This window comes from Pangasianodon hypophthalmus, chromosome 9, assembly GCF_027358585.1.
Source record: "Pangasianodon hypophthalmus isolate fPanHyp1 chromosome 9, fPanHyp1.pri, whole genome shotgun sequence".
NCBI classification, from domain to species: Eukaryota; Metazoa; Chordata; class Actinopteri; order Siluriformes; family Pangasiidae; genus Pangasianodon; species Pangasianodon hypophthalmus.
The window spans coordinates 18946640-19436381 of record NC_069718.1 but is presented as its reverse complement, the minus strand read 5'-3'; the positions used below and the strand labels follow the sequence as shown (position 1 = coordinate 19436381).

General features: G+C 38.7%; 27 protein-coding genes and 1 non-coding gene across 61 annotated transcripts; 17 read left to right on the top strand and 11 right to left on the bottom strand.

The window, feature by feature from the left end:
• Positions 1-13200: 13200 nt before the first annotated feature.
• On the bottom strand, positions 13201-21902 carry api5 (apoptosis inhibitor 5). The gene is made up of 14 exons (XM_026919459.3): positions 21605-21902; positions 20423-20584; positions 20226-20319; positions 19258-19323; positions 18905-19056; positions 17628-17834; positions 17360-17464; positions 17067-17156; positions 16522-16700; positions 16336-16429; positions 16139-16195; positions 15932-16020; positions 15704-15843; positions 13201-14603 (listed from the first exon to the last, which is right to left on the bottom strand). Exons 1-14 carry the CDS (start codon positions 21674-21676, stop codon positions 14527-14529), a joined length of 1584 nt encoding a protein of 527 aa, XP_026775260.1. The 5' UTR covers positions 21677-21902; the 3' UTR covers positions 13201-14526.
• A 1732-nt stretch (positions 21903-23634) lies between these two features.
• prr5l (proline rich 5 like) lies at positions 23635-32435 on the bottom strand. 3 transcript variants are annotated; one of them, XM_034307441.2, is made up of 9 exons: positions 32193-32435; positions 29844-29962; positions 27836-27916; positions 27564-27612; positions 26405-26462; positions 26109-26197; positions 25855-25989; positions 25427-25547; positions 23635-24693 (listed from the first exon to the last, which is right to left on the bottom strand). In XM_034307441.2, the coding sequence occupies exons 2-9, from the start codon at positions 29954-29956 to the stop codon at positions 24374-24376; spliced, it is 966 nt and encodes a 321-aa protein (XP_034163332.1). In that variant the 5' UTR covers positions 29957-29962; positions 32193-32435; the 3' UTR covers positions 23635-24373. The 3 variants fall into 3 exon arrangements, with proteins under 3 accessions (XP_034163332.1, XP_034163331.1, XP_026775261.1); XM_034307440.2 differs by lacking the exon at positions 32193-32435 and adding an exon at positions 31720-32100 and having other exon boundaries at positions 26109-26200; XM_026919460.3 differs by having other exon boundaries at positions 23636-24693; positions 26109-26200; positions 32193-32433.
• A 15428-nt stretch (positions 32436-47863) lies between these two features.
• Positions 47864-66072, top strand: tafa5b (TAFA chemokine like family member 5b). The gene is made up of 4 exons (XM_026918875.3): positions 47864-48601; positions 54845-54994; positions 62881-63008; positions 63097-66072. Exons 1-4 carry the CDS (start codon positions 48511-48513, stop codon positions 63103-63105), a joined length of 378 nt encoding a protein of 125 aa, XP_026774676.1. The 5' UTR covers positions 47864-48510; the 3' UTR covers positions 63106-66072.
• Positions 66073-93810: 27738 nt separating this feature from the next.
• On the bottom strand, positions 93811-109478 carry brd1b (bromodomain containing 1b). 3 transcript variants are annotated; one of them, XM_026919196.3, is made up of 13 exons: positions 109015-109478; positions 106788-108151; positions 106406-106562; positions 106031-106162; positions 105747-105875; positions 105259-105571; positions 104754-105005; positions 104165-104641; positions 103148-103280; positions 102808-102938; positions 101355-101464; positions 100932-101086; positions 93811-100054 (listed from the first exon to the last, which is right to left on the bottom strand). In XM_026919196.3, the coding sequence occupies exons 2-13, from the start codon at positions 108140-108142 to the stop codon at positions 99886-99888; spliced, it is 3513 nt and encodes a 1170-aa protein (XP_026774997.2). In that variant the 5' UTR covers positions 108143-108151; positions 109015-109478; the 3' UTR covers positions 93811-99885. The 3 variants fall into 3 exon arrangements, with proteins under 3 accessions (XP_026774997.2, XP_053092895.1, XP_026774996.2); XM_026919195.3 differs by lacking the exon at positions 101355-101464 and having other exon boundaries at positions 93819-100054; positions 109015-109460; XM_053236920.1 differs by lacking the exon at positions 101355-101464 and having other exon boundaries at positions 93816-100054; positions 106406-108151; positions 109015-109470.
• A 616-nt stretch (positions 109479-110094) lies between these two features.
• On the bottom strand, positions 110095-113731 carry pim3 (Pim-3 proto-oncogene, serine/threonine kinase). Its single transcript, XM_026919197.3, has 6 exons — positions 113325-113731; positions 113000-113109; positions 112814-112864; positions 112346-112709; positions 111235-111411; positions 110095-111130 (listed from the first exon to the last, which is right to left on the bottom strand). The coding sequence occupies exons 1-6, from the start codon at positions 113410-113412 to the stop codon at positions 110943-110945; spliced, it is 978 nt and encodes a 325-aa protein (XP_026774998.1). The 5' UTR covers positions 113413-113731; the 3' UTR covers positions 110095-110942.
• Positions 113732-143201: 29470 nt separating this feature from the next.
• On the top strand, positions 143202-153040 carry ube2q2 (ubiquitin-conjugating enzyme E2Q family member 2). 2 transcript variants are annotated; one of them, XM_026919483.3, is made up of 13 exons: positions 143202-143656; positions 146744-146848; positions 147005-147127; positions 147218-147274; positions 147383-147526; positions 148005-148089; positions 148326-148386; positions 148531-148621; positions 148715-148773; positions 149562-149610; positions 149711-149806; positions 149914-149980; positions 150711-153040. In XM_026919483.3, exons 1-13 carry the CDS (start codon positions 143498-143500, stop codon positions 150740-150742), a joined length of 1128 nt encoding a protein of 375 aa, XP_026775284.1. In that variant the 5' UTR covers positions 143202-143497; the 3' UTR covers positions 150743-153040. The 2 variants fall into 2 exon arrangements, with proteins under 2 accessions (XP_026775284.1, XP_026775285.1); XM_026919484.3 differs by having other exon boundaries at positions 143210-143656; positions 147386-147526.
• A 1351-nt stretch (positions 153041-154391) lies between these two features.
• On the top strand, positions 154392-160521 carry LOC113529897 (UDP-glucuronosyltransferase 2A2-like). 4 transcript variants are annotated; one of them, XM_053236810.1, is made up of 4 exons: positions 154392-154536; positions 154805-154962; positions 156308-156404; positions 157038-160521. In XM_053236810.1, the coding sequence occupies exon 4, from the start codon at positions 157051-157053 to the stop codon at positions 158626-158628; it is 1578 nt and encodes a 525-aa protein (XP_053092785.1). In that variant the 5' UTR covers positions 154392-154536; positions 154805-154962; positions 156308-156404; positions 157038-157050; the 3' UTR covers positions 158629-160521. The 4 variants fall into 4 exon arrangements, with proteins under 4 accessions (XP_053092785.1, XP_053092784.1, XP_053092782.1 ...); XM_053236809.1 differs by having other exon boundaries at positions 156308-160521; XM_053236807.1 differs by lacking the exon at positions 156308-156404 and having other exon boundaries at positions 154393-154536.
• Positions 160522-172175: 11654 nt separating this feature from the next.
• On the top strand, positions 172176-179783 carry LOC113529898 (UDP-glucuronosyltransferase 2A2-like). 2 transcript variants are annotated; one of them, XM_053237203.1, is made up of 3 exons: positions 172176-172417; positions 173618-173713; positions 174309-179783. In XM_053237203.1, the coding sequence occupies exon 3, from the start codon at positions 174322-174324 to the stop codon at positions 175897-175899; it is 1578 nt and encodes a 525-aa protein (XP_053093178.1). In that variant the 5' UTR covers positions 172176-172417; positions 173618-173713; positions 174309-174321; the 3' UTR covers positions 175900-179783. The 2 variants fall into 2 exon arrangements, with proteins under 2 accessions (XP_053093178.1, XP_053093177.1); XM_053237202.1 differs by lacking the exon at positions 173618-173713 and having other exon boundaries at positions 172177-172417.
• Positions 179784-180830: 1047 nt separating this feature from the next.
• nptna (neuroplastin a) lies at positions 180831-197126 on the top strand. 2 transcript variants are annotated; one of them, XM_026918683.3, is made up of 8 exons: positions 180831-181143; positions 189414-189588; positions 191153-191247; positions 192663-192793; positions 193697-193970; positions 195358-195367; positions 195831-195907; positions 196075-197126. In XM_026918683.3, exons 1-7 carry the CDS (start codon positions 181071-181073, stop codon positions 195889-195891), a joined length of 819 nt encoding a protein of 272 aa, XP_026774484.1. In that variant the 5' UTR covers positions 180831-181070; the 3' UTR covers positions 195892-195907; positions 196075-197126. The 2 variants fall into 2 exon arrangements, with proteins under 2 accessions (XP_026774484.1, XP_026774483.1); XM_026918682.3 differs by having other exon boundaries at positions 195346-195367.
• Positions 197127-203347: 6221 nt separating this feature from the next.
• On the top strand, positions 203348-225095 carry hcn4l (hyperpolarization activated cyclic nucleotide-gated potassium channel 4l). Its single transcript, XM_026919542.3, has 8 exons — positions 203348-204460; positions 210517-210940; positions 212027-212188; positions 213060-213278; positions 215020-215166; positions 215310-215550; positions 220555-220719; positions 221017-225095. The coding sequence occupies exons 1-8, from the start codon at positions 203826-203828 to the stop codon at positions 222543-222545; spliced, it is 3522 nt and encodes a 1173-aa protein (XP_026775343.1). The 5' UTR covers positions 203348-203825; the 3' UTR covers positions 222546-225095.
• A 1163-nt stretch (positions 225096-226258) lies between these two features.
• On the bottom strand, positions 226259-233576 carry pkmb (pyruvate kinase M1/2b). Its single transcript, XM_026920066.3, has 11 exons — positions 233452-233576; positions 232129-232306; positions 231806-231897; positions 230206-230337; positions 229819-230005; positions 229403-229673; positions 228932-229082; positions 228654-228806; positions 227763-227929; positions 227048-227229; positions 226259-226812 (listed from the first exon to the last, which is right to left on the bottom strand). The coding sequence occupies exons 2-11, from the start codon at positions 232277-232279 to the stop codon at positions 226706-226708; spliced, it is 1593 nt and encodes a 530-aa protein (XP_026775867.1). The 5' UTR covers positions 232280-232306; positions 233452-233576; the 3' UTR covers positions 226259-226705.
• Positions 233577-237478: 3902 nt separating this feature from the next.
• parp6b (poly (ADP-ribose) polymerase family, member 6b) lies at positions 237479-247645 on the top strand. Of its 5 annotated transcripts, none has more exons than XM_026920069.3 (23): positions 237479-237791; positions 238280-238473; positions 238795-238872; positions 239315-239409; positions 239500-239560; positions 239960-240050; positions 240158-240224; positions 240366-240515; positions 240789-240939; positions 241470-241601; positions 241681-241776; positions 241925-242017; positions 242137-242262; positions 242401-242466; positions 242609-242676; positions 243092-243140; positions 243260-243369; positions 244973-245045; positions 245183-245252; positions 245356-245435; positions 246204-246267; positions 246358-246442; positions 246543-247645. In XM_026920069.3, the coding sequence occupies exons 2-23, from the start codon at positions 238462-238464 to the stop codon at positions 246637-246639; spliced, it is 1914 nt and encodes a 637-aa protein (XP_026775870.1). In that variant the 5' UTR covers positions 237479-237791; positions 238280-238461; the 3' UTR covers positions 246640-247645. The 5 variants fall into 5 exon arrangements, with proteins under 5 accessions (XP_026775870.1, XP_026775869.1, XP_053093220.1 ...); XM_026920068.3 differs by having other exon boundaries at positions 237483-237765; positions 243257-243369; XM_053237245.1 differs by having other exon boundaries at positions 237483-237765; positions 238220-238473; positions 243257-243369.
• A 2523-nt stretch (positions 247646-250168) lies between these two features.
• On the top strand, positions 250169-251008 carry rpp25a (ribonuclease P and MRP subunit p25, a). Its single transcript, XM_053237201.1, has one exon. The coding sequence runs from the start codon at positions 250196-250198 to the stop codon at positions 250889-250891; it is 696 nt and encodes a 231-aa protein (XP_053093176.1). The 5' UTR covers positions 250169-250195; the 3' UTR covers positions 250892-251008.
• A 2940-nt stretch (positions 251009-253948) lies between these two features.
• Positions 253949-261192, top strand: LOC113530128 (cytochrome c oxidase subunit 5A, mitochondrial). Its single transcript, XM_026919897.3, has 5 exons — positions 253949-254118; positions 257758-257874; positions 258401-258522; positions 258672-258800; positions 261025-261192. Exons 1-4 carry the CDS (start codon positions 254046-254048, stop codon positions 258783-258785), a joined length of 426 nt encoding a protein of 141 aa, XP_026775698.1. The 5' UTR covers positions 253949-254045; the 3' UTR covers positions 258786-258800; positions 261025-261192.
• Positions 261193-263220: 2028 nt separating this feature from the next.
• arid3b (AT rich interactive domain 3B (BRIGHT-like)) lies at positions 263221-283031 on the top strand. 2 transcript variants are annotated; one of them, XM_026919598.3, is made up of 9 exons: positions 263221-263541; positions 264769-265449; positions 271915-271989; positions 272342-272414; positions 278931-279114; positions 279253-279503; positions 280625-280930; positions 281040-281129; positions 281223-283031. In XM_026919598.3, the coding sequence occupies exons 1-9, from the start codon at positions 263506-263508 to the stop codon at positions 281354-281356; spliced, it is 1830 nt and encodes a 609-aa protein (XP_026775399.2). In that variant the 5' UTR covers positions 263221-263505; the 3' UTR covers positions 281357-283031. The 2 variants fall into 2 exon arrangements, with proteins under 2 accessions (XP_026775399.2, XP_026775400.2); XM_026919599.3 differs by lacking the exon at positions 263221-263541 and adding an exon at positions 263687-264278.
• A 368-nt stretch (positions 283032-283399) lies between these two features.
• On the bottom strand, positions 283400-296142 carry LOC113529962 (trichohyalin). 5 transcript variants are annotated; one of them, XM_026919594.3, is made up of 24 exons: positions 294693-296142; positions 294154-294502; positions 293622-293683; positions 293187-293466; positions 292549-292646; positions 292301-292439; positions 291976-292101; positions 291763-291888; positions 291559-291663; positions 291217-291405; positions 290057-290286; positions 289704-289971; positions 289442-289518; positions 288443-288506; positions 288202-288309; positions 287968-288099; positions 287558-287631; positions 286888-286972; positions 286694-286775; positions 286517-286599; positions 286299-286400; positions 285961-286074; positions 285647-285756; positions 283400-284868 (listed from the first exon to the last, which is right to left on the bottom strand). In XM_026919594.3, the coding sequence occupies exons 2-24, from the start codon at positions 294313-294315 to the stop codon at positions 284814-284816; spliced, it is 2871 nt and encodes a 956-aa protein (XP_026775395.3). In that variant the 5' UTR covers positions 294316-294502; positions 294693-296142; the 3' UTR covers positions 283400-284813. The 5 variants fall into 5 exon arrangements, with proteins under 5 accessions (XP_026775395.3, XP_026775397.3, XP_026775396.3 ...); XM_026919596.3 differs by having other exon boundaries at positions 292549-292643; XM_026919595.3 differs by having other exon boundaries at positions 294154-294328.
• A 99-nt stretch (positions 296143-296241) lies between these two features.
• Positions 296242-300480, top strand: etfbkmt (electron transfer flavoprotein subunit beta lysine methyltransferase). The gene is made up of 3 exons (XM_026920049.3): positions 296242-296696; positions 297468-297598; positions 297715-300480. The coding sequence occupies exons 1-3, from the start codon at positions 296407-296409 to the stop codon at positions 298062-298064; spliced, it is 771 nt and encodes a 256-aa protein (XP_026775850.2). The 5' UTR covers positions 296242-296406; the 3' UTR covers positions 298065-300480.
• LOC113530223 (U1 spliceosomal RNA) lies at positions 296815-296978 on the top strand. The gene has a single exon (XR_003403119.2). It is a non-coding gene; the product is annotated as a U1 spliceosomal RNA (small nuclear RNA).
• Positions 298699-324808, bottom strand: LOC113530209 (antagonist of mitotic exit network 1 homolog (S. cerevisiae)). 3 transcript variants are annotated; one of them, XM_026920051.3, is made up of 11 exons: positions 324603-324787; positions 324296-324497; positions 305721-309236; positions 305526-305576; positions 303671-305443; positions 302867-302999; positions 301307-301436; positions 300984-301201; positions 300029-300085; positions 299287-299398; positions 298699-299141 (listed from the first exon to the last, which is right to left on the bottom strand). In XM_026920051.3, exons 5-11 carry the CDS (start codon positions 303691-303693, stop codon positions 299068-299070), a joined length of 747 nt encoding a protein of 248 aa, XP_026775852.1. In that variant the 5' UTR covers positions 303694-305443; positions 305526-305576; positions 305721-309236; positions 324296-324497; positions 324603-324787; the 3' UTR covers positions 298699-299067. The 3 variants fall into 3 exon arrangements, with proteins under 3 accessions (XP_026775852.1, XP_053093244.1, XP_053093246.1); XM_053237269.1 differs by lacking the exons at positions 298699-299141; positions 299287-299398; positions 300029-300085; ... (1 more) ...; positions 301307-301436; positions 302867-302999 and having other exon boundaries at positions 303987-305443; positions 324603-324806; XM_053237271.1 differs by lacking the exons at positions 298699-299141; positions 299287-299398; positions 300029-300085; ... (2 more) ...; positions 302867-302999; positions 305526-305576 and having other exon boundaries at positions 303987-305443; positions 324603-324808.
• A 20112-nt stretch (positions 324809-344920) lies between these two features.
• Positions 344921-355776, bottom strand: slc41a2a (solute carrier family 41 member 2a). Its single transcript, XM_026919582.3, has 11 exons — positions 355036-355776; positions 353937-354500; positions 353739-353846; positions 353211-353282; positions 352936-353080; positions 351048-351194; positions 350734-350881; positions 350361-350440; positions 348694-348825; positions 347975-348123; positions 344921-347689 (listed from the first exon to the last, which is right to left on the bottom strand). Exons 2-11 carry the CDS (start codon positions 354297-354299, stop codon positions 347534-347536), a joined length of 1500 nt encoding a protein of 499 aa, XP_026775383.2. The 5' UTR covers positions 354300-354500; positions 355036-355776; the 3' UTR covers positions 344921-347533.
• A 164-nt stretch (positions 355777-355940) lies between these two features.
• washc4 (WASH complex subunit 4) lies at positions 355941-373772 on the top strand. The gene is made up of 33 exons (XM_026919382.3): positions 355941-356438; positions 357519-357658; positions 357766-357819; positions 358812-358877; positions 359058-359103; positions 359302-359369; positions 359493-359575; positions 359671-359713; positions 359805-359908; positions 360057-360177; positions 362579-362702; positions 362853-362980; positions 363251-363411; positions 363697-363823; positions 364245-364370; positions 364579-364686; positions 364859-365005; positions 365225-365304; positions 365460-365565; positions 365756-365872; positions 366673-366841; positions 367014-367168; positions 367288-367362; positions 367464-367568; positions 367690-367824; positions 367932-368040; positions 368533-368599; positions 368726-368812; positions 368991-369138; positions 369747-369843; positions 369948-370144; positions 370820-370916; positions 372278-373772. Exons 1-33 carry the CDS (start codon positions 356378-356380, stop codon positions 372328-372330), a joined length of 3504 nt encoding a protein of 1167 aa, XP_026775183.2. The 5' UTR covers positions 355941-356377; the 3' UTR covers positions 372331-373772.
• A 315-nt stretch (positions 373773-374087) lies between these two features.
• Positions 374088-381926, bottom strand: cnot2 (CCR4-NOT transcription complex, subunit 2). Of its 3 annotated transcripts, none has more exons than XM_026918634.3 (15): positions 381773-381926; positions 380322-380444; positions 380044-380116; positions 379770-379917; positions 379488-379670; positions 379205-379281; positions 378925-379050; positions 378659-378783; positions 378440-378560; positions 377116-377272; positions 376861-376922; positions 376499-376548; positions 376179-376279; positions 375904-376048; positions 374088-375517 (listed from the first exon to the last, which is right to left on the bottom strand). In XM_026918634.3, exons 2-15 carry the CDS (start codon positions 380430-380432, stop codon positions 375431-375433), a joined length of 1566 nt encoding a protein of 521 aa, XP_026774435.1. In that variant the 5' UTR covers positions 380433-380444; positions 381773-381926; the 3' UTR covers positions 374088-375430. The 3 variants fall into 3 exon arrangements, with proteins under 3 accessions (XP_026774435.1, XP_053092792.1, XP_053092793.1); XM_053236817.1 differs by having other exon boundaries at positions 378440-378557; XM_053236818.1 differs by lacking the exon at positions 374088-375517 and having other exon boundaries at positions 375909-376048; positions 376134-376279.
• A 1560-nt stretch (positions 381927-383486) lies between these two features.
• Positions 383487-385509, top strand: lrrc10 (leucine rich repeat containing 10). Of its 2 annotated transcripts, none has more exons than XM_026918636.3 (2): positions 383487-383678; positions 383902-385509. In XM_026918636.3, exon 2 carries the CDS (start codon positions 383926-383928, stop codon positions 384790-384792), a length of 867 nt encoding a protein of 288 aa, XP_026774437.1. In that variant the 5' UTR covers positions 383487-383678; positions 383902-383925; the 3' UTR covers positions 384793-385509. The 2 variants fall into 2 exon arrangements, with proteins under 2 accessions (XP_026774437.1, XP_026774436.1); XM_026918635.3 differs by having other exon boundaries at positions 383489-383678; positions 383884-385509.
• A 1760-nt stretch (positions 385510-387269) lies between these two features.
• Positions 387270-397056, top strand: fnbp4 (formin binding protein 4). 3 transcript variants are annotated; one of them, XM_026918630.3, is made up of 17 exons: positions 387270-387473; positions 388796-388885; positions 389411-389541; positions 389715-389889; positions 390341-390488; positions 390705-390807; positions 390916-391242; positions 392466-392664; positions 393039-393130; positions 393246-393344; positions 393576-393709; positions 394511-394674; positions 394868-395076; positions 395196-395331; positions 395453-395643; positions 395785-395942; positions 396105-397056. In XM_026918630.3, exons 1-17 carry the CDS (start codon positions 387356-387358, stop codon positions 396196-396198), a joined length of 2568 nt encoding a protein of 855 aa, XP_026774431.2. In that variant the 5' UTR covers positions 387270-387355; the 3' UTR covers positions 396199-397056. The 3 variants fall into 3 exon arrangements, with proteins under 3 accessions (XP_026774431.2, XP_053092842.1, XP_026774430.2); XM_053236867.1 differs by having other exon boundaries at positions 390705-390811; positions 390920-391242; positions 393240-393344; XM_026918629.3 differs by having other exon boundaries at positions 387271-387473; positions 393240-393344.
• A 126-nt stretch (positions 397057-397182) lies between these two features.
• Positions 397183-417654, top strand: agbl2 (AGBL carboxypeptidase 2). 4 transcript variants are annotated; one of them, XM_026920018.3, is made up of 23 exons: positions 397183-399425; positions 401503-401566; positions 401863-402009; positions 402893-403078; positions 403186-403293; positions 403462-403612; positions 405899-406132; positions 406230-406635; positions 408389-408531; positions 410127-410286; positions 410384-410510; positions 410730-410830; positions 410946-411058; positions 411604-411670; positions 411798-411911; positions 411990-412082; positions 412180-412287; positions 412988-413171; positions 413248-413281; positions 413457-413656; positions 414348-414453; positions 414546-414652; positions 417163-417654. In XM_026920018.3, the coding sequence occupies exons 1-23, from the start codon at positions 399420-399422 to the stop codon at positions 417201-417203; spliced, it is 3000 nt and encodes a 999-aa protein (XP_026775819.3). In that variant the 5' UTR covers positions 397183-399419; the 3' UTR covers positions 417204-417654. The 4 variants fall into 4 exon arrangements, with proteins under 4 accessions (XP_026775819.3, XP_026775817.3, XP_053092840.1 ...); XM_026920016.3 differs by having other exon boundaries at positions 414345-414453; XM_053236865.1 differs by having other exon boundaries at positions 414321-414453.
• A 122-nt stretch (positions 417655-417776) lies between these two features.
• Positions 417777-419252, bottom strand: tmem17 (transmembrane protein 17). 2 transcript variants are annotated; one of them, XM_026920019.3, is made up of 5 exons: positions 419092-419252; positions 418700-418803; positions 418476-418589; positions 418233-418376; positions 417777-418142 (listed from the first exon to the last, which is right to left on the bottom strand). In XM_026920019.3, the coding sequence occupies exons 1-5, from the start codon at positions 419204-419206 to the stop codon at positions 418044-418046; spliced, it is 576 nt and encodes a 191-aa protein (XP_026775820.1). In that variant the 5' UTR covers positions 419207-419252; the 3' UTR covers positions 417777-418043. The 2 variants fall into 2 exon arrangements, with proteins under 2 accessions (XP_026775820.1, XP_034163540.1); XM_034307649.2 differs by having other exon boundaries at positions 418233-418310.
• Positions 419253-421071: 1819 nt separating this feature from the next.
• Positions 421072-424992, bottom strand: slc15a5 (solute carrier family 15 member 5). The gene is made up of 9 exons (XM_026919805.3): positions 424578-424992; positions 423617-423839; positions 423302-423471; positions 422888-423108; positions 422460-422646; positions 422185-422373; positions 421960-422091; positions 421720-421828; positions 421072-421492 (listed from the first exon to the last, which is right to left on the bottom strand). Exons 1-9 carry the CDS (start codon positions 424936-424938, stop codon positions 421375-421377), a joined length of 1710 nt encoding a protein of 569 aa, XP_026775606.3. The 5' UTR covers positions 424939-424992; the 3' UTR covers positions 421072-421374.
• An 11782-nt stretch (positions 424993-436774) lies between these two features.
• ptprz1a (protein tyrosine phosphatase receptor type Z1a) lies at positions 436775-488548 on the top strand. 4 transcript variants are annotated; one of them, XM_026919206.3, is made up of 31 exons: positions 436776-437037; positions 453689-453760; positions 458023-458202; positions 458440-458591; positions 459055-459150; positions 462633-462699; positions 462826-462983; positions 464355-464505; positions 466399-466583; positions 467443-467569; positions 469963-470003; positions 470114-470930; positions 471645-472124; positions 473514-473658; positions 475360-475448; positions 475576-475661; positions 477521-477541; positions 477751-477847; positions 478025-478104; positions 478423-478557; positions 478772-478906; positions 479055-479218; positions 480656-480791; positions 481636-481782; positions 482353-482446; positions 483908-483981; positions 484276-484404; positions 485346-485498; positions 486342-486484; positions 487461-487596; positions 487718-488548. In XM_026919206.3, the coding sequence occupies exons 1-31, from the start codon at positions 436977-436979 to the stop codon at positions 487859-487861; spliced, it is 4695 nt and encodes a 1564-aa protein (XP_026775007.3). In that variant the 5' UTR covers positions 436776-436976; the 3' UTR covers positions 487862-488548. The 4 variants fall into 4 exon arrangements, with proteins under 4 accessions (XP_026775005.3, XP_026775006.3, XP_026775007.3 ...); XM_026919204.3 differs by having other exon boundaries at positions 436775-437037; positions 470114-472124; XM_026919207.3 differs by lacking the exon at positions 471645-472124 and having other exon boundaries at positions 436777-437037.
• Positions 488549-489742: the final 1194 nt, after the last annotated feature.

The window sequence follows — 489742 nt, the reverse complement described above, 5'->3', positions numbered from 1 at the left end:
TATTGGCTAATAAAAACATTTCTGGTTTTCTTTTGTTCTTACAAATTCAAATATTTAATTCAACTTTATTCAAACAAACATGAGATAGTACACGTTCCTTTGGATTTTCTCTTTAATAGGTTAACGTGGTGTTTTCTAAATTTTATTAGGATTATTGGCTAATAATTTAGTTAAGATGCATAAAGGCCAGTGTCTTAGTTAGAGGTTATATTAGCCCACTATGCATGCATTAGACCATAAGACAGCATGCTTCAAGTTAATAAGGACAGTTGCCATTTTTTATTTTTTACCAACCAACCTCATGGCATAGGCACTTCCCTACTGCAACAAGGCAATTTTGTCTGCTTGATTGCTTAACTTAACACCGCTAAAGGAAACCTGAAGGAGAACCAACTGTGAGATGTTCATGACATTAGTGGAAGGAGTTTTTGTTTGTTGTAATTCTGTTACAACCCAGTCTATGGTTAGGTCGCACAGTGTAAGTAGGCAAGGGGTAATGTATAAGATGGAGTGAAGTAAGTATATGGTGCCCTAGAGTAGGCATGAGACACATCAGGAGTAAACTCAAAAATGTGATATATTGTGATATAATACAGAATGTACACAATTGCTGTACACTACAAATAAACCGGAACAACTTCAGGGTGGACCAAGGCTAAAATAATAAACAAAAACCATTGTTAAGGGAACTAACTTACCTAAAAAGAAAAACACAAAACAAAAGACAATTCTCTTCCCTAAGACTCCCTTACTCCCCTACAAATCTTGGCAGCGGACAAAACTCAAAGAACAGATCAAGCTCATAGCCAGGATAGCACAGTTCAAAACCAGAAGTATCACAACAAAGGCATGGAATGGATTAACAATCACAACCATAAACGCAATTGAGTGAGCGTCGACAATTTGAAGCTGTCTTCAAATAATAATATTACCATGTGTGACCTTAGCAGATGTTGGCTAGCAGTGATATGAAAAAAAAGCAGCTTAAGCGAAACACTCTAACACTAATTACTAATTAATTGTATCTGTGGTCCACTGTCACCATTGTAGTATTTGCTATAAATACCTTCACCCCATGTCACTTCTTTTCCTAGAAACTACTCACTGAATACCTACTGGGTTGGCTGCGATTCCAAATGACAGGGAACCCTGTGGATTATCCGGTGTTCATCTGATACATCTGTAACAAGCATTTTATTTCACCCTTTCTAACTGCCAGGGCTAATGTCTAACACCTGGCTACCCCTGCCACAAGCCCACAAGGAACCAACTCATCTATGGCTCACTGGAAAGGTGTTTGGAGACGATGACTGTGCTCATACCACTAGGAAGGGTAATGTTGAACTTATAGGACCTTCCGATGGGGAAGTGCCCTTTTTTTTGAGAAAGGATTTGATAAAGCCTCGAGTTTGGCTACAGGCTGAGTTCCAACAGGCCCAGGGAACCACTGCTGCAGCTGCAGTCAACAATCCTAGCATCCTCAATAGGAGCCAGTATCAGATGTAGCATCCTGCTCACATCTTGTTGGTGAGTGTTCAGATGTCTGCCACATGCCATGGTGTGGTAATAAAAGTATGCATTGCACAGATCCACTCATATGAACCAGTCTAGCAGCTGCATGGCATGAGCAATAACTGATGACAAAGGGGAGGTCTTTATGGAACCAATTCAGTCCCCTCAGATCTACAATAGGATGGAAGTCTCTATAGTTTTTCTGAACAAGAAATTAAGATTTGTAGAACCCATTTTTCTGAATGGCAGGGTCTACTGTTTCAATCACGCCTCTGTCCAAGAGGGAACAAACTTTTCTGGGGTCTGAAATTGGTGAGACATGGAACCCTGAGTAGGTTAGGTGTCAAAGGCAGAACTGAATGTGTCCCCCTGCGACATCAGGATCCACTGACCTGATGTAGTTGCTGCCCACTCTAAAAACTTAAATCAAGTAGGGAGACCTTCACCCCTGGCAACTTGAGATGGCTGCCACAGACAGGACTTCCAGGCATACCATGACCAGACAAGCAGCTGCCAAGTTTGACGAGGATTGCAGGCAATACTTCACAAATGCACATGACCAGTGACACAGAGCTGCATCCACCCGTGCCTTGACGTCTGGCATCCCATGCACCATCTGCAACTGCATGGGTGCTTTGTCCTTCGGTCTCCACAGCCACATGCATGTCCACACATGCGTGGGCACAGTGTTCACTAATCCTGAACTAACGGGAGTCCAGGTAGCCACAGGCCCAAGACAAGGATGGCAAGCCAGCGATTTCTGAGTTAGTATGGCCAGATTTTGGCAGGGCTAAATACTCTGGCTCTGGGACTACCAACAACAGTGGATAATTACAGGCTTAGTAGCCAGTGGGAGTCTGTGAAAAACTGTTGGTGCCATGCAAGCGACTTGGTTGGGTGGCACAAGAGTATTGGCAAGACACACATGCTTTAGCCCTGTTTGCGCTGATAGCTCCTGTGTATGTGAGGGAAACAGAGGGGCATGCATGCTCCTATCCATGAAGCAGAGCAAAACTGTTGTGCCGAGTGAGTGACTTGGCTGAGATGCTGACGGCAGCACAATGGTAACAGAGGGGGACACACACTCCAGCCCTGTTAGTGCCAATAGCTCCAGTGGATGGGAGAGAAACAGAAGGACATGCTCACTCTAATTCCATGATCTAGAGCGAAGCGCTATTGCTGAGAATTCAGGCAGAATTCACTTGGTGGCATAAGGGCGATGAAGGGACACACATACTCCAACCCTGTTAGCACCCATAGCTCCAGTGGTCGTGAGGTAGACACACTCCTATCCCGAAATCCAGATCAAAAGAGTGAGCAGCTCAACTGGTATGTGGTCAGCACAAAAATCATGGAGGGACCTGTATGTTCTGGCCCCGTTATTGCCAATAACTTGGGAGGATAAGAGGGAAATGGAGGGACATAAATGCTCCTAACCGGTGAACTGAAGCAACATTGTACCTATCATGGACACAGCAGAGTGTAAGCTAATATACTAAGCTAGCAACTAGAGAACACTCTAAGCTAGCAAGTCACAGGCTCAAAGAGCTCAAACAGAGAATGAAATGTATATACTCACCTTGGTTGAGCGAAGGAACAGGAGATAAAAAAAAGTCTGTCACAGCATTGAAGGACATCAGACTTCATCTGCACTTTCTAACAATAGAGACTTGATTTAATTGATGAAGACCACATTTCTGATACAGTATTTAGTAAAAAATAAATGACCTCAATAATTAATTATGTAGCTTATGTTAATTTAGTTCTAAGCTGAAGGACACTAACTTAAGTGTCCTTCTATTAAAGCCTGTCAAATCAGGGGCCATCTTGCTGCTTGTGGCTAATCTTAACTTAGTTGCAAATGTCCTTCTAGTAAAGTATATTCACCTGGAAGGCATTTTACCTCCTGGGCAGTTATTTTCAGTTATACAAGACCAGGCTACTATCTACTTGAAAGGGGACAGACCCCATGCCACATCTTGTCAGATATGAAATGGCTGTTAAAGATGTCATCAATACTGTGTAGTTATTCGGCTCAAGCAACACAAAATAAGGTTGCTCCAGCTACCGTGCATGCAAGTTTCTCAATAACAGGGCAAAGTGCAATCATTGTGATTGATTGTTTTAATGTGTTAATAATTGTAGCATAACTTAAATAACCTAGGTTTGGAATTGTCTCCCCTTTCCCTTTTTTTATATGTATTGCTGCTTCAGAGTTGCTAGTTTGCTCAAGTTGCATTGCAATACACTGTGCTTTGAACAGCAAGTCTGTTATTGTTCATATGATTATCTGATATTTCATACTTTCTGATATTCTTAATTAGGCCTGATTGCTTCTTTTCAGGGTGGTGACTGTGGGTCATCATGGAAACTATTGTCATACAGTATATCACATAGTATCTGGTCCTGCACTGATTGCACCTCTGTGCAAAACAGCCACCCTTCTTCTGAACAAGGAAGTAAATTGAGAAGAACTTTGTCTGAACGTTCGTCTATGAGAAAATTAACTTTTGGATTAGAGCAATAACTTTGTTGGGGTGTGATATTGATGTGGCCCTGAGCCCCAAGGACAAGGCCAAGGGCAGAACTGAAGTTTGAACCCCTGTGACATTGTCAAAACACATCAATCAGCTCAAATTGATGGCAGCCCATCTGGCCCTCAAGTTCTTCCTAGCATTCTGAGAAATATATTTCACTCAGACAAAGCTATGATTGTCTGCTACATCAGCCATCAGAACAGCATAAAATCAAGTGGTTCTCTCCACCTTGCATGGAACCTGATTGAAGGTATCTCTGGCAGAGACAGACAGCCTTCTGAGACAGGATGCACTGGCACACAAATGGCTTCACCTTCTTCTATATGCTTTTCCTCCTGTGCCACTGATTCTTCTCACATTGGACAGAATTATTCAACCACTAGGCCACAGAGTCCTACTTGTTGCAATGAGATAGCCGTCAAGATCTTGGTTTTCACTACTTATTTAACTGGTGGCTTCCTCCCCATCCAAAATGGACAGCGAGATATGGGACTCTCAGCCAGGTCACCAGTGCCTGCTGGGTTGGCCATCCAGAATTAACCCACCAGTCCAAGGTTTACAAGGTTAGTGTGGAGAGTGTGGTGGTTATCTCTAAACTGTTTAGCCCTAAAGTGAGGTCCAGTCTTCATGACATTGTTGATCTACATTGTTGGTCTACATTATCTAGGTGATTCTCACTGAAGGTTATGAGGGGTGAAATAGAAAGATAATATAACTGGTTCTGTGAAACTTGGATAACTGCTGTTTATCATTTCCTGGGCAAGAATGTACTATTTTTGCAAATCCTCTGTCATATGTAACTATATGACTTTGTTGCAAGTAATTAAAATGTATGCATACACGCAGGAAGATATCCACATGATTAACAGTTGCATTTCTCTGGCCACATGAAACTGAGACTCACCTAAATGTTCACAAAAATGTGTCTACCAATGGTATATATTATAGTAAGTGAATGCTTATTGTACACAGATCTGCAGGTGGGAAGCATTGCACAATGGCCAGTCCTGTGACTGAAAATGACTGCAGAAAGCTAAACATCTTTGGAATTTTAGAATATTTAGCATGTAGGCTGAATGTAGTCTATGTATCTCTAAAATATGCCCAGTTCTGAGAAACCATTATTCTGTAGCAATTAGACCAATTTTGAAATGATGTGATAACACATGAGGTGGTAGTCTCATTTAAAAATCTCACTTACCTCTGGCAGCATGATACTTTCATCCTATCTTCCAAAGGATCATTGAGCAGCATAGTCTTGGATGGACTGAAGCAGATAAACAGTGATATTAGTCAAAACAACGGTTTCTTCCAGTGTTGCTGTTACCTTATAGGGTTTTTATTAAATAACTTTTAAATTAATTCTTAAATATTTATTTATTTTTTAATCAACAACTTGATAATGTTGTAATCCAAGAAGTTATATACTAAAGGACTCTGACTTATCACTTAATTTTATAGTCATGAAGACATTTTGTTATAGGCTAATGGTTGAAATTTGTTTCTAAGACAACTGTAAATAGTGATGTTACTTAAATCAATTAGTTTCTACTTCAAATAACAGCTTATCTAAAGAAGTAGTTTTCATTTAGAAGAAGCATCAAAGTGCTCAGCCTGGGAAACTCAGGCTCCCTCAGGAAGCTGGTTGTAAAGCTTTTCTTTTTTTTTTAAAGAATGAAAAATTTCATGGTGTTATTTTATAGTGTTAATGTATTCATTATTATTCAAAAATAGTGATAGTAGTATTGAAATTGTAGTTGTAATAGTTTCAATCTAATATTAGCAATAAACAAAATATTGTTCTAAGCATTTCTTTCAATTGAAAATGCTTGACCAAAATTGTCCCATGTTGTAACATTTTGGCCACAAACTTTCAACATGTTCTGCAATATTTGCAGAAAAGGGGAGTGTTGGTCTTGATCTATAGCAACAAAGGTAGACTTCCCCCACTCACCACTTAAGCTAAAAATATCGTGAATTCGGCTGACTGTGGTTGGCACTCACTCAAAGCCTCTCCTCATTTAACCTATGCAAACTAGATCTCTGGTTCTTGAAATACAGCAAACAGTAAAAGGACATTAAAAAAATCACAGCCATGTCCTTAACAATATACAGTATATATATATATATATATATATATATATATATGTACTGGTGATTTCTGATCTCCTGGGATTTTCACTCAAAACAGTCTCTAGAGTTTACTCAGAATGGTGCTATAAAAACATCCAGTAAGCAGCAGTTCAACATGAAACGCCTTGTTGATGAGAGAGGTCAACAGAGAATGGTTTGAGCTGAGAGAAAGACTACAATAACTCAGATAACCACTTTGTACAATTGTGGCAAGCAGAAAAGCATCTCAGAATGCTCAACATGTCAAACCTTGAGGCAGATGGGCTACAACAGCAGCAGACCATGTCGGATTCAACTTCTGTCAGCCAAGAACATAAAGCTGAGGCTGCTGTGGGCACAGGCTCACCAAAACTGGACAGTTGAAGACTGGAAAAACATAGCCTGGTCTGATGAATCTCAATTTCTGCTGCAGCACGCAGATGGTAGGGCCAGAATTTGGTGCCAACAGCATGAATCCATGGATCTAACCTGCCTTGTGTCCAGGCTGGTGGAGGTGGTGTAATGGTGTGGGGAATGTTTTCTTGGCACAGTTTGGGCCTATTAATACCAGCATGATAATGCACCATGTCACAAAGCAAAAGTCGTCTCAAACTGGGTTCATGAACATGACAATGAGTTCAGTGTTCTTCAGTGGCACCAGATCTGAATCCAATAGAACACCTTTGGGATGTGGTAGAAGGTAAAGAATTGAGGCCATTTTGAAAGGGAGACCCTACCCAGTATTAGCATAGTGTTCCTAATAAAGTGCTCTGGGAGTATGTATGTATGTGTTTATATATGTATGTATGCATGTATCTATCTATCTATCTATCTATCTATCTATCTATATATATATATATATATATATATATATATATATATATATATATGTGTGTGTGTGTGTGTGTGTGTGTGTGTGTAATATAATATACATAATATATAACAATTTTCATTACAAATTATATTATTAACAACAATGTAGAGTGAAATGTAGAATCTTTGAAATATTTACAAAAAATTTCAGAGTTTCTTAGTATTTGGTATTTCCCCTTTCTGCTTTAACAACAGTGTGCACTCGAGCTGGCACAGACTCCACAAGTTTGTGCAAGACCTTATGATCCATTTTAGATCAAATACATCAGAGTGTCATCTGACCACATGCTTCAATAGAACAGATTAGGCATGAGGAAAATCTGACCTTTTGTAGAAAGCAGTTAACATGGTCAATATCACAAATCTGCTTACATTCAAATATATTAAATATTCAAGATATTTAACATATACTTACTTGGTTTTAAATATTTCAAAATTCTAAAACCTTCTATTTAAATGAAAAAACTCTCAAACTTTTGGACCCCGTTGTAGTTATATATTTTTTTATTTTGTGCAATAGGTCGTAGGAAAGGGCAAAAGACTGTCGTGGCGCTTCACCTGCCCTTCTGAAAACTCGGGATTAACCTTTTCTCACTGTTTTATTTTTGCATAAAGCCTCAGAGGTATTAATAACATCTTCTATGGTTCATTGTGTAGCCACATGATGACCACTCAAACAGTGACTGGACCTAGATTAATAACAACATGAAATCTGTTGCGTTTCAGAATTTCCACATGGACACACACCACCACACCCTGCCGGAGAGCGGCCGCGCCAGTGCTCCTTCAGCACCATGGAGAGTGCCATCTGAAAAGAAATAGTCAACAACAAGCAAAATTCTTACAGGATCAAAAATTCAGGTTTCTCTAAATTCTAGTTCACGTATGTTGAAAAAAAATGAGGGAAAATTACTTTCTCCTTTAACATTATTTGATTTACTTGGATGTAGGCTATGTGCTATAGTGGCGTCTACTTACTGGTCTGTAAAGGGCCTTTAGTCTCACCTAACAGCTGACCAACAAACATAATCAGTTCCTAATTTCTTTCTGTTTTCCTTATAAGCGACATGGCAAGGAAGTTTGTTTATTTCATGTAATCGGCCTGTCTTGTCTTGTCTCTTTGGAAGGGAACATCGAGGCTTGTTATCAACACAGAATGGACACCACCTACTGTTTTGCTCGCTTAAGTAGACTGGGCTTCGTGGGTTTTTTACAGGTCCCATTAAAAACATCATCCAAAATATTTGCACTGGGTTCCTCACACATGTTCCATTTTCCTTTGTTTGATGTCCCCCTCCCTGCCCCAACCCTCCACCCCCATCTGCTCACTTGTTTCAGTTCCTCTGACATGGCCATGGACGTTCTAGGAAACGGACACACTGCTCTGGTGGTTTCAATTGGACAGGACAGAGAAAAAAAAAATCAAAATTGATGAGGGGGTTGTTTGAATTTCAAGCTTAGATTAAGAATCTCCGCCCTTATAGCCTTCTCTCTCTGTTTATTTTTCCGTCTCTCCTGCCTACATGATGTCAATGGAAGCCGAGCTATAGAGCTATTTATAGAATCTCCCCCTCCCATCAGAATCACATGATTCAGAGCCCAAGCACAATAAACTACCTCAAGAGGAGAGTGTGCATGAATAGAGACGGTGAATATTTATGAACGGGCAGACGGGTGTCACATGATGTTCCTTGTCCATAACATGTTAAATTTGGTGCTGGAAACTGATAACAGCCACTGAAATGCCTGGTGTTCCCACAAGCACTTTCCTCATCCCTCTCTGGAGCGTATGTCCAATTCATTCATTCATTCATTCATTCATTCATTCTAGGGTAAAAGCGATGTGTTAATTCACAAGCAGTTCAGCAAAACACAGGATCTTCTTAGGGGTGACAGAGAGCAAGAATTAAAAAAGAAATCCCAGGAACTCGCTTCCTTTACTGATCCTTCAGTGTTCCAAGTGTTGCGAGATCCTTCCCAGTTAATCCAACCTGCTCTCTCCATTCACATGCAGGCCTATTACGTAACAGGCCTAAGTCTACCATTCCTGTAAAAGACACACACACACACACACACACACACACAGGCTTTCAGTGAACGCCAATCATTCAAAACTCAAACAACCTTCAGACAAGATTTACCACTGAACATAGGCCACCTTTCTTTATTCCACCTGCACACACTCCACATCAGAGCATGGAGGTAGGTTATGTCCAGGTGAGCTTGGGTCTGATTTAAGACACAAACGTGCCTCTTGAATGCACTGCACGCATGTTTCATATAATTACAGCACTAGTCTTCGTAGCTTGAAAGACCTCATGTGTGTAGACCACCTCTTTTTCTGGTCTCTGGTTGACATGTTAACACTCACTGGTTTCTATATTTAGTAAGCCTGCCAGTGCTGTTACTATTCCAAGCACTGGAGCTACATGAGGGGGCGGATGCTATCCGTTCACGAAGAAGAGCATAACACACTCTTCCTCTCGGCTCGTAAGCCATACTCGTACGTGTCGTGCTTTTTGCAGGTTGCAGCAGTAATGAACTGCTGTGTTTCATAACGATGCACACAAGCAGTGCTGCATTTCCATCTTCTCCAGCTGCCACTGTAACATACTACAGCTCGGTGTGGGGATGTAGTCTGTGTTTTGACAGCAAACCGCAGTGTCTAGTAAATACTCTGACGTGTGACGTGACGAAAAAGCAACTGGACCATCAGGAGTGTGAAATCAAAATAAAAAAATACACATGGGAGTATAAGCATCATCATGTTTTATAACCTCTATCTGTGCCAGTGCCATGAACACAGTGTTTCACATAATGTAATGTAGCTACTCTCGCCCAGAACATACAGGCCTACATAAGATGATGTTTTGTTTGCATTGGTTTTATTCTGGTTTGTTTTAGAGCGCAGTTGCTGTTAAAGCTCGAGGGTGGACTCCATGTTTGCCTGCATCTGAGTCTGTCCCTACCTTCACTGTCTGTAACCTGGAATAAGCAAATCGAGTTCAACAGGGTTAATAAACTGTGTATGTTTCAAGAAGGATAATCTCAAAAATCATTTTCATCAAACAGTACTCCAAACAAGGCTCTAGTCTCCATCACAACACAATGTTATAGGATTTTTGTTTTGTTTTGTTTTGTTTTGTTTAATTCACCAGTTTGAATGTGAAAAAGCATGCTTTCCTTTTACCAGTTCCAGACTGGGTGGCAATGGCATTTATGAAGTGCTTCGGGAAATACCTTGTGCACTTTAATAAGCGCATACTACCGTGCTAAATAGTGTGTTAGTATGACACACTAGCCCATGCTCTTTAGTATGGTAGTATGCGCTTTCAGATGTAACTATGGTCACGAGTCTCTGTGGTAATGTTTCAGTTGTCACACAGCGCCCCCTAGCGACAGCACACCTCATCTGCTACAGGGAAGCACTCGAACCTGCAGTGTGGAGAAAACCGAATTTTTACTCAACAGATCAGGAAAAAACCCAAGACAAGAGCAGTGTACTGGAAGAAAAAGCGAATGGATGAATTATTACACGGTTCCTGAGAAAAGAAACGTTTGTTTACCATGCATACAATTCCCGTGTTTATCTAACGCATGTAAGTGAGGACAGTTAACTAACGATTTTAAAATCAGCCTTTGCACATTAAAATAATAGCTACAAACCATGATATTGGGTCTAAAAATAAACACCCAAGTCTTTTCTTAGCAACAAAGGAGACATCGTGCACGAGCCGTGGTCTTGGTGGCCATCTAGTGGTGTGAGCTGTTTTGGTTAAATAATGTTGGGGGTCATTGCAGGGCCACAGTTATCCAAGGTAATGTTTGTGTGTGTGTGTGTGTGTGTGTGCATTGTAACAAATACTTTGCTATTTTTTAAATAAAAAAATGCATACATCTCCTTAGAAGATAACTTATATACAGGTGCTGGTCATATAATTAGAATATCTTCAAAAAGTTGATTTATTTCACTAATTCCATTCAGAAAGTGAAACTTGTATAATGTATACATTCATTCCACACAGACTGATATATTTCAAGTGTTTATTTCTTTTAATTTTGATGATTATAACTGACAACTAATGAAAACCCCAAATTCAGTATCTCAGAAAATTAGAATATTGTGAAAAGGTTCAATATTGAAGACACCCGGTGCCACACTCTAATCAGCTAATTAACTCAAATCACCTGCAAAGGCCTTTAAATGGTCTCTCAGTCTAGTTCTGTAGGCTACACAATCATGGGAAAGACTGCTGACTTGACAGTTGTCCAAAAGACGACCATTGACACCTTGCACAAGGAGGGCAAGACAAAAGCTCATTGCAAAAGAGGCTGGCTGTTCACAGAGCTCTGTGTCCAAGCACATTAATAGAGAGGCGAAGGGATGGAAAAGATGTGGTAGAAAAAAGTGTACAAGCAATAGGGATAACCGCACCCTGGAGAGGATTGTGAAACAAAACCCATTCAAAAATGTGGGGGAGATTCACAAAGAGTGGACTGCAGCTGGAGTCAGTGCTTCAAGAACCACTACGCACAGACGTATGCAAGACATGGGCTTCAGCTGTCGCATTCCTTGTGTCAAGCCACTCTTGAACAACAGACAGCGTCAGAAGCGTCTCGCCTGGGCTAAAGACAAAAACGACTGGACTGCTGCTGAGTGGTCCAAAGTTATGTTCTCTGATGAAAGTAAATTTTGCATTTCCTTTGAAAATCAGGGTCCCAGAGTCTGGAGGAAGAGAGGAGAGGCACAGAATCCATGTTGCTTGAGGTCCAGTGTAAAGTTTCCACAGTCAGTGATGGTTTGGGGTGCCATGTCATCTGCTGGTGTTGCTCCACTGTGTTTTCTGAGGTCCAAGGTCAACGCAGCCGTATACCAGGAAGTTTTAGAGCACTTCATGCTTCCTGCTGCTGACCAACTTTATGGAGATGCAGATTTCATTTTCCAACAGGACTTGGCACCTGCACACAGTGCCAAAGCTACCAGTACCTGGTTTAAGGACCATGGTATCCCTGTTCTTAATTGGCCAGCAAACTTGCCTGACCTTAACCCCATAGAAAATGTATGGGGTATTGTGAAGAGGAAGATGCGATATGCCAGACCCACAATGCAGAAGAGCTGAAGGCCACTATCAGAGCAACCTGGGCTCTCATAACACCTGAGCAGTGCCACAGACTGATCGACTCCATGCCACGCCGCATTGCTGCAGTAATTCAGGCAAAAGGAGCCCCAACTAAGTATTGAGTGCTGTACATGCTCATATTTTTCATGTTCATACTTTTCAGTTGGCCAAGATTTCTAAAAATCCTTTCTTTGTATTGGTCATAAGTAATATTCTAATTTTCTGAGATACTGAATTTGGGGTTTTCATTAGTTGTCAGTTATAATCATCAAAATTAAAAGAAATAAACACTTGAAATATATCAGTCTGTGTGGAATGAATGTATACATTATACAAGTTTCACTTTTTGAATGGAATTAGTGAAATAAATCAACTTTTTGATGATATTCTAATTATATGACCAGCACCTGTATGCTATACCAATACTCCCCATGCTCAACTTAATTTACTGAATAATAGAATACCAATCAAATACTTGGTTAGAATCCTGATTTTTAGGTGTGTAGGTCCAATGTGGACAATCAGTAATGAAAAATAAAAATCAAACAGAGCATTTAACAGTTAGAATGGCCGTAAGGGTGAACAGCTAACTTTGCCTATGGTGAAAAAGACCTCCCATAGGCTTCCACACAGCATAAAACACTGCACAGCAAGTCAGAAATGATCATGCCATAATTCAGTGATGCATTATCAGCCAACCGTTGTCCTATTATTTGCAATACTGATTAACAGCATGGTCATGATTTTATAACATGCCAGGGAACGCTTTACTGCTCCATTCAGGACAGATCTGCTTAATTTTCAAACCATTATTTACCAGCTCTACATACATTTAGTGCCCAAAACATGTAGAGTTATGGACATTTACATTTTATCTTCAGGTCTACTCCTCATGAACAACAAACAGCACTTTCGTTTAGGGCCTAAAATAACTGGTAATGTATTGCTGTAAATAGATAATCCCAGCTAGCAAGCTAACAGGCAAACACAACTTTTAGAAAATATGTTAAAACTCTCATACTTCACAAAATATCCCAAGAACGTGATGTGATTGAAATGTGTTTATTCTTGTGGCTGTAAACAATTTTGAAACTGAAAATGAGTGCAATTCTATTCACCACGGAAGCCTATGTGAGGTCAGTTTTGCAACATATTTTACTTTATATGCACAATGTTTTTAAAAATAAATATGTAAAAAATATTCCTTTAGAAAGTCTTATAATTTTTCTTAAAATGATCATCTTATTCAATCAAAGAGCAAAAATAGACAATAATGCAGCAACATTTAATCTTGTATACTTGAAGTTCATTGCTTATCTTTTGGATAGAAAAAAACCAAAGCAATGGACTTTTGGTGTCTGCAAAATTAAGTACACAGTTAAGCAGTGCTCATTAATGAGCAACACAGAATGTAAAGAGTAATTTATTTTTTTGTTTATGGTGGTCAAATTTTGCACCCTTATTACCAAGCAGAACTAGCCACTGTCAATAACAAGCAGAACAATTCAGCTGAAGGAAGCTTGTTATCAGTTATAAAAACTAGAAGTAACAATTGTTTTTTGTTTTTATTCAAAATACTTAAATACCTATTCCAACTGCTGTAAAATATGCATGCAAAAAAATTTGTGAAATTCAAAATAGATCTTCAAATTTGAAAAAGTTACCTGAAAAATTTCAGTCAGTCAATATTTGAAGCTAAATTATAGCAACTATCATCTATTGACACAAATATTATCAAGGATTACATCACTAAAAATACTACACTCCCCTTCCTTATTCATCAAAAATTGCAAAGCACAAAGTGAAGGCATAGGAGGAGATCGGATATAAACTTAAATACCCATTTCCAAAAATTACCAATGACAGGACTTTTTTTTTTTTGACTGGACTGGTTTATAATAAAATGCAGATCAAAACAAATGTATTTTACAAAGTCATGTGAAGACAATATCCAACAAAAACACTGAAAAACTAAGATTAAAAAAATACAAAAAGATCTGCCACCATACAAATACAATCAAAAAGTACATATTACACAATTGCCTTGTTTTTATCCTAAAAATAAAAATACAACGCCAAAAAAACAAACAAAAAAAAACAACCCAAAAACAAACCAACCAAAAAAACAAAAAAAAACAAACAAAAAAAACAAAAAAACAAAAAAAAACAACAAAAAAAAACACACACACAAACCAAGTATTATTTCAGCACTACATTAAGTAAACAAAGGAACAAACTTGGGGAGGGATAAAGTACAGTAAGTGGTAAATGGGGAGACTAACAGGACTGATGTTGTCAGAACAGTAGAGATGCTGGCATGTGGCAGACCTGCAGCTGTATAGATGGATGTCTAAAAATTTTATAGTCCTCCTTCAGTAGATCCGTCCTCGACTTCTGTTTCCCCGTCCAAAACCTCTGCCCCGGCCGCCTCTGAACCCACCTCTTTGCTCTGAGAAGACAAGAATTGTCTTGAATTGTACAGTTGTCAGTGAACACACCTTCAACTATGACCTGCTGTCCTCCAACTCTCCTCCAATTCAGTGCATACAGCCCTGCATGTATTAGCTTGGGTATGAGGCATTTGTTGTTTGGTACACTCTCTGTTTACCTCAGACTTATTGAAGATGCCCATGAGGCCCAAGACCCAGTTTTTGGAGAAAAGTGACATTTTTGACCATTTGTCAGATGCTAATCAACTCATACTAACTACACACACACACACACACACACACACACACACACACACACACACACACACACACCCTAATGTTAGATCAGATAGATTTCATTTCACATTAACTCGAAACATTCTCCATTTACAATGACAGTTTTTTTTTTTTAATTATGGTTTGTTTAGATTCATTCTAGCTTTTTAATACTTATTTTAATGCTTATTTATTAGTGTACAAATGAGTGTTGTTTTGTCACTGATCTATTTAGAAGTTTGGAAGTTTTTCTTGTGTAATTTTGCACTAGTTTTCACCCTTTACTTCTTATATTGTGCTGATAAACTTCCTGACTTTCTGATATTCACAGAGTGAACAGCTGTCTTTTGAGTCTAGTTTTTTCTAGTCCTAGATCTTAGTCATAACTATCATACTTTATATAAACATGAGTATATAAATATGTATGACAAGTCCTACGCTGTGCAATCACTGCAAAAACACTGAATACTATGGCTCCAGGTTGTTTTACATCTAGGTGAAGGTAACATTTGCTTAAACACTTAAGTAGTGCCATCTCTTTACCTTCACCCACTCTAGGTTGTTACATACTGGATGGCTCAACCAAAAAACACTAAGAAGTGCAGTAGCATATTCAGGTCACAGTTCGCATGTCATTTTTGGGCACATCTAAAAGCAACACTTGACTTAAAGACATGTATCAGCAGTAGTAGAAGCACACACAAGAGATCGTATTCACATTTGACAGCTCTGTAATTTTTTCCAAATTATATAAGATGAACCAAGGCAGGAGGTACTCCCTTTTTTCTTTATGTGGCTACAGTTACCACAACACTGAAACTAATGCCCAGTTCACCAAACTCACCATAAGAAAAGTTTCCAATACTAGCACTGTATTTTCCACTCGGGGGGTTATAGATTTGCCGTGCATCCCTCCTGGGCAACGGGGAAACTTTCTTTCCAATGGTTCCTGTAGGCACATCCTCTCCAGAAGAGCGCTTTTGTCTACACGATACATAAATGAGGTGTCAGACCATGAGCCCTGAGGTTTAGCATTGCAAAGAAGACTTGCTAGGAGGGATAAGAAGCTTACCCCACAACAGCTGCTGCCTCGGTCTTTTGCACTGGTTTCCAGGACAAAGTGACAGTGCTCTTGTAGGATGGAGGGTTGTGGAAGAGATCCTGAAACAGCCAGCAAGATTATCATTTAAAAATGAAACAGTGTAGAAACCAACAAGGAACAATGGTAGCTTTATTATTCTCTGTTCACTTATGAGATTTCATGCAATTAAAGCATTACCTTGATTAGGACGTTGATGTTGTTGGTAATTTTCAAAGCCACCACTTTGATTTTATTCTAAGGGAACACACATCACAAGTTTGTGAATACAGGCAACCATGTTTAAAAAAAAAAACAACAAAAAAAAAAAACAAAAACACACACACACAAAATATACTAATCCCAAGATGGGTTAGAATTTAACCATTTAACAATACCTCTTCTGTCTTTAGAGCATCACCAGTTTTGCCTTGCAAGGCCACTCGGAGCTGGCGAATATACACTTGCAGTCCTCTTGCAAAGTACTGCAGCCTGTAGATGTAATGACATGAGTGAAATCACAACTCTCACGAGATAAATCACACAATTATCAATTTAATTTGGCAGCCAGGACACAAACAGACCTGATCTTGAAGTCTTTTAATTTCTCAGCATTGACCTTGTCAATAAGAAAGTCTGGTAACTTTTTGCCAAGCTGGTGGAAACTGAAGAGCAGGCATTCCACATAGCTGAACTGGAGCTTGGGTTCGTCATTCCCAGCATTTTCCCCGTTCTCTTCTTCAGGAGGCAAGGGCATGAACTCCTAAACATCAAGGAAGAGAAACGATCTATCATCTACATAAAAGGGCTACTGTTAAAAGCCTATAAGGACAAAGTTTAAATTTTACAGATAAATGGTGCCTACAACATTTAAATAATGTAATATTTAAGTAATAATAAGACTTTCAATGCCTCTTCAAAAGCAATTTTAAAATAACTCATGTGTCAGAAAATCTTTGTGTATTCTACAGGTAGAAAAAAAAAAATACAAAAACTACAGTAAACTGTTTTACACATCTTGTTTCATCTGAATAATCTTGTAAAATCCAGTGTGAAACAATCTGATTCTTAAAGTTAAAAAATAATTTGACACAAATGCTGTTCAGTTCACAACTGATTATGGTTTTACCAGAAGTTTCTCAAATAGCATCATGAGATTGGACTCGAGTTTGTCCATGTCACCACAGAACGGACTCATCTCTGCCAGCAGCTTCAGTACCTGGAGAAGAACATTAAGGGATCAACACAAACAAAATGGCTCACTTTGTTTTTAACTATGCATATATTATTTACTACATATTGTAGGAACAAGTATGACAAGACAGATGAGAGGAATTTTAATGACACTGTACTTATCAATTTAAAAATCTGAAATAATTCTTTTAATAATCATATTTTTTGATTTATACATATGATGCTCACTTCAAGCTGGATGTCCAGTTCTGCCACAGGGCTGGTGAGCATGCTGAGGTTAGGCAGAACGTGTTCGCAGAAGTACGTCACAAATCGAGTGGAATGCACATTTTTCTGCGGGAATATATAGAGAAACCAGCGTTTTAAAATAGGTCTAATATAACATTTCTGGTAAATTGATTGCATTTTAACATATATAAAGCAGTGTGAATGCAGTGTAGTATAAAATCTACTAAGATTTTGACTTAGTCAGTGATTGTGCTGTAGTCCAGCTCACCGAGAACAGTGGCAGTGCCTGGCGTGTGCATTGCAGCAGGCGGTCCACACTGTCAGCATCAGCAGGGTTGAGGGCCTGCTCCAGGTAGGCCTGTTCCACCACCAACTCCACCAGCTGCTGCCTCCCACTCACTGTCTGCAAGCTCTTCATTCCGGACAGCACCCGCATCAGAAGCACAAACTCCTCTCCAGTCACATCTTCCAAAACCTGCAACACAACACAGTACATAGCAAGAAATGGCCATCTTACTTGGGACAAAATGCCCTTTAAAAATCCAGATTTTGTGCTCCTCATTCTCATAACTACATTAATTTCCCGTTAGTTTCACTGTAATTACTGAATAACTGAAAGTTGCGGAAAACTACCACCATAGCATGATGCTGCCACTACCATGCTTCACTGTGAAGATGGTATTAAAGAGGTGATGAGCAATACCTGCTTTTCACTAAATGTAGAGTGTGGAGTTCAGCCAAAAAGGATACATGAATCTCAGAAGTGGCTTCCATTTGGCCACTCTACCATAAAAGCCTGACTGAAGGAGTATTTCTGAGCTGATTGTCCTTTTGGCAAGTTTTCCTATATCTGTGTATATCTGTATAACTTTCAGTATTTTATTAATAAATTTCCAATAATTTCTAAAAACATGAAAGTATCATCTCTGTATGACAAACAAGAAGGAAGCTGTTTAAGAAAAACTATTTCAGGCATTTGACCTTGCTGTCACCTTGACCCTGTTTGAATCAATTCAGAAATGTAGTCAGTTCACCTGTTGGTTAATTCCATATTAATCCACCAAACATTCAACCACTCATTCTTGAGATATCACACTAACAAGAATCTTGGGTGCCCAGATGGACAGACAACCCGAAAACTTATTGGTGGAGGCACAAACATTAGAAACCAGAGCTGAGATGAAAGCACTGACCAAAAGATTATTAATGTGAGACAAAAGCCTTAAACTTCAAAGAGCCCAAAACAGCTAAGCAATTGTCACTCATTCAACATTAACATTTCAATTGGCTCATCTGCTGTTTTTATCCACTCTAGCTGCATATTTTTGAGTTATAATTTGTACTAGTGTACCCCAATGCTAAAACATGGAGCTCAATGCAAAATGCATGAAGGTAAGCAAGCCTGCCATAGTTGAGAACTGGGTGATAATTTTTCAGCTTCTATCTGATGCATAAAGGCCCCAAGAGCACAAGCAACCACCTCAACTCAACTCTGGAACTATTATTTGAAGACAAGATATTTAAACTTGAACCAATTTATTCTACCTTTTTTGTCTCTGTGAGGATGTAGTCCTCCACTTCCTTGGTCAGAGTTTCTTCCGGCATTGTCTTCAATTTGGTGGAGAGGAACTTAATTGCTCTTTCTCGTACAACATCCTCTCCCTGTAGAATTTGGCTGAAAAGACCTCCAAGTGTCCCTTAGAAACAATAATTAGGGAAAAGTTGGCACACTGAACTATTTCACAAAATACCAATAGAACAAAACAACAACACACAAAATACATACCAACTAATCACATATTTATGTTTTTATTTATGAATTTAAATTTAACCAAGCTTTCACAACCCGCAAACAGAATTCCATCAACACTGAAAGAAAAAATAGAAAAAGGCAATACCTCTGGCATCGATTTTGAATATGGAAATCAGGGAACTGTTTACTTGGTTGAATTCTGCTGCATCGTCTGGAAGTGAGGAGAAAAAGCTCATAATCAAAATTGCAAAAAAATAGATCACAATACAACATGACCTCTATGTCATATTGTTAAGGTGTCAATCAGATTATAGAATGCAAACAGTCATTCCATGCTTGGTCTAAACCACAGTGGTGTAGCACACCCCCATTTGCATACAACAGAAATCATTCCTAGTCATGATAAAATCAGGGGCTTATCATAAAAGCGTGACATACTCATGCATCTGTCTCAATGACACCCATCAGTTTCTCAAGCAGCACTGATAAAACGGTCATCAACACACTACCAGTCAAATGTGCAAGTACACTTCTTATGTGTTCGCTGTACTGTCCGTAAAACTGCTGCTGCTGCTGGCAGTAATTCTTTTCACATGCACAATGCAGCATTCAGCAGCTACAGGAGAATGAAGCTCCTGGCCCCCTAATGACTGATTATGCCCCTTTAACCATGCAGCCCAGAGACATCATTCAGCCATCGTATGGCAAAACTGAGTAGATGTCTCAATTCCACACAACAAAACTACAAAAAGTGGTCATGAAAAGACACATGCTTGCACATGTGTAATTAGTTTGGAACAATTCATATGACTCACACACAAAGTTATTTTTATATTGCTGACAGACTAGTTTGTAGCACAGAATCTCTTTTATAATTTTATTGTCTGATTTGTTTCTTTTGCAATTTAGATGAATGTTAAAAAAAAATCCAAATTATGTGAAAACTTAAGCCTGTAGAAGTTACATTACTGTTAACGTCTGAAATATTGAAAATATGATTTTAGCTATGTTGCGATCTTGATGGGCACTTTCTATAAATACTTTAAAATGAATTTTTTTTTTTTACTAATATTGTAAATAAATTCCATCATGCTCCTAACTTTTTAGAAATACCTGTCTGCAGTAGTTGTGTGAGGATGTCTGCTACTCTGGGTAAATTCTCTCCAGCTGCAAAGCGTGGAAGCTCTTTGATGGCCTGCCGGCGAATCTGCAAAAGGCAAAATACATCAGCTAAGTATTGATATGTGTTGATGACAACAACTGGAGATTTCTCTCTTTCATGTACTTTTGGCCCAGAGACATGATATTACCGATACATCTTCATCTTCGCACAAATCCAACTGTGCGTTAATTGCTGCATCTGCCAGGTCTGGAAAACTGCTGAAGAACTTTGGAATGAACTGTGCAGCCAGACGCTTCTCCTTTGGGCCTCCTTTCACACCATCCAGAATAACCTGGTAGGCATCTTTATGCTGAAACATAATTAAATACATTTATTTAAGTTACACAACTAACATTTCAGTCGGCACAATAACGCAGAGGGTAGCGTTGCCATCTCACAGCGCCAGGGTTCCTGGCTCATTTCTGAGATTTGGTTACTGTCTTTGTGGAGTTTCTGTGCATGTTCTCCCAGTGGGTTTCATCTAGGTTCTCCGGTTTCCTCCCACTTCCCATAAACATGCTGATAGTCGGATTGGCTACATTAGAATTGCCCTGTGTTTGAATGTGTGTGTGCATGGTGTCCTGTGACGGACTGGTGACCCATCCTGGATTTTTACATGCTTCACACCCAGTGTTCCCAGGATAGCCTCTAGATCCAAAGCCACCGGGACCAGGGTTAAAGGAGTTACCAAAGATGAATAAATGAATGAATTAGGATTGTGACTTGTACATGAAATGTATTACTAAAAGCATGCCACTCATTACTATAATTACTAAACCAAATACAAACATGAAACAACTCGCCTCCTGACAATTTTTAGCTGGGATATTTGTGCGTGTATAAATATCTTGAGCATGTCTTTAATCCCCACACAGAACTGATCACTTTTAATCATGTTATTAAGCTATCATTTGGATAAATGTGACAGTAGCTGATCACCGTTCACCACTGTACTTCACTGTACTCTACAGCTATACAGAGCTAAAACTAGCTCAGATTAGTCACCTGAGCTCAATCCCTAAATGCTACAGGATATTTATTACACTACAGACTGTAGAAGCCATTCACACCCTGTAGTGCACGTTTATTAACAGTATATAGTGCCACTGTACTCTGTTAGCTACATGACTGCTAACCCAGGTTAGGTTAGCGTTAGCTTAGCTAAGTTAGCTTAGCTGACTCTTGTAGGCCGTATACGTCTTTCTGCAGGGTAGGATAGACAGATAGAGTAAATTAATTCATCAGTAAGCTAGTCGAGTGTGTTATACTGCAGTAGAGATGTACTGCTTGTGAAAATGGTGCTTGTTATGACCGCTGGAGGAACACAAACCTGGCTGAGGTCCTCCTTGGCGTCGGCAAGAATGCCGTAGTTACGGTACAGCTCCTCCACTGTGGCCGCCATCTGCCTCAATGAATCCGCGAGGAATAGAAAGTAAACGCCTGCTTTTTCCCCTTAAAACCCCTCCCTATTAGCGCAAGCTGATCTAGGTCGTCTGAAAATATCGCACCATCAGACTTTTTCGGTCGAATACGAAGCTAAACGCTTCCGCTCGCGCGCTAGCTTACAGCTCGTGCGCTAAACCGTCGCTGCTTTTCTGACGCGCGGGGAAGACATCAACTTTCTCTGTGACGTTGGTTTCCCCGAGCGCCTGCTGCTGTTCCACTGCCCCCTTGTGGCACGGAGCGGGATTTACACACAACTACGTGCATGACGCCATCTAGCGTGGGTCCATACACCAGTAATGCCGCCTCACGCGGTTATTATTTTATATAGTGTGTGTGTATATGTGTGTGTGTGTGTGTGTGTGTGTGTGTGTGTGTGTGTGTGCGTGCTCCCCTGTCAGTACTGTTACTATGTTCTTAGATCTGTATTGTTTTGGATTGTATGGTGCTAAGGAGCTTATCCTGACACAAGTTGTATACAGTATGCATCACTGTTCATTAAAAATGAAATCAAATATATTTAGGAATGAAGTCTACTAGTTGAAAGTTTGCTGCTAGAAACTACACATTTACAGCTTTTGGCAGACACCCTTATCCAGAGCAGCATACATTTATCTCAGTTATACAACTGAGGGTTAAGAGCCTTGCTCCAGGGCCCAGCAGTGGCAGCTTGGTGGTACTGGGATTTGAACTCAAAACCTTCTAATCAATAGTCTGCCAGCTTAAGCTATCACACCTTTACTGTGCTGCTAGATTTTGGTTTACAACCTTTAGAATTCTTTCGACCTGACTCAACAAGAACTGCACATTTCCTGACTGAATAATAAGTGTCCTCTCAGAATGTACATGCTTGTTAAGCTTGGGCATTTTGGGGGATTTTAAGTGGAAGTTTGAGAAATATTTACAGTTTGGTGGGTTACAGAATATCAAGAGTTAAGATGTTCCTGGTAAAATCCTGGTTTGAATAGGCTCCCGAACTAAGAATTAAGTTGTTCATATAAACTGCTCCTTTTCAGGTACACAACCTTGCTGACTTTAGTTTTTACTCTGTTTGTGAGATGTGGAAACTGGCGCAATTCTCATTTAATCAGTATCTCTGGTAAAACCCTAAATATTATTCAGTATATTCAGAATTCAGCTGCCAGAGTCCTGACACACACTGAGTGCTATGCACACATACCCCTATACTTTTACACTGGCTTCCTATCTCTTGGTTTGGTAAAGCCAAACTTCTGCTGATTACGTTCAAAGCCCTGCATGATCTCTCACAGAGCTTTTCCATCCTTACACTCCAGCACACACTCAGATCCCTTGGTACAGACCCTGGAACATCTGCTCATCTCAAGACTTCTATTCACAATCATTTTTAACACATTTTGTGCTTTTTGCTTTTTCATTGTATGACTGATCAAAACCCCACTATCTGCTGTCACCCAGAACATACTGGATAGTGGTATTTGTTCCCCCTGATTTTTAATTGAATTATAAAGCTTGTAAAATATAAGTGTATGAATAGCATGAGGATAAATAAAAAGAAAACCTTCCCATAGTTGGTACACAGAACTAAATAAACCACTAGTACTCTTATGTGTGGTCATACGCTTCTTAAGTGTCACCTTCACGCTCCTCAGCAGGGTCACACTCTGCAACACTCCCACACAAAGATTTTCTCTGCAAGGCTCAGCATTCAAATAAGGCCACTAAAGCTCCTTAACTGCTTTTCTATTCTAAGAAGACTACACTGATTAAGGGTTGATTTTAGTCCTAAAGGAAACAACCCTACTTGTGAGTGTCCCATTGGATTGGAACCATAATACACTGCTATGTACAGAAAGTTGATGTGTGTTGAAGGTGCCTTGGACATGCAGTAATGATTGCATCAATAAAAAGTATAGTGACTACCCAACCTAGAATACAGAATTTACACAAAGTAACACTTTATTACTACAAATGTATACAACACTGCACATTGATGCACACAATATTTGTCTTAACATTCAAATTGAAATTATAATTAAGACTCTAAAATATTTCATGAAATAAATTACTCTATAGACCTGTACTCCACTACAAACAAACTATACAGTACTAAAAAGGCTCAAAAGTGTCACACAGTGTAATCAAGTCCATAATCCCAAACAGCTGAAAGCTCAGAAAGATTTTGCCTTATACTGCATCTGTGTAAACAGTGTTAGCTCAGCAGAGGTGAAATTCCACATAGCTTTGCCACTTCTACAGCAGAAAAAGAGCATGCCTCTTAAGAGCACAGAACAGGACACGACTGAGCTAATTATAGTTTTTTTTTAAACTCCTCTTCCTCATGCTTTTAACGTTCAACCAAATAATAATGTAGTTTCTATGTAAGCATCTGCTTACACAGTCAGATTGGCCCATACTGTACTTCAGCTGCTGTGATAATCCATATGATTCCACTAATGTATTTAATGTAAATGCCTGAACTAACAACAGTTGTAGGGTTGGGGTAAATTATGATTCTTACTTGTCCAGACTGCAACATGTTGACTTTTGTCATGCACTGCCTCTTAGTGCTCATACTGTGAGTAATCAGTAGATAGTATCGGCTTTTGCTCAAAAGCATACTCCATAATCCATCAGCAAACAGTTTTCAGTTCATCTCTGCAGTGTTCTGGCATATTTATGATTTTGTTGTAGTTGACTGAGAGTCCAGGATTACCAGTTGACTGGAGAAAGGCCTGGGAGAAGCAGTCCTCTTTGCTTTTGTCACCTGGCCATTATCACCACCATCAGTTCTGTTTGTCATGGAGAGAAGCTGGATGTCTGAATGAACATTGGCGACAGTGTGGCGCCGTATTCCACCAGTCCTCTCCAGATATGCCTCGCCTTCCTGCTCCACAAGAGGCGTCAGCAACGATTCTGCAGCAAAGTGTGTGATTGTGATCTCTGGCTGGCCAAAGTGAGGTGCAGGCTCTAAACGGGAGTTTTCCAAATGACACCCTGGTGTAAGAGTAGAAAGGACTGGTTATATTACATCTTAGTATGAATGTGACAAGTGACAGTGATAGCCTAAAGCAGGGGTGTCAAACATACATACAGTCCACAGGCTAGGACTGGCCTGATAAAGGTTCTGCTCCAGCCCACCAAATGAATTGAGAATCAGTGTTCTAAATTAAAATTGTCTTGTGGACCATAATTGAATTGGAAGATTAAAAAAGATAAAATAGAGCAATAAACTAAGGGCTTTATGCGACTGATAAAATGTGCTAATTATACTATATATAATTCTTCATTAGCAAGCTAACATTTTTACATGAGAACCATGTCTTTTTCCATGCAAACTAATTTAGTGGTTTCACAGCAATGGGAGTGAATACTTATGCAATCACATTTTTTATTTGTAAGTAATTTGCAAACTATATTGATCCCCCCCCCCCCCCCCCACTTCAATACTATGGGCTATTTTGTTTGCATTCATGCAATATAATCTCAGTTGAGTAAAACCATAAGTTTGATTTTTTTTTTTTTTGGTAATGAATTGTAGTCTGTTAATTTGTTTTGCAGGTTATGTATGTATGTGAAATTCATTCAGTTTGTGCATTCAGAATATACTTGAACACTTTTAAGAGAAGTTGTTGATGCATTACTAAACAGATTTTTTTTTTGGTCCTGCCTACTTGATATCGGAGGTGTAAGGTGGCCAGGTGTAATGTGGTCTAAAGTAAGATCTTACCTGAAGTGGAGTCCCTGTGGCTCATGTAGATGTAGTTACTCAGGTAAGGTGAAATCACCATATCCACTAGTCGCTCTAGAAGGTAGTATTCTTTACTAGGCCCACTAGGCTCATGAATGCCCTGTGTTTAAAAAAAAAACCTACAGACATTATATATGCAGCTCTAATGGCTGTGAACTTGTTTAAAAAGGTGATAAATAAAGCAACTGAGTGGTACATTGTGAACTTGTGCAATGTGTGTGCATAAATATGTGCGAAGACATTTAACTTTTAATATCTGGTCAGTGTGTTTGTGGCATTTGTAACGTGATGGTTTATGTAAATAAATGTAAATGAAACACTGGGCTACCTTCATAGAGGTATTCTGCAGAAAAGTGAAACGGTAATGTCTTTAAACAAAGTCAGGAGCAGTATAATAAAATTCCCACCTGCAGTATGAGCAGCATCTGTACTATGGCAGGAGGGTATGAGGCAGTATGCAGCATGTTCTCTAGAGAAAGCTTCAACAAGACCTGGTCCCTAAACCCCAGCAGAGCCATCTGTCTCACAGTCAGCTCCTGACCCTGTGAGCATGCATGCGCACACACGTACACACACGCACACACACACGCACAATCACCACATTGTCTACTGACTAGGGCTGGCTAACCACATTCTATAGTGAACGACAGTACTCGGTTACCTGCACAGGATAGAATATGGCTTGAAGAGTTGGCAGGATCTCTGTGAAAAATGTTACCCACATCTCAGAGAGAGCCTGGAGACAGTTTTCTTCTAGGATGGAAATTACAGAAGAAGAGAATCTCAGATCACATTCCACAATAGCTATACTACTCCACAATAGCCTGTGCAAACTAGAGCATGTATGGGCCAAGAAGATACTCAGCATTTAAGATATACCTAGAACAGTCCTTTGACCAACTATATACAAATGGCTTGATGAGTATGCTAAGCACAGCTGTACAACTACATACTGACCCTCATGAAGCTGAATTTTCTCCAATATATGTGCCAGGCCTTTGTTCAAGAGCTGATCCTACATCAAATTAGAATGAAATAATGTTAAAGCATAGGAAGATTTACTGAAATCAACAAAAATGAAAAGTCCAGAATTATTTGCACCCTTCATATTTTGGGATTAAGCACATGGGGAAGCTGTATAATATACCATTTTGCCAAACAAAAAGCTTTTTAAGTAGTTATTTGTCATTCTGCAGAAACACTAGTTTCAGAATGAAACTATATCTCGAGTAGTCTGACCTGCAGATAATAAGAGCATTGAACAACTTCTAGAAAAGGTTGGATACAATGTTGGACCCCCTCCATGCATATAATTTCAAGATGCTTTATATTTCTTGTTAAGCAGACTTCCATCTTAAATTTAGAAAGCATGGGTTCAAATCTGGAGACTGAGATAGCCATTGCAAAACACTGATACTATGTTTCCAGAACCATTTGTTTAATGATTGGGATGCATGTTTGAGGTCATTTTACAGGCTAATGGTGTGCTTGGCCAAAAAGTAATTTTTTTTCCTCAACTCGCCATTATACATGGTTCCCAATATAGTTCAGCTGATGCCTATTGATGCTATTGGGGCTGTATTTTCGGGTTGTTCTCAAAAAGGGCTTTTTCGTGCTACCTTTCGTTGTTATGCAAGCGCCATCTCATTGTTGATTGTGAAACTTAAAAACGCAATGAATCAACTAAACTGAGCAATTCTGAAACTGTGATCCTTGAGTTGCTCTTAGGCAGAGAAGAAATATGGAGGAAGGCAGTATAGCCCATGTCCCCCTACTGGCAAATTTTCAAAAATTAAATTATTATTATTTTTTTATTATAGACCTGATTTTGCTTAATGGTACTTCCTGGAGACAGAACATTAAAATATTATTTTATATTTGTTTGCATTTATTGTAAATACTCTTTAGGGTATCAATTTTTCTGTGTTATTTTTAAATACTATTATATAAAAAATTTAGATTCTCATGAGAATAATTTTGTTAGAGGAAACAGAAATACTTGTTCCAATATATGTTAGTTTAATATTGTGCGTTATAACTATTTTAGGCAAACATTTCAACTCATTTCTTTTCAACATTTCAGCTCATTATCTGAACAGTTGATCATATGTTACACCTGAAAGTATTCTGTAATGAAGGAGCCCAATTCTGTCCTTTGAAGCCACCTGAGAACACACAGATATAATGGAGCAAAATTGAGATAAAACCACCATGATGTCCTTTCACTATTAAGCTTGCACTATGAAATGACTAGCATGAAGATCTTGACACTTTACCAAATTTTACAAATACATGAATATACAGAATAATTTCAATATCAAAAACTAAACTGAAGTACGTTTTGATCTGTCAGTGCAGAGTTGACATTTATTGTTTATTTTTCCCCACCTGATGCTTTCATTCAGACTGTACAGCTCATTGGTCTGTAGCCCTCCTCCTTGAAATACTTTGATGACAGCAGATTGGACACTGCAAAGCACATCAAGTGAATCAGCTTCTAGAAACCAAATGTGCTCTCAGTACGCCATTTCAATATGGAAATTTCAGCACACAACAAGCAGTCAGAATGGCATAGTCATGCATAGATAATAAGCAGAACTTCCTCAAACAGTGTGCCACATAAGCATTTAAAAATTCCTGCGTAAATCCTTTCTGACTAAATGAGGATGTGTATTTCCCTCTCCAAAATCATACCCTCCCTTTTCGACCCTGAACCCCTTACAACTGAATAACATCCTGCTCACCACTTCCTGAGAGTGGGGCAGCAGCAGCCCTATTTCCAGACTGATAATAAAGAGGGCAAAAAGCGGAATCGTTTTTTTTTTTTTCACATACATGTGCACAGTCAGCACTAGTCTAGTTTATATGGCATAAAATATGTACTGTGTATAAATATGAATGTTATGTAATTATAGCATATATAATCCAGACATATTTTTAGTATGATCATGTTTCCTTAGCAGTGATGTAACATTCTACTAGTTCACAAGCTAGCAGTTTTTTTGGTTGTTTTTATGGGAAATTATACCAACTTTTCAAATATTTATATTTAATTAACTTAGTGAGAAGTACACATATTGAGCAAGAATTCTGTATGGAAATTATTCAATTTTTATTTAATTTCCTTATACCATTTGTGACAGGAACCATCAGTTACAGGATCTACAACACACACATATAGCAGTTTTCCCTTCTGCTGCATGTGTCCTCTGAGGTTTTTAAATGTAATGTTATAAATTGGTTTTCATTAGGTACTGATTTTTCTTAAAAATGTCCTGCATATATTTCCTCTGGCTAAGACAGACACAGTTTTGCTGCCTTATGTCAACAAATAGCAAAATAGCAAAAGTTGTGGCTACTGGTATTCGTCAATGAAGCTGCAGGACTCATACAGTAGGCTATGCTTGACAAATATAGGCTACAGTGGTAAGCTATAGAGAAAAAAAAAATCAATTACAAATCAGATATCTAGCATATTGCATGCTGGAAATCAACAATACCTACTATTGGTCAAGTTCACTTACTTAACTAACATCTGGCCATGAGCTTTCTCTGTTCATCATCTCTTCCAATTCAATTTAAGTAGGCAGATTAAGGTTTCCAAAATTGCTGAGTTCATGTGAGCTAGAAAGTGTTCATCGTTGTTGATGCACAGGGCCGTCATTTTCTCATCTCCAGACACACTGAGTTATTGAATAAGTGGCATTGTGAATTACAAAGTTTGGCAGCACAGACATTCAATTTTGGTTGACATTTGCTGCAGCAACACCCCAGTTTCCATCTGCCTTGCTTCTGGTTCTCTCTTCTGTAGAACCCAGTTCAAATTCTTACAGCTCTGGGACATTTTGGAAACAATAGACCTACTGGGAATCCTAGTACTTTGTGAGTACTCATAGTAAGTAGGCTAAATGTAAATAAACACAAACCATTAATGCAAGAAGGGCTCACAATAGTGGTGTTGACTGATTCTATGTATAGTTTACTGTAACAACACAAAAGCCTGCAATGGTTTGGAGGTTGGACTTGCGCTCAATGTATATGAATCACATTGACAACAAAATGTAAGCTCTTACATGCTTTAAATATTTCGAATCCACAGTTTGCCAGTGCCATTGTAAATTGTCTAGAATGGGGTATTTTTCATCAGAACATTTTGAATCATTTTGTGTTACTTCTCACTCAGTATATTATGCCATAATTTTATAAAATCAGTAGAATTTCCCTTTAAGAGACATTTCAATTGTTTTATGTATTAAGCTTCACAAAATCTAGTCTAAATTGTTATTTTCAAGTGTTTTATCTAAAAGTCAAAAGGCATCATTTTATATTATTTGAGACAAATTCCAAAGTAGGACTTTTCAAATACATCTGTATGCCTGTAGAGGCTTACACCCACCTATTCCAAATACTTGCAGTGGAGAGTTGTAGAGACGGTGAACTGGCGTGAAAGCGGGCCAGGTCTGACAGCACTGGAGAGCTCATAAAGCGGGGGCGCCGAAAAGATCCCATCGCACACTGAAAGTGAAGGCCACCAGGTAACAGATGAATGTTAGTGGGTGCAAATGAGCTCAAGTCAACTTGTACTTCCTCTGTAGAAATGTACTCACGTGAGTACAGAACGGTTAGAAGTGTGTTGTTTACGCTGTATTTATCTGTGGTGACTCACAAAGACAGATATGTATGTCATACTGAAAGCCACATACAGCGCCTATGACAGCCGAGCTCACTTCCTTTAGAATGAACTCTTCCTGCCTAAACCCTGCACCATGGTGTTTCCCGCATGGCTGGTGTCTATATCATGCAGTATAATCTTTTATTTTATTGAGGTAATGGACTTTAATGGTCTGTTAATAGAATTCTGATGCTGATGATGCATGTGAATATGACAGCTGTCTCCCTCATGTCATCTCATCCCTCCCTCATCAACTCATGCATGCATATTTAATGAATGTGTTGTACATTTCTGACTCAGGCCATACTGCTCACACATATCCAGGCAGCTCTCCACCCCAGCATGCTGCAGCTCAGTCCCACACACATCTGATACCAGATTCAGTGGTCTAAAATAAAGGTTGACAGCACTGTGTCAAAATTCTAAATGTAACTGACTTTAAAAAAAAGGCCCATTTCCAGGACGCATGAATCTGGTAGTGAGTGGCTGGCAATGACATGGGACATTGGAACTTTGTTTAAAAACAAAGCTACAGACTAGACTTTCCAAGAAGCCAATTTCCTTTAACTGTGATCAGATTGATGTATTACACAGCTTAAGTAAAGGCATAACAACAAGACTGTAAATGAAAACGACATGCATTCTTGCTTTCCATCTGGTAAACATGGGCATGCAAGCTTGGCAAGATTATGCCCAGTTCTGTTGATTCATGAGCAGCTTTTGGGCTCTTGGAAACACAATAGAATGATAGCTTGTCTATGAAAAGACATGATATTATTCAACATGACATTGTATTACAGATCCCCACTTATTATGCAATGCCTTCAGACCCCAGACATGAGGTAGGATTTGTAGTTTGTTTACATCTGGGCCTTTATAGTGTTGAGGAATTTAGAGAGAGTGTTTTAAACTTCTCCTGCTATCCTGTGATGGTGCTGTCATGAGAAGCCATTCACGAGGGTTAAACTAGTTAATGCAATTAAACACACAGGCCCTATAACTGAGCATGGACTTGATTAGATTATGGTGGCTTAGCTCAAATGAGAACAACAATAATATTTCAGGAAACTGTGAGATTTGAATAGGATTCAGAAAAAAAATCATTCATGCGTTCCTAAAGCTGAACTAATAATGATAAAAATGACAGAAATGTTTTCATTTCCCTGCTGAAAAATCCAGCTTAGTCTGACCAGCTACCAGCTGCCAAAATACAGGAGAGCTGGTAAAACTGGTAGACCATCCTCACCAGCTGCTAAATGCTGGTAGATTGAACCAGTTTCTGAATTATCGCTGCTAATGTAACATTGTAGACAGATTATTTTAAGGGAAACTACACAACAATAAGGCAATTTTTTTTAAAAAAAATTGTTGATCAGTTTAGTCAAGTTATCAGGAAATAATAACTGGGAAATAACTTGGTTTACCTGTTTGACCAGCTCAGGCTGAGTTTTGGAAGCTGGGACCTGGTCAGACTAAGCTGGATTTTACAGTAGTGTAAAGTTACAGTCGCATAGTACCACATAGTACCATAGTATTTACAATTTGATCTTAAATTACATTTCATTTTACATTTCGTTTAACAACATTAATGCTGGCTGACCTTCTCAGGCTGAGAGCATCACAGCACAAAACGACGGGTAAGAGCAGCAGCAGGAGCATCTCATGCAGCTAAAGCACTTTGCTTCAACTTTTAAATGAAGTATTTATTTACAACAGCAAACATGAGTAAGTTTACTAGCAAAAATCAGCTACTGCATCTCGGACAATTGAGCTGCCTGCGCGCGCGCACACTCACTCACACTCACACACACACACACACGCGCACGCACGCACACACTTACAATCACACACACACACACACACACACACATTTACAACAGCAAACATGAGTAGGTTTTCTAGTAAAAATAGGCTACTGCATCTCGGACAATTGAGCTGCCTGCACGCTCGGGCGCACACTCACTCACACTCACTCACACACACACACACACACACACACACACACACACGCTCTCTCTCTCTCTCTCTCTCTCTCTCTCTCTCTCACACACACACGCGCGCACGCACACTCACCGAGTCTTGGTCGCAGTCTGGATAAAGTTGCCTCAGGGCTTCTCACACACTCCTCTCTTACAGCAGGTACAAAAGCGCTAATGTCTGTCGAAGTATTAAAATGACAGACACAGCAATAAGACTGAAAGACTACTGGTTACAAGGCGATGAAGTGAGCTTTGAACTAGCTGTGTGTGTGTGTGTGTGTGTGTGTGAGTGTGTGGGAGGAGTTAGTGTGTCACACACCACTGCTTCGCTTGATCTGCACACAAGTGGCACTTTTCATGACAGAATACGCGTTATGCGTTTTAATTTGAAGTTTAGCTTCTGTGTCCTTTTCATTATAAGCAATCCCATGAAGTATCCCATTCCAGCACACTGTCTCCTCAGACTTTATAGCAGGACGTCTGCATCAGTTAGTTTCGATCAATGTGTTCTCCCTCTCAGTGATTTTATATATATATATATATATATATATATATATATATATATATATATATATATATCACTGAGAGGGAGAACATCTTGATCAAAACTATATATCTAAACTATATATACACACACATACATTTCAGTTAATTTATATACTTCAACTTCAAATTTAATTCAGATCAATCAAACATCAGAATGTGGAAGAATGAATATCTGTTATATATATCTGAACATATATCTGAATATAACATATATCTGAATGTATGTTATCTCGGATGATGGTGACTGTGGCATGGTTGTTGGTGCCAGACGGGATTATCAAGCACAACTCTCCAGAGTTTCCAAAGAGAAAAATCCAAGCAGTTCTGTGGGGGAAATATCTTGTTGATGAGAGAGGTCAGAGGAGCATGGCCAGATTGGTTCTCACCCCACAATCGTTATTGGAGCAGTGACAGTTTACTTATTTCACATTATTAATTATTTGGAGTAGTAATAATAAAAAATACAAATAAAATAAAAATAAAAATTCCTTCTTTTTTTCAGTGGTTCATTGTGGTTTTTTGTTGTTGTTGTTGTTGTTGTTGTTTGCAATGCGGCTTTTTTTCTGCCCACTCATAATACAATAGAGTATTAACAAAAAGGGGCCTAAATTAAGACAGTAGGCTTTAAAAGTCTGCACTGGGTTGTATTTGAACCTTCAGATTAAGACAGTCTACTAAGTATTTTTTTTTTCCTCCACACTTTAACTTTCATCAGTTTCACCTTCCTGTTCTTTGTATATAGACCTAGGTTTAGAAACTGCTGAATCATTACTGAACCTCTGACATCTGGCTCTAGGCTATTTATTCACAACTCTGATGATTTTCTGTTAACTGCGTCACCAGCTGTACTTGTTTTATGCAGATGACTTGGTCTGTGCCAGATAATTTTGACTGATTTTTTTCTTTCTTACCCACCAGCAATGCTGGTTTATGCTGGTTCACACTTCCTGACTCAAGCAGTAGTTTTAGATTTTGTGAGGTTAATGGGTCAGTGTCAATTGAATAACAAATAAGAATATTACTAAAAGGTAACTTTTAGATCACATATAAACAACTAGAGAATTAAAAATACTGTATATGCACTAGGTAGAATAGGAAGCCCAGAAAGTCTATTAGTACCTCCTCCAGGTTCTCTATGCACACTATCGAAATACAATTCCAAAATAATGTTAACAATGCTGTCCATGCACACCATTTAGCACATACAAGTGTTCAAATTATTTGTGAATGCTATTATACACTATCATGGTCCATTAGACAGTGTTGACAGACTTTGGCACAGTTGGCAAACACACCCTGACATTCTCAAGATTCCTTGTATAACACATTTAGTTAGCACACCAAATCTACACAGCAGCTGCACGTGGGTTCCTAAGTGACAGCAGAACTGAGGTTTTCTGAAACTTTAAATTAATTGACCCAATCACTTAAAAAAAAAAAAAAAAAAAAAAGTCACTGTTTTGAAGCACTGCACGCTGGTGACGTCTAGTGGCCAAACCGTGTAAATGCATCTGGAAAGCCACAATACAGACCAACTCAGTACAGTATCAGATTTGGATTACTGTTTATTTGCATATATTTTCATGTACGTGTACTCTGTATATCCTGAAAAAAAGACCCATATTTTATTAAAAATATACTGATCTTAATATATACGTAATTTTTATATGGTTTTATTTTATGGTTATGTTATATTTTTATTTAACATTATCCTGTATTTATCTTAAACATGCCATTTTCAAAGCAACCTACAAGTAATGCAATATATAAACCAATAATCTAGCTGTTTAAACAATCAATTGCATTCCAAGTACTGCAGAATAAAGCAGCAAATATCCACCAACTCACCAGAAGCAAGTGCAATGGGAGCAGCAACTAAACACAGGAGTTAGATTAAGGACTAGTACACAGGAATGCTACAACACTAATAACATGGCAGTCATGCTACCAATAATCATGATGCATAATAACACACCTTAATAATCGTGGCTTGATCTGAGAAGGATGCCATTCCATCAGCATATCAATTACTGTAAAACTACCATGCCACAATCCATCTCGTTTGGATTAATGTTATCAGACAAATTAAGGTGATCATTATCAAGTTTGTAATTCCATCATATTATCAAAGAAGCTATGATCGGGACAAAGCACATTTGCTCCTACTGAGGAAGTGGTCAAGTCTGGCAGCAGAGTTTGGAATATGAATTATATTTTATTATTTTATTAATAATTTTATGATTGGGTCTGCACATTCTTAGCTTGTAAAGAGTTGATATTTATCTGAAGTCCTCTGAGAAAAAAGAACACAATGGGCACAAAAATGAAAGCATACAGAATACATGGTCCATGCTCATATTTAACTACATAATATTGTTAAAATACTGGTTAAAACAGAAATGATATTTTTCTCAAATAAAGCCGTATATATCTCTGTGAAATATTATTCTCTAAATACAGTATATGTTTATATGGTCCTAATAAGGGAACTCAGAACTCAGTGTTTCAGGATCACTTACTCTATAATGCACTGTAGATGGCAATGTAAGACCACTTGAAACTGCTTAAGCTTTTTGAACTGTTTGCTGTTGCTGCATATCATGACAATCAGATAATAGCTTTTAGCTTTATCCACTGAAAGAGATCAGTAGAATATATCAAAGGAACGATTTGCACTTTTTTTTTTTAAAGTACTATCTTTTTTGGCTTCACTGTGATACAAACACAGTTGTAAGTATGTCTTTGTCAGTCACATACTAAACATTATTGTTGGTGTTGTGCAGACGGTATCTGAGGCTGCAGACCATTGAGAGAGCACAACAACAGGAGTGCTGGTATAACACTGATATATAGACAGAGATGGGTGTCAGTGGGCTCTAATTAGAACCATCTATGACTTCTTAAGCTTGTCTTTGAATGCAAAGAGTTACTTGTCAATCTATCATCAAATATTATTGCTGTATGACCCTGCAGAAGCATGCTAAGTCCTTACAGAAAGGTTTTTACCTGTCGTCCCTGGACACACTGCACTGAAGATTTTATTTACATATTGTCCTCACCCTGCCTGATTCTGTTATTTTATAGTTCAACAGGGACTGGGATTGAAAATCCTTGCTCCTCAGCAGGCAAAAGGGGTGCAATCAGAATATCAACCTCATCAGAATTACTTTATTAAACACTGTACTTAGCTTGAACTAATAGGACTATTTATCTTAAAAGATAACAAATGTGCTAATCCATGTAGCCATCTGACAGAATGTGAATCAGCAAATCAGCAAAACAGACAACATTCACTGGATTTAAAAATGATTAATGTCCTACCGAGCAGGTGCAAAAAAAAAAAAAAAAAAATCATTTACACAATAAAATCCACCTCTGGTCCTGGGCCCTGACTACAGGATTTATGCTAGCTCTGCACATGAGGGGCTTGCTCTGGACAGGAACAACATCTTCAGCCTTCAATAATTAATGATGAGAGCAATGAATCTAAGGGACAACATGGCAGAAGCAGCATTTTCCTTTATTTTTCACTTTGTGTCTCTCTAATGCTCTGTATAAATTGCTTTTTATCACAGTTTTTTTTTGTCTACAATCTATACCTTTATTCTTTATTCTTGGACCTGCAACTTGCATTGTATAAACGTTTGGTATTATAAAGGTTTGGTATTATATGTCATACATATAATGCCTACTTTTTACCTTAGGGTGTCAGTAGTCTTTATCCTATATTCATTCATTCATTCATTCATCCATTCATTCATAGGGGTAGTAGGGGTAGATCCGGAGCCTATCGTGGGATCAAAATCCCAAAATCCAAAAACGAGGTTGGAAAACATGCACAGGTCAGGTGATGTACAAATGAGCAAAACTAGGCAAGAGGAAGACTCCACGTACAAACAAAGTTGAGAACCAGAAAACAATGCAGAGATCAGTGGCTTGGAATTGTCACTAGCTGTGTGATAGGAGCTAAACCTCTCAAAGTGTGTTTGAGAATCCAGATTATTTAAAGGGTGCGTGTGCAAGTACAGGTGTATGTATGTGTGCGTGTACTTAAAATTCTGGTGGACTTGAACAAATGATTGGGGTTTGTAGTCCGTGGTACTGCTGAGAAATGGAAAGATTTGACCATGTTGTTCTGCAGCAGTGCATTCTGGGAGTTTGGAGTATGGCTGAAACTGGCAATAACTTGACACAAACAGTACAAATAAATAATTTCCTTGTCTTTTTTCATTGATTGCCTACAGCTACACACACCAAAGAAAAAAATCAAACAATGTTAAGAACTTGGTTTGCGGTAGGGGTGGACATGCAATGAACCTCTGAATTATATATACACTATATGGCCAAAACTATGTGGACACCTGACCATCACACCCATATGTGGTTCTTCCTCAAACTGTTGCCACAATGGTGGAAGCACAGAATTGTCTAGAATGTATTTGTATGCTGTAGAATTATGAACTAAGAGCTAAGGGGCCCAAACGTGTTCCAGCATGACAGTGCCTTTGTGCACAAAGAAAAGTCCATATAGACATGGTTTGCCAAGGCTGGAGTGGAAGAACTCGAGTAGGTGGCACAGAGCCTTGACCTCAACCTCAGTGGATACCTTTGGGATGAACTGGAATGCAGACTGCATGCCAAGCCTTCTCACTCAACATCAGTGCCTGACCTCACTAATGCTCCTTTGGCTGAATGGGCAAATCTCAACAATCATATTACAAAATCTAGTGGAAAGCATTTTCAGACCAGTGGAGGCTGATATAGCAGCAAAACATGCTCTAGCTGCATATTAATACCTATGGTTTTGGAATGGGATGTTCAACAAGCACACAGGGGTGTGATGGTCAGGTGTCCACATACTTATGGCCATATGGTGCAGGACAAGCTTGTTTTTGTAGAATATCTGAATTGTTCCTTGATGCAAAATTAATGGCCTAATCGTGATACTGTATTGGCTTAATTCCTAGACCTTTATTGGTTTTCTAGCTCCTAAAACATTTACATTTATATTTACATCATTTGTCAGGTGCCCTGGTCCATAGAAACATACAGAAGTGCTTCATCGTCCATTGTCACCACTGAAAATAGTACAATCACTCTAGTACAACTATTCCAGAGACAAAGAATGTCATGAAGCTAAAACACTGCTAAAAAGGAGTTAGTTTGGGAGTTTGGTAGTATTTATATTTCATAATTTTACATGAAATTCAGTGCAGATTTAGTGCTCATTTCATTGCTTAAGGAAGAGATGGATCTGTAGTTTTCATGTGAATTCTGCTGGTGACTCAGCTGTATGGACAGCCAGTGGAAGTTCATTCCACCACCTTGGTGCCAGTACAGAAAAAATTTTTGATGCACATCTTGTGTGTTGAGGTATGGCGGCTCAAATCAAGCCATGCTTGAAAGGAATGTGGTACAGGGCACTGCTTTAATCAGTGCCTTTAGGTATGTGGGCTGATAATAGATAAGAGAATTGGTCAAATCCACAAGGGATACATGACGGATTTGGCTAAAATACCTACAAATCCACAAGGGATACAAGAGGGATTTGGCTAAAATACCTACAACATTCCAACAATTATCTGCATGAACTGCAGAAGAATAATAAAGCACTCAGTGATGTGGCGGTCGAATTTGGGTAGCAAAGATAATTTCAAATAAAGAAGTTCTAGTAAAGATCGGTCCTTTCCAACTGATGCTATCTATTGAAGACTGAATTATTGCATATTCTATTAGAAAGTCTAAAATCCATACTAGACCTACTGACTATATTTGCAGGGAATTTTAGCTGAAATATAATGGTGGAAATTTTCTGTTGTATGAACATTTGTTCTGCCCTCCTAGCATTCAGTGATGTTAAACAACTGTAACACAGGGAAAAGGACTGAGATGGAGAAAGCGAGAAACTAATCCAGCCATTACCAAGGCTAAGAATAATCCTGCTCTCCACATAAAGGAGACTCTCTGATCCCCTCCACAGACATTGCTCCCTATCAAAAGGGGTCTTTGCTGAGTTGCCAAGCATAGAGGCTTCTTGTGTAGCACCACTGCATGTGTGATGAGGGGGAAGTCCAAACCAAGCTATATGGTAAATGGTGATTCCATGCAAGTGAAATTATTTTCACAATTAAAAAGTATTTAACACAGGAAAAAAATTATTTAAATCACTCGCTTTGGTCTATATTTATCTGCCCCATCTGAATTTTTATGGAAAAAATGTATCATTAACCATCAGATATAACAATGATGAATGCATGTTCAGCTCCTCCAAGGCTGGAACATTTCCCCACAGAGGGCTGGAGTGGAATTGTCCACACTGCCACATACTCTTCTTTCCTGGCATCTCAAGTTTACTCACCTTTCCCTGGTGCTGAGTATTCAGCTCCTCCAGGGATAGCCTTAATGTACAATTTTTAAAAGTCACAAAAACTTAAAACAGAATTGTTAGACTCTTTCTGCCTTTTGTGCTTCACGTCCAAGCAGAATAAAACAGTGACACTTTTCTGGTGATGACAAGGCAGGGGCATAGGGCCAAATCTGTCTTGTGACTTGTTTGTTGTTTTCTATGCTATTGAGATCCAAGAATTTTGCAGGCTAGTCAGTATGTCCCAGTGTTCCATTATCCTTGTCGAATAAATCACACACAGATTTGGCCCTATCTTAATGTGTACTAATGTGTACCTTCTTCTCTAAATTTGTCTAAATTGTTCCTTAAAGGCTACATTACGAGATATGCATACTATTTCACTGATTTTATGGTTGTGCAGAAAATTAGACACTATGATTTCAACTGTTACTGATCCATAACCCTCAAATAAGCAGTATACAAATTTTTAAATATATGAGAAATTCATCTTGTTCTTTGGTAAAGCATATTAGTATTACTGCTTTTAGAGGTCTACATACTTCACTTCTTCTGTACATTCAAGCTGCTACAAAACAGTAAAAATCAGAATCAGAAAAATCAAAATATACTGTATTATACAGCATACTGTCAGCTTATTTAGCCCTTCTCTCTGAAAGAGGTCGTAGAGGCTGTGATTTATGGAAAACTTTCTTGACTATTTAACATAAAATGAATAATAGTAAAACACAAGATTAAATCTGGCACTATGTTGTTTAAATACCAGTACCGCCAAGCTGCCTCGAGCAAGGTCTTTTACTCTGTCTGCTCCAGGGGGGCCATATAACTCACCCTATATGCTCTGACACCAGCTTTCTAACAAGCTGGTAAGCATACTAAGAAAAGAGAAGAATTTCACTGTAGTGTACATGTGGCAAAGGTTTTCTTTTTTTTTTTTTAAATTTGAAAAAACACTTTAACATGCTTCCATTATCACACTGGAGAACTTGGCTATTTCTTCTGCCTTTCAATCTGAATTTTGCCCCCAATACTCCTCAATGTTACAACCCATGGATGGATAAATGGATAAACAAACAAACAAATACAATAAAAAAAGCAGCAATATGGATCTTGCAAACAATGCATATGTAAAAAAATGAATTACCAAAAAAATCAGCACTGTGATGAGGGTACACTTGGACCATGAGTAGTAAAGGACATTTGGAGGAAGTGGGTGGAAAAAATAGACTTGAGTGGCAGCTCGGGAGCCCTGGAGTCTGAGATCTGTAGTTTGCACACCTGAGATGGGATACTGTGCAGACTGACAGAAGTTGGTGGTCAACCTCGAGGGAGGTTTCAATTCATAGTTCTGTGACTGCAATAGGCTGAAAGGAAGAACTGAAAGTAAAATAACAAGTGAAAATATTTATTTTTATCAGAAAGGTTTTTTCTGTATATTGTAATAATTTATAATCCCACTATTCTGTATCACCCAGAAGAGGATGGGTTCCTTTTTGAGCCTGGTTCCACTCAGGTTTCTTCCTCGTGTCATCTCAGAGTTTTTCCTTTCTGAACGCTGACTTGCTCATGAGGGATCTATATCTACATATGGATTTATTTTTGTGCTCTGTCACAATGCCTATTGTTAAAAGCGCTTAAGAAATCAAATTTAATTTAATTCTTAGATGAAAACATGGCTGGTTTTCATGCAGTGGTGAATCCCTTTGGAACCACTGTGGTGCTGGGGCATAGCTGTGGAGAACAGGAAGGACTCAGGAGAAGGTGAAATATTGAGCTTTTTAATCATCATTCAGCATTTAGCCTCCTCTTCGCAGCTCTCTCTGTGAGCCATTCAGAATAGACTCTTTTTTTCCCAATTGGACCACTATCCACTTAATATACTGTTTATAATTTATCATAAGTTATAATCATAAATGTATTACAATTTATTTATAAATGCTATCATAGGAGGCACTGTGGCTTAGTGGTTAGGACAATTACCTCGCACCTCCAGTGATGGGGATTCGAGTCCCACCTCTGCCCTGTGTGCATGGAGTTTGGATGCTCTCCCTGTGCTTCGGGAGGTTCCCCCGGGTACTCTGGTTTCCTCCCCCAGTCTGAAGACATGCTTGTAGGCTAATCGGCATCTCCAAATTGTTTGTAGTGTGGGAGTTTATGTGTGATTGTGCCCTGTGATGGGTTGGCACCCCTATCCAGGGTGCTCCCCACCTTGTGCTCCGAGTCCCCTGGGATAGGCTCCAGGCTCCCCGCGACCCTGTGTAGGATAAGCGATACAGAAAATAGATGGTTGATATCATACCATAATCATTTTAATTTTATTTGGTCTTTTTTAATCCTGTATGTATCACAATTGCACTGCCATTTCCATGCACCAGCACACAGCTAATGCCACGTATCAAGGAAATTATCAAGGGGGACAGAGAAAGAAAGAAGCAGAGAGAGATGAAGAGTGAGACTGTGATGACATTGCTTTTTGAGGCAATTAGATAAACCCAATTCCTGGAAATAATTTGATTGCCTTGTCAGTTTGCTTTTCCATAGCCAAGAAAAAGAACAGCTTCAAAACCTCAGACCTATATCTCCATTGCTTGTCAAACTCAGTTGATAGTTATTTCAATCTCAGAGTGAGATTTAAAAAATCTGTTTAAACAGTTAAAAAATCAAAGCACTGTAATTTTAAAAAGGGGTGATATAACTATGAAGTAAACCATGAAATCAGGTGTGGATTGCATTTTTAACTCAGACTCATTGTGTATGTAGATGACACATCAGAAACAAGAGTGTCAGTGTTAATTCAAAATTGGTCATTCTGGACTGAAGTCTTATAAATATTAAAATGTTGCATTTAATTCAATACAAAAAAAACATAGCTCTATTTCAGTTATGGGAGAATTCTGTCTGCTTTTATGCAAATTTAATCTGTATCCTTTATATGGAACATGAACCCACTTTTGCAAAATGAGGTGATGGAGAGAAACATAAAGAGATTAACAAATGGGCAAAGGCAAGGACTAATTATGGACTAAGAATGGGGTCAGAGAGAGGTTGCAGCTGATCTGGTTAAACTACGCGTGGGATGAAATAATTGTGTTTGATTAAGGTTTGTGTTTGATTTGAAGATTGATGGCCCATACGTCTGTGGTCTTAATCAGTACTTGTGGCTTCCACTGTCCAAGTCCTTAACAGCAGCCATAAATTTTAGTTTTGCTTTTCTTCTGTAGTGTTTTCTCATATGGCCAAACCTACATAGTCTAGCTTTCTTCATATCTTCATAATAATGTCAGATAAGTGCATGCTTGAAGCATGCATGTTTAGTACAGTGAATCACTAGTTCATCCTTACACTCTTGTCAAGGCCACCAAAGCCGATTGCAGATGTTTGTTTATATTTACAGGACATTAAACCAGCCACGCTGCATGGCTGAACATGTTGCAGAGCAGTATTTTATTAAACTGGTCCACTTAAGCATGCACCTCAGTGGCACAGCACCAGTAACTTTATTATTAGCAATAAATTATTTCTTCTCCCTAGTTTTTTTTTTACACTCTGAAGGTTGGAATTCATCAGGGGAATTTGGGAGGGCATAACTACTGACTAGGTGCTGGATGAGCCATCTGTTCTACAAGAAGCACAACAACAACAAAAACAGCAGGCTTTTTTCAATCACTGACAGTCCTCTTAATTTGAATAATATTGTTAATGATAATAGATATGACACACAAATAAATTCCTATTAGCAGCTCATTTTGCATACCAAGACATTAAAATAATGCTCAAAAAATGTGATTGTGTGTATGCATGGTGCCCTGCAATGGGTTAGTCTTCCATCTAGGGTGTATTCCCACCTAGCCTGATTAGTGAAGTTACTGAAGACGAATGAATAAATTGTCATGACACAATTTAGTGACAGACATGCAAACCTACATTGCAAATAATTCTCTGAGTCGACTTGCTAATGGATTCACCTCCCCAAAGCACAGTTTAACTGTCCTATTGTCTTTTGTTTTGCCATTTTCTCCCTAAAATAACCCAGATCCACCTCTAATCTATATAACATGTATGTGGATTTTGGAAGTATAGTAAAACTTTTTGTTCCCAATCATTTTTAAATGGGAGACTCATTTCTATACCTGTTGAAATAAACTATCACATACAATACACTATGAGTGTACCTTTCTCAACATAAGGTACAAAAGAATACAAATAAAATGGGCACAAATGGAAAAGAAGCTATTTTAGATTTTGATTACTTTCTAAAACATTTAGATTACTTGTTGTTTTACTTTTGTTTGTACTAGATACACAGAACAACCCTCAGGCTCTAACTTCATACACATAGATAACATTCCAATAGAAATAGAATAGAATGTCACTTTATTAAGTGCTAATGAGTAAAACTAGAACTTGTGATCTGGGGTATTGGTTTGTTAAAATTGTAAGTTAATAGAGTAGCTTGTCAAAGACTCTTGAAATAGGAGATTGGGCAAGTACAGGGAACATTTTATGTTTGAGAACACCAAAGGAAAAATACCCCAATTTACGACATCTCCTGGTACAGCATCAGAATCATAATTTATAACCAGAACTCACATTTTAATAACAAAGGATTAAATATTTTTATATGAATAACATGGTCGTGCATCCTAAGTTGGCTTAAAACATTTACCATAAGAGCAAGTCAAATTAAAAGTTATAGAATGTACAAGATATCTGAAAACATAATCAGCATGGCGATAAGAAGACAAGACGAACAAACATTTTTAGGTCTACTCAACTACAGCCACAGGAATAAACTGTTTTAATGCAATTTGCATGATGGTACTCAGATATAGAAGACAGACTAGAAATAATGATGAATTCATCTAGAAAAATTAGAACTGCTTCTGAATAGAAGAAGCAAATTAAAATGTGTGCAGGAATAATAATTGGCTTGTGCATGCCCAGTATTATATAACCAGCAGGATTACAAAAGCTTACAAAAGCTTTTTAACCGACACAGGGGGAAACATTCCCTGAAGATACTTTTTCAGCTGAAGCAGTGAAATTCCATTTTTACTTATACATCTGAAGATTGGCTTTGTTAGAGGTTGTTTCCTGACTAAATCCTGCTTTCTTTGCTATTGATTTATTTTTGTAGACTCAAAAGTAGAACTAAATCTTTTATGATAAGAAGCTTTATAGAAGTTGGGATATGTCATCCTTCTAAGCTGTGTCTGGAAGAAAATAATAGACAAAACTGTCAATAAACACTGACAGTAAATAGTAGATACTGTTTTGAGCTATGTTTCATCATTTTTGCCTTCAGATAAGAACAATTCCTTGTCAACGATATCTTGTAGAATCTTTGTAAGTCCATCTTCATTCTTCACATATACATCATAAGCCCCAACATCACAAACATCTACTTTGCACAACACAAAACAACAGAGCTTCTTTAGTGATTCTCCTTTTTTTTAACATCTTGTCTGGTAAGTCATTTATCCCTCTGCTATATGCCTAACTAATCATGTTTAATGCAAATAGACTAGTGCTTTGGCTTAGAGATTGCTGTTTGATTTTAAAATAATTTAAAGGAAGCTTTCAAATCTGATTATACAACACCAATGAGGATGTGTTTACATGTTTCCCCTGGCCATCACAGCAGATTATCATTTGGGTAGAGCCTAATCTTAATCCGTTTTTTTTATTGCACTTATTTGTGCATTTGCTGCGGTTTATGTGCATATTCCTACCAATCACTCATCCTACAAGTTGTCTGATAATCTATAATAGTAGTTCCTGGAAATGAAAGGAAATGGGATGGCAGAATGATTCTTGCTTTTCTGTGAATTATTACTTGGTGGCTTGATATAAAAATATAGTTATCCCTTTCCTTACACAAATCAATCTGAATTAAATGTGTAAACGATTAATGTACAAATGTCAATACAATAAGGGCAGATGTGTACAGTGTACAGTGTTATTGGGAGTCAGCTCAAATCATCTACAAAGACAATCTGTTATGTTGGGAGATTAGAGTAAGGTGTAACAGTACTAGATTATAATAGATATAAAAGAATAGAATCTCTTTCCAAACATTATGTTCAATTTTTATCTCATGGTATTCAAGTCATATTTGTTGTCTGTGCTATCTAGGAGCACAATATGAAACAGTTTATGTATAGTTATTGGGGTGTAATGATACACTCCATATTGATACATTTGAATACAGCAAAAAAGCACTGCCTGATTATGAGACTTAGGTTTCCATTTTCAAATGATTAAAACATTCAGCTTTATGAAAGTACAATAATGAAATGGGCCAAGAGAGCTAATGCACACTAGTGTGCAGGGTTGCTAGGTCTCAATAAAATGTGTTGGAAGCAAGTTCAGCACGGCACACATACATTTCTGATTTGCTGTTTCAAAACTAGCTGAATAGTCTGAAGCATGGGGTGTTTTATTTTGCACTCAGCTGTTAGTGAGGTGTGCTATGAAAGCCAATTAGCTCTCTGTAGCTCAAATGTGTTTTGGAATCCTGCAATCTCCACTTTCTGAATGTGAACTTCCCAATCGGAGTGGTGATTTTTATTAACCCTTAAAGCTGCAGCAGAAAGAGCGAGAGAGAGAATGCATGTGTGTTATTAGCACTGGCTAGTATGGCTTGTGAAAAACATTGTGCTTAGGAGAGGCACGTTTTTTAAACTTCAGTAGCCTCTCCTGATTCGAGATATAGAGGAAGTTACTTTTACAGAGGCGAAAAGGAGGGCTTGAAGTTTAAATGTTTATTACACCTCACGTACACCTTGCAGTATTTTAAGATGAATAACCTACCTTGTTATGCAATCTGTTGAATGTATTGTTTGATCTTTTTTTTCTGCTAGCAAAGAATTCTACACTGATATTTAGGTAGTTCAGAAGAGCTTTAAGCTAACTGAACATTTATAGGAACACAAACGTAAGTGTGTGAGTATTTGCATGCAGATGAATTTGGACTTTTGGAATTTGAATTTTGTACTGCTATAGTGTTTCCCACGTGCTTTTTGTAAATATCAATTCTACCACTGTAATTCTGTCTCTGTGTGCCATGGGCTTATTATCATGTATTGATGTAGCTAATTATCGTCACGCTGCCTACCAACTAACCTTACTCATAACCTCAGTAACCAAAACTAAATTAACTGGCACTTTTAGCCAAATGTTCCCACAAGAATTTGTGTTGTCATGAATACATACTCTCTGTAAAGAGATAAAAACAAACAAATAAACAACAACAACAACAAAACATGGCCTTCTCCACACACACCCACAAACTCATACAAACAAACTCATACAATCTCCACAGGAAATGGTACTTTATGGTTTGCTTTTGCAAATGACCTACTGTGCTTTGCAAAGTAATGATGGCAAACAGGTATAAATTCATGCTGCATTTAGAATGAAAATAGTCTCAAGTGACCTCTTTGCAATAAAATTTATAAAGTGCCACATTTTTTATTGCTACATTAAGTTTTTTTTTCCTCCTCTCCTTCTAATTTAGTCGTACCACCCATTTGAGTAAATGGAATACTGTCAAGTGATTATATCTCTCACTGAAAAATTATTTAAGCTTAAACAGTAAGTCAATATCATGTGAGCATTCATTCGTGTAGCATTCTACTATACATCATTAATAGACACAATAATTGAAATGCTTATGTAAATTATTTAATAAATAAAACATATTTCTTATCCTTTTTATAGCCTACTTAGCTAGTGCTGCCTGCCCGGATGCTCACCTTCCTTCAACTGTGATTTTTCAACATTATGTTCCTTTTCACTGCCAGCAATTAGCAGTCAGCTATACACAGTCAGAGTTGACAGTTAGCATGTTAATATGTTTTCAATACATCATGAGACATGTGTTGAGTTCCACAAGCTCAGTTGCAAGTGCGTCAATCACAAAACTGCAAAATAATTTAAGGTGAGAAGAGGAACAATCCCAGAAATCATTACATCATGTCAATAGGGCGCATCAGGAAAGTGAAATAATAGTTGCAAATTGACTTTTAAGACTGTGGTTGCTACATTCTTGGATAATTATGGGTCTTAAGTGTATTAACAATCATTGTTCTGAAACAATGATTCACTGACAACCACTCTGTTCTGAAACTGGAGTCACTGAAAGTGGAGATGTTTAATTATATCAGGAATTATCATTGTTTTGATGAAATCTCGCATCTCCATCTAGTAAGGATAATTCTGGATCACTACACTTAGAATCTTCTGCTAAACACTTGATTAAAAAACAGTGTCAATATTATATATGAAATGAATCAAGCAAACAAACATACATACACACATACATACATGCATACATACATACACACACATATACATACATACACATATACACACACACACACACACACACACACACATACATACATACATACATACATACATACATATCAACAAACACTTATATTGCAGAGTTTATTTGACATAGAGCCTATTGGTAAAAGCTTATTTGTCATGTATGACCATCAGTGCCAAATGTTAAATGAATTGGAGATTTGAGAGGTTAAGGCTTGCTGTTTGAGTTTAGGAGATCATATTTAATAATGAAATTGGAATTTGGAAGTGGGAATTGAAATTTAGAAATTCTGTAAGCACTGCATGCAGTGAGGATCAGTAAAAAGTCTTATTAAGAGTCTGAGAGCTCAGGCTAAGAAAAGAGAAATGACGACTGATCGTTAGATCTGAAGTCCACCACTCGCCCGTTCCCGCAGAAGTCGGGATCGCCCTTGCAGTGACGTTTTAAACCTGTAGTGACGTAGCCTAAAGAGTAGTGTATAAGTCCAAACCTGCGGGGTTTTCAAGCAGAGCTGCTCCCAGAACCGCGCGAGCAGCATGACGCACAGAGCGGTGTGAATGTCTCCAGGAATATGCGCATTTCAGGCATGCAGTAATAGCCTAGATATCTCTGTCATCCATTATTGGATATATATGAGGTATGCCCTTGCCTTGAAGAGGATGAGTACGACTTGTTTCTGCACCGAGAGCTCGAGCGGGTGAGGGCGAGCACTGCGCTGGAGAGCAGTTTGCGGAGTTGGGCAACAGATAACACGCACCTAAATGTGCGGGGTTTTCGCTATCATTTGTGGTGCCCGTGTTCTATGTTTTTCTTTTTTTTTCAAACGTGGACCGTAATGAGAGTTGGCAGAGAGACAGATACCAAAATCTAGGCTACTGAAGGCGGTTTTATATATTTTTTAAATTTTTCCCTAACATCGCAGTTTGTCTGATGCAGCACCTGAACTTTTTCCTGTGAGCGGTCGGCTGCATGAAGCTTAGGTCCTCTGCGAGCCCATGTCGCGACGGTGGCAACAAATAGCTTTTTCCTCCCATATGTAAGGGATTTTTTTTTTTTTCAAAAAATTACCTTTCTCCTTTTCCTTCGTGCATTGCGACGATGCCGCACTGAGTCGGTATGGGATTCCGGCTGTAACGCGTTTCCGGTGGGCACACACACAGCACGGACATGCAGCTCGTGCGGGCGGTTTGCGCGCTCGCGGCCGCGGCTTCGGCCCTTCTCCTTATTCTCCTCTTTCAAGCGCGCTCTCTGCGAGAAGGTAAATTACACTGGCACGCGCGAATGATACTACTATATAAACTACATACTGTAGTCTAACTCTACTCTTAGACTACAATATATCCACGTGATCAGTGCTAAATATATGGTTAACCCATCGTCTGTATTAAACTGCGATATTGCATATTTTCTCGTTATTCAATTTACTGAAAATTGAAGGATAGAATGCAAGTAATTTCTGTTAATTTAATATTGCTCATGGGCCACTGAAGAACACTGCACCTGCTGTAACAATCCTGACAGAAACAGGATGGAGATAATGGAGAAACAACAGCGTTGCTGTAGATCTTTCATTAACAGTGTTTAGGTTAGTGAAGATAATTCTAAACAGTTTCATTAAATCTATGTGCATTGCTTGCCTCCTATTTTAAATTGACACCCTGACACCCTCAATAACACAATAACCATAACATCTGCAGTGTGGAAATTACATTCGTACTAAATGGAAGGCCTTAATGAATACATCTGTATGCTGCTGTACAGGTATTGCCCAGTGGAATATACATTTGGAAAGATTATAGACTTAAGATGCTGGAGTACAGATATGAGAAACTGTTGGATCAAAGTAACCAGACACACATGGTCTGCCATGTCCACGGCATGGAATATTGCCTGTTATTATATGCATTAATATTAGATGTCTATCGTAGTCTTCAGGAGGGGCATCAATGCATCATATCTTCTTCAGTCCACCCAGCCTAATGAACACTGCATGGCAGACACAGCTGACTCTGAGTTGCCCCTTTCATTATAATAGATGATGAATTAATCAGAAAGCTGTATTGATGATAATGGTGATCAGACCATAGAATGACCACAACACTGATTTTGTCCACAAGGTATAAGTGAATATACAGGCTTGTGCTGGCTTGCTGCCATGGTAAAAACACAACATGTAGGCTTAGTTACCACAGTAACAGGGCAGTTATTGAATATAATTGAGCAATGCATAGCTTTGATTTACATAAAATCAGAAAACACAAACGGTGAGTTCCAGCATAGTAATATTTGGCATCTGAAAAGGCACTTCTCATTTTGCTCACACTGAGTGATGCTGGGTGGTGGAGCTGGCAAGCTCGCTTGCCAAGCTTGGAGTGTAGCTCACATTGTTCAAAGCCCTTATTTATTTATAAAGTCATGTTGGCTTGTTAAATGTGTTAATTTACCCAATTAATTATTTCGGATAGAAATATTCAGATGCCATTAAATCTGTTAAGTATTTTGGTCCCTTTTACACATAAAATTGCTGTCTGTATACTGGCAATTATCTGTAAACTTGTGAAGTAATAAATATCCCATTAATCATGGGCCACATTAACTACATTGTACACTGTATATTTGTTTGTCTCACTTGTGGATTTGTGTGTATATATTCCAACAGTTGTGTGGTAGGTTCTTAAGTATAAACCATACTACATGTATGGTCAAACCTTGGCTTTTAGTTTTCAAAAACAGCTATTAGTTAAGGAATTTTGAGAATAATAATTAAAACTAAGTAAGGTATTAAATTATCTGTGAGACTTTTGGATGTCTTCTGCCTTTATTTGTGTGGCCCATGTTGGATCACTCCAACTACCACATTTTAATACACCAAATAAATGTCTAAATAATGTACCTTCTTAAACATGTTAAACATATTGCTGAGGCAGTGTTTTACAGGACCATGCTTAAATCCTAGATATGTAGACATTCTGTACCGTAGGAATAGAATAAAAATATTTAATAGCAAGGAAAACCAGTTTCAGGCTGATCTCCAAGTAGTTTACTCAAGAAAAAGGACTGCAGCATTTATTTAATTTCATACAATATAGTCACATGTTCTAATGTGAGCCAGGAAATTTAAACAGTTGGCACTACAAATTTACAAGCATTTCATTTAAAATTCATTTATTCAAAAATTCATTTAAATTCAAATTTATTTGTGGAGCATTTTTAACAATAGACATTGCCACAAAGCGGCTTTATAGAAATCTGGATGTAGCTCTATGTCCCTAGGTGAGCAAGCAAGAGGCAACAGCGGAAAAAGTCCCTGAGGAAGAAGTCTTATGACGAACCCATCCTCTCCTGGGTCATACCAGGATTTCGATAGTGGGATTTCAAACCAGAAAGTGGGATTAAAATAAATAGTCATGTAGTAAAATGCCAAAAAATACAGATTACCTAAAAAAAATGAACAGGATATCAGTGTAAATCAAGAAAAGATGAGATGCAAATGTAACATGAATATTCTGGCATTCAGTAAGCTTTTAAATAAACACAGGATTACATCCACAAATACATTGTCAATAAATACACCACAAGTTTACAGATTTGAAACATGGATGGGACACAACAGCTGTAAGTGAGCATTGCAAATGATTTTTTAAAACCAAACATTTGGTTATATATATATATATATATATATATATATATATATATATATATATATATATATATATATGTGTGTGTGTGTGTGTGTGTGTGTGTGTGTGTGTTATTTAACTGATACACATGTATATATTTCATACACATGATATATTTCATTTGGATCTCCATTGTAAAAACTGGGTCAACTAAAATGTTACACAGTTTATCAAATCTAGTACTTTTAAATTAGTTTAAAAAGACACCTGACATATTATCAGTTTTAAAGATAAGAAATCTTTTAGCATCCAAGTTTTTACCATGCGGTAAGACTGATTGCACAGAGCAGAAGACCTGGCAAAAACATAGAGGCTTGGCCCAAATGGTTTGGCACTGGCTAATGAACGTTGCATGGTCCAGTGAGCAGCTGGCATCTTCATTTCCATCACCAACTAGTCTCACCCATCCCCAGAGAATAGAGAGAAGATGCGGGGAGGATGGGGGATTAAGAGATACTGTTTTGCACTGCTTTCTTGCTCATTTTAAGGCACTGGCAGATGAAATTAGAAAATTTTAGATTGTTATTTCCTTAGTTGACTAAATAGTTAAAGATTTATTATCAACAACAAACATTACTGATTTTTTCCTGATTAAATGGTTGGAGTTTGATTCAACAGGATTATGAATCCTAACAATGGTTCAGTAAATTGTATTATACGTCAAAGAACACAAAAAAAACCCCAGAATAATTTGAAATAACATATTTATACCAAGCTTTAATCCAATGTGTAGTATGACTGCATGATTTATAATTGCATTGGAATGCTGATAACATAGTAGTGCATTCTTCAGTGTCCATTCTTGGTCCCCTGATGGTAGATTCACTTTTCACTCCATCACTTTTCTGACAGAGTGTAAAGGATGGGTTTTGAATTTCAGATCAGGAGAGGCAGCACACTCTCCCGCTCTGAGATGCGTGGTTGGCAGCTCTTTCATCCCTAAAACGCCGGCCTGAGGTATGCATTGAAGTATGCAAAAGATTTAGGAAAAAGAACTCTGTGAGATCTCAGACACAGCACACATTTTACTGTCACAAAGGCCATTCACACAGACAGAGATTACTTATCATCCATCTTGAATTAGGCTACTTAGCATGCCTAAGTGTCATTCTGTGAAAGTTTCTTGCACAAGTGTCAAATCAAAGCTAGTGAATTGACAGAGAAAGAGAAAAGTTTCAAATCATTCCGATGCTTGTTCGTGTAAGTTATCCTACCCTAGTGGGAAGAAGGGTTAGAGTAAACAGAGTAGTGGGCCCCGGAGAAAGAAAGTGAGGGGGCTGTTGTGTTTGTCCTACAACGCAGGCCAGGCTTGAGCCGAATGAATGCACAAGGTATTAAAGGAGGAGTGCTTGAAGTCTGAATTGATTCAACACAGGACCATGCTTCACTGGCAGCATGTTGATGAAGCTCCATGAATGGCTCCGTGGACGCCAGCACCCTCTAGGCCCCTGTCATTAGGGCCTATTTTGGTCTGAGATTACTGAGGGATGCCAGTGATTTTCATTATGACATTTAAATTTTTACCATCTATGATACTATCAGAAATGGAGAGAAAAAAGTTTAGAGTTGTTTTACTAATGTAATGTTTGAACTAGTGGGGGATTTTCACAAAAACCTTGAGACCTTGATGGCAGAGTGACATAGGTCTTGTCTATATCAAACGATATGCTGCACCCCACAGCAACATCAACATTATAGCCTCATCAATCATAAAGCCTCATTCACTTGTGTTAAACAAATAAACCAAATGCAGGGGAAAAAAATGTACAGAAACACAGGCAAATGTTGAAATATAATTCCATCTAATCATAGATATTGCAAATTTGTGACAAATTGTTCTCCTGCTTCTTATGGGAGCGCTAAGAAAGTGTTTAGTTTTTAGCTTTGCCAGTATTGCTGGTTATCACGCAGCACAGTGTTGTTGCCTCCGCTAAAGTAGCACAGTTAGATTGTTTTCTGGTTTCTTCTTCAATTTCAGAATACATGTCTTGGTGCCATAAAAAAGTTTTAAAAGGGCCTTATAGTTTCTCACCCTGTGTCTTAGATTTAGGAAATGGATAAAATGTCACTACTGACTCCAAATCTTTGAGATATTACCATTTACCATTTACCATATTACCATTACCTGTGCATAGTTGCAGTTTCTAAAACACAAGTGGTCAATCGCTTATTGGGGTTTAATGAAGACTTTGAGTGCTGGAAATCTGACTCTAGATCAGCTTTAATGTGCATTACTACTACTACTACTACTACTAATATAATATTACTTATTATACAGTATTAGGCTAATACAGCAGATTGGCAAATGTAACCCAGGACAGCTGGATTTGAGCACTGCTGGAATGCTTAATTATCAGCATCATTAAGGCTTTAGCAGGGACTGTTAAGAAGACACAGTTGTAGATGACAATAAATCAGGCTGAAGCTGCTGCTGGTTTGGGAATTTCTACAGTGAAGACTTCCTGACAGTCTTTATTAGTTGAAATAAACAATTCACAGAAACTGTTCTGCATTTGTTTTTTGTTTTTTTGTTTTGTTTTTTTATTGATATGTGTAATCCAGCAGATACTGGAGCACTGTAGTGTGATGCTAAAATGTCAAGGGCACTCAGTGTTTTTGGGAGAAAAGTACAATAACTTTGAGAACTTTAGGGAGGAAGAGAGGAAAAGTGTGGGTGGTGGGAGGGAAGAGGTGGCGAATGAAAAAGAGAGAATCAAATCACTGTTGAAAATGTTCCAGTAATCACTAAAGCGCTCAAGCAACTCAGCTGGGTGAAATAGATTGGCGTGAAAGTACTTTCAGATTTTATGATGAGCGGCTTGCAAAAGCGTTGTCTTGAGAACCGGTTTCAGTTTTTTATGGCATTTTTGACAAGCCCTGCAATATTTCTTCTGGTACTTCTGCTTTAAATGTAGCTTGAAATACAGGGTGTAATAAGGGAAGCTTTGCATTCTGATGAGTCAGTGAGGCAGAGAAAGAGGGAGGGGAGAAGATGTAGAGAGATATTTGTCTGTGGGGCAGAGGGAGATCTCCAAATGTCTTTAAGGAATTAAGAAGTTTTTAAAAAATGATAACCCACATACTCTTTTACCAATATATTTGTCCACTTGTCAAAAGTCTTATATGTTCAGAGCTGGTGTGAGTGTTTTCTTGAGATTTCGGTAGAACATGATAAGGAAAATTACACTGTGGGCACGAACTTGATCATTGTACAGATGTCAGCAAGCTTACAGCAGAAACCTAAGAATGAACTCACTGTTGAGTCAGAACAATATTAAATGTCTGGACGTAGCATCTGCCAATCTAATGAAACATCTAGTCTGATTTGTTTGGAAGAAGCTGATTCTTTTTTGTGATTTGTTTTTGCTTATTTATCTATCTGGCAAAATGTATTGGATTGGCAAATGTTTCAAGCAGCAACATCTGTTATTGGTTTAGACTCCTTATTCAGTGGTTGCTTTTTTGTTTTATTGGTCTAGTTAAATGGAATATTGTATAAAATGTACTGTATATGTATAAGTATACATTCTGCCATATACTGTATATGTATAAGTATACATTCTGCCATTCTGAAAGAGCTGAAAGGGCTTGGATTTTAAAATGATTGACTGCAAAAATCAAGCAGAACCTTCATAAATCTAGCAAAAAGGATCATTCCTAACCATGTATACCATTCCTAACCTAACCAGCCATTCCCAACAGGGTCATGTATAAACTGTCTAAACACAATGGGACACCACAAGTTTTAACTGAACTTAATTCTGAATGTAATTCTGAAAAAGAATATAATTTTTACCATGCCTTTTGTCTCCTTAATTCAGGTCAGCTGGCGGCAGGCACATGTGAAATAGTCACACTAGACCGAGACAGCAGTCAGCCAAGGAGGACCATCGCACGGCAGACAGCCAGGTGTGCCTGCAGGAAAGGCCAGATTGCCGGCACAACCAGAGCCAGCCCGGCGTGTGTAGACGGTAAGAGCCAGGCGGCATTCATCCAAGCATTGGTGCCACTGTATCCGAGCCCACTGGAGCACACCAGAGTAGCGTCTGATCCTAGAGATTATGCTGTCTGCTCACCAAAAGGCTGTGTGAAGCATTACTCATAGGATTATGACTATTGCTATAAGTTTCATCACTGCACCTTCCTTGAATTGAGGCCACCTTTGCAGGATTTTCAATCAAGGTGCTGGATGCTTGGGAAACCAGGATCTTGTGGGGATGGGATTTAGATTGTGATCTGAAGGGCTTGTACTTGTGGTATGTCTTTTAGACATCAAATTTGGAGGAATTAAATGCAACAGAATTTTCTATGTTGTTAAACTGCTTTTCATCTTTTAAGAGCTGTCTTATTATTCTCACACAGATGATATTAACATCATATCAACCACACATACTTCTTAGGTGCAATTTCATTCATCAGGCTTCTTCTCTGTCTCCCGCATGACAGGATGAAGCTACTGATATCTGTGAAGGGTGAGAGGGGATGAATAGACACTATTGTCAGACAACCACAGTAGCTTGCAGCCTGATTGTTGGCCTTGTGATCTCCACACTGGATTAAATGATAGCTCTTCAGAGTGACTGAACAAAGTATGCTGTTTATCTGGGTGTCCTTTGACTCTTTCCCATCCTTGTGAAAAGTCAGGTAATCAGGAGGACTTTGAAGTCAAAGGAAGAGAAGATACCTCTGTCTGCCATTGTGCCAGGCCTTTCTGACAGGTTCAGTCAAGCGATTGCTGGCAGCATGTAAACATGCCTTGCTGTTGGAAAGTGAGCTATTTTTCAGTCACACATGGACGGAGTATGATAGGAATGCCAAAGGCCCTCAGTATCCACCAGAGCATAGTTAAAAAGATGATGATTAGACTATTGGTCAACAAACACAAATACTGCCAAAGGCCAACTTATATTATCTTTGGTTTAGTAGTATTCTGTGAAATGCATTAACATTAATAATACTCTTCACTTTTAGGCACTTAAGGTACTTTGAAATATAGTGTTGATTTTATTTAGCTCAGGGGCATAGCCAGCATGAAATGAAACTTTTTTCTTTTGCTCTTTTATTGAAGACAACAATAAAATATACAGCCATAGATAAGCTAAAAATAAAGAAGAGATATAAAGGATATTATTAGTCATATACTGTATGTGGTAGTTCTAGCACAATTCATAGGTAGTTAGAAGGTTCTGTTTTTTTTATGTTGCCTGAGGTCATTCGAGAATCAGAAGAAAATGGTTTCTTATTACTAAATTTGCACCTGAATATGACATTTCACTAGTAGAAGCCAAGTTAACTCGTAGAAAATAGTATTTATTTATCTAGTATATTTATATAGGATTTATAGTACATACTGAAATGTTTAAATTCATAATCATGAAATCCAATTAATACATATTTAAAAATGAAAGAATACTCAAGTTTCGATAAAATTAAGAATATCAGAGCAAGATTTCTTTTTGTGGCTCCAGCACTAGAATAAAGCAAAAGCTGTTTTTTAGGGCATCACAAAATGTATATTTACATGTCTTTTGTAAAACTGATTAATTAATTTATATGATACTGCTTACACTTTATTAGGTAAGCTATATTTCAAGAATGAAGTCAATACTTTTTCCAGAGCATATTATCATTAAATCCATTCCTGTATATGGAGTAATGACGATATTTAGAACATTTAATTATGACCACAGAGTATCTTACATTTGAATGAACATTTTGTCTGCTACTCCAAAATTTGCATTGTCACTGTTCTAATAATTTCTCAAATTAGACCTACCAAAATGTGTAGATGGAACTTGTCCTCAAACTCACAAGAGTGTCATGTTTACTCACCAATAACTAAAAAAAAAAAGAATTAATCAGTCAGATGGCAACGTTCAAGATTCTGAAAGCTCTGTCCCTGACCAATGGGGTGTTGGATGTTAAAATAAGAGAGTGACTTAATTTGAATCCTGATTTTTTCCTGAATCTATTTACAAAAACAGTCTTACAGTTCCTTATGATGTCTCAGCTTCAGAGTTGCTTGATGTCTCAGCTTTTACAGCTGTTTCAGCAGAAAGACTACATAGTTGGTCCAAACAAATTGGTTTAATTTACAGTGAGAATGCATGCTGTACAACGAACCCATCTCTGCCATGATAAAGTATTTGCAGGTGTTAAGGCCTGCTGCACATATAGTATTGGATTATTAATATGCCCCACTTCTCTCAGTGTTTACTGAAGGTAATACACTGTGCAAATTATCTAATTAGACTTCAGCGTTGCAAGAAATGTCTTACATTTACAAACTCTTAAAATTACTATATTTTGCCTCAATAACTCCAGCACTGCACTTCCACTAACTGAAAATAAGAGCAGATATAATTGGTGGGTTTGAGAACAGCAGTCTGCTCTATTTAATCAGAGCTGAAATACAGAGAGAAAAAAGTGATACCAAGCTTCACTAAATTCGAAAGGACATTAGTATCTCATACCCACCTCATCAAAACACCAGCAACATATCTCCATATTAAGCACAGAATTTAACAAAGCTGTAGCTCTGATGTTCAGTGTGGTTTGATTGGTACACCTGTGATATTTTCGTTGTTTGAGGCCACAACCTTGCAACAGTGTGGCAGCTTAATTAAAAAGGCAGCAAACTACAGGTTACTCTAATGCTGCTAGACATGTCCAACAGAGTTTTGTATTTTTCATTTTGCTGGAATTCAGCCACAGGTTATATTATTCTGAAGAGAAGGGTTGGGTCACTTTCATTAGTCTGCTGAGATCTGTTAGTAATAAATTACAGTCACAGACATGAGCAAACATCACAATTTTGACAATTTTGCAGTTGTATATTTAACTGGAACAGTGCTTGTAGTCGCAGACCACATGGGCAACTGCTACTAAGTAAAGGGAACATTTCTTATGAAGCATTTCCTGTTGATGAATGGTTCTCTCTTGAAATAATATACAGCATAAATAATGCACTATATGGCACATGTGCACACCCAACCATCACCCGCACATGTTCCTTCTGAACATTCCAAAACCATGGAAATTAATATGGCGTTAGTCCTGCCTTTGCAGCAGTAATAACCTCCACTCTTCTGGGAAGGCTTTCCACTAGATTTTGGAGTGTGGCTATGGGGAATTTGTGCTCATTCAGCCACAAGAGCTTTATTAAGGTCAGGCACTGATATCAGGTGAGAAGGCCTGGCATGTAGTCTGTATTTTCAGTTCATCTGAAAGGTGTTCAGTGGAGTTGAAGTCACTTCAGTTCTTCCACTCCAACCTTGGCAAACCATATCTTAATAGATCTTGCTTTGTGCATAGGGAACAGATTTGGGATCCTTAGTGCCAGTAAATGGAAATCCTATTTTTACAGCATACAAAGACATTCTAGACAATTGTGTGCTTCCAAAATTGTGTGCAGTTTAGGGCACACATATGGGTGTGATGGTCAGGTGTTCACATAGTTTTGGCCATATAGTGTATATAATAGCTAGCTATTGCCACTGATTATTTGTCAAGGCAAAGATTGAATGAAATATTACAGAGGTAGTAACACCACAGTGTTGGGATGGCATAGTAGCAATAACAGTAACTATCACTTGATGGTATAGTGTCTCAGAAACTTTCTTCAAGGTTTACAGTTGTATGCTGTCTCTTTTAGTTTTACATGCTATGCCATGATCTTCCTGGGGAATTCTGCTCAAAGTGGGATTAAAGTTGCATGGCTTCACTGAAAAGAGTGGCTCATTTTCCTTGCCTTCTCCTTCTCTATAGCCGGTAAAATTAATTTAGTAGCAGTCTAAAATCCAAGTACAGCCACTGTAGACCCATATTGATGCATTTTCTGAATAAATGAAAGCATTATGGAACAGTACATATTATGCTGTTTTTTAGAGTAGATATGCTGTGATGTTGGAGAATGGTGTATAAACTCCTTCAGTTAATTAGATACTTGATTAAAACATGTTCGCCCAATGGGGAGTAGCGAAGAAAAACAGACCCCTTTCTGTACCTGTGTGTAGTTTTACTTGAATTGGACTGCTCAGTTACCTATTGCTAAATATGAAAGTCCATATACCTGTCTTTTTCTCAGTGTCCTTTTCTAAGCCTATGTGTTTATCAATGATACCTACAATAATTTAATAAAATGTACAATACTGACATATACACTACTCAAAAATTGAAAAATTTACAATAGTAGACATTGTATCTAAGATATGCGCATTTAGGTAGGTACAGTATCTCCATGCTAGATTACGGACTCGCTCACTGTGTTTTCTTTTCAAGTGTCTCCATATTGTTCTTGGGGCTTCTCTGTCTCATATTTCCATGTTCAAGGAGAGTGTGCTTTTGTGTTTGGATTTAAATGAAAATGAAGTATTGCATCTTGCTATAGTTCGGTTGCCTATAAGAGGAGCGGCAGTTTCCACACAGCCCCTCAGAGAGTCTGCTGATAGCTCATTAGTGCAGCAGTCTGAGAGTAGCACTCAGTCCTTTCCACACTGAGAGGTAATAGGATGCTCTTTGGCACTTGTTTGTTTGTGTTTGTTGATTGTTGTCACACCATTAGACAGTATTGGAGCAGTGTCAGACAGTGTGGTATTTGCATACTTATTGCATACAATCAGGTTCTGAAATTATTGCAGATACAATTATTGACATTATCTGTTGGATTGCACAAAAAGTAATCATTCTTACTTCAGCACCCAACTAATGGACTGTAATAACAGGATACAAGTTCACAGAGCAGAAAAGATCAAAGCTTTCTGTGTTAGATGCTTGATGGATCTTGAAGTTTTCTGGTTTTATAAAAATGACAGGGTTGTGATTGCTGTGATCCTGGGATATGTTTGATTATTTAAAGTTGATTTTACATTTTACATTACATTTACATTGTAGTAATTCCTCTCTAATGTTTTAGCTTGATGGTATTCTTATATCCTGACCTATTTGTACTAGCATTAGAATATGTTTCTGATGGAGACTACAAAGAAAATAGCATAAAGTCAGAGTAAGTCCCTCTGGATAATGATGTCTGCCAAATAATATTAATGTTACATTATCACATGTAAAAGTGAACTATAAAGGCATGCTTTTTATTTTATGCTATTTACTTCACATGCTGAATTAGTCTGTGATTATAGACAAGTATAGGCTACTAGACTAGCCCTCTGATCTGTCTGATCAAACTGAATATTTTATTTCATAAAAAAATTAATCAAATCCTTTTGGGAGTGATCAATTTTCATGGACACATAAATTCCAGTGTTTCCAAATATTGACTATTCCACAGTTCTCTGAAATGAAAACATAAGTGACTTGCATTTAAAAGGCTATTCAACTATATTGTAACTTTAAATACAACTCAAAACTGGTCCTTAGGCCAAGAAACATTTATTACTTTATTATTTATTTTTCCATATTTCTCACACTTAATTGTTTCAAATCTTCAAACTGAAAATTCTTCAAACAACCCAAGTAAACACAAAATACAGTTTTTAAATGATCATTTAATTTATTGAAGGAAAAATGTGACCCAGCACCAGCTGGCCCTGTGTGAAAAAGTAGTTGTCTCTTTAGCTACTCAATCAAACAATTAACAATATTTAATTGATAAGTGGTTTCAATTAGACTGGACACACTCAGGCTTGATTACTGCCCACTCTGTTAAATCTAAACCAGGGGTTTCCAATCTTATCCACAAAGGGCCAGTGTTGGTGCAGGTTTTCATTCCAATCAAGCAGGAGCCACACCTGATTCCACCTGTTTAATCAGCTGATCTTGGCTTTCAGTAGACTCAAGTGTGGCTTCTGCTTGGTTGGAATGAAAACCTGCACCCACACCAGGCCCGGATAAGATTGGACACCCCTGATCTAAACATATAAAACAAAACCTTTCCAGCAATGTGAAATATATCTAAAAGGTTACAACAAGCAGCACACTATGCCACAATCAAAAGAAATTCAGCATGAGATGAGAAAGAAATTTATTGAAATATTTCAGTCCGGAAAAGGTCACAAAGCCATTTCTAAGGCTCTGGGATTTCAGTGAACCACAGCGAGAGCCGTTATCTCCAAGTGAAGAAAACTTGTAACAGTGGTAAAGCTCTCCAGAAGTGGCCTGCCTGCCAACATCTAAGGAGCTGTAGGCTTTGCTCACATCAGATAAGGTCAGCATTCATGATTCCACCATAACGGAATATCATGAAGGAGAATATCTGTCATCACTCTGTGATCTGAAGCTCAAGCGCAAATGGGATATGCAGGAAGACAATGATCCAAAGCACAAGAGAATGTCCACCTCTGAATGGCTCAAACAAAGCAAAATTAAGGTTTTGGAGTGGCCTAGTCAACGTCCTGACTTGAACCCCATTGAGATGCTGTGGCAGGACCTTAAACAGGCAGTTCATGCTTGAAAGCCCTCCAATGTGTCGGAATTAAAGCAATTCTGTAAAGAAGATTGGGCCAATATTCCTCCACAGCAATGTGAAACATCAGAAGCTTTTTCACTACTAAAGGCGGCATAACCAGTTATTAAATTTGGAGGGAGAGCGATTACCTTTTCACATGGTTGATATAGGTGTTGCATAACCTTTTTCTTTCAATAAATGACATGACCATTTAAAACCTGTGTTGGTGTCTCCTCATGTTGTTCTTGTCTTATATTAGATTTTGCATGAGGACCTAAAACCAGCTAGTGTGACAAATATGCAAAAATAAAGGAAATCATGAGGAGGGCAAATGCTTTTTCATGGCACTGTACATTAAGCCTTTGAAACTTACTGAAAACTGTGTGAAGAAGAAGAAGAAGAGATGTATTGTTTAAACATGTACATTTATTACATTTATGGATGAATAATGGTCCAGATGATCAGTGGTTATATTACATCCACTATAAAAATAAACCATTAAAATACTGCACTACTTACATACTTTCTCCCCTTGTAAGTTGCTATGTAGACTATTTATTATTTGAGTCAATTTACTACCTTTGCTGAATTGTTATTTAGTATCAGTTTTAATTATTAACAGATTTATTTAATTCATTTCTCTCTCTCTCTCCCTCTCTCTAACACACACACACACACACACACACCTCATTTTCTTCATCCTTCCCTCTCTAAGGCACAATATGTCATGGTATGCAAATGAACACACATGGGTGCCCCAGATATTATAAATAGACATTTTGGTTGATTACATATAAAAACAATCTTACCTCAGGAAAAATTGCTTCTCTGTTGAACCAAAGTATTCCATATCTTGAGGACTTTTCAGACGAAGTGTGGTCTAATGTTTTTCTTTGATAAGCTTATATCTCTCTTATATGAAATGCTTCACTGTTCTCAGTTTTATCTTCAGGATCAAGGTGGATTTTTATACAGCCTAATAGAAATTATTATTTTTGTATTAAATTAAAAGATAAATCAACATAAAAATTTTTTAGAAAGTTTTTTGGTGATCACAAGCCACCAGAACAGCTTCAATGTGCCATGGCATAGATTGTACATGTCTCTAAAACTGTACTGGATGGATAAACACCATTCCTCCAAAAGCTATTCCCTAGAGCCGTCTAACACATCAGTCCAGAATCCACCATAAATCTGGTAACTGTGAAGACCATAACATATGATTTACATTATTTTCATCATCATACTCATCAACACATTCGTTAAGCCCTCATGGACTGTGGATGGGGATGTTGTCATCCTGAAAGAGACCACTTCTGGTAATCTGTCAGAATAACATTGTACTGACCCTTTCCTCTGAGGGGACAAGTGGGCATAAACCATGCCAGAATAACATAATTTTTCACCTCTCTGAATGAGTAATTCTTGATGATGCATACTGTTTTTCTGTTTCAGCTCATATCGTGAGGAGCAGACAGTGGTGTGAGATGATGCCTTGCTTGGATGATGAAGGCTGTGACTTGTTAGTAAACAGATCAGGTTGGAGATGTGCACAGCCTGGAGGCAAAGTGAAAACTACTACAGTAAGCTACTGGCTTCTTTTTACTGCTGTTTTTCTCTCTTGATAATAAAAAAGATAAATTTGCTAACAAAATTTTGGTCATTTCCTAGGTATCCTGACATCAGCTGTAGTTGAGGCTTCTGAGAGAAGGTGCTGGGTGCAGACACTCCACTCCATCCTCTATGGCTACAACTACCATCAACATTTTCTAGTCTGTTTATCCACCCATCAGTAAGGGGAATGAAGACCTGCTCCTGGTACTTGTGTAGATGATCAGATTGAACCCACAACAGAATGGATAATGGATCATTCTCAGAAATTTATAGATGCATACTGCTGGACTGAACAAGATTGTGGATTTGTTTTGGAGCTGACAGAACATTTTCTCTCCAGTGATGATAAATTTTTTACAGACCAAAGAAAAACTGAATGGACACCAAGCTTCTATTTGGAAGGATTTTGGTGATGTGAGTTACTAGGGACAAATATAAATGCACAATTAGACAAAAAAAAAAAAAAACCTGAATACACATACACCTGGTGGCACAGAGAGAAATAAGGACATTTTAAAAAAGTCTTGAATTCTCAGTGCATCGTTCTTGGATTTATCAGTTGGTCCTTATGCTGCATAATGAACATAAATCAGGTATTTTGGAACGCGCAACAACAATGCTGATGACATGTGAAAAGGAACTTTGGTGGAAGATAATAAATATATTTTCAAAGGCACAGAATGTATTCAATATTTCTTATGTTGTAATTAAATTGCTTATTTAATAATGTGGTCATGTGTGCAACCATAAAAAAATGGATTCATAATCAGCCATGCCCTTACCTTTCTGAAATGATCTCCTCAGAGCTCAACTTCCTCTGAAAGCATATTGAAAACCTATTTTTTCAGCACTGTATAAAGTAAAGATAAATCTCTCATTAGATGCCCTTTGTCATGAAATTGTTTATGTTTCAGCCCAAAGCATATGATAGCTATCATCACACTAAGGTAATTGCTCTAAAAAGCTTCATGTTCGTATATTTGGTATATGGTGTGCCTCTGTGAGTTTTGCGTCAGGTTCTGCTTTTGCCCTTGTCCTTCACTTTCCCCGAGTTCAGAGTCTGTGGAGATATGCTGCTGTCATCCAGGCTTCAAGCTTCATTTAACATCACTAACAGTCTGCATACATTACACAGCTCTTCTTATTACTGACACATTGCTGCTGTGGCCATGTTGAAGTGTTCCCTCACTGAAAGTGATCATATGTCAGTGGTGAGGGGTTGTATGCTTTATAGGGTTCACTGAATAAATTTCCCAGAACACTGGAGTATTGGAGGAGAACTAGCACCTGTTTTTCAATCAAACATCTTAAGTAACCTCTATAAATTACTAATGTATCAGTAGGTATCATCATTATTAGGCTCTTCAAAACCAACTAATATATGTTCACTTATAATATTATCAGTTCAGCTAATATTAATTTTGATGACGTTACGTAATCATTAAGCTATTATTAAACTATGAGTTAAGAGGCCTACAGAGAAGAATGAGCTCTTTCCAAAGACAAAAGATCTCATACATTTATGATCCTAACCTGACATGACATACTGAACCCTCACAAATTTCAATACACATGTCAAAAGCCTTACTCATTCATCCACAAAGTAAATGAAAAAAAAAAAATACAGACTTGGCCAGTTCCTGTTAAAACCTCATTTACATTCTGTCAGCTTCTATTAAGGATGAAGATTGGGACAATGAGTAAGAATATGCATGGAGAAGAACTCCAGCTGAAGTCTGTTATGGTAATCTTGTCACTTCTTACCACTCTGGCAGATGATTTCGCCTCAATTTGAACTTCCTCCTGAGACATAAACCAATAATCATCTAGTCTGAAAACTTGCTTTAACTTTATTATGTGATTACTTGTCACCAGTATCAGGCATGGATTAGTGGCACTTAATGCTGTGCTACAAATAGAAATAGAAATAGAGTTTTGGCATAAATAGAAAATCTTCTGTAAAGCTAAGGGAGAGGCATGTATGTAGCTAATCATACATCTTTTGCTAGCATAGAGTCAGTCATTAGAAATTTTCTCTAATTTTGTATAAGATAGTTCTAGTATATTTGAGGTAATTCAGACCTTTAAAAAAGTTTTTAAAAAAATTGTTTTAATTTTTAAACTATTATTATTTGTATTATGGTACAAGTTAGGTAGAAAACACATTTACTGGTACATGTCCATTATTCTTGTCCTCCTTATACTAAATTCTATTGATAAGGAAATGCCATCTGCAAATCAAATGGAAACAATTAGAACAGGCAGAGATGCACATTGTTAACAGGATCCAATAGCTCTGTTAGTGAACGTCATAACAAATGGCCAGGTCTCAGCTGTGCTTTTGAATAAACTCGATTTTTCAGAATTGAAGGGAGAGATTAAAAGTGATGTATGTATAATTGTGAAAAATCTAAACCTGGATGCTTTTTATAGTGCAAATTTGAGTTTAAGGGGAAACCAGAAGAGAACTCTGCAATTATAGATAATTACGTAGCAATTATAAATTTGCATGATAAAACCACTGCTTACATAATGACCTGACCAACAACTTTGCACCTGGAATCAGCACAAGTAGAGGATGGCAGTCTGCCTCAGAGCAGGCTACATTTTCAAAGATGTACACACACTTTTACCTTATGTGTTGTATTAATTTCCCTCTCAATAGAGCTGCTTCCAAGCACATCTAGAATTGTCCTTCAAGCAGATGTATTATTCAGCAATTAATTATCTGTAGGCAATGCTGTAATTCCCCTGCTAATTTGGACAAACATTCAGACCTGGTCCATTTGAATCACAAACTTGTTGATATCACTGGGCAGTGGTGGCTCAACAGTTAAGGCTCTGGGTTACTGATCAGAAGATCGGGTTCAAGACCCAGCACTGCCAAGCTGCCACTCTTGGGCCCTTCAGCAAGGCCCGTAACTCTCTCTCTCTGCTCCAGGGGTGCTGTATCATGGCTGACCCTGCACTCTGACCCTAACAAGCTGGGATATGCAGAAATTTTTTTTACTGTGCTGTAATGTATATGTGACAAATAAAGGCTGCTGCTTCTTCTTCTTCTTCTTCTTCTTCTATTCACTGGGGACACAAAAGTTCTGAAGAACCAGAACAAACTTCATATTCAGTGTATAATTTATCTCCTTAATATTTATTGTTTATTATTCAGTTATTAATCTTAAAGCATGTTGTTATAAAGACTGGACCTACTGTCAGGTTGTGGGAGTTTAAGGGGTTTAGGAAAGCCTTATTTTTTTTCATTGATGGCAACAATGTGGGAACAGTATCACTGAATGTATGTGTCATTATATCAAAAAAAAAATTATATGAACATGTGAGTAGACAAGTTTTTTCTGCATCTGTTTCTGTGTAAAGAGATTAACTAATTTATGTAGCAAGTTAAAATAAGGACTAAAGTATACTTGCATGATTGTAAAAACTTGCAAGACAAGCGGCATAATAAACATGCAGCACAAGTCCTGAATGATCATGGAATGGTTGGGATCATAGAGGTTGTCCATTTTAACCCCTGGATGTGACTATGAGAACATGCAGCACCAAGATAGCCTATAGCTTTTCACAATTATTCCCTCAAAAAAATTTACAAAGCTTTCCAAAACACAGCTTAGCTCAAAAACCATTAAAACAATAATATGGGCATCACTTTGACCACTTTTTAAATGCTACCACCATAATATGTGGAAATTCAGCTGATCATTTAACCTTATTCATGGCAATACAAGATAGACTAGAAAAGCAAAACATGGTTAGAAAAAGACTTGCATAGAAGACAATGCTCTATTGACTTTGAGTTTTTCCAAGCTCCTGTTAAACTGATTGATTTATATCCATGACTCTCCAGACACATGAATGTCACCTTTCCGCATCAGTGGCTTTCACTACAAAAACAGACAAAGGGGCAGAGGTGAGAAACAGGAAAGTGTGCTATAGGGAGATACCGCAAACAAACAGGGAAGCTCACAAAGGGAGAGGTTTAATGAATGGCCACAGATGGCAAAAGTGATGGCTGAGAAATGTTTTTCTTGGACGTGCAGTTGCTTTCTATTTGGTTTCTTGTATATTAGCAGAGTAGACATGTCTCTAGAAAGGTAGCAGCTTATTTAAGCAATGAGCTTACAGCTTGAATGGGCCACAATTTGTTATAATATTTCCATCTGTATTTACTTCTTTCTTCTATAAATCTGCACTGAGTTTTTCCCCAAATAGATAATTATTCCTGCTGATCATATAATCCTGCTGCAACACATCTTTGTGTGGCTCTGGTCATGTCCAGCCTTCTGAGTCACTCTTCAATGCTTGATAATGCAACGTGGCTGACAGCTGACCGCTGATGCTAACAATAACATGACAGCCCGACACTCAGGACAAAAAGACCATCGAATGATAAATTACCCTCTTCCATCGTCCAACCAATAGCCCTTTAGGTCACACAAGCAGCTTGACGTGACATTTTTCCTGTACTGTACAGGCAAAATGCTGTCAATCAACACCCCCTCTTCTTAGCTGCACGTATGAATTGGACGAATTTAATTGCAGAGTAGAAAATCAACACAACTTTGTCAGGAAAAAGGTTTAAGGGAACAAAATATAAGCAAGTGTTTTTATACATAATTACACTCAAGGCTGATGACCTAGGTAAACCGTACCTCCTTCATTAGCAACTTTTCCTTAACAAACAGATATAAGAGTTTCAGCAAAACAATACTTTTTGAATATAATATCATTTGGTTCTGATTTACATGCTGTTAGAAAAGGGGTATCTTAAACTGTTTCTACAGGGATTAGGCTATTAGGCTAAATGGTTTTCATTAAGACTATTTATCTATTCTGTCTATGGATGATGTGATGGCTTTTGAGCAGATAATTTCTCAAAATTCTAACAGCTTCCATAAAGTGTTTAATGGTGCAGTCATTTGCTTTAAATAGGCTCATATAGCCTGTAACACTTTCTTATAAATAGTTGTATAATCCAGTTTCAGCCATATTATTTATGAGAATAGCATGCACAAACTAAATATGTTGACAAAAGAAGGACTTAAAATTAGAATATATTACAGTCTGAAAAATGTATGTAGACAGTTCAGTCTAGTTTGAGAGGTCACGTACCCTGAATGAATTTGAAAACACTGTAATTCTAGGAAATAATGTAATTCATCAATTAATTAATCAGCTCACTACTGCGGTAAACAGTTCAATTAAATGCCAGGATTCATTTCATTTTAAGTTTGAGTCTAGTAATATAATCTAGACATTGCTAATACTTAATACAATAAAAGTAGGTAGTCATTTTTTTCTATGTTAGCTTGTGATGTCTGTATGTCTCTGCGTGGTGGATGAGTGAGGCTAAGACTGAATGCTATTTAACCCCAGAGAAGACAGAGAGACACCCTGGGGAAAAACCAAGCCCTCACACACCTCATCCATCACACGCTCCCATCACCATTACACAGCACTATCCCTGCAGAACATCAGCCGTCCTTGAGAGGGTTCCTATACCCTACAAAGATGTGCATTGGAAACAAGATGTCTGATTTTTCACTGCTCTAGTAGTGTGATGAATAACAGAGGCAGAGCTGACAAACATTTTTCAATTTTATGGAGGTTAGTGTCTGTTGCCTGTAGAGAAAACCAAGCATGCTCTGGAATACATACAGTCAAGTATGTATTTATGAAGTATGATAAATGTATCCAGACAGATATATGATTTCAAATTAGAACTACAATACTAAATCATACTAAATCTTATGAAAATGTCCTTATACTCCCACGCCTGACCCACTTGAAAATTCCCTCTAGCATGCACCAACCAGTTTTTAAGGAAAGTTATTGCGTATCTCTGCATTTCTCTTCTCAAAATTACATAAACTGTTGAAAATCTGAAAACATTGACCATGTTTAGCTTTCATGAAGCAAACTGGAGGTACACACTGATTAGTTAAAATTAATGTTCCATGAAAAAAGTGTGCAGCAACATATTCTTTCATATACAGTTTATATCTGTTTACATTTAGCTTACTTACTGTGAAAGGGTCAGTATACAAGGATGTCAAGCCAGTAGATTATTTCCAAAATATCTGTATAATTTTGAACTGGACTGAACAAATGAAGAATTGTACTGGATTGATGAGCTACAAAGGAGAGAAAGACTAAACCAGCCAGTGCAGAAGCAGAACTCCCCCAGGCTGGATAGAAATTGGTGGTGTCATTGCAGTAAATGTCCTCCCATGTCAACCAAAATTGAATGTCTGTGTTTCTAAGATTGGCAATTCACAATGCCACTTATTCAATACGTCAGCGTGTCTGGAGATGAAACAGTGACTGTGCTGTGCATCACCAATAATGAACACTTTCAGGCCCACATTAACCCTGCAATTTTGGAAACGTTTTTCCACCTACATAAATTTGGTTGGAAGACATGGAGAAAATCAGTAAACTGGACTAATGGTAGATAATTCCGGTTTCCAGTAAGCAGATTTGCTAGATACCTGATTTGTAACTGCAGCCTATTTTGAACCAGGCACCTAGCATTTTTCTTTGAAGACTGCAAGCCCTGTTAAAATTAGCTAGAGTATACAATTTTGAAAATTTTGACATTTCACTCAGGTCACTATGGTGATATTTTGGAAAAATAGTTGGAATTCCCATAAAAGAATGGAGAAGATGGAGAGATCATGTGCCAAATGCCTTGAAGAAAGCAAGGTTTATTCTGGACACCTCAGATATCAGCAAATATCAACTGGTGTCACTTCTCCATTATATGTTGTATGCACTCAGCTATCTGGATCCCTGGTGGTCTAGCAGCTAAGGATCCTGCACTCTCACTGCAGCAGGCCGGGTTTCATTCCTTGGCAGGGAACCAACCCAGCCACTGGGAGTGTGCTCTCATTGCCGGTCCCAAGCCTGGATAAAATGGGATAGTTGCGTCAGGAAGGACATCCGGCAAAAAACCTGTGATAAATCATTTCAATTCAATTCAATTCATTTTTATTTGTATAGCGCTTTTTACAAAGGTCATTGTCTCAAAGCAGCTTTACACAAACAAAAGTAAAGTGAAGTGTGTGTGCGTGCCGTCTCTGATGAGCAAGCAGGGCGACGGTGGCAAGGAAAAACTCCCTGAGATGGTGATAGGAAGAAACCTTGAGAGGAACCAGGCTCAACAGAGAACCCATCCTCATATGGGTTTACACTGTAGTGTGCGTGTGTGTGAGCACAATGTGTGTTGGTGTAGTCCATGGAAAACAGCTGAAGCGTTTTCGTGGCAGTATGAAGCATTGCCGGTGGACAGGTCCAGAGTGAAGGGGGGGAGGTCTGGATCACCGGCAGCTCAGGAGTGTAGCTCGGCAGAAGGAGAAGGAAAGTGGTTAGGTACACTCACAGTCACCGTGTGGAGATAAAACTCAACATCCACGAGTCCCCCAGATCTACTCCTTTGATAAAAACACTAGTCGCTAAATGCTAGGTTAAATAAATAAGTCTTCAACCTCGACTTAAACACTGAGACCGTGTCTGCTTCACGTACATTAACTGGGAGACTATTCCATAATTTTGGGGCTTGGTAAGAGAAAGCTCTGCCCCCTGCCGTGGTTTTGGCAATGCGTGGTACTGATAGACAGCCTGCATCCTTAGAGCGAAGTAGGCGCAGCGGAACGTAAGGTACTAACATATCGCTTAAATACTGCGGAGCGAGACCGTTTAATGCTTTATAGGTTAGGAGTAATATTATAAAATCGATGCGGAATCTTACTGGGAGCCAGTGTAATGTAGATAAGACTGGCGTGATATGCTCATACTTCCTAGTCCTAGTCAGGACCCTCGCTGCTGCGTTCTGAACTATCTGAAGCTTATTTATGCATCTAGATGAGCATCCAGATAGTAAAGCATTACAGTAATCTAATCTGGACGTGATAAATGCATGGACTAGTTTTTCAGCATCACTTAGCGAAAGTATATTTCTAATCTTAGCAATATTTCTGAGGTGGAAAAATGCTAACCTGCTTACATTATCTACATGCGCCTCAAATGAGAGATTAGAGTCTATAATCACACCGAGATCTTTTACTGTTAGACTACTTGAAACAGAGAGACCATCTAAAGTAACAGTGTGATCTCTAAACTTACTTCTAGCGGCTTGTGGTCCCAGTACCAGAACCTCTGTTTTTTTTTTTTTTTCTTCAAACATGTGAACCAATGATCTGCTGTGGTGAACCCTAATGGGTGCTGAAAGAACAACGACAATATACAATCATCTGTCTCAGCCAGCAGCACACTCCATAGAAACAGCCCTTGTGAAGTTTACTGCTGTTAGATCAGCCAAACTATCTGTTCTGATCCTTCTTGTCCTTTCTGCCCCCTTTGACATGACGTTCCAGCATTGCTTTCTACCTGGAAGGACAGTACTATCAGACATGCAGACTCTCCACTGGTGCCCCACAAGGCTTAGTGCTTGGTCCGCTTCTATTTTCCCTCCATGCTCAATGTGTCAGTGAAGTAACATTCTGTATTTTCATGCCCCTTATATGCTGATGACACTCAATTCATCCCAATGTTTCCTCATGCTCATATTTCAGCATGTCTGGCAGACGTTTTTTCATAGATGATAGCTTATTACCTGAGACTACCTAGCATGATTAAGCTGCTGCAAGATTATGACTGGAAATGCATGGCCACCTCAACATCTTGGAATCTCCCTGGAGAAGTTCTCCCATATCTGTGTTCCAAGTTCTCCCCAAGTTCTGCTGTGTTCCCTCCACTGGCTCCCTTAGCTGCCTGCTTCAGATTTAAAACACTGATGCTCATCACTGAAGCCAAAAAACGGACTGGCCCCTGCTACCTGAAGACTTATTAAACCCTGCTCTGCACAATGTTCCCTTTGAGCCAAAAGCACAGCTCTATTTGACCCATCATCCCTCAAGGTAAAATGAAGACATGCATCAAGACTTTTCTCTGTGGTGTCACCCAGATGGTGGAATGAAGTTCCCCCTGGCTGTCCAAACAGCTGAGTCACTGTCTGTCATCAAATGAAGACTGAAGAACCACCTCTGTCTAAGCACTTAGCACTAAATCTAGGGGGAAAACCCTGTACTTTGTTTTTATTGCTGTTCTAACTTGTTGTTCTACTAACTAACTTCTGTCTAACAGTGTTTTTGCTTAATGGTATTCTTAGACCCTGACCCATATTCCTAGCATGAGGATTTGATGGAGACAAAGCACTTCTCTAAGTCATTCTTGATAATCTAATGAATGTTCTAAATGTAAATGTAAATGAGAAGCAAAAAAAATAAAAAAAATTGACTGGTGGCCCTCATACTGAAAAAAAAAAATCATAGCATTATGCTTTGTGTCAGCCTAATGTTAGCATCCTCAGGGCCAGCCAAGCAGTACTTTTATCCAGCAAGCAAGTATGAAATAAAGAGAAGGCCTTTGACTATAGGAATAAACAATACACTACATAAATGTACAACAAAACGATGAGTCTACAGTCAAGCTGTAAGACCCTTACATAGTCAAATGTGCAGAGAGTCCTCTATTCTGAACAGAAAGGTTGGAACTATAAGTGAAAAACATAGTATCCATCTGCCCACAGAGCAAAGGAACTCTGGAAGGTCAGGGAGTGGTGGTGCCTCAGGAGTTTTCAGACAATAAAGAGAATACTCTAACAGTTTGGGTATAGAGTACTATCAAATATAGCGCTAAGCTAGGCTTGCTCTAGGACTTACTTCTTTAACCCTTCTCTGGGTAAACAGGTTAAAATCATCACAAACTAAAACACTGTTCCATCCACTTCCATAACACAAAAAACCTGAAAAACTGTCTTCATTAAATATTAAATCCTGTATAGTCAGTTCTTCATTTTACTGATCACACCCAAGATGCAACCTAAGAAAATATGTATTTATTATTTGCTTGATAAGTGGCCTCTAACAAACTGGGAAGGTTCAGCTCCATCATCTTGCATTATACAAATGCATGAATTATTCTATTGCAGGGAGGTCCATTTATTATGTGCACATTGCTGCCCAGCAGCTATTTCTAATAGTAGCTTTTCAGGAGTGCTTGGGTTCTGATGAATGTTAGCTAATCCCAGGTGTCAACTGCAGCTTTAGGCACCATTTATCATGTATTTAAAGGGCATGCTCATGAGGATATTACCAAGAGCACTGCTACTGTTTAAAACAGAAGTCTTTAAGTATAATAGAGTGATGCTTTAATTTTGTGTAAAAATAAATAAAGAGGAGATTGGGGGAAGTCCAGATAGTTCAATCAACTTATCAGTGAATGTGTTATCATGTGCTCTCAATATAAAATGATACCTAGAATCTGGCTAAAACCGAAAGAAAATGGTTGAAGGAGAGGAAAAGGGGCATTAGTAAGGCGATTTCTGCCGAAGTATAGGTTTGGCATGTTCAGATTAGCTGTTCTGTAATACTCAGTGGAATCTCCTTCCACAGTTTTATTCATCCGTGGTCTCTGAGCACCCAAAAAGCTTAGAATAGACCAGTAGAGGAGTTCCAGTCCACTCAGTCTCCAATTTAATGCTTTCTTTGGGTTTAATGTAATGGAAAGTATAGATGTAACAGGTCCTGGTCACTTTTATTGGCTCAGTTTCCCTGATTGTAATGTATTTTAGAGAAATGTTTAATGAAGACATTATAAGATTGTAAGACAGATTATAAAAATGTACAACATATGATAAAATATATTATAAACATCTGCATCTCTGCCACAGACTAAGAAGCAGTTTATTATCTTCTTGACTCTTGTGCATCTCTGATATGAATCACTGATATCCAGCTTCCTTCAGGAAAGCATTCCTCAGCCCATAGCACAGAGGGTATTTACCAGCCAGCTGGCTTTAAAAAAAACTAAAACAAAGGGGGACAGGGCTTTGGGCAGCATCTGTCCAGCTGGCAGGGATAAAAGACTTGGGGGTGGAACCACAGCAGGAGTTTAGTAGCAGGTGTGTACTGGATACAAACCAGTGCAAAGCTCAAGGGAGTGGAAGGACAGTGGGTGCTGTGATCCTGTCTGCTAGGCTCCTGTTATTTCTAGTCATTTAACAGTGTAGGTCACCATGACAAAACAAGACCTTTATTTACAGCCCTATATTTAATCTTTATAGAGAGAACTGTACAGAATAATTAGTTCAAATTGTGGGAATATGTTCATGGTGGGACTATTTTATATTTCCTTCATGTATCATTCATGGATTATAGGATTTTCCAAAGTGCAGTTCTCTGATGCAATACTGTTAAAGTATTCTTTAACAGCAGACCTAGTTTAGGCTTTTAAAAAGTGTTGAGGATAAATCGCTCCCTGCACCAAATGTGGCCTTCGCTGTCCTTCATGTTTCACTGTTCAGCACTCAGTAATCAACACACAACCAAGACAGAGTTAATCACCTTTCACTCTATAATTCATGCAGAATATTATGTGTGACGCATGAATATGTAAATTTTGTTTGTTTATAGATGGTATGCAAAAGTTCTGATAAGGAAGGCTTGTGAGTGATATCTCTCATCACAGCAAGAACACCTCCTGAATTTTGTTCACCAGGAAACATGCTGAGAGTTTTCCTCTTCATAGAGACAGCAGGATTTGTGTTCCAGCTTTCTTTCTTTCTTTCTTTCTTTCTTTCTTTCTTTCTTTTTAAATTAATTAATTAATTTCCTTCCTTCCTTTTTTTTTTAGCAACTTTAAAGAGCTGAAAGTTACCAGAAAAGAAAACTGTTGGTGCCATCCATTCATCCATCCCCATCTTAAATACATACTGTATTTGACCCAGATCTCTTGTGGCAGAGACAATCACGTCAGGGCAGTAGGGCTAGAAAACCATGAAAGGCAAGCAGGAAATTACAGGTGTGACATAGAGCCTGTGGAGTGTTGCTGAGCATGAGCAGATGGATCAGACGTGATTACAGCATGGAGATGGAGGAACCATCTGTCTCTCTGACTGCTTATAATGGTGAACTCAGATAGTGAATCATTAACACAACACATGCAGCAGAGATGAAGCCTACTCAGCTTTTCTACCTCAGTGTCTGCAGGAAATATCTATTCAGAACTGCTGCATTTGGACATTTACAGTAAGCTATTTTAAGTGCTCCTGTTACCATGTCAAAAATGCATGTGTGCACATGCTATTTAAGAACGCATTAACCATGTTAAAAGTTAAAACTAACTTTTTTTTTAAACCTTTACATCCCCATTAAATGGGTTGAGAGTCATCAATTGATTCCAAATGTTGACATATTTCCTTTTGAAACCAGACGTCTCAGTGACAGCCTGTTGAAGTGCTTGACTGATTTACACAACAACCAATAGTGATCAAGATACACCCCTCCCACTGAATCTAAACAAACTTGACAGTAGCTTAGCTAAATAGCTATATATAGAACAGTGAAGAGTTTAATGAGAGCCTTTTTTCAACTATGGAGGATTCCTCATCTCCATCTTCACTCCCACCTTCACCTGTCGATATCCTAGATGACAAGATGCCATTTTGGAGTTATGTTGCACGTTTGAGCCGAGGTCATCCATCAGCTGCACAAGGGTCATCACTTGAAGGCATCTGACCCATCTGAGTGATAGGCTTATAGCTGAACAATAATCATTATTTGTATATATTTCTGTCTACACTGTTACACAGCATTAAATTAATCCTTGGGATAGGGTTAGCGCTGTGTTCCAGGTCTTCATATTGGCATCTGACGACTCTTGTTAATGGCTTATGAAATGCAAATAAACAGAATGACTTCATTAAAAGATGTGCTCTTATATTTACTTATGGAAAAGCCCCAAATAGTTCATAAAGATGGAATCACTTTCTCAAGCAGTCGGAGGTAGCAAGACATTCTGACACTGAAAATACACTGATGTTAAGGAGTTGCTACTGGAGAGCAAGACCCACTTACTTACTTTACTTGGCAGAGCACAAGACAAGTACAGTGAGCAAGGAAAAAAACTTTGAACCAAATAATGACATGCTTATTAATCACTTTGCATAAACAGATAAGGTTAAAATACATAAAACACATTGCCTTGCAGAAAAAAAACAACTGCTTTACTTACACTATTTCTAACTTTGCAGTATTGTATTAATTCTTAATTCTTTCTTAATTCATTATAAAATTAAATTATAAAATTGTTTGCTTTTACTTGTTCAACTGAAAACTCAAAAATGTATATACCACATTTGTATTACTGTTTTTTCCACATTGTCAATACCTATTTCTAATTCTAACCTGAACCACAGAAAATATCTGTACGTTGACAAAAGTTGCTTTAAAAAAATTGAGTGAGGTGTCAAATTTTCTCATCTGATTATGTATCTTATCATCATGTATACTTTGGTCCCCATAAAGAAAAAATGTATATCCTTCCACACAGTTTCCAGTGTGCAGAACTATGGTGACCTCTCTAAAAGACTGAGAGCAGGACATCTGCTACAGAGGCCAATTATAAACTTCTCTCTTGAGACTGAAAGCTAGCAAGGGGTGTCAACAGACAGGTGCACTGATTCCCAGCAGCCCCACATGGGAAAAAGTGTCTGTGTGTGTGTGTGTGTGTGAGCAAGAGAGAAAGAGAGAGAGAGAGAGAGAGAGAGAGAGAGAGAGAGATGTTGCAAATCAAATAGTTGTAAGGAATTGAGACGACTCTCCAATCATACACTATATGGCCAAAGGTTTGTGGACACCTGACCATAACACTAGTACTTTTTGAACATTCCTTACCAGATTTAGTCCCCCTTTGCTGTTATTATAAATAACTAGATAACTAAATAGCTTGATTTTGGAACATGGCTTTGGGGATTTGCTCATTCAACCACAAGAGCATTTGTGAGAACAGGCGCTGATGCTGGGCGAGGAACCTGGTGTGTAGTTGGTGTTCTAGCTCCTCCCAAAGGTGTTCTGGTGGGTTGAGGTCAGGGATCTGTGCAGGCCATTTGAGTTGTTCCACTCCAACCTTGACACACCATATCTTCATGGAGCTCGCTTTATGCACAGGGGCATTGTCTTGCTGGAACACGTTTGGGCCTCTTAGTTCCAGTGAAGGGAAATTGCAATACTACAGCATACAAAACATACTGTACAATTATGTACTTCCAACATTGTGGGAACATATGGGTGTGATGGTCAGGTGTCCACATGCTTTTGGCCATGTAGTGTATATCTGCATGTGTCTCTAAACTCTTTGTACCACCATAGGACAATGGTTCTTTGTTCAAGAAGCTCCCAAAAATCTGTCCTAAATGTGACCTGTCATATTTTGCTAAGCCCATCCTAATTAAATGATCCCCCCTCCCTGCCGTCTACAGTCATTAGTAAAGACTGACAATGACACTATAGCTTCACACCAGCTGCACACCTCTGTGCTAATTATATTGAGTAATTCCTCTTTATCAGGTAATGAACTCTCTAAAGCTTTATCATTCTGTTAAACATATCAAAGGTACTGCAACATTTTTTAATATACAGTTTAGATCATCTCTGTTTTGCCCCTGAATGTAGTAGTTATTTAGTTCTAAAGCCATAAAGCACACACACACACACACACACACACACGTACACACCCTTATTAGACAATTTATATGGTCGGACTGTATGAAATAATCAGTCCATGGCACTGTATGTGAAATATGTCAATTCTGAGTATGGAAAAAATCTTACATTTTTAATCATAATTCTCAGATGTTTAAACTGCAATACAGTTCAATGATTGAGGATAATTTGGCCAGTTACTCACAAATTGGGAATTTATCAAATTATATCATGTGGATGGACAAATTAATTACAAACTATAGAGTACATGATGATTGGGGTCATTAATAAACATCTGACTATTCCCTTAAGTCTGTTGGAGTGTGTATTACCCTATGAAAAAGGTAGACTACCAAATCAGTGCAGTGAATCATAAATTATTAATGCTTACTTAATCCAAGGCAGTTATGTTAAATGAAGTGAATCGTGCATATCTTTTCCTCAGAAAGGTGCTGTGAGGTCACAAAGGTTTACCTTTGAAATTCATTAGCAAACTATCCAACCATTACTCATTACTCATAAAGGTTATAAAGGATGCACAGAGGAAGCATCTCTAGGAATCTCAATTAGGTACTTTGAGTGCAAACGTGAAGGGTAAAGTGCAACTTTTAATGTAGACCCAGAAAAAAAAAACCTTAAAAATTCACATTAATTGGATAGTGACATTGGTTGAACAGTTAGGTGTTTTAATGCAGGCTGCCTATGCTGCAAAGAAAGTCAATGCATGTAACACTGTTTATGACCACGGATCATTGCCTCTAAGACCCGATTGCAGTTTCCTCTCTGCTTTTGTATAGAGAGTAAAAGATTTTTGCTACCACAACCATTTGGGAAATGAATTCATTTTGCTGAAGTGTCTTAATAATTACAGTGACATCAAGGTTAATTGCCTAATCTGTATTGCCATAGAGGCATCCTTTTGAAATCCCCACACAATCTGTTTTAAAATGGGGGCCAGAAGACACCCACAACCGTGGGAGGATTTGACCTACATAAAGTCTTCAACAAATACATATACTAATGATACTAAAATATATTGGAAATATTGGAATATAATCTATCAAAAAAAAGTTTGTGTATGCTATGGTCATATTTAGGAAACAGACCAGCAGCAGATTCATTTGAAGTGGGTGAGCTACATTTAGCATCTATCTTCAAAACAATTCAGAAAAGAAAAGAAAATTTACAACACAAGTGCATGCTAGTCAGCATGACAATAATAAGTTGATGTCTTTGCACTTGTACAGTTTTAAAATGTGTGAGCATTACTTGTTTGTAATTTATTAGCCTATTATAACAGAAAGGACTTGTGACCAGCCATCACTTTCACGTATTCATACTGTTTTGACATAGACAAGACAGTTCTGGGCTGAACAGAGCTGATGATGGATTACACTCTCATACCCATACTGCTCATTGGTAGATAAAGCTTCAGTGGACATTAAACCCAGCCACATGACCAGAAATGGCCAAGCCACCTGCTCACAAAGCTTGCAAAATGTCAGAAGTGAGATTTCACTAATCACACACTTACACTGATACACTATATATCCAAAAGTATGTGGACACATGACCATCACAACCACATGCGCTTGCAGAACATCCCATTCCAGAGTTAGTCCCCCCTTAGCTGTTATAAAAGCCTCCATTCTTCTGGGAAGACTTTCCATGTTAGTATGTTAGCTGATGTTCATGACACAAATTATTTTGAGAAATTTTTTTGTCACATGTACAGTATATACAGTAAATTTATACAGTACTTTTTTTATATCACTGCTTTTTTATATCACTGCTACATCACATATGTACCACATACATTTTGTATCACATACATTTTAGATAGAACACTATTAGTTGCATTGTTTGGGTCAGCAGTTTCATGCTCAGAGGAAGGATTGCAAAGCAATAAATGAAATTTCAGAGGAACAGTGATAAAAGAGCCTAGGTATGTGTCAACATAATGCTATTTTTTCAGTTTAAGGTTCAGACATTTCACTATTAAGCTTTATCACACTGGCACTGAACTGTGAGTTATGGAGGCTGCTCATCATCCACATCTTTGCTGATATCTCATTAATTTTACTGAGGCACGTGACAAAGAGGGTGTCAACCCTATCAATGCTGAAATGAGACCTACTGAAGGATAACTCTTCTCCACGATGCGAGGCACAGTGCCACTGATGGGTTTATTCCTCTAATATTGACCTTAATTTTATATTTAATAGTCAGTCATAATGCTATTGGGATGAAAGTGTTTAAAAGTGTGTAACACCCGGATACCTCTTTGTGCATGTGCATACAGAGGCTTGCAGAAGTATTCACCCCCATGAACTTTTCCACATTTTGTAATGTTACAATATGGAACTGAAATGGACTTACTAGTGATTATATGTCATGCACACAAGATATATTTTATTGAAGATAAGATATATATTATTGAAGTGGGAAGAAAATCTGTAATATAAAATAATTTTTTTGCAAATAAACAAATTTGGTATGAAATTTCTAAATCAGTTGCCATCTGAAGTCACATAATTAGTTGAATGGCGTCCACCTGTGTGCAATTAAAGTATCACATGATCTCAATATAAACATACCTGTTCCCGGAAGGCCCCAGAGTTGTATGAGAACATACCTAAACAAACAGCATCATGAAGACAATGGAGCTATTAAAACAAATCCAGGCAAAGTTCTGATAAAGTATCTATCAGGGTTTGGTTTTTAAAAAAAATATTCCAAACTTTGAACAAATAAATCCATTATTAAAATCTGTAAAGAATATGGCACCTCCACAAAAAGTCACTGACCAGATAAAGAGGGCATTAGTCCTAGGAGCAACCAAGAGGCTAAAGGTGACTGTGAAGGAGCTGGAGAGATCCACAGGTCGGATGGGAGAAGCTGTTCAAAGGACAACCATAGCCTTTAAACTCCACAAAGCTGGTATTTCTGGAAGAATGGCAAGAAGAAAGACATTATTGAAAAGAGTCATATCCATAAATCCAAAATTGAACTATTTGGCCTTGTCAAAAAGCACTACTGTTGGCAGAGACCCAACACTTCTCATCACCCAGAGAACACCATCTCCACCGTAAAGCATGGTGGTGGGCGCACCACGTTGTGCTTCTACATAGAGAACACAACATAGTAATAATATATTGGATATGAAAGAAGTATTAAAAAGTCATTTCACTTTACATAGTCCTATTTTTTCACTTTCATTTAAAACTAATGTTCTAAATTCTACTAATTAAAATGCATTTTGCTTGCTCAGTAAATTTTGCATTGCCAAACAATTATTAAAGCCTGTATGAAATCAAGTATTTTCGTATTATCCCCTAAAAGTAGAAAAATACGGAGTGCAAGCAACACCATTCTCTTATGTTACTTGAATTTTTTTTTTGATGCTTCTGTGATATACTAAGAAATGATAAACTTTTATCAGATAAAATTGAAACATTTTGGCATTTGTTTGGTAATAATTCATAAGGAATAAACTTGCATAAATAGTTGGGGTCAGTTGTAACAAAATATTTAGATGATTCTCTAAGTGAAAACAAGGGTTGGAAACCCTGTAGAAAACCAAACACAGTGATTCAAAAGAAATGGCTCAGATGAGGAAGAACTACTGCTGTGTGCACTGTGATTTACTCCAGTTTAGTGGTAAAGGAGTTATGGGTTCAGCGCTGGTACTGCAGATTATCCAGAACATACAGTATGTCTTCACTGTGATTCTAATTGAGAGACAGACCAAACACACAGTCACTATTTAAAAATGTTCAACTGAAAATTATTAGTTTAAATTCTGTCTCAGATTAAGAAGAATACTTTGTGAAATATAGTAAGGCCACTTTTTTAAAGAACAGAACAATAAAAAATGTATTGCAAAGATGAGCACAAGCGTGAATAGCTCTGCTTCATATTCTATTATATTTCAGATCCTCTGATGTGTTTTCCTTTGGAGAAAGGTTTTATTACTTAGAAAATAAGCAAACCAATCTACATGGTTTTCTCATTTAAAGTTTTAAATATTGAGTTATATGCGATGCTGCTTTTTTCCCTTATTGCTTCCTTACTGCTATATTATTCCCCAGCTGTATCATTCCCCAGAGTGAGTTACAGCTGACCCAGGTTCTGTAGCAAATTGGAACAGTTCTCTCCTTTTGTCTGCTGGTTATTTACTTCTAATTGGCTAACTGTAAAATGATCTAAATTGCATGCAGTTTCAGGCAGAAATCTTCGTATAATTTTTAGTTGGTCTAGATTTTGGTGAACAAATAACAAATATTAAAATCAACCCTAACTCTCTCCCACAAATATCCTGTCCTCCAAAGCTGAGGATAGCCTCCTCTCATTCAAAAGTTTGGAAAGTGGACAGAATTGGACAGGGACACAATGCCCTTGTCCATGATTGGCCTCAAGGCTTTTAATACACCTTTCCTCCTCTACCACTGGTTCTTCTCTGCCATGGTCCTGCTTGTGGCCCTGAGATGGCCCACAAGACCTTAGTTCCCACTTCTTTCACTGTTTATGGGATCACCCAGCAGCTTTCTCCCTGAGCAGATCTGCTGTCCCAAATAGACAGCAAGATTTGGCACCCTCAGCCAGGTCATCTGTGTCTGTGAGTCATTTTATAGGTATTAAAAATTGCATCATAGTACATGAAGTTTCCAGAGAAACAAGACATTTCAGCTGGGCAAGCAATGTGTTCTGTAGCTGTAGGAGGTGAAACCAGTTGAAATTAGAAATTTAGGTTGATGATCTAGTTGATGTCAAAACATGACATTCATTCAATGAGGTTCTATAATAGCAAGAGAGTAAATGAGCTCTTTTTCCTTATGTCTCCTCGCTTCATTACTCCTGTAACACTAACTAACAATGCAAAGAGAGATGCCATTAATGTTATGTCTATTGCTGTTGAAATGTCTCACCACTGGAAAGGAGAAATCCTTCATTCTGATGGTACAATAATACTTGATAAAACCATAAGCCATGAGTCTCCTCTTTGTTTTCTCATTGTATAGTTGATTGCATCTCTTCAAAGAGAGACAATAAGCAACTCCTGTGGTGAAACATGAGGAGTGATGGGTAACAAAAAATGGATCCTTTAGTGCCTGTGATTTTAGTGGTTGTGTTAATAAATTTCATGTAAAATATACTGAATGTTAGTATACAGGAGCATTCTAGTTTCTATTAGAAATATGATTTAGCTAATTCTTGACAAAAAAAAGTTTTTCATTTTTTTTATCTGATCTGTATGAGATGAGTGGAAGTTCTTTGAAAAGAGAAGTAGTCTCAGTATTTTAGAATTTTTTAAATGTTTATCATTTGAGCTGCTGTTTTATTAGCAGGATGATAAGTGAACACCAAAGGAATTCTCTTAGTCTTGTTTATAGGTTAGAGCATCTGTTAACTCAACAGTAGTAGCATAGGCCATGGCCATGACTTTCTAAGAAAAAGAAAGAAAATAAATGATAAATAATAAAGAAAATATCATGAAATATCCACAATTATAAAAAATTCATTGTTATAAAAAATAATATAAATACACCATTCTTGAGGAAGTCATCATTCTCACTACAAATGTATTTTATAAATTAAATAAATGTATAAATAAGATCATCAGGAGCAGTTTGTGGCAGTACTACATTTAAGGAATATCACACGAGCAAGAGCGCAGTTAGGTAATCACAGCCATTCAGATATTCAGTATATTGCTTTTATACAACAGTTCTATAAACAAAAATTAATATAGAGTAAGTGACATTTCAGATACCAAATTTCCCCTTGGGAATCAAAAGTACTCTCTACTCTACTCTCTACAATATCCGGAAAAGCCACACTCACTTTATTGCCCGTTGGCTAGCTGGCTAGCTCACAAAGATTCCCATTAAATGTGTTACAGGTAAAATAGGTGTCCCTTCTTCCTTTTCATCTTCATCTGATGAGCTTTCATATTTTAAGTCGAAAGTTCTATTCCTGAACAGTATCCTTTAAAATCCAAGGCAAAGGCTATCTGCACACTGAATGACAAAGGTCTATCAAAATATATATTTATTATTTAGACTTGCATAGTGGAAAAAGCACAAAAATCAGTGAGTTAATACAGGCCAGTGAGCAAATGTTTTAGCCCATAGCTTTCTTCAGTGCTCACCTGACAAACAAGAGTTCATCCCTTTTACAGACACATAACTGAAGATTGAGACCAGCTGAGCTTGAGCAAGAGGAACTCCTAGTTACAGAGCTCACTTCCAGAAAATATAGTATCGAAATACACCTCAAAAAACACAAAAACTACACCACAAGATTACCAAAAAAAAAAATCAAAGAAAACATGAAAAATCCATCTCTTCATTCCAGCCATTAGGGGTTAAAGAGTTTAGAACAAAAATCCAAAAAGCCTCTCTTTGCAATAATTTCTTGTCTCGAGCCGCCCCTCTCCTATGAGGAAGACCCTCTCAATGCCCAGGAACTTGAAATCTAAAAAATTTCAACATTTTGAGTCAGAATGTTTGGCTGATTCAAAATGTCAGAAGACAGAAGATGTATGATCTTGTCTTCTGATAGCACTCACATGTTCAATAATTCTCATACGTAAGGCACGTTTTGTTTTGCCACCAAAGAGCATGGGTACAACAAAGAGCATGGGTACATTTTATAGACATGTAGTTTTACAAGTAATCAGTTGCTTAATGTAAGTTTTGGAAGTATGCGGATGTGTAAAAGATTTACATTTGATGTAATGAGAACAGGAAATTACATGGAAAGTTACCCTGGGCATCGATGAGGGTTGCAGAGGAGATGATGGAGGTATCAGCATGCACCAGTCTATCCCTGAGGTTAGGATTCCTAGAATAAATACACAGAGGGGGATCAGTGAATATATTCATCAGTTTGCTGTCGCTTTGAATAATATGTCAGTGATTATATCTTTTTCATCTCTGAACTCAAAGGACTAAATGTAGATTTGAAAGCACGTGAAAAATTCTTTTTGTTCTTAGGGATCTGATTGGCAAGGATGAAGGGGATCTTAGGCATGGAAGAAGAACAAACTCTATCAAGTGCAGTGTCCAACAAACTGATGGGAGATCCAAGTGACCCAAAATCACTATATAAAATCTGAGCTTTAGCTTCAAAATCATCTATATTGGAACAGATACGATAAAGTCTTATGAACTGACTATACGGTAAAATTTGTTTTTGCTGTTTCCTTTCTGTAGAGGGAGGACACAATTCGGGCATCAATAATTGAGAAAATCAATAACTGGTATCCAAAAAACAGTACAGTATCTTTTGTCATGTCTGCTGATGATGTCACTAACTCTACTGTAGTCACCATTAAGAACGTAGACGAGCGTAGATGAGCGTAGTGATACACACAGTGAAACATCCCAGTGCAGTTATAGAAAATATAAGCGCTCTTGAAACACCACTCAACCAATCAAATTAGTGGACTAGAACTAACTGTTGTATAAAAGCATTTATACTCATACTCTCACTTTATGCTCTCATTTCACACAACTTCAAATGCACACAGAAATGCAAGCGTACCTTACTTGTTTCAACAGCACAATGTATTCTGTGTATAATATTGTAATGACACCTTTCTAATATATTATATATAGTGATTACTAATTTGTCATATACTTTTACATATATTTTACATATATTATAAAACATCTGCATATAATTAATCACATTCCCCTCTAATTACATTATGTTTATTGCTAAAATGAGAAGTTGAAAATATACACTGTTGTAATCTGATTCTGCAGTCATTGGACATTTCTCTGCCATATCAAATATCTTGCCATTGCTTTGTGATTTTTATTTCTGTTATCAGCTATGAGTTATCATTTATTAGAAGTGTTCTAAGTGAAGCTTACAGGCTCAGCTATGTAAAATTTCATCCATATCTGAAAACGTCTGTTGGTATTGAATTGTGAGTGCCGTGATTATACTATCTGTTATTCAGATGGATCAATTTCTGGCAGACATACAAAATGTTTTTGCAGCTATCTGAAAATATGGGTGTGCCACAACACTTGCCTCATCTATTAGAAGTGTAATTGATTACTGTGCCTCAGCTGGGGTGTTTCCCTTAAACTACAGTGAAGAGTTTTCTAAGAGCAATGAAACTATTAGGGCTAAGCAATGAATTATATTAAAAAGTCTCATCGATGACATAAGAATAATGTGGGGCAAACTGTCACACACACACACACACACTTAAAGACAGACAAGCAGCTGCATTTGTGATTTCTAATTTTTTTAAAGTTCGTAATGTCTCCAGGGATCATGCCAGGTTTCCTCTGAATACCAAACATTCTAAACAGAAAAGTTGTAAACTTATGATTATGTCTGTTCTTTTATGTAATTTGTACTTTGATTGGACAATGTGTGCTTAGGCTGTCTAGTTTTAGTTTTATAGAATAAATAATCCACCTCGTCTGCATTCATTACAGCTTCAACTTTATTTCACTGGCATCTATTCAGTCATTGCTGATTGTATATTAAAAATGTGAAAAATATCAGTCAAATGAAGATCAGATCTAAGGGGCATTTCACTTTGACATCACTGCCACTGAATTGCTGCATGAATGTACCCTATTCGCTATAGAGAATCAGCCTGATCATTGCTTTTTCATACCATTCTATGTATTTATTTTACCACCATTGTTGGTGCTGTTGTGCATGGTTGTAAAAAACAATCTGGATTAAAATATTGTTAATAGCAAAAATAGTATGTGGATCACAAAAATGGAACATTATACTGATGGGTTTGTTTTGTTTGTTTTTTTTTTTTTTTTTTTTTTTAATCTTTGAAAGAGAAGGAGGCTTAACCCTGCTAGCCTGTTTATACCAGCCACCCCAGGTTTGTTGGTTTGTCTTATGGAATGCAACATGAGATTGTTAATTTGAACAAACTTCTCCTTCTTGGAATATGGTGGCAGAGAGTAGACAGGTGCTTAATTAATGCTGAAATAGGGAGTGTAATTTATACTTATCTTTGTCTAGTGCTCACTATCCCTAGTAACTATTAGTTTTCACTATTTCACTAATTGTGAAACAAATGAAAAATGGCAAGTTAATGAGATGCTCTGTACTTTTAAATAATTAAATATTAAATAAGCACATATTTTAAAATATACTTAGATTGGTTACAACATACTTAAATATTAGTTAGAAAACAACTAAGCTCCTACAGAATATACTGATATAGGCAGACTGAAGAAATATATAGAGAACATTAAACTCTTTAGTCAACAGCATACATTAATACAACCTAGAACACAACACTGAATTAAATCACAACAGTTGACCTTTAAACGTAGTGAAGGTTTGGGGATTTTTGACCCATGATTAGTCCAGTCTATTTGAGAGAAACCTAAAGACTCATCAGGGACATTGATTACACACAGCTGGCAGCAACACAAGAGTAAGCAAAAAATGCTCATAAATGTGTTTCATTTCATTCAGTTGCTCCTAAATCCTACATACTGTATATCCTTTGTTCAAGGGTAACATCCTTTCTAACATCAAGTTTATTCAATGAGATATGGCCACTTACAGTACAGTATACTGTAATTGATCTTTGAAGTCATACTCTATATTACAGAAAAGCTTCACTGCAGCACATTATATTTGGACAATGACCTTCTGATAAAAGTGTTGTTGATTTCACAATCAAAAACTTCAACATTCTGGAAAGTGTCACACCTGCTGTACAATCAGGCAGTGAGAGACGCTGGGTAAGATCAACTTCCTACTGCCCACAACAGGAGGAGCTCATTATAATGAAGGAACTATTCTTGGGCATGATCACAGCATTTGATTGATCAAAGCAGGCAGCACTGCAGATAGTATGATGCCTGTTGTCATAGAAATAAGCAGCCAAACTGAATTATTATCAAAAGCTATCAGTTCCCTTACTTTGAGTATGTGTAAAAGAACAGCAACAAGCATCCAAGAGAGTGGAAGGTAATTAGCTATCAAGGCTCAGCTTCAGGTATTGTTAGCAGAACTGCATGACTGCTCAGTTATAATTAAATATCATTATTTTAAAACTCTCTGAAGAAACAAAGGCTTAACATGTCAAAAAATAACACTTTGCTGATAAGAGTAAAGTAATGGTAACAAGTGTAATAATTTATTTTCTAACAATCAGAGAAGCAATTTATAGCTTATTTATTACTTGGGATATGCAGTATATACACAGATTTTCCCACTGGATATGCTACATGTTTTGATTTCAAGATACAGGAGTTTGGCTCTGATAGTCATGTATTGAAACAGATGAAGATTAGTCACTAATATGTAATTCATGCTAAATGGCTTTGCAGGATCGGGTGACTATCCAGTTGATTTTAGAATTAGAAAAGTAACAGGCAATTTTATGATTTAATATCTTACTGTCCCATTTGTAATTTAGATTACATTTGCATGCCATTTTACAGTAAATAAGAGGAAATCAAACCACTTTTCAACCCTTGTCCATTAACAAAATATGTGCACTATATGGCCAAATGCTTTTGGACACGTGACCATCACACCCATATGTGGTTCCGCCCCAAACTGTTACCGCAAAGTTGAAAGCACACAATTGTATAGAATGTCTTTGTATGCTGCAGTGTTACAATGGTCCCTCTCTGGAACTAAGAGGCTCAAACCTGGCCAAAAGCATGACAACGCCCCTGTGCACAAAGCGACATCCATGAATACATGATCTGCCAAGGTTGGAGTGGAAGAACTCGAGTGTCCTGCACACTCAACACCTTTGGGATGAACTGGAACACAAGGCCTCCTAACCCAACATCAGTGCCTGACCTCACTAATGCTCCTGTAGCTGAATTGACCAATCCCCATTGCCATGCTCCAAAATCTAGTGGAAAGTCTTTCCAGAAGAGTGGAGGTTATTATAACAGCAAAGGAGGGACTAAATCTGGATGGGCACATTCAAGGTGCATATATGGGTGTGAGGGTCAGCTGTCCACAAACTTTTGGTGATATAGTGTATATTATTTACAATGTGCTGTGAAAATTCAAATAAAGAACATGATCTTTGGTTAGATTGTCCTTACAATGAACACAGTCTTTATTACATGCATAATCTACAATATTTGTTATTAAAATGTATTGACTAGGTTTTATAAATCCTTGGCAAAGAACAAAAGTGACCCTATTATTCACTTGCATGGCTAAATGAACATTGAGTATCTGTCAATCTATCCAGTGTCACATTAGCATATGTGGCACATTTGATTAGCTGTGATGTGATTGCTTACTTAGGTTGCAAAACATAAATCTTGGAACAAGGTTGTTCTACATAGACAAGCAATTTAAAAATGTGTCAAAACAGCAAGCTAGGTCAGCAGCATGCTAAGCAGTATCGGTAACCTTTACATTTTCTTATGTGTGCATAATTGTTATGAGAAGTAATGGTGTGAATTTGTAAATGTAGGTTGTCTTTTTATTTTTAAGAAATATTGCATGTTACAAAGCTTCTAAAAGGCTTTTGATGTTATGCAAACACATGTAATATTGCTGGAAAATCTGATTTTTTAAACAATATTTAAAAAAACATTAGAGTGAAAAGGCACATCTTAACCAAATACAGGGTGTCCCAAAAATCTCCATACTTAGGGGACTAATATAGGGGACGTAGGTTATGCCTTCTTCAGTGGATGTTCATGGACGTCCACTTCTCGGTTGGTCTTGAATTCAGTCTGAATTTGTTAATAAGTTTGGCAACAGTATCATGTGTGATGTGCTTGCCAAGTCCATTGCAACCTTGCGATAGCTTCCTGATCCAGCCATGACAATGATTTCACGTTCTTCTTTTGCCAAAGGCATTCTTAAAGGCTGTCTGAGAAAAAAATATATAATATAAACTAAGTATGAAATATTTTGGAAGGCATTTTGCTAAAAAGTGTTAATTTCCCATATGTATGGGACACCCTGTATATTGATTTGGAGCACAAAGGAACTGGAGTAAACAGTGTTGAGATTCATGAGTGCTTGGTAGCCACCTGGTGGTAAGTTAGTCATCTGGTGACCTCTTAGACTTCAGCACTGAGATTGGTTGAGAATGATCAAAGTTTCCTTGTGCATAAAAGGAGATGGCCATCTGTGCATACACAATACAACCAACAGAGTAGGACACTAATGGTTACTGCTCAATCATGGAAATAATAATATCAGCACTGAGAGAAGAGAATTTTTTAAACCAATTCTGCAGAGCTAGTTTATTGTTCTGGCAGTTTAGTACTGAAAGCAGTGCACTATGGGTGTGAATTTAGCTGCACTACATTTATTTACAAAATGTAAGAAAACTAAAGGTGTTTTTTCTGTTTTCAGAAGAATATGTATGCATTATGCATGTGAATGTCTTTCATATGTCAGTGAACTTCTTATCGACCTATCGATAGACCTATTAGATAATGGCTCATCAAAATATTATTCAGATAATTTCATTGTATACAGAGATATAAAATGACAATAAAGGCTTTCATTCAGGTTTATAGGTACCATGTAGCACAGATGTGCACTGATGGACTCACTTGCAGGCGTCCAAAACTAAACAGGATATCATGCGTATCTGTGGTGTGTCCGGTTGCATACCTGGAAATGTAATGACAAGACATTGTGCCCCTTCTTCCATAGGCCCAACCAGGCCACCCCATACACCAACAACTAATTCTGAAACCACTGACTACCTACTGTAATAATAATAATAATAATAATAATAATAATAATAAATTTTATTTATAATGCGCCTTTCTTACACTCAAGGCGCTACATCAGTATAAAACAACAATAAAAGAAACAACACAACTCCATAATAGCAATCACAATGACAACACAATAACAACAATGACAACAACAACTGTAAGATTATAACTTAAAAGCTTCACTAAAGAGATACAACAATGACAACAACAACTGTAAGATTATAACTTAAAAGCTTCACTAAAGAGATATGTTTTGAGTAACTTCTTAAAACAATCAAAAGACGGAGCATTCCTAATAGGAAAAGGCAGAGAATTCCACAACCTCGGAGCAGTACAAGAGAATTACCCACCCATAGTTTTGAGTTTACAGCGAGGCTGGTACAGAGTAAGAGAACCGGCAGAGCGGAGAGACCGAGATGGTGTGGACACTGAGACCAAATTACAAATATACTCTGGGGCCAGCCCATGTACTGCTTTATAAGTTAAGATAAGAACTTTAAAATCAATACGTGATTGAACTGGAAGCCAGTGTAGTTGAGAAAGCACAGGAGTGATATGACTACGGGATGGTGTGTAAGTTAAAACACGAGCAGCTGAATTTTGCACATATTGCAGCCTCTTAATCAAATTTGCAGGTAACCCTGCTAAAAGTGAATTACAATAATCAAGCCTAGATGTTATAAGGGCATGAATGTACTGTAATGTACACTCACTGACCAGTTTATTAGGAACCCCTCATTCATGCAAATATCTAAACAACCTATCATGAGGCAGAAGTTTATTGCATAATCATGCAGACACAGTTCAAAAACTTCAGTTAATATCCACATCTAACACCATAAAAAAAAATCTGATCTCAGTGACTTTGACCATTGCATGGTTGTTGTTGCCAGATGGGCTGGTCTGAGTATTTCAAAAACTGCTGATCTCCTCGGATTTTCATGCACAACAGTCATTTTACACAAAATGGTGTGAAACAGAGAAAAACACCCAGTAAGCAGCAGTTCTACAGGCAGAAACGCCTTAAAGATAAAGATAGAGGTCAGACGAGAATGGCCAGACTGGTTCAAGCTGGTAACTCAAATAAGCACGCTTTACAACAATGGTGAATAGAAAAGCATCTTTTATTACACAGTTTTAGAATTGGATTCGTAATAATTTGGTTGGTGAGTGTATCTCAATAGCCCAGCATGATTTGCATTACTTTGAACAATAATAAACAAATGTCTTGAAAGTGATACCTTGGTTCTGTTTGTGTGCATTCCAAATAGGAAATATTATTCTATACCTTTAAATTAATCTCAGCTCCCCTCTTCTGTCTAATCTATAACATCGGTACTGCAGTTTTCAGAAGCCACAACACTACCATGCATATAAAGTCCTAAGCTAAAATAGTAAAAAATAAATAAATAAATAATTTATTCCAAGACCACTATTTTGAATATTGAAATATTGAATATATTGAAAACTAATAAACTATTGAAATATTGAGCTTGCCCCACAGGACAAATAACTTGAAACAGATTTTTTTTCTTTCTGTCTGCCCTGTGCCTATAATTTCACTCCCTTCTTTTGGCTGATCGTGAAGTGTAGGCCTAGCTTCTGTCACAGCTAGCTAACTGCTAACTAGTCTAATCAATATTGACTACTACTTTCAGTTTACATTAAGGTATAGCTGCTAGCTAGGTCTTATGCCATATGCGGTCAATGCCAATGACTGTATAAATATCAAAGCAAAGAACTGTCGAAGCTCCCAAGACTGTTAACATGATAAATGAAGTTCACTGGGCTGTAGCCTGAGTAAGAGCTTCAGGTTCATGTTGGAAAGTATGAGACTCATTTCTAGCCCAACCCTAAACTGTCAACACATTTAGCATAAGGAAAAATATTGGGCCATATATCAACACTCACCTTGTAAATAAGACAGAACAGTATTCCTGATAAATAATTTGTGCAGGTGTAACTTAAAATGTAAGTTTGGCTCCTTCCCCATTAACTAACATGGTAAAGGCTGGGGTTAAAAATTGTATTGCAGCCAGTCACTAGAGGCCTCTGAGACATTTTGGCTTCACTACTGAATTCCTGGATATACTGTATGTCCACCAGTATATTTGTTATATATTGTTTATAACAAAAAATATATTCAGCTGTACAGTGTGACAATAATGTCAGTCAAGCAGCTAGTTGTTGTTTTACTTGCTAGATAGTGATATTGCAGTTAATGCAGCCTAATGGGATGCTACGTTTTTGCAGATCAGACTGACCTGCACTTGAAGTTACTTTAATACCTGTTATTTTGCTGCATTTTGTGCACTTTCCCTCTCTGCTCCACCCAGCTGCTTTTTCCCCATTCTTCAGTACATCTTCATTGCTTTCTGTTTCACATTCCTTACAGAAGCCGGACAGAGAAAGGTGAATGATGACCAAAAGTGATGCAAGACAAGTGGGTTCCAATTGCTTTTGACTATATGGACCATGTATGTATTGGAATTGCAGGATTTGCCAGCAACTTGGTGGCAACTTAGGCAGGAAAGACCAAAAAAGTGAGCAGGCTATATCAGTCATAAGATAGGCCAGAGTACCAGGATTTCTCTTTTTTTCCACTCTTTACTCTATGGACATGGATAGAAAGATATCTAATCACAAATATGTACATGCAATAGTCTAATAACATCAGAGGAAAGAAACTACTCTGGCAAGTTGCTTAATGTTTTTCTTTTTCCTGTTTATAGTTTTATGAGCCTTCCATCATCTGTTCATATTGAATGTTAGAATGCAAGTATCCTTTTTGAAATTTTTGAGATGTTAAACTGTTGTGCTTTTATATATGCATTACATATACCACCTTTATGCAAAAAAAAAAAAAGTTCTAAGCAATTAGGAGTCAAACTGTGAGAAGACTGATCCAAGGGCACATTAAATGCTTAAGGCCAGCCAGTCTCAAGTGGCCAGTCCCTTGAAAGACAGACTGTGTCCAAGTCTGAAACTCATCAGTGAATAGAGGAAGAAGATAAAAGCAATGGCAGCAGTTATGTGATAGTCTTCCTTATCTCCACACTGCAAAGTTTTCATCGATCCCCCTCAGCGAGTGATTGTCCGTCAGCACACTCCCACCAAACATTACAATTCCACTCCGCAGCAGGACCATTGATCTGACTGCACGTCCAGGTGCTGGCATCATGGGGTCTTTGTGTCCTTTCATGAATTAAACAAACATAGCAGTGAGAAAAGGAAGGAGCACATGTGGGTGCTTGACCTCTGAGACACCAGTGATAGCATATTTGTATAGACAGCATTCTTTACAGAAGGGACTCCTGAAACTGCAGTGTGAAGAGACATATTAATAGACATAAGATACATATTTTATTATAACTGGATTGGATCCATGAAAAAGATACTCCAGTATGACCCTGTATCATTTTGCTATGAATCCAAATACTGAAAAAAATGTTTTTAAAAAAGAGACAGTCTGCTTTTAAAATGTGCTGATAAAAAATAGATGTGTGATTTTCTGCTGAAGTAAGTAGGAATTTTGCATCCAAGAGAAGCCACTGCATGGTTAATGGTAATAAATTTGTATTTTTAATCCCCACTGTTAAAATGTGATACAGATGGCAGTTAAGCTGTTTGTTTACACTTAGATCAAACTGTGTTGTCTTCCTCTTTTCTCCATCAATTATTGAGATATAATGCTTTGCCAGAGATTATCTCACTGTTCCTTGTTATCATTAATCAGCACACTGACTGAGTGTCCTTTTGTTACGTTTAAATTCAGTGACTTAGATATCAGACCAGATAGCTGTGGTTTGTGAAAGAAATAGAAAATGCATTATACTAATCTATAACCAAGTTCCTTCTTTCCGTGTTTTGTTAGATATTTTATTAACTAACTCAACAGTTATGCTTGGACAGGTAAATTGGTAATAAACACAGTAAAAATAAATAAATAAAAGCAAACATTGAAAGTCGAACCAAAACAACCAATTTGGTGATATTACATATTAACTGCAGAAGACCACACAGCTTTGTTCAAGTCCATATTAAATAGCCACAACTGGAGTCATTTAGAAGATGCCCACCAGGTTGGCAAACCTTCGACTGAGGCCAAGCCCTCTGTTTCTTGTGCGCAGCTTTGAGCTAATGCCAATTAAGTGTGTTTCCATTACAAATCAGTAATTACCCTGTAATTACAACCCTTTGAGGCCTTTCACTGGAAAGACAACAACAGAGTAGCATTAACATAAAACATTAATATTCATTGGGCCCTAGAAACAGAGCAAAGCCATATCAAGATTGGTGATGAACATGATCAGAAACATTCACAGAAAATTTAGATGCATTCACATTAAGACACTTACCTGGTAAACCAAGGAAAGCATTCTGGGTTGCTTAGGAGCATCTAGTAGAACTTATGCCGTGAGACAGTTTTAAGTTCCACCTCCAAAACAACTTCTCCCTTGTACTCAGTGAGGTCCTCACGGGCAAGATGCTGTGGTTGCAAGGCTGTCGTTGACTATTATGGGGGTAATCCTAGGACGTGCTGGTGAAGACAAGGGGTGAAGGAAGATGTCAAGTTGAAGAAGAAGTAAACTGAGAGGTATAGGAGAGACAGAAGTGCTTCACAAAAGCAGTGGAGAAGCGAGACCTCGGACGTGGTAGGAGTTTGGAGAGGGCATGGAAAAAGACATTCTTGTGGCCTCAAAGATGTTCTAGCGAACTGTTCAGTACCTCAGGACGGGGAGATGGAAATATGTACAAGCTCTGCTGAACAAGTGTGGGGGAGTGTTTCCCTCTACTGGGGATATATTTGAAGGATGGAGTTTGCACGTTGAGGAAAGACTTGTGTACGTGCCCTCCCTTCAGGGGAAAGTTCCAGAAATCTCTGTTGTGTTGGAGCCTATCTCCAGCTGAGGTTACTATGGTGTTTAAACACCTTCATACCTGCAAGGCTGTAGGGGTGGATGAAATTCGATCAGAGATGTTGCATTAAGATCTGGGGCAGCACGTTTGGACTGGCAAACTGGGATGATGGTCCCTACTTTTTAAAAAAAGAACCTGAGAATGTACTCCAATAATCAGTGAAAAGTGTATGAAAAGAAGAAACTCCAAGCAAGAGTAGAGAAACTAGAATTTAGGAGGAACAAAGTGGGTTCCACCCAGGCTGTGATGAAAATCAGCACTTCCAAGTATAAGGTCATTGTTCTCTCCTGGAAAACAATTAGATGCTTCCTTCAGGTGAGGGGAGAGAGACCTTGCTTCTGGTGGAGGAGTTTATGCAATATTGGAATTTTGTTCATGAGTGACGAAAAGTAAGAGTGAAATTGAACAGATCAGGTCAACAACAGCAGTGTTACAGTCACTGTACTGGTCTGTGGCGGTGTAGCATGAGTTCAGTTTTTGGACAAAAGAATAAGGTCATGAGTATAAGCAGCAGAAATTAGCTTCCTCTGGAGGGTTGTTGGACTTACTCTCTGTGATACTCTCTATGAGATTCACAGAGTAGACCTACTGCTCCTCCTAGTCGAGTAGAGCCGACTGAGGTGGTTTTGACTTTTTAGATAATGAGTATTGGATTTTTTTTGTAATGATGGCCAAATACATATGCAGATTATCTCGTTACTATAGCATCTGTCAAGGGATAGGATATATTAGGCAGCAAGTAAACAGTCAGTTCTCGGAGTTGATGTGTTGGAAGCAGGAAAAATGGGCAAGTGTAAAGATCTGAGCAACAACTGAGCAACAACTGAGACAAGGGACAAATTGTGATGGCTAGACGCCTGGGTTAGTGCAAAACGGCAGGTCTTGTGGGCGTGCTCCTGGTATGCAGTGGTTTGTACCTACCAAAAGTGGTCCAAGGAAGGACAACCAGTAAACCGGTGACATGGTCTTGGGCGCCCAAGGCTCACTGATTCGCGTGGGGAGCAAAGGCTAGCCCATCTGGTCCGATCCCACAGAAGAGCTTCTGTACCACAAATTGCTGAAAAAGTTAATGCTGGCTATGACAGAAAGGTGTCAAAACGCACAGCGCATCGCAGCTTGCTGCGTATGGGGCTGCGTAGCTGCAGACTGATCAGAGTGCCAATGCTGACCCCTGTTCACCGCCGAAAGCACCTACAATGGGCACATGAGCATCAAAACTGGACCATGGAGCAATGGAAGAAGGTGAACTGTTCTGATGAATCATGTTTTTGTTTACATCATGTGGACAGCCGGGTGCCGGTAGAGGTAGAGGCAGTGTGCTGGTCTTGGCAATCTTCTGCTGGGAAACCTTGGATCCTGGCCTTCATGTGGATGTTACTTTGACACTTACCACCTATCTAAATATTGTTGCAGACCAAGTACATCCCTTCATAGCAACGGTACTCCCTAATGGCAGTGGCCTCTTTCAGCAGGATAATGTGCCCTGCCACACTGCAAAAATTGTTCAGGAAGGGATTGAGGAACATGAGAAACTGTTCAAGGTGTTGATTTGGCCTTCAAATTCCCCAGATCTCAACCCGATCAAGCATCTGTGGGACGTGCTGGACAAACAAGTCCAATCCATGGAGGCCCCACCTTGCAACTTACAGGACTTAGAGGATCTGCTGCTAATGTCTTGGAGCCAGATACGACAGCATACCTTCAGAGGTCCTGTGGAGTCCATGCTTTAACGGGTCAGAGCTGTTTTGGCGGCACAAGGACCTACACAATATTAGGCTGGTGGTTTTTAATGTTATAGCTGAGAAACGTGTATGAAAAGAGGAAACTCCAATGGTGTATTCCAAGTACAGTTAAGTAGCAGTTCAGTACAAATTAGTGAGGTAAAAAGGGTCACATAATTATATAACTATTCAGCAACACCTATAATTTTTTTATAATTAGATAAAAAGCATAATTTATCTGATAGTCTGAGATGGTCATGAATGAACGGTCAGCAGTGTGTAGCCCCACCTGCTGGCAAAAGACAAAAAATACAATACGATAGAATATATACTTTATACAAGCGCCAACACATCCAGTCCTGAATACGATGGTGCTTTATGATGGTGGTAGAAGGAAGACAACAACATCCTGAAAGCTGAAAACAGTTCTCCTGACACCCTTAATCCCACCAAGATAGAAATGTCGCTGTGATTGCAGTTTATCATTTTGTTACATCGTGTTTGTCCCACATGGTTGCCATTGAAAGATATTTGTTGAGCCCTGGATAGAGATTTATATGTGAAATAGTCTTACAGATTAATTTAAGATTCACAGTACAGATAATGCAAATAAATTTCAGTAACAGATATACTTTACGTTTAATGCCCCTATTGTTTGTGTTTAAAAAGTAAGTAATGAAACCTGACAGAGCATGCCATCACATACATACCCACTGGCTACTTTAATAGGAACACCTGTACATGTGCTCATTCACTGGAAAAAGACCATTGTAGCCACAGATTCTTGTTCTTGGCTGACAGGAGGGGACCCTGATGTGAATTTCAGCTGTTGTAGCTCACCGACCTGTAGGTTTCATGTGTTGTGCTTTCTCACCGAGATCCCATTTTCCCCTGTACTGATGTTTGATGTGAACATTACCTGAAGCTCTTCACTTGCATCTGAATTTCATGAATTGTGCTGTCGCACATTTGGCTGATTGCATACCTGCAGGAATAAGCAAGTGTACAGGCATTCCTGTAAAGTGGCCAGTGAGCTATATAAACTCCATAAGCATACATATACTTCTTAGGGATTTTTTTGTGTGTGAGAAAAAAAGACTCATTTAAGAAGTGCAGTGTTTCTCATAGCATGAATGAGGAGGTAGCATAGATAACAAAGTGTAGCATAACAGGTCACTGAAGATAAAAATATTTTTTTCTATAAAACCAACACTTGCACTGCGACATCTAAACAGCTGATCATGCTGACTGATAGTAACTCAGTTTAAGGTTTAGCTATACTGTATATGTAAATGATCACATTAAATTTTTGTACTGGTAAACAAATATTAAAAATATCCTGCTAACATGCACCCCTTGAAAAAAGATTTTGAGCACAAGTCTCCGCTACAGTCACCTGAGTTCGAAGTAAAAGGCGGCACCAATCGTGAATAATGACTTATCATTGTTTGTAAAAGGTATGGCAGTCTGTTATTGATTAGCTATACCTAATTTAGTGGCTGCTGAGTGTTATTGCACGTGGGGATTGTGTGTGTTCCTACATGAACCCTATTCCAGAGTCCATCCATGTATAAAATTATGACAATCTATTTGTCCCCTCCTAATGATTCCTAAGCAGGAAAATCTACAAGGTTGGACTTCTCATACAAAAATGAGGCCTTGCTCCTTCTATTTTTTTTTTTTTTTATTTTCAGTGTATTTAAAATAAAAAATACTGGAGCTTGCCAGCATTCACTACCATTGACTATGATGTGATCCTCCCAGAGAAAAGAATACAGAACACCACTCACAATAAGTATGTGACAGTCATATAAAATAAGAAATCCATAAGAAAATTTCTCTTGCTACCCAAAACCTTTATGAACAAACAAAAAAAAAAGACAAAGTTCAACTGACACAACAGATGGTTATGATAAAAAACAAACAAATAAACAAAAAAACCACACACGCTAAAAAAAAAAAAAAAAAAAAGAGAAACCACAGCTTTCACCAAACTGTCTCAACGCACTCTTGGCTATAAAGTTTTGCATACCTTTTTGTTCTAATACAAGTCATTTGTACAGGCACATTCTCTTAAATCTAGCACAAGTCCCAATACAGTGAAAAAATATGCAAGTTGGAAAATCTCTCAACTATCTTTTATACAGTACACACAGACACACCCTCACATTTTACAGCCACTCATGTAAATTAAAAATAAAAATAAAGAAAACTGGGCAGCATTTTTTTGGTTTTGTATGAGTGATGCACTTCTGGTTTTTCATCGCTACTTTTTTCTTTGTCCAAAAATGACTCTGTGTATTACATATACAGTATAGAATTTCATAGCTTTATATAAATATGTACAAACAGCACGTAGTTGTAAGAATATTTTTTTTCATTCATTATATAAAAAAGTGGATAACATTAATGCCAATAGGAGAAGCTTGCATTGGTAACTTACAATAACTTAACTGCTAAAAAGGAATTTAGTTTGATACAGTAAGTGCAAAAGCCTCATTCATGTCCTTAGACGGGAGGAAAAAACTTGAGGCTTTGCTTATAATGTAGCACCAACAGGGTCTGCACCTCAGTGCTCTGTTCACCTTGGAGTACAAATTTTCCACGAGGTAATGTGCGGTACCAACTGAAGCATAATAAATTAGTGTTGGATAACTTACAGCGATCTTGTATTTACAGGCAAGGTTGGCTACGTGGCTTTTCTGAAGGATGGTGATGGCAGTAAGTATTCACAGCAGTGCTACAGCACATTAGTGAAGATCCTCTCACAGTCATCCTTAAAGAAGCTCATTCTGCTCCTGATGGAAGGCCAGAGAGAAGGAGCCCGTTTAGGCTCCCCGTAAACATGGCCAGCCAAAGATGTAGGTGTGATAGTGGGCAAGTCCGGGGATGACAAACCCTGAAGTGGCCATTCAGTGAAGTTCAGACACCATTGCTGAAATCCTGGACTAAGCTCAAGTGTTTCATGGCACGGGTGAAGGCGCTTTGCACAGCTTTCCGTGTGCTTGAGGTGCGAGCCTCCAACATTTTGATTTTATCTAATGTCTTGTCAACCCCGAATGGTACCATTTTGGTCTTAGGAAGCCATTGCCTACAACAAAAGTTGATCAAATTTAGTATAAAAACCAATAAAATATCATTTTAACATACACACAAAAAATACAGCATTTTTTTTTTTACTTCACCTTTCACAAGACCTGAAAAAACACTAATAATTTATTAATTACAACACTTTAAAAGTTAATAGTTTTGTTTCATATTCATTTTATATTTAATTATGCATTTAATTTTTTTTTAACTTAAAATGTTTTTTAAAAAGTTAAAAATGATTGCTTGAAACACCTGTTTAAAACTAAGCCCACTTTATCTTCCTTGAAGAAGAATTCTGATATTAAATCTATTTAATATTTTAGTTTAATATTTAGTGAAATAAAATAATTTAGTATTTTCTTATTCTGTAGAGCAGTTTTGAATCTCTCAGCCTTAATGCTTTAGTAGACATTCCTGATTTTGTATCCTTGTCACATTTACATCCATCAGTGTTCTGTGACTATAGTACCCAGCATGCATTATGGCAATAGGTGATAATTATTAATAGAATCCGGCAACCAATCATAAGCGATATACTGCTCAACAGAACCCCCCCCTAAGCATTTTGCTCCAGTTTAACCTACAATTTTGAGTTTAACCCCCAAAACCTTTTTTTTTTCCCTAAATCACAGATGTAAAAGCCACCCTTTCAGAGAAAAGACACACTGAAGTAATTTACTTTGACAAATGTAGTTCCTTAAAGTTTTTAACAGATCTTTGCAAAAATGAGCAACAGGTGTATGAGTGATCTGCACACAAATATATATTTACAGTACATCTATGTATATATGCATACAATATGTATGTACATTCACATACACCGCCACCTCCCTCCACAATACTTTTTGTGTGAAGACTTTTTATGTGAAGACTCTTACCAGTTGCGCTTGTTGTCGAAGAAGCGGACGAGGAAGAGTTTCTCCTCTGACCTGTACTGCATCAGCTCGCCGACTCTGAGCACGTCCCGTGGAGGAGTGGGTATGAACATGCCGTTGCGATGGAAGCCCGCTCGGGGCATCTGTGGGTCTATGATCTACACAAACAAGTGAAGAGCAGTTAGTTAAAGTCCATGCTCTGAAACAATGACACCACATGGTGTAGCTTGTGGATGGAAAGGTTCACCACTAAACACAGACACACCTACACACATTCACATTCTTACTTTGTCTCTACACCACTGATTTGTGAAGCAGTGTGATACTTGTGCCATCATTACTACTCCACAGGATGGGCTGAAGGCAGATGCATGGGATGATAGAGAGAAAGAAATCTCTGTCTGGCATGCACACATGCACACTCACCAAGGCAGGGTAGGAGGGATATCCACTAAGTTTTGCCCAGACTAGTTTAAAGGGTTCCAGAGTTAGTGTGGTAGTATTAGGGGGGATCCATATATTGCTGTTGTCAAGCTCTATGGAAGTAGGAATAACGGTAAGTTATGAGGGGTTCACCGAAGACATGAGGCAGAACACCTCAAGAGCAAGTGCCATGGCTGTGTAATTCCAAGCAGCATTACGAAGCAGGGGCCATGAAGCAAAGGCTGCGCAGTATCCTGCTCAAGCTGCTATTTCAACATATGATTTGAGACAATTCCACCCAAAAACAAAAAAAAACAAAAAAAACAAAAAAAAACCAAGCCAGAAAAAACCAATTGCTCTCTGGAAAAAATTCCTAAGACTGTCATTATTAATCAGATCAAAATAAGAATAAAGTGTTACAGTGCCCTCAAGGAATATTGGCACCCTTCATTAAAATAAGATTTAACATTTGCAACAGGAAATTTTGAGCTAAAACATACCAGGACATTGGATAATTTTCTTTACAAAATTTTTGTTTCAAAATTGGGCACCCTTACAATTTTTTTTGTGAACTCTGCCCCGGAGATGATAACAGCACTAGGTTTCTTCCTGTAATGTTCAAAATATTCTTCACTTTGCAACACTTCTTTCTTGTGACATTTTCAACCAGCTAGTTATAAATATAGCACTTATCACTTAATTTTGAAACTTGACGACCACAATAAACAATTAAACTGTGCATTTCTAAAATGTGTCTTTGGGCACTTTTTCCCCTCTTTCACCATTCATCTCACTGTGTGGGGGAACCATGGGCTCATGGGTTCAATTCCTGGCTGTTTCAGACACATTAAGGTTGTGCAGGGGAGCAAGCATCTGACTCTTTCGTGTTGAACATTCTTTCACAATATTCCTTAGGGCTCCAGATATATTTAAGAGAGCAACTGAGAGAAGTCATTTAAAAACTAGTTCTAAAGTAATAAAAATATTTTTGGTCGAATGAAGATAAATTGTTTCTCCTATTGTTTGAGTGTGAGTTTTTAATCATTGTATAGCATAAACATTACACACAATCATTTTGCCAATACTTCTGGAGGGGAGAATAAAATGTGTCATTGAAGTTAATATATTCGGTTCAAAATATTAAGTAAAGTTAAAATATAATTTTTGAGTGGAATTGTACTTTTACTTTGTTAGCAGGCAAACATGAAAACACTCAACTAGCTGTGATGGGTGTAATTATAAGACAGATGTACTTGAAGTTGAGATTATTCATGCAGACAGTGTAGCAGAAGCAAAAATAGTGTATGCTAAAAGACATGTAGCAAAGAAAGATGGGAAAAAAGCTTCTGAAAGTTCACATCAGTACAAGACAATACATGTATTATTTGTTAATACATGGACATATTTCAAGCAGAACCACAATACTGATGACATTTACCAAATACAGGCAACTCACCAGATGCCAGCTTGCTTGCTTTGGAAAGGGTCCCTGTTTCCATGCATGCAATCAGCTCATTTCGGTCATCCGTTGTGTTTCGCCGTGCCATTGCCTGCTTCCCTTTACCGCACTTTGGATGACTGACAGCACTAAGCAAGTCGATGGGAGAGCTATTCTTAGTTAAGGTTCATCGACACAAACCATCAAAAGATAGACAATAGTGACATCATGCCAAGTTTGATATATACAAAAAAGTCTTCAGTGCATTGATTTCATTGCATAATCAGTGTAATCAATAGCTGCGGTGGCAGTGATTTACAGGAGAATGTGTGAGTAGCAATGCTGTTTTTGTTCCTACCTGGTGCTGTCCAGCAGACTAGTGCTGCCACTTGAGGAGATGCTGGACTCGGAGGCACAGCGACGGCGAGGTTCTAGGACTCTGCTGCTCAGCTGTTTTTGCTGCTCCAGTACTATACAGCCATTAGAGAAACCTAAATACACAACACAATCCCTCCAGCCCTTAATGTTCTCTCAGTTAAAAGACACTCTAGAGCAACCACCAAAACCTTTATACAGTTTCCCAGCAATTACACAGAAATGTTTGCGTATACTGCAACATAACAACGAAGGACTTCAATGAGTGTTGCTTCACAATAACCAACGGCTCTGACAGGAGTGCCAACTGCAAAACAAAGCACTGGTTTATATTAATGCGAATTGTTTTAATGTGTTATCATTTTCTAAGTAACAACTCATGCACAAGGACTTGTATAGCAGGCGTCCGACATAACCTAATAACTGCTGTTTGTATGATGAAGCATTCTGTAAGTAGACGTTTATTTTACATTCACTGAAGGAGTCTTGGGTGTTGTTGCTTTGTAACAGATGGAGAGTTTTTTCCATCATGGGAGACTGTGTATTCTGGTTTCTCTGTAACATGACAAGCTATAGATGTGTCCTTTTACTTATAATACGAGAGGGAGAAAAAAGAAAGGCTGCTAAGGGAAGGACTGTTTATAGCTGCTATAAGGTAAGTAATAACAGGAAATAACCTGTCTCACTTACGTTCCACAATGTTAAAGATAAATTTAAAAGGTTAAATAACACAAAATGTCATTTATTAATACGTTTCTGTGGTAGAAGATGAATAAAATATTCCAGGGTTCTAACGCTTTGCATCGGGCCACATCACACAACCCCGTTGTTGATTATTATTTATTATTTGATGAACACACACGCCATCGTGTTTTATTCCTTACATAATGTAATCATGCTTCAGTGCACCTAGAGAAATGTCCTCAGAAGCAATCACTTTTAGAAGCATCTACACCAACTGTTTTTCCAGAGCTAATTATCGTGTGTTCATTTCATTTACCTTTATCGATACGCTTGGCTGGGCGTTCCCCTTCATCTCCGTCCTGGCTGTCCCCACTGTGAGCTCTCTTCCTGTGCTGAAGCAGCGTCTCAAGGCGTGGAATCACAACTGAGAGGAATGTTTTGGTGCCAAGCTGAGGGCAGTCCACTGAAGCTTCTCCCGTCTTTACTGGTTTCTGTGGGCTCATACTCTTAGACTTCCGGAAGAGCACTGAGGTCCTTCTGTTAATTGTGCCTGCTGGTTCTGTGAGAGTGGAAGTAGCTACCATGACGTTGTTTTCAGAGGGCTGCAGATCAGAGGAAAGTCCATTTAACAGTGAGGTAGAGAGCATCTTGCCATCAAGCGTGATCTTTCTCTGGCATTTCTCAGGGCTGAGGTCCATGGGTTTCAGTGCAGGAGGCTCAGAGATATTTTCTGAATTTGTGACAAGTGGAGCAGAAGCTGATGGCTCTAGTTTGGGAGGTAATGTCTTGTCAACTGTAAAATAACAAAAGTCATAAAGATGAATACACTTCAGAATTTTGATGAATACACTTCAGAAAACCTAGGTAATTTAAAGATAATTTAAAGTAATGCAACAAGTGTGCACCTTCTTCCAAACACTCTGGAACAGGGAGCAGTGTGTTCTCATGGGACTGGCTCTGTTCTGAGGGAGGACATGTAGTCTTCTGGCTCATTTCAAGCCGCACATCGCTGATGGTTTTTTTGAGGAGCTTGAGGCGCTTGCTCCGTGATGGGCTAGATTTCATCGCACTCGTTAAATCAAGCATCTCTAGCAGTGCATTGAGCTGCACTTCCAAAGACATGTGCAGTCGATTAGCAGGATTTAACAACCGGTCCACTGTTTAAAAAAAATAAATAAATAAAATTAAAAAAATGCAACAGACCCGTCACTTTTTCTGTTCCCTATTTCAATTCACACTAAAACATCTCCATAGAGCACTGATTAGAAGTGTGCAATAAGCAAACAGCAAATACTGAACAGTTGGCAGGTGTTAACCTCACTGTCAAGAAGCCATTCGTTAATTAAACAGTAATTTAAAACATTGTATTTTTAAAAGGTTCTTTATTTTAAAAATGCATAAGGTTCATACCCTCTTCCCATGTCAGCAATGGATGAGGTTCTATTTTAGGTGGCTCGGGTAGATGCATCCCACTGGCAAAGTCAAACCCTATTCTCTCCGCATCTCGTCGAGTCTTCCTGAGAATAGCTCCTCCATGGTCTCGCAGGCGCACAGCAGCACGGTAGAAAAAGGTCTCCTTGGCATTGTATGTCATGCAGTTATTGATGATGAGGTTGAAGTCATCCTCAAATTCATCCATGCTCTTGTATTCATGCGCATCAATGCGTTTCCTCATGGTAGAGAAGTCCATTGGATGCTTGATGTGATCAAGATAGTCTGGGACCTTATGGACAACAAAGTTACAAAAAAAATTGTAACATAAATGAACAGAGAAAAATTTTAGAGGAACATAGTAAAATAGGAACATAAGTTTTGATCTTTATCATTCACAGGAATAAAATAAATACTTCAAATAAGAATAGATAAAGCAGATGAAGTGAAGGATGAGTAAACGTTACCTCCTTGATGCTGACTGGCTGGGCGAAGACCCTGGACTGGTCTTTCTCCTGCAGCTGGTTCAACACAGCTCGCAGCATGATAGCAAACGGAGTGAGCTGCATCTCCAGCACTGACTGCTGAAGCTTCATCTGAGAATAAATAGAGACAAATAAATAAGCAAAATAAATAAGATCAAAATCATTATTTAGTGCTGTTATATATGTTACAGCATGGGTCCTGGTCAATTATTGAAGATAGATTCCTATCCTAACATATGGTGCTAAGGCTGCAGCTCTGATATGACCTGCTCTCTCTTGAGCTTCTCTCGCTTCCGTACGAGTTCCAGTAGCAAACGTGTCCTCTCCAGGTCATGGCGTAAACGATGCAAATCCTTCAGCTGCTCCTTTAGTGCCTGGCAATCCTCCTCATGTTGCTCCTGTACCCACCAAAATACAGATACAACTTAACTATACAAATCCATCTGGAATTTTTGTGGATGAACATTCCCCATCTTCGACCACCCAAAATAACGGTAATTTACCAAGCAGGTCATATTTTTAAATAATTAGGATGCATGTAACTGGAGGAAAATGTTGGAGGACTTTGTGAAAACACTAACTTCTAAAGTACATATATACAATTCACTGATTAATAACATCCGTTATATTACGGCGCTTACCAATCGTGATAGTTTTTGAGTCTGGATGGTTGTTTGCAGGCGTCGGATCAGGGGCACGCCATTTCTTGACTGCCTCTTCAGCATCCAGTAACTGAGAACACGTTCCACAAACTGTCTTTTCTTCTGAACAGAGACTTGGTTGAGGATAGTGTTGAAGCTGGAAGACAACAGTTTTAAAAACCGTGATATAAAAATCAAGGAGGAAATTCTAGAGAACCATAATGGTAGCCTACCACTGGCAAAAAAAAAAGTGAAATACACCAACCAAATACAGCAAACTGAAATGTTAAACCAACAAAAACCATCTACATCTTTCATACATGTACTTCGCAAAGGAAAGTCTTTGGATGAGTTTTCATTAATAAACCAAAAAGAGAGATACCTTTTAGGTGTTATACTAGGTACTGAAACAGCTGGAACCGCTGGAACTGACTGTGCATCTACTTTCTTATTTTTCTTCTTCTGGCATCCCTTCACTTTTGCCCTCCTACTTTTTTGTTTGTCCTTTTGACAAAGACTGTTTTTGGGTTGAGCTTCATCATAAATGGTAAGAGGCCTCCTGGTGCATCCACTAGGAGTATGAGAACAACAATAGGCTGTCTTCTTCACTGAAAATGTGGTGGATCCTGTATCAGTCACCTCTTTAATTGGCTCCATCTTCATGTACAAGCCCGCTTTCTGAGCACAGCTCACATGAAAGGCGGTGTAACAATTGGCCTTGCTGCACTGAATGCAGGCTCCAACCCCTCTCTCTTTACAGAGGTAGCAGGTCAGTTTCCAACGAGCTGGTGGAATATTAGCTACACCATCAATAGGCTCAATGAAAACGGTGTTAGTAAAACCAACCTCAGGAACCCAGATAGCACAAACTACATGGCCCCATCGATCATCATCTGTCCTCTTAAGTGCTCCACCTTTATTGGGACAAAAAATACACTCTGCTTGTTGGGAGGGAGACTGTGAACAGTGCCGGCACAACCACTGGCCCTCTGGAATGTGTGGCACCCCGTAACACTCCTGATGCACTGCTAGGTTGCACATGTCACAAAACAGAATAGCGTTACTGTTCTGGCACTCTCCATCCATGCAGATGCAGCAGACTGCGTCCTCATCAATGAGAGACTGTGGATCTCCCTGACCCTGGTTCTCAGTAAAGGACTCTTTTTCAAAGCGGTCCATTAGGAACTCAAAAACATTCTGGGAAACCTGACTGAAACCCTCACTCTTCCTCTTCTCGTTGATCAGCTCCAACCATGCATAATCTTCTTCATCCATATCATATTCCACCTCCTCATCCAGCTCATCTAAGGTCTTCTCCACGTGAGAGTAATAAGTAGAGGGTCTTCGCGGCACAGCTGGAAGATTATATTCAATCATTCGAATTTTCGGCTCTGGTAGCCTGCCCTGAGCTGGAGAACCCTGCCCTGTGTTCAGAGCAGCACTCTTCTTCTGCTGATTGTTTTTGAGCCGCACAGAACGCACCAAAACCTGCTGGGGTTCCTCTGTGTTTTCCTTGTTACTGTTGCATTCACTGATCTCCTGAGCTAAAGGATCATCGCTGCTGATTACATCGAGCTTGTCGTAGATGCTGAGTCGGTGAACACGTCCATCAATTTCCAACTCAACCATCCGCTGGGCCTCGGCGTAGGTTAGAGTCTCACGGTTTCTTGAGGGTTTGATGGGCGACGGGGGCCTTTGTGGTGTGGCCACACGATGATGTCTCCCTTTCTTCCTCATTTTCAACACCTAGAGAAATGACATTAATTTAGAGCCAAAGTAGAACACATGAGTAACAGGAATTTAAAACTGTACTGTATATGAACAACTGCTGAAACAATCTATTCCTGTTTTAAGCTTTGACTGTAAAGGAAGTTATAGTCTAGTTTGTCTTCCTCGTTTCTCAAACCATCTCAGATAATCAGACAGGAGTTGTGCCCTCAGCAACTCACGCCTCAAACTGCGATCTGTTAGTCGGAGCTAGGCAACGAACACTCCTGACTGTTAAAACAAAGCTTAAGTGTACTGTGCATCATATAACAATATAACGTATCGCTGTGCTTGCTGTATAGCAACTAGGTTTACTAACCTATAAACCACGTGAACAATTTAGCGCTAAAGTCTGTGCGATAATATCTGAGGTGCTTCCGGGGCAACCAGGTAAAAGGAAAACAAGCGGTAGTTGAGCGCGCTAGCTAGCTGGTTTGTTTGTTAAAGCGCTCTATTACTACCACGGCAACTATCTATTACTGAATTAAACAAAAACAACCAAGTGTAGTCAATGATAGCACTGATAAGCACGATCTGGAAGCAAACCTAGTTATAACACCAACATACACTGATATAAATATAATCTTAGCTAACTAACCTAGCTTGCTAGCCGGCTACACCAAAACACAAACTCACAAAATCAGCGGCTTGGTCGTAGCTAACGTTAGCGAGCTGTTCCGCGCTGGGAGACCTCGAAATTAGGCAAAGATGGCGTCAGACAAAACAAACACAGTCCAACGGGAAACATTAAGAGTACCGCTGTACACTTACATGCCATAAAGTCCGTTTCATAAATACTAACCTACAAGCTCGACAGAAGATACGGACTAAATTGTTCTTACCTTCTGCTTCGAGGAATCCCCAAGTAAGCCTTCAAAGCAACGCGAAGGCAGGCTAGCTTGTAGCTAGCGGTGTGCAGGGCCTGCAGGATAGCAGCGGCTAATTCCACACGCAGTCCACGCTAACTACTTTAGCATCCAACTGGTTCCGCTCGAGCGTTTAATTGTATCTGAATGATACAGTGCAGTGTCCAGGACAACCGTTTCAATTCAGCGACAGGCGCTCTCAGTCGCATTAAACCGCTCTTTAAAATAACCATTCGTCTATTTTAATGCGGTCGGTTTGTTCAATAGTAGGACATACTGTAGATAGGCTAGGATGCAGCTATATGCTAACAGGCTAGCTCGCCTCTCTTGCCCCTAACAATGCGGCGGTGCGAATCCCTGCCCATGTGTGACGTAAGACGTCGCTACGTCCAGCTGTAAAACACGGAAGAGACCGTAACCCCACTGACCCCCTGTACCCGCTCACTGCTGCTCCTCAAGTGCACTACACTAGTAGTCAAGTCATATCTAATAGCTGAGGTTGACCATCTTACACAAGCCGACTTACCTCTGTTGTGAGTGTGTGTGTTTCACTGGACTCTATCTAGTAATGATCCAATTCCCTAACAGTAAGATGACAAACTAGTCTAAGTTCCAAGCATTATATCAAGCTGTTACACTATACAGTGAGCATCACATTCTACCTTTACAGTGCTTCTGAGTAACTATTCCTAACCATGATGTGCTTAAGTTTAGCTTCATTCAGTGCAGAGTAGAGGGTCTCAAGGAGTTGAGAGTACTTGCTTTACAGGGCAGCATCAATGCAGTATGGGATATGACTACACTATTTATTGTTTACGCTACCATTTTCCTAATGCCATACATCAAAGAGGTCATTTTTGTGAGATTATTGAGTTAATTTAGCTTCCTTGATAGGCACAATTCATGTGTACAAACTACAAAAAAACCCCAAAACTAACAAACTTAAAAAAAATAAAAATAAAAGGATATGCAGCTCAAATGGGAATCATTGTTGTGGAACGACATGCATGTTACATGGATGACACCTACATGCTTGACAAAATAATATGAAACAAGTTTCAGATTAAAGAATTTATTGTTATAAAAAAATAAACACTGCATTGTTTCACAATGCAGAAAGGGAGAAATCCACAGTCACAGTGGAAGTATGAACTAGAATGTTACTTTCATCTAGCATGGAAAACATGACAGCTTCTAGAGTCAAGGTACATCAGAATGCAATCACTTAAACACATCCCACTTAAATGTGTATCAGTATAAGACAGGCATAGTTTATTTGCAGGTATTTAGATTCAACTACAGGATAAGGCAAGGGTATCAAATCTAGCATTATTTCCTTTTTGCTGATGGTATAAAATGAATAAATAAATAAATAGCCACAGAATGTGGAATGTTTGCTTTGTATTAATAAATAACACATGGGAGTGAATATAAATAAATACTTGTATTCAAACTTAAAATCTATTAATATTGCATTGATTGTGCAATTCACTAAAGTATCTACCATCCAAAAGCCAATATGTGGCAACAGCTGAGATGGAGTAGTGGAGTAGTAAAAGGGTTTATCTGTATATAATGCATGTGAGAAGGGGGTGGAGAGAGAGAATATAGTCCACCACAAGGGGGCGAGGGAGCAAAAAAAAAAAAAGTTTTTACTGTCCCACCAAGCAGCTTTCTAGGGAAGAAAAAGGCACTAGTAACAGTTAAAACTAAATTTAAAGAATAAGCTCTATAAGAGCAAAGAGTATGGCCATAGGGTTGCTAGCATCACTGCATTTGCACTTCCCATGAGTGTTAAAAAAATATTCATTTGAAACAAAAAAAGACTGAAAAATAATTTAAAGTAATTTAAAGACAAGTCCAAACAATTTTGGGTCATAAATGAGTCAGTATATCCGTTGCTGTCAGAGGCTTTCTTTGCTTGAGCTTGTGCTGGATGAGGAGTCTGTGCAGATTGCATGAAGAGTGATATCCCTGGTCAGAGGTTTTGAGTCTTTCTCTGTATGCATCCACTCATGCTCGAATATTTGTTCCAATGTAGGTCTGTCCGATGGTCTCAAGCAGAGACACCACTTGACGAGTTGTTGACACTCTGTAGAGGACCAAAGAGGAAACAGTAAACTTTACCATATCTTTAAAATAAACCAAAAAATGTGACCTTGCTATAGGTTATGGCAGGCAAAATGATGCGCATACCAGGGGAGATTGTCCTTCTGAAGAAGAGATGACCTTTCAAAATCTCATCATCATGCTCAAATGGGATGTCTCCACAAACCAGATCATACAGCAGCACACCAAGTGACCACACCGTTGCAGAGCGTCCATGGTACCTGTGGTAGCGAATCCATTCTGGTGGGCTGTAGACTCTTGTACCTGAAAATAAAAAAATAATTAAGTACTGTGCCAATTTACAGATTGTCATCAGCAGTTTACTGAGAAGTTTATTGGAAATCTTTTCCTCTAGTGTCATAACCCCAACACTTTGGCACACTACTTGCACGTCTCTCTAAATATTATCTCCTTCTTTATAGTTCAGTCTTAAAGGATTAATTTAACACAATCTTTTTCATTTTGCGTGTGCGAGAATGTTTTACATTTGTGTTGGGGTTCTTATATGTTGTTATCTTTGTGAAGCATCTTTAATAATAATAATAATAATAATAATAATAATAATAATAATAATCATCATCATCATCTCTGCGTTTGGATTACAATGCAATATTGCAAGAAACGCTGAGTCATGTGACAGGAAGGGGGGGGGGGTCACCCTCCACACAACCCCTCCCCCAGAACAGATCCGTCTCCACTAGCAGCAGCAGTGAATAATAATAATAATAATAATAATAATAATAATAATAATACCAAAGGAAATAAATCAGTTTACACCTTCAAACACGCCAAAGTAGGCACGGTGTGGTGTTAAAATACGCTCAGCATGAGTCATTTCCCTTAAGAAAGCCTCTTGTCTGGAGGTGCTGTACCCCGCCGACCAGCACAGACATGGAGACCAAACAAAAACACCAGTCACGTGACGTCTCTACTCCGGTTTCACAACAGTGTCTACGCATACACAGAGTCAAGGGCACTCTTTCAGTACTGCCAGCTCAATCTTCCACTCCCACTGTCAGCATGTGATGCTATTCTAATACATTATAATCAAACAGGTCTGGTTTGGTCAACAAATCTGTCCTGGCTAGAAGAATACCGAATAGAAGAACACTGTACTATCCGATCTGTTACTTTTTAACCCCTTGGTTTAAGCATGCTTAACAAGCCAGTAGCGAGGGGGTCAAAGTCAAGGACTTACCATCGAAGTCAGTGTACACAGTATCCTTGAGAATGGCTCCTGAGCCAAAGTCGATGAGTTTAAGATCTCCTGTGCGTAAATCGACCAGCAGGTTTTCGTCTTTAATGTCCCTGTGGATTACTCCGCAGCTGTAGCAGTGTCGCACAGCCTCCAGGACCTGGCGGAAAAAGCCCCTGGCCGTGTCCTCATCCAGTGCGCCCTTCTCAGTGATGTAGTCAAATAAGTCCTTCACCATCTCCGGCCGCTCCATGATGATCAGAAACCCGTCAGGCCTCTCGTACCAGTCGAGCAGTTTAATCACACCCTGAAATGTATTTCCCACTTTCTTCATCAGGAGAATCTCCAGCGGAACCAGCGAACCGTTCTGGAAAGGAGACGCCAAATTTAAGACATGGCACACACACACACACACACATATATACACATACACGCATAATTCAATCTCCATGTAAATATGTACAGACTTACAATTGTGCCCCATTCAGTAATTCTTTCCCTGGCCACGTGTTTAACAGCGACCTGAATAAGAGAGAGAGAGAGAGAGAGAGAGAGACCCTCAGTTGAAGCCCACATGCACACACTCGCCACGTTGTTTCGGCGCTGTCTGAGGCCATGTGCTGCTGCCAGCAAAACAAAGCAAAGCCGCTCACTCACCGGTAAACCGTCTGAGATGCGGCTCGCGGCGTACACAGTCCCGAACCCGCCGCTTCCCAGCACCGAGCCCACATGGTACACCTTATCAAACGGCTCCTTCTCCACTTTAGCTGTAGTAAATAAACACGACTGATGTGAAATGAAGAAAAGCGCACGTTAGTCACTATGAGCAACAAAATGGCTCCAAATGTGAGGTCACACACCCGTCTGTGCTTACTGAAGGCTAAGGCTACACTAGAGTCAAATCCCACGGGTTTATTTTACTAATGAACGTCTCAGAGTTACACATTACAGGAAAAAATAGGTTAAAAAGCCTAAAAAGTACCTGACTGGAGCTGAATTTTCACTGGCAAGTGCTCAATGTTAGTCGTGGCGCAAATGTGAGAAAAAGATCCAAATTTGGACAGCAGCATCTTTGAAGAGATTTGGAAATCAACAAATCTCCAAAATCCACGAAGATAAATAAAATTCTGTGTAGCCTAAACAAAATCACATGTAGAACGTAAGAATGTAGAATGTAAGCCTAAAAATACCACAAGTATCAGATGCAGCAGGGTGTTTCAACACCTTACTGTCTGAAAGCTCGCCAATTAGCCCTATTCACAATAACGTCCCTCTCCAGCCATACTAACAGCACCGACTAACGCTCGTGTGTCTGAACACTGCACTCCACTCCACTGCAACAGTCGGCACGAGCGTGCGCGTGTGTGTGCGTGCGCGTGTGTGCGTGTGCGCGTGCGCGAGATAGAGCGAGCACCAGCACTCATCATCAGAGCTTCAGAGGCGCAGTGTGCAGATCCCTCCGCCACGCTGATCTCACCCAAATACTGAAGGAACACTCACAAATCCGCTACGGGATAGGAACAAAATAAAACCAACACACTGAAGAAATTCTGATACAGTGAAATTAGATTAAGCTGAAGTCATCCTAATAAAATTCAAATATTCCTATCCGTGGCTGTACAGAGCTATACTGGGGAACTATAGAAAGAAGCGCCCAAGGATACTTTGTCTGAAGGCGTACAGATACAGCCTGTTAATGAAAGGGAAAACCGGTTCAGAGTGTGTGATACGATAAACCTGGAAAAAAATTAATTGGCTTGCAACACGCGGAAAAGAATGCTGATAAGTTAAATGACATCTAACTAATTGTTCTAATAATAATAATAATAATAATAATAGCAACAACAATAAAAATCTATAATAATAAGAAGAAAAAGAAGAAGGAGAAGAATGATGATGATTAATAGTAGTAGTAGTAGTAGCAGTAGTAGCAGTAGCCAGTAGTAATAATACCAGTAGTAGTGGTAGTTACAGTAGCAGTAGTAGTAGTAGTAACAGTAGCAGTAGTAGTAGTAGTGGTGGTAGTAACAGTAGCAGTAGTAGTAGTAGTAGTAGTAATAGTAGTAGTGGTGGTAGTAACAGTAGCAGTAGTAATAGTAGTAGTAGTAGTGGTAATAATAGTAGTAGTAGCAGTAGTAATAGTAGCAATAGTAGTAGCAATAGTAGCAGTAGCAGTAGCAGTAGTAGTAGTAGCAGTAGCAGTAGTAATAGTAGTAGTAGTAGTGGTAATAATAGCAGTAGTAACAGTAGCAGTAGTAATAGTAGCAATAGTAGTAGTAGTAGTAGACCTACACTACACAAAATTTAGACCCCTTAAGCATTCTTCAGTTGTCCCTCTGGAAGCCTTACAACAAAATGTTTTTCCAGTGAACCCCTAAAGAACTGTTTTTAAGAGGGTTCTGCAGGTTCCTCCAGATGCACAACTGAGGAACCCTTAAGGATTCTACATTTTGAAGAATTGAAGAATGTAGTAGAAATAGAATGTTGTAGAATATCAATAATTTGTGGTAATATTGAGATGGGCCTGAAAGCAATTAGAAGTTGAAATTTGCCTAATTAGGCTAGAAATAGCCATGATAGCAACTTGGTTTGTAAAATTCCCAGTTCAGAATAGATTATTTATGTCCTGGGTATGTGGTTGATCTGGTCACAATAGAACATATCAGTGTACATGCTATTAATTTACCAATAGTAAACTAGCAATATCGCAGCTGTTTATGCCTCTTAATTCCTCCAGAGTAACAGTCTTTTTATGAGAAACCTTGGAGCATTCCAGGAGAGCTTTTACAAGGTTTTGTACATTCACCAGCTTGGGGGTTAAAGCATGGATACAGTGCATCAGCGGGTCGGTCTGTATCTGCCGTGTCATGGATGAGTGTGGATGGCATTTTGATGATAGAGTAAATTCCTAGGTGAGTCTATATAATGAACAAACATATAAAACATATATATTTAGCTGAGGGTGTGTATAAATATTCAAGGTTAGACCAGGATAAAGACAATCAAACCAAATATGGGAGGAACAGGTTAGCTGCGTTGGTGCCAAGAAGCCAGCCAGTGTAAAGACCACACACTCGAGTACGAATGACTTAAAAGGCATCTGATATGCTCTAGGTGCCAAGGGGATTTTTATCTGTCTATATACTTTTAAGGAGAGGGTCACTAAATTACACACTGCCAAGAGCAAACAAGCTCATATATGATAAACACTGGCAGCATACGTAGCACTCAAAGTTATATATATTTTTTTACAAATTGTCTTACACTTTGAAGTGTACTGTGGATAAAGATCTAAATATTTTCTAATATTTGTTGAGTTTCAAGCATTAATTGGAATAACTGTATCTTATGCAAAATTAGTAAGCAGCTTTCTGTGAAGGAAATAGTTAATTTGAAGTGTAGACAGAATTACAGAGACTTTTTAATTTCAAAAACATTCAAAACGTAGCCCTCATTTAAATAGGAGTCATTCATTCAAATTCATTTGCAGTAAATGCTGGATCCTATTTACTGATGTTTTTTTCCCTAAATGCAGTTGTAATTTTATTTAATATTGCTGGTGAAACAAGGCCAGTTGTGCAGTCTCTGTAACTGGAGCCAGCCATACCCCAATAATAAACCCTGTTACTAAGTTACTTAGATCACTTCTTCTTGCCAGCTTCATTCTAAATTGAGGTGAACCTCAATTTAGAGGCTGCTGAGAATTTTCTACTATCGATCATGTATCTATCATTACCCATCATTTTTCTACTATCTATCTATATGCTATCAGAGTGTACATATATATATATATATATATATATATATATATATATATATATATATATATATATATATATAGAAAGAGAGAGAGAGAGAGAGAGAGAGAGAGAAAAGTCAGTCAGTAAATAGGATTGGATCCAGTGGTTACTACAAATGAATTTGAATGAATGAATTCTATTTAAATGAAAGCTAACCAAATATAATTGGAAAGGACATAGGGGATTTTCTAGAGCTTCAGCTGGGGTCTCAGGTTTCAGGTAACAATATGAGAATAGTTAATAGATCATAATGCTGACTCATGCTGGCCATAAAAGAAAAATCTGTTGTGCCACTGGAAACACCACCACAACAATTATTGGCAAAGGTTTCCTGCTCGTGGTCTCTCTCTGCGATGTTAAAATTAGGAACAGTTGTGTTTGTGCCGTTGCCATGTAAAGAGTGAGTTTATCAGCTAGCCATCTTCCTTCACCACCTGTAAACATTTAGGAGATGAAAGGCTCCTCTTCACACACAGGCCTCTGAAATATCGTCCCCCACCTGGGTGAAACATCCAAACCCTATATTAGTGTTTTGACTAAGAGCTGAGATCACGTGGAGGCAGCAGTGTTATGACTGGGGGAATGTGGAATCTAGGTCACAGAAAGCTCTCTTTCTTTTTCCAGAAGAAAAACCCACTGGCCTTTAACCACTCTCCTTCTCTGTGACTGGAGTTCTCATCCTCCATCACATGAATGCATTTTGGTGTCGACTGGTTAGTGCAAGACTTTAACTACCTGAACATGTGAACACGGCATTTCATAATAGATATTCATTGACACAACACACAGAGACACAAACCCGAATCCAGATATATAATGAACAAATCAAGGATGACAGTGCCAAAGAAAATGTCATTGAGAAGCCAAAAAAACCCCTGTGCCCCAGACTTTAACAGTAAAAAAAAAAAACAGATTAAAAATAGAGTTATTTGAATATGGGAGGAATACCAGGAACCTGAACTCCCACCCCTGTGTGTGTTACCAGTATTCACTGGCCTGCAGGTTGTAGAATGCGGGACATCTGAAAAACTCAGAGCATTGAGGCAAGACATACAATTTGTAGCTAGGGAGGAAGTGATGGATAAAAACATGTGGAAAGGTTACCAAGCTAACAAGAGAACCCAATTCAAAGTAGTAGCCACAGAGTTTCAAATGGCTCCAAAAAGTAAAATACACTCAGCACAGCCATGAAGAGATGAAAGAAGATGATACGAGTCTATCACCAGTTTAGGAGGACAGGTTACCTGTACCTCTAATCAAAGTCATAAGCTGTTAGGTACATAGCTCCAAAAGTGTAAAGTGTAAGTTCCCACTGTATGAAAAATTAATTCTAACAAAATAAAAATAATAATTAAACCATCAAAGAATCATTTGCTTATTAGAAATTTTTAGTTCATCTTGAATCTTTAGTTCATCTTGTATGTATCCTGCACATAGCTGGCTACATGTTGTTAATGGCTGACAAATCACATTAGCAACCAACTAGCAAACTAACTAACTCACCTGCCAAGTTACCAGAAATGACTGTATTCAAGGTCTTGGGAGCCCCATGTCAACATCATCAGGTGTGGCTTTTCAAATTGCAATTGCGTACACATTTCAAGACTAATTCCTCTCAGAAATATTGTCATGTTAACTCATGGCTCCTGTTAGCTATCTGACTAGGCTTAGCTACGTTTCTCTGAAGTTTGCAGTGACTGACTATGCTACGATATTATAGCTAACAGTGAGCTGTGCTCCAGTTTAAGTCTGTCAAGACATATGTTTGGATTTTTTTTTAAATCAATATTCACTGTATTGTTGTTGGGCAAAATTTGCCTAATTTCAAAAGTATTTCTGTTAAATCGACAATATTTTCTTGTCTGTTTAAATTAGCTTTCCAGTCACACTGAATTGGATCCTAGCATGAGGAGGAAAGTATTTGTGATTCAAAACATCATTCTACTGTGCTATCATTTAATTATCTTGTTACTATGCAAAATCTGTCTCCATCTTGGAAACTGCCAAGGACGGTCCAAATTGGTGGCCGAAGGATGATTCAAATTGGTTTAATAGGGTATTTGATAGAAGATGTAATGGGGAGAATGGTTGTAGAGAAGAGTGGTCAGTAGATGCAACTGCTGGAGGGGTAGACAATGAAGAGGCAGATGACTACTGATCTCAGGGCCATTGCAGATCCCAACCAAAGAAGAACATTCAGTCTTATATTGGGTAGGCAGCAGAAATGCTTATATAACTCTGTCCTTTACTTCTTATGCCAACATAAACACAGAGCACCAAAAATATCTCACCTCGAGTAATCCTTGAAGGATTTTCGAAGTGTATTGAGCCAGGGGGATGGTGTCAAACAGTTATTAAAGTTACAGGGTAAGTATACCTGATACCTACTGGCAATTCAATGTCAGTGTTATAATATCTCATTTAGAAATACACTAAATACTACTAATTTATATGGAGGCATGCTTTTGTTTTTGAGAAACATCTAACGGACAACAGTGACTTTGTAAAGTCACTCAGTTTACTTGGCAGTTTTCCAAATCTGCCACTGGGTCCCGGGCCGTCCTTATACCTGTGATGTCTATGCTGGAGTGACTGATAACATATGAACAATTTCAGCCAATAAGTCCACATCTGTCCACATCTGCCCAGGCTATGTATACAAACATTATGTATGGGTTTTAATACAATCTGTTGTTATACATGTAATTAACAGACTCCTTGACCTTTCCATGGCTTCTTATGATTTTTAACTGCTGTTACCTGCGTCCGGCTTTTTGATAAAAGAAATAGCGTATTTTCTGCACGCTCTGGATACGAGGCATTAATGACCTCTTGGGTGATTAATCATGGCAAAATATTTTCTTATTCTGACTAGTCAGGTTGAACACAAATCTACCATTTATGCTGTCCTTTCTTTCAGGCTAAAGCCCATACAACCACCATACGCAGAAGCTGTAATGGCTTGTCCCCTGTGGCATTAAATCCTCATTTAGACCGTGTAGGCTTTTTTTAGGTATGGGTTATTTTTATACATTTGCCATATGAAACATTATTATTATTATTATTATTATTATTATTATTATTATTATTATTATTATTCATAAACAAATGATAGAAATCCACAATGGTGTGAAGCCTATAGCCTTATTGTCCCCTTTTATTGCCCTTAATTATGGATATGGTATGTGATTGATTGATGTACAACGATGCCTATCGTACTTAAGATTTACTTCTAGGATTAACTGCTACTCCTCACTAAGTGTTGCTGTGAGAACATTTAAAACACATTTTTACTCACAGCTTTAAAGCAAGAATTGTTTGGGTCTAGAAGTCTAAGATGTCTAATTCTCAGAAGCATTACATCTACGTACTGTATCACCTAACTAGCAGAACTGTGACATTGTTTTGAGGCACAATGTAGCACATGAGGTTTTATAACAAGCACGTTACACAACAGACTTACGCCACAGAAAGCTCTCCTCCTGGGTCAGTGTGACTCAGCAAGTGCACAGTCCCAACTGAAATGGTTACCTAAGCCTTGCTCCTGCCTGATTTAAGGTCACGTGACCCAAACAAACAGTCACATGATCCTCCACTTTGTTCATCATGACTCTGCAAGCTCAGACTAAGCCCCTTAGGGTGTTTTAATTACCTTTTATAAACTTTGTTTATTTGTTCATTTCAGAAGCCTTGTGCCTTAAAGGTCCTATACTGTGGATTTTTCCCTCATTTTTTGGTGTTTTTTAGGCTATAAAGAATTGCAGCAGCACAGAAAATGTAAAATCTGTACTTGCAATTTCTTCTAGTAACAGAAACATTATTCTTTTGTTTTCTCTTTAAAAAGCAACAAAAGCAGTGTCAAAAGCAGCAGGCAAACTTTATACCTGACCTGTTATCTCAATATGATGAAGAAAAGGTACAGAAGAGATGCAGTTTATTGTGGATAAGCTACAAGCACGTAGTTAAAACAGAGCAGGCTGCATAGAAGCTCCCTATTCCATAACAGGTAGTCTAATTAAAAACAGCATGCTGGCTAATACATTTCTAATAGATATTTCACTTCATCCTAGACCCAGACCAGGACCTGACTTTTGTATATGATTTGCTTAGTTAGCTGTACTGGCTTGCTGATGATTTGACACTTGCTGGACTTGTTACTAAGGCAAGAAACCCATAAGCTAAATCAGTTCAAAGAGGATGAGCCTGTTTATTTAGAAGCATCATGTATCCACTAATGTGTCCACCAAATATGTATTTATATGTATTTATATGGAAATATGACATTAATTAATGAAAGAGCATATTTCTGAATAGGTTTAAACCAATGGATTTAAAAGAATAAATGAAATTCCAGTTCCTTCCTAGTAGTAATGCAGCAAGAAAATAAATATTTGGCAGCATGTGATATCAGATGATACAACCGCATATTCATTTATTTCTATTATGGCATATGCGAATATAAAGTGGCCTTCTATATCTGTAGCTGTCAACTGTAGCATAGTGAAGGATTGCCTGTTACTATCTAGGACTATGCTTCAAAATCTAAAAGTGAAATGGCACAAATACTAAATAGAACCAACAGAGGCTTGGTTAAGAAGTATATAAATTTGCCACTTTACTAGGAACGTCTACCTTATACCTACAGTCACTGGCCATTTTTGCAGGTACACTTAACAATATGACTTTGTAGGTGTAAGTGTAGCTCATCAGTTGCAATGCACAATTTGTCAGGCACTTACTTGCCTATCAGTAATAAACGACCACCACAAGATCACCAATATACATATATTTGGATAGTGGACTACTCTCAGCAAAGCAGTGGCACTGACATAGCAGTGTGTGTTGTGATGGTATGAGTGTATCAGCAAAAGCAGCATTGCTAATTTTTTTAAAGGCCACAACATTACTGCTGGGTTTAAAATATTCTGCCAACCAAAAATGTCTAGCCAACTGTAGTCTTGTGGTCAGAAACTGACCACTAATAAATGGTTAGATGACAATTAACACAAATTGTGCATGGGGGAAAAATATATGGTAATACATTTCCAAAGATTGCTGTAAACGTGTTGACATAAGGGTCTACATACATGTATAACTTATGTTTAGACAGAAAAACACTGAAAACCTCTCATTTATTGGGGTAACCTGGGGTGAGCTGATGATCAAGATTTTAATGGAGTTTATAAAGGAGAAAGCCTTGGTCAGTGTTGAAAGACACCCATGCATCAAAACCTTTGTCATCAACTCTGGTCATAGAAACATCTTGAAGGAAAAAACATCTTGAGGTAGAAACATGACCACAGCTAGAAAAAATGTTGCAAAGATATCAGCAAGACATGCATACACTATCCATAAAATAACAGCCTGAACACTTATTTACTTACTTATTTACTTAAATATTTATTACATTTTGGAAATTGTCATTATTATTTTTTTTTTATTTGCCATGGGGATCCTGCACAATCAACATTTAATCCAAAAAGTGGCCATTCTTACAATTCCCAAACACAGTTCATTTTCAGGTCTTATTTAGAGTTTTATTTGTACTGTGACATTTGTGTGACATTTAGTGAGAAGGCTTAATCTATCTGTATCACTGCCAATTCAGATTTGCTTGACAGAGAAAATAAATAACTAACAATAAATAACAATAACAATAAAAAAGCCTGTTGTCAAACTGTTATTTGTTATTGTTATTTACTTATTAATTATTTCATGCTTAAATTTCATATGTAAATTTGAACTGTAAAGTAACGATAAAAGGAATAACAAAAGAAACACAAGCTTTTTGAAGCTTGCACTAAAATTAATTATACTTTTCATATTCATAATATGGAATGTGGTGACTAATCAACTGTATAAACTGAAGTTTGTCATTTGTAGGCTCATAATACTTTGAGTATGTACACCTTAATTGCACTAATTGATATAATGATAGTATACAGTAAGTGTAGACATAGCTGTCAGCAATGTCACATGCCCCAGCCAAACAGGAAGTGCTGGCCAGTTTTTAGGCACAAGCACCATAAAAACTTAAATAAATGACTACAAGAATAGATGGTCTATAAAGCGTTTTAGATTAAATGCCAAATAAGAGTGAATACACTATCTTGTATCTTTCCCTGTATATGGAGGTCCAGATGCAACTAATTGCTGCATTCTTTTGATTTGCTGTCAAATTAGTTTCCCATTTGGGCAGGAAAAGCTTTGGACAAATAGCATTGTCATCCTTCCCAAACATGCACATCTGCCCTTGAGAGAGATAAATGAAGAGCACATGTGTTTATACAGAAGTGCGAGTGTGTGCATGTCTGTCTGTCATGACAATCTGTCCAACCAGAGCCCAGATGTAGCAGATAACACAAGCAAACTCATATCAGGCATATGGAAAACAGGAAGAAGTGTTGGACAACAGAGGGGATTTAAAGGCTTGCTGTCACAACAGGAAGTAGGGGTGAATGGGATGATGGGGGTGTAGAGTGCTTTGCGAAATGGGTCATCAAGTTCAGTTTGCCCAGTGCCTTTTAGCGTAATGAATATCTCAACTGTCAGAGATCTCAAACATTATCACTAGATAAGCAATTATTCAAATCCTGCTATTGATACAATTGTTAACATGCATAAGATTGATAAGAACTTTGCTTATGTTTAGGATTTGGTCCAACCTATTGGGTCTGGCTGCCATGATAATAAAACCAGCTGCTGCACAAGTGTGTGGATTCTCTTTGTGTATGTTTTGAGCTAACAGAGGAGAAGTGATGCTCACTACCAAAAAAGTTAATCCACATGCCACAGGAATGATGTCATGTTAAATAAAGTTGCTACCAGAATAGGTCACGCTTGCCATACTGTCTTCCAGTGACACCGGTCCTCAGCCACAAAACAAGATCCAAAAATTAAAACCAGTTGAAACACCTGAGATAACTGCAAATGTTACCTCTAGAAAATCTAGAAACAAACATTAGATAAGACTGTAATATCCAGGCTATTTTCATTTTACATGCAGATGCCAAGGAGCTTAGTCTGGAATGGTATTTGAGATCTCCTTTGTTAATTAATACTGTACATTGTAAAGCAGATAGGGGAGAGTTGGAGGGGCATTTGTGCCAGCCCTTCAGGAGCTGTGAGTGTGCAGAGAGAGGGTGCTTGTCTGACTCAGCCTAGCACCACACGGCACAGAGTGACAGTGATTTACTGCTGTGTACTTCCTCACCCGTCTGCAGCTCCATTCACTCATCTGCATCCTGGAGACAGAAGCTGCAATCCACTGATCCCAGTTCTAGTAAATGCATTACTCATCATCCAGTTGTTTCAGTAATAAGCTATACACATGTAACATAGACATATACAAAAATGTATATTGAAAATTATTGCTCACAGTGTAGTGTCTCCTAAGTTGTCGTCTAATGCAAGTCTATTTTCTGCAACAACATTAGTTATTGTTATGACATGCAAAATTTTGTAACTTATAGTTGCCTTGGTTTTTATTTGAGAAATTGAATAACTGAAAAAAAAAAATAGCCCTGTTTCAACCATATGACTATTGATTACAGGCACAATTCAGAGAGAATATAGCAATATAGCAGGTTTTTCCCAACCATCCTTGAGTAGGATTATACCTGCAGTGTTGAATGCCATAATTTCTCTCGACCTGATGTTTACCCAGTTACTCTACACAATTGTGCAACAGGTGCAGGACGTAATCAATAGGTTTCATGACATGAATATCTTTACTGTATTCTTGTTGCAGCTAAAGAGCCATCATAAAACGAATTCAGTTAAATAAATCCCAGTGGTTTTATCCCTGTATGACCTGCAACATGCATTTGTTAATGTTTGTAATGTAAAAAAAAAAAAAAAAGACAGACACAGAAATAACAAACAAAATCAAAACAATGTTTCTCCCTTTGCACGTTTTGCATATTTCGATTTGGCACTTGCAAAATGTCCACTTTTAGATACTCTGTGAAGCAATGCTTACATACCATATATGGTTAATCAGAGGAGTGTCTGTATTTAATGAGCCATGACATGCACGTGCATAGTGGCTAAGAACATGTGGTATTTATTAAGCTTTAATATGTAAATTTTTGTGTATGACCTGGAAACACATTTGACGAATTTCAATTTTATTGTATGTACAAGACTTCTAAATTTAATGCATAAGAAAATTTGAGAGTCTGAGTATTTTTGCCAAATCAAATGATGCAGATGAAATTTAATTTTCAGATTAAATTTATAAAATAGCAAAACATCACAAACAAACACACACACACACTCAAACATACACTAGTCTTCTACTCTACACTTTCTGCCATTGCAGACCACCAGCAAAATCCCCAGTTCATGACCTCAGTGACTTCTTTTCCTCTACTCTCCAGCACAATGATCTCATTCCGGAAGCCCAGCACTCTACCTCCCTTAGAGAGAAGGCCTTTTGTTCCTGAACACAGAGGGCCCCTCAAAAAACAACCGGGAGATTTTCTCAACTAGCCAAGCAACGGCGGAGAGAGCAAGAGGAATGAATAAATGGAGCGAGAGTGAGGAAGTGGAAGTGAGACAGAGAGATAAAGCATAAGCTGCCTGGTTCTTAATGCTAGGCAACATCATTTGTCTCTAATTTGCATCTGGGTGGTTGATGCTCATTTTGCCAAGTTAGTGTGTCTTGCATGTCTTGGGGTGGGGAAATCACCATCCATTCATCCAGATCAGAATGATTGAGATTGAGGTGAGAAAGCTGGTTCCCATAAGTGAAACAAAGGATGCTCTGAAGGAACAGCAGTGATCTCACTTCTTATCTCATTGGTGCCAAAATGTCTGACAAAGAGCAATTTCAACCTTACAGATCCTGTCAATTTAGAAATAAGACCGTCATCCATCAGGTTCTCTTGAGTCTTGAGTAGCTTTAGACAAAACATGTGTTTTTTTACAAGTGCTCTCCTCAATCAGAAACCTTTTTTCAAGGATCTCTTTGAGGTAGTTGAAAATGTGGCTGGCAGGCTGACTTAAACTAATGTGGCATTAATATCCTGCAGTGTGTTTTTCATCCACTCCACAAAGATGAGGAGACAGAGAGGTTAGAAGAAGACTCACATATAAGCAGCTTCCTTCATGGCTTCTGAAAGTAGATCATCTTGGCATGTCCATGGCAGGCAGCATGTGAATCTCTCTCACAATTTTACTTTCACCACATAGTTTAGGGGTATGGTGTGTGTGTGTGTGTGTGTGTGTGTGTGTGTGTGTGTGTTGGTATGGTCTCTATCCGTCCAGTCATAATCATTCTGGGTTTTTTTAGCGAAATGCTTGCATACAAATGTTTTGTGCTACAGAAACCAAAAATCACATAGCAGCACAAGCCAAGTCCAGCTATTCATGCTAACACCATGACATAACGCCTCAGGAATCTGGGTTCATGGTGCACAATGCATATTCTGGGTGCAGGCCATAGTTAAATAGCAGACTCAGGATTCAAATTCCCCTATTCACCATTTGAACCTAATGGCAGAACAGCTACAGCAAAGCTTTGGAACACACTAAGCTTTCAACAAAAATGTTTTAATAAATTACTTTTGTTGTACAAGCACTGCATTTTTATCTTCACATCAATGGTTTGCTTCACAGAGGAAGTCTGTGGTGAAGTGCAGGTGAAGTGCATATGCAAAAATTTTAAATAACCTTTATGCAAACTGGGTATTAGCAAATACAGACAAATAATTCAATTTTGGGGCCGTCATTTATAAATGTTGCATAGAAATGGGTCTAAATTGTTTCTAACTATTAGAAACAATTTAGACAATTATTTACTCTAACTATCACCCAGCATATGCAGGTCAAATGCAAGTATACACAATGAATGAATACCAATATAATTACCAATATACCAATAATAGCAATACCAATGCAATAAATACTGATTGTTTAATATTGCAGTGCCCATTAATGTCACTGCTCATTCAAATAACATTAACAAATGCGCATTGCAAGTCGTTCACGGAATAGAAACCTGATGGGATTTATAAGACTGAAATCATTTTGTGATTGTGATTTTGTGCAACAAGAATACAGTAAAGTTCTTGATGTTGGGAAAGCCAACGACTGTTGCACATTTGTGTAGGGGGACTGGATAAAGATCATGCCAAGAGAAATGATGGCATTTAACCTACTCAGTATGAATGGGAAATACCCGCTACATCTCCAGTTTCTCTCTGAAGTGTTCTTATAGCCAAAAGTCACATGGCTGAATCGATTTGGACATGCACATGTATAGAATTTGTACATAACTTATGGCACTTTGGCAGATGCCCTTATGCACAGCGACTTACATTTATCTCATTTATACAACTGAGCAGTTTAGGGTTAAGGGCCTTGCTCAGCTCAGCAGTGGCAGCTTGTCAGTACTGGGGTTTGAATGCATGCACTTGTCATTTCCCTCTCAACATCCCAGCAGGTAGCACAAATTTATCAGTATTGTTCAGAGAAACAGATTCTGCTGATAAGCAAATTGCAGGTTTCTGCAGAAAAATTGGTCCGAATGACGCAATTCCATTCTCCAACAAAGTGAGATAAGCCATGTTGTATTCATTAATACTCAGACTCTGTTAGCCTTTATGGAAATTGAGCGTAACCAGAAACATGTTTGCAATTAACACTAATTACCTTTATAGGTGATTCATTGTATTAGCAGTACAGCCCCATGATTTAACAAGCCCATGCATACAGTGCTCCTGACTAAACACACTACGCTTGCGATTTTGTTTTTCACCACTAGGTGTTTTGCATACGCAGCAAATGTACTGTATGTGCATAAATATATGCACAAATCTAATCAAATATTCATTTTCATAAATCCCACACTTTTTGTGTTGAAAGGTTTGTACAAACAATTTACACACAGATTTGTGCATATACACAATTGATAAATGAGGGCCCAAAACTTTTGGCATCTTCATGAAAATATATAATATATTCAGCAAAAATTAATATATAAAATGAATAACACATTTAGTAATATTTTTAAATATATAAAAAGTCTAAAAGGAAGAGTGTTAATAGTCAAAAACTGATTCTGATCTAACAAATTGCACAGCCTCCTCCGCACAGCCCTCCTCAGGTCATTCCACAGGTTTTCAATAGGATTTAAATCTAGGCTCTGACTGGACCATTCCAAAATGTGGATCTTCTTCTGCTGAAGCCATTCCTTTACTGATTTGTGCTTTAGGTCATTATTATTCTGGAAAGTGAGATGTTTCTTCATCTTCATCAGAGGCCTGCAGGTTTTTGTACCAAATTAGATTAGTAATTTGAGCTATCCTTAATTCCTTCTATCTTGACTAGAGCTCCAGTCCCAGATGAAGAGAAACAGCCCCATAGCATGATGCTGCCACCACCATGCTTCACCATGGGTAAGGTGTTTTTTGGGTGATAAGCTGTCTTGTTTTTGATCCAAACATATCTTTTAGTCATGATTTATCATTAGTACAGCACAAAATCTGGCCGTTGTAACAGGGGGTGTGTAAATTTTTTTATATCAACTGTAGATGTTATGTAATTTAATTTAATGTCACAATAAAAAAAAAACACTTGGGTCAGAAATGGTGAATTGCAGTAAATTAGCATTATTTTAATTATATTAGCAGGAAAAAAAGTATTACATCTTCTGTCACAGACTTGACCGTACTGTTAAGACAGGAGCACTGTGTACTGCTGGCTATCTGACACTCAGGATAAATGAAAACATGCCACCTAACTCTGACTTGCTAGGCAATGACTAAAGATTACTCACTAAGTATCATACAAGACAACAAGAATAAAAGTGGAATGACTATATAAGCTTCTGAATACACAGGACATGCATTAAGGGTTAAAATATTTCTTTTGAAACATTATGCCCCAAATATTAATGATTCCTTTAAAACCTCAGCCTTGTCAGATGCTTTGCTTCGTTATGGCGTTAAATGATCATCTGGAGTATATTTTGTCTTTGAAGCAGGTGAGTAATGGAGAAGCTGCTTTTTTTCTCAGCATTTGTGTGGCTATAGTTTATAATAAGGGGGTGCAACATTTTTCTGTCATAGAATGAAGCATAGTGCAATGTCTGTCTCCCTCTGTCCATATTTCTCTCTTCAGTTCTCTCTGTCTCTCTCTCTCTTCTCGTGCTGATCCAGTGCCAGCGTGTCCTCGGTTCACCTATGTGCCGTACTGCACCACTCAGTCTTAAATGATCACTGCACGTCTGGCTTCGTGTTCCTCAAGATGCTTTTCAAATACAGTCACGCTCTCCTACAACAGACAGCCACGTTCCCCTGCCACCCACGCACTTTAGAATTGGCAGCAGCTATGGCTTCGATGATAGCAAGGCTGTTATAATAAGCAGCCAATGCATTTGTGTGGATAATTTAGTACAATTGTGTGCAATTAATGTGAATATAATGAAAGCCTGATCACCTCTGACATTTTCTCTGACATGTGTACCATAAATTCGCATTATCATGACCTTTTCTTTTTGTAATGACATATAGATACAAGAAAAATTATTCAGTAATCACTGTATTTGTCTGTCTTGGCTAAAAAGATATTGTAAAAGGGTGAAATTTTACTCTGGTATCTTTTAAAATCAATAATAATAATAATAATAATAATAATAATAATAATAATTTGTAGTTTCGCTCATGATATGTATGTTTTGGCCATGGACAGTGGTGGAATTATTTGACTGTAGGAGGAAAGGTATAGATGAATAAATGGGCAGCAGGGCGGTATTGTTGCTGCAGCTGCTGCTACTGCTGTGACCTGTGGTGTTGTCTGTTATTACTTTGTGGTCATGATCGCTACTGCTCTGACTTAAAAATTTTTTACTTCTTGCAATTTAAAAACATCTAAGGTATTTATGTTTTTTCTCATCAGTCTGGGCCTTTTGTTCCCACTTTGTGCAAGTATCTGCACCAAAATTATATCTGTCTTATATTGTGTTTGTTTTTTTATTGATAATTGCTCAATAAAAATGCTATTTGATATTAAACCCATCAGTCATATGTTGTCTGTATAATAGCACACTGAACAGCTAGAATGGAGGAGGAGAGAAGGAGTAGCAAAAATGACACTTAGATGGAAGTATTTTTGGCATGTTATTATAATTTTTGACCAGTAAGTGGCGCTGCCATGAAATTTGTTGCATAGCCTCAGGACAAGGTCCTGAAGATGCCTACCAAGATTTGTGTCAGTGTGCAAGGTACAGTCTCACATCCTGTTTGGCAGCTTCACTGTCAGATTTGTTGGCACATTAAAGACAGACCGTTTGGAATGTCAACATTCTTTTGATACTTTTGTCCAGGTTGGTCCGAAGATGAGGTATGCCAGATTTGTTGGCACATTACGGGCAAACCGTTTGGAATATCAACATTCTTTTGAATGAAAGTTGTTACAGTTCTTGTCCTCAAGGTGGCGCAGTCATGAAAGTTGTGATGATAGATGCATTGCTGAGATAGACCTTCACATCAAATTTTTGCATTTGCAAGCTTGTTACAGGAAAAACAATTCTGAATATCAAAATTCCTTTGATAACATTTGTTCAGACAGGTCTCAAGATGATGTGAGCCAAATTTGGTGAAGACTGGACAAAATTTATAGGCGGAGTAGCAAAAATGGCAGTTAGATGTAACCTTTTTTAGCATGTTATTGTTAAGCATGTTATTGTTTTGACCAGTAGGTGGCGCTGGCACGAAATTTGTTGCATTGCCTCAGGTCATACTCCTGAAGATGCCTACCAAATTGTGTGTAAAAGCGCAAAGTCATTGCTGAGATACAGCCTCACATCCTGTTTGGTTGTTTTGATGTCAGATTCTTTGGCCCATTACACACAAACCATTTGGAGTATTCAAAATTCTTTTGATAATTTTTGTAAGGCTTACTCTTAAGATGACATTTGCCAAATTTGGTGATGATTGGACAAAATTTGTTGGAAGAGTATTGAAAAAACAGTTTTTGACAAAATCCAAGAAGGTGGAAAATCTAATTAGGTGGAAATTGACGTCATAGTCATTTTAGGGAATCCAGGAAGGCTTTTATATTTTGGACATACTGTTCAAAAGTTATCATCATAAACGTACTTCCAAATTAGGCCCAAATTTGACCCGATGGTGGTGCTAGAGCATTGGCAGCACTTCACCCAAATTTTGGTCAGAATGTCCCTTAGACCCTCCCCAATCAGTGTGCCAAATTTCACAACTTTTTTACCAGACGGTTCTATGGGCTGCCATAGACACCCAAGCCAGAAGAAGAAGAAGAAGGAGAAAAGGTCAAATAACAATAAGGTGTCTACGCACCTTCGGTGCTTGGCCCCCTAATAATAAATAATTCATTAATCCCTCTGTTTCACTGTACTGTCCCTCAAGGAAGATGAATTCTGTGTATGTGTGTGTGTGTGTGTGTGTGTGTGTGTGTGTGTGTGTGCGTGTGTGTAAAGGCTGTGGAATGAGTTAACAGCGCCTGGGTGGCGCTGCAGGAACTGCATTCCCCATCATCACAATGCACTCACTGACCCACTCACTACCACGCCTTCTTTCCAGACTAGACGCTCACACACATACTGCAGAGGTCCCCTGCTGGGCAGATGTGGAGCTATGTCTATCTACTCTTTTTATTGCAATCTCATATGCTTTGCAAAATGATATTTCCATAAGGCTTAAAAAAGTATGTGATCCTTTCTGAATTCCTTTCAGTGGCTGCTGAACCCATCTCAAAAGGGGGGGCAATACTTTTCCATTTGTTTATCCACATGTTCAGCAAATGCTGACATAACATTTTAATCTGGAAACTTCAAGCTTGCATATGTGTCTATAATTGTTTTCTTCCCTTATACTAGCTCTATTAGAAACACTGAACCTGCTGCCTGGTTAGTAGACTGCACAATGTAGAAGAGAGAGCCAGACTGTTTATTAGCTTATATTTTCCCAAACTTTGAAGGTATGCAATTAGTGTATCTCATCTGTTACTATGGACAATTGTCAGACATCCTCTACCATTCTCAGCACAGCAGTGATAGTGGAATTTAGCTGTTGAGAAGAATCCGCCAACCAGTAATATCCAGTTATGGTCAGACACTAACACGGACAAAGAATCAGAGCATGATTAACACAAATTGTGCATGAAAGAATGGTCTAGTCTCTAACTGTACACATACATGTTGGACTAACCAGATAGGTGCAGCATCTGCAGCCTCAACTGGATCTGAAATTTCCACATCTGTACAGAGTTGGTGCTGCCCATAGCCCACGTGTGGCTTCTACTGAAAATAAATGACTTCCAGTCTATCATCCTTCATTTGTTGGAAGTATTGAGAAAGCAGCATAAAAATTTATGATGTACAAAAGAATTCCCATTGAGGACATATTAGGTCTCATTTATCAATTTTTTAGTAAAGCTGTGTGTAAATGCTTGTGTAAGCCAAACCAAAAATGATTTCTGCTGGATTTTCAGAAGTTTCAGAAATGCTCATTTTCTTCATACTCGTGTGCATATGTTGAAGAATCACCCGTAAATTACCATGCAATCTGCATTTGGAGACACCCACAAAATTCCATAAAAGGCAAAGCTCACAGCACTGAAATGATGAGTAAATGCCCAAAAAAAGTCTTTCTCATAGGAAGAAGTGGAAGTCATTTTGAGTCAGATCAATGCCAATAAAAATATAACAATAACAGGGAATTGGTTGTTAAGTCAAGGTATGCTCACTGAATTAGGCAGATGTTAGCTTAGACTTGCCTTTCAGAAAATTAGAATTTACACAAATACAACCCACCCCTTCAGTGTTCTCATTAAAGCCTATGGTAGAAAACATGAATAGCAATGCAAGAGGAGAAGCTTTGTGAATTATTAGGTAGCATGACAGGCAGGCAAGTACAGATGCCCCCTTATCTTGGGGCAGTCGTGGCCTAATGGATAGAGAGTCGGACTTGCAACCCGAAGGTGAACCTGAAAGTTGTGGGTTCGAGTCTCAGGTCCGGCAGGGATTGTAGGTGGGGGGAGTGAATGACCAGCGCTCTCTTCCACCCTCAATACCACGACTGAGGTGAGACCCTTGAGCAAGGCACCGAACCCCCAACTGCTCCCCGGGCGCCGCAGCAAAAAAGGCTGCCCACTGCTCCGGGTGTGCGTGTGTGTGCGCACTTGGATGGGTTAAATGCAGAGCACAAATTCCGAGTATGGGTCACCATACTTGGCCACAAGTCACTTCACTTCACTTATCCTGATTGCTTGGATGTAGGTGGTCCACATCATTTGATTTGTTTTTTTTTTTCCTGCTCAGAGACCACACTTCTTCCTCTGAACAGATAATTTTACTGATACCTGCCAGAATGTGGGAGAACATAAAAACCACAGACCTCGCCTTTAAGCACAGACTGAGTACAGAGCATTTGGCTAGCCTTATCAGTAGATTTTAGAGTAACTGTGTGACTGCACAAATCCATTAGTCTGTACACTGATAAATCTGAAAATACATTTCACACATGTTTATATATTTAAACATACCACTACAAAAATGACAGCCCAGTCTATTTTAATGCTAGTGTACTGTTCCAGTAAACAAGGTTCCCTGCTTTCAAAGGAGACACAATAGCGAAAAGGGCCTTGCTTTTATCCTGTGAGACTCTGGGCATGTTTTGTGTGGCAGTAGTATTGAACATGGATTCACAGGATCTGTATGTTTAACAATATGCTTACATCTAGTCAGAAGATGTAAGTCTAGCCAGATGTAAGTCTATTCAAAGCATTAATCAGAAGTCCATAGTGCAGGGGCTGCAGATGGCAAAGCAGTGAACAGCAAGTGTCAAGGGGCTGGCAAAGTGCTGCTCATTCCTCTGTAACAGGTTGCCAAACTATTTGGAGATGGAGACAATTTATTTATTCTTAGGTCTATTTAATTTGACTGTTTTAAAATAGATTTCTGTGCAGTTCATTGTTTGTGTGCGTATCTCATAGTTTAGATCATGATTCTTTAGCATCTGGCCAAATATTAAAACAAATGGGTACCTGTGGTTATATAAGTATATGCTTGTCTGTGTGTTTATTCATGGCTTCTTCTCTCCACTTAAGCTTATTTAAGTTATCATTCACCTTTTGACATGTAACCACACAATATTTTATCTTGGAAAAAAAAAAAGTATTTCATTTTGCTAGTGGCATGGTGCCTTATTGCATATGCTGTAGTCCACTACTGCATTAATCTGAAGTTTCTGAAGAACATTAGCCCACAGAGTTTTCCACCGTTTGGCTCTCAGGAGACACCGCCTCCTCAGAACTCATTAGAAAAAGTGGGCACACACTAACAGACCCACAAGGATCTCCATGGCAACAGCTGGATCTTATTTTGCTGTTGGATCCCGGATGGATGAACTGAAATATTCACACGATTCAACACAGGAGGAATGCCTCTTTCACAGATATCTTACTGGTGGCACCCATCTGGAGGAAAGAAGGCATTTATTTATTTATTTAGCTCTTGTACACACTGACATCTGCACTTTTTTTTTTTCCACGAATGCATGTCATGTATTACTGATATTACACAGCTTCCTGTGTATGAATGATTGTGCAAATTGGACTGTACACTTCACACTAATTCCAGTGAAAGCTAAAGAATACTGAAATACTCTCATAACCTAAATGAAGTCTATCACAATGGCAGTTGAATCCTTCCTTTTCTCCTGCTTCTGTTCTCATCCTCTCTTGCATTCCAGCATACTTAGTCACAAGATCTGCACTCTCTCTCTCAAAAGAGCCTAATGCTTACCAGCATCTTCCGTGACATTTAGCTCATGCATGCAGCCACATGTTCAGCCCCTCACAACCCTAAAAAGGGCATGTGTCCTGTCTCTGTGCCCCAAACAGAGATGGTACACTTTGGCTTGTGGTGGAGCAGCCAATGTGAAGCAACAGCTGACCATGTAGGGATTTGGCATGATAAGGCTGCCCACCCGCAGCCAGATGCTGCAGATGTGACTTATCACGATCTGTGGATATTGTATTGGCCTCCCAAGTCATCCACCCACCACACGCAGATTCAGTCTGTCCAAACACATCTTGGGAGGCTGTGGATGGGGTAAAATTTCCCTGAAAGGCAGACACCATTGAGTCAGGAACAGCTGGGCTACAGTGCTCACAGCTGTATGTGCTAATAGAGTAATGAGACCATTTGCCTTCATTTCAAGTAGACACACTTGTCATGCCAGAATCTGAATTTATAAACTGAGATTATGATTAATCTTGTTTTAGCCAGCAGTGGCTCGTGACCATAGATTTTCCTGGGGGCAAGAAGACGTAATAATGACATAGTTTCAAACAAAATTAAGTTGATAGTCTATCACTTACACTTTGCCATTTTGCATAAATGTATTAGATTGAATTAGATTTAATTAGAGTGTTTGGTATAAATCACTGGTTGCCTTGGAGTATTTTTAAACTAGCAACCCTGTCATTTTCCATGTTAACTGTTATTTCCACTGCTCCTCCTCCACTGAAAATGTTCATAGATAGAGCAAGCATGGGACAGAGAAAAGCTTCCCCCTACGGATCTCTATTAGCTCTTGTTGCAGTTCCAATGCAGTTCTGACCACTAGGTGCAATATGGAAGCTAAGAACGCTATGGAAGCAACTGCGCAACCACTAGAAATAGCTTATATATATCAAATAGCTAAAAATTTTTGAATCGCTGGTCACTCAAAACAGGCACTTAGTAGTTCAACATAATTTAAAATGTATGGAGTTATGAATGAGGACAATGAAAATTAATATTTATTGAATGGCTGCTTTAAATGGTGGGTCTCTGCCCCACCTGCCCCACTGGACAAGCCGCCACTGGTGTTAGTGTACTGGTCAATTATTTTAAATTTGGATATTGTATTGCAAAGTGGATTTTCAACCTTTCGACAATTAAATCACATTGGATAGGTGTGTTATGGGCTTCTGGGATTATGAGTGTTTTAAACCAAACACATGCCTGCAATAAAGGCAAGGGGTGACTGTTTGAGGGTACAAAACATGCAAAGGTTGTAAAAGTACCCCACAAGACTCCCACAAGCAGATGCGTAGACAATTAAAAGAAACAGATTATCTCCATTTCTTAACTCGCATAGAGTTTCATTTATACTGAGGAGGGACATTTTCAGCACTGATCCACTAATTAATAAATTCACCAGTTTAACTCATGACATGTGTCTTAATTCCCATTATGATTTCAGTCTCACTGTGTTCAGAGACTGCAGACATGGTGCACTACAGAGGCCATCATATTATTTTGAGGTATTCTAAAATACAGTCTTGGACAGCACTAATGCAGAGACTTACAAAGTCCTATAACCCATTTACGTAATAACATCATGCATAAGTGTAACCTACTGTATGATGAAAACAACTTCGCTGTTGAGAATATATTGCTGGAGTATCTTACCTTTTAAAACTTTCTCATATCCATCATGGCTGTTGAAAAAATATGGTCCCCTTTAAGATCTAAACATGGTGTTGGGATCCAAGCAGCCATCACCAAACATTCTTATCAATATGCCAGCAGCACCGGGCATCTGTTGTATGTCTTTTGTTATCCTTTGTTTTCATGGCACAGGTTGTCTGGAGATCTTGCTGTCCTCCTTGATAAGACCATTAATTTGAGATAGCAAAAGGGGAGTTGTTCCAGCCCCAAACTTTCTCCATCAGTCTTTGTTTCAGTTCAATGAACCTGTTAGAAAATATTGTAGTTAAAAGCATGTGAATGAATGAGTGAATGAATGAACTCTGCTATGATGACTCTGATTCTTTAATGTTATATTTGGCAGATGCTTTAAAATTTATTGCTTTTATTTAAAATAATGAGTTAGGTAGAATACATTGGTTTGGATTTATACTCAACATTCTCCTCACTTGTTCTCCTCATTTAAGGAAGGATGAAGAAGCTGATCTGAATGGAGATAAAGGAAGATGTTTTTGGGAGGTGGAACTTGAGTGGGGGTGCTTTGCCAGGGACCATGTGTTCAGATCTCTTAAAAAAAGTCCCAAAGGAACCTCTTTGCCCTTTCAAAAAAGGAGTCAAGGGGTCACCAGACAAGGGCGTTTCCAGAGGTCTTTTACAATAAACCAATTCTGATTTGACAGGTCAAAAAACAAAGCAATAATGGGCACAGCAAGGCAAAATGTAATAAATTTGCTTATATATTACATATGCATCATGCATTTTGTCTACAGTAGCTAGCCAGTAACAGGCACAGCTCCATATAAATTCTTGAAGCAGAGATGCTGTAGAGGGGGAAAGCACTCTGTGCTTTCTTTGCCAGTGGCTGGTAACAGGTGTCCCTCCTATTGTTCTCTTTGTTTAGAAATGAGACTCTCTCTGATCTCCAGTGAATAGCTACCAAATGCTATGAATGGGATCATGAATATTTGAGATATTTGAGGCAGCTCTTGACATGGAGTCTCCGAAACACACCTATTTTCATATGTGCTTCATGCATTCATCACTGCATTAAATCATCTGTTTGTGAAGGACTGGTTAAAGTGGGAGGATTAAGTATAATCACTTACTGTGTTATAAATCAATGTCAAAATCACAATTCAGTGTTAATAAATCAATGTTGTAAATCAGTATAGAAATAACACTGGAATTCTTTTGGGTTTTTTTTTATTTGTTTCTTTCATTCTACAATTTTTAAAGTGTGCTTTCTGAAAAATATACATTTAATTTACATAAACGGGGTCAATTTGATTTTTGGAATATTGCATCAGTAAAAAAAAAGAAATGAATCCATGAAATTCCATGTACTCCTGAAAAATCTTGTTTGTGAGTCTCAATAATGTCACTTCTTGGTCATAGGTTCTGAAAAAAATAAATTGTGTTACTACCCCAAGTCTTTGTAAAATGGTGTCAAAATTACCCCATGCATTTCCTGTGGAATTTTGACTCACCATGGAATTTTTTTTTTTTTTGCAATATTTGACAGATTTTAAAACAAAGATATTCAGAAATTCTAATCAACTAGCTAGCAAACTACTAGATCTAATACTTTACTTTTATACATTTTCTAATCTTCAATTGTCCAGTTACTGTGAGCCTGTACCCAGTGCCTCAAGTTTTGGTGTATGTTCTGAGATGCTTTTCTGCTCACCCTGGTTCTAAAGCTTTATAACCTGTAGACTTTATGTCAGTTTGAAGCAGTCTGGCCATATTCTTCTCTGACCTCTTTCATCAACAAGGCATTTTTGCCCACAGATTTGTTTTGTTTTGTTTTTTTGCACCATTCTGTGTCAGTACTTTCTGAAATATTCAAACCAGCCTGCCTGCCACCAACAACCATGCCCTGGTCAAAGTCACTGAGATCTTTCCCCATTCTGATGTTTAATGTAAATATTACCTGCATCTCTTGAACTATATCTGCATAATTTAATGCATTGCCCTGCTGCCACATGATTGGCTGATTGGATAACTGCATGAATGAACAGGGGTGCTGGTGTTCCTATTAAAGTGGCCAGTGAGAGTATATGTACATGGGAAGTGAAAAATTAAAATGACTGAAATATTAAAACATTTGTACATCATCAAATTCTTAAATTATTGCATTAAGTTGAAGATAAAGATAAAAACAGGATATATTTTTCTTTGAAGAAAACCACTGATTCCAGTATGGGTCATTTTGAACATCTTTATGTGTTTGTGTAGGTTTTTTGGGGTCATGCTTTTTAGGAATAAGAGCTATAAAAGGTAAAATCAAACACAAGTAGCTTATAAACCTAAACAGATGACAATTACAATCAACAACTGCATTAAGAGATTTAGTGACTCGAAGCTTCACTCTCCAGTACCCAAGGATCAGCCTTTATTAGCAAGCACAGGCTCCTCTGGGAGTACTGACTCACTTTCTAGGAAATTCTCTGTGGAGACACCATGTCCTAGAATTGTTTACTTCCATTTGGCAAGTCACAATTGGCTGACATCAGCGATGACCAGCATGTGTCTTAACATTGCACAGCTGAATGAAATGGAAGTTTCAAATACTACACGATTTGTGTGTTCTAAATTTGTAATTAACTCATTGTATACAGTTGTTGTAAAGTATGTTAACAAATGATCAGTAATGTCACACCACTGCAGTGCTGCATGTCTCTCTGTAACTGTGCTGTGTCTCTCAGGAATACTCATCACCTGTCATCATCATGATATCATATCATATTATTTCACAAGGCTTTTGTTGCTGTTGTTAGTGATACTCAACATGTTGCCAGTGTTATTCTATGCCCTTTCATGTTTTATATTTGGGTTCAACTGTTTCAACTATTAATATCACATATTGTCTCTTCTCTAAATGCATCAGAAGAGTAATAGCTAATAAGTATAGTTGATCTTAATGACAGATGGACTGTGTGAACTATACGATGAATTTGGTAATATAAAAAAAAAATCAGAAGATGACGAGGACAATTAATTCTCAACTGCAATATAAAAACTTCCTGTAGAAACTTCCAACAAAATGCTGTAATTTCACAGTAAAACAACAATAATCCTGTAAAAACAGATTACTTTTATTTTACAATGGACTGAGATGACCATGTGACCTTCACCATTATTGTATCTGGCCTTTTACACATCAACTCAGCTGACCACTGCCCTGTCCACCCAGGAGGTTAAAGGACAGCAGATGGGGAAGTCTAGACATTTAGCGGACAGGTCAGTGTGCCTGCAGGTGGTATATATTGTGGATCTCTAATGTGGGCACTAGTGGCAATTGCTCTCCACAGAAGGGATCATTATGGTTCAGAAAGTACATCAGTTTGGATTGAATGGTATGAAATGGCACTGTCTGGGTCAGCGGACACCGCTCTGCCATTGTGTAGGAGGTGTGTAGAGCAGACACATGGGAAACCGTTGAAGAAAACGTCTGCCTCACAGCTGAATCCTGAAATCAGTGAGGTCATTTGTCCAATTACATACACATGTCTCACTTTCATGGTCTATGCCACACCCCAAAACAATGAATAAACTCAATCCATATCTCACACACCCATTAACACACTCTATGGCTCTGCTTCGTGGACTCATGAACCTTATACTGTGCTCTATGAATGCAGTCTCTTCTGTGTCTGCATGACATTTCTGTTTTAGGTGCCATTGTGTGGCTTTGACTCCATCTTTCAAGAATGTTTCCATCAGCAGAGTCATGGCCATAACTAGCTATGAGGACACAGAGGTCTGGACTTCAGTAGTTTTGGAAGGTTTTGTTTTTAAGACCTCTAACGTAGCATCTCCAGCTGTCGAATTCAATATGGAAATGGTGACGTCCTGATAATGTGGTGGCAGAATGCAGCCTACTATGTGGAAAAACTTGCATTCCAAGAACCGGCCAGCAATGATGATTAATTCCCAACTGTATTCAGAGCAACCAGAGGAGGACACTTAGGTTTCTCAGTAGACTTAATCGTCCATTATGTATAGTATGCTATCAAAACAACAGCCAAGGTATCTTCAGCCAAAACAGTAATAGGACTAATGAATAAAAATATGACTTATACAGTCCACAACTTTCCACTTACTAACCACCCAATTTTGACCTAGTTTTAGTTATTACAATAGAAACACATTCACAGAGCACATAAAGGCTACAGTCCTAGATGCTGACAGCAGGCATACTGCACCACTGCCCCCTGCTGTGATCTCACTGTAACAATTTGTAGAATAAAAGTGGAGAAAATACAGTAACATTTAAAAAACTGGCTCAGTATTGTACATGTAGATTATTTCATGTACAATGTATACATTTTTATACACTCTACATTAAGTAATTCCAAATTTTATCCCAAAATGAATTCACATACATAAAACTGTTTCTTGCCAAAAAGTTATTTTTAAGAAACTATGCAAATACGCAAGACTGCATAATCCTATTTTTAAAAAAATATATTATCCATAAATGTTTCTTTTATATATACACATAACTGTTAAAAAAAAACCTCCAGTGAACTCAAGCCAGTCCAAGACAAATATTCTTTAGATTCTCCTCAGTAGTCTCTTCTTACAGGCAAACTATAAAAACCAATAGCCTAAGGCCAGATGAGCCTCGTCTAGTCCTGCAACAAAAACTAATGATGAGTAAGATTTTAGATCTCCTTTTTAAAAAGCATTTCAGTTAGTAATACATCAAATCAAGGTACACCATAGTTCTGGTGCCACAAATGCCAGTTTACCTTTAACCTGTAGTGCATTGCTTTATTTATTTAAAAAACTTTAAACATAGAATGATTCAATTATTAGAGAAACAATATAGTTCTCTGGCTGGATGAACTGTCAGTTCATATTTGGCATGAATCTTCTAACCCTCATACATTATGTATCATCAGGGATTGACACCATTGACTATTATACATACAATATCTATTGACTTTACTCCTAGCAACCATCAGACTAATCCACAGAGACAATTTCACAAGTTGTTTGCAATGACATAGGCCAGATAGGTCTCCAAATACCCCAGATTTGCATATTGCAGCTGTAAACTATATGGAAATTATATATAATTTCCTAAAATGTGTCACATGTCTGGTGGTAAATTAATCTTCTCATTGTTTACTAATGACAACACTGAGCACTAGTCATTAAATACTGACTTGCCACTTGTTTCTTTCCAGCTGAATATTCAGGTCCTCTATATCCTCATATTCTGTTACACTCAGGCTCATATTCCATGCATTTTCTGCCCTTCACTTCTCAGCTTCACTTGTGACAGTTTGAGCATGACTTTGTGACATGTTATTTTGGTGGGTTTTTCCTCACTGACAATATTTTTATCAGTAACTATAATGTCATTCCTGTTCATGTGCCAAGGTTTTAGTTTAGCCATTTTCAAACCTCCCTTCTCAAACCTTTCAAACCTCCGTAAGGCAACAGATATGTGCGACTGACATCTAAGACACTAATGTATTTGCTACATTCCACTACTGCTTATTTTACTACTTTTTAAACTCTTTATTTAGCGTGTTTTTTTATCCTTGCTTTTTTTTTTTTTGTTATTTCTGTTGTTGTTGTAGTTGCTGCTGTTGTTACAGTGTCACTGGGTAGCTGTAGAGGCACTTTCATTCATTCATTCATTCGTCAGTCATTGCAGTGGATCAGAACCTATCCTCTGTATACTCAGTCCATCGCAGGGCAAATGATGCTGTTTTTATTATTATTATTATTATTATTATTAACAACCTCCAGGGTTGGGGGTTCACTTTCCGTCTCCGCCCTGGATTTTTCATGCTGTCCCTGTGCTTCGGGGTTTCCTCCAGGGTGTCCTCTGCCTTGAGCCCCAAGTTCCCTGGGATAGGCTCCAGGCTCCCTGCGATCCTGTGTAGGATGGATGGATAAATTTTGTTATGCGTAGGCAAACCACAAAACAACTTTTAACTTAGGTATTCTTTCACTAAAAATGGTTATCCAACGAAAATATATTTGAATCCAGAATTTTGTTTAAGTTATAGAATATAAGATTTCGATCATACAAATACTGATATACCTTACAACAATAAAATAAAAAACAAGTATCTTCATTTCATTCTTTATGAGCAGACAAGAACAAAGAAACAAGGCTGTCTGGTGCTCAGTTGTGCAAATAACTGATGAGAAACTGAAGTACTGTCTGTGGAAAAACTATGAAACTGGTTGCCTTTGCAAGCTTTGCACATCTTTATCACAAACATCTTCCTCAGCTCAACCTCAAGGTAGCAGTGCCATCTAGTGCATTTCTATGTGTATTTCTCAGAGCACCAAAACTCCAGGTCAATAAGCAGGTTATGCAAGTAACAAGCTACTACAATGACAGATGTACAATTGTGTTGAAGATCTTCTTGTATTGATAACATCAATAATTTATTCATTTGGTTGTGGTTGCACTATTGAGAGGTGTCTATGTCTGTGGTACAGTTTGGAAAGGTAATAGTCACATTTTTTAAATCCTTCAGTAAATGAATTGATTTGTATATGATGCTGACATCTAAAGCTGGCACAATTAGTGGGCTGGCAGTGAGCTTCAGCTAACAGATCCAGGTAAAAAACTGTACTTAGATGTGGTGGAGTTATTCTGTGCTTGCATTGAAAAGACCAGGGTTGCAGTGACTCGTAAGGGGGTCAATAATTAGTGAGTGATAATGATTGCGTGTGAGTAAGTGTGTGATTGAGTGAGTGAGTGATAGTTATTAAATGAGTGAGTGAGTGAGTGAGTGAGTGAGTATGTAAATGATAGTAACTGAGTGAGTGGGTGATTATGTAAGTGATACTGATTGAGTAAGTGTGTGATTGAGTGAGTGAGTGAGTGAGTGAGTATGTAAATGACAGTGATTGAGTGAGTGTGTGAATGAGTGAGTGGGTGATTATGTAAGTGATATTGATTAAGTGAGTGACTGATTAAATGAGTGAATGACTGACTGAGTGAGTGAGTGAGTGAGTGAGTGCGTATGTAAATGATAGTAATTGAGTGAGTGGGTGATTATGTAAGTGATATTGATTAAGTGAGTGAGTGATTGAATGAGTGAGTGAGTGACTGATTAAATGAGTGAATGACTGACTGAGTGAGTGAGTATGTAAATGATAGTAACTGAGTGAGTGGGTGATTATGTAAGTGATACTGATTGAGTAAGTGAGTGAGTGTGATTGAGTGAATGAGTGCGCACTGGGCGGGTCAGAGAAAACGTAGGTTACAATTCACAGTAGACATTTACTAGAAACACGCACAGAGACTCTGACAGTGTGTGAGTGTCAGTGTGATTAAGTGAATGAGTGAATGTGTGACTGTGTGAATGAGTGAGTGAGTGTCACTGTGATTGAAAGATTGAGTGAGTCAGTGTGATTAAGTGAATGAGTGAGCAAGTGAGTGTGTCAGTGTGCTTGAGTGAATGAGTGAGTGTGTGAGTGAATGAGTGTGTCAGTGTGCTTGAGTGAGTGAGTGAGCGAGTGAGTGGGTGATTATGTAAGTGATATTGATTAAGTGAGTGAGTGAATGTGTGTGTCACTGTGATTGAGTGCGTCAGTGAGTGTGTGAGTGAGTGAGTATGACTGAGTGAATGAGTGAGCACTGGGCAGGTCAGGGACTACGTAGACAATTCACAGTAGACATTTACTAGAAACACGCACAGAGACTCTGACAGTTCACGCGAATGTCATTTTCATCCTCTGTGCTTCTGCAGTTAAGGCAGTCGACATTAGAAGTGAGCTGTTCTCTCTCCACCCCCTCTTCTGTTGCTCGGTGCAGAAACAGAGGCACTATCTCAGAGGGCTGCTGGTTGTTAGCTACCAGGTTAGCTGCTCGCCCGCTTCCCCTGCGGCCTGGCTGGAGATGAGTGGAAGATGTCCGTGTCGGGGCTCAAGGCCGAATTAAAGTTCTTGGAGTCAATTTTTGACCCGAATCACGAGCGTTTCAGAATTATAGACTGGAAACCCGACGAGCTTAGCTGTCAGTTTAATGTGACTGGTGAAAAGCTACTGATCATCCACTGCAATATTACGGTAAGGCTGACGGGGGAAGACGCAACTAGCAAGTTAGCCTAATCGTTCCTCAACAACACCTAAGCTGCAGTTAGCTTGTTGGCTAAAATAAGCGGTGAAATTTTGGTAAAATATTTTTATAAGAGTACAGTGGCTCTATGTTGTCACCAAACGAGCTCTAGGAAATGCTTTATCGTGTGCGTTGCTATTAATTTCAACCTTTCAATCTCTTCTACCCAAGGAGCTAATTCGGTCAGTTTTGGGTTAAACAAGTTCTAACAAGTAATTAAAGTTTACCCGATGCTTATTTTGGTCTCCACTGCTAGCTGACTAGTTTGGTAATCTGGCTACCGTATCCTTAAAAAATAAAGAGAGAGAGAAAAAAAACGCTACAGTAAGGTTGTTGGTTATGTCTCTAAAGTTTGCAAGTAACTCATTTTTAAATGCGTTGCAACACTGTTTATCCGGCTAATGCACTGCTCCAAGTTAGCTACTGAATGCCGTAGTGAGCTATTAGCATTAGCACTCTGCGCATAAAGTTAAGACGTAGTTAGCTTACATGTGATTCCCCATAAACAATAGCAACCGAGTGTTAATGATCTATTAGGATCTATTATGTCAGCTAGCTGGGGGTTTCAGGGCATGTTACTGTTAATGCATGATGATATGTGACACTTTAGCCAGCTAAGTAGCAGATTGGTGACTGCTTGCCTGGGTAGCTAGTCTTTCTCTTTAAAATAATAATTACAATGGAGCAAAAAGTAGCTACAGACGACTAGCTAACTAAATGTCTAGCTAGAATACTGTTCGTGTTGTGCAGTTTGTGTAATCCACCCACAATGTTTTCAGATATTGAAACCTAAAATCACTACTGAGGAGTGAGCAGTCTGGTTAGTGGCCTGTCAGGTCAGGTAATGCTAGCTAACCAGTAAGGCAGGTAGTTTACGCTTCTCTGGAAACACCGGTGAGCTCGTGAGTGAAAGACAAGCGCTAGTCATTCGCGCTCTCGTGCTCATGGATTGGTGATGAGTAGCTCGTGCCACCCACATGAAATGCCCACTAGCTTAGCAACAAGCTGCTTCACAGCCAGACCTGTGCATCTCTTGTGTTAGTTACATGGGTATGATGTCTAAAAGGCCATGCTAACATGCAGGAAAAACATAATTGAAGGAACTGGTCTACATGCACTCACTGAGCACTTTATTAGGAACACTATACTAATACTGGGTAGGGCCTCCCTCTCAAAACAGCCTCAATTCTTCATGGCATGGATTCCACAAGATGTTGGAAATATTCCTTTCAGATTCTGCTCCATGTTGACATGATTGCACCACACAGTTCCTGCAGATTTTTCAGGTGCATTTTCATGCTGTGAATCTCCCGTTCTACCACATCCCAAAGGTGTTCTATTGGATTCAAATCCAGTGACTGGGAAGGCCACTGAAGATCACTGAACTCACTGTCATGTTCATGAAACCAGTTTGAGATGACTTTTGTTTTGTGACATGGTGCAATATCATACTGGAAGTAGCCATTAGAAAATAGGTAAATTGTAGCCATGAAGGGATGCACATGGTCAGCAACAACACTCAAATAGGCTGTGGCATTCAAGTGATGATTGATTGGTATTAACAGGCCCAAAGTGTGCTAAGAAAACATTCCTCACACCATTACACCACCTCCACCAACCTGGACTGTTGACACAAGGCAGGTTGGATCCATGGATTCATGCTGTTGGCGCCAAAATCTGACTCTAAAATCTGCGTGCCTCAGCAGAAATTGAGATTCATCAGATCAGGCTATGTTTTTCCAGTCTTCAGCTGTCCAGTTTTGGCGAGCCTGTGCCCACTGAAAGTCTCAGCTTTCTGTTCTTGGCTGACAGAAGGTGAACCCAACGTGGTCTTCTGCTGTTGCAGTCCATCCACCCCAAGGTTTGATTTTCATTCTGAGATGCTTTTCTGCTTGCCACAATTGTACAGAGTGGTTATCTGAGTTATCGTAGCCTTTCTGTCAGCTTGAACCAGTCTGCCCATTCTCTGTTGACCTCTCTCATCAACAAGGCATTTCTGTCCACAGAATTGCCACTCCCTGGATGTTTCTTTCTTTATTGCACCCAGGAAAATTCCAGGAGAATGACAGTTACAGAAATACTCAAACCAGCCTGTTAGGCACCAGCAATCATGCCATGATCAAAATCACTGAGATCACATTTTTCCCCTTTCTGATGATTGATATGAACATTACCCGAAGCCGCTGGCCCATATCTGCATTATTTTACGCATAGCACTGCTGCCACAAGGTTGGCTGATTAGATAACTGCATGAATGAGGAAGTGTACAGGTGTTCCTAATAAAGTGTTCAATGAGTGTATATATTTATATTCAACAAACATGCCATGTTCACTAGTTTATTGTGGTCAATATAGTTTGCAAAATTATTTACAAATAAAAACGCAAAATAAGTCAAGGGTAACTCTTAGCATGATAAATACTACCACCAGCATGCTTCACTGTGATTTTCACTCAGGGTTTATTTTTATAGCCAAACACTGATTTATACTTTTCCAAAATGGTGTCCTAGACTTGTTTTGATAGCTCTTTGGTCTTCATGAGCTGGTTTGTTTAGATGTTTTCTATCAAACCCAGGTACAGGTGTAATTATATTGAGATCATGTAACACTTTAGTTGTTACATACAGGAGTGAATACATATGCAGTCATAACAGTTACATTTTTTTTTTATTTGTGAATAAGTTTGCAAATCATATAGATTTTCCACTTTACTTTAGTAGTAATATTGGGATTCAATATTGGGTTTTTTTTTGTATGGAATAGACCACTGGGGAGGCACTATAAATACGGACTTGTGAGCTGTTGACCATCCACAGCTAATTTTTGCACTTGTCGGTGGGGAAGATTTGGTTGCTTCTAACTTAGAAGAAACAGTTATTTCTCAAGTCTACCCTGCACTGTCTGCATCACAACCACATTCAGATAACTTACTTAGCCTCGATCTCTATTTATTTAGTTTAATCCCAGTAGAGTGTTGGTTTTATTTACAATCTAAAGTCAAAGTGCTGGTGTATTGTAAAGTCCTGTTCTGCATTTAGGAGGCTTACCCTTCAACTCCTCCTTTATGGTTTGTGGAGTCAGATGATCCAAGCCTGACTGAGGTATTTGAGCGCCTGGAGGATGTTCGGAAAGGCAGTACCTTGGTAAGGATGTAGTCTGAAAAGATGTTGTTTCTCATTTCACCATGTGTTCTTTTGATGACAACACCCCTCAAATCACTGCTATTCACTAGTTTACAGTGGGATAATAAGCACTTGGAGACATTGATTTTGTAGAATTATTATTTTTCTCTCTCTCAGCTCCTCCAGCAGTTGAAAAGACTTATCTGTGATCTTTGTCGACTGTACAACCTGCCCCAGCACCCTGACGTGGAGATGCTGGACCAGCCTCTTCCTGCTGGACCTATCAGTCATGAGAGAAAGGTTAATGAAATCAGTCCTTTTCTGTAGCTTGTGCATAAGAAACATCTCTCTTCTAAATTTAAATGTCACTTTTCTGTTATACATCAATAGCATGTAACAACAGATGAAGTAACATCTGATGAAGAGGAGGAGGAAGAAATGACAGAGGTTGTTTTATTATAAATGCTTTAAATACAAACTAGTTTTCTTTTTATTTGTCTATTTTATAGGTGCCTTACATGTTTTGTAACACACTGCCTGATATCTGTGTATTAGCAGGACATCGAAGATCTTGACCACTATGAGATGAAAGAGGAGGAACCTGTAGATGGCAAGAAGTCAGAAGATGATGGGATAGAAAAGGAGAACCTTGCTATACTAGAAAAAATCCGCAAGAACCAGAGGCAGGACCACTTGAACGTAAGTGTCAATTGAACACTGAAACTTGAACACCGAAGCTGATTGAACAATTTAATATGTTCGCTCACCCATTTTCATACATTTAAACCCTTTAGTATTCTGATTTCATTTTATTTAGTATTTTAATTATTGAAACATTCCTTTGTTTGTCCTTTGTTTGAACCAGGGCTGCACCATTAAATTAAATTTGACTAATATTACTGATGTTACTGAATTTAAGATCCCCTAATGTATTTCAGTACAAACTCACAGAAATGTCTGTGATTTGTTATAGTGCTGGACCACTTCACTGAGCAGGAACATCTAAAATTGGTCAGCATTCACACTGCACATTTCTGTAGCAATGCTTGATTTTGATGCAGAAGGTGTACTGCTGCAAGAAGTATATTACTGGTCACCACATTGTTCTAAAAATCTCAAATTTTACATGTAAAAATTGATGAATTTTCCTGAAAAGCCCATGTTTCATTTTTTTTAGGGTGCAGTGTCTGGCTCTGTTCAGGCGTCGGACCGTCTTATGAAGGAACTCAGGGAGATCTATAGATCACAGAGTTACAAGACAGGTCAGTGTGCATTTAGTTTTTATGTGTTTTATATAAATAACTATAAGGTTACTTTTGGGGAATATGATGTGTATGAGTTGTGTGTCCTGTAGTTTTCATTCAGAGAAATAAGGCTCCTGATGCATGCTAAATCTGGTGGGGATGTTTTACTGGATTTCTCTGTTTTTAAATATTGGCCTGTTTCTATTTGAATTGGTCTAAAATGTCAAGTATTGTATATCTTCTTGTTTTTGCAGGTATCTATTCAGTGGAGCTAGTCAATGACAGTCTTTATGAATGGCATGTCAAGTTGAGGACGTGAGTACAGTCGCTTTATCATTGATATTTCACAGTCTGATTTCTGCTTTGTACATGTAAATGCTAATGAGTTGACTGCTGTTAAAAATTCAGATTTAAAAAAAAAAAAAAATCTCTTGTATTCACAAATAAAATATTTTACAGGGTAGATCCAGATAGTCCATTACATAGTGACTTGCAGGTCTTGAAAGAAAAAGAAGGTGTCGACTATATTCTGCTCAACTTCTCTTATAAAGTGAGTTTATTTCCTAAATGACTTTATTATTCAAGTGTTCACTTGTCCAGCTGTTGACCAGTTTTGACCATTTTTGTTCTATTTGTCTTGCAGGATAACTTTCCTTTTGACCCGCCATTTGTACGAGTAGTGTCTCCTGTACTCTCTGGAGGGTCAGTACAAGAACCTTATTCATGCTTTCAGTATATGTTTGTATTTCTATCAGCTTTATCCATCTTATTATTTAGCTCAAACTCAACTTACTTGAATTTTCATGGGTGTTCATGAAGCAAAACCAGGGGCTCTGTTTTTTTTGTTTGTTTGTTTGTTTGTTTTGTTTTGTTTTTTAAATTTAGCTACAGTGGTGGAAATTACAACCCACCATTATCAAAGTTATTCTATTTTATCAATGTATTCTTAAATTTAGTAGCTTATTTGATTGGTTACTTGAATTGAATGGGTTTAATCCAAACCTCAATAACTAATGAAACTAATAACAGCTTGGATCTAACGTGAGATTAAGAATAGAAAGCGCTCTTGCTCTAATTCACAACCCTGATTCCCAACCCTTGTACTTGAGTACATCGTGTCCTACACATTTTAGTGTTTTCCCTGTTCTAACACATCGACTTCAACTCAGGAACGGTTGGTAATTAGCTGGTTAGTTAAATCAGGTGTGTTGTTCAGGATAGGGGATACGCCAGGACCAGAGTTGGGAACCTCAATTAAAATTCAAATAAGTTTTTTCAAGAAATAAATCTATGCAGGTTGTGGGTTAGAATATATTTTACAGTTAAAGGGATCCCTGGCACACAAAATGTTTGAGAATCCTTGTTAATAAAGGAAGCTGACCTTGTTCAATTAATGTATAAGTGGAAATGCTGTAATGTGGAGTCAACCTTACACATATTATAGACTATTTCTTATTTTAATTAATTCAAATTGTGTATGTTTCTTCTAGTTATGTTCTTGGAGGAGGGGCCTTGTGTATGGAACTACTAACAAAACAGGTTAGAATTTCTAATGTTTTTGTGGTACTTTGTCCATGTCTCTGATTGTGTATGTGCATTCTAACCGACATTTCTGTGTGTGTCTCTCTCTGCACCTCAGGGCTGGAGCAGTGCCTATTCCATAGAGTCTGTCATTATGCAAATCAATGCCACCCTAGTCAAAGGGAAAGCTAGAGTACAGTTCGGAGCTAATAAGGTTTGTTCCAGGCCTCTTGGATTTTTCTTGAACTCTTCTGTTTATTATTTGTAAGTATTTATTTGCCCACTTTAACATGCAGCTTGATATTTGCTTTTTCATAACAGAACCAGTATAATCTTGCCAGAGCACAACAGTCATATAAGTCTTTGGTCCAGATCCATGAAAAGAATGGTAGGAATTGTTAACATCTTGCTAAATTTCTGTTTCTTATCTTTGTTTTGTATACAACAGTGGTGTCAAACTCATTTTAGGTAACCGGCCACATTATACTTAGTCCAAAAAAAAAGCTGACACAGTGTGTCAGTTTGTCTGCATTTATCAAAAAATGTACATGTACATTCTTGATGAACATATCACCTACAAAACACATGAACAGACTGCAATTCATTTAAAAAATAATTAAATTAATTTTAAAAAATCCTAATTATGGTTTTACCATATATACACAGTGGCTTGCATATGTAATAGCCCATAATATTGAAGAGGGGGATCTATATAGTTCTGTATAGTGCTGTGATTGCATAAGTATTCACCTCTGTCTCTATCAAACCACTAAATTTGTTCTTTTGGAAAGAGACATGGTTACAGTGTCAAATTTTCTGCATTCTAATCACCTGAAGTTTATCGGTTTATTTTGCACCCTAATTAAATACAAGAACTCTTCTTTTTTTTAAAAAAAATAAATAAAATAAAACACACCTTTCAATTCAATTATGGTCCACAAGACAATTAAAATATAGAACTCTGATTCAAAATTCATTTAATGGTCTGGTATTGTCCTTTTTTGGGTTGGTCCATGCCCATGGGCCACATGTTTGACACCGCTGGTATATGGGCTCAGTTCACCTTGTTAAAAGTGTTAAGTGGTATCTTTTTTTTTTTTTTTTCCCCTCCTCTGTAGGCTGGTACACACCTCCTAAAGAAGATGGTTAAGAAGAAGAAGACAAATGTTACTGAACACTGGGAATATGGGATTTGTGATAAACTATTTGCATTTTAATTGTTCTAAAATCCCTCAAAATGTTTCCTATTCAGCTGGAGTGTGAGGTCTCACTGGTCTGTTCCCCTTATTTCACTCTGTCTCCTTCTGTCTGTCCCCGTTTCTTGCTGTTATTAGTGTCTGCTCTCATCTCATGTTTTCTCCAATTCGCTACTGGGAAAGGAGAGATGTGTGAGAGGCACACAGCTGCGGTACTAATGCGTGTCTTACACAGAGCAATTAGAGGCCACCAGATTCTTGTTGTTGTTTTGTCTGGAGCAAAGCATGACTTTGTTGGATTAACACCTGAATGGAAATAACGTGTGTGAAGTTTCTGGATTTTATTCCCATGCTCTTCTTTTAATGTAAGTTATTATGGCTATCATGTCAGATTTTGGCAGGGGTTTATTGAACTTCAGACAGAAATGGATGCAATAAGAGACAGTGAAGCTTTTCCACCTCTCTTCTACCTGCTGGCGCTGCTCTCTTCTTTATCTTTCGTGTTCTGTGTTAACATGTGCTGGTACATTTAATACTGATATAGTTTTTTTTCTTTCATTCTTTCCCTTTTTTTTTTTTTTTTTTTAAAAAGTGAGATTAAGGTAAAGTATGGGACTTAGTCCAGTTCTCAACTTTGTTAACTGTGGATGAATACCACTCGGTGTCCTGTTTCCGGCTCTTAGCCTGTGGTTAACCTGAGTGGTATTTCACAAACACAGGCCTTAGAACAGGCAAATAAGAAAATGTCATTGTTCTACGGTTGGACAGAAACCTGCTTGTGTACTCCTAAATGGATATGTGGTGCAGGTCCTTTTTAATGTGCTGTTGATGTGAAGTCTTGGACTATGCCACAATATCCAGTTAAGACCTTGATCATAATATTTAATTGGATGTCTTGAGGATATTGAAAATGAAGAGCACCTAAACCTATGTTTATTCAGGGGTTTTGAAACATTCATCTTCTAATTCTGAAGGTGACAAGTTATCATTCCTTTATTTGTTTTTCAAGGTCATTTAATGCTGATAATAATTCACCAGTTCATATTTCTGTATTAGTTTTTTTTTTTCTTCCTATTCAGACACAATCAGGACATACTATGAAACAGTCACTGATGAGAAGGAATCATTGTCTTTATGCTTTTTTTCCCCACATAGTGCTGCTTTAACATGGTAATTTTGCATTTTATTTTGCCATTATCCAGAAAACCTTCAGGAAGTCTGTTAGACTGATATTATTACTGTGGTTAATACGATAAAACCAATGGGTTTAGTGTTTTTCATGCCAAAAAACTTTGTATTTTTAGCACTATCTACACATAAGCTGGTTTAATTGAAAGCGTATCATTTCTACAGATTTTACAACCAGGCATTACATGTTAGCTTACACTAATGAAGAATAAGTCTCTCTGTTAGTTGTGTTTTGTTTTTAACCAAAGCACTCATCACTTTTCAGCATGTTTTGTGGTCAAAGTATAGCGTCTGTTAAGAGGAGATAATAGCAAGAATCATGGCTTGATTATGGTTATTTGTTATAGTTTCTTTCCCAACTTCATCACATCTTCTAGAATGATCATTTCTGTCTTAGGAAAGGGCCCAGAATATAACTGCTTGGCTCTTTTTTGCACAGAGTATTAAAAATGTGCCTCATAAATAACCATAAAGGAATGGAGTCATGTCCAGACTCTAAGCCAGTCACGAATACAGAAAAGCCATATGTAACACTGGCTTGCAGATCCATAAATCTGTGACATAAAAGCAACCTGTCATATGTAAATGTAGGTCAACAGAAGTATTAGGTAAGGTGTCTTGAAGCATATGATGGTGATTGCACTCTAAGAGTAGCACAGCTAAGCACCATTCATTCTTTAAATTGATGCTGTTCTCCAGGTTTTAGTCTTCACCGCAGGTTAGTCATTCTCTGTCAACCCATGCTTGCTGTTTGATTTTTAATTAAGTTTAGAATTTAACACATCTGCACCTCTTAATCAGGATGTGCCTGGTTTCATGTAGTCTTCTGTTAGTAACATTATGTCCATTGTGCTCCCAAGTATGATTGGATCACAATAACTTATTTTTCTGAAATACTGACCTCAGCTTAACTAATGATGGTGTTCTTTTTGGTGCCATCTCATGGTGGAATCATTCTTATGGCATGCGTTCAGGTTGTTCTTTTCCATTGCAAGAGAACTTTGATCATGTACAGTAAATTTTGTAAACTTGCATCAAGTTTATGAATAAAGAGTTTTACAAGGGTTGTTGATGTGATAATTGGATTGCAGTAAAAGTTTTAGCTGCTCTGCAAATATGCTAATGTAAAACTACCTAGTTTTGAGGGTCTCATGTAAATACTTAGTTAAAAAGTCAAATGTATGTTTAACATATGTTTGTGTTTATAACAATGAGATACACTCACTGGTCACTTTAATAGGCACACCTGCACATTCATGCAGTTATCCAAACAGCCAGTTAAGTGGCAGCAGCACAATACATAATATTATGCACATACAGGTCAAGAGCTTCAGTTAATGTTCACAACAAACATCAGAATGGGGAGAAAGTGTGATCTCTGTGACTTTAACCGTGGTATGGTTGTTGGTACCAGATGGGCTGCTTTGAGTATTTCAGAAGCTGCTGATCTCCTGGAATTTTCACACACAACAGCCTCTAGAGTTTCAGTAAATTTCAGTTTCAGAAATACTCAAACCAGTCCATCTGGCAACAACAACCATGCCACGATCAAAGTCACAGAGATCACACTTTTTCTTCATTCTGATGTTTGATGTGATCATTAACTGAAGCTCATGACCTGTATCTGCAAGATTTTAAAGATTGTGCTGCTGCCACATGATTGACTGATTAGATAACTGCATGAACGTGCAGGTGTACACATGTTCCTCATAAAGTGGACGATGAGTGTATAAACAGCGAGTAATTAAACACAGGGAACAAAATTTGTTTACCATCAAACATGAAGGGCTAGAGGTCCCCAGGACTGGGATCAGTGACTAGTATCCTATACATTGCGTATGAATTCTCTGTGATCATTGCTTCATGTTTCTGAGGTCTGGTTTAAGTGTTTGTTATCTACCTTCCTCTGCAGTGATTCCACAGGCTGCACAAAAGCACTAAATGGGGAGTGGGCGGGTGTGGTTACTGTAACTCTATGCCGATGAACCACCCCATGTCCTGCACCTTTACCTAAGAGAAATGCTATTTAATTAAGCACCTGACTAAAACAGTTTCTCAGCCTAAAGACTGTGTAACACAGTTGTTTTGCTTCAGTTACTGTCCATAAGACAATTTAAATGTAGAACACATTCAGAAATTCATTCAGCGGGCCCAAAATACTTTAAGCCCCACCCAGCCACGAGATACTAACGTCAATGGCAGTTACTACAGTGTGTTTGGATAATGGTGTATTTTACACAATATCACAACCATAAGCCACAGTAGGGTTTGGCAGTTTTATTTTGTCATTACATAACCTACATGTCATTCTGGATGTTCATGAGGTCACTTTACTAAATATACAGTATGAGCTATGCTGGGAGCAAAATTGCAGAATTTAAGCACAAATTTAATTTAATGTACATTTTGTAATAAACCACTTCTTTCTCCAGTTCACCTGATAGCACTTATTTTCCATGCCAATCAGGATTCGGTTGATGTGGGCGGGATTGTTTGAAAGGTCAAAGGTAACTTGAGCTCACCGCTTTGAAAATCTGGCTTAAACAACACCGCAAGCCAGGTAGGTTAGTGGTGTTATTTTTTTATTGGCACGATCATAATATAAGCATAGTTTGGATGTTTGAAGAAATACATGCTTTGGGTGAATGTTGTGTAGATAACAAATCTTAAAGAACCATTTACCATGTACCATTTACATAATAGAATGACCTGAATAGCTTTACAGCTGTGGAGAATATCAGAAGTGGTAGGACATTTCACCTATTCAAGCACTAGAACATGATCTTTGGACATTATGTTCAGGGGTACTGTTTATGCTTCTTTCCAAGGTCTGATTGTAGCTGATAGGCTCTCCCACTGCACATGCAGTCACGTGGGCTTTCACCTACATACACGTATTCACACAGCATGGGCTGTATCCATTTCCTGAAGGATTGTCACATAATACAGAAATTCTAGACAACCAGCAAGATTTGCTTTTACTCAGGTGAGTATCTGTAACTCTCTTAATCGTTGTTTCTGTGGTTCAATTCAATAAAATGAATTTATACTGTATAATAATGAAGAAGAACAAGAAGTTAGGGTGGAAGACAATTTTTTTATTATTATTTTTTTTGGTATTTTCCATGCCATCAAGAACTAGCAGTCTATGTCATTTTGAGTAGGCATAAAAATTTCAACTGAAAATTTACCTTGCTGGACAAAATTATAAGTAGCTGGATAATTATTATAATTATTAATTAAGCTACATTGTAGCAAACAAACAATTCACTATAAAAAATGTAGGTATATTAGTACAGCATTTTTGGGATTGATTGACTCAGTACAGATGTTTTTGATACCACTTTTACATATGAACAATTGCTTTTTCCACAGTATATACTTGTTTTTTCTGCATGTCCCATTATCATACATTTCAGAATTGTCTCTGAATGACGAGAAGTGAGGTTTATATAGTTACTTAAATATACAGTACTGTACAAAAGTCTTAGGCATTCTTTTTAATGCAAATTTGCTGTGTTTTACCTGCAAAAGCAGAAGGAAGTGTGACAGTCAGAGTCTCCCGAAGAACTGTGGCACATTCTCCAAGACTCAGTAAAACTTAGCAGCCAATTTCTTAGGAGTTGGCACCTGTAGAAGCAAACTAAACTAAACTAAAATCACATACAATATCCTACACCATTATACTTTATTCTCAGTACATCCAAAAATTCTGACAATTTCATATGGAAAAAAGGGATTGTGGAAATATTCAGTATGAAGAAATTTAACTGTAGGATTTTTCAAACATGGGCCTTTGAACATGGCATTTGAGACTATTGAATGCAGGCAAATTGCACTTTTTGCCCAATTCCTAAGCCCTTATGTCATTAGCATAATAATGCATTAAACTTATTTTCATATGAAATGGTCCGTCTGTGTCCTACAGGATTACAAACCAGGCCCCTTACAAGGTACGCCTACTACAAGTTACGCCCACAACAAATATGTTAAACATTTATCACGATTACAAACCACGCCCCTTACAAAGCACAGCCACTATTACAAGTTACGCCCACAACAAATACGTTAAACATCTGTCAGGATTACAAACCACAACCCTTACAAGGTACACCCACTATTACAAGTTACGCCCACAACAAATATGTTAAACATCTATCAGGATTACAAACCACGACCCTTACAAGGTACACCCACTATTCCAAGTTACACCCACAACAAATATACGGTTAGGGCTAGGGATGTCCGCGTGCCTATCTTTGAGTGGCCGTGGGAATGTTGTGTAGTATGATTTGCTAGTAGGCGTTCCTTGTAATGGGCATGGTTTGTAGTCTTGCAGGACACAGACAGTCCCTTCTCAGCATCTCGGAGGATCTGCCACAGTTCTTCTGGATATTCTGACTGTCACACTTCCTTCTGTTTTTGCAGGTAAAACAGCAAATTTGTATTAAAAAAAGGAAATAAATGCAAATAAATCTACAAATAATTCAGTAGCTTCTCATACTATTTTTGTCAGCTTTTTAATGCAACCACAATACAGTTTCTCGGGTGCTGAGCACTCGACTCGTTCCGCCATGTCAGGAGACGCGCCACTTTTAATGGAGTGGGCGTGGCTAACTTTCAGAGCACCTCTCACTCCAAATTCAGTTGACCAATAGAGATTTAAGGTGAATTGATTATGGATTTGATTATCATTATTTGCATTTGCAAAATATTTTTTTACATTTTGATTATTTTTGCTTTTATTATTTTATTTGGAACGTTTGACACGAAATTAACTCCATGCAATTTCCTTGTAAAACTGCACAAAATGCACCTGAGGCTAATGATGAATTTAAAAGCGTCGTCTCACCAAATACTGATTTTGTTTAGTTTATTAGCGTTTACTACTCTTTATGGTATATTTTTTATGTAGAAACTTCTCAATCTTTTTGAAGACATCTCTGCTTTACTGCATTTCTTTGCATGTGCAGTGACTTTTGTGAAATTTTAGATTTATATTTTCCTTTTAAATAGCAAGGTATAACAATAAGGCATATTGATCTTTTGTTTTATCTATAGGTTGTGAAAGAAGATGTATCACTCGGCCATTCTCACAATTTTGTCCCTGTTATCTGTTCCATGTGGGGTCTATTCTGGTCAAATTTTGGTATATCCAGTTGATGGAAGCCACTGGATTAATATGAAAGTTATCATTATGGAATTACATTCAAAAGGCCACAACATCACTGTGATTCGAAGTTCAGACAGTATGTATGTTAAAGAGGAGTCACCCTACTACAGTTCCATCACTGTTGGTGTGGGTGTATATAATGATGAATATTTTACCTCTTTTGTGTCTCTTTTGCTACAATTTCGGCAACACAAAAGATCCTCTTGGGATGAATTCCTGTTTGCAGTGGAGTCCATGAAAATGTTGTCTGAGATTCATGAGAAAATTTGCAACATGACTGCAATGATATTTGAAAATGAGACCTTGATGAAATCTTTGCAGGAGGCTAAATTTGATATGGTTTTAGCTGACCCTGCTATGGGAGGTGGTGTGCTGCTGGCACACAAACTTGGCCTCCCTCTTGTGTTCAATGTTCGTTGGACTATTCTTGGAGAAGGCCATTTTGCCATTGCTCCCTCCCCTCTGTCCTATGTACCTGTTCCTGGAGCAGAGCTAACAGACAAAATGACTTTTATTCAGAGAGTCACAAATGTGTTGATTTACTTCTACACTTACTATCAGCAAGAAAACTATTTTGGCCAGCATTACAAGGTTTTTTGTCAGAAATACTTTGGACCTGATGTGGATTACTTTTCCCTTTCTCAGAATGCAGACATCTGGCTCATGAGAAATGACTTTACTTTTGAATTTCCACGACCCACAATGCCAAATGTGGTTTATATGGGTGGCTTTCAGTGCAAGCCCTCCAATCCACTTCCTGATGATCTAGAAAAGTTTGTCCAGAGTTCAGGGAAACATGGGGTCATCATAATGTCTTTGGGATGTATTTTTGGAGAACTTCTAGGTGACATTACAGATGAAATAGCAGCTGCCTTTGCCCAACTGCCTCAGAAAGTCATTTGGAGACACACTGGACCTCGACCGTCTACCCTTGGCAACAACACGTTACTAGTGGACTGGATGCCACAGAATGACCTACTTGGACACCCCAAGACTAAGGTCTTTGTAGCCCACGGAGGAACCAACGGCATTCAGGAGGCTATTTATCACGGCGTACCCATTTTAGGTCTACCTCTAGCATTCGATCAGCCCGATAACCTGTCAAGGATGAGAGAAAAGGGAATAGCCAAAGTCCTGGATATTTCTGGGTTGGACAGATCAGTATTTTTAGAGGCATTAAAGGAAGTGCTGTATAAGCCATCTTACAGAGAGAACATGCAGAAGTTGTCTCGACTGCATCATGACCAGCCCATAAAGCCTCTTGATCGTGCAATCTTCTGGATTGAATATGTTATAAGGAATGGAGGTGCTCCTCACTTGCGCACACAGTCTTTCAGGATGTCCTGGATTACCTATCACTCTCTGGATGTTATGCTCACACTCCTGGGGGCTGTGTTGATTAATGGCTGGCTAACATTTTTGGTGCTGAGATATCTTTGTTTTACAGTAATCTTTAAAAAGAAATTCAAACGTGAATGATATATTTGCTTATCAATTGTAGACAACAGGTGAAAGGTGTAATTTTATGTACCAACTTATAGTTTAAAATGAGTATGAATCATCTACTAAGTTTTCAAATCTTTTTAGATCTAGATTATCAAGCAACTTTGTAAACATGACTGTTCTCATAATTCACAGTGATAAACCTATAAGTATGCAAAATCTAGTGTAAAATGAGTAGAAATTATATAAATTTCATGGCATATCCACTAAATCCCAGTAAGCTGAACTCAACCAAATTGAGCTGGATTCTAATGCTGCATTTGAGGTGAAGTCACAACTTGTAATTCCCCACATACAACAAGTAAAAACCACCAAAATCACCCCTCAACTTCAAATTTCAACTAGTCGTTTTCTCAATTACCAGTTCCTTCGCCGTTTACACAGTGACATCACATCAACATGGCCTCGCACACTGTGAACAGTCTAAAGTTATACATCTCATCAAAACCAGATTAAATAAATAAATTGTCTAGATTAACTGAGTGTGTTAAAGATACAAAAAGATTGGATGACTGATAATTTTCTATTACTAAATCCTGATAAGACAGAAATATTACTTATTGGTCCAAAAACCAGTACACAAAAGCTCTCACAATTCAACTTGCATTTAGAAGGATGTACTATTACTACTAGCTCGACAGTGAAAGACCTGGGCGTAATATTAGACAGCAGCTTGTCTTTTGAAAATCATATTTCCAATATTACTAAAACAGCCTTCTTCCACCTTAGAAACATTGCCAAGCTTAGGAACATTTTATCTGTATCTGATGCAGAAAAGCTAGTTCATGCATTCATGACCTCCAGACTGGACTATTGTAATGCATTGCTAGATGGTTGTCCTGCATCTTCAATAAACAAGCTACAGTTAGTCCAGAATGCAGCCGCCAGAGTTCTTACTAGGTCAAGAAAAGATGATCACATAACCCCAATATTGTCATCCCTGCACTGGCTACCTGTTAAGTTTAGAATTGATTATAAACTAGCACTACTTACGTACAAGGCTCTAAATGGTTTAGCTCCCACGTATCTAGCCAGTCTTCACACATCACAATCCACCACGCTCCTTAAGATCTCAAAACTCCGGACTTCTGGTAGTTCCCAGAATATCAAAGTCTACAAAAGGGGGTAGAGCGCTTTCGTATTTAGCTCCCAAACTTTGGAATTGCCTTCCTGACAGTGTTCGGGGCTCAGACACAGTCTCCCAGTTCAAACGCAGATTAAAGACATATATCTTTAGCCAGACATACACTTAATACATACCATAACCTTGTACCTCAGTACATCTGATTAATTGCACATTATGATTTAGTGCTTGCTAATATTATGAACAGCAGCTACGCTAATTCCTTTCCACTTGTTTCCTTTCTTCTACCCATCCCGAGGCACATAGAGATTGTGCCAGCTCCAGTAGACAGAGGCCAACCCTACGAGGATCCTGAGGCATCCAGAGATGGACCAGCTCCAGCTGGTTTCTGCCTCGTGAGGATTTGGGTATTCAAAGCAACGCTGCCAACCCTATGTGGACTTTGAGGAAGACAACAACCTCCAAATTAATATACACATAAAATTCTACATGACTATAAATAAATGCAGAAAGGACATTGTTCATATCACACTCTCCAGTGTCACCCAAATGAGGATGGGTTCCCTTTTGAGTCTGGTTCCTCTCAAGGTTTCTTCCTCATATCATCTAAGGGAGTTTTTCCTTGCCACAGTTGCCTCAGTCACCTCAGGCTTGCTCACTAGGGATAATTTTGTCTAACATCTAGGACTGTTTGCATGTTTTTTGTTTCTTATGTTCTGTAAAGCTGCTTTGAGACAATGTTCATTGTTAAAAGCACTATACAAATAAAACTGAATTGAATTAAAGTGCCCCTTCTCTCCTTTTAAATAAGTTTATAGCAGTATTGGCTTTAGATCAGTTAATATACAGACACAGTACTTGGTTAACACTGACCATACTAATCACTGTTTTGAGAAGGTAATTATCAGCATTAGAGTTATCACAAATGTTATCTGGCTACCTTGTTGCTAATGCTACTCGCTGTTGTCCACTGTTGTTGCTGTACAGCAATGTCACTCCAATATATTGCATGAATGTTCAAAGTTCACTATAGTAGAACAGAACCAACAGCCACTCAGGCCTGTAACTGTAAAAGTGCAGTTAAAGGAGCTTTTCATGAGCCGTCAAAACCAAAAAAAGATACACTTTATTGGAGGCATCCATATTTTTTTCCTAGTTCGCACGTCGAACCTGCCGAGGTGGGAAATGGAATTATTACAACTTGCAAATTACCACTTACTAGATACCACACACTCAACATAAGCCTCCATGATCAGAGTGGTCCACACCTGACTTAAACTTAAGGTATCCGTAAGAGTGAATATTGAGGAAAAGTTCTGATTCAAATATCCTGAAGGATTTTCATGCAGAAAAATGTGTATGTACCAGGTCAAGATAACAGTAGGAGTTAATTAGATTATATAACCAGTTTCTAACTATTAATTATGGCTTACAATGATATTTGAGTATTTTCCCACAGACAGGAGATAAAAAATACAAATAAATATTCATTTGTTCTTTCATTCATTCATTCATCCATCTTCAATAACTGATTTATCCTGGTTAGGGTCTTGGTGGATTTAGAGCTTATCCCGGGAACACTGGGTGCAATGTGTAAATACACCCTGAATGGGGTGCTAGTCCACTGCATACACCATGCATACATACACTCAGTGTACACTTTATTAGGAACACCAGTACACCTGCTCATGTATGCAGGTATCCATTCAGCCAATCATGTGGCAACAGCACCATGCATAAAATCATGCAGATACAGGTCAAGAGCTTCAGTTATTGTTCACATCAAACATCAGAATGTAGAAAAAGTGTGATCTCTGTGACTTTAACTGTGGCATGGATGTTGATGCCAGATGGGCTGGTTTGAGTATTTCAGAAACTGCTGATCTCCTGGGATTTTCACACACAACAGTCTCTAGAGTTTACACAGAATGGTGCGAAAAACATCCAGTTTGCGGAGGGTCTGCAGACTGAAACACAGAGGAGAATGACCAGACTGGTTTGAGCTGACAGGAAGTCTATAGTAACTCAAATAAGCATTCTTACAACCGGGGTGAGCAGCAACACACAACACATCAAAGCTTGAGGTGGATGGGCTACAACAGCAGAAGACTGTTTTTTTTTTTTTTTTTAAGAAAACACTGGGTGGAACTTTTTAAAGGATGTGAAGCATATTCAAATTCACTGGTAAAACTGATAATGTATGTAGGTTGACAATGTCTGTAGCCCACTCTAGTGGGTAAGAACAAATAATGCATTAAATTTGCATTTAAATTTGCATTTACTGCATTTAAATTTTCAGTGTTTTCCAGTTTTCCTCAAATAAATATTTGCTATTTAAATTAGCAAAATATGAACTGTGCATTAATACTACTGTATATTTGCATAAATGTGCAATAGTATTAATGCACAGTTTATATTGCATATTATGCATATAATCAATACATATTGACTAGCTGATTATCCTAAACTTATCCATGTATTTTAACACAGATGTTGTTTTAAAGTCCTTTTTTTTTTTTTTTGCTCTGTTGAAGTCCTCTGTGGTGTAGTGATTCTCTCATCCCAAGCAATAAATATTATAGCAACAGATGAGATAGTCAATTATTGTACATACAAAATGCACGTATATATACTGAAAAAAGCTCACTGAATTTACTTAATTCCAATGTGTACATCGGTTCCACGTGATTGAATTGAGTTACATTAATACAGTTTGTTTTCGTACATCCAACATGATTTGATCATGTATTTTCAAAGCCCTGAATAAAAATCGAGCTCTGTGCACATTACCCCTGCACCATCCTACCACACACAGTTTAATCACATTACCGTAATACTCTGGTCATAGGTCCCGTCAGTGCCAGCATCCTCGCGAGATTTCATAGTGTAATTGGTTTACGTCAATAGCTACTACGTGAATTGATCACGCTCATGTTACATAATTCAATTTAGCAATTAGAAACTTGTTTAAACTAAGATTAGTATAAGAAATGATATCACGTTTTGATGAGAAACTTCATATTTATGTAAACTATAGGCTACCTAATATATTTTCTTAAATCTGACCGACCACATATTCCCTTTTTTTTCAGTGTACTTGATAAAATAGCAGGTTTTTAGCAAGTTGTACCCCATAACTTAGCCATGAGCCAGATGGTATAACAAAAATGTTGAAATAATGAGAAAATATCTTGAATCAGCAACAAAATGTCTTGTAATAACAAGCTATAAAGTGGAAATAATGGTATAATATCTTGAAAATAACGAGTTTTGCAGCACCACACAGAGCATTCGTTCTGACCGGCAAAATTTGTGATGAGTGCTCACGGATGAATCATTTTAGCCGCATGTGCAAAACACCAAAGCAAAATGGAGAAAAAAGTCCATGAGATAGAACAACAAGAAAATGCTGAATTGTTTATGGGTACCATTGAAATTAAACGAAGTGAGCAAACAACTAGCAAATGGCTGGCACAAATGAATACAGTCTCTACCATGGAAAGTGAAAACAAGAAATGGACTCAAGAATTCAAAATAAACAACTGCATACTTACCAAGCTAGACACAGGAGCAGAGTGCAACGTGATGTCCTATAAAGACTTTGAAAAAACCTCTGACAAGACATCCCCACTGAAGAAGTCAAACTGCTCGTTAGTTACATATTCTGGCCACACGATGGAGCCAAACGGTAAAGCAAGGGTCAAATGTGGTTACAAAGAAACAGAGTTTGAGCTAGAATTCCAAACTGTAGATGAGGACTCACCAGCTATCCTAGGAAGAGAAGCATGCTCAAAACTAGGACTGATTAAAAGAATTTACAAGGTAGAGAACAAAGACCAAACTGACATTCTGAGTGAATACAAAGATGTGTTTACTTGTCAAGATTCATGGGTTCACCGGCCTCTTCTGGCCGTGTTGTGCACTACCGCTGATTAGTTCATTACTTTCAGCTGCCACTCATTTACTGCTCTATTTAAGCCTCAGTGTTTGTCCTGTCTTTGTCAGTTTGTTGTTTTCGTGTCTGTGTTCTGTGCAGCTTCCGCGATTGTTCCCGGTTCACCGCACCCCGGTGGATTACTGTCCGCTAGCCTGGATCATAGGACTGTTTATTCCCTGTTGCAGCCGAGTGCTACTAGGAAACCTGCCACCACCGCACCCACGTTTCTCCACCCACAGTACCCTGTCTGTAGCTCTCTCTCCAGCTCTTTAATAAATATTTAACTCGCACTTAAATCCGCCTCGTATTTCCTGACAGAACGAACTGACCTTAAAATGGATTCAGCAAGTGCCTCAGATGTCAGCGACTTCCTGTCGAGCATGGCCGCGCGTCTTAAAAGACAAGAGGAGCAGATGGTCGCTACGGGTCATGCGGTGCAAGCCTTGGTAGCGCAGGTGTCCGAGCTCACTGCCCAGGTTCAACGTCTGAGAACCGGGCCAGCAACATCACCCGCTGCGTCAGCTCCCCAGCGCTTACCCCCCATTTCACCACTCACAACTCAACCCGAGCCACGCCTACCACCTCCCGCGTCATACTCTGGTGAGCCGCGTCTCTGCCAAGCCTTTCTCACCAGGTGCTCGATGTTTTTCTTGCTCCAACCCCAGACTTTTTCTACCGAGCGGTCTAAGGTGGCTCTGGTGTTGACACTGCTGTCAGGGAAGGCAGCTTTGTGGGGGACAGCGGTGTGGGAGAACCAACATCCATGCTGTTCCTCGTTTCAAGTGCTAGCCAAGGAGATGAAGAGAGTATTTGATCGTGCTGTGACGGGACGTGAAGCGGCTCGGAGGCTGGCCGATTTACGTCAAGGCGAGCTCTCTGTCTCGGATTACTCCATCAAATTCCGCACCCTGGCAGCCGAGTGCAACTGGAACGAGGAGGCGCAGTGGGATATGTTCCTGCATGGCCTGGCAGACTGCATCAAGAAGGAGATCTTCATGCTGGAGCTTCCAACGACCCTGGATGAGCTTATCGCTCTCGCCATTCGGGCGGACGCGTGCCTGCAGCAGCAGGAACAACGGGGGCTACCACACGCAGTTCCGGCAGCCACAGATCTCCTTGCCTCTTTTCCCACCGATACGGCCAGCCCAGCGCACGATCCGGAGCCAATGCAGGTGGATAGATCTCGGTTATCCCGGGAGGAGAAGGATCGCCATCAGACAAGAGGTTTGTGTCTCTACTGCGGAGGGGCGGGACATATTGCCTCAGTCTGCCCGTTAAAAGCCAATGCCCGGCGGTAGGTCGGAGGTTACTGTCGGGTGGGATTTCTGCGGGTAAAACCTCTTTCACCACTCTCCTCCCAGTTCGGCTGCAATGGGGAAGCACCCTTCATCCCGGTCATGCCCTCTTGGACTCTGGAGCTGAAGGTAACTTCATGGACTATCGGTTTGCTCACCAACTTCACCTCCCTGTGTCGACGCTTAACCGCCCCATTTCTGTCAGCGCTCTCAATGGCCAAACTCTCTCCACTATCACTCACACCACCTCTCCGTTAACCCTCATCACGTCGGGGAATAACTCTGAAGAAATACGCTTCCTACTCGCTGATGCCCCGCTCGCTCCTGTTGTCCTTGGTCACCCCTGGCTCACACTCCATAACCCTCACATTGATTGGCATTCTAATACAGTTTTATCGTGGAGCGAACAGTGTCATGCTAATTGTCTTGTGTCTGCCTGTTCGTCTGTGTCTAGTTCTGTTTTCCAGAAGGAGTCGGTGGACCTGTCTAACGTGCCTAAGGAGTACATGGACCTGAAGGAAGTGTTCAGTAAGTCTCGGGCTGCTTCTCTCCCTCCGCGCCGTCCCTATGACTGTGCCGTAGAATTATTGCCAGGTAAGTCTCCGTCTAAAGGCAAGCATTACTCGCTCTCTGCCCCAGAGAGGGAGGCCATGGAGAAATATATTTCTGATTCTTTGGCAGCCGGGCTCATCCGTCATTCCTCTTCCCCCACAGGTGCCGGGTTCTTTTTTGTGGTGAAAAAGGACGGATCTCTGCGGCCGTGTATTGATTACAGGGGGCTGAACAGCATCACGGTAAGGAACACTTATCCCTTGCCGCTGATGTCTTCAGCTTTTGAGAGGCTGCAGGGGGCATCTTTTTTCACCAAATTGGACCTAAGGGAGGGGGATGAGTGGAAACCCGCCTTTAATACCCCCAGGGGGCATTTCGAATACCTGGTTATGCAGTTCGGCCTGTCTAACGCTCCGGCGGTTTTCCAGGCACTCGTGAATGATGTGCTGAGAGACGTGGTTGACCAGTTCATATATGACTACCTGGATGACATACTGATTTTTTCCTCCTCTCTCCAGGAACATGTTCAGCACGTCAGGCGAGTGCTCCTTCGGCTGCTCGAGAACAGGCTTTTTGTCAAGGCGGAGAAATGCGTTTTTCATGCACAGTCAGTCCCGTTTTTGGGGTACATCGTTTCGTCCGAGGGGTGCACATGGATCCCGACAAGATCAAGGCTGTGGTGGATTGGCCGACCCCTGACTCCCGCAAGGCCCTGCAGAGGTTTCTGGGGTTCGCCAATTTTTACCGGCGTTTTATTCGCAACTTCAGCCAACTAGCCCCCCCTCTGACCACCTTGACCTCCACCAAGACTGCGTTTAGGTGGTCTAGCGCAGCCCACGCTGCATTTTCTAACCTCAAGAGCCGCTTTGTTTCGGCCCCTATTCTCATTGCCCCCGACCCTTCACGTCAGTTTGTGGTGGAGGTCGATGCTTTGGAGGTGGGGGTTGGCGCGATTCTTTCCCAGCGCTCCTCCGCGGACGGCAAGATGCATCCGTGCGCCTTTTTTTCTCATCGTTTGTCCCTCACCGTACAGAATTATGACATTGGTAATAGAGAGTTGTTGGCGATTAAGTTAGCCTTGGAGGAGTGGCGTCATTGGTTGGCAGGCTCAGGGGTGCCATTTATCGTCTGGACGGATCATAAGAACCTTGAATACATCAGGTCGGCCAAACGTCTCAACTCCAGGCAGGCTCGGTGGGCTCTTTTTTTCGGTAGCTTCGTCTTTTCCATCTCGTACCGTCCGGGCTCTAAAAACATCAAGCCCGATGCTTTGTCCCGCGTTTTTGATCGTTCTGATCGACAGACCACTCCCGAGCTTATTTTACCTGAGAGACTTGTGGTCTCCACTATCACTTGGGAGATTGACTCTAAGGTCCGCACGGCCTTACAAGGGGTAACGCCTCCGTTCGGGTGCCCACCAGCTCGGTTATTTGTGCCAGAGGTTTTAAGGTCCAACGTCATCCGCTGGAGCCACTGTTCTAAGGTTGCTTGTCATCTTTCCGCCTTTTTGGTCAAACAATGGTTCTGGTGGCCATTGATGGCTCGTGACATTCGGGATTTTGTTTTAGCCTGTTCGGTCTGTGCTAGTTGTAAGACTTCCAATCGTCCCCCGGAGGGTCTCCTTCAACCGCTGTCTTTCCCTTTGAGACCCTGGTCCCACATAGCGCTAGATTTCGTATCCGCCCTACATCCGTCCCAGGGTAACACGGTGGTTTTGACCGTGGTGGACCAGTTCTCGAAGGCGGCCCATTTTATTCCCCTGCCCAAATTACCTTCTGCCAGGGAGATGGCGGTTACTGTCATTGACCACGTCTTTTGCATTCATGGCCTCCCAACGGATGTGGTTTGTGACAGGGGTCCCCAGGTTGTTTCCAAATTTTGGAGAGAATTTTGTTGGCTACTGGGGGCAAGTGTTAGCCTTTCTTCTGGTTTCCATCCTCAGAGCAACGGGCAGACAGAGTGAGCCAACCAGGATCTTGAGCGGGTGTTACGATGTTTGGTTTCTCAGAACCCATCCTCTTGGAGCCAACAGCTCTCTTGGGTGGAGTATGCACACAATTCATTGCCAGTGTCATCCACGGGCCTCTCTCCATTTGAGTGAAGCTTAGGGTACCAGCCACCTATTTTTCCTAGTCTGGAATCCGAAGTCGTGGTCCCCTCTGCCCACGCTTTCGTTCAGAAGTGCCACCGCACCTGGAGAACTGCTCGTGAGATGCTTCTCCGGGTGGGTGCGCACACTAAGGTTCAGGCTGATCGCCACCGGTCGAAGCCTCCCGTCTACGTTGTCGGTCAAAAAGTGTGGCTTTCTAGTAAAGATATTCCGCTTTGCTCCGTATCTAGTAAGTTGGCTCCTAAATTCATTGGCCCATTCATTGTCACTGAAGTTCTTAGCCCAGTGGCAGTCTGCCTCAAACTCCCTCCGGCATACAGGGGAATCCATCCCATTTTTCACGTATCCAAATTGAAACCTGTTTTTCACTCTCCTATTAATCCGCCGGCCCCCATTCCCCGCTGTGCACTACCGCTGATTAGTTCATTACTTTCAGCTGCCACTCATTTACTGCTCTATTTAAGCCTCAGTGTTTGTCCTGTCTTTGTCAGTTCGTTGTTTTCATGTCTGTGTTCTGTGCAGCTTCCGCGATTGCTCTGTTCCCGGTTCCCTGCACCCCGGTGGATTACTGTCCGCTAGCCTGGATCATAGGACTGTTTATTCCCCGTTGCAGCCGAGTGCTACTAGGAAACCTGCCACCACTGTACCCACGTTTCTCCACCCACAGTACCCTGTCTGTAGCTCTCTCCAGCTCTTTAATAAATATTTAACTCGCACTTGAATCCACCTCGTATTTCCTGACATTACTGGTTTAGGATGCGTACCAGGACTGCACCATATACAGCTCAACCCAGATATTGCTCCAGTCACTTACACACCACGGAAAGTACCCATAGCACTAAAGAACAGGGTCAAAATGCAACTGAAACGAATGGAAGATCTTGGACTTATTGTGAAGCAAACCGAGCCCACTGATTGGGTTAATAGTATGGTTACGGTAGTGAAGCCAAAGAAACTCAGGATCTCCATCGATCCACAAGATCTTAAGAAAGCCATAAAAAGAGAACACTACCCATTGCGCACAGTCGAAGAAATAGTAGCTGAGATGCCAAATGCCAAAGTATTCTCAGTACTGGATGCCAATCATGGGTTTTGGCAAGTAGAGCTGGATGAAGAGAGCTCCAAACTATGTACTTTCAACACTCCTTTTGGGAGATACCATTTTCTGAGACTTCCATTTGGCATAGTGTCAGCTCCAGAAGTGTTTCAAAAGTGCATTGCACAAAGACTAGAAGACCTAGATGGAGTCATGAACATAGTGGATGACATTTTGGTGTGGGGTGAAGACATGGAACAACATAACAAGAGACTAAGACAACTGCTAGATAGAATTAGAAACATTAATCTAAAGTTGAACAAAGACAAATGCAAGATTAGGATGACCGAAGTCAGCTATGTTGGACACATTCTGACTGCAAAGAGAAAGTCAGAGCGATACAGAACATGCCGGAGCCAGCAGACAAAGCTGCATTAATGAGGTTCTTAGGCCTGCTTCAGTATCTGGCCAAGTTTGTTCCAAACATGTCAGACATCAATGCTCCGCTACGGAAACTTCTAGAGGGTGATGTAGCTTGGCATTGGGAGTCAGAACAACAGAAGAGGCTGCGAAAAGTTCCATCAGTATGTCTATGGTAAGACAGTACAAGTGGAGACGGATCATAAGCCCCTGGAGACAGTGTTCAAAAAGTTTCTCCAAAAAGCTCCTCCAAGAAGCCAGAGAATGCTGATGAGATTGCAGCTCTATGATTTACATGTCAGCTACAAGCCTGGCAAAGAGTTGTACATAGCAGACACGCTGAGCCAAGCCTACCTAAAAGAACAATCCGAGCCACTCCTGGAAGATGAGTTACAAGTTCATTCTTTGTCAGTTTGTTTGCCAATTTCAAAAGAGAAGCTGAATACATTCAGAACTGCAGAAGATGAAGAGTTGCAAATGGTCATGGAAGTAGTTCAGTCAGGATGGCCTGCAGACATACGACAAGTTCCCGCAGACATAAGAAAGTACTGGACTTTCAGAGAAGAACTTACCTGTTTCGATGGGTTACTCTTCAAGAACTGGCGAATTGTTGTTCCACAAAGCTTGAGACCAGACATGTTAGCAAGAGTTCATGAACCTAATCTCAGTATTGTTAAATGTAAGGAGAGGGCAAGAGATGTCATGTTCTGGCCCAGCATGGCAAAGCAAATTGAGGATGTCATGTTGAAGTGTGCTGTAATACTTTCAGATGGAGTAACACCAAAGAGCCACTCATCTGCCATGACATTCCAGACAGAGCATGGGCGAGAGTAGGAGTAGACTTGTTCCACTTTGACAGAGGAAAATATCTACTGTGTGTGGATTACTTTTCTAAGTTTCCGGAGATTGCCAAACTCACACAAACAACAAGTAGACATGTTGTGACAGCTCTCAAATCCATCTTTGCGAGACATGGGATCCCGGATGAAGTGGTGTCGGACAATGGTCCACAAAACCACAAGACTCTCCTATCCACTCTCCTATCCACCCTCATGAGCCTTGGAATTCGTGGTGCAGCATGGCAATGGTTTGCTTCCTACCTGGAAGATCGGTCATATCAGGTGACATGGAGGGGATCCACATCTGCTCCTCGCAGACTCTCCACTGGTGTTCCACAAGGCTCAGTACTTGGTCCTCTCCTGTTCTCCCTCTATACTCGATCTCTTGGTGCGGTCATATCCTCACATGGGTTTTCATACCACTGCTATGCAGATGACACTCAAATCATCCTCTCCTTCCCTCCCTCAGACTCTCATGTTTCTGCTCGGATATCAGCTTGTCTGGCTGACATCTCATCATGGATGACAACTCACCAGCTGAAACTTAATCCCACCAAAACTGAACTGCTGTTCATCCCAGGTGATTCATCCCCATCTCAGGATCTTGCAATTTCCCTAGACAATTCTCTGATCTCGCCTTTGGTTACCGCACGCAACCTTGGGGTAACCATGGACAATCAACTGTCCTTCTCCTCTCACATTGCTAATCTAACACGCTCATGTCGATTTCTCCTTTATAACATCAGAAGAATTCGTCCATTTCTTTCCTCACAGGCCACACAGGTGCTTGTTCAGTCCCTTGTCATTTCAAGACTGGACTACTGCAACTCACTCCTGGCAGGTCTGCCTCTGAGGTGGACACACCAAGGTGGTGGAATGAACTTCCCCTAGATATCCGAACAGCTGAGTCACTGGCAGTCTTCAAACGACGTCTAAAGACTTACCTCTTCATAAAATACTTAAATTAGCACTTTCACAAAAAAAAAAAAAAAAAAAAAAAAAAAAATCACCTCCCCAACAGAGTTTTTGGACTGATGGTTTTCCTAGTTTGTGATCTAGCAAGCCAATATCAGAATGTATTTTTGATAGACTTCAAAGCACTATTGTAAGTCATAATGCCTTAAATGTAAATGTAATTCTCAAGTGCAGAATTCAGAGCATTTACAGAAAACTGGGAGTTTGTACATACCACCTCCAGTCCTGGATTTCTGCAGTCAAATGGACAAAGTGAACGAACAGTCCAGACAGTAAAGAACTTGTTAAAGAAAGCACAGGAGAGCCAAAGAGATCCTTATACTGCTCTATTGGAATACAGAAATGCTCCTTTGGATGGTGTGAAACTATCTCCTGCACAGCTGCTCATGGGTCGAAGACTGAAAACAAAACTGCCTCCATCAGCACAACTGTTGAGACAACAGCTTTACAGAAATGTGCATAAGAGCATCAAGGGCAGGCAGCTGAAACAAAAACGTTACTTTGATTGTGGAGCAAAACAATTACCACTGATAGCAGATGGAGAGAAAGTGAGAGTAAAAGTCAGAAACAACTGGCAACCAGCAACTGTGTTGAGGAGTCATGAAAAACCCAGATCATATGTGATTCAAACACCTGATGGAAACACCTTCAGGAGAAACCGGCGACTCCTGCTGAAAACCAGAGAAATGACTTTTCCACAACCGCGCTCTCTAGATTTGGAGGAATTTTCTTCAGTAAACAGTGAACCTGCTGGTAGTGGTACTCCAGTGCAATCACCTGCACTGATACCAGTGAAACTACCTATCACACCAACTGTGGACAAGGCAGAACAGGTCAAAAGGTCACGATATGGTAGACTGATTAGACCAAAAACTCTATTCTCCATGAAATACAAAACTCTATTCTCCATGAAAGCGTTGTGGATATGTAAAGTGTAAAGAGTTGTTTATACTTAGTAGGGAACACAACACTGTGGGAACACAACACTGAGTTAGGTTATGGTTTGACATTGAGTTTAAATGAAAAAAAAAAAAAAACTACATTAATTTGTGTGTGTTAATAGAAGAATGTTTGGATGCTAACAAAATGCAGTTTGTAAATTCTAAAGTTAAAACAACAGGAGTTGTGTTGATTAAACTGTTCTGGTGAGGAATATATTTCTAAAGGGGGGAGATGTAATGTATGGTAATTGTGTTATTACTCCTTACCTGTTGATGGCGCTCTCAGCTAGAGATGTGTTGTGGATATAACCTGTTGAACAGAATAAGAGAGGAGTAAAACAGATAGTCACGTTAATCTGGTGTCTCTGTGGATTATTAAAATACACGTTATACAAATATTACAAGGGGTACTGTTTATTCTTTTTATGCTTCTGATAGGCTCTCCCACTGCACATGCATTCACGTGGGCTTGACCTACATACACGTATTCAAACAGCATGGGCTGTATTCATTTCCTGAAGGATTGTCACATAATACAGAAATTCTAGACAACCAGCAAGATTTGCTTTTACTCAGGTGAGTATCTGTAACTCTCTTAATCGTTGTTTCTGGGGTACAGATGTTTTTGATACCACTTTTACATATGAACAATTGCTTTTTCCACAGTATATACCCGTTTTATCTGCATGTCCCATTATCATACATTTCAGAATTGTCTCTGAATGACGAGAAGTGAGGTTTATATAGTTACTTAAATATACAGTACTGTACAAAAGTCTTAGGCATTCTTTTTAATGCAAACTTGCTGTATTTTACCTGCAAAAAGCAGAAGGAAGTGTGACAGTCAGAGTCTCCCGGAGAACTGTGGCACATTCTCAGTAAAACTTAGCAGCCAATTTCTTAGGAGTTGGCACCTGTAGAAGCAAACTAAACTAAACTAAAATCACATACAATATCCTACACCATTATACTTTATTCTCAATACATCCAAAAATTCTGACAATTTCATATGGATAAAAGGGATTGTGGAAATATTCAGTATGAAGAAATTTAACTGTAGGATTTTTCAAACATGGGCCTTTGAACATGGCATTTGAGACTATTGAATGCAGGCAAATTGCACTTTTTGCCCAATTCCTAAGCCCTTATGTCATTAGTATAATAATGCATTACATTTATTTTCGTATGAAATGGTCCATCTGTGTCCTACAGGATTACAAACCACGCCCCTTACAAGGTACGCTCACTATTACAAGTTACGCCCAGAACAAATATGTTAAACATTTATCACGATTACAAACCACGCCCCTTACAAAGCACAGCCACTATTACAAGTTACGCCCACAACAAATACGTTAAACATCTGTCAGGATTACAAACCACAACCCTTACAAGGTATACCCACTATTACAAGTTACGCCCACAACAAATACGTTAAACATCTGTCAGGATTACAAACCACGCCCCTTACAAGGTACACCCACTATTACAAGTTACGCCCATAACAAATATGTTAAACATCTATCAGGATTACAAACCACGCCCCTTACAAGGTACACCCACTATTACAAGTTACGCCCATAACAAATATGTTAAACATCTATCAGGATTACAAACCACGACCCTTACAAGGTACACCCACTATTACAAGTTACTCCCACAACAAATATACGGTTAGGGCTAGGGATGTCCGCATGCCTATCTTTGAGTGGCCGTGGGAATGTTGTGTAGTATGATTTGCTAGTAGGCGTTCCTTGTAATGGGCATGGTTTGTAGTCTTGCAGGACACAGACAGTCCCTTCTCACATCTCGGAGGATCTGCCACAGTTCTTCTGGACATTCTGACTGTCACACTTCCTTCTGTTTTTGCAGGTAAAACAGCAAATTTGTATTAAAAAAAACAATTCAGTTGCTACAAACAATTCAGTAGCTACTCATATTATATTGGTCAGCTTTTTAATGCAACCACAGTTTCTCGGGTGCTGAGCACTCGACTCGTTCCGCCATGTCAGGAGACGCGCCACTTTTAATGGAGAGCACCTCTCACTCCAAATTCAGTTGACCAATAGAGATTTAAGGTGAATTGATTATGGATTTGATTATCATTATTTGCATTTGCAAAATATTTTTTGATTATTTTTGCTTTTATTATTGTATTTGAAACTTTTGACACGAAATTAACTCCATACAATTTCCTTGTAAAACTGCACAAAATGCACCTGAGGGTAATGATGAATTTTTAAAAAGCGTCGTCTCACCAAATACTGATTTTGTTTAGTTTATTAGCGTTTACTACTCTTTATAGTATATTTTTTATGTAGAAACTTCTCATTCTTTTTGAAGACATCTCTGCTTTGCTGCATTTCTTTGCATGTGCAATGACTTTTGTGAAATTTTAGATTTATATTTTCCTTTTAAATAGCAAGGTATAACAATAAGGCATATTGATCTTTTGTTTTATGTATAGGTTGTGAAAGAAGATGTATCACTCGGCCATTCTCACAATTTTGTCCCTGTTATCTGTTCCATGTGGGGTCTATTCTGGTCAAATTTTGGTATATCCAGTTGATGGAAGCCACTGGATTAATATGAAAGTTATCATTATGGAATTACATTCAAAAGGCCACAACATCACTGTGATTCGAAGTTCAGACAGTATGTATGTTAAAGAGGAGTCACCCTACTACAGTTCCATCACTGTTGGTGTGAGTGTATATAATGATGAATATTTTACCTCTTTTGTGTCTCTTTTGCTACAATTTCGGCAACACAAAAGATCCTCTTGGGATGAATTCCTGTTTGCAGTGGAGTCCATGAAAATGTTGTCTGAGATTCATGAGAAAATTTGCAACATGACTGCAATGATATTTGAAAATGAGACCTTGATGAAATCTTTGCAGGAGGCTAAATTTGATATGGTTTTAGCTGACCCTGCTATGGGAGGTGGTGTGCTGCTGGCACACAAACTTGGCCTCCCTCTTGTGTTCAATGTTCGTTGGACTATTCTTGGAGAAGGCCATTTTGCCATTGCTCCCTCCCCTCTGTCCTATGTACCTGTTCCTGGAGCAGAGCTAACAGACAAAATGACTTTTATTCAGAGAGTCACAAATGTGTTGATTTACTTCTACACTTACTATCAACAAGAAAACTATTTTGGCCAGCATTACAAGGTTTTTTGTCAGAAATACTTTGGACCTGATGTGGATTACTTTTCCCTTTTTCAGAATGCAGACATCTGGCTCATGAGAAATGACTTTACTTTTGAATTTCCACGACCCACAATGCCAAATGTGGTTTATATGGGTGGCTTTCAGTGCAAGCCCTCCAATCCACTTCCTGATGATCTAGAAAAGTTTGTCCAGAGTTCAGGGAAACATGGGGTCATCATAATGTCTTTGGGATGTATTTTTGGAGAACTTCTAGGTGACATTACAGATGAAATAGCAGCTGCCTTTGCCCAACTGCCTCAGAAAGTCATTTGGAGACACACTGGACCTCGACCGTCTACCCTTGGCAACAACACGTTACTAGTGGACTGGATGCCACAGAATGACCTACTTGGACACCCCAAGACTAAGGTCTTTGTAGCCCACGGAGGAACCAACGGCATTCAGGAGGCTATTTATCACGGCGTACCCATTTTAGGTCTACCTCTAGCATTCGATCAGCCCGATAACCTGTCAAGGATGAGAGAAAAGGGAATAGCCAAAGTCCTGGATATTTCTGGGTTGGACAGATCAGTATTTTTAGAGGCATTAAAGGAAGTGCTGTATAAGCCATCTTACAGAGAGAACATGCAGAAGTTGTCTCGACTGCATCGTGACCAGCCCATAAAGCCTCTTGATCGTGCAATCTTCTGGATTGAATATGTTATAAGGAATGGAGGTGCTCCTCACTTGCGCACACAGTCTTTCAGGATGTCCTGGATTACCTATCACTCTCTGGATGTTATGCTCACACTCCTGGGGGCTGTGTTGATTAATGGCTGGCTAACATTTTTGGTGCTGAGATATCTTTGTTTTACAGTAATCTTTAAAAAGAAATTCAAATGTGAATGATATATTTGCTTATCATTTGTAGACAACAGGTGAAAGGTGTAATTTTATGTACCGACGTATAGAAGTATGCAAAATCTAGTGTAAAATGAGTAGAAATTATAAAAAATTTGTGGCAGATCCACTAAATCCCAGTAAGCTGAACTCAACCAAATTGAGCTGGATTCTAATGCTGCATTTGAGGTGAAGTCACAACTTGTAATTCCCCACATACAAGTAAAAACTTCAACTAGTCAATTTCAACTAGTCATTTTCTCAATTACCAGTTCCTTCGCCGTTTACGCAGTGACATCAAATCAACATGGCCTCACACACTGTGAACAGTCTAAAGTGCCCCTCCTCTCCTTTTAAATAAGTTTATAGCAGTATTGGCTTTAGATCAGTTAATATACAGACACAGTACTTAGTTAACACTGACCATACTAATCACTGTTTTGAGAAGGTAATTATCGACATTAGAGTTATCACAAACGTTATCTGGCTAGCTTGTTGCTAATGCTACTCGCTATTGTCTGCTGGCTATCTTGTTGCTAATGCTACTCGCTGTCGTCCACTGTTGCTGCTGTACAGCAATGTCACTCCAATATATTGCATGAATGTTCAAAGTTGACTATAGTAGAACAGAACCAACAGCCACTCAGGCCTGTAACTGTAAAAGTGCAGTTAAAGTAGCTTTTTATGACCCGTCAAAACCAGCAAAAGACACGCTTTATTGGAGGCATCCATATTTTTTCCTACTTCGCACGTCGAACCTGCCGAGGTGGGAAATGGAATTATTACAACTTGCAAATTACCACTTACTAGATACCACACACTCAACATAAGCCTCCATGATCAGAGTTGTCTACACCTGACTTAAACTTAAGGTATCCGTAAGAGTGAATATTGAGGAAAAGTTCTGATTCAAATATCCTGAAGGATTTTCATGCAGAAAAATGTGTATGTACCAGGTCAAGATAACAGTAGGAGTTAATTAGATTATATAACCAGTTTCTAACTATTAATTATGGCTTACAATGATATTTGAGTATTTTCCCACAGACAGGAGATAAAAAATACAAATAAATATTCATTTGTTCTTTCATTCATTCATTCATCCATCTTCAATAACTGATTTATCCTGGTTAGGGTCTTGGTGGATTTAGAGCTTATCCCGGGAACACTGGGTGCAATGTGTAAATACACCCTGAATGGGGTGCTAGTCCACTGCATACACCATGCATACATACACTCAGTGTACACTTTATTAGGAACACCAGTACACCTGCTCATGTATACAGGTATCCATTCAGCCAATCATGTGGCAACAGCACCATGCATAAAATCATGCAGATACAGGTCAAGAGCTTCAGTTATTGTTCACATCAAACATCAGAATGTAGAAAAAGTGTGATCTCTGTGACTTTAACTGTGGCATGGATGTTGATGCCAGATGGGCTGGTTTGAGTATTTCAGAAACTGCTGATCTCCTGGGATTTTCACACACAACAGACTCTAGAGTTTACACAGAATGGTGCGAAAAACATCCAGTTTGCGGAGGGTCTGCAGACTGAAACACAGAGGAGAATGACCAGACTGGTTTGAGCTGACAGGAAGTCTATAGTAACTCAAATAAGCATTCTTACAACCGGGGTGAGCAGCAACACACAACACATCAAAGCTTGAGGTGGATGGGCTACAACAGCAGAAGACTGTTTTTTTTTTTGTTTTTTTTTTAAGAAAACACTGGGTGGAACTTTTTAATGGATGTAAAGCATATTCAAATTCACTAATTTTAATAAAACTGGTAAAATCTTATATTCCACATTAAGTGTGTCAAATAATGCATTAAATTTGCATTTAAATTTGCATTTAATGCATTTAAATTTTCAGTGTTTTCCAGTTTTCCTCAAATAAATATATGCTATTTAAATTAGCAAAATATGAACTGTGCATTAATACTACTGTATATTTGCATAAATGTGCAATAGTATTAATGCACAGTTTATATTGCATATTATGCATATAATCAATACATATTAATTAGCTGATTATCCTAAACTTATCCATGTATTTTAACACAGATGTTGTTTTAAAGTCCTTTTTTTTTGCTCTGTTGAAGTCCTCTGTGGTATAGTGATTCTCTCATCCCAAGCAATAAATATTATAGCCGTTATTGTACATACAAAATGCACGTATATATACTGAAAAAAGCTCACTGAATTTACTTAATTCCAGTGTGTACATCGGTTCCACGTGATTGAATTGAGTTACATTAATACAGTTTGTTTTCGTACATCCAACATGATTTGATCATGTATTTTCAAAGCCCTGAATAAAAATCGAGCTCTGTGCACATTACCCCTGCACCATCCTACCACACACAGTTTAATCACATTACCGTAATACTCTGGTCATAGGTCCCGTCAGTGCCAGCATCCTCGTGAGATTTCATAATGTAATTGGTTTACGTCAATAGCTACTACGTGAACTGATCACGCTCATGTTACATAATTCAATTTAGCTATTAGAAACTTGTTTAAACTAAGGTTAGTATAAGAAATGAAATCACGTTTTGATGAGAAACTTCATATTTATGTAAACTATAGGCTACCTAATATATTCTCATAAATCTGACCGACCACATATTCCCTTTTTTTTCAGTGTACTTGATAAAAGTTTTTAGCAAGTTGTACCCCATAACTTAGCCATGAACCAGACGGTATAACAAAAATGTTGGAATAATGAGAAAATATCTCGAAGCAGCAACATAATATCTTGTAGTAACAAGCTATAAAGTGGAAATAACGGTATAATATCTTGAAAATAACGAGTTTTGCAGCACCACACAGAGCATTCGTTCTGACTGGCTGCATGACTGTGCTCCGGCACCTGCTAAGCTCCTCACAGAGTGACGAACAGCAGAGCTCCTCACAGCAGAGCTCCTCAGTGGAAATAAACCCCCAACCTCACGGGACATCTAGCAAACCCGCCGTCTGAGGAAGGCCTGCAGTAGCACTAAGCACTGCACTCACCCTGCTCATTATCTGTTTGCGACACTGCTGTCTGGCAGACGCTTCCGTTGCATCTAATCAGCCAACCAAACTGCAGAGCAGCTTTTATCTCCAAGCCATCAGACTACTTAACAGCCATGAACATCCTTCATCTAGCACTGAGACACTTTACTACTGCCACTTCCGGTCACTTAGATTTACTATTCAGATTTATTATGTACTATTTATTATGACACATTTCATTATACCATTGTAATCATGTAATAGCCCATGACTTTACTATGCCATTGAGATCATTTAATATAGCATATGTCACTTTACCATTGTAATCATGTAATGGCACGTGACTTTACTCTGCCATTGAAATCATTTAATAACACGTCACTTTACTCTGCCATTGAAATCATGTAATAGCACATGTAACTTTACCATTGAAATAATATAATAACATGTCACTTTACTCTGCCATTGAGACCATTTAATATAGCATATGTCACTTTACTCTGCCACAGAGATCATTTTAATAGCACGTCACTTTACCATTGAGATCATTTAACAGCACGTGTCACTTTACTCTATAATTGAAATAATTTAACACATCACCTTACTTTACCACTGAGATCATTTAATAGTGAACGTCACTTTACCATTGAAATCATTTAACAGCACATCACTTTACTCTGCCATTGTACACCACTGTTTCATTTAACTCATTTACCTTATTTCATTCCTGCATCATCTCAACCACTCATGTCCAAATATGTGTTTGTTCATGTCTAATAAGTGTTTTTTTTACTGTCAGTGTTTAAATCTGAGCTTCGTCACAAGCATTTCAATGCCCAGTGTACCCAGTGTAACTGTGCAAATGACAAATAAACAATTCTTGACTCTTGACTTGGAGTTGTTAAGTCAAAATAACAATATAGCACTTCAACTTCTGTTTTCACAGCTTTCCCAACCATCAGTTCAGGGATTCTGGGCTTACTCTCTGGGAAGCAGCATACAGCCTAATAATGAAGCTAACATTCAATACATCAGTCTTATTAATAGACTGTGGGATGATGAATATTAAGTCAAAATAACTAGATAAATGTCAATGTAACGAGATGATAACTCTTATAAGATATTAATTCGAAATACAGAGTTATTAATTCGAACTAACTAGATATTAAGTCAAAAATAAGTACATAGTCTATTATCTTGAACTAATCAGTGAGTTATTAAATCGAAATAAGCCCCCAGCACTAAAACTTTTTTTCATATGGTTTGCATGTGAAGCCATGTGACTGTTGCCAGTGTTCAGCAGGTGGCAGTAGAAAGGTTTTAGCAAGAAGACCTTGAGTTCTCCTTGCCTTAATACAGTCCATAGGCCTAATAGTCACCTAGAGAGCATGAACAGCTCCATGGTCTATGATGCTTAATGAAGTATTTAGTATTTTTTCTCTCTTTCACTCTGATGTTACTGTTAGATGCCATAAAGTGGAACTGGTGTATCAAAGGCCTATAATAGGCTGTACTAAAACTAGAAATTAAAAATACAATAATACAATAGAATAAAATTATATATATATATATATATATATATATATATATATATATATATATATATATATATATATATATAAATCTAATATATCTAAATGGTTGAGCTATTCTTTTCAGTTTCACAATAAATGTCTTCTCCAATACATAATTTGTTAGCCTAATCGTATAACCTGTATCTTTTAAATAGATACATCCTATTTACTTTTAATAATCAATCATTCCGCGTTTATTTATCTAAATAATATTCATTTTTTTCCCCTAAACTGTTTATAAATGGTTTATCTTCGTTTGCATGCCAGTGATCATTTTTTTCGCAGCTCATAAATAAATAAATAAATAAATAAATAATCTGTACTCAGTGCACGCGAGAAAGTATCGCGGGATTTCGCGAGAGCAGGCTGTGGTGTGCTGCTTCGCTCTCGTGTTACACAGCGGGTGGATGGAGCAGGTGCTCTCTGCTTACCGCGCGCTATTGCTAGGCGACCAGCGTGCTCAGTGACCCGGTTCAGGCTCCGCCGAGGCTCGCGCTCTCACTCTAACGAGCCTGTCTTTATCAGCAGCTCCGCGCTAAACCCGACGCAGAGTTCCACTCACATAGCTAGTGTTAGGTAGACTACCTGCCAGGCGAGACAGAAGATGTCTGGTCCGGGGAATCGAGTGATGCTGGTGCTCGGAGTGGCGGTGCTGCATGCGGTGTCTGCTCTGATCGGTAACGCTTGTTTATCATCTCTGTGCATTTCTTGTGGCTGCCAGGTTATGTGTTTTTCTGTTTCTGTTTTGCGCACGGTATCCTTATGATGATGATCATGATGATGATGATGATGACCATGATCATGATCATGATGGTGAGCTTTTCAGTAAAGATGCAAGATGTTTTTGTGATACCTAAATGTAAAATAAAAAGGAAAAAGCAGTATAAGCCAGTAAACAGCTATCTGATTTAAAAAGAAATCTGTTCATATAGTAGACGTGTCTTTGGGGTTGAAATGAGTGAACATCATGTATAGCTCATGTAATGATAAAATGTTCAGGTGTCAGATCATAAACAGATCCATATGAACTGAACCGATTAAGACACACCAGCACAGACCTGTAGAAGTGTTACAGACAGGATATGCGCTATATCCATACATCACTTGGGCTTTAGAATAGACCCTTCTCTTTCAGCCTTCAGAACATAGAACTGCCTTGAAAATGAAAATGATGTTAAGCTGAGATAAGTACTTATGCACAGGCACCCTGCAGCACCGAAAATAGCAGCTCGAGCTGCTGCATGGTGCTATTTATAGAGAGGCGCTGCAGCAGTTGGAGCATCCTCCTGGTGGTCCTCTTACAGCCTCCAGAGTGGATCATAAAGAAACATCACCAGCACTTCGGTTTTCTTAAACAAATTGTAAATTAACCAGCAATTGCTTTAACACTGTAATTAGTCATGTGTGTCTAGCCGACGAGGCATCTGGTGTTAAACCTGAGGAATGTGCTCAGGTGGCCCTTTTAGACACAGATCGAGGACCAGCGCCACCTCTTCTAGTCATCCTCAGAAAGAAAGCCACTAGACTGGTTTCAGATCAGTGGAAAAGCAGCTTGCACCATCACCCCAGAATATGGCTGCGCAGTGTGAATGCATCATATATCTGTAGCCTCACTGAGAGACTAACGAGGGCAACACAGCTGAATTTTCACTGCCCTACTGCCATATCATGAGCGTACAACTTATGCTAATTCTGTATGATTCTTGTGTGGAGAGAATGGATTACAGTATATGTCTGGATGAAGAATTGTTTGCTCGTTTGCTTCTGAGACTTTGAACAACTGCAAAGCAATTAAGATGTTTGCAGCTTTTCTGTTGACCTCATTTATGCAACCTAATACCATCAGACATTTTCCATGAGATCAGGTTGCAACATTTGAATAGATTGTCAGCACCTTCCCTTAGATAGTCCTTTGTTCCATCTTCTCACACACAGTTAGGCACAAATGCATCGACCTATTTAGCCTATGAACAAGGCTTTCTTTCCCACCCTGAAGGCAGCAGTGTTTCAGAATTCTGTTCCTTCCAAGCTCCACTCATGTGTATCTGTTAGACCTACGACATGCAAACCCTGCCCACACATACAGCAACCTGACCTCCTCACTCTTCAGATCTGCCTCACACGATTTCACTAAAGACTAAAGAACATTATTTTCAGGACTTGGAGCAGATTACAGATTTAAACAATGGTTACATGTCATTTGTTAAAGACAATTTTATTAAAGTTTGTTAATTAATGCACAAATTCTGGGTTGAAAACAACCCAACCTGGGTAAATATAGGACAGAACACATGCTGCGTTATTTTAACCCAACTAGTTGTGTTACATAATTTGACCATAGGTTATCTTCTGATCTTTGTTACTAATACTACTAAATTTAACCTAATTATTTTTGAAGGCATCTCTGCTTTACATTTCACATCATGTGCCTTAAACCTTGACTGTATATACATATATAAATAATCATCATAGTAAATCATCATGTTCAATAGCTAGTATTGGGCAGTGAAACACTTGTAGCTTATTCATGACACTCAAGGTTGCCAAATGGAAAAATTAAATGGTCTCAATAAATGGTCTATATTTCTGTGCATTAGGGAAATAAATGTGTGTGGTAAGTAAGTAAAGAAATCCTAGTGCTGGGTAAAAATAATAAGTTGCAGTTGGTTCACACCACCAACTCAGACGCAGGGTAATGTGGAATTAGAGAAATTAACCCAGCAAATTTATACAGCAGCCTCAGTACAATGTTTGGGGAGATAAAATAACCCAGTTTGTAGATATACTATTCAGATTTTGAGCAGGAAGGTGTATGATCTTAATTACCTTGATATGAATACCAGTGTAAATTTAAAGTTTAGTATAACAAAGCATAAATGACACAGTCAATAGGTTTTTAATCAATCAGGACATTTACCGTGGCACAGCCACTAATTGTTCAGTATGCTTGATGTACTTAAAAATGTTGTACTTCTATTCAGCAGTCAAAAACTGTTAAACAGGGCAACTTAAAATATGATTTTTGTGTTGTTCTTTGGTTTGATTTCATAATTATAAGTATTATAGTGCCCCCGTATCCTCATAGACCCAGTTTCTATTAAATAGAGCGCGCTTTGTCTCTGTCTTCATTTGCAGGGTGGCAATTCTGATTGTTCTTGATACGCCATGCAAAAAAAGTGTGTACACAGGGCAAGATGTGGACATACATGTATTAGCATTTAAGGAATTACCTTTAAGTTGCCCCAACACATGTTCTGAAGACCATACTATATTGTGGCATTGAATAATAATGCTTGAGTGGCAGTCACACAAAAAATGCTATTAGAAAAGAGGCAAAGCTGCTACACCTTTAACATCATGAGGAAATTCAATGAATTTGTAAATGGGAATTGTCCCCATACCTACACACTTCCACCTCTTTCCCTGGTAAAACAATATTCCATATTTTGTGAGTGCAGACCACATCATGAATTAAATTACATGAACTAAAGCACTCTTTGCTGAATTGTAGCGAGGAGACAGGGAGGTGGTCGATGCAGAACCTTTACTAATTGAAAAAGTGAGATGGGAATTTATAGGATGTTAACTAGGAAGAAGGTGGGGCTCCCAAACTTGTATTTCATGACTGCATGTAGTACTCTCCCAGAATTTGCCTGGTCTTTGCATATTAAGGCATGGCAGGCTTTGATGCTTTTGACTTACATTTTCAGTTCTCCAACTGCAAAAAAAAAACAAAAAAAAAAACAACTCAACAGTCTGCTCACTCAATTAATTTCATCAAAATCATATGATTAAAGGATATGACTTTAATATCTTCGGAGCCGCAGTGTATTTGTCCTCTTTGGGTCTTCAGATATTATCAACAACAGCTCCTCAGAGTGTGCTAAAGGCTAACCTTCTGGTCCGTACTCACTAATACGCCGACTGCTTCTTGATTCCTGCTTAATTTGCTTCCCAGTTAAATGTGCACTAAGACATATTCTCTATGTTAAACGTTCTGCACAGAAATGTTTGCTGCCTTAAGAGTAGTTACTATTTCACCATGAAATATTGAGTAGTTTAGTGGGGGAGGTGGATGTGTGTGGAAAATGTGTGGCTCTTATCCCTCCCTCCCTGATGACTTGGGTCCTACCTGCTCTGTTGCTGTAGGGTGCTACTATGGAAACAGAGGTCATCTTTCAGAGCACACCCACACAAGAGTAGGGAGATGTCTCAATGAAACATGGAACATCAAAGCATCCTAGATGCAGAAGCATTATTCAAGGTCATCATGCTTCATCTGTGGACTTGAATTTTAAGGGCCCTGTATTCAGAAAAATGTATCTGTCTAGTTTCTCTTCTGTTCAACCATTGCCTTATTCAAATTGTACTCCTGTAATGAATAATGAATAAAATGAATTTTTTGTTTACTTGATTTTAATATTTTATAATCTTTTTACATTAAAACCATATTTTTTTCTCTTCATGTCCTCACAGACCTAGTTTTCATCTGGTATCTTTTTTCAATGCAAAGTCCTAGACCAACCAATCACATTTACACTTACATCTCTTGAAAAAATTATTGAATACTGGATGCTGTAGACACTGTCGATCTAGTGACTGTATCATCCTCTGAATATATCATTGTTTCACAGTGTTCAAAATTTTGATTTCCAGTTGGAAAGCAGCATGTAGAAGTTGGTGGCTAGAAAAGGGTACAAAAGATCAGATGCTTCGCCTCAGGGAGTGTCTGATGATGAAACAGCTTGTCATCATGCAATTCACTTCAGAGGGTTCTGGGATTTATGAGTGCAGTGAATCCATCATCTAATTGGATATGTTGGACCATGTTGCAGAGAAGGTGCCTTAAATGTAGTGCATGCAGCATTACTGATGAAGATACAGCATCCTCATGGAGTGAATTCCCAGAGAATTCCACCAAAAAAGTATGCACCATTGAATTGTACAGTTGTTGCTATCCACTTCACTGATTCACTCCAAACCAGTTATAGTATCTAATGGCCTCATTTACACTTGGTATTAAATCCCTCTTGGGTGATGTGATCACAAGTGGTGTACTGATGTACCGCTCTGCTACTTCTTGGAGACACACTGTGATCTGATCAGTACTGGAGGTGGTTGGGGTTGCAAATAGCCACATAACGTTGGTAGTGTATCCTTGTAAGGCTATGACAGCAAAGAATTTTTGGAAGTCATCAGAAAACACATATACGTTTCTGATTTGTGGTAGGCTTGTTTGGAATGGACATTGATTTTAGGTGAAAGGTAAATCACTTAAAGCTAAAGTGCATAGGATTTTCGTTAAAAACAAAAAAGCATGATTACTAAGAGAAAGATGCTTTTTAACAGGGGTGTCCAATCTTATCATCGAAAGGCCAGGGTGGGTACAGGTTTTCATTCCAACCAAGCAGGAGCCATAATTAAGTGATGTTTAACTCTATGTTACTACACCATTACTATTTAGGCATACTACTTACTGTGCATTATACAATACATAGAAATAATTCAGAATATGTGTTACTTAAAACTCTCAGCCATGAGATTATTCTGCACACTAAATGTTCTTATGAAAAGTATGTGTGATGTTTTGGTGTATGTATGTCCATCAACGTCTCATTAAAATCACTGGCAGTAGGTGCTTTTTTGACAGTTTTTCACCTTCTTGAATTAATAAAGTTACATAGCATTATTCCAACTGGTACCATCTTGTAGGGTCACTGGAGCTGATACATGATAAATTTGAGGAATTGGTTACAGTTACTGAGCATTTTCATTAAAGTTTTACAAACAGTTCAAGTTCCAAAGAAGTATCAGGGTCAAAATATCAGAGACAGTCCGCTGTAGAAATCTAAAGGGCAATAACAGAAAAGCAGACAAAGGTTGTCAATGGGTTGTTAAATGACACAGCAGACACATTGGCCTAGCCTGGTCAATTGATTAGTGGTGGAATAGCTAATGAATCCAAATTCTAAGAATTCATCCTTATAGAGCCTAGCTCCTGTTTTTGTTTTTTTTTCATGGCTGGCTCAGCAGCAACATCGCTGCTCACTGCTGTCTTCTCTTGTGCCTCCTCCTGCTTGCTCCAAAGGATGGCAAATGTTTTCGGGTGCTTGTGAAGCTGCTGGCTTAGTCTTTCGATGCTTTTCAATGCCACCAGCTGTTGTTGGCGTATTCATTTTTCAGCACAGCTTTTTACAGTATACACTATATGGCAAAAAATGTATGTGGACACCTGACCATCACACCCATGTGTGGGTCTTCCCCAAACGGTTGCCACAATGTTGGAAATACAGAATTGTCTAGAATGTCTTTGTATGCTGTGGCATTAAGATTTCCCTAAACTGGAATTAAGGGGCCCAAACCTGTTCAAGCACAGCCCTGTGCACAAAGCGAGGTCCATAATGACATGGTTTGAGTGGCCAAGGTTGGAGTGGAAAAATTTGAGTGGCCTGTACAGAGCCCTGACCTCAATGCCATTATACACCTTCGGGATGAACTGGAACACACGACTACGTGACAGGCCTCGTCGCCCGATATCAGTGCCTAACCTCACTAAAGCTCTTGTGGGTGAATGGGCACCAATCCCCACAGCCACGCTCCAAAATATAGCGGAAATCCTTCCCAGTAGAGTGGAGGCTGTTATAGAAGCAAAGGGGAGACAAACTCTGCAATGGGATGTTCAACAAGCACATATGATTGTGATCCACAAACCTTTGGCCATATAGTGTACAACAAATTTAATGCTTAACAGCTTCAGTAAGGCAAACCAAACATAAACTTGTGTGGATTGCAGCAATGTCGTATGTATTACATAACACAAAGCCTGATCACTCTAATGGAGGCAATAAGTTTGGACAATTAAATGATTTAATACTACAGATGACAATATTTGGCTGGTTTAGTTATATTGTGATTGTCTGTAATTATCGTGTGCTTTAACTGCTGCATATGAAAAGTTATTGACTTTTCACAGAGGTTTTCAAGGGTTGAAGTGGTTTGGTAACTGTTGCTGCTGTTGATGTTGTAGCTGTTTCAGCAGGGTGAAAATGGGAGTGACAGGGCTAACGTGGGCTGAAAATGTAACTAAAGGCAATAGCATTTCTCTACTAAAATTCATGGACTAACACACACTATAGCTAGGTACACTTCTCTGCAAACTTTGTGGCTGATGTATACTGTATACTTAAGAATTGGGTTTCAGCAAGTAAAGGTAAGAACAAAGGTAAGAAATCTAAGCCATTTCTAATACAGTCAATGCAAAATCCATTTAACTATTTGGAGTTCCTGACTTTTCGGGGGTCTGTATGTTTATAGCTATGTCATCCTACTAATTTTCACAATCATCTGTTTTATAGTGTTTGCTATATAAACTAGTTGATGCATTTTCTGTACCATTTATTCTCCTAATTTTCTATGTGACCCAAAAATGTTACATACATTTAATAATAGCCACAGCAGTTAGCTCTTTATTATTGCTAGCATTCAGAATGTGCCAATGAATTTATCAATACAGCTAACTACAAACTAGGTAATGTTGCTCTTACTGCATGTAGTAGCTTTTCAGACTTCGCAGAATCAATTTGCATAGGCACTCATGTTTATAAGTGAAGCAACACAATATGATTCACAAGCTGATGGCTTGATGGTTGTAACCATGGTGTTTGGACTGTTTTGTGACACACAGACATTCACAGAATTTGCTCCTGAGGTGCATGTACTACCTCAAGGACCCAAAAGAAAACTTATGTGAGCAAGTGGGTTTAACATTAATGCAGAAGGGAGTGGTCACGTAAGAAGCTCACAGGACAAATAAAATTATGAACGTTGGAGCATAGTGTGGTGCTTGTGATGCATTTACTATGGTCATTCATTAATCATCAGTAAATGCTTTATCCTGGTCAGGGTTGCTGTGGTTTCAATTAATAATTTATATTTTGGAAAATAGAAGCAACTAAGTTTATTAGATAATATCATAGGCAGGTACAAAACGAAAATAATAACTGCTGGAGAAGACAGAATTGGTCAGACTTTCTGCGGGTGCCCAGGATCAGTCATACAGCAACAGCTAGATTCAGGTACACTATACTGTCAAAAGTATGTGGACACCTGATCACACCCATATGTGGTATTTCCCAAACTGTTGCCACAAAATTGAAAGCACACACAAGTGTATGTGTGTATAGCATTGTAAGCTGTAGCTTTCCAATTTCCCTTCATTGGAACTAAAGGGTCAAGCCCAAACGTGTTGCAGCATTGCAATTCCCCTGTGCACAAAGCACGGTCCATAAAGACGTGGTTTGCCAAGGTTGGACTGGAAGAACCTGAGTGGCCTGCGGAGAGCCCTGAGCTCAACCCCACAGAACAACTTGATGAACTGGAACACCGACTGCACTCCAGACATCCAGACCTGACCTCATTAATGATGCATGAGCAAATCCCCACAGCCATGTTCCAAAATCTAGTGGAAAGCCTTCCCAGATGAGTGGGATGCTTTTTGTAATGAGATGTTCAAAAAACATATATGAATGTGATGGTCATTGTCTAAACTTTTGGCAATATACTGTAGCTAGAGGTAGAGAGTTGACAGTTCTTATATAGCTTTAGTTTTTCTTACATGTCATATTTCTTTTCTTTTGTGCTGCGTCTGAACAAGAGTAAACAAAAACTAACATGCCTGCATGAACTAACATGAACCCTGGTTAAATAACAGTAATCTCCATCATATAGATACATTAGAAGTTATTTTGTACATACAAACCAAACCAATGTTTTTCAGTATTGCTGTATTCATACATATATATTATTAATGCTATATGCGTATAGTATAGTTCTCACAAATCCTTTTGAAATGCCGTTTGCAGAATATCTGCAAATTAATTACCATGGTTATCCCAATACAACTGAAGTTATGGAGTACTTTCTATTGTTTTTTTACGTTTGTTTTCAGAGCCATCGATCAATGCGTCCGACCACCTCACCCTACCAATAGATTACCACGGACCATCAGTCACACTGCAGTGTAACCTGACTACCTCTCAGTTCACCCAACGTGAGAGCTACTGGATGAAGAATGGAGAGGAGATCCAAGGCACACGGACAGAGCAGAGGGCCATTGAGTACACGTAGGCACCATATGGCAACATATTTTATGATTGGTGTATTTTGTGCTTTTGACAAAATGATCCTACTAAATACAATGTCGTACATTAATTAATTCATTGTACAAATTTCAGATAGATACACAGCATGTTATATTTTGCTAAGATGATCTTCATTACCTCTCTGCCTCAGAGAGCATGATGCTAGATACCTGGATACCTATTAGTATGAGCCAGGACAACAAGCGTGAGGCTTTTCTGGAAACTATCCTCATGCAGTAACACCACCACTGTAATAACTGTGCTTAAAACACAAATGTGCAAATCCATTCTGGCAAAAAAAAAAAAACAGCAAAATAGAAAAATATGATATAATTAAGAAAATATATAAGAAAATATAATAATTGACTCTTAAATGAATTAATTATACAAACAAGAGCAATATTTCTGGTTGTTCTATATATATATATATATATATATATATATATATATATATATATATATATATATATATATATATATGTTTTTTTTTAAAAAACAAGCAGCTCCGTCGATTCTCTCAGTGAACTGCCGATCCTTAACTGGAGTACTCATGGGTTGATATTTCAAAATATCTGTTATAACCTATCATAACCTGGTGCACAAAGCAAGCAAGTTTATGGCTAAAATCATTAAAAGAATCTTTAATTTTTTTTACAACAATTAGCATCCATTTTTGATGACACTGTCATTACACTTGAATAGCTCTCTAATGTTTGGAGAAAACTATTTCTTTGATCACGCAGACATGACCAACAATTTGATTTGAGGGCTTTTAAAGCAAACCACAGACTCAAAAGGTCTCCCTCTTTTTAAGGGCTCAAGATTGGCAAATTATTTCCTAAAAAAATTATCTAGTTAACAGAAAAATCTTTTTGTAAATGTGTCTTATTAATGAAGAATTGAAAAACGAGTGGTTTAAATGCTGTATTGATTTACACTCCATGCTTGAAATAAAAACCATGAAGCTGCACAAAAGACAATTTTAGGTCATATGAGGTTAATATTAAAACGTGTTTTATACAGTCAGGTGACAAAGTAAAATTGTGGTGGCTTTGTTATGCTATGGGGAGCATTGTTTGGGTCTTTTTGTCTCTCTAGAGGGAACCATCGTTGCAAATCAGTTCAAAGTTATTCTGACTGATTCCCTTTATCCTGAAATGAAATATTTCTATCTTGATAGGGGTGGTCTGTTCAACGATGACAGTGTCTTTATCTACAGGACACAAGGGCTTGACAAATGGTTTAATGAGTATGAAAATGTTGTAAGAAAGAAATTTATCAGGTTTAAGGAAGGGGCTATTGAGAACAATGGACCAGTAGTACATTTTTACTTTTGCATGTAGTGTTTCTCTAATTTATGTCACACTTTTAAGGTATTCATTTGATTCACCTTGTATTTGGCTAATATTAACAATGCCACTGAATGCAGCAACTGTTCCAAACATTATGTAGTCACTATATAATGAAACACTAGCTCACAGAAATGACAGTTGAGGGCAAGTGGTAGCACTCTTTGCCATTAATAAATCTATTTTTTTATATACAGAATCACTAAACCAAGGGCAGATGATGCAGGGGAGTATATGTGTGTGTACACATTTGACCTGGGCCCTCCTGCCAATGCCACCATTGAAGTGAAAGGTAGGATTTTCTCAAGTTATCGCAGTTTTTTAAACAGATTAAGGTTGCTTGTTTATACCCTTTTCAGAACTACAAGTTCATTTAATGATAGATTTTCACCTCTCTTTTCGCAGACATATAGTGACATATAGTAAGTTTTTCCTCTATATGTTTTCTCCAAGGCTACAAATAGCCTTATTAATAATTAATAATTGTAGTGCATTTTTAAGTGGTTTAAAGAGGTCTATTTTCAAATAGGGCATTCTGAGTCAATGTATTTAAATAGGCAACATTCCTGATGTCCTGTTTATCACTGGATTTGCAACCTTGCACCTAAATATAATTAGGGTTAGTAATCACCCTAATCACATGTATTTTTGGCTCTGTATGGCCTACAGGCAACAGTCAGCAACAGCAGCTGAAAATCATGTGACTCAGTCAGTGTACTGCGACTGAAGGACAAAGTCATGAAACAAGGTGTTAAAATGGAGGCCAGGATGACTGTGCAGGATTCTGCTACACTATTCCATCTTGATTGCTTCAGATATTACAGGACTAGTGAATTGGGCCATAAGATATCGTTTTTGTTTTTGACATAGTAGGCTACATTTTGTTGTGTATTTTGCTGTACTCTACAAAATATTCTGTGAGAGATGAAAAGCTTGGAATGCGAGAAAGGGCATGATTAGAAGGCGTGACCAGAGTATCAGTGTGACGTGACGCTCAGTTTGGTTGGCTCAAAAAGCATATTAAGTGGAAATATTAATCTGTCAGTGCAGAAACCTTCATCATGTAGGCAAGGTGCCATAAAAGGTATGAGTATGTGTGGAAATGGAGTTTGTGGTGTTTATGTTGTCTCCTCACCTGTCTCTCTCTTTGTTCTGCAGTGCCACATGGTGGCTTTTCAAAGGGTTTGGTGATTAAATGCTCCCTTTCCTCATATGAATGGCACTTGGACCTTCATTGTATACCACTATGCAGAATTTCATAGGGCTAAATAATAATACCCTTCAGTTTTTAGAATTTTGATGAGAAATGTGGCGTAATTGTTTCTCTTCTGACAAATTACACTCTTTTTTGACAAATGCTCTGAATGCAGTACTATGACGATAATTTATATAATAGGTTTTATATACATGAAGACATATAGAGGAATCCAGGAAGTAACTGCAGTATACTTCAGAACAAATAGTGGATGTAGTAAAAGTTGAAGACACAGTTTAGCTGCCTTAAATTTCAGATTTCCCTTGAAAAGTTTATTCTGTATGATATTTGGCTTTTAACTGTTGACTTTATACTTGTAAAACATCTGTGGTTTATTACAAGGCTAAATTGAATGACACTGCTGAAATATTTCAGAACAGATTTATTAAAATAAGAATTTTGTGTAGACTGTGCCTTTATGTCCTTTATGTCCTTTTGTCTTTCTCTTTCAGCTGCTCCAGACATCACAGGACACAAGCGCAGTGAGAATAAGAATGAGGGAGAACGCGCTGTCCTCTATTGCAAGTCCGCTGGCTACCCTAATCCTACCTGGTCCTGGCGCAAGTTAGACAGTGGCTCTTTTGTATGTTTCACTGTTATTCCAGCATATTAGCTCTGTTTTAATCAATTTCATAATAGCATTAATTTTTTATTTGTTCAGAATTATAACCACTTAACCTTGTGAAAAAAGATGTGAGCTGAAATCCCACTGCATCATTGAGTTACACCAATCCTACGACTAGCCTACAACTTCTTGTTGTAGTAATGACAATATCGACCGTGATGTCAAGTGATGTCAAATGAACTGAATAACAAAGACATCAAACCTATGCAGCACACTGATTTTCATTACATGAATGAATTTAATAATGTTATTTTCATTACATAAACTATAAATTATGCAGCTTAAATTGGGCACAATAATCATCACGTTTCTTTAAATTACCCCAAGCAGGATGTGATCTCCATTGCTGCTACACTACTGAATGAGAGAAATACATTATTTCCTATGAAATTAGACATCAGGCTAACTAGAATCTAATTAGAACGTCAATTTGTCAGCGTAGACTATTTCTTTCAGTTAACAAAAAAGCTGCTTTCAATTCTAAGAAATAACTGATGCTCTGTCCTTCTGCCTGGTCTATTGCTCATGTTGCGGTTTGGTATAGAGATTAGTTTTTGTCTGAAATCTTTGTTAGTGATAAACAGAATGACAGTTTTATGTATGTTTTGCCTCTGGTGTTTCATGCTACTATGAAAGAGTCTTATTTAGATGTGTAAAAAAAATGACAGGCCTTGTTTTTATGGGTTCCAGTAAGAGAAAACGGTGAATCAGATTTGTAAAAAAAAAAAAAGAGGACAATCTTGGTCTGATTGGTCTGTCTGCAACCGACACTCAAGTTATAAAGCCATAATTATTGACTTAACCCAGTAACAACTTCTTAAATTACATTGCTCTTAATCATCCTCTTAAATCACCTTGCAGGACATTGACAACTCCTCTGGCCGCTTTTTCATCAGCAACAAGGACAGCTACACAGAGCTGTTAATCATTAACCTGGACATCAATTCTGATCCTGGAGAATATGAGTGCAACGCCACTAATATTGTTGGCACCTCTCGTATGACCTCAGTGCTTCGCGTGCGGAGTCACCTGGCTCCCCTCTGGCCCTTCCTGGGCATCCTTGCTGAAATCATCCTTTTGATCCTCATCATTGTCATCTACGAGAAAAGCAAGAAGCCTGATGAAGTTCCAGATGGTGAGTGAATATGTGAAATCAGGCTTACAATCTTGAAACAGTTTTGCACTCTTTGTACATTATGTTCTACTAGTTGGATAAAAGTCAAGGTCAAGATATCGTAAATTGTCCTTTATGGTCAAATATATACATTTCTCTATAAGCAGCTTGACATTTTAATAATTAGGTGACTTTCTCTGCACTGATTTGACAGACGTGTGATGATAATCACACCATTGTTCTGTCCTTACAGCCTTTCAGAGTATCCTCTGTAGAACTGATATTGATACACTCTCACACTTAATAATTTAGTTAAAGGAAGACCAGCCCATACACACACACACACACACACAAACACACACAAACGAGGTCACTCATCCGATAGGAGAAATGTCTACATTATTGATTCTGCCGAGGCCTAATCTAAAGACACTTTTATGCGAAGATGAGCTCCATTTACACCTTAGCTTACTAAATAATTTTAGGCTATGTAGCACACTTAGTTTGTCTGAAGCCAGAAATGGAAACATGGACCTCTTTTACCTTTCCTGTGACTGAATTTGCATGGGTCTTGCTGCAGTTTTGAATTGTGCTGCACACTCAAGTGTGCTGTTGAATAGTGCCATCTGGTGGCTAAAAAAAATCTTATTTTTCATGAAATAATCTATTGCAACATAAAGTGGTAGTCCTTAAAGTTTATAGTTTTTCATACTATAACACACCTTTCTCTCCCCGATTTGCATTACCAAAAACACTGGGTGGTAAGTGAGAGAACCTGCATGGTGTTTAAGTTTGCTGTCCATCCAGACATCTTCCACTATGCTGCATTATGTTTTTTGGCTTTAATCCACTGTTTTTTTTTTTTTCTAGATTCTTTATTTGAAATGGAATCTTCCTTGTTTATCTTTTGAGTTTAAACTGATATCATGGAGAATTTCTTTTACTCACTTACATGGTCAGATGTTATATTTATGTTGACACGAGCATGACATTGCTACATGCTTTACATTAGGCCATCATCATTCTATTTAAGTGTTTGTATTGTAAGAGAGCCAAAGAAAATCATTTGCACAAACAATTAATGCAAATGAGTCATTACTATCATACCTTTAACAGCATTGTTTGAATGATCTAAAAAAAAAAAAACACACAGCATTTGTTTTTATCTTTTAATGTGAACATGATGTTTTAGTTTTACTAACCTGTAGCCCACATTATTAATCATCCTGAAGATATAATGACTGACACTGTGCATGATCGAGTCCAGTGCATTAGAACATATCTGACATGCTCTAATGCCTTCAAATCTGTCATAGCCTTTGCTTGTAAGACTTGTTAACATTACCAAAGATGCTTATCTAACATGGTTAATGTTTTATTTCCTTATCTGCTCAAGATGATGAATCAGCTGGCCCAATGTAAGTATCAGACCACCCATTTGTGCTTATATACCAATAGCTAGTGTTATTGATAGTGGGTACTTAACACACCTTGGAAACAATTTTCATATAACACAAGGTCCAGTGTCTTTTTCCTTTAGTCTAAGTATCAAGCAGCATATTATATAAGGCATTATTACATGGTGCTTCATACTCAAAATACACTATATACAGTCCATATCAACTCCCTGTCTCACAAACTATCTTAGTTTAAGGCATTATTGTGATATATATTATGGCTGACAGTTTTTACTGTATTAATATACAGTACACCAGGTTAAGATTGGCATGGAACTTTGTGACTTTATGTGTGAGTCTATTAAAGTTGATATCCTTTACACTTCTTCTCAAGACAATTTCAGTAAAAATTAGTCATGGCATTATAATACAGTAGTCTTGTGGTGCTGGTTGACCTGCTGAATGACGCTATTTTGTCTCCCAGGAAAACTAATTCAACTAACAATCACAAAGATAAAAACCTACGTCAAAGGAATACAAATTAAACCAACCACTAGTACAGTAAGTGAAATATTCCCCCTTTGTTCTTATAAAGACAAAGTTATTTACAAACATTAAAACTAATAAAAATAATACTAACATCATTAATACCTGCTGCTGATATGGCTAAAAACGATGAGCTGATCTTTGTGACCATCTATTTTCTATTCTTTTTTTGTTTTGTTTAGATGAAGACATTCATATCATGACCATACGAACGTAACACAAAGGAGTTCATTGTTTAAGAAAGCATATATTGGTGTTAAGAAAGTATTGGTGAGATGAAATATATACGTCCACTCAAGGCATGCCTTATGAATGTGTTGGCAAGAGGATGTCTTATAAGAAACATTACTAATAATAGTGTAAATATTATGAACATTTTATTGCATGATTGTGTTGCTTTCAATATTTGTCTTTCATTCACAATGCCTTTTCTTTTTCATGTCAAAACTAGAGATATGTAGTGCATGCAATATATTAACCTGCTGTTTGAGAAAGACATGAGAATTTGTGTATTTCAGAGTGACATCATGTAGATAATATTTATATTTTAGGCAAATCTTCAACTTTGCATTGTAAGCCAATCTACCACCATGTTTCTGGTATGACAGTTTTTGTACAGTTTATCATTTCACTGCATATCTTTGCGTAAGGTGGCTTATCATTTTATCGGTTAACTTTATTTAAGTCATAGGTTTCAATAATGGATAAGGGCTTTACAATGTCCTGTAATGTTCCAGTTTTACATATATGGTACATGACTTTATTTATGTATGTATCATGACTCTGGAGATATCCATAGTTATTTGAATGTTATCCATTCTGATGCACTAAGTGTTCAGATGAATTCTGAATTGGTAATGTCATTTTCTAATGCTAAACCTTATCTATCTATGACTCAGCTTTTTACATATGCATACTATACAGCATGGCTTTTATCCTATGCAATATTTGTTCATAAATATAAATATATATATAGTAGAATAAGCATTTTTTACTATTGGCTTTTGGTTGTGTGTTAAAGCTTTAATATGATAGGTTTGCCATTGATAGCAACGTGCACTGTTCAGACTAAGAATGAGCCCTGGAAATATCCAGCTTCACACAGCACCATTCCTTCTGCATGAGCTTCCTGCCAGTGCAGACGCCCAACTCCACAGACAAAAGAAAGTCAGACAAAGTGGATGGTCATAAGGCACTTCCATATCATTTTTAACAATTAAACATTCTAATTTTATCATTCAGTGTTTGTTGGGTTTTTTCTTCTTAGCGCTTACCTTATATGTTTTGATTTAAAGGTAACAACCCTAGAATGTGAACACACTGTTATGGGAAATATACTGAATATAAGATTATGTGCAGACTTGATTCTGTAGTTTAAGAAGTTGTTTTTGTCTAGAGACTTTATAAATTCCTGTTTGCCTTTGCTGTGTATGACTTGTATGATGCACTATTATCTTGGAAGTGAGATAGCAAACATAAAGAATAGTACATTCACAAAGGATGGGAATAAAAAGTAACCTTAGCCCTGAAACAATACATTTTGCTTCAGAAACATCCTAATCCAAATGTGCACCTCGGATATACTACATAGCCATTAAGTAAGATAACTAATTATAACAATGTGACTCTTAATATATAATAATAATGAATATGTAACTACCCAGATGTCAATAATTACACCTAGATTGTTCATTAATCTGCAGTTATTTAAACACAGACCTGTATGATGTTGTTGTGATCACAGTTGTTTAATAGCTACACTTGCACTCTGTGGAAGAGGAGCAACTCCAGCAGCAGTTATAACAGCATAACAGAGGGGGCATTGCTGGCCAACAGCGAAATTACTCAGAACACTGTACAGCTAAATTTATTTTTTATTTTTATTTTTGTTTTATTGTACCTGCCAGCTAAGCTGCACTTTATCAGAACCAAGATTTCATATAACACACAGTTATTATGCAGGGTCCCAAAAGTCTCCATACATAGGGGAAATTAACACTTTTTAGCAAAGTGTCTTCCAAAAACTTTCTTACTTAATTTATATTTTATATATATAAATTATATATATATATATATATATATATATATGTATATATGTGTGTGTGTGTGTGTGTGTATATATATATATATATATATATATATATATATATATATATATTTTTTTTTTTTTTTTTTTTTTTTTTTTTTCAGATAGCTTTTAAGAATGCCTTTGACAAAAGACGGCCATGGTGTACCAGGAAAAGATACAGCACAAAGATCATTTAAAGGAACGCATTCAGAGTGCAATTACATGCATAACGCCAGTTGTGTTAACACGAGTTCATCATGAGTGGGAGAGATGACTCTCTGTGTGCTTACCAGGAAATGGCAATAATGTAGAGGACATTTTGTAAATAAAGTTACATTTTGCTAAAAAGTGTTAATTTCCCCTATGTATGGAGACTTCTGGGACACACTGTATAACATCAGTTCAAACACATTTTCCATGGAATCAGATTGAATGTTTGTGAGTCAGATGATATTTATATTTTGATTAATATAATAATAAATGAATGTGTATATATATATATATATATATATATATATATATATATATATATATATATATACATATATATATATATATATATACATACATATATATATAGAGAGAGAGAGAGAGAGAGCAGCACAATGCATAAAATCATGCAGATACACGTCAAGAGCTTCAGTTAATGTTCACATCAAACATGAGAATGGGGGAAAAGTGTGATCTCTGTGACTTTAACCTTTAACCATGGCGTGGTTGTCGGTACCAGATGGGCAGGTTTGTGTATTTCAGAAACTGCTGATCTCCTGGGATTATCACACACTACAGTCTCTAGCATTTACACAGAATGGTAAAAAAAAAAAAAAAAAACATCCTATTTGTGGAGGGTCTGCAGGCTGAAACACCTTGTTAATGAAAGAGATCAGAGCAGAATGACTAGACTGGTCTGAGTTGACAGGAAGTCTGTAGTAACTCAAATAAGCTCTTTACAACCATGGTGAGCAGAAAAGCATCTCAGAACACACAACACATCAAACATTGAGGTGGATGCGCTACAACAGCAGAAGAGCACATCAGGTTCCACTCCTGTCAGCCAGGAACAGGAATCTGAGGCTATCATGGGCACAGACTCCCTGAAACTGGACAGTTGAAGACTGGAAAAAGACCAGGTGATTTTTTTTTTCTAATCTTCAGCTGTGAAGTCTGGGTGAGCCTGTGACCATTTGACGGTGAGTGTATATATGGATATATGAAAATTCCGGACTTTAAATTGATTATTACCCATATGGGTTGTATATGCAGCTATAGTTCAAAATAGGTCACAGGTGAGTCAAATGTAAGTATTAAGTAAATCTGTATTTGTATAGCACTTTTCTAAACCTTGGTTACAAATAGCTTCACAATATCTAATAAACCACAATCCTTCACATGAAACACGTACAAACAATATAATTTTCCATAAAGCAAAGCACAATGGTACAATAAATCATAACAGGATCATAAAACATCATCAGTCATTCATAATGCGAGGCCAGAATACACCCTGGATGGCATGCCAGTCCGTCACAGGGTACAATGCACACACACATTCACAGACACTCATTCACATCTATGGGCTATTTAGCATAGCCAGTCAGCATACTGGCATGTTTTTGGGAGCGGGGAGGAAACAGGAGAACCCAGAGGAAACCCATGCAGGCACAGGGAGAATAGGAGCTGCGATGTGGCAACCCTACCCGCTGCATCACTATGCTGCCCATAAAAGATCATAAAAAGACATTAAACAGGTACAATTATGATAAGAAAAAAGTGAATACTAAGAGTTACTAAAAGCCAGATTTTAAAATGGGTTTTAAGACATTTCTTAAATGTCCTCACCAAATCTGATAATGTCCCAGGGGAGACTATTCCAAAATGTACAGTACTGTGCAAAAGTCTTCGGCACCCTATTTTTTAGTACAAACTTTGTTATAGATTTTTATTTTATGATTTCTACATTATTGATTCAGTACAAAAACATTTTAGATTTCCAAACATTAGTTTTCCAGCACAAAATTAAATGTTACAGAAAAATGTATGTCAGTAAAGAAAGCAGCATATTACATAAGAGACACTTTTCAGACAAAAAAAAAAAAAAAAAAAAACATAATGAAGGCTGCTGGGTTTTGCTGCAAAAATAAGAAGCAAGTGCGAAAGTCAAAGTCTCCAGAAGAACTGTGGCTGCTACTGCAAGATGCTCAGTAAAACTTACAGCTCATTTCCTCATAAAACTGCACAGATTGTACCTGAGACTACCATTTTTTTTAAAGTGAAGGATCGTCACACCAGATATTGACTTTGTTTCATTTATTACTGTTTACTGCTCTTTATAGTATTTTTTTTAAGCAGAAACATTTAATTTCATTATTTTTGAAGGCATCTTTGCTCTACAGCATTTCTTTGCATGTGCCTAAGACTTCTGAACAGTACTGCAAGTGCATGATCAACAAATGCACAGTCCTCCATTCGCTTTAGGTTAGTCCTTCGGACAAGCCGGGAAGACTTAAGAGACTTCACATTATGCAGGGAGAAATCCAAATCCAAAATATATATAAGAGCTTCTCTGTGTAATTCCTAGTTCACAAACACCAGCCATTTAAAATGAATCTTAAAATTCACTTTTAACCAGTGCAGAAGTAAATGTGTAAATGTGGAGATGTTGATACCTAATGACTTATGTGACTTTTCTATTACTTTTTCACACCATAGTGCATGGGTATATGATCTGTCTTTTTATGTTCTACGACATATCACACGTTATATAATGAGTTAAATTATGAAGAGCTTTTCCATCCTTGGTTTGTGTCTACAAAGCCGATACTATAATTTATGGAGATATAAATCAAAGCAGGACATAACAGTGATAATAATGAGTAAGCATTGTGAATAAGTAATACAGTTTCACACTGCTTTATAGAAAATTGTGAACTATATTCCTTCAGTCAAAGAATTCTTCATTTCCCTGTACAGTCAGGTCCACATATGTTTGAACAGAGACACAATTTTGCATCCAAGTATTAAAAATAATTCTAATATTTATGACTGTTAGTTTATCCAATTATTTTGAGCCTGTGAAAATGGAGGGACTCCTAATTCCTAAACGGTTAATTCAATATTTTTGTTAAACCCCTTGAATTAAAGCCGAAAGTCTACACTTCAATCACATGTTGATTGCTTTATTTCAAATTCATTATGGTGCTGTACAGAAGCAAAATTATGAAAATTGTGTCACTGTCCAAATATTTATGGACCTGACTGTATATACTGTATATTTGATCATTCAAGGAAAATGTGTCCACGTTCGCATGGGATGGGATGACAGTCTATCACAGAGTAACATGCACACACACACACACACATTCACATACAAATTCACACTTGGGGGCAATTTAGTGTAGCTAATCCATCTACCTGCATGTTTTAGAGAGTGGGAAGAAACCAGAAAACCCAGAGGAAACCCACTCAGGCATGGGGAGAACACACAAAACTCTATGGATAGCTATGGATAGAATTGAGTACTTGAGCTGTGAGGCAGCAACGCTATCTTATGCTCCACTGTGCCATCCCTATTATTTAACATGATTCACTTACATGTACACTCCTATGTACCAAAGTGTACTTTTCTTTGTTGCTGAGTTGATACCATCAAGGGTACATGTTTCATACCTTTGGTGTGTGTCCTTTACCTGGGAATGTGCATTAGAGTAAAGCTTTAAAGGTACATATTTTGACCTTAAGCTCCAACCAAATGTGATTGATATCAGCATTACTATTATCAATGTTTAAAAAAAATTCCATATAAAAACACATACACTATTCCAAAATTGTTCGGCACCCATTTAAAAAAAAGGAGGGGGGGGGGGGGGGCGTTATTCCTCCAATTCCTATATCCTAGTTTAACCCCTGGTTACATATACACTCCAGCTGGACATTTTACTCCACTGCATTATTCTGTCAAGAGCTGTGCACATAAGGACACTCATTACCAACACATTTATGCATATGATCCACATTCAGCAATACAGCTGTTTGTCAATCATAGTCTAAGATCATCAAATGCTTTATTACATAAAAGGGAATACGGCAATACAATATAAACAAAGTTTCATAATGTAATTCTAGGAGGTGCCTGGCTAGCTCAGTTGGTAGAGCGTTGGACCCTTGATCTCAAGATCATGGGTTTGTGCCCCATGCTGGGTGCTACCATTGGGGGAGCACAGGCTAGTGAACTCTCAGTGCTGAGCCCAAGCCTGGATAAATGGAGAAGGTTGTGTCAGGAAGGGCATCTGGTGTAGAACCTTTGCCATATCTGTGTAGAACATAAAAAGACAGATCATATAACCATGCACTATGGTGTGAAGAAGTAATATATACGTCATTAGGTGTCAACATCTGCACTGGTTAAAGGTGAATTTTAAGATTCATTTTAAATGGCTGTTTTTTGTGAATTGCTATCTCCCTGCATAATGTGAAGTCTGTTAAGTCTTCCTGGCTTGTCAAAAGGACTAGCCTAAAGCAAGGAGGACTGTGCATTTGTTTATCATACACCTACAATTTGGAATAGTCTCCCCTGGGACATTATCAGATTCGGTAAAGGACATTTAAGAAATGTCTTAAAATCCATTTTAAAATCTGGCGTAAAACCTGTGCCAAATCAATATGTGGACAATGGAAGATGATCTGCTGTGGTGACCCCTAACAACGACAACATCATAATAATGCAATTGTAATTCCGCTTATAAGATATCAGATACACATTCATACATCCTTGGTTGTCAGTATGCTTGTTAGATCATGTGACTGCTGTGATTCATCAAGACCCTAACAGAAAGTCTGAGGTTGAGATTGGTCAGAATCACAGGCGTCACTGCAGGGAAGAACAGTGAGGGCCCCTGGGAGGAGGGCGGACCTTAAGGGGCCTAGATTCAAAAGTTTGCATGCACAATAGATGAGAAGGGAAGGAAGAGCAGATAGATCGCATTTGCACCCACTGAGAACCATATATAGCCATCAGAAAGGAACTTGAGAAATCAAAACCCCTTAACTGTTCAAAGACCCTTTAAAGGTGTGCAGTGCGCAGAAATTTGTTACACCTGTTGTGTGAATGTTCATAGCACAAGCAGTCTTCTGTGATAGGAGTACTGCAAAGGTCAACATCGCAATAACGATTAACAAATACCATATTGCGCAACCCTAATGGAGACCTTTAAGTCTTTTTCCCCAAACCCAATGTGATCCCCTGAATGGCATATAGTGTGTTTTATTCTATGCACCCACCATGTGCAGTATGCCATAATCCCAGTCGAACATCAGCAAATGAATAGCTTACACGAGTCTGTGGCGTTTTTGTAACACCCCTCCTCCCCTGTTTGGTTTAGGTGGTTCGAGCTTATTTGCTGTGGCAACGTAACAGATTTTTGTCCTCGCGTGCGTTCACACAACAAGCAGAAACACTGTTTGGATTAGCGATGGCGTTTGATCGCATGTACGCTCGCGTTTTTGAGCTTCAAACGTGCCCTTTACGGAACACTTGGGAACACGCGGCGCTTTGTCATTGAAACGCTCGTCAGATTGTTTCCTCGTCGCTCCGATACGTCAGTGCTCCAGCATCCCGACATCTCTCTGGGAGCGCGTTGATTCTGCCCTCACATCCCCGCTACCTGGGAATGTTACATGAGGCTACAGCTGCAGCAGGATGCACTTGCACTGATTTGTGTTTAGATACCTGTGACCAGCCGTCTGCGTCGCACAAAAACGTGTCTGTCGTCGGAAACTTGAGGGCTATGCACGCGCGTGCCCTTATCTAACTCTGACCGCGAATCGTTCTGTCGCTCGTGCCAGCGTCGCTTCGTGCGCTAAACCAAAATGGACAGGTTGCATTCTTCCATGCGCAAGCGTCTCTACAGCTTGCCCCATCAAATCGGACAGAAATCGGACGAGGGCGATGCGGACGCGCGGAGGAAGAGCGTACGCATGAAGTCGCTGGCGCCTTCAGTCTCTCCCGAGGCCGCGAGCGGCGAGCCAGACGCGCTCAGTGCGCTCAGAGGCAACGCGAACGGCGACTGCCGGAGGTTTAAAGGGAGCCTGTCGTCTGTCACCAGCCGCCACGGAGCGGACGCCGAAGCGCACGAGCAGAAGCGTCTCATCGCCGAGGAAGAAGACGACGACGACGGCGGTGGCGGAGATGGAAGTCCGGAGGAAGATGGAGCGGCGGAGGAAGGCGCGCGCGGCGGCGCTGGTGGTGGTGGCGCGGAGAGCCAGCGCTCGGCCTCGGATGAGCACGCGACTTTCATCAAGTTGGAGGGCGTCGAGCAGATGGCGCCCGACGACGAGCGCCTCTACCAGGCAGGCTTCGTGCACCGGCAGCTGGGCGCCATGCTGCAGCCCGGAGTCAACAAGTTCTCTCTCCGCATGTTCGGTAGCGAGAAGGCGGTGGAGCGCGAGCAGGAGCGGGTCAAGTCGGTCGGGTCGTGGATCATCCACCCGTACAGCGACTTCAGGTAAGGATTCACCACAGGAGTGTGTTTCTGATTCACCGCTCAACCACTGCCTTCTGTCTGTCTGTTCCTGCATTAATCACTATCACCACCACTATCCACAGATCTGTTCCAGGTGTCTACACACCACATGTGTGTAACTTCTGACGGTTGTCTTTAATTTGTCTTGTACCACATAGGCTATTTTTCACTTTTTACCCTGGGCCATGGGTGATGGTTTGATCTGGACTGAATTTGTGCTGATAATTTGAAGCCGTGCTGCTGCTCTCAGAGATAAACCTCAGTGTGATTAGTAATTACTGCCTGCATAAATGACTGACATGCTACTTCTCCTTCAACAAACCACTAATGAGAGACCAAAGCCCTGAAGCATCAGCTTCTGCCAACCCCGTAGAAGCTAATGGCAGATTTGTTTTTATATTTTTAATGAGATCCTGAAAAATAATACTGAAAAATAATAGGCCTGTGTTGACAATATAGTGACTATTTCTTGGCTCAGGATAAAGTGGCTTGGGGAAAAGTCCAGCATTATTATGTTTCCAGTTGGATCAAGCAATGAGGAAGATGCTCATTTTTCCCATTCACTCCCACGTGTGGTGGGTGTCCTCTAGTTGTTGCGCCAACCGTGGCTATGAACCATGGAACCAGTGTAATCAAAATAAGATAGCACAACCACAGGTGTTATTAGGAGCAAACATCCAAAGAGATTATGACGGCACAATTTATTTAATGGATCTGTCCTTGTGTGGATGGGGTAATTGTAACAGTCAGGTTATTGAAATGGACCACACAGCCTTAGCATGGTTATAAGGGACAACCTAAACTAGGCCACCCAACTTGTGATACTATGATTAATGCACTGTTTATTTGTGATTGTTTTTTTTTTTTTTTTTTTTTTTTTTTGTGGATATTTCAATATGCATACAATTTGGGGTCAGACACATAAACAGAATTTAAATGGGTTGAATCCAGTCTTATTTCCGTTACCGTATCATCATATGTACAAATGGTCTGCCAATATCCTGAAAGAAATCCTTTAGTTGTGGGGATCTACATAGAGCATTTACAGGATCACCCAGAGGGACACATGGAGAGATCCTTTAGATTGCTAGTTGTGACCTGTTTTCAAGGAGTGGACATGTCTTTTGCTGTATCCTCTCACTGCTGTGTCTAAAAGAGACATTTCTTCCAGGCCTGTTTGTTTACCTCTTTAGCAGAAATAGAATTTATAAATAACACACTATGAATTTGAGACTGCTGGCCTTTTAGCTTTAGTTTTTAGTTTATAGTCATCCTGCATGTTCGTAGTTTAGCAATTTACATTTTCAATCCTCTCACTCCCTTTCTGTGTCTCCCTCACGTGACCTTTCAGTCTTGCCATGCTGAGTGGGATAGATGTGCTTTTCGCAGGAAGGTCCATTTACTGATTTCATTACCTGGTTCATGCACAAAATGGCCTGCGGCAAGTATGGACTGTTGACAAGTTAAAGCTACTAGAATATTTACTGTGTGTGAACAGGTTGTCGGAATTCAGCTGCGTGCTAAACATGTGGTTGACAGAGCTGATGACTGGTGCTGGCAACAAGGGATGACAGTTTCCCAAGAGAGCTCATCACAAGTGCTGGCATGGGGATTGGCAAAGACAATTAGGACCCATAATATTCTCAGCAGTACCAAATAAAATTGGAGAATGAGAGTGCATTTTTGGCAGATGAACAAGAGAAAGCTGATTATCACAAAGGCTTTAGAGCTGGGTTCATGTTCTAGGATTTATAGTGTTTTATTTCTACACATAGCCTTATTTGACAGTCTTTAAATCTTTCTTTAATGCAAAAGCCTAGTTGTATGATTGTCCAATTGGAAGTGATTACTGTGATCACTGTGTGCTATTGTAATATACTGTTATATGGCCCAGCCTTTTATTTGGTTAATTGGACCTGCCCTGTAAACCTTACAGCATTAGGGGTTATCATCCATTTTAGGGCTAAACATTTAATCACTGGGTTTTTATATTACGAGAATATATTTAAATATATTTAAATATATTAATCTCTGTCAATGAAAATTGCCATCCCAATGAAAGCCATGGAGACAAAAAATGGAGTGCACAGAGAAAGCTTTTGTGCATGTGAAAATCTGAAAAAAGTGCTGGTGATATATTCCAGTTTGCATGATCAGTTCTGCACGTGTCATGCCTTAGAATCATAGTCATATAATTCTGACTTGTGAAAAACCTGTGTTAGTATGTATGTATATGTTTCTATGTTGATGAAATGATATTTCAATCTATTCTGTAAACATATAAGATACAAGACCATTGTAAACTAACTGTCAAATTAAAAAGTAGTGTCTAAGTGACAGAAAGGCATAATGCACTGATGCAGGCTTTTATGTTGTGATGATTTTCCTGATGTTGTGCTTGTGGGAAACCAGTGTCTTTAAATAACCAGAACTTTGATTTTGTGTTATGAAACTTATTAGATTAAGGTTTCTGTGGCTTCAGAGGTCAAGCACAAATTCAGCCATTTTCTGTCAGGCATATTGAGCTAATATAGCATGTATAGGATGATTCAGTGATGCCACAAAAGTTTTCCGTGGTTACTGAATATGTATAACTGTTCATTTGCTAGGAAGTAGCGTTGCCAATGTTAGCCAATATCATAAGCAAGCTAGCTGGAGGAAATTTTGGGGCCTTTTTTAAAGGATTTCATACAACTAATACTGTAAGAAAACCTATGACCAACAACTTCAACCAATCCTGTAACAGTTATTTAAATATTCACACGTCTCTTCTGGAGAAGGCTGATGTTCTCACTGCAAATACAGCTGTGAATAAGAAATAGATTTATTGTTTGGGGTATTATGTACTGTACAGTAAATAGGAATACAAATCAGTAGGTGCATAATAAAAGGAGGAATTTTCTTACTTCACTGACATATTCTAAAACATGCTCGTCCCAGGGTATATACAGTATACTTATTGCAAGGCTGGATAAAATTTGGAGAAAGAAGAAATAAATAACTTTGATAGCTCTGATGCATGTTTAATGTTAATACAGGAACCCAAAGTTATGGTAATGGGCTGCTTCTTTTCCAGTCACGCATCACAAATGCTATAAATAGGCTAGTGAGTACTGTTGTTTCAGTATATTTTGTATTTGTCTGAATGTACAAATTTTGTTGGCTCACTCTCTATTAACAAAATTGCATAGTTAATGATATTTGCATAACCTGAGGAGGTGATGAACGGGTTAACAGAAAATAAACAATCATAGCTAGGAATCATGCGTGTGTTCTCTAAGAGATACAACATTAATCAAAGTGATGGTTCAGATGATTCACACAGGGGAAGTGAGGGGGTCTGAATCACAGATGCTTGCTTGAGAAGACTGCGTGAGAAGCAAGGCTTTCCCTAAAATTTCGTTGGAAAAAAAAAATGCTGCAGTGAAATTTTTAACATCGTGGTTATATTACCTATCACTCATGCAATTTATCATTCTAGTGAATAAAAAGTATAGGAAATTGCATCATCTTTGAGGGCATCAGGCGTGTTTTTCTATAGTAAAATACATATCTATTGGACAGTACAGTAGTTGTATTTTTGTTCCTCCCAGGGGTTGATCCTTGTAAAAGCTTGCAATAATTAAAACTATACTGCAACTATAGAATCATGCTTTCTGACTAAATGACAGGAATCAGAAAAAATTATATAGAGGCTATAGTAAACACTGTTTATCTTATAAATGGTGGGTAAAAAAGTTAACTTACTAATAATTACTTGCAATTAATAAAATTTTCTTTATCTCATTGGGAGCTAGGAATTCAGCCTTAATATTTATTGTAGGCATATCATCGCATGCTTGATAGGCCAATGCCGGGTATCTTAAAAGGCCAGGTCTATTGATTGGACTCCCCCCGAGTAAAAGCTATAACTTTATAGCATTCTATAACTTTCTATAATTATCTAAATATTGATTGCTTTCTATAACTTTAAGTTTAATATTAAAGCTACTACAAGTTCAATCACTATGGATCGACTGAAGGCCTAAGAAAAATGTGGCTACCTTACTTCTTTTGAATGACTGTTCTAGCAGTTTTTTTTTTTTGTTTTTTTTTTTTGCATGCAGCCAGCACACACAAACCAAAAGACATTGTTTTATCTGTTTGATGTAAACACTAAAAAAAATGCTGAAAGCAAAGTATTTAAAGATTCAAATAAAAGTTTGAATAAATTTTTTTTTTAAAAGTTCAAATAAAGGGAAAATCAGACAATACACTATAAAACCATGAACCTATAGAAAATTAAACATATATTGTTATTTATATACTATATGGCTAAATGTTTGTGTACACATGACCGTAACACCCATATATGCCGTTTGAACATCCCATTCCATATTTAGTCCTCCCTGCTATAACACTCTTTCCGGTTTCTACTAGATTTTGGAGCGTGGCTGTAGGGATTTGCTCATTCAGCCACAGGAGCATCAGTGATGCTGGGTGAGGAGGCCTGGGGCGTAGTTGGTGTTCCAGTTCATGCCAGAGAGGTTCAGTGGTTTTGAGGTCAGGGCTCTGTGAAAGTCACTCGAGTTCTTCATGGACCTCGCTTTGTGCACAGGGGCACTGACATGCTGGAACAGGTTTGGGCCCATTAATTCTAGTGAAGGGAAATTACAATGCTACAACATACAACATGTTATGCAATTGTGTGCTTCCAATAGGTTAGGGAAGGCCCACATATGAGTGTGAAGGGGTAAGGTGTCCACAAACCTTTAGACATAGAGTGTATACACACATTTGCCTGTATTCAAATTGAGCTGTGGGTTAAAGATTGTAGGAATGACAATAATGTTACCACACTGTTGTAAAGGTGTTACACAGATGTGAAAGGGATTGTCATATTCTCTGTACACCTGTTTGGATGAAAAGACTGTTTAGTTGGCATTAAAATTCAGCATTGTCATATAATTGTTAGATCTTTTCCATAGAATTTGTCTGTGCAATTACTGTTTAAGCCGTTCTCTTTATATTCACTGTCCAGTCTGTCAAAATGCAAGTGTCAGTGGTAAATCCTTTATAATCTGAAAACTGAGAATAATCTGACAGCTGTAGTAACACTATGTATAGACGCTTTGTTCTTGGGCCACCGAAGCCCATTTCATACATTGTTGAATAGAAATGGTAAATGTTTGAAAAATGAACATAGTAATCATAATCATAATCTTTTTCTACATTCTTTGTGGACTAAATGCAATATTATTAAGCTATAAAGGAATACTGTTCGGATTAGGAATGTCTTATTTTTGCAAAGAATTTTTGCAAATTCGACTGGGTAGATTTTTTTTTTAAAAAAACCTATTAAAAAGCTGAGCATCAGTCTGTACTGGTTTATGAAGTGTATCAACCATCTGTGTGATCAGTGCCTGCTTAATTACAACACTACACCACTGGACTAGAATTTATTATACAAACGTATGGACATATGGAACATCACGCTGAGTATGAGTAATTAAAAACTTCAAAACTTGTGTATGTGAAGAAGAGCTGACAGTCTCCTCTAATATTATCATAACGTTTATTTTTTAACTATTTTGTGTGGCTTAGAAGCCAGTGAACAAAATGGAGGATAATATAGACATGAGATGAGTCTCGGGATGTTTACCGCTTTGTGACTTATGAACTGAGGAAACCAAATAGCGTAAAATCTTGCAGGCCTGTGTGCTAATTAAAGCTGGGTACAGCAATTATACTGTCTTCTGTGTAACAGTTTTACCCTGCAGCAGATGTTTTAATGATACAAGGGCGGTCTTGCATGTGGTGTCGTGTTCGACTTAAATATGCTTCATTTACATACACATCAGATATAGATTCAAATACAGATGCCACAATGGAATATTCAAAATACTTACTATATTTTAAAAATGATTGTGCCATAATTATTTATTCAGAACTCTTCAGAAGCATTCAGGATATAAAAAAATGGTGTTGGACCTGTACCATAAAGCACACCCTGATTTTGGTGTATGTTCAATAATTTGTGCTTTCGTTGTCCAATGCAGGTTCTACTGGGACCTGATAATGCTGCTTTTGATGGTGGGAAATCTGATCATCATCCCAGTGGGCATCACATTCTTCAAAGATGAACATACGCCAGCCTGGATTGTTTTCAACGTGGTCTCTGATACCTTCTTTTTAGTGGACCTAGTCCTGAACTTCCGGACTGGCATTGTGAAGGAGGATAGCACAGAGATCATCCTGGACCCCCAGCAGATAAAGGTGAGGTACCTACGCAGCTGGTTTGCCGTGGACTTCATCTCCTCCATCCCTGTGGATTACATCTTCCTCATCGTTGAGACACGGATTGACTCAGACTTCTACAAGACAGCCAGAGCTTTGAGGATCGTTCGCTTTACTAAGATTCTGAGTTTGCTCAGGTTGCTGCGACTGTCCCGGCTCATCAGATACATTCATCAGTGGGAGGAGGTATGTCTGCACTATTGGCACACTAACGCTCAGAATACTGTGCTTCTGTATTAAACTCTAGAACAAACTCAGATTAACAAAGAAAGTCAGAAGACTCATATATCTATATAGAGTCCCTCTGTATTAGAGGGGTTTGCCTAGTAGAAACCGTTTAGGAAGCTAAAAACCCTAAACTAGCCAAAGATACCTTTAGAAAACATTTTTTAGTTTTTATTCTATACTTTGGAAGATTTTATACTAGGAAAGTTATAAGTTATAAGGTATGTTGTACAATGGCAGTACTCGGATATTAGCTTCCTTCCATGCTGTTGAAATAAAAAAAAAAAAAAAAAACAGCTGTCTGTGTTAACTAATTTATTTAAATTTTTTTTTTAATCTCGATGATGCCACTGCTGTCTGTGGCTGGGGGCCAAAAGAACAAAATTATCCATTCTCCCTGAGTAGGAGATATGGCATACTAGCCAATCATGATCTTCTGTGAGCTCATGTATGTGGAACAGGGTAGATAGCACAGACATCCGAGTGTGTTACGCTGGATGAGCAGAAGTTCAAAAAGATGTGGTTGGATGGCTTCCATGTTGCCTCAGTTGCTAGCTGATTTATGATAGGGGAGAGCTGGCTGGTGGGTGGGAATTGGCAGGTGACCAAATTAAGGAGAAAATCTGAAAAGCTGCTAATTCAGGTAAAGAAGGATTTAAGAAACAAGACACTGTATTTCATGCATTATTTTGTTTCAATTGCAGAGGTCAATCAATCCTGTCAGCCCATTAATTCATAAACTAAAGAAAATCTATGTAAAAGGGACTGAGGGTAATGCTTCACTGTCTGTGTGGATTTCACTAAACAGCATGCACTGTATATACAAAAACGTCTTCTTTGTATCACAGATCTCTTACAGATCATTAACAATAGCAGCAAAGATATATACAGTATTATGGAGCATGCCACGTACATTGCATTTGTTAACCTAAACCAGCTTAACATGAATGTGGCCCATAACTGAACTTAGATTAAGCCTTAAATGGGACCCGTACAGCATGTGGCTGTCAGAATCACAATATCTGTCCCATTTTTCCGGTTCACCAGATTTTCCACATGACCTATGACCTGGCTAGTGCTATGGTGCGTATAGTGAACCTGATTGGTATGATGCTGTTGCTGTGCCACTGGGACGGCTGTCTGCAGTTCCTTGTGCCCATGCTTCAGGACTTTCCTGCCGACTGCTGGGTCTCCAAAAACAAAATGGTGGTAAGCGGAAACCGACAAACAATTTATCAACCACTGTATTGAAAATTCTATCCTCTATGTGTTGCAACTTTTAGACTTTATATATAATACTATATTCACAGTTTCATATTCAGTTCATATAGTGTTGATAATTACTTTTAATAATTATAAAAGTAGCACAAAAACAAGAAAAAAGTATAATTCAGTTGTTGATTGCAAATATTTTTATGACAATTATCAAACAAAATATGACTCATGTGAAGTTGTGAAGTAGATTACATTTGGTCAATAATTTCAAAATAAAGATTTTAAAAAGAACCAATAAAGGATAAATACTTCCAAAATTGAATTACACATGGAATCTCATACATTCTCATAGATGGTTACACTTTCTAGCCTTGATTGTTCCTTTAGGCAAATAGTATCCTGTCACATTCCTTTTTTATCTGGTGACCACCATTAAAATCAAGTATCTGATCCACTTTAGGCACCTGTAAGCAATCCCAAGGCTGTCATTAAAAAACATGAAATTTTACTATTTTTGCATCCTTTCTTCTGTTCTGTTATGAAATAAATCTTTTTTTCTCTCTCTCTCTGACTCTCTTTATATTTATGGTGGTTCCTTTCCATATACCTCTGTTCATACCTCTCTCCTTTAACTCTCTCGCTTTCTTTACTGTATTCCTACTTTTCCTTTTCCACTGTTTGTTCCTGTGATTAGTCTTTTAAATGCAAAATGATGTGCATACATTATATTATATTCTTTGTATGTCTTCTCTCATCTGTGTGTTTTTCTCTCTCCCACACCCTCGTCTCTCTCTCTCTCTCTCTCTCTCTCTCTCTCTCTTTCTTACTGTCTCTCCTCCTCCCCCCACCCCCTCTTTGCCTGCAGAATGATACTTGGGGTCAGCAGTACTCCTACGCCCTGTTTAAGGCTATGAGCCACATGCTGTGTATTGGGTACGGCATGTATCCACCCGTGGGCATGACAGACGTGTGGCTGACCATCCTCAGCATGATCGTGGGTGCCACCTGCTATGCCATGTTTGTGGGTCATGCCACTGCCCTTATTCAATCACTAGACTCGTCTCGAAGGCAATACCAGGAGAAGGTTAGTGTGAGGTGAATGGAAAATACTGACGGGTTTCTCTGATTAAAAACACTAATTTAAACACATGTTTAATAGTTGGCATAAAAGGCACCATTGTGTAGTTACCCACATGTTAGATATAACAATGCATAGCTAGCAAATTAATAAAAAGAGGTTCATATTATTGCAGCTGTTTTATTATAGCCCTTCCTGTCCTCCGTGGTGTTAAATGCACACTATTTTGTCTTCAACACCAAGTACCTTTTGAGTGTTAATTGAACTGTTGCCATTTTTAATAAGATGGAGACACAAGAGCTTTGACCTCTGCTGTGTCAAAAGACTTGAGTCAATTCTGCCCCCTTGCAGTTGCTATGGCAACATGCCTTGTTGACACAGGATAGTTTTATTGATGGAGTGGCAGCTTCCTTGTGGATATACCAGATAACCCATGGTGTCCTATAAAACAGAGTTTGAGAAGGAACACAGCATATTACTGTGTGTCTTGAGGATTGTTTTATTTCACTTTGTGCAGAAGGCAAAGACATGTCTTGTATAGTGGTAGTACTCAGTGGGCAATGCACAGTTTATTCTTTACAGCACTGAAAGCTTAAGAAAACATGAAAGAGAGCTGCAGGAGTTAAATAAGGTTCAAGGGCTTCCTAGCGTTTAACAAATTTAAATGTTTATTTCATTATTTACTTTATCTAGGCTTTTCATCCTTTGATTGGATGGGTTTCCTTGATGGCATTGTTATTAGCAGCAACCTGCTGACAACAGCATTACTCCTAGTCCTGAAAAGGACAAATTCCAATGACACTTGTTTTTTTTTTTCCTGATGCTGTGAGTCATACTTAGCCTACTTTATCCTGACAGTTTTGTATGTGGCTTTACTACCCCCCTCTGGTCTCAAGAGTCTGGCTCAACAGCACTGTCTGACATTATTTCCTGTTGTCTCAAGTTGTCCCTGCTGGCTTTGTCTTGTGTCCTTGAATATGATAATATTCATATTGGAATATCAGCAGCAGTACAGAGAGAGGCAGCAAGGCTGCATTCAGTGCTGGTGAAAGCAGACACAGCTGACATGGCAGCATGGAGCATTAGCATGAAGTGAAGGGCACAGTAGAACCACTGCAGTCAAGGAGGAGTTCATGAGAAGAGAGAGAGAGAGAACAATTGTCAGGGGTGGAGGCACCTTGTCGAGAAAGCTTATGAAACAGAAAGAGGTTGTAGGAAAGAAAAAAGGAAAATGTATTTTTCTGTGGAGGGAGCCTGTAGGCAAGAAAGCGATAAAATGGCTAGATGAGAAGGGCAAAGTGAGGAGGAAGATAATGTGCAGAGGAGGGCAGGAATATTTCAGCCCTGAAAATAATCTCTCTTGCTCAAAGAATAAATAACTAGACAATAATTAGACAAAAACAAACTCTATCAATCCCCTAAGTCCTTTTTAGAAGTTAAACAAGCAGGCAGAGAGACACAGAGAAGTAGAAGTTTGTTGGTGTGAAAACATTGCGTTATGGTAAAACCATATAAACATCTAGCTTGCCTCCTACACTTTCAAAACCTGTTGCTTTTATTAAGTATTAGTCAGTAGTTATGTAATTCAGTTCCCAATCAGTGTAGCATTTTTAACCTTTATTAAGATTTTCAGTGAGCTGTGTGTTGGCAGCACTACCCACTGTGCCACAGTGCTGTCCATTTTAAGATTTTGTTCCATCCAGTCGGATGCTGTTTTATTGACACCATCATATTCTCTGACTTACAGTATAAGCAAGTAGAGCAGTATATGTCCTTCCACAAGCTCCCTGCTGACATGCGCCAAAGGATCCATGACTACTATGAGCACCGTTATCAGGGCAAGATGTTTGATGAAGAGAGCATTCTTGGAGAGCTGAATGAGCCACTCCGAGAGGTTAGCCTTGAATCCACTCACCTTTCTCAATATGTGTCTCATGCAGGAGAATATTGACAAACTGTATGGCTGTAATCTCAGTGACAGTTACTAATATACTTAAAATGTATTTCTTTCCCTTTCTATTCTCTTTGCACATGAAGGAGATCATCAGTTTCAACTGTCGAAAGCTGGTGGCCACCATGCCCTTGTTTGCTAATGCAGATCCCAATTTTGTAACCTCCATGCTTACCAAGTTACGCTTTGAAGTCTTCCAGCCAGGAGACTACATCATTCGGGAAGGCACCATAGGAAAGAAAATGTATTTCATCCAACATGGTGTGCTGACAGTTCTGACCAAGGGCAGTAAAGAGACAAAGATTTCAGATGGGTCTTACTTTGGAGGTAAGCAGACGTTCATGTTACTGGTAGTCAACAGGTCATAGATAAATATAATATGATTTAATATTAAAGGTTAGAAGCATTTAAAAGACAAAGCCTATACTAATAGGTCCATAAATCGTGTGAGAGTATTGGTAGTGTTATATTGCAATATAACAATGGTGATAGCCATGAATGGCCTTAGTTGTCATAATCACATTTATTTGCCATCTCTGCCAATTTGTCATAATTCAGCCATCAGGAATCCACTCAGATTCACTTGGCTGCCAGCCTATACAACAGCACAAGATTGTACAGTAGTTTACAGCAGAAAATAATGGAAGCTGGCCAAACATGCTGTATTTATACGCTCACAGATACTGTTGTATGTGCTCAGTTCACACCTACTCACTCTTGATTAAAATATTCTTTTAAATTCCATGCAGAAGTCATGGAGTTTGGGGTTGAAAACACTTACTCACTTTCAGTAACCACTTTAACCTGATCAGGGACTTGGGGTATACAGAGCCTATCCTGGCAACACTGGGTGCAAGGCAGGAGAATTGCACCCCGGATCAGGCGCCAGTCAATCTCAGGGCACCATGCACTCACACAGTCACACACTTATTCACACCTAGGGGCAACTGGAGAAAACAGAGAACCCATGAATGAACACACAAAACTTAGACAGTCACGCAAGCTCAGGATCAAATCCAGGACTGTTAGGTGGCAATGCTGCCCACTACACCACCATGCCATCCGTTTAGGGGTGAAAACACTTCATATTTTTGACAATGTCATGTTTCTAAATTTAATATTACACCCAAATTGCGCTTCATTGTTTTTCATTATGTCTGTGGACTTAACATAGACTTAATATAGCTTGTCGCCAGAGGGGATATTGTGCAGGAAAAATTCACTTCTGTTTACGGTCAGAATACCATATAACTGAGACATACCTCGTACTTGTCTGAGCAGTGCTTAAGGGGGACTAAATTCTGAGGTTATAACAAAGCTATAACCATAAAACTATATACAATGTGATTTATATAAATGAATATAAACCAGAGACCAAAAGGTATTTTTAGATATTTTGTTCAATATTTAAATTATTTAATTGAATTGGTCAATTAAATTATTAAAGTATATCATTATTTAAAATTTTCATTAAAAATTAATAATTACACTAATGTCATAAACTATGAAATTAAGTATAGTATAATCGGATCCCTTTTTTTTTTTTTTTTTTTTAACCCAATTCAGCCAATGCTTAGAGTCCAAGTGTTGCACAATAGCTATCAGTCTGGGTGGACGTAGGTTCCTCCCCATGCACACCAAACCACTGAACACATCACGTCACAGAGAGCAATAACTACATGAGATAACAGACACCCACTAATGGCTAATATTGCACTGATTGACCATCCTTTCCACCGACTGCATGGTAATTTTTGCTCTTCCAGTTGCTGTGGTATCATCAGGATATGGACTCTTGCACAGTTGTGCCTCTTAGTAGCTCTCTGCTACTTGAGATTTGATTACAGCTTTCTGGACATTCATTTTATTATAACATCACTGCCAGATTTCTATTTTTATCTTCGGCATGATTTGAAAATGATGACGTTGCAAACGGCTAGCATCATATTAGAATTGTTTTATGTATGTCTATGTAACAAAATACATTCTTTAATGTTAATATTACACATTTAGTATAAACTACTGTTTATAAGTAGTGTGTTATACTACTATTTATATTGCTAGAATGTCTATGTGAAGTGTGGTAGAAGGATGATCTGACACTAGCATTGCTATTGTGGTCACCATGACCATGACAACAAGCATGGAGAGTTAGCAAATACCGACATAATCCAAGAGAACAAATAAACAGGGCTCATTAGGAGCACAGATAAATGATGCATAAGACCATTACCAGTAGTGGTTTTAAGGGAGTTTTTGAGCTGTACCTTGTATACACTGTCCCCTCCTAAAGTACTGGAATGGCAAAGCCAATTCTTTGGTTGTTGCTATACACTGAAGACATATAGGTTTGATAAATCTGAATTTCAGCTTTCATTTCCCGATATTTGCATCTAGATGTGTTAAACTTAGAACATGGCACCTTTTGTTAGAACCCACCCATTTTTCAAGTGGCCAGAAATATTGGAACAGGTGACTGACAGGTATTTCCTGTTGCCCAGGTGTGCCCTGTTAGATTTACAGTTTAAACAATTAATAGTTCTGAATGTTTACTCTTGGTTTGAGCCTGGGTTTCACCTGTGAAGACTGCATTTGTTGGTAATTACATGAACATTACACAACATGAAGACAACATGAAGACCAGAGAGCTGTCTGTGGGAGAAAAGCAAGCCATTTTGAAGCTGAGAAAAAAGGGAGAATCGATCAGAGCCATTGCACAAGCGTTGGGCATGAATCGGAAGGCCAGATTAGAATTTGCAAAGAAATACAGAGATGAGCCACAAAAGTTCTGCAACAAAAATTAACCGCTCCTAAAGTGATGGAAAGGCCAAAGTGTGAAGAAAGAAACGATCTGCTCATGATCCAAAACATACGAGCTCATCGGTCAAGCAGGGCGGAGGTAGTGTCATGGCTTGGGCTTGCATGGCTGCTTCTGGAACAGGCTCACTAATCTTTATTGATGATGTAACTCATGATGGTAGCAACAGAATGAATTCAGAAGTCTACAGAAATGTCCTGTCTGCCAGTTTACAGAGAAATGCATCCATTGTAATTGGGAGGAGCTTCATCATGCAGCAAGACAATGACCCAAAACACATTGCCAACACAACAAACAACTTCATCAGGGGAAAAAAAGTGGAAGGTTTTAGACTGGTCAAGTCAATCGGCAGACCTTAACCAGATTGAGCATGGATTTCACCTCCTGAAGAGTAGACTGAAGGAAGAAACAACTGAAAGAAGCTGCAGTACAAGCCTGGAAAAGAATCACTTGATGCAGTTATTTGCTTGATGCAGTTATTTGCAAGCAAGGGATATGCAACCAAATATTAAGTGTTAAGTATTTGCTTTTAGACTATCTGTCCCTATACTTTTGCTCATCTAAAAATTGGGTGGTTTGCCACCAAAAGTGACATGTTCTAATTTGTTTAATACATCTAGATGCAAATATCAGGAAATGAAAGATAAAATTCTGATCTCTCGTCTCATATTCATCTTTTGATCTCAAACCTAAATGTCTTCAGTGTATAGAAATAAAAGAATTGGCCTTGCTGTTCCAATACTTTCAGAGGGGACTGTAGCTATTTCAATCTATAACAACATTCATAAATGATGGATGAAGATCTATTTACTGCAAAGCTGTGCTCTGTACACCACAGCCTTGTGAAAAATCAGAGAAAAATCAGAACCGCAGGTTCACCTAATGATGCATTCCAGTCAAATACTGTAGGATCCAACATATTATGTATTATGCATAACAATTTTGGTAGGGCTTCCTTTAAGTTAGCTGTGGCTATTTTTAGCCACAGTATTTGTAATAAGCTTAACTGTGCAGACAGGCATTGTGCTGTTTCAACAGTGTTATCAGCTGATCCTCAGGGGGATCATGGGTAGTGAATGAGCACATTTCAGGAGCCTTGGGAAATTCCTCATCTGACATCAGTTAGCCATTCATGAAATTAATTTTCCTCTACTGTCGCTCAGTGGGACTTTGCAACGACTTTCAAATAATAGGTGAACAGAGGAGTGAAAGGAAAATAATGGAAGGCTGATAATGTTAGATGGTGTGAAGACTTGTTATCAGGCTTTTTACTGCAGCTTTCCATTGTATCTCATGACTTCTGATTGTTTTAAACTGTTCTTCAATAAATTAACTGTTTTAGTTCAGGTCTGGAAAAGCATCAGTTATGTTTTAATGTTGACTGTTGAATGGAATTTAAAGGAGCAATTTGGCACTAAAATGGCAATATTGATGCCTAACAGATGGTGAGGGAATAAAGCTTATACAAATATTTTCTGACACATTCTGGCCCACCTGTTCAGAAAATGTACTGTAGCCTTATTTGTAGCATTCTTTTCCTTGAAAATTAGCGATCTATAGATTTATACAAGTAAAAAATAACATTGTACAAAACCCATTCCTTCTGCCCAGACTCATCTGAAGTTATTACATGTTCAACAAGCTGCTCATAATCTCTCCCCATAAGCCCTGTGCATGAAAGAGAAAGAAGAGTATAAAAAAAGTCTGGACTATAGTTTTAATGAGAGCTTTCTTACTGTGTCTCATGCTTTCTCATCATCATCCTGACTTTTTCTATTTTTTCGGATTTTTCTTTGGTCTTCTACTATTGTTCCCCTCGGTCTCAGCTCTGTCTCTTTATTTTTGTGTCTCTCTCCCCCTATTTTTGTGTGTGATAGTCAGTATGTGGGCTCCGATGGAGTGGCTCTTGTCTCATTGTTGTTTATGACTGTGGCCGTGACGGCTGGAGAGAGCGCGTGTAATCCCTTAGGCCATTTTTGCTGCTCTATCTTATCCAAACATCCCCACTCCATTTTGGCTCCAGGGTGATGAAGGGCCACAGGCACTTTATTTATGGTCTTGTATTTTCACTCATAAATGTACAGCTTGTACCAATCTCCAACATCACTGCTAGTAAGATGTAATGTAATGTACACTTTGTATTTATATGCATTCACATAAACAGGCTTTATAAATTGCGTGCAAACGACTTATGCATGTTTTCATTTTATGTAAGGAGCCAATTGCGCTGTTGATGCTGATAGGTTCTCTACAGCTGAAATTTCCCTTCACTCTCCCTCCCACACTATAATTATTTTACAATTATTTTAGGATCTTTACTCCATGATAACATCCGTAACATACCTGAGCACTGAACTCTAACCTGAAAAGAGATTTCAAAATGGATTTTTACATGGATCATTGTATAGTAATTAGTAAATTAGACATTGAATTATTGTATGTTTTTGATATCTTATCATTTTAATGCTCATGCATCCTACTGGTGTTAATTCAGATCTTAATGCTCTGTACAGAGATCTGTTTACTGACTCGGGGCAGAAGAACAGCCAGTGTGAGAGCAGAGACATATTGCCGTCTGTACTCTCTATCTGTGGACAACTTTAACGAAGTGTTGGAAGAGTACCCAATGATGCGTCGGGCTTTTGAGACAGTAGCCCTTGATCGTCTAGACCGCATTGGTGAGAGCTGTCATTCATGTGGGGTTTGATCCATCTGCAGTTGGTAAACGTCAGCTTAGTTAAACAAAGACTATGAGGTGTATAGTTCTTTAGCTTGATTTGTTGATTTGCAGTTGGACGGCTGCTCAAAGCAAATTGGTGAATTCGAATAATGAATAATAGACATCCTCAATAACAAACTCAGACAAGATTCTAATAACAAGGTGAATATTTAATGTAGTATAATGTAAGTTATAAAGTGTTGTCTAAGTATTATGTAAGTATTATATATTGTTTCTTTCTGCTTTATCATTACAGGAAAGAGAAACTCTGTTCTCCAGCACAAAGTGCAGCGAGATCTCAACTCAGGTGTGCTGAACTTTCAGGAGAATGAAATCATCCAGCAGATTGTACAGCATGATAGAGACATGGCTCACTGTGCCCACCTAATGCAGACGCCCTCACCAGGTCCTCATACAACCCCAGCACCTTCTTCTCACACTCCAGTTATCTGGGCTCCTCTCATCCAGGCTCCACTCCAAGCTGCGGCAGCCACTACCTCGGTGGCCATTGCACTTACCCGCCACCCACATCTGCCACATACACTTTTCCGGCCTCCGGTACCCATGTTGGGTTCACTGAAAGATCCACCAGGACATTTTAAAAGGTTCCCTTTGGTTTCTGGTGTTACTACATTGGGTAGCTCATCCTCTGGAGCAAGTTCTCAGCTTGGCTCTGGAGTGGAGACCCCTATTTTGGATTCACTGAGAGCCAAGAGTTCTGCAACATCTTCCTCACCTCCTTTGCCTTCTGCCTCCAGTTCTTTGCCGTCTTCCACAACAACCACCATCACCACCATCACATCCAGCATCAGCGAGGCCTCCACATTCTCCCAGAGACCGCTCAGCACCTGTGGTTCTGGAATCTCCAGTTTGGCTCAGCTCCATCCCCAACCTCAGCTTCCACATGCTTCCTTCTCCAGCATTACTGCTCCTCTGCCTGGCTTCTTCCAAAAAGGGGCAGTAGGAAGAGACGTGGCTCAATTTGCCATTCCCTCTGCCTCTACCATCACTCCTTTGATAGCCCATTCCATTAGCCCTATACTGACGCAACTGCAGTCCACTCAGCCCAATCCTCCTCAAGTTAAGTGCAGTCAGGAGGTGAGCAAACCAGTTAGGACAACCACTCCATCACCTTCTACTGGATCCCCACTTTGCTCTGCAAATCTCTTAGAGCCAACTGTCCCAAATCCCCAGACTCAGGATCCTCAGAGTAGTGATCATCTTCTCCAGCTCTCCCATGAACCATCCGCTCTGGCTTCACTTGCTCAGTATGGCTCTGGAAATGCTTCCCCTTGTAGTACCCCACCAGCCTGGAGCCCTACTTTCCAGAGTCCTGTGGTGCAGAGGAAGCGGACACCCATTAATAGCAATCCCTCAAGTACCTCAGGATCCCAAAGCTCTCTCCTGTCCCCTCAGACCATTTGTCCTCTGCCTTCCCAGTCACAAGAGAGGGTGGGGTCTCTGGTTGATCTCCCTTCTCAGGACGTCAGCACTATTTCCATATCGCTTCCTTCCCCACGACCCTTTGAGAGGCCCAAACTAATAAGACAAGGCCCACATGTCCCAGATCAGTCACATCTGATATCAGTGTCTGGGTTCAGCCATACTTCTTTCCCAACCCCTGTTACCAAACCCTATAGTTCAATACCTGGCCATGTGGCCCTGTCAAGACAGACTTCCAAAGTGTCCCAAGCCCAGACTGGGTCTCCTGGTGGCCCTGGGTCTCGAGACAGTTCCATTCCAGGGACCCCAAGCTTACACCCCAAACTCCCATCAAACTTATGAAAATGGATTGTACTCTTGTCTATTGTACAGATCATGTTTTTATCAGTGAACAATATCTATCAAAGAACATAACTTTTATAGCTAAAAAGATGTGTGTCTACCTGTATTTATAACAGTGCAATGACTACTTCTCAAGTCATAATGCCAAATGAAGGAATAGGTATGTGTCTGATGATTGAATGAGAGTGTATGTAAGTGTAGGTTTGTGACTGGGTGGTGAATAAGTGTACTATTTGAATTTGTCTTCCAAGTTCCTTTAGCAATTTTGCAATACTAATGATGGTAACATTATGTAGGGATATGCAACAGATAGCAGTTTCCAAAAAAAAAAAAAAAAAAAAAAAAAAATTAAAAAAACATCAACCAGTAATAACAGGGTTATGGGTGATCCTCGAGAAGTATGCTGGGAAAGAGATGCAAATATACTTCTTGCTATATATCATGTCATTTTGGTAAAAGAGCAGTTACTAAAGTTCTCACTTATCAGGTTCGGGACACAAATACATATACACAGGCATACGCATAGTCATGTTCATTATCAGACATGCACTGATCGTTTCACTAGACCTTCCCCCTATCTATACTTCCTTGTTAACCAAGGCACACTGCTCAGTATCTATGGCCTTTCCTTTTTTAACAGCATTGCCTTAGAGCCTGAACGACCAGGGAACAATCCCCTCACTTCCACTGCAAAAGAGATAAGATAAAGAATGTATTGCAATCATTTTATATGTGCTTTGTATGTGTACTTGTGCAGTACTTAAGCAATAAAACTGTATGCTTGGTTTTGTACCTGCACAGAGATTTGTACATTGCAGCTTTCTTCCTAACAAAGAAAATATATAGGCTCATAAAGGTGATTGATTACATGTTAATATGATATTGTGATATAAGCCCATTTAATGCCAAAGCTTGTGTTTCCAGAACTGCAACTGTAAATTTGCATTGTGATTGTTTTAATGTACTGGAAAATACCCCATATTCCACACTGTGATGGACTGGGAGATTCTGTCCATGGTGTACTCCCACCTTGCACCCAGTGTTCCCGGGATAGAATCCGGATCCACCGCAACCCTCCAGGATAAAGCACTGACTAAAGATGAATGAATGATGAATGAGCATATTTGCATGGCATTATTTCATTAACATTAATATTTAATATCTATTTGTAATGAAAATTCAACTTTGTCCCAACCAGATATTTGACAAAAACATACAGTAATAAACGCTTCTTTTTTTTTTTTTTTTGTCATACTCATAAAAATTGGCTTAGAACTATCAAGTGTCCTTCCTCTTGAGCACTGGTTGTTCTGCTTGATTATGCAGAAGTGTTGTAACGCTGAATGTACTGCACATGATCTGAAACCTGCAAGACTTGAAATACTTTTATCTGGGAACAACAAAAACTCAGTCCATGACCATTACTGCCCAGTAGGTTCAATTTCTGTATCTTGGATGAATTTGTATCTTGACTTATCTATATCTTGAATGACACCTATTTGTTTGTTTGTTTGTTTGTTTGGGAGAAAGATAAGCATTAGTGAGAAATCACAGTTGAAAGCTGGTATTTAAAGATCTTTTCTCTTTGCATTTGTTAAGCATGTTGTCATTGTAACATTCATACTATTATTACCTTTTACACTACCTCAAGTCTCAACATTTTCATCTATATATCTACATGGGAAAAAGAAATATAACAGTGACACACAGTCCTAGATACTTATCTAACTATTCTATCTATTATCATTTAGCCTATTTATCAGTACTACGGAGTAATATTAAGTACTCAGTATAGATTATTATGTTATGTGCTTAATGGTGTGTGAGAGTCTATGTATGTATGCATGTGGGAATATGCATTTATTATTTTTATGACAAGTGTATCATAGCATTAATGATGTGCTACATTGTTTGTTTGTTTGTTTGTTTTATGTTTCACATATATTTAGACATTTAAGTGTTATTCTTCTGGAATGACTATCAAGAAGGTCAAGTGAAAAAGGTCATTTGCATCAAATTTCGTTTCTAAATGATTGTGTCACTTTGACTTTTCCTTGCCAGCATCAGTTTACATATGTAAATACCTTGATAATAAAAATACCCCAAGGTGGACATTTTTGTATTTAACAGTTTATCAGAAATACAGATTAATTGCTTTAATATGAATGAATATATCACACCAAAAAAAAAAAAAAACATAATTTAACCCTATTCATAAGGTAATTATACTCATAATTAAAAACCAAGAATAAATTTTTTTGCCATGACCATTTAGTTTTCTATTCTCTCTGTCTGTTTCAGTCATTCATGGACGTTCTTCCATATGTGACTGAATATTTTCATCTTTTGCATTATTGCATGCAGAGAGCAAGTATGAAGGCAATATCATTAAGAAGTAGTATTCTCTTTTAGATATTGGTGCCTTATTGAGGCTTTTGGGTCTGTTCTAGAGCATGAGACTTCTAACATTGCTTCACTAGGGGACAGAGATAACAATGTCCACTTCATATACACCGCCAACGCAGTGCTGGATCAATCTTTATCTCCCACTTCAACACCTCTCCTGAGTTGACTTACTGATATACTTGAATATTAAGCTTACACTCTGTATGCTTCACTGAGGAGTGAGATACAAGCTGGAGTATTGTTGGGAAAATAGGAAATAGGCCAAAAAAAAAACAGATTCTATTTTGGAACATTATGGATACATTTAAAGATTAAATCCTAAAGTGACACTTAGTAAAACATTTTTAAATGGAGGAAAATGGTGTGGGTTTTTTTTTTCATACTTACCTTTTGTTTTACAGAGAATTTTACTAACAACAGCTTCCTTCCTGGGGGGACAGCAGTACAGTGCAAGCAAAGCCAAGCCTTACTCCATTTGCATACAAATTGCCCAGCTGATCCCTGTCATCCTGACGCTGCAGTTTGTGAACAAGCACACTTTTTCCTTGCTAATTGTGGCAATGATAAAGCACATCCCTCTAATGATAAAGATCCTCAAAAGTAAGAGCATACTGATGACCATGAAGCACTGAGGGAATTTATTTACCATTGATTTTTAGAGGCTCTTGTGGAGGTTTGAGAAATTGCATGAAATCTACCTGGTACATTCAGAGTGATGTGAATATTAATGGGGAAATCTGAGTGCTGACTCATTCTGCACCTGAACTGGTGCTTGCATCCACGTGGATGAAAAAAATCATCACTGATATTTTCATTCTCACTGCAATTTAGTTTTCAATTATCAGTAATCTGGATATTAAAAAAAATAAATAAATAAATTTAGAGTGCCGCATTGTATTTGGTGCACATACATACATACAAAATACAAAATACTTACAAAATACATATAAAATCATCCTTCTTGGTAATGATGTTGCAAGAAATTTATGTGAACTGTAAAAGCTGGTTTAGTCCATATGATCTGACATTTGAAGTAAAAGTGCACAATTTCAACTAAAAGCAGTGTTTTAGGGTTACATCACTAACACTGCAAAATTCTATGGTTAATGGCATAGCATGGATTATACTGACAACCATAACAAAAATTTATCAAAGAATATGTGGAACATCTAAGGAGTGACATTGTACTGCTATGAATGTCAACACTGTTTTCAAAATACTCCACTAGAGGGTGATACTGGGTTGTGTGAAATTAAATCTTCTTTTCCCAAATACCAATCTCCACCCAAGAAAGAACCTAACACATATCAGGTGATCGTCAGTTTAATGAATGGATCAGTGGTCTGTGTGCAAAGAGAACAGCTATGAAAGTATGAGCTGAAAGAGAGGTGTGGCTGTATCACAATTTGGTGAGCTTATACAGGCAACTGCCTCACACACTATAGCACTACACAACAACCTATACAACAGCCACAACAAAGCATACCAACAAAGTGTGGTACAAACTCCAAGGAGAAGCACTGTAGGGCAGATGAGTGCAAATCTCTGGTCAGTTGGTCAAAGTGCTTTGAGATTACTTTTGGTACAGTTGAGGAGTAAGCAAATGCAGTGTAAACAGCATCATAGAGTCCTCTGGAAATACATAGCAGGGGCTTCATTTAGAGTGTCAACATATCAAGTAGATTAAATCTAAGTAGAAAGAAACTATGGGATTCAGGGATTATGGGGAATGGCACAGTTCTTATTCATAGTGCTCAAGGCACCAGAACAACACGCATGGTGTTGGTGTAGCCAGAGCCAGGACGCCAACCAGTGACAACAATCACCACATCTCCAGATTTGTAGAACTTCCGGGCTTTACCTGAGAAAGAAAATTAATGTTATCCAATAACAACTTGGAAGTTGTATTGTAGGCAGAGATTTCATGACCAGTAAAACCTTCTAGCTAAATAAATAGAAATACAGTGCTTTATTATCCAGAGCCCAAAAGCATTTACTTCTCAGCTACTTTAACACTTACAGGTGAAAACCCACAATCCTACAATAGCTCAATAGCTCTTTTTAAAAAGCTATCTAAAGAGGTACTATGTCCTTACCCATCTCCAGGGCGAAGCTGACACGCAGGTCCACATCCTCGGCCCACACATCATTGGCAGGCTTGTTGTAGAGGATGGGGAAGATGCCACGGTACAGATGGCTCTGACGTGCTGTCTGCTCGTTCCGGGTCACAGCCATGATGGGGGCGCGAGGCCTGTATCTAGACAGCATATGAGCGGATCTGGAGAGAGAGAGACCCAAGTCATGATAATCCAATCCAAAAGAGCAACAGCCACAGAACTAAGCCAACTATCTACTGTCAACATTAAATAAAAAAGCAATGTAAGCAATTGTAGTACAATAGTAGTACAATAGTAGTATAATACTACACATTGGGCTTTAAATGGAAGATTCTTTCTGTTGTGCTGTTTCATTGGGAAGCATTTTGATAGTACAGTATGTATAAACGTGCATCCTGAATGCCCTTCGTCAAGTAGACCTTCTGTATATAACGGGCTGTACCGGTTGCACCACAACAGCTGAGTGAGAAGTTTAAATTAGCCTGCAAAATGTCAGGGTTCAGGCCAGCAAAGGTCAGGCCAAGCATGAGGGAGCACATTTCACATTGGCATAACACAGGGGATGTGTATGTGTGTCTGTGTGTGCACAATACAAACAAAATATGTGAGAGTAACATACAGTATAAAAGTGCTATGCAAAATGCTTATGGTATAAATGTGAATATGCATAGATGTACTGTCTCTCCGTTTGTACCTTCCAGATTTGGTGAGAACGATAATGGCACTGGCACAGCACTTAAAGGAAGCTTCCACAGCTCCTATGGCCACAGATTCACAGGGGTCACGGGTCAGGTGTGTGATGCGACGCAACTCCTCAAACACTTGCCTGTGGAACATGGCTGCCTCAGCCTCACGAGCAATCTGAACCCAAACACACAAGCAAGTAAGAGAAAGAGAGGAAATCAGAATAATGTAGCCATATATACAAAGCTTGAAATTTGCTTTCATCATAATCTAAAAAATGGTATGATGTCTTGCTGAATTTAGACTTACAGATGGGAACCTGCAACAATTTCACAATGCAAAATATGCAAGCTTAATATCAGAGTTCTTGTCAAGTTCAAACATAGTGAAGTGGTATCAAATGATCAAAAACCTTTAAGAGCGTGCCAGGCTGTGAGTAAAGTTGATGGACAGCTCCTCAAAAGCATGCAACATCAGTGGCACCATCGCACCACAACAGACAAGCTTTGTGCATGTTCCACAGAAGACAGCAAAACACACTGATAAAAGGACAAGACATGGACTGGTAAAAGATGAGGCAAATCAGACACACATAGAACAAACATGACTAGAAGTCGTTACTAATCTCCTGAATTAGCAATAGTTTAATAGATTTTTTCACTTTCCAAGTCAAATGGAAATAACCAATCTTAGTTCTGAAGCTGCTCACTCCACTTCTTCATTACAGTACACAGGACAGGCTGTGTGACATTCTGGTGACACTTTTAGTGAGGGACAGCAAGTGAACTGAATATAATAGGCATGTTTCTTCACAACAACTGCACTACTAGCAGTAAATTTATTTAGCACACTTCTCAAAATGCAATTACGTGCCATGCTAGAGGGATAACATCACACTCACCAGGTGCTGTGTCAACACAGACTCAACAGGGTACTCGCCCTTGGCTGTCTCTCCGCTCAGCATGATGCAGTCAGCACCATCCAGCACAGCATTGGCTACATCACTGCTCTCAGCACGAGTAGGACGGGGCTTCTTAATCATGCTCTCCAGCATCTGCCATTCAGAGGAATGTAATAGTCAGTCAGAAGGAACCAATATTCAATTACTTAATCCTTCATTAAATATTTATGTTGAAGAAATCAAAATCTATTTAAAAAGTCGTGTTTTTATTTCTTCACCTGTGTAGCACAAATGATAGGTTTGCCAATCCTGTTGCTGCGTCCAATCATCATCTTCTGAGCCAGGAAGACCTTCTCTGTGGGGATCTCGATACCCATGTCTCCACGGGCAACCATGATACCATCGCTGGCCTCCAGAATCTCATCAAAACTGGGCAAAGAGTGGGAAAACAAAACAAAGCAAAACACAATCAAATAAAACACCTCATCAAAACCATGCCAATAGTGTCAAAACAAAAGCAACAAATTCACATAAAACACCTCACCAAACTAGGCAAAACAAAACAAAAAAAGTATTTTTCAAATCACGAATGTGATAAACTGGGCAATAGAGGCCAAGAAAAAGATCCATTCAGAATTAAGAATTAAGGATCTCATCAAAGGAGAAACGAAACAAAAAAAGTTATAATAAGCGCTGGACTAAGAAAACTCTCAGTGGAACAGAGGCAGTAGATTCTCCTACACACTCACTTGCGCACCCCCTCATGGTTCTCCAGCTTGCTGATGACCTGGATATTCTTGCCCTTCTCACCCAACACCTTCCTGACAGCATGAACATCAGCAGCCTTGCGGATGAAGGACGCAAACACCATGTCCACCCCTTGCTCCACACCGAACTGCAGGTCTTGGATGTCCTTCTCAGACACAGCCGGCAGATCTATTTTAGCACCAGGCAGGTTCACACCTTTCTTGCTGCCCAACATTCCACCATTCTCAATCTCACACATCAAGTAGTCACCACCTGGATCAAAAGCCATAGAAAGTTTTAGACTTTGCAAAGAAGTATAAACACAGAGAAAGTGAAAGGCTAAGCATTAGCATTTCATTTTTAGCAACCTTCATTTGGTTATGATTTGGTTTAAACTGGACTAGTTGCTGAAACTGACCAATTTCTAGGACTTTCAGGGAAATGAGGCCATCATCAACGTAGACCTTGCTGCCCTGCTGAACAACCTTAGTGATATTCTTGTAATCTAGCCACAGGGTTTTCTCGTCACAGTTGTCCTTGTATTTGTCGTCCAGGGTCAGCTTGATTTTCTCACCCTTGTTTAGCTTCACCTCTTCAGTGCCACTCTGAAGAAAGGACATACAGTGTAAACATAGACATTTGATGAATTGTATAAGAAGTCTCAATCTGTAGGGTGTGCAACTTTTGGATAAACTCCTCTCTTTAAACTGTATCATAAAGACTGTGTAATAAGAGCAGTATTCTAAACAAAATGTGTGACAGGAAACAAGAAGTTGTATGCTGAGGATCTAAAAGACACACTCACTCCCTTGATGAGTCCGGTCCTGATTTCAGGACCTTTGGTGTCCAGTGCAATGGCCACAGGTCTGTACTCAAAGCTTCCAGGTACAAAGCTCTCAGTGGCTTCACGCACATTCTTGATGGTTTCAGCATGGTACTAAAGAATACAGAAGTAGGTCCATCTCACTGAAGTGCAACTACAAAACTAAAAAATATTTAACGATACACTCTCAGACTGCCTGAAAACATGCTTTTGATCAACAGCAATTCCCCAATAAAAAATCTACAAGAATAGCATTTTTTCAGCATGACAAAATATTACAAGGCAAAACTTTATAATAGCTTTCATTGGGAAAACATGTATGAAATAATCACAAATAGACAAGTATATGAAGTATAATTTATAAACATTTGTTAATGTTTACATTCAGACCAGCTATTCATTTGTATACACACATTAACAATGACATGAACTATCATTTATAAACATTGGTTAATTGTCAGTTCATAAATAACTATTGATTTGTTCATATTTAATCATGTTATTTGTTACTCATTTTAATTATAAGCTAAAAAATTCTCAATCCTTCATTACTTGTCGGTATCCCTAGCTTACTTAATATCAAAGTAACATCTTTATTCATAACATAATTTCTACATAATGTACTATTTTGTATATTATTATTATTATTATTATTATTATTATTATTATTATTGCATGTATCTCAAGGGTAGATGGCAAAACTGAGTTTATTATTAACACAGCTGTGGTGTGTGTATATACTATGTATACTGCATATATGAGAGAATGGTTGCACTTACTATGTTTGCCAATTATTCCCTGCTTCCATCTATAATTAAATGTCTGTGAGTAGTCTACTGAGTTTTTGAAAGATGGCATGAGCGTAGTGAACTGTAACTGAGTCCGAGAAGGCAATCCTGGAGACATGCTATATATACTGTATGTCTGCACAGATCATATTTCCTATGATATAATTAGTTGACCAGTCACACTACAAAGACTTACATAACTGATTGTGTACCAGAAGAGGTCCTTCTCAATGCCTAAATACTTGCATTTAAAATATCTCAGAAATCACCCGAAGTCAGTGTTGTTTCCAAGATTCAAAAAGGTGAAGATCCTCTTCCTCTGTGGGAAATGTCAGTGGATATTCTCCACAGAAAATCTTAAATATGAATCTGCTGTCATATTTAAGAACAGCCCTCTAGTTATATGATTAGGATTCACCTTACAGACTTCAAGCAACAGAGTGGGCACTTGTTAACATGTAAATAAAGTCAGTTTTTAGTTTTGTATAAATAAGGTTCAAATATATGAACTCGACAAGACAGGGTATGACTTAGTTTCATTATTAGTGACTGTGACTTGTACCTACAACTAATAAACAGTGCTGCTGACCTTCAGCTGGTGTTGACCTATAGCTGAAATATCAAAGGTATCATATGAAGGTGTAATGGCACACTTGATGCAATGATTGAGAAAGTTTATGGAAAGGCCAAACCTACGTCCAACTCCTCTCTACTGAGGTTTCACTGTGAAGATATTCACATAATTTTTTACCCAGGTACTGAGAAACTGGTAATAATTTAATGAGAGAACCAACCTCATGAGTTCCATGAGAAAAGTTCAAGCGTGCAACGTTCATGCCAGCCTTGATCATCTCCTTCAGCTTCTCCACAGAGCGGGAAGCTGGCCCTAAAACAACGTAGAAATCAAACGTAAAGCATAAAGCACTTCAGGGTACAAAATACAACTTCAGGGTTAAAAATGAGAACAAATATATAATGTAATTAACTAAATTTACATTCATTTAATGCCACAGTTTGTAACTGAGTATGCATAATTGGTGTGAGAAAATCATTCATATGTTAAAATGTAATAATAATTTTAGGTGACTAAACATGAAAATGTCAGTGTTTTGCTGACCAATTGTGCAGATGATGCCAGTGTTGCGAGACACTGTGGGCTCGGAGTCAATGTCCAGCAGGCACATGTGCTCCAGGAAAGTGTCTGCCATAGCAGCATGGAGCTGCTGAGAGTGAATGAGGGAAGAGCTCATATCTTTAACCTTAGACATTATTGGAGCAGTGTCTGCTGGAACGTTCTGCAATATGAGAAAGCATGATAAAGCATGGTGGTAAGTTTTATGTTCAAATATTTTATATTAAGACATAATTTAATAGTAAAAGGTATCTGTCTGAAAAAGTAAAAGGTATCTGTCTGAAAAAGGTGTCTGTCTGAAGGTGACCACCAGCTAGCCATAACAGGCTAAACGTATTATATTTAATTATGAGATGAGATAATAAAAGCTATAAAAAAGTCTAAAAAAGAAAGCCTTTATAGGCATAGTAAGAGTATATACAGTATATCATACAAAGACCATGTAATTTTGCATGTAAAAATAGCTTGATAAGCTAACAACTAATGTTGTAGAAAACCCCACAGCATCTGGTGTGCTAAAAATATCTTAAAACAGTATGATCATATTGCTTCTGTGGCTCTTCAAACATTGGTCACCCAAATGCAGTAAACTGTAACCAAAGGTTAAGTAACTAGAAGCCAGTGACAATGATATATTAGCAATGTGTGCAAAGAAAGGGGGTGTGTTTAAATGCATGACTGCACATAAACTCACTAGAAGAACTAAATGTTACATTCCACAATGTGTCAGAAGTTAAGATTATTGTGGTCTGCAGCTGGGTAAATGTCATGTGTCACAGTATTTACTGCATTTACGGTATTTAACAGGGACATGATCTGTCATAGTAGCAAAGTCATAATCCTGAGAATTACATAATAATAATAATAATAATAATAATAATAATAATAATAATGAATATCATCATCATTATCATAATAATAATAATTATTATTATTATTATTATTGTTATTATGATAAAAAAAATTATTTATTTTATAAATTAAATTATACATTTAATCTGTATAGTTATCATATTAATAGACTTATAAAGTTTCACAAATTACGTAAAAGGCACAGCAGAAACGCTCAAACACAATATTAAAATAATATTATACTACTATAACATTATGTACTGATAAAATTATACTACTATAACATTATATAAGAGTATGTATGTGAAATATGTAGAATATTAATCTATTAACGAGGTTTTGACCACATAAATGGTGATAATGATTTTTTTTAATCTAGTTTATGTAGATAAAGGTAGTTTACATTTACAAATAAAAAAAAAACCCTGAACGAATCATAAATGCTCTCTGACCTACCGGAGACTCTGGCCCGTCACAAGCAGTTGTGCGCTGGTCGCGAGCGCGCGCTCCTCATTTAACACCGTCACTAACCGGTACTACTTCCTGGAGAGACGTCACTGTATCCTTCCGAGAGTGTTCACAATTATATATATACTGTACGTGTTTCCTTTGCCCGCTACAAACGTTAGTTCCTGGTGTAAATCTAAAGTCTGACGATTTAAACAGTGTCTCCACTGAAATGTTATTTTACATAAATAAAAAAAACACTAATTTTGAATAAAGTAATATTTCATTTATGTGCTGAAATGATATGTTCGAGGTGTTGTAAGACCTCACCTGCGACCGGTTACAGGAGGCACGGAAGCTCGTGATCAGCTGGGTGATGCGTGACACTTGTGGGACTAGCTCCAGTGAGCTTGCAGTGTGACCTTCACGTGAACCGGTTAATGAAAAAGCAAAGCCCTGGTAACACTGGCAATTCAGGATGTTCGGTTTTTGTTATAAAATACCAATAAAATTGTTATAAAATTGTTATGTAATTACCAATATAAACACTATCTTTTGGAAATAGAGCTCCAGAAAGTCATTCTCGCGCTCGTGCAGCATGCAGGTGTGCACGTGTGCCTGCAGCTCAGACATTTATTATAGAAATTTATAATACAAAAAATGCAAGAGGATATTTATTATAGAGATTAAGAAAGTGTCCTGTTGTGGAAAATACTCTTTAGGATTGTTCCTTCAGTCAGTATTTAATATGGCTTATTGGATCTGACCAACACAAGAGTTAACTTTGCTGCTTAGCTGATACTTTCTCATACTGTCCATGTGCGTGCATTACAGTATGTCTACACTGTACAACATGATTTTTGCACACACTAGAAAAAGTGCAAAAATAACAGCACAGGGAAATCCAACCAGTTGAATAGTATGTTCCACACATGTCAAACATAAGTGATTAAAATAGCCCAGATCAATGGTTGGTCATGGAGGTGGTCCAGTCCAGAAGCCTGACTGGCTTGGCATAACCCAGCTTCGGAATGGGGAAAAATGTGATCTCAGTGATTTTGATCATGGCATGGTTGTTGGTGCCAGATGGGCTGGTTTGAGTATTTCTATAACTGCTGATCTCCTGGGATTTTCACTCACAACAGTCTCTAGCGTTTACTCAGAATGATGCAATAAAGAAAAAACATCCAGTGAGTCGCAGTTCTGCAGATGGAAACGCCTTGTTGATGAGAGATGTCAGTGGAGACTGGTTTGATGACAGAAAGGAAAGTAACTCAGATAATCACTCTGTACAATTGAGGTGACCAGACAAGCATCTCAGAATGTACAACACATCAAACCTTGAGGCGGATGAGCTACAGCAGCAGAAGACCACGTCGGGTTCCACTTCTGTCAACCAAGAACAGAAAGCTGAGGCTGCTGTGGGCACAGGCTCACCAAAACTGAACAGCTGAAGACTGGAAAAAATGTAGCCTGGTCTGATGAATCTCGATTTCTGATGAGGCAGACAACTTGTAGGGTCAGAATTTGGCGCCAACAGCATGATCCAATGGACCCAACCTGCCTTGTGTCAACAGTCCAGGTTAGTGGAGGTGGTGTAATGGTGTGGGAAATGTTTTCTTGGCACAGTTAGGCCCAATAATACCAATTTATCATCACTTGAATGCCACAGCCTATTTGAGTATTGTTGCTGACCATGTGCATCCCTTCATGGCCACAATTTACCCATCTTCTAATGGCTACTTCCAGCATAATAATGATAATGCATCATGTCACAAAGCAAAAGCCATAAAAAGAAATATCCACAGAGCTGTGCTTCAAAGACCCCTGGTGGTCCTCGGACTCCAGTTCAAGAACCATGTTTCTAGAAGTCATGGCTTTTATATCATGCAGGAACATCAACTTGCTTTACTAGACAACTCGGGTATAACAGGCCATGGAACTTGATGTGAATATACTTAACTCAACGTGTACGCAAACCTCTCAAACATCAATTTTTCTTTGCAGTAGACTAGTTGTTCTCTCTGGTCTCTGTAATGTTGCTTTTTACTATTTCTCTATTCAATGTCCTTGTCCTGTAGATGCCCCACTCTGTTTCAAGAAGTTTGCCAATAGACTAAGTAATTTAAGCATTGCTTTTTTAGGGTCCTTATGAAGTGAAGCGAATGATAGCATTTCATTTACATTTACATTCACTGAATGCAGATGCTTCTATCCAAAGTGATTTACAAATGAGCTGAGCAGATGAGGGTTGCGGGCCTTGCTCAAAAACCCAATAGTGGCAACTTGGCAGTACTGGGATGCTTCAGGATTCTCCTGATGCATGTGTGATAGTGAATAGAAATCAGGTGTGACAGAGACCAAACTCTTTTTAATTTTAAACAGTTTTTTTCTTTATGAAGAAAGTAAACTGAACCCAACTTCTGAATGAAAATTTAAAAATTATTATTATTTTATCATGAACAGATAAACCTTAACCTTTTATAACACATTATGCTGTAGCTATGTGAGCATTATAGTACACCTTGTACTGCAGGTTTTTTGTAGTCTAAGCAACATGCTAGAAATAAGAGCATGTGGAAATAAATCTATTTGGACAGTATGTCGTGCACATACTGTCCAAGTGAAAAGGCGGATGATCACAATATCTCCACTCCCTAAAAGGTAATTGGATATTTGAGGGGGTATCCCATGTATCCCATGTTGGGCACCAGCAGGCATTTTATGCACCAGCTCAAACAGTCATATTGTTTCTTGTGTCCAATTGGTCTCCCAGTCTTCTGAAGCCCCTTGGAATCAGCTCCAACTTTCCTCCCTCCTTTATGGCACCCCTTGTTGGGAATATCAAGATTCATATTATTTCATACTTTATGCAGAGTACTCATGCAGGTAGTAATTTGAGGTTCAGCTCATGACACCATACAGGTCTGAATGTTCTAACCATGTCCGCATGTCTCACTGGGTTCTCCTGTTTCTCCTCAGTAAAATGCATATTGAGAAAGAGGAGTTCATTTCAAGGCTAAAGTCTCAGAGAGGCTCATTCACCTCTTCTAGAATGCTTTCTTCCCTTTGCCCTGGTAATGGTGCAGAATTCAGCAAGAAGTTTGTGGAAGGACATGTAGTGCTTTTCTTGTTTATACTGCAGGGATTGTAGGCCAAAGAAAGTACTAATGTCAATAAAACAAGATCTGAATTGATCAAAAATGGGCAGCATGGTGAGTCAGTGAGCAGCGTTGCTGCTCCAAGGTCTCTGATTGATCCTACGCTCAGATTTGTTGAGTTCTACATGTTCTCTCTGAGTTTCCTTTGACTTCCCAAACATGCATGTAGGTGGAAGGGCAAGGCAAAGTTGTGATTATCTATATTTTTAAGCCAATCAAGTTTATCATGGCATTATTTTTACACTGCAGTGAATTTTTTTTATATGACATAAATCAATCAGGACCCATCTGTATGTGAACAGGCTCGGTGTAGACCATTTGCCCCCCATCTGATATCATTTTTCTGCTTATTTATTTGGGCCTTCTACTTTTCAGGGCACCATACAGCTTCAGTTTTGGACGAGCAATGTTGACATGTGTGAACTGGTTTGATCCATGTTATGAATGTTACATTGTAAAAATGCTATAAATGTTACATTGTACAAACTGTGATAAATATTGAATTGAACAAAATATAATCAATGTTACAGTTAACAAAAAGTTATAATTATCGTGAAATATTGTGAAATGTTGCAATATACAAAATGTTATACATCACATTGTACAAAATGTTAGAAATATTTTAAAAATGTTATCTTGTACATGTTACATTGTGCAAGATGTTTTGCATGATGTTATATACAGGATCCAGTGACATTTTGAACATTACTATAAGGTAAGCTGCAGGAGAAGAGAAGAGAAAAGACCAGAATAGAAGAGACCAGAACAGAAGAGAAGATAATAGAAGAGAAGAGAGCGCACTCTGTTCATTCCGCGCTGTTTGTTCCTGTTGTATAGACTGTACACGGTTCAAGTCCCGCTGCTGTGAGCGCGCGCCCTATCGGTGGTCTCGTGACCAGGCAGGAGCACACTGCGCATGCGCACACGCCGAGCGTTGTCAGGGAGAAAGCGGCCAGCACGGGGAGAAACAGGGCCAGCGACAAATGCGAGACAGGGCCGGGCTAGCAGCTGACACGGACAGACAGAGAAGCACACAATGAAACCTTTTTCATAACTGCCCATTGGCTATCATTTCTCTCGTGGTCTTTTTTAAGTGTTTCGTTTAATTAATGCCACATAAAATACGGAGAATCTTCACTTCCCTGTTCTCAGAAGGAAAGAGGTAAAATCCACCTTCATGATGCTGAGGTAAATTGGAGCTGAGTGGGTTTTTATCTAGCTCATTGTTGAGGTTTGGGCGGCTGCATTGAGCTGCACATGTATTTAGGAATCAATCAACAGGGCAAGCCAAAGAGATGCAGAGATTCAGGATGACTGAATTAGCTTCAAATGTTTAATAGACACTACTGATTTTATGTATTTGGATTTTTCTCTCCTTTGTGATAAACCTGAATGATTATTTATTGCACAGCTGTGGATTAAACATGAGAACTGCATCTCTTTGGTCACTTAAACAAAGGCACTGACAATGGGAAATGACATTCTAACTTATTTTTCTGAGCTACTGTTATTGCTCTTTTCATTTTATGTCCTTTGTCTATGTATTCTATGCATGTTGCTACTTGGCTCTTAATTTTTTTTTTGGTTTCTTTTCATCTGATCAAAATGGAAATAAGGTAAATGAGGTGGAATGAGGCAGCAGCACCCACACCCTTTTCTCCTTGCTGGTTCTGCAGGTTGTTTTGGGATGGTTTGGGATTACTCAGCCATTCTGGCTGAATAAGCATCATCTTCATCCTGGTTGTAATGCTTGACCTCATCACAGAGTCTAAACCAGATCGCAACATACTGTGCTTGGCAAAGTCCTCATCACTGGAATGGAAAGGAAGGGCAACAAAAAGTCACTGGAGCTAAATCTATGATCAGCATGGTAAAGAACCTTAAAATATAAAGCCTACCTAATGCTATTCGTTTACTGGTCATTTGACTATTGGAAGTGTGTAAACAGTTGTACAAGGTGGAAAATACATTGGATAAATTCAGCATGACAAGTTTGGATAATGTGTGGAATATGTCAAGATGTCCTACTGTCACACTCACCTAGCTGAGTAGATGACTTAGGCTAATACAAGCATGTGCTGAAGAAAGGACAGGGCTAGGGGAGTGAAGATGGTGAGGACAAGTAAATCAGTGAGATTTAAAAAGACAGAGGAGGACACAGCTGACCCTGGTTAACCTGTCTGCCTCTCAGAGTGTCAGTGAGCAGTGCTGGAGTGATGAGGATTCAGATGGGGACAGTGACTGTGAAAACATCATCTATGGAGCACAGGTATCTATATCAAAATGTACAATAGGCTGAACTGTTATTTGCTTAATACAATGTAGTCAGTTCAACATGAAGTTTGGTTTCTATGGACCTGAGTGTGGCTGACTCTATGGCATTTGGATGAATGCAGGTGGAAGTGGAGTTGAGCCGGGATGCAGACAGCATATGGCTCTTGTTCTACTTGTTACCCGACGCTTCATTAGAAACGAACTCACCCTCATGCAGAATTCCACAAACACAAACAGCGGATAAATACAGGATACAGACTAAGCACAGTCCTTGAATGAGAAAAAACCCAAATGACAGTGTAACTTAACATAGAAGACAAGATTCTTTGAACTGTTTGCTGTACTGTTTGCTGTACAATGCTCAGGTAGCTATTTCTAAGGGAGGGAAGAAATGTCTTTTTCTTCTACTATGCAGAACAAATACTTATTTCCTACAGGGTAATTATGCTGCTGATCTGTATTGCCACCCGCAATTGGACACAGATGTTGGAGCTGTGAAGGATATCTACTCTGACAGTGCTGTTGGTGTAAGGTAGTTAAAATAAGGTCAATATATATTTGTTAACTAATATAAGGCTAATGTCAACAGAACCTGAGCTCAGCTTTACCCTTTTCTTTTCAGGGAGTATGAGGCTATTGATGATGTGGACATCGACTTGCACATAAACATCAGCTTTTTAGATGTGAGTTAACTTAACTGTGTCTAAGATACCACTTTGCAACCCTGGCTCTATGATATTTCTTCCAACGTTCACTGTTTTCTCCTATTTATGACATTTTGTACAATGTAACATTTATAACATGGATCAAACCAGTATGTATGAAGCTGTATGGTGTACTGAAAAGTAGAAATTGCAAATGTTAGCTGGTCAAGTGTAAATGGTCTGCACCGAGCCTGTTCACAGACATCCTGTTTGATTTATGTCATATACTGCTTCAAGCAGAACAACAAAAATTCACTGCAATGAAAAATAATACCTAGTTGAGTAGAATTTGTTTGTTTATTTTAAAGTTATATTGTCCCTTTATGAAGGGTGCCAGTAATTCTAAAGGACACTGTATATCTGTGTATTATCCAACAGGAGGAGGTGGCCTCGGCATGGAAAGTCAACAGAACAGAACCTATAGTTCTACGCCTTCGATTTTCTTTGTCTCAGTACCTGGATGGACCAGGTAGGAATGACAACTATATGTAGTTTTTCTATACACTGTCTGTACATGTGTTTTTTTTCCATTTTGCACAATATTCTGTGCACACCTGAACAGTTAATGTCTTTTAGAGCCGACAGTGGAAGTGTTCCAGCCTTCCTGTAAAGATAGCTTCAGTGTTGGTGTACAGCTCAAGAGGTGACCAGCTCATTTTTTAATTTATGACATTATTATTAATTAGCTGATTATAGTAATAGTATACTATATTTGGTCATAGTCATTGACTATATAGTGTATGTAGTAGTAATCTTCTAATGTATTTCTTCTTTTCCTTCCCAGAATTCTTAGCACATTCATATCTAATCAGTGGAAACACCTCAGCAATGAATTTTTGAGAGCACAGCAGAAGAAGAGACATAGCTGGTTCAAAGCTGGAGGAACGATCAAGAAATTCCGGGCTGGCCTCAGCATCTTCACACCAATAGCCAAGTACCAACAGATAAGCATATTTACCCTTATTTGGGCTCTTTGTTCATGTTGATATGGCCCACTTGTACCTCATTCTGAAATATTCTGACAAAATTAAAATTTAATGTAAAAAGTTAGCATTCCGTACTTAGATGTTTTTTATCTATTTGGGCAAACCCTGACCAATAACAGAAGTCACAACTTATAGAAATGTATAAGCATTAGCACTCAATACATTAGCTTATGCAACATCAATTAATTCCTTTAATGGCTGCTTTTGTCCATTTTTTTTAGGTGTCCCAATGTACCTCTGATCCAGGGCCCTGGAGAGAAGGGGAGGACATCAGGACCTGAGCCGAGAGGGAGCCGCCTTATGAGCCGCTCAGTTTCCTGTACCATGAAAATGCCAAAAGGAGATGTACTCACGTACGCGCCCAATGGACAGGTGAGATACTCAAGCCCACATTCTTTCACTCCTAATTTAGGGAATTGTTCATATTATATTGCATGAGGAGAAGAACTACCTAGTTTTTTTAATCATTACATTACATTCATTACATTGTTATATTCTTTCAGTACGATTTTTGAGTAATGAGTTCATTCTCTAAGCTTCGATGGAGTACAGATTGAATGCAGTGCCTTATTCAGTGTAAGATGAATGGTCTATGGCCATGGTTCTCCTGTAAAGACTGTCAACTGGAATCTAATGACTAATCTAATTTTAATAAAAATTTCTTTCCTGAAAGTTCAGGAAAAAAAAAGAATCTCTGGCTCCAGTAAATAGATAAAAGCATATTGTACACATTTAAATAATGTGCCTATTTTTGAAAAATTTTTGTGTAAAATAAATCTGTACTGAGGGGCTCCATGAATGTACAGTTATACAGTTAAAGGGGCCTCTGACTGTAAAAACTTTGAGAACAACTGGTCTATGGTCAACTCGAGATAAAATCTACTTTTTGGGTGTCTCTGTAGAATGCGACGGCCCCTGGCTCCAGATCCACAGTTCAGATCACCACCAAGCAGCTTATAGAGCTGTTTTTCTCTTCACAAGCTCTCCTACACTGCAAGAGTATTCCTACACTAGAATACGGCTTTCTTGTGCAGGTAAATTTTTTGTTTTTTTCTTTATAGGATTGATGCCTATATTTATGTCTGTCCATATTAAATTTGTCTATTTTTCTAGATTATGAAGTACTCAGAACAGAGAATTCCCACCTTGAATGAGTACTGTGTGGTCTGTGATGAGCAGCATGTCTTTCAGAATGGCTCCATGCTCAAGGTATCAACAAGTAACTACAAATAGCTGTAGTTTTCCCATATGCTGTACACAGTATATTGTTTGTATTTGAACTACTTGTGGTCTCTGATTATATTTGTCATTGGAGATACATTCATGTATGTTTAATGAAATCTACATGTCTTTCCAGCCAGCAGTCTGTACAAGAGAGCTATGTGTGTTCTCCTTCTACACACTGGGAGTTATGTCAGGAGCTGTTGAAGATGTGGCAACAGGGGCAGAGGTAATGCATATATATCATACACATACATATTGAGAAAGTCCAAAGAGTTCTTGAGTTTGTCCTGCCTTGTGAAACTCAATCAGTCTGATCAAAGTGACTGTGTGACCACTTTCATGCAGGTCGTTGACTTGCTGGTAGCAATGTGCAGAGCTGCCCTGGAGTCATCTCGTAAAAGCATTATATTTGATCCCTATCCATCGGTGGTTGATCCTTTCGATCCCAAGGCTCTGGCCTTTAACCCTAAGGTACAGGATTTAATCTGATGTAACGACATCATGATAGCTGTCATGACCATTTTATTACACTATATCGATTACACTTACATTCTTTTCATGTCACCCTGTTTTTTTAATATTCTGTTTTTGCTTTCCTTTTGTTGACAGAAACGAAGCTATGATAGGTTGCAAAAAGCACTGGACAGCATCATGTCGATACGAGAAATAACACAAGTATGGAAGGAGCTGTGCTATCTATATGACAAATTTAACTTTGATCTAAAAGAAACCTTATATTTGACTTGTGACTATGGTACCTGATATCCTCTGGTATATCTGACTGAAAAAAATGACCAACACTGTCATATTATTATAGGGCTCATATGTAGAGATAAAGAAACAGATGGACAAATTGGATCCACTTGCACATCCTCTGTTACAGTGGTAAGAATCAGACTCAGTTTAATTTGTTAGGCTTGTTACATATACAAGGAAATTATCTTGGTGAGTGCACAGATGTGCAAGAAGCAGAAAAATAAATAAAAGAGGGAACTGACCTAAAATAACTAGTATAAATAATATAAGGATGAATTATAAAATAAAGGTGTACAGAATCTTATATATGTATACATTTTTACCTTTACACTGTATAAATGTGAAATTGGCTTTGTGCAGTGATAACTGGTAAACCGTTGTACAGATGTTGTAATGCTGCAAAACTAAGTTCTGTGCTATAATGAAGCGGTTACAGGCTAAAGTCTGTGAAATTGAACCACACCTCAGTGATATTTCTTGTTCTCATCTTTAAGCCGCATTTGCATTTGACAATACACTTTTTTGCTCTATTCATCTGTTGCAGGATTATATCCAGCAATCGATCTCATATTGTCAAGCTGCCGTTAAGCAGGGTAAGTGCACTTCTAAGCAGTGTTGTACTCCTACTTTCCAACTGTTACATAAACAAAGCACACAAATGAGTTATTCCATTTTATCTAATTTCTTTATTTTCTGTTTCTGCTGACAGCAGCTCAAGTTCATGCACACTACCCACCAGTTTTTGTTGCTCAGTAGCCCTCCAGCTAAAGAGGCTCGATTCCGCACAGCTAGGAAACTATATGGCAGCACTTTTGCCTTTCAGTGGGTATATTAATATGATATCTAAATCTTCACTGTCATGGTCATCATGATCATTTGGTATCTTAATTTGATCTACAGGCAGCTCCAGAATTATTGGCACCCTTGCTAAAGATGGGGAAAAGGTTTTATTAAAAAAAAAAAAACATACATTTGTGGTTATGCTTATTTACCATAATCTGTATAAGAAGAAACTGTAATCATCCAAAACATTTCAAATGGACAATTCCACAAAGACATTTCTCTAAAAATATGAGAGAAGTACATTCTTTAAGTGAAGTAAATTGAAGTAAGATTCCTTCCAAGAAAATAAAAAACAGACATTCTGATGAAGAAAATGTAGCTGAAGAATGTTCCCCATTCATATTTGTTAAAGTTCACCTAAATGTTTATATACTCTGGTCATCCTTGACTTCCTGTGTCACTGGGTAATATTAGATATGACAGGCCAAATTCCCTTCATTCTTGTCTTTCATCACCATGGAGAAGATTAGAGAATGAATGGTTGGTTGAAAGGATGGTTAGAATGGCAAACATTTCTCCAGGTATCACAGAAGACAGTAGCATTTTGAGGTCCAAAACTACATTTAGCCACCCCATAGCAAGAAACGTTTGGCATGTGAAAAAGTATTCTTTCTTCTAACCACAACCGGAGGAACCTGTAGTTTGCAAGACGCTTTGACTGGAATCTGGTTATGTGGACAGATGAAACAAAAATAAAGCTTTTTGGCAACAAACTCTCAAGGTGGTTTTGGCATAAAAAGAAAGATGGTTATACAGAAAAGAAGCTAATCCCCACTGTTAAGTATGGTGGAGGATCTGTGATCTGTGTTTTTCCTCCAAACCTCCTGGGAAACCTTTTTTTTTGGATACATGGCATCATGGACTCATGAACTGTATAAAGACTCCATGAACTGTATTTAAGTTACAATAACCCTATTGTCCAGACTTAGGAGTTTGAATCCCGATGATGCCACAGCCATTCGTGGCCAGGAGTGCAGGAGAACAAAACTGGTGTGCTCTCAGGAAGGGAGGGGTGCCATACTCTTTCTATCAGTCAAGCATGCAGATAACGCTTTCTTCTGATTGTGTTACGACGCCCCCTGACATTGCATGAGCAGCAATTTGAAAAGATGCGGCCGGCTGGCTTCACGTGTCACAAAGAACGTGATAGCTTTCGCTCTCCCTTGATGGTAGCTGTCATGTGATTGGGGAGAATTGGCCAAGAAGAGTGGTCTAAGATTTCTTGCTTTGTATTCTCCAATCTCATCAAGCATTATATGAAGACTCAGTGCTGTTATGTTGGCAAAGGGACTCCAAAAAGGCTGCAATAGTACAATAATTGGGACACACATGGTTTAAAAAATATAGTGTATATTTTAGATTATTTTTGTTTTTTTCTTAGTATAAATTTACAACAATTAAAGGTCAGATTTCTCTAATATATCCAGTATGAGATTAAGCTAATTAACCACAAAGATATTTTTAATAACATATTTATCCACCTTTACCAAGGGGGGCAGTAATTCTGGAGATAACTGTACATTCGATATAATGCAACAATAATTCAATATAATGCATGTTTATCTCTACCAATGTGTATTAGTGGTTCCCATATAGAAAACTGGCACTCTATTCTACGAAATGGACTTGTTAACGCCTCCTACACAAAGCTGCAGGTATAGTATGTACTACATTGGCAAACAAACTGATAGAACTGTTGAAGTATTAAACCATCACCTGATGACTTCTTAGGATACTCTGTTCTACAGACTATAAGTTTGTTCAAATACATCCATGTTTTCTCCAACACAAGCTGCATGGAGCAGCCTATGGGAAGGGCATCTACCTCAGTCCCATCTCAAGCATCTCTTTTGGATACTCAGGTAGGAGAGACTTGGTGATGTATGTGATATATTGTAGGGTTGGGTCAGACCTAAAAAAGTGCACTCCAAGGAATAGTTTAACTAAAAATGCTTTTTTTTCTAGGGATGGGTAAAGGACAGCACCACATGCCCACAAAGGAGGAGCTTGTACATCATTATAACAGAGTCAACACCATCTCACAGGTATGTGTTCATTTGTGCAGTTGAGAGTTTTACAAGTTTTTCTTGGACTTATCTGTGATATTATTTTAGTTGAATTATTTGTGTAAAGCCAGCTTTACACTGTACGATTTTCAGCCCGACAAAAATAGCACATCATAAAAGAATTCTTTGGACGTGAGTTGAGATCGGCAGTCTTAGAATGCATGATATGATGGGCTCACTGGTTTCCAATTTAATGCCACTGTGACCAAAGAGCCATCAACAAAGTTCTTGCATTATCAGTAATGTTTTATTAAAATGTCAGCATGTGACAGCTGCTACAATGCTCTTCTAAAAAATCACCAACAGGACCACACGGGATTACAGAAAACTCATGAGACAGCTAGAAATATGGTAGTGGCAATGGTGAAACGTAAATGAAACATGCTAATGGATAGGAAAAACATCCTTATTGTCTCAAGCTCCTAATTTTCTGCATGAGCCTGGATCCATCTGATTGATCGCATATGCAGAATGTGGCAATTTTCTTTGATCACAGGTCTGTTGTTAGAGGATCTTCATCACATAATTTGTCATGGAGAACACATTATCACACAATCTGTTACAGAAGTAAATCTAGATTTTGGGATTATTTCAGTTTGATAAGTATTAATATTAAAAGACCTCTGTAATCACACAGTTAAAAGCCAGCTTTGGACAAATCAATAGGTTACACTTTACACCTATCACGAATATGTGTCTTTACAACATTACTTCTTTCTACCATATTTATATTCATGTTTTTTGCAGAGTCTCCCAGTGCAGTCGAGGTTTCTTCAGAGTCGGAATCTCAACTGTGTCGCTCTTTGTGAGGGTAAGAGACCAGCCATAATGACCTTCCAAAAATTAAAAATAATAGCATTTGTATTTCATCCATACTGTTTTTATTGTTGTATGTACACAGTAATAACATCCAAAGACCTCCAGAAACATGGGAATATTTGGGTGTGCCCTGTGCCCGACCATGTCTGCACACGCTTCTTCTTTGTGTGAGTTTTTAATCAAGCTAGAGTTTCCTGTTCTCCTTAAACACCTAACTCATTTTACCTGCTCACAAATGCTAACTGTAACCATGTGTATGTTACACAGGTATGAGGATGGACAGGTAGGAGATGCCAACATTAACACACAGGAAGCTCGAATTCAGAGAGAGATCTTGCGGGTGATTGGGACACAGTCGAGTTGAATGTCATGATTTGACTCTTTGAGAGACTGAGGAAAGACAGTATTAACCCTGCAATGGGATATTGTCATCTCTCTGCTGTTGCCAAATTACAAAGTGGTTGTGACGAACTTTTTAAATTTTTTAATAAGGTTGTTTTTAACCTGTTTTTTTACACATTCCACCTTTGTGTGTTCCTTTGTATGTGTGTGTATGTGTGTTTTATCTAGACAGCATTCCCCTGATTGCATACTATGTTATGTATTCTGATATATTTAAAAAAAATCCCTCCCATGTGTCCACTTAGGGGCTCTGTTGCCACATTCAAGCACTGTCAATATTAATGCACAGGTCAGATTTATTTGTTGTCTCATGATTCGGAAAACCCCTTTCTACCACTGAAGTTGTTGTTCGTAGATGAAAAAGGTGCTACATTAGATGTCAGCATAAAAGGGGTGCTAAAGCTTGTATTTCCAGAAGAGGCCCGATAAATAAGCTATATAATGACTAATTTAAAAAAAAAATACCGTAAGGTATTATTCTGTTAAGTACTCAGCTGTGTTCAGTTAACACCAGTTGCTTAATTTTACACTTTTAGAAGTCAGTTTAAGCCAAAGCTGACTATAATTTTATTTATTTAGAGTATTGATTAGACTCAGTCCTGAGCTGTTTTTGGAATATGTGGTCTGTTGTTTTTAATGGTACTGAAGAAAACAGATATTATAAAGGTGACATAAACCTGCTGTACACTTCATCATAATGTTTCAGAAGCTGAATATCTAGGCAATATCTGTAGCATCAAACACTTTACACTTAACCTACTGTGCTGTACAGCAAAGAGACACCTGCAGCGTGTTTTGTCTTACCACTGTATATAAACATACAATAAAAGTGTGATCATGTCATTTTCCTCTGTGATTTAAAAAAAAAAAGGTTATGTTTTGTGGTCATGGCCCACATTTGTAGGAAAACTCTTTTTTAAAATAAAATAAAGGCATGATACTGAAAATTACATACAGTGGTCTGTGTGTGTTAAAAAGAGAGTGTTTCTGTGGATGTAATACACATAGTGGGTGCTGTGAATAAATCCAAGTGGGCTTTTCAGCATGCCTGATGTGGTTTAGGCTCAGTCTTGTTTCTCCTGAGGTAGAAAACATCATTTATTACAGTACATTTACTTCCATATGAGCTCCGCATCTGCTTCCTCACTATTTATTTCATTCATCTTCAGTAACCACTTCATCATGGTCAGGGTCACAGTAGATCTGGAGCCAATCCCTGTAACATGGGGCGCAAGGCAGGAGAAATCACCCTGGATGGGACACCAGTCCATGGCAGGGCACCATGCAGCCACATACACATTTTCACACTCATTCATACCTGGGGAAATTTAATGTAGCCAATCTGCATATCTGCATGTTTTTGACAGTGGGAGGAAACCAATGTGAACATTGGGAGAACATGCAAAACTCCACACAGACATTGACTTGAGCTCAGGATTGAACCAGAGACCGTGGAGCTGGAGGTGGCAATACTACTCACTGTGTCACCGTCCCACCCTCCCTACTTACTGTCTCCTGCAATATCTCCATTTTTCATGCATTCATTTTAATGTACATCAGGCCCCTTACTGTTAAATAGGGAACACACAGCAGTTAAACTCCGTAATACTCAAATGTCAATTCTCTGTGTTACTCAATTCTATGTGTTACTCTGAGGAAGGCTTTAAAGGATTTTACAATACTACATTTATGTGTGCTTTAAACCAATCTGAATCATGACATCAGTTTGAATCTTGACATACCGTATATGTTAGAGTTCCATCTTCAGCAGAGGGTTTGTTATTTCTTTCAGCTTCCTGCTTTTTTAATCAAAATGCCATTTGATGAACGATTTAAACAGAGCTCCAGGTTAGAAAATTAAAACCATTAACTCAAATTTTACTTCATTTCCATGGGGTACTGTAATCCGCCTGCCTTCCCTGTGAGCCTTCATTTCCTTTTAATCAAATTAATAAGACTTCTAGAGACACCCACTGGAGAGAGCCTGTGGCAAAGCCTTCTCTGTCTGCCAGATAACAGCTGAGTGTGTGCAGCATCTGTGGCATTTGATAAAAGAAACTGAAGCTGTAGCTGTCAGAATAGGTTACTTAATTAGCTTCTGTAGTGTTTTTTTTTTGGGGGGGGGTCATAATCTTTATTCTATACATGCTTATGCAGTAGCCTGCTGTTTGGGCACGCTGATTGGTACGAATTATAAGACATGTTCTGAATATTAAAATGTGGAACCAATGGTTTTATGGACCTTGGAAATAATTTCCCTGTATGATGATAGCATTATTCTACCTTAAGTTTTATTAGATATGAGGTAGCACAACTACAACATTCTCAGGGTAGTCATATTATTCTTTACACTTCATGCATGCACAGTTGTAATTCTTGAATGCTTCTATATTCATTTTGTCTCTAAATCTCAAATGAATACATAATTCACTGTTCGTACACTGATAATAAGATGTTTTGTGTATCAAGCTGTTCTACATTGCAATATTCTTGCTGACCTTGTTTTCTGTGTTGATATGAGGGTCATAGATGCCTCGCAGACTCTCGGATTCAGGCTGTGGATTTTGTGGAGCAGAACTGGAGCACTGTGTGCCCTTCTGCTCTTCGGGTGCATTCACTGCCTCGAGGCTATCAAAGCGGAACAGGCAAAGAACATACAATGGGCAAAGAAGAATACTGCACTGTATAAATATTTTGTCCAGAATTTTTGAAGATGTTTTATAGCTCAATGTTACTTACATGCTGTGTTGAGCTTTTTTGTGCATCTCTGTTTGAACTGGCTTAGTCACATTATATTTATGTAATTATTTACATAAAAGACACACACGCACACACTTAGATTGATAGGAGCTCATCAACAAAGCCAACTCAGAATTAAATTAATCTTCTATCAGCATGTAATGTTAGTTTCTTAGGAAAGTTTTTAGATGAAGGAAAGTGTTGCCTGTCCCTTTAAGAGGTTCCAGTGAGGTCCTTTCTCTATTCCCCCTCCTGGCCCATGTCCCTCAGAGCCATTCAGATGCTTCTTCAAGACATTTTGGTGAACTACATTTATCCATGTGCATGTTTATATATATCTGAGGACACTTGGAACATGAACACTTTTGCTGAAGATTGATTTAACTACTGTTTAACAAGCCTGGCCATCCAACAGGGTCATGTGATGTCCATATGCAGAACAGGTAAATATTAAATGATGTGATTTTTAGCAATTAATATGGAGTTAATATAGAATAAACTAAATGAATACATTAAACTAAATAATTTAATCAATGTATGATGTAAACTGTTGTGTTTGAAAGTAACAGTAATTATAAAGTTATTAGAGTGGGAAATTGCTGATACTCAGCCTCAAGCCTGTTCTGGATTCCAGCAGAATGACACATTTCCTAAAATATCTCTATTTTCTTAAAGATAATAAATGCAAACTGATTTGTAATTTTCTGATATTTTCTAATCATTTCAGATTTTGCTGTTTAAAAAAAGAAGAACTGTTTATTCATAAATAAATTTTAATTATGTCCTTGTCCAGTGAAGAGCTGACTTATGTCAGCAAGCAGTCTTCCTCATGCACCCCACCTGTTTTTGAAATTTATCATTCTGCTGCAGACATGACTGTGAGTCAAAGTGTCTGTTCTTCAAAGCCAGGACAAACAGGATTCAGAAAAGTGACTTCAATTGGAGAATCAAGCCCATGTCCAATTCCAGGATTAGGATCTGGGGTGCTGGAGATGCGCGTCAAGGAGGGGACTAAAATTCGAAACCTTTTGCATTTTGCTATTTCCCGCTTGCAGGGGGAAGGACACGTGGCTCCCATATCTCAGGTTATGTTCACTGGCCTGGGTCGAGCCATCACTAAGACCATTACCTGTGCTGAGATTGTGAAACGTAAAGTCCAAGGGTTGCATCAAGTGTCAAAGCTTCAGTACAGGAACATTCAAGAGGTGTGGGAGAATCAGGAGGGTGAAAGAGTGAATGTACGTAAAACTGTTCCTTCAATTTGCATTCTACTTTCCAAAGAGCCACTGGACCCACAGGAGTTAGGATACCAGTCCCCTACTGAGACAAGCTCCAGATCAGAGGAGGAGGAACAGGCAGGTGCTACAGCAAGTACTGGGAAAAGATCTTTCAGGCACTCCTCTCATGGGATTTTGCCTAATGCAAAAAGGACTGCCATGGGACATAGTAGACAAGCAGCTCCCTCATATCAATAGTCTGTAATACAACATTTATAAATGAGATTAAAAAAAAAAAACATATAATATATCCAAACATAGATTCTACTGTTTAAAAGAATGTAAAATGTGTGAATTGCTGTAAAGTAAAAAAAAAAAAAAAAAACTCATGACAATCGAAACATCAATAAATTATTGTTTGGGGGGCAAAAATATATATATATTTTTTTTTTTTTAAATGAAAAAAAAAAGCGTATAATACTGCCCTCTGCTGGACATGGTCCTCAGTTACATTACTGATTGTATGTATCAGGAATCCCAGCTGTGTTTGTATTTGTTGATGTGTTGGTGTGAATGAGTCGGCTCTTTTGGGTGAGTGGGGTCTGTATTTTTTTTTTCTGACGTTATATGTTGCTTTCGTTAACTATTATCAAATAAAACTTGATTTCTTCGTCTGTATAAACAGTGCGTGAGTGTACTCTGTGGCCATGTGTATGATTACATACAGTGCTGAGACACGCGACTGTCTTTTTTTCCCCTTTCTTTCCTTCTTTCTTTCTGCTGCACAGAAGGAGGGATACATTAAACAGACAAACATATATATATATATAGTGTAATTGATGGTGTCATCAAATGACTTGACTCACTGAAAACGTGATTTTTATGTTTGGATAAGAAGATGTATGTTCTTGGATGAAGAGTTTTGTGTTATTGGATAAGGAGTTTTGTGTTACTGGATAAGGAGCTTGTGGTGGGAATTTAGGCTTATTGTTTTTATTGTTCTTTACCCATATATTCAATATTCTATATTCAATACCTTCAATATTTCCGAATATTTCCGCACAAATACCGAAGCACTGATGACAGCCTTCCCCACAACTACCAGTTACTGAGTCAGGTGTGAAGAATATGTTATAACAGGATGAGTTACCCTGCCAATACTGTAATAATGATTCACAGTCAGCACTGTGTCAGGAGTGTTGCATCGAATTTGAAGAGAAATTTGTTCACGTGCATTACACACCACTTCAGATATGTCCAACATCATCGCATATATGCAGCATATGCAGCAAACTATGATGCACTGTCTGTTCTGACACCTTTCTGTCATAGCCAGCATCAGCTTTTTCAGCAATTTGTGCAACAGTAGCTCTTTTGTGGGATTGGACCAGACAAGCTAGCCTTCGCTCAATGAGCATCCGTGACCCTGTCGCTGGTTCACCAGTTTCCCTTCCTGGGACAACATTTGGTAGGTACTAACCACTGTATACTGGGAACACACCACAAGACCTGGTGTTTTAGAGATGCTCTGACCCAGTCATCTAGCCATCACAAATCGGCCCTCAAAATCGCTCAGATCTTTTACGCTTGCCCATTTTTCCTGCTTCCAACACATCAACTTTGAGAACTAACTGTTCACTTGCTGCCTAATATATCCCACCCTTTGACAAGTGCCATTGTAAAGAGATAATCAATGTTATTCACTTATTCACCTGTCAGTGGTTTTAATGTTATGGCTGATTTGTGGTGTGTGTGTGTGTGTGTGTGTGTGAAACCAGAGCTTACATTTCATCTAGCTAGCTAACATTATGTGTTCATTATGTAATTCAGTATAGCAGTTTATTATTAGTTCATTCTGTATGTTATGTGCTGTTTTTGATTTTGCAGAATGAACACAATTACAATGTGGCATCTGCGTATGAGGACTGCTGCTTGATCATGCAGTCACAGTAAGAACTAACACCCTGATGGTAGATAAAATGTGCTGCTATTGAGAGGTTTCGCACTTTCATCTGGTATTCACTAACTGTGACAGTCTTATATTTTTGTGCACAATAAAGTTACATTAGTCTCATAACACTTCTGTAAGACTGAGCAGACTCTCCCATACTGCATACTACTATACTTAATAGTATGTTACTACACCACTGGTGTTATTACTATTTAGGCAAACTATATAGTGAGCATTATACAGTGTGGGACAGCCCGAATTCTTTAGAATTGTGGTCACTCGGTGTGGAGGAAGAACACAGCACAACCTACATTATGAAATATTATTCCACAAGTGGCTTGCAATACCAGAGATTCCAAATCCAGTAGGTTTAAATAATTTCAGTGGATTTCATTTAATCATCTTTCAATAAACAGATGTAAATTTTTGTAATCTTGTTTTTAGCATTACATAATCACCATACATTCTCAGATAAAATGTTACATTTAGTATCTTTAATGATGCATGTGTCAATCTTAAACCAATTTATTTATTGTCTGAGCATAATTTCTATATTTAAGTGACACATGGTGCAACCAAAACTCTGGCCTCAAATTGCATCTGTTGCAATTAATGCAGATTTAATAAATCTTGTTTATCTCATGGAGATTTACACTGAAGTGTTGTAGACATTTTGATCAAATCCCATGAGTATTAGAAACTATAGATCCAAATATAAAGCCAGTGCATTAATGTTGTTATGTGGCTTATTATTCTGCACCAAGGAACAACCCTTGCGAAAAAAAAAAATCCAATCCATTAGGAAAATAATGGACTTTCATGGGAATTGGCTTAATGATCTTCATCAGATTCCTGAAGATTTCCACTATGGATTTTCTGGTTATTGTTAAATACCACCAGAACCCAACCAGTTCCTCTTTCATGGGTAGATGATTGCAATCAGAATAAAATTAGAACTACTGAGGAACCATTAGGAATAACACATTTAATAACACATGAAACACATGAAATCTCTAAAGGTTCTGATATTTTGAGCAGGGAAATCAGATACCCTACAAATGCAATCCTACCCTGTACATAATTAAGTATTGTCACCCTTTATTGTGACTCAGTGGACATGAGCACTAGTCATTAATATGATCATAAGATAATAGATATAATATCTCAATATAGATATCAGTCTCATATCAGTCACAATATGATCCATGTTTTTGTGTCATGGACAATACATTAAACATATGTGAGCGGTACTTTTGGAATAAACAAAAAGTGGATGTTTTGTGTTCTAGTGTCAAACTCTACACAAAATTTGAACCTGTGAAAGTTTGGCTCAGACAGGAAGCCGTGTTGTGCGCATGCGCAGTGGTGCCTGCGCTGTGAGCTACACGGTCCGGTGTCGGCCTTCCTGTTCACAGACTGCCCCGGTACTTCAGAGCCGCAGCGAGCCCGGTGTCCTGCAGCATGTTCAGTTCCGCCCTCCGCCTTTCCCTCTCCGCAGCTCGGAGCATAGCACAAGCCCGACCACAGAATCTCGGTAACATTCTGCATTGTTTAGTGTTTGAATGAACGACCTTGTAGTGAGAGCACCTTCTGAGTTATGAGCTAGGTAGCTTAGCCGCTAGCTAGTTAGGTTAGCTTGCGTGCTAGTCACAGGTAGACAGAAAATCCTGGCTAGCTAGATTAGTGTTTGCAGTCCTATCTAATGCCATACATGAGTTAGGTCTATTTTAAAGCATACGTTGTGTTATAGTTAATGATATGTCGGCACTAGGTAAATCTTGGTCGTGTCCTTGTAATGACCCGCTCAGTGTTTCAGGCCCGACGGTGCATGAGGCTAGCTCTGAGTGCCGCTCTGTCCTTGTTTCCTCGTCCTTGCTCATTTCAAGTTCACAATGAATTTCCCGCGTTAGCAAACACCAGTTCATATCTTGTATAATTTAACAAACGTGTAATGTGAGTAACGTTGTCCCTTAGCTTCTTTTATTTGTTTTGTTTTTTTTAGTAAAACTTTGTCGTTTTATTTCCTTCTAACTGGGAGTGCTAGCCTGCTGTAACTACCAACTACATGCACTACAAGGTAGCTAATGTCTGCCAGGATACAGGCCTGTTTGGATAATTGCTATTAGTAGTAAATAGCAGTGTTTTTTTTCTATGTGTAACTATGTGTATACTGGTAAAATGCACAACGATTTGAAAGAGTACACCAGAAGGAAGTGGTTCAACAGCTGTGTCAGCAAAAGGCTTTTGAAGCTGTAGGAGGTAAATCAGTGTATGTGTCTGGTGAAACCTCTTCTCCACACATGAAACTGTGGAAATGCATTTCTTCCTCTCACCGCACTGCTTGTTGCCTTTGATTAATGTATAACCATCAACTGAATCTGTCAAATAAACTAGCTTTTTATGGCCTTATTGTGTGAACATCTCATACCTAACAGAACCACAGAGCAGGGCTCATGTGCTGGTGGAGAGCAGACAGGATGTGGAGCCAGCAGAGTGTTTCAGCAGACCACACCGAGTACATGAAACAATACTGTAGCAGAGCCAATAAACCTATGAAAAAAATTACTCTGGTTTTTGAAAAATGAACCTGGTGCACATCTGTTGGTATGCATTTATCTAAATTATTTAGCTGAAGAGAGATCATCGGACCAGAGAGTACACTCCTGGGCAAAAAAAATGGGCCAAGCCCAAAATGGCAAAATATTAAGCTTTTAATGGTCTTAACAACAAATCATTGGTCAGGAAATTAGCAAGAATTAAACAAATACATAAAGGAACTTCATATGGGATAGCTTTTCTCTTTGATTTCTTAAAATGTTTGAGCCTTGTGGCCCTTGATGAGGTGTGGCAGATAACCAAGTAATGACTAATCTTTCAAGAAGAAGAAAAAAACATCCCAGAAGAATTTTTGGAAAGATTTGTACTCCCAGATTTGTGTTAGTTTGAATTTTATATCAAACAGTTTAATCATTATCATGGTACAAGAAGACTATATAAGTGAATTTTCCTGTTTCTAGCTTTTCCCCAAACAGTTCACTGCAGCAAAATTAAATGAGTAAATGGTGGCACAGGAGCTCTCAGGAGTGCATTTGTTTAATTCTTGCTCATTTTCTGACCAATGATTTGTTGTTAAGACCATTAAAAGCTTAATATTTCATCATTTTAGGCTTGACTCGTATATATTTTATTATTATTATTGTGTGTGTGTGTATGTATGTGTATATATATATATATATATATATATATATATATATATATATATATATATATATATATATATATATATATATATATATATACACACACACACACACATATATAATTTTATTTTTATTATTTTTTTTACCTTCTATAGTCCGATTAGTGGACTAACAACATGGCTTGTTTAAAGAAACATTATCACTGAAGACAAAACATTTAAAAAGATTTGGACAAAGAAATATGTGTGCAAGTATAAAAACCTCAAATTATCTTTTCATAGCATTAAAAGGAACTGGACCTTTACAAATTTTAGTTGAATATGTCTGCCTTAGACTGTAGGACGTAACACTGTTTCAATGATTACATTACCTAGACAAATAAAAATATGCACCCACCCTTTTAAAACTAGATATGATCAAGAGGTGTACAAAAGGTGCCGTGGTGGCCATGCCAGACTGACCCATGGGTATTTACTGAAGGTCGAAGAACCACCAAAATGCCAATATTGTAACACTCCCTTGACTGTAAGACATATGTTTTTTTTCAATGTCATGAGACTACGCCTTTTATCCTGGACAAACTTGTTTTGTAAGATAGACCCAGGAAAACTATTACAATGTTTATCACAAGTAAATTTAAAGAATCTTTTATAGAGTTGTTATGTTGTACAGAAATATCTGACCTTTTAAGCTGAATTTTATTGAGTGTTTGATTAGTACCTGTATTTGCCATGAAATAGCCATTGAAGCTGGTATGGCAATAAACCCTAACACAAGCAAACAAACATTACATATATCTATATCATAAATTTAATCTGTATGAAAGTGATTCGTGGTCAAAATGAATAAGATGTACATGGGTGCTGTGTGCTCATCACTGCATAACATTTCTTTGCTTTTTCCAGAGAGTATGTTTTTGGCTCTGATTGAAAATGAATAACAGTGTTTACAGCCCGAAGTCTATTTCTCATGTCATACTTTCTGATATGCCACTTTGTTTATTAAAATTACACTGTCACACCCAGAGAGGCCTTTTATCAAAACATTATCAAGTCTGATCCATTGTTAATGAAACAACATTGTGTTTTTGTGACACAAGGCATGACTTGAAAATGATAAAATCACTGCCGTTCTGGTTCTGAGTTCTGGTTCTGAGTTTTTATTTTACTGCTTCTGAATGGTATACACATTCTAGGGACATATGAAAGATCTCAGTTTGAAAGGTTGTACAACAGAAATACATTTTCTGCAAGGCTTTGTCTTCCCATCATTATTGGCATGTTGTATATCATACATATCGCCACTGCTATGAGTGAACTTCATGATTACTGCTAGTATGGGAGAACTTCTGGTATTCCTCTAATGCTGAAAACCTACTGTAGATTGTGTGCTCTCAAAAATGTACTCAATCTACTAACTTAGTGACATGTCCCAGAGGAACCTTGCTGTAATCTTCTGCCAATGCCCACCATCAGTGTACTCTTACACTCACCTAGCCATAGTCGGGGTAGTGTTACTGAGTTAGAGGTCAGATCCCAGAGCTCAACTTTGCACATACAGAAACTATGCATCACATCCTGACGGTTTATTTATCATCCCTGCTATATATATTCCACATACGCCAGAACGGCTCATCTACTGAGGACCTGTTATGTTACTGCCATGACACATGCCATAAAGATACACGGTGCATGTTGCCTTCTATTTAAGGGACCCTGTCATTTTTACTTTCAGTGAGTGACCTGAGTGTCCCATTACAAAACAGTGCTTTTACTGGTACAGCGATTATAGAAATGTGAACACTGCCTACTAACAAAAGGGAGAATAAATCTGGAATGGGATGTTTCTACAAGCACGTATTGGTGTGATTGGTCAGGTGTCCACAAACTTTTGCCATGTAATGTATTTCATTAATAATTTGGGTTCGCTTACAGGCTGCTGTTTTTTCCCCTAACGTATTGTTTCCCTGTCAGCTCCTTTAGCTAGCCGCTGCTACTCCCATGGCAAGCAGGAGACAGATGAGGAGTTTGATGCCCGCTGGGTGACCTACTTCAACAAACCAGATATTGATGCTTGGGAGCTCAGGAAAGGTCAGTCATGAACGTTATGAATAATTTAATATATGTCTTCTTTCATTATATATTTGTGCTTTTTGTTGTTATTTTTAATCTTTCTCTTAAACCATTAGTAGGTAGATAAGTGACCTTAACTCACTGCCTTGGAGTTTCAAGTTTTCTGTAAAGGATATGATGATAAAGGGGGGAAACATTTCCAACTGTAACATTCTTTTCAAGACAAAGAAAATGTTTTTCCTGGTTTCGTAAAATATCCAGATTGCCCAGTTTTTTATTTATTTCTGTGAGTGTTTTCATCACCGAAACCAGGAAGTACTTTTGATTTCAAATGATTATAGTAGTACAAAGCACATTTTCTTAATGCAAGTCCAACTTTGATCAAAGCGTGAATCATGATGAGGGCCTACATATAATTGGATTGGATCGCTAATGAAATTTGTATCCCTCCAGGTTTTTAAGTGCGTACAAGTGTTTACTGCTCCTGCATCAGTCAGAATAATACACGCTTCATTGTGTGACTCTGATTTTTTTATTCTTCCAGGTATGAACACTTTGATTGGTTATGACCTGGTACCTGAGCCCAAAATCCTGGAAGCAGCTTTGAGAGCCTGTCGGCGACTAAATGACTTGGGCAGCGCCATCCGTATTCTTGAGGCAGTTAAGGTCAGTAGTGTTTTAAACAAACATTTTGAGATACTTTAGGCATTGATGTGGTCATTGCTCTGTGCATTTATTAACTGTTCCCTTTGTTTTAGGTAAGATAATAGAATGTAAGGTTTTACAAATACTTTTTTTTTCTTTTTTGGACACAGGATAAAGCAGGTCCACACAAAGAGATCTATCCATATGTTATCCAAGAGCTTCGTCCCACGCTTAATGAGCTGGGAATTCCTACACCTGAGGAGCTTGGCATTGACAAAGCATAGACTTCTGCAGTCATGGTGAGTGTTGGCACATACATACAACTTCATACAACAGTCATGTCTCTTTTAAAGGGGCAGTTTTGTGAATTACTACACACAATCTTCCCCAAATGTAGTAGATCGACCAAGACAAATTTGATGTCCATCATTTGATTCATTAATTTTTGCACTAGAGCAATAAGAGCTCATGTAGTTAACAGGTAATGTAAGGCTATCTCACCCAAAATATTTTTCATAAACCCATGGCTAAATTTTTGCATATAATTCTGCAAATGTTAATAAGATAAGATAAACTTTATTGATCCCACAGTGGGGAAATTCACTTAATTTAAAATGAAATAAAATGTTCTCTCTTAGAGATGTAATCTCTATTTTAGCCGTTTTCTAAAATCACTGAATGATATTATTTGTTGAACAATATTATTTGCTAAGTGATATTAAGTGATATCTGCTTAACCCCCAGCACTCCTCTACACATTGCACCAATATTGGAAACCCGTGGCTTCATTTATAAAATGTTCATGATCAGATTTGATTTTAAATTTCATGGGTTTGCTCTTATGCTCTTTTTTTTTTTTTTGCTCGTGCACTGTTGTACTAGTACACACACACACACGCGCGCGCGCACACACATACATACATATATATGTGTGTGTGTGCGCGCGCGTGTGTGTGTATATACACATACATACACACACACTAATATATATTGTGTGTGTGTGTGTGTGTGTGTGTATGTATGTGTGTATATACACACACACACACACACACACACACACACACACATATATATATTTATAGGTAGAACGTACATACACTGTATTACCAAAAGTATTCGGTCACCTGCCTTGACTCATATATGAACTTAAGTGCCATCCCATTCCTAACCCATAGGGTTCAATATGATGTCGGTCCACCTTTTGCAGCTATTACAGCTTCAACTCTTCTGGGAAGGCTGTCCACAAGGTTAAGGAGTGTGTTTATAGGAATTTTTGACCATTCTTCCAAAAGGGCATTGGTCAGGTGGAAGAGGAAGGGGCCCGCTCCAAACTGTTCCCACAAGGTTGGGAGCATGGAATTGTCCAAAATGTATCCTGAAGCATTCAAAGTTCCTTTCACTGGAACTAAGGGGCCAAGCCCAACTCCTGAAAAACAACCCCACACCATAATTCCTCCTCCACCAAATTTCACACTCGGCACAATGCAGTCCGAAATGTACCGTTCTCCTGGCAACCTCCAAACCCAGACTCGTCCATCAGATTGCCAGATGGAAAAGCGTGATTCATCACTCCAGAGAACGCATCTCCACTGCTCTAGAGTCCAGTGGCGGCGTGCTTTACACCACTGCATCCGACGCTTTGCATTGCACTTGGTGATGTGTGGCTTGGATGCAGCTGCTCGGCCATGGAAACCCATTCCATGAAGCTCTCTGCGTACTGTACTTGGGCTAATCTGAAGGTCACATGAAGTTTGGAGCTCTGTAGCAATTGACTGTGAAGAAAGTCGACGACCTCTTTGCACTATGCGCTTCAGCATCCGCTGACCCCTCTCCGTCAGTTTACGTGGCCTACCACTTCGTGGCTGAGTTGCTGTTGTTCCCAAACTCTTCCATTTTGTTATGATAAAGCTGACAGTGGACTGTGGAATATTTAGGAGCGAGGAAATTTCACGACTGGATTTGTTGCACAGGTGGCATCCTATGACAGTTCCACGCTGGAATTCACTGAGCTCCTGAGAGCGGCCCATTCTTTCACAAATGTTTGTAAAAACAGTCTGCATGCCTAAGTGCTTGATTTTATACACTTGTGGCCAGGCCAAGTGATTAGGACACCTGATTCTGATCATTTGGATGGGTGACCGAATACTTTTGGTAATATAGTGTATGTATAAATTTACATATATTTTGTGTTAACACATCAGCATGTGTGTTATTAATAACACCTTTCGAAATGATGAATTACCTAGGTTGAGACTGAGTTCACTGATCTAATATCATTCTCAATAAAAACTGGTGTATTGTGAAGTGCAACAGTGGTGCAAACAAAAGCTCTGCAGGTTAAATTTTATGGACAAAAGTCTAATTAATCTTGAATAACATGCTCTTTGTGTCTGCACTGTTGATGAGGTCCTCTAACAAAGCAAGTACAGCCATACCTGCAAGAAGCAAATTGTTGTAAAGTCAGCAAAATGAGCATATTTGGTTGTAACCTGTCTTTGTTTCTCCTGTTTTCTCTTCTGGCAGAGTCTTCCGAGGGACCGTTGCCATTGTCGGGACTGAGTGGACCTCCTGTACTTGAAGTCTTTGCCACATGTCATGATATTTGTGTTATATTTAATTGGCCTGTATAATGTTCTTTTGCTTGTAAAATAGTGGTGGACCTAATAAAGGGAGATATATATATTTACTGAATCTGGTCACTGTTGTTTCTGAATTACAGCTGTGTATGAATTCACTGTAATATTACATATTGTGTGAGCTGAATTACCTTTGTGCAACACCAGTACTTGTTTCCATCTGTCATGAAAATGCACGGGAATAAACACCTGATAGTAATCTCACACCAATAGAGGGCAGTAGGGGAGCTTGTTTTGAGGGCTTAGGCCAAATATTAAATGCGCTAGGTGCACAAAGGCTGGAGGAGCTATTATGTCATGTCCTATATAGTGCACTGAAATAGGGAGCTGTGTGGAATACAGCTCTCATCTATCAAATTATACCACTGTTCATTGCATGTTATAAACCAAGCGGTTGAAATTTTTTTATTCCTCATCCATGGTCATTGGATGAAGTAAAGTTATATGGTGTGGTATAGTTTTAACTCAAAGAGTTACATATCTAAATATGAATATTATGCCCATTAGCCATATTTATACCATCATATTTTTATTTACTGCTATGAGCCTTCTGTTACTGGACTTTCCACCCACAGAACCTGAGCCAAAATTTTGTTTTGTGTGTAATGTGTGTACAACTTACACTTTTTATAGTTGAATAAAAGTGCAACTACAGATGACAGTATTTTAATGTATGTTTTTTTAGGTTATGAAACTTAAGATCATAAAAGAAGGGGAAAAAAAGAGCCTCATAAGGAAATAAAGGTTTATAGGTGCTATAATGTAAGTGAAAACAGGAACTAACTTGTCTTGCGGACATTCCACAACATTAATAATAAACAGTTAAAAACACAAATTGTTCATTAATGAATTACAATCGCTGTGGTATAAGAGAGATAAAACACTTTGGCCCATGCTGTTATTGGAAAATAATCCACTTTTGGAATAGACAGAGTTTCACATTTGAGCCCGGGGGAGGGAGTTAATAGGACCAAATGCAACTTTATAGTGTTATCAGTTTACTGTCTAGTTATAACACATTATAGTAAGACAATATAAAGTGCCAATTCTGCCATGAGACCATATAACACCCATCTCAACAAAGTATCTAGAGTACCTCGTTACATAAGAGGCATACACAACCTGTCAGGGTTAGCTAACCAGATTCATTTGGTTGTGGCAGCCACACTGCTATACGGCTGGCCTACAATGTGTTCACTAAATTAAAATTTCACTATTTCTAAATAAAATCATTAAAATAACACTACCTAATTGCAACATTGCAATTGCACGAGTGTAATTTTTAAAAAATTCTTTTAAAAACCCACAAAATACGGTTCACACACACAGAGAGAGAGAGAGAGAGAGAGAGAGAGAGAATGTAGCTGTAACAATATTGTTTGTTACTGAATATAAAATTAATTTAGAAGTAGACTTATTTTCTTCCATCCTGCATGTTGGGTGGATGTTTAAAAATGCCTAGTGTCTATATTTTTGTACATAGCTATACCAGTTGGAGTTGGCTGAATCTATAACTGGCTGAAAGATTGCTCAGAAAAAAAGACGTTCCAAGTCGCATGGTGGATTATTTTCCTATAGCAGCACGCCTCGTCATGTTTTAACCTTTACTTATTCCACACTTTCTGGCCAATCAGGATCGAGAATTCAACAGAACTGCGGTGGAGCAAATAACCAGTAAAGATATCACAGTAGTTGACTATCATAGTGCGTGGTCTTCACTCTTTATCCTCTTCACGCTGAAAAATAGAAGAAATAAAATTGCTGAGGCCCTGAAATTACACCGCAGATCAGGGGGTCACACTGTGGAAAGCATGCTTCTAGAGTACTGACGGTTCTGATATACTGATGGAAAGAACACTGCTGTGCCTTTTACCAAGGAAAGTGTCTGATCTGGCAAATGAATAAATGTGAATGGAGATGTAGTGTGTTAATGGACGCATCTCCGACAATTGTTCCAGCAGATCAGTGTGTGTGAAGGCGTGTGGGACAGCACTGTGCTGGAAGGCCTACTTGTTGCTGTAGGCGGGCTCTGGCTGTGCGCTGGTGTGTGTGTGTGTGTGTGTGCGCGCGCGCGTGCAGGGTGGGTGGAGGAAAGCCAAGGGGAGTGTGGGAGTCCCCATGCACGCGCCACTTCAGGAGGGGAGGTCAGCGAGCGTTTCCCTTTGGCTGGCCCCCTGCTTTTTTTTTTCCTCCCTAAATCCCAACATCGATTTTCTTTTTCCTTGGGAGCACTAGAGGACTATCAGAGGCTTATCGTAGGGAATATTAAGCAGTCGGGTGGATGCACACACTCTGGGCGTGTTGATCGAGGACAGCACGGAGGGCTTGGTTGGTGAGAAGAAGAAAAGCTCGGTGGAGAAAAAGAGGGATGGTGGACAATTCCAGTAGCAGCAAGGCGCAAACGGTGAGTGCAAGTCCACGCAGTCTGATTAATAGCCTAGCTCCTGTCCAATTTCACATCCAACCCCTTTAAAAAAGTCCTGAGCAGTTTCTAAACTGAGGGTTTGTATTTTTTTTACGCACGAGCGCGCGCGCTGCATTTATCCCACTCCACACACACAGTTTGTTGGAGTGACCGTGTAGTTTTTCGCTTAAATTCAGTGTGTACACGTCATGATTGCAGGAGCTGGTGTCTTCTCCAGTCTGCACACTTCTGACGGATCTACCAGTCGTTACAAATAACAGTTTCGTTGTGAACTCAGTGTTTTTTGCGACATTCTGAGGTTTTCTTGTTACACTCCCCGCTGCTGCTGCTGCCTCCTGGCTGTGTGCTCGCTGTGCTCGGGAGGTCGGATGGTGAAGGCTGGAAGTGCGCCATACTTTCATACTTTTAATCCGCCGCCTCTGTTCATGATAGTGTTCATGTTTCATCTGTTTCACGCGCTCGTTTATCACCTCGATACAGCTTCCGGCAGATACAGTTATGACTACATGCCAAGAATGCAGTTAATCTGGCGACGTTAATTATTTAAACTCAGTGTATAGAGACACCGTGTTTGGCCGGAAATCCGGTCACCGGTGCCAAGTAGCCAAGGGTCAAAGGACAAACGTGTGTGTTTTTGCTAGCAAACTCCTGCACGCTGTTCTCAGTTCTGTTTGTTTAAGTTGTATTTTAATCATGTTGTGATTTTAACCGTTCAGGTATCTTTATACTTTTGATTCGCCAGATTATCTAAGAAGAGGCTGAATCCATAATGGCTCCCATTTGTTCATGGACGTGTAGCCTAGAAGGCATAATTTCATTAGCCTATATGGTGCTCTCATACAGGCCCACAAACCTCTAATCAGACTCGAGTTAGCAGAGAAAAGGAGTTATTATGGGATTCAGTCTCATGTCTGATTCCCCCTATAGGTAAATTACATAACTGGTGTGGTCAGGATCACTCCAAGCGACTGAACGTACTGCTTTTCTTTTAATATTCACAGATGGATTAAGTTTACAAGGCACAATCTGAAAAGTACAGTGGTTTGTTCTTAAAAAAAAAAAAAAAAAGTTCACCCTTTTTATGCACCCTTTTTTCTTGTTTAAGAAAGTTTGAGTGTTGGTGTCCATAAAAAAAAAAAAAAAAATACAGGAAAATAGCCGAAATGCAAAATCCACTACCCAAACTAATGATGTTTGTGTCTTCAGCCCATCTTATCTCAGGATAGTGGCCTGGCAGGAGCATTCTCTCAGACACCCCTTGGTGCTGTGGCCGGTGTTAAACTCGAGGCAGTTATGGAGCAGCTCCAGAGGCAGCAGCAAGCTAAACTGGACATGGAGAGGAAAGAGAGACACCTGAGCGAAGCCCAGATCCTGTACGCCCAGCAGCTCGCTGCTCAACATGCCATCATGGCTTCTGCCCGTGCCCAGGGAATTCCAATAAACCCAGAATACTTCAGCAGCAGCTCCAGAGAACAACTACTGAAGAGCAGCCAAGGGCTTCCAACCAGGGTTCCTGCCCAAAATAGTGTGGAATCAGCGCAAGATGGGGAGAACGAGGAGGAGTTGAACAGAGGACCGGCGTCTGCTGGGGAAGAGGATGAAGATGAGGAGATGATGGATGGCGAGGACGGCAGCGAGGATGATGAAAGCGAGGGGTTGGAGTTTCTCAGAAAGCAGAGCCTGGCTCTTCAGCAGCAGGGGGTGGGAATCGCTCCATACCCTTTCCCAGTCTATGCTGCCTCTCCGTCAGCTGCGAAAAAGCGAGCTCGCTCGCCTCCACCAAAAGTGAAGGATGAACCAGAGGACAGTCAATCCCCTACTGAGCAGCATTCATTCAGTACGCCAAATGGCCTTGCCGACTGGAGTTTCGATGACTCAATCAAACAGGTTTGTCTTTTTTTCCAACACATAAGCTTTTTTTGTATTCATATTCTGAGGACTTTCTCAAAAAGGCACCTTGTTAAGTAAAGGTGTTTTTTTTGTGGTTTTTTTATTATTATTATTTAACTAGACTTTCTCTCAATTCATAGAAGTTGCGGTATGGCATATATATGTTTTAGTGATTTGAAAAAGTGTTTAAATACATTATGATTAAAATAGAATGGTCACACAGCATGCAGTATATATTCCTTAAAATCATATTTATAAGCGTATGCTTTGTACTTCAGTCTTCAAAGTGTGAAGTTCGGGCAGTCTGCCTAGCAGACCAGGCCTTTCATTTACTCTTTCATTCATTCTCGTTTTCTTCCTGCATTCTCACTTTCCTCTGTTCTTCCTGGCCAGCGGTGCTTTCTTGGAACAGATACTTGGCAGTGTATTGCTGTCTTGGCTTCTGTCCAGAGAGACACACCGCCTGTGTTGTCAGACAGAAGGCCAAGTTGTTGGAGGCACGTGCCTCTGCTACAGGAGACCAGTCATAGAGATTTACACGCTGTGATGGCCTGAATACATGAATATTAATAAATATAATACAATAATATAATTAATATAATAAAATCTATTTTATTGTAAAGGTAAAAGATTTATAAGATTTTTTTTTACTGATAGCTGTCCATTTTAAATCAAAACAGATTGGAGAATTGTTAACGTACCATTAACCTAGCATGGAGAGAAATAAAATGCTTTAATTTTCTTATTCTTTTATGTTATCCATTGTGGTCTCTGATGTTTTTAGCATAAAAAGTCACTTTTAATGTAGCAGAGATGATTTTTCACATTTGAATCAAGTTCTTTGTGAATAGCAAAGCTGAAGTGAAACTTTTCATTTGCAGCTTTAGATTTCAGCATTCTTTCAGCTTTACTGACCTTCTTTATTATCTTTATTATCGTTTTCAACTATTAAACTCCAGTATCTTTTCTTTTATTTGATGCTAGACACACTGTAAGCTGTGTTTTAGAAGCAGTCATAGGGAGCAACCAGCAATAAAGCTATTATGGCAGGAAGTGAGGCTCCATGTAGATGGGCAGCGCTCTGATGTTTTGGTCACACCCATGTCGCTATATATTTATAGGATAATGGTGGGTGTGGGCGATATCATTTCCTGTGCACCCTTCACGTCTTGTTGACTGGATATAGGTTTCATTACTATAGATGGTTTAATCGAAAGAAGTTGTGTTAGCTTTGTTTAAACAATCAGTTAGTACGTATGTATCATATTATTTTCTTAATGTTTAAGCACATTGATCAAATATATTTTACTGCTCAGCACTTCCGGATTGCAGTGCTTAAATAAGGATAAATGTAATACACTTGAGACTAATTGGATAGTATTGTTCTAGTGTCAGTTAGGTGTTTAGGCCATGTTTTTTATTCAGTGAAATTAATCAAGTGGTTCAACCAAGTATATTTTTTCCTTTTCTTCTATGTTTTTCAGTCCAAACACATTTTGTTGATTTTTAGGCATTGGTTATGGGGATGATGTATTAGGCCTGAACCCTGCAACATTCTGTGGTCATATAAGTTATTAGAGAGAGGCGGAGAGAGACTATTCTGGGTTAATGCAGGCTTTATGGATATCTGGCCATGTGGTTTGGCTCTGCCGCGGTGAGAGGAATTTATTGATGACTGAGAATTTGCTCGTCTCCCTTTATTGTCTCCATTTTGTTTTGCTTTCTTTTTATCCTGCCTTTTCATGTCTGCTCTTTAGTATTTAATGATGCTCTGCAGCGGTGACAGTATCAGATTGCAGTGTGTAGGGGGGCTGGTTTGATGGCACCGGCTATACAAAAGAGAACAGATGCCACAAATGGCATTTTCAAATGAGGGTGGGGGGTTGTCTTTTTGAAGCTTTTCACACTTTAAAGGACAAGTCAATCAGTAAACACCTACACAGTGTCAGAGACTCTGGTAATGTTTGCTTATATCCTTAGGAAATCACCCAATTAATTGCAGTATTTAGATAAAAAAAAAACACATTCATATCTGCTTTGTTTGTTGTCTCCATGGAGATGAATTTGCTAGTTAAAGTCACATGCATATGGCTGGAGGAATAGTCCCTTGATAGTCACGAGATTAAGTAATGTATGGAAAGCTGCAGAATTGTATCTTTGTGTTGGAAAAATTTGCACAGGATTCAAATGGAAGAAATGAGTAAATATTCTCTGTGCTGTTGCCACAATAATAAAGCTGACATGTTTTCAGGGACTACCTGACCAACTTCGTAGGTACAATGTGTGTTTTGAACACACACACACACACACATGCTGGTTGTAGGCTCTTTTTCAATGACGCAACACCCTGTCTTCTGGCCCCTAGCATGCTAATCTAGTAGGATTAATGCCGGTTTAATCAGGCTCAGTGGGCACAGATACACATGTGTGCTGAATTATAGCCAACTACACTTAGCAAGAAGCATGTTACCTTTATCCCATGTCCCTGTGTCGAAGTTTCCCAGGTTGATGAATGCACACTACTCACATGTTTTTGCACTAGGAATAGCAAGGTCTTTGGCTGCTGCTTACTATAAAAATGACTTTATATGGCTTGCTGAATATGATCTTTGCTCTTACTGTGTTTAGTGGAAGTTGTATTTTGCAAGAAGAAGAATCGTAGTGAAGGCCAAAGGGTTTCTTTAATTCAAGGTATTGAAGAGATGTTGCCATGGTATCTTGTCAGTCTCACAGAAGGGTCACATTTAGAATTGTATTCTCCTGCTGTGAAAGACTGGGTGAATAAATGGCTGTCCTTTTGTGGGTTGGAGAGCAATCTAGTCGAACACTGTTGCGTTATTTAATTGTCACGTTGGCAAAGCGTCAAGCGTGTACTGGCAGAATGAATCAGCTGCTAGCAGTCAATTCTTATTATATTGATGTATATTATTGCAGTGGTTAACATGAAGGTCTGGCAACTTAGATATATCTATAAATGATGCTTCCTTGCATTTGCATTTACTGAGATGGTTTTAAGAATATTCACCTCCTGTGTGTATTTTGCATAGTGTTACTAAAGTTTAATGCAATGACTTTTAGCTACAGGTTTCATGCAACGTAATCTTCATTATAAATAATGACATTTCCACCATGCTTTTGTTTCCAATTGTCATCGTGGATTTCGTGTACTCGGCACTTCAGTATGATTGAGAGGTATTATTGGGCATTAATGCTGAACAACTCTCTTGGGTCCTATGATCGCTGCTGTCAATGCAAAGTGCAGCCATCTGTGAGATAGATCTGGTCATGCTGTGCAGCAGCCGTCATTAAGATTAGCATTTTTTGGCTGCCTGCATTGAGCCTGCATTTTTTTTTTTTGTGTAAATGATTGCAGTGGTTAGTCTTTCCAAATATCTCCACTAGAGACATTACAAACTGTTGGCATGTTCCAACTGCCCATGACTTTTGCAGTGTTGTTTTCCGTAAACATTGTGGTTGGGAAGGAAGACAAAGCCAGAATCTGAAGTATTTGATCATAAAAATCTTTAAAGGCTTGGGGTGAGTAGGTGAGGTATGGGAGGGGTATGATACTGGTGTCTGGATTGTCCAGACCCGCCCAAAGGAAACATTCCAAGTGGCATTAGGAGTTTCTTCTGAAACGGTGAGAATTCTCACTGGGGGTTTATACGTGAACAAAGAATGGAGGGAGTGGCAATGTTGTCTTGTGATTTGTGACCTTTTCTAGTCAAGTTCATTGGACAGGGGTGGTAATTGAGCAGAAAGGTAGATGGGGGAAGAAAAGGGGGCTGCTTTTTATTTCCTTGTCCATTTCCTTTACCTCTCAGAATGTCTAGAATGTCTGTCGTCCACACCCCCCACCCCCTACCATCGACGCCTGTCCTGACCTGACTGAGGTTGTTTTGATTTAGAAAGGTTGAAGATCCGTGCACCTCAAACCAGTATACCATTATATAAGCATTTTAAGTATGTTTGAAGTATGTGCTCTGAAGAGTCACGTTACAGGCCGTGAAACAATTGCAGCTTTGTTACCGCCATTTTCTAGATTTTTTTTTTTTTGGCTGTTTACTGAAATCACTCAGGAAATATTTAGTCCCTTATCTGGTTCGTTACTTGTTTTATAATCTCAAGCCTTAGTCATCGTTGTCATCATTAAAGAGAAGCAGAATCACTATGATTGTACTGGACAGTGAGATATTCACATCTGTATCCATTTCTTTAAAAGGCTATCTGTTCTTTGATGTAGCACTCGGTCTATCCTCAAACAGCTGCCGACCTCCAGATTAGCAGTTATAGGCTCCTCTGTGGCCCTCTGTCTGCTCTGGCTCTTCTCCTGTGTGTAGACTGAGTAATACTGATCTAAAGTGAATTTCAGCACTGTTATTACATGTCCACTGTATAATTTACAGTTGGGTCTTGTTCTTATTTTGCTGCCCATGCTGATCTCTATATGTCGCACTGAATATCTCGTCACACTTTTTGTCAAATCTTTCATTGAATACTCTATATATGTTGCATTGAGATTTACGTTGATCAGCATTTACCTTGTCATGTAAGCGGGATGGTAGAGAATCTGTGGAATTAAAGTGCCCTCACATCAAAGAACTACAGCCAAGAGTTAAATACACTAATGTTTAACGTTCATCAGTGGACCACAGGACTGATTATTCATCTTAAGATTATTCAGGTTAATTTGAAGATTATATGTTGGTTTTAGTGGAATGAATGGAGCGACTGTGACTCACTGTCTGGATGTAGAAATTGTAATCAGAGAAAGGGAATGTTCCTGTAGTGAAGGAAGACAAAACCGCTATACTGACTGAACATTTCTAAAAATATTTTAAGTAATTTATGAATCAGTATAAATGTTGTAAATTCAAATGCAGGTCTGAAATGACTAGCATTTCCTATGAATGTTTGTGACACATTGATCAGATTTTTCTTTAAAACATGCTAAATTAATGTTTCAAGCACTAGCAGTATGTCCACTTTGTTTTCTTCTAAATGCAAACACTGCTGTGAGTTTCAGCCCACTGTTACATTTGCACTTAAAGACCAAAAAATCTGTTTTATTGTGGAGGTCACTGTTTCTTCTTTGCTGGTGAACAATTTCAAGAAGGTAGTTATTCCTTTAGGAATCAGCAAATCCATTTGAAGTGTTTGTTCTTTTTGAATTGGTGTCTTTCTCACCATATGCACAATAACTATTTTTCCTTCATTATACATACAGTAAATTAAAGTAACAACCTCTTCACGTTTCAGGATGTTACACTGTATGCACTCAACCACACACAGTGCATTCACACTTGGTAACATAAGGTGTTTGTCCCATCTCCCAGAGTAATTATTTGACATGGTCACATGTAGTTTCTATTGAATTGATATGGGGGATGGGGACTTCATTTCCTCTTTCTGACCCAGATGGTCATCTGGTTCCTCCTCTTGGCTAATTTGCCCTCTCACTATCAGTCTTCTCTAATATAATTAGTGAGGCCGAAGCCTGATAACAGCTTGCACAGTTTATAAATGTCTTGACTGTGAGATAATGTTATATAGTGTGTGTGTGTGTGTGTGTGTGTGAAACTAATTGCCATGTCACCTCCATGAAAAATGGCAGTTGAACACATTTACAGGGACAAAATGTTGACTCTTGAGTTTGCATGTACAGCTAAAGGTTCCTGTTTGGTCACGTTGGGTGCGTTGTTACTGCTTATCAGTATTTTATAATTAGTGTTTAATGTCTTTGAGGCTTATATAGCATACATGTGCATAACTTTCTCACACACACACACAATATACCACACAGTATGTCTGCCCTCCCCAGTTCCCCTGCCGAGCGTCTCCTCTCGTGTGGGCCCAGCTGGTGTGTATTTGCTATAAACTCTGAAGATCCCATTCTCTCCCCAGCTGTGATTCACTTAGCATATTAAAGAGGGGGATGGAGGGAAGCTCCTGTAAAACTGCTTTATTACCTCTCTGCCTTGTCCTTTCTAAAGTTGCTCAGGGGGACAAACTGGATAGCCTGTAATCAAGCAAAGAGTATATGTGCTAAGGAACTCTAAGAGCTTATAAGTGCTTTATGAGGCCTGCCATGAGCACCACGGACTTCAACAAATCGACAAAGATACATATAATCTAAGTGCTTGAATACCTCTCGCAAAATATCTATATTAGTTTAAGTGTTTTTCTGTTTCACAGGTTACTTTATGCCTCTCTTCTGATAAGATAAAAGTTATTATTGAAAAACAAATTGCCAGAAAGAATCAGGAATCTCCTGTATGGGGTTTAGAGGTCAGCACTAGTTTTGTTTTGAACCTTTTCTTCGTCCTCAGTATGTTCTTCCTATTTGTGACTCAGTGGCCCCACTTTCTACTGGGTCTTTAGCTTATTGATGTTTATGGGGGCTTGTTTTCTGCTTGTGTCATCCACTTTTTTTTGGAGCTAAGTGTCTCTCTTGTCTTACAGAATGGTAATGCGAGTTGGAACGAAGAAAGCGATGGAGGGAAAGGAAGAGGGGAGGCCTCCAGAGACTTTGCCAAGGTAAACGTAAGAGCCGAAAGTCATGGCTGTTATGTTCTTATCAGTGACACATTGACCCAGTTTCACAATGTTATCTGAAGGGCCTATGTGCCCAGACGGTAACGTTGTAATGGGTTGAATGCGAAAGGATTGCTCATACTTTTAAAAAGGGGCCAACAGGCTGTCAGTTTATTTATTTTATTTAACAAATGATCAATTTATTGTAGTGAAGAAAAATAAGCAAGTATACAAAGACCATTCCAGTATTCATATCAACAACATTAGATGGTCACCTAATAGTAGTAATGCTGCTATAAAGAATGTCATGTGAGAAAGTTATACTGTATATAATGCCATTTTATTTAATATGCAGCTTTATGAACTGGACAATGACCCTAACCGGAAGGAGTTTCTAGATGACCTGTTCACCTTCATGCAGAAAAGAGGTGAGGCAACACATTTGTTTACTCTTTGATTCCTTGACGATTTTGCTCTGAGCCTGGAAGAGAATTAAATCCAAAATCTCTGAATATTGCACACTACACAGTTCAGTTCATAATCTGAAAAAGTCACATAGACTTTAACAAGTGACATTTTGTGTTTGGTCTAAAACTCCTCTCTGTGTATTAAGGATGGACACTCGTGTAGTCCATCTCCAAAAACATACCTGATGTTTTCAAGACACATTAACTGTCTTCCTGTCCACTTGTTCAGGGTTATTTTTAGGTCCCCTCAGTATCTAAAGGTCCACCATTCCACATACTTGTAGTGGTCATGATACTGACCCTCCACATGACCCAAACACACATTGTTTTTAGTCATATAGCTGTAAAAACAGTTTCACTCCAGTGTCCCTTGATAATGTTTGAAGACTGAACATATCACACAGCTAACTCGAGGGCCAGTCTCAGGAGTTAACTAAGCGGATTCACATGTACTCTGCCTCTGTGATTGTCATATTGTGACAATGAGATGAGCCTGGCAGCGTCATCAGACAGGCTAAGCTTTCAGGGCCACAGCTTGACAAGGCTGTTAACCCCTACCTTAGGATTTAAACTCAACCAGATGGGGAGCTGTTTGTGCCTCTGTGCCACCCCCCAGCCCTCGGTGTGTTTGTGTGTAACTGGAGGCGTCAAGAAGTTAGACATAATAGTGGAGGGCGAATGGCAAATGTGTTATAATGCCAAATGTCTGTCGGTTTGGTCCGCTCCTCATGATTAATGATGTTTGTTTGACTGCTTTAGCGTGAAAGACATGCTAGTTGAGCCAGACAGTGGAAAACTGGGTTTCTAACAATCCTCAAGTTGTTCAGTTTAGTGTGGCCCACTTGAGAGAGGAAGCCGAGGGATGTTGTTTTATCGGTTCCTTTTCCTACACACAAAGTGCGGCAGAACAAGGGACGTTTTGGGACTTAAAGTTTACATAGTGTCGCCTGCATTGTCTGCAGCTAAATCCAGATTTTGCATATTAAACAGATAAACAAAACAATATCTTATTTTTTTTATCTGGGATTAATGCGCAGATCCTGTGCTGCGTCATCAGCAATTTTCATGGTTGATTGCTTGTAGAAATACAGCTTTCAGTCTTTGTCCCAATTGATCATTTCAGGAATTGGAATCAGTCAAACATTGTCTCTTAATGAAGCGTGCACACACACACACACACACATACACACACACACACTTCGATACTCATGGGCCTCTACGCATTGTCCTAGTTGTCAAAGTGACTGAAACCTGATAAGAGTGGAGGAGGAGAGCAGCAGGAGCTGCAGGCAAGATGGGTGAGGTGTGTGTGTGTGTGTGTGTGTGTGCACGCACAGTGGGGGGCAGGTGGGGTGTCCACTTGCTTGAGGCCTTAAGGAGGGGGGGATCAGATAGAAGGGGGAGAGGTGGATTAAGGGGCCTCCTGTCCTCCTGCAGAAGATTAATGAGTCCCTAAAATGTAAGGTCTCACCTTTGATATAAAGGGAATGACACACAGATGAAGAAATGAGACAACAGAAAGGTTCAAGAACACCAGGAGAACATAAGAGACAGAGAAAGAAGTAATTTTGTTAGAGTTAATGGTGACTAAATGGAGGGAGAGAAAGTAATGTATAAAATGCAGGAGCAGGTAATGTATGTGAAGTTATAGTGAATGGCTGATTAAAGGAAATTGTTTAAGCATTGGACAGAAAGGTATATGAACTAAATGATGATTTGCTTACCAAAAAGCCCTGTGTAATGTATTAATAAGTGATGCAGCTCATCTTTGTTGAGAATTCAGCACATGTCTTTTCTTGTTGCTCAGTGGAAAATGGATTTCTGGGTCATATATATCGTGTTGAGTTAATGTTAAGTATGGCATGTCCTGTTTTGTGGACATTTTGTCTTTGGCTCTCCTGAGGCTTGTTATTCTCCTCTGGTGCATTTTTTTAACATCCTGCTGAATGGATTTCCTCTGTGTTTTTATGCGTTCTGCTGCTCCCCTGCCCAAACGCTAAACTTTTATGATGATCTGCTAGAGATTTATATTGGAAAGACAAGAATTTCCCCCCACCCCTTCCTAGTTCTCTGCTGTGCACTCGTTCTTTATCTTCAACTCATTTAATTTCCACAGATAGGTGAAGTGTGCAGCCATGCCCTTTGTACTCACTGTCTGTTGATATTTGTATTTCTCATGAGGTTGGGCTTTTCGAGCCACTGAAATGGCGAGGCCTTATACAATGCATAGCATTAGTATCATGCAGTCACATTTATCTATTTAAAATCAAATACAAACCATGATTTACATTTTAATACATTTTTTAAGCTTGTGCCTTTTGGAATCCTACCCATCTCTGTATTTTTTAAAATCTAATTTTAGTTTTGTTTTATGTAACACTTACTTATCTATCAGCAAAGTAGCTTGCTTCAAACGTTCCTCCCAACGGTCAATTATAGTCCTGACACAGGGAAACTGCAGAGCAACAGTGCTGGTGGTAGCCACGGGTATGCGTGTAGGTTTACATGTAATTGTACTCTTGTTATGGGTTTTTAATGTCTATAAGATTGATGTCTGATTATTCTCATTAATGGATGCATGTATAGTAAATGGCTTTGCATCAGTAATACTGGCTTATCCCCTTAATATTAGCCAATGTGATGCAGAACTGTTGTACACAGATTGCACTTCAAGAACAGGAGGATAAAGGATTTATCAGATAGAACAGATTGGAAGTTCTAAGTGCTAAATCAATAAATAGGCATCCTTTTGCTACACCATTACTATGTAGACGGATGGCTGTCTCCAATTAACTGTCTCCAAATAAATGTCAGTTTCGTACATACTGATACAAATTAGAGGCAGACATGCAGGTAAATTTAGTATGTTATAAAACAGTGGGCTTTTGTGTTGACTGACTGAGCTCTTTTAGAGGTGGTGCAGTCTCTTCAAACAGCCTGTCACCTTCTATCTTGGCGAGACATTGCGTGTGTTTAGGATTTGTGGATTATAATTTAAATAGGGATTATTGCAAACCACAACTTTCTTGTTCAAGTGAACATAGATGCAAATGTGAATTTTTACTTGGACCTGCCAAACATTTCCCCCATTGTTCCTTGTTTTAAATATTCTGCAAGTAAAGTTGCTTGTTTAGCCTGACCCATTTGCTGCAAGAGTCTTAAAAAAAGCATAAATAATATTAAAAACAAAATTACCTTGAGAAATATCAAATAATATAGCCATTCGTCTTCAACATATTATTTCATTTGGCCTATTTAGTGTCTAGTTGTAAAGTTTTAGTTAATTTGAGCATGACTTTTTTTTTTTTTTTTTTTTTTTTAAATTCAACATCGATTTCCTTATTTATTTACAACTTTTTTCCCCAACCATCTACCAGTTGTTAATACTTGCCAATTACCTCTCAATGTATAAATAAGCTGGAATGAAGCTTTAATTTGGAAACTAACCAAATAAACAAATAACACAAGTTGAATTGATCTTTGTTTTGGCTAAGACATGATATCCCTCTACCACGTGCCAATATCTAGAAGTGAGCAGTTTTGTAAATGCAAGTTGCTGAAGATATTCCTACAACTCCACATTATCATTTCTAGTGCACACATGGATCAGCTGTCCTGTTTCTAATCCTGACAGATCAGTGCAGATCTTCTTGTCCTAACTTGTCCCTTAGCTGTTTGGCTTTTGTACATTTTCAACCACCATATCATCCAGGATGTCTGACCTGGTGTTAAACCGTGCATTTCCTGTGCCCCTTACCATTGACTCTACAGTAAGAAAGACAAGCATTGTTTAAGTCCGAGTTTGGTATTTCCTTCAGCCAACTGCCATCACTGTGCCTGCTATTACTTCATTAAACAGTGAAGGCCTCTTAATGTGGGCAGCCATTTCCTCTCTATATAGGCCAAAGGTCGTATTCACTTGATTCGTTCTACTTGCTGAGCAGCGGAGAATAAAGAAGAGAAGAAGGTGTCAATAAAAAAGTATCTAGTTTTGCTCAACTACACATGAAAATTACTAGTTGGATTTAATTATGTGTTTACTCTTGAAGTCTTTCATTGGTATGTCCATTTTTCCCCTTTATCCTTAATGGATACAAACCTTTTCTTCTTATTCTCTCTCTGTCTCAGGCTTGTTAGTTGCAACCTCAGCAAGGTCAGGTCCTGACTGCATTAACACGGTCTGTCTTCGGACTCTAATCGCAGTACTAAAGCCACCGCTCACTCTTTTATGTCATTAAGATAAATCAGGAAAGGTTAATGCCCTTTCCCTTATTTGGCTGATTATAGGCAACGTGACCAGTTGAAAAGTCATAGAAAAGTCGCAAGCCATAGAAAGGTTACTATAAAAGCTTTCTTGATGGTGAAAACTCTGGCTTTTCCTCAGCATTTGAGGTCAGTCGGTTTTACAGTTATGGTACACACCACACGGTCGCTCCCTTGATGGTACTACTTAACGTCCCTCACTTTTGACCTGTTCTCAATCCCTAGCATTGTGACCTGGGGTTAACCCTGAGCTTGAGCCTATTTACTGATCGCTTGATGAACGGGTAATGTCATCCCCAACGTTAAATAACTCATTTTCAAAGCTTGCCCTTGCTATCCCCAGGGAGTGCTGGACCCTGTCTTGGAAGCCTGCCGTTTTAAATCATGGCATGCTCTCTGGGTAAATGAACACATCATGAATATTGGCATATTCCTGAGCAGGAATTCAGAGGCAGAGGAAAGGTTGTGGTGCCATTCAAAAACTTACAGAAACATAGCTCAAATTCATCTCTGGGATATATATATATATATATATATATATATATATATATATATATATATATATATATATATATATATATATATATATATATATAATAATAATAATTTTATGTGTGTGTATATTTATATATAAAATCATAATCTGTTTCTGTAGATAAGGTTCCTGAGATAAGGTTGTATCTCAGGAGATCTCTCTTGCTGTCTGAATGAGATTTATTTTAAAGGTAACTGTAGGCAACATCCCGCAAGCAAGAAGGCACATTTGTTAAAGCAGTTGTGCTTATGGAGAAATAATACAGCTGTTGTAGCGTTTTCATCCTCTGAAATGTTTATTGACCACCACCAGTTGAGACTCAGTCTTTCCGTTGGCTCAGGAAACATCAGTCTATACTAAGACTGCTCTTATGGGTCAGATTTAATATGATGATCTCATATTATTTGAGATCACAGTGTGCAGATATGCTTTTCTTGTTTTATGTCTACAATGCACAGAATGTTACACTAGATCACACTGATGTGGATTTGTTATTCATTACAGCTGTATTTGTCTACCTGTTAATGAACTGAAGGCCTGTAATCCTAATTTTTTTTTTTTCCTAACACCGCGACATGATCTAGCTACACATTTGGGCAAAGCATGCAACTGAATGGATTCAAATGACTTGAGTCAATGAAAAGACAAAAAATGTATCTACTCACAGCCTGAAAATCTGAATTTACCTAATGTTGAGTGCTTTCTTGTTTTATAAAAAAAAAAAACACACCGTTTGTGATTCATTGCTGACTATTGCAATAATGTTTATCCATGACAGGACTTTTGTTGGGGGAGGATACAGTTGAAATATTTATCTTAAAACGTGTGCAGCCATGACAAATGAAGCCTGGCAGGGAAAAATATGGGAGATGATAAGGAAATGAACACACATGACTTTTCTTTAAGAGATTATATAAATAACTCTGTTAAATAAATGAAATAAATAACCTGTTAAAACAGATTTGGAACAAATTGGCATTGTTGCTAAGATAAAGGACTGCAAGTGATGTACAAGGACATAGATACTGTATACTAACATATAGCTCATAAAGTGCAAGAATAAACACAACTGTAGCATAAACAAGACAAAATAACATTGTCTAACACTTTCTACTTAATTGGACTGTTGTCTGCCTTACATGGTGGAATGATCTAGTTACACATTTCTATAGGACTGCAATTAAACACTGAAATGAATGGTAGAGCACTTGGTCCTCAACAAAGCATGCAAACAATTGCTTGGTGTAGGGACTTGCATCTAATACACTAGTGGAACCTATATAGTCTGGAAAATACAGTAATTAATCTCTAGTCTGGGCTTTTATTGCTTTTATGGTTTTAGCATAGAGTGCTGTCTGTAATTCCTGCATGACTCACCCTGTATGGATCTACATACAGTCATGTTAAAGCTAATAGACTGCACTTTAACTTTTTTCCTTTTTTCAAATTCAGTGTACTAGACTACAATTTCATTCTTTACATTTGCAGAAAAATGTGTAGAAAACATGATAGATAAAGTGAAAAGTGTGAAATGGGGAAATAGCACACAAAACTATGGAATATGAGTTGGGTGATTATAATGAACAAACCACATAAACTAAAATCTGTTTCATGACATTTTTAGCATTATAATATTGTTTGAAAAATCCCAATTTAATGTCCCTTATTTTTGTTCCCAGGTACCCCAGTGAACCGTATCCCCATCATGGCCAAGCAGGTCCTAGACCTCTATAAGCTCTATAAGCTTGTGACGGAGAAGGGGGGTCTGGTGGAGGTGATCAATAAGAAAATCTGGAGAGAGATCACCAAAGGTCTGAACCTGCCCACCTCCATCACCAGCGCTGCCTTCACCCTCCGCACACAGTAAGAACATATACTTGTGTAAAAGTGTGTCACTGTAATTTGCAGTTCTATTTTTAGTCATCTTTGTTAGTCTCGTGTTTAAAGTGTTGTGATATGTTATACTGTATGCTGATTATTACTTATGTATCCTTTTTGTAGGTATATGAAGTACCTGTACCCATATGAATGTGAGAAGAAAGGACTCAGTTCTCCAGGAGAGCTGCAGGCCGCCATCGACAGCAACCGCAGAGAAGGCCGTCGGCCCGGGTACAGTAACAGCCTGTACCGCTTCTCTCCTTCCCCCAGTGGTGGTGCCCCTCACCTCCTCTCTCCTCCCAAAATGCACCTGCCCAACTCCGGGCATAACGGCTTGCAGAGCACACCAAGTCCAGCCCTTAAGAAAGGGACAGGTAATCACAGCTGGATTCACTCACCTACGTTAAGCTGTAGCTAGTTGTTTAAAGCCTAAATCAAGGAACAATGTAGCTCATATGGGTAACAATCCCAACAATGTAGCACTTATGGAAAACAATCCCAATCTTTCACCCACTAAAACATTTAACAGGTTTACCTTGTTTAATAAATTGTATAATAATATATGCTACTCCTGCCTTGATATGGAGCAGTCAACGGCCTGCTTTGGCAGTCTTGTTTGTGAATGCCACACTGACCACAAATTCCAGGAGACCCGGTGTCACATGGGTGCAGAATTTAGAGCGTGATCAGGAAAATGAGTGTAATTTGTGATAACCAGACATTATGGTGGAATACAAAAGGGTTGGATATAAACAGCAAACACCCACTGTATACAACTGACACAGCAATGTTTATAAAGATGAGTCAATTGTGCATTTCATGAGTTCAAGCTCCCCCTTGTGTCTAGGTGCCAATGTTCTATAATACAATATGTAAGATAAATATATTCTCAGATATATTCATAAAATGGAAAAAAGTAGAGATTAAAAGTTGAGATTTATTTCATGTTTTTTAAATTACAAATTTGTGATTTTAAAATGGTCTAGATCTGAGGGATGGCTGGTGTGTAAGAAGGTTGATATGTTTTTTATAGGAAATGCTGAGTCTGATTAGAGTATCAAAGCCACTAAGAGCTTGTGTTTCTGGATGCTGTACCACATCAAGAAATCTAGATTTTATAAATATGCCCCAATCCTACACATGCCATGTCCTTATCCTGGTAAACAAATGCACAGCCTTCATCTGCATACAAACATTATTTTTGATGCAATAACAAAAGCATTTTCAGCTCTTCTATCCTTCTTAAATGAATGCAGCAAAATTGCTATATGGATAGTTTCTGCATTCAGTTCTGTCTGTGCACTTTATTTCCCCAAAAGAATATAATCATAAGTATGCTTTCTAATATTTAGGATCACTTTAAGTGACTCATCTCATAATTTAGCAGCTGAAGGGTAGGGCATAATAAAGGGATTAGAAATAACAGAATTGCAATTAAATTGCAGTTATTTGTTTGTGGACCAAGTGATTCTAATTATGTTCTCTAAATTTTTAGTTCCTGAAGATGGTCCAGCCTCCATGTTGCCTGGTAGATTACCCCTGGCTCTGGCACTAGGCCACCCACAACAGCTGGCACGGGCTGCCACCTTAGAACAGCTGCGTGAGAGGCTGGAGACCAGTATGGGTGCTCCGGCTCTGGCTACTGGTGCCTCTGCCATAGAGGGGCCTGAGAGAAAGATGGCCCGCCTGGCTGAGGAGCAGCAGAGGCTGCTGCAGCAAGCCTTCCAGCAGAACCTGCTTGCAATGGCATCACAAGTGAACCCTGCCAATCTGCGCCTCAACACTACCAGTACCCCCCGGGGTGAGTCCTCAGGCTTCATCTCATCTGTGTTTTGTGTTAATTGGGAGATTTGAATGCTGTAATTGCATTATCAGTGTTATTAACACAATGTGTTTTCTCTCTTATCTAGAGGAAAAGCAGGATCTGTCTCTCAGTATCTCCTCAAATGGATCAGCCAGTATCACAGTGTCAATAGAGGTTAATGGGATCATTTACTCAGGTGTGTGGCAGAATTATATATCAGCAAAACAAATAATTAGTCTGTTTAAATATTTTTGCCTAAAATTTGCTAATTGGTGACATTTCGGTACAGGATCCCTGTATGCTCAGAAGTCCTCTGGAGCCCCAGCTACACCCACAGGCCAGAGCTCTGCTGTTAATCCCAACATCCCCTCCTCCTCTAAGGGTTCTGGCTCTACAGAGCCTGCTGCTAGTGGCTCTCCTTAACTCCCAGCAGCCACATGGTCTCTCTCTCTCTCCCCCTTGGGGAAGCTCACCCAACAGAGAGTCCAGTGGTCTACAAAGCCAAGTCTACCTCCTTTTCGAGACATCGGGTTCAGTCTGCTGAGAGTGATATACACTTACAAAGATTAGCTGTAATTATTCCACCCTCTTGCAGATGACCTCTGCCCTTTACCACTTGTTTGCTACAGACTCTCTCAGGACTTGAACGATCATGAGAATGATCTGATCACAACAAATACCTCATATGTTTTAATAATAATGTCATGAGCATATTTCTGTGCTCTAGACATTTGACACCAATGCAATATGCCTTCCTCTATGCATTTACGCCCAGAGAGTCATCCACCTGCAAACAATCATGGCACAAAATATTCTGCCAAAATCATACAGTGGGTGTTTGATTGTTGGAAATTTTGCCATCAGTACTATTCTTCTGAAGAGTTTACCATACTCGTGCACATCAGTGGTGGATTCCCAAGCATCCAGATTGGATCAGCTTTTTTCTTTCTGTTTCTGTCTGTTCTGTGGATAGAGGAGTTTGCTGGGTTTGTGCGTTTTGCTTTATTTAAAATGGATCATAATTCCATCAAGTGTTCAGTCGTTTTGGTTAGCAGTGGGGTCAAACTTTTTTCCTTCTCATTTTTTACTTTGTGTATTTACTTGATTTGATTGTGGATTTGTTTTCCATTATTTTTTCCCTTTTTTGTTTCTAGATATCCAGAAGTATTGTATTGCTTTTGAGGAGAGTTTTGAGTATTGAAACTGATATTTACGAAGCCGAAAGCAAACTTTTTATTTTCACTTACAAACTACAGGTTGGTTTAAAGAAAAAAGAATCAAGACCATAGTGGGGACAGATGGTGTTCCACATGTCAATCATTTAGATGGCGGCGTTTGACGATCAATTAGGCTCACAAATCTGGGCCCTTATTCATTAACTCCGTGGAGGAGGATTGAAGCAGTTTTCAGAAATACTTATGAATCAAACCAGATATTATAATGCTGAAAAAGAAGGACCAGGGTATTTGTTCATAAATAATCAGCGTGTTCTCTCAATAAATACTAGTTTTAGTGACCTTGTGCTTAAACATAACAGCAAAATTTTTTTCCTCTTCATTTTCACTTTTTCTTTTTCAAGGCCTCAAATGTCTTTCCATATTGGAAAGCAAGTTTCTCAGGAATTTCAGATTAATCTCAGCGGTTTTTTATCTCAGCACCAAGGCCTCATGTATCAAGGCTAGATATACCTCAGTGGAAGAAAGTGAATATAGCTACCTCAAAGTTACCTTTATATAGTATGAGTTAGGATTTTCGTCAGAATCAGCTCCTGGTAAATCAAGGCAAATAAAGATATTGAATCATCACTGTATTGAGCTTATTGAATTCTGAAGTGTTCTCAGGTTACTAGTACAAACATACCTCACATAGATAATGACATAGTTGGAACATCATTTTTTTTTTTTTTTTTTTTTTACTATGTGAGAAGAGTTATTGCTGTGCGGAAGCTTTATCTCCATTTACTTATCTGATGACTACACAGCTGAAAACCAAAGATCATCACACTGTATTTCTACTGTGTTCTTTCTGATGTTCTGACTTTATTTACACATGGAGCTTGACAAAGTGGAATTAAAGTCTGAATCAATGCAGCAGGTTATGCACAGCCTGTCTTGTGGTTTGTCGTCAGTGTTTGCACTCCTACACTGGTTGAATATATGTGGATTTTGAAGTATGCTTTTACAGTCATATAAAAGAGGCTGTACTCTCATAAAGGAAAAAGGATCTCAGGAATTAAACAGAACACCGCAAACGGTTTACACAGAGCTAGAAAAGAATGCAGTTCATCTTGTTAAAGAGCAAGAGACAGTATTATCATGTTTGGGTTCATGATGTCGAAAATGTCAGAGGTTTGATCTGTGCATACATTTTATACATTTAAATGTCTCATTAAAATACTTGAAGCAAATGGAAAAAGAATTCATTTAATTTATTAGAACCATATTAGCTTTTATTCTGTTAAGATGCTATACAACCATGGTTCCCAAAGTGGAGTCCAGGGGTCTGAGAAGCATAGGATTGTTTTATTTGGTGGTGGAAATTACCACCCACCATTATAATAGTTAGTATATCTATTATTGATGACAGATGGGCACACTGAATTAAGCTCATATACAGTATAAAACATTGTGCTCAGCTGCCTCACTCCCACTTTGATGACATGAGGGGTTGGAATAAAAGGGACAGCTGCTGCTCTGTTGTGAACGATGCCTGCGTTATGACAGGGATTATGATGATAAAGGAGATGTTCATGAGAAGTTGGGCCTAGCATGGAGCACTCATTTTGTGATTAACATAGCATTCTATCTTTGATACTAATTTGATACTACCTTTGTTAATTTCTTCATAGTCTAATCTAAAAGACATTTCTTTGGAGATATTTCATGTACTTATCTCATTTCATGTACAGAACACTGAAGAATGGTGTGAAAGCTCACATCAAATGTCATTAGTATATCGTCAACACCAAGGTTTAGTGATCAAGATACTGGAACTTATACCAGTTATACCAGTTTTATTAGATAATAATTACAAACTATTCACACCTCACATGAGTATAAGCACAAAGATACACCAGGATATTGCTTTGAAGCTAACCCAGTTATGTTAACTCAGATAATTTCAAGCAATTTTTATTGTTTGGTGCAACAAGAATTTCGAAGGCAAGCGTCTGAAATCAGTGCTGAGACAGCTCAGAAGCTTGACTGATAGTAAGATTATAATTTTTTTTTATCTAACCTTGAAATATCACAAACTTTTGCACATTAACTTCTGCAAAATTTCAAATGTCAAATGTGCTTTGTTTAGCAGCATATGCCTCTAATTTGATATAGCATATTGTATTGAACATAGGTCTAATGGTTAGGTGTTAGATGAGGCCAGGGTTAAGACTGTCTTATATTCTAATCTAGCCATATTTTCTAGGGTTCTAGATCTGCCTTAACAACATAATGTCTGAAATTAATTTATGTTTCAGTAATTGTCTCATTTAAGGTATTTAATCTGTATCCCATAAATACTACAGCTGAACCAGACACTGATTTTTGTTTGTATCAGATTTTCATTACAATAATTTGAATATTTAGTAAACCTTCTGCTTCTCTGAGAAAAGAATTTGCAGGAGGGTTTCTCAAAAAATCATTTCACTATACAATAATGTACCTGAAATCTTTCAACATGTAATGAAGTTATTCAATCAAGTACAAGTCAGTGCCTTCCTCCACAACCTGAGTATACTCCTCATCCTCTTCCAGCTCTGAGTCACACACCTCAACCTTCCAGGCTAGGAATATTCCATCCACACAAAACAGGGGTGGTCTCATTTTCAGGGCCTCCTCTTATTTGTGAATTAAACAGCACACAGGTTTGTGCTATCTCCATGCTAGACTTTGCTGGAACTCTTAAATCCTGGATCTGCTGTGGACACTTTAGTTTTACTGTAAAGCAGAACAAAATATTGTGACAAAATTCACACTGTATAAAATGTAACTAGGATATATACTATTTTCACTGAATGGACATTAGACATAAATACCTTTTTAGCTATGTGAAATAGACAAGCACACAAACACAGACGTATACACAAAACTCCAGCTCTGTAATGCTGTTATTGAATAGCCACTTGGAATGAAGATGAATTCTAATTATGATTGGGCTCTACACATTATCTTGATCTCGCCGAGGAGGGATATAGCTCTTGTTTTCCTGAAGCTATCTCCCTCACTAAGGACATTGATGGCACAGAAAATGTTCCCAGTTGGTTGCCTGAAATGCTATCAATTTATAATTCTAGGATATGGGCTAAATAGTGTATAGTGTATAATAGTGAATGTTGGCTGCTCATGGCACACATGAATTTTTTTACACCTCTGTTCACCCAAATCAGACTAGCATAATAAATCTTAAATATAGTGCTCTTCTGTTTAAATATTAACTTTAAATTATTAAATATTAGAATATTATACTGTTTGCTACATTGTATTGAAAAAGTATTGAACTTGTGATAGTTTGTGCAACACTACACATGTACTTAAGCATCATTTATTATTTGTTGCTTTGTGCCTGTATACAAATATTTGTTTGTCCAAAATCCTTTTAAAAAAATGCCCAATGTTGATTCTGAGAAATTTATTCTGTCATTCAGTAGTTTTTCTGGTTCTCACAAAAGATTTAAAAATCATCCTCAGCAGCTTTGTCACTGTCACTACTACTCACTTAGGAGCGAACTGTTCTGCAGTGTGTTCTCCTGTCTTCTCATGAACACCTGAATCAAGTCCACATTTCTGTTGTCTCTTCACCTCACTTCTTACCATGTCCATGGCATTCTCATTAGGAAAGAGTTTTGTACAACAGTTAAAATGTTATTTCATTGTTTCATTATTTCATTTCAGTCAAAACTGACAAGCAGTGTAATCGAAACTGTGTGCTCATGATTAACAATCGTTGGTGTGATATAACTGGACTGAAAAAACTGAAGAAAGCTTTGACTGAGTTAGTTGCATATAGAAATTAAATGCCTAAGTGCCTACCTTTATAACTTTAGGTGACTTTGAGCCACAGTCCAGTACTGACCCAGCTTTTCTCTGGATCATGGGAGATGCCATATCACCCATCTGCTCCTTCCCCTTAAACAGACTTTTCAGCTGGTGTAGAAATGGGCATATAGACGAAATTATAAAATGCTAAGTATCATGTTTAATTTGAGTGTACTATGTACATCAAATGAACCTTACAGGAATCATTATAGGGTTCACCTATTTAAGGTAGTTATTGTGAAAGTCTACATTCAAGTCATTATTTTATTTCAGACATCATGTTGTGAAGTGCAAAGCGAAAACCTCGAACATTGTTTACACTGTCTACCCACCTGCTCAGTGATTAGCCTCCTCTGTTGGTCAGGATCTATGATATCCGCCCTTACTGCTGTCTCTTTTCTCTTCATTAATGGTGATCGCCTCTCTCCTTTTCCCTAAGTAAAGAAGAGTACTAGTCAGCATAGATAAAAGCTATATACGGGTTAAAGACAGTGATAGAAGTGAACATTTGGTGTTTGGATTGTTTGGATGTTGTCTATGATGCCAGTACCTGTTGGGGAGGTTTGACACTATGCACTTTCTGCAGATCCTGCTCTTTTTCCTGCTTTAGTTGCTCAGTTGTCCTACTGCACTCTGTTACCACAATGCAAATCATGATGTCAGTTTGCATGTAAAGTCTGGCCTGGTTTTGTTTTATGTCTAATGAGAACACAACCAGAGCAGATACCTTCCATGGTGGAGTCTATGGGCTGATAATCATGTTGAGTGCCCAGCTTCTGGATGGTCTTAAGATCTTTTAGTCCAGCAAGCTGCATGATGAGGGATACAAGAAGATAAAGATTATCTAAGTCCAGTCATGGTTTATTATTCAAATGGTCAGCATTTTTAATTAGAAATAGTACCCAATCATAGGTTGTGTACCTCATTTTCAAGACCAGTTATCTTGATTTGGGCCTGAGTTTTCTCTGTGTCTCCCTGTCTCATCAAATCCTTTAGGAAAAGATCTCTAAAGAGGTATACCAACAATACATTCAGTGTAATAATAGGAGTGTGATACAGCAGGGTTGTTCTGTGATCTCCTCTCAGTCTCAAGTCCATTTTATGATCTTAACCATGTGAAGACAAAGATATCAAAGATGACACCTTAAATTAGAAAACATGTATTACTTTTTGTATGACATTCCTTTTTTAAAAAGGGAAATCAGCTTTGGTCTAGCTCTAGCTCTACCTGCTGCTGCTTCTTCACTGTACCTTAGTGCTACAATGTCAGCATCTTTGGTTATAATACAGTTTGGAACATTAACCATAAAGAATTTTTCAGTGGAACCAAGAAACAGGAAACTTGATTGGGAATCTTCATCCTATACTATTGAGTCTTAGTCTCATCTTGGCCTTGCCTGGTAAAATTGGTGGTTTTTACTTGGTCACAGTTGCTATGGGATGTTGTCTTGTCTTGGTCTCAACTGAGAAGATCTTGACTACATTGTTTGTATATAAACAAAATATTTTAATGCATTATATGACAGAAGGAATGACAAAATATTTGCACACTGTATAACTGGTTTCTGGTGACAGTTATATGTATATCCACCTTTGTTTCAATTCCTGATCTCTCTTAGCCAGTTGCTGCTCCAGTCTCTGTACCTCGCTGTTCTGCTGAGTCACCTATAATCCCACAGAGGATGGTAAGCCATAAAAAATTATGTTCACCTTCATTACAACTTTCTTTTTTTCTCACCTGAAACTTATTCACCATTCCCTTTGTACATTTACATTTACCTCATTTGGTTGACGCTTTTATCCACAGTGACTTACAATTGAGACAAGATACAACTGAGCAGTTGAGGGTTAAGGGCCTTGCTCAAGGGTGCAACAGTTGCAGCTTGGTGGTGCTGGAATTTCAAGTCACGGCCTTCCGATCAGTAGCCCAATGCATTAACCATGAAGCTACCACTGCCCGTCCGTCATTGCCCAGCATTACAACACCTAGATCATTTTCACCTGGCCACGAGCAGACTGCAGCTCGTGCTGCTGCTCCTCCAGCTCAGTGTCACGGCTCTTCAGCATGTCCCACACCTTCTGCAGCTCAGCCTTCAGCTGCACCAGCTCTCCATCCATTTCCTCCAGAGACACCTACAGCCACCATAACAGTGATACTCTTACACCATGCATATATTACTGGCAACTAGTGGCATCAGTTGGCCTGGTCTCTGACAGAAAAAGACAAGGACATACAGGGTTTCCCATGAGTCTCTGCTGCAGAGTCTGGCTTCTGTTCCTCTCTAGTTCCAGCTGTTGTTTGCAGGCATCAAGCTCCACCCGTTCCAAAGCACCAGCTTCTTTCTGCAAGTGTAAGAATCTCACTATCATTTTTACACACTTGCCTATAAGTATGCATATGAGAAAGCACTGAGCAGTTATTACTAGCTTCATAGTGGAATAGTTGTTGCACATGATAACGTGCAGTTAGATATACCTTAATTCTGGCCAGCTCTTTTTCATGGTGTGTCTTCTCTTCTAGCAATCTCTGGATCATATTCCTTATAAGCGAACATATTTAGTGTCAGTAAACCTTCATGTGTTCACACTAACCATATTATAATGAAAACTGCACAAAATAATTTTTAACCCAACAAAAATGTAACAGGGTGCCCTGAGATGGAGTAGTGTCCCATCCAGGGTGTATTCCTGCCTTCCATTCACCACCACCCTGACCAGAATGAAGTGGTTATTGAAAATGAATGAGTGAATGAATGTGACATGTGAAGCTAAATGCTTTTTTTCAGACATACTCTCATACTAACCAGCAGCCCATACACATACAGTGCCTTGCATACATATTCACCCCCTTAACCTTTTCATCTTTTGTAATACTACCAATTGAATATTTATGCAAGACACTGTAGGTGTATGTGTATTGGCTGCTGGTTAGTATGAGAGCATTTAGCTTGACAACCTTTTGTAGTGTTTGCTTCTCTGACTAATGCTTCCTTACCTGGTCACTGACTTTTGGTGGCCGACTTCTCAAGGCAGAGTCATGGCTGTGCCATATTCTCTACATTTTTAATAATGGATTTAATGCTCCACAAGATGTTTAAAGTTTTTTTTAAAATAACTAACCGATTGTATCAACTGCATCACACTGATTGATACTTATCCAGAACTTTCAGACTTGTTTTGATAGCTCCATGGTCTTCATGATGTTGTTTGTTTAGGTATGTAAATGAATATGTACAGATTCTCATTATAGACCTTGCTAATAAATTCTGAAATTATGATAAAAAATAGAAATGGTAGGCCTGCTTGATGTTTGTGCCCCATTTTTTTGGATTAAAATATATTTTCATGGGAGCTTACCAGTGTGAGTATTCTACATTGTTTTTCATCATGTGAACAGCATGTGTAACTTTAAAGGCATTTTATATGTTCTCTTTTGTTTATGTAAAAACGCCAAATGCTGCATGCACACACTTACTGCCTGTCCGCCTCAAGTGTCTCCAGCTTTTCTGCTGCCTCTTCCCTCAGCTGAGGACAAACGTGAAAAAGAATGATCTATAAAAACAAGGAATTGAATTTTGATAGTGAAGCTTGTGAAACTGTATATTCTCTATTAAGCAGATTACTGTCTGGGAAACTTTTAAAATTTTGGGGGACATGTGAGAAAATGTAGGCTGTAGGCTTAGCTCTTTCTGATCTCAAGTAAAAATATAAATAATTCAAGGTGGTGCAGTCCCTACTGCATCAGTCTCTTGCTGTTGCTTCTTGGTCTCTTCTAGTTGGGCCTGAGTAGACTGCAGTGTCATCGCAGCATCCAGCCATCGCTCATTCCAGTGAGCTGCCACTCTCTTCAGCTCCTCCTTCTCTTGCTCCATCTTCTCCTTCATGAGTTGCAGCTTTTGTTCCTTAAGCCCATACTCTGCCTCAACATTCTGTACTTTCTTTTCCAGGCTCTGGCAATGTGCCTCAAGTTCTTTCTTCTCATACTCCAACATTTCCTGTAATTCTCTACAAACATGATATGGGTAGAGAATCCCAGTGTCAAAAGCTACTATCAAGTCAGCTATAACTTTTCAGTCAGATCAAAACTCACCTGAGCTGGCAACATGTCTCCTTCAGATCTCTTAGCTCTTTCTGATCTCCCTGGTCAAAAACATCCATCAGCTCCTCCTTCTCTCCAATCAGCTGCAAACGCTCAGTCTCCAGTGCAGCTATCTGATTGGTTTGGATCAGCTTCTCTGCTTCCAGTTCATGTAGCTGCTGTAGTGTCTCCTGAAGCCTGTCTTTGGCTATGGCCAGGTCTGCTGACAGTTTCTCATTCACCTGGACAAAAGACAGATTAAGATGCAGAGCTTAAAAAATATTTCCGGGTACAAAAAGTCTAACATAAAGTAAAATACATCTTACTAAAAATGAAAAGACATTAAAAAATTATTAACGAAGTAGGGAATTCTCTTATATGTTGTTGTATTCTACATAATTTCAATGACGCTTCATCTTTTTCATCAAAAGTTAAAAAGGTTTCGTTTCAGTTATCTATCTCATATCTAATGAAATTCTGATGACAAACCCAGAGATTGGTCATTTACAGTTACATAAATTTGTGGTGTATTCCCACTGAGTTTTTAACATTACATAAACTGAATTGTATTATAGTATATACTATTATGATACTATAATATAACACAATGTTATACCAGTATTATACACTGTCAATGAAATGAGCAGGGTTTTTTTTTCTGAATTACATTTATAGGAAATGGATATGTGAATACACCAGTTTGTATTTTTCTGTTTCTGTATTTTGTCTTCATGTAATTTTCTGTTATGCTTTTAACTATGCCTGTGTGCTAGTTATTTTCCTTCCACTGTGTCTACCTAATGGCAAACTAAAGTGAGACAGAAAAAAACAAGACGTACCAGGAAGGAAGGTAGGAAAATTGATTTTGGAATGAACCCTTATAATAAGTTGTATTATAATCATAAGTTTAGAGCCTCTTTATTGACGTATTAACAACTAAAGATTTGACACTTACCTGCTGACTATTTGTGCTTTCAGCTAAATTAGGAAGGCTAATTTTCCCCCATTCTTTCCTCCAGGGCTTTTGAAACAAAATCTAAAATACCTATGTTTGGAATTTCTGAAATCAATCTCACATTTTACTAGCACAAATTTTAATTGCACTGCTCCACAGTGTGGTACAGCCTGACACTCTTGCAGCAGTGAGAGAATATTGTGTGTGAAATCCTGACCTCTTTGGCTGAGTGCAGTTCCTCTTTCATTAATAAGGTACTCTGCTGTTGTTGGCTGGCCTGGCTCTTGGCCTGAGTCAGCTCGGAGTGGAGATCACACACTTGCTGAGTAAAGCCCTCTCTGCCCAGCTGGGATCTTTGCAGCTCTAGTTCCAAACTTTGCACTCTTTGGTGCAGTTCAGCTTTCTCCTATATAGATAAAAATAACAGGAAGGGAACACCTTTATTTTGCCTGTAGTATTCTGTATATTGATAGATGATGTCCTGGATCTTAGCAAGTAGTAATGAATCATGCAGTATAGTCAAGCAGTAACATAATGTGCCTGAAAAGTCTAGAAGCACCTGCACCAGGCGATCTTTTTCAGCTAAAGCACTGGATAGCTTTGACTTCAGGTCCTCTATGTTGTCTTCCAATCGCAATGTTTTTGTGGTGAGCAGTTCATTCTCCTGTGGAGGATTTTGGATCACAGAGAGAAGCATGTGTGAAATCGTGCATAATTCATGGTAATTTGATGGCCCAGTTTTATTACTTTTTAAATCTCTCACCAGTTCCAGTTGGCCAAGGCGACTGCGGGTCTCGCTGAGCTGGTCCTGCAACTCACTCTGGGCCGCCAAGGACATGCTAAACCTCTGCTTCAGCTCTTCCATCTGTCTCAATACCTTCTGCCGATCCTAAAATGCAACCCAAAGATGAGGGAAAAAACAGCTGTCTGTTTAGCTGTATTTTAAGTTTACACTTAAACCATAAAAGTGACTGACTTCTTTATAGGATCGGAGTTGTGTTAATGCATGGTCCTTTTCAGCCTCTAGGGTCGCGGCTCTCTCTTCTGCCTCCCCAAGGGCTTCTTCGAGCTTCTTCATTTCCCTCTCAGCCTTTTTCTGTCCCTGGTAACACCAGCATTTCACACAATTCAAATTAGGGAAAACATTAAATGTGTTTATAGTTTATGTCAAATCAGCAGTTATTAATTATTAGTTATTAATCAAATATCAATGGATATCAAAACACTTTCAGATATACATCAACTGTAGGCTGATCTGTTATTCTATTTTTGGTCATTTCAATGGCACATGCAGTGTCTACCTCTCTGACAAATTCATCTTTTGTTACAGGCATGGTCCTGCCGAGGTGTGGCTTTGAATGTGACGCTGATATTTGAGCAGTGCTCCTGCTTTCAAGGCTAGATTTCATCTTCAAAATGTCCATCTCCAGCTGTAGCACCCTACACACACACACACACAAATGAATAAAACTCAGATGTGGCTACCACAGTAGATAACTTGTTTAATGCCTATGATGAGTCACAGTTGTATTATGATCCACATATTCACTTGTCTTGCAGGTCTGCGCTGCGACAGCTCTCCTCAAAGTGACTTAGCTCAGCTGCTTCTTTCTGCTCCTCAACAACACTCAGTGCCTTTGCCAGCTGCTGTGGGGGAAAAGCCATACACAAATAAGTGGCCATAGAATTGAAAGAAACACACACTCATCCAACCTGTAGGAAATTAATACTTTCTTTATACTGCATTAAAAAATACAACTTATATCTAAGCTTTGACAAACTCTACCCACATAAACATTAACAACTTAAGGGTCAAAGCTGAAAGACACTTGTACTAACATACAGCGTAACAGCAGGATTTACCATTAAAACAATGTACTTTTGACCCAATTACATAAAGGAATAAAATTCATAAAATGTAATAGGTAAAACAAGCTTGAATGGACTTTTTATAAGAACCATCTAAATATCAACAGACAACAAGGTAGATTTTGTAACTATAACAGCATTTGTTAAATCTCTGTAAAATGTATTCTTGCCATTATTCTTAAATTAAAAAATACTGTTGTATGGGAAACATCAAAATGTCTACTATAAAACATAAAAGTAATTCATAGTACTTTTTTCTGGTTTGAATGTCTTCAATCCTATTAATTAAATTTTATTTTAGTCTGAGAAAAGCCCAACCTTATGCTTGAGCTCCAGACACTGGGTATTGCTCTGGCTGTGCTGAAGCTGGGTCTCCTTGGTTTTCAGCAGGTCTGTTTGTGTGTCCAGACGGCTGTGGACCTCCCGGAGCCTCTGGATGAGTTCTGTCCTCCTCATGCTGCCCTCTTCCAGCGCACTTCGCAGCCCAAACTCAGAATGGGATCTGGGGGCCCCGTCTGGCGCAAGACGTGAGGCAGACTTCCATCTTTGCCTGGCAGGTGATTCACTGTGTTTCATCCTACACTGACCGCCAATGGAGCTAAGACACACAGGATGATTTATAATACAACATGGGTAAGTGAAATGGTCTTATAGCAAACAGTAAGAAAAATATAAGATAAATAACCAATTTTGATTTATAGTGCTGTGGTGAAAATGATCAAATGGCCTGAAAACACAGAATAATTTGCTGACCTGGTGCTGATTTTGGAGCTGTGATCTAATCGAGACACACCCACACAACTCAAAGCTGAGGACTGAAAACAATAGGACTTAGTTAGAAACTACCAAGACAACAATAAGTGAGTGCAAACAAAATGCAGAGCTATTTTATTGATTTATTTTAAAACTTAGGACTTCAGAACTTCAGATTCTATATGTTTTTTTTGCCAAAATGTTAATGTTACAAAATTATAAGTTTGCCAAAATGTTAGTTACAAAGTTAATAATACAAATATGTTATTTTATATGCTACTAAATATATGTGAGAAGGTTTACACCAAAATATTGTTTAAATGGGTCTCAATATCTTAAAAATTATAAGACATAATATAATGTCTCATAATCTTAAAAACACAGAAGTGTCAGACATAACCTTATAATTCCAAAAAAGTCTTAAAGTTTGTTAGACATGATTATGCAAATTACTGACTAATTGTCGGAATACTTTATAAAACAAACTGTCCAGTTGTTGATCTAGAGGTCTGGGTGTCCATTCAGCACTTACCCGAGATTTAAAGAGGGACTTTTCCCACAAGTCAAACTCAGACAGCAAGATGGGGTTTGAAGATCTGAAAGAGTTCCTGAGTTCCTGAGAACTCAAACCACAGTCCCATTCCGAGTCATTTCTATCTGACCTGAACCTGTCTTCACTGATCCAGCTGGCCATATTCACAAATGACCTGTATGAAGGGCAAGACGTACTGTTCTGGGTAGAATGTTTACATCCAGCTATTTGAAGAGAGCTAGCTGTTGTTGTCACTGCCGGTGGAAATTGTGTTGCTTGTTTTTTTCCAGAACATCTCTGCCCTACCCCGTGCCAGTAATATTTCACACAGCCTGGAGAGTTCTTACACCTGCCATGCACAGTAACAACGCAACTATAACACAATACTTTGTTTGTTTGTAATTATGCTGCAAGCTGAGCAGCTGTGAAGTATTAAAAGATACAACCTAATAATAATAATAATAATAATAATAATAATAATGGCATTTTCACATCTCCTAAAAAAGATGAACAATCCTGTACAAAAGGTTAATGTTTACCGGTGTAATCCTCCATGCAGTTGCTTTCCTGGTCTTCTCTTTTCTTCCTCTCTGTCAATCAGCGCTTATGTCTCTGCGCACTGTTTATTCTTCAAGCAGCCTGTTGAAACTGTGGCCTTGATAGCAGGTCTCCATGGTGATGGTCACATACAGATCACTGTGTGTGTGTGTGTGTGTGTGTGTGTGTGTCCAGCCTCCCTCCTCTATGAATGATCAGCTCACCAGTTTGGCAGGCCACATAAGTGCCAGCTCTGTGTCACCAATCCCTAAACACACTCATGTGGGTTTGAAATTTAGTCACTTTAGTCAGGCAATTTATATTCTAAAATGGTTAAGTTCCAAAAAAAAAAATCATATGACATTGTTTGTTTTTTCCTTAGTGTAGGAAAGTGATAACCAGAATTTTAAAAATCTCTTTGATAGGCTGAGTGTGATTACACTCAGAACCAAAAGGCAAGTAAAGGAAAGGTTATGCTCAACAATTTCCACAGTGTACATTTAGTTCAGTTTAACACAGTTCTTAACAAAGTTCTATTTTTGCAGTGTGTTCCTTCTTCATGGTTCTCAAGGAATGAATGATAGGAGAGTTTGAGTAAAGCAGCTGATGCACAGATAATATTGTAAAACTAACTTATCCAACATGACTGGTATACATCAAACAGATTATGCACACATGCCAAAAGCAGCACATATGTCCCAGGCTGGCTTAGTGGTTAGCACTGTTGCCTTGCACCTCCGGGGTTGGGGGTTTGAATCCCACCCCTGTCCTGTGTGTGTGTGTGTGTGTGTGTGTGTGTGTGTGTGTGTGTGTGTGTGTGTGGTGTTTGAATTTGCCTTCCATACTTAGCGGGTTTCTTCCCCCACTCCAAAGATATGTGCTATAAGCTGACTGACATCTCTAAATTGTCTGTAGTGTGTGATTGTGCCCTGTGATGGGTTGGCACCCTGTCCAGGGTGTGCCTTGTGTCTTCTGGGATAGGCTCCCAGTGTAGGATAAGTGGTATAGAAAATGGATGGCTGTTCCAGGCTTTGGGGGCCTTCCTGTTAGTGGAGGTAGACAAACTATTAAAGTAACACTCCAAGTCCTTTTTAAAAGAACCAAACCACAGTTTAAATTTTACTACGCTGCATTTGTGAATGTAATGCTTGGCTAATAAAATGTTTAAATTACATACCACATATTCATTTTTAGCTCACCACAATGAGTAGTAAATCCAAGTAAAACATAAAGTTTAAAGTAAAAACTAAAGTTTAAAGTCACAGTAAATGAATTCCACAATAAAAAAGAAATGTTCTGCCATATAGTGTGCGGGTGTAATCACAGTTACAGAATAAATGAAGAAAAGTCTCAGTGTGACTCTCAGAAATCTGATATCATCAGTGTCCAGTATGAAACCTGTCAGCTCACTCTTGCTCGTGCGAGATTGCTTAATTGTAGCGCATGCGCTGTGGAGCTCGGACAGGGCTCGAGGGTTGTGTAGCCACACTTATCGTCTGTTTCAACAATCCAACTCATCAATCAATCCAACTTCAACCATGCAATTCCACCAGGTCAGTAGGTGGCGGTACAACACAATAAATTGGTGCGCCAATTGCCATATAAAAGAAGAAGAAGAAGCTGGTTATATGTGCGCATGCGCGCATAACATGCGCGTTTGCTAGCTTATTGTATGAAATGCCTTTGAGCTAGCGACTCACTGAGCTGTTTATCGATATGAACCGAGGACTGTTTATTTATTTACGTGGCAAAGACACGTTGAGAAAAACCCTTCAGACTGTTCGACAAAGAAGCATTCGCCATTATATGAAATGTAAAACAGAAACTGAAATAAAGCGGTTTATTGTAGAAAACACTGAGATAGTCAAAGGTCAAAGTTTAACACCCGAGATCTCTTTAAGACTCTTTACAGTGAAATGTCGCTTCTGGACGGAGAGAGCAGAGTTGTGGCCACTTCCTGATCCCTTCTGGGCTATATACTGGCCTGGGGGACAGGCACTGACCAGGTAATTGTGCCAGGCTGTTTAAAGACTAGATTAACATTAATAATACTGTATGTAATAATATGTAATATGTAATAATACTAATGTATTAATACATTAATGTATTAATAATACATTAATGATACTTACCTGGCAGGGAAGATACCATGATCAAGAAGCTGGTTCACCCAGGGCGAGGCTCAGCCATTGCACTCCGGTTGTGCTGACCCCTGCGAATTCCCCAAATGTGAGAATCTCGACTGCATAATTTCTGGTAGTGGGGGACTGCGTTCGCGCTCTCCCCTGATTTTTTTGGGGGGGGCAGTCGTGGCCTAATGGATAGAGAGTCGGATTTGCAACCCGAAGGTGAACCTGAAGGTTGTGGGTTCGAGTCTCAGGTCCGGCAGGGATTGTAGGGGGAAGTGAATGACCAGCGCTCTCTCCCACCCTCAATACCACGACTGAGGTGAGACCCTTGAGCAAGGCACCGAACCCCCAACTGCTCCCCGGGCACCGCAGCAGAAAAGGCTGCCCACTGCTCCGGGTGTGTGTTCACGGTGTGTGCATGCACTTGGATGGGTTAAATGCAGAGCACAAATTCTGAGTATGGGTCACCATACTTGGCCACAAGTCACTTCACTTAACATATAATATAGAAACATTGTCTTACTTCTCAAATGTTGTTACAGCTTATGTTGCAGTGCTCTGATATACTGCATTGTGACAGTAAGCATTCAGAACCTTGATTTAAAAATATTTCATTTCAAGCATTTTATTGATTTTTTTTTTTTTTAGGTATCTTCTAAACAATCCAGAGCTGTCAGTAGGTAGAAGAGTGCTGGATCTCGGATGTGGCTGTGGTGCATCTGCTATTGCTGCTAAACTCAGTGGGGCTGCTCATGTTGTGGCCAATGACATTGATCCAAGTAAGACATTAATGTTGGGAATTTTAAAAAAAAACAAGGAAATATATAATTCTGTCTAAATCTTAGGTTCCATAATCAGAAGTAATCTGTATAGCTGACACATTGTTGTTTTGCAGTTGCTGCTATTGCCACAAAGATGAACTGTGAGCTGAATGGATTAGAGCCCTTGCCTTGTGTGACTGACAATCTGATCGGTTCAGAACCTGAGAACTGGGACCTCATCCTGCTGGGAGACATGTTCTATGATGAGACTCTTACAGACAGCTTACATAAGTGGCTCTACAAATGTGTTAAGCTTCACAGAACACAGATCCTTATTGGAGACCCAGGACGGGCTCAGTTTGAGAGCCATGACGTCAAGGCACTGTTGTATGAACGGGCTCGGTTTGAGTTACCTGACTCGGTTCGAGAGGAAAATTATGGACTGACAAGTAGCACAGTGTGGTGCTACAGACCTGATTACTAAGGTACTTTTTCAACAAGAAAATCTGTGTATCTGTTAACAATAAGCAGTTCTATGCTTTAAGAATACTTTAAAAAACATAACTGACACTTCACACTCATTTTAATAAGATGTACATTATTTATAGGACTTGGCAGGTTACTGTGAGAAAGCACTGGTTGTAGGATTTTCACCCATATGTAATATGAAAGCTTTTTTTTTTTCCTGTAAGAACGCTCGAGTATTTCTGAATGTTTCCAAAATTTCAAATATGCAAAATCTGTCCACTTCAGAGTTCATTCAAGAAACTGTTCAAGTTAGAACCATTCAATCAAAAAGAGATTACACTCATGGAAAATAATCATCCTTTAGGCAGGAGAAGATGCAAGAATCTCCCTCACATCACCTCTCTCCTGATCTCTTCCCTTTCTTTCTTTCTCTCTCGCTCGGCGTATTTTTTTTTTCCTCCAGAACAAATCATTTTGTATATGTTCATCATTGATCAGTTGTGCTGCAAGCTTTTGTGCTGTAGTTTTAGAATTTTTTTTTTACTAATATATGTATTTATTTAATATGAATATTTTTTTACCGATTGTCAGATTACAACCATATTTTGAGTACAAGTTTTAACTGAAAACAATTGACCCTTTCACTGAACTTTTCATCTTCATCAAAGATTTTATTAAGAAATAGACATTAACAAGAATGAAAGTTCTTACATCCAAAAAGTGCTTTATAAAGTTAGTGTAAATAAATATACAACAAACGTATTGTGTTACTAATATTTAGCATATTCACATTACTGAAATTCACCTGTTTCATCTGAGCTATGGACACTTTCAACAGCTCAGAACACAAACTGTAATCTTGTAGATTATGTGTGAGTTTAGCAGTGACACCTGTGACTTGTTACAGTCAAACTGATTTTAGCATGTGTTTACTATGTGTTTTTCCACTGTAGATTTTTATATGCAATAACAGGTGTGTGGATGTTCTGCATGAGCTCAAAGAATGAATTAGAGTAGACTCAGTATACAGTCCAGGAGACCTGCTGAATCTTTTTAGGCCCGATAAGGTTATGAAGTGCCTCCCTGGATTTATCTAAAATACAAACCAAAGATAGTTTTAAAGCATATTTTAACCCAGTAGTGACAAGGAATCAGAAAGATATGTGAAGTATATCATTTCATGTATATCAAACATGATATCACTGTTCTGTTTATATAGAAATAATACTACAATATACCTGTAATGAGGGGACATCCATGAAAAAGGAATATTCTGATGTTGACACAGTTTGAGAGAACAGCAGCCACAGCCTTGTCTGTTAAGTTACGGCACCGTACCATCTGTAACTCCTTTTTGAGAATAAGTACAAGATGAAGCATGTTCAAGTAGAATGAAAGCATCAACCAACGCATCAATCTTTTAGCCAAGTTTTTAGGGGTCTTGATATATAGTTCAACAGTAACAGGGTAAATATTACTATACACAGGTGATAATGTAAAACACAACAGGGTGTGCTGTTGTAGGAAAATAATCAACAACAGGGTTGTGTAATGTAACCCCAAGCGAAGCTCTGTTATTTTCCTACAACAGCACATCCCGAAGTGTTTTATTCCCCTTGTACTTGTTAACCACAGCAACCTGTTAACAATTACAATTTTTTTTATTTATGATGAGTTTATAGTTGCATTTAATTCAAGACAAGTTACTTCGTGGTATCGCTTATGTTAGAGCAGCTATAAACAATCGTTCACCTTCATTTCACTATTATTTAATAATATGACAAAAAAAAAATGCAGCTTGTTACTGAGAAACTGCAAAACGCTTTGTCTTTAGAATTTCCCATGGCAAAGTAACAGGTTTGTTCCAAAGCACTGGCTGTCTGATCGTTGTCAGAGCTGCTTTCAACATATTATGACCAAAGAAATTTGAGAATTCAGCAGTGTTGTGCTATAATAAATACCAGTGAATACACACATTACCTTTAAGCTCTGGCAGCACACTCCAGTTACAAGACCAATAACACCTTCGTCAGTGACCTGTCAGGAGCATGTCAAGTAATAAAATTACAGTTACACTAATAAATCTAGCAAAATCCAGTTTTAAAAAAAGACTCTAAAAGCATTATTGCCTTTTAGAATAACACTGAAAGGTTAACACAGTCCTGTATCAATGCATATCACTGAAACAGCACTACATCAGAAGATACAAAGTGATTCTAACGCTATTCTGTAATAGTGAAATGTTTAGTTATATTACTTTTTAGCCATTTGGTTCAGCTCAGCCTCCTCCTGCTTTGTATGTGGACTCTGTTTTGTATTTATTGTGTTTATTGTACTGTATTTAATGTATACAATTGTATGTTCTTGCGCTGAACTGCCAAGTTAAATTTCTGTGTACATTTGGTGAATATAGTGATTCCGATTCTCATTTTCATTCTGAATCTTAATCAAACTAATGGTATCTAAGGTATTGAGAAAGTAGGAAATAAGTCTAGATTGTAGACTTATAGGATGTTCCAGCAAGAATAGATGGGAGCTACTAATAATAGATGTAGTTACTTTTCTTTACCCTAGACACATGTATAAATAAGAGCGAGCTGAATTAATGATTATTTGAACACTGTGCACAGCATCTGGAGTGTTTATTGCTCTTCTCTCAATCAGTATTCATGTCTATGACCAGACTTATTAGCACCACCTTCTAAACTGCTATCAAGTTCAGCTTAAATGAGCTTGGTATCATCCAGGATATTGGATGGGCTGTGCAAATTTTATCAACAACATTAACATGCAATGCCATTCACCAAAACTTTTTTAGGTGGCCACAAGAAAATCTGTAGACTGATAAAATAAAAAAATCTGAGTGCAAATGAAATCAGACTGTTATCAGAATTCTGTCTCTTTCTAGACTGCACTTTTAGATCAGGTTACTTACGTCTGTCCCACTAAAATCGATGCTGTACAGACACCTGCAGTTAGCCCCTAGCTCGATCAGGGCTACATCACTGATTGCAGGGCATTCATTGAGGGAGATAACCTCTAGCCGCTTACAGCTCCGCGTCAGCGCTCGTACACCTGAGTCAGTTACAGCTGCACATCCAGTGAGGTCAACTACCTGAAGACTCCTACAGTGTGAGGCCAAGGCGTTCAGACCTAAAGCACATTATTATTATTATTATTATTACTATTATTATTATTATTATTATTATTAGTCTTAAAAAAATAGAACCATCTACATAATTATACATTAAAGCATACCTTCTGATGTGATATTCACACATCCTTTTAGTATTATAGTCTTTAGTTGCTGACAGTGGATTTGTCTGAGTGCTGAGTCTGAAACCTTGCAGTTCTGCAGGCCGAGGGTGTGAATTCCTGCATGCAGGAGCTGCAAACACATGCCAGTATTAAGCAAGAAATAGTGGAAGAACATGTTTGAAGGTTTTCATTGATCCAGGATATTCTGAATTTCTACTAGCTGTATGTCTAATTGAACAGACTTGTATAAACCTGAAGATGTTTCACCCCTTATCTAAGAGACTTCATCACTTCTATAGGAGAACTGTAGAACAGCGGTAGAACTGGTGATATCTCATTGATAAGTAGCTGTGAAAGGTTTTCGAATGTGTACACGTCCAATATTCACCTAGACTTACTGCTACTACTATTAGACAGCTGTGAAAGATGTTACAGATCCTGTGCATATAGGTCCATGAAGCTTAGCATAAGATCCTCAGTTGGAGATCACCATCAAATTTTTCACTATCAAAGTTACATGTTACAAATAGTGACAAATTAATGGAAAAACTATCCTAGCAAGTTTTTGGGCCATTGGTGGGCAACCTGAGAGATGAACATCATTTTTCTAAAATACATTCCCTCAGTTGGAGCTCTCATGATAATGGAGAGTTCTGTCTAAATCCAAAATCTCCCTTAGATGTTCAACTGGGATGAGATCTGGTGACGGTGTAGGCCGATGCACATGATGTTCATACTCAACATTATTTTCATACTCATCAAATCATTCAGTGAACCCTCGTGCCCTGAGGATGTCATCCTGGAGGAGATCACTCCCATCAGGATAGATCATTCTGACTGATCGCCTTTATCCTTTGATGAAACATAATTACGTTGTGTTGATTTGCAGTCAGTCTTGGGAACAAGTGGACCAAAACCATGCCAGCACAACAGTGTTACCAGTTTTTTTCCTGTAATTTGTCACTCGTCTTATTATAGTCATAAACAGAATTACTAGTTAAATGGGTTACTAGTCAGTCAAACAGGTTTAATCTAAAGATATGTAAAGTAAAAACAAGTGTCCGTACTGCACTTTTGATATTTTTGTCCCAATGTAGCCCTGGTTGCAAAAGCTATAAGAACCCTTGTTAAAGGTGAGATTGATAGGTGGGTTTGACATTTGAATTTATTTTTTTTTTTGCTTGAGTCCCATTTCCACCCATGTTCGTGAAGCTCCACCCCCAGGATCTACAGGGGACCACAGAGTAGAGTGTCTACAAAATGACTAACAGGAGGCCCATCCAAACATAAACAAGCATTCCAGACTGAAAGCCAGTCTTCCAAAAGGGTTTTCTCAGCTACTTAACACACTTGTCCTGAGGCCATTGCTTAACCCATTTTATTTTACCATGTACCATGTACATATTTTCCCAGGTTATTTGAACAAGTAACAAATGAAAAAAATACTATTGCGCCTTTAAGTAAGCAGAAAGTAAACACAGCAGTGGAAAATCTAGCCAAAGGCATGAAGTACTCAATCAGCAGAAAAAACATTTATAATATGGATATCACTGTTTTTACCTGACTTATGTTGGAATCGGTAAGAGTGCCTTTAGCCGTCATTATTCGTAGCAGTTTGTCCTTGACGCTGAATGGTAAAGTCCTAATGCACTCAATATACTGGTCTGCATACTGAGCCACACACACTGCACTCCTGCAGCATGACATATTGTACACACACACACACACACACACACACACACACACACTTTATATATATATAAACTGTATATAAATGTATAAAATGTATATGTATTTATTATATATATATAAAATACACACACACACATTTTATATATATATACATATATATATGTCCTAAGAGTCTCCATACATAGGGAAAATTAACACTTTTAATACTCCAACTTTTTCATACTTGGTTTATATTAAATATTTTTTTCAGATAGGCTTTAAGAATGCCTTTGACAAGAGAAGAACATATCGAAATCATTCTAACAAGGTTGTGATGAACTTTAACAGGAAACATGGCCTGCACATCACACAGCACTGTTGCCAAACTGGGAGCCAAAGTTGGGAGAGACAACTCTGTGTGTTTACAAAGAAATGGCAATCATGTAGAGGATGTTCTGTAAATAAAGTTAAAATAAAGTTGCTAAAAAGTGTTAATTTCCCCTATGTACTGAGACGCCCTGTGTGTTTGTGTATGTACTGTGTGTGTTTATGGATATATGGAGAGAGAGCGAGAGAGAGAGATTGATATATATAGATATATAGATATATATATATGTATATGTATATATATATATATATATATATATAAAAGATTGTTAAGGTTACCAGCTGAAGACTGATCAAGTTACTTACAGATCTAATAAAGAATCCATCATCAGGCCTGCTGTCAGTCACAGTTCAGTCCACACGATTCTGTTGAACGGCGTATGAATAAAGTCTTGACTAGAAGAACGAAATGTCTAATGTATTAGTATGTTCCCTTATATTTAAAAGAAACTGCAGGGAGCACGCAGGTCAGTTTATACACACTGTTGTCATTGTCAGCCCAACATTGTTTACATCTGCAGACCCACACACGACTTCCGGTCATAATGAGACGCTATATTTCAAAATAAAGGTTTACTGGAAAGTTCAAAATAAAAGTATTCTAGAGGGTTGTAAACTGGGAGGGTGTGCGTTACTGATATTTTATTGCAGGGTATTCTAAGGGTATTCTTGTTACAGTCACAGGTGTATGGCTTTGAACATGGCTCAGCCAATCAGATTTTAGAACCAAAAAGGTATATGACTTAATGGAATTTCTCAATGTTTTCTTTTTTAAAAATTAATACTGCAAATAGATGAAAATAAATCCACAGTGGACTTAAAAACCAGTGTAAACCCTACTGAAAAATCCAGCTTGGTCTGGCCTGGTACCAGCTGCCAAAGCTCATTCTGCAAGGTCATAAACAGCACACAACATACAAAATTAAGTAATCAGTTATCGTTAGCTAGATAAAATAAAAACCTTGTTGGAAAGTGGAAGCTTCACCCCAGTCTGGGGTTCTGAAGGATCGTGACCAGGTTTTCGTTACGAGGTGAATGTCTTTCTGGGTCTCAACACAAGACTTCAATAGTTCTGCCAGCATAACTTTCTAGTTCTTAATTGACTAATGCCTCTCATCGCTGTTTGCTCATTTGGCTGGATGGTCAACTCTACGGAGTGTCTGAGGGTTTTAATGACGATGGAAGCCACTGTGTGCTTCAGGACCTTCAAAGCTGAAGATATTTTAGGTACCCTTCCTCAGACAATCCTGTCTCACAAGGCTGGCAACAATTCCTTTAACCTCATGGTTTATTGTTTTTGCTCTGACGCTGCACTGCACAGCACTGGCACTGCATGGCCCTGCACTACATCAACCGAATTTACCACATGCAAAATTTAAGCTGTAGAAACATCTCAAAGATGATCAGTGGAAGTGGGATGCACCTAACAACAATTTCTTCAACACTTACTTCCTTGATCCCTGATTACTTTGTCAAGATGAAATACTGGGTCAAAGGTGAGTTTTGACTGAAACTTTGGTCAAACCCACTGCTGGTATTACAACAATGAATCCTGATGTCACTGATATTTATTTTTAAAAAATATTAAAAAATAACATTTCACATACATAATGAAAAAAAAAACAAGAAATAACTGTAAACAGGGGTTTAAACAAGCATTAATGCAAAAACATACTATTTGACATTTTCAAGCAGCATTATGGTCAGTAGATATAATAGTGTCTGCATTTCAAACAAATATTGCATAAACCCTGTGTTTCAATGAGGTCACATTTCTCACTCGGCTGCATTACTATTTTAAGTGATTATTTTCCAGTATAAATTGAAAGGCTCAGCTCTGTTTAGTTAATTAATTAACTACACATACTATGTACAGAAGCATAACCAAAATGTTTTTATTATAGCATCATTGATGTCTTATTTTTATATATAGTTTTAAAGAAAATTAGGTAGGAATTCTCTGCTTTTTTTCTTCATATTTCTTCTTGAATTCTTGGAATGTGCTGGGCCCAGATGTGTTTGGTTGGGTAGGGGTAGATTTGAGGCACTGTTTCTTCCTGGGGCTGTCACACCAAGCACCTACCAGGATAAAATATAAGAACAACAGGTCAACTATGATCTACTGTTTAATAATAATAAGAATAAGAATAAGAATAATAACCTGACATGCCCCATGTCCTTTTGGTCTGAATCACAGTTTTAACTTTGGATCCTAGTAATGAAATATTAAAAAACAAAAGTGATATATATATAAAATAATATAAGTAATAAAATATAAATAAAAGATAAGCAGCCATAAAAGCTAAGCCTCTCAGAAGGCATAAATGATATAAAGAAAAAAAAAGGTAATAATTACCACTATCTGCACTTGCAGACTGTTTGGCTTCCATGGAGGAACTACCGTCTGGTATGATGAAAGACTCTGGCAGAACTCCGAAATTTAAGGCTAAACCTGTGTTTAATTTATTTTTACTTGTATTAATAGACTGAGCCTGATCAAAGGAGGACTTCCTTAGTTTACTTCCATTATTTGTGTAATTCCATCTCTTGTTGAGATTAAATGATGCCAACATTTTGTTTAGTTTCAGCTTCCTTATTTTATCCTTTCTGGTAGAACTGATTTTTTTCCTGTTTTTTTTCTTGGATTGATCTCTGTCTGTATTTTTCTGTTTGTCAGCTGATGCCAAAGACGATGTATTTTCATATTTTGCTTCAGACTGATGTGTTTGTGCATCTTCTTCATGTGACAGCAAAGTTGTAATCAGATCAAAGGCTGTTGTTTTTATCACAGAGTTATCTGCAGCATCATTTTTTGATTCTGCTGCTTTTGCACTTTTCCGCATCTTTGACCTTTTGTTAGTAGACATCTTTGATGGCACATAGGTCTTCTTCCAAGAATTCCAAACTTGCTGTTTAGGAGTCTGGCTTTTAGTACTGTTAGGGTACTCATCCCAACCAGAACCTACTCTTACATTAATTGTTTCCGGGGGAAGGTGCACCTTATCCGATGACATCAACCCAGAAATATTTTTCTTTTGTCTCATGTGAGAGGTGCCAAATAATGCAAGGTTTATTAGTGTATCTCCTGTCTTGAACTTTGGCGTTGTGATTTTTTTGTGAGCTCTGCAGTGTTTCCTGCCTGATGTGGACTCACGTGCAGTACGTGCTATAAGTGGCATTTCCATCTGCTCTGACATTGCATTTGCCATTTTAAGTACATCTTCATAGTTTGTGACGACATCCACAATCTCAATCTCATCTATGCTGGCATCATCATCATCAATGGGTGAGGTAACTGAATTTTTTCCAGTCATGCTTCTGTATCCAAGTCTGTTTTTTGCCTGTCTGTTATCTCTCAGCACACAAATGTCAGTATCAGTGAGCTTCGAAGCTTTCTCGAAAGGATGCCTGAGCTTATCTGCATTTACCTCCTTCACACCTTTGCCTGAGGTGTTAGCATGACGACTCACTTCAGCTTTTTTCTCACACTTGCAAAGCCCTCCATTTCTATAGCCCAAAACATGGAACCATTTAGCGAGACAACAGTAGTTCTCCAATTGCCAATTGATTTTAATTCTATTGCTCCCCTCTTCTGATTTATTTTCAGTGGCCATGTGTTTTTTATCCTGGTCAAATAATTCCACAGTGACTTGACCCCTGCTGTCTGTCAAAATTTGTTCATCTTCTTTTTGCCTGTTATCCACCTCTTCATCTGGCTCCCCAGCAAACAATCTTCTAGCTTTCTCTGGTGGAAGGATGCTCATCTCAACAGAAATGCAGTCTGTAATACCATTTTTGTCCAACCTAGGAGTCACGTCTGTGGTGGGGAGTTTGAACAAATTCCCTGGTTTTATACAGCTGTCACTCACATCTAATGATTGTGTACTTGAGGACAGTAGCAAAGGTGCCTCATTTTCACCATTTGTTTTATTTTGTTTCTCTGATTGTACTCTTTTCTTTATCACATTCACAGTCATACTATCTTGTCCTTCTGTCTCTCTGACAGAACATTTATTTTCAGCATCCATGACCACTGGCTCTTTTCTTACCATTTTGTCACCTTTAACACTTGAGTTGTTTTGATGCTCAGGTGGTAATGATTTGCTCTGTTTCTCTCCTTCACTTAGTGCCTTATTAGATGCCTTTAGCTTCTCATCTGTAGGCTCCTGCCTGTTTTCCATCTCTTTCATTGGCACGTCCTTGTCAGCAATTTTTGTTTTGTAGTGCAAAGTCATTAAGGATGACAGACAATCATGTTCCTTGTCCATATCATAGTGTTTCTCACTGAGATTCAACCAGGATGATTTGTACACCATCTTGGGGGGTGCAATGCCATGTTCTAAAATGTGAAAGCTTGATGCAATTTCATTCAGTCTCTCTCTTGAAACTCCCTGGAGTATTACAGAATTTTCTGTTCCGCAGTGAAGTCTGACTTCTTTCATGATATTGATATAAATGCTTGACTTTGCTGCATTGCATAATTTTTGATAATCTCCATTCCAGTACAATTTTAAAATCTTGCTGGAAAGGTCAAAAAAAGGTATGTCTTTCTGCTGCCTTTTTTGCATCTGCTCTAAGTCAGTCACTAAGGTTTGCAATCTCTGAAGAGACCACTCATTTACAGGTATGGTAGACAACTTATGCATTCTAGCATCCATTCTAGTTTCCGTGCCTTCAGAATTTCTGCCCATCACCGTAGCATCATCTTCACTGAGAAATTTAGCACTACAGTTATTGTCAGTGAGATACGGCTGTACCACTTCTTTTCTCTCTATACTCACACTATTAACAGGGACTGAGGACAATCTTTCACTCTGACCAGGAAGTTTATTATTCTCAGCAGGGCCATTATTCTTTACACAGTGAGAAAATCCAGTGGCTAGTACTGATTTTGATGGCATTTCCTTTGTTTGTGATATATTATCATACAAAGTTTTTGTACCACTTTCATTAGTTGTTGACTGTAAGGTATGTGGAATGTAAGGGTGATGGTTATTCTTATTTGGTAGATATCTTGTTTCATGGCCTCCCTCCTTCACTTTGGTCAGGGTCTTTGAAAATGTAACACCTGCAACTACCTGCTGAGTCAATGGTGTAACAACAGCAATAGCTTTCTGAGGCGCATACCTCTGCTGATAGCTATCTTTAGGCATACAAGCATTTTGTTGACAAAGTTTGACCGGTTGAGACTGTGCTAAAATAAAACCACAACGTCCAACATCAGTCAACAATCCCTGACAGATCGAGTCCTTAGGTAAATTATTAACAATCTTCACATGCTGGTGCTGACTGTATTGATTATTCTTCCAGCTTCCACTGAGATTATTAGTATTCAGAACAATCATATGTGGCATAGACTGTTGTGATATGTTTGTGGTCGTTGAGGCAGAAGATGCATTTTGGTGTCTGAAGGATGAAGAACTTAACTGAATTGGGCATTTTTGAAGCAAGAGTTTCCAAGCTGATGTTTCTGGTGGTCTATCATTTGAACAGAGATGTTTCAATTCGTGCTGAGGAGAGTTTTCTTTAGGGAGCACTGCTGTACAACCATGATTTCTATTCTGTCCAGTCTGTCTATGAATTGACACCATAGATTTTCTTATGCAAGATTCGTTATTATGTTGATGTGCCAAAATCTGGCCATTGCTGGTTTGCAGACTTGGTGATGATAGTTTCCAGTCACTTTCAAATGCTCTTGGTCCTTCATAAGAAAGGATTTCCTTGTCCTTTAGAATGGTCTCCAGAGGTATAGTTATGTTATTAGATGTTTGGCTTAGATGATTGGATGTGCCATCTCCAGAGCCACCAAGCTTTTCCATTGTTTAGGAACTATAAACTAGTTTGCATTCTCAAAAGGATGTGTTGATGCAAGCTGAAAGAGGGAACATAAAGTTAGGTTTTTTTGTAAAAGACAAACTGAAAACTAGCAAGAAATAACGCATCTATAAATAAATTCCTTCCATAAATAAATGTCTTCTTGTAGAAAATGTCACCATATCAGCTATTATATGGTTGTCTTTTTTTTTTTAAATAACAGCAGTAATATAAACCTGTGATTTGCTTTGCAGCAGTCTCTAAAAGAAAAGTACCAACACCTTCTGATCAATCACAATCAGAAGGTAATGGCGGTGGTAATGGCTCAACGAGAAGCCACTCTGTTGTTGATTATTTTCCTATAACAGTATGCCCCGTTGTGTTTTATTCCTTATTTATCACAAAGATAGCATAATTTCAAGCCAGGTTGTGCTCCCATGGGTTCTAGAAATCTCAATTCCAACCACTTAATAAATTGTTGCATAACATTTCCAATAACTTGCAATACATTGAATGTCTACAAGACACTCAACCTAACATCACTTACCAAGCACATATTAACAAGTACTTTACATTTCCTTTATCATATAAAAAAACAGAACTATTACCACTGTATTTTGCCTTATGATCATATTAAACGTTTTACCTGCCATTTTCTCACATCTAACAACCAATATTTTCTATATCTCGTTAATCTGTTATTTAACAGCTGTTTTGGGACACTTACAATCCCAAAACCAAACTCCCACTGACTCTCTATTCTATTTCATACTAAAATATAATGGAAAAAGAACCAGACGTAATCAAATAATAGACTGACTTTGGTGGGTCACAAAAATGATCCAGACAGATTCGGCAAACAGTTTTCTGTTCACATGAAACAGCCAATAGTCAAAATCAAGAAGAAAAAAAAACAAGTTAGAGTGTCTCTTGGAGCGTGCTTCTAAAAGGAATAGAAAAATCAAATCGACACACCTCAGAGAAGAAAAAAGATAAAAATAAAAAAACATAAAATAACCTAATTGCTTAAGTGTGCACACCCCTGAACTAATACTTAGTTGAAACACCCTTTGATTTTTATTACAGCACTCAATCTTTTTGGGTAAGAGTCTATCAGCATGACACATGTTGAAGTGGCAATATTTTTCCACTCTTTCTTGCAAAAACATTCTAGATCTGTCAAATTGTGACACAACCCTCTTCAGTTCACCCCACAGATTTTTAATTTTGGAATGTTTTCAGATTTTCATTTACGTGCACATATCAAAATAGCTTCTTTTTTTTTTTTTAGAATAATAACCCCATTCAGGGTTCTATTTATATATAGTATAAAATATTATAGGAGTTAATTCATTTTTTTAAATTCTTGAATGTTCAGGCCTTGACCCCAAAGTGAGCCTCTAAGTTAAAACATGCAGGTGCAAGAACGGTGGAGTGCTGTTGCTGTGTTGCTAGGCAGGATTATCTCTTATAGAAGGCAAAGACACAGATGTGCGCTGCGTCTGATATCGCTCTCTTACTTATTCTCTTATTCAACAGACTGAATTCACACTTACTAGTGAGAGCCCTGTAAACACATCTTCATGACCTGCTGTTACATAAACAATTCAACAGTTATAAATAAACTAGCAATCTAAAACCACAAAAATACAGAATTTTCTGTATTTAATATAACTATAACATGGCTTAGTGGTTGTTAAACAATATTTTAAACTTACATTCACATATGCTCTGCTTTCATTCTGACCAATAAATTTCAAGGTGTAAGAAATGCAGACGTAGTGTACAATCAGTTGCAGATTGGATTTAAGGTGCACTGTGAGTAATAATATAGTGCACTATTCACTTCATTCATTAGAATTTATCAGCTGAGAATTTGGACAACACTAAAAGATGTCTGATGTCCAATTAGTGATGGTGAATAGGGAATGGATTTAGACATGGCACAGCAGTGCAGTTTGAACTGAAGTGGTAGCATTTTTGGGCGCTTTAAGCTTCAATAAAGCTATTTATACTTTCTGAAGTTCTGTGGCTGCCTGCATCTCATGTATGAACCTTTGTACCAGACAGAAAAACTCCAAATCATAAGAATAATATTCTTGGTGATGGTTAGCACTGTAAGAAAAACTATGATTTTCAAGGAAGTCAGGAAAACATTATGCTTTTCACTCTCTGAGTTATGCCATTGTACGGGCTGCAGATCACTTACTAAGCCATACATTTGGTTGAGCATGTTCTTTCTCATGACAGACATTGTTACTTTTAGACAGATTATTAGTGGCTTAATATGTATCTTTTCACTAAAGGTAAATCTACCAGCCGTATTAGCTATTATTGTCTTAATGTATTTTCAAGAGTAAAATCTTAAAAAAAGCGACATCACTTATGACACGTGTCCCCCCGTCCTCGGGTTCTCCAGCCTGCATCATTACCTTTGCACAGCTTTCCCCTATTGCTGCCTTTTTAGCTGCCTCATCTGCAACCCCATTACCTCTACTCACCAGCTCACCATCTGTCTTATGGGCTTTACACTTTACTATGGCCAGCGCTTTCGGCAGCATCATTGCTCCCAGCAATTCTGATATAGCAGGTCGATGCGTGATGGAAGATCCATGAGCTCTCTGGAAGCCCCTTTGTGCCCATATTGGCCCGAACACTCCATATGCGTATGCCGAATCAGTATAAATCATACAAGATTTTCCCGCTCCTAGGTTACACGCTGCTGTCAGCGCCTTAATCTCTGCTAACTGGGCAGAGCATGGTTGTGACACGCTGGTGCTCAATATCACCTCAAACTTGTCTTCCTCCTTAACTGAGTCTTTATTATATTGGATCACAGTGTACCCTGCTTTATTGCGTTGTTACCACGGTAGCATGAACCATCCACAGAGAACATGTTGAGCGTCTACTAATGGTTGGGTCTCTAGATCAGGTCTGGCTTTCAGAAATTTCTCAGCTTCTTTAGTGCATTCATGTGGGGTTCCCTCATCGGGTAACACTATGCTTTCAGCCGGATTTATTGTGGGACACCGTTCAATCGTCAGCTCTGGTGCCGACAAGATTACATCGTAACCTGCTCAGCACGCATTGGTTAATACAAACTTCTGAATTGTCAATAACGCATGCAAGTCGTGGGAAGTGTAAACAGTTACCGGGTGCCCCATTGTGATTGTGGATGCCTTTTGATAGGTAAATGCTGCTGCCGCCAATCCCCGATAACATGGTGGAATGCCCTTCTCCACGTTATTGAGCGCCGTGCTAAAATACGCAATTGGTTTCCTTCCCATGCTGTTGTGCTAGTATGGCTGACGCAAACCCGCGTCTTTCTCATACATAGAGATAGAACGGTTTGCCATAATCCGGGCAGGCTAGGGCTGGGGCCATGACCAGGGCACTTTTAATTGCCTCAAACACTATCCTGCCTTCTTCTGTCCAGACTAATGGGGCGCTTGATTTTGTTTGGTCGGCCGCCTTCATCATATCTCTAAGAGGCTGTGTTTTTAGTGCAAAATCACAAATCCAGGGTCTGCTGAACCCTGCTAGGCCGCGGGGCCTTCTGAATTGCTTCCACGTGCGCTGGTGAGATTTTTTCATGTAGTGCCTTCGAGCACTCTATATTCCACCTTTTGTCGGCAGAATTGTAACTTGTATCTGCTTACCCTGTGCCCATTTTGAGCCAGCATTTTCAACACTTTTAACGAATCCTGCAAACATTGTTCCTTCATCTGGCTGCAAATCAGTAGATCATTGACGTACTGCAGGATCATACTAGGAACATCCAGGCCTGCCAAGTCACTGGCCAACACTCGGTTAAAAACTGAGGGGCTTTCACAGTACCCTTGTGGTAGCCTGGTGTAAGTATACTTTCGTCTGCCGTACTTGAAGGCAAACAAGAACTGAGATTCCGGGTGCAACGGTACACTAAAAAATGCTGAGCACAGATCAATCACCGTGTACCACTTTGTTCCTTTGGGTATATTTGACAACAACGTGTGTGGGTCTGGTACTATAGGATTTTCTGCTACCACTATGCAATTTACTGGTCGTAGATCATGGACCAGTCTCCATTTGTCTGAATTTGGCTTTCTGACTGGAAAATGGGGGTGTTGCAAGGACTTTTAGTCGGGATTAACACCCCTGCTTCAACTACCCCATCAATCATTGGCCTTATTCCCTCTACTGCTTGTTTTGACAATGGGTACTGCCTCTGATAGGGCAACCTCATGTTGGGTTTAAGCTGTATTTTCACTAACCCTGATGATTTTACCAATCCTACATCCGTAGGGTGTTTGGTCCACAGTTGATTTGGGACCTGTTTCAGTGCTTGTTCTACTTCTTGTTCAGTGAGTTCTTGGCCTTCAGTCCATTGGGACAACTGCCCTATCCTTTCTATTCGAGTTCTACTGCTAGTTTGTTTGCTGATCAATATCGTTTTGGCTTCCATGACGTCTCCCTTTGCCTGCTCTACCTTCAGGTATTTCCTATCAGCTGACACACTCATTTCCTTACCTACAGGTGTCCAGCTAGGCACCTGACCTGCTTCCCTAACCATGGAGCCTAAGTCTTTTGATTCAAAACCTTGTCCGACCATCAAGGAAATGTGTGGAGCAGCACCTTCAACTTACCATTGGGCAATTTGGTTGGGTAATTGTGCTGTTGCTGCTACCCCTTGGGGCCCTATGATTATGTTTGTTATCCTGACGCTGTACTGGTTTCCTTCTACTTGTTCGTCCCACAGCACTTCATACTCTTCATCTCGTCCCCCCCTCATCATACTTGATTGTACAATGCCACGGTTCTCTGGCGGGTTGACAGTCAGGTCGCATGTGTGTGAGCCATGGTTTCCATTGAGTGAATAGGCTGCGTAGGCCCTTTGAGGTATGCTTTATTTCCAGCCAATATACTTTATCCAATGTACACTGTTCTGCCTTTCTTTCTACCAGAACGCATTGCTGAATCAGACACTCTGGAAGTTCTATCCACACTCCTGTTGGTCCACAGTATATCTTTGCTCCTAACTTGCAGAGCACATTTCTTCCCAGGAGGTTAGCTGGGGTATCAGGGGAGAATAATAATGGCACCTGGATGGTGAATCCTTCCACTGTTACTTCTTGTGGCTCTGTAAATCGTAAAGACTGCGTTTTGGAGCTTGGTTGTTGGTTCTTGTCCAGGGTACAGTGAGGTGGGGCACTGTACCAGCTCCCCCTCTGGCTTCTCTGGGCCCCTTCACATGTCACCCTGAGGTGGCCCCATCGGGCCTCCTCCCGGATTCACTGGGGCTTGACCCGGTTGGGCCGGCCCCATCCATTGTCCTATCCAGCTTCTTGTGTTTTGCCAGCCCTGACTCTTATTGGCATTCCTCTGTGGCTGTTGTGGTGGGTATGGACAGTTCCGCATCAGGTGATTGGGATCCTGGCAGTTCCAGCATCCATTCCCTCTTCTCTGTGCGGGAGCCATTCCTTGTCTTGGCATCTGCTGAAGCATTCCTCCTCTGCCATGACCTCTTCCTTGACCCCAGCCTCTATTCTGTGGTGGGTATTTTTGGCCCATAGGGTAGGCTATTTGTGGTGGTGGTGCCTGATACGTCGCAGGCATCTGTGGCTGAGACACCATTACTGGTTGTGTTACTGGTATGGCTTGGGGAGCCACTTGAACGCCAGGGGATGGTTGTGCAGTCGCCGGAGCTAGCATCATAGCTGCTTATCTTGCAGCATTCTTTTCCTCCTTTCTCATCTCTTGGTTTTCTTGCTTGTTTCATGCCAGCTCCCCTAATAGAGCCTTATGAAGTTGCGTCAGCAGATCCTCCGCCGCCTTCTTGGCCACTTTCTCCCTTTTCCGGTGCAGTTCGACGTAATGTATCACGCTGGATTCGAAAGTTGGCCAGGGCATTGTGTTCAGCCCTACCACCATTTCAAGCTGGTCTTGAACTTCACTTGGGAGGGCCTTTTTCAGCATCATTTTAAACAGTCTCTCTCGCCGACGTTTCATCCCACGACGCCCCCATTTCCTCTCTCCACGCCTTCTGCAGTTTGAGAATAAAATGGGCAACTCCCTCGTCCTCCTCAAGCTTAAGCTACTCCACCTTGCCCGAATCGGCTTGGGGCGGGTAGGTCATTCGAAGGGCGTCCCAGATGGCATTTCTCCTCAGTCCAAATGAGTAAGAATCATACTTTTGGTCTTCCGCCATGTTTCTTATTTGAGCTGCATCAAAAATCTCTATCATCTAGCCGATCTATCAGTCCTTTTAGGTCCATGAACGTCCAAGGAGTGTATATCACATCCTTTCCTTTCAGCATCACTGGCAATTGGGAGGCCGTAGCGCCCGCATCAGCCGCTGTCTCTTCTTCCTCTGCGTCTACAAGTGGGTTTATCATTTTGGATCGTGTTCTGGTCAACATTGGTGTTGACTGAATCATCGGCCCCTTTCTCCTGAGTATATTGCCACACCCCCTCTCCACGACTTCCAGAGCTCGATTCACATTTTCTAGATGTTCGCTGAGCTCCTTCAGTTGCCAATGGCACAGCTCCACCTCTCGCTCACTTTCCTGGCTCTTCCTCCAGTTGAGTACAGTCGGAACTCCCTCTCTGAGTGGACACACTCACTGGTGGACTGTAATATCTGTCGATTACCTGTATCTCACTTATTGTACTCACTCAAAAATTAACCTTAATGAAGAATCTCCAGCCTTTGGATGAGAAGAAGCAAACTTCTTTATTGCAGTGACAACACAACACGTTCCAATGAGCTCAAAGAAGGTGAATTGCCGCAGTGATGACACAACGCAGGAGAGTTGAGTGCCCTGAGCACCTCAAGATCCCCTCTATACACTATATTACCAAAAGTATTCGGTCACCTGCCTTGACTCACATATGAACTTAAGTGCCATCCCATTCCTAACCCATAGGATTCAATATGATGTCGGTCCACCTTTTGCAGCTATTACAGCTTCAACTCTTCTGGGAAGGCTGTCCACAAGGTTGAGGAGTGTGTTTATAGGAATTTTTGACCATTCTTCCAAAAGCGCATTGGTGAGGTCACACACTGATGTTGGTCGAGAAGGCCTGGCTCTCAGTCTCCGCTCTAATTCATCCCAAAGCTGTTCTATCGGGTTGAGGTCAGGACTGTGCAAGCCAGTCAAGTTCATCCACACCAGACTCTGTCATCCATGTCTTTATGGACCTTGCTTTGTGCACTGGTGTACAGTCATGTTGGAAGAGGAAGGGGCCCGCTCCAAACTGTTCCCACAAGGTTGGGAGCATGGAATTGTCCAAAATGTTTTGGTATCCTGAAGCATTCAAAGTTCCTTTCACTGGAACTAAGGGGCCAAGCCCAACTCCTGAAAAACAACCCCACACCATAATTCCTCCTCCACCAAATTTCACACTCGGCACAATGCAGTCCGAAATGTACCGTTCTCCTGGCAACCTCCAAACCCAGACTCGTCCATCAGATTGCCAGATGGAAAAGCGTGATTCATCACTCCAGAGAACGCGTCTCCACTGCTCTAGAGTCCAGTGGCGGCGTGCTTTACACCACTGCATCCGACGCTTTGCATTGCACTTGGTGATGTGTGGCTTGGATGCAGCTGCTCGGCCATGGAAACCCATTCCATGAAGCTCTCTGCGTACTGTACTTGAAGGTCTGAAGTTTGAAGGTCACATGAAGTTTGGAGCTCTGTAGCAATTGACTGTGAAGAAAGTCGACGACCTCTTTGCACTATGCGCTTCAGCATCCGCTGACCCCTCTCCGTCAGTTTACGTGGCCTACCACTTCGTGGCTGAGTTGCTGTTGTTCCCAAACTCTTCCATTTTGTTATGATAAAGCTGACAGTTGACTGGAATATTTAGGAGTGAGGAAATTTCACGACTGGATTTGTTGCACAGGTGGCATCCTATGACAGTTCCACGCTGGAATTCACTGAGCTCCTGAGAGCGGCCCATTCTTTCACAAATGTTTGTAAAAACAGTCTGCATGCCTAAGTGCTTGATTTTATACACCTGTGGCCAGGCCAAGTGATTAGGACACCTGATTCTGATCATTTGGATGGGTGACCGAATACTTTTGGTAATATAGTGTACATACCCAGGCCCCTTTTGGCGCCTCCTTCTTTTACTTTGCCTATGTCAGCAATTTTCCATTATTTTCAGTTTAGACCATTTTGACTCCTCCTATCCTAATTTACATACACTTCACCATTTCCCATTATCTTCTGACTTTTCCTGGAAACTCCTCCCACTGACCATTTGTACTTCGAATTCCCCTTATTTTCCAATTGACCATCTGTTTACTTCGAATTCCCCTTATTTTCCAATTGCTCAAACATTCCTATTTCCTGAGACTCCATATTTTTCCCTAGTTCTCAGTTACCCTTATCTCCGGCTTTTTAAAATTAAAAAATACTGCGCTTGTATAAAAGCGCTCACTTCCTCAACTCTCTTCACTTTATTTCTGTCCCTCGTATCGATCTGACTACCCGTTGATTTACTCTGCTGCATCAGTCATGTGTAAGTTTTTGCTTTATTCTCTTTTATTAAGATTAGGCTTATATAAAAAAAAACATTAGAATGCTTTTGCGGCTATGCAACTTACGTCTCTATTATTTGTTTATAATCTTCTTACTTAAACTGTGTGTGCTTGTGTGCCCTATAGTGCTACTTAGGCTTAATTAACTTTTACCAAGTGTTGATTCTTCAAGTGCATGTTGCCTTAATACTAATCTTTAATGCTCATCTATAATCTCCTGGCTCTTATCTTATTCTTCTGTTTTCTTACTCTAGCTCAGTCGCATAGACACACAGGAAGAGGCCTCAGGCGTACTCTTCGTTATCGCCGTTATTTTTCAACTGCCGACCCTCTCAGCTGAGCTCGCCCGTTTCCTTGAACATCTGTTAACTCCAGCATCCCTAGAGACATCATCTCTGCCACCACGCATTGTGCATCAGATTCCAACTTCTGATAAAAGCACACAGACTGTGCCTAACGCTCATATTATGCCACGCATGGTAATGTGTGACATCGGCACTCAAACTGTCAGACAACCAATGTATTACGCTGATGATGAAGTTTACTCTGATGTTCTCCAGGCTCTTGAGTTCATACTACCCTGCTCTCCTTCTCCTTGTTATCGCTCTCCTACTGATTATTCTCCTACTTCGCCTATTCCGCCCATTCAGTTTTCCTTCTCCCCTCCCCCTCAAGAGCCTCCGTGCGTCACTATTGACTGAGGCATTCTCTATAATAACTCATATTTCTGTTATGTTTAATAAACTACCTATGTTCTTAAGTCTAATGTTTGAGCGTGGTTATTATATGCGTACTAGTTTAAGCGTGGTTATTATGTGCTTACTAAAGCTAATAAAGCCAAATTAAATGTTAAACTGCCCCTATGCTAATTTAAGCATTTTTATTTTATGATTTTTCTCGACAGTACCTTTGCCTCGCCCTGGGCTTCTGCTTCTCTTAACTGGCGTAGCTGTTGGCGTAATCTGGTGCATTCTTCTGTCATTTCCTCCACATCTTGCTCGACTTTTCCCACCTTGTTTTGTGTGTAGTGTATGTCGTCTTCCATCCTTTTTATTCTTTCCTGCGCGCTTTCCACCTCTTGCTTATCCTCCATACGTTCTTGCAAGTGGGCTGCCATTTCTTGCCGCAGGTGATACAGCTCTTCCTTCAAGCGGTCGCACTGTCACGGACTCAACGGGGTCATTCTCAAAACTCTCATTCTCAAATCTCACCATGTTCCCACTGCACCTCCCTCGGCTCTCCTGTAATAGTTGCTGCCAGACCTGAGCATTAATTAGCCTGTTCGGGTCGTTCTGCGAACAATTCAACTACTGGTTCATCCTCTTAATCATACGATTTTATAAATCATATAAAAATCATTTATAAATTACATTTTATAAAATCAAACAAATAAACTACAGCTTGTCTGGGTCTTGGGGTTTCCACCAGGGCATGTAATATTGGGCTCAGCAGCCAAGGCTTCCAGATTGCTCTAATTCCCTCATACCAATCTTCTTCTGGGAACAAAATTTGCAATATATCAAACCCGTGCAATCGTGTGATCACCCACAATTTATCCCTTATCTGCTGTTCTGATTGCCCCCTCTCGACTCATGTTTCTATCTTCATATGTTCGCTCGTCCCAGAAATGAGTTCTTATACCTCTTGTTTCTACATATAGATCCAACAAAGCCATATGCTGCCTGCCTTATTTTACTCCTCCTTACAGTCTATGTGTCCACCACGATTACCACCTCGTGTATTCTGTGTATGTATGCAGGAGTGTATTTTCCTTGACATCACTCATATCAAAATATGTCTGTGTGTGTGTGTGTCTGTGTGCGTGTGTGTGTGTCTGTGTGCTTACCCTACTTACCCACTTCCTCCTTTTCGACCTCCTGCGCACATTGCAACCCCTAAAGCATAACCCAGTGTGCACGCCATGCGCACCACCCATGTAATAATAACTGTGTAATTAAATGTAAATATTTAATAAATGTAATTAAATGTAAATATGTAAATAAATGTAACTATTTCTACTCCAAACTCTTCCAGCAATATTCCAATGATTATAACCGCTGATATAATTGCTCTTACCACAACAAACATTTGCTATATTCACAACAAAATCTTATCGGGTCCCACACTGTAACTTCTACAGTGACTCTCCGATACAATACACAATTCACAATTCAACACTATTGGGTCCCACCCTGCAGTCTCTGCAGTGACGCACCAATACACAATTCAACGCTATCGGGTCCCACCCTGCCTTAATATGCAGTGAGGCTCCGAACTTTTACTCTTTTAAACTCAGGTCCCACTCTGCATCTGTGCGCAGTGACGCTCCGAGAAAACATACAAAGTTACAATAATAACTTGTCTCAAACAAATTAATCAAAACAAATTTACTTATTCTTTGCTTGTTCCCATCCAATCCTGCTTTCCACCCACTGGTTCTTGGCTCGAGGCCAGCAGCCTATGCCCTCCCCGGGGCCGCCCCCCCTCAGGCCACAGATACTATTTTAATACAGACTTTTGAGTATAACAGGCGTCTGCTTACCTTGTAATTTTTTGGTGCTGGCGTCTGTAGCCTTGTGGTTGCGCGGTCCCAGCTCAGGTCTTGACCTTACGCTGGCCTGTCGAGCCCCATGTTGGGAGCCAATAAACTATGTCGGAACTCAGAGTCCCTCTCCGAGCGGACACATTTATGGGTGGTTCATAGTTTCAGCCAATTACTTTTACCTTATTCACTGTTGTCACTCAAAACCAAGCTCAAAAAGAAAACTCTCCAGTCTTTGGATGAGAAGAAGCAAACTTCTTTATTGCAGTAGCAATACAACATGTTCCAATGAGGTCAAAGAAGGTGAATTCCCTCAGCGGTGACACAGCAATCTCATGCATGAGAGTTGAGTGCCCCGAGTCCTCCCAATTCCCCTGCATATATACCCAGACGCCTGCTGGCGCCTCCCCCTTTTGGTCCGTCTATGTATATAATTTCCCATTATCTTTAGTTTAAACCATTTTGACTATCCTATCCTACTTTACATACACTCCACCATTTCCCAATATTTTCTGATTTTTCCTGGAATCTCCTCCTACTGACCTTTGTCATATCTCTCTTCTTAGAATGTCCCCTTAATTGGACATTAATAAATGCATCTTTGCAACTACAGCTGCTCGTGCTCATATTGCTTGTTTATATTTCCTGCTTATACTTCCTAGATTATGCGTGGTCTGTATCGCCGCTTATGCTTGATTAACTTGTACCAAGAGATAATGCTTCTAACATCTTGCCCTAAAACTAGCTTTAATGCTCATTTATACTCCCTTGGTTTTAATTTTAATTTTATTCTCTTTTATGCTCTACGTCTGTTCTGTCTGCTCTTGCAGCTGAGCTCAGCCACTTCCTGCCTCCCCACATCGTGTACCAAATGAAATATGTTTTATTCAAAATGTCCTCCTTATATTAGTACACTAACAAGACTAATTTTGGACCAGCAATGTCCTCCAAGTTTGCTTTTCTTGCTTGCCCCTGAACTTGCAACCTGATTAGTCGAGAAGTAAAAAAGCACTCAACATCACTCTGCACATTTCTGAAAAGCTGAACATTTTCAACTTTGGAAGATTTCCATTGTGACCACTAAAACTCTGACACATTCTGCCGCTTCCATAGAATTACTTGTAAGTCGTGTGCTGAAAGTTGAGAACAAAAATGCTTTCAGTGTGAAAGCAGCCTTGCAGAGCCTTCAGAGTAACAATGAAAAAGTAATCTTTGTGTTAAAGTTAGTTTTTTAAAAACCATGCAATTAATGTATACTGGATAGAATTCCATAATAACAGCATGAGAATACTTAAAGAAAACCAACTAAACACAGAAGCAAACCCAAACATATAATCAATGCCACATTTTAAAGAGAAAAAGTTAAACCAATGTCTATTGTTAATCAGTCATCAGTCAATTATTCAGCAATGCCTGTAATCTCATAACAGGGTGCTTCTGGAATCTTGTCCTTTTTATATTTGTATATATCTTTTTCTAAAAACTGTTTCAATGCTCCTAATTTCAGTATTTTTATTGTTGTTAAAATGTGCTTCCTCAAGATTTCTCTGCATTTTTGTGAATTATTTCCCAACCATTGTATTATTTCAGGGTACTTGAAATTCAATGGATGAAATTCATGAATGAAATTTTCAAAATGGTGACAACACTACTGTGAGGTTGTGCACTTTACCATGGAAGCTGCAAATGTACATGGTAGCATGCACAACCTCACAGTGAGTTACCATGGTTACGTACACAACCATACTGAGTTATGACGGTAACATTCCCAATCTTACACTGAGTTATGCTGGTAACATACATAATCTCAGAGTAGTGTTGTTAGAGACTACATACTTGGAATCATTCCGGGACTAAGAAAAAAAGGAAAGGTATTCATTTGTCATGCTGTCATATTTGAAAATGGTTAAAATATTTAGTCAGGTCAACATGTCACATGTTGAAGGGCTTGACTGTTTTACACAACAGCCAACAGCGTTCAAAGCACACCACACCTAATGAATCTAAACAGGCTCAACTGTAGCTTATCAAACTGGAAGTATAACGTAGCTGAGAAGTTTAGAGAGCTTGTTTTGAACTCTGTAGGATTCCTCACTGCCAATTTGCCCATTGAGACTCTGTCATGTTTAGTATTCTAGACAGATTTCCACCCACCACACCACAGTACTGAGCTGTGGAGTGTTCGCTACTGACTGCCAGTGAGCAGTTCCTTCCCTATCCCACACAGGAATCTTCATGCTTCAATAAGCATGTTAGACTTCCCAGAGGAGATAATATGAAAAAGAGTGTTTTCAAAACAAGCTTTCTGAACACGCACATATGCACACACACTAGCTGCATGTGCAGTCACTGCCTGCTGTAGCCCATTGCCCATCACACTTAGTGCAGCCCATGAGGGTTTTGGAGTGGGGTTATATACGTCTGAACCAAAATCAAAATTTTAGAGGGGGGAATGAGCACAGACCCACTCATACACTCCAACCATCTTTTTAACACACAAGAGCTGGTTTGGAAGGGGAAATAACATGTGGGAAACTGCACAACCAAAACTATACATGAATGATCCATGTTCAGTGCTAACTAGCTGCTACCCCTTGTCAAAAGATCCCACTGGAATTTCAGTTTATCCTGTAGGATCTTATTTGATTTTTAGAATCTTACTGGAACTCTACTTGTATTTTATTGGAAATAATGTCTTGTTACTGGAAAGTTATTGGAAATTACAGAGGGTGCTTTGAGAATTTTAAAATCCTAAAGATTTTCTGTAAAATTACAGTATTTTCTAATTTTTAGAGTATTTTATCTTACTACTAATACATATTAAAACAGCATGCATTTGTTGATTTGTCCTTTATGTTTCATCAATCCATTATCAGTGCCTTAGCAAATGGTGCACTAATGAAGTGTTCAGAGTATACAGAAATGTTAAGAGTAGATTGGTGGTATGCTATTTCGAACATAGCATAAGTAATTACGTAGGTAGGTTTTGCTGTCTCTTTCTTATCTGTTTTCCAATCAACGCCCAGAACAACAGCACTACCCCTTTATGATGTTACTGCAGGTTGACCAGTGTGCAACATAAGTTAATATTCTCTATGTCAACGTTGAGGGGAATTCGATCAAACTGCAAGACACAGTCAAAAAAGTACTATTTGTTTAGTAATAAAAATGTACATTGGAAAAGTGCACCTTTAGGATTCTTAAAAATATCACACTGAATTCCTATACAGTCCTGAATAGGAACCCAAATGGATCCCATTTTTAAAAAATCCTGTAGAAGTGTTCCTACAGAATATTTATGTCTTATCCTATAAGACAGTTCCTATAGGACTCTTATAGGAATGGTTCCAAAATATGATAGAAATTCTAATTGGAAACTGTACAAGTTTCTTATTGGAATCTTTTTTGACAAGGGGCTGTACAGCAATACCTGCAATTTGTTTATTGGGCTGAGACACGTTTTATAGAGGATCTGACTGGATGCAACTTGGACAGAATGGATCATCAGTTTTTTTCCCTCATTATCCTGGAAATGCAAACTGTAAAATTAAAATAGGAATACCTACAAAGCATTTTTTGTCATTTTTAAATATATACTGCCTTATCCACATTGTCAAGAGACCTACAAAAAGCTTCAAAATACCAACACTGATTTCATGTGCACCTGAAAGATAAACAGGCCTCGCCAAGTTAAATGTTGTTCCTTAACAATGTTTTCAGGTTTAGGTCCTGTAGCCTACTCCTCCAAATGAAATGCTTATCATAAGTTAAACTTTGGTGGTTTTTTTTTTTTTTACTGACTACGTATGGAGATGAAGCAGCAATTTAACTCCTGATATCCCACAATAACGGAAATGCTGCAGCTACAGTATACTGTTCATAAACACTTAAGGCCCCCTCCTCTACTCTGTAACGCACATTATGCATTAAAGAGCTTCAGCTAACGTTTGCTCATATCATGTTCTGAAATTCCTTAGTGAAAACACACATCCGAAACGCAAACTAGCGTATGAAAATGCAGCAGCGGAATAATATGTATGAGCCTGCATACCTTGGAAGAGAAAACCTTCAGAAATTCATGTTTCGCAGTTTTCGCTAGTTTAGACAACATAACAGATTTTTTCTTCTTCTTCTGCTGCTGCCTCTTCTTCTTCTTCGCCTCCTCCTCCTCCTATCAGCAGGCTAAATGGTACTATGGAGTGCTGCTGCCTCTCACAGCTTAAAACGGGCACTTCATTACTTCATTCACAGCACTGTGAAGTAAAATGAAGGTGGTAAAAAAGTTTTTTTTTTATTTATTTAGAGTTTTTAAAGTGTTTTTTTAGAGCAGTAAGGAAAAAACAGCCGTCAAGTTGTACCTTTCTCCTGTACTAATATTTCTTCTGCTGCTTCTTCAGATTGACGGTGTGGTAGAATCTTTTCTGCAAAATATCTCTCAAAGTCTCAGGGGTTTGATGCCAAAAAATAGACTTTATTACCCACGCAACAAAGCCCGGGCTCAGTCCCAGCACACTCTTTCATACAGTTTTACAGTGCTTGTGTCTCTAGGCACTGCGGTTAAGCCTCCTGAAACCACGGTTAATCTAGCCGCTCGTGCAATTCTGGGGCGCGGCTTTTAGACACTTAGCGGTAATAACACAGACAGCGGAAAGCGAGCGTTAATATACTTTGGAGTTATATAATATATAAGATATAATATCTGGATCTGTTAATATAATTGGGCCAAGAGACTATTTTGATCCATTATATTCATTATAAAATGGACATTTCAATTGGTAGTGATGATCAAACCCACTAAAATTAGTTCACAGTGACCTACTCTATTGTCACAATAATAATGAAATAATTTTACTGTAGAATTTTAAAGTATTTGCTTCTCAAAGTCAATGGCTCTGTCAATATTGTGCCAGGAGGCTAATTTGAAGCATTAGAAAATACACATTTCAAATTGATAGATGACAAAACCCACTCAGATCAGTTCACAGTGAGCTCCTTTATGCTCCCAATAAAGATCATTTAATTCTACTGTAGAATTTTTAAGTAATTGCTCTTCAAACTCACAAGATCTGTCAATGTAATTGAACCAGGAGGCTATTTGATTCATTATAAAAGGGACAGTTCAAATTGGTAGATGACAAAACTCAGCGATGACCAACTGATATCAGTTCACACTGAGCTCCTCTATGCTCACCATAAAGATCAGTTAATTCTGCTGTACGGTTCAGTTATACTGACAGATCTTGTGAGTTTGAAGAGCAATTACTGAAGTATTCTACAGTAGAATTAAATTATCTTTATGGTGAGCATAGAGGAGCTCACTGTGAACTGATATCATTGAGTTTTTTCATCTACCAATTTGAACTGTCCCTTTTATAATGAATCAAAATAGCCTCCTATTTCAATTACATTGACAGATCTTGTGAGTTTGAAGACCAATTACATAAAAATTCTACAGTAGAATTAAATTATCTTTATTGTGAGCATAGAGGAGCTCACTGTGAACTGATCTGACTGGGTTTGATTGTCTACCAATTTGAAATGTCCCTTTTATAATGAATCAAAATATCCTCCAGTTTCAATTACATTGTTAGATTCACTGATTTTGAAGAGGAATAAATTTAAATTTCTACAGTAAAATTCTACTTTATATTTCTAAATTAATTCCTTTCTATTGTAAGCATAGAGTAGGTCACTGTATACTGATTTGAGTGGGTTTGAGATTTGAAATGTCCATTTGATTTCAGCAGTATGTAAGGAAACATTAATATTTAATAATATGATAAAAGAAATATTAATATTTTTGGTGTCAGAGATTTCCTCTGTGAAATGATCCATCTATATTTTTAAAAAAATTATCCATGGTTAGATTTATAATAATATTATTTTATATTATTATATTTTATATAATAATAATAATAATAATAATAATAATGAAGTTTCTTAAATGACATTTTTATTTTTATTTGCCTTAATGATTTATACCGTCTCTATAAACTTGATCGATTTTGCCCATTATTTAAAAGTAAAGGCGCAAATATAAAAACATTTACCCTGGATACTCATAAATACTGTGACCTTTGAGTGTTGGTTTTGTTATTTATTTAAATTTCAGTTTGTATAAAAGTTAAGTTGCTTTGGTTGTGTAGGAGCTCGCGGGCGCTCGCTTACCGCTTTCGGTGTTATTACCGCTAAGTGTCTAAAAGCCGCGCCCCCCATTTGCACGAGCGGCTGGCTTAACCGCAGTCTCTAGGCAGGGTTTTCACAATCAGCTCATGCTTTCATGTTTTGGTCTCGCGCCACCATTATCTCTAGTTGTCTGAGATGTCTGCAGAACACCTGTTTTACATGGCTCAACCTTTTATACAATTCTAAAAGTAATGATCTCATTAAGTGGAGTTTTCTCATTTTTTCTTTTAAATCATACTCCTACCTTTCGTCATAATTATTTCTGTGGCGTGAGTCTATTTTTTTTTTTTTTTTTTTTTAAAGAGCTAATTAAAAAATAAGACAGTATATGATATAAAGCTGTGTCTATTCGGTACTTTCTACAAACCAGGTGACATCAGTTTAGCTGAATTTCACTCCATACATCATGTGCATTCTTGGTTTAACACTGACAGAGGATGAGATCATATCACACTCCCTTCTGGATTATATATTTCACTAAACACTAATTGGATTACTTCAAAGTGGTTACATTCCTAAGACCTTGATTTACACCTTGATTACCCAAAAATAAGATACAGTATAAAAATAAGATACAATGTAAATGAAGGATTAAAAAATCTTCCAGAGTTCCTGGGTTTTTATGTGGTAGAATCTCTTCTGCAAGAAAACACTCTCAGAGTATGGTAGAATTTCTTCAGAAAAAGATAAAAACATCTCAGTGTGGTAGAATTTCTTCAGCAAGAGATAAAAACTTCTCAGAGTCTAGGGGTCTTGATGTCAAAAAAATAGACTTTATTGTCTAAACAACGACAAAGAACAACAAAGCCGAGCTGGTCTGCAGAACAACTAAAAAACACAATCTCAGCACACTCTTATACAGAGTTTTACAATACTTATCTCATCAGACGGGGTTTCCCCCGTCCTTACCTTAAGTCACACCTTGGCCTAGCCGCCATTATTTCCACATCCTGGGTGTCCCTCTTTGACTTCATTTTACTGGTGGCGTGAGCATGGCAAGCTTAGATGAGCATGGCAATCCTTTTTTTAAAAAGGATTACATGTTATCATAAAAATGCATTTATACAGAGATTAAACATGCTTGGAGTATGCTTTTATTAATATATTCCATATATTTCCCCCCTTTGGGACTTACTAAGTCCAACCTACATCAAGAGAGCAGCCTCACGATTCAGTCCCTACAGCTTACGCTAACTAGTGATCAAAACCAGATCACTCAGTTCCTTTACCAGTGACTAAATTCTGAAACAGCTCTCCTGTGGAGTATCAGGACCAAACATCTCTCTCCACACTTGACTAGGAAGGAGTAAAAGATCCTGTCTCCCTAATCCCTATACTCAAAAGTCAAACATTGTTTGAGCGTGCATTTGGTTCAACGCTTGCCCGTGGTTGTCACGGTTGTGTAGAGTATGCCAACAATCAAACAGAATCAAACTTATAAAGAACAATAAAAACATAGAGTCTCTTTCTCTTTTAGGACAGTCCTCCTGTCACAAAGATGTTATTCTTCAACCCAGATACTTTGCGTGTCGTACAGTACACCCAGGGCATGGCTCATCATGCTTCTTCGTCATCCTCACTTGAGCTGTTATCCTCTTCACCTGATAAATAATAGCCCAAGTCAAGCCAGAAGTGATGTCCTCTTTAGGTACATCATGCACCATTGACTCATCACCCTTGGACATTCCATATGGCAATGACATTTGTTTAACAGTGGCACGAATCACAAACGATCTGAGGGTGGGCAAAACACAACAACAATCCTCTGAAAATTGCTACTATTACTATCATTATTCCTAATTTTGTTAACCAAGCTCCCCATTTTCCTACTGTTGATTCAAACCAGTACCAAGAGTGCTTATCCCTTCCTGCATTTTCAGTGACCTCTTGTCTTACGTTCTTCAGTTTGTTCATGGCTTCAGTGAATGCTCCTTCAGGAGCAGTATTGTTAGAGATATAAGTGCAACACTGACCAATAGCCAATTTAGTGCCTGCCTATTTTGCCATGTCATTCTACTTGTGGCATCTAATTGTTCCCCCAATGCAGACAGAGCAGCGTCAGTATAGTTAATATCCCACTGCTGAATATAGTAAATATAATTAATCCATTCTGTATTCTTGTTAGGTGTTGTCCAAACCAGTATAGACTCAAATCCTGACTTTGCTTTGGATATACCTCTTGGTTGTCCTTTTGAATCTATATACACCTTAGGATCTGCCTGATAGACTCTTTTAACCCTATGACTCTCCTTTGTATTTTCTTCAATAGGCTGTTCAAAATCCCAGTATACTATTGTGATCTCCTGAATCAGTTGTACCCTAGTGCATATTCCTGTCCATCCTCTAGGTATTGTGGCTCTCAAGCATCTTCTTCCACAAAGCCAAAAGAAATCTGCTACCACTATTGTTCGTTCTTCATATGGGAATATTAATGGTAATGCCAGAGTTTGGCTTGTGCAGTCTAATGGCTTATTATCGTCATATTATTCGTTACTGTAGCTGTTGCATGAAGTACTGAGAAGGACTAAGAAGTCAATTGTGGGGAAGTCTGCAGGATCAGCTGCAGGTATGCCGCAGTAAGAGTCAGGGATAGTACCAGACTCATCCCTTTCGCTCCCATCCCTTTCCACAGGGGCTGACACCAATTAATCACCTTCTGTTGGGCCTATTTCTGTTTCTCTCTCACCTTCAATTAAGCCCGTTTCTACCTCTTCCTGACTTTCCTCAGAGGTGTCAGCTGCCTGTTCTTCCTCTCCTTGGTTCTTAGACTAGGGACCCTATTACAATGGTTCAAATGATAACACATGGTACTACCTTTCCACTGTCGTGGAAATCTAGAAATAGAGGTAAATAAATTCAGCAGACAAGATTGAGCAGAAGAAGCAAGAGTATAAAATTTATTGCTGCAGCAAGACGTCTTCAGTCTGTATTACAAAAGTCATGCACCCAGAAGAGGTGCTTCCCCTTTCTGGTACTCCCTTTTATACATTGTCTTGGAATACTTCGTGCTTAACGACAACAGGAACTGGGCTTATTTCACTTCTTATTTTCCTCCTTGAGCAACAGCAAATGTTTTCCCAAAACATCTTTTTTCTCGTGACTTGTCTAGACATAAAAACTAATGATAAATAAAATTTTCCACTACATCTCCCTCCTTTTGTCCTTATAGGACAATTACAAAGTAAAATTTTATCTTACACAAGCATACATACATAGTACAGGCAATGCGTGTTTCAGTACAGAACATCAAAACATACTTGTCCTGCTGGTTTTGGATATGTTCATCATGGTTTCATGAAACACAAAAATTAAGCGCAAACCATAAGCGAAGTCAGAAACTGCTGTTTTTGCGAGGGATAGACCTCTACGTGTTTGCTTGAGGAAGTGAGTGAGACTAGCTAAGCAAGATTACTTATAAGATCATATGTTTTAGACAGCGCTGTCAGTGTCAGTTAATGGAGGATCATATTCAGTTTTAGTTGGATCTGGTGGCCAGTCAGGAAGGTCGTCGTCACTGTCTTGAAATGGCGGTGTCCAGTGATTTTCCCCCTTATTTTCCTCAGGAATTTCTTGTCGGAGCATCTGAAACCCATGCAGCTGCCTTAGTATCAGAGTTCTGAAGCAACGGAAAACACATGGCCCAAACAAGAATAGTAGCAGGATGACCACCACAACTGGTACTATCAGGGATAGACATGGGGCCCACTGTCCAAATAGGTCATACCACAATCCCCATCCTACTTGGCCTCTCTCATCGTCTTGCAGGGCCTCAGCGACCTTATGCACCTTCTCTTAGGCTGTGGTGATCTGTCCATGTTCGTCATCATTTGCTGGAACGTAGGTGCAGCATGTTTCTCCAATCATCTGGCAGACGCCGCCCTTTTCCGCGAGAATCATGTCCAGGGCCATCCTATTTTGTACGGATTGACTCGCAAGGCTTTTAGCTCTTGATTAACGCCCTTGACGGTGATGTTAGTGGCATTGACAAACGTCGCTAGCCTGTATTGAGTTATCCCAACTTGATTCCAGACTTGGGTCATAACATATTGTGGGAACATGGAGTCCCAGAATTTACCCCATTTGGATTTCACTTGATGCTCAGGGGGTGGGAAGTCGTCGTCGGAATCTCTGCGAGTTTGATGGTGATGTTGGTTGCCATGCGGGTTCTGTGTGACGAGCACCATGGAACCGTTGAAACCGAGCAGGGGCACAAACACCTTTCCAAAATTTTGGCAGGAAAGTGTAGACTGGTTTCCCACATATCCAGTACCAGTCTCCGGGGTGGGGAATTGTTCCATCTGGTCCTGGGTGCAGCAGTGAGAAGTTTCCATTTTCACAGTTGAGTGAATCATTATAAGAACTGTAAACAAAGTCACATGTTTGGACATGTTACCTGTGCCTCTAAAGCATACAGGGAACTCAATGTCAGGTGGGAGTTGAACTTTGAACCCCTTTGCTTTTGCTCCATCTCCCTTGTAGTTTTTTAATAGCTGCCCTCATTGCCTTCAGGCATGCGCCTGTATCGTTCCGAAAGGTTGTATTCCAAGGAGGCTCATTACATCACCTCACCCCTGTGTGTTTGAGGTACCCCTTATGGGTATAGTTCGCATACATTGTTGAGGCGTTAGGATTGAGACACCATGGGTTGGTGCATGTGGTTGCTACCGTTATCAGAGTTTCATTTCCTGCCTCCGCAGAAGGGCGAAGCAAGTAAGAAACTACGGCTGTAGGCATTGCATGACATACATAGCATGATTCATTAGTGTATTGTCTGGTCGTCCAGTTAGCAAATTGCCAAAACACATTGTCATGTGGGTGTGCGTTACCACTCAGATGTTGTTGTTCTCTGGTGATGCTTCTCCTACTCTTGACGCATATTGGTGCTTGGAGTCTGGGTATTCCTAACTACCAAAATTGCACACTCCTCCCACCTCACGAGGGTCCGCAACACCAGATTACTTATTTACACAGTTGGATCTTTTGTGAAATGTTATCTTTTCTCTTGCTGCGGTTAATAGTCTGTTTGGCAGAATAGAGCTTTTCTCCAATGGGTAGGTCTGGGCATAACGCTGCTTCCTGACGAGGTTCACTGCTGGCTCAGTGCCATGGGCTCATGCTATGCATGTGGTACCAACAATATTAAACCGCTGTCCCTCATGACATCTCGCGAGGTGTCGGCAGCTTTTATCTGTTAGAACTATAGGTCTAAAACATGTCTTTTTATGGAAGGCCGAGTTGGGTCAGAAAGACCTAATGTGTGTGTGGTTTGAAGAGCATGTTTCAACTGATTTAAAGCCAATTCCGTGTCCTTGGTCCACGTGACCGTGCTGTGTGCTTGTAGGCCTTGTCTGTGAGCAATAGCACTCAGCGGTGCCTCTAAAACAGCGTTTTCAGAAGAAAATATTTTATAATGTTATCCCCAAGAGTGACAGAACAAATTCTTTTGGTGGCAGGTTTAGAAACTTTCTGAATTGCCTCTATCCCCTTTGACTCGAGTCCTTTTTACCCTCTGCAGAGATAAAGTGTTCCAGGAACTTCTTTTCCTTGTGTGCAAATTAAAATTTTAACAAGTTTGCTTCTGTAGTAGTGGCCAATAGATAATAGTTTGAGCACTGCGATGGGTTGGACCCCGGGGTCAGCGTGAACTTTTCCAACACAGCTTTAACACCCATTGCGAAATATTATGTTTTCCCATTTTAATGCAACTCAACAAACATGCAAGCCCAATCATTAAAAAGTTCCAGAATCCTTATTCTACCCCTTTGTCTGGAGGGGGAGCATACTTCATTCTGGTGGGAGTGGATAGCCAGCGCGATAAATCATTCCTAGTTACACCTTCTATTTTAGTTCCTATCAAGTGCTTCAGAATTCAAGTATCATCTTTCCCTACTTCCTTAAACCATCCTTTCTCATAACCTGTGTCTGGCCCATGTGTGTGTGTGTGTGTGTGCGCAGTGCAGTGTGGTGTTTCTGGTGTCATGTAGTCTGTGCCAAAAGAGGAAGTGAGAGCTTTTTGTTTGTTTCACAAGCTCTGCTGTGACACTATTCATAGGAGCGGTACAGAGTTTCCACTCATACACATATAGCAGGGGTCTGGGGTCGTATTACACGAACTGTCCTATCCAACAAGGCCCGTTGGTTTGTTCTTTAAACTAAGCCCCATTCTAGACATTAAATCCGGTCCCAACAAATTAATTGGACAGCACTCAGAAATTAAAAACGAGAATGTGAATTCGGGCTTTGTTTTATCAATTTTGCACCTTAAGGGCGTGGCAAATCGTTCCATAACCGAGATTTGAGATGCTCCAATTGAGTATAATGTGCAATCACCCATTTTAGACAATTTTGGAAATTCACATGACCTATCACAGAGTTCCCTGCTCTAGAGTCGACTAGAAACTCCACAGGCATGCACAGATATGCCTAGCTATAAGAAAATTACAGTGGGCAATTTTCTTATAGCTAGGCATATCATATTTAGCATACGTTCCCTCAGTTCTTTCATCAACAGCATTATCAGAAAGGGAGTTATCAGAAGAGAAAGGAATATTTAGCGCAAGCTTTTCTTCTTTGCAAAGCATTAAAGGATCTGACTCACCCATCCCTGGAGGTTCATCCTTACCCGGACCCCCCGTACCTCAATCGCCTTGGTCCTGTTTTCTCAACTCCAGTCTTTGTGGACAGTCTCTAATCCAATGATCATGTTTTCCACAGATAAAACATCCTCCGTTGTTACTTCCCCGGTCTTGACCCCTTCCTCTTCCTCTCCCTCTCCCTCTTCCTCTGCCTCTACCCCGACCTCTGTTGTTGTGACTGTGTTCGTTTTGAATCCCCGCCATTTGCAACATGGTCAGCTGAGCTTTGTGTTTTTGATCGTCTCTCTTTTTCAGTCTCTTTTGGTTCTCTGCATTCAGCAGTTTTTCTGTATTGCATGCTGTTCAATCAACATGAGCTTTCCCTTGTCCCATGTGCTGTACGTTTGCTTCGCCTTTCGTGCGATATCCTCTTTCAGGCCATTCATGAAACTGTTTCTCAGATGTTCCTCATATGACATGTTGGTTAGGTGGGCGAACTGGGACACGGTTTCTTCATCTTGTTGCTTACACACGGGGATCTTTGTCTTGTCCATTCTGTTTTGGTCGCTGCGGGGTGGTCTACTCGGGCTGTGGCAAAGGGAGAGGGTCTGCTGGTTGCAGCTGCTGATGTGGTGAAAACTGGATCACTGTTCCGAGGCAGCGGTCTGGTCTGGGGTGGACTAACCAACCAGGTCTGGATCTGTGGAAGACTTAAGACACTAAACAGGCACAGAAGAAGAAGAGTTAGATTGTGTGTGAGGGTTTGACCTTTAAGCCTGAATACACGCTCCTGCAAGCCACATGTTTAAGTGTATTGTAGTCAACTTTCCTACGCCTCTGTGTTCCTTTCTTTCATCCCCTACGTACGTTTAATCTTTCTTTTCAACCTGCTAATGGTCTTTCACTTAACTTCCCCTTCTGGGAATCCACACCCAAAGTTTAAATTGTGTTACAGAACCTGGACCATAATTAGTTATCATAAACTGCACGTCATGATCATTGCCATTCTTGCTTTTTCCGTTCCCCATGTCTGCACTATTAATCTGAGTGTACAGGAATGAGGATAATCTGTATTTTAACCTGGTGACTTCCTTTTACGTGTACACATTCCCTTAACATTGAGCTCGTCAGCAACGACGGCAGTTTTCCTCAAAGCTCGCAAAAGAAGGTACTTTCCCTAGTAATCCTTGCCAGTCACAGACCGTCAGCAGAATCCAAATCTAAATTCTACCCCTTATTTGAGCCGAAATCACTCCCTCAGTGATTATGGTCGATCCCTGATTGACAACAGAATCAATCCTTGACCCTATCACTCATACGTCTCGCTCTCGAGAATTACGTCTCGCTCCACATCACTCATATATTTTTAGAAAAACTTTGTTTGCCATTTACCTCAGTTTAGGTCCATAGATCCCACAGTCCCGGTGTGTCCCCTGATCTCTCCCCACCGAGAGTCAATTACGTGGTTGGACGAAGACAAAGGCTTCAGGCGCTAGTGCACTTTCGCCGATCCGGGAAGGCCCCGAGACTAGTCTCCAGACGTGGGATCCAGGACGAGCCCCCAAATTGTCGTGGAAATCTAGAAATTGAGGTAAATAAATTCAGCAGACAAGATTGAGCAGAAGAAGCAAGAGTATAAAATTTATTGCTGCAGCAAGACGTCTTCAGTATGCATTACAAAAGTCATGCACCCAGAAGAGGTGCTTCCCCTTTCTGGTACTCCCTTTTATACATTGTCTTTCATCCCTTTAGAGCATTTCATTACCGTTTATGAACATAATTACACAAGGTTCTAATTCTGCCTATTATTGTAACTCCCAGTTACTAGGCATTGGTGCGTTCTTCCTCTGTCTAGCTGACATTTGGAATACTTCGTGCTTAACGACAACAGGAACTGGGCTTATTTCACTTCTTATTTTCCTCCTTGAGCAACAGCAAATGTTTTCCCAAAACATCTTTTTTCTCGTGACTTGTCTAGACATAAAAAATAATGATACATGCAAATAAAATTTTCCACTACCACCTGTACTACTGTTGGAGTAGCTCTTACCACTGTATATGGGCCTTCTCTTCTAGGCTCATTCCACTTCCTCCTGAACACCTTCAGATATACCTGATCTCTGGAAACAACTGGGCAGGGTGCTTCTGGTTCTTCTCCTTTCTCTTTTCCTGTAAATACATACACTATATTACCAAAAGTATTCGGTCACCTGCCTTGACTCACATATGAACTTAAGTGCCATCCCATTCCTAACCCATAGGGTTCAATATGATGTCGGTCCACCTTTTGCAGCTATTACAGCTTCAACTCTTCTGGGAAGGCTGTCCAAAAGGTTGAGGAGTGTGTTTATAGGAATCTTTGACCATTCTTCCAAAAGCGTTGGTGAGGTCACACACTGATGTTGGTCGAGAAGGCCTGGCTCTCAGTCTCCGCTCTAATTCATCCCAAAGGTGTTCTATCGGGTTCAGGTCAGGACTCTGTGCAGGCCAGTCAAGTTCATCCACACCAGACTCTGTCATCCATGTCTTTATGGACCTTGCTTTGTGCACTGGTGCACGGTCATGTTGGAAGAGGAAGGGGCCCGCTCCAAACTGTTCCCACAAGGTTGGGAGCATGGAATTGTCCAAAATGTTTTGGTATCCTGAAGCATTCAAAGTTCCTTTCACTGGAACTAAGGGGCCAAGCCCAACTCCTGAAAAACAACCCCACACCATAATTCCTCCTCCACCAAATTTCACACTCGGCTCAATGCAGTCCGAAATGTACCGTTCTCCTGGCAACCTCCAAACCCAGACTCGTCCATCAGATTGCCAGATGGAAAAGCGTGTTTCCTCACTCCAGAGAACGCGTCTCCACTGCTCTAGAGTCCAGTGGCGGCGTGCTTTACACCACTGCATCCCACGCTTTGCATTGCACTTGGTGATGTGTGGCTTGGATGCAGCTGCTCGGCCATGGAAACCCATTCCATGAAGCTCTCTGCGTACTGTACTTGGGCTAATCTGAAGGTCACATGAAGTTTGGAGCTCTGTAGCAATTGACTGTGAAGAAAGTCGACGACCTATTTGCACTATGCGCTCTCTGTCAGTTTACGTGGCCTACCACTTCGTGGCTGAGTTGCTGTTGTTCCCAAACTCTTCCATTTTGTTATGATAAAGCTGACAGTTGACTGTGGAATATTTAGGAGCGAGGAAATTTCACGACTGGATTTGTTGCACAGGTGGCATCCTATGACAGTTCCACGCTGGAATTCACTGAGCTCCTGAGAGCGGCCCATTCTTTCACAAATGTTTGTAAAAACAGTCTGCATGCCTAAGTGCTTGATTTTATACACCTGTGGCCAGGCCAAGTGATTAGGACACCTGATTCTGATCATTTGGATGGGTGACCGAATACTTTTGGTAATATAGTGTAGCTTTATGTATAGCAGTTAGTTGTTGCATATAAGCCTAGAGCTTCTTCTGCAATTGTTCTAGAGAGTGTCCCTTGTAGGGACCTCTCCAATATTTCACAGGCATGGGTAGACCCGTAAGCATTTTATGCGGTGTTAGATGCATATCTCTGTTAGTCTGCATGCGATAGTTCATTAGTGCCAGAGGTAAAGCATCAACCCAGTTCAGTTTAGTACTAGCACATATCTTGTTAAGTTTAGCTTTGAGGGTACCATTCACCCTTTCCACCATTCCCTGTGATTGAGAGTGATAAACACATCCTAGTCTATGTTTTATTCTTAGTTGTTGCAGTCCCCTGTTTTCTGAACAAATGCTGAACCACTATCAGAACTGATTCCTGTTGGTATGCCGAACTTAGGGAACACTTCTCTTGTCAAAAACTTAATTACTGTGCTGCAGCCTGGTCTGCTGATGGTATTGCTTCTACCCGTCTGCTGAATCTGTCTGTTATCAGCAGCATGTACCTTTTGCCTTGTACTCGCTTTATCATGTCCACATAGTCTATTACCAGGTACTTGAATGGTTCTTCTGGTACTGGTATGTGACCTATTGATGTTCTTTTCCTTACGTTGTTTTAGACACAAACTTCACATTTTGAAAAAAATTCATATACCATTGCATGTAAATATGGAGACCAGTATACCTGTTGTTTCATTTTTCTCGTGCAGTGGTCAAAACCATGTGCATCCAAAATAAGAATATTGAGAAGTGTAGTAGGTGTGATAATGAGCCCTTCATGTGAACACCATATAAGCCATTTGCATCTCTAATGGCACCCCTTTGTTGCCACACTGCATGTTCATAAGGGGTCGTCTGGTGTTGAATTCAAACAATGTCATCCGGTTGAGGTTGTGGTTCTATACTAACCATTGGTGCTAACACTGCTACCTGGCAACCTGAGGCCTTTTTGGCTTCCAGGTCTGCAGCATTATTAGTCTTAATGGCAAAGTCGATACCCTTTTTTTTGTGCCTGGCATTTAATGATTGCTAAATGCTTTGGCTGCATCATGGCAGAGATTGGCTGTACAGTTTGTTCAGCATGTTGTATGGGCTTTCCATCAATCTTTCTAAAGCCCCCTTTTTTCCAAGCAGCCCAAAATAGGTGACACACTCCATGGGCATAAGCGTATATATATGCAGTTCTGCCTTTGGCATGCAGTAGTGAGGTCTTTTAATTCAGCTAATTGGGCAGAGCATGGCTGCTCACAATTGTGAAATTATAGACACAAAATCTTCCTTTTCTTTTTTTTTTTTATTACTGACTATCCTACATGAGTACCTAAATGATCCTTAAAACATAAGCCAACCAACATCTGCCTCTGGAATGGGTGTGGACAAAGAATCTGCTGTTCTAGAAGTGTCACTACCTTGTGATGTGTGTAAATGATCACTGGGTAACCCATAGAGTGGACGCTTTTTCATATGCATAGCATAGGGCGGCAAGTCGTTGTTGATAGCATGGAGGGTAGCCCTGTGCTACACTGGCCAGCTTAGTGCTGTAGTATGTGATGGGTTGCTTCTTCCTACCACACCATGTTTCTTGTATTAGTGCTGATGATGCATAACCATCTACTCTATTGGCTACATGCAAATGGAACGGTTTAGTGTAATCCAGAGTAGCTAATGTCGGTGCAGTCTGAAGTTCCTTTTTAATGACTCAAAAGCCAATAGTGCATCACTGTTCCATGTTAATGGTGAGTGCAAATTTTGTTGTCCTGTCTGTGTCATAATTTCTCGCAATGGAGCAGTCTTAACTCTCTATCCATTCAAAGCTGAAGCTGAAACCTAGAAAAGTCATAATTTGTCCTACAGTCTGTGGCAGTGAAGCTTTGCTTATACCCTCTAGTTGAGTTGGTGCTATGGACTTAGTCCCATGTGCAACCAGTCGTCCTAAGTACTCAACCTGTGGCTGATAGTATTGCAATTTTGTTTTATATGGCTTGTGCCCACCTTGGGCTAATTTGGTCAGTAATCTGATAGAATCTTGGTGGCACTGTTCCAGTGATGAGGAGCAAATCATCAAATCATTGACATATTGTAACATGGTACTATCTAATGAAAGATCTTCTAAGTCAGCTTTGAGAACCTGATTAAACACTTGTAGTGAATGTTTGAAGCCTTGTAACAAACACTTGTAGTGAATGTTTGAAGTCGTATATTGCTTGCCAGCATAAGTAAAGGCAAACAAATGCCTGCTTTTCTCAGCCAGAGGAATACTAAAAAGGCAGAGCAAAGATCGATTACTGTAACTCTACTGGCCCTGGCTGTTGAGTATAAACACTGACAATTGGCACATAAGCCTGGTGTGTATTCAGGGGAACAACTGCCGGTGGGGTCAGCTGGACAACTGGTGGGGGTGGAGCATTCACAGGAGCCATCACTGCCATTTGGTCTGTCTCTTCTTGTCCTCTTTCTTTACTGGAGCCTGAGTCTTTTTCTTATTATTATTTGTAAATTCTACAAGCTGTAACACTGTCAGCTTTCTCTGTAGCTCTCTCTCTTGATTCTTGAGTTTCTGTTCGTTCTTTCTGTGTTGCTCCACTGCATGGGACACATGGTCACAAATCTCCTTGTGTGTTTTGAGTTTAGACCAACCACTTCTTCCAACTTGCTCTTTACAGCTTGTGGCAGGGCTTCCATCACTGCATTTCTGAACAGTGCGGTCATCAGGGTATCTCCTTCTGGGTCCCCTTCTATTTCTTCCTTCCATCTTTTCAGTTGTCTCTGAACATATGTGGTTGGGTTTTCTGTTTCCCCAGTTGTTCTCCTTTCAGTGCTTTGGGATCCACTTTGGTTGGATACTCAGTGCGCAGTGCCTGCCATCCTGCTGGATGGCTTGAGTCAAAAGCCACTCCAACACAGCTCTTCTCATATAGGACGCAAAGAGGATTTCTTCCTTCTTTGCCCCTCCCAAAATCTTTGTTATCAGCGCCTTAATGTCCCCAACAGCCAACAGGTTGCCCATTGTTTCTTTCTGAAACACCTTAATCCACTTCCTGGCCCCCTCTGGTATGTCAGGGAGGTGAGCGACCAGCCCATCAAGGTCCTGTGTGGCCCAGGGCACATATTTTCCTGTGTACCCTTAATTAAGATGGGGAGTTGCGTGGTCTAAGTTTTCCCTTCGCCGTTTCTTGTGTCCATTTTCTTTCATCATAGGATAACTCCTCCTCATTCGCATCTCCATCTCTTTCCCTTCTATCTAGTAGACGTCTCCTGTGTTTCACCAATTTATCTGTGTCTTGCATTAATCTCTCCGTTACCTCCATATTTCTGTCTATTTTTGCCCCTATCTTCTGCATTTCTTCCTCAATATCCTCTTCTTCTCCTCCATCTCATCTATTGTTTCCCAACCTGAGCCCTCTCCATACTGGTCTTCCATTTGTCTCAACACCGTTTGGACCTGCTTGTAGCAATCAAAAGGTGTCTTTCTCTGTTTTCCTTCACCCTACTCCTTCTTTGGTCTTACCTCTGGCTTTCGCTTCTTCGGTGATTCTGCCTGTCCGCCTTCTTCTATCGCCATTTCCCCTTTCACTTCCACTTCCCCTGTCACTTCTACAACCTCTTATCTTATGCTCTCATATTTAGTTTTTTTTTAGTTTTTTATTATTGTTTCAATTTCCTTGAACAATGCCACATCAAATTTCCCCCTTCTGGCCATTTCATGTTCATGTCTTTAGTTCTCTTTTCCCATTTCTTTGAGAGTTTATATATGAGCTCTTTGCGTAACGGGTGTCTAGACCCCAAAACTTCTACAGGGGTGGATGGCATGACTATGGAGAAGATTGCAGCATTAGAGGTGCACATCCAGACTCTAGAGAGGGTTAGTGAGAGTGAGGGTAGCATAGTTTCTGTAGGGGAAAGTCTGGATGCCTTAGGGGGAGTTAGTAATTCCCCAACTCTGGCATTAGAGCCCTCGCAGTGGGGCGAATGGGTGATGACTCGGTGGCATAATCACAAAGCCAAAGCTAACACTAAGGCTCGCCCATGGGAGCACCACTCCTATCTGCTTCACGTGTCAAACAGGTTTGCTGTCCTCAGTGAAGCACCTGCTGAGAAACCTGAAAGAGCTCTGGTTATAGGAGACTCTATTTTGCGGCGCGTGAAATTAGCTAGACCTTTAGGGGCACCAGCAACACTAGTTAGTTCTATACCGGGAGCCAGGGCGCCAGGCATAGCAGGTAATCTTAGGGTCTTAGGCAAGCACACGGTCTCAAAGATAATTATTCATGTAGGAGCTAATGATATATGCTTTCGTCAGTCAGAGGTTACTAAGAGTAACATTGTAGAGGTGTGTAAATTAGTGAAGATGATGTCTGATGCTGTAGTATGCTCTGGCCCCATCCCAATGCAGCATGGCGATGTAACTTACAGCAGGTTATGGTTGCTGAACTGTTGGATGACCAGGTGGTTCTCCAAAAACATTGTGAGCTTTATAGATAATTGGAGTAGGTTTGAGGGCAAGGCTGGCCTGTTAGGGCAGGACAGTGTCCATCCCACTCAGGAAGGTGCTGCTCTCATTTCTTGTAGCATAGCACATAGTCTCAGAACAGGCCTAGTTAATCGGTGACAATCCATAGCCAAGGCCAGGGAGCAGACAAGCAGGCTAAACTGACTGTCTGCTAGCTGCACTGAGTTGTCATCATGTTCCAACATATTGAGACTGTGTCTGTTCCCCAAGCTAAACAAAAATGTGGAAATACTCAGAAAGTTTGTTTTAGTAACCTAATTAACATAACATTAAATCAAACCGAATTCACAGCCAGCACCATTGATCTGAAGCTAGGACTGTTGAATATTAGATCTCTTACGTCTAAAGTGCTTATTGTTAATGAAACTATTGCTGATCAGGAGTGTAATGTACTGTGTTTAACGGAAACATGGATTAAACCAAATAAGTATGTAGCATTAAATGAACCTAGTCCTCCCAGGTACAGTTACATATATCAGCCGCGTCTAACTGGCAGAGGAGGAGGTGTCGCAGTTATTTATAATGATAATCTAGACGTCACACAAAAACCTAGTCATAAATTCAACACGTTTGAAGTTGTTTATACTAACATACGTAACCACAAAAAACAAGTCTACCCAGACGATTCAGCTAATTATTATTTACAGACCCCCAGGGCCATACTCTGAATTCCTTTGTGAATTTGTGGATTTCATCTCTAACCTGGTTGTGTCTTTAGACAAAGCATTAATTGTTGGAGACTTTAATATTCATTTTGATAATCTAGAAGACCCTCTGAGAACTGGTTGTGTCCATTCTTGATTCAGGAGGGGTTAATCATAATGTAATAGGACCCACTCATAGTGGTAGTCTTGATTTAATACTAACATTCAGATTATATATAGAAAATATAGTCACATTTCCCCAGTCTGAAGCTATCTCAGATCATTATCTCATCTCATTTAAAATGTATCTTAATCATAATATATGCACCTTGCCATCCTACTGTGTCAGACGTACATTCACGTCAGCAACTGCACAGACTTTTATCAATAATCTCCAGTTACCAACCATAATTGGTTCACCGTCTGATCCCAAAGAACTTGACCAGGCAACTGAATGCTTAGAGTCAACGTTCCGCTACACGCTAGATAAGGTAGCTCCACTTAAAAGAAAAACAATTAGAGACAAAAAGCTAGCACCCTTGTATAACGATTATACACGCACCTTAAAACAGACCACTCGAAAACTAGAACGTAAATGGCATCAAACTAAATTGGTAGTATTTCAAATAGCATGGAAGGAGAGCCTTTTGAGCTATAGAAAAGCTCTGAGCACTGCTAGATCAATGTATCTCTCCACCCTAATTGAAGATAACAAAAATAATCTTAGATTCTTATTTAATTGACTAATTGCACACAATCATTTTATAGCAGTGATGACTTGAATTTTTTCAATGGTAAAATTGAAAATATCAGGCAAAAAATTCAGACTATTAATTTAAAACCAGACAGTTTTATAACTAACCCTGTAGATAATAATATAATAATATCAGAACAATGATTAGAATGTTTCACTCCCCTTCGAGAGACAGAATGTTTAAACTAGCAGTTATCAAACCCCTGATTAAAAAACCTAACCTCAACCCCTGTCATCTGTCTCACTATAGGCCAATATCAAACCTCCCCTTTATCTCCAAGATCCTAGAAAAGGTTATAGCACAGCAGCTATGCTCATACCTACATAGGAATAACATTCATGAAATGTATCAGTCAGGATTTAGGCCTCATCATAGCACAGAGACAGCACTGGTTAAAGTGGTAAATGACCTACTACTAGCCTCTGATCAGTGGTGTGTCTCCTTGCTTGTGTTGCTTGACCTTAGTTCACCTTTTGATACCATTTATCATGCTATTCTCCTCGATGGACTAGAAAATGTTGTAGGCGTTAAGGGAATGGCCCTCTCCTGGCTCAGGTCTTATTTGAATGATCATTATCAGTTTGTAGATGTAAATGGTGACTTCTCTATGCATACTATGGTAAAGTTTGCTGTTTCGCAAGGCTCTGTTTTAGGCCCACTGCTCTTTTCTTTATATATGCTACCTCTGGGCAAAATTATTCGTAAACATGGTATTGACACACAGTTGTATGTTTCAGCAAAGCCAGATGACAGACACCAGCTTAATAAAGTTGAGGAATGTGTAAAGGACATTAGACACTGGATGCTTAAGACAGAAGTACTTGTACTAGGACCACATGCAACTAGAAGTAAGCTTTCTGATTACATAATAACTCTGGATGGCCTTTCTGTTTCAACATGTGCAGCAGTAAAAGAAACTGGTGTGATTATTGACTCCAGTCTTTCATTTGAAGCTCATGTAGATAATATTACTAGAATAGCTTTCTTACATCTCAGTAATAATAAGACAAGAAATATAATGTCACTACACGATGCAGAAAAATTAGTTCATGCTTTTGTTACCTCTAGGTTGGATTATTGTAATGCCTTCCTATCTGGATGTTCCAATAGATGCATAAACACGCTCCAGTTAGTCCAGAATACAGCCGCGAGAGTCCTTACAAGAACCAGAAGATATGACCACATCGCCCCATCTTATCCACACTGCACTGGCTCCCAATCAAATTTTGTACTGATTATAAAATACTACTATTGATCTATAAAGCACTGAATGGTCTCGCGCCACAGTACCTGAGCGAACTTTTGGTCTTTTATGATCCGCCACGCCTACTTCGATCAAAAGGTGCAGGCTATTTGTTGGTACATCGAATAGTGAAGGCTGCAGCAGGGGGTAGAGCTTTCTCTTACAAAGCCCAAAAACAGTTATGGAACAGCCTTCCAATTAGTGTTCAGGGCTCAGACACAGTCTCAGTGTTTAGGTCTAGGCTTAAGACATTTATTTAGTCAAGCCTTTTGTGAATAGTTTTTTCTTAGATAAAGTAGCAGGTCTGAAGGGTTCACAGGCATAGAGTGTTGTGGTTAATTGGGATGTCTGAATGCTGCCACGCATTCACTCAGGTTTGTCGACGGTGGAGTGGCTGGCCGCTTTATGTCCCAGGGTGCCCTCACATCTGTGTTACCTTCTGGCTCTCCATTTTAGTTATGCTGTCATAGCTAGTCTTGCCGGAGTCCCTGCTTGCATTCTGCACGTACAGTACATTGTCCTTAACTTTTACGGGACAAAAGCTTACCTAATAATCTCTCCCTCTCTCTCTCTGTCAAGCTACACATGATACTCCTGAGATACCAGTGATCCTGACCCCTTCTGCTCTCCGAACCTGCCTGATCCATCCTGATGCCCTACTTCTGGTTCGAGTTCTCATCGGTTGAGATCGCTCACTGCTGCTGGGGGTGGCCCCACATGAACGGCCTGAAGATCAGTGGGATTGCTGGGGATGGTGCCACTTGGGGGCTGTGGAGTCATATGGGGAGCTGTACTGTGATGGCTTGGGACTGCAATTTCTGTGGTGGCTTTGGGGCTGCGGTCGCCATGAGCAGCAGCTTTGTACTCAGGACTCCAGCAGTGGACAGTGGATAGGTTTAACAAACCAGACTTCTTGTGAAAACTGTGACAAATTTACTGGTTGCACAATTGCACTATTTGTCCATATAGTACACAGTTATAGAAGGGATTTGTTTATAATTGCACTATCTGTTAGCATCCAGATGATGAGGATGGGTTCCCTTTTGAGTCTGGTTCCTCTCAAGGTATCTTCCTCATATTGTCTCAGGGAGTTTTTCCTTGCCACCGTCACCTCTGGATTGCTCATTAGGGATAAATTCACATATTTACAATTTATTTTGGTTTACTTTAATTTGAATCTATTTATTTCTGTAAAGCTGCTTTTTAACAATGTCCAATGTTAAAAGCGCTATACAAATGAAATTGAATTGAATTAATCCTAACCCTAATAACACTAACCCTAATCCTACTAACCCTAACCCTAATAACCCTAACCCTAATGCTAACCCTAATCCTACTAACCTTAACCCTAACCCAAGCTTGCAACATTGGGTGTTTCTCAAACGGAAGGTTGTGCCCTAATGAGGCTGCGTCCTTCCTAGAACAGTCTTTTTGAGGCTTCTAGGCTAGACTCCTCCGCAGCATTGAATGCTAGAATGAGACAGCCTAGTAAGTCTGCAAGGCGATGTCATGGCTACATCATGAAGTTTTCTGCCCCCGCGGTCAGGGTGCAAAAACTCTGAAAAGAGAACAAGCACTATTGTAGATGACAGATGTCATACCTCTGCTGATCCTCTACTTTGTAGAATTGGAGGAAGCCACCAGGAGGTTGCATTTGTGTCACTTTATTCTAAATTTCGGCAGTTGAACTACAACGACGATACGCAGACAGCAGTAAGGTATATAACTTTCCAGAAGGAAAAGAAAATAAGAACATATGCCTACAGCACCTCCTACTGTTAATTTTACATAACACATAAAAGAAAAAACTTATTGCTACACTTCTGCTTAACATATAATATTAATACTTAACAGCTTGAGCTAAAAATAATATATTCAAGCATAACTTAAATCATTCTCTTTTACTTTCGCTCAGGGTGTAATGTATGAAAGCGGTCATAAAAATATAATGGTATTACATTATAAAAATTTAATGGTATTACGTTATGGCAGTATTAAGGTGAATTGCTAGTAACACTGTAATATGTTCTTTATTTTTCCAGTACCAAAGCCATAACAGTAATGCTATAATATTTTTATAAGTACTGTTGATTTTTTGTAATTGTAGTATTGTAATACAATTTTAAAATAATTTAGAATCAGAATTAGCTTTATTCGCCAGGTGTGTGCGCAGACACACAAGGAATTTGTTGTGTTTTTTTTTAGGAAAGTACTTTTTAAAAATATTTATATTAACTGACATTATATAATGCAATACAGCAAATGCGAATCATATGACAACCCTCTGTGGTCTCCTAGTGGTTTATAACATGGGCAGCATTTAATTTACAGCAACACAAAATAAATATAAACATAAATGCCTTCATCTCCGAAAACATTTTTGGTGGGGAGCTCAGTGCCGACTCGTGTCCCGCCTTTTTTTTTCGTGAATTTCAGAATGTGTGCAAAGGATTGTGGGTGATTGGACAACGCAAAGAGTACACTGATGCATCCTTCAAAATCTGCCGAATGAAGGCCACGTAACAAAGGCTGCCTTCCAAGGATCCTTCAACTTGACACGGCCTTCGTCGGCGCTTGTCGGTGTTTATATATATAAACAGTACTGTGCAAAAGTCTTAGGCACTCTGTTTTTTTTTTTTAGTACAAACTTTGTTATAGATTTTTATTTTATGATTTCTACATTATTGATTCAATACAAAAACATTTTAGATTTCCAAACATTAGTTTTCCAGCACAAAATTAAATGTTACAGAAAAATGTTTGTATGTCAGTAAAGAAAGCAGCATATTACATAAGAGACACTTTTCAGACAAAAAAACATAATGAAGGCTGCTGGGTTTTGCTGCAGAAATAAGAAGCAAGTGTGACAGTCAAAGTCTCCAGAAGAACTGTGGCTGGTTCTACAAGATGCTCAGTGAAACTTACAGCTCATTTCCTTATAAACTCCACAAATTGTACCTGAGACTACTATTTTTTTTAAAGCGAAGGATCGTCACACCAAATATTGACTTTATTTCATTTATTACTGTTTACTGCTATTTTTTTTTATGTAGAAACATTTAATTTCATTATTTTTGAAGGCATCTTTGCTCTACAGCATTTCTTCGCATGTGCCTAAGACTTTTGCACAGTACTGTGTATATGTATATATATGTATATGTGTGTGTGTGTGTGTTTTCTAATATTATTTTGTTAGTATAAGATATACATTACAATAATAAAATATTAGATATTAGATTTTAATATTATTACAAATATAGATAAATCTAGAAAAATAAATAAATAAAACAAAAAGGAACAGTACATTATAAATAGGGAGTAATCAGTATATAATCAGAGTATAATCAGGGTTTGTATTCTGTTATATTTTTGACCTATCAGATTCTTTAAACTTTAAAAACTTTAAAGATTTAGAACCTTTAAAGATGATTTTAAAGATTTTTTCATTCTCATGTTCTGGAAAAAGGTAAGCTTTTCTGATCATTTATGTGCTGACAGTCAAAATCAGCCAGCAATTGTTTTTGGTGCTTCACATACGTGTGTATGTCCCCATCATAAATAAAAAGCATGATTGATTCAGTTTGCTACATTCCGTTTATGTTACAACTTGCTGACTTTTGACTTCTAGAAAGGGTTGGAAAGTAGAGACATTTTAAGTATATGGACTGTTAAAAAAATATGAACATAATAATTGATAATATTGATAGAATGCTAAAAAATGTCCTTAACTTTGTATCACTCATAAGACTTACTAAGTAATTAATATTGCTGTACAAAGTGGCTGAGGTGTCTCAGCAATGGCTTGGAAATATGTATTCATGCTTCAGTAGCTCCAGTGAACAAGAGGAGAGTCTAACAAAGATAAAGAATTAGTAACAATAAAAATTATGTGAAAATAAATAATAGTTTAAGATATAGCCCGTAAATTTCCTGGTAAATCCATTTCATCCAAGAGTGTGTCCTTGTCATTATTCGCCCACAGCAAAAACACAAAGAGCTAACAAGCCAGTGCCCAGTAGATCCCCCAAGGCTGTCAAATAGGGGATAGAAAAGCTATCTGGGTCTCGGCCATACTTCCACAAGCAGTGAACCATCCAGTCAGCTATGCACAACAGTATAAATACCTGAGAGAACATAAATAAAGAAGACAAAGATAAAGAAGATCATTACACATTACTGCAGTCGAGGTCTCAGTAATAATTTTCTATCAAGATGAGTGCTTTTGTTCACTTTTTCTTTTGTGATCTAACAACAGGGAACAAAAGGAGGTATGTCTACACTTTTAGAAAACAAAGATCCAACTTTTAACCAATAAGATTTCTTCTAGAGCCAATTTAGGACAACTGGACAACCATCAGTATTGTTACCTGAAAGAATTTGATTTAAAAAACTCCAAACTCTTTTCTTACCTGTGTTAGAGCTGCAACCAAGTAGAGGGTGATGAAGGTTGGTGTTGGGCTGGTGTTGGCACCTTGCATTAGATAAATAATAAAGAGAAAGACCACATGGCCTGGAATGGCTAAAAGAAGCAGCACCCGAGCTGTTCTGTTGTTATATCCTGCCAAGACACAAAAAAATGCATACTAAAATCTTTTACAAAAAACGCTGTAATTAAATAAGCAAATGTATGACCAAGTTAATATATTAATATATGAGGAATCTGAACAGAATTGATCATGTGCCAGCTGTAATAGCATAGAAGAATGGGTGCAGGAGGACCAAGAAATTAAGTGTGAATTCAAGACACTCTTTTAAAAAACAGAAGCACAGCTATTACACCTTCATCAAACAATTCTGCTTTGACTGTTTTTCTGCTAAATGATAAGCCAATAGTAAGGTTGGTTAAGACTCTTATATAATGCCTGCTCTGAAGCCTATCTGTATATCCTTCATATTCTAACCACTCCTATCCACTTATTCTCATACTGACAATTTGCATATTGTAATGAATAAAGACATTTGTACTACTGTAATGTGCAGTTATATGTGGTTTACAAAGACTAACTAGTAATTACAGTCAAAAGATGTGAAAAGATGTCAAAACATTTGGGTCATCTAAAGCAAACACTATTCACACTTTAAAATATCTGTCTTAAGACATGGATTTTTTGTTGCTTGTTTGTTTTACCTTTGCCGTAAAAGGTTCGGAATGGACAGTAACAGCACTTTGCGTCCTCAGGCAACCTTCCCAGGGAGCAGTGAAAATGTAGATACGTGGCTATACGGCTGGACTGGATGGCAGCCAGGTTACCACCAACACCTTATGAGTATGTAAACATTGCAAGGTCTCTGTGAGATACAATTAATCTATGAAAGTACTGTAGATGCATTAAACTATAAATTAATGTATGTTTTAATGGAGAGTAAAAGATAGTAAAAGATACTGTAGTAACAGTACTAGTAATAGTAATAGTAGTGTATTTGTAAGTAATTGGACAGTAACAGGACTTTGTTGTCTCTCTCCGCAAATTGTAACTGAAATTAAGTAATGGTGATGATATTATTTGTCCAATTAATTATGGTCCCCTAAAATAGACAGACATAAATAAAAAAGAACGGTGGTTTGCAGATGTAAATGTGCTGCAAAATCTACACCGATCAGTCATAACATTAAATCCACCTGCCTAATATTGTGTACGCCCCCCTTGTGCCACCAAAACAGCTCTGACCCATCAAGGCATGGACTCCACAAGACCTCTGAAGGCGTGCTGTGGTATCTGGCACCACGAAGTTAGCAGCAGATTCTTTAAGTCCTGTAAGTTGTGAGGTGGGGCCTCCATGGATCGGACTTGTTTGTCCAGCACATCCTACAGATGCTCAATTGGATTGAGTTCTGGGGAAGTTAGAGGCCAAGTCAACACCTTGAACTCTTTGTCATGTTCCTCAAACCATTCCTGAACAATTTTTGCAGAGTGGCAGGGTGCCTAAATAACATCCACATGAATGCCAGGACCCAAGGTTTCCCAGCAGGACATTGCCCAGAGCATCACGTTGTCTCCACCTGCTTGTCTTCTTCCCATAGTGCATCCTGGTGCCATCTCTTCCCCAGGTAAGCAACACACACTCACCCGGCCGTCCATGTAAAAGAAAATGAGAATCATCAGACCAGGCCACCTTCTTCCATTGCCCCAGGGTCCAGTTCTGATGTTGACGTGCCCATTGTAGGCACTTTCAATGGTGGACAGGGGTCAGCATTGGCACTCTGATCAGTCTGCGGCTACACAGCCCCATACACAGCAAGCTGCGATGCATTGTGTGTTCTGACACCTTTCTGTCATAGCCAGCATTAACCTTTTCAGAAATTTGTGCTACAGTAGCTCTTCTGTGGGCTCAGACCAGACAGGCTAGCCTTTGCTCCCCATGGGCATCAGTGAGTATTGGGCGCCCACGACCCTGTCGCCAGTTCACCAGTTGTCCTTCCTTGGATCACTTTTCGTTGGTCCTTGTCAAAATTGCTCAGATCCGTATGCTTGCCCATTTCTCCTGCTTCCATCACCTTTGAGAACTGACTGTTCACTTGCTGCCTCATATATCCCACCCCTTGACAGGTGCCATTGTAACGAGATAATCAAAGTTATTCACCTCACCTGTCAGTGGTTTTAATGTTATGGTTGATAGGTGTATGTAAAGATTTACACCTGTGTACAAATACAAAAATGTGCCCCATAACTTTTTTCACTGCACTACATTATTTCTTTAAAAAATCAAATGGACCAAAACAGGATGCTCCCAATTTTAAGTTAAATAGTTGTGATTGTGAACAAAACAGTTTTAAATGCTTATTTCATCACTGACCATTTATCACCGGGGTGTAAACCACTACTCCTCCTAAGTTTGAGTCAGTAATGGTTTTGTCCAGGATAAGTCCACCTATGCTGAGAACATACACAAGGATTTTATGTCATTATGCTACATTAATAAAAGGCAATGGTGACATACATGTACCCCAGTATATTTGCTGTTTAGAACCTATGACCACTATAAGCATAAAGTAAAATAGTCATATATAGATACATTTTTGTGAGCAAAGTCAGTTTTGTGAGCAAAGTCAGTTACAATTGATCCACACTGCTGCTCATGAGAGCTCAATTGGAAATAAATGTTGCATGATTTATAAGGTCAGAGGTCAGTATTACAGTCATTTGACAGTAAATCAGGATTCACTGACCTGCTGATAACCATGGCTGTGATTATGGGTTCCCAACCATTGTACAGCAGTTTGTGGCTTTCAGAGTGACAAAACGAAATTATTACCCAGACTGGTGTCAGGCACAGAAAGACGACACACACTACGTAGATAATATAGGGGTAGAGTTCTAAAAAAAGAAGAGAGAGAAATAGAGCTAAACTACAAAAATCAACTTACTTGCCATTTTCTATAAAATCTAGCAACAATCCATTTAAATAAACCAAAATGTGACTGGAACAAAAAGGAACACACTACTGAATATAAGCAAACTCATTTTCTTTCTTTTTTCTCACCAATGCAAGAGAAAAGCCTTTGACTGATGATGGCAAGCAACCCCAAAGTGATGAGGTCACCAAAACTAGCCGCAATTGGTGCTGCTATGTTGTCAGGATTAATCCCGGTCCTCTTTGAGCCAATAATCACACCCACCATAATGATACCTATACGAAGCAAATGACATGGAAGTAAGATGACATCACGCCAACAGTCTGGTTAGCCACCATATCACTGCATTAAATATAATCCACACAACACAGTGCATGATTCTGAGGCACAGAATTGTTACTGGCAACACTAATGTACTGATATTTCAGTCATGAGAGAAATGAAAAAACGAAAACACAAACCTCTGTTTAATCTGTAAAAATATACTTCACATTATACTTCCTTTGTATTATGTGAGGAATAAAACACAACGTGACATACTGTTATAATTAATGACAGGGTGATGCGATGCGACTCAATGTGTCTATAACAGCACTTCCCAAAGTGTTCTATTCCTTTTATACCACAGTAATTCATGTTAACATTTTTTATTTATTAAAGAATGACACAACATAATTTTTATCCATTTATATTTACGTTTAATAATGTGGATTGCCCTCCAAAAAAGTAAGTCATTTTATCACTTATGCTATAACAGCAATAAACAGTTATTCCCTCACCAGCTTTTCTGTTTTCTTTTTCTTGAAGTTAATAACACAAAAAACAGCATGTCATGTTACAAGAGAAACCCGAAAGCGTAACGTCCTCTATCATGAAGACTCCCATGGCGGAAAACTTAAAGTTACAGCTTTACCTCTGACTGTTACAAAGCATTGACAATTGAGACCCCTTTCAAAAGGATAAATAAACATAGAAATGATAACGTATTAGAACGAGTGCATTGATATAAACCTATGATTTGCCTTGCAGCTGGCCAACTGTCTGAGCTGTGCTGTTACAGAAAATGAATCAACACCTTCTGACTAATAGACTAATAGAATTGAAAATTCAACAGCGCTGTGGTATAAGTCATTTTTTTCTGTGTGAAGACTTTTTTTAATATATATTTTTGGAATATATTTATGGTGTCAGCACTTTGTAACGGTCAGATTTAAGACAGTTCCTTTAAAGTTTTCCAACATGGGAAAGTCTTCAGGACAGACGGTTTTGCTGAATGTCTCTAACATTATAAGCTGAATACTTGTTTGTCTTTTTAACTTGAAGAGAGTCAAAACAGAGCAGCTGGTGAGGGAATGCTCTATAAACTAATAAAAAGTAACGTTGGCAAATTGCTATGGTATAAGAGCAATAAAACACTTCAGGACATGCTAATCAAATTTGGGGTGGTAACAAACCCCCAACCCAGATGTTTACATTCAAAATAGGATGCATAGTCTGTTTTTATTCTTTTGATAACATATGACTTCATAAATTCTACTTTTTTTAAAAAAAAAACAGAATAACATACTGCATCTCAATTCACCTACTATCCATCCTAAACAGTATCGGAGATGAGAATTGGTGTGTCCCAAATTGTAGTATGTTGAAGTGAGTATCCCAAAGATACCTGGATAGTCTACTATTTCTGGTAGATTTTCGAAGTGTGGACACTTTTTCAGCTAATATTGCCCACAACTCCTTGTGCGAGGGAGGAGGATTTTTGTGATGGGTTGCTTTGCCGAATTCAAGGATGCATTTTAGAGAGGTGTAAATGAAATGTGGAAAATTTTTTCAAGGGAATGGTAAATTAAATTATATTGTATAAACTATATAAGGAATAATGAATGAAGAAAAGTACTTTTTCGTTACAAAAAAGAGTACATACTTTCAGTGCATAGAATAAATAGGCAAATTGAGAAGCAGCAACAGTTTTTATATCATGCTGTTATGAATGTTATGCAGATACTATGTTCTTACCTTGCAGTAACGATGCCATGAATGCTGTCACTACACCACTGCAGCATAACATTGCTGTACCATTTATGGTCAATTTCTCATCCAGAACATATCCAAGTACAGAGGCTGCCACTGCTGCAAGGAAACCCAGCACTGTAGCCTGAACCTGGAGGTATAAGAAATGTGTAAGCCATGACTAGGATTTATCTCCCTTATTCAATATTTATATAAGTATTTATAAACAGCTCACACAAAGAGAAAATTAGTTGTTTTCTATTTTTTAAAAAGTTATTTACCTGCTTGAGGGCAAGATTTCCAATGATCAGTTTCCACTTCTCTTTTGAGGAGTTAATTCTGCCAACATTCACCTGTTGTAAACATGCAGCAATGCAAAACCATTTGGGTTATATATTTCAGTCATTATGACAGTAGACTGGCTAATTAATTCTGAATAAAAAAAAACAACATGTAGTTAAGGAAACAAGGTATTTGTGCTTATTCCACAGCAAGTTTAAGGTAAACGGTATTTAACCACCATAACAGGAGGATATTTAAGTTTGAATGCTTTTTTATTTACAGCACTGTGCAAAAACATCTGACCAAGAAAGAAGTATAGAATTTATTAAGCTTATATAAGACACAACATAGGGTATAAGAGAACATCACATGGGACTGTAGTAGCAAATTTAAAGCAGTTTATATATACATATAAACCCTAACCCTATATATATATATATATATATATATATATATATATATATATATATATGGCGTTAGAGAGGTAAAGAAAGTGGCAGAGAGGCAGTAAGTCATTATTTACTCACCACTGTAGAGAGTCTTGATGCCAGTGTCATCTCCAGGTTGCCTTTCATGCCAAGTAATGCCGGCACCAGGATGAAGATCTCTGTTACTTTCTGAAACACGTCCCAGTGCTGCCTCACCAACACACAAATACTTCAGACTGAAATAAAAACTCTTTTAAACCCAAACTCTTCCTGTGCCCATAATCCTGCCATACTCACCTGCACAATGTCCAACAGCATGCCAGCCATTACTGTACCAAAGCCTGCCAGGAGGAATGGAGCCAGGATCTGAAGCACCATGGTACAGTATGATTCGCTCGGCATGGCCTGAGCACCAGTGGACGCTTGTTCCTCATCATGGACTGAGGGCCACGAATGATCATTAGGAAGCAAGGGGTCCAACTCAGAGTACCCCTTGTCTATATTTCTAGTGTTACTGTTGGTGAGACCCAAGCATTTGTCAATTCCTCCATACCATAGAGAAGGAATATTCTGATTCTCATCATCTCTAACCTCTAAATCAGCTGATGTCCATTTTCCTTCATGATGATTAGGACCACCAACTGAATTCATGGTCTTCATAAAACTTTGCAAAATGTGCTAAATTTGCTAAAGTTACTAACCTTGCTTATACTGTGTTGTGCCCATGTATAGAATTTTATCCTACCAGGAAGTCATTTAAATTATGATATGCCCTAAGATTTTTTTAATGTTTTATATGTGTGTAGTAAAGGAGAAGCTTTAATGTAACGCTTTTGAATAGTTGTTTGACCATCATCCATCCTAATGAAAACAGAGAGAGGGAAAGAGTGGGAGAGCAAAGGGTAACATGGGAATTTGCAGACAATGCAGGTCACAACTGATATCATGCACTCTTAGAAAAAGTGGTTCTTTGTGATTTCATTTTTAGGTTTCATAAAGGGCTTGGAATCATTTTTGATAGGGAAACACTCTGGTGTAGGGTTCTACATAGAGCTTTCTAACTTAAGGACCTTTATGAGTTCCAAATTTTCTAAGAGTACACTTTCAAAGCAGATCATCATGCCTATTAGTGGTGGAAGAGTATCAACTACTTTTACATCATCAATACAAGCAAACTAATTAAAAAAACAAACTAATTGAAATATTTTAAATGCACACACACACATATATAGTTAATAACGATACAAAAGAATCACTAAAACTGAGTAAACTGCAACCTCTTACATATTTGTAAGAGGTTGCAGTTTACTCAGTTTTAGTGATTCTTTTTGTGATTCAGTTTACTCAGTTTTAGTGATTCATGGTTTTATTGTAATAAACCTGAATGAACACTTACCTCTAAGCAAAGCCACAACACTGCTGTTGGGTGAGAGCAGATCTTTCCACTGTCAGGTCCCTGAGGTGCAGCACTCTGATAATGACAACAACCCAGAGGTGAAGCAATAGCAGCTCTCCTCCACACCCTCCTGATCACACTCACCTCTTCCTCCTCCTGCACCTCATACTCCCTCTGACTATAATCAGCTTATTATTATGGCACTGCTGGAGGTTTTGTAAATGAGAAAATTATATAACCAGCCTAATCTATTACAGAATTACACGTGAATGTAGAGGTTTCCAAATCACGCAGGTTTTTTGCTAAGACACGTGTTTGTGGCATTTGATTTGGACAAATTCAGTGAAAGTTTTGCTTTATGCCACATATCAAGTTCACTTTTAACTTTAATAACTTTTAGTTACTTTTACAAGTCTTCACCTCTCCCCTCAAAGAGCTCATATAGGAGCTGTATAAATATAATGATCAAATAAATGTAATTTTACAGTCTCTCAGCAAAGCATGTGATTTGGAAGAATTCATGTATAATAGGATAGGCTGGTTGCATAATTTTCTTATTTGCAATTCCACCTTCCAGGAGTGCCAGCATGTGTGTGTGTTTGTGTGTACATATCTATATCTATCTATCTATCTATCTATCTATCTACATATATATATATATATATATATATATATACACACACACACACACACACACATATATATATACACACACATGTATATACACACACATACGCTGGTATATGCAAGCTGTGTTTGTTTTTCGTAGTCCACTTTTACTTTGAAATCTCATGCTAGTGCAACAGCAGAAATTACTGAGCAAAGACATTACAGACCAAATCACGAGTTTCGCGCCCGTATTAAGACAAGTCCCGCCTTCTGCACTCGGCTATTGACTGGTACTTCACACCGAGTTGGCTAGCAGCCAATCAATGTCGTGGTGATGGAATACATGAGCCTTTCTGAAGCTTTGAACTAGTTTATGAGAATCACTTGGGAAAATGATTCACTGTCTGTGTTTCGAAACATACCCCAAACTCGTTTTAGAACGAAGGCGCAACAAAACTTTTGAAACGAAGTGAAGTAACGGCGCTTCCGTTCACGTGACCTGGCCGTTTCGATAGAGTCGCTGTTTCGAGTAGCCACGCCCACTAGCAGCTTGTGCAGTTGGGCGGGATTTACAGTAATACGGGTAGGAAAAAAAATTTCCTGACCCAAGGAGACCTCAGAACAAGGAAGATTAGTACAGTTTACTTTCTCCAGGTTGATATCAGGCCAGCGAGTCAGGCAGTACTGCCTGCGGTTCACTGTAGGCTAAGCTCGACTCTAGCTGTTTTTAAGGATGGCAGTGGAGTCAATATCACCCGACTGGGAGTTTGATCGCTTTGATGACGGATCTCAGAGTAAGAAATGTGTCTGTTACAGCAGAGCGCCTTGTTTTTGTTGACCTAGCGAAGCTTAGCGAGAATAGCTGGCTAGCACTGGAGCTGGAGCTGGTGTTGTGTTGCTGATCACATTTGTCAGGCTGTGTTTTAAAGTCTAGCCTGTACATTGCGTTGTTATTCATGCATCTGACTCCAGAGACGACCATTTTTGTTTTCATTACAGATAGACAGAGTGGTGTCACTTTGATTCAGCTGGACTATTAGCTACACAGCATCTGATGATGCTATCATTTGATGAATGACTGGTCAGGTTAGAAAAACCCGATATTAGCGATATAACTTGGAAAATTAGTGTAGTAAATAACGAGGCACGTGACACTGAATTTGGGTTTTTATTAGTATAGAAATATGGCTACAGTTTCTAGCTTGATGGCTGCATAGTTCACTTAGTAGGTTCAGTCACATGACCTGACTGACCGCCCAGTGTGAGGGAGTTAATGAGGGAGAGAGGGAGGGAAAGAGTGAGGGAGTTAGTGAGGGACGGAGGGAAAGAGTGAGGGAGTTAGTGAGGGACGGAGGGAAAGAGAGAGGGAGTTAGTGAGAGAGGGAGGGAAAGAGTGAGGGACAGAGGAAGTTAGTGAGGGACAGAGGGAGGGAGGGAAGGAGTGAGTTAGTGAGGGAGGGAAAGAGTGAGGGAGTTACTGAGGGACAGAGAGAAAGAGTGAGTGAGGGAGTGAGTTAGCGAGGAAGGGAAAGAGTGAGGGAGGCTGAGAGGGAGGGAGGGATTGAGTGAGAAGATGGACACCTCAATACCTCAACAAGTTTCCGACTAAACTTCTTACATGGAGGTGATCACTGTAATGTCAGAACCTACAAAAAAACAATGACAGTGTTGTTTAGTCTGAGTCACTAGCTATTAATCAGTGTAATCTAGTAAAAACATATATAAACAGGGTTTAGGCTTACTTTAGTACATTAGATAGCAAGGTGTTTTTACTTTCTGCCCCAGAAACAAAAATGTCAAGTACAAGTAATAAAGGAAGCAGCCAGTTTGTTGTATTATGGCACTTCTCTCTTTCTCTCTCTCTCTCAACATAGAAATTCACACAGAAGTGCAGCTGAAAAACTATAACAAGTTCTTAGAGGACTACACGTCTCAACTGAAAGCTATAGAGGAAGCCCTGGACGACTCCATCGGAGATGTTTGGGATTTCACTTTAGACCCGATAGCACTGAAGGTGCTTTCTTGTTTCATCATTCAGCTGATGTTCTTCCTCATTGCTTTCAGAGATGCTAAAGTTAAGTAATCATAATTTTTTTTTTATCCTCTTTTGCCACCATACAGCTCCTCCCTTATGAACAGTCTTCCCTTTTGGAGCTAATTAAAACAGAAAATAAGGTAAGTCTCAAATCACAATTTTAATGACTATGGCAGCTTTGTTTATATTTGAACAGAAAATATGGTGGGCATTTTCCTGTATCTCTGTGCTGTAGATTATTGGCTGTGTATTTCTGAGAACTTTCAGGTCAGTGCTCTGATTCTCCCACAAAGTCAAGAAAATTGAAATATTTGATAACTTTACCAGCCATGAAAAGTTTTCTTTTTAATTGTGCATGGAAAGCATGGAGACTGAGTTCTTTCATGTCAGAATATACCTACCACAAATCCTTAATTTAATACACAATAAGATTAAACTAAAAATATTTTTTTTTGTGTATGGATTTTAAAATAAAAATGTGTTTTTCCATTTTAAAAAATGAGGATCTCTGCTCCCACGTGGCACAACAGAGAAGTGTTCACCTTCTTGTCGGAGATTGCAAGAAGTGACAGGGAGCCAAGGGAGCAAAATTGTCTGTGCTTTCTTCCCTGTCAATCACAGTGACACTAACCAATAACAGGCATGTGTGAGTTTATATATACAAAAAGGGCAGATAGAGTAGCAGTACAGAAAGATGCAGTAGCATTCACCTTCCCTGGTAGTTAGTAGTCGTATGATTGGGAGAGCTGGCCGATGTGGCAGGTGACCAAAATGGGGAAGGAAAAAACATAGAAACCTTTTATTTTTGTCACATATACATTATAACATAGTGAAATTCTTTTCTTCACATATCCCAGCTTTATTAGGAAGCTGGGGTCAGTGATGATGCAGTGCCCCTGGAGTAGATAGGGTTACAGGTCTTGCTCAAGGGCCTAAGGAAGTGCTGGGCCTTGAACCCCCAACCTTCTGATCAGTAACCCAGAGTCTTAACCGTTGAGCCACCATTGAACTGTTCAACCTCATTATATATGTATACTGATCTGATGACTGTAATTAATTTACATTGTATTATTTCAAAATAAGTGCTGTTAAAAGCAGCAGTCTACCCTGTGGTCTATGTTCTATTATTTAGGTCCTAAATAAAGTCATTACAGTCTATGCGGCTCTCTGCAGTGAAGTTAAGAAGCTGAAATATGAGGTATGTGGAAAATGTTAGTTTTACTGTATTTGACAAATAAATTAAAGAGATTAATAGAACCTGTACTGGTAGCAAGATTTTAGAACTGTACTTTTAGTCTTAATTAGTTTTTAATTAGATGAGATCTAGATTTAGATCATGACCTTTATGAGAAGACAATGCTTTGTCTCCCACATTTAGGCTGAAACAAAATTCTACAATGGCTTGCTGTATTATGGTGAAGGAGGTAATCAATTGTGTTTTCCCCTTATCGGGAATATCTCTTCTAAGGTTGGTTATTGGCAACAAACTGTATTAGTTATTATTCACTGAAATGTCATTACTTTAGCAACAGATACCACGTCACTTTGCCTTAGCCTATCTCACACAATCAAGAAAGCTGTGTGTGAATCCTTCTGATAGTGATGTGTTTTCTGTCTGGCAGTTTCAGACACCAGTGTGGTGGAGGGAGAGTGTCAAGTTCAAATGGGACGCTTCATCTCATTTTTACAGGTGAGACACATTTTGTGACTCAGTGTGTATAACATCAGAGCCTGTTGGTGAAATATTTTACCAGTAATTTATTATAATGATTTGGTAAAATCTCTCTTTCTCTCTTTGTGTGTGTGTGTGCAGGAACTGTCTTGCTTTGTGTCTCGGTGCTTTGAGGTTGTGGTTAACCTGGTTCACCAGCTGGCTGCACTGTACAACAGCAACAAGTGAGCTTTACACTAATGCAAATTGTTTGTGATGTATTTCTTTTTTCATATTTTATCATATTTTCACTTTCATTGTCTGTATTTTTTCTTTGTAGAGCTGCCACAAAAATCATTGAGTCAAGTGGAGTACATTTTCAGGTAACATTTTTCATTTTTTTCTGTGGTGTTCATTTTGTGTGTTCATTATGTGATTCTGCATGTGAGATAATGATTGCTGTATTTTGGGCAGACGGTATATGAGCATCTAGGTGAACTCCTGGTGGTTCTGATCACCTTGGATGAGATCATGGAGAATCATGGCACTTTAAGAGATCACTGGAAGATGTACAAAAGGTGAACAGCATATGGAAACTCTTTTACGCTTTCTTGCTCATTAGAATTAATCAGATATGGCAGTTTCATACGTAATATGGGCTTATTTTATCAGCCATATGTGGCTCTGTATATATTGAGTAACTGGAATTTTTTCTTGACTTTACAGATTACTTAAATCTGTCCACCACAACCCATCTAAATTTGCTATTCCTGAAGAGAAGCTGAAGCCTTTTGAGAAGCTTTTGTTGAAGCTGGAGGGCCAGCTTCTGGACAGCATGATCTTTCAGGTTATTATGCAGCCTTTTCTTGTACTAATCTTAGTGTTAGCAATACTCAGTTTGGAATTCAGGTCGTCTGCTATGTAACAGTTTTGCTGTTATCCTCTGGACAGTTAATACAAATTTGTCCTTACTCATATATATGCCTCTTAAGTTATTTAAATCATTTATTTCAAAGTTCATTTCAAGGTATGCAATTCATTACTGCCTAAATAAACGAATACATCCTGAGTAATTACTGACAATAATGTGTACATACCAATCTGAACAATTCTTAAAAAGTGTAAATACCTCTTTGAACCTAACCTTGGACTGTGTGTATTAACACTGTAGAATAAACTACTGGGAGGATTTTAGTGTTATAAATTATTCTTGATACAGTCCCCTCCGAAAGTATTGGAACATCAAGGCCAATTATTGTTTTTGGTGTACACTGAAGACATTTGGGTTTGAGATCAAAAGATGAATATGAGAGGACAGATCAGAATTTTAGCTTTCATTTTCTGATATTTATTTATTCTGATCTAGATGTATTAAACAACTTAGAACATGACACCTTTGCTGACACCAATTTATCAAGCTGGTGACCCACTAACTGACTTCACCAAACTGTTGCATTCTTCTTTTGTGATGCTTTTCCGGGCTCATACCACAGCTTCTTTCAGTTGTTGTTTGTTTTGGGGGGTTTTTCATTTCAGGAAGTGAAATGCATGCTCACTTGGGTTAAGGTCTGCTGATTGACTTGGCCAGTCTAAAACCTTCCACTTTTTTCCCCTAATAAAGTCCTGTTGTGTTGGCAATGTGTTTTGGATCATTGTCTTGCTGCACCATGAAGTTCCTCCCGAGTAGATTGGATGTGTTTCTCTGTAAATTGGCAAAGAGAATGTTTTCTGTAGACTTCTGAATTCATTCTGCTCCCTTCATGAGTTACATCATCAATAAAGATAAATGAGCCTGTTCCAGAAGCAGCCATGCAAGCCCAAGCCATGACTCTATCTATGATACTTCCATCATGCATCCTTTCTTTCTTTATGCTTTGGCCTTTCCATCACATTAGGAGAGGTTAATCTTGGTTTCCGAACTTTTGTGGCTCATCTCTGTATTTCTTTGCGAATTCCAATCTGGTCTTCTGATTCTTACTGCTGGTGATTGTCTTGCATCTTGTGGTATGGCCTCTATATTTTTGCTCTCAAAGTCTTCTTTGAACAGTGGATTGTAATATCTTCACCCCTGCCTTGTGGAGGTTGTTGGTGATGTCATTGACTGTTGTTTTTGGGGTTTTTTTCACAGCTCTCACAATGTTTCTGTCATCAAGTGCTGTTCATTTCCTTGGCTTGCCTGTTCCATATCTGGTTGTTAGTACACCGGTGGTTTCTTCCTTTTTCAGGACGTTCCAAATTGGTGTATTGGCCATGCCCAATGCTTGTGCTAGTGCTTTGATCGATTTTTCCCTATTTTCTCAGCTTCAGAGTCATTTGCTTTTCTCCTAGAGACAGCTCTCTGGTCTTCATGTTGGTTTATCCTTTTTGAACAACAAATGCAGTCTTCACACGCGAAACCCAGGGCTCAAACCAAGAGTAGATTTTAGAGTAGAACTGTTTAAACAATCATTGTTTAACATGTCTAGATGTAAGGAAATGAAAGCTAAAATTCTGATCTATCATCTCATATTCTTCTTTTGATCTCAAACCCAATTGTCTTCAGTATATACAAAACAAAAGGATTGGCCTTGCCGTTCCAATACATTCATAATATCCAGTTCATATCATCGTCACTTCTTATCAGTGAAACATTAACAAATTACCATTAACAAACAATTTCAGTGATTTTGACAGCTGTCTGCTTAATTTGATTAAACAATATTCTATTACAGATAGTATTCACTAAGAATACAGTAAGAATACAGTGTGGTTATTGTATAAACCTTAAGACAAAATAAAGAAATTTTAGGAAGTTGAGGTCAGGGCACAGAGGTCAGAGCCATGATCTGGTGCCTCTGGAGCAGGAAGGGTTGAGGGCCTTTTTTGTTAAAGGGTCCAATGATGGCACCTTGGCAGTGCCAGGGCTTGAACTTGCAACCTTCTGATCAGTAGCCCAGAGGCTTAAACACTGAGCCACCATTGCCCTGAAGTCTTCAATAAGGCATAAACAGGGAATGTCTTAAAATAGGGAAATGGCTTATACCGCAAATATGTGAAAGTTAGGACGAGCGAGATTTGCAAAATCTAGTCTTGAAATTAAAAGAATTGTACATTTCCAGTCAATGTCTTTTCTGAATCTCCAAACCTCTTTGATCATCTGTCTCTGTAAGCCAAATAAAACCAAATATTACCAGTTTGTTACATCAGTCTGGGATAATGTAAGATAATTTGCATATGTGTATTTCAGTTTTTCTTTCTGTTCCTGATAGGCTTGTGTAGACCAGAGATTTGATAATCCTGGGGAAGGTGTATCAGTCTCTAAAAACAGTGCCTTTGCTGAGGAGTTTGCTCACAACATTCGCACTATCTTTGCCAATGTGGAGTCAAAACTTGGTTAGTGTTTAACATTGATTAATCAAAATAAGTAATATACCTAAGTAGTGCTGTATAAAAATTACATCATGCCTTGTGTTATTGGGAAAGTACTGAAGAATTAAGTCACTGGTTCAGTTGTACATAATTGCTGAATACTTGTGTTCACAGGGGAGCCTGCAGAGATTGACCAAAGGGATAAGTATGCCGGGGTCTGTGGCCTCTTCGCCCTGCATTTCCACATTTTTCGTACAGTGGACAAGAGGCTCTACAAAGCTCTTTTGGATGTGTGTAAAAAGGTTTGTGTCAAACTCAGGTCTGTGTATTTTCCCTCTTTACCTAAATTCATCCCACAGTGGACTTGTTCGTTAGCTAAAATCAGCAGGGCTGTCAGGCTTTCAGACTTAAAAAAGTCTTAATATAATTGACTATCATTAATCATATCCAATTTGATCAGATTTTGTGAACAGCGTAAACATTTAAGTCTTTAGTTGAATATACCACATGTATAACTTTTAAAGCAGAACTTTTTTCTTAATATATTTAACACTTTTCGCTTTCTCTTCAAGGTCCCTGCAGTTACACTGACTGCCAACATAATCTGGTTTCCTGATACATTTTTGATTAATAAGATCCCAGCAGCAGCCAAGCTGATGGATAAGAAAAGTCTCCAGGCCATTCGTATCAGCAGAGATACATTCTTACAACAAAAGGCACAGACACTAACAAAGTGAGTTTTATGGTACACATGCATGCATTGAATTTGCTCTCTGTTTACCCTCAAGCTTTAAGATAGCACCACAAGATTCGTGACCTGGCTTTAAGTTGGCTTGAGGGTAAATTAATGGTCATCCTCAGTGGTGTTCCCAGGATAGGTTCTTGATTCACTGCAACCCTGACCAAGATAAAGCGGTTACTGAAGATGAATGGCAAAATAAATGTTTTGTGTGTTAATTATATCCATTTTTGCTGTGCTAATGCTGTGCCCTAACGCTGTGCTTCTTTCCTTTTCTAGGGATGTGCAGTCTTACTATGTTTTTGTAACCTCCTGGATGATGAAGATGGAGGCCATCTTATCTAAAGACCAGAAAACTGAGAAACTCTCAGAAGATCTGAGCAATAGGTGCAATGTATTCGTACAGGTAAAGAAGATTGTGCAGTTTGAATCACAAAAGAAGTTAGACTTTTCTGGAGAGTTTAGAGTGTCCATGCCCCTGGACTCACATTTAACGCTATTGTTATACCAATGACTAACCTGAGCAAGTGATCCAGGGCTGCTTCTGTATCAGACACCTGTTCCATGCATTGTAATAGCTATCTAAAACAATACATCAGTGGCTCAAATCAGAATAAATAATTTAAAAGGGTTTAACTATTTAAGCCTCAGTTTTTTTTATGAGAGTGAATGAGAATCTGGAACAACTGGTGGTTGCTTAAAATTTAAGAGTAAAGAAGTCAATGAAATGAAGAGAATCAAGTAGGTAAACTTTTGTGGTGATAGTCTGTTTTAGTGATTAATTTAAAATGTCTAATGAGAGCTTGTTATGTGTATTTTGCCTGCAGGGAATCCTATATGCATACAGCATCAGCACTATCATAAAAACCACCATGAACCTCTACATGTCCATGCAGCGACCCATGACCAAGACCTCTGTGAAGGCCCTGTGTCGTCTAGTAGAGCTACTGAAGGTAAACCTTTCCTCTATACTGTGATCTTTATCTGACTTCCACCTATCCACATATGCAATGCAATGAGATATTACTGAATATTATATTTAGCAATAAATATTGTAATTTAATGTTTTTTAAAATTCTGCACTGACTGTTTTTGACTGATTGATTAATTAGTCTATTTACTCATTTTTCTTTTTTTTAAAAAAAAAACAAAAAAACAAAGGCAGTAGAGCACACGTTCCACCGGCGATCCCTTGTGGTGGCAGACTCTGTGTCCCATATCACACAGCAGCTGCAGTCACAAGCTCTAGCCTCTATTTCTACAGCTAAGGTAAAGTCATTATTGCATTCCGTAAAAAATATAATATTTTGACCCCACTGTTCCAAATATTTGGGGATATTGTTATTAGTACTATTTTATCATTCTTCAGTATTTTACCATACCATAAAATGCCTACATTTCTTGTCTTCTTTTGTAAAAATGGCTTGCTGTTGTACTGTAGAAAAGAGTGATCTCTGATAAGAAGTACAGTGAGCAGAGGCTGGATGTGCTTTCGGCCCTGGTGCTCGCTGAGAACACACTGAATGGCCCGAGCACCAGGGAGAGAAGACTGGTGGTGTCCCTAGCGCTCAGTGTGGGCACTCAGATGGTAAGGAAGCATGTGCTATGAGGTGCTTTAAGACCTTGCAATTGGATAAAAGTTATTGTGGTCACTTTGTTCTCTGAGCTTGCACAAAGCTAGTGCTAATTCTCTCTTTACCTGAGCTCTTCACAGCTCTATGGCTGTTTTTGAAAAGGTTACACTGGCAGACTAAATTTCAACAATATATTCATCATGCATACAAATGTGCTTCATTTTGCTTTCCAGAAAACATTCAAGGATGAGGAGCTTCTGCCGTTACAACTTGTCCTAAAGAAACTGGACCTCATTAGTGAATTAAGAGAGAGGTGAGACCTACAGAACTACAAAAGGACCGTCAATGCCATAAGTTTATATGTTTTATTTGCATATACATATTTATATAAGTGTTCTTTTACAATTTTACAATAGCATGATTTAGTCTTCTAATGTTTTAAAGTAAGAAACTGTTTCTTCTCCTCAGGGTCAAAGTGCAGTGTGATTGCAGCTTTCTCTACTGGCACCGTGCAGTGTTTCCCATTTACCTGGATGATGTTTATGATAATGCTATGGATGCAGCTAGAATACATGTATGTCTACTGACAGTCCACTGTCCTTATTGCAAAACGTTTTGGTGATGAAATGCTTCTGATACAGGAACTGAAATTCCAGTGGTGAAAGTGCTACTGCTTATTCTGAATCCTATTTTGCTTCTATCTGTCCAGTAATTAAGCTGTTGTTTTTTTTTTGTTTGTTTTTTTTTTGCCTGGTGTCCTTTAGTATATGTTTAGCGCTCTAAGAGACTGTGTGCCCACCATGCTATACGCCAAACACATGGAGTCCTGTGAGCAGCTACTGGAGTGCTATGACAGCGAGATCATGGGGGTCTTCACTGAGGTGAGGAACGAGTAGCTGAAATGGGTTTGGGGGGTAGGGGGGGGAATAATAATTGTAATGGGTTGGCTGAAATCAGTGACATTTCAGCTATAGGTGGGTAGGACTGCTTATGGCATCTGACCCACCATATGATTAAAGTTTTATATTAAATATTAATGATAAGATAATTTTTGTTTAGGATATAAACTCAAGGTGCTAAAAATTTCATATGCAAATTCTGACTTTGATAAACACTTAAAATAATATTACCTATTGATGATCTGTCTAAAGTCTACATCTAAAAGGTCTGTAGTTTGCAAGTTCTCAGTGGTGCATGAATGTAAAAGCATTTACTTGTTCATAAAATGCAATGTCCGTTCTACTTCTTCCTGCTGGCTGTAATGTAACATTATGCACAATTTTAGAGTCACTATAACTGCCAAATGGTATAGTTTGAATGGAGCCTTAGTTAGATAAACAAACAGCTGTTAGCTAAGCCTCAGCATTAATCTTTTTTTAATGCATGGTAAGCCTACTCAGGTATTCAACTTACCTCAGTTGTAGACAACCTTGTCATTCACAGACATACACTAGGTAAATATAGCCACCATGGTCTGCTCTTTAATGTTACATGAAAGCGGCTGTATGCTGTTCCCCACATCTTCCTTGAGCAAAGATGAAATAGTTGCATATGAATTTTTACCCCACAGTAGATCTAGTTTTTAAAATGAGTTTTTTTAACATCCAAAAATAATTGCGCATAGAAATAGAGTTGCATGTGGATGTAGAAGGAACTTTTGTTGGTGTCTTTCTTCCATTAGCATTTGTTGGACAAGCTGTGTAAGGAGATAGAGAAAGACCTCCGTCTTTCTGTGCACACACATCTCAAGCTGGATGACCGTAACCCTTTCAAAGTAGGCATGAAAGATCTGGCTCACTTCTTTTCCCTGAAGCCTATCCGCTTCTTCAATCGCTTCATAGACATCAAAGGTCAGTGATGATGAGCGTTATTTATAACACATTAACGAACCCAAGGCAAGCTAACTGCATGTGCTCTATAAAGGAATATTTGCACATTGTGGTAAGAATGATAAGACCTTCTGTGTCTGCTGTGAGAGCGGACGGTCTGTATGTGTATCACATGGTGTTGTTGTTTATGCAGCCTATGTCACACACTACCTGGACAAAACATTTTACAACCTGACAACAGTGGCACTCCATGACTGGGCCACGTACAGTGAGATGAGGAACCTGGCCACGCAGCGCTATGGCCTGGTCATGACTGAGGCTCATCTCCCCAGCCAGACTCTGGAACAGGTATGTTGGGTTATATTTAGTCTCTATGTCATTAGAAGGTCTTGAGCGTGTTTTACATTAATAATATATGTACAGTAACATTAACATCTGCTTCATGCAATCACACTGATTTTTGTTAGGGGCTGGATGTATTGGAGATTATGAGGAACATCCACGTTTTTGTCTCACGTTATCTCTACAATCTGAACAACCAGGTAGGTCCTGTTTTTTGAAACCAGTTGGCTCTGGATTGTTAATCCTGTCTACAATGCTTTGTGTGCAAGTCACACTTATCTTCTCTGCATTCATTTTGTAGATCTTCATTGAGAAGACCAGCAACAACAAGCACTTGAACACTATCAACATTCGGCACATTGCTAACTCCATCCGCACCCATGGGACTGGTATCATGAACACAACTGTACGTGAAGCTTTATAATCAGAAGCTATTTTAGTTCTGTTGCTTAATTCAGTGTCCTGAGAAAATTCTGCCTTGCTGAGCTCCTGTCAGATCTCACTGACAGACATTCATTTCTGTTCAGGTGAACTTTACTTATCAGTTCCTCCAAAAGAAGTTCTACATTTTCAGTCAATTCATGTACGATGAGCACATCAAGTCCAGGCTTATCAAAGACATCCGTTTCTTCAGAGAAACTAAAGACCAGTCAGATCAAAAGGTTGATATCTCAGGTTTCTTTCTTTAAAATATAAGCATTTGTTTCAATATATATTTGTCTATGCTCTGATCAGGTGTTTCCTGATTCTTTGTCAATATTGTTTATAGTACCCCTTTGAGAGGGCAGAAAAGTTCAACCGTGGTATTAGGAAATTGGGCATCACTCCAGATGGCCAGAGCTACCTGGACCAGTTCAGACAACTCATCAGCCAGATTGGTAAGAACTTGTTTATGCTGCAGTTATCACAACACTTGTATGTTGTTATTTATAGCACTTGTAGGTTGCTGAGAACAGTTTGCACTCCAGCCTCCATCACTGAACAGTTAATAACTTCAATCTGATACAACAGACTTAAAGTTAAAGCTATAATGATGCTCATACTCAAGTTCCTGTTAACACAGGAGTATACAGTATATAGTATACAGTTATAGAGAAATTATTTATAATCACACTATTCGGTGTCACCAAGATGATGACTGAGTCTAGCTCCTCTCAAGGTTTCTTCCTCATGTCATCTCAGGGAGTTTTTCCTTGCCTCTGTCGCCTCTGGCTTGCTCATTAGGGAAAAATTTATACTTTTAAAATTTATATTTCTGTAAAGCTGCTTTCTGATTTCCGTTGTTAAAAGCACTATATAAATAAAATATAATTGAAATTGAGTTGAATTTAACGTGTTTCTACTCTGACTTTGGTTTTTTCCTTTCGTAGGTAATGCAATGGGGTACGTACGGATGATCCGCTCTGGGGGTCTTCACTGCTGCAGCAGCGCCATCAGGTAAAGTCACATTCTGAGCCATGTGCACACACACACACATACACACACACATGAACTAACTTAAGCTTCTTATTATAACATGAAAATGTAGAATATCATTTCATAAGTATACTACTAACATTTCAGGTTTGTTCCTGATCTTGAGGATATTGTGAACTTTGAGGAGTTGGTGAAGGAGGAGGGTCTCACTGAAGAGACTCAGAAAGCAGCCAGGTACTAAAATATGGTCTTTCTTCATCCATTTTGCTCATTTTTCCCTGTGAGTGCAATGAAAAGCATATGCATTGATACCTAGCAAGTGGGAAAGTCTAAATAGCTCAGAAGAACATCTCCAGCATTAAGTTAAGCATTTTCATCAAGAGAAACAGAAAACAAACTTGTGCCATTTCAGCGTTCTAGACTGTGTACTCAGCGACCTGACCAGTAACTCAGCTGAGGGAACTGAGTATTTCAAAATGCTTGTGGGAGTTTTTGCCCCGGAGTTCCGCAGCGTGAAGAATATGCACTTGAGGAACTTCTACATGATCGTTCCTCCTTTGGTAAGCAGCAAACCCTGTGGTTTAAGGTTATCAGATTTATTCCAGTTTTCCTTCTGCTAAATGTTCTATAATTTTTATTTTTAAACATACCCTTGAATCTGTGATTTTAAACCATTAAAATATTCTGTGCAGAATAAAAATGTTTAAAATATTTTAATGCTTGAGAATCTAAAAAAAAAAAAAAAAAAAAGACCCAGGTCATTTTTACATTTCTACATTTTCACCCTCATTAAAATACCAGGCACTATGAATATGTAAGTAAAGATGGGTGAAAATGAAAGAGGAAAAAAACAACATATGGTTTTAGTAAGGTTTTATGCCACCCAGAGCCACCAGAACAGCTTCAGTGTGCCTACAAATCAGTTCCAGGGATTTTACAAATCCACCACTACACCACTTTAATACAGTTCCAGAGATTCTACAAATCCACTGCTCCAGAATCTAACAAACTATACAGGAGTGGTGGAGCACTATGCTTCCAAAAGATATTTGTGAAGGCCATAGCATATTGACATTGTTTTCATACTCATTAAACCATTGAATAAGTCCCTATGCCTAATCAATGGGAAATACTTTAGTAAGCATTTTTATGACCTCCCCATTTTCAGACAGTAAACTTTGTAGAACACTCCATCAGCTGCAAGGAGAAGCTGAACAAAAAGAACAAAAGTGGTGCAGCATTTACAGATGATGGCTTTGCCATGGGTAAGTGTCAGATATTTCTGTTACACAAAAACCTGTGTTTCATTGTCTGTGATTGTGCTTCTCTGAAGGGCAGCATGTCAATTTTCCACTATTTCTCTCCTAAGGTGTTGCTTACATCTTGAAGCTGCTGGACCAATATCAGGAGTTTGACTCATTGCATTGGTTCCAGGCAGTTCGAGAGAAATACATGAAGGAGATGAATGCAGTGGTGAAAGAACAGAATGTTCAGGCCACCAACCAAGATGAGAAACTGATGCAGACCATGAACTTAACTCAGAAGAGACTAGACATCTACCTGCAGGTGTGCCAGCAACTGCTGTATTGAGAAGTTCATTCTTCAAGTTCTCTATGCCTTATATATGTTTATATATCTCTGACTGTATGGAGTTTCGAATGCTCTCCATGTCTGTGTGGGTTTTCTCTGGGTTCTCCAGTTTCCTCCCACTTCCCAAATTTCCCTTAGGTGTGAATGAGTGTGGATGGACAGGAGTCCTATCCAAGGTGCATTCCCGCCTCTTGTCCAGTGTTCTCAGAATGGGCTCCACCACAAACCTGACCAGGATATATACTGAAAACGAATGAATAAATAATCTGCCGAGTTCCCACACACCTTGGAAAACCTGGAAATTGAGAAATTAGTTTTCTAATGATGGGAATATTTGCGAGGTTCTTGCAAAAGGTCACATTGGGCTATTATGCCATTGAAATTGCATATTTCTTTTAAGCTTAGCTAGTATTTTTCTTATCCAGGTTTATTTCTAAGCTTACATTTGAGTGTGCATTCAGTAAAAAGATCACTCACCTGTAAGCAAATAGTGAAGGGACACTAGGGTCACAACCCCTCCAAAAAAAGAGTGGGAACAATGTTGAAAAAAATGTGATGTTTGTGATGACTAGTTTGAGTGGTTTTTTTTGTTTGTTTGTTTGTTTTTTTATAAAGCACTGATGCATGATGTATGTTTTTTTCTGCTGGCAGGAGTTCGAGCTGCTGTACTTCTCTCTGAGCAGTGCACGGATATTCTTCAGGGCCGACAAGACTGCAGCGGAGGAAACTCAGGAGAAGAAGGATAGGGGTAGGTACACTGCTCTTTTGTACCATTACTAGACAGCAGGAAAATGGAAATCTTTCCATGTGTTGTAAAAAGGCATTGGAATGGTTGCTTTAAGTAGAATGTTAATTACTTTAATTAAAGTTAAAGTAATAGCATGGAGTTTTAATCAGTGTTCCCATTAAAGTAACTAAACTAAAGAGGAGTTGCTGATATAAAACGTTCTGCATTTTATTTAAAAATAAAACAACTCTTTGACACTCGTATCACTTGGTTCACTTATTTTCAACCCTGGTGTGCTTGCATCTGCCCTAACAAACTGATCTTAGGAAGCAAATATATAAATTAAACATCATGGTGCAGCTCAAATCTACCACACAGAGACCCAAATCAGGATATATCAAAGGGATAAATATAGAAATGAAGTGCTGAGCATTGGTTACTGTGTCCACGGTAAGTAGCACAAGTCATGAGCTTACCTGGTGTTGACCATTTCTTCTCATTATCAGAAATCTTTTTAATTGCAACAACCTTCTCGTAGTTTGCACCTTTACAAGATGCTGAAAAAATGGGTAGAATAGAACCAAATTTCAAACAAAAGAAGCCCTTAAAGGACACCTCTGCCCTGAAATACATTAAACATATTTATATCAAACTATACTTGTGATGTGCTTAGCAATTCTGATGTTAATTCGGTGGTTAGTGCAGTATTTTGGTTATTCCCATGAGAGGTTAGTGGTTGTCTTTCGCTCAGACATCAAATGAGGACATTACTAATACAGTTACAATGCATTATGAGTAAAATTTCAGTCATCTCAAGCATAAGTGATAGTCAGGCTCCTGAAAACAAAAGAGAAACAAAATCTTTCAGGAACATGCAACCTCATATTAATGAGAAATCCAGTGTTGAAGTAGAGGAGATAACAAATGTTATAATCAAAAGTTCCAAAATGTAATGCAGCTACACGATGCAGTTGTGCTGAGTTACAGCAAAAACGCTGCTTGGCTAGTTATCGATCTCCGAGATGCTGAGCGCGATGGTGTTGATGGAGGTATTAGCATGAAAGTTGAAGCCTTGGAACCTGATCTGCTTAAACAGAGTGTACAGATGAGGACATGAGAGAGCTGGACAGACTAAAGAGCTAAAGCACTGCTGCATCACTCTCTTTAGGTAGAGATAAAGCAGGGCTAAATCCCAATGGCTCCATTATCAGCAGGTAGTCGAATGGCATTGTGGGTCATGTAGGAAACCATTAGCCAAGTTGTTCAGGGTGGATTTTTTGTCTTTGAATGTCTTGACCCAGTCTCAGGGTTTATAGAACTGCCAGCAAAAATGTGTTTAAATGTATTAATTATGTTCTCCTTATATGTATTCTGTGTTTTAGAGGATGCTGCTTCATCTGAGGCTGCTGCCACCCCTGAGCCGGGTGCCAAGTGAAACTAAAAACATCTCCCACTTCAAGTCTTTAAGGTCATATTACGGAGTGGAAACAAACCAGCTTATCCAGAAACTGTATAGAGTGCCATGTTTTGGATTGTAACTCAGTATTGCATGGCAAGATAAAAGATAAATGGCCTGTGGTCACTGACCGTGAATCAGGAACATGCAGTGTGAATGTGTATTCCTTCTAATGCACTTAGGACTGGAACTGACTGTGATCTGCTTCTAGAAAAACATGCTCATGTCACTATTATTTTCTGCATTGCTAGACAGATTTTGTCAGATAACTGTCAGGTGAGCAAGTTTGGCAGCTGTAATTAGTTGGTGAATGAGACCTTTTTTTAGTTTTAAGAAATATTTTAGTATGGCAACTGTTTTGAAATACTAAAGCAAAGTTTGATTTTTAATTACAAATCAAATCATCTTTGATAATTTCCCTTTGCTAATTTGATTAGAAATGTCTTTCCAGATTCTTCATGATAATGTATAAAGTGGAGGTGCTTATATAACAGGTTCTACATGGAGGTAGGCCAGTTGCTAGATTTACAACAGTGACAGTTTTACAATGAGTTCCGAGTACATTCTAATGCACTTAAGAGAAGAATAAAAGATTGCATTTCTAGCTAGGTAATTTTCATAACTAGGTGTCTAACTCAGTTTCTTTGGTACAGTATGCTAATGAGTTATAGTTCTGCAATTGATTCTGCTCTGAGAATGTCCTGTCCAGTGTAACACTCTATGTAAGGAGAAATAAGTGTTGTGTTGAGCAATGTGAAAAGGTGGCATTTTTTAAAAACCAACATAGGCTCTCTGGACAAGAAATTGCTCACATCCGCCTGCCAAAACTTCATTGTACAGTGATGGGACACTGGGACATATTCACTGGCCTGCAAACTCACCAGAACTTAATTCCATAGGAAACTTGTGGGATTATTTGGAACAGCAGGTGAAACACCAAGATAGGTACCATGAAATCTCACGAGGTTGCACACCCTGTCAGTGAAGGGAAGGGAAAAAAATTAATAGGAACTCTCTCAATAAACTGGCGGGATCCTCATGTGACCAGATTGGCGAGGGGAGGCCTGCCCAAGTATTAGAAGAGAAATGACACGATTGATTTTTTGTTCAGTGAGCTCAAGTCCATGGAAATGTAGCAAACTAACATTGTATTGAGTACCTATCTGTATAAAAATGTGTGCATCTGAAGCTTTGTTTGTTTGTTTGTTTGTTTTAAATGCACATAATGCTTAATGGTAGAATTTTTGAAAACATTCCAGTTGAATACAGACTTTCCTCCTTGAACCGTTGTCATTTTTTGTTTAAAAAAAGTAAAATAAAATAAAAAAAATAGCATAATAATAATAAAAATAATAATATAATTTGTGGAAAACTAACCATTATGTGTAATGTCATAAAATAAAAAGATTTCTTGGAATACAGTCTCTGGGATGTTCAACTTAAGTCACTTATTTACAGCTAAGGGGCCTACAGATATTCTGTTAATCACATGCATTACTGGGTTCTAATTTATTTGAAGAAAAAATGCTACATGAAATTAGGTATTCACCTATCGTCAGATAGTCACAATATATTTTAGCAGTATTGCTGCAGCCTTGTTTTAGTCATTGTAACGTGTGCACACCTTCCATGCAGTAGCTGAAGTGTTCTTTCTCAGTCTTGGTTCAAACTCTGCCAGTCTTTCACTGCTGCTCCTCATAGCCCTCGAACCCATCCCATAGAGAGACAAACACTGGTTCAGGAAAGCCGTTCTGCTTTATTACAAAGGAAAGAAAGACGCGTTCAACGTTTTCAGAAAATACAAGACTGGTCTGTTTTTTTGTTTTTTTTTGTTAGCAGTATTACCAATTTTCTTTTTCCTATGAAATGCTTCTATTCAAACAGCTGCATGTGAAATGTTAACACCTTCTCTTTCGGGGGCTTGGGATATAGATTTCCTTGGTTCGAAAAATCTGGCCTTCCATTTTTTGAATATTTATCTTGGTCTTAAGTGCACAGGGTAACAAGTGTTTAGCCCTGTCTGGCAGCTCAATATTATTAACACTATTTGTTTTTTTTTTTGTTTTTTTGTTTCTAACACATAATGCCACCACTGCTCACCTCCTAAAAATGAGGCTGAGCAAAGAATAATTACCTTTTTCCAAAATAGACGTCATGTATATATATATATAGATACAGCTATCTATATATATAATATATACACATTCGTACATACATATCTTTATTCATGTGATGTCCAAAAAAATAAAAAAAAAATGTACACATTTATTACAAAATCGTAACAAAGACTGAGAAGTGTTTTATCTGGAACAATGTAGCTTAGTCATAACCCCCTGGGTGAGGATGGTCCACAAGCTGTTCCCACAATGGTCACTAAAACAGTCTGATTTGTAATTATTGGAGTTAGGCAGAGAAAACCTGATCAGGTGTAGGATCGAATGCACGGTTAAGATGACGGACCAAAGGAATGTTCTGGAGGAGAAGAAAAAAAAACAAGGCTAAAGGACAAGAGAGATTCCATGATGTTAACAGTAGGCTGTGTATCCTTCCAGACAAAAACAGGAGAAGAGCATTTTTCCACATAAAAAAGCACAAAACAATTTTTGTGTTCTTTTATTACTAAATAGTGCAACAATGAACATTGCATTTTTCTTCCGCCCTTTTGTATTCACATGTATTGGATTGATTTTTGTGTCTGTCCTGTTTACTAACATGGTACGTTTCGGAAAACGAAACGTAGCCTTTTGTCGTACTGCAAGTCAGTTCTCCTGCCAGAGACCAAACAGGCTTTTGATCTGAGGCGTAAACAAAATACAGACTGGTGCTCAAAATGAAAAAGGAGGAAAAGAAAGAGGGTATGAGAATATTTAAAAACAGTGTAAGGGGGTGTGTGTGTGTCATTTTGGGCAGCACATTATTGGTAAGGCATGGTGTCTCCCCTCACTGGTTAAGGTAGAGACCCCCTGCCCTCCTCCTGCAGTCCTTGTCCAGACAGGTGAGGAATAAAAGCAGATTGTGGTTGGCCAAGTCTAGTGCTGAGGTCTGTTCCTGCAGCTCAGAGAGCCTGAGCACCTCCGGTTCAGAAGGCCTGCTGCGCCGGGTTGTAGTTGAAGGTGGTTGGTATATGAGGCCGCTCCTCAAGCTTGTCATATTCAAGGTGAAACTCCTTAAAATGGAAGTGGGTGGAAAAGTCTTAGTTAGTAATATTTGTACTAATTAAGGGCTAATATCTGGAAGGATCACAACTAAGTTGTGACTTTATATGCTAATACTCTTTAGGCAGCTGCAAATGACCACAGGATACTGAATAATAACTCAGGAGCTGTGCTATATTGCCATGAAAACATTGAGAGCACTGTGACCATACATGACTACCCAAGATTAAGCTTCGCTTTCGGCTTTTTGGGTCTTCGGTCTAGTTACACCATCATATTTCACCATGTCACTAAGATATGCAGTATAACTCCTAATTTGCAAACAACTATAGACTGCAGTTTGAATTATATAACCATTCAACAATTCTATATAGCTATTGAAGGACAGTAATTTTACCTTAGCAACCTTCCTCCAGTTAAGACAATCAAAGAAGTAGTATGTCCCCCTCTCATAAGTGTTGGTCTTCAGAGTGGGCTCCATGCCAGGTGCTCTTGTAATCCACACCCTCTCCTCCTTATGGTACCTCCAGTCTCGGTTAAAGCTGCAACATGGGTATAGTATATAATATTACATCAACACAAAATGATATATGTGGTCTGATAATTTCATCTTTAATTGTAACTGACGTGTCATTTCTTATCTGTTCATGAAACGTATGGAGTCATGCATACAGTTCCACAGCAGCCAGAAGCTGTAAGAGATCTCCTCCATTCATGTAGTAGAGGTAGAACAGCAGGTCCTCCCCGTAACGTGCTAGTTTTATTGCAGCGAGCTGTAGACAAACAATGCATGGTAAATTGAATGACAAACAAACAAAAAAAATATATTTTCATGACTAAAATATGTATAGTGCTAATATGCATCAAATATTCCATGAACACAGAGCTCCTTCATTCCACACAGCTAAGTTAAATCTCTGCCTGCTCTAATCTGGCATGTCTGCCAGAGAGGCAGTGGTATAATCATGTGATTTCACTTCGCTCTCACATACCTTGTCCCTTATATGAATGTTGGTTAAGTACTCAGATGGAACATGGAAGTCTGAAAAGGAATTGTACCAAAAATTAATTCAACTCATTTGATTGGTATAGAATTAGATCCCTAATAAACAAGCCAGAGGTGACAGTGGCAAAGAAAACCACCCTAAGACAGCAACAGGAAAAAACCTCGAGAGGAGCAAGACTCAAAAGGGAAACCATCCTCTTCTGGTTGATACCAGATAGTAGAATGAAAAAAAAAACTGCAGTATACAGTTGTAGAGGAGTAAAGGCAAACAGTACTAAGAGCGTTGAAACGATCTTCAATATGCACATCAAAGAGCTGTGTTTTACACTCAATAAAGCAGACACTAACCAATGTCCTGTGGTCGGCATGGTGCAGAGGCCCAAGGAGATGCAAACTTGGGATACAGATTCCTGTTAGAGGAGATTTGAGCATAAAATGTCAGCAGGAAACATGCAGAAGAACCATGAAATGTAAAAATATATTAAAATGTATCAGAACAATACAAATCTTGACACAGGATGAGGATGCTAATACACAGAAAGGGCTATGAAGGTGAAAAGAAAAAAAAAAAAAGCGCTGAGAAAACACAGACAAGTGTCATACTCTGGAGAGTTGAGGTTAAGTCCCAGTGTGGTCAGGTCGCTTCCTAACGCCAGATGAACCATTCCAGGGTCTGTTTCAGCTGCTCGGATGAAGGCTAGCAGCCCGATCATTCCAAACTGATCCGTCACCATTCCAGAAGGAATGTTTGTCACCTTGCCTGTAAAGGAGTAGGGTTATATCAACATCATTTTCATGTTTTAATTATGCTCATGTTTATTTTATTAGAGTAAAATATCTGTTTGTAAAACTACCCAACACAATACTCACTAAACAATGCTGATACTTGAGACTTGTATAATCACATGACTATTAAAGAATTAAAGAACCTGTGTGTAGTCACTAATTCACTTGTTTTCATGCCCTGGATCTCTGATTCCATCCTGTAATGTTTTAGCTTCATCGGTAATTAATCACTTTGTGAGTGAAAATACGTCTTTTCTTCTAGCATTTTTGCCAGGTGCTTACTGGGGAAAAATAAATGTTTCTTAGATGCACTGTGATCCTCTTGAGATGTTTTGTGCTGGTGCACTCAAAAACTCATTTTTACAATAATTATTTTATTAAAATTATTGAAAGCATCAACCATTTATGATGAAAAATAAAGCTACAATAAAAAATAAAAAAAAAAAAAGTTATGTGTTAAAAATCAACAGGTGGTCACACAGAGTGTAGGCTATACAAGACGGATAAAGAATTTAAGCATTTCTTGGCACTGTGAATTGAAATCAAACAAACTACATACCTCAGCTAATAAGAGAAAACATATTTTTACCCTTTCTAGCCAAGGAATTTGTTACAGGACAGTTACATCTATACATCTTGCATAATAATCAAAGCTTATGAATTATTCTGATTGCATATAATTATAGCGCAGCTTGCTGATACTGTTTAAATAACTGCCGCAATATTCAATTACAGCTGCCGTAAAAAATTTTGTGTGTCTGTCAGAAGGATCCTACCTGGCTGTGGCTGTGTCTCAAATCAACCCCTAGCTTTGTGCGAAATGAATTTTCATAATGAGAGTGGTGAGTGACCTCAATACAATGACTGGGGTTTAATTACTGTGCATGGCTCTGCTTACAGTTTAAAAATCTGTCAGGTCGTATCAACTATGAAAGTTCCCATGAAATATTTCATGTCACTAATGTTGATGAGGTCAAATCCATGAACAGGATATCAGTTAACTAGAACTATACACCTGATGTCATGAAAAAGTACATAATTCTACAGGATTTTTTAATTTTATAAACACGTAAGAAATTGTGTGTGAAAATTGTGAGAGGCTTCATGACATCGAGCAGCTAGACTTTCAATAGAAGCTCACCATCAGGCAACACCTGGATCCCCTTCTTTTGCTGGTTGTTGTTCTGTGCTGATGTCTTATCGCCTGGGAACTTGGGGCCGTCTGCACTGGAGCTGCTCTTGGTTGATGAGTTCAAGTTCTGCTGAATTGACAGCACAACAAAAATTGCACAAAAATTACTATCTTGGCTATTTGGTCAAGGGCTTTGCAAAACGGGTTAAAAGGTTGAGTAACACTGACTGATTTGCTTTCATCCGAGCTCAACGTTGGGTCCTTGTAGTTAGGCCCAGGCAGTGCAGGAAAATCCTCATTGTGAATCGAGAAATCTTGGGACTGTTCAGTTGACGGCTTTGTGACCATCCCAACTGTGATGTAAACATAAAAACTACAGTCATAATTTAGCTTTGACAGTAAAAATCTATTAGACTGGATACAAGTCAATATCATATGCTGATGCATTTTTCTTTCTTATGTTTACTGTTCCTAGTGGGGAAACGACCCCTCACCATAGGGAGCCCTTCCAGCCAAGGGATTATGCAACGGTGTTGGGTTACCATTTCCTTCCCTCCGACTTCTGTCTGCTAACGCTGGAAAGTCCGACAGGTCCAGTCCTGTCACATTTTCACTCCCATCTATAACACAGACCATGTAATACATTAGCATTTTTCCCACATACACGACAGCATCCAAAATAAAATTAATCCAGAAACAAAAGGTGGTAAATGTAGAATGGTACACATATGTTTATAGCTGTCAGAATATCCAAACTTTCCACAAATAACTTACCTGTTCCATTAAAGATGTTGTTCGATAAAGAGTTCATACCAAACCCCTGACTTCGACCCATTCCAAAACCTGACATACTGAGAAACGATAGACATACGGTTGTTACTACTGACACAGGCTAGACAATTAAAACTACTCAATAAAATCTACAACCAAACCTTGTTAAAAAAGGTTATTATTTATACATACACTGTCACATATGATACAACAGCAACCAGATGGATTGTGCTTTATGCCTGCCACCCAGACTCAGCAGTACTGTCTTGGCTGACATGTTTCTAACCTGTTGATGGTGAAGGGCTGGCGCGCCGGCTGCTGCTTTGGCATGCAGATGATGCTGGGCGAGCTGCGGTTGGGGCTCCCGAGGCCTGAGCTTCCCATACTGTTGGTCCTGCCACCCAGACTCATGCCCTGGCCCACTTGCGAGTGATTCATCATGTTCCTGGAGTTCATAGGCAGAATGCCCCTGTGGAGCAGAACATATGGCATTTATTTATGTACTTATTAAAAACAATTCTGTTGTACAGTGTGTATGCAAAGTATAAACACAATAAAGCAAGTGTACCTGTTTGGCGAAGGCGGAGTATGGAGAGACATGGTTGGGACCCCCGTTGTTGGGGTGCTATGGCTCGGTAACTGAGTACCTTGTGTTAAACTGCGGTTTAACTGAGGGTTGTTGTTGCTCATGCTCCTTATTGAGAAGCCTAGTGCACCTTTATTAAAAAAAAAAAAAAAAGTGACAATACTTGTATAAGTAAGGATGAACCATTAATACCTTGTATTAATTTAAAAAAAAAAAAAACAGTAGTCTTCTTCCTCAATTAAATCAATGTACTTACTTTGGGGACCATACAAACTTGCACCAAGCTGCGACAATTGACCTGACGATGACGGCGAAGGAGATGCCAGCATCTGAATAAACAGAAAAGAGCTCAATCCTTTCAGTTTTCCTTCTAAATTTTACATCTTTTATCTCAACTCTATATTACAAAATATCTCTCACACCATTTTAATAGTAAACTTAGACAAATCCAATATCAAATCTTCATCACTATTCCTAGTAGTCTGATCAGCTGTGTGTAACACATTAATAATAACAAATAACGGTTGTATTTACATCTTTCTCCGATCGATGAGGAAACATCGACGGCTGGCCATAGTACATACTCTCATCAGGGTAGTCACTTTCGACCCCCTCTACAAACTTCTTTCTTGTAGCACTGAACATACCGTTCGTCACCTGTAAAAACAGTGAGACAGATTAAAAAAAAAAAAAAAAAAAAAAAGAGTTAAAAACAAAAAAAAGCCAAGACCATCTGTAGTTATGTTTCCTTATGTTATTTTTTAACTTCATACACACATATTCCAGAGAGCGATTAATGCTAGTGCTTCTGATTTTGTTCTGAAAGAAACTAAAGCACAAGAAATGCAAGTAAGTAAGTAAACACAGCTCCAAAATGAACACACTTATGAAACACTGCTTTTTCATCAGTAGGTACACCATCTTTTCCCACATTATTGATGTAATAATATTAAACAGTGGTCTTCTATAATAGTTTGACAGTCAGCACTGACAGGTAGATTTTTCCCTAAGAAGCAGCAGGTGCCTGATACACAAGTAAAAGTTAACTATTTAACTCCACTGCTAGTTCATAAACTACTACACAGGCTTGCTAACCATTCCAACCAGTTAACTTTATATACATTTAAAAAACTTCATATAATAATAATAATAATAATAACAATAATAGTGTAGTTATTTTGCGAGCAACCTATATATTAATCATGTACTGTATTGGAGTTGCTAAAATTTCTGTAAAACACGTCTCATTGTTTCAGTTATCTAGCCTGACTTTACTAGCTGGTAACACTACAGGAATGAACTGCTAGCTAACGTCAGCTAATTAAATGGACCGCAAATGTTAGCTAGCTCTAAATAACCAGCTGATGCTAAATGTTGTTAGCCGACTTATCTATCGAGCTAAAGTTGCTAAACGCAAAAGCGCAAAGAACGGTTGATTTACGTCTGTCAATAAATTGTTAATTAATCGGCTCTGCACCTAGCCTGCGCTCAGAGGAGCCCGTGAGCAGCACAATAACGCTTCTTTTAATAATTTACTGGTTAGACTACTAGCCTGTAGCTAGCCGTGGAGCTAACAAAGTGGCTTTCGTTGTAGAAGGGCAAGAGTTTAGGCCCGCTGTATATCCGCTCTAAACCGGCCTACATCTCTCAGACTATATCCAAAACAGCACATTGTCGTACTGAACAGCGTGTCGTATCAGCACCGCAACACTGCTGGAGTACTGAACTCTCATATTATTTAGTACGCTAGTATGCGGCTTTTGGCTTCTCTATATACAGTTAGCCCGCTAGCTAAATGCTAACGCAGCTAGCACAGACAAAAACAGAGACGTACGAGCCCGTGTGTGTACCGCACTATCTGTTCACACGCAGCGCGCGTGCAATCATAAAATGATCAAAAACTATTACTCGGGGTTCATTTCTGTTCGTGTTTTACCGCACGGGATTGTGTTTTTTTAGTGTTCATAAAGACAGAATTCACTAACCGCATTAATTTCCCCTCTGCTCGTAGATCCAAGATGGCTGTGTATCCTGCAGCTGGGAATGCTGGGTGAATAGCCTTTACCCTCTGACCCCTTACTGACCCCGAGCCTATCATTTTAGGCCTGAAATGGGTTCATATTATTACTTTCTGCTGTTGTGAACATGGCTGATCACTCGAGCTTGTGAAGTCGTAGCTAGGCTTGTATATTATTTCACTCCGACTGATATTTTGTTATCAAGGCCAAACTAGTGCCTAGTGCAAAATGACTGCCTAGCTCAGAAAAAAAGGAGCACTAATAGCACTATAATATAAACCAACACATTTTCTTCTTCAGTTCTTGTGTTTTATGTTTAGAAGGCCAAACTTTTAAGTTGTCAAACATAAACTATGTGCCTAGTTGGTACTGGCTATATCTAACAATTAACAATTTTAATTTCCTAAATCTTATAGTATAGGCCATTTACTGTGAAACAGAAGCCTACAACCATGTTTGTGAATGCTAGCACTTAAATCCTTTAACAGTATAAAGCATAGACCATAGTGGTAGACCATGTCTCCTCATTCTACTGGACACACTCTCTGAAATAAAGGCACCAAACTGTTCTTTTTATTGTCACTGGGGTGGTAATATCAAGCAGGCCTCTATTGTTCTTTTATTATAAAGGCCAATTATGTACCTTAAATATTTTTTTTAGTTGAAGAACTAGGTGAGGATACATAATAAAGGGGCCAAATATGTACCCTTGATAGTTCCACTCCAGCGACAAGTACGGTTTTACTTGACACATACCTGGCTGATCTCTGTACTGGCTGCACTGTATAGAGAAGAATATATTTTGGATGTCGCTTCCTCTCTCTCAGTAAAAAGACATCTCTATGTTCTTACTGTAGGTGCAAACATAAGGTTACATATGTTATACCCAGGCATTAAATTGGGATTAGGATCACGGGGTAATCTTACTTCTTTCATCAATGCCAACTATCTGAGAACAGAACTGGTTAATTTATGTTATTTAATAGTTTTTAATAGTCTTAGTTTAACTTAATAACTTAATTTATCTAACCCCAGTTGTGTGGTCAGACTTAAGGTTTTTAGATTTTTGTTTGTCAATTTTGGAATCAAAATGATACCAAAACACTTTTTTGGAAAAACCATCACATTCTTTCGAAAAAAAAAAAAAAAAAGATTTAATCATCAGGAAGAGAGACTCATACAAGTCTTCAAAAGGAACTTTCTGCAGCTCTTTAGTAATTAATGATGCTTATCAGTTTTACCATATGAGGTATTGTTTAACAATTAAGGCAATTAATTACATCATAATTATTATTATCCTCACTACGTCATGCTATATCTAATCAAATTATAGTACTGAAATTTTTTTTTAATAATATTAAAATTTTCATATTGTGACCAATATAAAGTCATATACATATATAGTTTTATGCATAATCAAAAAAAATATTTTTGTGCCTTTTACTTTCCTAACCTGATCAGTATTGCTTATGTTCTGTCTAAACAATGTCAAACACTGTATGCTGTTGTGGCATTTGACTGGCTTGAATTGTTGAATGCTATTTCATTAGTGTTTGTTGTGGGTGAGAGGCTAGATAAATGCACAAGGCTCAGTTCACTCCACATTCCTTAACCACTACATACTTTTCTTATCAGTGTTCTGCTTTCCACTGCCTGGAATTCATATAACATGCACGAGGAGGGGCAAGCTAAGCTGAGTATCATCTTTGGCACTCACAGGAGTCTGCAAGCTCAGAGCAAGGCACAGGGAGTGCGGAGTGCAGAGTGCAGGGCAAGAAAACCATCACATTCTTTTTGAAAAAAAAAAAAAGATTTAATCATCAGGAAGAGAGACTCATACAAGTCTTCAAAAGGAACTTTCTGCAGCTCTTTAGTAAGTAATGATGCTTATCAGTTTTACCATATGAGGTATTGTTTAACAATTAATGCAAACTCTATGTAAAATCAAGAGTATATAATATAAAATGTGAAACACAAAGATTCAAGCATTTCCATAGAGGATTCTTACTGACTCAAATTAAGTTATTAATAACTATTGATGACAAAGGATGATCTACTTTTCCATTTCTATTAACAAGCTCATCTACTTCATGAAGGGACCATGAGCGTGGGATGGAGTAATGGGAAATGTTATTCGGGGAGCTGTGGCCTTCATTCCATCAGACCGATGCGAGCGATTCTTGGTAGGGGACTTGAAGGAGATGCCGCATGATTGCACCTTGGACCTGAGTAGCCGTCATCTTCATCGCTTTCCCCTTAGAGTATGTGCCTTCAGAGACCTTGTTAAACTTTATCTGAGTAATAACCACTTGAACAGTCTGCCTCCTGAGCTTAATAATCTGGAAAAGCTTCAAATTCTGGCTCTGGACTTCAACTGTTTTGTGGAACTGCCTTTGGTTGTTTGCAGTCTTCGGCAACTTAACATCCTCTACCTTGGGAATAATCAACTTTACAAACTGCCAAAAGAGCTGGGTCAGCTCAGTGAACTAAAGACATTATGGCTAGACAACAACCGCTTTACAAAGTTCCCATCTGTAGTATGTAAGCTTTCCGACCTCAGAACTCTTCATCTGGGTTACAATCGGTTTCGTAGCTTGCCTGGTGAGCTGGCAAGGTTAAAAGAGCTGCGATGTATTTGGTTATCAGGCAACGTCCTGAATAAATTTCCACCAGTGCTTCTTGAAATGCACTGTTTGGAAGTGATTGATGTAGACAGGAACCACATACAGCATTTTCCACCACTTATTCACTTGACAGGGCTTAAGATTATCATCTATGACCATAATCCATGTGTTAATGCACCTTTGGTAGGAGAAGGTGTGAAACGGGTGGGCCGCTGGGCTGACAGTGCTGACGATGGAGATGATGAAGTTGAACGAAAGACAGATGAAGTGTCCATAGAAGAAAAGACAGCTGAAGTGTCCATAGTAGAAAAGACAGCTGAGATGTCCAGAGAGGTGACAGAACAGCTGCCAGAGAACGAGTAAGAGGAACTGTACAACTATGATATTAATGTCTAATATATCCAGTGTAGCAAACAATGAACAGTAATACTCACATATGTTTCTTAGCTGATCTTGTAAAAGAAAAATTCTAGATATAACAATGGTTTGTGAAAATATGTTCTCTGAAATAATGAAAGAAACAATTTAGGATAACTTTAGCTCTCACACTACTACACAGATTTTTTTTATATATATAATATGCAAGAACTTACGTTTTTCTGCTTTATGATTCCTTGATTTCTGTAAAGATATATCATTTCTGTTTTAGAGATTATCTTGAATTAAAATGTATGGGGTATTGAAGGGTATTCTAATGATGAATTGCTAAATTCCAGCAATGTACCTCACCTCCTCAATAATGCATGTGGGAAGTGACAGATTTGGGTCTCCAGTTTAATATAAGACCTTTAATAGGTTTTTAATCATCATTCTTGCTGTTTCTGGTAGCTGGTGGAGTGTTGAGTAGACTACTGTTTTCTGCAAAGATTAACCTCGTTTTAGCAACTTTGTGTGCTGCATTTTTGCCCTCATTAATAGAATTCATAGAAGTATATATGAAGTTACACCAGTAAGCTAACATTCAGATGGGATATTATGTGCATTTGGGATTATTGTCAGCAATGTTTATGAGATTGTCACAGCTTCTTTTTGAAGTGTGTTGTTTTCACGAATTGCACAATAAAATGTACCAAATTCCAATATGTCTCATATTTCTGTTCTTGATTATTAGGAAAGTATATTATTTAGAGTGGTACTGAATTTAATTAGACAAGTACAATCATTAAAACTGCATAAACTAAGAACTTACAGGCACCTCTCATAAGAATCACTTATTTAAATAGTATTATTTAGGTAAGTTAGTCTGTTTTCAATGCCAGTTGGCAATTTAAAGGCTGGTTCCCAAACTGCATACTAGCATACTATATAACATGCTAATAGTAGGTAAAACAGTATGTCCTTTACGGTAAGAGGTTACCTACATCAATGTTCAATTTTGACATACTATATAATGCACTGGTAAGCTGTCTGGGACTCAACCAGTGGAAAGAGACAAATAGATACTGATTCTACAGCTACTCGCTGTGCTGCTACGGGCTTGTGTTGTGTGTTGAATATCAAAACTGCTGTAGTGTTATTGTTGCAAACAGATTGAAGTGAGTGTACAAAGCAAACATGTCTTTGGCTCACTAGCAAGTGGAGATGCACTTCAAGGAAGATATTTATCCACAATCATTTCCTTAACCCAAAACCATGTGATGGACAGCCATCAAACCCAGGGTGTATTCCTACCTCACACTCAGTGTTACCCTGGGATAGGCTCTGGGTCCACCATCACCCTGACCTGGATAAAGTGGTTACTGAAACTGAGTGAGTGATTTAAACCTAAACCTGGTTGCCTCTATCAGGAGGTTAAGAAAATTAAGATAATGACCCCAAACATACATCCAAATCAGCACAGAAATATTTGTGGGACACAAAACCAGTGTTTTGCAATGGCTATCTCAGTCTCAGGATACTACACAAACTACAGGGTGCCTCCAAACTCGTTTGTCATTATATAAAGACAAAAAAGTGCTGTTATAGTGGAGACATCAGCAAATATTAATAGTAGGGGTGCTGATAATATTGAAAAGTTTTTTTTGTTTTTTTTTTTTTGCATTTACCTCATTGGCTAAATCTAGCTGATGCTTTTATCCAAAGCAACTTACAACTGAGACAGGACACAACCGGGCAGATGAAGGCAGAAGAGGGCCTTGCTCAAGGGCCCAACATTGGCCGTTGGCTGCAATTTGAACTCATGACCTTCTGCTCAGTGGCCCTCTGCCTAACCCACTGAGCTACCACTGCTTAGATTAGTAGCATGGTGGTGGTGGTGGTGTAGTAGGTAGCAGTGTTTGAGTAGTGGGTAGCTTTGCTGCCTCACATCTCCAGGGACCCTGGTTCAGGCCTGAGTTTGGGTTACTCTGTACGAGTTGCCTCTGGGACTCTCTGGTTTCTTCCCACTTTCCTAAATGTTCCTAAGTGTGGATGATACCAGTCCAGGGTGCATTTTCACCTCACTCCTCCCAGTGTTCCAGAGATAATGCAGTTAATCAATGTATGACCCTTTTGTTTTTCAGAAAAAAAAAAACAGATGAATGAAAAATTGAAAAAAAAAGAAAAAAAAAATTCTATATATTTAAGCCTAATATTATCACTCACTGCACGGGCTAATGGTAGTTTATATACTATTTGCACATAGTTCATAAAGGGTGCCAATAATTCTGTAGTTGAATGTACAGCAATAATGACACACAAAGGCCATTTAATAATATCAGAAGACTGTATGAGAAGTACAGGTAGCAAACAATTCCGTAACTCGATACAAAGCTGTTACTGAGCCTATTTGAAAGAGCTGAGAGAGTAAATCGTGCGGTGGTTGATGTTTTATTGCAGAGACGCTAGAAGCGCTGTGCTGTCGCTGCCTTCACACTGCACTGAAAGGGAAGCTGATGTTGTGCCAGCAGCTCGGCTCCATTACCAGCGCCGCCACTCGCACACAGTGATGGGAAAGAAAACCCGCACAGGGCCGGGCCGACGGACCATTTTACAGCTCTCACCGCCAGGACTGCGCAGCGGCACAGGAACAGCCCGAGACGAGGCTCCAGGCTCTGGCTCTGAAGGTCAGAAAATATCCCTTTTGTATGTGTGTGTATTTTACCTCTGAGACAGTCTGATCAGGAGCGCTGTTTAAATCTTGCCATTCGTTCAGACATGAACACATCCGTGCCTCGCCTAGGCCAGACTGGTCCGGCTCGTGCATGCCACTTCGGCTAACCACGCTAGCTAAAGTGAATAAGCTAAGCAGCTAATTTACCATGCTAGGCCACTACCAACCGAACATTTGAAGATAATAATAATAATAATGTAGCTAGCTAGCTCGCTGAATATTAATCATAGATAACTCGCTTGCTCGAATGGCAGTGAAAAGTGTTGCTGGCTAAGCAGGAAATACTCTAATCTCAGTCACAAAATGTTTTCCGTCTATATTGGGTAACGCAGTTAGCTTGCTAACTCTGTTAGCCCGTAGAGATTACCAACAGACAAAACATCCGCGTGACCTAGCAAAATTAGTATAAAAAAATACAAGCTGAAAAAAACCCTCTTTGTTTTGTTAGCGGATTTCACGGCCTCTCTGAAAGGTCCACTGCGTCGAGCTGTTGTTTACGAGACAGCAAAGGAGGAAATAATGGCTTCACTACTCTAAAGCTATTTAACGGACTGATGTGTACAAAAGAAAGTTAGCTAACGTTAGTGTAATGCCGCGTTTCTCAATGAGGAGTCTGTTTTAAAATAAGGTGATGATCAAGATATAAACTACTATGAAAGTTGTTGTAGTTTTATTTATAGTATTTATTAGCCCAGCTCCATGTTGGAAAGTACAGCCTGGTCTGAGCAGCTGCCAGATCACAGGCCGAGCTCCTCATGCTGCTAGACCATCTAGTTATTTCCCACATTCCTAATTATTTATCTAAATTGATCAATAAATACCTGAGATTTTCTAATTGCTTTACCAGCTGGGTTTTTTTGCCAGCTGGTGAAGATAATCCACCAGTGTGACTAGCTCTCCTGTGTTTTGGGAGCTAATCAGACTAGGCTGGATTTTAGGCTGACTGATCACTGAAATCGAATGGCTTAAAAATGATCCCACTATTTTTACACCATTTTTTTCTGATTTCTTATTGAAAGTTGTTAATTTCTTAATCTAAACTTATGGGAAAAGTCTTGAGAAGGAATACAAAGGTCCAGTAAGTAACTATGATAGAACACTTGTCTAAGATTTCAGTAGTTGGATTAATTTCAGATTTGTGCTGTGATTTCTCAGCACTGAAAGAGGTCCCTGGTGGCAAAAAGTTTAACAACTTGCTGCTTGTTTTGGGCATTTCAGTAGCAAAATGTCTTTGCTATGTTCAGTTTTCTAAGAAATTGGGTAATTGTCTTTTAGGGGAGACAGAGGGTTATACAAGCAAGGACGGGCAAGGAGTCTACAGGGAGATGAACATGGAAATGAAGACCTCAGCAGTGAAGGCAACACGTGAGTAAAGAATTTACTGATGGCTGCCAGTAACATTTCTCGTTATGTAGTTTTATTAGTTTATTTTCCATTTTAGAGGCACAGCAATAATAAACAAAGCAAAATGGGAAAATTTAAATAAAACAAATGCCAGAGATTAAGATCATCTAACATTAAATATTAGTTAATCATGTATCACACATATAGTTTATTCTTCTTGAAATTAAAGATTGTAAGTGTAATACAGAATTACATTCTTGGTTACGTACAAGTTACAGCAATAAAGTCTGGTGATTGACATACATGTACATACAAAATAGCAAGGAGAGCTGATCACTCTTGACTAGTAAACAAGAATCATCTCCCCCAGTTGCTTTCAAAAAGTCTCCTTTAAATTTCAGCCTATGGATTTTCCCACTTCAGAAATCTCAAGTCAATAACAAGTCAGTTTTCTTTAAAGGGTGGATCTCTTTCAAGTCATTTCTGTGTTTTGGATGTATACTGTAAAATGATTCTGAAGTGACATGCCTTGGATTTGTTTTACAGAGGGTTTGTCTTTGCTCGGTGCTTATGAGGACAGTGAGGAAGAAGATGGATCTGAAGCAAGCAGTTCTGCTGCCAAAGCAAAGCTCAATCGCTCTGCAGACATTGACAGTACACTTGCAAGTTTTATGGCTGTGAGTAATATTCTGCATCATTTTCCTGATATGGTCATTAAGCACCTTAAGTCTTGATGTAGTGCTTTGTTTTATTTACTCAAATTGAAAATCGTAATTGTAAAGGCTTTCTGAAATATCTACCCTACATCTGTGTGAGTGGTGCTATTATTTTTTCTTAATCTTCGCTGCAGGAAATTGATGCTATCACCACTCAGCCAGTCCAGACCGATGATACTACAAAGGAGGAGCCCAGTGATCCAGCACCTACCCCTCCTTGCCCTGAACCCAAGACAGAGCAGCATGCTTATGCACAGAATGGCTCTGCACAGGAATTTCAGTATAATACACAGTACTCCCTGGCAGGAGGTTAGTAAATTAATTGGCAGGCTCTGAATTTCACTTTTAAAGCTAAAGGAAAGTCTGTACCATCAACACATTCTTAAAATATTTAGAATGACATTGAATGTGTGTTTTTTCTAGGGATGCCCCAAATTTTTGGTTGCTGAAAATGGCTCAAAATGACACAAAAAGAAAATGTTTACAGAAACACTATACATTTTTTTCCCCAACTGTTTCATTATTTTCTACTGTTGCATCGTTGTGCAGGTAGAGCGAACAGTTAAAAAAAAAAACACATCTTTTAAATCTCTGCTGGTAATTGATGGCTTTATAGTATATATTTTTGATGACAATGGTTACTTAGATGCTGGTTATTGTGAAACAGAGAATTTATAAAATAATAGGTATTAAGTATGGGATTTTATGACACACTATGCAGAAAACAAACTTGGGACTTTTTTCTTTGTGTTTTTCTTAGCTGGGGTTGAAATGGGTGATTGGCAGGAGGTATGGGATGAGAACACGGGCTGCTACTACTATTGGAACACCCAGACTAATGAGGTGGCCTGGGAGCTTCCCCACTATCTAGCCGATCAGATGCAGAGTCTACAGCAGTACTCAGAGAGGTGAGTTTTAGGAGTTAAATGTTGTCAAAAATTGCATGAGTTAGCAAAATGTTTTTTTTTTTTTTTTTTTTTTTTTAAATAACCATGATCAATTAAAAATGGGGTTACTTTTTAAAAAATCCTTTTTTAATTTATTTCAAACGGGTTACTCTGCAGAAGACTTATTTTAAATATAATCTCAGTTTATTTCAGCTGAATAGTTTTCATATTTCACAGCTCATCTGTTAACGGCAGCGAGGTGTTGCATCACGCAGCGAGTTATCCTGAACAGCACTCCGCTCCGACTGTCACTGCATCGAAACAGGAACCAAAAAAGAAGGCATGTTTTAGATGTTTACTTTGTCTCCATATCTGTTATTCATTTTATTCACAATGGTTAAATTAGTATTAAATGATAGATAATTCCTAACCCTGTGTCTTTAAACAGGAAGTAATGGAGAGTGTAGTGGCTTTAACTAGTGATGAGGAGGAGAGGAAAGGGGTAGCTGCCTCTCTCCTCGCACCTCTAATACCACCTGAAGTGAAAGAGGCAGAAGAGAAATGGAGGAAGAAGATTCTGGCGATGGACGAGAAGGTGGAGAATGCGCCGGAGGTTGAGGGAGAGGCGTCTTTAGGCTCTCCTGCACTGTGTGATGGAGAAAGCCCTGCTCAGTGTAATCCGCAAAGTAGGAACCACTCTAGAGAAAACTCTGATGGAGAAGAGGAGACAGAGGAGGATACCAAGGAACTGGAGCTTGCATTAGAGAGGAAAAAGGTATGACACTAACCTATTTAATTAGTAATATCACACTTATGATGTCTTTAAGTACTAGGGTGGTCAGGATTCATGTTAACTTTCAGATATGAAGTAAATCTGCTAAAACGTGCTACAGTACATAAAATAAATCAATATGCCTATTCTATGCACTGACTCTTGAGTATTGCTGCTAATATATAGCCATGACTACAATTAATAGCTATACTTGAGCTGTGTCTGTAAGAAATCTCCCATTTTACAATATTGCAAAAGATTTGGATTTTGATACTTCAAAATGTCTACATGAGATTGCACAGAGAGTTTTAATGACAGTTCCTTTCATTATGTAATATTTAACCTTTAATCCTGTTATTGTATGACCTCAAATATCTGAGCCATAATCTGATGTACAGCATCAGCCAACAGTGTCCTAAAACATTTGTCTGACAGAACTGTGGAAAAAAAAAAAAAACTCTCAATAACCTGGTTGCATAAGTGTGCAAACCCCTTAACTAATACTTTGTTAAAGCACCTTTTGCTTGTCATGCAGCACTCAATCTTTTGGGTAAGAGTCCACCAACTTTAAGAGTTGAAGAGTCAACCCACTCTTCCTTGCAAAAATACAACATATCTATCAAATTGCAAGGGAATCTTGTGAGCACAGCCCTCATCAAGTCATTCTGCAGGTTTTCGATAGCATTTTGAGCTGGGATCTGACTGGGCCATTCCAAAACCTTGATCATCTTCTTCTGAAGCCATTCTTTTGTTGAATTTGATTTGTGCTTTGAGTCGTTATCATGCTGGAAAGTACAATTTTCAGCTGTCTAACAGAGGCCTGCAGGTTTTGTGCCAAAATAGATTGGTATTTGGAGCTATCCATAATTCTCTCTATCTTGACTAGTGCCCCAGTCCTAGCTACAGAGAAGTAGCCCCATAGCATGATGCTGACACCATGGCTTCACCATGGGTATTGTATTCATCGGGTGATAAGCTCTCTTGTTTTTGCACCAAACATATATCTTTGAGAATTGTGCCCAAAAATTTCTACCTTTGTCTCATCTGACAGTAACACATTTTGCCACATGGTTTGGGGTGATTTAGGGAGGCTTGAATGTATTTTTTTTTTTTTTGGTAAGAAAGAGCTTCCCTCTAGCCACCCTACCCCGTATGAACAGTATGAGAGATTGTTGTCACATGCAGGGAGATGTACTCTAAAACAGTACTCTCCTCTGTCACCCCAGGCTGAACTTCGTGCCTTAGAAGAAGGTGATGGCAGTGCCGGTGGTTCAAGCCCCTGTTCTGAGGCAAGTCAAGAGGGTTCTCGAGGCCTCTTGAAGAAGACTAAGTGGAAAACAGCCTTTCTTCGGGCACAGAGTCCTGACTCAAACAGCAGAGGATCTGAAAAACCAGAATGGGACACTGCAGAACCTGTGGATATAGGTAACTCCACAAAAAATGAATAACATTAAAGCAATACTACAGTGTTATACATTAGGGCCATATATAAGATGTACAAGAATTATATTCATTAACAGGTCTCACTATGGCATGGTATTAGTAACTGTTATTGAACATTATGCTGCTGCATTGGCAGAATGTGGCCTGTAGGAAGTAGCTTTGCTGCAGCATTAACAAAAGAAAACACCCTAAAACTTTTAAACAGCCGAACAGTGAATAAAATGTTTTTAGATCAGACATTGCCACTCCTTGGTCTTGAGTATAAATTGTCTTTTAGTTATGTCTTTTACTTCATAAGTTCACAGCAGCTGGTTTTGACCGGTTCTGGGTATGTTTGATGTTTTATTGTTTTCTAGCACATTCCAAAGCAGCTGAGAAACAAGAAGATAAAGAAGAACAGGAAAGAACTGTATCCAAAATACAAGAGGAGGATACAGCAGACCTCAAGGTAAAGATTAAATATGGAGCAAGTTGATGTGTAACAGCTAATTACAACAAATCTTGAATTAAGTAGCATCGTTACCATGCGTGTTCAGTTTCCTGAATGGCTGTTTCAGTTTCAGATTGGAGAGCTTGCCAATACCTTAACCAGCAAAATGGAATTCTTGGGAATTGACAAAAAGGCCATCTCCAACTTTCAACTGCTTTTGTTACAAACTGAGGTAGATGAAGCTTTTATATTATTCCTTCAGCCTCTGCAAGTTTACTTTTCTCTAGTAGGTTTAGTCTGTAAAGTAATCCATTCAGCACTATAATTATGACCACATTTTATATAACACTCATGTGACACACATTTTATTCACAAGTAAATGACCACATTTTATATAACACTCATGTGACATACAGATTCTGGTTGTTATTGAGCTCTTTGTTATATCTTCTCTTTCTTGCAGACGCGGATAGCAGATTGGCGAGAAGGAGCACTGAATGGAAATTATCTCCGCCGCAGGTTGCAGGAAGCTGCTGAGCACATAAAACATTACGAACTTAACGCCACTCCCAAGGGCTGGTCCTGCCACTGGGACAGGTACGAGCTCCTTACCTTTCACATCTTTATCACTCCACCCCCCTCCCTAAAAACTCTTAACTCCCACCCCACACTCGTGACTATTGACTACTTTACCTCTGCAATATGGCAAATGCCTGACTGGTTTGTAGTATTGGGAAATGTCGCCAAGCAAGGAGAAAGATCCAAAGTTGTGTTATAAGGGAGCGTCTGTAAAGAGCCAACTGACAGCAACAGAGCCCCAAAGAGATGAGCCCAGTCACCCCCAAATCAGACAGAATGGTCCACTAGCTCTTAGGAAGGTGCTTGCGCGTGCAAGAGCTTTGAACTTTACAGGACTGCCCCAAAATGATGGGAGAGTGAGTGACACAGAGTGACTACATGGGAGCACACAAGCATCAATTAAAGCGAAGACGGTGCCTTGCCATGGGAGCCTGAAGGTCAGACCAATCTACTTTGTTTATTGTTTTTCTTTCCATGCAACATTTGATGATTGTATAAATACTCTTTCCTTTACCCTCTTCTGAAGATGTCTTCTCAAAGGCATCTCGGTGGGTTTTTGTCTGTGTGAGTATTGCCATGACTACTGTTCAATAAATGTTTCAGGATATGCTGTAATTTTTCTTGATTTTTGAGCATAAGGTGGGTTCCTCACCAGTGTTCCCCATCCAATCTGGCTCCACCTGGGATTAATGCAAAGCCCAGCTCAACATTTTTCATTAGGGAACTAGAGACCCCCCTGCTCCCCTTAAGTCTCCCTGGGACTCATGTTAAGGGGCCAGCTGGTAAGACAGTATTGTGTGTTTGTTTCTCCACCTCTAGAGATCACAGGCGATACTTCTATGTGAATGACCGGACCAGTGCCTCCCAGTGGGAGTTTCCAGCAGTGAAGGAAGAAGAGGAGGATGCCAAGCCACCCCAGCCCGCTGCAGTTTGTCAGGGAAATGCAGGTCAACTACCTCCTGAGGCTTCCAGTGGTTCAGCAGGTAGGTGTCTGTTTAACAACCAATATTGGAAAGTCAGAACAAAGAAAAATGACTGAGTTTCTGAACATACATGCTACATACATGTACAGTCTGATTTTACAGTCTGATGTTCACATGATTTGCATAGGTTTAATGCTGTAGATGTGATATTAAATGTTAAAAATGATAGTGAAACATCTGATATCTTTCGTAGAAACCCAGTCCTATTGGTCAGCTCCTCAACCTCCACTTCCTCCAGACACACCCCCTCCTCCTGCAGAACAACCACCTCCACCACCACCTCCTCCTGAATCCCCTCCGCCACCCCCTCCTCCACCCCTCAGCGATGATGGAGAGATCGAGGAGGTAGAAATGGAAGATGAGGATGCTGAGCCACCTGCTCCTGGAACAGAGGAATTTAGGGTATGGTTTTTTTGATTGATTGATTGATTAAACAGGTGTAATTTGTTTCTTTATGATGGAAATGTGTTTCATGTTACAATTTCTGTGTACACTTGGGTTTAAGCATTTGCCTTCCCCAGGCCAGTGAAGCAGCAGCCACTCAAGGAGCTGTGGCTAAAGCCCAGAAGAGGAAAGCTCCAGGCTCAGAACAGCTGAACAAAGCCATCACTATTGGGAGCAGTCCCATACTCTACACCCAGCCTACTGCCACAGCAGGTGACTGAGGAGGCCGGCATTAAAACACCTGATTCATATAAATTTAATTGGTCTTGAATATTGAATTAATCTAATGATTAACAGTCACTGTAATTATGTATTTTGCTTCATAATCTCACAGCCCCTATAATCACTGCAAATGCTTATTGGGGAATGACTGCAGTAGCTGCACCTGCTCTGCCATCAGAGCCTTTGGTTCCACCAGTGCCAGCTGCACCCTCACAACCTCCACTTCCACCACCTCAACCTCCAATTGAACCAGTGTCCACAAAGATGCCTACAGACAAAGCTAAGAAGCTAAAGAAGGACAAGGTAGGTTGATTCCTGGCTCTTTCTGTCGCTCTCGCTCTCTCGCAAACGCTATATCATGTTACTTGCTCTGTACTTACTCCTCTTGATGTGTGGGCTCGATAACAGTCATGGAATAGCCTGATGAAGAAACTTGTTTTTCAGATGAAAAAGAGCAAGACTAAGATGCCATCTTTAGTGAAAAAATGGCAGAGCATCCAGAGGGAACTAGATGAAGAGGAGAAGTCAAGTTCTAGTGACGAAGACCGAGATCAATTAAACAGCAGGCGCATTGAAGAGTGGAAACAGCAACAGCTTGCCTCGTAAGTGCAATGGAAAGCAGTCAGCTTCGATCCTCCTTTTTATTTATCTGTAGATATTTAAAGAACATCCTTCTCAACTGTTAATTGTCAAACTGTTAACTGTTTCATTTTGTTTTTGTAATAACATGGTCTGACTGAATATTTTTTTTCTTACATTTGCAGAGGAAAGGCAACGAAGAATGCTAACTTTGAGGCTCTGCCTGCAGACTGGAGAGAAAGGTTGCTAAAGAAGAGGAAGATGATGCAGAGTTCATAGCATTGGTCCTTCAGTTTGGAATGGACTGTCTTGGACTGTATATTTCTTTTCGCATCCTGTTCCCACAGGATGGACTAGATTGGACTGAATGTTTTTATATTATCACCTCTATTCAAGTGGTGAATTTTTCTGCAGAAAGACGTCAGTGTCTCTCGTTATTGATATTTTTTTTTTTTTTTTTTGTAAAAATAACTCCCAGTGTACAAAGTATTTTTATGTTATATTATTGTTTTCTTGTTAGATCCCTCACAGTCATCAACATTGATCCATGGTAATTGCAGGGCAACCTGCCTTCTTTTTTATTTTAGCATGTGCTGACTTCGAGACTAGTACTTTGTATAGATTATGGCAAGTTTTGTGATGTTTTTTAGGACGTACTGTGCCATGATCATGAGTCTTGATCCCAAGACCATTTACTGTAGGAATTAAAGCTTTTTTAATGTCCATGCATCACTGATACCTTGAAGCTTATGAATCTTGTCCCTAGGTTTAGCTACAAGAAGTGATGGAATAATACGCAATTGCACATGGTGGAAAACACTGGTTTTCTCCAAAGTTTCTGTGGTGATCAGTTATTTAGGTTGTTGATGAGGAACCTGTATATAAGTACTCACTCTTGGGGTGAAATTTCTTATATATGTCAGTGGAGTACATGTCTGTTCAGGGTATAGGCTTTGCAATAATACTTTATCAGCAGACTAACAATATCTTTTTCAATGTAGAGAAATTTCAGCCATCTACAGCCATGCTAGTTTCTTCCACAGTGTTCTGTATAGCTGTGTCCCTTACTGGAAATGGGGGTGGGGTGGTCATTGAAGTTTTCTAAGTTGTAAATAATAAATAAATTTATACCACCTGTGTAATGATTTTTTTTTTTTAATTCTGAATAATGCAATGCTTACAGGTCTGTAGTATCCTTTAGATTTTTGAAATCAAACGATGGACCAATTCAGCTGTTAGTTGAGAGGGAATATCACAGGAGTTATGAATATAATTGGTTTTAAATCATTTAAAGTACTTGAATGTGCACATTCTCTGTGGATATATGATTGGAAGAGCTTTCTTGTGGGGATGTGGAAATATGCAATGCTTTATAATGCATTTGAAAGAAAGACAGAACAGGAAATCACCACTGTTATAACTATATTAATAATGTCTTGACGAGTATGTTAAAATGGTGTTGCTTTAAATCCGCTCATGCTAATATAACCTCTAGACTAGTGGTTGAGGTGTGTGATTTTGCAGAGGTGGAAATCACACCCCACCTAACCTAATGCACTCTGCGGCTCCAATAAATTGGTTGGTTCCTGCCTCCCACCAAGCATTCCTGGGATACTCTCTGGATACACCATGACCCTGACAGGGATGAAGATGCTACTGAAAAAAAGTGAATTACTTAAAGACTACTAGTTTGAGGAATCAAATTGGTAATATACTCACTGTCCATTTTAATAGGAACACCTGCTCATTTATGCAGTTATCCAATCATGCAGATATAGATCAAGAGCTTCAATTAATGTTCACATCAAATATCAGAATGGGGGAAACATGTGATCTCTGTGACTTTAACTATGGCATGGTTATTGGTACCAGATGGGCTTTTTTTTTTTTTTTTTTTTTTTAAGTATTTCAGATACTGCTGAACTCCTGAGATTTTCACACACAACAGCATCTAGAGTTTACATAGAATGGTGCAAAAACAAAAAACATCTAGTGAGCAACAGTTTTGTGGGTGGAAATGCCTTGTTGATGAGACAGTTCAGAGGAGAATGACCAGACTGGTGTGAGCTTACTCCTGTATCTGCATGATTTTATTCATGATTGACTGAATAGACAACCGCATAAATGACCAGGTGTACAGGTGTTCCTAATAAAGAAGACGTTGAGTGTAGAGGACCTGCATTACAGTGCAATGCCACTAAATAGGCTAATACCATTAATTAATATTTAGTGGTTCACTAGGCCACATGTTCTTCAAGCTACACTATATGGCCAGAGGTTTATGAACACCTGGTCATCATACCCATATGTGCTTGCTGAACATCCCGTTCCAGATTTGGTCCCCTCTTTGCTGTTATAACAGCCTACACTCGTCCAATAGATTTTGGAGTGGGATTTGTGTTCATTCAGCCACAAGAGCATTAGTGAGGTCAGGCACTGATGTTAGGCGAGGAGGTCTGGGGTGCAGTCAGAGTTCCAGTTCATCCTAAAGGTGTTCAGTGGGGTTGAGGTCAGGGCTCTGTGCAGATCACTCGAGTTCTGCTCCAAACTTGGCAAACCATATCTTCATGGATCTCACATTGTGCACAGGGGCATTACCATGCTGGAACCGATTTGGGCCTTTTAGTCCCAGTGAAATGAAATCTTAAAGCTACAGCATACAAACACATTCTAGACAACAGTGTGCTTCATACTTTGTGGGCACAGTTTTGGGAAGAACCACATGTGAGTTTGAAGGTCAGGTGACCACACACTTTTGGTGATATAGTGTACACTGGTAAGGGTTAAGGTTAATTTAACACAATTTCAGGAAGCCCAAAACAGAAGTCTGATTAAAAGCAGCACACAAAGTCGTTACAACCAACCAATTAAGGCAAGTATGTATAACGTGTATATGACTGCGGGTCAGTGGACTTCTTACAGATTAAATATTATCAGTAAATGTGTTATGTTAATGAATTAAATGTGCTGTATCACTGCTGATAACTATGTACCTGTTTACTAATCAACATTAATTATTTTATGTTGACTACATTTCCTCTGGCACAGTTCGGCAGTTTTTATGTGTTGTTTTTAATTTATTTTTAACATTTTTTTTAACATTACTATTGGCTCCATTTACGCCTGTTGTGCGCAAAGTGCGCTTGGTGTCCATGGTAACGACGCTACTCCGACGTCAATTGCCTAGCAACTGCGAGAAAGTTTATAAAAAGAACGTGTTGTTTTAGTTAGCTTTATTGCTAGCCCGTTGTCGGCTATTAACAAAGCCAAAGTCATTTTTCAGTGTAATGGTATTTTATTTACGTGTTTTCCGACGGTGGATGTGAACGTGCTCAGCATACCCTGAGCAGTGAAACTAACTGAAAAGTTACCTCTGTCATATATTAACGTGTCTGTGTTACATAAGTAGCTAACTAACGCCGCTAGACTAATGAGCTAGGCAGCTTATCTGTTCAGTTGTTAAAGTCGGCTGTATACACGGCTGGGAATCGGGAGATGATATGCAGGTGAGTAAGGTAACTAATGAACATTTTGCTCATACCGGAATTAAACATTGTCCATACCTGCTTCACTGAGCACACAACTGAAACCAAACTGTTAGGCTGTTTTTCTTCTTACTGGTTTTTATTTTATTTATTTATTTTATTTTATTTTTTGCCTTTGGTTTAAAATGAGTTCTTTTTTCCAAGTAATGCTTATGTTTAAAATGCAAAAAAAAAAAAAAAAAAAAACTTTAAACCAAAGACTGACAAAAAAAAAAAGAAAAAAAAGAGAAAATGTCTCATCTGAAAACTAAAAGCGTTGGAATAAAAAAAAAAGATAAGAAGGATATGAGGAAGGTATTAAACATGAGGGCTAAAAATGTACTGTTGATTGCATAAGTGGCTTTTCATTATATACATATAATATAATATATAATCAGACCAGGCCATCTTCTTCCATTGCTCCATGGTCCAGTTCTGATGCTCACGTGCCCATTGTAGGTGCTTTAGGCAGTGGACAGGAGTCAGCATGGGCGCTCTGACCGGTCTGCAGCTTCACAGACCCATACACGGCAAGCTGTGATACACTGTGTGTTCTCACACCTTCTATCAGTCAGCATTAACTTTTTCAGCAATTTGTGCTACAGTAGCTCTTCTGTACTCCACCCATAGAACTGTCGCTCACTCAGTGTTTTTTGTTTTTCGCACCATTCTGTGAAAACTCAGATGTTGTGTATGAAAATCCCAGGAGATCAGTAGTTTCTGAAATACTCAGACCAGCCCATGTGGTACCAACATCCATCCATCCATCCATCTGTCTATAACATTAAAACCACCTGCCTAATATTGTGTAGGTCCCCCTTCTGCTGACAAAACAGCTCTGACCCATCCAGTCATGGACTCGACCTCTGAAGGTGTGCTGTGGTATCTGGCACCAAGACGTTAGCAGCAGATGCTTTAAGTCCTGTAATTTGCGAGGTGGGGCCTCCATGGATCAGAGGTGTTTGTCCAGCACATTCCACAGATGCTCGATCGGATTGAGATCTGGGGTATTTAGAGGCCAAGTCAACACCTTGATTTCTTGTCATGTTCCTCAAACCATTCCTGAACAATTTTTGCAGTGTGGCGGGGCGCATTATCCTGCTGAAAGAGGCCACTGCCATTGGGGAATACCTTTGCCATGAAGGGGTAGCCTGGTCTGTAACAATGTGTAGGTAGGTGGTACGTGTCAAAGTAACATCCACATGAAGGCCAGGACCCAAAGTTTCCCAGCAGAACATTACCCAGAGCATCACGTTGTCTCCACCTGCTAGCCTTCTTCCCATAGTGCATCCTGGTGCCATCTCTTCTCCAGGTAAGCGATGCACACTCACCCGGCCGACCACATGATGTAAAAAAAAAAAAAAAAAAACATGATTCATCAGACCAGGCCACCTTCTTCCATTGCTCCATGTTCCAGTTCTGATGCTCACATACCCATTGTATGCGCTCTTGGTGGTGGACAGGAGTCAGCATGGGCACTCTGACTGGTCTGCGCAGCCCCATACACAGCAAGCTGTGATGCACTGTGTGTTCTGACACCTTTCTGTCATAGCCAGCATGAAGTTTTTCAGCAATTTGTGCTACAGTAGCTCTTCTGTGGGATCGGACCAGATGGGCCTTTGCTCCCCATGAGCATCAGCGAGCCTTGGGTGCCCGTGACCCTGTCGCTGGTTCACCGGTTGTCCTTCCTTGGACCACTTTTGGTAGGTACTAACCACTGCATACCGGGAACACCCCACAAGGCCTGCCGTTTTGGATATGCTCTGACCCAGTCGTCTAGCCATCACAATTTGGCCCTTGTCAAAGTTGCTCAGATCCTTACACTTGCCCATTTTTCCTGCTTCCAACACATCACCTTTGAGAACTGACTGTTCACTTGCTGCCTCATATATCCCACCCCTTGACAGGTGACATTGTAACAAGATAATCAATATTATTCACTTCAACTGTCAGTGGTTTTAATGTTATGGCTGATTGGTGTATATATGTGTATATATGTGTGTGTGTGTGTGTGCGTGTCTGTGTATGACTTAAATCTTTGCTTTTCTTTTTCATTAAGACCTCAGATGATCCCTATGAGAAGTTCATTGTGCAGCATTTAAAGCATTATGGACTTTTTACAGGTAGGTCTGTGCTCAAATGCTTGTATCATCTTTGCTTGTATAATAAGTCTGAATAAAGTTTTAGCTAGTGAGTAATAGTCTTTGTTATTACTGGAAAAAAATGTAAGCAGTATTATGGTCTGATTGTTAAATAACCCAAGCAACCTCTCTGAGTTTAAATCAGAACATATCTATTGTGATATAAGTGGTAGGCCAAATTTTAGACATTTTAAGTGTAATGTATGGTATAGATACTTAACAACCTGCTGTTTATCTTTGACTTTTTACTTTTTTTGAATATGTATTTTGGTTTTTAGGTCAGAGTTCTACATTTCTTCAGAGAAATGTTTCAACAGGCAGACTATGGGACAGCAGCCATGATTCTGTGGCCACAGATGTCCTCCATTCAACTGCTGACAGCACAGACATAGACGAGGAACAACCACAGGCACATCAGGGACAATGTATGTTGTTTTTTTTTTTTTTTTTTTTTTAAATAGCAGAAATGTTATAGTTGAAATGTGATGAAATGATTCTTTTTCTAGTAGAATGTTCTTCTTATAGTCAATGAAATTAGTGAATTTGTTTCGTATATGCTCCGGGTGTGTGTTCATGGTGTGTGTGTGTTCACTACTGTGTGTGTGCACTTGGATGGGTTAAATGCAGAGCACAAATTCAGAGTATGGGTCACCATACTTGGCCACATGTCACTTCACTTTACTTCATTTAATGTTGTATGACACATATACTTCATTCAGAATATCTTTAGCTCATTCCATTTGAAATTAATCACATTAACAATGTAACAACACATACCATACGCCATAAAGAAAATTTATACCTTCTTCACTTACCTCAACTGAAATGTAACGTCTTGGATTAAATGTTGCTGATGATTGTCCAGTGAAAGACTAATATTTGTAGATAATGTGTCCACAACAAAATACTATGTACAATTGTTTCAACATTTAACGTTTCAAACCTAATTCTATCATCACTTTCCATATTTTTAGTGTTAGTCAAACACCTAATACCTGTTCAGTTTGTTTGCTTTCTGTACTGTTCAGACATCCTTTTGTAGGTACAAAGCCCATAACAAATTGTAACATAGCAGTTAGGTCATGGTATACAGCACATCTGGGTCACCTAACAAATTTTGAAATGTACTGCTTCAGGGAGGTTAAAAGGAAGATGAACCAGGGAAGTAAACACAAGCTGCTTGAGTTAATCTGCTAGTTAAACTTCAGGACCCTTCTTCTCAAATGTCTTCTCTTGCTGTCTGTGGGTGTGTGTATTTGTGGTAAAATTTGTTTTTAATTTATATTTATGTTTGTGTCATCCATCTAGTCTCTTTCAACATGGAAAAATATCTCAGGACCAGGCAGCTGCTAATTGACCTTGATGGTGGAAGGCCTATCCCACGCCTGAGGGAACCACTGGACCTCTTTTCTATCCCTTCCATTTCCTGTCCGTTCCAGGGTGTTCGCTGGCCAGTTGAATGTGAAGTCGTCTGTGACAAAATCCATCACATAGGTATCCATTCTTTATACTTTTGATCCAGAAAAAATTAAACTGCTCCCTGGTTTCTGCTTTTTATTTTTTTTTTACAACAATTTTTGCCTGTCTGTGTATTGATACAGAATGGGATCCTCCAGAACCAGAACCATTTTATCAACCTACAGGCCATGAGCAAACCCCCATGCCAGGGGGAGAAGAAAAAGGAATCACTGTGTATTTTGTAGACTCCGGTAACACTCAGCATGCAGAATGTTTTTGCCAGACACTGTTTGAAACCAACAGTGATCTGAACCCTCTTAGAAAAGTGTTTATCCTTTTAATGCTTTTTACTTTACCAACTACTTTAAAACTGCTACTCATAAGACCTTACTTTCTGTGTACTCTGTGTGTTCATTAAGCCACAAAAATGTCCTACTTCACTCGTTCCCGTGTTGGTGGCAGCAGGAGGCATACAAAGAATTTCACATCTAGTGCCGTCAGCCAAGAGACACCTACCCTGTCTTTTGAGTCCAGATTTGAGAGTGGTAATCTTCAAAAAGCAGTTAAAATGTAAGTGGGTAACAATGACATTTCCAGCACTTTCTGTTGCTAAAATGCAGAGCTGGAATCAAGACCTTTCTACTCGACAGTGACAGAAACAGTTTTGCAACAACTGGCTCTACACCTGGATTACAAGGAAATAGAATCCAAAGAATAAAGAGGAATTGTTAGTCAGATATAATTAGGCTGCAATATTTCCTTTATGCATATTAATTTAGCAAGGAAGAAGCAGTTATTAGCAAAAAATACATTTATACAGAACCCTCCAAAAATATTGAAATGGTAAGGCCACTTCTTTTGTTTTTGCTATACACTGAAGACATTTGGGTTTGAGATCAAAAGATGAATATGAGATGATAGATCAGAATTTCAGCTTTCATTTCCTGATATTCACATCTAGATGTGTTAAACAACTCAGAACATGGCACCTTTGGTGGCAGACCACCCAATTTTTAGGTGAACTAAAGTAAAGGAACATATGGTCTTAAAGTAAAATAAGGTAAATAACACTTAATATTTTATGCATATCCCTTGCTTGCAATAACTGCATCAATTTGGCGACCCACTGACATTGCTGTTGCATTCTTCTTTTGTGATGCTTTTCCAGGCTTGTACCTCAGCTTCTTTCAGTTGTTGTTTGTCTTTGGGGGTTTCCTCCTTTAGCCTCCTTTTCAGAAGGTGAAATGTATGCTCAATCTGGTTAAGGTCTGTTGATTGACTTGACCAGTCTAAAACCTTCCACTTTTTCCCCCTGATGAAGTCCTCTGTTGTGTTGGAAATGTGTTTTGGGTCATTGTTTTACTGCATGATGAAGTTCCTCCCAATTACACTGGATGCATTTCTCTGTAAATTGGCAAAGAGAATGTTTTCTGTAGACTTCTGAATTCATTCTGCTCCCTTCATGAGTTACATCATCAATAAAGATAAATGAGCCTGTTCCAGAAGCAGCCATGCAAGCCCAAGCCATGACTCTATCTATGATACTTCCATCATGCTTGACCGATGAGCTTGTATGTTTTGGATCATGAGCAGATTGTTTCTTTCTCCACACTTTGGCCTTTCCATCACTTTGCTAGAGGTTAATCTTGGTTCCAGAACTTTTGTGGCTCATCTCTGTATCTTTGTGAATTCCAGTCTGGCCTTCTCATTCTTACTGCTGATGATTGGTTTGCATCTTGTGGTATGGCCTCTATATTTCTGCTCTCGAAGTCTTCTTTGAATGGTGGATTGTGACACCTTAATGCCTGCCCTGTGGAGGTTGTTGGTGATGTCACTGACTGTTGTTTTTGGGTTTTTCTCACAGCTCTCACAATGTTTCATCAACTGCTGTTGTTTTCCTTGGCCAACCTGTTTGATGTCTGGTTTGAGTACACCAGTGGTTTCTTTCTTTTTCAGGACATTCCAAACTGTTGTACTGGCTATGCCATATGCTTGTGCATTGGCTCTGGTCTTCATGTTGGTTTAACCTGTTTGACAACAAATGCAGTCTTCACAGATGAAACCCAGAGCTCAAACCAAGAGTAGACATTCAGAGCTTTTAACTGTTTAAACAATCTAACAGGGCACACCTGGGCAACGGGAAATACCTGTCAGTCACATGTTCCAGTATTTATGATCACTTCAAAAATGGGTGGGTTCAAACAAAAGGTGCCATGTTTTAAGTTGTTTAACACATCTAGATGGAAATATCAGCAAATAAAAGCTGAAATTCTGATCTGTTGTCTCATCCATTTTTTGATCTCAAACCCAAATGTCTTCAGTGTATAGCAAAATAAAAAGAATTGGCCTTACCATTCCAATACTTCTGGAGGGGACTGTATAATAACCTCTATTTCAGGTAATGCGTCCTCTTAATTTGCCACAACATTCGCTAGCTTGTTATTATCCATCGTGCAGATATTCATGGATTATTAATGGATGTACTCAGCTAAAGGTTTACTGCTTTCAGAGTGTAACTCATGTAATTCCATTCATATTGTCGGAATACTAGTCATTGTTGTTTGACAACCATAGCCTAGGTACAACCAGCAGGATTTTAGTGTTGTGAATCCCCTGTGCAGATGGAAAATATAGTACAGACTAGCGGTGGAAGCAGGTGATTTTCACCTTAATCATGGTGGAAATTGACACTACCACTACATGTACTACTGTACAGTATATTACCATATACCAAAACCCAGAGACTAACACACCTCTTCTCACTAATTTTTTGTTAATTTAGGTGCCCCTAATTAAAGAATGTTACTTTCTCTATGTATAGTGTAAACATTAAACAATGATATTTTCTCTTTTTAGTGGTCATTATGAATATGAGCTCACTTTGCGCAATGACATGTACACTACAAAGCACACACAGTGGTTCTACTTCCGTGTGAAGAACATGAAGGCCGGTGTCACATATCGTTTCACGATTATCAACCTGATGAAATCCAGCAGTCTGTACGAAGCAGGCATGCGTCCACTGCTGTACTCTGAGCTTGGTGCCTGGCTGAAGGGAGAGGGTTGGTACCGTGCAGGCAGCAGTATTCGGTGAGTGTACATTGCTGTTAAATCTATCAGTCACACTTAGATTCTATTAAAAGTAGACTTTGAATCCCTGCATGCCTGTTATCCATTTTTCTGAAAGGTATTACCGGAATCAGAGTGAAAAAGAGGGCAAACCACTCTATTCGCTCACCTGGACACTTGAGTTTCCTTATGAAAATGATACCTGCTACTTGGCCCATTGTTATCCGTACACCTACTCGGACCTGCAACACTATCTACAAGGTGTGGTTTCAGACCCAGCTCGGGCAGTGTACTGCAAAGTGCGGGTACTGTGCCGAAGCTTGGCAGGAAACTCTGTGTATGTGCTGACTATTACTGCACCCTGTGGCACCTGGCAAGAGCGAAGAAACAGGCGAGCAGTGGTAGTAACAGCACGGGTGCATCCGGGGGAAACAAATAGCTCATGGATGATGCAGGGCTTCTTGGATTTTCTGTTGGGTAAATCACCCGATGCACGTCTACTGAGGGAAACCTTTGTGTTTAAGGTTAGTTAATAAAGACAGTTAATAAAGTCTTTTTTTTTTTTCTTTTTTTTTTTTTTAAATGCTTCTGCAAGGCAGTTCCAAACGAAACTTATTTTGGGCAAGAATTGTCCATATAATCAAATTTAGTCTCCCTTATTACTTTATTTCCAAACTTGACCTTGGAGCATAACATTTGATGCACAATTTTATTAATATCTCATGATGACTTGCATGTACTGTACAGTCCCTCCCTAACCTATTGGATGTATATGCCATTCTGTGCTGGTCCTTGTTATTTTTGGTACCTTTGGGTCTATTTGTACCTGTATTCAGTATTTTTCTTTTTTTGTAACTCAAAAAAACGATGGTATAATAGTGCTGAATACATACACTCCTGGGCAAAAAAAATAGGCCAAGCCCAAAACAGCAAATCATTGGTCAGGAAATTAGCAAGAATTAAACAAATAGATAAAGGAACTTAGTATGGGAAGCTTTTCCCTTTGATTTCTTTACATGTTTAAGCCTTGTGGCCCTTGATGAGCTTCATCAGGTGTGGAAGATAACCAAATAACGACTAATCTTTTAAGAAAAAAAAAAACATCCCAGAAGATATTTTTGGAACATTTTGTGCACCCAGATTTGTGTTAGTTTGAATTTTATATCAAACATCTTAATCATTATCATGGTTTTAGCTTTGCGTACAAGAAGACTATATAAGTGAATTTCCCTGTTTCTAGCTTTTCCCCAAACAGTTCACTGCAGCAAAAGTAAACCAGCAAATGGTGGCACAGGAGCTCTCAGGAGTGCATTTGTTTCATTCTTGCTCATTTTCTAACCAGTGATTTTTTTTTTTTTTTTTTTTTGTTAAGACCATTAAAAGCTTAATATTTCACCATTTTGGGCTTGGCCCATTACACTCACTGTCCACTTTAATGGGAACACCTGGGCACCTGCTCATTTATATAGTTTTCCAATCAGCCAATCATGTAGCACAATGTATAAAATGCAGATACAGGTCAAGCGCTTCAATGTTCACATCAAACATCAGTATGGGGAAAAATTGTGATCTCTGTGACTTTAACTGTGGCATGTTTATTGGTGCCAGATGGGCTGATTTGAGTATTTCAGATACTGCTGAACTCCTGGGATTTTCACACACAACAGTCTCTAGAGTTTATACAGAACGGTGCGAAAAACAAAAAACACTGAGTGAGCGATAGTTCTGTGGGTGGAAATGCCTTGTTGATGAGAGAGATCAGAGAATGACCAGACTGGTCTGAGCTGACAGGAAGTCTATAGTAACTCAGCCACATCAGGTTCCACTCCTGTCAGCCATGAACAAGAATCTGAGGGTATCATGGGCACAGACTCACCCAAACTAGACAGCTGAAGACTGGAAAAACACCAGGGGAGTTTTTTCTAATCTTCAACTGTCTTTTCTGCTCACCATGGTCGTGAAGAGTGATTATATGAGTTACTATATCCTTCCTGGCTGTTCGAACCAATCTGGTCTTTTTCCTCTGACCTCTCTTATCAACAAGGCATTTCCACCCACAGAACTGTCGCTTACTCAGTGTTTTTCGTTCTTTTGCCGTTCTGTTTAAACTCTAGAGACTGTTGTATGTGAAAATTAAGTGTTCCTAATAAAGTGGAACAGTGGAAATAAAAATGAAGGAAATTGAAAGAAAATGTGCATATGATATTGTGCATTTGTTACACTAAAAATGCACTGCATATTAAAAACCTGAAAATGGCTCCACTGGATCATATGCAGGTAGTGCCAATGCTGAACCCTGATGGCGTGGTGGTTGGGAACTACCGCTGCTCTCTGGCAGGACGTGATATGAACCGCAACTATCGAACTCTACTTAAGGATTCGTTCCCCTGTGTATGGTACACTCGCAACATGGTGAAACGGTGAGTAACATAACTCGTACACTTACCATGGCACTTACTTCAGTAAAGGTGTGTAAAGTGTGAGCAGATTTGAACACACAGAAAGGTGTATGAACAAATTTGTAAACTGTTGTACAACATCAAAATGAGCTGTGGTTTGCCCACAAATGATGAATCACTTGCAGATGTTTGGATACATGGTCCCTCCCACTAGCCCTTTTAACCCCTTTTATGCATTTAAATGCCATATATATATATATATATATATATATATATATATAATATATGAGATGAACCAGTTTACCCTATACACTCACTGAGCACTCTATTAGGAACACTATGCTAATACTGGGTAGGGCCTCACTTTGCTCTCAAAACAGCCTCAATTCTTCATGACATGGGTTCTACAAGATGATGGAAACATTCCTTTGAGATTCTGGTCCATGTTGACATGATTGCATCACACAGTTCCTGCAGATTTTTCAGGTGCACTTTCATGCTGCATATCTCCCATTCTACCAAATCCCAAAGGTGTTCTATTGGATTCAGATCCGGTGCCACTGAAGAACACTGAACTCACTGTCATGTTCATGAAACCAGTTTGAAATGACTTTTGTTTTGTGACGTGGTGCATTAATTGGAAGTAGCCATTAGAAGATGGGTAAATTGTGGCCATGAAGGGATGCACATGGTCAGCAACAACACTCAAATAGGCTGTGGCATTCAAGCAATGATGCACATCATGCACTGCGGCCTCAACTTTCTGTTCTTGGTTGACAAAAGTGGAACCCGAATGATGGATGTGGTCTTCTGCTGTTGTAGCCCATCTACCTCAAATGTGCTCGTGTTGTGCATTCTAAGATGCTTTTCTGCTCACCACAATTGTACAGAGTGGTTATCTGAGTTACTGTAGCCTTTCTCTCAGCTCAAACCAGTCTGGCCATTCTTCATTGAACTTTCTGATCAACAAGGCATTTCCGTCCACAGGACTGCCACTCACTGGATGTTTTTTCTTTATTGCACCATTCTGAGTAAACTCTAGGACTGTTGTGCATGAAAATCCCAGGAGATCTGCAGTCACAGAAATAAAATCGTATCTGCATGATTTTATGCATTGCACTGCTGCCACACGATTGGCTGATTAGAGAATTGCATAAAAGAGTAGGTGTACAGCTGTTATTAATAATGTGCTCAGTGAGTGTACATCTGCTTTATGAAACGTGCCCTAATTTATGCAGGTGGTACAGTAACGAGCTAATAATAGGAAAGCATTCAATCTCCAAGACCCAAGGAAGATCTAAGGAAAGAAAGAGCCATCCAAGATCTGAGGAAAGAATTAAATAGAAGAGGGTAAAAATGAATTTCAGTGAAAATGAGTTGGGGGTACATTTGTCCAAGGTTACTGCTAATAAAAAGATAGCTTTGGAAGTGTGCTATCTATAAAGCTGTTAAGGACCCAGTTCCTTTTAGAACTTGACTAAGTCTGATTTAACTGATGAAATTGATGAATTGCGTAACTGTCTGTGGAATTAGCCTATGACTGAATATGTTGAAACATACAGTATTTTCATGCATATTAAAAGAGATATGTAAAATACATTGCTTTAACTCCTTAGGTTGCTAGCTGAGAGAGAAGTAGTGTTATACTGTGACTTTCACGGCCACAGCAGAAAAAACAATGTATTCATGTACGGTTGCACTGATCGTAAGGATACTTCACTACATCTTCAGGAGCGTGTCTTCCCTCTGATGATGAGCAAAAATGCCAAAGACAAGGTAAGAATATGCTGAGGCTGTTGCAGTTTGGGTTAGTTGATGCCTTAAAAGTGTGTCTTCAATTGCATTATTATCACAGCACATTTGTTATTTCTAGTTTTCTTTCAGGAGTTGTAAGTTTAAGATGCACAAAGGCAAAGAAGGCACTGGTCGCATTGTAATGTGGAGGCTCGGCATCAGAAACAGCTATACTATGGAGTCCACCTTTGGAGGCTCCACTTTAGGTAAAGGCCGTTAGAAGGCCTTTAGTTTTATAAAGTTTGCATAATGAGATGTATGCAAACACCATTTTCTGTCAGGCTTTTTAAGACTTATCATATAGGGACATAATACTATTGAATAAGAAATGTTAAATTCTCTTTGAAACTGTGTAGTGCTAGTGTTATTCATGACCGTGTGGATTGTCTCAGAAATTTCTTTACCAAGTCAGTTCTCATTCAAAGGTGGCAGAAGAGGAACTCACTTCTCTGTGGGGGACCTGAAGTCTATGGGCTACCACTTTTGTGATACCCTCCTGGACTTCTGTGACCCAGACCAAACCAAGGTTCTTTATTTTTCAAGTCTTTTCCAGTCTTGTGAAAACTGTTGTATCCTGCCGATAAGACAGAACAAAGGCATTGAAAATGGGGCTTAAAAATGTTGTTGACTGTTTTGTTCAGACTGAACATTGTCTAAAGGAACTGGGAGTTTTGCTGAAGCAGGAGATCAGACGGAAGCTGGGCAGGGATGTGGACTCCCTGGAGGGCCTCTCTGATGTAGACATTGAGTCCAGGTAAAGAGTTTAATTATCTGAATCATTTAAACTGATCATCACATCAAAATATTTTGAAATGTATTCACACTATTTGTGATGTGTGAACATAAGCAGAGACAATATGAATAGATAACACTGTTTAAAATATGAATGGGGTAGTGTATAAAGCTCAACAGGGTGGCAGGATATTACCTAAGTCCTGCCTTGTGGTGAAGACGTTAGCAGAAAACTCCTCACCTATCAGAATCTTACATTGACTTTGGCACAGATATAGGGTATATTGCTCTATGCATGCATGCACAGTAGCCAAATCATCCTTTTCTATGTTATTGGAGCCAAAGATCACACATTATCTTGCCAAACCTTTTATGGGTGTATGAGTCCCTCATGATGGTTCTGTAGGGCTTAAAATAGCTGCCTGGGAATATTTGCAAAGATGACTGCAGAATGGACAGATTTTACTATAAGGACTAACATCCAGCCTACTGTTTAGTGTAACTTTTTGCAGATATTGAGTAAGAATATAATGGGTGACACTAACAATGCACATTAACCTATTACAGTACAAGTGGATCAAATAGCACAGACTCAGATGGTCTGCCTGTTCATCTTTTAAACTGCACAAACCAGGTACACTGTTCAACTAGTTAACTGCATATAATGTCATCAGCTCCTGTTTATTTATACATATATACATTTTACTGCTTTTGCCTTGTTTGCACTGATATCTTGCACTTTTTAATTTTGCTTTGTCAAGGATATAAAAGTCAAGAAGAAGCATTTACGGAGCAGAAAAGAAAGGAATAGATTACGACAGCAGGGAGCACAGAGTGCAAAATCCAAGATCTTTCACAGAGTCAACAAAAACACAGTAAGCGTCACATGGAAAGTATTACAAAAGTGTCACAGTGCTCTGAGTCCTGAGAGAGTTTTGTTCTTGCCTTGGCAGGATACGATGCCAACAAATGAAGATCTAGTGACTGAAACACTCCAAGAAAAAACAATCACTCCAGTGAAAGAGGGGAAGGACAAGAAACCAAATGTCATTAAATAATATCTCAAATATGGATAAATACTATACATGAAACCTTGAATAAAATGTTAAATCAAGCAGATAAAATATATGTTTTTATATTCAGGCACAGTTAGTGAGGGTTAATCAGTCTGGAAGGACCTGGATCCCACATCCCATTCCACGTGTTAGTCTTACTGGCCATGAGACTTTTTGGGAGAACAAGAAAGACAAGGTATGGCCTCTAGTGTATTAAAGAGCAGCAACATTTTGCTCATATCTGAACAATAGTAATTTTATTACTATAAGGATTATAAAATCATCTTGAACAAGGGCAAAATCTTTGAATCATGCAAAAACAAAAATCATGACTTGTAAGTGTATTGTTTGCATTGTATCCTTTTCCTGAATGCAGCATGTTGAACCTTGTATGTTTTGGCATTAGGTGTCATCTAACATCAAGGGAAGTGCAGTACCAAACAACAAATATAAATTATTTCAGAAATATAGTCGTAATATATTGTGCAGTCTAGGCTTTTTCAATACAAACTGCCTGTGACGCACAGTGAGCATTTATTCATTCAACATGGAGCTTCATTTCTGTATTTTCTCACCATAGGTCAGTAAATAAATTGTGTTAAAAAATAAAAAACTGTTTATATTGAACCCTCAGATTACTATAAACCATTAATACTGTAAATGATAAAAACATTATTAGCCAAAACCTTATTGGAGCCATTTCCCACATGTCTAGTTTAAGAGAACTTATGAGTGCTCTGATCAGTTATGGTCCATTGTGCCTTGGTGTTTTACTGTACATTCCATGGTTTAAGTTGCTAATTTGCAATAAACCTGCTGTGCTAGTTACTTGTTAGAGATAAAAACTTTTCATCTACCTACTGTGCTAAATATTGTTTCCTCTTTACCTTCTCAAGCATGGCTTAGGTTACTCTCCTAGCTTATTAGATGAGACTGAAGAGTCAGTAAATCACTCCCAGAAGCAAACACAGCACCAGCCTCTGATTGTAACTGCAATTCGCCATAGATTATCATGTTTGCCAATTCAGCAGTTCCCCATGCTTTTCAACAAGGATGACAAAGCATACTCAGGAATGAGAGGTGGGTCCGTCTTTAATAGTTTTGCCAAAAGTCACCTCATTTTTTTTATACACTAACTTTAGATTTGATATCATAGGAAGGTCCTCTGTTTCAAAAATCTCACTGCATAGGTAAGTAGTTCATTCACGTTTCTTTATAGTACATGTTTATACTTTCCACTATAGTGTCTAAAAGTTGTTCTACAATCTGTAATTATCAGTTTAATACTTATCATCCATTTCTAATAGTCTTTGTGTCTGTCATATTTTTGCACAGAGCTGTCACATCTATTTCTGTCCATTGCAGGGTTGTTCCACAGTTCATTTCTGTTAAAGGCCTAGAACTCAGCCGCTCAGCCTACTCCTCTCCAGCCCACACTGCCAACCAGCAAAATATCAGGCAGAAAAGAACACCACAGTCAACCAGAGTTTCACTTGAATCTTATATGCCAGAAAAACCAAACACTGCAGGCACCCTGAGGACCAATCATAAAAGAAATGCACTAGGTGAGTCTGATTCGTATGAATATAAGTTTTGGTGAGGCCCTTGAACTTGAATCCAGTTTTTACATAGACAGACACTTACTTAGGTGGCACAGTGGTGCAGCATGTAGCATTGCTGCCTCACAGCTCCAGGGTCCTGGGTTCATGAGTCATCCTGAGCTTGAGTTACTTTCTATGCGGTGTTTTTCATGTTCTCCCTGTGTTTCTCGTGGGTTTCCTCACAAAACATACAGTTAAATTGGATCGGCTATGCTAGGTGCCCATAGGTGTGAATGAGTATATGAATGGTGCCCTGAGATGGACTGGCATCCCATCTAGGTTGAATTCCCTTGCCTTGGGATAGTCTCTGGATTCACCATGACTCTTCTCAGGATAATGTGATTACTGAAGATGAATGAAGGAAGCTTACTTTGATTGCAGTAGACTGAGATATGATAACTTGGTGTTTTTATTCCACATTGTAAAATCTAATTATTATGAGTAAAAACAAGCATGAGCACAATACATACCATACCCGACTCAGTAAATAATACCTTCAGGCTAGATAGTTATAGATGTAGTCAACTTGTTTGTAGGAAAAATCTCCAATAGATGTGTAACAAATACATGATCGCATCTTAAATAATTTCAAATATTATTGTTCGATTTTGAACCTTAACTGACCAAGTGACCAAGAGACATTTACCGGCAGCAGGTCTGGCAGTACTGGAGACTGAGCAGTCCAGTGAAGCAGAGCAGCTCAGTAAACAAGAAACAGGGAACTACTCTTTTTTCCCTGATCTAAGAAGGCCTGGCAAAAGGTTTTTCAGTCTCTTATTCATACCATGTCTCATTGGTTTTTTTCACTTTCATAATTGTCATTATGGTGTGCTATTGTTACCTAACTCCACAGCAATAGGATGTCCTCAGATGAACTGGCTGGACTCAGAGCGCTGAGGCTAGAGACATCACTTGATGGGCAGGAAGATGGAGCTTCATCAGGCAGCTGGAGCAGTGAAGGCGGGTATACATTGCCTAGTATATCTATGATTCTCTCCTTTAACATAATGAAAAATGGTCATATTCTGCCTACATTGTTTATACACTATATGGTCAAAAGTTCATGGACACCTGACCATCACACTCATATGTGGGCCTTCCCCAGTTGCCACAAAGTTGGAGGCACACAATTGTATAGGATGTCTTTGTATGCTGTACACGTTTGAGCATGACAATGCCCCTGTGCACAAAGCGAGGCCCATGAAGACATGGTTTAACAAGGATGGAGTGGAAGAACTTGAGAGGCCTGCACAAAGCCCTGACCTCAACCCCACTGAATACCTTTGAGATGAATTGGCATGATGACTGCATGCCAGGCCTTCCCAGAAGAGTGGGGCTGTTACAACAGGAAAGGGGGGACTAAATCTGGAATGAGATGTTCAAAAAGCACATATTGGTGTAATGGTCAGGTGTCCACAAACTTTTGGCCATATTGTGTATTCATTTTAGTTCAAAAATCTGGTCTCAACAGTTCATGGGGAACCTGACTTCTTCTTCATTTCAACTTCTACTTCCTTAAATTCCAGAACACCAGGCCAGTTTTTACAGAGCTAGTGGAGTCTTTCCATGTGCTCATTTCCTTGCTGAGTTGTCACAGCAGGAAATGAAGTGGACAGCATACTCAGGTGTTCAGTCCTATAGAAAGAAAGAATCACTTTTTTGCATTGTTGCAGCAGGCAATGAGTAGAGCTCGGAGAAGTTTAGTACAGCTACCTTGCATGTAGTGAGTTTAAACTCAGTTTCTGCTTCTCTGAACTAGAGGATTGAGCCCACCTTAGTGGAGAGTATTGATAGCCTCTGGTGATCAGAATGTAATGCAGGAGTGCAGCCTGACAGCAGCAACTAATGTGCTGGAGGCTAGCATTAAAACTAGCAAAGGTAAAGCTTGGACCCCCACCTGACACAACAGAACACACACATCTATTCAGTGACTGGCCTATCTCATAATATATTACTTTCATTAAACAGCTGTCATGCACATCTATAAGTGCATTCAAGTCGTGTTCTTCTGTTGCATGCTAGTTGCAGAGGGTGCCTTGGGGAGTGGTGGAGTGGCCACACTGGTGGCCTTACTACAGGCTTTTGAAGCTTTGAGCATAAACCTGAGCTGCCTATAACCTAAAATATAAGACATCCTGGTTTGTAAGGCATATGATGCTCTGGCTAATGTGGGTTGTATCTCTAACAAGGTGGCACAGTTGGGTCTTAATGAGAATGCCCAAAGCTGAAGACACAGAATACAGAAATCCTACCAGCTGCACTCCAAGCATGAGAGCTATAGAAAAGGAGTGTGGAGGATCACTAGATTTGTTAAAGCAAACAAGAAGGCAAGCTGGCTGCCTCCAATGCCATTGCCTGAGCTCAGTAAAAAGGATCCAGCCTCCGCTAGTCCCAGGACAGATCTTTGGCACACAGACCCAAGAGGCACTAGATCGTAGACTCCTTCTTTCCAAAACATGATTTAGGAATTTGAGGCAGTGGGTTACCTTTAGGCACTCTTGTCTACTGTCACACTATTCCCACGAAGTTGAAATTCAAAAACCAAAACAGCAGATAGACAGAATACGCAGGATACAGCACAGGCCACGTTGCTGCCCCTGCACAAAGCCAGAGCAGTCCAACAGGTTCTGTAAGTCACTAACAGCTATTTGTGTGCATTGGGCTCCACTTATTAAAAGACAATTTAGCCCCCTTGGGTAAATGAACTTTTCACACAGCCATAATGGAACACAGGTCAAAGGTGCCTTTTTCAATTAAATGTCATTCAGCTACAGTATGCTATGGTTAGCTCCTGGGTGACTGTATGAGAAGTGTCACTTTTGGACATTTGCAAAGTGATGGTATGGAGCTCTGTCTCTCACCAGATTTCACAGAGTTTGACTAATGTTTATCTTCAATAGAAAACAGCATACTTGCATCCATCCTCAGTAAAGAATGGTTTGAAAATCACTCAAAGGATATGTTGTGAATCTTTGTGATAACTCTGATATGTGTTCAACACCAGTTCTGAAGGAAACTAGCTTGGTGGTGTGGAACATAAGGAAGAAGATTGGAAAGTTAGGTTTGTAACCCTGGTTCTATTACCACCATACAAAAATACAGAATAACACAATAGCAAACTCAGTCTCATTTGGGGTCAGAAACAGGGGCATGCTCCTCTTTGGATTTAGAATATACTTTGATTATGTATAAAACCTTTGTTGTCCTTATCGGAGTTATTATGATTATCCACTGGACACCATCACTCAAGTTTATGAGAATGACCAAGAGACGAGCATGATATAGCAGGGACAGTTTATAGGCTGCCCGTATGGGGTCATGATCACAAGGTGACAACACTGCTATTAGTAATTGGCAAGGAAACTCCACTAGTTTTGAAGGAAACTGCCCTGGTGGTCCACCACTTAGTTGTAGAACTACAATTACATACAAAACCTGTTGATATCTTACCTCTCATTCTGCCTTCTCAGAGGGGTGCATGCTTTCCAGAGGTTGGAGAAAGAATAAATAAAAGCATAAAGCCACAAGCTCATGATGAAGAGGAGTGAAAAGAGGTCACTTCAGAGAACAGCCTGGAAACAGGACACCTGAAGTAAAAGAACACCCGGAGTAAAAGTCCAGAGATGCTGGGGAATAGTTCCTTGAAGTACTCCAATTATTTCTTTAATTTCTTCATCCATACAAAAATGCTGAGTAAAGAACAATACAATAGCAAAATGTGTCTCACTTTGGCTCACAAAAACATGATGGATAGGAGCACGTACCTCTCTGGAATTAGAATGTACTTTGATTATGCATGAAACTTTTGTGTTTATTATCAGGCATTATTATTTTTATTATGTTATTATTTTTGCAATCATTTCAGCAAAGTAAATTTTTATGTTTAAAATATAAATACGGGGATGCTACTGCCAGGGACAAAACACTTCCCTAACGTTTTTGTGTGCTCGTTGTGCATGAGTGTTAGATCTTTTTAAAGAATTACACTGTTTAGTGCCACTGAACATACTGTTACTGTTTATATGCATCATCCTATTATTAACCACCTGCAGTTATATCTGAGTTAACACACAGGCAATGGCTCTTTTATTATTATTTTTTTTTAATACAGAATTTAAAAAACAAAAACACCATAAAATACTTTGACAACTGTGATCTGCTGATGTCATAAATTGATTTAGAAAAACAGAATCCACAAAAGTAGTGCAGATGAACGCTTAAAATCTGTTTGTCATTTGTACATGTGGACATGGAACTGAAATGCCAGGTTTCATCTGGTATAAAAGTGATCACTGTAGTCTTTTTATGTATATTATTTGCAAAGATATGCAGTTCATCAATGGCAGAGCTGTCATGATCTGAGTTCTTGAATACCATTAAACTGGCTGAGGTGGAAGCGGCTTTCAGTGTGTCTGACCATTGCACGTAGTGCAACAAAGCCAGACAGAGCCTGCAAAAACAATACAGCTCAAATGAGAAACATTTAACAAAGAGTAGATTATAACTTGTTTTGAGAGTTTTCTACGAACACTGTTTATACCTCAGTTAAAATGAACAAGGCCAGAACTATATGAACTCCTCTTTCCAAAGGCTGAATGAGTATAGCTTCATTGAAGAGCTGGAACAGAATCAAAGGGAACTGCAGAAGGAGGCTGAGGAGCCAAAAGCCAGCCAGTTCAGGGACCTGTAATGCTGCATTATCTGTAATGTCTAAAAGACTGACTTCATTTTACATACATGCATTTTAAGTATTAGCATTTGGACAAACTACAAAAGTCTTTACCTTTTCTTGCAGGTTACCTGCATAGCCCAGATAGAGCCTGATAGCCTCGATGAGAGTCATCAAAATTAGAACAGTAATGAGGATGAATTTGTAGTAATCAGGGAGTGCAGGATACTGAGGGGGAGAGAGAGAGAGAGAGAGAGAGAGAGATAATAATAATGCACCAGTCATGCTGATCTGCCTCAAACTGTACCTCCACAGTGAGGAAAGCATTACTTACTCACTTTGAGTTGCAGCATTACGACTTCACTAATCCACCACAGAGGAAAGAAGCACATGTTGAAGAAGAGAGCCATCTGAAGAGGCAGACTGGATACAACATCTGTACCTGCGGAGTGAACGGTATATAAACACTAAGCCTCAGGCACTGAATATCCCCCCTTAAAATATAGCTACCAAATGATCTAAAAATGCTTTTGAAACTTATCATGTCCCAGCAAACGGTAGCTATTGAACCAGTCCAAGCCAGCCAGTTAGCCACGCTTTTTTTAATCAGTAGTAGGCTGGATAACTGGTGGAAGTGAACGAACAGCTAGCCTAGTAAGTTAGACAGCTAGCTATAGCTAACGATAGATGTACCGCAAGATGGTATTTGATTAGAGGCATGCAAACTCACTGTGATTCAGAAATGTCATATGATCCTCGGGAGAAAGTTGTGAACGATCCTGATTCACGAAAACAGTTCGTGAAAAATCCCCCAAACGCCTTCTTATGGGTTCGGGGAGATCCATAGTGCAAAGCTAAAGGCGTAACTACCAAACACAACCGCTAACAACAGTGATGTGGGCGGGGTGCGTTCAAGAGTCGCAGTGTAGTGTTTAAGAGCAGCTATTCTCACACTCTGCATCCAGGGACCTATTCAGTGTAAAATAATAATAATAATAATAATAATAATAATAATAATAATAATAATAATAACAAATCCACGGACAGATTAATTTAATGAACATAATGCAAGTATTCAGACCAGTTTGCCAAATTTATTTACAGCTTTTTATCCCTGAATAATCCACCTACACGACCCAAATCATTTACACTGAGTTAAAATTTGGATTTCAAACATTTTATATCATAACAACACTTATTAAAATTGCAGTTACATTCAAATTGATGTTTATTAATGAATACATTCACAGATTCATTTTGAGTACTGTTTTATCCTGGTCAGGGTCGTGGTGGATCCTGGGAACACTGGGTGTGAGATGGGAATACACTCTTGATGGGAGGATGCCAGTCGATCCCAAGGCTTGACATTAACACAGGAGTTCACAAACTTTTTGGACAAACCACCTCATTCCTACGGTCCCTCCACTGGCTTCCTGTAGCTACCCGCATCAGATTTAAACCACTGATGCTTGCCTACAAAACCAAAAATGGGCCAGCACCCATCTACCTCAAAGCACTTATCACACCCCGCACTGCACCACACTCCCTCTGATCCTCTAGCACTGCTCAACAGATCCCACCATCTCTCAGGGTACAGGGAAGGCATGCATCAAGACTCTTCTCTGTTCTGGCACCTAGGTGGTGGAATGAACTTCCCCTAGATGTCCGAACAGCTGAGTCACTGGCAGTCTTCAAAGGACATCTAAAGAACTAACTCTTCCTGAAATACTTAAATTAGCACTTTATTTAAAAAAAAAATTGTGTTGTCTATGTGCTTTTCTTACTAGATTACCTAGAGTGGTGTGATATGGCCTGATGTGAGAGGGTCTGGTTTATTCTTGAGGCATGACTTGAGGCGTGTGTGTGTGTGTGTGGTTGGGTGGGCAGTTGTGTGTGTGCAGAAGCAGCTGCAACTGGTATTGTTCAAACACACACCTGGCTATCTTGTGTACATCTGGAAGATTAAATGCGACTCTCAGAGATGCGGCACGTCAGAGCCAAAACATCCCCTGTCCATTGAACTGTAAAAGTTCGCACAGCAATGTTAGACTCACTGAATAGTTCTATCTCTCTTTAAAACTTTCTGTGATGAGCTGCATCTCAAATGGAAAACTCTGACTTTACATTAAAAATGGAAAACTCTGACATTACATTAAAGATTTACTGATCTAAATAATCCAGTAGACTGGTGTGCAAAACAGACCTTTTGGCAGGTTGCGGAAATTTGTCATTTTATTGCTGAATTCCCGTGCTTGGTTCAGCATGTCAGGATAGTGGAAAAGGAATAAAATAGCAGGTATGCTTTTATTTTAAAGTGGTTTGTCTGAATGTGAGTCTCAGTAATATTTCAAAATATTAGCACACAAAATCCATCTTTGGTATTTCTAATATTAATATATCTAATATTTGTAAAATAAATGAATAAAACAAAAAGAGGAGATTGTGGGTTTCTCTGATGACCCCATTTGTAAATCAAGTGACCCCACATGGGGTCATGACCCCTAGTTTGGTAACACCTACAAAATGCATTCCACTCCCTTGTTATATCGCTGCACCACAGACCCCACTTTGAGAGCCACAGCTTTAGAGCCTAGAGCTTCTTTGAGGTTTGGAAATTTCTGGTAATGTATGTACCTCAGTTTTTGGAATGATAATGTACATTACTCCAATAGATGAAATGATATTTATTATATAGATTGGTCAAGTCAACCACCCACAAAAAGAATCTTTTCATATTACAAAGCAACTTTATTGTATGCCTTCATTGGTGGTTCAGTCACATTAAGGGATTGGTAGCACCAACAATTTCACAGCTTAGAGTCATATATGTAGGAGGAAAACACTTTTGAAGCACATAATTATAGTTCTATTAAATACTATGTGTAACGCCAGCGCCACAATGATTTGGAAAAAAAACAAAAACAAAGTAATGCAGCAATAATTTGCCAAAGCCATGTAGTACAGTAAAACAATAATAATAATTGACCATCATGCAGAAGTTAAAGAATAGGCTCTATGGATGGTGAGGTTCCACTGTATAATATCTGAGACAGGCTTTATACTGTAGAAGCTTTTCAGCCAGCTGACTTTGTCTCACTCTTGTATTTAATTCAACACTCAGATCTGTGTACCTGCACAAGAAACCATACAGATGATGTAGCTGATATGATCACAGTTTTCATTTCATTTTCAACAATATTTGTGCCTGCCATATTATCAGCTATACTGGGTCGTAATATATAAAGCATACTGTAAGTATAAAATACATTATTTGTGGATGATGTGGTGTAGCTCCATCTATGCATGGAATCCAAATGTGATGTATGAACAAAGAGCAAAATGATAAATTATACCCTACCTGTGAGATATTTTCCAAAATATCAGGGTGTTTATGGCCATCAATAGTGCTACAGTAAGAAAAAATCTCTCCATATTGCCATTGTTTAATATATTTGGATAAAAGCTTCCTGAAAGCAAAAATGTGCAAAGTTTCAGTCATGTGCAGTGACTTGGATTTGCCTGTTTATTTTATCCAAAAACACTTATCATGTTTCTCTTCATGCTTGAATTGTTAAAGGATCTTAAAAAGTGTCCTTACCACCAGACACGAAGTAAAAGAACTGAATCAGAAGAGCACCCAAAAAACATCCTCCACCATAGGAGAGGGTAAGGAAGTGTAGGGAGATCCCTCTGAGGTTGCTGGGAGTCAGACAGAAAGAGATAACAGAGCCTGAGTAGAGGAAAAAGAAAAAAAAGACTGGTGTTTCAGTGAAAATGTATTTAAAACAGTTTTGTACATTTGTACATAAGAATGAATGCTTACATGCTGGTGTGACAAAGGCCTCTGCCACACCCAGTAAGATGTACTGAGGTGCAAGATGAACGCAGGGCATTGAGGACACTTGAAGCACTGTTCCTGAGAGGCTCTGATCCATCTGAGGATAGTCCTTTCTGTGAATCTCTGAAATCCCTGCAATTAGTGCAGACAGAGCTGCACACGCATGCCCGATTACTGGAAGAGAAGATGGCACATCGGTTAACTTAACATGATTAAGATTTTGCTGGTTAACTTGAAATGGTCACACTGAAGGTACCTACTTATGAATTTGACTGGGGAGGGAGGCGTTTTCTTTAAATACTGGTATAAGGTGCTGACAAACTCCAGTAGCGGTGCTAAAATTAGCAGCGGCAAAATACTGATTACATTCATAGCTGCTATTGGCAGCATGACACCATTAATGTTGAGGTTTGAATGCATCGTCTGGAGATAGTATCCTGATGGAATCTGTAAAAGAACAAAGACCCAGGAAAAATGATTGACAGCTATTGGATAGAAGCCTGCATTGAGAATAATATGAACTTTAATAGGCAAATTTGTTTGTCTACAGTAGAGTTGTCTGGTCATCAATAATCATCACTTCACAAGATGCTTGGCCATGTTTTCTAGACTTGCTATTATATTTCATATAACACAGATAACAGATGAATTCATATGACAGATAAAGCATTCTTCCATGCATACTTGCCTGGGTTATACAAGCCCGGTAGAGTAATTGCAGTCCAAAAAGAGGAAAAAGCTTGACCAGAATCTTAACATTTTCTACTTTGGTCTCACTGTAACATCCTCCATTGTTCTCTTTGGCACGATCAAGCCAGTCTGTCACATCTCCACTCAAATGACGATAACGGAGGCAACACATTTGTAAGGAGTTTAGAAACACACCTAGTGTAGTCAGCAACGAACTACCTGTACATCACCCAAAACAGAAAACATTCCAGAAGCAAGTGTTTTAGTAACACTCATACATCATTCATTCATGTTCAAGAGCAAAGCCAAAAGATCAATTATAGTGATGTCTACACAGTATACAAGTTTAACCCATGCGTTTGCTAAAGCCATTGTTTCTATATTGTGTTTCCAGGTGTGTTTTTACTGCTACCTTTCTTGGGATGTAGGATAAGATTGCTGCGTGCCATATTTATGCCAATGAGTCCCAAGAGAACAGAAGTGAAGGGAATGAGAAAGCCCAGGTTTTTGCCCACAGACTGCTGAATATAGGCGATTCCCAGGAAGATGACTGTAGAATTCAGATTGACTAACCAGTAGATCCTGTGGGTGTAATGTCAAGTGTGTTCTTTCAGAAAACAAATACAGACTCAGATTTCACAAAGAACTAATGTAGTGGCTGAGCCAACTCCATACTGGCATTTCTGTTTGCCCATAAATAGTAATGAAGAGTGAATGAATTTCTTACCAGTTGAAAAAGGATAGTATCTTCTTTTGATTATAACCTTGAAGGTTATTGACTCCCAGTGGGCAGAGGATAGCACGTATCCCCCCAATCCCAAAAGCAGCAGCCAGCAGCCCTGTGTAGAAGAGAATATGTTGTATCTGCGGCTCAAGGTGATGTATAATATTGTGTGTGTCGATGTAGAAATCCTCAAATGGAAATGCAACTACCGGGAGCAGTGCTGTGCCTATGAAAGGGAAATGGCATAAAGGCATAAAATCAATAACTCGTGTATCCTATGCAAAGAATCCTAAGATCTGAAGGAGTCAAACATAATAATCATAAATATACAGATTCATTCGCAAATGTTCATTATTTCTTTAGGTGTTTTATTGACATGGATTTGAATTATGTGTGGATCTATTCATGATGCCCACGCAAAGTAGTGCATATGTGTAGGATTGTAGCCTCATTATATCAAAGAAGGATTTACTAGGTTCACTCTAGAAGTATTCATGATCCACACTTCTTATATAATCAGTAATTATTTAGGTTTTTAAGAAAAATAACAATATTAAATGAATTCACAGGCAGATAGATTATAAAGGCATCAAGACCATTAAAGATAGCCTTTACTTTTCAGTCATGGCCAACAGCAGTATCAAAAATCCCCAATAGGTAAAGTTTTTCAGACAAGACAGTATAATTTGTTTACAATAAAACATGAAAATGAAAAAAAAAAAATCTATAAAGGACAATTTTCTATAATGTTTCTACTTACTTATTACACTCTATATGAAATCTTTATATTAACTCTATTTACAATAATTCTCCAAAGTGTCCTTATATAAGCTTTGCTTCCGGTAAAGATCTTCACACGTAGATAAAACACAAATTAAACATTAAGCACATTAAGAACCAAGAGTTCTTTTAAAATGAATCGAAATCAGTTGAACACTTGTGAACTCTTAGAACAATAACTCACCAAAGAAATGAAGTAGAGTACAAAGGTAGAGAACTTTTTTCCTTCCCAAACACGTCTCTGCGAACCACCCGGCGAGAACAGGTGTGAGTGTACTGGCTCCCACAAAACACAGGTTTACTGTGGCTGCTTGGTAATTGTCATATCCCAACTTGATGGTGCAAAAGAGGATCATATTACACACAATCCCAAGAAAAGTGAACCTCTCGAATAACTCCACAAATAGAACACAGATAATCGCCTTCACTTTCTTTCGAGGCTTTCGAGGCTTACGTGGGATAACTTTCCTATTTGGGTGGCAAGTGGTAGAGACCTTCTGTAGCAGATGGCCATCATGAAGGCCAGTGACGTTCAACGCTACCATAGTGCTTCAGGAGCTTTTCCTTTGGAAGTGTTGTTCAGGGACTGGTATATTCCCTCTGTCTGTGCTGGAAAACAGGAGTAGCAATTTCAGACCCACTTGTGAAGTCTTACGTGTAGCAGCTCATGGTTGTGATGAAAAAAGCAAAGTCATCTGCACGTGCAATGGTTCATGCTGAGCTTCCACTACAAGTTCTGAGTAATGTTTGTTCACCTATTCTCCTCACTAGTGTATGAACTTCTCCTGACTGGGTTCAGCTCATTAAGAAAGCAGACATGACGCCAATGTGATGGCATGAGCTTTGATGATGAAAGTGCTATCAGAAAAGTGTGACATATTTCTGTAATTACTTTTTGGTAGTTCTAGATGATCTTTTGTTATTGTGTTAATGCCCCATCCGCACAAAAAGAGAGTATCACTACTGAGTGATACTCAGTAGTGATGGTGTAGTTTAGGAGTTTTAACCAATGGATTCTGTAAATCTCTGTCATCCACACCAATGCTTATTCAAGTAAGTGATTTTTTTTTAAAGCTGACCTCTGTTTTAGTAAATTTAGTAAATTTATGCAAAACATTTTTATTCTGCACAATTCTAACTTATTGAAAGCAACAATATGACAACGATTAATTTCACAAGCATGCATCAGAGCAGTGCCTGCAGAGTAAATTAAAGCTAAAAAAAATCTTTAATGACTAGAGGAGCCAACAGCATGTCACGGCTTAGTGAGAAAAACCGTGGTCTGTGTTAGAACTGTTGTGCTCAGTGCAGACAATTAGACAGGGGACATGAAGTGTGAATTCATGGTTTGTTAACTTTTGGAATAAGAAGTATGTTTTTTTAACACACACATATAACATTGCTCTCACCAAAGCATGAAGTATTTTTATCATAAGTTGACTGGATGGCAAACAGTGGGTCACACCCTTAGCAAAACACAAATAGGCCACCTCAGAAGTTACTTATATATATATATATATACATATATATATATATATATATATATATATATATATATATATATATATATATATATATATATATATATTTTTTTTTTTTTTAATAACGGTTGTCAACTACTCACTGAGGCCCCACCTTCCTACCTTTCCCTCCCCAAGCAGATTAAATAAACTATGATAAAAACGAATAAACACGTTAACAAATTAACATATTTATCCTAATAAATAAATAACCTTACTGGTTATTTAGCTATCCGGCCAAACATGGTATTATTGGATGTACCTGTCAACTATCCCCTGAAACTTAAGAATATACTCTTCCCTTCATTGATTGAGTGATTGATTGATTGATTGATTGATTGATTCATTCATTCATTCATCTTCACTTTATCCTGGTCAGGGTCATGGTGGATCTGGAGCCTAGAACCTAGGCGTGGTCTGGATCAGGACCTGGGTGTGGAGCAAACTGGGCAGGGGGCATGGATCGGATAACCACGGAGGGAGATGTGTATGGGGCCAGTGCCCACCCAGCCTGGCCGGGGACGCACCCGCGTGGCCACAGAAATTATGCAGCTCAATCAATATGGCTGCGCAAAGCATCAGTAGTAAACAAACTAACACTTCTTACTTTAAATAAGTTATGCTGGAAATACAAGTATTTGCTTTAGATCAATCAACATACAGACAAATTAGATAGATGTGAAATCTTTAACACTGACTCTACAGGTTGGTGTTTTGAGGAGGAAAATATGCAGTACTCATAGTTTGCTGGCTAATTTGTTGCTAATGAAAGTCGAACATGATGGCATCCATGTTTTTTCCCCACTTTGTAGCTCGAGTGAATGGAGAGTGAAAATGGTGTAATTCTGACCAAATGACCACTTGCGTGGTATTGAAAGCAGCGTCATATTCGTCTTAATTGCACAGATATAGGTAAGCTTTGGACATTTTTGACATTGTGTAAAATGAGTATCTTATTATAGCTCATGGATATGTCCAAATATGAGGTTAATAAGCATCAAAACCACTAAAAAATCAAAACCTTTCAGAGAAAATGCTGAGAAGATAAATGATGACTGATGTTTGAGTTATAATAAACAATCAGAACTAACTATAGCCTCCAGCAGTTCAGATATACAAGTCTGATGAATGCTCATTATTGTTTAATTTCATTGTCAGTCTTCTTATAGTGACTGAAAGGATTTGTCATTTCATCAAAGGAAAGCATCCTTTTTCAAGGTTTTTTGTTGTTGTTGTTGTTGTTGTGCTTTTTGTGTTCTTGTCTCAAACTCAGTGTTCTGGATGGCTGCAGTCGGTGTGCTGGACTCAAATATTTCTGCCTGAGCTCACCAATTATGAGCACAGAAAAGGCCACACTGGTGTTGACTGGGTGTGAATGGATCTCAGAGCTCGCACAGCTTTGCTGAAAAGAAACCAGTAAGACTGAAAGAATTCCAGCTCTGTGTGGTGCATCAGTGAATGAGCCCATAGTTCAGTCTCCATGGATCACATTCTGCGCTTCACACTTCACTTTCAGGATATTTCTACTGTCTTTATTCTACTGTCTATATTATTTTAGTAGTATTACATTTAATGCAGTACTACTACAAGACCACAAACAAACATTCATGATAACAAGAAAATTCATTATGTTTATTTATTATATTTGATTAAATGTTTTTATAGCTTTTGTGCTCCAAACTGCCACAATAATTGCAATTCCTAAAGAATCCCCTTGGAGGCACTGTTTGAGTTGGCAAGGCGTGAGGCATGAACCGTGCCAGGATGAATATCACTCTGAAGTGGGAATAACTCAAGTAAAAATATTCTTTAAAAATGTACAATTTTATTTTAATTAAATTCAATAATTTATTCTGTGTCATAACGGCATGACATTGTAATTAAATCATAGATATAACATCTGATAAAAAAAAATCAGTTGATTATCAGGACACCTTTCTTAAATGGGTTTTTTCCCTGGAAAACACAAATATTTGTGAATATTTGTCTTTTAGATCATGAAAGTTTATAGCTATTATTATTATTATTATTATTATTATTATTATTATTATTATTATTATTATTTACAAGGAAACTAAAGTATAAAGATTTTCTTCTCCAGCTACAAACATTCATGATCTAAAAGACAAATCACATCATGCTGGAAATGTCTAAAGGTATACAGGCTTTCAATTAGTCAAGGGTCACACAACATGGCTTAAAAGGCATAAAAAGACAAACTAATTCTAAAATATTTACTTCCATTTTGCTCTTGAGTGGGTTCCTTGGTTGTTAATAGCCTTGGCAATGGAGATGTAAGACACCACTGTCAGACAGCACAAGCAAAAAAGAGAGTGCCAGTGGTTTCATCTGGGCCAGTTGCATCTTATTGCTCAGCCGCAGAATAGAAGAGTTCACTTTCCAAAAGTAGGATAGCAGTGAATGGATTGAGGGCTCTAATTAGTGAGGTGGCTTTTGATTTGCAGTGTGAAAATGGCCATCTGCAGATGCAGATAGTGGAAAGTGATTAGGCCACTTGCAGTGTGATGTGTGCCCAGTTCTTTTCTCTCATGCTGGAAAGTTAGGCATTGGGGTAAAGCAGCCTTGGGATGTTACGCTGCCGAGGTGCCAAAGGGGCTGTTGTGTGGCGTGACAATGGTGCTCCCTCGGCCCAGATGGAGGATGTGATAGGGGAGCTAATGTAGACAGAGAGTTGAGGGACGGCCACAACACTCTATATGAATTACACACGATGTAAAGGCATGCTGCCTAAGTAAAATGTTGAAAAATATTTTTTTATGAATTTGCCAATTATCTCTATATCATATAGGAAATTGCAGTTAGGGTTCCATGAATGTCTGTTTTTATTTTTTATTTGGTGACATTAATTAACTATCCCAAACATTTAAACATTTTGAGAGTCAAGCATTTGCTTGCAAGTGTTTTCAGAATGTATCCTGATTCACCATAAAAAGAAATCCTCATTTGAGATGGTTAGCTGGAGCATGTGCTGTGCCTGATTGGGAAGAAGAATGCCATTGAATTTGGACCTTTTTTGTGCGCAAGACTCTTTTATGCTGGGGCTGAAGAAATCCATTGTGCAGCTGGACACCCTGAGAAAGAGTGAGCTCAGAGCCATTGTCAGCAGATGCTTCTGCTCGGCCTCAGAGGTCTGAATGGGGTGAATAGCGATGCTAAAGGCCATACCAAAGCAAAACAAGACCGCTGGGCAGCTTTGAAGATTAAAAAATTAGGGACTGAGAGGTGGGGGCACAGTTGCACACAGCATGCAATTGTTTTTTCTTATGTTTAAGTAATTTTTTTTGTTCTCTGTTGAATAAGTGTTGAATGGGATTTTTTGTGCTTTGTGGTAGTATAAAGGTGGTAGAAATATCAAGATTCTCTTCTACCACAAGCAAACTGTTTTTCATTGTCATTTATTGAATGGCTTGGTGCTCAAATATGACCACATGCATATGCTGCCATATTCCACCACAGGGAAGCAAAACTTTGGTGTTACCATGAACAAAATACTTGAAAATAGCTTGAAACTCTTCCTTTTTCACATATTCAAATTCACTTTAGAATGGCACTAAAGTAGCATTTACCTCACTGCTCTCTGGTTGCTAGGAAACCTCACTGCATCAGTTCAGTTCCTTTCCTTTTCTAGGTCTTTCTTTCACCACATTTTTATCAGAATAAAAGCCACTTACATATGAAATGAAACAATTAGGGCTTTAAATAGTCTATTTGCAGTTTGTCAGGGGTATACTCGCTCACCAGTATTGTTTACCAGTCATGTAGGTCAGTGTAAGTCCAAAGTCAACACCTCATTTGAACCTTTAAAAGTAAACCAGTTAAAATGCTTCAGATTTAAATGTTAACTTTTCATTAAAGAACACCAGTAGTGTTGTGGTTAGTGTGGTTTACTTTGTAACCTTTCAACTTTGGAGCAGAGTGAGGATTTGGTGGTGTCTGGGCACATTACTGCTGTGAAATGGGCCTCATCCAATTAGCTGCAGCTCTGCCACAGTCACAGAAAACTGGCCAATCAATATGCATTAATTAAGCCAAGTTAACAAACTGTGCCCTTGGCAAGTGCTCTGGAAGTAAGAGATATGACTTCTGCCATTGTTTCTGGCCTATTTAGGAGGTATTTACCCATTTAACATTTGAGTGCTGTACATATGTGCTGTAAAGATAAAAATATACCAGAGATGAACAATGTGGGGGAGCTATACACTGATAAAGACACTAAATGATCATGAGTGTGCAATGTTTTTAAAGTGTGCAACTACTTAGTGTACCTTGGAGCCCAGTGTAACACTGTATATAGTTCTATAGGGCCACTTTACTACATAGAGGGTATATTTTAGTGTCAAAATGGCATGTTGTTTCTCTCTGTTAGTGAACTGCCTAAGATGTGAAAATTTTGCACCTTTGTGTGTGTGTGTGTGTGTGTGTGGGTATGATCTCTCTTCTCTCCTGTCGAGTGACTGAGACGTGAGTCTGAGCATGGCTCCATCACTGGGACTCAGATAAAAGGCCCTCTCAGTTGCTGCTCTCCTCCTCTTTTCTCTCCCAGGACTCAGGCAACCTGATGTCATTTAGAAGCACTTTGATTTAATGCTTGTGTTTGAGCCTCTAAAGGGCCGTTTTGTTCTGTGCCTGGTATGTAGAGAGCTCCACAGTGCAGTGGACACCACTCTCAATCTAAGAAAATGAATTATAGAAACAGGACTCGCAGTCCTCCACACAAGCCACGCTGCAATATGGCCCCACAATGACAGTGTTTCTCCATAAAGTGTGAATAGTAAAAAATTGTGCTCTGGGGGTTTGAATGTAGATTCAGGATTACGAAGTGTGAGAGAGCTGATATGATTGTTTTATAAAAACATCTTCCAGAATAGTAATGGCCCTTACAGAAATATAACATTAACTTCACATCTAAATTAATTTACATGTGAAACATGTGATTTCAATTACAAACAATTCAGTGGTGTTTCATGTTCTGGTCAATGAGTCCATTTAAAACATGATTAATAATAATCTCCCACTGATAACATTTCTATTCAGTACTGTTTACTTAAAATTGTTATATAAATGACTCCCCCATCCATCTAAGCTGCTTTCCCTGTTCTGAAAGAGAGATTGATTTTGCCGGTTATATTGCTGAAGGCCTGAGCATGATGCTACTAGTCAATAATGCTGGCAGTGGTCTATGACATCTGGTGCCATGCAATCATGGCAGAGCTACATATAGCATATATTGCGAGTATGTGGTAAGAGTGGGAGATTTTCTTTAAATCATTTTAATATTAGAGTTTTTGTTTGTATCTAGGTATTACGTTGACATTTATATTGAATTGTCTCCTATTTGTAGTGTCTTAATTAGTCACAAATCAAATGTCAAAAGTAAACCCTTTAATAGTGGCTGAAAGTTATAGGAAAATCTGATTGTATGTAAGTAAATTTCTCAGAATCACAGATGCAGTGAGCTAAAGAATTGCCATGATAATGACAAAGATATTCTGTTAAAGAATATTAATTAATTACTTAAACATGCAGCTTAAGGATTAAAAAACATTATATCCAGAAACAACAATTTACTCTCTTTTGTATATAGTGTACCTCTAAAACTCATTTGAGCCAGAGCCATGATCCTTGAGAACTAATTATATGACTTAAATATGTGAACATTATATAACCTAAATGTTAATTTTTTTAGGTACACTATACTCTTAAAGGTACAAAATGTTCACTATATTCATACTCTTAAAGCTACACTATATTCACTATATTCATACTCTTAAAGGTACACCATATTCACTATATTCATACTCTTAAAAGTACACTATATTCACTATATTCATACTTTTAAAGGTATACTATATTCACTATATTCATACTTTTAAAGCTACACTATATTCACTATATTCATACTCTTAAAGGTACACTATATTCACTATATTCATACTTTTAAAGCTACACTATATTCACTATATTCATACTCTTAAAGGTACACTATATTCACTATATTCATACTCTTAAAGGTACACTATATTCACTATATTCATACTTTTAAAGGTACACTATATTCACTATATTCATACTCTTAAAGGTACACTATATTCACTATATTCATACTCTTAAAGGTACACTATATTCACTATATTCATACTTTTAAAGCTACACTATATTCACTATATTCATACTCTTAAAAGTACACTATATTCACTATATTCATACTTTTAAAGGTATACTATATTCACTATATTCATACTTTTAAAGCTACACTATATTCACTATATTCATACTCTTAAAGGTACACTATATTCACTATATTCATACTTTTAAAGCTACACTATATTCACTATATTCATACTCTTAAAGGTACACTATATTCACTATATTCATACTCTTAAAGGTACACTATATTCACTATATTCATACTTTTAAAGGTACAAAGGTACACTATATTCACTATATTCATACTCTTAAAGGTACACTATATTCACTATATTCATACTCTTAAAGCTACACTATATTCACTATATTCATACTCTTAAAGGTACACTATATTCACTATATTCATACTCTTAAAGGTACACTATATTCACTATATTCATACTTTTAAAGGTACACTATATTCACTATATTCATACTCTTAAAGGTACACTATATTCACTATATTCATACTCTTAAAGGTACACTATATTCACTATATTCATACTCTTAAAGGTACACTATATTCACTATATTCATACTTTTAAAGGTACAAAGGTACACTATATTCACTATATTCATACTTTTAAAGGTACACTATATTCACTATATTCATACTTTTAAAGGTACACTATATTCACTATATTCATACTCTTAAAGCTACACTATATTCACTATATTCATACTCTTAAAGGTACACTATATTCACTATATTCATACTCTTAAAGGTACACTATATTCACTATATTCATACTTTTAAAGGTACACTATATTCACTATATTCATACTCTTAAAGGTACACTATATTCACTATATTCATACTCTTAAAGGTACACTATATTCACTATATTCATACTCTTAAAGGTACACTATATTCACTATATTCATACTTTTAAAGGTACAAAGGTACACTATATTCACTATATTCATACTCTTAAAGGTACACTATATTCACTATATTCATACTTTTAAAGGTATACTATATTCACTATATTCATACTCTTAAAGGTACACTATATTCACTATATTCATACTCTTAAAGGTACACTATATTCACTATATTCATACTCTTAAAGGTACACTATATTCACTATATTCATACTCTTAAAGCTACACTATATTCACTATATTCATACTTTTAAAGGTACAAAGGTACACTATATTCACTATATTCATACTCTTAAAGGTACACTATATTCACTATATTCATACTTTTAAAGGTACACTATATTCACTATATTCATACTCTTAAAGCTACACTATATTCACTATATTCATAATCTTAAAGCTACACTATATTCACTATATTCATACTCTTAAAGCTACACTATATTCACTATATTCATACTTTTAAAGGTACACTATGTTCTTACTTTTACAGGTAAACTGTATTAATATGAAAGTGCCAAAAATACAGTGACAAGCATTGGTACAATTTTCCTGTGATTGAAGCAATGCTTGCTCTCAGAGTTTTTGCCAGCTTTGCTGTTTGAAAATGTATGCTATCCTGCTGTAATAGTCCTGCTACATATAAAGAACTTATGGGGAAAAAGCTGCAGATATTCCAACTTATTTACATGCTAATACCTGATGCTTGTGAAGCCAGTGCTCACAGCATATGATGGCCAATCAAGCCTAAAATCAATACACAATCGTAGGTATATAAAGTAGTGTGGATAATCTGTTATGTATTTTAAATCCATATGCACTGGATATGTGTAGCATTGAAATTTCCAGCTTGGAATATGACAGCCAATGTTATTTTTGTTAAGGCCAGTTGTGTTGACACCAGTGTGAGTATTAGCCTCTCAGTAGTTCAGTGAACTTCAGCCAAGTTATTTATTGAAAATATATGGCATATTTAATGGAAGTGTGTGTGTGTGTGTGTGTGTGTGTGTGTGTTATAATTGCACTGTCACTGTCACTAATAGGAAAAGCTATAATATTTTGAATATTTATTTTAAAAATACAGCTTTTGGCTCTTTGTCAACAATTATATAGACAAAAATAATAATACCAGGAATAGTTAACATTTCTGACAGGTTATGTGTTTATGTTTAGCTACTTGTTACTGAATAATTCATCATAGTTACAAATTAACAGTAAAATAAGCAACTGATTAGTAAGATGGGATTTTAAAGGTTTATAATTAAAATTAAGGTAAAAATGGCTTTCTACCAATTACAATGACATTTTCTAGCTTTCTTGCAAATTTTGTGGTGGCTCTGTTATACTTTGAATCAGGGGATTCATTCTTCATCTATTTTTCTTTTTAATAAGAAAATTTATCACAACATGCTGGTAAACAAAATGCAATGTTAAATACTATGTTAACTAAATATAAGTGCTGTCAGTTTCCAGTTGACTGAAATTTCTTTCCGGTGGTTTCCAGTAAATTTTAAATAACAATATCCCGTAATGACCTGCATTCCAGGCTGAAACCAGTTCATGAAATTACTTATTAGAGGTCGGATGAAAAATTAACATACAAAAACAACATTCAAAAAACATTCAAAAACAACATTTTGTAGTGTTTCAGCCTAAAGACAACTGTATCATTCCAGTTTTTGTGCAGTGCCCAAATTGGCTGTTAATTAATGTGAAGAATATTTGATTCACACTACCCCTCAACGTTGTGCAAAAAAATATCAAACACTTTTCTGACTTTCAATGCATAACCAAGCATCACTCTTTTGGAAGAATCAAAAAGAGAAGGCTAATTATTGTCAGCCCAACAGCCACTAGTATAATGGTAAGTAGTCATAAGTAGTATGCTATTGCTGCTGTGTTTAAAAAAGATTTATGAAAAACACCTCCAGTGGTCTGTCCTTGAAAACTACTTGAAAATCTCAAAAAGGAAGTACTCTCTTGCACACACAAAACATTGCCTCTTCCTTGGGTGTAAGAGCAGTTTTTTGGGGCCCCTGGAAACATGCAATCTCACAAATGAAGTGCAGACACTGCATAAATTAAAGATAATCCTTGGTAAATTATGCAAATATATTCACATAGACACCAGATAGTAGAATATAATTGAAGTTTTAGGATCCTCTTTGTGAATGCAAACAGACCAAATAACTTTTTCCCAAACATATGTATTAATACTTAAAAGTGCTTAATGTTTACTATATCCCCATTGTCTTCTAATTATTAATCTTAATCCTGAATAATGAAAATGCCCTTTTAAAAATGCTCAGATACTGTCAGCTTTTGGTCCAGCATACCCCTGGTTTGTTTGTCTCACCCATTTGCTCAGATAGTCTGGCCTCACTGTTTAATTAGTTGTGGTTTGAATAAAACTTACCACTATCACTCTCTATGTATATGAATGTAATGTAATGTGTAAAACGTATCCTGTACAAATACAGGGACGACAAAAGAGAGACCAAAAATAAGGTGATGGCTAAAAAACAAACAAAACAAAACAAAAACCTAAGAAACATTTTCCATTAATTTCTCAAACAGTGACATGTATCACCTGTATCATAGAGCATCTTTGTTAAAAGGTGATGATTAAAGTGACGCATCATGAACAAATTTATGGAAGATAATAAACAAGTACAACAGAGCATTACCTAATATAACACAGACCCCCAGGCAACCATCTGTAAGCTAATGTTGTTCAAATGTGCAATTTTGTAGAATCCATTTAGTCTGTCTGTTCTTTTAGGGACATTCATCCCCCTCCCTGCTTGTCTCACACACACACACACACACACACACACACACACACTTGCTGTTATCACATTTCATGGCTATAGACTTCATTTTTTCAGGGTCACTGATGATCTACTAGTTGCCATTTTGCTAGCCCATTTGGTTTCACCCAGTTTTTCAAGTTGAGAGGTTACAGGTCATTGGAGGGAGAGAGAGAGAGAGAGAGAGAGAGAGAGAGAGAGACTGACTACAAAATGGCATTTAGTTAAACAGCTATATCCTGTTTGATTTTTTTAAATGGTTTTCAGACAGCCCATCTTAAGACAAGTATTCAGCTGGGAGATTCAGAGTTGAATTTCTTCTGTACTTTTCTTGTCTTTCGTAAATAAAAATGATATGTTTTCTTACACATCATCTCAGTTTAGGGGTGTAAATGTTGTGTGTCCTGTTTTCAGAAAACTTAATCATGTCATTAGCAAGAAAACCGTCTGAATCCTGCAGTCTGTGGGCGGCGCGCGCACATGCCGCGCGTACCGGGTAACGAGTCATTTTACTGAATCGATTCTTCTGAACAAATCCGTTTAAGTGAGTCGAACTCTGTTTTGAATCGACTGAATCAGCACCCAGGGTGCAGACCTTATAGCCCACTCTTATGGTAAGCAACGTTCACGATTTCACCATATGTCTATGTTAAGATAATAGTATGTCACATATGGGACATGCTAAATGTGCAGCTTACAGTCTAGTTATTATTATCCACAGGCCTATTTACTGTATAACCACAATGCAACAACACAGTGAAAAAAATGACTAATCAGGTGATGAATAAATGCGATAGGAATCAAGTGATTTTGTTGAAAATGTATTGTTGAAGGAGGGATATATGGGAAAACAGTATATACAGTCTCTCTGTATACAGAGAGGCAATACAGAAAGAGGTTTGACTTGGGAATCGAGTCATCTTCGACCTACCTATTTTGAAAGAGTCGATCAGAAAGAGCCGACTCACGTCCGAATCAGCCATCGCTCGTATGGGCTCGGACCCGCAGACTGCGCGGAATGGCGTTTGTGTGGAAACCGTGACAGGGACATCAAACTCTTGCATCAAACAAATGTGATTTTATTCAGTTGGTCGGACGTGGAGATTCGTGCTGGCTCGTTAACCCCTACGGTTTCCCAACACTACTCTGTGCGAGAAGAATATGGACACATCGGACAGCAAATGTGTACTTTCGCTGCTTGTGTTAGTCATCTGTCAACTAGGTGTGTATCTGAAGTTTCTATCTTTCTTTACTTTGGTTATGGATAAACAGCAAACACCCCCCCTGCATTAAATGACCACCTAAAGTGTTTTTACCACTTAATGCTCCAGCTGGACACGAATGAACACTGTAGATGATAACTGTAAGGCTGTAAGAGTTAACTCAACACTTTAACACGTTAAGAGTTAATTAATCATTGTTTTTTTCTTTATGCTTTTATCCTGTGTGCAGTTGCAAACTTCCTGATGCAGCTTATAGGCTATATTATTGATAGAAGTCAAACTGACTCAGTCACAGGGAAAGTGAAGTTCATGTCTGGTAGTTTTGGGATTTTTTTTTTTTTAACTATATAATGAATATATTATTCTGTGTTACCCTAATCTCCCCTGGATCACATCCTTTCATTTTTCCTTCAAATATAAATGTAATAAATGAATGGGTTTTATGTAATTCCTACTACTTTGTTAATTGTGTTATTATTTTATGATCCGAAGACAGAATTGGAAGCACTAAAATACTTCTTAGATGAGCTATCCGGCAATTTTTTTTAAGTGATACTGCTGCAATATGATATATGGCAGAAAAAAATGCTTCAGCGGATTGAGGTCAAGTTCAAGTTCCTGAATGTCACACAGAGACCTGAATTAAATGCTTTGGTCATATATAAATATGATATTCGTTACATGATTGCAAATGGATTTATGTCATGTCTTAGAGCATGAAAGTAAGATATAGATGTAGAGGTTGCAGATTTTTGCATCTCAGAGGGCAAGAAAGACAGTTCTAAATGATGGAAGAGGAGAAGAATTTATTGATCTTAGTGTTAAAGCAGCATTAAAAAATACAAATAAGCCACTATTACCTCATCCAAGCTGTTTTACCAAAAATGGAAAAAGGGGGTTGTACTAAAGTTGTACCCACGGACCCTTAAATCCAGTTAAAACCCATTTGCTTAAGAGATGCTAAAGTCTTTTTGTAAACCAGCTTGTGAACCTGAGTAACTTTTCTGTTGTGAATTGAATAACAATCAAGGTTTCAGCAGTCAGTGCTCTTTGGAAATTTACTCTGGGACAGTAAGGATGGTCTGGGCTCCAAAAAAGCTCAGCTGTAGCCCTCTACCCTCAGCTCCTTCTTTTTCACCCCTTTCAATTGGTGCTCTCAATGACGCTTTCATGAAATCTGTGGCACAAAGAAAGGCTCAACCTTCTGGAACTCATAAGACTTAGTGGAAGAAGAGCGCATGGCCTTATGAATGAAATGTAGACTTTCACACCATCTGTTTTCCCAAGTGCAGCACTATAGATAAGTTTTTTTTTTTCCTTGTATTATTGGGCAGTGTTCTGTTTTTCCACTGCAAAAGCCTCTGTGTTGTTTTTAAACGCTGAGCTTGTGACAGATGGCGACTGTAGACTGCAGAGTTGTCAGTCAAAAAGGCATTTAGGTTCCATGAGTCCCCTCCCACATGCCTTGTGTGTACGCACCTATGCAGGGCATGTGGCAGTGTGTGTGGAACCACATGCTCCAATTAGTTGCGTGCTCACTCAACTGTTTGCATGCTTTCAGTAAGACACCACATTTTTCTGTCTCATTTATTGTTAATATCAAGGTGATATGCTATTTAAAAAAAATCTATATTACATTTCTATCACATACCTACTTTTACAGATGGAAATTTAATAGTGTAAAAGTTCCTCTCCACATTTCCCCTCCAGCAAGTCTCTTTCTCTGCCTCTGTCTTTCTTCCTTTCTTGAGCTGGTTAGGCATGCAGACCCACCCAACCTTTGCTGGTGAAAAAGGGGAGCAGATTTCTTCTCAGCGGCAAAGGGGGCATTTTGATGACCAGATTAGTTGGTATTAGCCCCAAGCGTATTCACTCAGGCATGCACAGGGGAGCACAGTGGGTCTCTGAGCCTTGTCTCTCTTCCACGGGACAGTGAGCGGGCCATAGCTGAATGGAACATGCAGGCCAAATCCCCATGCTGGACAGCCCAAGGCTCTGGGCCTAGGTCCCCCAGTGAATTATGCTGTCAGCTGCTTGATTTGTTATGTGCCTGGCTGGCAAGAGGCGACCGGTGCTTGCGGGCACACAGTCACACAGAGAGTCAGGCAGGGAGGGGGAGTTCATTGTATATGGCATATGAGTGTGACACTCAGACGGGCCCCTGGTTTGTCCCAGTAGTGATGGAGAAGGAGGGAGGGGGGGTTTAAGTACCTTTGTGTGTGTCTGTGTTTGTGTTCTGTGTGGGTGTATGATTTGTACCCATCATGAGAGTGTCAGCTGCCCTGGGACCTTGCTGGCTGCCCTGTCTCTGTCTCAGCCAGCAGGACTAGGAGCACCTCTTTTTTTTGGCCTTCTAGAGAAAGGCTCTCAAATACTTCTACACTCCGCTCTTTCTCCGCCTTACTCTTCACTAGTATTTCTTTCTCTTTCTCTCCCTTTTGTAGTTCTCCTTTTTGATCAGCAAGTTATTTCTTGTCTTCCAGCCTTAATTCCTTTTAATTTTACTGTCTCTTACCTTATTTTCTTTTCTTGATACCAAAACACATTTTTCTTTAGCTCTTTATTGTCATGGTACATTTCAGTCCTTTGACCTTATGTGATTTTCTAATTTATCATTTCCCGTGCCCTATTTAGCTACATACAGTGCTCATCTATCTTCTCCTTCCCTGAGGCTCTGTACTGTCATATGTCCCTTTTTTGTTTCAATCTCTTTCACTCGTGTACTCAGTATGTTCATCATCATGTGTGTGGTGTTACAGGCTCTGCTGGTGCCCTGGTGCTTCTTTGCCAGGAGGGTCAGTGGCCCTGACTAGCCACTTAATTAATGTCGGTAGAGCAGAGCTGTCTCAAAGGCTGACTCACATCAGCAATTTGAGAGAACAACAGGAGTCCTGTTGAATGGCTGGTAAAGAAGCGTCGAGCTCTCCTTCTTCTCTTTAGAGGTCTGGAGGTGTGTGGTCTGGAAGTGTCTCAGATATTGATGGTCCCTGATCGAGACAAGAATACCAATGAAAGAAGTGGAAGTTAACAAAAAGCCTGTATGTTAACAGCAAGAATGTGGAAGATTCTCAGTCTGTAGGGACATACATCAGGAACGTATAGTTTGGTGAATTGTAAAGATATAAGAATCAAATTACATGGTCCATTTTAGTGTCGCTGTCTGTATAGTAAAAATAATTCTTCCTTAGCACATGTTTCTTTATAGCATGGGTTGACTGTTTCTACTGTTAAGAGCCAAGAGATTAAGAGAATTAAGTTACTGAATGCAGGTGCTGAATGTTGTAGAATGAAGCTCACGTAACTTTGTCTACTGTATTGTTGCTTCTTTCTTTAACACCTCCCAACTGGGTGCATATTTTAGATCAAACATTTCTAATGATTCTTGTCATCTCTTTGAGCTAATGGCTACTTACCACAACAGCAACACGTACAACAGTAGTGTTTATTCTACTAAAAACATCCTGTTTTGCTTGTTCTTAGTGCTTTTGACATGCCATTGGACATGTGATCATACAGTATGTAGGCTGGAAGCCTGACAGACTTGACCATCTTCTACGGTAAAAACTGGGGCTGGAGTGCACAGCAAACAGAAGATCACAGTAAACAGTAAATGTCACACACAATATTCACTGTATAGTGTCAGCTACAATTTTATAGCAATGGTTTGCTTCCTACCTGTAAGGTCGATCATATCAGGTGACATGGATCCACATCTGCTCCACACAGACTCTCCACTGGTGTCCCGCAAGGCTCAGTACTTGGTCTTCTTCTGTTCTCCCTCTGTAATAGACCGCTTGGTGAGGTCATATCCTCACATGTATTTTCATACCTGTACTATGCAGACGACACTCAAATTATCCTCTCCTTCCCTCTCTCAGACACTTACTGTATGTTTCCACTCAGATCTCAGCATGTCTGGCAGACATCTCATCAGGCTTTTCACTAGATTTTGGAGCGTGGCTGTGGGGATTTGTGCTCATTCAACCCCAAGAGCATTAGTGAGGTCACGCACTGATGTCGGGCAAGGAGGCCTGGGGCACAGTCAGTGTTTCAATTCATCCCAAAGGTGTTCAGTGGGGTTGAGATCAGGGCATGGTCCACTAGAAATCTTCCACTCCAACCTTGTAAAACCACGTCTTTATCGACTATGGTTTGTGCGCAGGCGCATTTCCATGCGGAAGCAGGTTTGGGCTGCTTAGTTCCAGTGAAAGGAAATCTCAATGCTACTTGCTAGATAATGGTGTGCTTCCAACTTTGTGGCAATGTTTTGGAGAAGATCCTCATGTGGGTGTGATGGTTAGGTGCCCACATACTTTTGGCCATATAGTGTACGTGATCATAAGTGATTAGAGTGCTTAGCCATTAGAGGTTTGGTAACCTCTGAAAAAGGAGAGGGCTTTACTTTTGTTTGTGTGCAAGCGTAATTTGCTGGCATGATGCTGGCATAATGCTAATTTGGCTGGGTGTAAGCCATTATTTTCCAGTTCTTGCCCAGTTGCTGTTTTCACAGTCAAAAATGAATGCTTCTGCACTGGCGTGGGTGGAGTTTGGCAACAGGGGGCGTGACATTCAAAATCTATCAGTGGGAAGTCTTTTCCCATTTCTTATAACCTGTATGGAGGATTTGTTTATTTGTCTTTTGCGTAAATCCATGAAGGATTGTCAAGATACTGCCCTTCTATCTGCAGTTATAGTGTTTCAGTGTTATGAAAGTCTTTTGAAAGTGTTTGTGCAGTATTGATACTGTCTATATACTGCCTACATTCTATCTATATTCAACCCTTTTGTGAGCCCTACGGTCAATTCTCGCAATAAAATATTGACATATGATCTAACTGTATGTCATTATGAAAATATCACTGCGCTGTGCTGTGTATTAATTTAGACCCCAATTCTTTTCACAGTTGTGCCGCTCTGCACCAGGTTATTGTCTGTACCAATGGTCACAAAAATACTGAGAATATATATGATGCTAGTATTATGCTTATATTTTGCATCACAATCATGAAAATAGAACCCATATCTCAAAGAAAGGGAGTTCAATATGCCATATTACAACAGTGCATTTTTAGTAAAAAGTCAGGCTTCGATGAGTAGCCAGGTTGGGCCAATAAGCTTCCCTCAGTCTGGTAATAGTGTGACAGTGTGAATCACTGAATTGATCCTTTTTAGGGTTGGTCAAGGCAAAGCCAGCCCAGAGAGCATAGCACTCCTCCAGTTAGCCACTCTTTCTTCATGTGAGAATCTGTGCCCTTTTCAATTAGGATACCACTCCAAATAGCTACTCGCCTGGGTACTCAAGGCCATCAAAGAAATAATGGGAGATTTTCAGAGTCTTTTAATGAGCCTGCTTCTCGGTTCACTCTGTCTACACTGTATAGTCCAGGGAAAACCACTGTGGCTTAAAGCAGGTGAAAAGCAATTAGCAAGCAAGCTCTCATCTCAGATCTCCCACTGTTATTTCTTTCTTACCCCTTTTATGGTTTTGAATATTTTACAGCTGAGCTTAAAATGTTGAATGAATGACATGAGTTAAAAAATTGTGGAGAGGTAGGCTGTTTCACTGAGAACCCCAAAGCACTTCTCACATTCCCCAGAAGGCCATACACTTCTTTCTGGCAGCCAGTTTGTTGGGATTTAGCAGATGATAAGTAATTGCTTGATCACACATTCAAAACATGTTGTGTCGGGCTATTTGAGACTAATTAGAGATGATTATCGGCGCTGTTAGTTGTAGAAGAGTCTCAAAAATTTTAAGGCCCAATTTGGCTTTGGATATCATTATTTTTAGATACACTAGCACTTATCCAAATTTATGTCTAATATCCAGCATAAATAAGTTAAATATTTAGAGCTACAGTTGGGGTCATAAGTTTACATACGCCTTGCAGAATCTGCAAAATGTTAATAATTAAAAAAAATGATGGATCATAAAAATTGCATTTTGTTTTTTATTTTGTACTGCCCTGAATAAGCTATTTCACATAGATGTACACACATAGTACACAAGACACAATAATAAGTGAATTTACAAAAATGAACCAGTTCAAAAGTTTACATACGATTGATTCTTAATACTGTGTGTCCCTCAGTTGTCTCAAAATCATGATTAAGAACAATCAGTTAAGAATAGTGGGAAGTTTAACTGCTCAGGTCAAACAAGGGACTCATGAACAATTATCATAAACCATAAAAACAGTCGTTGTCAGTCATCCAGATAACAACACACAGTATTAAGAATCAAGCGTGTGTAAACTTTTGAACTGGTTCTTTTGTGTAATTTCAGTTATTATTGTGTCTTGTGGACTATATGTAGACATCTGCTATGTGAAATAGCTTATACAGGGCAGTACTAAATAAAAAACAAAATGCAATTTTTATGATCCCTCTTATTTTTTAAAAATGATTAACATTTTGCAGATTCTGCAAGGCATATGTAAACTTATGACCCCAACTGTACATATATGCTACATATAATCACTCTAACATTTTTAAATTTTAGCCCAGCTGTTACCAAGCAAATTAAATGGCTTAAAATCCTAATATATATTTGTTGCCATTCCTAGTGAAATGGATTGAACTGTTCTGTGGTGGTGGGTGGTAAGACAAGCCCTCATATTGGCAGGCTCATATCTTTAAATAATCTGATTACATTGTTGTTGAGAGCATTTAACAACATTCATTGGCCAATACAAGAAAACAATCACAAAACCCAAAGAGAAACAGGTGACCTTCCATTTTCTGCCTTTATATCAAATCATTGGGAAGAAATGCAGCCAATAAAGGCAAAAGATTAAGCTCCTCAGATGTGATTAAATCTTCCCTCTATTTCTGTATAGAGTGCAGGTGGACACAAACTTCAAATTTAAATCCTTAAAGGTCACAGATGTAGAACATTGTGTATGTAGCACAGCTATGGTAGATAAGATAGCCTTGCACTATGTCCTTCTGGTTATAACTGAAAATGTAATATGCTGCACTCTTTTACTAATATGCTGAAATCACATTAAACATGTAATTAGTTTTGTTTCTTTGGATGTAATTGTACTTGCACTTCATGCTTTACTCACTATATAATGTAGCGTAATATAGCATAACAGTGTAACAGTCAGTACACTATTCCTTTACGTCAATGAAGCCCCTTTTGTACTACTGCCCACATAATACATAGTGATAAAAGGGAGAGAGAGAGAGAGACAGAAACCCTGCCCTCTCTGCCAAAGGGAATACAGATGTGATGTGCTGTGGTTAAGGACTTTCACCAATTAGGAACATCTGAGTCTTGAAATTTAAGCTCCAGGAATAAGTATAATTCCTATAACTAGCATAATTCCAGGAAGCAGTTAAGAGCAGCATAGTTTATCATGCTTGTGACAGGCAAAATGCATACCACTGGCAATTAAGCTGTTTTTTGCTGCACTGTAGGCATGCCCAGTGTCGGAGAAGGCGTCTTAGTTATACGTAAGGATGTATGCACAGATTAATTCTGGATAGCTTTTTTACTCATAACATATGTGTAAGAATGACTGTTGATTCTAGTATGTAGGCTTCAGGTCTGGAAGAGAACCATAATTAGGAAATTCTTTTAGCTGTCCTTGACATTATTTATTGTGTTTCTTAATTGATGTTTCTAGTATACACATTCCCAGACCTATTGTGTTAAAACCGGTAATCTTCAATGGGAGCACCATCTTTTAATCTAACTGGTAAGCTGACTGGCAGCAAGATTGGAATTTGTCATAGCAGGATCTCTAAATGGCTCTGTTCATACTGACAGCTTAAAGGTCTTCTTTCATTGTTGTCCATTTTTTGTCCCTTTTCCAGTCAACACAGGTAATTAATCTGAATCCCAGTCTAGCTTTGTATGTGTCTATTTCCCATTGCATGTAGAAGAGTTGTGGGGTGGTGACAGAATTTTCCATTTAATTGTTAATGACAGTGTTAACTGTAAATAGTAACAACAGTAGCAACATTAAGTTTTAAGATGTGACTTATCTTTTAATATTTTTATTAAATGTCATGCGGACATGGCCAACCAAGCTAATACTACCCACTACTGTACTCATTACCACTAACGATCCATACTGTCGAATAGAAAAGCAATTCTAGCTACACAGTGCTTTTTCAAGTTGATGGTGGCCTGAGTGATGATTCCATTATGATTGCTGTTTGACCAGTCAATGGTGAGCAGTAGACCCAGTCTGGAATGCCTAGTACTTAATCAAATTCAGACAGGTGTTTATTCACCAGTTGAAATTGTGGTAACTTACTGATTTATTACTCTATTGTGCCATACTGCACAGTCTGACGGAAAAGTACTTTGAGACATGGATAGCATCTAGTTGTGCTACCAAGAGCTGTCAATCGAAGTGACACAATGTGAATCTAATGATTAGTAAAAGAAGACACTTATACATTGTGCTGTGTGCTGTTCTGGGCTGTGTTTTATATATTTTTAAAGCCTTTTCAGCCTTAACTGAATGTGAACAGTGGATGTGAATGTGGGCCGGCACTCAGGTTACTTTTTGCCACCCTGAAAAGAAAACAGGGCACTGTAAATGCATGAAAGCACTGAGTAAGGAGTTGGACTTCTCTTCTAGTGCTAGAGTTACATTGGATTAGAAGGAACAGTGTCTATTTGTTTTTGTTCCAGCCTCAGTCTTCATAATTCCCTGCATTTGGCACTAGAGGCTCGCTTACAGGGACAGTACAGCAGGCATGTGTGACTGAGAGGGGTATTCACTAAATAAACCTACGCAGTGAAACTGTCTCTTCAATCACTTTAAAGCTCTGTTCCTCTATAAACAAAGTGTTCACATGGGCTTTGTGTTTAAAACACTCCCAGGCCCATTGTAAATGTTTACAGATATTTTACAGACTAGGTAGTTTTTTTACAGAAGCATATTGCAGGCAATATTTTATAAGTAAACAGGTAAAATGGTAATTTATTCTTATAATTGAATGGAAATTTCCCACTTGTATATACAGTTGAAAAAGGGCGAACACAGGCAGCTTTTCCTTCAGGAAGTTCTAAAGTTTACCTAATGGCTGAGAACAACAAGGATTGTATAGACATTACAAAAGGCAGCATTCAAGGGTGACTGGTAAGAGATGTGCGGCTTAGTGGAGAGAAAGGAAACTGGGTAAAGTGATATAAACTTGCAGGGAGTCTGTCTGAATGGAGCTGGACTGGTGCTGTGTCCATGACAATGAGTGAGGGAAGGAGGGAAGTCGCAATGGCCAGAGGGCATGTAGAGATCCGCTTGTTTTCCAGGATGAATGTAGCTTCACTGCTCGCATGCTGATTGGCAGCCTGGGCTGTTAGTGATAGGAGATAAAAATGGCTTGCTGTACTTTGTGCCTTTGTTTTTGAGCAACAAATTCAACCAGGGATCAAAAGAAGAAAGAGGAAAAAAAGATTATAAAATCCTAGAGATTTTCATTTCTTGTTTTAAACTCCCATTGGCTGACTTATAGTCCTCGCTCTCATAACTACATACTCTTTCCTATTAGTTTTACTGTTGTTACTAATCGTTTATAAATGCTATTGAATAATACTGTATGTTTTAAGATGAACGACTGAATAATAGACTGTGAGTTTAAGGGGTTATATATTAAACTAAAGTGATTTACTGAATATTAGTCATATAAATATATTACCTCTCTCTGCTTATTAATAAGTCATTCATCTTAAAGTATATTATTCAGATCAGGTCAAAGCTGAGACTTAAGGGGGTCAATGCGAAGTCCAAATGAAAGTCAAGATCAAGACCAAAAAACATCAAATCCTTTTCAAAGCCAAAGCTTTACTTCAACTACTTGGCTTCATTTGTGCATTGTGACAATGATTCGGTGATGTTTTCTAGAAGAATTAATTTTTTTTCAAAGAAAAGATAACAAAAATTCTTAACAAAACACGTAGATAACACATTCTTTTTACAAACTCCCGGATGTGACCAAAACCAGTGCCTGAGACCGAGCCCATTCCAGCTACAGATGCCGAGATACAGTAAAACTGAGACATGTCCAAGTCAATACAGAAAACATCTCAAGACAGGATGCAGATAATACATTCCTAGTCCAAACACACACCTGCAGATTTCACATGTATCGCTGGGCTGTGATTATAGTTTTGTATAGACTTAGCTAACACAAACACGATGGAATAAGCTATATATAGTAAATTGGGTTGTGAAAGTATTCAGACCCCTTCAGTTTTTGCATACTTTATTGTGTTTTAGATTTAATTTTAAATGATTGATTGATTAAATTGGCTTTTTAAATCTTTTTAATCTTAACCCATAACGACAAAAAAAAAAAAAATCCCTTTGAGTTCTTTGAAAAGAAGCTCATAGCTTTTATAAAAAGTACATTATTTTATCAGGACACACAAAACACACACCTAAATTGCATTTCATTCCCTTGGGCTAATTGCACACATGGTGTTTTGGCAGCTTTTAAAGTGTCAGTTGACAGCTTCCAGGTCTTGGTTATCCGTTCATAGTTAGACAAGAATACACTAAAAATATCAGTTCTATATACAGCGTGAAAACGCTTTCCTGATCCATTCCCATTGCTATGTGAAAGCATTGACATTAGCAATTATCACTTAGACATAATAGACATTTATATGTTGTGGCATAGAAATTATGAACAATACTTGTCCTTGATGGCAAGTAGCTTTGACACATAACACATTGATTATATGAAGCTCACTTTGCAGAACTTGGACCATATATTGTATAATCCATTTTCTCTCTATGGAGTTATTTCATCAAATTATTTTATAGTCCTCAGACCAAGTGTTCTCATTTTGGTTTTAAAAGGAGTACTTTAACAGTCAGAACTCTTACAGGTCACCTACTGTCCCTTGGTCTTTCTCCACTTTGTTCTATAAAGTGTCCGTTCTTTATCTGCCACTTCTGCTGCATCCGTTTAATGTAGGCTGAGCTTTTAAGTGCTGCTTTGTGACACATGTCTGGAGTGGAAACTCAGTCGCTCTGTTCTCTCTCCCTCAAAATTCCTTAAAGAGGTATAGTGGTGTTACTGCGAACAAAGCCTGGTATTGTTTATTTTGTCCCTCTTACATTTCTGTTCCTTTTCTAAGTCCTGTGTCCTGGAAGCCCATTTGTCCTTAATGAAGTGGGTTACACCAAATGTTATGCTGCGATTTAAATTCAGTGTGCATAAAAGGGGAAATAACAGTGACAGCTGCATTGAAACATTTTAATGTTTAACGTTTAACGTTATTAGTATCACATTATCTCAGTAGAAGTTGAAGATAATTACAGTAACATGTTTTCACACAGCAGTGCTCCATGTCTAAGTCTAATACCTGTAGCTTTTCCACCTCACTGGGCACAAATAGTCATTCTTTCCAAATCCTCTCTCTTCCTGAGGTATAGAGATATTTATATGAACAAATCTGTGCTCTTTTCTTACCCTTTTGATTTCACTCTCTAACTTTCATGTTCCTAATGCCTCTAATGCCACTGGACATCTGCATCCAGTTTAAAATACAAAGCGAAGATGATGTTGCTTCTAAGTGTAGTACCCATGCTTATGATGCATGTTCAATACAATATTCAGAGACTCAGAACGAAAGAAAAAGAATTCTCAACTTTCTGGACTACACTAGATGAGAGTTTGCCCATTTTGCATTAATTGGTGACTGTCATCAAACTTTGTTTTTGAGAAAAAAGACCCTAAAGTTTCCAATAAACTTTTAGACAGCTTTCAAATAACATTTATTCAGACACAAAATAAGTATAGCCTTTTTTCAGTGTAAATAAAGACGCATACACACAGGTGGACTCTTGCATTTTTGCATGCAAATCTAATGCAAGTTTCCAGGCAAAACATTGTTGATCACTGAGCAATGATGACAGATGAAAACTTTCTAGACAATTCTACTGTAACTTTTATCAGATACAAATGTTAGTTCAAGTTGTTGCAACAAAAAATGTACTTAGAGCGAGAAGACTAAGGGCAGTTGTTGGGGCAGTTAATAAAAGTTTATGGAAAGCACATTTTTGTGGCAACATTTTTGTGCTTTCATAAATGCTCCATAAATTCATATATCTATATATTTATATACATATATATATATATATATATATATATATATATATATAAATTTACATAAATATAAATGTAATTTTTTACATACAGGGATGAATTTGTGGTTATTCCTGGACGTCACATGGATAGCACAAAACCTTAGGAATAACATAAGTAGCCAGAACTACTTTTTACTGTATTGCACCTGTGTTGAAAGCTTGGTAAAACTCTGTAAGAGGTTGGGTAGATATTCTCATGTCTAAGATCTGTACTGTTTGAGTGTAATGCTTATAGTTTTCAATCTGCATTGTAGTCACAGAATTTGCCCTAAGACTTCTATATGAAGTTTTGTCTTTACTGTTTTTTTGTCCCGAAATTGTGCCAGGATAATTGGTCTTGGGGATTACGCTTTCAATTTAGTTCAATTCAATTCAATTCACTTCAAGTCAGTTTTATATCACTTGGACATTGTCACAAAGCATCTTAGCTCCCCAAAGAGAAAGTAAAACTCCCTGAGACGACATAAGGAAGAAACTTCGAGAGGAACCAGACTCAACATGGAACCCACCCTCTTCTGGATGACCCCAAATATGAGTAATTACTGATCCTAAACTGTATGCTGTAAAGTCAAACAGTACTACTAAGTGTGTTCAAATGATCTTAAGTATCTACTTACACTGCAAATGTTAGATTAAAAAAAGATTAGGTTAAAAAAACACTGGAGTATACATTTTATGTGCATTTTGTGCATTTCACTAGCTTCATCAGCTAAATGCAACATTCTCTTAAATAACAAACACATCATGGTTGAAAGGTTTATGTCTATATTTTTGAACATCTTTCCAAAACCTGGATGCCATTTTCAGCCTCTATTTCACTCTCTCTGTATGAGGGTGAGGGTATGGGCTCTTTCAGTTTGTGTGTATGTGTGTGGTTGTGTGTGTGTGGTTGTGTGTGGGTGTGTGTGTGTGGGTGGGTGTGGGTGTCTGTTTGCCAGAATCTCTCAGGGCCTCCACAATCCTCTTATTTTTATGCTCACTACAGATATTACTGATGCTAATATCAGACATGTAAGACTTGAGCCTACAGCCTATACACCTATACAACAGCAGATGCATGACAGGCTACAGAACAAAATACATTATGTATTTTATGATAGATAAAACCAGTTCACATGAAAGTATTAAAACCCTCACTTGCCTTATTCCACAATTGGCAGAAAACACAAAGCCCTGTTGTCCTGCAGTGAGGATGCAGCAGGTTGTTGCACGCTTCTGTTCACGCTCTGTTACCATGAACAGGAAATTAAGCCATCAGCGGTGCTGCTTGGCGCAGAGCAAGTGTGTTGATTGAGTGAAAGAGTATATGGGTCCTGTCAGACAAAAGCAATCACACAGGAAGTTGGATGCTATGCTTAGCCCATTACAGCCCTGATACTGATCTTATTTTGATCATGTTCATGCTGAGTAATTGGAGAAGGCCAGAACACACACCGGGTCAGTGGTGCTGGACAAAAGCAAATTTGTCAAATATTAATTCAGTTTTCTCAATTTAATAATTTAATTCAAGTAATTCAGTACCTTGCTCTTTCAGAAAATACCAGGTTATATTAATTACGTAGGTATAGTATGTATTGTAGCTAACGATGGAGAGATATTTGCAGTGAATTTTTATTTGAGAATTCTTGAAAGCCAAGAGCTCATGTTCTCTCAGTTGATTCTTAAATAGTTTTTTCTAAGGTGGAATGATGGATGGGAAATGTTTCACGACACAGTGATTCCCTCAACAACATCCTCCAGGTCATGACTGGTCAAATTATCATTAAAATTGTTTCATTTCAATGCTGGTGTCATCATACAGAGGAGTCCTGGCATCACACAGCTGCTTTGCTCTGTTGCTCTTTGTTCTCTAGTCTCTGTTCCTTAAGTGTAGAAATTTGCAAAAAAGTAGAGATTTGTCTTTTGAAATGCAGTGAGTAAAAAGTTGTATGTCCAAGAGGAACTCAAATAAAGTACTGAAAATTGTACTATTGTACTTTGTTACTTCTCTTTAATTAACCTATTAACTCATTGCACAAACCAGTGTCATTACATAATGGTAAGCAAATACTGATCAAGAGTATCATTCATTCATCTTCAGTAACCACTTTATCCTGGTCAGGGTCACAGTGGATACAGAGCCTATTCTGGGACCACTGGATGCAAGGCTGGAATACACCCTCAATGGGATATCACAGAGACCATCACAGGGCACCATACACACAACATTCCCCACCAGTCCACCTGTTGGCATGTTTTTGGGGCTGGGAGAAAACCCAGGGAACCCAGAGGAAACCCATGCTAACACGTGGAGAACATCTGAAACTCTACACAGACAGTATCTTGAGCGCAGGATCGAACCAGTGACCCTGGAGCTGCAACACTGCACCACTGTGCTGTCTGATACGGAATAGACACAGGAAAAAGACACAGTTTAATGACAAAGTGCATAGATGGGTTGTATTTTTACATTGTGTTCAGTGGAGGCTACATTTTTGTCAGACACAAATAACAGTAGAACCAAAGCCATAATCCTGTGTTTATACTGGATAGGTAGACAGGTACACCTGCTTCACATTCACAATGTAAACTATCTTCAGATGTAAGCTGGTGCTAGGACAGAAGTGGTGTTTCAAGTCAAGGGCATTGTTGCTCACACTGTTTTTGTTCCCTTGAGGGAGAGTTCTCTCATGGGATTGTTCTTTTATGTGGAAAAAGAGGACGTTAGCATAGTGTGGTGTGGGAGCAAAAGAGGAGACAAGAGCTTTAAAAGATGTGTTGTTTGAAATGTTTAATTTGTCAGACACAATGATGCGACAGTGGAAAATAATGGAAGAAAGACTGATGCCACAAAAAGGCATTGAAAACTTGGGTGTATGCTGACTTTATCCAAATTGCTAATTAAATAATTTCCTAATTGTCAAGCTAAACAGGTAATTTAGAAATATTGATGTTTTGTACCATACAAATGTAACTCTCACATTCAGTTCACTATTTAATAGTGGGTTCTTCTAGTAGTGGACCCAGGAAATCTCTTTTAAAGCAACACAGAATGTATTTTTAGTCTAAACCATATAAACAATTTGGAAATATACACACAAAACACCTTTACATGCCTCCTGATGGCAGGTGTGTGTACACAGGTGAGAGTGCAAATAAGAGACAGCGGGAACGTGACAGGAACTAGAACCACCTTTTTGTTCCATATTTACACAAGATTTAACAAAAACAGTCATATTTGGACACCTTTATTATTTTTTTACATAACTAAATGAGAATATATGTTATATAAATGATAATCTTATACAATATAAATGTTTGTTCTGCTTTTGGTAAAATATTAATATTATTACCTGAACAGACCATAAGGTACATTTATTTTAACTGAGCTGGGCTGATAAAATAACACACATTGAAAGTTGACAGCTTTGGGTCAGAGACCTGGCCTACATAGAGGCTGCACATGCTAATCATTTCGTAATTAGAGCATCCCAGTGAACGCTATAAATTCCTCACTCCCTGCATCTGTGTCGCTCTGTCCTCAGTTTAAGAATCCACTCCGCGATGTGACATATAGTCATGTGTTCCAGGTTTGTTATAATTTTGTCAAAATGAATCACACATTAACTAAACATATTAGCTTGATATGTAGAAGAAACAGACATCCATATTCTGGAGGAAAACATGGAATACTATGTAAGACAGCTGTCAGTGTAGTACTGGCTCTTCTGTAATGATGCAAGTTTGTTTCAGAATCTGTTGCTTGATAGCTAAAGAGAGAACATTATCAGTTGTAGATGGTGAAGGAAAGATTTTTCCAATGAAGTTTACTCATGTGCCTGCATTCAGTGTGGATTCCCTAAAATACACAGAGAAGAGAAATGTTGGGATATTCCTAAATAATGTTAAATTACTTGAGTGAAATATTTTAATCAATATCTTTCACCAAGACAAACATATGCCATTAGTTAACACTCTTTTTTAAAAAAAATATATTATCATTCTAAAATACACTATGTTTATTTTATTTATTATACATTTATTTTTTTTATATATTCTATATACACTTTATATTTTTGTTTTTGCTTTTTGTCATGAGAATACAGTTGACTTGGCTACATGCCAAACACTTTTGTTGCCTCTGTGCATGATAGCATGTCTGTCATGAGATGATTAATCCTGGATTAGTTTCTTCAGGCATTCACCCATACCTCACCTTTTTATACTGTCACAGATAATGGTCATGTTTGACTAAAATATAAAAATGTTTTCGTGGAACATATCCATTCTTTTAAGTTCTTTTAAAAGGTGTGGCGTTCACTCCTCCCTGCCCTTCCTGTGTCTGACATCTTGTTGGTGATTTTCCACCACATTTCAGGCCTTTCTATTGCTTCTTGTGGATAATTCCAATTGATAATTAGATAAATAGATAATTCTGGCATCAAGTTTCACATTTTTTCATTAAATACACAGGAATTAGTGAAATTATTTTTGGGGAAGTGATATGTTCCAGTGTTTAATTTAATGTACGTTCGTTTGTATTTTTTTCCAGTGGATGTGTCACAAACCTATGGATTCAGATCACAAAAGAAGCTTGCAGAAAATATAGACTGGTCATATGCAGGTAAGTGCTACTGAGTTGTCATCACTAAGAGGGAAGACATCTATCACGGAGCAGCATCAGAAGTTGAAGAAGTTGTCTTGTCAGAGCTTGCACCACATAACCCAACAGAATAGACTCATTCTCTGTTAAATGGAGCAATTAAGTCATGAACATAGTCTTGGGTTATCAGTCCTGGCTTGTCATGTCCACTGGCTGGGTTTGCATGTGAATACCTGAATGCCTTGCTCTAGGACTCCATTTAACTTGTAGCCTTATTTTGACTACTTATTGTAAGGAGGACTACAAAATTTCTTTTTTGTAAAGCTCTTATAAGCTAAAACAACATACAGTGTGACAATATCAATAAAAGGGCCTTTGCTTGATTAATGCATTTGAAAATAGTTGCAGTATTTGTTCTAATGCTTAATGTTACAATATATTAGTATATAAGAGAATTTTCTAATACACCAGCTGGAAGTAAAAATGAAAAAACATTGCCTTGCTCATGGTCTGCAAACACTCAACTGGCTGTACATAGAAGTGCAAAGAATTAGTCGCAACTATCATGGTTAATTTGTTCCGACATAAACTAGCCCCAAGCTTCAGAATTTTGAAAGTTGCAATCTGATTGCCTGGCCATACTTCTGTATATGTGCTCATGTATACGCTAATGTTTTGTGACAGGAAAAGAAACTTTTGAACACTAAGACAAGCTTTTCAGAACAATATACACTGATTGGCCATAACATTAAATCCACCTGCCTAATATTGTGTAGGTCCCCCTTGTGCCACCAAAACAGCTCTGACCCATCAAGGCATGGACTCCACAAGACCTTCGAAGGTGTGCTGTTGTATCTGGCACCAAGATGTTTGCAGCAGATGCTTTAAGTTCTGTAAGTTGTGAGGTGGGGCCTCCATGGATCAGACTTGTTTGTCCAGCACATCCCACAGACGCTCAATTGGATTGAGATCTGGAGAATTTGGAGGCCAAGTCAACACCTTGAACTCTTTGTCATGTTCCTCAAACCATTCCTGAACAATTTTTGCAGTGTGGCAGGGCACATTATCCTGCTGAAAGAGGCCACTACCATTAGGGAATACCATTGCCATGTACTTGATCTGCAACAATGTTTAAGTAGGTGGTACGTGTCAAAGAAACATCCACATGAATTCCAGGACCTAAGGTTTCCCAGCAGAATGTTGCCATGAAAGGGTGTACTTGATCTGCAACAGTATTTAGATCACACTTCTTCTGCTGGCTTGCCATAATGCATCCTGGTGCCATCTGTTTCCCAGGTAAGCGACACACACGCACCAGGCTGTCCACATGATGTAAAAGAAAACGTGATTCATCAGACCAGGCCACCTACTTCCCTTGCTCCATGTTCCAGTTCTGATGCTCACATACCCATTGTAGGTGCTCTTGGTGGTGGACAGGGGTCAGCATGGGCACTCTGACTGGTCTGCAGCTATGCAGCCCCATATGCAGTAAGCTGCGATGCGTTGTGTGTTCTGACACCTTTCTATCATACCCATCATTAACTTTTTCAGTGATTTGTGCTATAGTAGCTCTTCTGTGGGATCGGACCAGACGACCTAGCCTTCGCTCCCCATGAGCATCAGTGAGCTTTGGGTGCCCATAACCCTGCTGCTGGTTCACCAGTTGTCATTCCTTGGACCACTTTTGGTAGGTACTAACCACTGCATACAGGCAACACCCCACAAGACCTGCCATTTTGGAGACGCTCCGACCCAGTCATCTAGCCATCACAATTTGGCCCTTGTCAAAGTCGTTCAGATCCTTACACTTGCCCATTTTTTCCTGCTTCCAACAAATCAACTTCGAGAACTGGCTGTTCACTTGCCTGATATATCCCACCCCTTCACAGGGGCCATTGTAGTGAGATAATCAATGTTATTTACTTCACCTGTCAGTGGTTTTAATGTTATGGCTAATCAATGTATGATCACTGGATTGAAATATACCTACTGCATCAAATCGTTAAAAGCTATTAATTTTCTTTGATGCAATTAGTATAGAGTAAATGCAGCTGGCCATTTGCAGTGACGGGCAAACTAGGCAGTTCTTGGCCATGGTTCGTGATAAAAAGTACCAGACTCAGTAGTCAAAGCTCTCTAGTGTGGAAGCTCAATGGAGATGATTTGCTTTTATCGATTACTGGTATTTCAGCATATGGAGCTGTGAATGAGGACTTTGTGAATAAAAATGATATAAATCACTGCCCCTGTGGAAGAGCCGCCACTGCATTGAACAATGACAAAGATGATAAACATAGATTTGACAGTAAATAACACCTCTGACACAATGTTGCCTTTCACTTCTTTCTCTCTCATTTTTAGCACCGTGGAGAATTCCCTCATTTCTCACACAGCTCTACTTTCAAAAGTAGGCCAGATCTGAAATTCTGCTTCACCAAACATTAATGTGGCTTATTTTTTCAGCAGAGGTGGTACAGCACAGAAAAACCTGTCTTAAATATTTATTTTCCTATGGTTAAATTTTTATTACTGTCATTTTATGTATTTTTGTGGAATTAATATTCTTTTAACCTTATTCATCATTTTTGGTTAGACTCTTTTGGCCTCTCAACTCTTGCATGTCACAACAAATCAGATCTGGGTGACAAATGAAGTTGGCAAAACAAAGAGGGCATTATCATGCCAGGGATACAGACAAGCATCCAGGCAGATGGGATATTGTTCACCAGTGCTGCCCTGAATGTCAGCGTCTCTGCCGCTTAACTCACCCACTTCGCATTCTTATTAATTTCAGGATTACCCATAAACTGTTCTGAATCATTTTTCTTAGGCTAATTACGTTGGAAAAGTATGGCTTTTTGTAATGGTATTGAAAGTATAAGACAATATTATAACTCACCCATATGCAGGTGGAGAAAATAATGTGGTGGAAACAAACCAGCATAATGCTGTATTACTTCTCATAAGGGTACATATTTATGCCAGAGACATGGAGAGGTGGTAGTGAGGAAAAGAGAGAGAACATTTAAGAATTGGCCATTCTTTGTTAGCTCACACTGCTGGGATCTGATCTGTTTTACTCAGACATATTACTATTAATGTTTTTTTTTGGAACAATACAATTTTGTTTAGTATCGAAGGGGAAGTAAATACATTCTAGCCATTTCCCTGCTGGGGAAAGAATACTTTTAAGATATTTTTAGAAAGAAATGTTCCTAAGGCATGTCAGAACTTTGTATCTTAGTTTCAAATAATTTTTTTATCCCTAATTTCTAAAGAGGAACTCAAAGGCAATAAAGGGATTGTTTACCAGGATTCTTTATTCTAATATTATAAAATAAAGCATGAGATGAAAATTGTTGTCATGGAAAACTAATTAAAATAAGTATGAGGATTTTGTGTCTTCATATAAAGTGAAATAAAATTCATTTTCCATAGAAATCAGCACAATGATGTTTTCCAGTTGCTAACATTTTAAGGTCGTGGTTGTGAATTATCAGGAAAAAAGCATGAAAAATTTCTGTCATGAATAAACATGTGTCTGTGTATAAGGAAAAGGGCAGTTAGCATCTCCTCCAAGCATGTTAGTTGCATTGGCAGCAGTTTGAAAAGATGCAGTGGCTGAGCTGAAGTATTTATGGAGGCTATAGTTTATAGCTTATCTCAGGGTGGTAGGCTCTGTTATTGAGAGGACAGCTACAAGCTGATCAAGTCCCAGCAGAGAGTTACAGTACTTTTTCTGCTTCTATCCTCTAACGGCATGTTCATTTCCTCCACTACGCAAACTAAACACATAGAAATCAGCTAATACTGATATACTGCTGCAGATAGTGCAGACTGCCTAGACACAGAACAAGATGTTGTGCTGTTATTTGTAATGAGCTTCCATGAATGTTTGGAACTGCAAATACTGGAGTTAGCAAGCTAGCTAGCTTGTGAACATTGTGAGTTGCAATCATCAAACATTAAATAAAATCTAAGGATGTGGTTTATTTAAAGCCATTGCTTTATCAGGCTTTTTAATGCTGTATGAACCTGATTATTTACCCAAAGACAGCCACTGATTCAAACAATTTACCACGTCATACTGATCATGTTAACTTGGGTCCAGAAGGTGTTTAGGTAACTTTATCCTAGCTCACTAGCCTGGATTTAGCATCAGTTTTGCTACACAAAGTACTTTGGATCATATTGGTACTCTTCTTTGAATAAAGAGTGTTTATCCTTTCTTTTTACATTGCGTATCTAAGAAATGCATATTATACTATGTTAATTCCTTTTAGGAACATTAAACCAAAACAGATGGCCCAAGAAATACCCATCATGCAACAATGCCAAGCAGTCACCGATAAACATTGAGGAGAGCCTGGCGCAGGTCAAAGTTCAGTTTGAGAAGTTGAGGTTCGAAGGCTGGGAGAAGCAGACCTCAGAGTCCACAACAGTAAAAAATGATGGCAAGACAGGTGCAGCTGCTAATATTTCTCAAAAATGACTATGATGATGGTGAAAATGTAAATGTAAAACAACATTTCTAGGACATTATGACCTTGTGGCAAATATGCAGTACCTTTCTCAGTACTGAGAATGACATTCTGTTAAAGCTTTAAAAGTATTTTTATGATTACCTTGGCCTTTGAAGGCATTGTAAGAGCTTTACCTTTTGTGAGCATTTATATGATGGACTCACTGTCTCTTTCCAGTGACAATAGATGTGGGTGGTGAATTCAATGTAAGTGGAGGGGGGTTGAGGTCCACCTTTAGGGTGGGCCGCATTACTTTTCACTGGGGCCGCTGCAATGCCTCCTCTGATGGCTCTGAGCATGGCCTCAATGGAGTCAAATTCCCCTTGGAGGTAAGAGAAAGCCTTCTTTTGATTTTTTCATTCTTTTTATCATCCCCATACTTTGTGTGTCATAGTGCTTTTTTGGAGTGCACTGTTCTTTATAGTGGTTCCTGGAAAATCTTAAAGGAGCAGTCTGTAATTTTTAGAGCCCACTGATATATGAGAGGTAACTTGCAATTGCTATGAAAACACCTTTCCCGCAACCAATTTCACTGCCCTCCTATTCTTCTATGGTGTGTTTGAAATTATATGATTATTATAGGACTAGAAACACTTATAAACTACACTTTCAAACCGTCTGAATTTGGACAAAGAACTGACATCCATAGATCCACAATGATAATTTTTTTTACAAACTGTTTATATGAAGGGACTTGCTATCATGCTGTGTATGTTATGTAATAGTGTATAAGCTTTAGATGATTGAGTTTGTGTGGAATGAAGTGTGATAAGTACATGCATATGTATACAGATGCAGATATATTGTTATGAAGCCCATCGTCATCAATCTATCGATGATGCGCTGATGTCTGCAGGACAGATTACTGCTCTTGCTGTGTTGTTTGAGGTGAGTGCTAATGTTCTTTGTCTGTGAATGTTTGTGGACTACTATGTCCATGTGTCATTAAAGCTACAGAACATATTTTTTTTTACTTTAAATTTTGATCTTCCTGAGCTGCTGTAAATCACACTGACAAGTCTTTAATAGTAGTTCACAGTTACTGTGTCGGGTGAGAACTGGCAGGAAATTTGTACACATATATATTCCAAGCAGTCATATGCCAACTCAGATATGTCAAATGTCATCATGCCCCAACTCTAGGCATGAAAGAAGTGCAACCACATGGCAACAAGGCAGCCAATCAGGGAAGAGAAAGAGTGAGAGTATAAACAAAACGAATGGGATTAGTCTGATATTATAATATGGAGTCAGGTGTGGTGGAGGAGGTGTGGTGGAGGTGGAGGAAATGGAGTCAGGTGTGTCAGGTGTGGTGGAGTTTTTTCTTGATGAACAGTTGAGGAATTAATTTGTCTTCTAGTTTGGTAGGAAGCACAGGCAGGGGTGAAAATGCTGTAGCTACACTTGTGAGTTGCAGCAAGTGACTGGACAGGCCATGAACAAAATTTATTTTATTTTTTATACAAAGGCTGAACTGCAACCTCTGAACTTATGACGGCGCTTACACTGGTACTGTTTTATTTATAAATCAGTATGTGGCTTGTTACCTAAATATTTGTCTTCCGTCATGCCTTCTTGGCTAAGTCGCTCTTGTAAAAGAGATTTTATCTCAATGAGTTTTTTATCCTGGTTAAATAAAGGTTACATAAATGCATACATTTTTTGTGCATACAATTTAACATGGCCACAAGATATTAAATCAAGGCCATTAAATGCCTACGGTTTAAAGGAAAATCAGATCAAGCACTCATCTGCTATCATTACAGCTCACTTTCCGTAAGTATAGTTCATAATTTTATTGACATAAAATTCAGTCCTTGAGATGTCTATGGTTAAGATTCTGTCTTAAATCTTAAAAAAAAATCTTTCCATGGACAGGGATGATACTATTAATTAATTCATAGTGTCATATTTATGTATTTAATATTGCCCTTGAATGACATTCCTTAGTTCTTTTTACAGACCAAAACATGAATTTCTGGGTGGCATATTGTGGTTATATCAAATTGTCAGACAGTGGCGCTGGAATTAATAATGCTCCTTGCTCAAGCTGACATCAAGAAAAATCTACTTAAGTCAAGAGTGAAGTATTACTAAGACAGGACTCTGTGTTTGGCAAACACTGCCCTGTTTGTGAAACTCACATGCAGCTATCTGACTAGCATGCAAGTGTGTGGTCGTGCCTGAGGTCGATGCCAATGTGCGCAATTTCTCTAATAACTGCTCACTACTTGAGGTAATAACTGCTCAATACATGTGCTTAACCCAACTCTGAATATGGCCCCTAGTGCTCTGTGTTTCAGCTAGTGTGTTACCACTGGCTTGTGTGTAATGTTTTTGACACACTGGAGAACAGATTATATACACAAATTACATAAAATACAGCAGTCAGAAATTATGTGATAGTTTTCTTTTCTACATTGTATTTTAGATAGCAAGCTAGATTTCACATCTTCTGGCATCAGAGACACGCAGGGTCCAGTTCCAACAGCACTCTGTGAAATTACAGCAGAGCAACTGAGAGGATTTGCTTTTTCACCTGACACACACTAACTATGCCAGTCACAATGATGTACACAGTAGTTTTTTTTTTAGTTATACTGAGGAAATGCAGCAGATAATTATATCTTCGTAAATACTTGGACTGTCTCCTAAACCACATACTACTGACTTAATAGGTTTTCATTACACTGTTGTTATCATTATCATTCACTGCACACTACTTAGTGTTCATTGTGTGGTTTGGGACTCAAGTCCGAATTCTCTCTAGATGTGTGCACTCCTAGACATTAGATTAATTCTCATTGTGGTAAATGACACAGCTTATCTCACAGAAATGTTCTTCCATAAGTAGCTTGCAATAGAATTTTATAGGACAAAAAAGCTGGCATATAACCTAGTTCTGCCTTTTCCTAAAATTGAAAGGATATTATCTGTTTTGTATCTCTTCGAGGCACACGCAGCAAATATCTCTGTCTATATAATATAGAAAAGAAATATAATATATTATAATAATAAGATATGATCATATATGAGTCAGTCAGTTCATTTGTTTGTCCCATTTATTCAGCATGTCTTTCCTGGCCTGATTACAAAGGCTCACTAGCAGAAATATTTCCAAACAGAAGCATCCTTCCCACCCTCTTTACAGTTTAGCCTGTGTACATGTGTTTACTCTGTGTATTTTGTGCAGTAGCCTGAATCTATGACTTGTACGAACATGTTATCTATGTGGATAAACTGGATGATTTAGATCACACATGAGGTTTTTAAAGATAGGGAGTATGCTTGTGTGTACATGTGTGATTCCCTGGGGTCTGAATGCTGACACGTTTTTAATTTGCCTTTTTTTCTGTGTTGTATACAGTACGTTACTGTTCATTCATATGTTGTCAATAAAGTATTATATAAGTATAAAATATAGACAGATCAGCCATAACATTAAAACCACTGACAGGTAGAAGTGAATAACATTGATTATCTCATTACAATGGCACCTGTCAAGGGGTGGGGTATGTTAGGCAGCAAGTGAACAGTCAGTTCTTAAAGTTGATGTGTTGGAAACAGGAAAAATGGGGAAGAGATGGCACCAGGATGCAATATGGGAAGAAGGCAAGCTGGCAGAGGCAGTGTGATGCTCTGGGCAATGTTCTGCAGGGAAACCCTGGATCCTGACATTCATGTGGTTGTTATTTTGACATGTACCACCTACCTAAACATTGTTGCAGACCGAGGTGTACTTCATGGCAACGGTATTCCCTAATGGTAGTGGCCTCTTTCAGCAGGATAATGCACCCTGCCACACTGCAAAAAATGTTCAAGAATGGATTGAGGAACATGACAAAGAGTTCAAGGTGTTGACATGTCCTCCAAATTGCCCAGATCTCAATCCGATCGAGCATCTGTGGGGTGTGATGGACAAACAAGTCTGATCCATAGAGGATCCACCTTGCAACTTAGAGGACTTAAAGGATTTTTCCTTAATCACTACTTTCTAGATATGAAGTATTCTGTATATTAATTTTGTTAAAATATTATGATATATGTACAAAAAATATGTACCAAAAATATTATTGACATCATTTTTGACAGACTTTAAGTTCACCATTCCAAGCATAGTGTAGTAAGTTCCAGGTGCAATGACTCACCTGTTAAATCCAACCTTAGGCTACTGAGGGCAATTACACCCAGCAGTTGAGGTTATGGGGGAGGTTCAGAGACAGCACACAATGCCACATATCCTGCAGAGACATAGAGAACAGCAATACATACCTGCCTGTTCTTTAGTGCATGTAATGTTTTTTTTTTATGGTGTTTTTTTTTTTTTTTAAAAATCTTGTGTCAAAAGTTGCACTTGTGAAATCTCACAGGCAAGTCTTGAAGATAATGAAAACTATGAAGCCATCATTGATGCAGTCAACAGTGTCAGCAGATATGGTATGTACATTTTAATTCAATGTTAACACTACTAACCAGCCACTCATCTTCTACTCGTCAAACGCTACCACGCGCTGAATTATATATAGTTGAAAAAGGATCCATTATGTGACATCTTTTCTTCAGGAAAAAGTAGTAGTGTATCTCCATTCATCCTACAAGGCCTCTTGCCCAACTCCACGGAGAAGTACTTCATCTATAATGGTTCGCTCACATCTCCTCCTTGCCATGAGACTGTGGAGTGGATTATCTTTAAAAACACAGTGGCCATCTCTGAAGCGCAGGTGAGATCACTTTACTACGCCAAGGCAAATCGCAATGTTTGACATTCCCTTACAACCTGAAATGTCTCTGTTTACTTGAGGTTTTGGTATTTGATACTCTGACTTTCACATTAGCACTAAATGCTAATGTGTTTGAACTTTTTAAAAACCAGTTCTGAATGTGACATTACTGTGTCTTACGTTCAAAAGTACACTGTCATTACCGGGTATAGGAGTGGGTGAGGGTAGGATTACCAAGATCAAAAGGATGTAAATAGTTGAAGCCTCTTTCTTTCTGCTGTGTGTCATTTAAACCTCGGGCTATTTCCCTTAAGTAATGTACAAGTAGACACATGACATTACTGAATGAGACGAAACTGAAGGCTTGAAAGCTTTTGCAAGAAAAAAGTAAAGTACGGGTGGGTCCTATCCTATTCAAAACAACACATAATAGCAGACAGCGATGCACTTTGTCTCAGACACATTAAATCTCGGGCAGACTGGACGTTTGAGTAAAGTTGAATATAGAATAAGTCAGTGTTCAGGCATGTCAAGTCAGGCAGGGTCTTGTCCAAGCAAACAGACAGGATTGTGCGTTTCTGCTACTAAAATAATTATTCTGGTTGTTTATTTTATTTATTTATTTTTTTTAAATTCACTGGAACATATTCCTGGATCCAACCATGTAAACATGAAAAAAAAAAAGTCTTGTTCTTGACGTATCTCTTAGATCTGAAAAATAATGATAAAGCAGCAATTTAACAACAGGTTATTTAAATTTAAGATTTGTTTTGTGAGCTGTCGGAGTGGTGTGGTAAAAAATAAAACTTCCAGGTATTTTGTGGTTCACCGCAGAAACAGATTTGAAATCACGTTCTATCACTGCAGGCTGTGAAAATCATTTAATCCCCCCTGTGAAGAAAAGATCTGTTATTAGGCTTTAGAAAATCATTTGGTGCCTTGTAAGCTATTTGTTGATAATTCAAGCCAAAAAAAGGTTTTCGTCAAAACAGACGCTACTTGTTTAACTGCGGTTCTATGAACACCATATACAGTAACTGCCTTGGGTGGCAAGTGTCATGAGAATCACCTGGATACCTTGTGCGTGAGAACACGCATGCTGAAACCTTTTAGCAAAGTCACAAAGTGATTTATGATTTAGTTTTGCAACAAATAAGAAGGTATGTATGAGATGAGAAGAAGAAAGGGAAAGATAGCTGTGTCAAAGGTATTTATTGCAAATACTATGTCATACGTCATCTGCAAACTGTATGGACATTAATGACATTTGATAAAAGACTGCCTCATGTCTCATCTCTCAGACTTTTGTACTCAGTAGCCACAGACCTGAGTTTATGCTATGAATGTTTGTGTGCTGTTTTGCCACTGCAGTTGGAGATGTTCTGTGAGGTGATGACAATGCAGCAGGCCGGCTATGTGATGCTGATGGACTACCTGCAGAATAACTACAGAGAGCAGCAACCTCAGTTCATGGGCCAGGTCTATTCTTCATACACCGGCACTGAAGAGATCCTCACACCCAGTATGTACACACACCCACACACACTGACACATACTCATACTCAGAAACATACTGGGCTCTCAGCTTTGAACAAACATATAAAAAAATATAAGCAGAATTTTCCATTGAGGAGTCTGATTAAAAACGTCAAACCAAGTGCAATTAAAGATGGCTCCTTTTTTGAAAGTAAGCCTGCGCTTTAGGCTTTAGGCTTTTCTCTAGGAAAAGAATGAACTCTGGCCTGTTTACAAGCAGTTATCTGTAATCTGTCATAGCCTTTTTGACTTTCTCTTATACTTTAAACTTTGACTGAACGAGTGTATTAAGTGTGCGTTGCAGTGCAATATTTTTATCAGATTTAATGATGGTATTATGTCATTATTCTTGCCAGTAAATGTATTTTCGGTGTAAGCTCTTTACTGGAAGACTGAATGCAGTTGCTAATACTCTGATATAGTTTGCTTGAACACTGTGGAGTATTGTCCTGTTAACCTCATTGAAATAATAAGTGCTTAATTTGATTATGTTGGTGGCTATGATGTGGCATTGTCTGTTCCCAGTTCCCAGAGGACAAGAACCATTGTTAATATGACAGTGCTATGCTTTAGATGTCTTTTTTTAGCTTTTCAAAAAAAAAGAAAAACTTCATTGAACATGTATATGATGAACATGAAGCTGTAGCTCTACTGTCAAACATCATGTATGATTTCTCTCAAGTAGATATAATATTAAAGGTTTAATGCTTTAGCAAGAGAATTTGCTCTTTTTGCAAGCACTTGAGCTAGCAGGCTGTATACACAGACCTAAGGCCTAAGTCCAGCACAGCAGGAATTATGGACACATTCTGTCCTCTCTCTTTGGACGGTGCATCTGTATCAGTGTGAGAAAACTCAGCGCCCTCCACTTCCCACTCTCTAAGTAATGTGGTTTGTCTCCTACTCTTTAACATCTCTCTGTATGTGTGTCTCTCGGTAGACATTTGTGTTGCCAGGTAACTGTCTCTGAGTTTGCCCTTTATGCCTGCATAGGTCTGACGTCTTCTCATTATTGATGGGAGTTTGAATTATTCAATCCCCACCAAGCTGCCAAGAATTTTATCTTTGTATTTTTTTTAAATGACAGTCCGTTCTTGGATAATGATAAAACGGCCTTTTATTATTTACAGTGAAGGTTGTGTGTGTTTTGAGGGAGTGTAGCGTTTTTACATTTTGCTATACAGTTTGCTATATATTATGCCCTATACATTTATATTATCAGTAGCAAATTAAAAATTTTGCAGTGAAAATGTTGCATTTTCTTTAGATGGCCTTGTAATAACAGTAAATTGTACTTTGAAAGTGATCTATTGTGTGGCCACATTCTGCCCTCTGGTGTTCAAATGGATCAGTTAGTACTTATTATATATTCATTTCTCAAATTTTGCAAGGCTTGATTGAGTGAATGACTTATCAAAGCATAGTATGCTCAGCAGCTTTGCTAAAAACTAACAAAATTAGCATTTTAGTCTGTGCAGTTGGTATACCAGACTAATCTGCTTTAATCTGTTCCCATCAGTGTGTCTGAGTGCTGTTTTTTTTAGAGGTGTTCAGTCTCAGATGCTGAGCACAGATGGTGAAGAATGCCCTCCATGCTAAGGTCACCATGTGCTAGGACCAACAGTGTGTGAACGAGAGAAATGAATGTACAAAAAAAACACCTCCTGTTTTCATGCATCTGTTAAAGTGACATTATGTTGAAATGAAATACATAGTGAAAAATAATTTATCAATAATTTATTAGCCTGAGACCCATATTATTTTTGATAAACACCCATAGAAAACATAGTGGCTAAGCCAAAACAGTTCTACATAATATTGCTTTTATAGACTATTTCTAAATATGGTTTGTGAGAGTGTGTGTGCTGGTCTTTTGCAGTTTGTAGCTCAGAGCCAGAGAATGTGCAGGCATATCCATACAACTACACAGGTCTGCTAGTGATGTGGGAGAGGCCGCGGGCTGTGTATGATGCAAACATAGAGAAATACTCAGTTACCTACCGGCAGGCACAAGGAGATGATCCGCCTACGCTTGAGTACCTTACTGACGGAGACCAGGATGTGGTACAATACATTACATAAATTAATTTAAACTAATTAAACTATACATGAATTAAACTATACTATACTATTACACTATACATTAAACAAATGAATGTATTTAACGAAAAGTACACAGTCTGAAACTTATACTATTTATACACTTAAACTATATTACCAATGATACTACACACAAGGGTTGTCTTTCTGTTACATCAGAACAAAAGTACACTATATAGCCAAAAGTATGTGGACAGCTGAACAATCATGCCTATATTTGCTTGTTGAACATTCCATTCCAGATTTAGTCCCCATAATAATCTCTACTTTTCTGGGAAGGCTTTCTATGAGATTTTGGAATGTGATTGTGGGGATTTGCTCATTCAGCCTCAAGAGCATTAGTGAGGTCGAGCGAGGAGGCCTGGCACTCAGTCAGTATGCCAGTTCATCCCAAAGGTGTTCCGTGATGTTGAGGTCAGGACTATGTGCAGGCCACTCATGTTTTTCCACACCACCTATATCTCTGTGGAGCTCGCTTTGTGCACAGAGGCATTGTCATGCTGGAACAGGTTTGGGCTCCTTAGTTCCAGTGAAATCTCAATGCTACAGTATACAAAGACATTCTATACAGCTATGCGCTTCCAACTTTTGGGACAGTTTGGGCAACAGTTTGGGGAAGAGCCACATATGGGTGTGATGGTCAGGCGTCCACATACTTTTGGCCATATATTGTATTTAGGACAATGTAATACGGATAATTTTGCATTATAGTCTGAAGTGTTGAATATAAACATAGTTCCAGTGGTTTTACAGGCATTATTTTCCATGTTAAAAGTCTACAGATGGACATGCTGTATTTATGTCTTCTTTGTTTTTGTCACAGGGAGCCATCATCCAGGACCTAGAGGCCAACACCAGCTATGTGGTGCAGGTGGTGGCTGTGTGCACTAATGGTCTGTATGGGCGTCAGAGTGATCAGCTGATAGTGGACATACCCGTGATTGACCCTGGTAAGAGCATCCACACCCGTCGCTCTCGTCTCTATTGAGACTGAGTTTGCATACGGTAGTGTTCTGAAAACTAGCAAAAACCACAGATGTGTGCAGATGCTCCATACTGCCAATCATTTCCCTTATAGTATATAATGGTATTAGGGACCAGTATAAAGATCAGTGCTAGTTAACATTTAAAGTTCCATGTTTTAAATGACAATCACCTTGTTGATTTAACCACAGCATTGTACTGTATTTTGATACTGGGAGGTAGAGGTATACTCGAGCCTTTTCAGTAATGCCTGACCCTGAGGGAATTCTGACAGTCATTGTTTTTGTTCGCACCTGAATATGATAAATCCTAACATACTAAGTTGGTTCTATTTCCCAAAATATAAACCAATTTGTAATTGTAACTACTGTGACCCTGACCAGGTGAAAGGTGAATGAATGAGCATGGTAAATGTGTTGTACATCGCCACATGAACACCATACACGCTCTCATGTTAATGAACATGGCATTTGTTTGTCTTGCAAGCTCATATCTGACTGCCCACTCCTGCCCTCATGAAAGTAAAAGCCACCTGCTCCTGCTGTTTTTTTTGTAGTCCTGATGCACAACCTCTGCCAGTAGGCACATGTTAACCTTAACATTAATCTGAAGTACTTACTACATCACTATTATTTCCAGTGTCTCCAGACTATGTCTCCAGATTACAGTGTGCTTAATTACTGGGTTACTGAATCAAAAATCAAACTGAAAAATCAAAGTTTGATTCCCAGATTTCCCAATTATAAAAAGCAAGCACTTTTTCTACATTATATTGCACTAGTTCTTTAGTATTACTATTTAAATGCACAGTAACTATTAAGCTTGATCAATACAAACTGTGTCAAACTTTTAAAAAGCCATAGGCTTGTTTAGACTTACGCGGTTGTTGTTGTTGTTGTTGTTGTTGCTGTTTTACTGTTGTTGTTTTTATATTTTTAATGGTCCTTTGCTGATTTCTGTTATTCTGGGTTTTTTTTTAAATAGTTTTCTACTTGATTAAACTTTGCATTCCTTTTTAATCTATTTTAGAGTTGCTTTTGTTCCGCCTCTGTTTCTCTGTGCATTGCCATTTTCAGTGTCCTCAGAACCTTTGTATTTTATGTGCATACCCTGCCTAAGGTTTGCACAGTATGGTGTTTCTCTTCCATTTTTTTTCAGTGCATTCTTATGTGCTTTTCTATGCCTCCTATGCAGACCATGACTTGTCATTCATTATACAAGCATACCTTCATTTTTACAGAGACGGTTTAACATTCTCACAATTTTTGTCAATGCACTGAAATGTTGAGAATCTGTATCACTACTGTTTATAATAAACTAATCTGTATTGCATAAAAAATTCCATGCATCATATTTCTATGAATGTGTCTATGGATGAGTGTGTTCTCATTTTGCAAAACCATGCACTTTAATGTGAATAGCATTTTTTTCTTGTTCTTTTGCCATTACTATTGTAATTGCTAATCTGAGCATCCATTGAAGCATCCTTGTCTTTTAGTAGTAGATGCATATTCAGTACACACTTCACAAATAATTCTGATGCCTAAATCATAAAAAATGCTGGAATAATTTCTACCATTTTGTGTTAGTTGCTCTTACTCAGAAGGTAAGATGAGCAGTAGGAGCTTACCATTTCTCTGCTTGCTGTGTATGTGGAGCCATTCTGGTGCATGAGAGTGTCCAGTTTCCTTTGTGCCCTGGTGATTATCAACCTGTTATCTGCCATAGAATATCTTTTTTTACTGTTTGTTTTGCTGTGTGACCTGAAATGCTCAATTTTCTGGCCTGCAATACTTTCCTTTGCTTTTCTTCAATTATGTTACTTCAATTTGCAAATTCAACAAATTAAAATTGATACACACAAAACTTACATTTGACCCAGGTTTTTAAAATATGGATTATTAAGTCTCAAGTCATTTTGAACACTGAACAATCATCAGCATCTAATTCAGGAAAAAAATGATTTTGTGGAGTAGTGTGGAGAAGGGAACTCTCATAAACCAGTTTGTGAGCATGTATGCTTCACATATCCAGATGTATGAGGCTGATATTTGGTCATGAGCATAGTTTCATTTTTGCGAGTTAATGACCAAACTAAAAGCTTTCCAATTTGTATATATGCCTTTCCTTAAAATCTGTTTCTAAAGATCAAAATGAAGATGTAACTTTCTGTTTTACTGCTTGTTGATATATACAACAGTAGCTTGTCCATTGTCATAAAAAAATATTGGAGATGTTTTACTTACAGTTTTACATTCTAAGGATTTATTCTCAGTCACCTTGCATCTGTTGATTGAGGTGCGATAGGTCTACAAATACACAATATTGACACATTATTTTACTTTTGATTTTCTTTCAGAAACAGACCCTGACCCTGACCCCTTTGAATCTGATGAAGAGGTAACTAAAGAGCAATAGCTATAGTACAAAGCAGTAGTATAAATAAAGAGCAGTAGCTTAATTCAGGACTCTACTGAACACCTTACCCATCTCTTTTCTCTCTTTCTCAGGAGGACTATCTGAGCACCCCCTTGTGGGTCCAGCCTGACTCAAATCAGGCACCCTATCCGGTGCAAACCACTACAACCCGCCCCAGTTTTACTACAACTGAGCGCCATGTCCCTCCATTATTTGGCGAAAATACAACCCAAATACTTACTGAAAATCGTTATCAGGGTGTTTCTGTAAAACACACATCCCAACCTGCCACCATGACCCCTACTACTGCATTGACTACTGTCAGCTTTACTAAAACAAAACAGCCTGTTCCTCCAGTCTTCGATATTAAAACCACCCCAACATCCACCGAAAACCATTACCAGGACATTCCAGTTAAACAGACTACCCATTATACACCTATTAATACTTTCAAATTTACAACAGCAGAGCAGGCTGTTCCTCCAGTCTTTGATATTAAAACAACCCCAGCACCCACTGAAAACCGTGATCAAGACATTATAGAAAAACCCCCTGCCCAACCTACCACCATGACCCCTGCAACTAATTTTATCACAGATTTACTCACTTCTGAATCAGATTATAGCAGCGTGGCACCAAGTGTGGTCTCAGAAGACAGTGATCTCAGTGACAGCTCTGTGGGTCGTAGAGTAAAAATTAGTCCACATGACGCAGAAGCCACTTCAACCTCAGTGGCAGAGGAGGGGGAGTTCACTGACTCACATGGCTATGGGGAGAGCTCTATTACTGCTACAGATCCAGCTTCCTCCTTCCTCCCCACAGTGGTCCAAGTGCAAACTACAACTCCCACTGTGCCTCTCCTCACGACTACCACTTCCTCCAGTGGTGTTCTCTCACCAGAGTTCAATGGTGAGGACTCTCTCACTGCAACCCCTGTGTGTGACTCCCAGCTCTGCCTGCATGCTATTCCTGTGTCCATCCCCGCTAGCTCTATGTTGTTTGAGTCTGTGTCTACCCCAGACTGGGACATCCCGTATACTACACCGTCTGTCCCCCACTTCCTCTCCAGCCCTGCACTGTCCAGCTCTCCCTCCAGTTCTGTGTCTTATTGGGATGTGGAAACTGTCTCTAGTGGTGATGATGGTGATGATGGTGACATGTTGTCTGGGTCAGCCTCAGGCTTCACCCTGCGTAACAGTACTCTCCCCCTTCAAACATTACCCAACTTGACTGACTCTGAGCTTTCTGTTTGGTTCAACTCAGAGATTCCTAGCACTGTCTCTCCATCTCTGCAGCCATCGGGTGCCTTTTCTAGTGACTACTCTTCTTTCTTCACCTCCTCTCTCTCAGATAGTGTGTTGGAGTGGACTGATTTTTCTGTGGTACCGCTCACCATTGGGCAAAGTGGCGATGCCCCTTGCATCTCATCACATATTTCAAGTTCTATGTATTCCCAGTCTTTTTACCTAATGCCCTCCTCATCAGCAAGTGACATGTCTAGTGTAGTAGAGGGCCATTCATTTCAGTCTTTCTCTACTGTTGGTGCTGATGGGTTCAGTGCACCAAACTGGGGCCTATCTCCTCACATTGAGCCTTCTAGTGACCTGCAATTCTCTGTTACAGCCAGCATCAATGACATCAGTGAAAGTTCCCAGGTCCTGGGAGGCTCTGCTCCCTTGGAGCCCCCCACAGTGTTCCCAACCTCAATCCCCGAGGCTACCTCATTACTCACACACTCAGCTGATGGGTTTCTGGACAGCAGTGCCTCAGGCTGGGTGGTGGATCAAGATTGGGCTCAGAGCTCAGCTTCAGGAGATGGGAGTCCTGCTCCTTCCTCACCCAGTATCTTCCCCATTGAAGCACTAGCGGAGGAGCTGGAGTTGGAGGAACACTCTTCATCCTTCTATTTTGAGAGTGAGAATGTGACAGAGAGAGAGGGTACCATATTTGGTGTTTCCCTGCGCCCCAGCCCACCCTTGGCTCTGGGTGGTGTGGAGGAAGAAAATAGCGGATCAGGAGAGAGCCTCACAGATAATGAGACGTCCTCTGATTTCAGTATCCCAGAGCGTGCTGACAGAGACTCAAAGGAAGAACCAGTGGAAGGTAAAAATACCGCCATCTGCTAATCAACTCTCAAGGGGCTCCAGTGGATTAAAACCACTAGCAGAATCAACGTCTTTCTTAATATGGAATTTTTTTTGCCATAAACTTGTCTTGGCTGCAAAGTACAAATCCCCAGAAAAAGTATTACATAGTGGCGTATGAGTCAGGTATGGCTTTGGTATGGAGGTATGGAGGTTTTGTTAGCATTTCCATAACTAAGGACATCACATATACTGACTTGCTTTGTTCTACTGACCTAAAGAACTAGCCAAAATTCACATCTCAACCTGACAGTCCCACAGCCATCATCACATTGCTTATGTTAATCCCTAATTCACTTTTTTTTGTTCTGTGTGCTTTTTCTCCACAATACCCCCAAGCATGACCTTCCAGATGTCATTGTCTAAAAAACAGAAAGGCCTCTGATAATGTTTAAAGTACATTTTGTACCTCAGAGTTAAATGTTAAAAGTAATGGATTTGCAGCTTTTATCATTTTTAGCATTTTCAATCTTAATTTTCCCATTATTATACCTGCTGCGTTTTGGCCAAGACTCAAAATATCCACTGCTATTTATTCTGCTTCAGTGCTGCTGGTGAAATACACAAGCCATGCCAATGTTTGTCCAGTAGAGAGCAGTAGAAGTCCTGCTCTGACACATCAGTAGGCTACAGCTGGTGCCATTCTCTCTGTGTTCTACTGAAGGGGTCGTGCACTTTGTAGGTTAGGGTTAGGTCCTAATCTCTCAGTCTCTTCTAGGAGCCCATGAGCTGTGAACCAGCCTATTAATTCATGATTTTTGCAAATACTCTTCTAGTAAAAATATGTTACATGGTGATATAGTAATATGAATAATTATATAAAAAACAGGGTTATTGCAAGCATTTATTAGAAGTGTAAAATTCTGGGACTTTAATTCTGGTCTGGTCAGTGCTGTATACATATAAGAACTAATAGCTAATATAGCGACTAATAACCTCTGTGTTCTCAGATCATTTAATTTAAATTAAATCACATTTAGCTCAGCATAACATAATGCTTAATCATGATCAACATTGCTTAACATAAGTAAATCTGTAATATTCCTATTTATCTATCTTAATGTTCAGACTAGTATAGTATAGTATAGTATAGATATCTGTGAGTTAAAGAAACAGCTTATTTTGAATTAAACTACAAGGTAAGTCTTGTCTCTTGGTTTGTTTAGATTATAGGTACCTAATTGCATGCGCCATGCTCTATCACCTATTTGAAATAACTTTTTGGATTTGTCTTTATGGAATGCCTTGAATGACCTGCCTGGTTTAATAAATAAAAAAATTGTTTGTTTTAATGTGTTTGATATTGTTTCATTACATCATATCAGGCTTTACTTTCCCTTGCTTGTAGATGCCAGTAACAGTAGTCATGAGTCTTGGGTGGGTCTGGTGTCCAGTGTGGAGCATCAGAGGAAAGCTGTGGTTCCCCTGGCTGTGGTCTCGACCCTCACCTGCCTCTGCCTTATCATACTAATTGGCATTCTCATCTACTGGAGGTGAATTTTATATATGGGGCTGTAAGGCTTATTATGCATCCTACCATGTGCTGTATATGGAGAAATTGACAATGATCTATGACAAAAAAGATACATTTTGAAATGGAAAAGAGGATTTTAATTAAACAATAGTTACATAATTCAAAACAGTACAGCTACAGTAATTCAAAAAAGTATCATTCATGTATAAATTAAATTTGTGTTGAATATAATAAGCATATTTGATGTAGAATTTTATGCTATACATCTATATAGCAAGTCTAATGTCCTCCTAAAGACTGCTGTTGATGATCACCATCAATTTGTCATTATTCTATAATCATAAGTATGTGGGAGGGTTTTGAAACGGATGGGTGATGGTTAGTGTGGATGTTTAAGACGAGGTTTAATCCTGGTGACTTGTCCTCATTCCCATCCTAAACCATTCAGCAAAGATCCCAAACACAGATCACTGAAGGATGTGTATAAAGGTCACTTGAGAGTGGGGCTACGTGAATGACTTCAGTCTGAAATGTGTTTTTATGTGGATGGGAATGAGCGTGTCTGCAATGGGCACATGTCTGGCATGTAATGTGACATATGTTGTCTGTCGTATGGCTGACACTGTACACGTCTAGTGAGGTGGTGATGATATTTTGCTCCAAAATGACTGAGAACAATCCTAAACAATCCTAAACTTAACTTTTCTCTCTATTATGTTTCAACTGTGAAATAAGCAGTTTTACAATCCCATCAAGTACATGGTTTCGCTGTATAAACAGTTCAATTGCATGAGACTGTACATTTCCCTTCCTGCTGGAGCTCTTCAGTCCTCATCATATTGTTTGTGTTTGACTTGTGTTATTACACCATGGGGACTGGGTGAGATTAAGTCACTAATCTTGTAGCTGGTGATTAAATCTCCAAGATGCTGATCTGTTGTTTGTGGCTTTGTGCTGAAGAAAGGGCCTGTGATGATTATGTCTAAGAAGGCCTGAAGTGTGTGTGTCTTGTTGGCCCAGTGGGTGGTGGAATTGAGCAGTGTGTGGTATGTTCCACTCCTTATTCCTCTGCACTTACATGGTGTTCATTTGTGTTGTGGACAGATGCACACTTGAGGCAAGCATTGAGGACATCAAATGTCAGTGATTAATCTGGATAGACGTTATCCCCCTGTAATCCCTTCCAAGAAGTTGCTATTATGAGCAGTGATGTCCAAGTTAATCAGAATATCTGTTGGGTGGTTGTGATTCTGTTAAAGACTTTTTGTTGATTAGATTGAACATCTTTTTCTCATTTAAAGCATGTAATTCTTGGCTTACAGTGGCTTATAGATGGTGTCTAGTCCATAATAATGTTTTAAAAAATCAAGGCTTCTTGCCATAATGACTTTTTCATCACATTTAACTGAGCAAGTGTAGAGGCTAAAACAGCTATAAGATGCCAAATAGGAATCACTCACATATTTTTTTGTGTTTTGTTTTTAAATTGAGCCTTTCTTAGAACTATATTGATAAAGTATAATTTTTAGTTTGCTCTTAATGCTTTGTCCTATGCCATCAAACCCATAGCATCTTTTTTTTAAATTTCTGAAAAAATAAGACTAAATTGTAATACAAGACTAAAGAGTGGCTCGTGAATGCATTTTTATTATCGCCATCTTATCCTAAGATGTAATGTTTTTGCTAAGCAACTTTTTGTGCGCTGTCATTTTCTCCACAGGATGTGCTTTCAGACTGCTCATTTCTACATAGACGACAACACATCCCCTAGGGTTATCTCCTCCTCTCCTCCTCTGCTAAGTCACACAGGTAATTCTCGTTACACTCACCCTTTTGTAGATGGCAAATGCAGAGTGTGTGTTATGTGATCTCAGAGAATACAAGCAATAAAGACCATTTGTTGCTAAAGGCCATTTATTTCTCTCTGCCCCCCCAGATGAGCATGAAGCTCTTTCAGTGGAGCAATTTGTCCAACATGTTACAGAACTTCATGACACCAAGTCCTTCTGCAGAGAGTTTGAGGTATGTTCTCTGTTGCCTTCAACCTTGCACACAGAAAATTCCTCAGTCAGTTTCCTGTCTTGAGCATATGTATGTGTGAATATCTTTAAAAACAAAAACACATACACACTTTAATCGCTTTAGTTAATTCATGCCCACATGGCCTGCCCTATTCAGTCATGTATGAACTTTAATTGGAGGCAACTTTTTCAAAAGAATAATTAAGTCACAGAATTGTTTGTTTACTTGTGACTCTTATTCCAGTATTCCACTCAAATGCACACAAAAATACACGAGTACACATTGAAAGCTTAATTAGCATCAAAATTGAAACCACCCCCACTCCTGAGTTGTATTCACTTGCTCTTAATTAGATAATTAAAGTGGTTCAGGTAGGCTTTGATTTGAAATATTCGAGATTCCCAGTGCTTAATAGTGAGTTTCAGTAGTTACTGTCAGTAACTGTGCACTGTCAGAATACAGAACTCCACATTCTTGAGCCTGTTGTTGACCACGATAAGCACTGTAATATCATTGTATTTGTTTTTTCTTGTGTTTGTATGCTATTTTTAAACATGTACTTTGGAAACAATGCACATACCGATAGGTGACAAATTAAAGGAAAATGTGGTGCTCCTGTTATGCTGGCATGGTTTAGGTCCACTTCACTCCTTCACCCCTTAGACACCCCTTAGGGTCACTGCAAATCAATACAAAGTCATTCTGACTGCCTTTATTAGTAAATTCATTCATCATCATTTTACATTTTACATCATCAGTAACCTTTTTATCCAGGGTCATGGTGGGACCGGAGCTTATGCCAGGAACACTGGGCATAAGAATACACCCTGGCTGGGATGTCAGATGATCCAAGGGCACCATGCACACACACATTCACATCTAAAGGCATAACTTAGACAATCCACATACATGCATCTTTTTGGGATGTTAAGGGGAAAATGCAAAACCCAACGGAAACTCACATAGACATGGGGAAAACATGTGAAACATGTTCCTATGATGAAACATTTCTATCCTGGTGTTAGTGGTCTCTTCCAGGATGACAATGTCCCCACAGTGCACCAGGTCTCACTGAATGGTCTGATGAGTAAGAAAATGATGTACATGATGTACTATTGTCTTCACAGTCACCAGACATTAACCCAATTTAGCATGTATGGGAGATTTTGGAGTGATGTGTTACCGCCCTCCACCACTATCATCAAAACATCATCTTCTTCTGGAAGAATGGTGTTCACCTCTGCAGTACAATTCCAGAGACTTGTCGAATCTACCCCACAGTACACTGAAGCTGTTCTATAGGCTTGTGTTGGCCCAAAACCTGTTGTTTTTTCCTTTATTTTGTCACCTGTCTTTGTGTATACTATATAAATATGATCACCAAATTGTGTGTAACATGCATATTTTATAATAAGAACATAGACACCACAGCCTTAAGTTATAGACTATAACATTCTGAATGTCCTCACTATCTCATTCTCAAAACTCAACTTTTAAATGATTTAAACGGTTTGGATGTGAATTCAAATGGACTTGGCTATGTTTCCTGTACATGTTTAAATTTGTTTGTGCTGGTAGTTAACATTAATGTGACATTATTACTAAACAGTCCTCAGCTAAGATTTTTAAGGAGTAATCTATTAAGGTGCTACTCTACTGCATAACGTTCTGTTGATATTGAGGACACTGACAACACTTTGGAGTTGGTTTTCCACCAGCACAGACCCACACAGTGCATGAGGCATGTTATGAAAATGTTCTGCTTGTGCTTTTTTGCTATATTGTTTGCCATGTATTTATGCACTGTGTGTCATGGAATTTCATTGCTATGCTTTGTGCATTCTCACTCCCCTGATTAGATATTGAAAGAGTATTTTGAGGTAAGCCACATCTCCCTTTTGATTTGATTTGATTTGATTTGACTGCATTTGATATCGCTCTAGCATGTGTTGTTTGGTTGTTTGCTTCACACATTCCCTGATTTGTACCTATTTTGGGATAGACAGCAACCGTGGTTATGTTTCGCTATGACACAGAATGCACTGGACAGAGTGTGTTACAATGTGTGTATGTGTGTGTTTATTTGTAGGAGATTCAGGCATGCACTGTGGATCTGGAAACTACAACAGACAGCTCCATTCACCCAGATAACAAGAGCAAGAACCGATATGTCAACATTTTAGCCTGTATGCGAAACTGAAAGCACCACAAATAGCAATGCTCATAGCACATGATATTCTCTGTGTAAACAGTCCAGTTTAAATATTTTACGCCTATTTACATAAATGTTTCCTTGCACACAGGCAGGAATAATTTCAAAAACACAGTACATGAGGACTAATGTGTAGCTGCATTTATTTCAGATGACCACAGTAGAGTTAGACTCTCACCTGATAAAGATGGAAAGAGTGAAGGGGACTATATCAATGCCAACTATGTGGATGTGAGTATTTCTTCCTGGTCAGAGATGCTACAGGTACATCATAGCATCAATGTGCTGTAGTTTCAGTCAGTGAGAGATAATATCAGGAGAAATGGCTGCTACATAAAGGGAACATAATATTATTTCACTTGACATGAACCATAGTGGGCTGGCTTGAGCTCAGCTTCAGTCATTTGCCATAATCTCATACCAAAGTGTGAAGCCCAATTTCTCGAATACAGAGCAGATTGCTTTTATTATACTACCATCAAATGGCTTATATTACACTGATCTCATCTCTTTCCTCTCTCTCTCTCTGGCTCTCTTTTGCCCACCCAGGGTTTTAATAAACCGAGAGCCTACATAGCAGCTCAGGGCCCTCTGAAGTCGAGCACTGTGGACTTCTGGAGGATGGTGTGGGAGCAGAATGTTGGCATAATTGTCATGATCACAAATCTGGTGGAGAAAGGCAGAGTGAGCCATCTTGTACTGTCTCTAAATCCTTCTTCTGATGATCTCTAACATGTCAGTGTGTTCGCCACTGACACTGTCTGTTTACACAGCTCCCGTGTCAGACCTTTTACAAGCACCATCATCACCACACTAATGACATATTGATTTTAATAATGAGTCATGCTTTTGGTAAATTAATGTTTTTCCTTGTGATAATGATTATTTTGTTTCTTAGAGAAAATGTGACCAGTACTGGCCTTTGGAGAGCCAAGAATTATATGGCCATTTCCTTGTGACTGTTAAGAGCACTAAGGTCATGGCTTACTACACCCAAAGAACCTTCACCATACGAAACACACATGTAAAGAAGGTATGATCATGCAAAATATTTCCCAAACCTTCCATACTTTTTGTTCTAGCCATAGGTAACTATTTGCTTTGTATTTCCTGTTTTGAATTGAGTTGTTTTTTTCTCCCTTTTCTTACCATTGCCATTCTGTTGCTCTCACTTCTCCTAGGGTTCTCAGAAAGGTCGTGCTAATGAGAGGACAGTAGTGCAGTACCACTACACACAGTGGCCAGATATGGGTGTGCCTGAGTGTGTCTTGCCTGTACTTGCGTTTATCCGCAAGTCTTCTAGAGCCTGGACTGAGGACATGGGGCCCATAGTGGTACACTGCAGGTAGGCCTGGAAACATAGCATCAGAACTAAACTATAGATCTCATCTCAAACTAGATTTTTTTTTTAGTTTTCACACATTTTTTATTCTTTTATTCAATATAGCAAATGAAAAGACTTGAATATAATTATAACACATATCAAGCTATTTAACATTTGGCAGGTGGAAAATAAAACACTAAAAAAAAACAGGGAGCATGTGGTGTATTGTATTAAATATGTAATGTTTTAGATTCTTTAAATATTTTTTTTTCCTATAAATAAAATAACTTATTCAAAGAAAGAAGATTAGATTATGTTTAACTTATCTGTGCATATGTGCGTCTTGAGTTTTGACTTAAATAAGGATAGTAAATAATAATTCAATAATTCAATAAATAATCAAGTAGTATATAGTAACCATGAAAAAAATGCAGATGTTAAAACAAATCAACCATTAATTTTTCACATCCAAAACATAATCGTTGAATTTTTTTTTCTATTCCAGGTCTTTTATTAAACATATTAAACAGTGGCCCAGTGCAACCCCATAGTGCAATAAAAATATCACTCTCTACTTGCCTAGGATTCCACACCATCACTGGTTTTCCTGACGTCAATCACTCAGGCTACTGACCGCACTGATGTAGCAGTTAAACTGGCATTAGAAAAATCATAAGAGTTTCAATTCCCTGTGCCTGCATTTGTTAAATATTAAAAATATCACATTAAAAATTACATAAACACATAAAAATATTAACCATCACAGCTTGAAGATTCTCTCTCTATTAATCAAAACCTGTTTCAGAAAAGGTTTTTTTTTTTGAGTGCTTCTCCTTGGCACTAGCAAACAATGACTCTTTTTGGTATCCTTTGATGATGCTTCTTTTCCATATGTCGTTAATTGTAGCCGTGTTTGTATTTAAATAAGCATGCACACAGAGGTTACACCCAATTGGTATTTATTAGGCTTCATTACGTACACTTGAGTGTAAAAGCTGCCTACACACATTTGATTAATTACAGGTTTATTGTACAAATGAGATTTCTAAATTGGATGCATTGAAGACCCTTGGTTTCTAAGGTTAATCTCATATAAAAGTTTCAATAAATGTTCATAATGTTATGAAAGGGAAATATTGTTAGTGGATATTGAAAAAACTTTCATCAGGTAATAAAGTAAATGTATGTTGAAAAAGTTTAATTAAGATGAAATGAAAGAGTTGGAGACTATTATACAGCTTATTTGCTGTGAGGCTGCTGTCTACAGCAATATTCTTTCAGGGAGGTCTATAATTCCCCAAACCACACACCCAGTTCACAATATAGGCTATATACATACCATCGTCAGGCTGCTGTGGATGTGTCCAAACCACAGCACTAGTATTACAGTCTTGATTCCTCTTATACTTGTGACTTATTTATCTATTAATCTTCTGTTCTGATAATGCATGTGTATAGTGCTGGTGTGGGGCGAACAGGCACCTACATTGTCCTGGACAGCATGATGAAGCAGATAAAAGAGCAGGGTCTGGTGAACATCATAGGCTTTCTCAAACACATCCGCACTCAGAGGAACTACCTGGTGCAGACTGAGGTAAGAGATCAAGGCTTCAATGTGCTAATGACTGCCAATGGAAAGAATTACACTTAAGAACATTCACTCACTGACCACTTTATTAGGAACACCTGTACACCTGCTCATTCGTGCAATTATCAGCCAATCGTGGGAAAACATCTGCTGAATTTCCAATCTTCAGCTGTCCTGTTTTGGTGATTTTGTGCCCACTATAGCCTCAGATTGCTGTTCTTGGCTGACAGGAGACGTCTCAAGGTTTCATGTGTTGTGCATTCTGAGATGCTTTTCTGCTCATCACGGATGTAAAGAGTGATTATTTGAGTTACTTTAGCCTACTTATCAGGTCAAATCAGTCTCCTCTGACCTCTCTCATCAGCAAGGCATTTCCACAGAGCTGCTGCTCACTGGATGTTTTTTGTTTTTCATGCCATTCTAAACTGTAGAGACTGTAGCATGTGAAAATCCCAGAAGATCAGCTGTTTCTGAAATCCTTAAACCAGCCCATCTGGCACTAACAACCATGCTACAGTCAGGATCACTGCAGTCACATTTATTTCCCATTCCGATGTTTAATGTGAATATTAACTGAAGCTTTTCACCCGTATCTGCATGATTTTATGCATTGCACTGCTGCCACATGATTGACTATATAATTGCTTGAATGAGCAGGTGTATAGGTGTTCCTATTGCAAGTCTATGTTCTATACTGCTTTTTGTTCATGTATAATCATAAAATCAATTACAGTTAGTAAAAATTTGCTAAACTAACAAAGAATGGCATGTTAACTGAATCTACACCACACACGGTCATGCAAACACTCAGTTTTGTGTCAGTTAGTCTGGTATTCCTCCACACTTGCAGGAGCAGTACATCTTCATCCATGATGCACTGGTGGAAGCAATCCTAAGTAGAGAGACAGACGTACCCACTAGCCGTGTTCATAGTTATGTTAATGACCTGCTCACCACCGGTCCTTCATGCACAACGTGCCTGGAAAAGCAGTTTAAGGTATGAAGACATCCAAGCAACTGAGGTGGGAAAAGTATCCAAATTCTTTGCTCAGAAGTACAATTTCTTCATTTACTAATACACAGCTTCACATTTTAAATTAGAAAAAACTCTCGAAATTTCCTAAATGTATGTAAGTGTATGTACAAGAAAGATATCTGCCTCAAATCACACACTCATTTTAGTTACTGATGGTAAAATATTGTACCTAAGGCTGACTAACAACTAACAACATATCTCTCATATGTTAACTAGCTGAATGATAGTAGCTAACTGTGAAATTACAAACTGCTGTGATCAATATAAAGCACAGTGAGAGATATTAGGTCCCATTCTTACTGTCACATCTGGTAAAGTATTAAGTGAAAGGAAAACTCAGCTACAGATACTTAAAAACCACACTCAAGCACAGTAACAAATTAATTGTTGGAAGTAAACCTTCCACCTCTGCTGAGCAAGTTCAGTCAAACAGAGGGGAATAGAGAGAAATGAGTGTTATATGGGTGTGATTTCTGACTATTTTACCGGTTTATCCGTGGATAGATGGATAGATGCCTTTTTTTTTTGCAGCTGGTGAGTCAGCCCAGTACCAAGCAGGGTGATTTCACTGCTGCTTTAAAAGACTGCAACAAAGACAAGAACAGGAGCTCCTTATTGATACCTGGTGAGTTCCCAGAACTGTACAACATCCATCACTGAGGTACTGTGATTATGGAAAGGTATAACATGAAGTCATGAGTCTAGGCTCCTAATCTTCTTGTGATATTGTTGTTCCACTTGCTGTATTGGTGTATAACTAAATCTGATTGTAGTATCAGTTCAAAGCAAATGAGATTTTCTAATCAGTAAGAAACATACACTGATCAGCCATAACATTAAATCCACTTGCCTATTATTGTGTAAGTCCCCCTTGTGCCTCAAAACAGCTCTGACCCATCGAGGCATGGACTCCACAAGACCTCTGAAGGTGTGCTGTGGTATCTGGCAGCAAGACATTAGCAGCAGATCCTATAAGTCCTGTAAGTAGCAAGGTGGAGCCTCTATGGATTAGACTTGTTTGTCCAGCACGTCCCACAGATGCTCGATTGGATTGAGATCTGGGGAATTTGGAGGCCAAGTCAACACCTTGAACACTTTGTCATATTCCTCAAACCATTCCTGAACAATTTTTGCAGTGTGGCGGGGCGCATTATCCTGCTGAAAGAGGCCACTGCCATTGGGGAATACCGTTGCCATGAAGAGGTGTACTTGGTCTGCAGCACTGTTTAGGTAGGTGGTATGGGTCAAAGTAACATCCACATGAAGGCCAGGATCCAAAGTTTCCCAGCAGAACATTACCCAGAGCATCACGCTGCCTCTGCAGGCTTGCCTTCTTCCCATAGTGCATCCTGGTGCCATCTCTTCCATGGGTAAGCAATGCACACTCACCCGGCCGACCACATGATGTAAAAGAAAACGTGATTCATCAGACCAGGCCACCTTCTTCCATTGCTCCATGTTCCAGTTCTGATGCTCATGTGCCCATTGTAGGCGCTTTCAGCGGTGGACAGGGGTCAGCATGGGCACTCTGACTGGTCTGCAGCTACGCAGCCCCATACACAGCAAGCTGCGATACGTTGTGTGTTCTGACACCTTTCTGTCAAAGCCAGCATTAACCTTTTCAGCAATTTGTGCTACAGTAGCTCTTCTGTGGGATTGGATCAGACGGGCTAGCCTTCACTCCCCATGTGCATCAGTGAGCCCTGGGCACCCATGACACTTTTGCTGGTTCACCGGTTGTCCTTCCTTGGACCACTTTTGGTAGGTACTAACCACTGCATACTGGGAACACCCCACAAGACCTGCCATTTTGGAGATACTATAACCCAGTCATCTAGCCATCAGAAAGTGGCCTTTGTCAAAGTCACTTAGATCTTTACGCTTTCCCATTTTTCCTGCTTCCAACACATCAACTTTGAGAACTGACTGTTCACTTGCTGCCTGATATATCCCACCCCTTGACAGGTGCCACTGCAATGAGATAATCAACGTTATTCACTTCAACTCTGGTTTTAATGTTATGGCTAATCGGTGTATAATGTAACTGCAGTAGTAACCCAGTGTAATGGTGCTTGGTGTGTTTTAGTGGATAGATGCAGAGTGTGTTTGTCCACACCATCAGAAGAGACCTCAGACTACATCAATGCTTCTTATATTATGGTGAGCCATTGATACAATTATAATAATTTCACAGCTTAAATTCTGAGTGATGTTTGTGTTTTTTTATTCCATCTGGAGGCTGTTTATTAAGGTTAAATACATATTAAGGGAGAAGTAAAATTCTAAAGTGCAATGTTATTATCCAGAATATCAGTCCACATTGAATAAAATTTTTAAACAACAAAGTTACAATTAAAATTTTGTAAGAACATTACATCTATGTTTTGAAAACACTTTCTTTTGTGAAACATATTTTATATTTGTGTTCCCTGTATGTTGGGGATTTTGTTACAGGGATATCAACACAGCAATGAGTACATCATTACCCAGAATCCTCTGCCAAGTACAGTGAAGGACTTCTGGAGGATGATTTGGGACCACAATGTCCAAGTCATCGTCTCACTGCCTGATGGCACCAGCCTGGTAAGTTACCTCTTCCTTCTTTAAGACTCCATTATTATTAATTCTGTTATTATTTATTCATCTATGACACGTTTTTCTTCTTAGTGTTCACAAGCAAAAAATTACAGTGCTCATAGTTCATAGAGTGGCAGCACAGTGGCACAGTGGGTAGTGTTGGTGCCTCATAGTTCCAGTGTCCCTGGTTTGATCCTGAGCTTAGATTAACAAATGTCTGTTTCACTTGTCCTCCTAGTTTCTCTGGGTTCTCTGGTTTCCTCCTTCCTCCCAAAAACATGCCAGTAGGTGGGTTGGTGACCTATAGGCAAGAGTGTGCATGATGCCCTGCAATGCAATGGTGTCCCATCCAGAATGTATTCTCACCACATGCCCAGTGTTCCTGGCTTAGGCTCTGGATTCACCATGATCCTGACCAGGATAAAGCACTTACTAAAGATGAATGACAGAACAGTTCAAAGCCTTAATAATTGAAATTTGATGGCACAGCAAATATATATTATATGTTATATATTACATATATCAGGAAATTAATAGAGAACAAATGATGTGTTTACTGACTAGAAATAGTAATGTAGAAACATATGATTTTGGAGTCTACCAATTTCTCTCAATCAGCTCAATTAAGTACCTCAAATAATTATAATTAGGTGATAATGTAATAATTGTGACAGGCCTAATTACAGCAAAAGCTATAGTATAGTCACAAATATTATCCCAGATAAGAAAAATCCAACTACCTGATCTATGTGATCCAGCTGCAAACCATGTTTTCCTAACACACAGTAGTCCAGATGGAGACAAATAGTCATTGAAATTCAACATTGCAGGTGTTCTCTTAAGGTCCTAGGTATTAATTCAACACTGGGGATTTTGCTGTGCAGTTGCTGTTTGTTCTCTCACTTAGATCTCTCTTTCTATGTCTCTCTATCTCTCTGTGCTCTCAGACAGAGGAGACAGAACCGGTGATGTTCTGGCCCAGAAGAGACCAGTCTATTAGCTGTAAAATGTTCACAGTGTCCTTAAGAGAGGAGGAGCATGTGTGTCTGTCTAATGAGGAGATGCTGATTGTACAGGATTATATCCTAGAAGCTTCTCAGGTAAATCTGTCAGTTTGTCTTTCATACTTACACACAGCCAGAGACCTGACCTCATGAGGTACCTAAAGAAGAGTCACTGTCGCTCTTAATAATTGTCTGTGGTAGGTTTATAATCATGAATACATAAGAATACAACCTCTTGTCTCAATCCCCATGAAGGTTTCTGAACAGACGAGATGTGCATCGGGACCTGGAACAATAAAGTCCAAAACAAAAAGGGTGTGATTAAAAAAAAAAAAACAGTCCCATGCACATCTCTAGTTGAGAATAATTATGAACTTGAATTATGTAGCTGAGGTTGAGGAACTGCCAGAGCCAGAATTAACAGACCATGCTCACAGTGTCAGTGTTTTCCAATGTATCCATGGTCATATCTTTCATTTCACAGAAATAAACCCATGCCCACTTTGGGTTTAAATCCAAATGCGATACAGATACTGCTATTTGGAGCACTAAACAGTTACGGATAGTGTAATTGCGTTACACCCTTACTCTGTGAGCATTCAGATGATCTATATATTCTGTCAGGGTTGTCACTATTAGAGAACATGTACCACATGTATCAGCACTCATTATGAATATGGCTGCAGGCTGGTGCCAGATAACTGTGGAGTTCGTTTAGAGAAGCACATGGCTGCTGAAAAGACTGAGAGTTGAGCCTCGTAAACACTGAGCATGTCTCAGCCGAACACATCTGTTCTCTCTCGCAGACCTCACACCTCTCCATCTGCACATGCAATTACTGCAGCAGACATACCACACATGCTCACTTTTTACTGTCCAACACACACACACAGTGTTCTGATCTTCTTCTTCTCTGTCTGTCTGTCTCTGTGTTTGAAGGATGACTACATTCTGGAAGTGAGGCATTACCGCGCTCCTCGCTGGCCAAACCCAGACAGTCCAATCAGCAAGACTTTTGAGCTTATCAGTGTAATTCGAGGGGAGCAGGTCACTAAAGAGGGGCCCATGGTTGTACATGATGAGTATGTTCTCACTTTATCTTTGCTGTTATATTTACTTTTATAGGATGGGATGGAACTAAGCAAAATTGCGTTCTCTTCTAATGCACTGCTGTACAAGTTTTACTTTTTTTTGTCATTATATCTATTGCAAATCATTAGTTGTTCTTAATTTCAGGTTCTAATCGTGTGAGTGAAATACAGATAAAGCTAAAAAAAAGCATGAGTGCTGTCTATCAAGCAGGTCTAAAATTAGATTTCCCCACAGTATATATTACTGGCTTATTATTAGATGTTAGTTGATTATTAGATATTTTGATCAAAATATAATTAGCACAGGTCTTACAAATGTGCAAAAATCATGTCAGGTGTTATATGAATGGATTTTAAAAATTATACCACATCTCACACCAAAAAGTATAGATTATATGCATGTTTCACCTTCATGCTGATTCTAATATGCACATTCAACCCAAGTTTCAATGAAATCAAAATGGTTTTGATTCATTTTATCTTCATTTTATCATCAAATTAAAATAATGGATATGAGATTTGCTTTCAGTTTTCAGCTAAAGGATGCATTGCTTTTCAAATGATCTACCTGAAAAAGTACTTTTATCATAAAAAACAAATCGTATCATATATTTACACTCTGACAGTCAGGCAAGTGGCTTCATGTCCAAGGCTCTGCACTAGTTACTGGAAGGTTAGGAGTTTAAATTCCCGGAGTGCCAGGGGTTGGTGCTTGAGCAAAGCCTTTAACCTTTTAAAACTGAAACTGAAGTAAAATGAAATGCCTGTGCATGCCTGCACATGATCCCCTTTACTTGTACGTTGTGTAAATAAACAAGTGATTTGTGAGGCCTGATAAAACATCATGGACAACCCTGGTACATTCTGAATATCATTACTCATTTTCTGTTGTTGTCACAGCTGTATAATTAATAAGCCAATCTAAACCCCAAAGATAAAAAGCCTGTGTATTGTGCTGTGTGTGCAGTTATGGTGGTGTGACGGCTGGGACGTTCTGTGCCCTCTATACGCTGCTCCAGCAGCTGGAGGCTGAAGGCTCTGTGGATGTTTACCTGGTGGCCAAGATGACCAACCTGATGAGGCCTGGGATCTTCACCGACATTGTGCGCTTTGCTTTTAATCCATTAGAACAAATGAATCTTAATCAATTTTATCATTACAGCAGCATGTGCTACATTGAGCAGAAACAAATGGAAAACAGTTCTGTCTTGATTTCTTTGACAGGAACAGTACCAGTTCCTCTACAAAGCCATTTTGAGTCTGGTCGGCACCCAAGAAGATGAAAAAGCCCTCCAGTCCGCCAAAAACACCACCACATTCCCAGGAGGCACTGCAAGTGCCGCAGACAGTCTGGAATCCCTGGTGTAACCATAGCAATGTGTGTATGCAGCTCTCACAGATCTTTTCCCTGCTGCTCCTTTTTTTTTACCTGATCACATCCCACATGCACACGAGCTCACCAAACACAGTGCCACCCTGGAACTTGACATGTGCCTTTGTGCATTCATTACAAATCTGATTCAGTTTATTCTTAGACTTATATAGTCTATGGCTCGTCTTTGTACTAACATCTTACTAATTTTTCAAAGGAATTTCATATTTATTGGCATTTCAGCTCCTTGAAAGGGCAAAGTCACTTGTTAATAAGGCTTATTTTTAGAGCATAGATTGTAGCAAACAAGAGCCACATTGTTTTTTTTTTTACATAATGTAAATACAAAGACTGTGGCTTTTTCAGTCACACTTTTCAAACAAGAAAATTAAATAATATTCTAATTTGTAAATATTATAGCAACCAAGTCTATGGACCAAATTTCTATTTATATGGCTAGATTTTTATATTTTACTACTGTTAAGGCTGTAGTGCTTTACACTGTATGTATGAACACACTCAAATAATATAGAGAAAATGTTATTCTAATATTTCTGTAGTCTCACAGTTACACTGTCACTGATTTAACATGAACAATACTCACACTCTAGCTGCACATAGAAACTGTTTCTTCTGTATGTAGGATTAAACAAAACTAAAATAAAGTTTTGTTTTAAACATTAGTTTATGAATTTATTATTCTCATGTTCCATTTTTACCTTCTTTTTCGTATTTGCTGTGGTAAAACATACAAATTTGCCTAAAGTTTAAATTAATGAGCATGTTTACAGCTCATGTTCTAAAACATTCTATACCACAGTGCTGTTGAATGATTCTGATTGGTCAGTAGATGTTGATTAATTTTCCGTAACAGCAGCTATGACAGTAGTTCCAGCTGCAAGGCAAGTCACAGCTTTATATTAATGGGCTTGATTTAATACATTACTGCTTATATAGTAACAACTTTAGCATATTGCTGTGGTACAAGAGGAATAAAACATGAGGTCATGTTACTGTCGGAAAATAATCAGCTTTGGGATGGTAACAGTAACTCCAACTTGCACCAGCATGCTGCATTGTGTTTTATTTCTTATATGATGTGTTAAGCAATTGCTTGTTTTTCTTTAAGTGTTTCTCTCAAAATCAATAATGCTTCTATTTCATAAAGCTGAACACTACATTTGCCCTCAGGGCAAACCTGGCTTGATTACAGCATCAAGGCATTAAGTTGTTTGGTATGTGCCACACTTCAATTCACTTCCACTGAAACCATCATTAAGGTCAACTTAGTATTCATGGTTCAATCAGCATCATATGGTCCTTCATCACTGCAGCTCTGACTTAGCCCAATAATTTATAGCCCTCTCTAACCATACGCATTATTACAACACACTCCTTAAAGGGCCTCTAAGCAACTACTCAATGCATACTTAAACAAATATATAAGGGGCATCTTTAAAATAAGCAGCTACTGCATAAAGATTTGTGTTATTGCTTTGGTGTCAAAGATGACAAGTATAGTATAATCCATCTGAAGAATGGTTTCTCCATAATTATTTCTGTGTTAATCCGGTCTAAGATGCAAAGGGCTATGCGCCTAAGCAGGGAAATATAGGTCAGATGGCCAGACATCGTCTTGACCACACAGTGCATTGTTGCCTTAATTTGCATTTTGGACTTTTTAGTAAGTATTAAAACTAATTATCCTGAGCTTGGTGGCCTACTTAAGAAAGACTCGCCACGTGGCACTAACTGGGCAAAAGCAACACTATGGCTATGACTGTTACTGTCTGATCAAGAAACTTGTAGCAACTAAACACAGTGATTTAACAAAGCAGATCAAATGTTATTATAATACTACTATAACAGGCTCCCTG

Coding starts and splice junctions, on each gene's coding strand:
- api5 (XM_026919459.3), bottom strand. CDS start 21,676: ATGGCGGCCACAGTGGAGGAGCTGTACCGTAACTACGGCATTCTTGCC. Junction 20,320..20,422: donor GCGAAGATGAAGATGTATCG/GTAATATCATGT, acceptor TGCCTTTTGCAG/ATTCGCCGGCAGGCCATCAA. Junction 17,157..17,359: donor AACTGGACATCCAGCTTGAA/GTGAGCATCATA, acceptor GTTCTTCTCCAG/GTACTGAAGCTGCTGGCAGA.
- prr5l (XM_026919460.3), bottom strand. CDS start 29,956: ATGGGATCTTTTCGGCGCCCCCGCTTTATGAGCTCTCCAGTGCTGTCA. Junction 27,917..29,843: donor ACTGCAAGTATTTGGAATAG/GTGGGTGTAAGC, acceptor TGTGCTTTGCAG/TGTCCAATCTGCTGTCATCA. Junction 27,613..27,835: donor AGTCTGAATGAAAGCATCAG/GTGGGGAAAAAT, acceptor GTGTGTTCTCAG/GTGGCTTCAAAGGACAGAAT.
- tafa5b (XM_026918875.3), top strand. CDS start 48,511: ATGCAGCTCGTGCGGGCGGTTTGCGCGCTCGCGGCCGCGGCTTCGGCC. Junction 48,602..54,844: donor AGCGCGCTCTCTGCGAGAAG/GTAAATTACACT, acceptor TCCTTAATTCAG/GTCAGCTGGCGGCAGGCACA. Junction 54,995..62,880: donor CAGCCCGGCGTGTGTAGACG/GTAAGAGCCAGG, acceptor TTTCTGTTTCAG/CTCATATCGTGAGGAGCAGA.
- brd1b (XM_026919196.3), bottom strand. CDS start 108,142: ATGAGGAAGAAAGGGAGACATCATCGTGTGGCCACACCACAAAGGCCC. Junction 106,563..106,787: donor CCTAGTATAACACCTAAAAG/GTATCTCTCTTT, acceptor GTTGTCTTCCAG/CTTCAACACTATCCTCAACC. Junction 106,163..106,405: donor CTCAAAAACTATCACGATTG/GTAAGCGCCGTA, acceptor TGGTGGGTACAG/GAGCAACATGAGGAGGATTG.
- pim3 (XM_026919197.3), bottom strand. CDS start 113,412: ATGCTGCTGTCCAAATTTGGATCTTTTTCTCACATTTGCGCCACGACT. Junction 112,865..112,999: donor GCATCTCAGACGGTTTACCG/GTGAGTGAGCGG, acceptor TCTCTTATTCAG/GTCGCTGTTAAACACGTGGC. Junction 111,131..111,234: donor CAGAAGGACAATCTCCCCTG/GTATGCGCATCA, acceptor GGTCCTCTACAG/AGTGTCAACAACTCGTCAAG.
- ube2q2 (XM_026919483.3), top strand. CDS start 143,498: ATGTCCGTGTCGGGGCTCAAGGCCGAATTAAAGTTCTTGGAGTCAATT. Junction 148,387..148,530: donor TGGCATGTCAAGTTGAGGAC/GTGAGTACAGTC, acceptor AATATTTTACAG/GGTAGATCCAGATAGTCCAT. Junction 148,622..148,714: donor TGCTCAACTTCTCTTATAAA/GTGAGTTTATTT, acceptor TTTGTCTTGCAG/GATAACTTTCCTTTTGACCC.
- LOC113529897 (XM_053236810.1), top strand. CDS start 157,051: ATGTATCACTCGGCCATTCTCACAATTTTGTCCCTGTTATCTGTTCCA.
- LOC113529898 (XM_053237203.1), top strand. CDS start 174,322: ATGTATCACTCGGCCATTCTCACAATTTTGTCCCTGTTATCTGTTCCA.
- nptna (XM_026918682.3), top strand. CDS start 181,071: ATGTCTGGTCCGGGGAATCGAGTGATGCTGGTGCTCGGAGTGGCGGTG. Junction 191,248..192,662: donor TGCCACCATTGAAGTGAAAG/GTAGGATTTTCT, acceptor TTTCTCTTTCAG/CTGCTCCAGACATCACAGGA. Junction 192,794..193,696: donor AGTTAGACAGTGGCTCTTTT/GTATGTTTCACT, acceptor ATCACCTTGCAG/GACATTGACAACTCCTCTGG.
- hcn4l (XM_026919542.3), top strand. CDS start 203,826: ATGGACAGGTTGCATTCTTCCATGCGCAAGCGTCTCTACAGCTTGCCC. Junction 204,461..210,516: donor CACCCGTACAGCGACTTCAG/GTAAGGATTCAC, acceptor TGTCCAATGCAG/GTTCTACTGGGACCTGATAA. Junction 215,551..220,554: donor AGATGGGTCTTACTTTGGAG/GTAAGCAGACGT, acceptor TGCTCTGTACAG/AGATCTGTTTACTGACTCGG.
- pkmb (XM_026920066.3), bottom strand. CDS start 232,279: ATGTCTAAGGTTAAAGATATGAGCTCTTCCCTCATTCACTCTCAGCAG. Junction 231,898..232,128: donor TGGCATCATCTGCACAATTG/GTCAGCAAAACA, acceptor ACGTTGTTTTAG/GGCCAGCTTCCCGCTCTGTG. Junction 229,674..229,818: donor CCTGAAAGTCCTAGAAATTG/GTCAGTTTCAGC, acceptor CTTTTGATCCAG/GTGGTGACTACTTGATGTGT.
- parp6b (XM_026920068.3), top strand. Junction 242,018..242,136: donor ATGTGGCAACAGGGGCAGAG/GTAATGCATATA, acceptor ACTTTCATGCAG/GTCGTTGACTTGCTGGTAGC. Junction 246,268..246,357: donor CTGTGTCGCTCTTTGTGAGG/GTAAGAGACCAG, acceptor GTATGTACACAG/TAATAACATCCAAAGACCTC.
- rpp25a (XM_053237201.1), top strand. CDS start 250,196: ATGTCCTTGTCCAGTGAAGAGCTGACTTATGTCAGCAAGCAGTCTTCC.
- LOC113530128 (XM_026919897.3), top strand. CDS start 254,046: ATGTTCAGTTCCGCCCTCCGCCTTTCCCTCTCCGCAGCTCGGAGCATA. Junction 257,875..258,400: donor TGCTTGGGAGCTCAGGAAAG/GTCAGTCATGAA, acceptor TTATTCTTCCAG/GTATGAACACTTTGATTGGT. Junction 258,523..258,671: donor GTATTCTTGAGGCAGTTAAG/GTCAGTAGTGTT, acceptor TTTTGGACACAG/GATAAAGCAGGTCCACACAA.
- arid3b (XM_026919598.3), top strand. CDS start 263,506: ATGGTGGACAATTCCAGTAGCAGCAAGGCGCAAACG. Junction 265,450..271,914: donor TCGATGACTCAATCAAACAG/GTTTGTCTTTTT, acceptor CTTGTCTTACAG/AATGGTAATGCGAGTTGGAA. Junction 279,115..279,252: donor GCCTTCACCCTCCGCACACA/GTAAGAACATAT, acceptor TCCTTTTTGTAG/GTATATGAAGTACCTGTACC.
- LOC113529962 (XM_026919594.3), bottom strand. CDS start 294,315: ATGGCCAGCTGGATCAGTGAAGACAGGTTCAGGTCAGATAGAAATGAC. Junction 292,647..293,186: donor GTCTGGAGCTCAAGCATAAG/GTTGGGCTTTTC, acceptor TTTCCCCCACAG/CAGCTGGCAAAGGCACTGAG. Junction 286,600..286,693: donor CATAGACTCCACCATGGAAG/GTATCTGCTCTG, acceptor TTGTGGTAACAG/AGTGCAGTAGGACAACTGAG.
- etfbkmt (XM_026920049.3), top strand. CDS start 296,407: ATGAACCGAGGACTGTTTATTTATTTACGTGGCAAAGACACGTTGAGA. Junction 296,697..297,467: donor GGGGGACAGGCACTGACCAG/GTAATTGTGCCA, acceptor TTTTTTTTTTAG/GTATCTTCTAAACAATCCAG. Junction 297,599..297,714: donor GGCCAATGACATTGATCCAA/GTAAGACATTAA, acceptor GTTGTTTTGCAG/TTGCTGCTATTGCCACAAAG.
- LOC113530209 (XM_053237269.1), bottom strand. CDS start 309,183: ATGGAAAAGCTTGGTGGCTCTGGAGATGGCACATCCAATCATCTAAGC. Junction 305,577..305,720: donor GTCTGCAAGTGCAGATAGTG/GTAATTATTACC, acceptor TTTCATTACTAG/GATCCAAAGTTAAAACTGTG. Junction 305,444..305,525: donor AAGGACATGGGGCATGTCAG/GTTATTATTCTT, acceptor TTATCCTGGTAG/GTGCTTGGTGTGACAGCCCC.
- slc41a2a (XM_026919582.3), bottom strand. CDS start 354,299: ATGAAGACCATGAATTCAGTTGGTGGTCCTAATCATCATGAAGGAAAA. Junction 353,081..353,210: donor GAAATCTTGCCCTCAAGCAG/GTAAATAACTTT, acceptor TTATACCTCCAG/GTTCAGGCTACAGTGCTGGG. Junction 348,124..348,693: donor CCGAACCTTTTACGGCAAAG/GTAAAACAAACA, acceptor GTGTCTTGGCAG/GATATAACAACAGAACAGCT.
- washc4 (XM_026919382.3), top strand. CDS start 356,378: ATGGCAGTGGAGTCAATATCACCCGACTGGGAGTTTGATCGCTTTGAT. Junction 356,439..357,518: donor CTTTGATGACGGATCTCAGA/GTAAGAAATGTG, acceptor CTCTCAACATAG/AAATTCACACAGAAGTGCAG. Junction 368,600..368,725: donor TGCTGCAGCAGCGCCATCAG/GTAAAGTCACAT, acceptor CTAACATTTCAG/GTTTGTTCCTGATCTTGAGG.
- cnot2 (XM_026918634.3), bottom strand. CDS start 380,432: ATGTTCAGTGCTACAAGAAAGAAGTTTGTAGAGGGGGTCGAAAGTGAC. Junction 380,117..380,321: donor CTCATCGATCGGAGAAAGAT/GTAAATACAACC, acceptor CTGTTTATTCAG/ATGCTGGCATCTCCTTCGCC. Junction 377,273..378,439: donor GATCCAGGTGTTGCCTGATG/GTGAGCTTCTAT, acceptor ACTCCTTTACAG/GCAAGGTGACAAACATTCCT.
- lrrc10 (XM_026918636.3), top strand. CDS start 383,926: ATGGGAAATGTTATTCGGGGAGCTGTGGCCTTCATTCCATCAGACCGA.
- fnbp4 (XM_053236867.1), top strand. CDS start 387,356: ATGGGAAAGAAAACCCGCACAGGGCCGGGCCGACGGACCATTTTACAG. Junction 393,131..393,239: donor AGGATACAGCAGACCTCAAG/GTAAAGATTAAA, acceptor TGGCTGTTTCAG/TTTCAGATTGGAGAGCTTGC. Junction 395,332..395,452: donor CCAGCCTACTGCCACAGCAG/GTGACTGAGGAG, acceptor ATAATCTCACAG/CCCCTATAATCACTGCAAAT.
- agbl2 (XM_053236865.1), top strand. Junction 411,671..411,797: donor TTTTAAACTGCACAAACCAG/GTACACTGTTCA, acceptor TGCTTTGTCAAG/GATATAAAAGTCAAGAAGAA. Junction 413,657..414,320: donor TCATAAAAGAAATGCACTAG/GTGAGTCTGATT, acceptor TAACTGACCAAG/TGACCAAGAGACATTTACCG.
- tmem17 (XM_026920019.3), bottom strand. CDS start 419,206: ATGGATCTCCCCGAACCCATAAGAAGGCGTTTGGGGGATTTTTCACGA. Junction 418,377..418,475: donor CAGGTAACCTGCAAGAAAAG/GTAAAGACTTTT, acceptor GCAGCATTACAG/GTCCCTGAACTGGCTGGCTT. Junction 418,143..418,232: donor CCTTGTTCATTTTAACTGAG/GTATAAACAGTG, acceptor TTGTTTTTGCAG/GCTCTGTCTGGCTTTGTTGC.
- slc15a5 (XM_026919805.3), bottom strand. CDS start 424,938: ATGGTAGCGTTGAACGTCACTGGCCTTCATGATGGCCATCTGCTACAG. Junction 423,840..424,577: donor TACTCTACTTCATTTCTTTG/GTGAGTTATTGT, acceptor TCCCTTTCATAG/GCACAGCACTGCTCCCGGTA. Junction 422,092..422,184: donor GGCCTTTGTCACACCAGCAT/GTAAGCATTCAT, acceptor TCCTCTACTCAG/GCTCTGTTATCTCTTTCTGT.
- ptprz1a (XM_026919204.3), top strand. CDS start 436,977: ATGGACACATCGGACAGCAAATGTGTACTTTCGCTGCTTGTGTTAGTC. Junction 458,203..458,439: donor AAAAAATGATGGCAAGACAG/GTGCAGCTGCTA, acceptor GTCTCTTTCCAG/TGACAATAGATGTGGGTGGT. Junction 477,542..477,750: donor TATTGAAAGAGTATTTTGAG/GTAAGCCACATC, acceptor GTTTATTTGTAG/GAGATTCAGGCATGCACTGT.